This window comes from Mustela nivalis (genome assembly GCF_964662115.1).
Source record: "Mustela nivalis genome assembly, chromosome: 7".
Classification (NCBI taxonomy): domain Eukaryota; kingdom Metazoa; phylum Chordata; class Mammalia; order Carnivora; family Mustelidae; genus Mustela; species Mustela nivalis.
In genome coordinates this window covers 2,366,200-2,805,158 of record NC_139026.1, presented here as the reverse complement: position 1 = coordinate 2,805,158, position 438,959 = coordinate 2,366,200, and the positions used below count along the sequence as shown (strand labels likewise).

The 438,959-nt window shown below is 56.9% G+C and overlaps 2 protein-coding genes and 2 long non-coding RNA genes across 8 annotated transcripts; 2 read left to right on the top strand and 2 right to left on the bottom strand.

Annotated features, from left to right (window-relative positions):
• Positions 1-3,619: 3,619 nt before the first annotated feature.
• LOC309868635 lies at positions 3,620-11,135 on the top strand. The gene is made up of 3 exons (XR_014313759.1): positions 3,620-4,023; positions 4,883-5,182; positions 5,893-11,135. It is a non-coding gene; the product is annotated as an uncharacterized lncRNA (long non-coding RNA).
• A 368-nt stretch (positions 11,136-11,503) lies between these two features.
• Positions 11,504-311,451, top strand: TBC1D22A (TBC1 domain family member 22A). 5 transcript variants are annotated; one of them, XM_082739618.1, is made up of 14 exons: positions 11,505-11,721; positions 12,244-12,791; positions 30,084-30,140; positions 31,099-31,439; positions 36,414-36,590; positions 101,293-101,363; positions 112,243-112,371; positions 116,031-116,093; positions 135,472-135,586; positions 180,462-180,571; positions 200,099-200,174; positions 231,560-231,687; positions 286,738-286,833; positions 310,912-311,451. In XM_082739618.1, exons 4-14 carry the CDS (start codon positions 31,229-31,231, stop codon positions 311,038-311,040), a joined length of 1,305 nt encoding a protein of 434 aa, XP_082595744.1. In that variant the 5' UTR covers positions 11,505-11,721; positions 12,244-12,791; positions 30,084-30,140; positions 31,099-31,228; the 3' UTR covers positions 311,041-311,451. The 5 variants fall into 5 exon arrangements, with proteins under 5 accessions (XP_082595742.1, XP_082595744.1, XP_082595743.1 ...); XM_082739617.1 differs by having other exon boundaries at positions 12,241-12,791; XM_082739615.1 differs by lacking the exon at positions 12,244-12,791.
• Positions 12,798-29,931, bottom strand: LOC309870570 (uncharacterized protein; the record flags this gene model as incomplete). The annotated part of the gene is made up of 3 exons (XM_082742929.1): positions 12,798-16,178; positions 16,527-16,719; positions 29,814-29,931. The coding sequence occupies 3 exons, from the start codon at positions 29,929-29,931 to the stop codon at positions 15,299-15,301; spliced, it is 1,191 nt and encodes a 396-aa protein (XP_082599055.1). The 3' UTR covers positions 12,798-15,298.
• A 97,687-nt stretch (positions 311,452-409,138) lies between the features above and the next one.
• Positions 409,139-419,168, bottom strand: LOC309868607. Its single transcript, XR_014313748.1, has 3 exons — positions 418,608-419,168; positions 410,385-410,824; positions 409,139-409,574 (listed from the first exon to the last, which is right to left on the bottom strand). It is a non-coding gene; the product is annotated as an uncharacterized lncRNA (long non-coding RNA).
• Between the last annotated feature and the right edge of the window lie 19,791 nt (positions 419,169-438,959).

Below are 438,959 nucleotides of genomic sequence, written 5' to 3'. Positions count from 1 at the left end.
TCCGCCCCCAAGGACTCAGCTGTGACCACCGCTTTACAGTGGGTCTGACATGCCCGGGTCTCAGAGCCCACCCTGCCTGAGGCTGTCTGCGGTTGGCCCCATGCCTGCCTCCCGGTGGGCTGCCGCAGGAGTGATGGGCCTCTGCGTGGGGAAGGGACAGGTGGGGCTCCAGCATGGCCAGGTCTAGGCTGTTCTCCTATCCCTCATCTGCTGCCCCTTTCTCCACGCATAGGGAACGTGGCCCCAACCTTCCCCAGCTCATGTCTTGCCGCGTCTCCTATGGGAAAGGGGCTGATTACTGCCTGTCATCCCAAAACCTGCACACCCAGTGGTGCAGGACGACACTGGCCCCACAGCAGGGTGTCCAGAGAACAATCTGGGAGCTCCAGGACGAGTCACCGGGCAGGAGGTGTCAAAGCGGTTCCTGCAGTGCACACCTGCCCTGACCTCTCTCGTCCCTGAAGTCCAGCGGTCATTCCCGGGTTCATCAGGCAACGCCTTCCGTGATCTCTGCCTTCTTAGTTTTCTTTTTCCTTTTTTTTTTTTTTTAAAGATTTTATTTATTTATTTGACAGAGAGAGACCACAAGTAGGCAGAGAGGCAGGCAGAGAGAGGAGGAAGCAGGCTCTCCGCTGAGCAGAGAGCCTGATGCGGGACTCGATCCCAGGACCCTGAGATCATGACCTGAGTCGAAGGCAGCGGCTTAACCCACTCAGCCACCCAGGTGCCCCTGCCTTCTTAGTTTTCTTTATAATAAAAACATTTTAACTTATTTGATAAGTTTAAAAAAAAAAAAAAGACAAACTATCAGAAATAAGGAGAGATTCTCTGACGGGGGCAGGGCTGCATACGAAGCAGAAATACTCAAACTCTGTCCACAGCAAATACACAGGAAACACAGCGAGGAGTGTCCGAAGAAGCGGTGGCTGGGGTCAGTAAGAGGGAATTTTACTGGAGTGATGCAGATCACATGCTACATGTGGAAGTTAAGCCTGGAAAGATTTCTGGAAGTTTCTTAACATATAAAATATTTCCAAACAAACAGCCTCCTGCTATCCTTCCATCCGGAGGCAGCCAGCGGGAGCGCGTCGGCGTCTTCTGAGTGAGGCTGTCCTCCTTGGCCGAGCAATTGCTTTGGGTTAGCAGGTGATCTGAGTCTAAGGTGGGCCGGAGGGTCCCCTCCTCACTCGGAGAGAAGCTCTGGGAAGCGAGACTCCCACTGTCCCGCGGAGGGGAGAGCGGGCAGGCCCTGTGACTAGGCAGTCTGGGGGACAAGGTCTCCGCCTGGAGGGGCACAGAATTGAGACCCATGCAGAGAAGCACGTCTGCGCCGGGGCTGCAGCCGTGTCCAAGCCTTCCTCCCACGCGGACTCGCCAAGCACCCACCGCATCCAGCCCCTTAGTTGTTTAAATCAGCTGAATTACGCTTTCTTCATCCGGGGGCACTGTAACTGACGCGATGCCCTTCCAGAATCTTTCTTCCGGGTCTGCAGGTAAGACTTCTTCCAACAAAGGTTGCCACCTGCCTTTTCCACTTAGCCGTCCACTTTTCTCCATAAAAAGGACGTGCAGATGCACGTCTTTGTTTCTAAAGGCTGCACTCACCCTGTGACATGGGGGTCTCACACCTCGCGTCGGGGTTTCCTCACTCTCCTGTTCAGACGGCTGCCGGCTCCCCGCCGTTGGCAGCTCGGTGAACCCCATGGGCATGGACCTTGGCTCTCTCGCCCCACTGTTTCTTAGGGTGATTCCTCTGGAGGCAATTGCAGGGTCGAGGCACACGTGTGTTCAGGGCTCTAGATGCTCTAGATGCTCTAGATGCTCACACGGAGCCGCCCATATGGGACCCTCCTTTTTGCTCCCGCCGCCTGTTTTCCTCTTCGTTGGTCTGTCTGCAAGTGGCGTGTTCTTGATTTTTTTAATTTGTAAAAATTGCCAAAGTCCATTGTGATTTGTTCACTTGCCCCTGGCCTTGCCCCTTAAATGTGTCCTGTGGTTGGTTCCCTCAAAACATTTAAAAAATGCACTTAATCTTTTAAATTGGACTATTTCTGCACGCCTGGGCGGCTCAGTTGGTTGGGCGTCTGCCTTCGGCTCAGGTCCTGATCCTGGAGTCCCAGGATGGAGTCCTGCATCGGGCTCCCTGCTCGGCGGGAGTCTACGTCTCCTGCTGACCTTTCTCCTCTCATGTTCTCTCTCTCGCTCAAATAAATGGATAGAATTTTAAAAATATAAAATTGGACCGTTTCCTATTGGGGACTTTTACTTCCTTGTTTATTTATTATTATTATTATTATTTTATTTTTTTCTAGTAGACACCACGAGCAGCCTGGAGCCTGTCACCGGGCTTGAACTCACGACTCTGAGATCAAGCCCTGAGGCGAGATCGAGAGTCCGGGACGCCCACTGGACCGAGCCGTCCAGACCCCCTTCGACGTCCATATTTGTGAGATTTCCATATATTCACACTGTGCCAGGCATCGTATGTATATTTTGTCCAGTCAAAAAATGTTGACAAATAAGTCAGCACTTTTAGGCCATTAAATCAATCAGTGTGTCAACACGGCTCCCACCTTGGGCGTGTAATAACCACTGGGGCCCCAGCATCCACACCACTCCTCCCTTGTTGGGTAGCAGCCACAGTATTTGGAAAGATGGGCTCCCATCATCCCTTATGCTCCCGTACACCAGTGTGGCCTTTCCTGGCCACAGTGATTGGTTCGGGGGGGGGGGCACATGGTCCAGGTGGCCCACAGAAGCACCCTGGAACCTCAAGGGGGCCATTGTCCTGTTCCAGCCCCTCTCCAGACTCCCACTCACCTTTGGGCTTGCTCAGCTGTGAAAACCGAGAAATTCCCTTTACAGCGTAAGCCCAGGCACGTGGGAGGCTCAGTCGGTTTAGTGTCTGCCTTCAGCTTGGGTCATGACCCCAAGGTCCTGGGATCGAGCCCCACATTGGGTTTCTCCCTCTGCCTCTCTCTCTGTGTCTCTCATGAGTAAATAAATAAAATTAAAAAAATTTATAGCATAAGCCCATCTAAGTTGGATTTTCTATTTCCTGCAACTGCCAATATCCTAACTCATGCAGAGTTCTGTACTAGGAAGTGGGATGTGTCTGGGGGCAGACCCTGAATTCTGTAAAGGGCCAAGTTGAGTGAGGGGCAGGGGCAGGAAGGAGAGCTCCGTCACTCACGGGGGAAAACTGGGAACTTTTGCTAGATGTCATGAAAGATCATAGTCGGTTGAATAATGGTCTCCAAATATCTTTGCATTCCCCCCCCCACCCCCGGACCCTGAGAGTGTTACTTCATATGGAGCTTGCGGACGTGATTAATTTGAGAGCCTGGAGAGGGAGCGGTGGTGCTCCGTGATCTGAGCGGGTCCTTGTGAGAAGGGTCTGGGAGGAACTGGAGTGGGAATAGGTAGAGGCTGGAGGTTTCCAGATGCAGGCAGAGGCCACAAGCCAGGGACCATCGGTGCCTGCCAGAAGCTGGGGAGGCAAGGAAGCATCTAGAAGGAAGGCATCCCTGTCCACACCCTGAGTTTAGTCCTTCTGTGACCCTGCATTTGGACTTTCTGAGCTCCAGAACTGCAGGAAACAAGCTGAGCCGTTTTCAGCACTTTAGCTGGCGGTCATCGGCCTCGGCAGCCCTGGGAGACCCGTACAAACAGGACTGTCTCCTCTGCACTCAGGGGCGTGGGCTATCTGGGATGTCAGCCGGAGCCCGCACAGTCTGTATCTGGGGTGGCTCGCTCAGCAAACTCCTGAGAGCCACATCGAGGCATCACAGGCCTGAAACTGGCCTATCCAAACGCAGAGAAGCCTGAACAATTAACTTGGCTGAGAAGAGATCCTTTCTGCCTCTCCCGGATGGCCGGGGGTCAAGAAAACCAAGACTTCACTTCAAGCCAAGCTGATGAGAACTGAGCGGGCAGGCTGGTGGGTTAGCAGGGAAATCTTGGGGTGGAGGCCGAGAGGACTTCCAGCCCAGCCCCGGGACTGTCTCAAGCAGCTCCTCAGAGGTAAGTCTCTGGGCAAGAGGGTCTGCCCTCTCTTGTGGGGTGCTGCTGGGGATGCAGTCTGCAGCCTAGTGCCCGGGCCTGGTACTTCACCAGGGCAGCATTTGTTTCCCAGACCCCCATCGTGGGGACCACCAGATGATGGTTGGAGGGGGTGTTCAGGCCAAATCCCATGGCCTCCTGCTGGGACAAAGAAGTTTCTGGTTTGAATTCTCCCCATTGGCAAGAGTTTTGGTTTTGGATGCCAGTCCTTGGAACTGACCAGAGACAGATGGACAGAAGTCGACTAAGATTTTAGGAGATCTGTATTGCTCTGGGTCGTTATGAATGCGAATTTGTTTCCTTTTTTCCTCTTCAAGGCAGGAGTTAGTGCTCAGCAGAAAACTCAGTCTGAGGTCTCTTGGCCACAAGAGGCTATGTCGGACCCCGGCAGAGAGAGCATCCCACCCCGCAGATGCGCAGGCCTCCCTCAGACTGAGCAGGTTCCCTGGGCGGGGGGTGGGGGGGGGCTGCCTCCAGCTGGGGTGGGGTGTCAGGGGCTGCCTCCAGCTGGGGTGGGGTGGGGGGGCTGCCCCCAGCTGGGGTGGGGTGGGGGGGCTGCCTCCAGCTGGGGTGGGGTGGGGGGCTGCCTCCAGCTGGGATGGGGTGGGGGGGCTGCCTCCAGCTGGGGTGGGGTGGGGGGCTGCCTCCAGCTGTCTGTGAAGGCGAAGGACAGAGAAGCCCGGGGTGGCGGGATAGGGTGCTGTGTGAGGACTCGGTGCCTGAAGGGTGACCCACAGCGCCTGTGGGCTGGGCACTTCCCCCTTCCTTCTTCCGGTCAGTGGTCTCGTTTGGCTCCTGTCTCCTGTCTCTGCTCCCACAGAGGCAGCTGGGGGCCTTTTCCCCCTGGTGTCTGGGGTGGCTAAGGTCGGTGTGCTGCAGGGGTGTGGGCGACGGTGGGGAGCCGTGGGCGTGGGACTAGGAGTCAGGAGTGGAGGCTCTGTTTCCTGAGTTCTAGGTGACGCCCTGGGAGCCTTCCTGGTGCCTCTGGTGTCTCCCACCTTCCTCCTCCCACCCGCCGATCCGCCCGCCTCCCTGCAAACAGCAGCCTGAAATCCTAGTGGGTTGAGACCTTTTGCTCCGATGGGAAGTGACCTATCCTCCGCCCCGAGGGGAAGTTCTAGTGAGTCCAAGCCAGCGGCCGCTTCTCCCTAGTGACCGGTCTCTCCTTCAGGGCCGGACGCAGTTCCGCCTCCTAAGGAACTGCCTGTGGGTTGCCCTTCCTGGATAAAACAGGACTTGGGGGGAGAGGTCGTTTTTTCTTTTTCTCCTTGGGCCTCCTTCCCTCCCCGTCTAGCTGGGACACTGGCGTGAGCACGTGGCAGAGGACCTGGGACACCATCTTGTGACCGTGAGGCCGCACGCCTGAGCTCGGTTGTATTAGTCTCGTCTGAGCCAGTGGATTTGAGGAAAGGCCCCTGGAGGAGGTTTCTTGGGTGATTTCATGTGTCAGCTTGACAGACTGGCCATGGTGTGCCAGGAGTAACTCCGTCCGGGCGTATCTGCATTGTGTTCCCGGGTGAAATTTGAGTTCGAACTGGCAGACCCGGAGAAAAAGGGGAAAGTGGCCGGCCCTCCCCAGCACGCGTGGGCCTCAGGCCTGAATACAGGTACGGGGGGGGGGGGGGAGGGAGGGGGAGGAGGAGGAGGAGGAGGAGGAACTTGTCCTGTTCCTGCCTGGCGGCTTGGGCTGGGATTAAGCTCACCTTCCCCGGCCGGCTCTCCCTCCTTCTGGCTTGCAGGCGCTGGGTGGTGGGACTTCTCAGCCTCCGTGAACCGATTCCTTATAACATATTTTCATATACACGCCCCGCCTTGCTTCTGTTTCCCCAGGAAGCCCTGACTAGCACATACACGGCTATCCCAAGGGTGCCCTTGGGAGCTGTGCCTGTGAGCGAGTGAGGGACTCGGGGCAGGATGAGACGAGCGGAGGTTGAACTCCACGCGGCACGATAACCTTGTCCGATCCGTCCCGTCTGGAGAGCCCAGAGCTGGGACAGCCCTTCCGGGGCGGCATGAGGTGAGAACAGGGGGCTAGGTCCTTGTCTCCCCACACCGGCCAGTTAAAGGGCACGGGCTGGCCTGGCGGTGAGGCAGCCCCCTTGGACGCAGGACAGATGGTTCCCAGAGAGCCCGGGCTGGGCATGGGCAGCACCAGCCCTCCCTGCGGTGGGGACTGGGTACCTGGGTGCTGGGGGAGTGCGCACCTCAGAGTCCCCTGCAGCACCGAGTGACTCAGCCAACAGAACATTCCACCAGCTGCCTGCCTCTGGCCTTTTCGTGGATTTAAAGCGCTCTAGTCCAACGCCCTGTTATTCCCCATTGAAGGCATCATCCGAGCTAGGCCTTTGACCTTGGGGCGCGCTGGTGAGTTGGAGAGAAGGGAGACAGAGGACACAGCCTGAGCCATGAAACAGGTGGGGAGGGACACCACTCAGTGCTCCCAAGCCTCACCCGGGCAGCAGCGGATTCCACACGTCCACATCCCTGCGGTGGAGGCTGACACTGCCCGTCTTTCCTCACTGGTTTCAGAGGTGGGAGCTGATGGCACACCCTGTGAGGCTGGGACACACTGCTGTTGTCCACCGATACCCCGCCCGCCATTCTTCAGTAGCAGAACCCAGCAGTCCCAGCTGGGAGCGGACACCCGGCCAGATTACACTCGCTGGCATCCCCTGTGTGTAGGCTAGTCACGGGGGATGTGAGTGGAGGCAGTAGGACCCAGTGATTCACGGACATGTGCCCTGTGTGTGGGTTTCAGGGAGTCTGATCCAGCCTCCAGGCTCTGTGCAAACTCGTGTTGGTCCAGGGGCCCCACTTACAGCAAAGGAGGTGGTAGCGGTGAGCCTGTGGCAGGGGGACACGTGGGCCCTCCCACATACATTGCACTGCCCAGAAGCTGCTGCCAGACAGAGCAATGACGCTTCCTTTCAGCTCAGAGTTGATAGTCCCTGAATCAGGGCGCTCTATGTGCCCGTGACCCCTTTAAGTAAAGACATGGGTGTGGGAAGTAGGGGGAGGGACGCAGGACCGGATCCGCTTTTGTTTGCCATTCTCACAATCTTCTCTTCTAGAGGTCCCGAGCCCCAGAGGGGGAATGCTGCCAGAAAAGGATGTGGTAAGAGTCTGATTCAATGTCGAGTCACGGCTCCTCGGGCCAGCAGACTAGCCAGGTGAAGAAAGAGGTCTCTCTGCGGCCACCAGGGGAGGTAGGGGCGCTACTGCCCAGTGGGGCCAGGGGAGAACATGTCTGGCACCTACACGAACTGGCCTTTCTGCCCAATTTTGATGGCATGTGGACAAGTATGGCAGCTGTGGGCTGAAAGGGGTGTGAGGATCGAGGGTCCGAAGCCTCTAGGACGAGAGTCTGGGTCACCCCACCAGGTAGCTCGTCCAGAATCTGCAAGAGATTCCCTCTGCAGAGGGAGTCTGCAGTGGGTATGGGCAGAGGAATAGGAAGTGGGCGGGGCACAGAGTGATTGACCGATGTGGCTCCAAGATTATGTCAACCCTCCTCTTGTAAGTTTCCACAAAAGGAAGCAGGCAGCATCCTGGAGATGCTCTTCCAATGGTGACCCCTGTGACACTCGGGGGTCTGAGTGGTGCCAAGGTGGACTGCAGTCAGCACTACGGTGTGCTGTCCAGGTTCACCCCGAGGACGAAGGCTTTCATTTCCTCTGTGGCCGGGAGTGCTGGCTGCTGATGGCTCAGAGAAGTCCCTCATGGAGCTGCCCACAGCTGTATGCTCCCCTGCCCCCCGCCGCCAAGGGGCAGCCCTGCAATGACTGGTTTGTGCACAGTGCAAAGGCCCCACACTCTGGTCCCAATTCAGGATATCTCTGCAGGGCCCGGGGCCCCTTACCGTTCAACCTCTCGTCCCTAGGAAGCCACCCACATGCAAGCATCTGTCTCTTGGGGGAACCCGACCTACATCACTTGCAGCTGTGGCAAAGACTCACCTGTTACCCAGCACTCTAAACTTTTGTCTCCCTGCTGCACTGGCAATGCTCCCTCTCCCCGGAACCACTCCTTGCATTTTGTTCTATCACCCCCGCTTGCCTTAAACTACAGTCACAGATCTTATCGATCGCCCCACCCCCTCCATGCCTCTTAGTGAACACTGCTCATTCAGTGTCTCATCCTTTTCCAAGAGTGTGGTCACAGACACAGCAGTAAGAGCTCTGTACTAGTCATAGGCTGTCACACATTATATACATGGGAGAAACCATAAGTAATAGAACAATAGTGGCATGTACTCCCTCTGCCACCAGAAAGAAAGCATAACAATAAAACTGAAGCCTCTTGAATTCCTTACTTACTGATCAAAGTCCCCACCAGAGGCGACCCCTCTCCTGAATTTAGTGTTTAGCATTTTTTAACTCTAAAAAATGGAATTAAATAGCACACGTATTCACACTCAACTTTTTTTTTTTCACTTAATATTGTGACATTCATTTGTGTTGATACATGGAACTAATTTATTCATTTCGTTACCATACAGCCTCCTATAGCATAAGTATGTATCATTTTGTCAATTCTCTCATAGATGACTTTATAACCCTCCCTTGCCGGCTGTAGCAGCATGTTGCTGTTAATGTTCCTGTCTTTGCACACTTGGGCAAGTTATTCTAAGGTACACACCAAGAGTAGAATTGCTGGGTTGTAGAGTATATGCATTCTTAACTACTAGAAATGGCTAGATGGCTGTTGAGAATCACTAAATCAACTTGTACTCCCACCAGCAGTGAATCAGTTCATTCTGCACTGCTCACAAATCCACATCCTTGTCAATTTTGGCATTGACAGATTTTTTAAGTTTTAGCCCATCTGTTACGTGTGAAACGACATTTCTTGCATTTAATTTTCATTAGCTTAAATCTTAGTGAAAGTAAGCTTCTTGTATTTGCTGCTCAAAGATTATTTGTTGGGGTACCTGGGGGCTCAGTCAGTTAAGCATTTGCCTTTGGCTCAGGTCATGATCCTGGGGTCCTGGGATTGAGCCCTGTGTTGGGTGCCTAGCTCAGTGGGGCTTCTCCTTCTCCTCCTCTCCCAGTCTCATGGTCTTTCTCTTTCTCAAATGAATAAATTTTCAGTAATTATTTTTTGCAAGGGGTGCCTGGGTGATTCGGTCTGTTGAGCTTCTGACTCTTTGGTTCAGGTCATGATCTCTGGTCATGGGTTTGAGCCCTGTGTTGGGCTCTGCACTCAGCCAGGAGCCTGCTTCTCCCTCCCACCCCCGCCACCTGCCCCCATCCCCCATGCGCTCTCTCAAATAAAGAAATACATCTTTAAAAATTACGTGTTGCACACATGAATACCAAAGGCTCCGAGTCAGTCATTCTGGTTCTTGCATCTTTCCTGCTTAATGCCTGCAGACATCCCATTCGTAGACTCTAGATCTGCTATGCTTTGGTCTCTACACCTGGACCTCTACTAAATGCTCCGTTCACATCCTATCCCTACCATGCCCCCTGGCCAAAATCCATTTCTGGGATGGTCTCCTCTTGGCTTCCTGTTTTATGTTGCTCACGATGCGGACGTATTCCTGTGACTTTGCCCTGGCAGGTCCTCCCATCCCTCATCTGGAGACGAATCTGTCCTCTAACTTCATGCTTGGCTGAAGCCTTACATCTGTGACCTCGGCGCAATTCATCCTAAACCTATTATAAATGTAGGTTGCAAACAGGCTGACCCCTTGCTCTCCTGCTTCCGTCACTGGCACTACTAACCCTTTGCTCAGTGGGTCCTGAAGCCTTCATCAGTTTTGGTGTCAGTCTTGCTCCTTCCCCCAGGAGACACGAGGCAGGAAAGCATCCTCAAGCCATAGGGACAACCGATCTAAGATGCTATAATTGCATCGAGCCGGTCGCGGACTATGTCCATTTTTTCTCTGTGAACTCTACTTCTATCATCTTTGTCCTGCTGTCACCTCACTGATTCTTGGAACGAGCCAGAAGAGCTGCGAACTCCTTAGCTCCCCTGTGACGTCCATAGGGGACCCAGGAGCCTGTTCGGAGCCAGTCTCTGAGGAGGATTTCTGAGGACTCGGGGCTATACATTGGGAAGAGATCCCTGGGGCCTTTCTGAGCTTCAGGAGAAGGGAATCCCAGGAGACTGCCTGAGCCGCGTCAGCGAGTCCCTGAGGATCCACCGACACTTCATCGGAAGATCTCTGGTGATTCCCTGAGGTCATGTGAGGACAGGATCCTGGAAGAATTCATCAGGCCATGCAGCAAAGGAGCCCTGAGGACCTGCCGAGTGTGTGTCAGTTGGGGGATCACCAAGGATCCACTGAGATCACCCCAGGAAGATTCCTAGTTTCTATGGAGACAAAAGGGGACGCCCGGAGCGTTCCCACGGTGGTCATTCATCCACCCAACACTCAGAGGCGGGAGACCTGGGCCGCGCCTGCACGGTCTCCCAGGCTACTGCCGCGGCGTCAGTGTTGCAGGGTGGATGCGAGGCGCTGTGCGAAGGGCACAGACCTGGTGTCCCAGAGGTGAGCGCCATTCCGCTGCTCCAGGAAGGGCCGGCTCTGGGGCGGCCGGCATGGGGCCGCGGCCTGCCTGTAGAGCTCCTGGCGCCGAACCTCGCAAACGGCGAGAGCGAGGTCAGGAGGCGTCGGAAAGCAGAAGGAATCCGATTTGTTCCGCGGGAGAACCGGCGGCCGCGGGCCAAGCGGCTCCCACGAGCGGAACTGCCGGCGGTCCTGACCCCGGCCGCCGCCGACGCTCGGACCCTGCTCTGCGACCCAGAGAAATCCAGTGCGCGTCCTCCGGCGCCGTGTCCAGTCGCAGCAGTCGAACCTGGCAGTCACCTCGGCGGGCGTGTGAGCCCAGCGCACCCAGCACCGCGCCGGCGCGCCACCAGCGCAGACGGCGCCTCCCTCTTTCACACCATCCTATCTACTGACCAGACCCCAGCAGGCCGAGGGCCGGCGGGCCCCACTCCCGCTGGGCAGGGAGCCCGACGCGGGGCTCGGCCCCGGGACCCTGCGATCCGGACCCGGGCCGGAGGCAGAGGCCTGAGCCGCGAGCCCCGGCGCCCCGCAGCCGTCTGCGGTTCTGGGATTCGGAGCGCGCCGAGGCCGAGGCCGCCGGCCGGCCGACCGAACGGGCCGCCCGCCGCCGCCGCACCAGCGCGGACCCCTCCGCCCTCACGGGCTCCGCGCCGGCTCTGCGAACCCTGCCGGCGGCTCCGCGCGCCCCCGGGCTCCGCGCCGCCCCGCCGCCCCCTGCACGGCCCCGGGCGCCCCTCCCGCCGCCTCGCCGAGCAGCGGAGCACGGAGCCGGGCGTGGGCCCGTCAGCCGCCGAGACACCGAGCCCAGCCGCCCCGGCCGCAGCCACCTCCCGCCTCCCCCGCGTCGCGCTCTAACTGCGTCAGCGCCCGCGCCGTGCGTCCGGCGCGCCGGGGACGGAGGCGGGACTTCCGGACGCGCGTAGGCACAACTTCCGGAAGGAGGCGGAAGAGCCTCTAGGCTCCGGGCTCGGGAGTCCCGGGACCGCTGAGGGGCCACCCGGGGTTCGGGAAGGGACCGCCGGGGCCGGCCGGCCGCGCTAGGGGTGTCGGGGCCGCGGGTCTGAGGGATGAGGAGGGGCCATGGCCAGCGACGGGGCCAGGAAGCAGTTCTGGAAGCGCAGCAGCAGCAAAGTCCCGGGCAGGTGGGTGTGACGGGGGAGGCCGGGTCGGGGTCAGGGGTCAGAGGTCAGGTGGGCGCGTAGGCCCGCTGGGCTGCGGGGGCAGTCGGGGGTCTGGGAACGGTGGCCTGGGCTGCGGGGGGACGGCTGGGGACGTGAGGGGCGTCGGGGGCACAGGGGGCCGAGCGCGGGGTCTGGGAGGTCGGTGGCAGCGCGTACGTCGGGGAAGTCGTGTGTCCCGACACGGGCAGGGTCCCCCGTGCAGCGCCGGGGCTCCCCGCGGCGCCGAGAGGGGCCGGCTCGGGTCGCGATGCGAGGAGTTGGGTGGAGTGCGGGACTGCCCGGGGCGGGCCGCGCTAGCCGGGCGGCGGCCTCTGCGAGGGGGCGTGGCGGCTCGGCCCGCTTGAATGGCCTCCTTGTCCGTGCAGCGGACGGACGGCCGCGCTCGCCTCGCCGAGGAGTCGCTCGGGGGGGTTTGAGACGCCCGGGGAATTTCCACGAGCCCCACTTTTGGCCTCAGAACCATCTGCTTTCTTGAGTCAGCAGCAGGGAGCAAGCGACGAAAAGAAAAAGCACCACCCGCCCGTAAAGGAAGTGCATGCAGTGGCCTGGGTGCCCCCTGGGAGCTGTTGGGCGCCAAAGTCCTGATCCGCCCGTCGCTGAGCGCTGGCCTGGCCGGCAACGTGAAGACAGCGCGTGGACAGTGCCTGGGAGGAGCCAGCGGCTGGCGATCGGGACTGGAGGAAGCAGCCGTCAGGATTCCCAGACGCGGTCACTCTGTTTGGAAACCAGCGTCCGAGTACTGGACGTTAGGAACCGTGGTGTGGGAGTTCCTCCCCGGGCCGTTTCTAAGCCCGGCTTATTCTTAGACGTCGCACAGGGCCCGCACTGGGCGGGTGGCAGAGATGTGAACTTGGAACTCCTGTGTTCAGCCAGAAACATCCCGTTGTCAGAGATTTGGGAGTTGGTAGCAGTGAGTTACCGGCCGCTCAGACACATGACTTCAGAGGCGGCCAGAGGTCCCGCTTCACGCCCGGGGTTGTGTGTGTTGGAGGAAGAAAAGAGCTTTCTTCAAAACCAACGTCAGGGTCAAGGTGATGTGAAAATTCTGGAAGGGCGGAGGATGGGAGGTCCCAGCAGTGACAGAGACGTGTGCTCCAGAGCATAGACTCTGGGAGAAGCGAGCCACGGGGCAGGAGAGCTTTTGTGTGTTGCCGTTCGGCGTTGAGGTTTTGGTTCCTCCTCAGTCTAAAGAAACTGATTCTTAGCCAGCCGAGCTCCAGGGATAGTCGAGCTGCAGCGTGCAGTTATCGTGGTGAATAACGCTTGGACCCATGGCTGTGCCTCGTGGTAGTTTGTCCTTGTGTTGGGTTCAGTACTGTCCCCCCCCCCCCCCCGCCCCGTCATGTCCACCTGGAAACCTGTGACCGTGACCTTATTGGGGCATAGCACCGTGGCAGAGGTAATCAAGTTAAAATGAGGTCGTACTGCGTTAGGTGACTGCTCGTCCAGGGACTGATGTCTTTAAAAGAAGAGGGAGATGTGGACACAGACAGAGGTGGGGAAGATGGCATGTGAAGACGGAGGCGGAGGTTGGGGCCGTGCGTTCACACAGAAGCTCTCCTGCCACGTGCGTTCGTAAGGCCAGGAAGGCCAACGGTCCCAGGCAACCAGCGGAAGCCAGAAGGGGCAAGGAGGGGTCGTCCCTGAGGAGTTCAGAGAGAGTATGGCTGTGCCCGCAGCTTGATTTTGGACTCCAAGCCTGCAGACTACGGGAGGATCCGTATCTTTCATGGTATGATGGGCACAGGAAGCTCACGTGGGCCCCAGCTTCTGTGAGGTTCTGCGTCACCTGACACAGACTTCCGTTTCCTTCTGATTTTGGCACTCTGCGTGTCTTAAGCGTTTTCGCGTGTTACAGATTGGAATGGAGGCTTGGAGAGCTGCCAGAGGCTGTCCCTGCAGAGAGCAGGGCACAGAGGAGAGGGCGGGCCTGCTGGAAAGGCCTGCCCAGCGGCCTGTGCCCCGCGCCTCCTGCGGTCTGGCTCTGGCGGTGCTGCTGTTCTGGGCTCCGGGAGGGGTTGCGAAGGCCGGCTCTCTCGGCCGTCAGTAGCTCACTTCCTGTGGCGATCGCCGCGTCCTTCGTCCTTCTCTGCACGAGCACAGCGCTGGCGGAGTCCTGGCCCGCTGCCTGCGGCTCTCCTGGCCCTTTCAGTGCGTCCCAGGATCGTCTCGCTCTTGGAGTGTGGACCCGAGCCCCGGAAGCACCGCGGAGGGTGAACAGACTCACCGCAGACCACAGAACTGTTAAGGGTCTTTCACCAGCGTAGCCCTTACCAGTTCGTTAGCAATCATTCCCTCATCACACGTCCTCGCGACAATAATGGCAGGTGGTCACTGAGCTCTTAGTGTTTGCCCGGCACGATTCTTGGTGGCCTGCAAGTGTGGCAGCTCCCTAGTGTTTCGGAGATCCAAAGCCGCACGCTGTCTCACAGCTGACGCTCCCTGAGGCTGGCTCGGGTGAAGGCCCTTGCGTGATTCCTCTGAAATGCCATGTGGAGGAGCATAGGAAGGCCCTTCATAACCGGAGCCCTGCCCGATTCTGGAGCCACATCGCCCTCCGTGGTACTGCGTGACTCGCAGGTCCCCTGCTGTCCAGGCTGTGTGATACCGCTGTCCGTTCCATGCTCTCCGAGCGGCTCAGAATGTTCTTTGCCCCCCTCTCCTCCCCTGTGCCTGGCTTATTTTAGTTTTTTAGTTTTCAAAGTCACCTCCAGGGCACCTCCTTGTAAAGCCTTGCGTGTTTTCCCGCCGTCTGAGCCGAAGTCCTGTTTGTGTATCAAACTCCGCATCGTTGGCGTGTGCTCGTTTTCTTCTCCAGACCGTGAGCGCTGCGGGTGTCCGGAGGCGCCTTTCTGCCCTTTGCACTGTTGGTGCTGATAAATGGTGATGGTTCGGCCCGCCTTCCGCGTTAACCTGGAGGGAGTAGTGATTTCTTTCTTTCTTTTGTTTTTTAAGATTTATTTATTTATTTATTTGACAGAGATCACAAGCAGGCAGAGAGGCAGGCAGGGAGAGAGGAGGAAGCAGGCTCCCTGCTGAGCAGAGAGCCCGATGCAGGACTCCATCCCAGGACCCTGAGACCATGACCTGAGCTGAAGGCAGCGGCTTTAACCCACGGAGCCACCAGGCGCCTTTGGAGGGAGTAGTGATTTGGCCAGGGTCTCCCACAGCGGGAGAGGCGGTCTGGCAGTCGCCCCCCACGCTGGCTCTTCGGTCGTCTTCTTGGCGGGAGCTTCCTTCGAAATTCCTCTTCCGGATGAGGCCGGCTCTGTGATACGGTGGAAGCATCTTTGACTTGGTTCTGTGGTCTGGGTTTCAGCCTTTTTTTTTCTACTAATCTCTGTGTGACTGTCACCCCGTTATGTCAGCTCGGGGCCTTGGGCTTCTGCCAGGGTAACCGGAAGAAGCTGGCTTTGTCCTGAGCGGCTGGGATCTCCAGGTGCATATTTATTTGGTCGGGTCTAGTTCTCTTTGATGAGCATGAGAGAAAGCCTCTTGGAGCAGCTTTGAGAATTTGAAAATTTTATTCCTTTGGTAGCTATTTGTTTAACCTGCACTCAGTGCCCATAACAGTTCCAGAGATACACCAGTGAGCAAACAGATCAGAACCAGTGCCCTCACAGAGCTTGCAGTGGCGTGGGAAGGTCAGAGAATAAAGACACGGCTCAGTTAAGAAGAGATCACCCGTGGGGAGGGGGGACCTGTCATCCTGGGATGGAAGCCTCAGACAGAGCCTTGGGAGGGCTGGTCGGAGGCACGTGGCGTGGGCAGGGTTCCTGGTGCCAGGATGGCCAAAGCAGGCCTCCCAGAAGAGGCGCCATCCGAGCAAGCCCTCCGGTGTCGGTCCGCCGGTGGCTGGGGCGGCTCGGCTCTTCCCGCAGGAGGTGGTGTGGCCGGCGGGCCTGGGAAGGGTGACATTTGTGAGTGGGATGGCGGCCAGAAGGGCCCAGATTGGATCCGGCGAGGCCGCGGGTGCTTGGGGTAGAGCCAGAGCGGGGGACAGCTCTCGGTGTTGGGAGAGCGCTTTCAGCTTCCGGCGGGCACAGCCTGAGGCGTCTCCGAGCTGGTGAGACGTCCGCTCCACAGACTGACCAGGCCGCCGTCGCTCATGGGCGGAGGAGAGGCCCTTCGTGCGTCCAGAACATCCTCTGTGTGCCAGGTCCTGTGCTGCAGGCTGAGCCAAGAAGTGTGGCTCTGGGGGGCGCGGGGCTGAGGGAGACCCAAGCACGTCTGTATGTGCTTCGAAGGTCAGCACCCGGGGGCGCGGGCCGAAGCATAGGACCCCGCGGCAGTGCGAGGCCGCGCCCTTCCAGCAGAGGTCACGCCTGACCCCAGCCCTGGAGATGCAGAGGGGCAGCCCGTGGAGCGGCGGAGATGCGGGATGGGCGTCAGAGCGCGCCTGGCGGGGGTCCCCGGGGCTGCGGAGAGAAAGGGAGCCGGGGAGCCCTGTGAGAAGACCGGTGGGAGGCGGGCAGGGCTCGGGAGGCCCCAGAAAAGAGCCGTGAGAAAGCACTGAAGGGAGGCGCTCGGGCCTGTTCATGGTCCTTGAGGACAGGGTGGATGGCGGAGGGGGGTTGGCTCTGCCTCGGGCTGCGGCTGGAGCGTGGAGCGTAGGCTGTTGGTGACCCGCAGCGTTCTGGCTGGAGGGATGGGGTGTGGTTGCAGAGTCGCGCTCCCCAAAGAGGTCCATGTCCTTATCCCTGGAGCCTAGAACAAGGTCACCTGGCAAAGGAGAGGGAATGTCTGCAGAAAACCTGAGACATTACCTTGTCCTGGGTGACCTGGGTGACCGCGGAGCGAGCGCGGACAAGTGGTCAGGATCTACAGCAGCCGCACGCTGGTCGGCCGTTGCCGGCTCTGGAAATGGAGGAAGAGACCATGAGCCCTGGGGGGTGTGGTGGCCTCCGGCCCCAGGAGTGACCTTCTGCCTGAAGCCGGCGGGGACCTTGGTCCTACAACCTCAGGAAGCAGAATTCTGTCAACAGCCCGTGGGAGTAGGAAGTGGACTCTGCCCAGTGCATCCGTAAATGAGTGCAGCAATGGCCACACCTGGACTTTAGCCCCCTGAGACCTGTTCTGGACTTCTGACCTCCAGACTTTAAGATGATAAATGGGTGTGTTTGAACCGCTGTATGTGGCAGATTGTTAACAGCAGCCACAAAAAAACCCGTGGGCCTGAGGAGGGTGGTCGGAGAAGCGTGCGGGAGGGGCGTCGGATGGGAAGGGTTGTGGGTGGCCTTCCACACGCGGCCCTGCAAAGTCCTGCCCTTGAATGTGGACCGGGTACCTGCATCTGTCTTCCCGCCCCCCCCCCCACCTCTGTGGAGTGCAGTTAGCCCTGAAGGGCGGGAGCAAAGCTGGAAGGGCTCCACCCATAGCTTGTGTCTTCTTGGGTCCACGAACGAACTAGGCGGAGGCCCTGCCTCTTCTCTCGGGAGCCTGGAGCTCCTGCCCTGACCAGCTCGCTCTTGTTTTTTTGTGTTTTTTTTTTTTTTCTTTTTTAAAGATTTTATTTATTTGACAGACAGAGATCACAAGTAGGCAGAGAGGCAGGCAGAGAGAGAGAAGGAAGCAGGCTCCCTGCTAAGCAGAGAGCCCGATGTGGGGCTCGATCCCAGGACCCTGAAATCATGACCTGAGCTGAAGGCAGTGACTTTAACCCACTGAGTCACCCAGGCTCCCCGCTTGCTCTTGTTTCTAGAAACCTGTTTATTTCCTTGCTTGTATTTTTGAAGTGGCTGTTTGGACGGAGTGCGGTTTTATTCCTCTTTTCCCGGGTCGTGAGGAGCTGGGGAGTTGTGTGTCCTGCGCGGGCGGGTCTCTTCTGGGCTCCGTCTGTGAGTGGAGATGGTCTTACCGTGCCAGTGCCTGGGAAGCCCTGGCGGGGGGCGCGGTGCTATGTACACAGTTCCTTTTGCTTGTTTGTTTCTTGTGCTCCTGTTTCATGTTATTCAAATGCCTTTTAGCTGGCCTGGAAATAATTTTGAAAAATAAATATGAGTCATGTTTTTTCTCTCTTATGTATTTGTCAAATGTAGCAAGTCAAGACTTTTATGGGTCAATTTTTTTTTTTTAAGATTTTATTTATTTGATAGAGAGAGATCACAAGTAGATGGAGAGGCAGACCGAGAGAGAGGGGAAGCAGGCTCCCCGCTGAGCAGAGAGCCCAATGCGGGACTCGACCCCAGGACCCTGAGATCATGACCTGAGCCAAAGGCAGCGGCCTAACCCACTGAGCCACCCAGGTGCCCCTGGGTCAATTTTTTAAAAAAGATTTTATTTATTTATTTGACAGAGAGAGATCACAAGTAGGCAGAGAGGCAGGCAGAGAGAGAGAGAGGAGGAAGCAGGCTCACTGCCCAGCAGAGAGTCCGATGTGGGGCTCTATCCCAGGACCCTGAGATCATGACCTGAGCCGAAGGCAGAGGCTTTAACCCACTGAGCCACCCAGGTGCCCCTATGGGTCTATTTTAAGTGTGGACAGAAATGATTAAATAAATCCCTAATGACTTCGATTAAAATTTTTTTTTTTAAGAGCTGAGAGCAAGAGGAAGTATTCCATTCCCCGAGTGCTGTGAAGGCACTGTCGGAGGTCATGGGTGGGAACCAGTTGAAGTGCCCTGGCAGCCCGCTTCTGTTCTGTTCCCCACGCTGCCCTGGGCCAGCCCTGCCTGCGTGCAGCACGGAGAAGGACAGTGGTGCAGTGACCCGGGGCCAATGAGGGACACCTGCCCCTCCCTGGCCTCTCGGGCAGCTCCGTCTCCAACCACTCCTCAGCTTTTCCATGTTCAGACGCGCCCAGTGTGGAGTCTGGCCCTGCAGGCCCTTCGGGGTGCAGCACGGGTCCGCTCGGGGGGCCCGGGCCTCGCATGGGATCGTGCACACAACTGGGCACGGGGATGACCAGCCTTGGGAGTGTGGCTGCGGACAGAGGTCCTGGGCCGGGGTGCTGTGTCACACCCCGCATGAGGCAGTGCGGGCCTTGTGACACTGCACCTGCACGGCCGCTTCTCTCCTGCCGGCTCCTGCCGTGTAGCACGCCATCGACCCTCCCCGTGGCCGGGGGTTTGCCGACTGGGGAGCCTGGGCTGCAGGCAGGTAGCAGAGCTCCCTGGGCTCAGCCCTCGTCCAGCTCCTCAGACCTAGAGGGTGGGGAACCTGGTTCCCATGTGCTCAGATTTGCAGTCTGGGGTTCCTTCAGGAGGAGAGGGACCGCTTCTTCTGGCTTCGCCCTGATGTTCCCTCCACAGACCAGAGGCAGAGGGGTCGGGAGGCCCAGAGGGAATGGGGCAGCCTGCGTTCTTCCCATTTTTGGGGCCCTGGACTTGGGGGACTTTCGTTTTGAGTATCCCTAGTCTTTCTGTTCCCCCATTCTGAAGTGCTGTTTCCTCTTTTCTGGGGGTTAACATGGAAATTCCAGCCCAAGTGTCGAGGGTCGCAGAGGTGCCTGTAGCCATCAGTGGTTAGAACAGCGTGGGCTGTCTGCGGTCGCCTAAATGAGGGGCTGCAGATGCTGTCGCCGTAGCTCGCACAGCCGGCCTGGAAGCATGCGCACCAGGCCCCGCGGCAGCCCTGCCTACGTGTGTTCCTCCCCGCATGGAGGGTGCCACCAAGGTTGCGTGTGCCCTGCCCTGCTGCTTCCGAGCGAGGGAGCCGCCTCTGAGTTTGGACGTGTGCCAGTTCGGGGCCGTACACTTCTGGACCCCGACGGCATTAGCTCTGTTCCCTGGGGCCCGTATGGGTGCTTTTGCCCGTCCTGGGGTCCATCTTCCGAGGGTCTGGAGTCCGCCGGTGCCGTGGAGGAGCCGTCCTGGCCTGGTGTGTGCCCTGTGCCCCAGCGGGCATGTCTGTCGTCTGCCGGCTTCCTTCTCACACAGCCTGTGCACTTGAGCTTGGCCATGCTGCAGGTGGCCAGACCCTCTCAGTACGGTTCTTACCCGTGCCGTGGAGCAGCTCTCCACTTGTTCCCGCGCTTACCTTGCTCCAGTTTTGAAAGGACCCTTCTTTCAGAAAACATTTGTCCTAAACTGAAAGATAGAATAAGGCTTGCTGGCCCTAAGGCTTATGCCCGAGGAGACGAACAGAGCTCGGTCCCTGTCCTCTGGATGAGCTCCTGATCCTTCACGGAAAGCCCTCTGCAGGGTGACCGGGATGTCACAGGGCGTTGGGCATGATGTGTGTGGAGAGCAGGGTGAAGGGCAGGGTCTTGGAAAGGGTTCGGGTCCCTTGGTGCCACTGTGGACATGGGAGACGGGGGACAGGCCTTTCAAGGGTGCCGATGCACCTGCTTCTCTTGTTTTCCGGCGACTCTGTTTGCAGGTGGTGAAGCCAGCCAGCTGGTGGGACCATGTGGTGTGCTATTGGGGTGGGGCCCTAAAAGGAGTGTTGGGGCACTCAGCTTCCAGAATTCAGGCGGGCTCTGGGAGAGAAAAGCTTTATGTCTTTGTGATGGTGTTTTCCTCTTTTCAGGGTGTTGGGCTGTCTGATTGGGTGGGGGAGGAGCCACCTCTTCTGTTCGGAGAGTGAGCCGGAGAGTGAGCCCGTCTCCGCCAGGGCAGCCGCCCCGCCCTGCGAGCCGCTAGCACTGCGGGTCCTTCTTGGACCCCAACCTGGCTGCCCGGTGCTGCGCTGCGTGTGGGACTGCCTGGGAGGGCGGGTGGCTCCGGGCCCCATTTTGTTTTCTCTCTTGGATCAATTTTTGTCCCTAGAGCCATCGTGGCATTTTTTGTCTCAACCAGACATGGCTTCGTGGATGCACCTGATTCTCAGCGGCTCTGCGGGTTTGGGTCAGGCAAGGGAAATGCAGAGCTGGTCAGAGGGTGCTCAACTTCTGTCTTTCCTGTGGAACTTAACTCCTTCACATGTAAAAGGTTCAATCATTCAAATATTTGTGTAACAAAGTAAGCATTGATTGGATACCTTCTGTGCGCCCACCAGGTCCCACAGTGGCTGGCCTGGACCCCCAGCAGGGCAGCCTGGGGCAGCGTGGGCGGGGGAGGGAGATGCTGGTGGGGGGCGGAGGGGACCTCAAACCGGACCTTGAAGGACCTTCCGTGCCTGTAGGTCTGTGCTGGGCTGTGGGGGTGTTCTGTGCCCAGCTGAGGAAAAGGCGAGCAGGAGAGAGAAGAGCAAGAGCGTTGCCAGCAGGGACCGACTGCTGAGGTTGGGCGTCAGACTGCCAGTAGTGCGGGTGGGGGCTGGGGGGGCTGAAGGCCAGCGCTGGCTCCAGGCAAGGGTGGTGGTGTGGGGAGGGGGGAGAGGCATCGGGAAGGTTCCACTTGTTCCCCAAGGGCAGTAGGAAGACCTTGCAGACTTTGAGCTGGAGAGTGAAGCTGTCCCCAGACTGGCAGAGCTGAGACCACAACCGAGGCAGCAGTGGGAGGCGTTGACAGAGGGGACGGTGCAGATGTGGGGAACGGTTCAGGGTTTCGGGGGACCTGGAGATTGGCTGAATGTGGATGGTATGCTTCGGGGTGGGGGGAAGGGGGCCCTCGGGTTCTTGGATTGCTGTTCGTGGAGATGAGGCGATGGAAGGGGTTGGTGACCTGGTCAGAACGAGAGACTGAGCCCCGAGCCAGGGTGATGGGGACAGCAGGTGGGTTTTTGATGCCACAGACACGGGCAGCCCAGGGAGCACCAGGAGCAGCTGGTGGCAGAGGGTATGAAGTGTGCAGGAGGCTTGGGACGCTTGTCGGTCTTTCTGCCTCATCTGTGGGGTTGTCCTGGAGCTGGGCACCGTGAGAAGTGGGCGTGAAGTGTGGCCACTGGGGCAGAGCTGCCTTCTGTCGTGGCCCCGTTCATGCGAGGTGGGGAGGGTGTGGCTCAGTTGGCAGTGGTGCCCAGAGCCAGCTGTTAGAGAACCCTTCACCGGGAGGTGGGCAGGAGTATCAGGAGAGAGCGTGGTTCCCCATAAAGTGGGAAGAAGGCAGGGTTGGGTCCTAAGCTGTGGGGAGTGGAGGTCAGGAATGTGTGGCCGTCTCAGAAGCCTCCGGACAGGCCTGGCAGGAAGGGGGTGCGGTGGCCTGGGGTCGGAGAGCGAGGTCAGAGGGCTGGGCGAGGTCAGAGGGCTGGGCGCGTCGTGTCTGGAGGGCAGGAGGATGCAGGGGAGGGACTTGGGCGTGGCCGGCCACCACTCCGGGCGCTTTTCTTGCTAATTCCCAAGCTTGCTTGCTTCTTGCTCTCACCTCCTGTTTTCCATAACACGCCCCTGTCACTCTTGTTTGGGTTGGGGTCTGGCAGGCGTGGAACGCTCTGAGTTTCGGGCGCGTAGCGTGATGATTTGGTGTGTGTGTCCAGAGATGGTCACCAAGCCTGTCCTTAACCTCCGTCACCACACATGGTCACCGTGTGCACACATCACTTTCCTGGGACTTGTTTAAGTTGGTGCCTCCTGCCTGTCTTCACCTGTTTTGCCTCCCCCTCCCCCGCTGGACAGCCACCAGCCTGTCTCCTGTCCCTGTGCGTTCACACGGTGCTCTTCTCCTGTGAAGGAATGCTTGACCTAAATGTGCTCATTTCCAAGATCTATTTCAGGATACGTCCGTGGGGCACCTTGCCGATCGACCCAATGATTGCCTGAGCCTCTGCTGGGCTCTCGGGGGTCCCAAGGAGCATGACAGGAGGCAAGTTCCATCCCTTTTGTGGGGAGCTCATGGCCCCGCGGGAGCACTAGACGGCCGAGAGCGGTGGGACAGGCCGAGCGTCAGTGCCAGGCGGGGTGGCACAGCTGTCTTTGCTGGGACGGCTCGAGAGACACTCGGACGCAGGTCCGTGGGGCCAGCTGTTCCTGCAGTTGCCTCCACGGGCGGAGAGTTCCAGACTCTGCTGTGGGTGGAGGGATGTTGGAGTTTTTGCTGTGGTGATAATGGTGTTTCATGCATTTTCCTCTGAAACCCTCCAAAGTTAATTCCCTTGGAAAACTTACTTCTCCTGAATATTTGATAAAGCCGGGGAACGTCGCGGTGTGTTCGAGCGAGCCTGATGGTAAGTTCGTTGCTAACTGAGTTCCTATTTCAGAGAAGTGCGTCGAGCACAGAGGGGGCGCGGCGCAGTCTGGGGGCCCGGCCCGGGAGGCTGCCGGCCGCGGCGGGGCTCCTGACCTGCCCGCTGGTGCCCCGCGACTGAGATGCAGGCGAGCATCTCCTAAGTGCTGGGTTAGGCTCTTAGTTTCCTTTTTGATGCTTAGGATGTGTCTTTCCTATACTTTTCCTTCCTCTCATGCTTCACTGTCTCCCTCGGGGCTGCTTCAGCCTCGCTACTCCAGCCTTTCCCCAAGACACACGGAGCCGCCCTGGTCCCTGGCCTGTCAGTTTCGTTTCCAAGCCGGGGCCTTGGTGTCGGGTGTGTGTGTGTGTGTGTGAGTTAAACCAGAGAAGTGTTTGCTGGGGTATGTGGGAGAGGATCGCCTTCTTGCCACGCAGCATTCCTCCTTCCTTCTGGAATTCTGCCCGTGACTGCTCGATTCCCTCCTGCTTCTCCCGCTGCTGTGCTCACCCGCGTCGGGATGCTCGCCCGTCATCGCTGGAGCCAGGGACCAGCTGTCCCTGTGTCCCTGCTCCCCAGCGGCACCCCAGCTCCGGTGACAGCCTGGCCCGCAGCAGGGGTCAGCCCGTGTCTGCTGAATGAAGGGTGCCCTCCAAGGGAAGGCCAGGCTCAAGCACTTGGCTGTCACAGGTGCCCTCGGGCAGCCTTGCGTGCTGTGCTGGTTCATTACACTCTGCCTGCCCCGAGCTGTAAAGGCGGCGGGGCCGAGTCCTGAGGAGCCAGCAGTCGTCGCTCCGGGGCCCCCATCTCTCTTCTCTGGGCCTCCCCCGGCTGACCCGTGTCTCCAGCCTGTCCTCACCTGTGACCTCCTCCATCTGGGGGTGCCCCTCGTTCCCACCTCCTGCCTGCAGCGAGCCTCAGCTGTACCGTCTTCGTTGCCTGCCTCGCCCTTCCTGGTGGTGACGGTCCAGTGCTGGCTCCCTGTGCCTTGTGCGGGCGGGGTGTGTTCTGTTGAGAACTTGGGGGCTGTCTCGAGGGGGTCCTCTTTGGGGCGCCATCCCTGGAGCGTCTCTCCCCCTGCCCATCCCTGGCGTGCCCGTGCGGTGCTGTCCTTGGTCCTGGCGCCTCCCTCTCCCCTGGATGGGAGCCTCTGTGGGGCCGCAGGGGGGATCCATGGCGCTTCGGGAGTCCTCGTGTATTTGTTCTTCCGTCTGAGAATCCTTCATGGCCGCTCGGTTTGCGGTCATCAGGACGGAGACCTTCCCGCCCAGAGAATGCGGCTATGGTCTGCGCTGTTGCCTGCTGGCAACGAGTGAATCGTGAAGTTTCAGGGTCTTGGGGGGTGATCCATGCCTGTCATTTTCACTGGAAGCTGCTGGAGCGTCTGGTTCTGTGCGGGTACATTAGGGACTTCCGTTGTTCAGGGCTGCAGAGGGGGACTCGGACGTGTTTAAGGGTCTGCTTCGAAGGTTTAAAGGTGTGCCTTGCTTCCCCTTCCCCGCTCACCCACCGTGGCCCAGCAGCCTTCCCAGACACCGGGTCAGGGAGGAGACCCTCCTGCTGCTTCCCTTCTTTCCCGCTCCCCCTCCCTTCCTCCTCCTCACACTCCCTCCCTCCCTTCCTGCCCCCCCGCGCCCCCCCCCCCCGCCCCCCTGCCTGCCTTCTCCCTCCTTCCCTCCCTCCCTCCCTCTCCGCATCTTTGTGGGGCCATCATTTGCATAGCCTCTGTCTCGTTCATGGAAAGTGTACAGTGTTTTTAGTCTGTGTGCAGAGTTGGGCAGTCGTCGCCACAGTCAATTTTAGAACACTGGCCTTAGCACGCAGAGAAACCCCAGGCTCCCCGGCAGGGACGCCCCGTTCCCTGCTCCCCAGCCCCGGCTGCCCCGCATCTGCTGTTTGTTTCTGCAGACTTGCTTGTTCTGGACATTTGCTCATTCCTGTGCCTGGATCATAGGACTGTGGTCTTCGTGACCGGTTTCTTTCACCGAGTGTGATGTTCTCAGGCTCCATCGACGTGGGAGTGGGTGTCAGCTCTTGGTTCCCTGTTGGAACCTGCTAGTACATTCCGGTGTGTGGCTAGGCTGCCCGTTGATGGGCCTGGGGACTGTTCCCACACTTGGCTGTTACAGAGCTGAAGCCACCGACCGCATCCTTTCCCTGGACCCAGTGTCCCCGCCTCCCACGCCTCCGCTTCTCTGGCTATTCAGAATTTGTTTCTGTGGCCGTCCCGCACTAGGAGTTTGACTGCTTGTGTATGTATCCAACATGATCGATAGTTTCATCATCTCTTCTTAAAAACTTTCTGTAAGTGATGTCAAACTGGGCCTACGCAAGTTCGTCTTCAGCAGTGTGTTTCTAAGTTTACCGATCCTGGTTCTTGCATTTCTTTTGTGTTTGCTGTGGTTAGTGTTCCCTTATACTCATGTTCCAGCTGATAATGGGCGAATGGATAATGTGAATTCATTCTTCACTTGTTAACGTATGAAGGGTTTTCTTGAATTTTCTTTCTTCCTGCTTGCGACACCGCGGAACCTGTCTCCTGTGTCCTCACGCGAGGGTTTCTCATGGCACGTGCCTGGAAGTGCCGTCATGTCGTGTGTATCTGCTTTCCGTAAGGAATCACTGGGGTCCTCTTTAAAGCAAAGAGTTACTGTTGTGCTTTTAAGCAGTACTATTTATTAAAAAGTTTATTGGTGAGCGTATTTTTTAAAGAACAGTCTCATTATGTGGAATGAGGTAGGCGTGTTAGTTGCCACTTACTCTTTTAAAATGGCTTTCACTGAAGCCTGTTTTTCTTTTCAGCTATGCAAGGCCAGATAAAAATGCAATTTTAATAAGATAAAATGAGATGCCTTTTAGTCTGAGCTTGAACTTTGCTGGAACATTTTCTGCTCAATAAACACAAGTGGTGTGCCTGTGAAGAATTAACGCGCCGCCGCCGTCCTGGCAGGGAGGGGCCCGCAGCGCGCCGTGCTGCTGTGCGACTCGTGCAGATGCCTTGCACAGAGAGGGCAGAGACCCCCTGCCTGCTGGTCTGGAGCTGTCTTCACGTCCTGAGACACAGAGAAGGGGGCAAGCCAGTAGGGTAGGTGCACAGTACTGGCGAATGCTGCCCGTAGGTCACTCAGTGATCGCTAAGCTGCTCCCAGTATGACGGTCTCATTTCTTATAAGTTCTTACTCCCATTTCTGGGACGAGGAAGCTGAAGCTGAAAGCAATTACCCAGGCTGTTTGGTTCTTGAAAACTGGAAACCTTCTACCAAGGTCAAGGGAGCCTCCAAGAGATTTCTGGAAAGGGATGCTACAGAGGGGTTGTGCTTGACCTCCGTGGGCTGATACTTTCTCTTTCAAATGACAACAACAACAGACCCCAGACTCTCCGGATTCTGTGGGCCCGACTGGTGACAGTGGGGATGCCACGTGTCTGCTCCATGGTGTCACAGGGACGGTTCAGAAGCTGGGACGGAAATCAGAAGAAGGCTTGTGCCTCACGCCTGTTGCGGTTGATGCCGGCCCTCGGCGGGGACCTCCCCTGAAGCGGTTGGCTCTCGTGCTTCCATGTGGGCTCCCCTCGTGGCTAGTTGGGGCTTCTTCAGAGCCCGGTGGCTGGGTTCCAAGAGAGAACCCAAGGGAGCCAGCCGGAAGCTGCGCTGCCTTTAAAAACTTAATCTTCATTGAGATTCACATATAATAATAGTTCACCCATTTAAGTTCCCGTACAACACCATTCCCTGGTTTAACGATCAGAGTCAGTGGTGTGGTGTCTCCGCAGACTTAGCTCATCATTGCCGTGGTCGGCGTTAGAATATGTTTGTCCCCCCAAGAAGAAGCCCCGTCGTCTTCGCTGTCACCCAGTCTCCCGTCCTCCGCCCCAAGCACCCACTAGTCTCCCTCCCGTCTCCCTTCTAGACACTTCACGTCAGTGGGATCGTAGGATAGGCATTGTTTTATGCCTGGCGGCCCCCATGTCGTGGGACATTTTCAAGGTTCCTCGTGTTGTAGCATGAGCCAGTGCTGTGTTTCATAGCCGAGGACTATTCTGTTGAAAGTATTCCAGGTTCCACGTTTCTGCCCTCCTAGACTGTTGTAAATACCAATGCACTTTTAAAATTTTTATCGGTAAACTTAAAGATTCTTGCGAGTTTGGCGTCCAGTGTGCTTGGCTTTGGCTGCCTGGTACTCTTCACCACGCCCGCTACAAAGTGGGGCCGGACGAGGTCCATTAGATTTTGCTCAGACATTTTAGGATATAAAAGGGAACGTTTTCTGTAATTAAAATGTTGTGCCACAGGCACAAGCACGGAGGCACGAATGGAAAACTGAAAAAATGCCCCAGTATAGAATAATCTCATGTGTATTGAAGATGGTGTCTGCAGACCAGTAGGGAATAGGAGAGGGTTTAAGCAGTGTCATTGGAGCAGTGGATTATTTTTTTAAAAAGTTTTCTGCAGTCTGTAGCAAAATAAAATAAATTCTAGGTAACTCAAAACTTGTGAGTAAAAAACAAAACCGCAGCAGTGTGGAACCAGGACACAGTTGGAGATGCGCACCGTCTCGGTAGGTCTGCTGGGCCGAGTGTTCCTGTGCTCCCAGAACTCGCCGGGAGCCCTGGCTGCTGTTAGGACGTGGGGGCTCCGGGGAGTGAGGAGGTCCTGAGCCTGGAACCGTCTGCGGTGGGATTTGGGCCTTTATAAAAGAGACCCCAGAGAGCTTCCCTGCCTCTTCCGCCAGGTGAGGACACAGCAGAAGGCACCCGCTGAGGCCCTCACCAGACACCGAATCTGCCGCCTCCTTGACCTTGCGCCTCCAGGCTCCAGAACTGGGGGGAATAAACGTCTTTGTTTTATAAGCTGCCCCCTGTGTGGTGTTTTTGTTCCAGCAGTCGGGATTGCAGTTGGGGGTGGGACCTTTTTAAGTAGCATCACCAGAGGAGAGGCCGGTGTAACGCAGAAGAGTGAGGTTGACTTAACCACAGAGACCTCTAAGCTTCCATAAGCCGGGACGACGGCTTTGTCGCCTGTCACCATTCTCTTCTCTTCTCTTTCTCTTGCTGCTCTGACAAGTCAGCATAACCCTCTTGGCTTATAATCACTTCCATTCTGTCGTAGGTGGTCAGAAGTCTGGCCTGGGTCTTGCTGGGCCAAAATGAAGGTGTCGGCAGGGCTTTCTGGACATTCTAGGGAGAAGCCATTTCCTTAGTCTCTGCAGTTTCTAGGGGCTTCCTCCATTCTTTGGCTCGTGGTCCCCTTTCTCCGTCTTCACAGCCAGCAGTGTAGCCTTGATCAGAGCAGTCTTTCTGGTTGTGCTCCCTCTTAGAAGGAGGGAGGACTTTTAAGGACTTGTGATTAGATTGTGCCCACCTGATAAGCCTAGCTGCTCCCTCAGGGCTTGTGTCTTCGGTTGCATCCGCAAAGCCCCCTTTGCCAAGGGAGGTGACACATTTGCAGGTTCTGGGGTTAGGACGTAACATGTTTAGCCATTATTCTGCCAACCACGCTGCTGTGGACGGACCCCCTTGGGCGTGTACGTGTTGTGGCGATTCACGTTGGAAGACAAACTATGGTGTAGTTATACAGTGGGTCAGAGTGAAATTAAAGGCTGTTCTGTCTGGGGAGGTGGCATAGGCAGCGATGAGTTGGGCCTGTTCTATTATTAGGACTTTATTTATTTATTTTCTAAATTATTTTTTTCTATTCTTAGGACTTTAATTTTTTTATTTTTTAAAAAAGATTTTATTTATTTATTTGACAGAGAGACAGAGGTCACAGGTAGGCAGAGAGGCAGGCAGAGAGAGAAAGAGAGGGAGAAGCAGGCTCCCCGCTGAGCAGAGAGCCTGATCCCAGGACCCTGAGATCATGACCTGAGCCGAAGGCAGAGGCTAAACCCACTGAGCCACCCAGGTGCCCCAGGACTTTTAGAAACTTTTAACAATTGGAATTAATTATAGATTCCCAAGGAGTTGCAGAGAAGTGTGTAGAGGTATCTTGTGTGGCTATCTCACGATTATGTTTTTAAATTTAATACAGAGCGTACCTTTTCTGGTGTGTAGCAATGGACATTGGGTGAATAAATGCATTTAAGCACATTGAACGGTAGTGATATGGGGACACAGTCATGATGTAATGCTTAGTGAAAAAGGTAGGATTTCCTTCTGCTTTTAAAAATGAAAACATTCCTCTGTGCGCGAAAGGCCTCCATGTACGCATTTGCTTGACCGCGCTCACCCCCCGACGGTGTCCCGCTGAGGGTGCCAGCTGGCGTCTCTTGAGCAGGGACTGTACCGGAGGCCTCACCGCTAGTGGCTGAACCGAACTGGGGTTTGCTTGGTTCACATCTGAGGGGGCTGGGGCCTGGACCTGCGGGGCCGCACTGCCTCCTGGGACCCCGTGCGCTGTCTCGTCTTCCCGCCAGGCCTGTATCTCCTGCTCCTTCCTCACACACTGTGGCCTGGTGGCTGGGAACCTCTAGGCCTCACACCAGTGCTCCAGGCAGATGAGGAAGGGCCAGCACTGTGGTGACCGAGCTGTGCTGGGTCACAAGGCCTCCACCGGCTGGACGCTGCCCCGCGGAGGAAGAGGTGTGGGCTGCGCCCGCTCAGCAGACTGCTGTGGTTGTCTGCCGCAGGGGCTGTTTTGGTTCACTCTGACGAGCAGAAGTCTTTATTTTTAAATTTATTTATTTATTTTTTAAAGATTTTATTTATTTATTTGGGAGAAAGAGAGAAAGCAGGTGCACGAGCAGAGGAGCCGCAGAGGCAGAGGGAGAAGCAGACTCACTGTGAGCAGGAACCCGACGTGGGGCTCGATCCCAGGACTCTGAGATCATCACCTGATGCTTAACCAACTGAGCCACTCAGGCGCCCCCAGAAGACTTGTATAATAAAGCCACTAAGCCTTCTCAAAAATACGTTTATCTTCCTCTTGTGATTCTGTGTTTCGTCTGTACACAAAATGGTACCAGATGGGCATTTCAGTCTTAGGTTGTGGTCCTGCCGGTGGCACACGGTCCGAGAGTGGAGGCCGCCTGAACTCAGTGATGCCAGGGACTCCTGGCTCCCAGCGGCCACTCACCAGCGGCGCCTGAGGTCCGGGCGATGCGGTCAGGGCTGTGGCTCCCTGGGCTGAGGTCCGTTTGCTGTACAGGCTGAGTGCCCTGTCGTGTGGCGTGGGCTTGTGCAGCGCCATTCATCCTTCCGGGTGGGCCCCCGGACCCGCTCAGCGGATGGGGAGTTGCTCCCCAAGGCGTGTGGCTTCCTGGGAACCAGTGCCTCCCCCGAGTTAGTGGCGGGTGCCGGAGGAAGCCAGAGAGAAGCTGACCAGTTTTCCTTTCCTTCCAAACAGCATCCAGCATGTGTACGGCGCGCAGCACCCCCCCTTCGACCCGCTGCTACACGGCACGTAAGTGAGGCCTGCGCTCCGGCCGCGTTCTGCCCACTCCTGGGGGCCGTGGTGACCCGCCTGCTGCCTGGGAGTCCTGAGCGGAGGAAGGAGTTTTCCCGTGAGCAGACACGTGTCAGGGCCTGGCAGGGCTCGTCCTATGGAGAACGGCGGAGGAGGAAGCCCAGCCCGGAGTGCAGTGGCCTGGGCAGGAGAGCATGTGCCCGGCACCCTGTTCGTTGGCGGGGGGTGGGGACAGGCCCCGGACCTGTGCGCGGCACTCAGCTTCCTTGCCCTCCACTGCGCTCTCTGCCCGGTGTCTGGGCTCCTCCAGAGGCGGGCACACAGGAGGGAGGTGTGGCCGCATGGCCTGTGCTGGTGGATGTTCCTGGACCCCCTGTGGGGGCCCCGGTTCTAGGCATGCTGTGTCCGAGTCCTGACGCCAGAGGCCTGGGGGGTGGGAACAGCCGCTCCTGCCCTGCCCCACCCCCACGGCCGCCTCCGGAGGTTGGTGGGCACCGGCCCATGGCAGGTTTGGGGACTCTGAAGGCCGTGACTGTGCAGTGCTGGGGTTCCGCCTGAATGGCTTCTGTCACCGAGCAGAGACTGCTCAGCGGGACGGCCCCTTGAGAGCCTTTCTTTCCTGCCACTGAACTCTACGAGTCCTCTTTCTTTTATAGATTTGTTATTTACTTGAGAGAGCGCGCGCGCGCACACGCGGCTGTTGTGGGGGGAGGGAGGAGGCAGAGGGAGCAGCAGGGCTGAGCAGGGAGCCCGCTGCGGGACTCGATCCCAGAGCCCCGAGAGCATGACCAGACGAGGGCAGCCCGTCACCGGTGGAGCGCCCCGGGGGCCCAGGTCCTCTCCGGTGACGCGGAGAGCGCGAAGGTGCTCCTTTCATCCGGGGGCTCCTTTCCCACCGGTCGCGGGGCACGTCCTCGCCGGCCCCTGAGAGGACAGGTGTGCCTTTGCTTCGCAGCTTGCTCAAGGCCGCGCCCAAGGCGCCCAGCACGCCCGTGAAGGCCAAGAGAGTCAGCACCTTCCAGGAGTTTGAGAGCAACACCAGCGACGCCTGGGACGCCGGCGAGGACGACGACGGGCTCCTGGCCATGGCGGCCGAGAGCCTGAACACCGACGTGGTCATGGAGACGGCCAACCGCGTCCTGCGCAACCACAGCGAGCGGCAGGAGCGCCACAAGCGGCGGGAGGCGCCGGGCCCCGAGCAGAAGCCAAAGCCTTCGGCAGAGCCGCCTCCGGTCCCGAGCGGTGACCTCCGGCTGGTGAAGTCCGTCAGCGAGAGCCACACGTCCTGTCCCGCAGGTGGGCTGGGGGCCCGAGGAGGTGACGTGCAGGGCTGATGGGAGAGGGGCTCGGGTCCTGTCTACCTGTGGGCGGTTAGAGGGGTTCTGTCCTGTCTGCCACAGCGGCTCGTGCCTTTGGAAGCCCTGGAGGCTGGGTCCGCGTGTCCACAGGCCTTCCCAGGCAGCCGCGGACTTTTCTTGGTGCCCCCAGCTGAGTGCTCCTCCGCTCCAGGTGGAGGGGCGTGGTGTGCGGCTTCCGTGCGTGGGCCGTGAGAGGCCACGGTGAGCACCGGGCCCGGGGGACCGTGTCTCCCCTCTAAGTGTGCCTCGATTGTTCCAGGCGGGACATTTCCAGCTGCGGGGTCAGGCCAGCTGCACACGCAGAGCCTGCCCCTCCTTCGGCAGCTGCCAGTGACCACCCCCTCCCCCCCGCCGCCACGTCTCTCCCCAGGGCACCTGCACGTGGGCCCAGTCGTTAGCAGGCGGGGTTTGGGGTGTGGAGGCACCGCGCTCAGGTCAGAAACTCAAGGGTGGGAGCAGCGCGCGTCTTGCACTCCCATGCCTGGTGCTTGGTGGCCTTCCTGGAGATGGTGCTTGTTAGTTTTGCTCTTTTTGTTTTGGGGGTTTCTGTGACCTAAAGCAGATGAGCCTCTGTGATGGGTCAGGCACAGTTCTCAGGGCTTGGGGTGCCCGAAGGAGGTCCCTGGCCTGGAGCATGTGTTCTGTGGGGTGGGGGGGACAGGCGCCCATGCGATCAGTAGGGAGGCCTGGGGTGTGCGGGGAGGTGACAAGTGCTGTGGGTCCAAACAGGTGGGGCGTGGTCACAGCAGGCTGGAGCTGGGGCGTAATCTTCAGTCAGACCATCCTGACGCCCTCTGCGGCGGGGACACGTGAGCGTCAGGGAGGTGATGGGGGGCGGCGTGGGCCATGGTGGCAGAGGGCCCGGCCTGTGCAGCTGCAGACTCACGGACTCCCTCTCCCAGGGTCTCTCGGGGCTGGGGGCTTGCCCTGGTTTGCAGAGGGGAGAAGAGAGCCTCATGCTGCCTCAGCGTGTGCTGCTGGGACGCACGGAGCTGGCGTCCATCCATCCCTCTGCCTTCCCGGGAGCTAACGTGGGAACGTCACACTTCTCTGTAGGGGGAATGCTGTGAATGCGTTCCTTCCTCCGGTTTTCATATTGGAATCTAAACTGCTTTTCTCTAAAATAGGCTGAACCTCAAAGTACTTGAGCTTGAAGATGAAAATCTGGTTAGGGCTTCTGCAGGTAGGTCGAGGACCCCCAAGACGGACGTGGCGCAGGCAGTCACTGCCTGTGCACCCTGGCGGCCGGTGCCCTCCGCCGCGTCCCTCTTCATGTGTGCCGGTGCCCTGAATTCCCGGGCCCTTTGCTGTGCCCCCGCCTCTGGGGCCTGGGTAGAGCCTCTGGGGCACCTATCATCCGAGTGGTTGCTGGGGGGGGTGTGCCATCTCGGCTGAGGGCAGAGTCTCGTTCTGGGAGGCTGGGGGCTGCTGTGGCAAGAGTACTGCAGGCCGATGGTGTGGGAGCAGCAGAAAGTTCTGTCTCATAGTTCTGGAGGCTAAGTCTGAGGTCAGGTGGCCAACGTGGTTGGGTTCTGTCGAGGGCCCTTTTCAGGGTGCAGACAGCTGTCTTCTCACGGTATCCTCATGTGGGGAGACTGCAGAGGGGAAACAAGCTGTCTTGTGGGGAGACTGCAGCTGTGGGGAAACAAGCTGTCTTGTGACTCTCCGCAGCACCGATCCCACTGGGGCACCCCAGCCGCATGACTTCCTCTGAACCTGAGGCTCTGCTTCCTGACCCCATCCCATCCAGGGTAGGACTTGAGTGTGTGGACTTGGGGGCTGCCCAGCATTTGGCCCTTGGGCTGCCTCCAGCCCGGGTGGGGAGCCTTGGGGGTGACTCCCTCCCATAGAAGCCAGGGGAAGGATGCTCCAAGCGGCTCGTGCTGGGGAAGGGGGCGGACGACCATGTCTGTCTTGCGCCTCCTCCCCCCTGTGCGCTAGCCGTCTTTCCTTTGGGAGCAACTCGTGTCCTGACGGCTGCTGGCATTTACCATCGCTCACTGTGGGGCAAGGACTGTCGCAGGCCCTCTTGCGAACAGACCCTGCGACTTTGCGGCCGCCGCAGGAGAAAGCTTCTGGGGCGGGTACGGGGAGGTCACGTGGCTCGCCCGGCGCGCTGAGTGGTGGGGCAGGAGTTCGAGTCCATGGCGTCTGACGCCGGGGGCCTGCTGCTAGCCTCTGGCCTCACCACGGAGAGCAAGACCTCTCCGCGGGTGATTCCACCCTGAGGGGGCATGAGGCCGTGTTTTAGGACTTTTCCCATGGTCCCATCTGGGGCAGGGAGTGTGTGTGCCTGGCGTGAAGTAGGTGGAGACCAGGGCTGCCCCCCCGGGGACTCTAGCCCACGGCGCACAGGACTGAGGGGGAGAGGGCCTCTCTGGAGCCCGAGATGGCCTCTCGGGGAGCCGACCCCGCGGGTGGTGGGCAGAGGTGGGCAGAGATCCTGGGCCTGTGTTCAGTTCTCTGGGTGGCTTGTTACGCACCGGGATGGCTTACTTGATGTTGGCCTAAGACCACGTCAGTCCTGTTCTTACTGGACTGGGCCCCGTGTGGATGTGTTGACTGTCAGTCTAGTGGGGAGACGCAGGGGTCCCAGTCCTCCACCTCCGTGGGTGGGATGGAGCCTTGGAGCGGTGGACCCAGAAGCACCCAAGGGTAGAAGTCCCGGTTCTGTCTTGTTGAGGAGGGCCAGGGGCCTGTCAGGGAAGGCTTCAGGGAGGACGTGATGGCTAAGGTTAGCAGGAGGGGGAGGGTCCAGGTTTAGGAGGGGAGGCCATCCCGGCTGAGGGGAGGTGCTGGGTGGGCTGGGCCCGATTGCACATCCCGTCTGCATGGTTTGCAAGTTCCCTAAAGGCAGAGACCATGTCCCATTACCTTTGTTTCCCTTTGGTGTCCCGTGTTATTACATGAATGTCACTGAGCCCGGGGCCCGGTGACTGGGCTCTGCTCACCTCCATGTCCTGCCCCACCCTCGTCCCTGCAGCGGCCCCACGGCTCAGGCCCAGGCCAGGCCTGTTTCGTGTGATGGCTCGTAGGAACGGTGCTCTGTCATCTTCACAGTCCCGCACGCTGCGTTTCACGTCACCCCACGTGGCGGTGTCCAAGGGACCTGCCAGCTGCCCCCGACTCTGGCCTCCAGCCCTGGGTCGATGGCGGCCTGAAAGGTAGGAAGCTGCAGGGAGGGCGCTCGGGCGGGCCTCCCCCGCGCCTCCCCCGCGCCTCCTGCTGACTACCTTCCGACTCCCCTGACTTTCTTACTGTCTGAGGAGTCTGTGCCTTTGTACCTCAAGTCAGGTGCACTTTGCTTGGTCTAGGGCACCACTGGCGTAATGGTGAGGCCATGCCTTAGGCTGCGAAGGGCTCAGTGGGCGCGGCTGGGGAGGACTGTCTCTACTGCTGGTGGGGACCCAGCCGCGGTGAGTGGCTCCTGGGTCGACGCTGGCTGCGGGGACGCTGATGTGTTTTCGTTGACAGTAGCAGGGAGACGTGCCTCTTCGGTGGGGAGGGGCATCAGTGTGCCTTGCAAACCCCGCCTGTCCCATCTTAGAGGGGGACTGGATGTGTGCTCTGCTCCGGACCAAGTGGTCCATTCGTGTCGCAGTGACACCGATACTCTCTGAGATGGCAGAGAAGTCAGACCCAGCCCGTTTGGTTCCGCGGTAGAACGTGGGACCGCCCTCCTACCATCATCGTCTTTCCGAAGGAAGGAAGGAATCCTGACTCACAGCGGAGTAACAGATTCCGAGGGCGGGGCGCAGGCGGTCTGAGCACCGCAGCCCCGGGCCTCCCCGAGTGCAGGTGCTGGGGAGGCTCCGAGGAGGGGCTGGGCTTGCTCTCACCTGCACACCCACTTCTTTAGGCTTTTCTGGAAGCTTAAGTGGGCCAGACTCTGCCCAGAGGCTGTGGGCCATAGTGCTCCTCCGTAGCCCGAGGGTTTCTGTGCGAAGCCTTTCCAGGCTCTGTTTCTAGGGTCGTGAGTCGCAGGAAGGAGGGAGCTGGTGGGGTCTGACAGCGCGCGGGAGCCTGCACGGTTGGTCCGCCTGTTTGTTTCTCGTCCCACCTCCTGGAGTCCATTTCTCCCTCTACTCTAAATTCCAGTTTTGGAAGAGGTGACCCTTTGGGGGGATTTAGACCTGGGCCCATGCAGCCTGTCCCCGCCTTTTGCTTGTGGGCCCCTTGTTGGTCCCTGGTAGTTTTTTCTGAGTGGGTGTGGGACCTTGGGCTCTCTCCTGTGGCTCTTCCCGGCCCGGGTTCCTGGATTTAATGCAGGGTTTCACCTCGGCCTGCATGTCCCTGTTCGTGGGCCTTTGGGTGTGGTGGTAGGTGGTGCCGGGGGGGGGGGTCCTGGGCACCCCCTGCCTCTAGCACCCCCCACCCCACTTTTGTGTGCTCTAGCTTCCTGTGCTTTCTTTTGGTCATGGTCCCTGCCCAGCTCCCTCACAGGGCTTGGGGAGACCTGAGGGGTGCAGAGTCCTCTGTGCCATTGTGGGCTTGTGTCCTTCCACACGTGACTCAGTGGCTTCCTTCTGTGCTCACGCCCGGCGGGCCCCACAGGCAGCGTCATCCCTGCTGTACACCAGCGGGTCCTGGCGTTGTGTCCCCCAGGCAGGCCTGCTTCAGGGGAGCCCCCAGGCCTGCACCCCGAGGTGGTCTGGACATTTCTGGTTGTCGACTTGCTTTTGGGTGAGGCATGTCTGTTTCCCGAGTGAGTAATGCTCTGGGGCCAGTGAACTTCTTGAGCATTCGCTAGTTTTGCTTTATTGCTCCAGTAAGCCAGGTTTGCGCTGTCCCGTGACGGGAGGGGGGCAGTTGAGGCATGGTGGCATTCACAAGGAGAAAGTGGCGCACGTGGGCGCCTTCTTACGGGGAGCATCAGGAGGCCGTCCTCACCCCCTGCTCTCTCTCTCCGCAGAAAGTGCCAGCGACACTGTCCCTCTGCAGCGCTCCCAGTCTCTTCCACATTCGGTGACGGTTGCCCTGGGTGGCACGTCTGACCCCAGTGCCGTCAGCAGCTCAGCGTTAAGTGAACGAGAGGCCTCGCGGCTCGACAAGTTCAAGCAGCTCCTTGCCGGCCCCAACACAGACCTCGGTGAGTCCCCGCTGGCGGAGGGCGCGCGTGCCTGTGCCCCTGCGTGCCGTGTGCTTTGTCAGGTGGTCTGTTTGTGTGGTCCTGCCCGCGAGTCACAGAGTTGACCATTTGACCTTAAGGTTTACGTTAGCTGAGTGCTGGTCTTGGGCTTCCAGCGCCATTGGTCTGGCTTTTCTGTTCTGTTTTCCTTAATGCCGCTGTTGAACCCCTTAGGCTTTGTGGAGCCGCCCTGGGTTGGCCCTGCAGGGCGGACCTGTGGACGTCCCTGCTTTTGAGTGTTCGTGGGGGCACAGAGCTGGTGACTGGGGTCCTGTGTGCTGCTGACCTCGTACCTTCCTTGGTGTAGAGTGTGCGACGGCACCTGGGGAGCCAAGGCAGGGCGTGGGTGGGCAGGCCAGCAGGGGGCGGTACAGTCACCAGGGGTCTCCAGGGTCACCGGAGCCGTGGGGCCGCGCTGCCACCAGGCTCTGAGGCCGGTGCCCACCTCCAGGTCCGCCTGCTGGAGTTCCCCTCGAAGCTGCACACCTCATCCTCGTGGAGCGCCATGCTGCCGCGGGCATCTTGCTGGCCGGGGGAGCTCTCCGGGAGGTGGGATGTGGCCGCGGTCCTGGGATCACGCGTGGTGGAGGGCAGGGGCAGGGGTGGCAAGGGGGCAGGGCGGGGGGTGGGTGGGAGGGGGTGGGGGCAGGCTGTGCAGTGCCCCGCTCCGCCAGCAGGTGGCACCCGAGGCACGCGGATGGGCCGCCCGCGGGGAGCGCGGTGGAGGCGGAGCCCGGCCTGGCCGAAGGGTGGGCCCAGTCGGTCGGCTCTGGGCGCAGAGGGTTCTTAGCGAAGGTTTCTTCATTCTCATTTTCCTGATTGTTTTGCTCGTGCATGCGGCGGCTGTCCGGTAGAACATGTCGCGCTCCCTCTCCCCCGCCCGGCTTTCCCTCCTTCCCGTGATTCCGGGCGTCGTCTTCTGGGGACGGTGGGTGCACGTGACATTCTAAACTTCTCCTTCTGGTGTAACCTCAGATTTAGAACAAAGTTGCAAGAGTAGTACAGGCGACTCCTGTGTCCGTTCACCCGCAGTTTGCGCTTTGCCCCACCTTCACTGTGCGTGCGTGTGTGTGTGTGTGTGTGTGCACGCGCGCGCACTCGTGTGGCTGTGTGTTTCCCCCGGACCGTTTGAGTCCGCTGGAGACGCTGCATCCCTGGGCCCCTGAGAGCATCCCTGTGTTATCTAAGCGCAGACACTGTCCGCATAAGACAGGACTGTTGTCAGAATCAGGCCGTTTCCCAGCGAGACGGTGCACCGACCGCCTCACGGCCCACGTTCACCTCGTGCTAGTCGTCCCAGTGACATCCGCTGTGTCTGTCTCCTGGTCCGTCCTCCCCGGCAGCTGAGGGGTCCCCGTGTGCCCCTTGTCCCTGGGTGTTGGGGCCTTGGAGGAGGGCAGGTCAGCTGTGGTGCGGCACCCCTCAGCGGGGGCTGTCTCCTGACCTCCCAGTGAGGTTCGGGCTGGTTGTGTGGGCAGGAATGTCACCCGTGAGGTTTGTGGTGCCTGTCATCGTGGTGAGAGGCCCCGGAGCCGGTCGGTCCTCCTGGTCAGGAGTGCGTGGCTGCTGAGGATGGATGTCTGCTGGAGACGGCGGCTGTCCGTTCTGCCCGGAGAGGGACTGTCGTCCTGCGGTAATTCAGAAGTCGTGTGTGGAGACACGCTTTGGGGTCTGTGCATTTATATGGTCTGCTTACGCCCCCTCCATGTGGAGATGCTGCTCTGCTTCCCACTTCAAACCTCATGGCGTTTTTCCCGTGTTAGTGCTAGACACCTGCCGGCCCGCACAGACGCCTTTACCGCCCTTCCCGACGGGCACTTGGCCTCTTCCGCACTTTGTGTCCCTGCGGTGGGTTTGGACCTATGATCCTTGCTCTGCACTGGAGACTAGTGATGGTCATCGGGTGTCCCGAAATGTGGGTCGGGGGGCAAGCAGCTGGAGTGGAGATCTCACCCACGGCACTGGGAAGTCAGGTGCTTCAGGCTTTGGGGAGTCTAGTCGTGGGGTTTGAGCATGTCCCTCAGCAACACACAGGCACCCCTGGGGCCGTGTGGGGAGGCCAGGTCCCAGCGTGCAGGGAGGGCGGGGGTTCTGAGGACGACCACTGGTGGGGAGCACGGGTTCAGCGCTCTTTGGCCCTGTGAGCGGAGCAAGCCTGGGAGTGCTTCTGGGGTCCTCATTCGTGTCCCAGGGGGGCTAGCCGTGCTGCGTGTGCAGAGCCTGGGAGGAGATGTGTATAGAATGCGTAGGAGCGGCCCAGCACACAGTCAACGCTGAACAGTGCTAGTCGTCTGCCCTATTTGTTTGTGTTGGCCTGTTTACCCTTGACCTTGATTTTCAGAGCACCACGCGCATGGTCACTGTGTGGTCGCAGCTGAGTCAAGGCGGTTTGCATGTGTTCTGGTGGTTGAGGCGCGCGGCCTCCGACAGCAGGGGCGCGGAGGCGGTTGGCGAAGACAAGATCCGCTGCTAGGAGTTGCAGTTCTGGGTCAGGAGCTGAGCCCCGTGGTCTTCTTGTGGATGTCATCAGCGGACTAACTCGTGGACACTGAAATCCTCTTTAAGAACAAAGCTTTCAAGACCCGTGGGGAAAGTGGGTAGGCATGGGCAGGAGGGATTAATAGTCAAAAGTAAGATTCTTTTGTTGGGCCGGTGGCATTACGAGTGTTTTCTGTCTTTGGCATTCTGTTTAAGTATCAAATCTCACACCAAAAAGCTTTCAAAGTTAAACAATTACTGGATTTGTATTTAGTGGCAGGAGGAAACATAGCCAGTAAATTGCCTGTTTTTATAAGGCATTTAAGATAGCCTTGGAAGACAGTGGAATATATTATCTCCACATTACATAAAAGACATAAGTGGCAAATATTTGCCAATGTTGGAGAAGCAAATCACTGATGTGAGAAGTGCCCACAGAAATGATTCTACCTGCTGAATGTCATCTCGTCGGCGGAGAGCTGTTTTTCTTTGTTTAGCTTGTGCTCTGTTATGAGCCTGGGGATGAGAGTAGCAAATAGAACTTAACAGCTCATTCTGCTCTTAGCATTGACTCAATATTTACTCGTGCAAAAGGCTGCTGCTTTGAAGCCCAAGAAAATGACACTCGGAGGCGTTCATTTTTATCGCGTGCATCTGTGCGTGGGAGCGGGATTGGGCCGGGGGCAGAACACGCGGTCCGGAGGCCTGTGGAGCCGCCCCGTCTCCGTGGTGTGGCCTCGAGGGCACGGGGCCTCCGGGCCTCCAGCCCTGTCTGCCGGGAAAGCGAGGCTGGGTGCACGGGCTCCTCTGGCTCCCCTGCCTGAGCACCCAGTCTGGCCCGAGGCTGGGGAGTGTCCGCGTAGATGGAGGTGGGGAGGAGAGAGTGTTCTGGGGGCGGAGTCCCTGGAGCTGCGCACTCTGGAAGCCAGGGTTCGTAGCTGCCCCTCAGGGCCTGCGGCCTGAGGACAACCCTGCTGGGCCCCTGGTGGCAGGAGGAGGCCGTCTGGCTCTGGCGCCAGGCCCAGCTCTGTGCGATCCACTCTCGGCAGGTGACTGGGGGAACGAGGCCCACCCTGCAGGCTCCCGGGACCCCGGAGGTCCTTTGTGAAAGTGCCCGCAGGGTTCACTCGTTCAACCGGATCCGCAGGGCATTTGCCTTGGGTGCAGGCGCTGGAGAGAAGCAGGGAACCAGACACTACCCTCCCCCCCACCAGCCCTGCCCTGCAGGAGCGGACGCTCTGGTGTGAGGAGACGGGCAGGCGCACACACGCGCACACTCAGTACTCCAGAAGCTCCCAGAAGGTGCTAAGGCGCCCGTGGAGCGCAAATCCGGGGGTGCCGCTGTGGGTGAGCCGTCAGCCACGACCCCCGGAGTAGCCCCTTATCCCCGGGTGGAGCTGGAGGTGGGGACTGGCCTTCCGGGGCGGCCGGTGGTGCCACAGGGCTCCCACGCTGAAGGCCTGGACCTGGCTGCTGAGGCCTCGGCCTGGTGGGGGACAGCGAGCAGGACAGCAGGTAGGAAGGAACGGGTCCTGAGGGCTCCGAAGGCCAGAAGGAGGAGCTCATCGCGGAGCCGCTGGGAGGTTTGGAGGCGCAGCTGGGCACGGAGTCCCAAGGTGGTTTGTCCTCTGCGGAGGGAGAGCTGTGGCCCACTTGCGGCCGGGGTGCTTCCAGCAGCGTGGGGCTGGGGCTGGGTGGGCCGGCAGCTCCTTGGGAGCGCGGAGGGCGAGGGATAGGAGTGCAGGACAAGCTGGGTAGTAGACTGGGGAGGGCTGGAGGGTGGGGGCGGGGGGTGGGTGGATGAGGCGGTTCCTTTCCCCGGGGCTGCAGGGCAGGCTGGGGGCCCTGGCAGCTGGTTGGACATGAAGCCGGGTGGACTTGGGACAAGGGCGGCCAAGCTGGCGCAGTGGGAGCCTTGGGCTGTAAGGAGGGGACCTCTGGTGCACATGGAGAGGCGTCCTTTCACTGGGGACACAGAGTCAGGGACTTGGGACACAGAGCCGGGGAGAGCAGTGTGGCCATGTAATTCCGTGGTTCTGACCACTTTGGGTCCTCACTCTGTGCTGGCTATGACGCCGCACGGGCGTTATCTATACACACAGTCCCTGACTTACAACAGCTCGACTCTGTGACGGTGTGAAAGACATACCCGTTCGGTGGACGCTGTACTTGGAATTTTGAGCTGGGATCTTTTCCCGGGCGAGTGATTCCCGGGCTGGTGACCCAGTACGCTCTTCTCCCGTGACGCGGGACAGCGGCCACAGCTTCTGGTCGGCCTCGCCATCACGAGGGTCAGCAGCGCTCTGCGGGCGCCCTTGCTGTTGGTCACTTTCCATACAGTGTCTGGTAGGTTACACGGGCTGCCCAGCCCTGCACTGTGGGCTTCGTGCGAGCTGACCGCGCCCCTCCATAGGCCAGCGTGAGCGTCTGAGCACGTTATGTTGAGGTCGGCTGGGCCGAGCCGTGATGCTCGGGAGGTAAGGGCGCTAAATGGATACGGTGAGTCCCTTTGTGCACGCACTGCCCCGAGCCCGGCGCCAGCTGTCTGCTCCCCATGTGGGCCTGAGCCTGGTCAGCCGCTGAGGGGCTCGAGTCTTTGGTGCAGCGGGCTGGTCCTGCGGCCCCACAGCCGGGCCACGGCATGGGAGCTGGTCGGGACTCAAGCTTCGGCCTCTGCCTTATTCTTCAGGGGCTGAGGAAGGAGGGGCCCTTTTCATACCCGAGGTCGGAGAGCTGGAGCAGAGGGCTCGTCTGGGCACTGGGGATCGTCCCTGAAGCCGGGAGGGCACTCTGGCTCTCTGGGGTCCTGGCGGTGGGCCAGTTGCGCCCACCGTCGCCCTCTAGTGGCCGGGCACTGGCCCTGCCGCCCTCGCTACCTGGTAACTGCCAGGCCCTGGTGGCTGTGTGCGCTGGAGGGCTGGTGGGCCGGTGGGCTGGAGGACTGGGCTGGAGGCAGGGGGTGGGGGGGGAGGGTGAGAGCTCCAGTTGCCTGTGTCCTTCCTTCCCTGCCGTCTCCCTGGGAGGACTGGCCCTTGGCCCTAGCGCCGAGTGTCCCCTGCAGCTACCAGAGCACGAAGACCCAGGGCGAGGAGGCTCAGGACCACCGGCCTTCGTGTCCTGTGCAGCTCCTGGGGCCGCAGCGCCTTCTGCGTGCTCAGTGCTCAGGCCAGAAGCTCCACTTTCGCTCCTCTCCCCTGCCCTGCTGCCCCCCTCCCCTCCTCCTCCCCCTACCTTGGCCTCTGCTCCTGGCCCCTCCTCCCTGCTCCTCTCTCCCACTCTTCTCCCTCCCCCACCCTCCCCGAGGCTGCCCCTGCCCCCACCTTGGCCTCTGCTCCCTCCTGCGCCTCTCTCCCTGGGCCGCTTCCCTCCCTCCTGCGCCTGCTCCCCTGCCGCCCTCCTGTTCTCTCCCTGCTCAGGATTCTCTCCGGCCCACCCTCTCCTGGGCCGGATGCGTTTGGACCTGGTGACTCAGTGGGCCTGTCGCCTCCCTTCTTACCCGAGTGTGCACAGTGTGGCTCTGAACCCTGTGGTGCAGCGGGGCTTTGGGGAGGTGACTAGGAGGGTAAAGAGGGAAGAGTCCCGATTGTCCCCCTCAGGCTTTCCGGAAGCCTGGGCAGCCTTCTTTGGAAGGCCCGGTTTTATCTCCTTTTTGTGGTTTGAGGAAAACGTACTTTTTTTTTTTAAAGAATTTATTTATCTATCTGACAGGCAGAGAGGCAGGCAGAGAGAGGGGGAAGCAGGCTCCCTGCTGAGCAGAGAGCCCGATGTGGGGCTCGATCCCAGGACCCTGGAATCATGACCTGAGCCGAAGGCAGAGGTTTTAACCCACGGAGCCACCCAGGGGCCCCGAGGAAAAGGTACTTTTAGTGAAACAAAGAAGCTTTGAAAACAGAGCTGCCCGAGTGTCTGAGACCCCCCGAGTCTGTGAGCCTGGCCGCGGCTCGGGCGCGGAGCCCGCGCGGGGAGGGGAGCCGCGGCCCAGCGCTGCTGCCGCCCGTCTCGGGGCCTCCCCTCTCGAGGTCCCGCGTGTCCAAGCGCTGAGCAGCACCTTCTGAGCGTGTGAACAGGTGCACGGACTTCGGCCGCCGTGGGGTCCCTGTCGCTGTCTGTGACACGGGGGCGGCCGGCTGGCCAGAGCCCGTGTGTTGAGGCTTCCTGCGTTGTCCAGTGCCGTCGCTGTCCGTGCTTCCAGCCGGCCCTCCTGGGGCACCCCCGTGTCGGGTTCGCCCTGTAGCATATCTCTGAAGCCCGCAGGGACGCGGGCAAGGCACCTTTCCTCGGGAACACACCTGAGGGAGCTTGCTTTTAAGCAGGTCATCTATTTTTAAAGGTGCTTTCTGGGTTAAAGGTGGCAGCTGCGTTGAATTCACAATGCCCCAATTTCTGCCCCTGACCCCCGCGCCCTGCCGCATGGTCCCTGCACACGTCTCTGCACACGGCCGCTCCCCTTCCCGTCACTCTCCGCTGTCGCCTCACCGCCCCCCCGCCCCCCCATCAGTCTCGCATCGCCTTGGCTTTGTATGGCCAGCACCTCTGCCCATGCCCTGCCCCAAGCCACCCCTTCTCACCAGTGCCAGGAGCCTCCTCACCAGGCCCCTGGCAAACAGCCCAGGGCCGTGCTGCATGTGGTGTCTGTGGTCCTTTGGGAATGAGATCCAGGTCAGCTGCTTTGCAAAGCCTCCAGGGCTCCCAGGCCAGCCAGAGGCCTGATGACAGCCTTCCAGGCCCGGCAGGACCTGCCCCATCCCTCTCTGGGTCTCTTCTCTGTGCCTGCCTCACCATGTTCTGCCGTTCCTGGAGCACAGCAGCACGTCCGTGCCCAGGGCCTCTGCCCTGGATTTCTGCACGACTCACTTCCTCCCGGTCTCTGCTCACAGGCCACCTCGTCGTGTGGTCTTTGGACCGAGCCGCGGGCGGGCGGCTGCAGCATGTCCTCCCGGCCCAGAACACCTGACCTCTTTGTTCCCGCCTCAGCTGGCTTTGTCTCGCCGCAGAGCACCCTCACTCTCTGCCCGCTCGCGTCCGCTCGCAGAGCACCCTCACCCTCTGCCCGCTCGCGTCCGCTCGCAGAGCACCCTCACTCTCTGCCCGCTCGCGTCCGCTTGCTAGTTCCTGGGGCCCCTTCCCTCCAGGGGGTGGGCACTGCTGCCTCCTCGGTGCCCAGCCCCGGAGGTGCCCCGCGGTAGACACCTGTCCTTGGTGGTGATCAGCAGCGTTAGACTCTGCTCCCCTTCCTCGGGGCACAGAGCCCTCCGTCTCCGGTTTTGTTTCGTAAAAGCAGTTACGCGGCAGGTAGTTCGTATGTACCGACGGCGGCTCGGGGTGCCCTGCGCTTCCCCCCACTGCGGACAGAGCTCGCACTGTGTGCGCTCTTCACTCTGCCCGTCCGCCTCCCGGCCCTCCCCAGCCGGCCTTCGGAGCCTTGGCCCGGCGTGGGCCCCGCTCCTGCCCCCGTCCCCCCACCGCGAGGGGCCGAGCGACTCCTGCCTCCGCTTCATTTTCCCACCAGAGCGCTTCTGGGAACGCTGGAGCTTAGAGACCTTGTTGGATGTTGTTGGAACTTCGGGGAACAGGAAGGACGATAAAACCAGCAAACCGAAACGGTAGATGTGCCTGCTGTGTAGACGTGCTGCCGTGCGGTGCTCTGTCCGCCGCGGGGCTCTCTGCATCCTGTCTCCCCCACCCGCGGGGACCTCCTGGGCTTGGGACAGGAACGGGAGGGCCCGGGGGACACGCCGCCCCGAACCAGCACACCCCGGGCCCGCCCCGGTGTGGGGTGTGAGTGACCTGCCGTAGTGGTGCGCTTGAGCCACACCCAGTGAGTGTGAGTCAGGGAAAGGAAGGTTTCCCTCGGGATCTGGAGCCGAGGAAACCCCCAGTTCAATAGGAGACCTTTCAGGGCTTGTTCGGGGAACTCTGTTGAATGAAGGTTTTCTGCGCATAATCTTAAAAGCAAATGTTAAAAAAATGTTGTGAGTCTCCTTTACGGTTTTAAAGTAGCAGTCTTAAAAATCAGTCCTTGACGTGTTTGTCTTTTCTCTCTGATACCTTCTGTTGTAGGTTAGGGTGCTCTGGGGAGGCTGTGGAGCCTGGGTTGTGTGCGAGGGGAGAGCAGGGAAGGGGGGAGGCGCGCCAGGACTGAGCCGCTCCGGCTCTGCTGCCGCTCGTTGAGGGGGAGTGAGTTACACCCATCTTCCTGCTGGACGCTCTGTCACTAGCCCTCACTTTCCAGGGACCGGTGACTGGTCCTGGCGTGGTCTGGAGAAACGGTTCTGGTGGGTGTCCCCGTGGTGGTGACCCGCGTACCTGGTTCATCGGCTGAGCGGGTTGCCTTGCGTTGAGGGGGATCGGGGAGCATTTGTGTTGGCTGCAGGTAACAGAAAATCTGACTTGGGGACTTTTAAATAAGAAGGGGTTTATTTTTCTCAGCAAGATACTGGGGGCAGGAGCCACTGGCATCCGTCACTGCTGTGGCATCAAGGGTCTGAGCTCGTGGCCATGAGGTGGTGGTCCTCAGCTCGTGTGAGGCAAAGGGCGATCGTCACGTGTCTGTATTCTCATCAGGAAGGGGTTTGACCAGAGCTAGGTCCCATGTCCATCCCTGCGGGGGACCCCGACAAGTAAGTCTCTCATGTGGGGTCAGTCACTGACACTCAGGACTTGGGGTTCTGGTGGCAGGGAACAGGGAGGAGCTGGATATTGGGGAGACCGCCACCTGTGTTTGCCGCTCAGATAGACTGGGGTCTCTGTGTCACCTCCGTGGATTTCCACTCCAGGGGCTGTGTGCTGGGCCTCAGCCTGGGCCTCATGCAGAGCAGAGACCCAGAGAGTGAATGGCCTTGCACGTCGGCAGAATATCGGGGAGGGGGGGCGGGAGCGGGGGTCACTCCTCTGAAGCTCACAGGCAGACACAGCCGTTAGAATGAGTTCTCCTCAGTGTCCGGCTTTGTTCCCAGAAACGGAACGGAGACTCCGAAGGGCCACAGACCACTGCAAGCCAAGTGTCTAGCTCTGGAAACTGCAAAGAAAATAATATTTTTGTTTGAATAAGGTCTTTTCTGGAACCTATTAATGAGAATAAAGAATGACCCCAACTCTGAGATCTGCTCCAGGGAGCCGCGAAGAAAGCCAGGCTCAGGATGGCTGTCGCCGCGTGTTAACCTGGGAAAAGGAGCTGATGCACTTGACCCCTGGGGCCTCTGGGTGTGATGGTGAGCTGTCCCCCTCAGCCTGGGGGAGAGGTGACAGAAGCCCGAGGCAGCGAGGTGGCAGGCAGGTCCCCCCGGTGTCTGGAATGGCGGCCTGTGAGGGGCGTGTTGATCGCAGACCCAGGAGTCCTTGCCAAGGACGAGTGTGCGCCCAGCTCTGGGCTCCATGTGCTGCCTGGCCGCAGGGGGCCTCTGAGCCATGGGGGGCGTCTGGGTTCCGGTGCGTTACAGGGAAGAAGGACAGCTCTGGCGCGGGCGGTGGCGCTGTTACCCGTGTCCGTTCCGGCTGCTGCGGCAGAACGCCGCAGACTGGGGCTTCCTAGTAACGGGCCTTGATTTCTTGTAGTTCTGGAGGCTGAACTCGGGTTCACACTTGGCACCTTCTCACTGCGTCCTCCGTGGCAGGCGTGGGCACGGAGCTCCCTGGGGTCTCTTACAGGGGCTAACCCCGTTCACGGGGCTCCAGCCTCTGGACCCACTCCTCCCCCGGAGGCTCCTCCTCCAAACACCGTCCATGAGAGTCAGCATTTGACACGGGGACTTGGGGGCCGCAGGCGCTGTCTGTGGTAGCCGTTTGCTTGGCGAGACATGGCCCGCCTTGGTCACCGTGAGGACAGCTTTGGTTTGTAAAGCTCTTGGCCATGGAAATACCTCGCGGGTTGGGTGTTGACCGTCAGTGACGGATGAGCCGGCGGCCCCCGTGATCCCAGGTTTGTAGGTGAGAAGACAGATGGAGGGAAGGAGACGGGCTCCTGCGGTCGGAGGCGCAGCCCCCGCGGTCCTGGGACTTCAGCTCCGTGCGCGCTCCGGGAGCCCGAAAGTCCTTGTTAGAGATTTGATGCGGGATTAACTCCTCTGCGGTTGAAGTCAGAAAATAGGAAGAGATGTGTAGTGAGTGCAGTGCGGGGCTCGGGGACGGAAGCGATCCGGTCTGGCATCGCCGCCGGACTTAACACGGACAGGGAGTTCCGCTTTAAGGCAGCCAGCAAGAGTGAAGAACCCGCTGGGCTTTGTGGAGGGGCAGGAGAACCGCTCTGCCCGGAATTTACCGCAAGGAGGGACAGCGCTGCTAGGTAGGGCTTTGGTTTGGTTTTTAGCCGACGCTGGAGCTGAATGTATGGGAGGCTTTCCGGTACGATCTTACACTATGTTCAAATTGGTCCTACAGGGAGAAAGTTCATGTTTGCTTAAAAGCTTAAAAAAAAAACTAATGTCATTTTCTTGGGATAAGTTATTTTAAGAAAGTTAGGTACGAATGTCTTTTTATGCCCACTTTTTTTTTTAATGATTTTATTTATTTATTTGACAGAGGTTACAAGTAGGCAGGGAGGCAGGCAGAGAGAGAGAAGGGGAAGCAGGCTCCCCGCTGAGCAGAGAGCCTGATGCGGGGCTCGATCCCAGGACCCTGAGATCATGACCTGAGCCGAAGGCAGAGGCTTCACCCGCTGAGCCACCCAGGCGCCCCTTAAACCCACTTTTAAATGCACAGTGTGACCCGTGTGTCTGTCCATGGCTCTACGAGGACGAGCCCGCACGGTGCAGGTAAGGAGCCACGTGGGCAGCCCGCTGCCCACCACCGATGCTCAGGGCCCCGGGACCACGGGGCACGGGAAGTGGGGGCGCCCTGAGGGGTCCTGGTCATGCTTTGCTGTTCACTAGCAGAGTGGCTGCTGTAGTTTTTTTGTTTGTTGTTTTAAAGCTTCTTCAATCTTTACTTTCTTCATCTGTGAAATGGGTGTAAGGGCACGTTGAGTCGCTGCTGTTCCGGAGGCTGGATGAGCCACTCTGCAGAGAGCATGGCACCTGGCTCCCGGTGGGCCTGCCCTCCCCACGTGTGCCACCTTCTTTTCCCTCTGCCTCCTTCCCCCATATTTTTCATCCCATGGGGATGGTGAGAATAGAGCTAGGCTTGTTACCTCTTTTTTCTTCCGGTTAATATTACAAGTCTCCGCCATGTTGCTACAATCTCCATAACCATCATTTTTAGTGGCCGTATAACGTTTTGAAAATGATATTTACTTTAAGTTTTTATTAAAATTGCCTATCTGTCTAAATCAACATTCAATTTATGTGTCTAATCAAAATCTAGATGTTTAATATAAGTATTCAAAATACATAATAGAATTGACACTGGCAGAAAGGTTCCTTGCTGTTCTGGAGGAGGAGGAAGGTAAGAACACACAAGGGTCTGTCACTTAAAGTTTGGGAACGGGTAATATTTAGTTTTATTTCCTGCTTACTCGTTTTTTAAAAAATTAATGGGAATAGCCATGTCCTGCAGTGTTAAGGCAGCCAGTGGTTACTGCGGGCTTACGTGATGACAAGGGAGTGTCCCTTCCTCTGCGGCCGGCAGCCCCGTCCTCGTCCTCTGCCTTCAGGAGTGTCGTGCGTGGTCAGGTCGCCGTGCGAGCGTGAGTGCAGACAGGTGCGTCCCGCGGTTCTCTGTGAAACACAGACGCAGTGCGCTCGCTCGTCTCCGTCGCTTGTTCTCGCCTGGTGCGGATCGGGGCGCCTGGGGGCCGGTGGTGTTCCGTAGCTGCGCACGGCCCTCTCTCTATCCGCGAGTGTCAGTTGGCATACAGATCATTGCATTTCCAGGGAAAATATCCTTTTCTAAAATGAAGCGAAGTCCACGTAGTATACAGTACCCATTTTGAGGTCTACAGTTTGGGAGCATTCAGTACATTCCCGATGTAGAACCACCACCCAGAACATTCTTGGTGCCAAAGAAAGACAGAAATTTAGTCAGCACAAGTTTTTTGTATAGCGGCAATGACAGAATTGGAGGTTTTTGTTTTTGTATCAGCTGAAGAGAGAGCTCTTCCCCTGACCCTTGGGTCACCCTGTTCAGGAGGGCCCCGTGGTGAGATGTTACTGAATTCAGGGTTGAATTACCTCTGGGAGAAAGGGCCACGTCAGCTCTGTGACTTCCTGCTCACACGTGAGTCCTTGGGGCCGCTGAGGTGCGCCCGCTTTGCACCTCTGCCGTCAGGATCACTCTAGAGGCTCCAACCTGTGTGTGAGGGGCACAGTGGTGGGCGGTGGAGACCGAGTGGTCCAGCAGGGAGGGGGTGGGAGGCGCTTTCCTTCCCGGATGGCAGCTGCCCGAGCGCGCTGAGCGCTGGTCTCCCAGCTGTGCGGCCCCCCAGAGCCCTGTCCGAGCCAGCGCACTGCCCGCTCCGGGGAGCAGAGCTCTCCCAGCTGGCCGAGGTCGGCAGTGGTCTTCCCGTCTCAGAGCGAGTCCCCGGCATAGAAATATCTCTGACTGCAGAGTCTGTGCACCTGCTGCTCTGTTGAGCTCCCTCTGGGGCGGGGGTGTGTGTGTGCGCTGGTCTTACTCGGTTCCGTGAGCCGGTGTTCCAGGACATGGGATAGATAGAGCGGTCTCTCGTTTTTATGCCGTCCAGGTCCCGTTCGTGGATGTGGGACAGCCGACCGCGAGGAGCCTTGGACGAGTCTTCAGATGCATCTGAGGGTGGGCGGGGGGGAGCTGGCTCCTCGCTGGGCCGCTGCGTCCCTGCCGCGCATGCAGGGGCTTCCCGGGGTCTTCCCTGCCCCGCCCCGCCCCGTGTGCGGTCCGTGCTCCGGTGGCGGGGTGGACCCGGGCGGGCCGCGAGGACGTCATTCATCGTGGGACTGCCCATTCACCTTTTCCAGGCCTTTGCAACTAAATGCTTTCCCTGGGAAAAGGTCTTTGTGCAGCAGTGATAAAACCCTTCAGTTTTGGGACACCTGGGTGGCTCCGTCGGTGAAGTGTCTGCCTTCGGCTCAGGTCATGATCCCGGGGTCCTGCATCGGGCTCCCTGCTCAGCGGGGAGCCGGCTTCTCTGCCTCTGCCGGCCGCTCTGCCTGCTTGTGTGCGCGCGCTCCTCTCTGACAAATACATAAATCTTCAAAACACACACACACACATGCCCTTCAATTTTGTTGTCCTCCCTACACACCCTGGTTGTTGCAGAGGTTTTCGATGTGGAGGGGGAGGGAACACTGCTTCAGAAACAGGCGCGGGAGCCCGGCACCCCAGCCGCGCGGTCTGCCCTGGTCTGGGCGTGCCCGCTCACTTTTCCCGGTGGTGGGAAGGCCTTGGTTGTGATCTCGCCATCTCTTGTTTGAAGCGTACATCTTTGTCCTTATGTTCTGTTCAGGGGAGTGCCGTGTGTGTAAGACCAGACGTGTTTGTTGGATGAATTCCTGCTGTGTTAGGTGATGGACGGCGTGTCCGGGTGACGGGCGCACCTGGGCTGCTCGTTCGCTACTCATGGCCCCCTTCTCTGCTGGGTTTCCTGGTGCTTCTTGGTCGGCCCATGGAGGGCAAGGTTGACCTCGGCGGGGGGTTATCCCTAATCTGCTGAGAAGGGGGTGGGGCAGGGCTGCTGCACCTCCAGGCTGTGGTGTGCTCTGTAGCCGGCCTTGGTGGCTTTTGGCCTCCGGGGAGCATGTCCATGCTGGGTTGTGTATCAGGGTCTGGTCCCAGGGCTGTGGCCCATGACGTGACTCATTACCAGGCACTCTGGGTGTAGGGCACCAAGCTGACGTCATGTTCCTGTGATGGTGGACCGTGGGCGTCCAGGTATATGATGAGCTGCTTGGGGCGGGTGCAGGCACTGGGTGGTCCTTGAGGCCTCCGTGGAAAGCTGCCTGTCGCTGGGCTTCCAGGAAGGCCTGTGAGGAGGTGGTGGTGGGGACAGACTCTGGTCGGGCAGCAGGAGGGCTCTAGGTGAAACAGGCGAGGCTCCCATCCTGCCGTTCACCCGTCAGACATTCAGTAGCCTGTTCGGAAGTGCCGGGTCCCCTGCTGGAAGGTGACGTGTCCTCGATGTGGGCTGTGTAGTGATCTGTGTAGTGGGTCTTGTCTTACGGGTGTGACTTCAGTGGCTGGAGATGGGGTGCGGCCATCCCAGGTGGAGGGACGAGTGCAGGGACAGTGTCGAGGGAGGATGTGGAGGCGGAGCCTGAGCCTTGATGTCTGGGTGTCCACGGAAGCTGCACAGCCAGCACCGATGGGGCTGGGGGAGCACACATGCACCGGTTCCTCCTAGAGACCGTGGTGTGACGTCGGCATCTCGGGGTCCGCTGGCCTGGCCCGCACTCGGGTCAGGCGCGTCCGAGGGAGACTGCGCTCCGCACGCCGCGCTGCGGGACGGACGCTCCTCTGAACGCAGTGGCAGGCAAAGCCGGCAGCCCAGGCGGGCCGGATCCTGGAACTGAGGTGGGGGGTTTTGAGGTAGCCGCGGCGCCGTGGGAAGGACGTGGGCCGTGGTGAGGAGACGGTGAGATCTTGGATTCAGATCTGCCTGTGTCAGACCTTCGGGTTACTCCTTCGGTTTCCTTGTCAGTGAAGCGAGGAATCGGTCCGATGCAGCCGAGCCCCGAGACTCTGACTCATCGACTCTTCTGCGCGTAACTGGTAGCCGTGGAAGGTATTTGGGTAGGGAGTGGACTGATGAGAACCGTGCTTTGGGGAGGTTAATCTGGCTTCTGTTTCTCTGTGATAATCCCGCTGTAAGTGACCGTGTACGGTGACACTCTGAGATTCAGCGGCAAGTGAATTAGCCGCGCTTTGAACTGGAGCTGTTCAGAGCTCCCTCGTGCCGTTCGCGGCTCTGATGGAGGCTTTGGCTCCTGAGCTCTCCTCCTCCTCCTGCTTTCTCCAGGCACCAGCGCTTTCTTCTCGGCACACCCTGTGGTCACAGCAGGCTCAGATATAATGAGGCCGTTTGGAGCCGCTTGGTAGTGGGGGACCGACACGGGAACGTGGGAGCGTTCGTGGATTTCGGTGCCTCTGAAGCTGGCCTTGGAGACACACAGGCTGTGCGGCTCTCCTGGGTCTGAAACTTTGTTGGATGCTTGGCCTTGGATCCTCCCCAGCCACCCTGGCCCAGTGGGCTGGCCCGCCCCTGCCTGGGGCCCAGCCTGCCCCGAGTCGCGGGCTTGCTGCCCTTCTGGTGGCCCTGGGTCCTGCATGCCTTTGGACTGGCGCCCTGGGGCTGGAGCCCGGTGGGGTTTCGGGGCGTGTCGGTGGGGAATCGGCAGAAGGCCCGCCGTCTTCTCATTTTGAAGAGGCAGCAGGAGACTCGGTACTCCAGACTAGTTTCTTGATCCTTGTTTTATCACACTGCTCTTCCCGGGTTTAGGAACTACCATCAACTTACGTGAAAGTGTTTCCTAATTTTTGTGAACCTAAATGGGGCCTGTTTTGACTTTTAGCATCTATCTTTTCTTGCTTTGGTTCTATGTAAGTCTTTCTACGCTCTCCGTGGTGCTCACCGAGTTGCGCATCGGCAGCCCGTTCTCCCGGCGTGGGTGCCTGCGGCTGGTGCCCCGGGCTGCCTGCAGCGCCCCTGCTCCTCTGTCCTGCGGCCCGGAGCTCTTTCTATATGCAGGTCCCTGGGTTTCATTTGCTTGTCCCTTTACTTTAATGACCTTCTAGATCAAACTATTAAATACTTCAGGAAAGTACACTCTCTTCTCCCATTTATTCATGGCTATTTCCTCAATAAAATGTATATTGAATTAGTAAGACATGAATTTTCTTATGTGTGCCAGTTGTATCAGAAGTCATTAAAACTTTCTAGATTTGGGCTTTTTGTGCTTGAAAATTCTATCTCCATTACCCAAACCAAATAGTAAAATATGAAATCTATTTTGCAGAGTCATTTTTTGATCTTTAGTGTGTAGCATTTAACTTACTGTTATTTTCAATGAGGTTTTAAATTTGCTTTGGCCACTGTGGCTGGTTTTTTCTTTTTTGAGAGACCGAGAAATCCCGTTTTCATTTTAACTTTCTACTGTCTCCCCCATCTTCCTGGGGGGGAAGAAGAGCCCTTTCATGAATAGCAAAAGTTATTGTTGACTATTTTATTCCAGTAAGATGCGTGGAGAGCGTCTCCCAGGCCAGGCACGGGGCGTCCGGAGGCTCCTGCTTCCCGGGGAGTCGGGTCGCGGGTGATCACTGTGGAGCGTGGGAAGGGCTAGGGCTCACACGTGTGAGTTCCGTGCGTTGGAGCGAGCTTCCCCAGGGTTTCGGCTGGGGGTGGGAGCAGTGGGTCCTCAAGCGCTTGGGTAGATGCCCAGGTGTGCTGTCTGGCCGGGCCTGTAGGGTGAACCCTCCACGCACACCCCCAGTCTGCCTGGGAAAGAGGGGCACCTTCTGGGCCAGCAATGAGATCGGAAGGCACCTGGGTGGAGAGCAGAAGGTGGGGCAGAGCAAGGCCGGGGGCCTGAGAGGAACCCGAGTGAGGACCCAGAGGCTGGTGCTGGTTTGTGCTTTGCTGGACCTTTGGCGTGTTCGGACAGCTCCGTGGCCCTCTTCCATGAGGCCTTCGAGTGGCAGGAACAGAGCCCTTTTCTGTGGAGTATTAAGTGTGTTCATCTTGAGATGAAGGATATTTATTTATTTTTGTTTTTTAAGGATTTTATTTATTTATTTGACAGACAGAGATCACAAGCAGGCAGAGAGGCAGGCAGAGAGAGAGAGGAAGGGAAGCAGGCTCCCTGCTGAGCAGGGAGCCCGATGCGGGGCTCGATCCCAGGACCCTGAGATCATGACCTGAGCTGAAGGCAGCGGCTTTAACCCACTGAGCCACCCAGGCGCCCTGATATGACGTGTATTTAAAAATTACAGCACCTGGGTGGCTCAGTGGGAGGCTGGGAGGGCCTTTACGACGTGCGTGTCTTCCTGTTTATAGATCTGGGGACACGGAGCGCACCTGCCTGCCCCTCGCTGTCTTTACCTCCTGTAAATGCTAGTCTGCCCTCGACAGCAGTGTCCTTGAACGCACCGCTGCCCGTGGCTGTGGGTGTCCCTCGTGTGCACTCTTCCTCCCGCTGGCTCACAGCTGGTGTGTCTGCGGCCGCGTCCTGTCGTCTGGCCGTTTCACTTGTCTGCAGTAGGGGGTTGTTACTTGGGGTTGTGACCAACTCCACAAGGACTCCCCAAGTCACAGCTCGAGCACCTCATCTCCTCCGCAGCGGTCCCAGCCCATTCACAGAGGGGTGTCCTGGGTCACTGTGTCGTCCTGCGCGGCCCTCCGTTCCCTGGCGGTCTCGCGCAGTTTGCACTTCCGTCTCACCCACGCCCGCGTGTCTGAACGGAGGTGTCCGGGCACTGGTGCATGTTACTCAGAGCACGCAGTCCTCCTTCCTCATGCGTGACTGGCTCGCGCTGTTCTCAGGACTTCTGGGTTCCTCTGGGTTGTGGGCGCTTTTAACAAGGTTGCAACCTGTTCTGACTCCGCGTAGCTTCTGGCCCCAGCCATTCGCACATTCGCTCGCTGGCTCATTCATTCACTTGGAGATCACTTTCTAAGCATCTGCCTGGTGGCAGGTCGGGCCCCAGGCCTATGGAGAGGCAGGACAGACGTGGTTGACATGCAGGCTTGTGCGGGAGAGGCTGGGGATGGGGAGGCGGTCCTGGACCAGGGAGGGGACAGGGATGGAAGGTGAAGGGAGGGGTGCTGGGCGGGTGGGGCCACTTGAGGAAAGGCACGGAGCTGAGATGCTCTGGCAGCTCGGGGGTCCAGCTCCAGTCGGTCTCCGGGGGAGCTTGAAATAAAACACAGCAAAATCAGCCCCTGGCCTCTCCCCGGGCAGTGGTCTCAGAACCCCGGCTCGTGCACACTCTTGTTCTGGACGGAGGGTATCAGGAAAGTCAAAGCCAGGAGTATTTGGCCCATACCTGGAGCCTTTGTGGCTGGAGCCAGGCAGACCTAGGAATGGGGAGGGCAGCAGCAAACTCAGGTCCCACCGTAAGGCTCGGTGTCCGCGGTCACCGTTAGTGTGAGGTGTGCGATGAGAGACATAGCACGTTACCCTAACAGGAAAAGTCCAGAGAGGACGTCCTCGCTACTGAGAGCTCATCACCTATTTATGTCACCGCCTGAACTGCAGTCCCTCCTCCCTTACGGGGTCAGCGTTTCTGTACCTCCTGTGTCTGAGCTCTGCTGGGAAGGGCGGATTATCTCTGGAAGGTCCGGGCCGGGCGGTGAATTCTCGGCACGTGCGTGAGGCCGTCCGGTGGGATGCCCGGGGAGTCTGAGGGCAGACGACACCAGACAGCTCGGTTTGAATCCTGGTGCCATCGTGAGGCTGCGTGAGTTCTCTACGGCCACGTTCTGGGGACGGTGCCCGGCACATGGTCAGGACTCAGTCGATGGCAGCTGTGGTCATCGCGTGGATTCTCTTGGTCCCTCTGCTCTAGGTCTGGCTTCCTCCTGCATTCTTGCTTTAATTTTTAATCGAGTCAGCGGACCGTGCTTGGGCCCTGGAGTAGCTGTGGCGGGGCAGGTGCTGTTCCCGGGGCTGGGAATGCAGCGGTGACCCGGAGGCCCAGCCCCACGCACCTCCAGCCACCTGCGCGCAGGGACCACAGGCAGTGACGGCAGCCGCGCGGGGGCGAGAGGCCACCAGCCACGCACGTGATTTCAGACACTCTCAAAGCCACGCCGAGGGAGTGCGGAGGGACGGGGCAGAGTCATTCTAACGAAACATTTTATTTATCGATCTCACATGTACCAGACACCGTCTTCACACATTACGAATTTAATATTTAATCAGTAGAAAAGCTGGGAGCGAGGTAACACACACTCACTTTTGGTAGTAAGTGTTTGAAACCCGGCGTGTTTGTCACAGCGAGAGCGTGTCTCTGGTGCCCCGTGGCCACGTGTGCCCGAGGCTCCCATGCTGACAGCGCGGGCCTGGGGCGGGTGGAAGGGGGGCTGCCTGCCTGAGCCGGGAGCTTAGACGGAAAGATGAGGACCCCTTGGCGGGGCGATTTGGGGGCAGGGCCCTCTACAGAGCAGGGGCTCCTCGAGCCAGTGGCCTTGGAGAGAAGCCAGGGCAGGCAGGCACAGGGCTCCTGGGAGCTGTGAGCTTTCACCCAGAGAGGGCTTGTTGGGTTTGGGCTCTTCTGTGGATGCAGGAGGACTTGGGGGGCTGGTTCACAGGTCCTGGGGCAGGCTTGGTGTGTGGAGCGGGACTGGGTGGCGGTGGGAAGCGTGGGGTCGGTTCAGGGTCGTGGGTCAGGCGTGGCGTTATGGGCGGGTCTGGGCAGAGGAGGTGGTGGGAAGCATGGGGCTCCGTTGGGCGGTCTTTAGGGCTGCAGAGATGGACCTGCTGGGTTTGGAGGTGATGAGATGGGGCAGGACCGTCGGGGGTGGCAGTCAGGTGAGTGCGCATTGGGGCTGGACGCTGCGGAGATGGGGGCGCCTGTGGAAAGACTGGGTTTGGCTTGGGCCCTATGGCGCCTGTGTTCCTGTGCCCGGCTGGGCGGTGGGGTTGCCCCCCCCCCCCCGCCTCTCTCTGTGCTCTGCAGCGTGGGGAGCACACTTCCTGTGTCTAAGTTCTGTGCATGAGGCGGGCCTCATTGAAGGTTGGGGGTCTCAGAGCAGGTTCACAGAAAAAGCGTGTAAATAATCGAATCTGTTACACATCCGTGCCCCACGCCTGTACCCTCTGCGGCCCCCAGTTCCCTGTGCCGCCCGGAATTCCCTACAGGCGCTCTTGCCTCCCCGGACGTCCAGCTTTCTGTCTTGTCCCACTCTTGGTGGCTGGGGGCCTGCTTTCTCTCCCTGGGAAGCCTGGCTCCTGTGGGCTAACTGTCCAGAGTGGGCTCCCCTTAATCCCCGCTGTGCCCCAGGCTCCGATGTGACTCATGGGGACCAACGGTGGCTTTGCCTGACAATCTGCGTCTCATCTCTTCTCCCCTGGACGCTGGAAGCAAAACGGAGACGTAGAGACATCTGTTTTCTCCACTGGTATGAATTATGTAATACCCCCTTGCTAGAGAAGATCATGAGTTGTTTTAAATAAAAATTGCTCCTACATATTAAACATGTGATGTGAAAAAGCATTTTTAAACCAGGAGTTCATCTAGGCCGTGAGACACTGTGGGGTGCTGCTTCTTCACTTGGCGGTAAGTCACCGGCCCTTCTCCGTGCTTCGGTACTCGTCTGCGAGCAGACCTGTGAGACCTGTGCTGGCCACAGAGAGGCCGTCGTCCAGATGCGCCATGATTCAGCGGGCCACCCCTACTGTTACAGATTTGCTTTTTCCAAGTTCCCCTGCTAAGTGTCGCCTTAAACATCCCCACGCTCACATCTTTGCTCCCATCTCTGGTTGTTTTCTTGGGATAATTACTGGGTGTAAAATTATTGCTTCAGAGGATATGCCTATTTTTAAAACTTGATCGTTTATTTTTCTCGCATATTACGGGCCATCTGTGTCTCTGCTGTCCAGCTCCTGAGCTGATGTCCCCATGATGTCCCTGTGATTGGGAGAGGGCTTTTCATGGTTGGGTCATCAGCCCTAGGCCGTGCCAGAAGGGGGGCAGCAGGGGAAGGTGGACGGTGGGATGAGGGTAGCGCACAGTGCCCAGAACCCCTGGGGGGCGTTGGGGACGTGTGCCTGTAGGGCTCGAAGCCCTTGGCATGTAATTCTCATGGTGGTCGTACAAACTAAGAGTTACCTGCCCATTTCACAGCTCAGATGGTGAGGCTCAGAGTTTTCTTGCTCAGGGTCACACAGCCAGTCCCTGGTGGAGTCAGGCTGTGGCCCCCGGCAGTCTGGCTCTGGGACCCGTGCTCTCCACCTAGGCACAGATCCTGCCTCAAAGGAAGTATGATGACCCTGAGTCGTCACAGTTCTACTAGAGAATTGTGGAATTTTTCTTGTTTACTTTCTGGTTAGTGATTCTCTGTGTTTCATTTTGTGTTGAAGAAGAGGCAGTAACAATTTTTTATTGCTGTGTCCACCTTTTCGGACGCTGAGTCTATGCGTTTACAAAGATTCTGGGTCCCACAGACTTCCAGCTGGATGCTGGTGCATTTAGAAAGGGACAGCCGGAGGTCACAGCCGTCCTCCTGGGCTGGATGCATCCCTGTTGCCGTCAGCCTCTCTGCCTGGAGCGAGTCCGGCTTCACCCATTGTCGCGTTCCTCCTGCAGGTTACCCTTCTGCACGGAGGCTGGGGGCACAGCGGGGCGGATGCTGGGGGGCTGAAGGGCGAGGAGGGCTGCATCTCCTGGATTCTGGCGCCTGGGAGCTCATGGCTCTGGCCTGCGAAGGCTCCTTCACTGTAACTTGCCTGCCTGTGCGTGAACATTTAAGGTGTGACCAGTGTCGTTTCAGAAGGGAAGAAATATGATAGGCTTCCATGGTGATGGACTCGTGGGGACGTCTCAGCCCCGGCTCTCTTGCCGGCTGATTTCTCTAGCCCGCCGGGTGCTAAGGAGTCCTTTATTAAAAGACACCAGAGCCCTGGTCCTTTCTGAGTCGGAGTATCTGTTCCAAGGAGTTTCGTCAAATCCCTTGACGCGCGAGCGTGCCCGCCGGCTGGGTCAGCTGCCGCTGATTAACGTTTCAGGGTCGAGCACTTGCTCCATCAGGAGGCTCCTGTTTCCAAGGCTCGTCCGCTCCCCCAGCTCCGCTCTCCCCGGTGTGGACTGACCTGGGACATTTTTATGAGAGAATTGTGGTTAAAGGAGCCTCAAGCTCTTGGTTTCTTGCTACCCTGGTCTTGTAGAGTTAACAGTACAGCGGGCTTGTTGAGAGCCTGTGGCGGTCCTGTCATCGGTAGTCCCACGCCGGTCTCAGTGTGGCGGGCCTGTCATCCGTAGTCCCACGCCGGTCCTCAGGGTTGCTCTTCCCAGCGTGCAGGGAGGCGGCCCACCGGGTGTGTGGGCGGCACAGCTGAGAGACAGGGGCCGGCGCTAGTCCGATTCCGGATGGAAGTGGAGGCCCCAGCGTCTAGGCCAACTCCTGGCTCACGGGGGGCATGCAGATGGTTGTTGAATGAATAAATAAAAACGCAAACCCAGTTTCAGCTCCTCCCTGCTCCCTTTTTTTTGTGAAAGACAGATTAGCTCACTAAAAATCTGTTTTTCTTCCTTTGCCAGAAAGCCGTCAACAGAGACTCTTTCCTCTGTCGTGTTGTGGAGTTGATTGACGTGTTCTTTGTGCCTGGAAAGCAAATTATGTTAAAATACGATCTATTTATAAGTCGCACAGTTCAGGCGCTGTTTGGTGATCATGTGTGTCCCGAGCTGTACTGCACGCACACCCGCCGCCCCAGGTGAGCGAGGGCTGCCGGCTCCCGCAGTGCCGTCCCCGCTCTCTGGGCTTCGGACCTCGGCCAGGCGGAGGCTTGGATCTTGTTCCTTCTCCCTGACGGGTCTTCGCCGTCGGGTGCGCGCTGGCCTCATGTTGCCCCGCGGGGCCTGCCGCGTCAGCGTGTGCTGGCTCGCGTGCAGGCTGTTGGTGGGCTCGGGGAAAGGAGCACAGTCTGCTTCCCTGTGATGCCGTGGGCGTTGCTGTCCTGCTGCAGACGGGACCTCTCCGATGTGACTCTCCATCCCGCATTGTCCACCCCCAGGAGACTTCAGCCCACCACAGCCCCGTGAAAACCTCCCATTCTCCTTTCCCAGGGAGCTGCACCTTGAACTTGTGCATCAGATGTGTTTTTAAGTGCTAGCCTCCTTGTGTCGGCGGGAGGCCTGCCCAGGTGGAGTTGCCATCACTGTGGCCCAAAGACACCTGTGGTGTGGTCAGTCCGTGCGTGGCTGTGCCGGGGGTGGGGTTGCTGCCTCGGGTGGGCTTCTGGAGCACAGCGGCATGCCTTCCACGTGGAGCTCTAGGTCCCTGACAGCCTGGATGTGGTGCCCGGGCTCCGCAGGACAGCAGACCCCTTGCTGCTGGGGCCTCCGGGAGGCTCTGCAGGGGTTTGGCTGTCTCAGCTGCGCAGTCTCGGATCGGACCATGCGAGCAGAGTTACTCATGCTCTGTAGCTCTTCCTGCAGATCGGGTGACCCAGTCTTGCTTCTCCCCTGAGGCCTCCCCTCTTCCCAGCACCATGGCCCTGCAAGATCCCCCATGGGGCTGTCCCGTGACTTCGACAGCTGAGCATGTCTTTTCCTGGGAGGAGAAGCAGCTCACGATGGGGCCACCTGTGCTCTCTGCGGCTCCTGGCACCCAGCGTGGGGGCCTGTGTGACCAGCACTCCGCTTAGATCCTCCTTGTCTGGTTTTCTTTTTCTAAAGATTTTATTTTTGAGTCATCTCTTCACTCCACGCAGGGCTCATTGTCATGACCTCAAGATCAAGGCCTGCACGTTGCACCGACTGAGCAGCCGGGTGCCCTGTTCTTGTCTGTTTTTAAGAATGTGTGGAGACAACAAAGTATTGAAAGAGGAAGTGGGCTGGGAGACTTCCCAGTGGCCTGCTGTCCTCTTGGTCATTCACAGCCTGGGGTGTTTTTTTTTTTAAGATTTTATTTATTTATTTGACAGAGAGAAATCACAAGTAGACTGAGAGGCAGGCAGAGAGAGAGAGAGGAGGAAGCAGGCTCCCTGCTGAGCAGAGAGGCCGATGTGGAGCTCGATCTTAGGACCCTGGGATCACGACCCGAGCTGAAGGCAGAGGCTTAACCCACTGAGCCACCCAGGCGCCCCTCACAGCCTGGTTTTAAGGGCAGTTTCTCCCAAGCTCTGCCCTGGTTGCTGTAAACCCCCGTCTGCTGTGCAGTCAGGTTCTTGCTGACCTGGACGTTTGGGAGTCTCCTCGCCGGCCTTCCCACATGGTCCTCCACTCTCCGTCCGTCTTCCATGTATGATCTTCTTGCCACGCTGGTCTGCCCACGTCAGCTTCTGTGTAAGAGCTGTACAGGGTCCCCCAGGAGGGCACAGCTTTCTCTCTGGTCTCCGCCTACCTGCTTGCCTCGTTGTGGGCTGTTCTCTGCCACTCACCTTACTTCCAGCCGGGCGGGCTCTTCTCTGCCCTTTGCATGTGCCCCTCATGTGCACACACGCACACACGCACACGCACACGCACATCCAAACCCTCACACCCGAGGGCCCGTCTGTCCTGCCGGACGCTGACTGAGTGCTTCACCCAGCTGAACTTGTTCCACGTTCAGAACAACCCGTGTGGCAAGTCCTGGTTTTTCCAGTTTCGGGGGAGTGGCCCGAGGTGCCAGGGTAAGCAGAGTCCCCAAGGTCACGTACTCACCAGGGTCCCTGCCCAGGATCAGAGCCAGGATGGTCTCCTGTTTTGTGTTGCCCCTGCCCCCCCTACAAACCTCCTTGCTCTGCTCATGCAGTTGGGGTCTCCGCCTTCCCCCCTGGGCCTGCCTGTGCCCCATCCAGGTCCCAGACCAGGTGACAGCCCCTTGCTCTCCATCCCCATAGGGTCGCCGTGCAGGCAGCCCCTGGCAGTCTCACCGCCTTCGTGGCCTTGGGCACTCGCCGTCCTCACAGTCTGCATGGTGACTAGTTTCTTCCCTGTAGGCTCAGGGGACAGTTTGAGTTTGTTAAAATATGTGCTTCGGCGCTCCCTGTCCTTGTGGGCCTGGCAAGAGTGGGGATCTCGGGAGCAACATCCCATGGTGGTTTCTCTTTTCCTGAGCTCGCTGACTTAAGTGAAATCACCTCTGCTTTTGCTGCTGATCAGAGACGAAAGTCATACAACTGAGTTTGTAGTGTGGAGAGAAGACAACTACTTAGCACTGTTGCTGAATTAATACTGCGTCTGGAAGGCCAGGGAAGAGCCGAGTTAGGAGAATCTTCCTGCATAATTTATGAAAGACTGAGTCATAAAATAAGCGTTTACAGTGGCCTGTTTGCCCGAGGTGGGAGCGATAGTGCGGCCATCATTCACGGCGATGGGGGCAGTGGCGTTTATGTGCCTCCAAAGGTCTCCCGCGCCTGCACTCCTCGTAGATCTCCGAGGTCATCTGTATCCTTTCTCGCCGAAATTGGCTCTCTTCCTGTTTGGGGACCAGAGCAAGTTCAGCGTTACATGCTTAGATGGAAAGGATTTGATGAAAACCGAATGAGTCTGTATTGCTCAACAGTGAAGCATTAACAAGAACCCCACAAACGTACAGATCCGGTGCCAACTCCGCCAGGCACCGTGGGAGAGTGGGGCGAGGTACAGAGAACAGGGTGCTGCTGGGTGCTGGAGGGCCAGGTTGTGTACCTGTCCCTGTGATTGCAGTGCCCTGGGTGAGGAAGGGGTCCAGCGGGGAGACGGTGCCACGGCCCAGGTGGGCGTGCAGCAGGGAAGGGGTGTGGCCAGTGCCAGCACAGGTGCACCAAGCCGGGAACTGGTTGGTGTAACCTCCCATCTCCACCCACACCGCCTCCCTCTGCCCCATGAGCCTGCGAAGGGAGGCTGGGGAGTCCCACGGCTGCATGCTCCGTGTGGCTTCAGGGGGTCGGAGCTGTGCCTCCAGCAGCTCCCCAGGTCCTTGGCCCAGGCCCTGGTTTGGAGGTGTGGTCTCTGTCTGGGGCTGCTGTCATGGCGGAGGGCAGAAACAAGGGGTGGGCAGAAGCCCCCAGGGCCTCCTGAAGCTCTTGTCAGGGTGCAGTGTGTCCTTCCCTTTTCGCTCCATTGGCCGGGGGGTGGTGTGTGGCCAGGGTCAGCGTCACCCTCATGCAGGAACAGGTAATCCTTCCTCGAAGTGAGTCTTTGGGTCTCTGATACAGCCTACCAGCCAGCCTCTTTGTAAGTTTTAGGAAGCAGTGGGGGAGGTAGTGTGCAGAGGTGAGGCTAGATTCAGGGGGAGTCTAGGCAGGGAGTGGTGACAGTCATGCTATCCTCGTGGGGGTGGTGAAGAAAGACTCGAGAGGTGTCCCAGAGGGAGGTGGCATCACCAGGATGTGGGGAGTGATGGGACGAGGGGCCGCAGGGGAGCAGTGAGGTGGTGTTGCTGGCTTTGGCACCGGGTGGCTGGTCATTGTGTAAGGATCGAGATGGTGGTGGCTGAGATGACCCAGTGGCACAGGTCAGGGCGGGCAGAGAGGGCTGCCTGTGTGTCGGTGGGGAGATGGACCCCGATGTTGAGGGCCTGCTGTGTGGGGGATGCTGTTTTGGGAGCCCTGCAGGGGCTCTCACCTGGTTTCCGGCAAACTCTGCAGAGTAGATTCTCTCGGCCATCGTCTTGTTTCATAGTTGAGGGAACAGGAGTCTCACAGAGGTCAAGGAACTTGCCCCAAGGTCATCCCGCGAGTGAAGCCGAGTCTGCAGTTCAGCCTCATGCTTGGGGTGCAGAGCACGCGTCTCCTGCAGCAGGCCGCGTTCCTTTCCTAGTCGGACACTCGTTGTGTCCTCTGGTTCAAGATCAGATCTAGTATATAATGAATTTTTGTTTTGTGCAGTTCTCCAAGTGAGTTCACATCCATGGTCTGATTGGAAAAGTAATTAGTATTCCTATTAGAGCTTACAAACAATTCCCTGATACTCGAGCATCAGCAGAGGAACAAAGCAGCACTGTGTTGTGATCTTTGATTTATAGCTGCCGGGGCCCAACAGGCTCTGGGCAGAAGGCTATAAATAAAATTAAAATAAATGGAAACAATGCACCTATAAATTGTGTTGCAGGAACCTCCAATTGCCTTTTAGAGGAAATCCCCAATAAAATGCTGTTTGGCAATCCATTTGGAAGAGAAGGGGCAGTAGATCATCGTGGCAGAGTCAGTAAAGTGAAGGACAGGCAATGGCGTCAGAATATTTTAAATATGAAAATTAGCTGATCACGGGAACTTGCTGTTTGGTGGTAGCTGTGTTGGAAAGTCCGGGCTCATCTGTTGGAGGTGCGGATTTGGAGAGGCGAGTCAGTATTTCTGTCAAGCCTTTTCTTTTTCCTGCCAACCTCTAGACTTGTGTCCTAGAGGACAGTGGGGCCCAGAGAGAGGCCGAGCTGGTGAGCGGGGCGGGGAGGCCGCGCTGCAGGCTGGGTGGCCCACGGCTGGGAGGCAGGTGCAGAGAGGAGCTGCGGCTCTGGGCCTGGAGAAGTCACTTTGTCTCTGGAAGTCTTGCTGCGCCCCATTTACCAGAGAGTCAGGACGGTACAAATCTGTGAGAAAGGGTGAATTCTCCTTAAACATAGCCTGTCTGTTTTAATGAAGTATTTTAATGTTTTAACAAAAAAAATTAAAAACGTCGTCTTTATGCTTATTCTGCATTGTTACGTAGATAGTTATGTAAGTAATTTCATAAGTGAATCGTAACTGTGTGGTGAGTTTCTAGATACCCGGTGCGGACAGGCGACCCCGCACGGCCAGCAGCAGCGGAGGGAAAGCGCCTTTCTCACTGGACAGATGTTCCCTGGTGGGCATTTCCAGGCTGTGCCTTCCCTTTTGGTTTCTGCTGGGCTCTGCGGAGAGTGAGGGAGAAGTGGAGAGGGTGACGGCGGCGCCCACGGCAACTGTCCCCGCTGAGCTGCATGTGTGTGTGTGTGGGGGGGGTTCTCTTCCTATTGGGCAAGTGTGAGTGTGAGCAGAAGCACAAGGAGAATGAAGCATAGCGGTGGTGTGACCCTGCCCGAGTGGGGGCGGGGCTTGGACGTACCTGGAGGCCAAGTGTGCGATGTCCTTCGAGGCTGGGATTTGACGCTGGCAGGTTCGTGCGGAGACACACACGTCTGTCTCACATGTGTCTGCATCTGTGCCCCCTGTGCCTGCTTGGGAGCGTTCAGGGTCCCTGTCTTCTATGTCGTGTCCTTAGCTGCCTGTGCTGAGATGTCTGGACGTGAAGGTCATGGCTCGGGCTCCATGGAGTGAAGTTAGCTCCCTTGGTGAGGCGCAGCGGACGCACGGTCCCACGTGCGCTCAGGTGTACGACGCGGGTTTGACACTTGTGCATTCTGCAGTGCTCCCCGGAAGTCTGGTCTCCATTTGCCACCACACAAAGTTAGTACCACGTTGCTGATGCAGCCCCTGCGCTGGACTTCATATAGACAGATGTATTGTACTCCTGGAAGTTTATGTCAGGCCCCACTGCCTATGTCCTTGAGTTGCAGGTGGAGAATTCATAGTCGGACCTCCCTGGGGCCCTGGAAGCAGTGACAGCACCTGCCAGGCCACCATGTGCTCTGAGGGCCTTTTGAGATGGCAGCCAGCAATCCGGAGGTGTCACCAGCTCCCTGACTCCTGCAGACCTTCCTGTGCTGGACCAATGCTGCCCGGCCGGAGAGCCACCTGTCCCCGTCCTTGGGGACTGCAGGGCTCCAGGGGTGCCAAGACTCAGGAACCCCTGGAAAAGGCAGAGTGTTCAGAAAAGGGAGGAGCTGTGTGGCCTTGGTGGTCAGGGGACAGTTTCGAGAAGGTGACAAATGAGCAGAGGGGTTTGGGCTCCTGTAGGTGGAGACGTTGCGTGGTGTTTCCGATGAGGCAGTGGGCTGACGTTGGCCCTGGGGCAGTGAGTGGCCCGGTGTCCCTGGGACCTGGTCTGGGGGACACAGCAGTGGCGTGCTCACTAGACTTCCCTCCTCTGGGCAGACGTGGCCTTGCAGCACGGGGAGTTGGGGTGTGGTTCCCACTCAGGGCCTCTGCCAGGAGCCTTCACCGTCGCTTCCGCAGCGTGCTGTCTGAACCGCATGTAGCTGTTCCTGGGCCTACAGACAGCTCCCATTAGGCGGTCCGGCCCAGCACCACGAAACAAACACGGACAGACTTGTAAGTTACAGGTATAAATATTTTCTCTGTAACTTCCGAGCCTTTCCCTTGAGTTCAAGCACATGCCACCAATTTTGCATCCTCCAGCAAAGTCGTGAACAACCCAGAACTGAAATACCAGGCCCCTTTCTTGGGTCATGCGAGGGAGAGGACCTCTTATGTGTGGAATATTATTTGGGCAGAATGCAAGTGTGCTGACCAGTCACCGGCTTTGGACCTCTGGGGGTTCCAGGATGAGTAATTTATTTTTTATTTTTATTTTTATTTTTTTAAAGATTTTATTTATTTATTTGACAGAGATCACAAGCAGGCAGAGAGGCAGGCAGAGAGAGGAGGAAGCAGGCTCCCTGCTGAGCAGAGAGCCCGATGTGGGGCTCGATCCCAGGACCCCGGGATTATGACCCGAGCTGAAGGCAGAGGCTTTAACCCACTGAGCCACCCAGGCGCCCCAGAGTAATTTATTTTTAACACCTTATTGTGAAGCAGTCAAATGTGGAGGGAGGCTGGAGGGCTTGTCACTGATCACCGTGTGAGCCGCCATCTGGAGCATGTTCCATCTCTCTCCATCTGTCCATCCATGAATCCATCTTTTAAACAAACGAATTTCAGAGTAGGATGCAGATATCAGTTTGCCCATAAACAGCTAAGCATGTGTGCCACTAACTAGACTGATTTTTGGCGGTAAAATGTGCATTGTGAAATGCACAGATCTTGGCACAAAAGTCAGTGCCGTCAGACTGTAGAACTTCACCCTAACCCCAGAAAGTTCTCCAGGAGCCTTTCAGTAGTGCGCCAACCGCACGGCCACACCCAGCGGCAGCCTTGGTAGGTGAGTCGGGAAGGAAAGCCGTAGCGCCTTGAAAGGGGACTGCGTGAGGTGGGCAGCACGTGCCGCTGAGGAGGCAGAAGGGGGGCAGAGTGGGGGGTGGGACTGGCGGCACACGGGGGAACTGGGTCTGGGCCTCCGTGAGCGTCCCTGTGGCTTAGTGGGAAATGCATTCAGTCGCACCTATCCAGTGGGGTGCCTGGGTTTCGAGGACCCCCCCACCCCTTCATCCTTGTTCTGCAACTTTGAGCGAGTCCTTGACATCTTCAAACGCTCATGTCCTTACCTGTGAGGTGGCCCATGGCATGTGGGGACTCAGGGTGCAGGCCGGGTCACTCCTCCCACTTTCTAGCAGGATGAGGGCAGTAAGAGCCTTCACTTCTCTGTGCCTGCCTCAGTGTCCTCATCTGTCAAGTTGACGATGCCCGCTTCCTGGGCGCGTTCGGAGCCGCTGGTACCCCCAGAGCATCGCAGGCTCTGAGAGCGGCTCCTGCACGGAGCGGCGCTTGCTGCTGTCATTCTTGTGATCGTCACATGCATTTTTATAGTGATGGTGCTAGCCGCCCTGCAGAGGTAGAGGCGACAGTGGGTGTGAAGTGACGGGCACAGATGGTGCTCTGTTAGCTGTTCATCCTGGGACGCCGCATGATGGAGAGGCTCCCGGCTCTGGCGGCCGCTGTCTTGCATGCTAACCGTGCCCTATTAGGAAGCTATGGAGAGACACCCCCGTGGTCCACACATACAAGAGCACACAGTGGGGCCGTAGCACGTTTTGGGCGAAGGCTTTGCCTGGAGTCCAAAGCGATTTGGAGTTGGAGGGGGGCATTTATTCCGTGGCTGACTCCTAGAGACTTCTGGAAAGTTGTCTGGAGCAGGACTGTATCATTTATCATTTGTGTATCTTTTGAAGCTCAAGGGATTGCAGGTAACAGCCAGCAGCGGACGGGGGGGCGTGGTCCGGTACACTGGGATGTATGGCAGCCTGGTTCTCTGGGGTCAAGACGGCCAAGCTGTCCGCGTGTTTGTGGAGGGCAAGTGTGTCTCGCTCCACGAAGACTGAGCTGTGAGAACAGGCGCCCCGTGGCGAGGAGCAGCTGACACCCACTGGGTTCTCAGGATGGCCACTCCTGCATCACTGGGGACAGCTGCTTCCCATCCCTCACGTGGACAGATGCCTGCGCAGGCCATGTTGTGGCCAGCAAGCCTTGGGGGGGAGAGTGTCGCCTGCCCTTGGCCAGAGGTTGATGGGTCATGCAGTCCTGATAGGGTTGTATGGTCTCTGGCTGGCTTGTGAGAGCGCGGGCATGGGTGGGGCTGGCCAGGCTCCCTGCGGGGTGTGTGTGTGTGTGCAGGGACACACTGGGGACAGGCTGGGTTTGGTGCTTTTCTCAGGAAGCTGCTCCATGTGCTCACCAGTGCCGTTCCAAGCCAGGCTCCTCTGTTCGCTGTTGCTGGGGTGGAGGCCTTCCTTCTCTGTTTTCCCTCCTGAGCCGCTTCTAAGCTCTGAGGGCCAACACAAGGCATCCTTGTAAGGGCCTTGGGCTTCCCTCTGTTTACACACCCTCCAGACACTCATTCAGTGCCTTCCCAGGGCCTGGCAGCGTAGCCGGTCCCGGGGCTAGGCAGGAGCCTGGTGACCCGGACTGCAGTGGATCATCAGGTGGGCAGCCTGGGGAGGGACAGGATGGGCAGGGGGACTGGTGGAGCTCGGGGGGACGCGGCCAGTGCACCGGTCTAGTACAGCTGAATGGGCCAGGCGGGGGCTGGGCCTAGGAGGTCCTGGACAGGGTTGGGCTTGGCTGGACAGTTCTGCATGGCTCCTGAGCGCCTTGTTGCTGAGACCTTACTCGGTCACAGGCACGAGGAAGCCTCTGCACCCTCCTGGCCGGCGCCGGGGCAGCAGACAGTGGGGCGCATTGAGGCAGGACTGCACGTCTGAGCCAGCCGCCGGCTTGTGGCCCCAGCGTAGCTCTGGACGGGGGTGCTGGATGAGAGTCTCAGTTGGGGGTGGCAGGTCCTGGGCCCTCCAGAAGGCTCAGTGTCAGGGCCCTCAGGTGGCACAGTGGGTGTAGCAGAGGTGGCTCGGAAGGTGGCTTCTTCCCCCAGTCAGACTCTGATTCCCGAACGCGCTGCTCCGGAGCCCTCTGGAGTCCCCGTGCCCCGGCTTCCTGGCTTGGGCTTCCTGTGTCAGCAGACAGCCATGGCGGGGAGGGAGCACGGGCTGCGGTTTGTGGAGTCGGGGAGGAAAGAGCCAAATGGGATAGGCAGAGTTTTAATTCATTATTTTGGGAGGACTGCCCAGCTCTCTAGTCAGAGCTCATGAGGTTCCATCTTTCTCTCTGCTTCCGACTTAAGGACGTGTGAGCTCAGGCGCAGGTCGTGTCTGACGTTACGCTCAGTCTTCCGCATGTTTTCTGAGTAAGCCTTTTGTTCCATTGAGAAGATTAAGGGCAGTATTTGGTTGAAAAAATTTTAATGAAGCACCTAACAGAGCTATTATTCATTTTTGAAACAAGTTGCTGTGGTTACCATAGTAATATTAAACCTTTTATTAAATATTTCTCTCTTCGGTCTGTAGTCAGTTTTTGTTCAGTGCTGATGGGGGAGCTACAGATCCACGAACCCGGCATCTGGAAAGAATTTTCTAGCTCTGTTGCGTTAAATCATTCAAGGAATTTATGTCATAGGAACGTAAAGCTTATAAATCTGGTTTATCATATCTATCATTTAATTGTTCATGCAAGCCGGCTCTTCATGTAGCGATTTACAGTGATCTCAGTGAAATAACAGTTTTGTGTCACAAAATGAATAATGCATGCAAAGAGATCGTTGAGCTCCTTAAAATCATTATGCTCAAAATACTAGGCTCTTTTATTTGAAAGCAATAGAATGATGATCAGGGGCTGATACGGGCTGGGGGCTTCAGTCTGTTCTCGCATGTGCCGCTCGCCAGCTCTCGGGAAGGGAAGTTGGCGACGAGGCATCTCCGGGGGACCACACGTGCCTCACAGCAGCCCTGCAGGCAGTGGCCTGCCAGACGGCGGGCCACACGCGAGCCAGGGTGCCGGGGGTCGGGGTGCTGGTTAGAGAAGCACCCCTGTGTGTAAAGGAGAAGATGCTTCTAACCCCTCCTTCTGCTGGGCACGAGACGTGGCTTTCGTGCCGGGTGCTCACGGGCCGTGGACGACGCCCGCACACATCTGGACGGCCCAGCGTGTGCAGTTCTTGTCCCCTGCCTGTCCGTGGTCTCCCTCTGCCGCACATGTGTACCTGCCGTGCTGTCTGTGGTATTCTCGGTGGCGAGGCTGCTGAGCACTGGCTGCGGGGCTCTTCCAGCTAGAAGGACAAGCGAGCCAAGGCTGTTGTGGGGGCGTCCCCCCACGCACGTGTGTTCCCCACCCTCCTCGCCTGCGCCGCAGCCTTCGGACCTGGTGTGTTGTGAGAGATGGGGGGAGTCACGGGGCCGTGGTAGGGGCCCATATGTGAAGGGGGCAGCCCTGCTCCTCAGGAAGCAGGTGCAGCTTTCCAGAGTGTGAGTGGGGTCGGTCATTGTCAGAAGGCCCGTGCACCTTTGCCTTCTCTCGTGCTTTAAAACAGTTGTGTGATGGGCAATTTCAAACAGACGCGGAGGTCGAGACCACGGCACGGCGAAGCCAGGACGTGAGTCTGCCACGTTCCGTGTTACCAAGGCGCTGCTGTGGTGGCCTCATCTGGCTCCCTTTTCTTCTCCTCTTCCTTTGCTGTAGTATTTCAAAGCAGGTTCCAGACATCACGGCATTTCACCTCTCTGCGCTTTAGGATGTGGCCCAAAAAAAAAAAAACAAAATCCCAACAATAAAGACCCAACTCCTGCTCTTTTAAGACCGTAACGTGCAGGAGAGGGTGTGTGGGCAGGCGCAGCCTCGAGTCCCTTATGGGTTCTGGGGTCCCAGGCTGGGGGGTGGGGGTACCAGCCCACCTTGGCAGATGGGGAGTCATGTGATCTTGTGTGACTTGGGGTTGGGGAAGCCTTCACGTTTTGCGAAACTAGTTCTCTAGTGATCCTTCCCTTATTTTGGAGATCCTGTCCTGGGTGGGCCTGACCTGGAGGCACTGGTGATGTTTTATGGCTCCAGTTTCGAAGTTTGTATTTCCATGTTGGAGGAATGTGGCAGAAGACATCACGCCTCGGGGGGAACTGGCAGGCGGTCACTGGGCAGGGGCTGTGCGGGGCAGGTCTGAAAGAGCACTCCTCGTAGGGGAGCCCTGCTTGGCGCGTCTGCCGTGGGCACATCTAACAGCTTCCCATGTGCAGGATCAGCCCGGTTTATAGTTTGCGTGTCCCCCAGTTCTCTCGTTGAAGGTATCTTTCCTACACTGGGATTCACGAGTGCGGGCTTTCGGCTGCTCTGTCTTTTCCTGATAAGCCATTCTCTTCGCCACCTTCCCTCTTTCCCCCACGCCGACGTGACCGGAGGGAGATGTGGCGCGCTGGATTTCTTCTCTGGCTCTTAATTCACGCCTGCCAGGTCAACTGAGAGCATCCGGGGTTTGTGTTGGCTGAGTAGGACTTCCAAATCCTTTATTGGAAGATGTATGGGATGATCCTGTAGGCTCGGTGGCTCCCTGTGTTTGCAGAAAGGAGCCCCACTCATTTCGGGGTGGGGGGAGATGGGGTTGGGAATGAAAAAGTCTTAGTTCCCAATGGACGTTTACATATAAAATATTAAAAATACGTAAAAGGCTGTTCCAATGATGCCTAGGGAAGTAGTCAGATACTAGAACATCCAGGGGCCTCTCCAGGGAGGCCCAACTTGGGGGACCTCGAATATGCTCCCCACAGAGCACATTCTTTCTGGGTCTGGGTCCCATCTTAGGATGAATGTGACGGGACCCTGGTTGGGAGCATGAATTTGATCTAAGTTACTTGGAAGAGGGGCGTTGCTGATTAAGAGTGCTTTGAAGCATTTCATTGGCCTTCAGCTCTGTGGCTCTTTCATGGCTGTGCCCTCCCGCCCCCCAGGAACCTGGTATGGGGGCGGGGCTCAGAAGAGTATTCTAGGGATCTTAGGGTGCACCGCCCCCCGCCCCCCTGCCGACCTTTGAGCACAAACCCCAGGGTAGCAGCCTTCCATCAGCCTGGAGATCAGGGAAGGCGGTGAGCTGGAGGCAGGGTGGTGGCGAGCAGAGAGCCCCTTGGCCTTGACTCTGGACTGGTGACGGCGAGGTCTGGGCAGGGTGCTTGTGTGCCAGAAGTGCTGCCCTTGAGCAGCGGTGGCCCTGTCCTCCCTGCGCGCTGGGCTGTGGCTCCCAGAGGCCAGCAGGGGGAGGACCAGAGGTTTGCAGCCTCAGTCCCAGCCACACGCCCTGGAGAGTTTGCGGCCTCTGCCTCGCAGCAGGGGCTTCGGGCTGGCGTGGCTGCAGCTGTGTGATGATGTTTGTGCTGTTACTGTGTATTACTTTTTTATTGCATGCTATTTCTGTTGCAAATAGCTGTAAATATTGTTACAGTTTTGACTGCATCATGACGTGTTTCCCTAAGTAGTTGCACATACACTTGGATTGTGGGGCCGGGTGTGTGTGTGTTAGCAGTGTGTGTTTTGCTCGGTGTTTCCCTCTGACTGTGTGTCAGCCTGCGGTACCGGTACCGGGGCCTCCTCCCTCGCCGTCTGTGCTGACAGACCTCCACGATGTGGCTCCCGAACCACGACAGCGTTCTGTTGTTGTTCAGGACCTTCTGGGGACCCTTCCCCGTGCGCCCCCTCTGCCGCCCCGGCTGGGCAGGTTACTTAGCCTTCTCTGTGGCGTGGGGGTAGGCTCTCTCTTCTGGTGGTCATGGGGATCGAGCAGGGGAGTTCATGTGTCGGTCTAGACCCAGGGATTGGGGTGACTCTTACTCCAGTAGTGGAACATTCCTTCTTCCAGGAGGCAGGCTCTGGCTACGGTTCTCCCGGTGGGTCTGGCTCTCGCTGCCCGAGCAGGGCATGCGGCAGGTGCTTCTGGATCGTGGCTTGCCCTCCCGTGGCTCTGCCGCGCCCTCCTCAGGCAGCCCCTGTGCTGTAGGGCAAAGTCCCCAGCTCCCCTGCCTTCCTTCCCCAGACTCAGTTCGGTGAGACTCTTTCTCTGGAATTCTGAATTGACCTGTGTGGGCGAGGGGACCTGTCTGCTCCCTGGTCTTGTAGTCTCGGATTCCCTTGCCTCTTGGGATGGCTGCCATGTTCCATTGGCCCTATGTCCTCTTTGTTAGAGTGCAGCTCCGTCCAGGCCCTGTGCTCATCAGGGTGGCCAATCCATGTTCCTCTGCCTGCTGCCCGCATCCCAGCCCAGAAGGACTTTGGGCAGGAGGCAGCAGTGACAGACAGAACCAGGGGCCAGTTGTTGTCTCTGCCTCTTTCCCGCCGAGGCGTCTCCGACTGGTCCTGTGACTTCTGGGCTTCAGCCTCCTCGTGAAGGCTTGCAAAGGCAAATTGAGGTGCTGGATACAGACGCGGGCTCTGCCATGCTCTGTCACTACCACTTGGAACCGTGGCTGGCTCACCGGGTGGCTTGTGCTTGCTCTGTGCCGGGCGGCCAGACAGATTGCAGAACATGCTGTGTTTGTCTTCATTTAAGTTATTCTTGTTAATCGTGCGTCCAGCCGCATGAGTGTGCCTCAACTCAGGTAAGTGACAGTGATGGTGATTCTTTAGCTTGGCTGTGGCTGGTGTCCAGGGGACATCAGGAAGACAGCTGACCCTGGGGCTGCTGCTGCGTCGGTGGGATGTGGCGCAGCTTTCATCTGCGTTCGTTCGCCGAGCTTGCCCTCTGCGTGCCTGCAGCGCGGCAGGTGTGCTGCTCCGGGGGCAGGTGGAGCCCCTGACCTCCGGGGGGTAAAGCAGAGGCAGTAACGGTGGCGGGTGGGTGCGTGGGGTGATGGTGAGGACAGCGGGGGAGGGCCGAGCAGGGGCCACCACTGTGGTGGCCTTTGGGGGACAACGTTAAATGTCTTGTCTGCCAGCTGTGTTATGGGCTTGATGTGTCAGGACTGGTGCCGGCGTGGTGAGTGTGTGTGTTGTGTCCATGCATGCGCGTGTGCGTGGGAAATTTGCAGTGGAAATGGGAACCCTTTCAGGGAGGGATGAAACTGGACCCCAGATTTTGGGAGGTACCGATTGTCCCATTCAAACCGTGGAGTGGTCACACCCGCCAGGCTGACCGTAATAGAAAAACGCAAGAAAAAGAGTTGGCAAGGACGTCGCGGACTTCCCGTGTGGCTGGCGGGGCCGGGAGGCGGCGCAGCCCCTGTGGAGCGCAGTCTGACAGCTCCTCGAGCTCCTGGACCGAGAGCTGCCATGTGTCCTGGTGGTCCCCATCGAGAGAACAGGACACGTGAGTCCATGTATGCACTTGTGTTCACGGCAGCGTTGTTGGTAAGAACCCCACCGTGGCGACAGCCCCCGTGTGTGTTGTGTGAGGAACGCATAAACTGGACGCACTCCCTGCGGAGCAGCCATGGAGCGTTTACTCGGCTGTAGAACGGGGTGAAGTGCTGACCCGTGCTCGGACCGGGACCAGCCCGGAAGCACTGTGTTCGGTCAAGGAGCCAGTCACAGAAGGCCACGTGGCATGTGACGCATTGATAGGACAGTTCCAGAAGGTCCCCTTGTGACGAGCCTGCTTCTGGGCCCTGGAGGCCCCCAGCTCCTGCCGGCCTTGAATACCGTCTGTTTGCCTGGGTCCCAGAGCCCCTGGGCCGCTCCTGTGGCAACCTGCTGGGTGTGAGGAGGCCTGCCCCTGGGTGCGCATCCTTACGTGCTTCCGGCCTTGCCGCCCTCTGGCTTCGTCCTGGCCCGCCTTTCTCTTGGTTTTCCACGTGCCACAGCCGCCTCCCGCCTGGTCACCTTCCAGCCTGCTGGTGGGGTGCAGGCATGACAAAGGTGTGCTGTAGCTGAATGTTGTGCCCCCCAGTTTCTTATATTGAAACTCAATTCGCAGGGTGATGGTGTTAGAGGGGGGCCCCGAGAGGTGATGCGGCCGTGAGGGTGGAGCCCACGCGAACGGGACCAGTGCGCTCATGGAAAAGGTCCGGAGAGCACTTGGCCCGTCTGCCTCATGGGGGTGCGGGAAGAAGGCGCCGTCCCGGAACCAGGAAGAGCCTCCTGATGTCGGACTTCCAGCTTCCAGCTCCGTGCGAAGTTCGTGGTCCTTAGACCACCGTTGTGCAGAAGCTCCCCGCTGTGTGGACTTCTGCTCGAGCCCCCTGAACCCCCGGGCCAGGCGAGTCCGGGGTGAGGAGAATGTCTGCTTGCTGACCGCTGAGATACCTCGTGCCAGAAGCCTGCCCGTCGCTTCCCCGTGGACGTGTGGGCGTGAGACATTCTGAACATCGGCGGTCTTCATGCCCGGCCTGTTGACTGTCCCCGCGTGGTCGGCTTTGACCTCTGCCGGACTTTCCCTCTGGCCGGCAGGGGTGCTGTACGCCACACCTCATTCGGGGGCATTGGGGATTCACTTGCAGCTGCTTCCAGCGGTGGTTTGAGACAGAGAAATATTCTGTAAGTGCCCTTTTCCTGAAATTTAGATCTTAACGCCCCTATTGCTGAAACTCATCTTTTGGAGGTCATCGATGGTGTGACCTTCGCTCAGCAGTGCCCGAGAGCTGAACAGGAGCCGAGAAGGTCATTGGTTCAGTTTCCGGTTTTGTAGCTGGGGCCGGGGAGCCCACGGAGGCCGTGTTCCAGCATGGGCGGGTTGAGCACGCACGGCGGCCTGCGCTTGGCTGTCCAGGCCGAGGTGCGGCGCTGAGTGGAGCAGAGCGGTCTGCTCAGAGTGGCCAGGGCAGCGCGGGGGACAGGGCAGCTCCAGGAGGCGGCCACTGTTCTTCTGCCCAGGGGAGACCTTCACAGGCTTTGCTCGGATCCGGAGTCTTTTGTGCCAGTGAGCGCTTCTTGAAAGGTTTTCCTCCCTGGATTTCTGTGACTGTCCCCATCTCTGAAGCGCCTGCCACCTGCCACTGAATATCACGTCCCTTGAGCCGTTCCACCGCCCTCCCCCTCCTCTAAACTAGTTAGCCCTCCCCACCCACTTCCAGCTTAACTCAGAGCTGTCCCCAGTCTTGTTTACCCAGGGTAAAATTTGGGAGTCACCGTCAAACCTTTCTGTGTCTGTGTCCGTATCTAGTTACAGGGAAACTATTCCTGTGCTCACTCGTTCTGTCTTTCCTCTCTGTCTTTGATGGGCCTTGTTCCGACCTGTATTATCTCTGCCGCCTTGTGTCCCTCTTTCCCTGTGACACATTCCGTGTACTGGCAGGAGGTGAGTCCCACTGAAACATGGCTCTGCCTTGACTAGCACAGCTCCCTGCTGTTTCCGGGATGGAGGTCAGACTCTTGGTACTTAGGGCCCTTCGTACGCGGACTTCTAATGACCTGGTCATCCTTTTGCTCCATCCAGACATAGGAGCATTCCGATCCTGGAGTGTTGATTATTATCTCGGGAGTCGGAACTATTACGATGTATAGCGGGACACGACATTCTCTGATGGCCTGACAGATAGCCGTATAAAGCAACTAGGACAGAAGTTAAATAATAATACTTCACAGTAGATCACATTCCTCTCTGGACTGTGTCTCTCCTCCCATTTTCTTTGGTCTCCGTGCCCCAGGAAGCCTCCTCATTCTCCGCGACTCAGAGGACTGGAGTCCGCACCCTTTTGCGGGTTGATCACAGGCCGGAGATATTGGACTTGCTGGTTTATCCCTATTGTCCTGGCTTACTTGTTAATACTTGATTATTATTACTATTAATCATGCCCTCAAGTGTCGACTTTATTTTATTTTATTTTTTAAAAGATTCTATTTATTTGACAGAGAGAGATCACAAGTAGACGGAGAGAGAGGCAGGCAGAGAGAGAGAGGAGGAAGCAGGCTCCCCGCCGAGCAGAGAGCCCGATGCAGGACTCGATCCCAGGACCCTGAGATCACGACCTGAGCCGAAGGCAGCGGCTCAACCCACTGAGCCACCCAGGCGCCCTTATTTTATTTTTTTTAAGATTTGTAGTTATTTGTCAGCGAGCGAACACAAGCAGGGGAGCAGCAGGCAGAGGGAGACGCAGACTTCCCGCTGGGCAGGGAGCCTGATGTGCGACTCAGTCCCAGGACCCTGGGATCGTGCCCTGAGCTGAACAACTGACTGAGCCATCCAGGCACCCCACAAGTGTGCCTGGATTATGTCTCTGCATAACGAAGAGCATTTCTTGCCTCTCTGCTCCCTGTTTGCACCTGTGTTTGAATGGGTGACTCGTCACGTGCCTGTAGCAGTGGCTCCGTGGACTGACCCAGAGCCCTTATCTCTTGCCCATGTCACTTGGCAAGCGTGGGTTTCTGTATCGTTGGTCACCTTTTTAGTACCTTCTCTGTGCGTCCATAATGGGAGGAGCTCGGCGCTACGGCTCCCATCCCGGGGAGCTCGCCGTCAGGGTGCGGGCAGACTTGGAACCAGACCCAGCTCGTGCTGGAAGTGTGCCTGTGGAGTGGGAAGCGGGTCATCACTCTGGTGTGGGGGAAACGGCATGGGGGCAGGCTGGGAGCCAGGGCCGGATCCCTGGAGTCGCTTTCCTGGATCAGCAGCGGACCGCTGAGAGACACCGGGGTAGGGCGTTCTGGGCGAGAGCGCCCTCGTGGAACCAGGCGTAGGCCCCGGCACGATGAAGCGAGCCTGACTGTGCGGCGGGCCCACAGGCCGGTGGACGGTCAGTTCTTGACGGAGCCTGCCTTCTGTGCATTTACATGTGAAATTGTATGCAGGGGACTATGGGATTATGTTGCTTTGCCTTTGTAATTACATTGCATACTTATCTAAAATTAATTGGGCTTATCAGTGACAAGACTGTCTTCTGCCTTTCCGCCGCTGCGTCCAGCTTCCTGTCTGGTGGGTTCCTCTGTCCCGTGGCGCCTTTAGGCCTTTAGGCGTGTGCTCGCTGGCCCTCAGGGCGCAGAGAGAGAGTGGGGGGGGGGCGTTCACTGGTGAGAGCTGGGGACGGCACACTCTTTCTTGCCTTTCCCTGAGGGTGTTTGGTCTAGGGGCATCTTTAGAGTGAGGGGGCGCAGGCACAGAGAGCGAGCACAGGAGGGACCGTGAACTGGAAGAGGTCGTGACAAGCTCGGGGTCCTCACCAAACACGTCCTTGTGGCCAGAGGCTCTCTCAGGGGTCTCTGTGTGCCTGCCCCGTTGACCGGAAGCACCGTGGCACCAGCACGACTGTCCTTGCTGGCCCCAGCCTTGTTCCTGGCCTTGCCTGTTGAGAGATAGGCTGACCTGGCAGGTGCTTTCCTGGCAAACACGGCCGACCGAGAAGGGGCGGATCTAAGTCCCATCGCATGTATGTGTGTGTTTTTGTGCGGGAATTCTAGGAGGCTGAGGACTGTCTTTAGTGGGTTCACTGGAAAGCAGGGAAGCAAACCTCCAGCTTCTAATTTGCTTGAAAGGATTTAGATTTTTAACATGAAACAGCAGTAGCCTTTCCTTTAATGAAATGCCATGCGACGCTGGCTGTGGGATCAATGGTATTGAAGGGAGAAGGGGCCTTGGGAGGCCTTGCGCAGTGAGAGCGGGTGGCCGGGTGAGCTCTCTGTGCAGGGGGGAGGGGGTGGGGGGGAGGTGGTGGGTGAGGCCGGCTGCAGGATGAGCTCACGAGTTGCTCCTTGCTTCTCCTTGTTACCGACCTCGAGACACCGGTGGCCCCGTAAACGTTTTGGGTGTATTTCTTGATTTCCTGTGAGTGATCAGTGGCTCTGACTCTGATTTTATCAGATCTCTACCATTAGACGTTTAGATCATATATTTTAAAATTTAGAAATAGTGCTGCAGTGACCATCTTGGTGCATATTTACTCGTGTTTTGGATGACTTCTTTCGGACGGTTTCCCAGAAGTGAAATCACTGGCTGAGGGAATGTGAGCGTTCAGCGAGGCTGGGGTGTGTGCTGGCGGTGTCTCTCCCCGGTAGATAGTCGTAGAATTGCCTCAGCCTTGCTTCCTTGGTGAAGCCTAGAGCATCTCCTGAGTTGCGTGGATGCCTGGGCCCCGCATCACCACGCTCTGTGCATGCCTGGGCCGTGGCTTCCTCCGCACGGGTGCGGTTTGCCTTGGGTCGGTCTACAGGCCCCCGCCAGCTGCGAACAAAACCAGAAGTGACATGTTTGCTGGGGCCTTTGGCCGGGCTTTGGGTGGTGGAATGGAGTTGGGAGTCTCTGGGAAGGCTGTCCTGCTCTTCCACCATCCCACCATCTACGGGGTGGGGGGCCCCAACAAATTCTGGTCTCTCCTTCCTCAGTTTTTTTTTTTTTTTTTTTAAGATTTTATTTATTTATTTGACAGAGAGAAATCACAAGTAGTCGGAGAGGCAGGCAGAGAGAGAGAGAGGGAAGCAGGCTCCCTGCTGAGCAGAGAGCCCGATGCGGGACTCGATCCCAGGACCCTGAGACCATGACCCGAGCCGAAGGCAGCGGCTTAACCCACTGAGCCACCCAGGCGCCCCTCCTTCCCCAGTTTTGATCGAACTTCCACACGCCGAAGTCCGTCATCAGACTCCCACCAGCAGAGCCTCTTCCCAGCCCTCCTTCCTTAGAAGGCAGTTGGGGTTCTATAGCCTTTATGAAATTTCTCATCCAAGTTTCTTTTAAGACATCTCTATTGAGATATAATTCACATACTCTACCGTTCAGCATTTAAGTGTATGATGCCGTGGTTGGCAGTGTGTTTGTACAGTTGAGTGACCGTCACGACAGTACATGGGAGAACTCAGGAAAGGGACTCTGTGCCCATTAGTAGTCACCTTTCCCTCCTCCAGCCCTAGGCAGTCACTAGTCTGCTTTCTGTTGCCTCTACGGACTTGCCTGTTCTGGACATTTCGTACACAGACAGTCCCCGACTTACAACGGCTCGACTCTGTGATGCTGTGAAAGACATACCCATTTGGTAGATGTGGTACTTGGAATTTTGAGCTGGGATCTTCTCCCGGGCGAGTGATTCCTGGGCTGGTGACCCTAGTATGCTCTGCTCCTGTGATGCAGGACAGCGGCCACAGCTTCTGGTCGGCCTCGCCATCACGAGGGTCAGCAGCGCTCTGCGGGCGCCCTTGCTGTTGGTCACTTTCCATACAGTGTCCGGTAGGTTACACGGGCTGCCCAGCCCTGCGCTGTGGGCTTCGTGCGAGCTGACCCGCGCCCCTCCATAGGCGAGCGTGAGCTTCTGAGCACGTTATGTTGGAGGTCGGCAGGGCTGACCCGTGATGTTTAGTAAGTTTGGTGTATTAAGTGCATTTTCAACTTACAATATTTTAAAGTGATGATAGTTGCGTTGGGCTGTAGCTGCATCCATCGTAAGTTGAGGAAGATCTCTAAGTAGAATCATGTAATGTGTGGCCTTTTGAGAATGGCTTCTGTCAGTTTGTGTAACACTCTCAAGGTTCGTCCTTGTGGTAGCAGGTGTCCTGCAGGTTGGTTTTTCTTTTTTGGAGAATAATAACCGCATTACCTGGACGGGCCACACTTTATTTGTCCGTGCATCACCTGGTGGATGTTGGGAGCATTTCCACGTTTTGGCTGTTAGAAGCGCTGCTGCCACGAATGTTCCTGTACGTGGTTCTGTGTGGACGTGTTCTCGTTCCTCTTGGGGGCGCACCGGGGGTGGGGCTGCTGGGTCCTCTGGTGACTCTGTTTGCCTTGGAGGAGTTCCAGTTTTCCCACATGGTTCATTACAGCCGCCCGAGTGGCTGCGGTGTCGCATCGAACCATGGTTTTGGTTTCCCTGATGGCTGGCGATGTGAGCAGGTTTTTTCTTTCTCTTTCCAAATTAAAAAAAAAAATCTAGTTAGTTAATATACAGTGTAGTATTGGTTTCAGGTGGAGAATTCAGTGACTCAGCACTTACACAAGTGCCTTCCTTCATGCCCTCCCCCTTTCAGCCCCCCCCAGTTCGTTCTCTTCAGTTAAGGGTCTCTGATGGCTTTTTCCTTCCTCTGTGTTCATCTGTGTTCTTTCTTCAATTCCACGTATGAGTGAAGTCGGATGATAGTTGTCTTTCTCTGACGGACTTATTGCAGTCAGCATAGTGCATTCTGGCTCCCTCCGCGTCATTGTAAATGGCAAAATTTCAGTCCCTTTGATGGCTGAGTAATACTCCAGTGTGTGTGTGTGTGTGTGTGTGTGTGTGTGCGCGCGCGTGCGCGCGCGCACACTGCTTCTTCTTTTTCTGTTCATCTGTCAGTGAACATTGTACGTGGTTTGACTTTGTTGGTCATGCTGCTGTAAACATCGGTGTGCAGGCGCCTCTAGAATCAGTATTTTTATATCCTTTGGGTAAATCCCGAGTAGCGCGTTGGCTGGTTGTAGGGCAGCTCTCCTTTAACTGTCCGAGGGGCCTCCATCCCGATCTCCACGGCGGCTGCGCAGTTTGCATTACCACCAACAGTGCAACGAGAAACACACTTAACCAGACTTAACTGTCAAACTTTCTCCGCATCCTCGCCAACATCTGTTGTTTCTTGTGTTGTTGCTTTTAGCCGTTCTGACAGGTGTGGGGTGGCATCTCATTGTGGTTTTGATTTGCATGTCCCTGATGGCTAGTGATGTCACACAACTTTTCACGTGTCTATTAGCCATCTGGATGTCTCCTTTGGAAAAATGTCTTTGTGTCTTCTGCCCATTTCCAAACTGGATTATTTGTTTTAGGGGTGTTGAGTTCGATAAGTTCTTTACAGAATTTGGACACTAGCCCTTTTCTCAGAAACATCAGCTGCGATATGTTCTCCTGTTCCGTGGGCTGCCTTTCAGTTTGTTGACTGCTTCCTTTGGCACATGCAGAAGCTTTTATCTGGGTGAGGTTCCCATAGTTCATTTTTGCTTGTTTCTCTAACTTCTGGCGACGTGTTGAGTAAGAAGTCATTATGGCCGAGGTCAGAGAGGTTGCTGCCTGTGTCTCCTCTAGGATTTTGATGGTTTCTTGTCTCACATTTAGGTCTTTCATCCATTTTGAATTTATTTTTGTGTCTGGTGTAAGATAGTGGTCCAGTTTCATTCTGCATGTGGCCATCCACTTTTCCCTACACCATTTCTTGAAGAGACTGCCTTTTTTCCCATTGGATATTCTTTCTGCTTTGTCGAAGATGACTTGACATCTAATGGGTCCGTTCTGGGTTCCCTATTCTGTTCCGTTGATCTATATGTCTCTTTTCATGCCAGCTTCGTACTGTCTTGATGACAGCAGCTTTGTAAGAGAGCTTGAAGTCCAGAATTGTGATGCCTCCGGCTTTGCTTCTCTCCTTCAGGATTGTTTTGGCTATTTGGGGTTTTTGGTGGCTCCATACAGATTTGGGGATTGTTTCTGTTCCAGCTCTTTGAAACCTGCTGGTGGTATGTTGATAGGGGCTGGATTACATGTGTAGTTTGCTTTGGGTAGTATAGACATTTTAACAATGTTTGTTCTCCCAATCCATGAACCATGGACTGTTTTTCCATTTCTTTTTGTCCTCTTTAGTTTCTTTCGGAAGTGTCCTGGAGTTTTAGAGTACAGATCTCCTAGCTCTCTGGTTAGGTTTACTCCTAGTTGTCTTGTGGTTTTCCGTGCAGTCGTAAATGGGGTTGACCCCTCAATTTCTCTTTCTGCAATCGCGTTGTTGGTGCCTAGAAATGCAACAGATTCCTGCACATTGATCTTATATCCTGCACCTTTGCTGAATTTGTGTATCAGTTCTGATTACTTTTTGGTGGAGTCTTCTGGGTTTTCTACATAATACAGAGTATTATGTCATCTGCGAATAGTGAAAGTTTGACTTGTTCCCTGTCAATTCGGATGCCTTTTATTTCTTTCTGTTGTCTGATTCTGGGGCCAGTCCTGTGTCAAGGACACGTGGACATCCTCGTGCTCCTGACCAGAGGGGGAGGCTCTCAGGTTTTCCCCGTCGAGGACGAAATTAGCTGCGTGTCCTTCGTATATGGATGGCCTTTACGACGCTGGGGTATGTTCCCTCTACACCTACTTTGTTGAGCATTTTTGTCAAGAAAGGATGCGGTATTTTGTCACACGTGAGCATCTCTTCATGCTTGTTGGCTGTTAGTGTATACTCTGGGAAGAAATAATCTATTAAATATTTTGGTCTCTTTTTAATCAGGTTATATCTTTTTACTGATATCCAAGACTCTTAACATTGAATATTTGTTCCTTCTCGCCGGTCGCCTGGAGGATCAGGCTGGAGGAAGGGGCTGCATAGTAGCTGGCTGTAGGCTTGCAGGCTGTCCTGTGGCAGCCGCCCCCCACCGCCCCCCACCGCCCCCAGCTCTGCCGCAGCCGTGTGCATCCCTGGTTTAGCCTCGCGGGGCCCGAGTCCCGTGGTACGCGTTTGCGATGAAGCAGTCACAGGCAAGCATATTGTTGGGGTCCTTGTAGGAAAGCCTCGAGCCATCCCGGATGCTTCCGCTGCTCATCTGCAGGAAGAGAACTTTCTCTTGCAGGAGAACCGCTGATAGTGAGGACGTGCTGAGCCGAGGACTGGGTTTGCCTTTGAGGGCCAGTGTGGCTGGGCAGCTGGTCTTGAACTTTGCAGATGGTAGGGTCAAGCAGAAGCAGGACATGCACCAGGGAGGAGGGGAGAGTTATTTTCCCGGCATGGCTGACAGAGTGACTTCTGCCTTGGTAGGATTTGTTTTCCCCACTGCGAATAAATTGGGTGTGTTCACTGAGGTAAATTATGAAAATGAGAGAAAGTAAGAGAAACGAAGAAAAGAATTCTACTTGTGATACACGCAGCTGTGTCACAACCAGCGAGACCAAGGAAACCGTAAACAGATGACAAGAAAAGCAGTGAGATTACCAGAATCCTTTTTGATGTCAAGACACACAGTACTGTACTGTGTTCCTTTTGGTTCTGACTTGGCCAGTGTCTTCTGGTGAATAAAATGCTTCCTGGAGATTTGTTCTGAAATCACTCGAGGGAGGAATCCTGTTCTGCCTAGGGAATATGCTGGGGCACCTGTGAAGGAGAGAGGCATTATTTGCCCGTTTTAATCGTAGGAGTGTTTTGTGTGGCAGTAAATGGGGGTACGGAGTGTGGTTCTCACAGGGAAGGGGGTGGGAATCTGTGGCTCCTTGTGGGGGTGCTGTGCTAGCCCAGGCCGCTCTCTTTGTGCAGGAGTACTTGAAAGCAAATAATACGCTTCTTTCTTAGAAATGTGTTTTCTCTCATTTCAATGGCCTCAACTGTTAAACATAGTGCAGTTTCTAGAATAAAGAGCTTCTCTGTTTTAGTTTTTCAGTCCTTTTAAAACATTTATCTTTTGGGGGTTTTGCGGTGAGCGGCACAGCCAGAGTCTAGAATGCAGCCGGCGAAGCCGTGTGTTTCCTTGCCGGTGGCGTGCGGGTTCTTAGGTCTGTGAGCAAAGGAAATGGCCAGAGACCCCAGAGGGGTCTTCAGAACTCTCAGTTTTGCAAGTACACTTTACCTCTTGATAGAAGAAAGTCCCAGAAGGGTTCTTTCCCAATATGCCAGTTCTGCAGATTCGTGCAGTTGAGCCGTGTGTTGTTACTGCCTGTCTACTCTGGAGGTGTGAGGGTTAGCCTCTTCTCCTTCCCTCACTGTTTCTCGGACATCGGCACTCACTGTGACTCAGGTTTATGACTGAGCCGGGAGGACCTGTGGCAAACTGTCTCTTTTAGCCCAAAGTTGTTAATCTGGGGGGCGAGGCCATGATTCCTGCCTGGGTGGGGGCTCTCACTGCCTCCTGTGCCTGGGAAGCAGGCCCCCCCAGCTCTTTCTGGGGGTTCTGGGCCGTGGTTAGCGCCCCCCCGCCCCGGTTCTGCTTGGCCTCTCCTCTGCCAGTGGTGGGCTTAGCTTTCCCCGTTCCGGGAAGCTCCGCCCCTCGCCTGCTTTCCATCGTTCTGAGTCTTCAGTCTTTCCAAGGCTTGTTGCTGCTGCTTGTCTGCTCTGCCTCCTCTTCCGTGCCTTGTCCTCGTTGGTCACCTTACTCCTTTACCGTCATGTTGCTGAGGTCTAGGGTGCGGGCAGAGGCAAATCTAGGGAAATCTAACTCGGCTTCCAGGTGCCTCTCAAGCCGCAGCTCCCTGGGAGTCTTTCCCGATGTCACCCTTCTTTGCAGGAGAGGCCGTCGCTCCTTCGTCATCCCGTGTCAGCTTTATCATGTGGCGCCCCTTCGCACGGGCGTTGTTGATTTCTTCCTCTCTACTTGCCCTTGAGCTGCTGGAGGGTAGGGACTGGGTCTGATTGTGCCTTCCAAGGCCAGCCTGGCTCCCGGTTGGTGGTAAGCATCGGTCGATGTTCACTGAGTAAATAAATGTGTGTGACGGACTCCGAGGAGGGCCAGTGTTTAAGTGGCCGTCTTCCCAGAGGCATCTTACACAGAGTGGGTGCTCGATAAGCGTTGGTCAAGTGGGCTGATTTATGAGACTCTCCTGGACGGTGGCTTTTAGGAACAAGAAATGTGCTTGCTTTGCAGATCCTTTTGCTGGTGAGTGCTCAGCTTCGAGATTAGATTCCCATTTAAGCTTAAGTGATTGCAATGTACATGCATTTCTTACTTTTATTCCTATTTGCCCCCAGTTTTATTGCTAGAAAAGATTTTTAAAAATCAGGATTAAAACCAGTTAGAAAGAACTTTGTGTTAGGAAAAAATAGCTTAAATTATGGTTTGATTTTTCTGTTATTCCTGGCTTTTCTGAAAAAGGTGCTTATAATTATGAGTTCTTTGCATGCACCATTTTGTGACAGATTTCTGGTTCAGTCTCAAATGTGATATTTTACATCCAATTAGGACAAATGAGTCCCAATTGCTTCATGGTTTGGGTTCACGTAGTGTGCTGAATAATTACATCAGTAAGCATGGCAGAAGCATCTTCCTGCGTTTGTGGAGTGTGTCACTGCTTACAAATGCTCTCCTGTGTATCGTCTCTGTTCCTGGTGAAAATTCTGTGACGTAAGTGAGACTGAGACTGTTTTTTTTTTTTTTTTTAAACATCTTATTTATTTATTTGGCAGGCAGAGAGGCAGGCAGAGAGAGAGGGGAGGAAGGCTCCGTGCTGATCAGAGAGCCCGATGCGGGGCCCGATCCCAGGACCCCGGGATCATGACCTAAGCCGAAGGCAGAGGCTTAACCCACTGAGCCACCCAGGTGCCCCGAGGCTGGTATTTTTAATTTGTTCTGTGTTCAGAGGAAGAAATTGGAGCTCGGGAGATTAAGGGGCCTGTCTGAGGCCACACAGGTTCTTGCTGGCCCCCGAACCCAGGTCCATGGAGTCCACAACCTGTGTTTGTTCTTTTGTGCTTGTCTGCTCCCTCTCTGCTTCATCCAGTCCTCGGTGTGGGGGGAGGGCCTGCTGTGGCAGTTTTCCAAGTGGGAATTTTATTGAGAAGTAGACCCTTACAGAAGAGATTAAGATGGCATTATAATATTGGTGTTTTCATCGAAACTTTGCAAAATTTTAATTCTCAGAAAACAAGTTCTCTGTTGTGGAAGGAAGACATGCTCTTTATTTCTCATTTGCTTTCTGCTTATTAAAGTTTTTCTTGCATTTCTAGTGATTTTACAACATGATTCCAAGAAATACAGGGATAGGAAGCTAAAAGGAAAGCCCAACACAAGCTTTAAACAGGAACACTTGGGCAGTTGAACTAAAAGGGTGGAAAGAGATATGCCACGCAAGTACTAGTCATAAGAAAACTAATTTGTTTATAGTAATATAAGAAAAAGACATTCAGAAAGAGACAAAGAGGATATTTCATAATGGTAAAAGGTCCAGTTCATTGGGATATATCTTTCCTAAAGGTATGTACTTAGTAATACAGCTTCATGATACATGAAGCAAAAATGGACAGAAATGAAGAGAGGAGGATACTGTGGAGTCAAGATGGCGGAGAAGTAGCAGGCTGAGACTGCTTCAGCTAGCCGGAGATCAGCTAGATAGCTTATCTAAAGATTGCAAACACCTGAAAATCCATCGGCAGACCGAAGAGAAGAAGAACAGCAATTCTGGAAACAGAAAAACAACCGCTTTCTGAAAGGTAGGACCGGCGGAGAAGTGAATCCAAAGCGACGGGAAGATAGACCCCGGGGGGAGGGGCCGGCTCCCGGCAAGCGGCGGAGCAACCGCGCACAAAATCAGGACTTTTAAAAGTCTGTTCCGCTGAGGGACATCGCTCCAGAGGCTAAACCGGGGCGAAGCCCACGCGGGGTCAGCGTGGCCTCAGGTCCCCCAGGGTTACAGAAGGATCGGGGGTGTCTGAGTGTCGCAGAGCTTGCGGGTATTGGAACGGGAAAGCCGGCTACAGAGACAGAGCCGACAGTGAGCTCCCAGCTCGGTGTTACCTTGAACCGATCGCAGGCTCGGTGAGCTCGGAGCGCGGCCGGAGGTCAGGCAGACGGGAATAACTGGGCGCTGTTCTCTGAGGGCGCACTGAGGAGTGGGGCCCTGGGCTCTCGGCTCCTCCGGGCCGGAGACCAGGAGGCCGCCATTTGTGTTCCCGTCCTCCGGAACTCTACGGAAAGCACTCAGGGAACAAAAGCTCCTGAAAGCAAACCCGAGCGGATTACTCACCCCGGCCCCGGGTAAGGGCGGTGTAATTCCGCCTGGGGCAAAGACACTTGAGAATCACTACAACAGGCCCCTCCCCCAGAAGATCAACAAGAAATCAAGCCGAGACCAAGTTCACCTACCAAGGAGTGCGGTTTCAATACCAAGGAGAGCAGCAGAATTCCAGAGGAGGAGAAAGCCAAGCACGGAACTCATGGCTTTTTTCCTGTGATTTTTTTTTAGTCTTGCAGTTAATTTAATTTTTTCTTTTTCATTTTTTTTTTTTTTCTTTTTCTTCTCGCCTACGGGTAAAATTTTTTTTTTTTTAACTGTTACCTTTTTCTTTTTTAACGATTTTTTACTAGTTTATCTAATATATATATTTTTTCTTTTTTACATTTTTCTCAGGTGTTTTCTTTTTTTAAAAAAAAATTTTTTTCTTTTCTTTTTTTTTTTTCTTTCTTTCTTTTTGAACCTCTTTTTATCCCCTTTCTCCCCACTCACGATTTTGGATCTCTTCTAATTTAGTTAAAGCATATTTTTCTGGGGTTGTTGCCACCCTTTTAGTATTTTACTTGCCCCTTCATTTACTCTTATCTGGCCAAAATGACAAGACGTAAAAATTCAACGCAAAAAAAAGAACAAGAGGCAGTACCGAAGGCTAGGGACCTAATCAATACAGACATCGGTAATATGTCAGATCTAGAGTTCAGAATGACAATTCTCAAGGTTCTAGCCGGGCTCGAAAAAGGCATGGAAGATATTAGAGAAACCCTCTCGAGAGATATAAAAGCCCTTTCTGGAGAAATAAAAGAACTAAAATCTAACCAAGTTGAAATCAAAAAAGCTATTAATGAGGTGCAATCAAAAATGGAGGCTCTAACTGCTAGGATAAATGAGGCAGAAGAAAGAATTAGTGATATAGAAGATCAAATGACAGAGAATAAAGAAGCTGAGCAAAAGAGGGACAAACAGCTACTGGACCACGAGGGGAGAATTCGAGAATTAAGTGACACCATAAGACGAAACAACATTAGAATAATTGGGATTCCAGAAGAAGAAGAAAGAGAGAGGGGAGCAGAAGGTATACTGGAGAGAATTATTGGGGAGAATTTCCCCAATATGGCAAAGGGAACGAGCATCAAAATTCAGGAGGTTCAGAGAACGCCCCTCAACATCAATAAGAATAGGCCCACACCCCGTCACCTAATAGTAAAATTTACAAGTCTCAGTGACAAAGAGAAAATCCTGAAAGCAGCCCGGGAAAAGAAGTCTGTAACATACAATGGTAAAAATATTAGATTGGCAGCTGACTTATCCACAGAGACCTGGCAGGCCAGAAAGAGCTGGCATGATATTTTTAGAGCACTAAACGAGAAAAACATGCAGCCCAGAATACTATATCCAGCTAGGCTATCATTGAAAATAGAAGGAGAGATTAAAAGCTTCCAGGACAAACAGCAACTGAAAGAATTTGCAAATACCAAACCAGCTCTACAGGAAATCTTGAAAGGGGTCCTCTAAGCAAAGAGAGAGCCTACAAGTGGTAGATCAGAAAGGAACAGAGACCATATACAATAACAGTCACCTTACAGGCAATACAATGGCACTAAATTCATATCTCTCAATAGTTACCCTGAATGTGAATGGGCTAAATGCCCCTGTCAAAAGACACAGGGTATCAGAATGGATAAAAAAACAAAACCCATCTATATGTTGCCTCCAAGAAACTCATTTTAAGCCCGAAGACACCTCCAGATTTAAAGTGAGGGGGTGGAAAAGAATTTACCATGCTAATGGACATCAGAAGAAAGCAGGAGTGGCAATCCTTATATCAGATCAATTAGATTTTAAGCCAAAGACTATAATAAGAGATGAGGAAGGACACTATATCATACTCAAAGGGTCTGTCCAACAAGAAGATTTAACAATTTTAAATATCTATGCCCCCAACGTGGGAGCAGCCAACTATATAAACCAATTAATAACAAAATCAAAGAAACACATCAACAACAATACAATAATAGTAGGGGACTTTAACACTCCCCTCACTGAAATGGACAGGTCATCCAAGCAAAAGATCAGCAAGGAAATAAAGGCCTTAAACGACACACTGGACCAGATGGACATCACAGATATATTCAGAACATTTCATCCCAAAGCAACAGAATACACATTCTTCTCTAGTGCACATGGAACATTCTCCAGAATAGATCACATCCTCGGTCCTAAATCAGGACTCAACCGGTATCAAAAGATTGGGATCATTCCCTGCATATTTTCAGACCACAATGCTCTAAAGCTAGAACTCAACCACAAAAGGAAGTTTGGAAAGAACCCAAATACATGGAGACTAAACAGTATCCTTCTAAAAAATGAATGGGTCAACCGGGAAATTAAAGAAGAATTGAAAAAAATCATGGAAACAAATGATAATGAAAATACAACAGTTCAAAATCTGTGGGACACAATAAAGGCAGTCCTGAGAGGAAAATATATAGCGGTACAAGCCTTTCTCAAGAAACAAGAAAAGTCTCAGGTACACAACCTAACCCTACACCTAAAGGAGCTGGAGAAAGAACAAGAAAGAAACCCTAAGCCCAGCAGGAGAAGAGAAATCATAAAGATCAGAGCAGAAATCAATGAAATAGAAACCAAAAAAACAATAGAAAAAATCAACGAAAGTAGGAGCTGGTTCTTTGAAAGAATTAATAAAATTGATAAACCCCTGGCCAGACTTATCAAAAAGAAAAGAGAAAGGACCCAAATAAATAAAATCATGAATGAAAGAGGAGAGATCACAACTAACACCAAAGAAATACAAACTATTATAAGAACATACTATGAGCAACTCTACGGCAATAAATTTGACAATCTGGAAGAAATGGATGCATTCCTAGAAACATATAAACTACCACAACTGAACCAGGAAGAAATAGAAAGCCTGAACAGACCCATAACCAGTAAGGAGATTGAAACAGTCATTAAAAATCTCCAAACAAACAAAAGCCCAGGGCCAGATGGCTTCCCGGGGGAATTCTACCAAACATTTAAAGAAGAACTAATTCCTATTCTCCTGAAACTGTTCCAAAAAATAGAAATGGAAGGAAAACTTCCAAACTCATTTTATGAGGCCAGCATCACCTTGATCCCAAAACCAGACAAGGATCCCACCAAAAAAGAGAGCTATAGACCGATATCCTTGATGAACACAGATGCGAAAATACTCAACAAAATACTAGCCAATAGGATTCAACAGTACATTAAAAAGATTATTCACCACGACCAAGTGGGATTTATTCCAGGGCTGCAAGGTTGGTTCAACATCCGCAAATCAGTCAATGTGATACAACACATCAATAAAAGAAAGAACAAGAACCATATGATACTTTCAATAGATGCTGAAAAAGCATTTGACAAAGTACAGCATCCCTTCCTGATCAAAACTCTTCAAAGTGTAGGGATAGAGGGCACATACCTCAATATCATCAAAGCCATCTATGAAAAACCCACCGCAAATATCATTCTCAATGGAGAAAAACTGAAAGCTTTTCTGCTAAGGTCAGGAACACGGCAGGGATGTCCATTATCACCACTGCTATTCAACATAGTACTAGAGGTCCTAGCCTCAGCAATCAGACAACAAAAGGAAATTAAAGGCATCCAAATTGGCAAAGAAGAAGTCAAATTATCACTCTTCGCAGATGATATGATACTATATGTGGAAAACCCAAAAGACTCCACTCCAAAACTGCTAGAACTTATACAGGAATTCAGTAAAGTGTCAGGATATAAAATCAATGCACAGAAATCAGTTGCATTTCTCTACACCAACAGCAAGACAGAAGAAAGAGATATTAAGGAGTCAATCCCATTTACAATTGCATCCAAAACCATAAGATACCTAGGAATAAACCTAACCAAAGAGACACAGAATCTATACTCAGAAAACTATAAAGTACTCATGAAAGAAATTGAGGAAGACACAAAGAAATGGAAAAATGTTCCATGCTCCTGGATTGGAAGAATAAATATTGTGAAAATGTCTATGCTACCTAAAGCAATCTACACATTTAATGCAATTCCTATCAAAGTACCATCCATCTTTTTCAAAGAAATGGAACAAATAATGCTAAAATTTATATGGAACCAGAAAAGACCTCGAATAGCCAAAGGGATATTGAAAAAGAAAGCCAACGTTGGTGGCATCACAATTCCGGACTTCAAGCTCTATTACAAAGCTGTCATCATCAAGACAGCATGGTACTGGCACAAAAACAGACACATAGATCAATGGAACAGAATAGAGAGCCCAGAAATAGACCCTCAAATCTATGGTCAACTCATCTTCGACAAAGCAGGAAAGAATGTCCAATGGAAAAAAGACAGCCTCTTCAATAAATGGTGCTGGGAAAATTGGACAACCACATGTAGAAAAATGAAATTGGACCATTTCCTTACACCACACACAAAAATAGACTCAAAATGGATGAAGGACCTCAATGTGCGAAAGGAATCCATCAAAATCCTTGAGGAGAACACAGGCAGCAACCTCTTCGACCTCTGCCGCAGCAACATCTTCTTAGGAACAACGCAAAAGGCAAGGGAAGCAAGGGAAAAAATGAACTATTGGGATTTCATCAAGATCAAAAGCTTTTGCACAGCAAAGGAAACAGTTAACAAAATCAAAAGACAACTGACAGAATGGGAGAAGATATTTGCAAACGACATATCAGATAAAGGACTAGTGTCCAGAATCTATAAAGAACTTAGCAAACTCAACACCCAAAGAACAAATAATCCAATCAAGAAATGGGCAGAGGACATGAACAGACATTTCTGCAAAGAAGACATCCAGATGGCCAACAGACACATGAAAAAGTGCTCCATATCACTCGGCATCAGGGAAATACAAATCAAAACCACAATGAGATATCACCTCACACCAGTCAGAATGGCTAAAATCAACAAGTCAGGAAATGACAGATGCTGGCGAGGATGTGGAGAAAGGGGAACCCTCCTACACTGTTGGTGGGAATGCAAGCTGGTGCAGCCACTCTGGAAAACAGCATGGAGGTTCCTCAGAATGTTGAAAATAGAACTGCCCTATGACCCAACAATTGCACTATTGGGTATTTACCCTAAAGATACAAATGTAGTGATCCAAAGGGGCACATGCACCCGAATGTTTATAGCAGCAATGTCCACAATAGCCAAACTATGGAAAGAACCTAGATGTCCATCCACAGATGAATGGATCAAGAAGATGTGGTATATATACACAATGGAATACTATGCAGCCATCAAAAGAAATGAAATCTTGCCATTTGGGACAACGTGGATGGAACTAGAGCATATCATGCTTAGTGAAATAAGTCAAGCAGAGAAAGACAACTATCATATGATCTCCCTGATATGAGGAAGTGGTGATGCAACATGGAGGCTTAAGTGGGTAGGAGAAGAATAAATGAAACAAGATGGGATTGGGAGGGAGATAAACCATAAGTGACTCTTAATCTCACAAAACAAACTGAGGGTTGCTGGGGGGAGGGGGTTTGGGAGAAGGGGGTGGGATTATGGACATTGGGGAGGGTATGTGCTTTGGTGAGTGCTGTGAAGTGTGTAAACCTGGTGATTCACAGACCTGTACCCCTGGGGATAAAAATATATGTTTATAAAAAATAAAAAGTCAAAAAATGTAAAAAAAAAAAAAAAAAAAAAAAAAAAAAAAAAGAAATGAAGAGAGGAAGAGACACATTCACTATCACAGGCAGACATTTTAGCACCTCTCCCTGGATAATTTGATAGAATAGGTAAATTAAAGCATCAGAAAAGATGTAGAAGATATGAATCAGTAAAGATGTGAAAAATACTGCTGTGAACCAGCTGGATCCACTGATTTGTCCACTATGTTTGGACATAGACCAACTGAAGAAAGCACATTCTTTTCAAGGACATGTGGCACATTCACTGGATAGACCATATACCTGCCCTGCCAAAACTAGTCATAATAAATATCAATGGACTGAAACAACACCATGGTCATCTGACCAGATGTTTTAATTTAGAAATCAGTGTAGCAATAAGATATCCAGGAAATCAGCAAGTATTTGGAAATTTGTCAGCGTACTTTGGAGTAACTCATGGATCAAAGAAATCACAAGAATCTATGTTGAATTGAGGGATAGTGACAATACCTTATGAAAACCTGTGTGCTACTGGTAAAACAGTGCCTGGAGGAACGCTTATGTGTTTAAATGCCTATCTTTGAAAGAAATAAAGGCTTCAAATCAATGATCAAAACTTCCACTTTAAGAAGCTAGGAAAAAAGGAAATTAAATGAAACCAAGTAAAAGAAGGGAAATAAAACAGGGGTGGAAATCAGTAAATTGGGAAATGGCCAAACAGGAAGAAGAATCAAGAAAATCTGAAGTTCATTTTTTACAAAGATCAATAAAAGTTCTAGTTAGATTTGATCAGTGGAAAGAAGAGAAGACACAAATTGCAACATCAGAAATGAAAGAGGACACATCAGTACAGACCCTACAGATATTAAGAAGATACTAAGGGCACATTATTTGCAACTTTATCCCAGTAAATTCAAGAACTGACACAAAATGGACATATTCCTTGAAACACATGACCTAATAAAACTGATACCAGAAGAAAAGGAAAGCCTGAGTATGCCTACATTAATTAATTTTTTTTTTTTAAAGATTTACTTATGTATTTTTGGAGGGAGAGAGAGAGCTTGCATGTTCATGAGAGTAGGGGAGGGGTAGAGAAAGAGAATCTCACGCAGACTCCCCACTGAGTGCAGATCCAGATGTGGGGCTCAGTCTCAGAACCCTGAGATCATGACCTGAGCCAAACTCACAAGTCCAAGGCTTAACCTAGGTGCTCCCTAAAAAAATTTGTAACAAAAAAAAAGCCTTCAGGGGCGCCTAGGTGTCTCAGTCAGTTAGGCATCCGAATCTTGATTTTGGCTCAGGTCATGATCTCAGGGTCCTAAGATCAATCTTGACATAGGGCTCTACTCGGTGAAGAGTCTGCTTGAGCATTTCTCTCCCTCTCTGCTCATCCTCACTCTCTCAAGTAAATAAATAAGTCTTAAAAAAAAAAAAAGAGGCTTTCACACGAGGAGAGTATCAGGGTTAGATGGTTTTCCTCATAAATTCTATCAAACATTTAAAGAAGAAATAATACCAATTCTCCAAAAGCTGTCTCAGAAAAAAGAGGAAGAGAAAACCTTTCTCAACTCATTTTGTTAAGGCTGCATAACCCTAATAGGAAAACGTTACAAAGACAGTGTGAGGAAAAGAAGCTAGAGACCAATATCCCGGATGAATGTAGACAAAAAATTTTTTAAAAATATGTTAGTTGACTTTTGCTTCAACCATGAATGATTAGTTGCCAAAGGAATTGCTCTTCTGTCGTAAGTAGAAACTTGGATCACGTATGTGAAACAGCTGTTGTCAGGCATGGTGTTTAGACAGTGCAGAGCTGTGGTCCCTGCGAGAAGGTGACACACAAGGGGGACTTCACATTCCCTGCATTTGTGCTTGGAAGCAGTTTCCAGGCTGCAGCCCAGGAAGGGAACAGAAACTGAGACAGACGGTACGGAGCCCGTGCTGGAGAGCAGAGTGTTCCTTCCAGAGACAGAGCCCACATAGCTGTGGGTGGGGGGGCTTCAAGTCCTTGGTGGAGTGCTGGCCGGCTTGTGAGTGAGGTGACAGTCCGTGAGGCAGGGGAGAGCGTCCCCAGAGCTCACAGAGGCGTGGCTGCTGGGTATTGCTGGCCATCGCTTGCTGCAGGAACTGGGAACTGGGAGTCGCTCTCTCTACCAGCTGAATGTGGGAGAAACCCTGTGTGCCCAGGACCTCAGTGCTCTGCAGGGGGCTAATGCCAGAGAAAGCAGCCTCCAGGAAAGAAGACCCAGCACTCGCTGCAGGAACTGTGGGCCAGAGCCTGGTGAACGAGGTGTACGGGGACTTGACGGAGAAAGCCCTTCTGCTCCAGTGTCCCTCTTCCACTCTGTACTGAAAAGGATGATATCATGCCAGGCGGCCAAGGAGAAGTATTTACAAGTCCCAGTTCCATGATTGCAGAGACAGTAAATCGATAACTGGCACACCTGGCATTCAATAATAATAAAAACCCCAGGCATGCAGTGAAACAGGGAAATACGATCTAGAATCAGAAGAAAAATGTGTTATTAACAACAGATAAGATGATGAACAACTTAATAAAAAGATGGGTAAAAGAGTTCAAGATAAGCATCATAGAAGCTATAGAAATGGCCAGAAAGCACACAAAAATCTGTTTAACGCCAACATCATTAGTCATCTCAGAATTGGTAATTAAAATGATAATGAGATGCCTTATTAGAATGGCTAACATGAAGGACGGACAGCTCTGGATTTGGACCAGGATGTGGAGCAGTTGCAGCTTTTATACGTTACGGGTGGGAAGTGCAAAATGGTACAAGCATTCTGTAGGCCCGTGTGGCGGTGTTTTATAAAGGTAGATCTGTCTCTGTCCTATGACCAGCAGTTCTGCTCCTTCCTGTTTGCCTCGTAGACATGGAAACAGAGACCCACACAACACAAGACCGCACGAGCCGTCGTAGCTGCTTCAGCATAGGAATGAGCGCTTGTGCACGACCCGGCTGTCCGTGGGTACGCAAGCCGGCGGGACGCGTGCCTGGCGTAGAGTCGTATTTGTGCTTGTAAGGAATGAGTCACTGGTACTTGCAGCATTACGACTCTGACATTTTTTGGGCACAAGAAGCAGGCTAGCAGCAGGTACATTCTGTCAGTACTACTTGTATGAATTTTAAGATCAGGCAAGGATAATCTGTGGTGATCGCTATCAGGAAGGAATTAACTTGGAGTGGGAGCAAAGAATTACAGAAAAGGGTAATAGAAATGTTCTGTTTCTTGTTTGTGGGGCTAAATTCTTTCATTGCCTATAAATTATATGTCAGTTAAAAAATATGAGCCCCCCCCCCCCCCAAGAAGGCCGCATCTGCAGGTGTAGAGGAAGGGACCGCACGTTCTTCTCTCCAGCACTTACTGCCAGGCTGTGGCAAGGCTCTTCCTCAGGACACTAAAGCAGCAGAATCATGGCATCTGACCTGCAGGAACACCTAAGCCGCTTCTGGACGTGAGGTTGGTGCTCAGACACCGCACCGAACGGGGGTGAGGTGGGCTGGCCCCAGGTGTTCCCGGCGCTCGCGGAAGAGGGCATTGGGAGAGGCCTGAGTTGCCAGGAAGGCTTCATAGATTCAGCAGAGGCTGAGCTGGGCCCGGCAGGGTGGGTGGATTTTGAAGAGTTGGAAGTCAAGTTGGAGACATCCCGGGAACTCTGCCTCTGTGGGAACATGGTGGGGTGTGCACTGGAAAGTACTGCTTCCGCGGCCCGCGAGCCGCTCTCTGCACCCTCCCCCCAGGCTGGCTGTGCTTCCAGGCTCCGGCGCGCATGTACAGAAGGACTCAGTGCGCGGCCTGGGGGGCTCCGTGGGCTGAGCGTCCGACTCTTGATTTCTGCTCAGGTCATGGTCTCAGGGTCCTGAGACTGAGCCCCAGGTTCGGCTCCGTGCTCAGCACGGAGTCTGCTTGTCCCTCTCCCTCTGCTGCTCCCCCGTACGCTCTTTCTTCTCTCTCGTAAATAAAATCTTAAAAAAATACTCAGCGCACCTGCACTCTACTCTTGTTCATCTTCCCAGACTGATTGATTTACCCAGGAGAGCACCTGTTCTTCTCCGTGGCGGTGTTAGAGTCCAGCGTGCGGATGTAACGGTGTTTTAATCATCCCCTGTTAATGGACACTCTGACTGATTCTCGTTTTTCCTAAGACAAGGCTCAGATGAACACCCTGTGAGTCATCCCTTGCAGATGTCCCTGAGGAAGGGATTTCTTCAAGGGAAGCTGCTTCTCGGACGTTATCTACCTTTCCACATTAACCAACCAGGGGACACCGGGCGGCTTAGTCGGTTAGCCGTCTGACTTCTGGTTTTGGCTTAGGTCCTAATCTCAGGGTTAGAAGTTGAGCACTGTGTTGGGCTCCCTGCTGGTGTGGACCCACTTAAAATAGAAACAGAAGAAACAATTCGAGCGAGAAAAAGTTCTCTTCATATGCATTCTGACCAGACGGAGAGAGTAGGCTCGTCAGGACTAGGTATTGCTCATTTGAAACTGAATGTAATTTGTGACAGATTTTCTTGTTCTAATGATGGAGTTCTTTAGTCGCCGTTGAGAGGACGTGCCTATGAAGACGGGCATTTCTTAGGAATGGCTACCTGTGTCAGCCGTGCTTGGTTCCTCTTTTGTGAATTCTCCATTTTGCATAGATGGCTCATTCTTTTTTCTGTGTTCTTTCTGTATTAGTGATGTTCACGTTTTTGTATTGTACGTTGTGTGTATTTTTCAAGTCTGTCATATTTAAAAAGATTTTATTATTTATTCGAGAGAAATTTATTTATTTCAAGGGGGGAGAGGCAGAAAGGGAGGGGGAGAAGCAGGAGCCGGACCTAGGGCCGACCCCAGCACCCTGAGATCACGACCCGAGCCGAAGGCGGAGGCTTAACCCGCTGAGCCCCCCACGTGCCCCAAGTCTGTCATTTTTTTTTTTTTTAGTATTATGGTGGCTTTCACCATAGTCATTTCAAACTTTCATACAGTTTGTTAATCTTACCTGTAGTTCTCAGATACGTGATTTGCCGGGAAGGCCCTTCTCCCATCAGAAAATAGCAAAATACTCATCTGTGTTTTCTTGTGTTTTTTTTTAATTCACTTGACAGACAGAGACCACAAGTAGGCAGAGAGGCAGGCAGAGAGAGAAAGGGAAGCAGGCTCCCCGCTGAGCAGAAAGCCTAATGCAGGGCTCGATCCCAGGACCCTGAGATCACGACCCGAGCCGAAGGCAGCGGCTCTAACCCGCTGAGCCACCCAGGTGCCCCTTCTTGTGGTATTTTTATCCCTCCTTCATACACACACGTGTCCACGTGTCCACACGTGCACGCACACATGCACTGTTGAGGTCTTTGGGTCTTTACTCGCTTAGAAATAGTTTTCATGGGAAGACTCAGGGTCTGATTTCCTTTTCCGGAGACCCATGGCGTCCTGCTCGGACGGGCCCTCGATTTGAGAGGCGGCGGGACTCCTGCGTCGGTGCAGGTGGATGCGGCCGTTCGTCTGCGCCCCGAGCTCCCAACCTGGCCTTGCCCCCCGGGGCCGGGCTCTCCAGCGCTGCGGCCCTCGCCGGCTTGCTTTGCAGGGGCCCGTCCTGTCCCGCACTCCTCCCGCAGTGTGACCGGCTGCTCTAGGCCTTTGGTCTCCCAGAGGCGCTTCGTGTCCCCTCGCCAGCTGCAGGACACACGGTACGGCCCAGCGGCGTCTCCCGGGCTTGGCGCCGGACAACGAGAGCTTCCGCGTGGCGGCGGCCAGCTCGAGGTGTCCGGCCCGGTCCGGGGGCGGGTTTGGTCGCGGGTCCGCTGTGTGCGGCCGCCCTCCGAGCCGCTCTCCCTCTGCCCCGGGCTTCGGAAGTGGCCCATCAAGTGTCTGCTTGTGACCACGGGCCCCTCTGATCCCTTCTTCCCCTGGTGGCCAGGGCTTCCTGTCCGGTGTCCCGTGGACTTGGGAATGTCCCCTTCCGGTCCCCGTTCCCGCAGTAGTTTCTCCTCCTCTGTGGGTCTTTCCTCGGTGCGCATCTCAGGGAAGGCTCCCCGGGCTGAATTTCCTTCCCACCTTCCCCGGCTTCTGTCCCGACGCCGTCCTGCACCGGCTCGCAGTTCTCTGCGCGCCCGATGCCCTCGGCCGCGCCCTGACCGCTGCCCTCGAAGTTCTCCTTAGTGGGGGGGGGGCTTGGGGTTTCCTGTGTGTCTCCACGTCCCCGAGTAAAAGCTTCAGTTTGCTTTCTCTGGGAGTGTCCGTTTTTTGGTCAAGCTCGGGTCTGTAAGAGTTTGCTTGCTTTGCTGCTGGCGGGGCAGAGCTGTTGATTTGGGAATGTTCTGGTGTCTGCCGGTCCTGCCCAACTCAGCCCCCATCGCCGCCTCCCTGCCTGGGCTTCCTCCTCGGGCTGGGTGGGGGCTGGGTGGGCACAGCAGCCCCAGCCTCACGTCTGACCCTCACAACCCGTCGAGGGAGCAAGAGATTGTTGCCCCCGGAAGATTTCTGAAGAACGAGGAGGGGCTTTCTCCTCGGTGGCCCCCAGCTCCCCTGCTGTCTTCTCCGCGGCTCAGATCGGGTCCCAGGCCCATCACGGGGTCCCTCGTGGGCGAGGGCGGGGCTCAGCTCTGCGGCAAGCCGTCCGTTCCAGCTCCGGTGGCGCGTTCCGCTTCCCCTGGGCTGACCCCCCCCCAGTACCGGGTTGTGGGGAGGGGTGGCGGGGTGGGCTGTCACTCTGTGCGACTGGGGTTCTGCTAGGAAGGTGGAGGGGCAGACAGGCCCCAGGGAGAGTCTACGCCGCACATCCAGCAGAACGGCCCCGTGACTTTCCCATCAGCCCAGCCGAGCACCCAGATGTAACTAGGAGGTGTCCTGACGGGCAGCTGTGCTTTCATTCCTGGAGTAAATCCCGTGGGCCCGTCTCTGAACATCTGCTTGTGCTTCGATATGCGTGGATCTCGTTTTAGACCTTTTGTCCGTATTTGTGAGTGAGACTTGTCTGGGTCACAGGAAGCTCTTTTAGTAATGGGAGTGACTACAGTGGAAAGATTCTGGGATGTGAAGGTCACTCAGTTCCTGGGCCGCTGTGGCCGTGTCACCTAGCCTCTCTGAGGCTGCTCCTCAGTGACACGGCCGGGACAGCCCTGTTGGTCTCGGGCTGCCGTGGGGAGTACATAGCACCCGTGAAGGCAGCGGGTTCAGGCTGAGGCTGGCACAGACCCAGAGCTCCGTCCCGGACGGGTGTTCAGGACGCTTGTTTGTGAGCTGCTTCTGGGAGGAGATAGGGTCGGAGAATGCTAACAATGGAGATTTCTCCCGGCTTTCTTCCTGTAAACCGTAATCAGAAAACAGCCTGTGCAGGAGAGGCCCTGGGAACATGCCGGTAAACATTACATTATTGTGTTCGGATATTAGGTTCCTGCTCTTCGTAATATCCTCAGGGTGCGGGGGAAGATTCGCTGTTTTCCGAGATTCTGCAGTAAAGTGCGAGTTATTGCTGGTTCCGTCCTCCGATTATTCTGTACTTATTTTACTGAGACTGTAGTAATTGGAAAAAGATTAGATGTCAGGACTTTGTATTTTGTTGATTATATTACCAAAGTCTCTTTAATCGTTTCTTTTATGCCTGGCATTAATCATGAGCTCCTGTTAGAAGTGCCTAATGGTGGATTCCTAACTTCAAGGAAAGAAGTAATTACTTCGGTGTCTGTGGGATTGACTGAGTGTTGATATACCTGCAAATTGAAACGTGTTCTCTAGCCGTTCGGGGCACCGGGCGGAGACACTGGGGAGGCGCACAAGGTCCGCTGGACGGCAGGGGCCGGTCCCCTCACCACTGTGTCCGGGCGGAGCCCTCTGGTGCCCTCGGGTGGCTCCACACCGGCGGCTCTGAGCCCCTGTGCCCCTGGCCAGCCCTGCGCCACTGTGGGTACTTGTGGGGACACTGTATTAGTCTACCTGGAACCACATGGCACAGCGTGAAGACAGGTGTATCTCCGTGACACAAGCTCTTCAAAAGCAGCCCCGAGTGAAGCACCTCGTGTTCGCAAGCAGTGAGTGGTGAGGGGAGACGAGGTGCAGGAGCAAGGGCGCACCGGGCGGGTGTTGGCTGTGGGGACAGGTGCTGGTGGGGGCAGTGGGAGGGAAGGAGGGGGTGTATGGAGGGGAACCGTGCCCCGGGGCCTCAACTGCCCCAGGGAGGAGGGTGTGCGGTGCCCTACCTGTCCCGTGGTGGCTCCGGGGACACTTGCTATGCGTGTAGCCACTGCGCACTTCGTGTCGCTTCAGTGTGGACACTTAGCTCCGCTGGGATGGAGGTCGCTCGGCGTCTCTGGCGTACTGAGAAATGTAGGAGGAACCTGAAATCCTTCTCACTTAGCCTCGCTCTGGTTTCCTTTACGAGGCCCCTGTTGCCGCCGGAACACTGACGGAGCGAGTCCAAGCCTCGTGGGGAGTTTGCTGTTCGTAAACCTTGTTTTCTTTGTCCCTTTCTTGTCCACAGAGGAATTGCGGAAGTTGAGCTGGTCCGGAATCCCGAAGCCGGTTCGTCCGATTACCTGGAAGCTGCTCTCAGTAAGTGTCCGGGGGCCTCCCCCAGCGCAGCCTGGCCCGAGTGTGGCCCTAACCCTCACCCCATCTTTGCGGCCGGGATCTGGGCCTTTGCCTGAGCTCAGGTGACATTTCCCAGTCTTTGCTTCATTTCAGGCTTGGTTTGACAAGGCTGGCAGAAAAGGAGGGTAAGTAATCATTTGTGACAGCTGTACTCTTTCTCTCTGGTTTTATTATTCTAAAATCTTCGTAATATTTTCAAACCTGTGATAGAGAAAGGACCCTTCTTAGAAGACTATTTTGATTCTTAGGAATCCGTCCCAGTGAAATATGTCTGACCAGTTTTTTGGTTGTTTGATGTACTTTAGTAGGGATGTAAGGGGAGAAATGGGTGCTTCAGTGTCTGTGTTTCCATGATGGAGGCTGGGGTTCTGGCTCCTTACTCGGCTCTAAGCTGCCCGACTGTGGACACGGCTGGAGAAGGCCCGGTGGGCGGCGGGGGTGGCCGTGGTCTTCACTCGGGTTAGTACCGGAAGTGAGCTTGGCCCTGCTGAAAACTTGGGAGTAGTTTATAGACAGCGTTCTTCTCTTTTCTTTTTTAAATCATTTTTGGAGCTAAATCAGTAGGGAACTCGAAGTGTTTACTCTGAATTGGGTCTGACTTCCAGTATTTAAAAGACTTTCTTGCTAATGAGTCTTAATAAATTTGCAGCTTAGTATCTCATAATCCTAAATGCAGATGCCTCTCAACAGTGAATATTTATTGATTAAATATTCTCTTGCAATTAAAATTAGACCTGCTACAATTGCTTATTTTACAATTGCTTTCTGTTTGGTGTCTGTTATTTTAAGTATTCATATCTACTTTTCCAAATGTCCTCTACAATAGCTTACAAGCTTTTTTGGTAGAGCTGTGGGAAGTTTCGGCGATAATTTGTTTAAGAGCTTACAGTGCAGTTTTGTGTGTATCTGGGTTGTGCTGCCTTTGGGTGGGAAGCCTTCACGAATGGTTCTGTCCCGTTCCTTTCCTTCGGCTCTCAGTCTGTCTGCGTTGTCCTTGAGCTTCCCTGTGTGCGATGCCCAGTGGCCAGCTGGGCAAGCGTGTGACCTGGGATTCAGTGGGCAGGGGAGCGGAACGGGGAGGAGACGGACGCTCTGCTCTGTTGGTCTGAATGGGAGGGCGGGTGCGGTGGGCAGCGTCTGTCAGGAGTGTTGGGGATGCAAGGGAAGGGACGTCTGGGCGTCTCGGGCACGTGTGTTCGTGTAACCCGTTAACCGCAGGGGGCCCCTTGCCCCGAGACAGAGGGGAATCAGATCCCAGGCATCCCTGTTAAGAGGGGCTGGGGCAGGTCAGGGCTGCCGTATGGGCTGGGATGACAGGCTTGGATGACAGTGGGGGGGAGGGTGCACGGGGCATCGGAGGGGAGCGAGGGTGGCCGCCGAGCAGGGGCGTGCGTGCCGAGGCTGAGCTTCCCCTTCGCGGGGTCTGCAGGTGTGACAAGGTGGGAGGCTGGGGACTGGGAAGGACAGAGATGAACTTGTCTGTTCTGGCCTCTTTTAGGCTTGGGTTGATGGATGAGTTAAAAGGAAGTACTGGGGCCCATGAGCAAAAAACCTGTCTTTCCAGAGTGGCCCGGGGGCAGGGAGGGTGTCACCAAGAAAGGGAGTCGCGGTTCCCGGGCAGTGCAGGCTCCTGTGGATGGCAGGCCAGGCTTCTCGGGGACGGGGGGTGCTTCTGGATTATCTCGAAGGATGCGTCGGTGTCGTTGGGTCCGGGAGATGGGGGAGGGCGTTCAGCCTGTGGGATGCAGCTGGGGTTGGATGGGCAGGAGCCGGGGTGAGCTGGCCTCCAGGTGGCAGACGGACTGCTTAGATTAGGGCGGGGGTGGGGAACTGGGAGTGGCTAGGGACAGGAGCGGTCAGGACGTGAAGGGCTTCAGTGAGGCGCCAGGAGGCTGTTTCTGGAGTGGGAGAGCCGGGACCCTCTTAGAAGGTCTTTTGGCTGGTGCCTTCATTCATTTGATCAGCATTTCTCCAGCACGTTCTGTGTCTCTGGCACTGTGTTTGGTGCTGTGAGATAAGAAGGAAAGAGGACCAAGTCGCTGTTCCTTATGCGGGCTGCAGAAAGAGAGGTGGTTCCTGCCTTTCTCTGTCTCCCCAGGACAGAGTGGGGTTTCCCCACATGGGAAGGCGCCCGCTCACTCAGGAGAACTCTCTCCCTGCTCCGCCCGGGGCTCTTCCTGGGCCTTTTCGCTTGTCTCAGAGCTTCTGTCCATTGCTTGCTGTGCACTGGGCTGTGTCTGCGCGTGGGCCCCCTGCAGAAGCGGGATCTCTGAGTGCAGAGCTGCAGGAGCAGATGGGTTGGTGTCGTGACCCCAGTCTGGCACCAGGAGGGGCCTGTCGGAAGGGGGCGCTGGGCATCTGGGACAGGGAAACCCCGGGCAGGGAAGGTGGGGCAGGTGGGTGGGACTCAGGCTGCCACAGTAGGAAACGGCTGCTTCTTCAGCACTGTGCTCACTCCTCATTCAGGGGCGGGTGCTCACATGCCTCCACAGTGCTCTGGGCCCGCACCCGTGAGCCTTCAGACGCCCCCAGACAGCCCGGGGAGACAGGCCCGTGCACAGTCATTCTGCACAGTGCTGTATGCCCCGAGGGTAAGGATGGGCTCTGGGCATCCAGGGGCAAGGAACCCACCAGGTTGAGGGATGTGAGTCAAACAGGGGCATGGACCGGCTGGGAGGAGGAGGTCAGAATGGTGGGGACCGTCATCTCCTGTCCCCTAATGCGGACCCAGGAGCTACCGTCTAGCTGCTGCTTCTCTCCTGGTTCTTCCCAAGCAGACGTCTTGAGCACATTTTCTGTAACAGAAGATTTGGGGAGCACAGTGAAGGATGCTAATCAATTATTTCTGATGTGGTGAGTGTTTGCCATGCATCTGCCCTTGGCCACAGGCCCTTTGCAAGTGCTGGGCCACAAAAGGATCTTGGAAAATGGTGGGGAGAAAACGCAGCATGCATTTCAGGGTCATGGAGGTGTGGAGAAGGGTCCCACAAATTGCGGTCACCTCTCAGTCACTCTCGGAATCTGAGGCTTCATATTCCTCTCTCCTGGGGAACTTTTGCAGATCTTGGTGTCTGGGCCCACAGAACACACTGGAGCCTTGGGGGTAGACTGAGGCATCAGGCTTTGTGCCGATGGCAGACTGCCCCAGGCTGGGTAGGAGCGGGCGCGACGGAAGCAAACACAAAGTGGTTTTGGGCTCTGGGCCGCCCCTCTTGACTGCAGTATTTTCATTCTGGTTGCACGTCAGTGTGTGGGGAGCTGGGGGAACTACTGATCTCTGGGGTCCCCGGGGATTCTTACGTGTGCCCAGGGCTGGAGCCAGCTGTTCTAGAACGTGTGGGTTCCATGTGGGGCAGGGCAGGGCATGCACTGACCAGCCCGGAGATAGGACCCACTGAAGGCGGTATGCCCGGGCCGAGGTATCTGGCTTGACCGAGCACGCACTGTCCCAGACGCTCGGTTGAGCCGGTGGGGCGGGTGGCTCGGCGCAGCCCTTCACTTCTGGGACCCTGAACCCAGGACCGAGGGGAATCTGTCATTTTGTCCAGTTGAAAAAGGCAACCGAAGCTGCACTTGGCAGGGAGTCTGCCACAGGACCCGGTGAACTGGTGACTTTTCCCCCGTCGGTGCACGATTCGTCCTTAGCGCGATCTGGTGGTCTGTTGAAGGCTCTGTTCTTAATGGATGACTAGGAAATCTTCCTTAATGGAGAGGGACGGGAAACCTGGCTCTTGTCATTTACGGAGGGCTAACATGTACTCTGGTCCAGGACGTGTTGTTAAACCACCATTAATGCGATTCAACATCTAAATTCCATGCAAGCACAGCAGTAACTTCTTAGAAATGAGTGCTGTAGAAAATCGCATTTTTGGCTCATTTTAAAATAACTATTTCAGAAACATTGAACAAAAACTAATTAAATGTCACATTTATGCTGGTGAGCAGAATGGTTAAGAGTGGTCTGTGAGGTGCTGGCATCACCCTGTTTTCTCATGGTGTGTCGAGGGGGGTTCACACTTGACCCCGCGGTGGGGAGCCCCTCGAAGCGTGTGTCACGGGAACAATTTTGATAAAGTGTATGCAGGTATTATTGTTTTACATTTATGATTAGTGTTTTTATAGCATGCTAATATGGCAATTAAGTTTTCTGTAGTTCTGTCATTTAGAATTCATTGCATACTTGAATATGTTTCAGTCGCATAATTTCCAGTCTGGCTTAATTATCCGAAGGCCCCAACATGCACACATGTGTTTTCCTTTAGGGATGGGAGTATCAGGAGTGAGTGGGGCTTTTATCGCCTCTGTTCCTGGTACGACGTCCTGGCCTTTTAGAATTTCTGTTTTTAATAAGTGAAGTTAAAATCTGGGGGTAGGGAGAAGGGGTGAGTCTTTGTTCAGGGTCACTAAGAAGCCCGTGGTGGCACCACGTGTGATGGCGGAAGGCCGCCCACACTGTCCCAGGCTCATACCCTTCGCTGCCCCACGGCCCTGGGTGGAAGGCGGCCCGGGCCTGGCACGTGGGTCCCCCACTGGCTGCTGCACATGTGTCCCCGCTCGTCACCTGCCACTGCTCTGGCCTTGCCGTGAGGCAGCCTAAACATGCTGCCCGAGGCACTCGACGCAGGCGTGTGACCTTTCTCAGGGTACCTGCTGTGTTTCTCCCTCGACACCGCTGTGTTCTCCAGCACCAGGGCCGACTCCGGACTGATCCAAAACCAGCCCAGAACTGCGTGCTGATACTTGTCGCACGGTAGCTCAGACCTCTTCCTCCGTGGGCCCCCAGGGCTGGGGCGCTCCTGGGTATGGTGGTCCCACAGCACAGCACAGCACGGCAAGTCTGCACCGAGTATCTGTGCTGGGCCCTGCGGGACTCTGAGCGTGGGGGGCTCGGCGGGGCGAAGACCGCACAAGCGCAGGGCAGGAACTCCAGCCCGCTGGAGCTCAGGGCTCTAGCTCAGGGCTCCCGCCGGTGCATCAGAGTCACGGAGAAGCTCCTGGAGTGGCCGGGAGTGGGGGCGGGGTGGAGAGGTTGCCAAGGTCAGAGTGGTGCCTTGGCGGAGGGCGGGCAGGTGCAGCAGGACGTGTGTTCCAGGCTGGCGCACCCCGGGAGAGGTGTGCACTGGGCTCCATGCCTGTGTGCGGCTGCGGTGCTGGGAGCCGAGCTCCTGGGATGACGGACGCGTGCCGCGACCACCCGTTCTTGGGCTGCTCCCACGTCGCGGGGGTGGGGGAGGCACCGTTGTCAGGGAACGGCTGCCTGCGGGCCCTTGCACACAGACTGGGAGGGGCGGCAGCCCTGCTGCCAAGGTCAGGGGCCACTCTGCTGCTGCGGCCTGGGACGCACAGGGCTCTGTTGCAGCGGCTCAACCACGCCTGCTGGCACCCAGCAGCCCGCCTCTGAGCCCCAGGCCCAGGTAGCGGGAGTTCAGAGAGAGGCCCTGACCTCGGGAGCCAGAGCCGCTGGCGCCAGTGTGGGGAGGGCGTCTGCCTCTGGGCCGGGCCACAGTCAAAAGCCTTGGCCGCTTCCGGAGCTCCCTGTGCGGCCGCGCTCCTGGTGCCAGCCCGGCCTGCGAGGGTGCGGAGGCCCTGGGACTCGCACGGAGCTCCGGTCGGGGGCTGTGTGTAGATGACTCCATAGGGTGGGGCCTTGTTCCCGGAGTTTCTGTGAATTGAGCCAGGTGCCCAGAAGAGGGCTGGCCGCGCTGTGTGCTCAGGCCCCGTGACCCTGGGTTGCTGACGAAACTCCTGAGCCTTGTCCTTGCTCTGAGTGGAATAACATCCGTGGGCCCCTGAGCGGGACTGACGGCCGTGCCGTGTTTAGCCCGGTGCCTGGCGAGCAGCCTGGCTCCTCAGCCTGTGGCCGCGGCGACTTCAGGACGGGTACGTGAGTTTCTCCAGGAGATGACGGGCCCTGAGGTAGTGGCAAGGTCAGGTAGGCACAGTGGGTCCCGGTGGTTCTCGAACCAGTGGTCTCCGAAGGCGTCTGTGATGTGATGACACTGTGTCCTCTGTCAGGTCTCGCCGGCCCTGGAGTGGCGGCCCCCCAGCAGGGGCAGGGCTGGGTACCCGACAGAAAGAGCGCCCTGAGTTGGGTGATGCGGCTGCGTGTTCCGGATGGAGCTGGCTGCAGAGGCCTGATCGGGGAGGCACTCGGGCAGGGTGCGGGCCCCACAGGAGGTCACCACTCACCCATGGGGGGTCCGGGCATGGTCTGAGGTGAAATGTGTGGGCACTGAATGTTGGACACAGGAAATTTTCTTACAAAGGAATGAGAAAAACTCATCATAAAGGAGTAATAGAAGGGGCTCCATTGAGGTTAGGAACTCGTCTTCATTAATGGGAGGGCGGGGTGTCTTGGGTGCCGTCGGCCACGGCGAGCGCCAGGCTGGCGGCCAGCAGCACCAGCATCCCGCCGCCGCAGCGCTCACTCCAGCATCAGCCTGCGGGTGGGCGCCATCCGGGCAGGCGGGGGAGGCGCCTCCGCTGCGGGCCGAGGCCCGGCGGGCTGCTCGAGGGCAGCTTGAGCGCGGGAGCTAACGGAACCGCCTGCCTCCCGCAGCCCGCTGTCTCCGCTGCGCGTACTGCTCTGACAAGAGCTCTTACAGCTCTACAGCTCTCCTCTCTCCGCCGACTCTCCTTCTTCTGCCTTCTTCTTCCTCCGGCAGCTCTCCTTCTATTGCCTCCGACAGCCTTTATGGGGGTGGTTGAGCCCTGCTGCTATACAGGTGGCCCGTTGAATCCCAATTCACCCCAGTGGATATACGCACTCCACCCGGCCTGCCCCGCCCCTACATCCGGGGTCCACAAGCAAGTTCTTCTGGGAGGAGCAGGCCCTTACAGGGATGACCTCTAGAGGACGGGGCGACACTTGCACACGCATTTCACCGATGAGGACACGCAGTGGCACCTGTCGGTCTTCTGGGAATTACAGATTAAAGCTCCCTTCTAACCGCTATCTCGCAGGCCCACTGGGACGGCTGAGATGAAGACTGAGGGCACCAGTGTCGGCAAGGGTGGGGACAGTGGGTGCCTGCGTGGGCTTCCCGCGGGAGTGCAGTGGCTCTGGAAAACTGCCGGAGGGTCTGTGAAAGGGAGGCACAGCCGGGTGTCCTCCTCGGTGTGTATCTAATGAGATGCGTACCACGGGTCATGAAGGACAGGAACCGAGTGTTTATAATAAAGTGGTAGTGACCCGAATGTCTGTCAGCGGTAGAGCGGGTTTTGTACGTGGGAACACGCAGAGCTGCTCCTAACGTGTCGCAGAAATGAGCGACTTCTTCAAATGTAACGTTGAGTTTAAGTGGCCAGACAGGAAAAACGATCCCGCTTATACGACGTTCAGAAGTCGCAGAGGGCGTCAGCGGCCGGGGTTCTGGCTCCAGGGAGGAGCTGAAGGGCAGTGATTGGGAGGCTCCCAAGGGGCCTCGAGATGGCGTCAGTTCGCGGTGATTCCGCACACGTTCTGCTTCGGTATCTGTTTATTAAGGAGAAGCTTAATGGTGTGACCCAAATGTGTTAAAACAATTGTGTGCAAGAGTGTACTTGAGAACAGAATAGATGGTTATGGAGGCGCCTCCAGGAAAGAAGGGGAACAGAGGCACCCGCACAGCTGAAAAGTGGCTGGTTTCAGGCCCACGTCACGGTCAAGGCCATGGCTCTGAGCTCAGCCCTTCACCGTGCGCTTGCAGCCTGTGCTTCTCCCGAGCGGTCACAGGGTGGCTGCCACAGTTTGTCTCTGTGCCTACGCTTTATTAGTATTATTAGTATTATTATTATTTTAAAGATTTTATTTATTTATTTGACAGAGATCACAAGGAGGCAGAGAGACAGTCAGAGAGGGAGAGAGGAGGAAGCAGGCTTGCTGCCGAGCAGAGAGCCCAATGCAGGGCTAGATCTAGGACCCTGAGATCATGGCCTGAGCCGAAGGCAGAGGGTTTAAACCACTGAGCCACCCAGGCGCCCCTATTAGTATTATTATTAAAAGATCTATTGACTTATTAGAGAGAGAGCATGTGGACTTGAGCGGGAGGGGCCGAGAGAAGGAGAGAGAACTCAAGCAGACTCCCTGCTGAGTGCAGAGCCCGACGTGGGCTCGATCCCAGGACCCTGAGATCTTGCCCTGAGCTGAAATCAAGAGTCAGAGTCTCAGCCGACTGAGCCCCCCAGATGTGGGAGCATTTTAAAAGCCAGAAAGTACCATATAGGATCTATTTCTTCATCCGTTCCCTTATTGCTTATCCATGGACTCGCTTAATAAAAATGTGACGTGACGTGGTGGGTGCAGTGAGGGGCTGACTCGGAGGGGGTCTCTCGCCGGGTGCTGCTGGAGCTCGGGGTGACCGACCCGCCTTGCGTGTCCGGTCAAGCTTCCGGAAGAAACCCCATCGAGGAGATGCTTGAGGGACGAGCAGGACGCGCCCTGGTCCAGCTGTCAGGGACGAGCAGGACGCGCCCCGGTCCAGCTGTCAGGGACGAGCAGGACGCGCCCCGGTCCAGCTGTAAATCATCTGGGGAAGAACCAGGAGGGAACCTTTCTGACACGGAACAGAAGAAGCACTAACTAGAAAAGAAGAACTTTACAAGTTGGACATCATGGAAATTCAAGCTCCTGCTGTTGGAGACAAAAAGGCCACAGATTAGGACAGTGTCCTCATCATGTGTATCTCCTGTGTCTAGGCACAAAACTTGTGTCTAGAATATGGAGCCATAAAACGTACTAGAAGGACAAACAACCTGATTTAGAAAATGGGCAGAAGATTTGAACAGACACTTCACTGAAGAAGAGAAGTGGGGCAGACGGGCGCGCGCGCGTGTAGGGGTGGGTGGGGGCGCTCATCGTTACCAAGCAGGGACATGCCGTCAGAGCCACTCAGTAGAACGGCTGATACTGTTTTTTTAAAAGGTTCTTTTTTAAAAAGATCTTTTATTTTAGGAGTTTTTTTCTTTTTAAAGTTGTATGTATTTATTTGACAGAGTAAGACACAGTGGGGGGGGACATAAGCAGGGCAAGCGGGAGAGGAGGAAGCAGGCTCCCCGTGGAGCAGGGAGCCCGACGCGGTGCTCAAGCCCAGGGACCTGGGATCGTGACCTGGCTGAAGCGACTGAGCCACCCAGGCACCCCTGTTAAGCGTCACTTACCGTTTGCTTTCCTCTTTTTTTCTCCCGCCTTCTCGTGTTCTTCTATTTCCTAAGTTCTACATATGACTGAAATCATACGGTATTTGTCTAAAGATTTTATTTTATTTTATTATTTTTTAAAAAGATTTTATTTGGCAGAGAGAGAGAGAGAACAAGCAGAGGCAGACAGAGAGGCAGGCAGAGGCAGAGGGAGAAGCAGGCTCCCTGCCGAGCAAGGAGCCCGGTGTGGGACTCGATCCCAGGACACTGGGATCATGACCTGAGCCGAAGGCAGCCGCTTAACCAATGGAGCCACCCAGGCGTCCCTTTATTTTAGTTTTTAAAGTAATCACTGTACCCAACGCGGAGCTCGAGCTCACAACCCTGAGGCCTAGAGTCCTGTGCCCCGCCGACTGAGCCAGTCGCGCACCCCCAGAACGGCTGGTATTTAAGGAAGGACACTAGTCCGTGTCAGGGAGGGCGTGGAGCACTGGAGGCTCTCATCCACGGTTAGCTGGAACGGGAGAGCGTACGGTCGCCCTACGGAAGGTCTGGCAGCTTCCTAGGAAGTGAGACGCGCCTGCACGTGAGCCCAAAAGTGCACTCCTAGCCGTGGAACCACGAGAAATCCAACTGCGTAGCCATGAAGACCTCAGACGAGAATATTTATAACAAGCCTTATTCACAATAGCCCCAAACTAGCACCAGCCCAGACGTTCAGCACCCAGGAGGCTGCCCGGCAGGGTGCCCATCCGTCCTGTGGAATACTGCTCCGTAAGCCAAAGGGGTCGCTGTCGGCTCGCGCTTCTGTTCGGATGAACTCAGACCATAGGCTGAGTGGAGACAGAGCCCCCCAGATGATTCTGTGTCCGTGACGATCTAGCCCAGGCCTCAGTGCTCCCTGGGCTCTCTGCTCGCGAGTGTGGGGGTGGATGGCTGTGGGCACAGCGAGGGTTTGGTGTCACAGAGATTCCCTGTCGTTTCACTGGGCTAGTAGGTGCACAACTCTGTGCCCTTGTCCGGGGTCACGGAGCTATTTACTTAAAAGGGGCACATTTTATATGTGCTATCTCAATAAAGTTGATTTAAGAGGGAGAAACAAAGAAATAAAAAGCATATAAAACACCAGGGCGTGTGGCCCAGAGTCTGGGCCCTTCATGTCACCCCGGAGCCACCTGGCCTGTCCGGATTTGAGTTCACTTCCTGGACTGGGGCTGGGGCTGTGGCTGCTGGGCGCCCAGCGGTCTTTGCAGAGAGGAGAACACTGGTGTAGGGTAGCTGACAGCCTGTGTGTGTGTGTGTGTGTGTGGAGTACATCCACACGTATGCACATAGGCCTCTGCTGTGTGTATGTGTGAGCAGGCACACGCACACCTGTGCTCTCTTGGCATCAGACCGTGCAGACCTCGGAATCCTTTGGGGCACACGAGGCTTCTGGAGCCAGGGGCTCGTGTCAGACCTGCTTCAGAGGAGCAGGAAGGCTCAGCCTGCCTGGGGGCTCCGCTCTGGTGCCCGCGCCGTGGCCGAGTCCGGTGTGGCTGGCCCGGCATAGGCTGCGCGCGTCCTAGCCTTGGAGGCCAGTTCGCTGATGTGCTTGACATCTGCTTCTGTTCTCACAACTCACGCCTGCTCCCCCCGTGTCCGGTTTCAGAGCGCCACGTCGGAACGGTGAATTCGGCACTACCCATGCATACTTTTTGTTTTTGTCCCTTTTCTCACCCAGGGTTACCTTCCTGCCAATGTGGACCGAAGACCAGCCACTCTCCAGAGAAAACAGAAAGAATATTTTGCTTTTATTGAGCACTATTACGACTCTCGGAACGATGACGTTCACCAGGACACCTACAGGCAGGTGGGCTCCTCTCCTGTGTCTCATGTTATGTGAAGAACTTTGATTTGGGGATGATCAGTAGGAGGGTGTGTTCTCTCTAGCATGGCCCTACTCGGGTCACGGGTTAGTGTTTTCTCATGGTTAAACTTGAGATAAGTAATGGTGTGCTTCTAATAGTGGTATTACTATAACCATAATAGTGGTATGCTTATCTCTGGCTCCTTTTACAAAAGGGGAAAGGGTGTTTTTAATTGGGGTTTTAAAACATGCCTCTGACATCCCTCGCCAGGACCCAGAGACCTGGCTTGGGAGCGGGGGCCCCTCTTGGCTCCGTGAGCTGCTGTCTGGCCTGACAGCTCGGGTCAATCAGAGCAGTCTCTGTGGGCTTTGTGGGCTCTGGACCTCCGAGGCACTGAGGGATGGGCTTAGACGGGGGAGAGCTGTGCTTGTCAGCTGGATTCGAGGGCACACGGTTCAGTCCATAGCAACACTGTGGCCACTTAATAGTTTCTGCTGTTTAGTTTAATGCAAAATGGGTATAATTATGGCTTCTTGAACAGTCCATTGACAGACGGTGTGTATAATGGGAAAAGTACTTAAAATTGATTTACAGTTCACAATACATTCAGAATTTGCTATTAGAATAGCTCTTTGAGGGCTTTGGCATTCTCTCTCTTTGTAATGTGTGAGAATTCAGAATGGTTTGTGTTGCATTCATTCATTCTCTTATTTATTTTTGTGCCGCATTTAAACAAAAAGTAGTTTTTTTTTTTTTTAAAGATTTTATTTATTCATTTGACAAAGAGAGTGTGTATAAATAGCGGGAAGGGGCAGGGGGAGATGGAGAAGCAGGCTGTCCACTGAGCAGGGAGCCCAACGTGGGGCTCAATCCCAGGACCCTGGGAACGTGACTTGAGCCAAAGGCAGACGCTTAACTGACTGAGCCACCCAGGTGCCCCCAGAAAGGTAGTTCTACTCACTGGTAGCCCTGCCTCCGTTTTCAGAGATCAACGTCTGACTTTCCTGAGCCGTGTCAGTACCCAATATTTCCTTGTGGAAATCCTACTTCTAGGTGAGGGAGCCTTGCCAAATTTTTCTGCCTCAGATGTGGGCTCGCCGCATCTCCTTTTCATTTTGGTGTCGATCTTTCAGAAGGTCTGAAGCCAGGCCTTCCCTCTGACTGATCACCAGAGCTGCTTCCGGCTGTGCGGGTTCTGGGGGAATGTCTTCCTCACGGACGGGTACGGTGGAGCTTGGGAGGAGGACGTCGTGCGTACGCGAGGACCAGGGAGAGGGCAGGCAGGAGCCCACTTCTGTTGCCCCCCAGCCCCCCGGGGCGGTGCCCTCTGCCTCGGGCCCCTCTGCCCCTCTGGCTCAGCCCCAGCCTCTCCTGAGTGGCTCCCAGGGCACGAGAAACTGATTGGAGAGATTTTGCATTTGGATTTGGTGAGGGAAAGACTGGGTTTCCTGGCTTATCTTTCCACTTCAGGGATTTTAGGGAACGGACCAATTTGCTATTGTTTTGAATGCGTTTCTCATGAATTTTCATTCAAGAAAAAGACTTCCAAAGGACGACGCCAGCATCTATCTATAAGATTTACCAAGCTGTATTCTATTATGAATTTCATAAGGGGAAGTTAATTAAAAACGGGTTACATGCATCTTTATTCAGTTACTCTGATAGCTAATAAAAAGCTTCCATATTATAGCGAATTCCCCAAATGTTTCCCCATTAACATAACTGAGAACAATGGAGCCCGTGGCGGTCTGGTTGGCCCGCGGGCTTTACAGCCCCGCCTGCCGGAGCTGGACCTGGTGGGCACTGTCTTTGCTGCTTCTGTCTGAGACACGCCGTTCCTTCCTGGCAGAGCCTGGTCTGGTCTGGGGCTTGGGCACCTGCTGTCTCCCTGCCGCCCACTCCTCATGGTTCCCTCGCCCTCTCGCACTACCAGGACGCGGCGGGACTGCAGGGTTGTGGCCTCCTTTCACGTCCCTCTGTGTTCTCTGTTCATGGGCTCAGGTGTCAGGCGGAAGAAGTCATGCCCAGAGCACACAGAGCTGATCAGGTTCAAGGTTCATCCGCTGTGCCCTCCCTGCTCTTGGAGTTCTGCAGAGCGCCGTGGCCTCCCTACACCTCAGTCCTATACCCGAGGAGCGGGTGGCCTGGAGGGGCCCACGGAGCCCCCTGTGCCCAGCCTCATGCAGCGCCACCTATGAGGTTGGCGCCCCCTCCTGCTGGCACAGATGGGGGTAGTTGTGGGGCCTGCTGTCCTCGCTCCTCGGCAGACGTGACAGGCTGCTCATCTGTGCGAGGGGACAGATGTGTGCCTGAGTGTGATGTCGTGGGGGCAGTGTTCTGATGGTCTCTCGAGGACACCCTGGCACAGGGGGTGAGATCTGGCCGGCGTGCTCCAGCCCCTCGTCTAGATGGGACCCCGCCCCTCTCGGCACTGCTGGCTGTAGGCCTCCTTCGCACAGCAGGTCACACGTACGTCTCTGCTTCCTTGGATCGGCCCCGTGTTGCCCGGAGCGCTTGAGGCCGATGGGCTCCCAGGTTGCTCTCGTCCGGCGCCTTGCCTCTCTCTCCTTCCCACCACCCTTTGTTGCTGCCCGTCGGCCATGCAGCCCAAATGCCGGGTCCACTGGCCCCCGGCTCCCTCCCGGTTCTTCCCCCTGGTTGGGGGCTGCTCGAGGGAAGAGCCCCAGGCCGGAGCCCGTTAGTGGGGATTAGTGGGGAAGCAATCCCCACGCCGCAGCATGGCGCACTGGGCGGGGCTCCGTTGGCTCCCGTCACCTTGTGTGCTCTACACGGGTCAGCCTCTGGGTTAGGGCGGCACCTTCTAGACGAGGACGCCAAGCCCCAGGGCCTCAGTGACATGGCCGGGGCTGTAGTGCTAGGAAGGCTGAGTGAGGACACTGTCCTGGTCCCGTGGGTAGTGGGGTCCTCATGCGGAGACGGGGACAGACCGGCCTTGCAGACTCCCTCTGGGCATTAAAATGTGCGCGGCCTCCTTCAGCCTCTTTGGACCTTTCTCTGGGCGATGGGGGTGGTGGCCGTGTCGGCCAGGGGTAGATACTCCTGTTGGATGTCGGGAGGCAGCCCGTGGTGCCCACTCAAGCCCTGAACGATCTTACTGGGTCGCTGCTGGCACGTGCAGGTGCTTGCTGGGCAGCGGGGGCTCTTCGCGGTAGCGCAGGGCAGGGCAGGCCGGGCTTTGCCGACACTAGCGTTTCAGGTACTTCCTCTGGGGAGTGCCCTGGATCCCCAGGGACTCGATGAAGGGGAGAAGCATGCGGCCTGGGTGCCAAGACGCAGCTGTCACCGCGGAGAACTTGGACGCCCTCGATGCACCTGAATTGCTCCCCGTGTCAGAGGCTGGAAATCAATGTTTACTAATTGCTATGGATCATGTTGCTAAAGAGCTAAGGGCCGCTCTCTTGCTAACCGCGAGGCCGCTGTTCGGTTGGGAAGCGTCAGGCGAGCCTTCAGCTGGGACTGGGGGAGCTCCATTCAGGTCAAAGCCGCCACCACGTCTGCAGCTGAGCGTGTGTTCTCAGGGTGGGAGCGGCCCAGAGTCTGGAGTAAAGTCATTGCTGTTGCTTTAACTGCTGGTCTGACGCGTGCTTGCAAGGACGTTTGTTGTCTTGTAAAATGATGCATCTTCCTCCTGCATCTGCAGATCCACATCGACATCCCTCGCATGAGTCCGGAAGCACTGATTCTTCAACCCAAAGTGACGGAGGTAAGAGCTGGGCGTGTCCCTCTGTTGGGGTGGTGGGCTCCCCCGGAACTCGGGAGGCGGTTGGTGCAGTTGGGGTGCATGCCTGCTGTGGGTTCGGGGGTAGCCTGTGGGAGCATAGTCATAGGAATTGCTGGTTGTTCTTCAAATATTTTGCGTGTAATATTATGCGTGTAAAGGACACAGGCTTGTGCAGGTAGAGAGTGTGCTCATGTTCACCCCCACCGAGGGCTGAGAACCCCACTCACGTTGGACCCGTCATGTGGGAGCTTTTAGAGCTGCTCCCAATTCTCACCCCGCTCTCGAAAGGCCCGTAGGACGTGACCAGCCTCCTGACTCTGTGATTGTGCACGAGCTCAGCATGCGTCCTGTGCTGTTGTGGCCAGTCCGAGTCTAGACAGCAGCGGGGGCCGCCTCCTTCCTCTGGTAGCCTTGTCCCTCGGCAGCTTGTGTTTCCCTCCGCATTGTTTTCTCAGACTCCGCCGATCTGGTGGCCGGTTGTAGAACTGTCATTTAAATATCGCCCCCTTTCTGCGGCCCTTCTCCTGCTGCCGGACGTCTGGGTGTCAGGGATCTCCTGGAATCAGGGCCTTCTAGCACGTTCTCACGGGTGCCCACAGGCAGGAGTTTTTCTGGGGTGTTGCCGAAGATAGGGACCAGTTGTGTGCTGGGGTGTGAGCCTGTGGAACCCGCAGGCCGGTGTCAGCGTGCCCCACGGTGGGCTGTGTTGCTCACGTGCTCACCCACGGAGTGTGAGGTCTGCAGTCCGCAACCCTGCGGGGACTGCCCGCCTCGTGTCCCTGAAGCGCGCATTCTTGTCGTGGCCTCCATCTCCGTGTCTCTTGTGCCTCACGGCATAAGCACCTCTTCCTGTATTTATGGGCTTCTCTGTTCCCTCCTCTGCGACATGCTTGATTCTGTCTTCTGCCCATTTTTCTTTTGGGTTGTTGATCTAATTTAAAAAAAAAACATTTTATTTATTTATTTGACAGATCACAAGCAGGCAGAGAGGCAGGCAGGGAGAGAGGAGGAAGCAGGCTCCCCGCTGAGCAGAGAGCCCAACTCGGGGCTCAATCCCAGGACCCTGAGACCATGACCTGAGCCGAAGGCAGAGGCTTCACCCCCTGAGCCACCCAGGCACCCGTCTTGATCTTTTTATTGGCTGCTGATCTTTATATGTTACGGATTCTAAATCTTTCTCAGTTTGCGTGTCACACGTGTCCTCTTCCATGGTGGGGCCACTTCTCACTTCCTTCTTGGTGGCTGTTGGTGACCGGAAGTTCCTCGTTTCGGTGTGGTCAGACTTCTTCGTGTCTTCTTTATGGTTAGCGCTCCTGTGCTTTTCTTTTTTCTTTTCTTTCTTTCTTTTTTTAAAAGATTTTTTTTATTTATGTATCTGACAGAGGGAGACACAGCGAGAGAGGGAGACAAGCAGGTGGGGTGGGGGAGGGGCAGCGGGCTTCTCGCCCAGCAGGGAGCCCGATGCGGGGCTCGATCCCAGGACCTTGGGATCATGACCTGAGCCGAAGGCAGATGCTTAACGACCGAGCCCCCCAGGTGCCCCTTGTGTGCTTTTCTTAAGAAATCTGCACGTACTTCATGCAGCACCTTTCACACGCTCTCACCTGAAAGTTTTAGCATTTCCTCTCCACACCTGCACGGTCCATGCGTCTGTCATTCCCAGCGGTGCACCACGCGAGGCAGGAGTCCCGCGACCTTGCCCATAGCACGACCTGTCAGGCCTGGCCTTGTGCATGGCCTCCACCTGGTCTGCACGTGTTTGCGGCCTCCCGTCTGGGGCTCGTCCTTCTCACACTCGCACACGTGTTTCCATGGGCTCCGTTTTGTCCAGAACTCAAGGCGCTTTCCCTCAACACCACAGTCTCCAGTGAGCTGGGCGGCATTAGGCGGGTCCCTGGGCGCGGGTGGAGCCCCAGCTCCCGCTTCCCCGCGCGGTCTTCGGCCCGCATGCGCCCACCTGAGCCTTGCGGTCACCCGGCCCCAGCGTCTGTGTGCTCCGTTGCTGTTTACTGTCTGCTGGTCGTGCGGCGGGTGCTGCGCAGAGTCTGGGGGCCGGAGGGGGACGGACCTCTCCGTGGAATACAGTCTTGTTCTCACGAGCCTGTGGATTCTCCACGTTCCGGGCTGTTCCGCTGTAGGTGTAGCATGTGCTCTGGGAAAGGTTTTGAGTATGTTTTATTAGAGTCATTCTTAATTATCGTATTTTTTGTTTCTATTATAAACCGTATCTCTTTAAAATGGAATTGTTTTTACATTTGAAATATTTGCTTTGCCTCTTAATTGCTCCCGTAAATGTACTTTTAAACTTTGCTATCTGTTGTTGTCTGTTCGTTAAGTTTGTTGAACACAAATCCTGGGTTATGAAAGCAAAAGTACTCCTAGATTATAGGACACAAAGGGAGAAAATTAGTCTTCCACAGAAGTAGTCATTTTGAGACAATTCTTTTTGATTGTCTGTTTTAGCAGTTGTACCTACTGTATCCGGAACACGGGAGATAGCATACAGTTATCTCTCTTTCACTCATTTTTTTAAATGGAACATAGAGTCGGCTACAGACCTTCGGTTGATTTCATTTTTCTATTTTTCCCGACACTCGACACCTTCTGTGTAGAGCAGAGCTCACAGGCTCTGGGTTCCGGAGCTGGGGTGCAGTCCCCGTGGCTGGTGTTGATGCGTCTGCTTGTCTGTGACGTCCTGGGACCCTGGTCCCGTTGCTCTGAGGTGCCTCTCCCCCAGCAGCTGGTCTCTCTCTGCTACGGATGCTTTCTCACTTGGTGCTTGTGCGCATCCCCCGGAGCTGCAGACCCTGCCCGGGCGTGCGGGGAGTGATGCGATAAGCAGGGGCTTCGGGAAAGCTGTGGTCTTGGGATGGGCAGCAGGAAACCGGGTTCCAGTGTCTGGCATTGCAGAGGCTCAGCCCAGGGGTTTCTGCTACAGACAGCCCGTGGCCGACCGCACAGAAGGGTGTTTTGTCTCAGGCCCGAGCTTGCGGGCGGTGAGGCAGCTGCTCCTCTGGCCTCGGCTTCCCCCTTGCGGCCCCAGCCGGCGCTCCGTCTAGCTGTCTGCATCACATTTGTCTCGGAGCAGGAAGGAGAAGACGCGCAGAGAAGGACGTGTCCTTCCCTTTCCAGCTCGTTTGTAGAAGTCGCTCGCAGTTCTTTTCTTATTCCGCGTCCAGAACTGAGTCACGGGGCTGAACTTGGCTGTAAAGGCCTGGGAAAATGTCACTCGGACGGTCGTCGGTCCGCATGCCTCCCTGGAGGTCGGGGCTTCTGACCGCTTGCGCGAGGGTTGTGGCATGTCTTCCGTTCTTCCGTCCGTCCACACGTTCTCTTACTCATTCAGCAGACGGCGCCCAGTTCTGCTCTGGTGCCCCTTCCCGCCTCCCCCCATCCTCTTCCTCCCGTGGCTTCACTGAGGTCTAGTGGCCGGACGATAGAATTCGCCCGTTTGAAGTGTGGCGTTCGTTCAGTTTTGATACCTGCAGGTAGGAATATGACCACCACCCGGATCATGATCTAGAACATTCCCATCACCCTGAGAAGCTCCCTTTGCTGTCTGCCTCTGTCCCCGCTGGTGCCCCCGTGACGTGCTCCGCCGCTCTCTGTCTCTAGAGTTCCGCTTTTTCAGAATTTCCTGCAGGTGGCATCCCACAGATCGCAGCCTTCCTCGAGCGGCTTCTCTTGGTGCTCAGACACTTGTTCCCTTTGTCCCATGGTCCTGCCAAGCCGGCTCCATGGTCTACACGTGTTCCTCAGTGTGCTTACGGGTTCGCCAGTGCCCGCTGGCCGCTCGGGCTCTTCCCACGTGTGGGCCATCGCAGGTGTGCTGTCGGCCTTCTGGCAGAGCGCCCGCGAGGAGATGCGTCCCCCCGAGCTGAGTGCCTCGTGGGGGGCCGTGTGGGGGGTCCGCTTCGTGAGAAACCAACACTCATTTCCACGGGGGCCGTCCCAGTGCGCGCCCCCGCCGGCAGGGAGCGTTCTTGCTCCGTTTCCTTGTCAACACGCGGTGTCGCCAGCCGTCTCAGTTTTTGCTGGTGCTCAGCGGTGTGTGGTGGTACCCTCCGGGGCTCCGATGTGCAGTTCCCTGATGGCTGAGGACGGTGAGCGTCTTGACATGTGCCGATTGGCCGTGTGTAGGTTTTCTTCCATGATGCGTCTGTTCCATTTTTGCTCACTGATTGCTTTTCAGACCTCTCGCTTGCTTGTTCCCTGGGCGAGCTCAGCCTGGAGGCCCTGATTTCATGGAGGCTCAGCTAGTTTGGAGGCCTCAGGACATGCCTCACGGCTGCTAGGAAGGTCTGGAAGTGAGCAGCATGGACTGCAGGGCACGTGGCCATGGCCTGGCCGCTCCCTGCCGGAGAGCAGGAGCATGAGTGAGGCCAGTAGCCTTGGTCAGGAGGTCGCCGCCCTCCCCCAGGTGCGACAGGTCTCAGGAGGACAGCAGACTATCCGCCCCCAGTGCCTCAGGCGGCATGTGACACGGAGCCGGTTTTCACGGCTGCCTGTCAAAGGAGCACCCGACAGGATTCCTCTTTCTCTCACCATGACCTCGGAGTGTCTGGTTTCCTCTGGGCCTTCAGATCTTTCTGGAAGGTTGTCTTTTCAGAGGTGCGGTCTCTGATGACGCTCCTGTGGGATTGTGTCTGACTTCTTGTTCCTGTGGTGACTCGCTCTGTTAGTCCCCTCTGGAGGACTTTTTGGCCTCCTATTTTTTTGACTTTTTTTAATCTTCTGTCCAGTGTTGAACAAAGTAGATCTGTTACGTTGAAGAACACGAATTCTGAGCAGTGGCCCCATGGCTGCGGTGGTGGGTATGGCGAGTTTATTAGAAGGACTGTATTCAAACACGGCCGTTGGACCTTTTCCACTGAGAAGTTCATCATCTACCGAGTGCCTTTGCCTCCGCGCTTATTACATTATCTGCCCTCTGGTTATCTGCTTCTTAGAGCAGTTTCACAAATTAGGGAAATAAGATGCTTTTTCCAATTAGCCATGCAGAAGTGATGTCTCATTACATTTCACCAGACGCAGAGGATAATGAAACATGCAGGCTTTTTAAGCCACGTTATTTATGTGCAGTTTTTAGAATTAGGGTGATGAGTTTTCCGTGGCCCTGAAGGATGGACATTTTCTAGGAGGCACAAAGCGGTGGGGCACGGGGGGCGTTCAGAGCGGGCTCCTGCCCGCGGCTGTGCACTTCCTATGCTCTCCTATGGGCACGTGTGGGCCCTGCCGCCCTGCCCGCTCCTGGGCCGGTAGTAGCCAGAGGAAGACCGCTTTGGAAGCTCTGGAGTTGGCTTTGGCCACCCGCGATCTGGGACCACATCCAAGTGGGTTCCTGGCATTTGTGCACGGAGCACTCTCAGCAGTGAGCTCTGCGTGGCTGACCCCCTAGACCTCGGCCCGAACCGGCCAGGCCTGCCCCACCTGTTCCCGCCACGGCCAGCCTGGCAGTGCCCGTGTGTTTCCCACTGCAGCCCAGAGTCTCGCTCCCATTAGACCTCGCTTGGAGGGGCAGCAGCCTGCACGCTGGTGTCTTCCGTCTTGGCTGCCTGGCACGGGTCTGTTGGGTCGACTCAGCGAACCTGTGAGCTCTCTGCCAGGATTCTGGCCGGGACTGGGCACTCGGCTCTGTCTTGTCAGATTGAGGACGTGGCCTGGGGTCCCCTTCCTCCCGCGGTCCCTGTGGTGGTGCCTGGCGCGTGGCACGGCGGCTGAGTGATGCCACGCGGACTCACACAGGCCTCCCGTGTGGGGGTCCTTCTACAGGAGAGGTGACAGTCCTGCTGGACAGGCCTGCGGGGGTTAGGCATGGCCCGTGCCCTCCCTGCCTGCGGCTCCTTCCTCCCCGTCTCTTCACGTGGGCCCGTAATTGAGCTGTTCCCTCCCCAGGGGTGGGGACGCGTTTGTGAGCGCCCAGAAGTGCTGGCTTGTCAGAGAATTAGTTCACTAAACTCTCCTGGTGTGTGTTCTGGGGATCCGATCGCTAGATCTTTCCTTTTCTGTCTTTGTTTTTATGGTAGAACATATCAGAGCAGAAGTTCTGTGACATTTATGTTTAGATTCAAAGAGACAAGTAAGCATTGACTTACAGGTGCCGCTGTTTGTGCAAGGAAGAGCGAGAGCTGGTGTCTGTGAGGCCCCTGTGTCCCTCCCCACGCGCCCCCGTGTCCTCCCCTTGCGCCTCCTGTGTCCCTCCCCATGCACTTTCCTGTCTCCCAGCAAGCGACCATTTGCAAGTGGCCATTCTCTTGTATTTTGGTTAGCTAGTCTCTTGATTTTCTGTCTAGTTTTGTCATGTGTTTATATGCATGCATATGTTTTTGCCTTTTTTAGTTTTCATTTTCCGATGGGATTATTATAAATATATTCGTGGTGGCTCTTTCTGTCATAGCCCTCGGTTTGTTGCCTGGAGCTGGCGTTCGTGTCCCGGCGCCGCGTTGCTCTCCGCGGCTCGGTCTGCGTGCGGCTGCCTCCAGTCTTGCGCTGCTCGAGCACTCAGGCCATTTGCACTGGGTGTGTTTTCTCAGGGTGTCGCTGGGCACGTTCCTGTGAGTGGGGTGTGCTCGTACACAGCCCCTTTGGGGCGTGTGTGGGGAGGGGCGCCGGGGGCTGGCTCAGGTCGCACAGGTGACACTGACTGGGGCGCTGGGGAGAGTGGCCGGCACTGCCCCTCGCCTGGACTTGGGAATGTCAGGCTGAGGCGGCTGTCCTGCCTTGGAGCATGAAGTGGTGTCCCGTTGGCCTTTTAACTTTGACTTCCTTAAGTGCATGCGAAGTCGGCTGTGTTTTCTTAGGTTTCTTGTCCGTTTGTGTTTCTTCTCTTGGAAATGCTTTTGTTCCATGTTTCTCTTGTGTTTGCTAGTCTGTTCTGTTGATTCGAAGGAGTTCTCAGTCTGTTCCGGAAGCTGGTTCTGTTTTAGATGTGGATGGCTATGTGCCTCTCCCTTCTGATCGCGGCTCGCTCCTCACTCGGTTGGTGAGGAGACAGTCATGATCCACCGCGGCTACTTCCGCGGTCCTTGCCGTTACCATCACATCACACCTTCTTACAGCGGTTTCCGATTTCTCAGGATTTGTTTATTTGAACGAGAGGAGGAGAGAGAGAGAGAGAGAAAGTGCACACACGCGTTGGGGAGGAGCAGAGGGAGAGGGAGAGAAACTCAAAGTCCACTGTGCTGAGTGCAGAGCCTGACACAGGCTTGATCTCACAACCCCAAGGTCACGACCTGAGCCTAAACTGAGAGTCGGACACTTAACCAGATGTGCCACCCAGGCGCCCCAGCTTTTTGCACCTGAAGACGTTCTTTTTAACCTCCTGATTTCTAAGAAGTCTGAGTCTTCCAGAGTTTGAAGTTCTACCCTTTAGATTTAGGGCCACAGTCTGTTTGGAATGGGCTTTGTGTGCGTGGAGTTGGTGTGGCGGTCTGATTTCTGAGCACTTTCCCCGCGTGGATAAGCTGTTGTAGCCCCCCTGCTCCTTGGATCAGCTCGGCCTTAAATCAGGATTCCACACATAGTTCGCTCCGTCTGGGCTGTCCTCCATTCTTCCGGTCTGTCTGTTTGTCCCGTGGTCTTGCTGTCCTGCAGGTTGGGCTGCCCGTGGGTTGTTCTTGTTTCTGGGGTGTTCATGGAAATGTACAATCAGCTCGTTAGTTTCATGAAAATCTCAGAAATCACATTGAATCTGCTCATCCGTTGGAGAGAATTCACGTTTTGTTTTTGCATTTCTTTAGTTCTCTGGATCTTTTATTTTTAATAGTGTCTTCTTTCTTATGTTCTTGTGATACTCCGTAGAGGCGGCTGACTTTTGTCCACGAGTCTTCTGTCTGGCCCATGTTACCGACCACCTTCATCCGTTCTCATGCCCCGCGTATGGATGTGGTTGAAGATTTAGAGAAGGGGATCCTATTACTCGTGAATAACGGCGGTTTCTTTTTTTTTCTATTTTGATACATGCTTTGTTTTGCTTTGCCGGCTAGGACTCCTACCACAGCACCGAGTACAGTCATTCCCGGCGCCATTCCTGATCGTAACAGGAGGCCTGTTCCCACGGTGCCCACCTCGGATGGCCACTCTAAGCCTTACGAATGCTTTGTCGTGTGAGGGGCGGGGCCCTGCTTGGGGTGTTGCGCTTTATCTGGCCCTTTCCCCCATCATCTGGTAGAATTCATTTTTGCCTCCTTATTCTCTTAACGTGGCAGATTTTATTTGTAGCCTTCCTGGTATCGAGGGAGTGCGTGTTCCCAAAGTAAACCCGGGTGGCTGGGGGTGAGCTGTTCCAGGGCTGGCAGGAGCAGGTCAGTGGCCGTCTCACCTGCCGCCCCGGCGGAAGGGGAGTCTGGTCACTCCTGAATTTGAAAACTGCTTCTTTCTGACCGGTCCCTGATTCTCCAGGACGCTCTGGCATATAGCTGTGTCTGTTGTGTCGAATATTTGGTCTGGTAATAGTGACACTGTGATGTTGTGTTTGAAGGTGCTTTGAGTGTAGTGAGACATCTGTGCCTTTGCTAACCTCATCAAACACCTGTCGTGAGCACAGAATGGGGGGTGTAAATTGTCACGTTTGAAGGAGGTGAGTGTCGAGTAATTCACACACCACACATGGCCTCATTGCCTGCTTTAAGAGAGCTCTACGTTATTAATTAGTGTTGTGACACATCGTCAGTGGCCATCGCAGTATGCCTAGCGTGTATTTTATGTAGGGGCTGCCTTGTAACCCCCCTTTTGTCATGGGCTCTCACTTGGTGTCACTCATCGGGGGGAGAATTCGTGTGTGGCCGGTGTCCCTTGGATCGCGTCGTGTGAAGCCGGTGTCCCTTGGATCGTGTCCCGTGGGGCCGGTGTCCCTTGGATCACATCGTGTGGGGCCACTGTCCCTTGGATCGCGTCACGTGAAGCCGGTGTCCCTTGGATCGCGTCGCGTGAAGCCGGTGTCCCTTGGATCGCGTCGCGTGAAGCCGGTGTCCCTTGGATCACGTTGCATACACTTGAGCAGTGATGACTTGTTCTGGGCCACGTTGCTCCCGGGTTTCCAGGGATGTGAGTCCCCAGTCCTCCCGGCAGGACAGTGATGTTGTCGCTCCTCGCACAGAGATGGTCTCCACGGTGCTCTGTGTGCTGTGAAGTCACGTGGCTCATGCGTACAGTGTAAGGTTTTCAGATTTCTGAAGTCAGGTTTTTGTAAGTCCTCATGAGCACAGTGACGTTTTTGGGTTCAGTGTATTTCGTTTTTTAGACTGCAGAGTGGCTTGGTTCCCAGAGTGCCCCATGGGGCTGGCCGGGCCGGGTCCTGCCTTGGCAGGTCCGTGGAGAGCACAGCATGTTTGCAGAATGAAGACGGGGCCCTCTTGGGCCCCTCCCGGGAGGCTTCTGTGCAAGAATGTCCTCTGAGTTTTTTAGGAGAAACCTTTCTTGGTGCTTGGGTGCCTGAAGTCCGGCAAGTGAGTGAACTGGGAATGACTGTCAGGTTTGCATTTTCTTGGCCCTGGTGGTAACGGTAGCAAGTCTTATTACTGCTGCCCAGTGTAAGTCCATTTGGGAAGAGTTGAAAGTTCGAGCTACTTTTAATGAATTCCGACTCTTTAGCAAAGACAAGCACATCAGGGATGTTAACAGAACTTTAATAGCAAGTAAGATGATGTGTCTCGTCATTGGAGCCGTTTCCGGTCGTTCTGTGTTTTCACTGAGCGCCCCCGTCCTCGCGGGGCGCCCTGCTTATTGTCCTTTGGCAGATGACGCCGCTGCTCAGACTGAGCCCGGCACTGAATCTTGAGCTGGCACGCTGTGACCGAGCCCCGCTCCCGTCTCCACGCCGGCTCCCGTGGTCGCCCTCGCGAGCAGCCGCCGTGTTTCCGCCTGTCCCGCCACGGTGGCCCCTGAGACACCCAAGTCTCTGCCAGATGGCATGGTGGGGGCTGTGACCCCCTGAGGAAGTGCAAGTGCACGTGCAGGCCTGGGTGTGGTCTGTGTCCTCAGCACTGGGCTGTCAAAGGGTGGCCACGGACAGGGGTGCAGGCAGCAGAAGGGGTCCTATCTTGCCGTCCATCTAGTCCGCGTGTGTGTGTGTGTGTGTGTGTGTGTTTGTGTGTGTGTGTGTGTGGTGCCAGCCTTGTTCTGGCCGTGTGCAGAGCTGGAGGACACATCCCCAATCAGGGTGCTTTGTGGGGACACTTGACTTTGGAGGATAACACTGAGTTGCTGATGTTGCCCCGTGTCCCAGTCCTGGGAGCCTCTGTTTCCGGACCTGGTCTTCCAGCAGCCTTGTAGGAAGAGTGTCCTGACTCCCGGGCTGGGCTGTCCCGCCTCCCCCAAAGCCCTGTCTTGCACCCTGCTGGCAGGCTGCACAGGCCTGGGGGCCCTGGTGGTGCCTGTGGTGCCGGCCATGGTGTAGATGCTGGAGGTTGGCTTTCAGCCCCAAGCTCAGCTGCCTTGGCCACGTGGCAGCAGTGCTGTCCTGTCGCCTCCCTGTGCTGGCCCCGGGGCAGGGGCTGGACAGGTGCTACCCCAGGGCCCCATGCTCCCTCGGGCCACTGCTGGCTCACTCCTCCTGATTCCTGGCTTGGCCCCTCTGGCTTTTGGCCCTTGACTTCAGTGACCTGCTGGCTCCTGCTTTGCCTTGGCGGGACTTCTCGCTAGCTCTGGCCTCTGTCACTCTGGGGAATTGGGCCTGGTCAGTGAAAGACCTGGCTGTGGCCAGAGTACCCTGTTTTCCTGGCGCCTTCCTCAGTAGGGCGTGGGAGCACGGGCAAGAGCTTCTCATCCTCGGGGTTACACCGTCAGTGTGGGTGGCCCTCGGTGACTGTCCTTCAGAAGAGTCCTCTGACTTTGTTTGTAGTTGAGACCATGTCGGAGTGAGGGCCCTGGGGATGGAGCAGCCAGCAGGAGCGAAAGCCAGCCAGCAGGAGCGAAAGCCAGTGCCCCAGTTTGCCCCAGGCCTATCGCTGGGTGTGAACTCAAGGGAACTGGTGCATGTACCCTTTAAAGGGTCATGTTGTTGACTTTGAAAACGCCTGCTTGGAAACAGTTTTAGGAAAAGCCCTTCTGGTGCTGTCTCTTGCCAGCCTGAGTGCAGGAACTTGGAGGGGGCTTGGCGCGTACTGTGAACGGGAGCGGCGGGTATCGGGCGCAGGTGAGAAGCCCCCCAGCGTGCATCCCCCTGGGTTGGGAACGGCAGCCCCTTGCCTTACGACTTGCTCTAGTGATGTCTCGTCTCTGGGGAGCTCATTATGATGACAGGCACATGGAAAAATATTTTCGGGGTAACCCTCAGAGGTCCTGTCCTGATGTGCTCACGGTCGCGCTTGCTGTCCTGGTCCGTGTCGCGGGGGCAGGATCTAAGGTGGGGTGCGCTGTCACTTGGGTCTTCACAGACCTTGTTGGGGACGGGGCCTAGGGTCCGTGAGACGGGGAGCTGGCAGAGGGAGGCCATGGGCACCCTGGGGCCCCACGGGACAGTCTTGGGTGGTTCGGGGATGGGGTTCTGAACGATGCTGAGGGACTCGGACTCTGAGCGGCGTTCGTTGTCGTCATCTCAGACACAGGCCAAGCGAAGTCGCATGACATGATTTAAGACAAAAGATCCAGGATGAAATCGCAGTCAGCGAAGAGAAAACAAACAAAGAGTAAGCAGCCCTCAGCCAGCCACGGCGCGCATCGTTTCTGATGTGGGCCTCGTCCTGCCCCTCAGCTCTGCAGCCCGGCCTGCGGTCGCTCCCGGAGCAGCCCCGAGTGGGCGGGTCAGTCAGGCTGCTGCTGGATTTAGGTCTGGGACAGGTGTCCCGTAGCAGCCCCATCTCCCGGGGCCATGGGGCCCCTGTCCTGTTCCAGCCCGTGTGGCTAGCCCCCCTGGAAGGCAGCAGGGCCAGGAGCTGGCAGGGGGCCTGGTTGTGGCCGCAGCTAGGGCACGAGGGACCCCTGGGGCCCTCAGGAGGGACTGCGGGGATTCTGGCTGCCTGCGCGTCCTGCTGGCCCCCTCTGCCAAGGCCCCTTCGCCCAGCTCCTTTCTGCGGGACACCGTCCTCAGCTGGCCGCGCAGGACTTTGTTCCCTCCACGTTCCGGGTTTATGAGCTCCCAGGGTCACCAGGCGTTTTCCCTACATGGAAATCTTTTTGACATTATTGCAATGATTGGAAAGTTCTTTCCTCTGGGGAGTCTAGGCAAGGCTGCACTGTCTGTCGCCTCGTTCGGGAGCGGCTTCTGCCCGCTCCCGTGGAGAGAGCGCTGCTGCGGCGCGCTCTGTGGGTGGCGTCTGGCCGAGCCGCGGGCCGAATCAGGTACGGAGGACTGGGGGTGCCCGCCGGGCCAGGGCTGCGGGCCTGGGGCCTCCAGGTGCTCTGGTCGGAGGTGGGGCCACCCATGGCTTCCTGGTGTGTCCGCGGTGTGGCAGGCCAGTCTGACAGGACGGAGAGAGGCTGGTGTGTCCGCGGTGTGGCAGGCCAGTCTGACAGGACGGAGAGAGGCTGAAGGACGTTTAGGCCGGTTACTTACCTTCTCTTCCATCTTCCTGCCAAAGAAACATCAATCCTGGCCTTTTTCTTGTTTTCGAAATTAATGGCTATTGTTAGAGGGAAATAGTCCGCGGGGAGACGAGTGGCGTGGGTGCAGCGCCGTGGGACAGCAGGAGCCGAGTGCACACTCGGAGCACGTGTCGGGGCCCAGCGCACGTGAGCCCACTGTGGCCCGCACAGGCGACTCCGTCTGCATGGACGCTGGCGAGCAGCCAGCGGGGCAGACGTCCAGGGTCCAGCCGGGGCCGGAGGCAGCCTGCAGGCGGTGTGGTCCCCAAGGAGGAAGCGTGGCTGCTTCTCCTGCAGGTGAGGGGCTGGTGCCCATGGGGTGGCCGTGGGTGCCTTGCCTTCTGCTCGCCTGGTGCCCGCTTCCTGTGCCCGGACCTGGACTTGGGGCAGGAGCGTCTTCTGACGACGAACATGAGCTCCCTGAGCTCGGGACCCAGAGTCTTCCCGAGCCCCGCGTTGTCCCCTGGCGCCCCCGGCCGCGTGCCCCTCTGCTCTCTGCCCCTCCTGCCTCAGCTCCCGGCTTTACAGTCGCCCGTCGTCTCCTCTTCGGGGCTCCCTGTGCCATGGGCTGCCCCCACCGCTCCCCGGAGTGGAGCAGGGTCTCCGTGGCCCCAGCCCGCTTCACCTCTTCCCAAGGGGGGCCCTGATGTCCTTGTGGCTTGGCCTCTGAGGAGCTGGGCCTGGAGCACCTTTGAAGGAGAAACAGAAGGGCGACGCGGGTCCGCACCCAGGGCTGGTCTGAGATCTTGGTGCAGCAGGAGGGTCCGGGGTCCACCGGAGGCGCGGACCTCGGAGAGCAGAGGCGAGTGGGGGCTCAGAGAGGAGGGTGCAGGTCCCGGATCATGCACGCCTCACTTCAGCCAGAGCAAGTTCCAGGGTTTTCCTTGGCGCTGGCTTCGTGCCAGGACCGAGGGCACGGGGTGGACAGGATGCAGGACGACCCTTCCTCAGGGGCTCACGGGCGAGAGGCTGAGCTGCTGTCCTAGCTCGGGGGGTCCAGGAGGTTGGCTCTCAGGAGGTGGTGTTGGAGCTACGACCTCATGCTGGAGATCTGGGGCACTGGGGGTGTCGGAGTGGGGCGCTGCCAACCGAAGGAGCCAGTGTAGACGTCTTGGGGTGGGGACAGAAGCGGCTGGTTTGGTGCAGGAGGACCCAGTGGAGGCGAAGAGGTGGGGAAGGGAGTGGCAGGTCCGGCCCCTTGGAGTCCTGGCCAGCAGTTTGCATTGATCCTCTGGGTCTCGGGCAGCCACCGGCGACGCACGGTGTGACCTGCTGTGTGTTACCAGCTCCTCTGCCGCTCTGGGGGGCGTGGGCTGCAGGGTGTGAGCAGGGAGACCAGCCAGGAAACTGTCCCAGGGAACCAGACACGAGATGATGGCCAGTAGCTGGTGGTGGCGGAGCCAAGAGAAGGGGCTAGGGGTGCCTGTTGTGGGGGGTGCTGTGGTGCCGCGGACATGAGGGAGCCCCACTCTCTACGGCCTGGAGGCTGGACCCCTGGGGCTGACGACCCACAGGCATGTGTTGCTCGTCTCTCTTTTTTCTTTGCTAAAGATTTTATTTATTTGTTCGACAGAGAGAGCGAGAGCAGGAACACGAGCAGGGGCAGTGGGAGAGGGAGAAGCAGGCTTCCCGCCGAGCACAGAGCCCCATGTGAGGTGCGATCCCAGGGGCAGAGCCGGATTTGCATCCGTCGTCCCAAATCTCCACGGCTGGCCGTGCTCTTTTGATGCTTTAGCCCGCCTGTCTCGTTTAGAAGCCATTTTGGGGCACCTGGGGTGGGGGGTCAGTCGGTCAAGCATTTGCCTTCAGCTCAGGTCATGATCCCGGGGCCCAGGGATCGAGCCCTGCATTGGGCTCCCTGCTCAGCGGGGAGCCTGCTTCTCCCTCTGCCTCTCCCGCCTGCTCTGGCTGCTGCTCCCCCTCCTTCTGCTCCCATGCTTGCTCGCTCTCATAAGTAAATAAAATTTTTAAAAAAATGCTATTTTTGTTTATGCTTGAACCCCTTGTCCCTTTATTTACATGTTACTGGGATTAAAGCCTTAAAAGTATAATTTTCAGATTTTCGAGAGCGATCAAGTAGAGTTAAATTTAAATAATTTGAACTACATGACGGATAACTCCTTAATTAATGGGAAATCTAAACTCTGAACGTTCTCCCAAGGTCCCGCAGACACAGGGCACTCTTCTGCTGTGAGCGTGCGGGCTGGCCTGCGCTTCTGGAAGCCCCGCGCCCCACACAGGGGCCCTGATGCAGGGCCAGTAGGTAATCACTGGGTCGTTGGCCGCTTTACACACAGCTTTGCAAGCACATGCGCGGTCTCTTTGGGACCAAAAAGGCTCGGCTGCCCCTCCTGCTGCTCTGCTCAGTCCCGTTTGCCAGGTGCGTTTGCCCCAGTGCTTCCCTCCGTTTCCCCAGGGGTGTCCCACGCAGCTTGGTCCATCTCAGGACGAGAACTGGTTGTGAGGAAAGCTTTGCGACTGTGTCAGGAACCCCGTCCAGCAGGTCTCCTCTTGTCTCAGAGCTGCTGTGGCCTCTGGGCCCACGAGTCGCTCCACTTGCCTGCGTGGCACTGGCTGCACTGAGAAGACCCGTGTCCCCTCCGCATTCCTGCCGCCTGGGGCCGGCTTGGTCAGCTCGCCAGCTTTCTGTGCCAGGAGCACCAAGGGGAAACCTGCGTTCCTGCTTGTAGTGGGGTTAGGGGATGTGCGCGTGCACGCGCACACGTGTGTGTGTGTGTGTGTGAGAGAGAGAGAGAGAGAGAGAGAGAGAGAAAGAGAGAGAGAGAGGGAAAGAACGCGATAGCCAAGTGCTCTGAAAGTCTGGGCCTTAGTTAAAGGGTGAGGGGGCTCCACGGCTGACATGGCCGCTCCCCAAGGTCGTGGGTTTGCAAAGCAGGAAAGGAAACTTCTGGGCCCTGAGCTCCAACTTTTCCTCCAGCGCACCTACACACACACACACACACACACACACACACACACACACACGGACCACGCACCAGCCCCCACCCCCACGAACCACACATCTGTGTGTACACACACCTCATGCCTGCGCACAGACACGCACACACCACACACCTGCCCGCACACCTCCTGCATCTGTGTACATGCATGTGTGCACATCGGGCCCTGCTGGGTCTCGCGCAGGCGAACCAGTTAGAGGCAGCTTGCTCCCCAGAGCTCATCCCTGTTGCTGTTTCTTTCTTACTGAACTTCTGTCACTTTTTCCTTTTTGACTTATGCATGAAACCAACTCTTGTGGACTACAGACCAGTGGTGGCATTCTGTAATCCTTACGAGACCCCTGTTTAGTCGGACACCAGCACGGACTCCAGCTCTGCTGCTCCGCACTGTAGTGCTTACCCCACCGTGCTGGAGTTTCATCATCTGTGTGAATCACTGTTTCTGTGTAGTGACATCGCTGCAAACCTAACACTCCAACAACACACACTTACCGTGTTTGTTGCCTTGCAGTTTCTGTGGGTCAGGTCTGGGCATGTCTCAGCTCACAATTTCCCCAGGTGGCAGTCAGGTGTGGTCTGGGCTGAAAATTCATCCGAGGCTTGACTGGGGAAGGATCCACGTGCAGACCCACGTGGTTGCTGGCAGGACTCGGTGGCTGGTAGGCTGTGGAGATGGGGCCTGGGTTCCCCGCTGCCTCTAGGCGGCCCTTTGGTCCTCGGTACATGGCCCTTTCCGCGTGCAGCTCATGGGATGGTAGCCCGTGTCCTGGAAGCCGGCAGGGACAGCGTCTCCTGGCAGGACGGGTGTCGTCTTCGGTGACATAGACGTGCACATCCTGTCCCCTGTGCAAAGCAGGTTGTAGGGCGTGGTCACACTCAGGGAAGGGACCACAAGAGTGTGTACACCAGAAGGTGGGAGGTGGGGCACAGAGCCTTCTCGGGGCTTGTCTGCTGCATCATCTGGCGGTGGGGTAGTAATTGTACTGGCCTCAGCATCTAGAGGGGGACGAGCTGATGGAGGTGGTGAGGCCAAGAGCATCTCATCGGTGTTAGCAGCTGTTGTGTGAGCACGGGAGCGCTATTGTTACCGGGGTTAGGTTGCTTACTGAAGCCCACGTTTGCACCGTGGAATCCAGGGCTGTCGCCAGCGACTCCTTCCTGCCCTCAAGGCACCCCTCCATCTCTCCTTTGCCCTCAGGGGCTTCTAGAATGCACTGTGTACCACTGTGGAGCCCTTCCATCCACGTGTTTGTGGGGCTGACACTCTGCTTTGTCCCCAGCCCTCCTCCGCCTGGTTGTCGTGCAGTGACCACAGACGTCCTTGCTGCCCACATCGGGTCCCCGACCTGCAGGGCACTGCCGATAGTGTCCCCTTGCAGCATGAGGGTGTCTTTCATGGTGCTCTGCTCCCCTTCCAGCCTGGGTGCTGCTTTCAGAGCAGACTGACCCTGTCGCTGGGGGCCCTGCTGCCCTTTCTTGTGGCGAGCCCTGTGTAGAGGACATGGGCCATGTGAGCAGTGGCCCAAGGCGTGGCCCAATCTCATCCCTGGGTGCTCCCGGGGCCATCTGAGCATCGCCCTATGCCAGGGAAGCAGGCTGTGCTGGGACCGGAAGGAGCCAGACTATACAAGAGAGGCTCGGGCCACAGCAGGTGGATCCCCGTCTCTTGGCCGATTGTCTTCCCTGTGGGTCTCAGGTGGGGGGGCGCCCGGGGAGCGGACGGTGGGAATGCACCTCCACTATCAGGCTCCCCTGCTCTTGGCCACGTGGTGACTGAGCATGCATGCGAGTGAGTCCCCCACCTTGCTTGTTGTCTTTGCTAGAGCTTTCTAGTGTGGGATAGAAGTCTGCCAGGAGCTGTACCCATGTTTGCGGCTGTTCTTGGTGAGCTGCTCCGCTGACTTCATGGCTCTTCACGGCTCTGTGTGCTGAGCTGTCACGGGTCTGCCCTGCCTGGCGTGGCTCCTGCTCGGCCTCCAGCAGCCTTGTCCTGCCTGCCCTCTGCCGCCGCTGTGGTCTTGGCGCTGCCTAGGCCCTCGCTTCCCTGGCCGGCCTCCACCCTGTGCACGGCGAGGAAAGGCCACGTGCAGTTAGGACACTGTTTCGGGCCTTGCCTGTGTCCAGATGCCCGGGCGAGGCCGTGACTGCTGCGTGACTGCCCAAGGGCTGGGTGGGGGTGACTGGGGTCTGTGAGAGGGGTCCTCTTGTCCCTGTCTGACCACTGGGCCACTGCCCTGGCGGGTCATCAGGGCAAGGGCACTTGACGTGGTGGTGCAGTGCCGGCCCCGTGGCGTCTGCACAAGAGAAATGGCAGATGGGCCACATGTTGAGTGGTTTTGGTTTTTTGCTTGTTTGAATATTCTTGCTAGTTCTTGCTGGAAAGCGGTTGTAAAAGGAGACACGTGTATGGACGTATGTGTGTGAACGCCTGACTCATTCAGCAGGGGTGTAGCAGCTGCCCCGCTGGGACAGGCTCTGTGCCGAGGTGCCCCGGCCTGCGTGGTGGTTACTGGTACTTGTTGGAGCAGCAGTGGGTGGGGTACTCGGGCGGGCACAGGCTAGGGGCCTGGATTCTAGGGCTGGTGGTGTCCCCCGTTGACCGTGGACCCTGCGTTAAGAGACTTCCCCATCTAGACCCTCGGGCCCCCGCTGCAGAGCTGGGTGGGTGCTGGTTTGGGGCTGCAGGCCACAAGCTCGGTGCGGTTTGGGAGGCAGGGCAGTGCAGGGAGGGGCTGACCTCCTCGGAGACACACAGGTTAGCCCTGCAGGCTGGACTTGTTTGGAAATGGGGCAATTCACGCTCTGTTTGGGTATCTGCTCCTTGAGCCTGCCCCGTGTGCCTTCTTAGCCTGAGGCCCAGGTCAGCAGTGAGCGTCTTGTAAGGAGAGAGCAGCCTGAGGCACTGCTGTGTCCCCAGCCTGGGTAATGGAGCGGCTGGTGGGAATGGCCCTGCAGTAGGTCTCCTGGTTGGTGATGACTGTGCAGTGACTAAAACATCCATTAAAACACCAAAGCAACCAAGTGCATGGGTGCAGAGAGCAGACTGGTGGCTGACAGAGGTCGGGGTGGCTGTGGGTGAAGTCAGGGGATGTAGTGTGTGGTGTGCCAGCGTGTCTCAGAGTTTCTAAGAGATCTGAAAAGTCCTCATCGCGAGAAAAGAAATTTATAGCTGTATGGTGACAGGTGTTAATTAGACTTAGTATATTACATAAGATCATTTTTGTAGTATATACCAATATCGAGTTACTATTCAAATATTATATACCCGCAACTAATGGAATGTTAATGCCGGTTCTGCCTCATCGAAAACAATCTGTTTACCGTACAAGGGATATTCAGAACATCTTTCCCTGTATCACCTCCCGCCCCCCACCGTGTCCTGACCCCAGCCCCCTCACCCCATCATGCTGCCTGCCTTCTCTCCGTGCACCCATGGTCCGTGCGTGCACCTGCCCGTGTGCCTGCCGGGCCCTCTGCTCTCCCGTCCCTCCACGTGGAGGGAGTGTGCACCCAGAGGCCAGTGCTGAGGCCTGTGCTGCTTGACTGCCTGACCAAGTCCCGGCAGCCGTGTGCGGTCTCTGCCTGCAGGGCCCGGGGGAGCCCAGTGTGGCTTCTCTGGGGGCCAGGTCGTGTGGCAGGGCTGAGCCCGGGGCTCAGGGGACACTGCAGCTGCTTCTAAGTCAGTAAGAAGTTCAGATAACGGGAATTTTATGAAAAAAATTAAGTAGCAGTTAATACTTGTTTACAGTTTTACTTTGAGTAGTAGAAACAGTGAAAAATGTCGGTTGTGTGTATATATTTTGAGGGAAAGAATGCATACGTGTTAAAGTTTCTGATGTGTTTACTCTCGCTTCACCACCTGTTCAATTTTCTTGCAGATTTTTGAAAGGATATTGTTTATATGGGCGATACGTCACCCTGCCAGTGGATATGTTCAGGGGATTAATGACCTTGTCACTCCTTTCTTTGTAGTCTTCATGTGCGAACACATAGGTAAGACCATATCATGATGTTTTTTTCTCGCAGACTTTGAATGTGAACTTTGGTGGCCTTGCCGCATTACTATGCACCAATGTTGAGAGGTGCCATTAAGTTAAATGTTGTAATGACAACTATAGAAATAATAGATTTCTCATTGATGCCAGCTTTAAAAAAAGTCTGTAAATTCACGTGTTGAACTGCCAAAGAGGACATGAAGACGCGGTTTCTCTTCTTACTGTTGTCTTTGTGATAACACACGAGCGGTGTGGTTTTGCCGTGGCGACCGGCGGAGCGCTGGCTTCCTCGGGGTGGGTTTGCGTGGATTGGGTCAAGGCGATGGAGCGGTAGTCGGAAGTTCTGCTGACGGGCTAGAACCCGAGCCCTCCCTGACCGCCTTCTGCAGCTCGCTGTCTCCTTCCCACCTCGGGTATATGAGCAGCGGCTCATCTGACCGGAATGTTAATTGCAAGCAACATAATTGGTTTCACGGAGACTTCGGTGGGGCCACGCGGTCTCTCTCCGAGGGCTGTGTATTTCTTCCCATTTAGTTACGGCAGTCACTGTAATATCACCGTATCTGTTATGAACACATGTTAAGTTTTAGAAAAATTCTGGAAATATAAGGGTAGGATCTACTTTTAATTTATCTGTGGATAAAAAGTAAATAACCAAAGGAGGGATTTGCTGTTTGCGTGTAGCATTTTTATTAAAACCCTATTTTAATTTGTCTTCCGTGAACCTTCCCGACGTGATATTTGTTTGTTTTTATGAGGTCGTGTCTCCGGCCGCTTCCACTTCCCATCCTGGGTGCCGTCCGGGGGAGGAGGTTTGGCCGGGACCGATGACCCTCCGAGCACGAGAACATGCCCGTTCAGTGCGTTTCATCGCAACCCCTCACGCTGCTCGCACTGCTGATTTCAGAGGAGGTCTTCCGTTGCTAATCGACTGACGAGGACCACCGTGGCCCCCCCATCAGCTCTTATGTGTGGGGCAGGGGGAGGGGCGGGCCCTCTTGCCTTTCTGCCGCTTCCTCCCGCGCTTGACAGATAATGAAAATGTTCTTAATGATCCTAGAACAGTAGGACCTGTCAGTAGACTTCAGGGTTGTTAATTGAAAGAAGTTCAGCAGAGATGTGATTAGAGAATTGATATTCCATGTTAAATAGACCATTTAATTAATGTGGTAAGTAAGTTTGTCTTAAGTACTTTACCACCGGCTCGTGTCGGAAGACCTGAGCCATCCGTACTGCATTGGCCCGAGTCGTCCGCGAGGGGGGTGAAGGGGCTGGGCCGTGGGGTCATGGTGCAGAAGAGAGGCGCACCGGAGGAGATGGGATCTGTGCTCTTTCCCTGCCTCCCTGTGGCCCCCCACACACGTGTGCGCACGCACCCGTACCGGGACACGTCTGCTCACGTTCACACACGCACCAGGACACACGTGTGCATTGAGTGGGTGTGCGGGGGTTTGGGGACATTTGTATGGCACACACGGTTTATTTCGGGCAGTTGGCGGTGTCATGAAGTGACATACCTTGCTTCTCGGCCTTCAGTCACCGCTGGTGGCGTGCGCTCTTCTAGCTCTTGCCGTCCGGGCTCGGGCGTGTTCACCTGTTGGTGCCAGTTCAGCCCTCCTTAACCTTAGGAAGCCTCAGGCCCGTGGAAGTGGTCTGGAGCCCCGCCCGCCTGCCCCCGGGCAGAAGTGTGGTCATCCACGCTGACCTTTGGGGGCCTGCGCTGGGGTGCCGGTCTTGGGCGGAGTGCCGGGGCGTGGAGACCACGTCGGTTCAGGTCACCCCGTGTGGAGCGGGCACCTCCTGGCCCCCGGGAGGCGAGCGAAGCAAGTGTGGGTCCTGCCCCCTCGAGCTCGTGGTTAGAGCAGGAAGACGGACAGAAGCCGGTCCTGAAGGACGGGAACGGAAACCGACACTCGTGTCATCTGGAGGCGTGTGCGGTGCGGGACAGCGAGCCCGGGCGAGGGTTCGGAGGAGCCTTTCTGGGCTCCGTGTCGCGCCGGCTGCCCGCTGTGGGTACGAGCGGGGGCGTCGCTGCAGGGAGCGGCGGGAGTGCAGCTGCGGGCTGCAGGAGGTGCTGTGACGCTGGGCGCAGTGACGAGGGAGGACGGTCCCCACAGGGTGAGTCCCTGCGGGCACTCGGCCGGGTCTGCTGGGCGCAGGGAAGCCCGGGCTCGTGTCCGGCCGTGTGGGCCGCGGCTGCGGAGACGGGAGGCGCTGCGTGGAGGCTCGGAGGCGCGGGCATGTGTCGGCAGCCGCTGGGCCGAGGCTGTTGTGGTTTGCGGGGTTTGTAAGCGGGTAAACGTCGGTGCTCGGCTTCCTGAAGGTCTGGAGAATGCAGTTTCTTCGTCCCCCACCCGGGTGTTACGGTTACTGTCCGGCAATAGTTCCCTCGAGATAGAGCTGACCCACCGTAAAACTCACCCACCGCGAGGGAGACGTTCGGTGGCAGTCGGGTACTCCCAGGAGCTTGTCACCATCCTGAAAAGCACTCCTGCCCCACAGTGGCCCGCGGCCCTTCCCCTTCCGTTCGCCCTGCACAAGCACACCTGGGCTCTGTCTCCTGGGCTGCCTCTTGGACATCTCTTGGAAATGGCATCAAACGGCGGGAGGTCTTCTGAGACCGGCTGCTCGCGTGGTCACGTTCAAGGTCTGTATGGGCAGCAGGTGCCGGCACCACAGTTCTCGTGGCCGGGTGGCCTCTCACTGCATGGCTTCGGCACACTGTACCCCTCCTCAGAGCCCTGGGTGGACGCTTGGTTCTCTCTGCTCTTGTTATCACATGTGCTGCTGCTGTGAGCCCCTGCGTGCTGGTGTAGACGCCCGTTTTCAGCCCTCCGGGCATCTGTGTACCCAGCGGTCAGATGGCAGCCACGGCTCCACTGATGTTCCCGCCAGTGGCCGGGAGGGTCCCCGTGGGCCCACAGCCTTGCCAGCGTGTGCTACGGCTTTGTATTTCTCAAAGGTGGTGGGAGTTCCAGGCGTCCCTTCTGACCTGTGAGTCCTGTGACTCACTTACACCTCGCCACTGTGCCACCGCGTTGTCTCCCCCCTCCTCTCCTGGTAGCCCCGTCGGTTTCTGCTCCTCGAAGCAGCAGCTGTGTCTCCCGTGTGCATCTGCTCGGCGCAGACTGAAAGCTCGGCAGGCCCCAGGTCGACTCGGATCCCTGCAGGGTTTCGGTGTGTGTTGTGTAGTTAGAACGCATGGTTTTCAGCGTGTGAGCGCTCGGGGTAGTGGAGCTGGGACGTGGAGGCAGCATGGCAGAGAGCCAGAGCCTTGACCTCGACAGCTACACTGTTGACAAGGGGAGCCTGCGTTTGTGTCTCTTGGCAGCCACGCAGGGAGAGCTGGGGAAGGAGCTCCCCTCTCTCCATCCCTGCACTCACTCTTCCCATCTGAGTGGGGGCTGCTCAGCTGCGGGGGGCGTCTTGCATCTGCCTGGGCCCATTGCCGTGCCTCTGGGTGGGTCATGGTGTTGTCTGTTCCGATGCCTTCCCGTGGTGGGCCTCCTCCGTGCCTCCTGCTGCTTGTGCCAGGCCTCGAGCGAGCCCGGCCTCTTCCCGGGCTGCTGGCTGGGAAGTAGACTCGGCTCCAGTTTCTTCCTTCCCAGGCTCTGGTTGGCATGTGGGTCCCGGTGGCTCATCTGGCCTTGAGCCCGAGCTGCGTTTCTCCACCTGTGCTCTGTGTCAGGCCCCTGTCGGTGGCTCCTTCCTGTCCTGTACGTGTCCTGGCAGGCAGGCGCAGGAGGGGGCCAGGCCCGCGCCGGCCCGCCTGGGTACCTGCCACTGGGTATAGTTCCTCTTTTCTCTTTTCTCTGTGCATTGTAATTACTTACTTGAGGGCATATTATGTATAAAATTCTGTGTTGTGCTTTTTTCCCGCTTAACCTTATAACAAGCTTTTCCCTATATCATTAAGAACTCTTTGTAAAGATCATTTCTACCTCCTGCACATAATATTCCATTGAGATAATATAGCATAATTCATGAAACCCTTCTACTGTTGTTGGATTTTTTTTTTTTTTAAGGTTTTTTCCCTCCAGGCATGGTGTAATTTTAAAGTAAAGACTGTATTTTTCAGGCAGCAACTGTCATATTCCTTTTAACAGTGTTAAATTTGATTTAGAATTAAGAACCATTCCCTTATGTTGCATTGCACAATTTAAGCAGAGAATTATATTTTCGTTTTAAATATTTTCAGCAGAGTGAAAAACAAAACAGCATCCCCCAGCCCCCATCCTCTGTGCTATTAAATTTAGAAACAGTTCTGGTGGGGCACTTTGGAGGGACCCCTCAGGCTGACGGCGTGTGGGTTGGGTGTGTGGGAGAAACGGTCGGGACGGCGAGGGGGTTTCTGTGCATTGGTTCTCTTTATCAGCATGTGTAGGCTCCGATCGGCTTGATTTTGGTGTCATTTTCTCTTAAGATAAATTACTGTCGACAGCAAATATGGAAAGGAACTGGAGTAAACAATGTATTTACTTAAGAAAATTAAGAATGTGCATATTTATTTCCTGTATGTGAGTCAGAATCTCACAAGTACGGGTTGTCTTTCAGTATGTCAGCTTTGCTCCGAGAACACGGCATTTGCTCCACGCAGCCTGGGCTTGCGGGGCTGGGATTAGTGCAGGAGCCCAGGGGAGTCCGTTCCCACAGCTAGGCGGGCCACGTGGGGGAGGGCACGTGGGGGATTTGTGAGCCACCGAAGGGGAGCGGTGTGGTCATTCTTCCCTGTTTCCACTCTCGGAGTATGAATTGGGCTCTGGTGACAGTGGGGGAGGGAAGGGCTACTGCCGCTGGTGAATCATTTCAGAAATTGGGGCCTTCACTTCCCTGTTTGCGCTGAAGTCTTGTCTTGTTGCATTTCATTTTCCCCACGGGCCGCACGAACTGGAGCTGAGGCTCGGAGCCTCTCCTGCACGGCTTCCGTGCGTGCTTCTCATGGCGCAGGTGCCTGGTGCTCCTGCGTTGTTCACCGAGAGCGTCTGAGAACGGGGTGTTCGTGTGGACGTTCTGGTTCCACGTGGGAACGCAGAGGGCAGAGGGCCCTGGGGATTGCCGTGTTAGAGCCCGAGACGGTCCCCTGCAGGGACAATAAGGTCCCATGTCCTTGCAGAGCTGGTGACTCACATGGATCCTATTTTCCATTTAAAAACGCGTTGATTATGCAAGTAACGGACTTGTTAAAAGCTTTAAAACTCAGTGGCGGTGTGAGTCCGCGTCTCAGAAGCTGTCACTGGCTCGGTTTTGTTAATTTCCTTCTGGCCTTTGTGTCAGTGTACTTTTTTTTTTTTTTTAACGTGGTGGCAATTATGTTATGCATGCACATTTTAATGTTGCTTTTTGTTTGATACATAAGCATCTTCCAAAGTCAGGAAACTTTTCTTGAAATGTCTTTTTTTAAAGATTTTTTAAAAAATTTATTTATTGGTCAGAGGGAGAGAGAGAGCGAGTGAGCGCACAAGCAGGCAGAGCGGCAGGCAGAGGCAGAGGGAGAAGCAGAAGCAGGCTCCCCGCTGAGCAGGAGCCCGATGCGGGACTCGATTCCAGGACCCTGAGATCATGACCCGAGCCAAAGGCAAGATGCTTAACTGAGCCACCCAGGCGCCCCATGAAATGTCATTTTGATAAATAATGACACATGACTTCCCGTGATGGGTGGGAAACTGGTCAGAAGGTCAGTGAGCAGCTGGAAAGCAGACTAGGAGGCTGAACAGTAGCTAGACCTCACCTGTGTGTGGAGCCGGCACCCGGGAGCAGCAGGACGCATGCCCTTCCCAAGCGCGTAGGGCATTGTGTCCGGGATAGAGTACGTGCCGGGCCGTGCGGGGAGCGTCAGCACATCTGAAAGGACGGGGTCATGCAGAGAGTGCTCTCCGACTCGGAGGACACCGAGTTCGGTATCGGTAACAGCAGGAAACGTGAAGGAGTTGACAACCGTGTGGAGATAGGCGACGACTAGAGAAGAAATCGTGAGGAGAATTAGAAGTAACTTTGAGATGATTGGAAAGGAAGACACAGCCCACCCAAACTTGTGGGGTGCAGCCGTGTCTGCGCCCGAGGAGAACCCGTCGTCGCCAGTGACTGTCTTAGAAAGATCATCTCAAATCGTGAACTTGACTCTTTAGATTTAGAAACTACAAAAAGAGCGTCCCGAAGCCAAAACAAACAGAAGGAAAGAAATCAGGATTAGAACAGAAATAAGTGAAATAGTAGAAAAGCAATAGGGAAAACCAACAAAACCAAAGCTGGTTCTTCAAAAATACCAGCAAAGTGGACAAACTGCAGGCCGGCCGTCAGGAAGAAGAGCTTGCCGTCCGCAGGGCCGCGAGGGGCCTTCCAGCTCAGGGAGAGGACGAGCTGACGAAAACACGAGCCGAGTGTCTGCACAGACGCTTCTCCAGAGAAGACGTAGAAATGGCCAGTAGGCACGTGAAGAGAGGCGCGAGGTCGTTGATCTTCAGGGGTGGGAACCCGACCCCAGTGGGACAGGCCATTTCATACCCTCCATGGTGGCCGGAATCAGCGAGGACCACAGAAATGTCGACAGAGGTGCGGAGGAAGTGGACGTCTGGGTGTTGTTGAGGGCAGCGTGGATCTGGCGTAGTCCCTGCCCCCGGCGGACGGCGTGGTGTTTCACGGGAGAGTTGGACACAGAGTTACTGTGTGCGCGTCCACGGGAGTGCCGTTCGCACAGCCCATGACACGGAAGCCAGCCCAGACATTCGCGAACGACGCTCACAGTAGTGGGGGGGTGCACCCCGGCAACATGACGTCACAGAGCTAGAGCAGAGAGCGTGAGGCGCTGACACACCGTTTCACGGGGGGACCTGGGGACCGCACATGAAATGAGCTGTGCCACGCAGCATCCATGCAGCGTGGGATCCACAGATACTGGATGTCCCGAACAGGCAAAGCTCTACACACAGAACGTAGATTAGTGGTCGCTTGTGTCTTGGGGACACAGTGGGGTCATGGGGATTGACTTTTCATGGGCACATGGTGGAAAGCATCCTAAAATTAGGAGTGGTAGCGGTTGCACAGTTTAGCGAACACACCATAAGCCACTTTGTGTGCTGTGTTGTGTGGCGTTTGAGTTGATGCTCGGTAAAGCTCTTCAGAAAGAAAGGAGAGTTCGTGTCTTCGTCCGCGTGGGGGGCAGTGACAGAACAGCAGAGTGGTTGCTTCCAGTGGCAGGAACTGGTCTCTCAGAGTTCTGGAGGCTGGACATGGGGCAGCGCACCAGCGTGGCCGTGCTCGGGCGCGGGCTGCTCCCCTGCTTGGGAGCCCACGTCCTCTCTCCTCGCCGGGTCCTCACGGGTGGAGGAGCCCTGGGGCCCTGTGGGGCCTGTACAGCGCTCGACCCCACGCGCGGGGGCTCCCTCAACACCTCCTTCCGGCCCCAGCCCAACACCGCCGTCTCCGGGGGTCAGGACTCGACGTGTGGATTTTCCGGGGGGCATGGAGACACTCAGACTGTCTGGGGCTCTCGTTCCAGTGAGAGGGGAGAGCGGAGCTTGGCGGGTTTCTGTTGGTGAACATCTGTGTGCTGTTTGCGTCTTCACTGTTACTGGTAATACGTGTGGTGTCTGGAAACAAGTTCTTGATTGCATTTTGGACTGTTTTCTTGTCACGCATTCTTAGGCGAGGCGTTTCTGCGTCATGCTTGTGAGTGTTTCTAAGTCTTGATGACCTTGTGGGGTATCTTCCGGGAAGATGCTGGAGGGCCTGCGCCCGCCCGCCGGCTGGAGATGGCGCGTCGCTCCTGCCGCGGAGCGTTCCCAGCGTTGATTGCTAATGGGTCCTTGACTTGCCGACTGGAGGCGGCCCTGCGTCTCAGTCTGTGTGTTTACACGTGCACTACACTCGCTCGTAGATATTTTCGTATTTACGTGTGAGCCTGTTCGACATGGGCCAGAGCTCCAAGCTGTTAAGTGACTTGGAGAATTAATTGGAGAGCCAGGAGCAATTAATACACTCTCCAGTATTGACATTTGAGTGTTCAGCCTGCCAGAATCTTGCTCAGCTGGCCTAATTAGGAACTCAGGAAAGACCAGCGTGTGCGCGTGCGTGCGTGCAGACTGGGAAGCCAGTGACTGCGGTCCTTGTGCTTGGTGTGTGCCCGCACTGCAGGAACACGATGTTTCACCCACGGCCCCTTCCGGGGACTTTGTTCTCAGGGAGGTTTGCTCCTGGGTCCCTGAAGCGTGCACATGCTCACCGGTCCTCACCCCGGAGGGACAGCCAGCCCCGCAGGCTGCGCACAGACCCCGTTTCCTGGGTCTGGGTCAGGAATCCCCATGAGCAGTAAAGGCTTTCTAGGACAGCCTGGGCCCACGGAAGCCTCTGCCACTTACATTTGAAGAACTTCCTCCTTCCGCAGACGGGGGCTCTCTGTGCCTTCTTACGTCCTGCCCTCTTAGAGTTGGAGAGTCACAGAATGGGTGTCAGGTGACGCGCGTCAGTGACTGTTCACGTCACAGAATGGGTGTCAGGTGACGCGCGTCAGTGACTGTTCACGTCACCGAATGGGTGTCCGGTGACGCGCGTCAGTGACTGTTCACGTCACAGAATGGGTGTCAGGTGACGCGCGTCAGTGACTGTTCACGTCACAGAATGGGTGTCAGGTGACGCGCGTCAGTGACTGTTCACGTCACAGAATGGGTGTCAGGTGACGCGCGTCAGTGACTGTCCTCTCTGCTCTCCAGTGTCCCGATGAGTTTCTGTTGACTCCAAGGTGATCGTGAAAGTCCCAAGGCCACTTTCAGGCCAAGTTACTGCCAGGTTAGTCCCAGTGTCCTAAGCCTGTTTGCACACACGTGCTGTCGCGCGGGCCCTTCCAGTACTGTGCGTCACGTGGGCGGTTGGCGAGGCCGGGCAGCTCCTTCAGGGCGGGACCCCGGCCTGGGACCCGTGCCCCCACGGATGGCGGACAGCGCTGGACACGCCGCCCTGCTCGGAGTGCTGCGGCGGGGAGGCCGTAGAGGGGACAGTCCGTGAGCAGTGCCCAGGCTCCCCAGGGCGGCCGCTGCATGCGACAGACCTGCTGACGGTGGGCGCGGTCCCCAGCGCTCTGACCCAGCTCGGGCTGAGGTGCGCTTCTCCCTCTTCCGGGCTCCGGTGTATCCCACGTTATTTTTATTTTACCCATAGAAATTTCACCGGGAATTTTTTTTTTTTTTTAAAGATTTTATGTATTTATTTGACAGACAGAGATCACAAGTAGGCAGAGAGGCAGGCAGAGAGAGAGAGAGGGAAGCAGGCTCCCCGCAGAGCAGAGAGCCCGATGCGGGGCTCGATCCCAGGACCTGAGATCATGACCTGAGCCGAAGGCAGCGGCTTAACCCACTGAGCCACCCAGGCGCCCCACCGGGAGTTTTTTTTAATTGATGGCGTTCAGTGAGGAGACCCTTAAGGACATCTTCTGTGACCTGTTGTTTGCTTTGTATTCCCAGTTCTGTGCTACAATTTGGGGAAAATGCCTGCTTACAAACGGAAGAATCGTGAAGGAGTTCCTTGTTCTGACCTTACAAGGTTTCCCTTCTGACTCTCGCGCGTGGCCGTGTGTGAGCCGTGTGGGAGGCCCGTGTGCTCGGCCGGGGCTGGAGGGGGCTTGGTTCCCGGGAGAAGGGCACCGCCCTGGGCTCGCTGCGTTGATGACCTTGCGCTTGGAGCCGTCACCCGGGCCATCCCTGCGGGACCTGCTTCATTACTGGGCCCGGGAGGCCCTGCGCAGTGATGGGGCTGCCCGAGGCCACCCGTCAGGCCCCCCCATCCCCGGGTCACCAGAGCTGCCACCCCGAACTCCTGCCTTCCGGCGGCATGCTGCCTGTCGGAGCAAAGCAGGAGGTGGACGGGTGCAGACTGCCGTGCGGCGTCGGATTCTGCCCGCCCGTTCCTCCGCACCGACGGTCCCGCGTGGCGCTGGCCCTCGGGCGCAGGGGTCCCGGGTGCGGTTCCCCGTGCACGGAGGAGCCGGCTCCCCAGGCGGTGGTGGGAGCGAGGGGAGCATGTGCGTGTCGGCGCCACGGACCGTTCTTCTGAGGGCGGGCATTCACACGTTCCGAGCTCTGTGGCCGTGCTCTTCGTGTTCAGGGTTGTGCGGAGAGGGACAGCTGGAGGCGGGTGGCTTGGCGGCAGCCGTCGTCAGTTGTTACTTGCATTTCCCCCTCCGGACTTTGTGATGTTCTGCCCAAGGCCCGCCCAGCCCCCATTCCTGTCTCGGAGCTGTTAGCGTCCACACCAGGCCCAGCGTGTGTGCTCCTTCCCGGACCATTTTCCCAAAAAAACTAGAGTCAGGCATGATGACAACCCAGCGTCCCTCGGAGCAGGGAGCAGAGAGGTCGCGTTGAAGGAGTCAGGCCCCGGACGTCAGGTGGGCGTGCGGCGGGTGCGGGAGGCCCGGTGGCGCCGTGGCGGGGTCTGCGGGGCGCCGTGTACCGTCCCCTGTGGGCGCCCCGCTCTGGGAGCTCTCGGGACTCAGCAGTCCTGCAGAAACGACTGCGGCATGCAGCGCCCCTGCTCTGCCCCGCCGCAGCCCCGGGCTCTGGGCGGCTTTCAGGCCCCCCTTTGATGACCTCCATCACCAAGCGAGGTCTGCGGACGGGCAGACAAGCAGAGCGTGAGGCGGGCTCGACGTCATTATGCATCTTTCTGTCGGACTCGGACAAGGGCTGTCAGGCAGCCGCTCAGGCTGTGACGGGTCCCGAATAAGGAGCACAGTGTGAGCAGGGACCCTCACGGCGCTCCCACGTGCGCAGCCGGCGGAGCTGAACGGTCGTCCCCGGCTCTCGCCCACCGGAGCGGAGCATCTTACCCGCTCTGCCCCTCAGTAACTAGGCTCGACCGAGGGACCGAGGGACCATTTGAAGTTTTGTTGACGGGGCGCCTGGGGGCTCAGTGGGTTAAGCGTCTGCCTTGGGCTCAGGTGTGATCCCAGGGTCCTGGGATCAAGTCCCACATCAGGCTCCCTGCTCACTGGGGGGTCTGCTTCTCCCTGTCCGTCTGCTGCTCCCCACGCTTGTGTTCTTGTGCCTGTGCGTTCTGTATCTCTCACGTGAATAAGTAAGAAACCTTCAAAAAACCAAAGTTTTGTCAAATTCTGTAAGTTTGTGATCATTCTCAAGATTCATATTTACACCTCACAAACATAACGTTGGGTGTTTGGGGACAGAGGGGCAGGTAGGGTTCTCCGGCAGGTCTGTGATCAGGCCTGAGGCTACAGACGCGTTCTTCAGTTTTGGAGAAGGGTGTTAACCGTCTATAGACCCTCAAGGTCCATTTCAGTGCTTTTGTTTTTGAGTTCACTGTTTGAACATTTCAAACTATTTGTAAGATTTGATATTTGATGACTTATTCTTTTCTTCAAAGCTCAGGGAGAAAATCTGCTTATTTTTGAAAAATAGAGTAAAATCCATTCTTTTTTTTTTTTTAAGATTTTATTTATTTTTTTTGTCAGAGAGAAAGTGAGTGAGAGCGAGCATAGGCAGACAGAGTGGAAGGAAGAGTCAGAGGGAGAAGCAGGCTCTCTGCTGAGCAAGGAGCCCGATGTGGGACTCGATCCCAGGACGCTGGGACCATGACCTGAGCCGAAGGCAGCGGCTTGACCAACTGAGCCACCCAGGCGTCCCAGTAAAATCCATTCTTATCTTGCAGCTACCATATAGTCCATTGGGCCTTTTTATAAATTGGAGACATAGTGTCAGATCTTAATGGTCCTAATTTTTTTTCTGTATGTCAAAATATTTTGTTGGTTTATCATCCTAGGAATTGTTGCATCATTATGCATTGATTATTCCTAACGATGGTAAAACCAAGACTAACATGGAGCGTGGAGGAATGAGAGACGGAATGATCCAGAAGAATCGTGTCGTAGTGAAATAAACCGTCCCTCTGTGGGATCCCTCGGTTTCTTATCGTGTCTCCCAGGGGATTGCATTGTCTGTCAGCACTGTGGCAAAGAAGTCTGGAGGCATTTTTGTAGTCTTTTTTTTTTTTAAGCTTTCACTGGACATAGTGCATTTGGCAGTTTTTCTGTCCTGCGCATTATGATGAAGAGGAGAATGGCGGAGGAAGGCCCTTGCCCACTGTTGGGTGAATTGGAAGTTGGGGGCAGAGAGGCGGATGCAGCAGTCTCCACGTCCTGCCGACGTTCAGCTGGCTGTGGCGGGTGTGAGCGCCAGTGCCCGGGCCATGGGATTCTCAGTGCGTGCAGGAAAGCCGCTCTCTGGTCCAGGCAGTCACCTAATATTTTGTGGCAAGTATGAGGACTGTCCTCTCTTGCTAGAAAGATCCGTACTCTGTTATTTTCCATGACTGACGTGTGTGGGTCAAACTTGGATGGAGGTGACCAATGCTGAAAGCAGGTGTGTGCTCAAGCGGTGACGGGAAGGCGCGAGGAAGAAGCTGTATAAATGGAGGAAGGCACTGGCCCGTCATTCTGACCGGCCTCCGTAAATCAAAAAGGGAAAGTTCTTTGCACTTCCACAGCAGAGAAGAGGGCTCTCTTCTCTTCAACAAAGCTGTCACCCACAACAGATTCAAAAGTATTGAATTTTGGGAGCACCTAGGTGGCTCAGTCGGTTGGGCGACTCTCTGGGTTTCAGCTCAGGTTGTGATCTGGGGGTCGTGGGATCAAGCCCGGTGTTGGGCTGTGTGCTCAGTGCAGGGTCTGTTTGGGATTCTGTCCCCTCCCTCTCTTCCTCCCCTGCTCTCTCTTGCTCACTCTCTCTCAAATAAATAAATACATCTCTAAAAAATGGTGCTGCATTCTGAAAACAACAAGGCAAAACTGTAAGTAACAATCAACTGAAACTTTCTGGAGATGAATTTGAAATTTAGGAATTTGATTGAATTTGAACAAAGCAAGTGAAAGAACCAGAAGTCACGGTAAGTGAGGATGTATCAGAGAAGAACTTGACCCCTGGAACCGCAGCCGCGTGTTGCCAGCATCGGTGCGGCAGGAGCACCGTCCCGACAGGCGCGGCGCGGCCGGACGGGCGTCTGTGCCTCGTCGCCGGTGCTTACGACATGGGTGTGACCCGGCCTCGGTCCTGGCACCGGTGAGCCCTGATTTGCTTGCAAGGGCTGTTGTCTGTTTCGAGCATTTTGCTTCTTCAAAACTAGGAAAATATGGGGGAAAATTCTACTATGTTTAAAATCGTGTTAAAATTTCTAACAAAATTGTCCTTTACAGTTCCTCTTTTCTTAATTCTGTAGATTATTTGTAAAAGGACTTAAAAATACATAAAAATAGGAAGTGTCTGTTGGACTCAGATGACAGATGGTGCTTGTTTTCCCTGACATGCTATGTTCTTGCAGTGTCCAGTCTGGAGTCTGTAGGTGGTCCCCTGGGGTGTCTGAGAGCCTTCTGGAATGGGGGTGTAGAGTCACCGCTGGTCATTGTCAGACGGACTGTGGTGGGGGCGGGTGCCCCTGCATTGCCTCTGACGTGGCCAGGCTCCGGAAGGCTGTGATGACCCTTGGTTCTTATGTCTCAGACTGTGAATAGCAGAGAGGGCTTGTGGCGCACTTCTGGACTTGGGGCGCTGCTGGGGACCCCGGCGGCTTTGGAGCGTCTGATGGGGTTGTTGGCCGTGGGGCGGAGCTGGGCTCGCAGATGTGGGGCCCGCGTGTGCTCTGCGGGTGGCCAGCTGACTCTCCAAATGTGAAAGGTGGTGTTGCGGTGAGTGAACTTACAAACCGGGACCCGACGGCCCTTTCTCCTCCTTTATTCCACTCCCGGTAAGAAAGTGAGGCCTCGGAGTTGTTTCGGCTGGAGTACCCACTCCTGGTGTGTTGGGCGCCGTGTCCGCTGTGCGTGTGGATTCAGTGAGCAAAGGAGACCCTTTTCAGCCGGGAGAGCCAGGCCCTCCGTGCAGAAAGCTGGTCGAGGTCATGGGGCCTTGCAGCCGGCCGGACTCCAGACCCAGAGCAGTGAGTGGTGCCAGCGCTCTTGGGTCCGCTCCTTTCTCATCGGGAGGGCAGGCGGCGCCGCCGCAGTAACCACCAGTCATGGGGCGTCTCTGCTTTGTTTCGTCTCGACTTTGTTCTGAGGTGTTTTCCCATCGTTCTTTATAAAGATGTCTTCCTGACTTCTGAGGGCCCTGCGCATCCCAGCGTGACTGGTGTCCTCAGGGAGCCCCGGGGACTCTCTGGTGGGACCAGAAGGGGCCACTCGGCTCACTTTCTTCCAGCTGCTTAACTGTGCTCTGCACGTCCGGCGTCTCTGTTTTTGCTTCAGTAGTAAGAATTGAAGAGTATTCAAGTAGGATTCAGACTGCATTAATATTTAAGAGCCTTTTTGGATCCAGAAAGCGCCCGTGAAACCCTTCTGGATATGATGTATACAGCACATGTCAATTAGGAAGAAGGATGGGGCGCGTTTGGCTCCCCGTCCTCCGAGGCTCCCTGCGAGCCGGGCTCCGGGGGCTGCGGCTCCTCCCGCGCTCCGCCGCCGGCCTCCCGGAGGTGTCCTCCCCGGCAAGGCACACTTTCTCTTCCTTGGCGGTTCTAAATAGATCTGTGTCCCAAGCAGAAAGGAAAATCAATTTAATTACTTATGAAACTTTTCCTTAAGGGCGATTGAATTATGAAGAAGAAATGAAGTATCTGTCATCGCTTAGTATATTTCCGGGCTGAACACACGAGACATCCTTCTGTTCTGAAGACTCGGTGTCCACTGTGGGGTGACAGTAGCCCGGGGTGCGCACAGGCCCGCTCGCCCAGAGCCCCGGGCTGGAGAGGCTGTGTACCTCTGGGAGCATGCGGGAGACGAGGGCGCGTTCTGACACCTGCAGGGAGGCGGGGTTCCGCGGCAGAGGACTTGTGGAAGCAGGTGTCAGAGCAGAGGAATTAGGAAGGAGGAGAGCGCTAATTGCGGTTAATGTAATTACGAGGAGAGAGACGCACTGCACTCCGGTGGGGCTGCCTGCCTGGCTTCTGGAGAGGGCTGGCCTCCCGGCCTCCCCGCCTCCCCATGGCCTCACCTTGGTGTGACTGATGAGTCTTGTGGCCTGTGCATTGGAGCCGGCGGTGGCGGGTGGCCTGGCATCGGCCCCGCAGCCGTGAGCCCAGGGGCAGAAGCTGCTTTGTGATTTTTTTCTTCACGTGACACAGCTTTGCAGTGTATCTCCTTGAACACAGAGCGGCCTGGAGGCTGAAGCTGGCTTACAGCTGAGGCCTTGGCTGGTCGTGTGTCGGGCGGCAGAGTGCAGTGGTGCAGTGGGCCGCTGTGTGGCAGGACCGGGCGCACTGTGATGGAAAAGGGGGCGGGCAGCCAGCTCTCCCTGTCCCCTGCTGGGATTTTCTGTCTGAGCCAGCCGCTGACTGGGCCGTCGCGCCCCTGCTTACCCGCGGGACCTGCCTCTCTCTTCGGGTGGGCCGTTCAGTGGCTGTTAGTGAACTCCCGAGTTGTGTGACCGTGACCACTAATTCCAGCGCGTTGCCACGTCTCAGAGAAAACCCTGTGCCCGTCCGTGCTGAGTCCGCAGGCCTCCTCCCCCAGCCCCTGGCAGTTCCTGGTCTACCTCCCTTCCCCGTGGATTTGCCTATTCTGGACCTTTCACGCAGGGTCTGGAATCGTACAGTGTGTGGCCTTTCCCGACAGGCCTCTTCCGCTCAGCGCGATGGTCTTGAGTTTCCCCCGCGCCGCAGCATGTGTCCGGCTGCCCCTACTTGTCTAGGTGGAGCGTTTCACTGTATGCTCACACTGCGTTCTGTCTGTCCGCTCATCAACTCCTGGACCCTTGGCTTGTGTTCGCGTTTTGGCCGTTGTGAGTAGTCGGGCGCGAGTGTGTGTGGACACGCGGGCGTGTCTCTCGGGTGTACACCTGGAGCACAGTTGCCGGGTCACGCGGGGCTGGTGTTTAACTGTCGGAGGAGCCGCGGGACTGGTTTCCGCAGGGGCTGCCGTGTCTCGCGTGCCCCGCAGCGGCGTGGGAGGCTCCTGCTCTCCCGCGTCGCCACAGCCACAGCCAGTCTTGCCTCTGCGCCGTGCTCGTGGGCGACGCGGCAGCCCGTGGCTTTGGCTTCTAGTTCCCTGATGACAGGTGCTGCCGAGCGCCTTTTCTTGTGCTGCTGGAGACTGGCTGGATTCACTTAAAAATCTTTTTTAGAATTTGAGTTTGTTCCTGCCATTAGAGTCTGTGCACTCGGTGCTTTCTTTGTGTTTAGTTGGTCTCAGGTCTGTAAAGTTAAGGTACCTCTGTTTTCATCATCTTTTTTTTTTTTTTTTATAAAAGGAAAACGTATCCCTGGAAGGATGCAAACATTTGATTTCTTTTCTAGATCCCCGAGACCGAAAATAGAAGTTGATTTTAAGGCCAAGATTTTCGTTTGTGTGGAGGAGATTATTTCTGTGACCTTGTGTCTGGGCGGGGCCGCAGGACACTTGTGGGGGAGAAGCTGCTTGTCCACTGTCTCAGCTCCGCGTTTCCAGAGGCCGCGCCTCCTCACAAGCCGCGGCTCGTCATGACTTCAGTTTCAAAGCGCTGGTGTGCTTGTGGTTCCAGTCTGTTCCACAGACTTCCGTCAAAGCCCTGGAGGCGGTCGGTGTCGGAACCCCGGAGGTGTGGGCCTGGGGCTCTGCTCATAATACTTACCTTGTGGGTCGGAGCCGCGGTGTCCACTGTGTCCAGCCGTTCGCGGTACGGGAGGAGCTGGAGAAACGGGTGTTGCTGGGTATGATGATGGCGGCGGCGGCGGCTGTGGGGGTGGCCACGGCCGTGGTGGTGGTAGCAGCTAACCTCTGCTTGGCACTTACTTTGTACACCAGGAACTTCATTCTTTCCTCTCTTGTACAGATTTACTTATTTGGAGAGAGTGAGTGGGAGGAGGGGAGAGAATCTCAAGCGGACTCCCCGCTGAGCGCAGAGGTGGGGGCGGGGCTCCATCCCAGGACCCCGAGATCATGACCTGAGCTGAAGTCAAGCGTCGGACGCTTACCTGACTGAGCCCCCCCGGTGCCTGTCGCCCGACACTTGCAAAGAGCGGTGCTTGTTCCGTATCACTGCTCCTTGAGGTCCATCCCCGCTTTTCGGATGGACAGCGGGAGGCGCCTGCATTCAGCCGATGCGGGTCTTCAGCTGCTGCCGGGCCGAGCTGGCGTCTGCATGCAGGCCGTTGTCTGAGGTCAGAGACCCCAGGCTGTCTGGGCAGACTCCTGGCTCTGGACCCCTCCCTCGGTGAGCTAACCCCTCTGCTCTGCCTTCTGCCAGCCTTCACGGGGTACTCTCTGTCCGTGCGAACTCTTAATGGATGGTGTCTGGACTTCACTCGCCTGTGGGGGTGGGGTGGCTCGTGCCTTCCGGTGGGCTCGGACGTCCTTCTGTAGAGGAGGGATCGAGACACGAAGGGGATAAGTGACTTGTTCACACTCACACAGCTCAGACCTGCTGGCCGTGTTTCCTCTTTCTGACGAGTGTTTCATACACGTTGTATTAGAATGTGCTTTTCTGCTTCGCACAGCAGAACTGTGACCGAGTGCTTAGAATAATTTTTATCTCTGGTGGAAGCAACACCATTGTCCTGTGCGGTTCTAGCTCTGGCTTGAAGGGCAGTGTTGTTAACAGCCCGGTAGCTCGCTGCACAGGAATGACCTTGTGTTCGCAGTCGCCCTTCAGAGGTGTGTGGACACAGCTTCTGAAAATGACGGAATGGCGGTTTTTGTTGAATCTGCCAGCTCGTTCTGTTGAGGTTCGTGTCCCCTGCCAGATGGGCCATCGTCCTTGTGCGTGCCAGTGAAGCTGCCCTCTTGGTCCAGTCTGTGTGCTGGCCACCTGCTCGGGCCACCATGCCGTGGCCATGCCTTGTCCCCAACATTGCCATCCTGGCCTGCGAAGCGTGTACCATCGGGAAGAGAGAGTGGCCAGAACATACAGCTGCTTCTTCCCTAGGACCGAGTGTGGTCAGTGAGCTGTGAGGCTGGGGAGACAGTGTCCCCAACACACTGGGGCCTGGGTGTCTCCCTCCCTGTCTGCAGTTCAGCTGGGCCCTTGGCCCTCAGAGGACCCTCTACCTTCTTGTCTTAAGGGCAGCATTGGGGGCAGCAGTACGTGGGAGCTTTGCTGTCTGGAAGTCTGGTGGAGAGCAGAGGATAGCATCAGGGTGCTGGGGACAAAGGTGCCACCTCAGTGTGCTATCCCGTGGGGCGCTCAGCAGATACACAGGAAGGGCCTCACGGGTGGCAAATGCGCTTGCTACGATGCAGGATTGCACAGGGACGAAGGGTTTCATTCCTGCAGACCGCACCCCGCTCGCTCTACTCTGAGAGTACAGCACTGAGAACGAGCCCTGGGTCTTGTCCTCTGGCCTTGTTGTCACGTTGGCACGTGTGGCCGGGTCAGGAAGTGCATGTGCCCCACGTCCCTGAGGCATTTCTGCAGTGCGGTTGCTCCCCCGTTCCCACGTCAGTGTGCGGCATGGCCTCCGCTGTTGCGGAGAGCGGGTCTGCTCCCTCTGGAGGGGTGTTGGTGCCGTCCAGGCGTGCTGTCCTGTTCCGGGGTGGCCTTCCCCAGGACGAGTGACTGCACTTCGGGCTCAAGGTTTTGGTGACTGTGTAGACGAAGCGGTGGGGCCCTGCAAAATTGAGGGACTTGGGTGCCAAGTTCGGGGTGCTGCTGCGTACTGGGCACTGCCGTGTGTCCTTGTGCCTGTCTGTCTGGGTGTTGTCTTTCTGTAGGGGTGCCGTAAGGTACCCAGTTAAAGAGGGGTACCCTTGCCATGTCTGCTGTTTGTCCCCAGACCATCCATTCTCCCTGGGTCACCGTGTTGTGTGGATGTGGTCTCTAGACCTGCCTCAGTTGCTCTGGGCCAAGGCGTCTGAGTTCATGTGGTGGGTCCTTCAGCCCCCACAGCTGCGGTCCTCGCTTCAGAAGCTGCGCGCGACCCTGGGGAGCGATGGATCTCCGGAGTGCACGCTTCTCTGTCCTCACTCGGCAGGCGCGAGGGGAGGGCACGAGCGGCCGCACATCTGGGTTGTCGCACCAGTGCGCCAGCAGGCCAAAGCCCAGGCCCTTGTGGGCCTAGCCAGGCCACGGGGTCTGTTGCAATGATTGAATGTTGGCGTGTTTCAAGGCCTTGTGGAAGCCATGACTGCTGGTCACCGTTTGTCTGTCCGTGACGTTGCATCTCCCGGTTTTCTCCAGATGTTGACTCCGCCCCCGGTGGGTGCAGTGCCCCCGCCCTTCCCTGTCTGGGTCTCTCCGTGTCTATATCTGAGGCACATGGATTGATCTGTGTAGGCTTGGGGGTGGGCCGGGGACTCCTGCCCAGGGAACGCTGGGGTCATGAATGAGGTCGTTCTTGCCAGTTCAGCAGCTTGGCTGTCCCCTCTGGTGGTTCTGCCGCTGTCCTCTGTTCTCTCGCTAACTTGGGAGACCTGGTTGTCAAGCGCTTTCTTTGCAAGAGAGATGCAGAAAAATGACCAGAGCTCTTAGAGTCCTGCACTCTCCTGATAAACTCGCCCTTTCATGCCGGCTGTGAGCGAGAGAAGGATGCTCTCTCTGCCTTGCCCGAGCGAGGTGTTCAGAGCCATGGCGTGTTGTCTGGGAAACGTGCCCAGGGAGGGCAGCGAGGAGGAGGGGCTGGGGCGCCAGCCAGAAGGAGAGAGATCGCCGAGACCACGCAGTAAACGTGACGCTGCGCTTATCTTTAAGTAAACATTTTAGGTGAAAGAGAGAATAGAAATCAAAGCTTTTCAGCAGAAGAGAGTCTCATATTTTCACCCTGAAATTGGCAAGGCGGTTGCCATTTTCCTTTGCTTCCGCGTGCTTAGTTCTGTTCCGGAGCGAGACTTGGCGAAGTAGTAGGAGCAGGTTGTCTCTCATGAACTCTGGAGAACCTGCCAGCTGGCCTCATGTTTGTAGGTGACCATGACTCTGCAGGAGTCCTTCTAGGTCCTGCCCCTTGTGTGTCTCCGCCCGCTCGGGGCAGGGCCTGCAGGACAGGGCCTGCTCCGCCCAGTCGCGGTCACTTGTGGGCTCCTGGCTGCGTGTCCGCCTCCTGCTCTGTGCTGGCTGGAAGAGCCGGTGCCATTCTGCTCTGACTGGTGACCGCTCGGTGTGGGACTCCTTTGATGGGGCACAGAGGGCGTCTTCTCTCCCTGGCCTGAGTCCCCGTGGGGCAGAAGCTGCAACTTCTCAGGAAGAAAGGAAGGACAGTCATTTCAGTAGAACCCATCCCTGCCACCGAGAGACCCATGAGGCAGGTGAGGACCGCCTTTCTCCACGGCAGCAGTTTCTCCTGCAGACACGGCTGAACAGAGGCGTACAGAGGCTCACAGGAGTCAGGACATCTGGGAGAGGCACGTCCCAGGCATGTTTCCCTCATACAGACTCGGCTCTGTGTGCTGGGCCGACAGACAGACAGACAGACACACGCAAGCACGTGGACGCAGACCGACGCATAGCGTGAGCAGTTTGTCCGCGGTTCCCCGAGGGAGCAGATGCCCCGCAGGGAGCGTGGGCGGGCGGCCGCGACTCCGAGGCTTTCTTACCTGGCCCATCTGTAGACCTCCGTGAGAGGGCCGGGGTCTCTTCATAAAGCACGGCCCCTGCCTGAGAGTCTGCCACGCCGTCGGATGTTCTGAGCGAGGACGAGGATCCCTGGGTAGCTCAGCCCGCCCGAGGGCTCTTGCAATGGCCTGTGTGGCCAGAGAAGCCATTCCCAAGCCGTGATGGCCCAGGTCCTGTGGAACGACTCTGGAGTTTGATCTGGAAGAGGAAGGGCTCCAAGCAGAGGGTTAATGGGGCTTTGTTCGTAACAGGCTGTTTGCAGACCATCCTGAGAGCAGGTTGAAGGGCGAAGCTGGGTGGATGCGGGGAGGGCTGTGAGCTCGCTGGGCTCACGCAGGTGTTGGTTTGGCGCCGAACGGCGGCTGCTGGTTGGTTGGCTTCGGCTGGTTTGCGGGTAAGCTTGGCGAGTTTGCTGGTAGATGGTTGTAGGTGGGAGAGAGTGCTTGATGGTGGATGACCTGGGGTTTCCCCACACTCACGGGAAGGCCGGGATCGCCACTTCCAGCGAAGGCTGGCGGGGCGAGGCCCTGGCTTGGGAGGGACATCAGGAGCGGGGTCCTGGATGTGCCCCGTGTGTGTCTGTCTGAAATATGCCTTCTAGAGCTGACGTGTGTGTGCGCGTGTGTGTGAGTGTGTGTGTGAAGAGGCACGGCTCGGCACCCTCCATGACACTCATCCTGCCTTGCTTCTGTCTGGTTTACAGTAGGGTTTGGATACCTGTGCTCGCTCACGTTCCCCGTGAACACCCAGGACAGGGGTGTGTGTGCGCGCGTGTGTGTATTTACGGGCTGACGCAAGCCACCGCGTCCCAGCTCCCGTCGGCCCTGCACATAGCCCCGGGTCTTCCGTTAGCTTCCCAGCCGCAGACTCGCCATCTGCAAACAGATACGGCGCCTTCAGCTTTTCTTCTCGCTGGGAGGCTGATGACTGAGCATAGAGCGGTGCTGTGGAGTCACATCACCATGTACATGTGCGTTGTTATTATACCTCTAATGGTGTTTATATTTAAATCATTATTATTGCAATAATAATATACCATTTTGCCAATAAAACACGAAACCACTTCAGAAGAACATTCTAAAGCGATAGCAGTTTCTGAGGCTGGACAGCATGTCCAATTGGGGGCCCCCACAGCTGGCTTTGTGAGGTACGTGTTATGTATTTGCTGAGAGTGATCGAGGCTGTGCCGCCTTGCCCCGGGCAGTGGGGAGGGCATACAGGTGGTGTGATTGTACTGAGAGCCAGCGGACGTCTGTGTTGACGCGGTGGTATTTCGCGGGAGGTGGGGGCTGTCCCCAGCTTCTGATGCTGCTTTTGAGCCCATGGAGCTTGACTCTGTGATAATGTGTCATTAGGGCTGAGCGCCTTCTGTCAGCTGCCCAGTTACGGCTGGGACGTGGGGTGGGCAAGCGTCTTCGTGGTGACTGATGGGTTTTCTTTCAGAACCATACAAAATTCATAAACCTGATTTATAGCCAATGGAATTTGTGCTGCTCGAAGCAGAGGCTGGCGCGCAGACCTTTATTTAGTAGGAAGGACTCCCAGGCCCATGGATGTGCAGGAGAGGAAGCCGGAGGCCACTGCCCCCTTCCTCTCCTGCCCCTGGGAGTTGCACTTGGCTTACCAGAGTTGGAGCAGTTACTACGTTTAGTCGGACTCTCCAAGGGGTCAGAGAGGAGGCCGCTGGTGTTAGTTTTGGAAACTGCGCCCAGAGCCTGAGACGGGCGTCCTGTGAGCAGCCGTTGCAGAGGTTCGGGGAGCACCGGCGCTCTGATGTCGCGGTGACTGCTGCGCACGCCCCTGAGCTCTGCAGCTGATGTGTCCCCTGCAGCTTGTCCCCTTGTTGGCCGTGCCCTCCTTGGAGCTGTCTTCCCGGCTGCCCCACCGCCCCAGCCCCGCTGCCTCAGTCCTGGGCCGTAGTGTCCTGTACGTTCTCCCTGACTCGGTGGCCTCTTCCCTCTTGTCTGGCCTCACCACTCCATGTTGTTGCACGTCCAGGGGTGGTTTGAGCAGGTTTAAGAACTTCCTGAAACTGCCTAATGTCCCACATGAGCATGTTGACCTGGGGAAGGAGGCACCGCTTCACCAGACCCGGACGGAAGAGGGCTGACCTGCGGGGCTGAGACCTAGTGCTCTCAGCTGTCAGATTTCCTGCCCTGAGCTCCACTCCTGTGTGTCCACTGCCTCCTTGGCACCTGCTGGAAGGCGCAGGAACTGCTGTGGGCTGTAGGGGTGGCTGCCCAGTGTGCGCACTGTCCCTCACCTGCGGCCTTGTGGGATTCTCCGGCTCTGGCTCTGTGCCTCTGCCCGGGTCCCTCCTACGGCCCTTTTCTCTCCAGCCCCCCATCCTTCCTGGGGGCCAGGACCCGCTGGTCATCCGTCGCTTTGCCTCTGGCCTCTCCTCAGCGGCACCTCCCGGCTGTTGTTTCCGGGACAGGCTTTCATCCTGTCCGGAGCGACACGTCCTCCCTCCACTCAGGGCCTCGGCGGTACCCCCTGCCCTCAGCAGTGAGACCTCCCAGCTTGTCCCTGTGCATGTCACTCCGGCCCTTGTGCTCAGTTCACCACCCTTCCCCAGTGTCCTGGCCTGGCTGTGACTGCGCTCGCTTACTGGGCGCCGAGGGATTCCAGCGGGGACAGCACCACTGTGGAGCACCACCTGTGCCCAGGCCTCCTGTCCACGCACCCCCCTCTCTGGTGGGGGGGTTCCTCGGGGCGCTGCTTGCAGCCCAGATCTCAGCCCCGGGGCTGGAGGACTCCGTGTGGTGGGCCGGCCCGCCCGCTGCAGGCTCCTCTCTTGCGCCTTCTCTTAGATTGAGTGCTTTTACGCTTCTGTTTTGTCTCCTGTGTTGGCTCTTTAGTTACATGTCTTCTTTTTCTTCTTTTCTTTTTTTCTTCATTTTTTAGAGGCTGTTCTAGGGTTTACAGTATGTGTTTTTCACCTATCACAGCCTACCTTCCCATAATACTGTACCACTTGACATACGGCATTAAACTCTACAGCGCTGTACTCCTGCTTCCTGTCTCCGGCCCCGTGGGACTTGGGTGTGTGTGTAGTACGTTGTTGGATGTGTCGCTTTTGAGACTTAATCTTGTTGTTTTTGTACCTAAACTTTAAATTTTGGAACTGTTTCAAGAGTTCTAGAAAAGTTGAAAAACGGTGCGCGGGTCCTCTCCTGCTCTGTGCCCATTTCTCCTGCGATTAATGTCATACACGAGGACGTTTGCCTCGACTAAGGAATCAAGACTGAAAAGCTGTTAGGGTTTATATTCAGGTCTCCCTGGTTTTCACTAGTGTGGGTTTGCACTTCCACGATCCCATCCAGAAATCACCCGACATTTAATTGTTATGTGCCCTTAGGCTTCTCTAGACTGGGACAGTTTTTCAGATTTTCTTGGTTTTTAAAGACCTTGACAGTTTGAGTCCTTGCCAAGTATTGTGTCAAATGTCCCTAAATTGGGGTTTGCCTGGTGTTTTTCTTGTAATTAGACTGGGGTCGTGGGTTTTCAGGTGGAATGACAAAGAAGTGACATGTTCTCATCCCGTCCGGTCCTGAGCACACGCCGTCAACATGATTTATTGCTCTTGGTGCTGACCTCGCTTGCCTGGCTGAGGTATGTCTGTCTGGTGTCTCCACGGAGAAGTCACTCTTTCTCTCCCCTCCCCCTCCTGTCCTCTCTGGTAGTCACAGTCCGCTCCCGTGTGTGGGGAGGGAGGTTCTCCTCCCTCCCGTTCCTGAGGGCGCGGTATATGCATGAATTATTCAGAATGCTTCTGCACGAGGGCTGTCTGTTTCCCCCGTTGGCTCATGTCTTTGACTGCATACATCAGGACGGCCACACAGAGACTTGTTCTGCATCTCGGGGTGCAGTCTGCTGCACTGTTGCTCACATCGTTTCAGGTTTGGCCACTGGGCACCCTTTCCCTTGGCACCTAGGCTTCCGTGACAGCTGCACCGCTGTGAGCATGTGGTTGTCCCCCGCAGGGCCCAGGCCCGCCCACTGGAGAATGGCATCTCAAACCAAGTCTGCACTCCCGGGGTCTTGTTGTCAACTCTCTGAGTGAATGACGGGGAGGGACAACAGCCTCATGTACCCTCCTCTTGACCATGACCTGTCTTCTTCATGTCTCTTTGTAGATCTGCATCTCTGACTGGTACCATGTCTTTTTGCCAGAACTTTCTTGAGCATTTCTTGTACTGTGGCTTGTGTTTGTGTGACAAGGTGTCATCTCCTTTGTGACGGGTGTTTTCACTGAGTAGCGCTCTGGTTGGACAGTTGTTTTTGTTCTGTTCTGTAGCGATGCCATTCCATCGTCTTCCGTCCTGCATAGTTTCTGTGGGAAATCCGCCGTGCTGCCATTGTTGTTCCACGTGTAGAATTGGGGAGAATTCCCTGCAGGGTGACCGATACCAGTGTTAACTTTGGTTGCAGGTGTATCTGGATCAGACACTTGGTTTAGCGTGGCTCTGTGTGTGTCTTCCCCACCACCTCGAGAGGGAGGTGCTGCTGATGGGAGTGGAGGTTGGTGGAGAGAAGCTGAGGGTCGTGTAGATGGACCTGTTTGCTCATGGCCACTTCTAAGAGGTGCTGAGTCCTGACTGGCCAACTCCAGAGCCTGGGCTCCAACCTGCGTGCGGAGTTCAGACTCTCCAGAAGCACAGGGTGCAGGTTGAGCTCACCCTCGTCTGTAAAACGCCACCTCCGTGCTACAACCTGTCAGGCCCTGTGGTCCAATAGGTGGGTGTCCACGTTGTTCCTGCTCGGCTCACAGGCCGTGGGAGTTGGCGTGCCCCCTGCAGCCTTGCTGGTTTGCTTTCCCTGCTCTCAAGTAGCTGAGAGTGGCCTGCCATTCACTCTGCGCTAGGATTACATAGTCTGCTGCCCAGTGTCTGGCACTGCTGTCAGCCCGCGGAAGGGCCCTCTGTCGGGCTTTGCTCGGTACCTGGCAGTTGAATCAGTGGCTTCAGTTTTCACGCAGAGCAGAAACCTCATTGGTTTCCCCTTCACGGCCAAGAGATGTAGGTGATGGTGCACATCCTGGTGCCCGGCCTCGCGTAATGGCTCTGCTGGGCTCTGCTGGGCTTCCCTTTCCAGAGCGCAGCCCTGACTATGTTCTTACGTAGCACACTAAGTGACTTCCTGTGACTTCCTTGCCCAGATGCAGAGTGCTGACCACTTGTCCCCCTACCTCTCCCCTCCCACTTCCCTTCTGCCTGCAGTTCGGAGACCCTCCCCACCTCTAGGCTTCTGTTCTGTGTAATTCCTTTGATTAAAACCCCATTTCCGAGAATCATCTGTATTAAAAAAACAATAAAACCCCAAAAGACCTCATTTAACGGAAAATCCTTTATAAGCCACAAAGGCGAGAAAAAAAAAAAAGCCCACGGCGAGACCTGGCTGTGCGAGGTCCCAGGGCCTTGCAGTGAGCATCAGGGGCTGCTGCTGGTGATGCTGGCCAGTGGGCTTTGTTGTGGGGGGCCAGGGGAACTGTGAAGCGTAACTGTACTCAAGAGAGTTCGGTGTTTAGATGCGCATATCTTTTTTTTTTTCCTAAGGTGGTTTTGTTTATTTTAGAGAGGGAGGGCCTGTGGGTGTGATCGGCAGGGAGGGGCAAAGGGAGAGGGAGACTGAAGCCTCAAGCAGACCCCTGCTGATCACAGAGCGTGATGCAGGATTCTATCCCATGACCCTGAGATAATGACCTGAGCTGAAACCAAGAGTCGGTGCTCAACCAACGGCCCCTAGTTGCCCCTGGATGCACGGATCTCAGACACTCTGCTTGTCTATCATTTGAGCCTGAATAGTGGGCTCCCTTCTCCACGAAGCCTTCCTGAAACTTCCACCTCCAAGCAGGACGGGTTTTCCCCCTTCTCGGGTGCTGTGGGCCTCTCTCCCCCTTCTGGCCTGTAGCCAGTGTGTTTGGGGCACTTGTTAGGTGACTTTGCGCAGGCTGTTCCCCCAGGGCACTGGAGCCTGCATGGGGTAGGTGAGACGGATGCTAACATGGTTAGCTCCACAGTTCCTTGATGACAGCGGCGATGGGGATGAGAAGAAACGGCTGTGTGCGTGTGCTTCACAGATGGCGGGCCCACCCCGGGAGCGAGCCCCCAGGCTTGCTCAGTCCTGTCCCCTCTGCGGAATGTCGCTGACACCGAGCCGGCAAGGTTGTTGAAGATGGATTACGTGCCCGCCGCAGGCAGCCTGGTGCGTGGCTTCTGGGTCATGATTGATGAAGGGAAAGTACCGTGGTCAGTAGTTAAGTCTTCGCATTTGTCGTAGTCATCTCTCACTTGTAAGTCCCTTGAAGGGCTGCCGTCTCTGCACCTGCTGCCGCCCCAGGTTCGGGCGGAGAGCAGGAGCCTGCGGCACCAGGCCATTGGCTTGGAGGAGGGGACGGGGTTCAGCGCTGTTGTGGGCATTCAGCTGCCTGGTTGGACAAGAGAGAAATGGGCCTTCCACCCGTCAGAGATCCAGCAGAAAATAATGCTTTGTAGTTTAATACAGCAGCTGCTTCACATTTTTTTGCACAAATTAGAAATGCTTCAGGATATTTTATCCAATGGAAATGGAAGTGACCAAACCCCAGTGAAGGGTGCATAGACTGTTCTGGAACATCCCCGGCAGAATTTCAGAGCAGCTTTGGGAGCGAAGGGGTTATGCTTGTAGTATTTTATTGAACCACAAAATGTTATTTATAACCCATGTCAGGGGCAATTAAACTGATTGATGATTAAGAAAGTTTAATAGTTGAATAATAAGATGCGGCTCTTGACAGCTATTTTTTCTCGTTTTGGAAGCATATTTTATGAGTCTAATAAGAGTGTGGAGGACACGCTGTGGAGTGTGTGGTGTGATTGTGTGGTGGCGACCTCATACTCCGTCTGGTGGTGTATGCTCTGTTCCTTATAAAAATTAAAATACCAATTACGGTGTTCTGATTTATTATTGACGTGGTTTGTTAATTTTGACTTACCCCAAGTAGGCTTAATTAGTACATATTGATATATTTGATTACAAGTACCTAATGTTGAATAAGAAAGGTCAAACAGAATAACTTATTCTCCAGCCACTTACGGTCCCCGGCGCTGGACTTGCAGTTACCTGGCGCGTTCACGAGAGCCGACCCGGCCTGGCAGCTCCCCGCGCACCCCGGGCCGCCGAAGGCTGCGTCCATGTGCGCCGCGGTGGGGGTTTTATGGCAGTGTTCGTCTTTAAGAACCACTTCTTTTGTTTGTGGAAGGCAGACATCTAGTTAAAAAACGCTTTTTAGAAAAGGTAGCAACATTACAGAGTCGGAAACACAAATGACTAATAAGCTGAAAAAGAAAGTGTAGCTTTGTAAGTAATGAAAATGCAAATGGGACCGGTGCCGCAGTTCTATTTGTGTCTGTCACATTAGCTGAGATTAGAAAAGGTAATACTCGGTGCTCTTCAGGCGAGAGGACACTGACACCCTGTGACCTTTCTGGGAAGCCTTTCTGGGAAGCATTTGTGGGAAGGCTCAGTGCCTCCCTGTCTCGAAGTGGGGAGAGAGGCCACGGAGGGTGAGGTGTGGGGGATTCAGGTAACAGCGAATGATCTTGGAGGAGCCCCAAAGCAGCCCCAAGTGCCAGCCGTCAGGGACGTTTCAGCCAGTTCTGCTTCCGTGATGTCCGCGCAGGTTTTTTTTTTTTTTTTAAAGATGTTATTTATTGGACAGACAGAGATCACAAGCAGGCAGAGAGGCAGGCAGAGAGAGAGGAGGAAGCAGGCTCCCCCTGAGCAGAGAGCCTGATGCAGGGCTCGATCCCAGGACCCTGGGATCATGACCTGAGCCGAAGGCAGAGGCTTTAACCCACTGAGCCACCCAGGCGCCCCTGTCCGCGCAGGTTTAACCTTGACTTCCTACGAAATGCTTTTCTCAATGCGTGACAGAAGACCAGGGTATAAATAAAAACAAGGGGATTTAAAACTTCATACAGAGTGTCAATTCTGGATTATTAAAAAGCGTCTGTACGTGTGAACATTACAGACTGAATTGTTCCCTTCCCCAGACTCATCTGTGGGACTTCCAGACCCCCGGATCTCAGCATGCGGCTATGTTCGGAGAGAGTCTTTGTAGAGACAGTGAAGGCTCAGTGGAGTCATTAGCGTGGCCTTTATTTCAGCCCAAATTGTCCTTATAAGAAGAGCAGACCCGGACACAGACCCACCCAGAGACACAGCCATGTGAAGACCACGCCCAGAAGGGGACAGCCCTGGCCACGTCTGACCTTGGACCTCTCAGACTGCGAGACAGTCAGTGTCATGGGGGCCGGCCTGTTCGTGAGACTGGGCGGTCGTCCTAGCTGACAAGCACAGTGACCCGCACCAGGCTGTTAGCTGAGCTGCGCGGGTACCGATCGATGCTCTCTTCTGTCTCGTGTGCTTGCTGTATTCTAGCCATTCACGAGGGCCGTGCATCGTGGTCAGAGCACTGCTAGGAGGCTGCTTCCAAGTCCGCAGAGAGCTGGGACGACCCGGCCGCGGAAGGCCCCTTCCTCGTTCAGAGCCAGCCTGACGCCCCCCATGTGGAGGCACTTGTTCTGGGGTGTACCAGAAGGTCTTCTCTGCCCTGCTCTGCTTCTCAGGGTGCGGCTTCGGGAAAGCATGCGGACGCTCTTGTCCGTGGTCCAGGCAGGCGCCTCCTGTCTCCGGTGCTGGCACGGTCACCAGATGGTGAGCACGGCGCAGTGGCGTGAGGGAGGGATGTGCAGGGCTTTCATGTGAGGACTTCAGTGGGGAACCACCGCGTACCCCTTGAGCTCTGGGACCCGAGGTTTACGCCGTCTCTGCTGTTGCCAGGCCGGAACAGGGGCCAGCCTGAACCGGCTCCTGGAGGGAGGCCTGGGAGTGGGTCGGGTAGAGACAGAAGGAGCCTGAGGAGGCAGGGCTGTGCTGGGGGTGGCCGGGAGGGAAGCTGGGTGGTCAAGGGAACCACGAAGGCTTCGCGGTTGGGGGTCACAGTGTGTCTCTAGCTTCTCAACAGATGTGGCGCCCCGTCCAGGCCCCGAACGTGGGGCCTTCGGGACCCAGTGAGCGCGGCTGCCTCTTCTGTTCACGCAGAGGCCAGAGTTGCTCCGTGAGGCCGGTGCGGCCAGGCAGCGGGTGGAGCACGGCCCGGCTGTCCCAGGGAGGGCAGCACGCCCTTTGCCAGGAGACCAGACTGCCTCTCCCCCAGGAGAAGGACAGCCGCGCCCGTGAGGCGTGGGCAGCAACCCAACAGGTGTCGCGGGTGAGCCCTTTGTCACAGGAGCTCTCCGCCCGCGTGGAGGCAGGAGACGTGGGGCCTCGCCCTTCTTCCCCGGGTCGCGGCCGACTCCCGCAGGGGCAGCCCACGTCTCCTGCGCTCCAGGTTGGAGACCGTATCCTGACGTGGCAGGGATGGGAGTGCTGGGGCGGGCCAGGAGGGTGGGGGCCCCAGAGGAGGGGGACGGTCTGGGAGAGAAGCCCCTGCAGGTGGCAGCCCTGGTCCGCGGGTCCTGAGGGAGGGCGCAGCCCGAAGGCCTTGCGGGGCCTTTAATTTTCTTATGTGCCGCCCTCCCTGGGCGCTCGTGCTGTCTGGGGCCGCCATTGAAAACCACATCGGGTCTTTCTGGGTCTCCTGGTGGCTGAGATCCGAGAGCCCCCAGTTCCTGGGGATGTGCAAAAGTTTGCCGCCCCAGCCCCCCCCACCCTACCTCGCTGTGCCTGTGGTCCCACGGCGGCCAGCATCTTTACCGCGCTCCCTGCGGGCTGCTTAGCCGCCTGTGCGCATGCCGGCGGTGGGGGGAGGGCAGTCCGGGACGGCCCCTGGCCTTGTCCACCCGGGCGGCATGCTTGCTGTCGGGGAGCTGCTGGAACTGGTCGGATGTGTTCAGTCAGCTCGGATCCTTCTCCCCGCCGATGTGTTCCCCAGGCTGCCGGGGCCCTTCCCTCCCGGTTCCCCAGAGGACGGTGGGCTTGGTGACGCCTTCAGAGTTTCCTCCCCCATGGACATACCGAGTCTGAGTGGACCAAGAGTCTGTTTCTCGTGACAAGGACCCTCCGTCCTCCTTACCCAGAAGGGGCTGCAGCTCGGGCTCCTGCCGGTGCTCTCCGTGGGGCGGGGCTGCCGTGTCGCTGAGCGTGTGGGCGCTTCCGTGAGACCCACGGAGGAAGAACGCGTGCTCTGGCGCCAGCCCACGGCCATTCTTCCCACCCGCCTGCTGTGGGAAGCTTTTCTTGTGAGAAGAGAAAGAAGCAGCTTTTCTTGTGAAATGGGGCGACTGCTCGCTGTGGCTCCCCGAGGCGGCTTCGGTGGCGATCACGTGTCCCCGCCGGTCCGCCCCCGCCCCTCAGGGTGGGGTTGCTTCTTGGGCTGAGGGGCCCTGGGCTTGTGGCCTGCACTTCCCACTTCACATGGTGAGAAGCAACAGCAAAGTGACCCTTAAGCTACCTGAGTGACGACTGGGGCGTTTGCTGGAGCTGCCCCGCGTCAGGTTTGTCACCGCCTCTGTCCGTGATCACCCTGCCCAGTGGGGGCACAGCGGGGACAGACGGGAGGGGGATGGGCCGGGCGGGCGTGCGGTCGGGGAGGGGCACATACAGTAGGGGGTTGCTTGGGCTCAGCCACCTGCTGGGCATACAGGCCCGTGGAGGCCGCGTGTGGGCCGGCCCAGGCATCCCTCCCCAATGTGCGAGTCCTGCCGGGATCCAGGCTGTCCCCCTGTAGTCACACACAGGCCGGGGCCTTGGAAGGGAAAGGCCGCCCTCTTCACTCGCCTGCCTCTGTCCTCCGTCACGCAGGGGCCCTACCTCCGAGCTCCTCTACCCTCTGCTTCTGCACCCGAGTCGACCGAGGCCCTCCGTGCCCCCGAGCCCGCCCCCTCCCCAGCATTCTGGCACCTGTCACGGGGCTCTGACTGGCACGTTTGTTCCCTGGTATCTGTTGTAGGTGATTTTTTCTGGCACGTGTTGTATTATGTTCTTCTGAGGCTCAGTGCGGACTTGGCATTTTCAGACTCCTTCATTCTGACCAGTGGTCTGTGTTTGCCTTCTGGTTTCCGTTGGCCCCTGGGTCCTTTGAACAGACCCCTGGCTCGGCCCCGGGGGACTTTGGAATGGCTCTGTGTGGTCCAGAGGACCCTGGGAGTCACTCTGCCCAGACGCAGAGTGGCTGCTGTCCGAGCGCCATGGAGTGCGGTGTCGGAGGCTAAGGTCGGTTTTCTCTCCAGTGCCTGGGGGAGGGGAGTCACTTACGCTGACAGGAGAGCAGGCGGTCTGTCGCCGTGACAGACATAAAGTGAGGTTTGGGGTCAGGACAGATTTAGTGATCTGCTTTCTCTTGGCGAGTTCATGATGCGACTCTGGGCGACTCTGGGGCCCTCCTGCTGAGCTGAAATGTGCAGGTGCAGCACACCCCCGGCGAGGACCCGGGCCCGCGCCCCTGAAAACAGCACGAGGGCCCTCTCTATCTGACCAAATACGTTTTCTCGAAAGAGCAAGAAAGCCATGCCTGGGACTCCCAGCACAAGGCGAATCCCAGGCGGTCAGTGGGAAATGACAAGAAAGTGACTCAGCACAGATCCCGGCCTTCGAGGCTTTGCTGGGGACGCTCACCCCTTCACGGGCTGGTAACTAGCGCTAGTTAGCATCGGGCCCTCTGTTACCCTCCGGGGCTCTAGCGGCAGGTCCTCATCTCCGAACCGCCATCGGGGAGCACGGGTTTTTGTGACACTGGGCGTGAAAACAGTTACGCCGACGGCAAACCAGTTAAGGGCTTCAGGGACCGTGGTGGACAGAGGTCAGGCCTCATCGGAGGAATGCAGACCCCTGCCCCGGCCCCGGCACCCACCAGACCCGGTGCATTTCCGTGCCCTTGGACATTGGGCCCGCGGTCAGCTGTTGCAGCTGGTGCTGGACACTGTGAGGCCCCGCTGTGGGGCTCACGCCCAGAAACGCCATGTGGCTCACCGTCCAGCATCTGCAGCTTGTAGTCCTGGTACGGACATGACAGAGAAGAAGCCCCCAAGCCGTTTCTTCAGTCCGTGTGGTCGGCTGACACTGGAAGGCTTCACACAGCCCTTTGGTCAGCGACTGCTTTACTCTGCGGGAGGTTGGGGGGCCAGGGCTCCGCTGGGGCCAGGCTCCCCGCCAGCAGCGGGCAGGTGTGCTCAGCTCACAGAAGGGCGGGATAGCGCGGGGAGGGGGGCGTGGACACAGCTGATGTCCCTCAGGGACAGCAAGGGGACAAGAGCGTGCTCCACGGAGACCGCGGGTCAGACGGGGTGAGTGTGTGTGCTCATGAGGTTAGCCCGGGCTGTTGTCCTGCGGGCGGCTTTGTCCCTGGCACGTTCTCCACTGTGTCTGGAGACTCCTGCACGTCCTGGGGGCTGCCCTAGAGGGGCACACGTGCCTGAGCCCTGCGGAAGGCCTGGGTGACGTGGTTGGTGACGCCGCCCTGCCCGTGAGGAGTGCACTTTCCAGCAGGAGCCCCGGCTGGGAGGCCCCCACTTGAGGTGAGGACCGCTTGCTGTGTGCCACCCCTCCCGCTCCGTGTGGCTCCTGCCGGGAGCTGAGTGAGTTGGAGATGGCTTCAAGGGACAGGTACAAAGACACTTGAGGAAGAAAGTCACAGTTCACCAGAAAATACGGAAATGCACAGTCAGCCTCATTCTCCTGAGCCTTGCGTGCCTTCCCGCAAGCAGAGGCGGAAGAGCTGCCGCGGGCAGATCGTGGGGCCGGCGATCCTGGGAGACGCCCGCTGTCGTGGGAATCGCAAACCCCCCTTGAGGTGTTTCCCCACTATTTGCCAGGAGCCCGAAAACGTCCTCAGCCTTTACCTGCCGATTTCATCGGAGATGCTTATTTCAGGGAACTGATTCTCAGTGTGGGCCAATCTCTACGCAGTCTCGATGCTTAGGGGAGCATCCCTCGTCATGGGACGTGTTTAGGTGCTGTGAGCATCCCAGAGGAGGGCTGTGGCCAGCTAACCGGGGCGCGCCAGCCCTCTAGCTGTTCTGCACCATTCTACAGCCTGGCTTCCAGTAGTGTCTATAAAATGGAAAATTCTCATTATAAATGTCAGATTTCAGCAGGATGCAAATTTATCTTTATGATGCATCTGTGGTCCTCGAAGAGCTGAGCAGAAGTGTGCGTGGAGAATTGGAGTGCCGTCATACTCGGGTCCTGCCTGTGCGGTAGGTGGTAGACGTGGCAGGTTCCCCCCTTACTCGAAACTCTGAGTTCCTCAGATTTTCTGTGACTGTGAATTCAAATAGCCGGAGGCTGATCATCACACCCCTTTGGGATCTGGATGTGCCCTGAGTACCTTTCCCGGGGACACGTTGTCCCCTGCAGCACCCCCTCCCTGGGCCCTGTGGTTCCAGAGGCTGGGACGCACGCGCTGTGCCCATGGCTTGATGGTCTCCGGGTTAAGTCTGTTGGCTCCGAATGCAACGGCCCCTGCCTTCCCAGTTCCCAGTGCGCTTTCTACTTCCTGCTCAGGGTCATGGAAGCCTCCCAGGACGAGAGGCGCTCTGGTCTCACGTCCAGCAGCAGTGGCCGTTAGGATCCCACGTTGATGCCAGAGCTTCGGGACTGGAGCGTGGGCGAGGCTTGCTGTTATGTGGGGGGACCCCCACCCCCTCCCGGCTGTCAGCTGTCGGTTTTCTGGCAGGTGCCGAGTCGTTGGCTGTGCTGTGGGTTGGAGCCCTGGTTCGGCGCCACCTGTGCAGCCGGCGGCACACATTCCTTAGCCACAGGCTTCTTAGTGTGGGGCGGGGAGCAGCAGGGCAGTTGGTAAATCGGGTGTCTGTCGTTTCGGAGGAGGTTTATTGGTTGGGCTATGCCACAGTCATGCCTTTTGAGCAGCTTCTCGGCGTGCGGTGGCCACGCCGGCTCTGCTGACTCCGGGTGACCTGTGGTGTTTGCAGCAGCCATGAGCTGGGATGCCTGACCAGTAGGAAGGGAAGAATCCCGTATTTTAAAGGAGGTTGGTGCGCTCCTTTTGGGGAAACAGATCTCTTTTTATTAACAAATCAAAGAGCTACACAGTTGATCAGTTATCTTGAGCAGGACCGTTTCAGGAACGGAGAGGACACGGTCCCCTTTTGCTCTGACCTTGTGGGGCAGTCTGCAGACCGTGCATCCGGATTCTGTCTGTGGTTGCCGCATGCCCTGCCTGGGATTGTGTTCCGCCCAGCTGGGGTAGTTACAGCGTAAGCAGTTTCTCACTGCCTGTTTATGGTTCGTTTGCTGGCTGTAACAGAGAGGGAAGAGTGTGCTGAAATGTATTAATTCCTGATTGATGGGCTGTCAGGGCTGGGCCAGGGCTGCAGAAATCCAGCTGTGGGGTTGGTTTGCCAGCCTAGCTCCCGGCAAGGCCCTGCCCGGGGGTGACCACAGATGGCCTTGCACAGGGACGTGTTGGAGCACGTGCAGCAGCAGTGACCGAAAGCCTCATCTTCCTCTCCGTGCGTGACACCCAGAAGCCGGGTTCTAGGGCGTGCTGCCGCCCAGGCCGGCTGTAAGGGGCTCGGAGGAATCCCAGCTGGGATGTGTTAGCAGGAGTGCACGAGCAGACCTGGGGAGCTGGCCTGTCTGTGTGATTTATCGAGGACCAGGTACGGACAACGAAAGCAACTTAGTCTTTTGTAAATGGCCCCGCCGGGATTACCTCGTTGGAGCTGTCAGGGAAAGCCGGCGTGGCTTGTCCATCAGTCAGAGCAGCAAACTCTCCCAGTAACCAGTACTTTAAGGTCCTGTATCATCTCGGCTACAAAGGTACTTGCGGTACAACTTCCGTAAATGAATTTCTTGGCTTTTTGCTGTGTTATCACTAGGGAAGTGTGCTGGCATCTTACGCACACGACTCCAATTCACTGCCCAGCCGGTGGGGCGCCGGGGCGGCCTGCTGGTTTGTGTTCGGCACGGGGCTCTCTCTCCCCATGGGGCCCCGCTCCCGGCCAGTGCCAGACTGAGCCGTGGGGGGACTGGGCCGCGCTCTTCGGGGCTCCCACGGCCCCCGTCACATGCCTGGCCTGCCGTCCGGGCTCAGCGGAGCTCTGTGGCTTCTGAAGGGCTCCGACACCGTCTGTCAGGCTGGTTTTCCAGCCCGTCGAGCCTTTCCTTAGCAGAGCGCCTGTGTTCGGGGCTCCTCGTGGTTCAGATGGCTCACGGTGGGTGTCTGAAGCCCGGAGCTGACGGGTGATACTGGGGAGCGGGGGTGCACCTCGTCACATGTGCTTGTGTTTGTTTCTAACTGACGCTGTTCTTGACCGTTCTCTCTGTTGAACCGACTTCCTTTTATAAATAACTTTATTCAGATATTTTCCTCATTTTCAGTGGCTCACTTACATATTTCCTTGTTGCATGATATTTTTCTGCAGAATTTTTGGTATTAATCCTTGGCCTGAAATACGTTGCAAATGTTTCCTCAATCTGTTTTACTTTCTAATTTTTTTTGCCTTTAAACCATTTTAGATCTGTATATGGTAACGTGGCCCAGCATTGCCTTTCGTGCCGGGCTGACCCCCGGGAGAGTGTTGCTGACCCGCGCACACGAGCGGAGTCCAGCGTCCCTGGGGTTGCACTGCAGTCTGGCCGTCGTCCTCTCCTTAGGTGGGGTGTCTGCTCACAAAACTGGGGGACATTTCAGCACGGGGAGCCCTCTCCATGCAGCCCGTGATCCCCTGCTTGAGGTCATGCACCCGGGGTTTCGGGAACGAACTGTCTCTTGTTGCTCGTCTTTCTCTCCATTTGGCTGCGTTATTAATTGTTTAAGTGAGGGAGCATTTTGCTGATTGATTTAAAGACCCATTCATCCTTCAAGGAATTATTTTGGATTTAATTAGGTAAGGGAGTAGATCAGTTTAATGGGGTGATTTATGATCAGTTTGCGAGTTCACATGACCGTGACTCACGCAAGCGGACTGTGTTTGCGGGTCTGCCGCCTGCCTGCGGGAGGAGGGCGTCTCTGCAGAGTCCCGCCTTCAGAGAGAAGCTTGTAGCTGTGGGCCTCCTCCATCCTCGTGAACAAACAGCTCGGGCCTAAATCCATCCGTGCAGTGACTCTTCGTGAAGGGAGGCTTTCGTCCCGTGCCCTGGCGCGAGGTTCCCAGCCGCACCGTGTCTCCGGAGGCCCTTGCAGGCTCCAGGGACATGCGTGTCCTGCGAAGGCTGGCAGGGTGCAGGAGGCACACGGGCACCGGGTGCAGCCCGCTGCGGTGGGACGCTGGGTGCACGCAGGCATCGGGCTTCGCCGAGAAACGGGACGCGAGCTCGGTGACCATCAGAGCCTTCCAGGGGGCTCCAGTTAGAGAGCAGTTTTGCCTTCTTTTCAGAGAGCGCTGGGCTTGCGCGGCAGGGCGGCGGGCAGAGCCTACTGCTCGTGTGGGATGCTGTTTGCGGGGTGGCGCCTTCGGTTTGGGCGGACTCCTGCTGACCGGGTGTTGGTGACATCGTCATCAGTAGACGCACGTTGGACTTGACGCGTTTTCTTAACGTTTAGCACTACTTTGGGTGTTTGTCTTAACTGGAGAAATTGGGATTAAATTCTTTCCATTCTTCGGGAGTAGCTTGGCATCCCGTTCCCCGCGTTCTGGCTGCAGCTGTGCCTGTATTTCCTCATCCTTCCCAGACCGTGAGCTCCCGGCTGGCCACTCAGGCCCTCGCTCGCCACGCGATCACCGAGGCCCTGCTGTGGCTGGGGACGTGGAGAGGGTGGCGGCTGCGGTCCTTACCGTGTCCTACAGGGGCCGGCGGGCGTGAGGATGCTGTATGCAGAGTGGGGAGGGGTGCGGCCGGCAACCCCGGTGCCAGAAATGCTGAGGGTGAGCATGCTGGGCGCCACCAGCTGTCCTTGGCCGCAGGCGGTCCGGTGACTGCTATTTCATGGTGTGGCGCTGATGTGTCCTCCTCAGGCTTTCCTCACTGGAGGAGCATCAGGGGTGGGGCGGGGACTCTCCCTTCTGCCTCAGTAGCCGATGCAGTCTGTGGGCTGTGCTGGGAAGGCAGCGATGCTACCACTATACCACCGACGCTGTGGGCTGTGCTGGGAGCATCTCCCCCCCCCCCCGCCTCCGTTTGTTTCCACAGCGCTGTCCCCAGATGGGCACATCTGCACCTCGACTTGTGGGGGAGTTACTCGGATGGGCACACGTCTCCAGGGGCTCCCCCTTTCCTCCAGAAGGAAGCCCAGCTCAGGAGTCCAGTGCCTGCGGCTGCGGTGTCATGGTCCTCGTGAGCTGTCCCTGCCTGGGTCATGGGGACACCCTGCAGGCTTACTGGCTCTGGGCTCTGCGGCCTCCTCCCCGGCCCCTATGTCCCCTCATGCCCTGTGCTTGATGCTGCCACTTTCTAGGGCTCTCCACGGGCGGGGACTCCGCTCTTCTGCACCTGCCATGCTGCCCCCGTCCCTTGTCACATCACTCACTTGCCACGTGGCCAGCTCTTTATTGACATTGCTGTGTATGTCAGTCTGGTCAAGCAACACCGTGAGCAAGGCCAGTAAACAGGGCATGAGTGCATTGGAGCGGGTTGGCGAGTGAGTGCGGGCAGCCCTTCTTCTGGGCTTTGTGGGGGCTGTTCCGTGTCCACCTCTCCCCCGGCCGGTTTCTGACACACGGAAGTACTCGATTCACGTTCCTAGAGTCAGTCAGTATTTCAACCAGTAGCATCTCAGTTACAAAAACTCCGACTCCCAGCGTTTATGAACATCAGAGATCCAGTCAAGCCAAAAGAGTGTTGTGAAATTCAGACTTTTTTCACTTACAAAAATGGCATCACAGAGAGGAGGATCATTAAAGAAACAGACTTTCCCTTCCCCCTGTACCTCAGTACCACACGGGGTCTGTGATTGGTGCTCCCCAGGAGCTGTTGGGGGCTCTCCTGGGCCTGGAGTCAGGTCGCAGGGCGCTCCTCCAGAGAGAGGAACAGCTGCCCCGTCTGTGCCATCCCCGGCTTGCGGTTTGCACGAGGTTGGGGACCCCCGATTGCGGGTGTGCTTGGGGTGAAGGTGGACGAGAGGCAGAGTGGTGCTGCTGGGTTCTCGTTGTTTGGGGTCTGCTGCGGGCTGAGAGATGGGTAGTTGGATGTGGCCGCATCATGCCATCTTGCCTGGCCCATAGCGAGGGCATCGGCCTTGGTTTGTCCTTGACTTGTGGCCGTCACATGCTGGTGTCCCGTCGTCCACTGACCGTGTGTCCGTGTCTGTGGGCTGCAGGTTTGTAGCCGCATGCCAGAATTGGGAACTCTGACAGTGGTTAGTTTGTAACCTTGAGCTGGACATTATTTATATTAACATTAAACATTCACCCGCTGAGCCAACTTGATGGTGACCTTACTTGTTCTTGTTGAGCCGCAGAGTTTTGTGAATTGATGGTCTTAGTGGCGGCCCCTCTCTTACCGAAGCGGGACTTTTCCCTTTGCCTTGGAACCCAAATCTGTGTAATTAAGTGCTAAAACCTCCATCACCAAAGTGTCAGGCTTTCAAATTTAAAACTCCCAAGTTGGGCAATGCAGAAGATTAGACCGTGGCGTGATTCCAGCTGGCTTACGAAGGAGAGAATGTTTTTGATGACCAGTTAAGCTCCTGATTACGTGAAGAGGTTCATTGCAGGGTTTGTGTGATACGGGTGATGAACGCGGCCGTGACAGCCGTGGCGGGCTCCCCTCCCTGACCTGTGCGGCTCACCTGCAGGTGCCGGCTCTCCCCACGCCTCGAGCCTGGTGAGGCTCCATCTACCCTTACCACACTGATCCCGTGTCACACACTCTGTTTAAATTTGAGATTTTTCTCCCTTTCTGATTTCCAAAGCTCCCCATTTGGTTTGCGGTGAGGCAGAGCCCGGCCACGTGCCAGGCCTCTTTACGTTCCAGCACATCCTGGCCCTTATGGGATCCCGTGGCCGTTCCTGGGGCCCATGCCAGGGTCTCGCTGAAGCGGGCCGGTGTTGTCCTGGAGGGGGGACCCAGAGCTTGGGGGAGCTTGTGGTACCGACGGGCTCTCGTGCCCGCCACGGGTTTTATGACTGTGGGAGTGTTTTCACCCATGAGGCTGTGCTCTTCTGGGGTTGTGGCGGCGCTTGCCTCCTCTCCCTACAGAGTCAGAGGCCTTCATGCTGCCCCATCTCCACGGGACGGGAGACCAGGGTAGCCAGCTGGATGCCATTCACTGCAGGCGCGGCTGCTCCCGGCCCACGACCCTCCTGCGGGTCCTTTGAGTGTCAGCCGGGCTGCTTCCCTCTGAGAGCTGTCTCGGGTGTGGCGGGCCCTGGCCCCGAGGGCGCGCCCTGGCCGCCCGTGGTGGTGGGTGGCGTGCTGTCCGGCGAGCAGCCTCGTCACGCGCTGGACTTGGCCTTGAGCCCGTCCACCTGCCTCTCCTCTACCCAGCGCTGACCCTGCCGGTTTTCTGGACTTGGGAACGTGGACAAGAGATTTCTGGTCTTTGTGTATATAAGATAGCTTTTTGGATACAGCCGAGTAGAGGTTGTATCCCCATGTGGTTTTTCTTTATGTGGCTGAATGTTCTGCATGCTTTTTTTTTTTTTTTAAAGATTTCATTTATTTATTTGACAGACAGAGATCACAAGTAGGCAGAGAGGCAGGCAGAGAGAGAGGGGGAAGCAGGCTCCCCGCTGAGCAGAGAGCCCGACGCAAGGCTCCATCCCAGGACCCTGAGATCATGACCTGAGCGGAAGGCAGAGGCCCAACGCACTGAGCCCCCCAGGCGCCCCTGTCCTCTGTGCTTTTATTGGTTCCTTTTATCTACCTGTCCTTCCGCCGACCACGTGCCCACCAGGCTGCTGGCCTAGTCACCTCGCTGGGTGGGCTCCTTGTGTGGTGCCGTTCACCCCTGTAGGGTGGGCGTGCTGACCCGGCCCTGGATGGCAGCAGTCCCTACCCCAGTTGCCCTGACCCCCCCGTGCCCCACGAGCTTCTCAGAGCACTTTGAAGGGCCCCACCGCCCTTGGGGGAACTTTTTCTCTCAGGCCATCTGTGGGAAGGTAGACCTTCGTGACATGATCTCAGCGGCGTAAGCAGTATGTTTTTCCATGTTGCAAAAGTCATGACTGTTACTGGTGAAAACGTGTGTTCTTTTTTTGCTCTTTGCCTTTCTACAAAATGGGAAGAGTTGTACGTACTGCCGCCCCGACGTTCTTTCCCGGGCAGCACGGACCTGTCGCTGGCGTCTTTCTGAGCAGTGCTCGTGTGTACAGACAGGTGAGGGCTGGAGTTCGCGATATAAATGGTGTCGTGGATAAGGATGGGATTATTTTACAAATTGCTTTTTCAACAATAATATGGCAGCATTACATTTTCAAAGAATTTATTTAAATCACTCCCTGAAGCCGTTTCATGGTTTGAGAAGGCAAGTGAGATATTTTATAAATTAAATGGCTGTTTCTACATCCTGTGCTGGCATATGCGCTTGTGACCCCCTTGAGACAGCGGGTCACCTGTCTGGGGCTGGGCCGTGCTTCTCTGCACCCCTGTGCGTGTTTTTGTCTCCTGGTGACTCTGTCTGGGGACCAGGGCTCCCAGCTTTCTCAGCCTGGTGTCCCCAGGGTGCAGGGCTGGGCCCTGATCGGTGGCACTGTGGGCAGCACGGAGAGCAGGCTGGGGCTGTTCTCTGATGGTGGTGCGTGCATGGTGCTGGTGTTTGTGTTGACGGGGTCGAGTGGGACGTGGAATCCAGCCCCAATTTCAGAAGCAACAGGTTGGCTTAAATTCCATCACTGGGGACCATGTGTTTGGTACCAGTGCCACGTTCAGGGGCCCGGGGTAGCTTCCCTGTGCTGGCTTCCGGGGCCTGTTAGTCCTGCCTGGCTGGGAGAAGGCCGTGGATGCGGTGTTGGGGACTGTGGTGCCTGGGTGTCCTGTGCGGCCTCCTGCTCCTCTGCCAGGCGGTAGCCTCGAGCAGCTTGTGGAGCATCTGCTGGTGTAGGTCAGAATTAGCTACTGCACAGCCCCATGGCCCGGAGGGGTTGGCCCTGAGAGCCCCAGCTCTTGCCCCGGCCCCGGCCCTGCGGCTGCCGACCACAGGGCTCCTCAGGCCCAGGGCTTCCCTGGTGGCTCTCCACTCAGGTTCCTGCCCTGCCTGATCCCCCTCCTCGCCGCCCGGACGCGGAGGCAGCATGCCCTGGTGGGAGGCGCAGGTTACCTTTGGATTCGGTGGGGCTTGAGTTGTAGCCTGTCACGACTGATGGCCATTTCAGGGTATGCCTCTGAGGACCCCTCCCAGCCCACAGCGTCGAGTCTCCTGGGCCTGGTGGCAGATGGTGCAGGAAGTTAGCCTCTGATCGATGGGATCCGTGCTGAACATGCTGATTCTGCTGGTGGTTTGCTCTGGGCTGTGTCCCCAGGAACCACTGGAGCCCCATTTCCTGTGGGGACCCCCCAGGAGGACCCTGTAGCAACTGCGCCAACCTTGGGGTGTTCTTTTTTCAGCTCTGACCCTGTGCCCATGATGCAGCCCTTCCAGAGTGGTCTGTGCTGCCCTCTGCACCTTCTCCTGTGTCGGCAGATGTTTTCTCCAGGAGGACAGATATTTATCTCGTTCGGACAATAAGGGTCATCCTGATTCTCTCGGCCTTTAGGAAGACAGATTGGCATAGGAGTTCTCTGAGTTAAATGCCATCACTTCATTACGTTGAAGAGTGACAAATGGCCCGCTGTGAGAGGTGACACCAGAAAGAGGCTGCCCAGCTGACCTTTCCTGGCATGAGGCAGTAAGCCAGCTCAGCAGAGCGAGAAACCTCTCCGAGGCCTGCGTCCTGTGGGCGCACTGGGGAGCCCACTGCCTCTGTGAGCTGGGGAGGAGCTGGAGGCCCGGGCAGGCTCTGTTGCACCAGCTGAGGCAACTTCTTGGTGCTTTGAAGGCCGTGGAAGCAGAGAAGGCGTCGATGGCAAGCTTGTCACGAGGAGTCCCTTCCCGGAGACGGGGGATAAAATCAGAGCTGCTCCAGGGTGAGGGGATGTGGACCTGAGTCCGCCGGAGCCGGAGGAGGCCGCTCATGCTTGTGCCCACCAGCCTGCTCTTGCAGCAGGACGGTGTCACGCCAGGTGGCCCTCGCGTGCTCGGCATGAGCCCGGGGAGGCCATGTTTCCTCCTCTGTAGATGGGCGGAGTTGGTGCCGGCCGCCTCGGCTGCCCCAGGACCTCAGAGCCGGCATTCCTGCAGGCCACAGTGGGGCTTCGTTGGAGGCCAGACGTTGGCCTCCTGGGACAGCCGAGTTCTGAGGCCGGGCACCTTGCTGGGCTGTGGCCGGGAGGCAGAGCTGTGCCCGGCTGTGGGAGGGAGCGCCCATAGACCACAGAGCAGCTGGGATGGGGCATGGGACCCCGGTGGGCTCAGACTAAGAGACTGAGAGGAGGGCGCTCAGAGCCAGGCAGGCCAGCCCGGAGACGCTCTTCATCCCAGTCCTGCATCAGAGGGAGGGGCTCTGAGCTTCTGGAAGGGCCTGCCTCTTACTGGTCTCTGTGTCCAAGGCCCTGGAGCCACCACGTGGGGAGCACCTGCTGTGGTTGTCGCGTTGCCCCAGTGAGGGGACAGCCTGGCGTCCCACATGGGACAAGTCGTAGGCATCGTGGCCCATCCATATGTCACAATGTTCTTCTGCTGTGGAAAGGACTGAGGTGCCGGCCCTGGCTGGGGCCAGGATGGCCCTGGAGGCAAGGTGCTGAGTGAGGGGAAGCAGACACGAAGGCTCTGTCCCTTCCCATCACGTGGAATGTCCAGAATGGGCAGCTCCATGGAGGCAGAGCACAGAGGGGCGGCTGCCAGGGCCTGGGGGAGGGGGAGTGCCTGCTGGCTTGGGGTGGTGAGAATGTTCTGGAATTATGTGGTGGTGATGGTTATCCAACTCCGTGAGTATACTAAAGCCCACTGAATTGCGTGCTGTAAAAAGGTGAATTTTATGGTATGTGAACTGCATCTCAATCAGATACATCTCTGGAACGAAACCAGAACACAGAAGTGCTTGTCGAATGAGTGGGGGAGTGAAGGGGGGAGTGGGAGTGGAGGGACCTGCCTGGCCTCCGCCCCCGCAGAGGGCTCCCGCGTGCCCCAGGGACGTGCAGTGACAGGACTGAGAGCAGCGCTGGCTGGGACGGGTCCTCGTGGCTGTGGCTGGGCCGGTTGTGTGTCCAGGGCTGGGCCTGCCTGCATGGACCTGTGTGGCCCACACATAGGGCCTGGCCGGCTTGGGTCGGGACTCGCCCGGCCTGTTGTCAGTGTCAGGTTGTCTGTCGTGAACAGGGAGCGAGTGGAGTGGAAGGGCTTCACCGTGGCTGTGATGTGAGGCGAGGCTGTGTTGGGCCGCCTCTCCGGAGGGCCCGCGGCCTGGCCACGCCACCACGGGCTGCCCCGGGGGCCACGCCTGCTGTGTTCTCCGCACCTGTGTCAAGGGGCGCGGGGGTGGGGCTGGCAGACGTGAGACGGGGTTCATGAGCGAGGACATCGAGCCGTGGGGAGGGGAGCCCGGCCCCTCCTCGTTCCTCGCTGCTCAGCAGGCGGGAGCCGACGGTGTTCGCCGAGTCGTGGTCGGCCGACTCACACCTTCCCAGACGTGCTTTCGCGGGAGTGTTTCTTCTCGGGAACGTTTTCCTTGCAGAGGCCCTGCATGTTTGCAAAATAAAACACAGGTAAATAAAAGGAAAAAAGAGAACACACAAGTTTTAAAACATTTATGTGTTGTGCTGGATGAGAGGGGCTTTTGTAAGGACCTAAAATTGTTTGTTCAGACATCTGATAGGCTGTTTCAATTAAGTGTCTGTTTTGCGTTTTAAAAGGTTTAATTATGTTCTCTCTTGGGTTTTTCATAGTCGAAGAAAGTGACCATTCAGAGCCCTGTGGCCTCTAATTTTTCTCCGGGCTCCTGCCTCCGTGGGGGCCCGCCTGCAGCCGCGGGGTCTCTGCCCGGTGTGGTTTTGGAAGCCCTCACCTGGGGAACCAGTTCTAAGAGAAATTATTGTCTGATGAATGTGTGACCACATGAGAAGCAGAATTTTAAAAAACTTGTGAAAAAACCTCTCAGGTCTCTGTTAGGAATAAGTAAGGTTTTTTGGTGCTCTCTTGTCAGGAGATGAAATGCCTGAGATGCAATAATTAGAATATATTAATTATGCTAATTAATTGAAGAGGACTTAGAATATTAATTTTCTGCAACTAATTAGGTATTAAAATGGAGAACCATTAAGTGCTGGGGTGGAAGCCTAGGAGCCATGTAGTTCGAGCGAGAAAAATGGGCCGCAGCGTGACCTTGCCGGCGGCATGACCTTGCCCTCAGCGTGACCCTGCCGGCCCCGTCCCGCCCCGCCCGCCCCGTGGAGCGACCCGTGGGCTAACCGCTCGCTGTCTCTTGCATGCTCCCCGCGCAGAGGAGGAGGAGGTGGACGCCGCCGACGTCTCCCGCGTGCCCGCGGACGTGCTGCGCAACGTCGAGGCCGACACGTACTGGTGCATGAGCAAGCTGCTGGACGGTATTCAGGTGAGCCCCGGCGGACGCGCCCCGCAGCCGAAGCCGGTGTCATGGGGGCGGGAACCCCGGGCCTGACCGTGCGCCTGCCTCTGTGCCCCGCTCGGCCACCCTCCCTCCCTGCGCTGGACGCTGCCTCCTCCACAGGGTCCGAGACGTACCGCGCGTGCCCGCACACCCCTGCGCGTGCCCGCACACCCCTGCCCCTGCAGACGGCTGTGGTGTCCTGAGAGTTGCAGCAGTGGAGGGCTCCGGGGCCTGGGGCTCTCCCCTGCCCCGCAGAGTCTGGCCCGCACGCACTCCGAGCTCCCCAGCTCTGCTCCTGGTGACGCCAGGTGGTACCAGCACCACGTGGGTTGTCGCCCATGAGCCGCTGTGATCATTGGCCGTGCCTGGTGAGCTGCATTCAGGGCAGCTCGTCCCTTACAGGGCGTCGGATTTAGGGCCTCAGCGCTTCACCTGTCACCTGGGGCCCCTGAGCAGCTGGACCCACGGTCTGTGCTGGCCCCAGCCCAGGGGTCTGCTTGTTGGGGACGGCAGCTGTGCCCAGTCCCGGGGGGAAGCACAGGCTGCCAGAAGCCCTGCTGCCCGTGGTCGGGGCTCTGCTGGACTTGGTGTCCTTCGGGACGGATGGTGGAGATTTTTGCAGAAAGGCTGCAGGTGTCCCAGGGCCAGGGGTGATTTCATGGAAGGGGTTTGGGGGAAGGACCCTACAGCAGAGCGGGAAGGGGGACTGGAGCCTCTCGATGTCGCAGTCCATGGCCAGGGTGGATGGGGCCCCCCGGTGGGGTGTGGACCACCTGAGGCTGGCTCTGTGCCCACGAGCCTTTCCGACATGCACGCTCTGTGCTAGGGGCTGCGTGCCTTCCTGGGGAGGGCAGAGCGTGTCAGGCAGAGGCCTCCCAGGAGCTCCGTGTGGGGTACAGGGTAGACCTGGAGGGGGCATAAGGCACGTGCTCCTGAGGACCCGATTGGGGAATGCGGTGACACTTGGCAGGGGGAGACCGTGAGGGGCGGGGTGTAGAGCCCACAGCAGGGTTTGGGTGATGGAGATTTTCTGCGGGCCCTCATGGGGTGGTTTCATTCCAGAGATGCCCCAGGGGTGGGGACCGTGGAAGACGCTTACATGATGTATTCTCCAGATCGGGCCCTGAGGTTTAATTTGCAGAATTAGCCAGAGTGACTGTGTGGGGGAGAACGGGGCGGCCTCACCTTACATTTATTGACCGAGGAGTGACAGAGCGAGTGGAGGCCCTTCCTGTAGGAATGAATAGGAGCCTTGTTGGCATCGGACAGAGAAAAACACGCCCGCTCGGTTCGGGCCCCGGCGTGGGTTTGTCACCCCCTCCATTGTTGATGTTTTCATACGTGTTAGTCTCTCTCCCGAAACGGACGACTTTTTCTTTCCCTTTAGAAAAGGGATTGAATCATAATGTGGGACTTTATAAATTTCAAATGTCACTTCTCGGATCGTGAGTGATGGAATTCCTGCCATTTAAATCCAAGATTATCCTGCTTCTATTTGTGAGTAAAATCAGCCGTACACTGGAAGTGACACTGGCTTTTCATTTGACTGCCGAGGGTTGCCGTCCGAGGGGGTGGCCTTGGACCAGAGTGTGTGTGTGTGTGCGCGCGTGTGGCACTCTCCGGGCACGCGCACTCACCATGCCCTGCACACCCCTGGGAGCCAGAGCCTTGACGTGAGCAGTGTTGAGGGTGCCAGTTACCAGCATGGGGGGACCCGGGGAGGTCTGTCATCCCCTGAGATGAGGCGAGTCCTCTGGGGGCTGTTGGGTGTGTGCGGGTGTCCCTGCTGCTTTGTGTGGACAAGGGGACGGAGGAGCAGGAGGAAGGACGGACCGGGTGTCCGCGCCCCAAGGAGCCGGAAGCTTCTGTTGCTGTGTGTGGGCTCCTACTCCTGGGCTTGCCTGGACTTCGTCGCTGTCTGGACCACACGAGAACCATCTTCCTGGAGCCCCTTCTCAGCACGTCACTGCCCTGGTCGAAAGCCATCAAGAACTCATGCTTGCGGCCCTGTCAGCCTGGCCTTTGCCTGTTCCTTGCACGTGAGGAAGTTCACGGCTGTCTGTTGTGTTACGCTCAATCCACATGCCAGAGAGACCACAGGGAGTCTGGGTCGCTGTGCCACATCCGTGCGGCGGCTGTCCCGCTCTCCTCAGCCGCGGTGAGGGGGCTTCCCGCCGTCAGCTGGTGGCCACGGTGGGACCACGGTGCGGCAGTGACGGCTTGCGTGCCCCGAATGGCTCTGAGCGTCACAGCAGAGCAGATGTCATACCCTGCACGCACACAGATCCCTTGCCTGGGGTCGGAGAGCGTTTGCAGGGACCTGCCTGTGAGCCCTGGAGCCTGTGGTTTTCTACTCTGCTCTATAACCGTGTCCAGCTGGAATGGGTGGAAATGACTTCCCTTTTGCTGGGTACGTTCTAGACGGCAAAAACCATGCCTGTGTGTTGGGGTCCCCTGGGGGTGTCAGTCTGGGACTCTGTTCTGCAATAGGCCGAAGCCTGGTGAGCACCTGCTGTGTACGGGTGCTCTGCACAGCCACCGACCTGCTGTCCCCGTGGGGTGCGTGTCCTGGTGGCCAGAGGTGCAGGGAGTGGGCTGCAGACGGAGGGCAGAGTTCTGGGCGTTCTGGGGGAGGGGCATCAGAGTCGTGGGGGTTGGGGTGTTCTGGTCACAGGACGGTGACAGACGAGGCCCGAGGAGAAGCTGCACCCTCCCTGCTGCACATGCCTGGAGGCGCTGGGTGATGTTGAGCAAGAAGTGTCTGAGATGGGGAGCCTCCTCGCCGAGGCGGAGTCACCCAGACCCAGGAAGGATGACCCCACTAGTGGGTGCCGGTGGGTTTGAAGGAGCCATCACGGTAATGCCAGAAGGTAAGGTTTTATCGCCCTGGCGAGGGGTAGAAATGAGATAAAGTGGGGCCTGCGTAGGGACACCCGGGGCTGCTAGAAGTAGAAGTACGATGGGTCTCCTGCCGAGGCGCTCACGTTCCGTGTCTCGGGGCTGCTTTAAAGTCTTCCAGAGTCCTGAGGAGCTCAAAGAGCATTGACTCATGCAGGTGAATTCTAGCGGCATTTGCTATGTTAGCAACCAGAGATCCTTTAAAAATATTTAGTAATTTATCTTAAAATAACAATGATGAATCCGTTAGAGGCTTTATTATAAACAGCGTATCTTGGTGGTAAATGAATATTTTCTGAAACGTAACTATTTCGTGAGAAGGAAGGCACCATAGTCCCCTGTGGTCAGGCGGTCTAAGGTCTGACTTCCCGGGAGACGCCGGATTCTCCGTGCGCTTGCGTGTTCTGTCCGCAGACAGATAAGGTTTCCGTGGGAGCGTGTGGAAACGGTCGGGCCTCCCACAGGCAGGGCGTTGGGAGAGGGAGGGGGGTTTTCGTTGCACTCTCCGACCACCGTGGGTGTTTGCTCGTGGACACTAGGACACAGCTTAGCACGAGGTGGCTTCCTGCACGTCCCCTGCCGCGTGACGGCTGACGCCATGTTGGCCGCCATTTTGTGCTCGGGGACGTCCAAGTCCGTTGGGCTGTCTGGCACTTGGAGCGGGTGTTTCGTCCACACGTGGTTCAGTACCGTCGGACGCTGGCCATTTGGGGAATATGGGCTGATGGAGGCGTGCCGACCTTGTAGACGCTGCCACGCTTCATCACGCCGTATCCGTCTGGGCGCGTTCCCGCCGTCTCGTCAGAAGCTATACGCCCGGAGTGGCAGACAGAAGTTCTTCAACATTCAGAGTTTGGCTTAAATGCTCAAATATTATTATTGGCAACACATAGTGTCGATTGTTTTCCTTGAAATGACAGTCTTTGTTCATTTTTGGGAAAGTGTCTGCCAAGTACCCAAGTTTGAATAACCCGTTTGCCTGTTAGTCATTTCCTCTAGCGAAAATGAGGTTTCTGGAAGAATGCGATCTTCCGCTCCGGCTCCAGCAGCCGGCCAGGGCCGCTTGAGAAGAAAGCAGTGTTCTTTGGTGCTCATCTCGAGCGCTGTCTGTGCTCTTCCCGCCTCGCCACACCGGGTGTTGAAAGATGGTTACGGGAAGGTCAGGATCTGACGCAATAGTAATCCTAAAATTAGGAACTTCATCAAGAACGTCCTTCAGAAAACTGCCTTTTTTTTCCTTTTTCCACGGTGAGTGTGTGGCACTAAGAGTACAGTTTGTCGCAGTGCCTGCACTCAGGCCAGTGTGTCACCGTCTCACCTTTCGTGTTGGCCGTGCAGGCAGCGACACGGCAATGAAGGTGAGTACCGCTGCTGTTGGTAGGAACATGGTTTTGCTCTCAGGGACTGCTCGGAAGGGTCTCCTGGATGGCGGCAGTGGGCTGACTGTCCCCGAGGACTGCCACCCTGGGGGCTGCTCTCCTGGCACAGGCCTGCGATTTTCCCACGGAAGAGCCCCCAGAAGGTGAGCTCATGACGGAAAAAGAACGAGGCAGAGAGCGTGGCCTGGAGTGAACTCAGCCGTCACCGTGGTTAGCCTGGACCCACCCGAGGGACTCGGCATCCTGCGGCAGTGATGTGACCAGACCCCAAACAAGTCATTACCATGAAGAACAAGGCTCTGAGAGAGGAGCTCACAGGTTGTTGGAAAGAGCCCGACAGAACCTCTGGCTACCAGTCCTTGGGTCGCTGGCATTGACAGTTCATCAGACACAGCGGATGAGGGTTAATCGAAGTAGAAGGAGAAATTCCGGGGGCGGGGGCAGCACCGGGGGAAGGTGTGGATTTGGAAGAGAGCTTAGGGCCGGACAGAAGGGACAACAGGCCCCGGATGGGAAAACATGCTGCGGGAGCCCCGGTGCACACACGTGGTGGCCTGGAACTTTCTGGCACCTGTGAGAGACATGGGCTTTTACGGTCACTAAATAAATCTCAAGAAAGACCACACCTTAAAAAATCACACCTGGAGAAACCAGTGTACAGCCCCTTCGTGCGGGAGGTCGGAGCGAACGTCACGGGAATGGCTGGCGACGGACCGATGAGTGGTCGGGGCAGACAGTTCGGGGGAGGCAGGCTGCGGCAGGAGGAGCAGAGGCCGGTGAGAAGGGCTGTGTTCGGTGTTCCGCAGGGGGTAGCTGTCAGGCCAGCTGCATTTGCGAGCAGGATCCAGCCGTACAGTGCTCACAAGTCACTCACCTAAAACACGAGATTCCTAAACGGCAGGAAGGAGGGAGCTGGGAGAAACACAGCGGATCAGCACCAACCCAGAGGGGAGCCGGGCGCCGGGCGCCGGGTGGCTCTTCCGCACTAGGACAGGAAGTGGAGTTTCAGGCAGAAAGCATTATTTGGGATAAAGAGTATCACTGCCGAGGGACGAGTGGATGCATTTACCAGGAAGACACCGTCCGCCATGACATCACTGTGCGTGCACGGACAGCAGTGCCTCTTGTCCGTGTGCATGTGTAGAAGGCAGGGGGAGGGGAGAGGCAAGAACTTGGTGGAAGTTCCTGAAGATGCTGTCAATGGATGCTAGTCTGAGTTCTTTGCATTTGTTTATTGCTGGTGTCACTTCGGTTCCCCTGCAACGTGACTGTAAGGTGCTCCGGCCGTGGGGCTATAAGCTGCGGAGTTGGGATTCAGACCCGCGGAGTCAGGCCTTAGCTTTCCTGCCTCTCCGCAATTAGGTCAGGCAGGAAGAACTTGCAAGACTGCGACTGACTTGTTTCCCAAACCACATAGGGTTGAGCTACTGGCCGTGTCTGGAACCCCACGCCCAGCTCACCCAGTGTGTTCCCTTCCTTCCTATGTGTATGGGACATTCTAGAAACAGATGCGCTGGCGGTTCCCACGGAGCTGTGCAGACCAGGGTCGGGGATTGGCTCTCCTGCTGCGCTGCGACTCTGGCCCGTGGACTCGCCCAGATTCCCTGGGGAAGCGGGGAGTGGGCCGGGGTCCAAGGCTGGGCCGCCGGGTCGGCTTTGGCGGCTCCGGGAAAGGCCCATAACCAGGCCTGCCTGGGTGTCGGGCCTGCTTGCTCATTTCTGAAGGATGGTGTCCTCACACTTGGGGTTCGTTTAGGGGATGTTCTTTTTATGGAGGGGCCTTAGTGCTGGGAGAAAAGGAAGCAGCTGCCTTTCCGGGTGAAGTAGTCTCATGGGAGACTTGGTTCGCAGTGTGGTGTCCAGGGGCTGCTGCTGGCTCTGGGAGCGACCAAGGGAGGCCATCGGCATGACCCTTAGCAGCGGCGTGTGGGGCTAGTGAGGGGCCATCCGCTGCTGTGAGCCCCCGAGAGGGGGTGCGGGGCAGCTGAGGCCTCCTTAGGGGTCTGGTGTGGTAACGAGCGCAGGGGACTGAATGCCCAGCCGTGCACGGACAGCCCTGGCGGGGGAAGAATCCTACCAGGAGCTCGTTAGGAGGTCTAGGTGGCAGATCTGGGTGGAAGTCACCCACCCCCGGGACCTGCTAATTAATCTGATGGCTGGTTTTGTCTTGACAGTGGGTGTCATTGGGAGAGGATCCTTTGTTTCGTGGTGGTATGGGCCGCGTGGATCTGCCTGGCAGGCCGTGTGGTGGGAGGTTCGCTCAGTGCGGGGGTGGCCTGGGCTGGCTGGACACAGACGGCTTGGGGGACAGGACCCTTGGTTTGGAAGCCGTGGCCGTGGGCTTCCGTTCTCTGTTCTCTGGGCTTCGGTGGTGAGTATCCTCAGTGCTGGGGAGAGACCCCCTCAACCCGCTTTGATCCTTTGACCCTGAATGCCTCCCAGGTGCGGGTGTCTCACTTAGGGCCATGGTTACATTTCTCTGCCTTTGCAGCTGGGCCCCTGCCCGCTTCCTGCGTCTGTCCCCCGTGTGCCTCCTTCTTTGGGTGCGGTAGGGGTCCGGCCAGAGACTAATGTTGGACAGACAATCTGGTGGGCCGTTACTACCTATGTGGCTCCGCGGCAGGCGTCGCTAGGGCCGTGGGGAGGCGTTGGGGTGTGGAGCCCGTCCGGAGCCCCTTTTGTTGGGGACCGTCTGCCGTTGGGATGCGGTGCTGGTGCCCGCCGGCAGGTTCTGGACGCGGCTCTGTGTGGCGGGGAGGCCTTCCAGGCTCTTGGGGGGCTTCTTGGGCCTTTCCAGTCGCTGCGGGGCCCCGCAGCCCCAGCGCCAGGGCTGTCGGCGAGCTCGTACCCGCTGAATTACGGCTGCCCTGCTCGCCTCCCTGCCGTCCACGATTCCTCTTGGCTTCATTACTTAACAGGCCGGTGTCTTCGGGGAGAAAAGGGCCGTTGCCTTTTATAATGAGTCTGCTCCGTCCTTTCCTTGGGGAAGCATCGCTCAGTTCTGAGAATCGGTCAGTGGCCTGGGAGTGACCGAGTGTTGGGGAAAGGGACTGCGTTATCCTGGCACTTGTCAGAGAGAAGCCTGGAAACAGGGTGGCGTGGCGACTCGCCGAGAGGATGTCTGGGCCACTGCCAGCCCTGTCCCTGGTGGGGGGGAGGCTACAGGGCCCGCTGTCCCTCAGATGTCGCTGCTGTGCGCCAGCTGTTGAAGATAAGGCCGCGGAGGAGAGGGGACAGTCGTATCACGGGAAACCAGAGCGGGTGAGGGAGCCCTTGGAGAGCTTTCTGTACCGAGAAGGAGAGGGGCCCACGGCACTCTTGGACGGTGGCCCAGGGTCCTTAGAAATGAGCTTTACCCAGCCAGAGCCTGGGGCGGCCAGAGGCCTGGGGGCGTTGTTCCCCAGCTCGACTCCGGGGACACAGAAGAAGGGGGGAAAGGTGGCTGGGAGGACGCTCGCCTCCTTGTGCCCAGCCCCGTGGCTGGAAGAGCGAAGCAGGAGGCAGCCGGCCCGCGCGGACGAGCTCCTCCGTCAGACGTGAGATGGGTCGTGCTGCGCGCAGGGAGGAAGCTCCAGAGACGGCTCGTGAGGGCCCTCGTCGGTAACACGGAGAGTTCCTGGCAGCGATTTAGGAAGGTTTATTAAACAGATGAGAGTGTGCTGGTTACTGGGCTGCAGCAGAAGATTCATTAGGAATGAGTCATTGAGCAGCAAACACTTTAAAAATGAAAATTAAAAAAATTCAGTTCACAATAGCGTTGAAAAACGTCAAATCCGTGTCACTGCCTGAATGAATAGTTCATTCCTTTTAATTACCAAGTAGTGCTTCACCGCGTGACTCTATCACAGCTGGCTGCTCCGTCCTTCTTTCGGTGGAAGCCACGCTGTTTCCGGCCTTTGGTTGCTGTGAATAAACTTCTCATGGACGTTCATACGCACGTCTTCTTGTTGACGTGGCCTTTATTTCTCCGCTGGTGCCTAGGTGTAGCCTCGCAGGGTCATGCTGTGGACGTGTGTTTAGTTTTTGTGAAAAACAGCCAGGCTTCTTTCCCAAGTGGGCTGCACTGTGTAACACCCCCAGCAGCATGGGTGCGAGCTGCCCCGCACTCCCATTCTCGGACTAATTTGTGCCAGGATACGTGTGTGTACTGCTGCGATGTGCGTGTACTTACACAGTGGGGAGGGGGATGTTTTCTCCAAGTCTGTGGTATGTCACTCCATTGTTCAAGAACGGTGTCTTCTCATGAGTGGAAAATTTTACTTTTGATGGAATCTAATTTATCTAACAGTAACCTAACTTAAAGTTTAAAATCTAATTTAAGTAAAAATCCTGCCCCAGCATGCCAGGGGATTACCCTTTGTTTTTCTTCCAGAAGCTTTATAATTTTTTAAAAAAGATTTTATTTACTTATTTGACACAGAAAGGGAGACAGTGAGAGTGGGAACACAAGCAGGAGGAATAGGAAAGGGAGAAGCAGGCTTCCCACCATGCAGGGAGCCCAGTACGGGGCTTGATCCCAGGACCTTGGGATCTTGACCTGAGCCGAAGGCAGATGCTTAAGGACTGAGCTACCCGGGTGCCCCAGGAAGCTTTGTAATTTTCATTTTGACTTTTTAACTTGACTTAATTTTTCTGTATGGTATGAGGAAGGCAGAGTGGTTCATTTTTAAAATATAGGTTTCCGAGTTAGCATACTAGCATCATTTGTCGAAAACAGTTTTTTCTCCCCCAGTAGATTGCTTTGGTCCCTTTTCTGAAAATCCAATGATTATATAAATGTGTGTCTATTTCTGGACACCGTGTTCTGTTCCATTGATCTATTAATGCATCTCTAGGCCAGTACGTACTGTCTTAATTACTGTAGCTTTTCTCAGAGTCTCGTAGAGAGAGTTCTCCAACTTTGTTCTTTTCCAAAATAAATTGACAGGAATATTTTTGGTCCTTTGCATTTTTTTAAAAAAAAGATTTTATTTATTTATATGAGAGGGAGAGAGTGAGCACACGAGTTGGGAGAGAGGGAGAAGCAGGCTTCCCGCTGAGCAGGGAGTGTTGACGCGGGGCTCGATCCTAGGACCCCAGGATCATACCCTGAGCCAAAGGCAGAGGCCTCACCGACTGAGCCACCCGGGCATCCTGGTCCTTTATGTTTCTATATGAAGTTTATTGTTAGTCATTTCCTACCAGAAAAGCCTTAGAAAAAATAGTAGGAGCTGGGGTTTGAATGGGATTATGTTGAACCTATATGTCAGTTTTCCCAGAATCAATAGCATCAAAAATACCAAGTTTTTAAAACTTAGACATTTAAAAATTTATCCTCACAAACTTTTTGTCATTCTCAGTGTGTTGGTTTTGTTCATATGTTGTTAAATTTATTTCGGAGTTGTCTGGGCTTATGGATGCAACTTTAAATGGTATAGCTTTGTAAATTTTGTTTTTCAAATTTTATTGCTGCTGTGCATAAATATAATTGATTTTGTAAACGGATGTCCTTCTCTATCTAGCATTGTTGCGTAACAAATTGCTTCAGATTTCCCGATGTAAAGAACGATCTTACTATGCTCACAGATCCTTGCAATGAGAATTTCAATCAGGACGTGGCGTGTGTTGCTTCTCCATGTACCACGTGTGGGGCCTCAGGTGGGGAGACTTGAAGGTGGGTCCAGGCTGGTGCTTAGGGGCTGGAATCCTCTGAGGTCTCAGCGATACATGTGGGAGCTCCTGGTGCGGGGCTCAGGCAGGGCGGAGGGGGTGGGCCGAGACCGGGACTGCAGAGTGACTGCCATCTCGTGGCCTCTCCCTCGTGGCCGTCGGATAGTCAGACTTCTTACATGAGAGCGCGGGCTGCCAGGAAGATTTGCAGCCAGCAGCGTGTCGGGTGCGTGTTCCATGACTGGGCCTGTAAAGTCACAGTGTCACTTCCCTGTACCTTGGCTGAAGCCGTAGTAAGTCCTCCCAGATTCAGGGAGAGGGAAACGGGACTCGGCCCCTTGGCACAGGAGTGGCGTGGCCCCACAGTAAAGGAGCGCGCAGGATAGCAGGGGCTGTCGTGGCCGCCTCCGGAAAACGTAATGTGCCTCCTGTTTCTGGCGAGATCTCACTGAATTCACGGGCTGGTCCTGCGAGCTCTCCGGTGGGTGCCTTAGGAGTTTCCGCGTACACGATCGTGTCATCTACAAACAGAGCCTTCCTCCTCTCCGTGCCATTGCCCAGCTTTTGTTTCCTTTTCTTCACTGGCTGCACTGTCAGGGTCCTCGGGATGGGAGCCTGGAACCTCCTTCCAGGCACTGCTGGGGAGGGCGGGGCCGATCCAGGCGCTCAGCCTTAGGTCCGATGGCGGCCGGTGGCTGCCGACAGTGCCACTGCCACAGCCAGGGAGTCCGTATGTTCAATCAGCTCCTGGTTTACCCCACTAGGTCTTTCCGTTCGTGGAGTACCGGGATGTGATGGAGTAAGAGGTTGAGGGTTGACTTCTTATGACCTGGAGGAGGAAGACCAGGACGTCAGATGATGGTTTGCTTTTCCGAGTCTTTTGAAAATATTAGGAAATGATATTTTGTCAAAGGCTTTTCCTTCTGTTGAAATGATCATGTGGTTCTTCTTACTTACTCTGTTAACGTAGCGAAGGACCTTAATGAACTTTGTTAGGCTGACCTGCATTTCTGGGAAACTCCAGTTTGTCCTGAGATACTAGCCTTTTTCTGTATTTCTAGATTTTGTTTGGTAAAGATTTTCACCTCTCTGTGCATGAGGAATATTCTGTTCTACTTTCTTTTCTTCTAATGTTTTTTTCTTTTTTTACATGAGAGAAATGGTGGCCTGTCTTTCCTGAAAGAGTTGGTGTAAGGTTAGTATTATTTCCTCCTTAAATATTTGGTAGAGCTCCAACCGTGAAGCCATCTTGTGCTGGAGCTTTCTTTGTGGGAAAGTTTTAAGTATAAATTCAGTTTCTGCTCTAGGTAGCGCCCAGATTTTCTCCTTCTTCTCTTGTCATTTTTTTTAAAGCGTTAAAAAAAAAATATTTATTTGAGAGAAAGAGAGAGTGAGTGAGAGCACAAGTAGGCAGGGCAGGAGGCAGAAGCAGAGGGAGAGAGGACATGACCGGGGCGCAGGGGCAGAGGGAGAGGGAGACGCAGACTCCTCGATGAGTCCTCGGGAGCCTGATGTGGGGCTCAGTCCCAGACCCCAGGATCATGACTTGAGCCAAAGGCATATACTTAACCAACTCAGCCACTCAGGTGCCCCTCTTGTCAGTTTTTTAAAAAAATATCTTTTTAAAAGATTTTATTTATCTATTTTTAAAGATTTTATTTATTTGACAGACAGAGTTCACAAGTCGGCAGAGAGGCAGGCAGAGAGAGAGGGAGAGAAGCAGGCTCCCTGCTGAGCAGAGAGCCCGATGCGGGACTCGATCCCAGGACCCTGAGATCATGACCTGAGCTGAAAGCAGAGGTTTAACAACTGAGCCACCCAGGCGCCCCAAAGATTTTATTTATTTATTTAACAGAGAGAGTCACAGTGCGAGAGGGAGCACAAGCAGGGGGAGTGGGAGAGGGAGGAGCAGACTCCCCGCGGAGCAGGGAGCCGGATGCGGGGCTCGATCCCAGGACCCTGGGATCATGACCTGAGCCGAAGGCAGAGGTTTAACAACTGAGCCACCCAGGTGTCCCCCTGCTGTTTTCAGTTTTAATAATTTGTGTCCTTTAAGGAATTTGGTCATTTTAAACAAGTTGTCTAATTTCCGGGCATATTGCTTGTAATACTCTAATTCCTTTAATGTCTGGAGGAGCTCTTGCGATGTCTTTTCTTCCCAGCGTTAGTGATTACATTTGCTGATATTCTGAGATCGGTCACGCGGTCTGTTTTGGTGACTATCTCATGTGTCCTTGGAAAGAATGTGTGTTCTGCTTTGTGGGGAGAGGTTTTCATAAATACCAGTCAGGTTCGGTTGGTTGATAATGTTAGTGCAGACTTCTCTGCTTTTACTGATGTCCTGTCTTTGTTTTCTATCCGCGACTGAGGGAGGACTTCTGAAATTTTCAGTTACGACGGTTGATTTGTCTCTTTTAGTTTCGTCAGGTTTTGCTTCACATAATCTGTATCTCACTTATTAGATACACACACATAGAACTAGCTCTTAGGTTTTCTTGATGAATTTATATGTTCATTTTTTTTATTCAGTGCTACGAACTACTTCTCACTATTCCTGGTCATGTTCCCTGTTCTGGAGTCCACTTCATTGGGTATAACACGGCCATTTTTGTCTTCTGTTGCCTTCGTCTTGGTGCATCTTTTTCTGTCCCTTTGCTTCTGATTGGTGGGTGCCTTCCTATTAAAAGTGTCTTTCTTGTAGAGAGCGTATACTTGGATTTTGCTTTCTTTAAGCATGTTTAGTTCATACACATTGATAGGTTCCCAGGGTAGTTATTTGTGTGCCCGGGGTTTAGGCTGCCACCTTGGTATTTATTTTCTCTTCATTTTATCTTTTCTTATTTCCTCTTTATTCCCCATACGTTCTTTTGGATGGACTGAGTAATTTTAAAAATTAATGGACTTCATTTTTTAGAGCAGTTTTAGGTGTATAGAAACACTCAGCAGAAAATGCAGTTTCCCTGGGCTCCATCACCGTGTCCTGATGGACACCGCTCCTCGTCTTGCCAAGATTGTGCGTTAGTGCGACGTGTTTGGTGCAGCTGATGCGCCAGCGTTGATCTGTTACTCCTGGCCGGAGTCCGGGGTCGATATGAGCGATCCCTCTTGGTGTTGTACCTTCTCTGGGTTTGGACTAATGGATGTCCACTGTTAGAGTCGCACAGGGAGGTTCCAGGGCCTTAGACATCCCCTGTGCTCCCCCCAGCCCTCCTGTCTTCCCTCAGACCCTTGGCAACCCCTGGAGTGGCTGAAAACCGGCCTTTAGCATTGCCCCCGTTGTCGGAGTGGCGGACAGTGGGAGCCCTGGGTGCTGCCTCAGGACGGGGTGGGAGCCTCCATCTTCACTGCTGTCCCGTGACCCGTGTCACCGTGGCAGGTAGGCATGGGAGGGAGCTTCCAGGTTCTGTAGGTTCAGCGCTGACTTAGCATGACCGGGACGGCCGCACTTACCGGTGAGAGGACAGGAGATCAGAGAAATGAAGCTCGCGCTAAGGAAGTGAGGGGTTGGCTTGATCCGATGTGACGACACTCCTCCGCCCGAGTGTGGTCTCGGAGACACGCCGTGGAGCTCTGTCCTTGTCCTTGTCCTTCCCCCTCTTCCCTGAGACTAGAATGAAGACGTTGAGGGTGTTCGTGTAACCAGTGCCTCTAAGCTTGGAGGGACAGCTAATGTGATAGATGACATAATCAAGATTCAGAATGAGTTCAGCTGCCCGGAATGCCGCCCGAGAACCAATCAAGGGAGCAAGCTAATAGGAATAAATGAAGAGCCCTATGTTCAAGTTCAAAAACCCAACCAGTAATATAGGTCGTCGAAAGCAGTTTGCATACTTTGGGCCACTTGTGTCTTTGGTGGGAGGCTGTCCTCGTCTTTTGGCCTAGATCAGGGGGTCGGTGGGGCCGCCGACTCCCCTGCCGCCGCTTTGCCCCTCGGTTACTCTGTGCCCTACAGCCAGAGATGTCTTCTCCGAGTGCGGATCTTGTAAGCGTGGCGGGTCCCCATCTCCGTGGCAGTTCCTTCATGCCATGGCTGTGCCCTCCCCGATGTCCCCCAGCCTCAGAACAGAACCCCCCTGCCTTACCCGGCCTCCTGGCGGTCCCTGCAGCTGTCCCGGCCCTCGTGCCCCTCCAACGAGGTGCCCCTCTCTGGGCCCCTGCCCGGCCTCTTCCGCGCCCTGCCCCGTCTTTCCGCAGCCCTGCTCGGCCTTCGCATTCGCGGCCTGGGCTCCCGCTGGGGCTCCCTGTTCTGCGCCATGAGGGCAGGCGGGGCCCCGCACGTGGCAGGGGGCCCTTCTCATGCACTCGCTGTCCTGTGTGAGGAGCATTTGCTTAACGGATGTCTCTGTGCCCAGGAGGGCCCTGGTGGGGCCCCTTTTCTCCGACTGTGTCAGGGCACCCAAAGACCAGCCCAGGGTTTGGCGCCTCTCGGGTGTCCGTATAGGGTTGTACTCACGGCCACGATTCGTTGCGGTGCACGCATGCAGAGCGGAACCAGCCGGGTGGTGAGGCCCGGAGGAAGGCAGGAGTAAGGTCCCCCGTGTCCCGTCCCGGTGGAGGCACGTGGGACGCGTCACATCCCCAGCGGCGAGTCGTGGCGGCTGCCCTGAAAGGCCCACCTGCGAGGGAGCTCGCTCTGGGTTCTGTGGAGACCTTGTCACCTCGACGCCCTCTGCCTGGCACTTTCCAGAGCTCCAGACTCCCAGCAGGAATGCAGTTCAGCATAAGCTACACTGTCGGCCGAGGCCCACTGAAGCTTCTTATTTGTTCGGGAATGAGGGCGATGCTCCCGAGCCCACGGGTGTCTGGCACTGACCGAGGGAGGGCTGGCCTCGCACACGAGCCTCTCTGAGGACGGCTGTCCCAGCCTGCTCTTCTGTGTGCCAGCTCTGCCAGGACGCAGCATGTCGTGTGGCCCACGGCGGGTGCAGAAGTGGTTCTTGGGGAGATGAAGGAGCTCACGGTGTGACCCTGTTCTGCCGTGGACTGGACGGTGACATGACGGGCAGTAGCCGGGGTGACGTCCCGATGTTTGACACGGAGTGGAGCCGCCATGGGTGTGTGCTCTCTGACCTCTGCGCAGCTGGGGGCCCTGTGGGGCACTTTGTCCAGGGCTGTGTCCAGGGCCTGGGGGCACCTGCATGAGATGAGGGACACGGAGGTCTTTCAGGCCATTGTTTGCAAAAGGGACGTGCGGGGCTGTTCCAGAAGCAGGTCCAGAGGGTGGGGAGAAGGGCACCGGTGGTTTCGGCTCGGAGAGAAGCCGTGTTCTGGGGAGGGACACCAGAAGGCAGATCCATGGTCGGGGGCCCACCGAGGCCCTCCTCACAGGTGCTTGTGGGGCTGCCACGCTGTAGCGGGGGTGGGGGACGGTGTGGCGCGCTCCAGCTCAGCCCCCTGTGAAGTTAGTGTTCAGCTCGTCCCTGCAGTGCTCCTTCAGAGAATGTTATTCCCCCTTTCTCCCGAGGAGCGCAGACGGTGCTGTTCGCCTTCGCCGAAGCGTGGGGGGGGGCGGTGGCACCGGGCGTGGGCGGGCCGTGCGCGCTTTGTCGGCGAACGTGGACTTCGCCTTCCGTGGAAGCTTCCCCAGGTCGCCGTGTTCCTCAGACCTTTCTTCCTCTTGTCGTAAGTTTCGTAGCGCGCATTCTTTTTTAAAGACAGAAAATCAGATCTCAGTTAGGAAGGCTAAGAGTGTTTACTTGTGGGTGATGTTGTGACTGTTCCTACTTCCGTGAACGGGTAGCGACCTGGGCCCAGTCGCGGCTTCCCGCAGCAGGTGTCTACTGCGCCAGCTGCGTGTGCAGGTGCGTGTTTGGATCGGGGGCTGGGGCAGTGGCCCAGAGGTGCACCTGGTGCCCTGGCCTTGAGCAGGCAGAGCCCGTGGGAGGCGCTGTGCTGCTCCGCAGGCCCCCCCGCCCCGCCTGGTCCCCGAGGAGGGCCCGAGTCCCACGCGTCTCCTAGAGGGGCTGTTGCTGGGGCCACAGAATGTTCTTTCCCTCTTACATCTTCTTAGTCCTTGCTGTGCCTTCCAGAGGCTTCCTGGCCACTGAGCAGGGCCACTCACCTCCTGGGGTTCCTCTGTTCACCTCTGTGCCCTTCCCTGCTGGGCTCTGCCCTCTGAGCCCCGTCTTGCCATCTGGGTTGGAGCCCCTCTGAACGCTGGTCTTCTCTGCCTGGGACCCAAGTCCAGAATGCCAAGACCACAGCCCATCTTTAATCTCTTCTTCCCCCTCTCAAAACACAGAGGTTTTTTAAATTATTTTTTTTAAAATTTGGAGGCTCTCAGGTGTTATTCTTTTCTCTTTGTTTGGATTTCTAAGAAAACCTATCTTCCCTACCTGGGTTTTGAACAAATTGAGAAATAAAACAAAACAGTGGCAGATGGAGACCGAAGAGTAACTTTTATTTCTTCTAAATGAGAATCTTGAAATCCTATCTCAGTGTGAGCGCCAGACGTACCGGCTGACCGAATCCTAGGATTACCGGGCTCACGCACCCCATCAGCGCCAGCGCGTCCTTGGGGGCTGCAGAGCCTTCGAGGGGGCAGCCTGCCCAGAGTGTAGCCGGCTCCAACCGCTGGGAGGAGGGCTGAGCCGCAGCCTGTCCGTCCTGCCGGCTCTAGCAGCGGATAAGTGGCCTTCCTGGGCGAGTGTGTCCTGGGGATAGAGAGAGGTCCAGGGGTGGTGCCAGCCGATTCCCCTTGGAGATGGAGAGGAGGGGCCCCTCAGGATGGACCAGCTCCCAGGGAAGCCGTCGCCCCGTTGCTCTCCTGAGACCACCGGGGGAGGGTATTAGAATGCTCCCCTGATGTCTCCGGAATTTGTCCGAACCGAGTGTCGGGGAAATAATCTGCAAGGCCCCTGCCCAAGGCTGCAGCTCCCGCCTCCAGGGTGTTTCCCGCCCCGAGCCGGATCCACGAATGTCCTTCGGGCTGGCTCGTCAGAATTTTCTGCTGCGAGGCCAAGGGGTGGTGTATAAACTTTCACCAAGGCAGTATGCCCCGCATTTGAATATAAATCTCCTTCTGTTTTCCAATTTCCAGAGAGAAAGTAAGTCTCAGAGGCTAACCCTTGCAAGCTCGAGTCCAAAACCCCAATTTCTTACCCTGTTGAAGTTCAGCTACGTTAAAGCTTACAGTGTGTCCTTAAGGGACACCCATGGCTCCGTTAGGCCCCGAAGTCCCACCCATTAAACGCAAGTCCCTGACTGCCTTCTCCAGGGCTGGGTTTAGCAGGACCTGCAGGCCTGTCATCAGGTCTAGGAGACGGTCACACCAGGCCCCCATGGTGCCACCCCTGGGGCACCGTCCTTTGTGCCTTGGCATCGCTCCGGGTGAGGTTGGTGGACGCTGCTTCTCTTGGTTTTGTGCTGGCAGAGCTGCCACGGTTTGGAGCCCAGAGCCCGTCACCCCAGATTTACGTGGGGGAGACCCCCCAGCGAGAGGGTGGGGCCCACTCTGCCCATTTCCTGTGCCAGCGGACATTCCCCGATGCCCCGTAGGAGATTTTGGTTCCGTGTCCCAGAGGCTGCCGCTCGTGCCCCAGCTCAAGCTGCCGGCTGCGCCTGCGTGTGGCTCGTGACCGTGGGCGCGGTGAGCGCGGCAGTGACTGTGCAGGGGCTGGGGGCAAGGACCCCTGCACCTGCGTCCGGCTTCCCGAGCTGCTCCACGCTGAGTGTTCCACCTGGAAACCCCCGTCGCGGATTCCCGAGTGGGCCACACTGGGTGCTCTTGCTGCATCCCCGGGGCCGCCTGACAGCCACTGTCGGTGCCACTGGTTGCTCGGTACCCCCCGTGGTCTGGACTCAGTTCTGCAGGCACGGCTCCTCGCTCACGGGGCTGTCTGCACGGCCGACTATCTGGGACAGTGCATGTCCCTTCTGGACTTGCCCTATGCTTCCCTCCTGGGCCCCGAATGCAGGCTGAGATGTGGGGGGGCTGCCCAGGAGCTGTCCCTGCTGAAGGGATGCCCCCCTGCCCCAGTGCCTGTGGTGCGGGGCAGCAGCAGGGGTGCTCCCCACGGTCCACAGCCCATGGTGACTGCCTGGCGAGCTGTCTTGCTCTGCACCTTGCCTGTGTCACCTACACCTTACAGAGGCCGGGGGTCTCACTGTCCTTGGCACAGCTCGTGCAGCTCGCCTGGTGTCGCTCCCTGAGGACGAGCCCTTCCATCCCTGCACTGGCCTAGCATGGGCCGCGTGAGCACTGGGGCCGAGGCCTGTCTGCTCTCCGGAGTCCAGGATCGGCCAGGGGGCTCCAGATTCTCATCTTGTCCTTTTATCTTGTGGGTCCTGGGGGCCCCAGGGACGAATAGCCCCCAGGCCTGCGGTGTTCATTTCCTGCAGCTGCTGAAACAAATCGCTGCAGGCTCAGTGGCCGAAAGCCACTCAGGTTATGTATTCCCTCACAGCTCGGGAGGACGTGTGTCTTGTGGGGTGGACTCAAGGTGTGCGCCAGAGGCTCCAGGGAGATCTCACAGCCTGACCTTTTCCCAGCCTGTGTCCTTTGCCTCCTGCCCCCTTCCTCCATCTTTAGTGTCACTGCGGCAGGTCGGGTCCTTCTCACGCTCCTGTGGACCCGTTGGGACCCCAGGACTGCGGTGGGCCCTCCGCTAGTCCAGATAAGTCCCTTTGGTTGGTGGATTGGCCCCTTTGTGCCCTTTGGCAGGTTCCGGCGTAGGCTGTGGACCTCTTTGGGGCTGTCTCTGTCTTGCCTGTGTGTCCCTGCGTGGAGGCCTGTGCCTTTGGAGCCCAGCAGCCCTTCTGAAGGTGACGGGAGGCTGGCTGAGGCCCCGCCCTCGTTCCCTGGCCCCTCTGGTAATCTCGGGCCCTCCAGTACCGCCCCTACCTGGTTTCCTTGACACCTCAGAGCAGACCTAGAAGACAGCCTTGTTCTCTTGGCGTAGACGGCCAGTGGGAGCCCGGAGAGGTGATGTGGCTTGCCAAGGCTGTTCGGTTCCCGAGTAGGAGAGCGGGGCTCCTTTCCAGGTCTGTTGGACCGAGGACTCATTCGGCTGGACACCTACCCTTGTTTTCCTGTCTTGGTTTATCCACTCCTTCATCTGGGCTGACGGAGAGTGGTCACATGGTCCTACTTCCTTGTGCAGTGGCCGCGTCCTTGGCCTTGGGACTGGGGGTGGGATGCTGACACCTTCAGCACCAGGCCTGGGCGCTGTTCTGCGTCCGCTCTTCCAGCACTGGAGAGTTCAGCCCTGGCGAGTGCCCGCGGCCCAGGTGGCGGCCACCCACGGCTTCCAGCACACACTTCTCAAGTAGCTGTCCGTGCCCGTGCCTCTTTGTTCCACGTGAACGTAAATGTCTGCATTTACGCAAAAGGATACTCCGGTAGATGGTCCCCGAGTCGGGTGTTTTCGCCCCCTGATGTCGGGGAGGCCTGGTCCTGACCCCAGATGGGACTGTGCTGTGGGCGGGCCCTTGTGACGGGGCCTCGTGCCACGTGCACGGGTCGCTTGGTGAGTTCGTCCCGCTGTGAGACCGTTCCCCTTTGTTCCGCCCTCTTCTCCCCTCTGGAAGGTGTGGTTTGTGTGTTTATTTTCTGTGCATATGATATTGGCTGTTATTTTTCCTGTAGGACAACTATACGTTTGCCCAGCCTGGGATTCAGATGAAGGTGAAAATGTTGGAAGAGCTCGTGAGCCGGATTGATGGTAAGGCCGCTCCCCGTGGGCCCGGGAGGAGGCGCTGGGAGGCTCAGGACTTGGCTTCTCCTTAGTGAGATGCTGTTCTCACTCAGCCTGGGGGTCCTGGCTCCCGCAGGCCAGGGCCTTGCTTTCTTCTGGGGGGGCCACTGGAGCAGGAGCCTCTCCCCTTCGTTTTTATTAAGGCAACATAATCAGAATTCAGTGCAGGCGCTTTGCAGGGAGTAATGAATGCGCTCCAGGAGCGGGCAGCTCTCACTCCTTATTAAGCCCGATGATGGTCATAATCTGGGCGACAGCATGGTTGTTTACGGCTGTCCTTTGGCACACTGTTCCCTGCCTTTGTGCATCATTTTGCTATCAAGGATGCTGGCATAATTTCTCCATGGAATCCAATTAATTACCAAGTCTGGAAATAAAATCTTTAATATTATAGGAAAATTATAGTGTGTGTTTGGCGTTTTAGATTACGCTTTCATATTTAAGTGGGGGCTTTGAAATACCTTTTACCTTCATTCTTAAAATAATTTCCCCTATGATGTGCTGATCGTCATATTGCAATAGCAGAGTTTAATTAAATGGAAGTTGGGAGATAGCACCTGCCCATTCCCAGCACCGTCTCCCGATAGTTCGTTACATTAATGAACAGAGCATTAATGCAGCGATGCCAAGCAGAACCAGGCATAGATCTGCGGCGCTGACCGGGTGGTGGTGAGGTGCAGAGAAGAGGGGGCTCTAGCATGGAGGGCCTCATGCGAGCCCGGCAGGTGATTTTGCCGAACGCGCAGAGAAATCGTCCTTCGCTTCCAGCGTCGCCGCAGGGGTGTGTCTTCCGGCCGGGCCGCCGCGTCCCGGCGTGTTGCGCCCCTCGCCGCCTCACTCCGGTCATCATCTCCCCAGAAAGCCACTTGGTTTGGGGAACTTGTGAATGACATTGTAAAATGCAGTCGTACAAATTATAAACGCCATTTTGTGGCTTGATTGAATCTGATTTTCGACCAGGGATCTAATGGTTGTTACCTCATTTCTGTTCGGAGGTTTTCACGGTTCTCCCAATAATACTTGATTTCATTCAGTCTGTTGGCTGCTTTCCAGCCCGTCTGCTCGAGACATGCTTCTGCTTGTGGGGAGCTTATTCTCCGCCTCGCAGCGAGACCTCGGGGAGGTGGCCGGCTTCTCCCCGTTTAGCGGGTTCGCAACTGGCCCCATTCTCCGTTCTCCGAACTGCGATTTGCAGTAGGTGTGAATCACACTTCCGGAGCAGGTTCTTCTCTTCCCCTCCTGTCCCTTAGAAGGCGTACTTTCTGTTTCCGTGGAGGTTTGGAGGTCGTGGGTAGCGCTCGTCTGTACCGGTGCCGTGGTTTGGGAGACGCTGGAGGTCGTGGGTAGCGCTCGTCTGTACCGGTGCCGTGGTTTGGGAGACGCTGGAGGTCGTGGGTAGCGCTCGTCTGTACCGGTGCCGTGGTTTGGGAGACGCTGGAATGGATTTTCTCCGGTGCTGTGGTTCGGCAAGAAGCACACTGAGCCTTCGCCGGACGGTTTAAAAGAGCAGCAGCAGGGACTGGAGCAATCCCAGCCCAAGCTGTGCTTTTCTGTAAATCACATTTCCAGTGCAATTTCTGAGGAGGGTACCTCCGGCCTTCAGTTTTTGCCCTAAAGGATCCGTTCTTCACAACAGAGAAGGTTCCTTTATGTAGTAGATACGTAAAATATGGAAACTCTGTAGCCGTTTTGTGTCTGTTCTTCTGATGAAACCTTAGATGCCCAAGCTTTCCAAGCAGGAAGTGCACCTAGTGGACAGGGTTTGGGCTCTGTGGCTGCGGGGCACCCAGGCCCCCCAGCGGCCCCTTGGGAGAGCTCCTGCAGACCTCCGCCGCGGCAAGTCCGCCGTCCCCGCTTTCATCCCTCACCCGCTAGAGAGAGAAATTGTGCACTAGCAACTTCTGCATGGACTGTAAAGATTTTATTAAGGGCAGGATATGTTAGGAAGAAAAATTGCTTAAAAAAAAAAAAAACCACTGCTTTCTGTCTGCACTTTGGAAGGACGGCATTGATTCAGACCTTCTCGGCCCTTCGGTGAGGGCTTGTTGATTAAGAACAGTGACGTCAATTGCATGACTAAAACTGGAAAATTCACAAACATGGGGAGATTAGACAACATGCTGCTGAACAACCAGAGGGTCAAAGAAGAAATCAAAACAGACATCCAGAAATACCTTGAGGCAAATGAAAATGGAAAAGTGACATACCAAAATTTAGTGGGCGCAGCAGAAGCAGTTGTAAGAGGGCGGTTCCTGTGATAAATGCCTCCCTCAAGCGATGAGCAGAGTGTCAAGTAAACAACCCAGCTTTCCCTGTCAGGGAGCTAGAGAACGAGCGGACGAAGGCCGAAGCTACGGGAAGGAAGGAGCCCCGGTTAGAGCAGGAATAAACGACCCGGGCAGGTAGTAGACAAGGTCAGTGAGACAAAGAGCCTGTTCTTTGAGAAGGAAACAAAGTTGACAAACATTTAGCAAGACTCACCAGGAAAGAGAGAGAGAGAGAGAGAGAGAGGACTCAAATAAGATCAAAAATGAAAAGGGAGATGTAATTACAGCTGTTACCACGGAAACAGAAAGGGTCGTCAAAGATGCTGTGAACAAGTATATGCCAGCAGAGCGGACGGCTGCGAAGAAGTAGGAAATTCCGATTATCCACCGGCCAAGACTGAATCATAGTGAAGGTGCAGACCTGAACACCAGGCCCCGGGCTAGCAGGGAGCCTGATGTGAAGGAGGCAGCAATTCAAAGTCCAAGTTTCCCAAGAAACACAAGTCTAGGACCAGGCAGCTTCGCTGGTGAGTTCTGCCAAGCATTCAGGGAAGGGTTGATACCAATCCTTCTCAAACCCTCCCGAAAGAACAGAAGAAGGAGGAACTCTTCTGAACACAGTATCCGAGGCCAGCATTATCCTGATGCTAGAACCGGGCCATGACGCCACACACAAAAAAGAAAATTACAGGCCAGTATCCTTGATGAACATTAGTATAAAAGTGCTCAATGAAATACTAGCAAATTGAATTCAGCAGTATAGTAAAACGATCACACTCTGTGACCAAATTCGGCTTATTCCAGGCATATTTGGACTATGGAATCCATAATCCAAATATGGTTTGGATTATAGACGCATAGCAGTCAGTGTGGTCTACCACATTAACAAAATGAAGGATAAAAATTGTAGGATCATCTCAGTAGATGTAGAAAAAACATTTGATAAAATTCAACATCCATTTATGATAAAAACTCCTAACAGAATATAGGCATAGAAGGAACATATCTTAGCACAATAAAGGCCATCTGTGATAAGCCCACAGCTAACATGACACTCAACTTTGAAAAGCTGAAAGCTTTTCCTTTAATGTTGGGGACAAGACAAGGATGTCTACTCTCACCACTGTGTTTTTGACACAGTATTGAAAGTCCTAGGCAGAGGAATTAGGCAAGCAAAAGAAAGGACATCCCCATTGGAGAGGAAGAGGTAAAATTGTCACTGTGTGCAGGTAAGAGGACATTATGTATAGAAAACCTCGGACTCCATCAGAAAACCTGTTAGAATTAATAAATGGGTTTAGTCAAGTTGCAGGATACAAAATCAGTGCACAAAAGTCGGTTGTGTTTCCTTACACTCAAACCATCAGAAAGAGGAAGTTAAAAAAACAAGAAAGAATAAAATACTTAGGAATAAATTTAACTAAGGAGGTCAAAGACCTGTGTATTGAGAACTGTAAGACATTAATGAGAGAAGTTAAAGAACCCCCCCCCTCCAAAAAAAAGAAAAGAAAAGGGAAAGATATTTGGTGTTGATAGATTGGAAGAATTAATGTTGTTAAAAGGCCCAGACTCTCCACAGCAATCTACAGATTCATTGCAATCCCTATCAAAATTCTAGTGGTGTTTTTTTAGAGAAATTGAATAAAGAATTCTAAAAGATGGACGGAAGCACAGCAGGCTCCGCAGACAGAGCCTGCCGTATGAGGGGAAGAGTGCGGCTGGGGCGCCACAGGCCTCGATTTCAAACTGGGTTACCAAAGCCACAGTAGTTAAAACAGGATGGTATTGGCATAAAATCAGACACGTAGATCAATGAAATAGAATGGAGAGCCCAGAAATAACCCCACACACGTATTGTCAAATAACTTAACGACGAAGGAATCAGGAATATACAATGAGGAAAGAACAGTCTTTTGAATAAATGGTATGGGGAAAATTTATATAAAAGAATGAAACTGGACTGATCTTTTATACCATACACAGAATTAGCTCAAAGTGGGTTAAAGACATGAGTATAAGACCTAAAACCTTCAAACTCATACCAGGAAACACAGACTCATTGACATAGGTCCTGGCTATGATTTTTTGCGTCTGTTGTCAAAAGCAAAAAAACAATAAACCGTTGGAACTGTATACATCATACTAAAAAGATTCTGCGCAGCAAAGAAAACCGTGAACAAAATGAAAAGGCAGCCTACTAGATCTGAGAAGATAATCACGAGTCACATATATCTGATAAGGGGCTAACATCCAAAACATATAAAGAACTCTTATAACTCAAGAGCAAAAAAAAAAATCTGATTAGAAAACGGACGGAAGATCTGAGTAGACGGGTTTCCAGAGCAGACCTGCAGGTGGCCAGCAGACACACGGAAAGATGTTCTATGTCATTAACCTTCGGGGAAATGCAAATCCAGAGGACAATGAGCTAGTACGTCTCACTGTTACCAGAACGGCTGTTCCCGGAGAAGGGAGCCCCTGTGTGCCGTGGGCGGGCACGCAGGCTGGTGCGGCCACTCACAGGATGGAGGTTTTTCAGAAAGTTACAGATGGAATCACCATGTGACTCAGCAGTTTCACGTCCATGTATTTAGTGGAACCAAATGAAAACTGCCAACTTGAAGAAATCCGTCCACGTCATGTTGAGCGCGACATCGTTTACACTCGGCAAGATACAGAAACAACCCGAGTGTCCGCTGACAGAGGAACATGTGAAGAAATTGTAGCGCACACACATACACACACACGTACACACGCACACACACAGGAGTGTTACTCAGCCATAAGAAGGGAGATCCTGCTGTTTGACGGACCTCGAGAGCATTATGCTAAGGAAAAGAAGTCAGACAGAGAGACAGATCCTGTGCGATCTCTCTTATATGTGCAATCCTAAAAAAAGAAAGAAAAAGATGGAAACACCAAAAAGCAAGCTCACGGATGTGAGGAAGGGATTGGTGGTTGCAAGAGGTGGGGCTGGGGTGGAAAAAATGGGTGAACTTTTTTTTAATAATTTAAATATATGGGTAAAAGTTAAAGGAAAACAGAAAGGTGGGTTTTTATGGGCATGGCTCAGCGAGGACTAGTGTGGAAAAGAGCCGAATTGCTCTGTAAAGTTCAGGAAGCCTGGAGTCCTGCAGCTGTGTTGTGAAGAACAGAGTGGCGAGGGGGAGGAGAACCGAGATCTTGGGGTTTGGGGGCAGACACAGAGGGAAGCGCAGTGAGGAGGTGAGGGGAGACCCTAAGAGAGCCAGCATCGTTGTCTTATTTTGTAGTGGAGAGGGTTGACTAAAGGATTTCTCAAAAGCACCTTTAAGTTCTACTTTGAGTAGGTTGCACCCCTTCTCTGCTAGCCTTAAGCCCTTCGTAAAAGTGTGTGCCGGAGGCAGGAAGGTGCCTTGCGTGAGGAGAGACGAGCCTGTCTGTGGCGGAGCCCAGCGGAGTGGAAGCCGGCAGTGGCCTGAGAGGCTGTGTGCTGGGTGGGGGTAATGATGTGTCCCGGGACAGCTCAGGTGGCTAATGAGAACCCAGGGGAGTCCCCTGTGCTGTGTGGGGCACAAGCGGAAGGACTTCCCTCAGAATGAGAGGGGAAGACTCGAGCCATGGAACTCGGAACACAGGACAAGGTGAGAGGCGACGAGCCTCGCTTCAAGTGCTGCTGGGTCTGATGCTTCCGCCCAAGCTGCCGCCTGAACACACCAAAACTAGCTCAAGAGGATTCATTGTGAAGCTCGTAGCGACCAGGGGGAGAACAGAAAGGAAGGAAAACGAGAAAGAAAGAAAAAGGTAACACGTTTCTTTCTTTCTTTTTTAAAAAAGATTTTATTTATTTATTTGACAGAAAGAAAGACACATAGCGAGAGAGGGAACAGAAGCAGGGGGAGCGGGAGAGGGAGAAGCAGGCTTCTCAAGGAGCAGGGAGCCTGATGCAGGGCTCGATCCCAGGACCGCGGGATCATGACCTGAGCCCCCCAGGTGCCCCAGGAAACACATTTCTTAAAAGTGCTGAACTACCAGCAAGAAGACAAAACAACATGCGTACGTTCGAGGAGAACGCTGGTGCTCAGAGAGGTGAGCCCAGCACTAAAGGCTGCAGCTCTGAGGGCATCTGCTCATCCAGAAAGAAGAATCCCAACGCAAGCTGCTGTTCTCACAGTCTCCCACAGCGGACAGTCTAGCTACCCCGGACAGAGAATGTGAGAAAGGCCCATGACCTTCTTGGGACCGAACAGAGTCTGGAGGACCTGTGAAACTCAGCTGCGGTCCTTCTCTCCGGGGGCGCTCACAGTGCTTGGGAGAAGCCAAGCAGATTCTTTACTGGAGGAAGTCACCGGAACTGAAATTGTTTCTACAAACATGTGTACTTTTCAAAATAAAATGATCTGCGGAGAGTCAAAGCTTATCACCCATTCAAAACTCTTTAAGTGGACCAAACAGAAGCAACAGATATCAGAAACTGGCCTCCCAAATGCTGTGCTTTTGTAATTCTTAGACATACACCCTGAAACCATTATCCTTATCTCTGTGTATGAAGGAATAAAAACAGATAACCTTGACTATGTCTGCAGGGGAAGAGGAAACTGTGGAGTTTTACAGAAGGGATTTGAACAAATGACCAAATAGGATCTTTGGAATTGAAAAATATAATAACCATATTAAAAACGTTGTGTTTAGACACAGCTACAGAGAACATGCATGATCTGGAAAATGATTGGAAGGAAAGAGCCTTAATAAAACCTGGAGAGTAAGAATGTAGAAAACACAGAAGGTATGAGATCTAGAGGGTGTGGTCAGGAAGCCCGAGGGCTGTGTGGTGTGTGTGGAGTCACAGGAGGAGAAGGGAGTGGGTTCTCTGCACCCGCAGTCATCAGAGGCATCTGACTGTCCTGGCTGTGACCGGGAGACACTCCGCCTTCTGCCATGTGCCTCTCGTGCTCCCACGCACCAGGAGCCACAGTGCACCTGTGGGGCTGCTGGCGTTTTGGAGGTCTAGAGGGTGCACTCGCTCCTGTGGAGCCTGGAATGTTCTCTGTGGAACCTGGAGAACCCGTGAGCACAGGTGTGCTGTGTATGCAAGTGTGCATGCACGGGTGTGTGTGCGTGTGTGTGCACAGCTGTGCTGGGCGAGCAGGTCTGCCTGCACCAGACAGTACAGGCTAAGGATTGGGGTGGTTTTGCAGGTTGGAGGCTGTGCTGATTTTCCCAAGTCCCTGTACCCTGGCAGTGCCCAGTCACTACGGGTGCCCCTCTGCACCCACCCCCAGGATGGGCGGTGTCTCCCTTCCTTCCACGTTTCGTTTCTGGTCAGCAGCAGCTCCTCCTCTGGTGGCCACCGTCCGATCCTTCCAGACTCTGAGTCACGCGGTCGTGTCATCTGCTGCTTTGGGACTGGTTCGAGCTGAGCTGTCAGGACAGTGTGGGAGCCCAGAGCCTGGCACTGGACATGCATCGAACACACACATTGACCAAACTCTGAGTGGTTGAGTGTGGACCCCCATGTGGGGTGGAGGCCGGGAATCCCAGGGTGGGTCACGGGGCTCGGCAAGGACCTGGCCGACAGTGGGCCAGTCTCAGCAGCTTCAGCGGCCAGTGCGCCCCTTACGGCTTGGCTGGGACTCTGTTCTGCGTGGCTCTCGCTTTGGGACTCAGGCTGAGGGAGCCTCCGCCCTCGGGGGCATCCTTGCCCAGGTCCTGGGACGAAGGAAAAGGATTCTGGGGAGTCCTCACAGGCTCTTAACGCTTCCAACAGAAAGTGGTTCCTGAAACTGTGCTCTTCTTTGTTGGCCAAACCCAGTGCTGTGTTGCGGCGTGGCCCGGAGCCAGGGGAAGGGCGCACCCCCATCCCCATCCTAGGGCTCACGGAGAGCCCTGGGCTTTGGTGGTCAGCGCTGGGTGCGCTAGTCACAGCAGAGAGACGGGGTCACAGGTAAGAGCATGTGCTCAGTGTTTCTGGTGGCTGTCAGTCTGTTCCCTGCTGACTGATCTTTGTATGTAAAATCCGAAGTTCCCACCAACGACCTAGTGATTCCGTGCTGTGATAACGAGCAGAGATGAACTTTTCTCGGACCAGGACAGGGTCAACTCTGAAGCCCCAGTGGGACTGTTGGCTCTGTGTCACACCTGGAGCGCTAACAGATCTGAATGAAATTGCATGTTGTTGCAGGAGAACCAAGTGATGCCCCTGATATATTTGTGGCCATTACGCCAGCCACATCCGGCGTTAGCCTGGGAGAGCCTGGGAGGGACGGGGGATGAATCCTTCTTCCTGCCGGGTCTTGAGCCAGCCAGAGTACGGAGCGCCCCGTTATGTGAATTCCACACCAGTTGTAGCTTTTCGGCGTAAGTGCGCCACACACTGACGTTCAGATCCCACCGGGCCTGGCGTTTTGGCTGGTGCTTCTGAGCCGGCTGAGCTCAGCGGGGCCCACATTAGACTCGAGCCCGTGCCTGAGCTGCAGGCCGCCCCTGCTGCTGGGGTTCCGGGTGGCGGGGAGGATCTGCCTCCGCGTAGGGGGCTGCTTTGGATTTAGGAATATACGTGTGTACGCGCACTTGCACACGCACCGGCTCTCACAGCCCTACACTCCACACTTCACATGCAGCTCCTTTGTGGACGTGGTTACTGTCCGGAGCCCGTGCTTCTCCGTGTTCCTGGGGCTCCTGGTGACGCTCCTCACACCGGCCTGTCGGAGGAGGGGCCGCCGGTGTCCTCGGGGGTGGGGCGGTCCCCGTTCGTGGCCAAGGGCTCTGGTTGAGCTCACTGCCTTCAGCGTGGACGTGGTGGTGCGGCTGCTCACGGAGTGCGTTTTCACGCGCCCTCATGCCTCTGCTTCAGGTCGTCTCGGACCCACTGGCTGTGGTCATTTGGAGGCAGCCCGGGGGAGTTCACCGTCACGCAGAGCCTGCCTGCCCTGCGGGTGGTGGGGTTTTTCTTCTCAGTGACTGCGGACGGGACCTTGGGAGACCCGCCCTGTGTGGGTCAGGGGCAGGAGCTTGGCCGCGATGGCTGGCCTGCGGCGGCGCGGGACGGTGAGCCAGGCCCGCAGTGTCAGGGGAGGCTCTTCCTTTCTGCCTTCAGCGGCACCGGTGGGTTTGTGCCTTCTTCCTCTCTGGTTTCTGGTCTGCGCTGCGGCAGTGCTGCCGGGAATGGTCGCGGAGCCCCCTGGGCCCTTCTCAGCTTGAAGCAGCCCTTCCGCCGCCCGCCCCCTGGCAGCCCGGCCGGCACACTCTGGCTGGTCACGTTCTCTCCATCAGGACACGTGATCCCGGCTTCTGCTCTGGTCCTTGTTCTTGTTGTTTTCTGCACTTGCAACACTTCCTGTCTCCTGCACCTTCCGTGCCCGCGGCCAGGTATTCTGGTGCTCGCTCTGAGCTCTGCGAGTGCAGGCGGTGACCGGAGACGGGAGAGTGTGCTGCGTCTGGGGGAGGGTAGCCAGTGTCCAGAGTGTGCTGCAGGACTTGGCCTCAGGGAGCTGAGATCTGGGGAGGTCACCTGCCTACCCGCGTGCAGTCTGGGAAGCGCTCAGGGAGCCGCTAGGCCTGCCGTGGAGGGGAGTCTCCAGGAGGCCCATCCTTGGGCCGGAGCCAGGAAGGTGCTGTTGACTCCAGGAGGTTGTCACAGCGGCCTTGGGCCCAGGCCAGGCCCAAAGCTTCTGGGTCCTGCAGTAGTTCCTTCCGTGATGGCTTTTCCATTTTGGTCCGTCCCGGGGTGCTTCTGAAGTGTGTCAGTGGTGTGCCCCAGCAGCCTGCTGGGCACGGGGTGCTCCTTGGGGCCCTGGGACATGCGTCCCAAACTCTGCAGGGCGCTGGTGGTGTGGAGACGTGGGGGCTGCACACAAGTGGAAAGGTGACTCGTTCCCAGGGCAGTGACTGAGTGTCACCGAAGGACGGGTGTGCTGCGTGAGCCTGAGGGAGAGGGAGAGGGTCCTCACCCCTCCCCGCTCAGATCGTAGCCACAGGGTCCAGAGACAGGTGGCCAGTGGGGCCTGGCTTTGTGAAGGGGGACTTGGTCACTCCCCAGGTGGCTCCCTTGTGTGGGCCCTGGGGACCCGCTCAGGGCCTGAGCCAGGATGGACCTTCTCCCCTCTATTTCGGATCTGCCTCTCGTGTCTGGTTGGGGTGGGGGCTGATGTGTCAGGCCGACTCTGTGCCTGGTTCCCATGTCTGCTGCCCCACGGAAGATCTCCTACCTCACCCAGTCGGGGCCCGCAGCAGGGGTGGGGTGCGTCTGCAGGCCCGTGTCCAGAAGGCCGGCTGTCCTCAGCCCGGGTGGTCTGGCACGCGGCCAGGAGCGCAGGGGCGCGCGGGCAGGAGCGCAGGGGAGCCCGGCTCTCAGAGGGAGGCTGCTGTGCTCGTGGCGGGAGGGGCCGGCTCCGTCCCTGCTGTGGGCACGCGGAAGCCCTTCCTCTGGGGTGCGGATTTGGGGCTTGAAGAGGAGCGAGCAAGCTGTGGTGTGTAAACGGGTACAGCCCGAGGGACAGGCTGACCTCTGACTGCAGGGCTTTGGTCCCTTAGTGCGGGAGAAATGCCAGCCCGAGAGCAGAACGGGAGGCTGCTGCAAGGCAGGATTGCGTGTCGGAGGAGAGAAATCGGGGCACCTGCCGGGCTTCCGAGAAGGGAAGTCCGATCGTCCGTGCTCTTGTGGCCACTGTCAGCACAACGTGTGCCCTCGGAGGCCAGCTGGTTTGGGGCTCTGGCAGCTTGTCCCCTGCGAGCCTTTGCGCACCCGGACGCGAAGGTGCTGGAAGCTTCGTTCGGTGTCGGAGCCCACTGTCATCCCTGCTCTCAGTCCTGCCTCGCGGGTGGCTGGCGGTGATGGGCTGACACTTCCTCAAGCCCTGGGGCCTGTGGTCTGGGGGCTCCGCTTGGCCACAGTCACCTTGCTGGGCAGCCAAGGGCCCTGCGTGCCCCACCTCCGTGCACGGCCCCCCTGCCCTCTCCCTGGGGAGCCCGTTAGCGTGACTGTGTCAGCACACTAGGGTGGCCGTTAGCGGTTTTTTAAAACTGTCCTTCCAGTCCGAGGGAACCAGCCGCCAGAATGCATTCCAGGGGAGCAGCTCTCCATGTGTGTGCGTGGCTGTGTCTGCTTGTACGTTTTCCTCTCCCCTGTGTTTTAATTTAAGGTAAATGTGATTTTAATGAAATTTCTCTGAAAGCTGTCTTGACTGCAATGTAAGTTTAAAATCGACTTATTCTTTCAAGATAGAATTCGGTTACATCTAGTAAACTAGTTTCAGCTTTATTACCATCCAAGTGAAAATATTTTTATTACTGCTACAAGGTAAGCAGTTGGAGAGCAGAGAATAAATCAGCGACGTCGGTCCGGCCGTGGAGCACTTGGCGTGCGACAGTGAAAAATAACCAGCTCCCTGTCCCCTGCTTGCGTCCTCATTAGGCCTGGGGATGGCTGATGTGAGCATCTGGAATGATAGTGATGTTTCACCGGAAGCACGTGAACCTGGCGGCTGGCAGAGCACACGTAGACCGCAGTGACGTGGCCGCGTGGCATTGTGGGGCTGCATGGGAGGCGGAGTGTGCTGTGTCGGGCTGCGCTCCTGCGCCGGGCTGCCCCGTCTCTGCTGGGGCTCTGTCTCCGCACCTGCTGCGGTCTTCCCCGTGTGAGCGTGGTCCTCTCCTCTGCGCTCCGGACCATGCATGTCAGGGCCCTCCACTCACGGAGGCGGCAACGCCAGCCCGGCGCCGGGCCGCCAGGGGCTCCTTCAGCCAAGCGGATTTAATATGCTTCCCCTTGAAACCCGGCGTGGATACTTCGCTGTGTTGTGGGGGAGAAGGATGCCCTAGCAGGTACCAGAAGATCAGACGACTAGAGGAAGCGTAGCGGAACCCCAAGTCATGTGTTAGGAGAGTGCACCCCGGTTCTGGTGAGCCCGTCGCACGCCCAGGCTTGGCCACTGCGGCCGTGGCTGTTAGCTGCGTCTGGCAGGTGCCTGTTGCGTCCCAGGCACTGTCCTCGGCTCATCGCCTCTGCTCCTGTGGTGACTCCCCCAGAGTTCTGACAAAGTGGTGTGTCCACCTCCCCTCCAGAGGAGCCGGCTCATTCTCTGGCCTCTCTTTCCCCACATGCTGGGTGAGCCCCACATCGCCTCCAGCTCTGCCTGTTCTGGCTTGGTGCGGAACACGGAGAGCTGTCCCAGTTCCGTCCCACGTCGGGGGCCCAGCAGTGGCTTGGGGCTCGGGGCCCTGCCTGTGCCTGCCTGCGGCCAGGACCTCCTCGGGGGCAGCAGGCTGCGGTGGCTGTGCGGTACCTACCACTAGGCCTTCACGTGGCTCCTCACGTGGCTCCTCATGCGGCTCCTAATGTGGCTCCTCTTGGGACGCCAGCCGGCATCTGGTGCCTTCCGGTGCCCACCGCCATGCCAGCCTGAGAAGGAGAAGGAGGTCCAAAAGTCTAATGTGCCATCTTGAAATAGTAAGCGGGTCCCTTCTCCCGGTGTTGAGCCTGTGCCTGTGGCGTCCCGCAGGCTTCCCAGCCGCGCGCAGGACGCCGGCGTGCACTGTGCCCACTCCTCGTCGGCGTGGTGCTGGATTCACGGCTCAGGCCTTACTGTGGTGTCCGCACACGAGGGCTCCCGCACCCTGCGAGGCTTTGACCTGCTTCCACGCGGGCTGCAGACGAGGCTCCCAATATAGAATGGACGATTGGGCGGCAGTGGGTGAACGCGTCTGTGAGGATTATCGCTGTCTCTGCATGTTCATGTAATCCGGGGGTCTCCTCCGTGGCCTTTGTTCTGCCCGAGACTCTCAAGTCCCCGCCCTTCTGCCCTTTCATCCGGGGAGGGGGCGATCTGGTGTGTGGACAAGCTCCGTAATCCGAGAGCATGCCCCCTGCTAACTGCTGAGTAACCGGGAGAGGGACAGGAAAACACTGGGCGTGCAGACAGGTGCCTGGGTAAGTGCTGACGGTTGTGGTCATCTGAGAATGGTCTTGCCTCTGTGTGAACGTGCCCCTGGCCGGCTGAGCGGGGCCCTTTCCTTGCGGCGACCTGCCGGCCCCTTGGCTTTGTCGGCTCTCCCACGAGCTGGCCCTCGTGCTGGTTGCAGGGACAGCACTCTTTGGAGAAGCCTCGATCTGGGGTGACAGTCTTCACGTGTCCTTTCCGCCATCCCCAAAGGTTGTCAGGATAATCCGGGGAGGTGGCACCTGCCAGAGCTTTGAAATACTGAGCGTGTCCCAGTGTCCCAGTGACTCAGAGGGGCCCGGAGCTCCCCAGACCCAGCCTGGCACAGTGCCGGCCGTCCTCCGCTCTGCCCTTGCCCACGCCGGCCGCTGTTGCCGCGCAGCCAGGTCCCAGGGCCCTCCTACTTGTCTCCGAGCCCACTGTCGGGTCAGGCCTGCGACCCCCTCCTGCCATCTTCCAGGCCAGAGAGGTGTGTTGGGAGAGTGGGGCTACAGCCTTATCACTTGGGGTCCCTCTGTGACCGCTCTGGTCTCCTCTCTTTCTCTAGGACTTGCTGCCTCTTGGACCCAATGTAAGCTTGTTTTCGGGTGTTCCCCTGAATAGATTGAGAGGAATTTATTTTCTTAAAACCGAGGGACAACCCTCCCATGCTTGGACTGCAGGGTCCCAAGAGGGTCTTGGAGCTCGTGGCTTGCGGGTGGGGCCACACTTAAATCCCCTGCAGGGCAGAGGGGTTAGATGATGTTTCAAGACCTTATTGATGTGTGTGGGTGGGCTGTAACCGCTGCGGACATCCTGTCCTGTATCAGGAGACGGGACATCGACTGTCCCCCGGGAGATCTTTCCTGCAGGCCCAGACGCAGCATGGAATTGAGGGGAGCCCCGAGATCATCTGGCTGCCCCCTCCCAGCCTGCCTCATGGCCTCTGGAGGCCGTCCTCACGCCCGGGTCAGCCGGGCTGTCCGGGAAGGCCAGGGAGGGGCCCTACAGCGGTGCGTCCAGCTGGCAGGGCGGCCGAGGCCGGGCTGCTGTGCCGCACTGCAGACGTGGTCTCTCTGCATCCTGGGCCGTTCCTGCCCCAGAACCAGTTGGAGGTGCGGGGACTGGAGCGCCCACCCCGTGGCGACCGTGTACATGCAGCGGCTCGGGTGGGGAGCGTGTTTATCTGGGAGGTGGTGACGGCCATCCGGTGTGTGATGAACCACAAGCACGTGAGGCCCTCGGAGCCCGTGACTTAGATGATTTTCTCCTAATGGAGCTCTCTCTGCGACCCTCCAGCCTGAGAGCAACGTTCCGGGTTTGTTGCCAAACCCAGACTAGTTAAGTAAATTGTAAGTAGATGCTTCCAAATACGGGATTCTCCTTGACCTTAGGAAGAAAATGTTGTCTTGGTTTTGAATGCAGGCCATCAAATTCTGGTTTTGATAGGATTCCCGAAAGTCATTTTTATTCGTGGTTACAAGTTGCTGGAAAATGCAAGTCGTTTTATCGCCCCCACCGTAAAGCACCAACGTCCCTCTTAAATCCCGGACAGAAGGCAGCCTTACAGCTGGCCATTTCCGTGCCAGGCTGGCTGGGAGAGGACGGTTTCTGTAGCGGAGGTCACCTTCCCTGCCTGCAAGCCGTCGGCTCTCATGATAGACCATGGGGCACTTCCCGTCTTTACTCGCTGTGGTCCCTGCGTCCCCCATGCTTCGGGCTGTGGGTCCCTGCTGGGCCCCCTGCTGGGCCCCCTGCAGGGCACCATGCTTCCCCAAGCTTCTCCATGGTCCCTCTCAGGCACGCACCCCTCTCTCCGCACAGGGGACAGGGCAGACCGATCTCTTCTGCAGCTTGGACCTCCTGCCCTCTGCCGTGTCCCTCTGTGTGACCCCTGGCTTCAGACCCCTTGTGTGTGTGTGTGTGTGTGTGTGTGTGTGACGGCTCCAGTCTCTGGTTGCTGCCATGTGGGGAGCCCCCGGTCCCCCGGCTAAGGGTGGTGCCCTGTGTGTGCAGCCGGCTCCCTGGGAGCTGGCACAGAACATGGAGATGTGGACCACGGATTCTTCCTTTGGATCCTGACTGTGCCACGTCTGCGGGAGCCCTGGGGTGCAGCAGCTTGTCGCAGGGCTGAGGCGAGACCTGGGTAGGAGCTGCTGTCACGCAGTCTGTCCTATGTGCTGCATGACTGGACCTAGGGCCGAGGGGGCCAGGAGGCGGTTCCCACCCTGGCGCCTGGGAATGGGGGCTCTGCGCGTCCCTGCCCGCACCCCCGGCCCTTTGTCTGGTCTGCACAAAGCATCCCCAGAACAGCTAGTGCTTGGAGCTTCTGTCGAAGTGAGCGAATGATAGAGGGGTGAGAATCCGGGGTCCTCCCCCTTTTTACGCTTGGATGCCTCCCTCCTGACGGTGAAGACACCCGCGAGTCAGCTGGAGCGTCCTTCCCTGCTTGATCTTCCCATGGCCTTCCTGCTCAGCCCCGTGTGCAGAAACCGCTCTGGCGGGACCCGTGTCTTACCTCGCAGCCACCCTCGTGCTGTCATTCTGGTCAGGCAGACCTTCCCATGGCCACGTGTTTTCTGCCATCTGCTTCCCGAGGACGGCAGTCAGAGAGCCAGGGCCGGAGAGACCCGCTGGGGCAGGGAGGTGGCAGCCAGGCCGGGCAGGGGGCCTTGTTGCTCAGAGCGGCCTGGCCCTGGAGCACGCTGGGGTCCTCGGCCCTCATCCTCGCCTGCACAGCCGGGCGGCCAGGCCAGCGGCTGAGCTCGGTTAGCGGAGGACCTCCCCGCCTTGCAGAGCGCAGCTGCTGTGTATCTGCCACGCAGACCTGCGTAGACCCCCTTGCTGGCCCCCTGACCCGCTGCCGGGCCCTCCACACTTGGGGAGCCCCCGGGGTTGACTGAGCAGCTAAGGGTTGAATGAAGGCCCCTGCAGGGTTCTCCTTGCTTCTGCCCCTGCCTGCTTCCCATGAGCCCACCCCCTCCAAGTCGTGCTAGGCTTCTCCAGCTCACTTAGAGTGCGAGCACGGGTGCCCTGGGGGGCGTGCAGGGAGGCCCCCGAGCCCTTGCTGGCCTCTTAGCCAGCTTGGCCTGGGCCGCCTGGACTCTGGTGTGGGTGCTGCCATCCCGGCTCCCCGACCCCCAGCCCCCACCATGGGCCCCTGTGGTGTTCGTGGTGGATGACTGAGGAAGCTGCCGTCGTGATTAATAGCTGCCGTCGAGTCTTTGGGTGTCCCTGCCTCAGTTTACCTGTGTGTTGCCTGGGAGAATGAGCCTTGTGGGTCACTCATGCTGAGGGCCAGGCCAGGAGAGGCAGTACGTGCAGAGAGCATCTGTGTAACCAGACTGCGATGGCCATGGAATGTTCCAGAACTCTGGTGCCCTGTCCCCTAGATGTCTTCAGGAGCATGGTGCAGCACGGCCTTGCATCTGTGATGCAGGTGCCCCGAGCTCGTCCTTTACCCGTTGCACAGGCTCTGTTCCCGATGCCCCCGGGGCCCTGTGACACGGAGCTGGCCCTGCCCCAGGTACAGCTGCCTCTGTTTCCTGCTCGCTGTTTCCTCGTCAGGGAGCCTGGGCTTGCGGTTCCAGGCCGTGGCTCCGAGGTGACCATAGGCGCTTCTCAGCATCACTCCTGCCCTGCGTCCCCAGAGTCCCTCCTGCATCCCTGCTTCCGTAGTCCTGCTACGGTCCCGAGGCCCGCGCCCCTCCCTGAGGCCGGACACACAGCAGTGGCAGGATTGGAGCTCACACTGTCCTCCAGAAAAAAGCAGACCAGCAGGAGCCCAGGAAAAGGACTTCAGGAGAGAGGAGGAGTTCTCCTGTCACTTTCTGCTTCAAGAAACGGATGAGGAGCGCTCGGGATGGCTCGTGCCCAGGAAAGGAGGACGGGCCGGTGAGTGGGGCAGGAAGTCACCTCCGTGCACTGCTGCGGGAGGACCCCGGCGTGCGGACCCCGGCGTGCGGACCTCGGCGTGCGGAACCCAGCGTGCGGACCTCGGCGTGCGGAACCCAGTGGGCTGCTGTGTCTCAGCTCAGGAGGGCGCCGTGTGCTGCGGGACCTCCAGGGGCACCAAGAGAACAAATGAGTGGGTGGGGCCTGGGGGGGGGCCCTGCCTGGGGGGTGCTGGGGGCACAACAGGGGGTCTCGTGAGTTCACCCCGCATACTTCAGTGTTTCCCCTGAATAGGAGCCTTCTCTCCCGCAAGCACAGTGCTCCCGCCAAAGCCAGGGATGGACCTTGACAGCAGAACTGGCGCTTCGCCTGCAGACCCCGTCCAGGTGTCCCTGTGCATCCCTGGACCCACGCTGCCTTTACTGGTCTTTTCTCGCCTGGGACAGACTAGCCTTTCTTTGTGTTTCGTGACTCAGCTGTTTCTGAAGCGTGCACATTCGGGTTTTGTTGCTTTGTTTTCTTGCCAGAGTATCTGTTAATTTGGGCTTATCTGTTGCTTCCTGGTGCACAGATCCAGATTTTGGCAGGAATCCACAGACGTGTGGCTGCGTCCTCAAGGATTTGCTGGGGACACACGGGGCAGGTCGTCCATCGCTGGTGACGCCGGCTTTGATCGCAGGCTGCGGGGCTGTCTGCCAGGCGTCTGTGTGTGTTGAGAAGCGTCTTGTGCGGAGACTCGGCTGGGGAAGCCGTGCTGCCCGCCCCCCGGCCTTTCACACTGCTCTGGGCATCCCCTGGTCAGCACGGTGTCTGGGCCCGTCGCTCCCAGGGTTTGCTAATGTGGCCGCTTTCCTGCTCAAAGTGCGTGTCTGTGTGTCTGTGTGTTTACCAGGTTACACCTCTTTTCTGAAACGAATCATGTTGATGCTCGGAATTTGTCAGCTTGGTGCAGGAGGTCCTTGAGGGAATGTGCCCGAACAAGGAGGGGACAGGGGAGTAGCTCCGGGGTGGGACATCGCATTTAGCGTGAGAGCCCCGTGAGCGTGTCTGCCCACTGTGGGGGTCCTGGGGCGCTGTGGGCAGGGAGGGAAGGTCGTGAGTGAGCCGGTGGGCCCGAGCCCCAGGTGGGCACCGAGACCTCTGTCTCCACCGGCTGGCGGGAGGCACAAGGGGGGCCGCTCCCCGAGAGCCTGGAGGGACGGGGTCCACGGTTGGCTCTCGCACTGTACCCGAGTCTTCTGAGAGGCAGAGTTTCCTGGGGGCAGGGGTCTCTGTGTGCAGGGGAGGCGACCAGCGACTGCTCCCGCTGCAGCTTACTGGTGAGAGAGCAGAGAGTGAGCTGCGCTTGGGTTCTCCTCACGGCAGTCCCGGGAAGGAGGCGTTTCTCTGTCTGGGGTAGGTTGTCAGTGCGGGAAGCAGGATGGACTCCTGTGGGGCGGGGTAAAGGGGCTTTTAGCACCGTGCTGGTGATGGCTAGAGCCCTTCCTGGAGCTCCTTTTTTTGACAGACTCATCATTTTAAACTATGTTCTGGTTATTTTAAAAAAATAATGTGAAGTTAAGTGCTTAGGTGATCTTTGGTCTCTTGCTGTGTCTCTGCTCATGTTATTTTCGCAGGTTCCCCGTTGATGCACCAGCAGCTTTGGGCTCGTTCCTAAACACTGAATGAGAACAGAGCAGAGCAGCCCAAGAGCACTGCCACGTCCGTGCAGAAAATCAGCCCGTGACCCAGAGTCAGACTGTTGTTCGCCCGTCCCCGCTTCCCGCGGGCCCTTGGGTGCTGGCCTGTGTCCAGCGTTGTTCTTGGAAGTCTCCGGTGCTGGGCAGGCCAGATCAGGGTGCCCCCAAGGCCACCGCGGTCCAGTCCCAGGCCTGGAGACGGGTGGGCGTGGGCTGCCGCGGCTGGTGGTCCCACTGGAGTGGTCCGTGCCACGCCTGGCCTCCCTGCCCCGTACTCTGGCTGCGGTCACAGGTGCTCATCCCTCACCCCTGGGGGTGGTTTGGGGAGGTGGCCTCACCCCCGTATTCTGTCTGTGGCAGCAGGCTGGGCTGGGTCAGGCCGGGGCTGCTTGCCTCCCGGCAGCTGTCACGCCTTGGTCCGGTTGTGTCCTTTGTTAGGGATCTCCGTGAATGTGTGACGACTCTGGGTCTGCTGCTGTCGTGGAGTCTTGGGACACAAAGCGAGTGTCCGCTTCATGAGGCGCTGAGCACCGTGGGAGGCCTGGCAGGGACTAGGCCTCAGTTCTAGACTTGCGTGAACCAGGAGGCAGACGGGTGCCGCTGGGCGACTTGCCTCTGAGTCTACTGCTCATGGGCTGTCATCATCAGAAGTGACCTTGGGGGTGGGCGGTGGAGAGGGAGATGAGACTCCTGTGGCCCCGGGGCCCTGCTCCCTCACTTGGTCTGTGTCTGGAGGACTTGCGCGGGGGCATACTTCCCTGTCCATCCTGCCTCCGTCCCTCCTCCTGGCTCTGTACTGCTCTCCCGCCAACCAGGGGCGGGCTGGGCGCTCCTTGGTTTCCCAGCCGTGCTAGCGGCTCCATCGTTGCGGGGAGGAGAGGCGGCAGCAGGACCCATGGCAGCCCCGCTTGACTTCCCCCGTGGCCTGGTATGTGCCCCGGCTTGCTGTTTGGAGGCGGGGAGGTGGCCCTGTGCCTGTGTTAGCTGGCCCTCGCAGTGGGTGCCTCGGGAGCCGGGCACCTTGGCAGGGGGCCCTCTCCCACGTTCTGGGGGACCCACTGTTTCTCCAGCCCTGTCTCGGACTGAGTGGCCTCTGGGTTGGGACACGGGTGAGTTCACACATTCCGCCAACATCTGTGAAACGTGCTCTGTGCTGGGTCCTGGGTGTACGGGGATGCATTCGACAGAGGCCTTTGTTGGTGAGCTCGTAGCCAGCAGGACGGCAGACGAGGGAGTGACTGAGTGCAGGCCGCCTCTCTAGTTACCCCGTGATGTCAGAACGGGCAGTCGGGGGGACATCTTTGCGGAAGACGGATGTCGGCTTGGAGTCTTGCATTGGTGTCTGCTGTGGCGAGTGAAGGACTCTTGTCTAGACTCTGGTCCTCAGTAATGGCTTGTGACAGGAGAATGTTGGAGTCCCAGAACTTGTGTGGAAAGTGCTTTTTCCATAGGCACCCTGGGCTCATCTGTCCCAACCATCCTCCCTTGACTTCTTGTTTAGTCTCCGGCATTTCGTCCTCTGTCCCCTGATCCGTCCATCATCCGTCCATCATCCGTCCGTCCGTCCGTCCGTCCGTCTATCCATCATCCGTCCGTCCGTCCGTCCGTCCGTCCGTCTATCCGTCCATCCGTCCGTCCGTCCGTCCGTCCGTCTATCCATCCATCCGTCCGTCTGTCTGTCCATCTGTCTATCCGTCCGTCCGTCCTTCCATCATTTGACTGTCCACCCATCAAAATGTCCATTAATCATTGTGTCTGTCTATTTCTTCCTCCATTCATCCCTCTCACTTTTGTAAAGAAAGACTTTTTAAAATTATGTGACAGAGAGAGGATGCGCAGAAGCAGGGTGAAGGGCAGAGGGAGACGCAGGCTCCCTGCTGAGCAAGGAGCCCGGCGTGAGACTTCATCCCGGTTCACTCCCGGTTTGCTGGGACCATGGCCCGAACTGAAGGCATAAGTGTAACCTGCTGAGCCCCTGAGATGTCCCTCATCCCTTCTGCCTTCATGGAAGACTCGGACTGCCTTGCCCTTTGGGTCCGGGGTGTGGAAAGGAATCGGAAGGAGCCTGGTCAGTACAATCTCAGAGTTTAATGGTGAGATGGCCACGCCAACCATCTAGGCCACTAAAGTGCCACGTGTCTTCTCACAGAAGTCCGCAGGCAGCCCAGTGGGGTGCCAAGGAAGGGGTGGTCAGCTTCGGGGGAGGTCAGAAGGGCTTCAGGTGGGCGCTTCTGCTTGAGCCCTGGTGTGAGTGTGGGCTCGCACGGACCCATATGCCAGCCCCGGGGGTGGGAGTCGCGGGTCGGGTCAGAACTCAGACAGGCACATTGGTGGCAGCGTTCTCCGTGTTCAGAGCCCACAGTGGAGGGAGCCCTCCTGGAGAAGTGCCTCATCTTCTGCCTCATTGCGGATTTGGGTCACATCAGGGCTTTCTTACTGCTGACGAGATGATTTGCAAACTGTTTACCTGAGCCTTGTGCTTGTTGAGCTCAGAGCTTGTTTCTTCTCCACTTTCTGCCCCATGTGGAAAAGGGCCTTGCCTATCGGTTTGGAAGTGCTCGTCAGGCAGAGCCTTGCTTTGCGGCCCTGACTCAGAGCCACCACTAGGTGACTGAGTGGGACTTGTGGGCAGCCTCGCCCTCCTCCTCCCTGTCCTGCTGGGAAGGGGAATATAGGGGCTGGTGTGTCGCAGCTCAGACGGGTTTGCTCCTGCCAAGGCAAGTGCAGCAAGGGAACGTGGACTCCCAGGGAGCCCTGTTAGCTGGTGTCCACACTCGCACGCCCCCTGCTCCTGGGTTTGGGCAAATCCTATGGCCTGATGGAGTAAGGGGTGGTGGGCTGTCTGCCCCGTGATTATGCTACATTATCTACGAGCCCATTTTAGCAGACTAGCTAGATTCTGCCTCTGCTCTCAAGCAAGCAGCCAGCCTGGAGAAGCTCACGTGGCAGGGATGTGTGGGTGGCCTCCAGCTGGGAGCCAGCAGAGGGCTGGGGCCTCGGTCATACACCTGCAGGGGACTGACTCCTGCCAACACCCGGCATTACCCTGGAGGTGGGTGCTTCCCCGGTTGAGCCGCTGGATGAGAGCACAGCCCTCATGGCAGCTGCAGAGCCCTGAGCGGAGGACCCAGCCAGCCTGCTTGGACTCAGAGCCGTGGGGGCTGTGGGATAACAAATCGATGGTGGTTATTTGTTCTACGGAATCAGAAAACTTATGCATGGAGGACAGGTAATGCCATAGAGCCCCCCGCCTTTCCCCGCAGGGCCCTCGCTCCTGCCTGGCTCTCCTCGCCACCATCACAGGTCCGTTCCCTGTGCACCCTCGTCAGTGGCTCGCTGAGCCCAGACACCCCCTCCTTCCCGAGGGTGGGGGGGATGCTGACTGCTGCCTTGGCGCAGACCAGGCCTGGCTGCCCCTCTAGCCCATCAGATCTTGGCACCCACGGCGGGGCCTTTTCATCTGTGCCCTTGGTGTGTCCCCATCTAAGCCCGTGTGGGTGTTGGGTGGGAGACCCAAGGGCCTGGCCCCTCCTGCTCCTGTCCATTTGGGACGGCATCCAGCTGCCGACCCCAGGGCCTGGACGGCCACCGCTGCTGCGCACGTGTGCGGCGGGCCGTCCTGCTGTCGGCACCTCTGTGCTTGCGGTACCCGGGAAGTCGCCCGTCATCTGCGCTCCTTTCTAATAAATCAGGTTGGTTGTTGCTTTCTGATATGAAAACAGGCATTGGTTGAGAAGCTCGTGAGCACATCTGCGAAGTGAGAGTGATTTAACACCTCGCCGCTCTGGAAGAACTTGTATTTTAGATAATGTTACTGTCAAAAAAATATGCAGTGATACCTCTCTAAAGATGGGAAGATAGTGTATCGTGGTGTCAGATAGATGCTGTTTTCTCACGTCCTGCCAGAGCCTTAATTTTGCTCCCAGCGCCTGGGTCCTGAGTACATGGTGGCCTCTGTGACCCGAGGCCTGAGAGTGATTGCACTTGACCGTGCCCTGCCGCTCCCTGCCGCTGCCGCTGCCATGCACTGACCCTGTTCGGCTCTCCTGCCAGGGGGCTGGGGGGACTGGTGAGCAGCTTGTGGGTGTGACCCACTGTCACCCCCACCCTTGAGGGCAGTGTGGAAAAAGACCGCAGTTGCATGGCATGACCTTGATGTTCCAACCAGCCTCGGAGCAGTTATCTTGGGAGAATGTATTTGCAGTGTGACCTCTGCCCTCAGCATCTTTCCGGATCACAGCCTCAGGCCCTTGGATGGTGGCAGGAGTGCTCTGTTTGTACCCTCGGTGGGTGTGCAGTTCTGCCGCCAACCCCTCAGAGCAGTGTCAGACCCCCAGGTCAAGGCCAGAAGACTGCCCCCCTTCAGGCGCCAGCTGCACGGTCCCCAGGCCCACCTGCACTGCTGTCCGAGATACCATAAATTCAGCGGCTCCCGTGGCTCCCTTAGGTTTGATGATTCGCTGGCATGGCTCACAGGGCTCAGTACGGCACTGTACTTAGGATGGTTTTACTGTGAAGGGTACAGATCTGGAGGCCCAGCTAAAATAAGGGAGACATGAGCTTGGGTTGTGGGAGGGGTCTGGGCCTGTCGGCGGTCCCCTGTCCCCACGGAGTCAGGGCGTGTAGCCCACCCTGCGCCACGCTGCATCCGTGTGCTCACCAGCAGCCGGGAAGCTCTCCTGGGTCTGGTGTCCGGTGCATCGGGCCTCCTCACACGGGCACCCTGGATCACGGGCCCCGTGTTGCACTCAGTCTCCAGCTCCTCTCCCCCCGACAGCTGGCAGCCGAGGGTCCCAGCCGGTCCCCATCCGACCCTGCTGAGGGTGCACTCACCAGGGCTCCCTCGTTAGCATAAGAGGGACAAGCCGCCGTGAGGGAAGTCCCAGGACTGAGAGCCTCCCTCGAGGAAGGGGCAAAGGCCAGCCCCATTCTTCGTGATGGAACAAGGAGGTCTCTCTGACCAGGCACATGGTCCAGGGTGGCTGCTTCTCACTGAGCTGCGGTGAGCCCCTCCTTGCTCACAGAGGATGACGGTGTGGAATGGTCCCCCTGTGGGACCTGCCAGGATCCTGGGTTCTTGGCGCAGCCTGGGGGCAGGGGGTTGGGTTTTCCCTCCTTACGCCGTCAGCACATTCCTAAGATGGTGTTAAATTGTCTAAATAAATCTTACTTCCTATTGATTTCCATTACAATTTCTAAGGTAAAAAATGTTTTTTTGAAGATGCTTATTGAAATGCAGCAGCGTATATTAATGAGGGAAACAGTTTCCTGCGGAAGCACGTTGTGCATAGCAATACCAGTCAGCTGCCGTGGAGGGCAGGCCCGCCATGCGGTCAGATTTTCCTCACCAAGTTCCCCTTGTGCACCTGCGCTATAGGACCGGCCCAGGTAGGCCCTTCCTGGCATCCCACCCACGCCCTCTGGCCACACACGGGGCAGTGGCTCCCCTTTCTTGGTGGTAGCTGCTGCCATGCCAGGGACTTCCTGCGACTGTGCGGTGAGGGAGCAGGCTTTTCAGGGGAGGAGGACCACAGGACACTGAGCGCCCACGAGAACGTTCCAGGAGCTGACCTGGGATTTGAACCCAGGCTTTCCTCTCCACCTGAGGTCTCAGCACTCTTCCTTCGTGTCTGGCCCACTCTTGGTAGGCTTGCCCACTGCCTGAGGGAGAAGGCAGTCCAGCAGCCCGGGCTCAGGCCAAGGCCTCCTCGCTACCCCTGCCATGTGGCCGGCAAGACTGTCTGCCCGCCGGGCTTTGCGGGGGAATGGCCCGTGCCTTGAGAGTGGAATTGGAGGTCCCGGGTTCTGCTCTGCTTCACTTCCCCTGTCTGCTCATCCCGTCCTCTTCCGGCTCCGACCCCTGTCCCTCCGGGGCAACTCTGCAGGTGTCTGTAGTGGGGAGCCCTAGACCTCCCCTTCATGCAGGTGGCCTTCTCCTGCGCCCCCGGTACGGTGAGGCCCGGGTCCCCTGGCTCAGGGATGCAGCTGGGCCCTGCCTCCACGCGGGCCTGATGCTTTTCCAGCTGGGGTCCTGCAGACAGGGAGGGAGGGCGAGCCCAGACAGGAGGCTTCTCGGCTGCAGAGAGGCCCGTGTTCACTGTCAGGAGGCTCGTTCTGTTCCTTTTTTATCTCTTTAACTGACAGAGAATTGAAACCTTCCTCCCGAATCACAGCCTATTCAGGCCTTGCCGGGCAGAAGTGAGAGGTATTCATGCCCGTGCTTGGCTTTGTGGAGGGCTTCTGAGCGGTCTTCTTTGTCAGGTAGCTAAGTGTGAGCAATTACGCTCTCTCTTTGGGCAAATAAATCTCAGTGGCGCCTGCCCTGCATAAACAGTATGTGTTTTTTATGCCAAGTCAACGGGATCTGTGTTTTTTTTCTCTTTAGCATAAATCCTGGGACACAGTGTGTTTGCATAATGTATTTTTATTTTTAATCAAGAAGACAAGATGTTTCAGTGGAATTTTCAGTCTGTAGATCTGCTGTGTAAAGTGCTGAGAAAAGCGTCCAGCAAATATTGTGGTCTTCCTGCGTGTTGACGTGAGAGGCACCTTCCTGGGGACTCTGGGACAGTGGCAGTGCCCTAGCCCGCCGTGGAGGGTTTTGGAAAAAAATCTTTCAACCCGAAGGATGACAATAATTACATCTGCCTGCTCGTTCATCATACGTACCTTCTTGTTTCCAGTGAGATGGAAAATTTCAACTTCGGAATTACTGCTAACCAAATTACCTTTATCAGTGGAAGAGCATCTGCTCACAATTACTTACAAAAGAGGAAAAATGAAGCTTTTTAGCATATACGTTTGCAGCCCTGACGTCTATAAATTGAAAGTAATGTGTTGAGTTTAGTCGTCCATTTTCCACACATTCCAAACAGGAGGCAGCCGCGCCTGGAGTCTTGCCCCTGAGCAGGGGTCTGGGGGCCGGTGTGGCCACCTTGCCGCTCTCCTTCAGAGGAGCCACGTCAGCGTGTGCGACGGTGCTCTTGTGGCCTGAGCGTGCCGGCGCGGCCTGGCCGTGGGGCACCTCATCTCTGCTACGCCTGGGGCTCAGCACCCCGCCACAGGGACAGGGAGGGGGTGGCCTTGGCCTTCTCAGCGCCTCTCAGAAGCCGCGAGGCCCCCACTGGGCACGGAAGGCCGGCACGTGGGGCACGCAGGGTCACCTCTCCGGTGAAACAGACAACAGTGAGACTCAGGCTGAATTTTCTGTCTGTCCGCCTAGCTGCTCGGCTGTTGGCGGGCAGGCCGCAGGCCTCGTCTGCCCTGTGGCATCATCTTGCAGGCAGCCCAGGTGTGTGGGCCGGGGGGTGGGGCCCGGGGCACTGATACATTTTCCCTGGAAGAGCTGATGGACGAGGAGCCTTTGCTCTGCAAGGACATCGCCTGTGTCCTCGTGGTGTCAGTGGCGCGTCGGGTTTTCGGTCATTGCCGCAGCCCGTGCCTCCCCACGTGGGCCAGGCCTTGCTCTGCAGAGGACCGTCGCTATGCCCCCAGGGCTGATATCCAGAGACACAGGGCGAGGCCCTGCAGCCATGTGGCAGTGTGGGGTCCCTTGAGAACACGGAGGGGGGCAGCCCTGAGTCCCGTGTCCAGGCCACCACGGCCTGGCCTGCATCCGTGGACACTTTACCCAGCCTGCCTCACTGCACGGGCAGCGGGTGCGCATGCCCCCGGGCCAGGGTCCTGTAGGCCTGGCTCCTTCAGGAGGGCGCTGGTCATCACGCTGTGGCTGGAGTGGGCTCCTTCCGGCCGTGTCTGAGACGGGAACTGCCTCTGTCTGCATCTCGTGGGGAGGGGCTGAGAACTCACCTGTCCCCGTGCCCCTGCTGCTGGGGCCTCAGGTGGGACTCACTGTGGAAGAGAAAGACTTAGTTTTTACGGTTCCTTAGGTTACTGCAGTGATAGATGTTCCAGAAACGGGTGTTTAATTTTCCAGACCTGTTTGCTTATGCATTTACATTAGAAATGTGACTCCTGTGTCCCCGTGCGGTTTTAGAGCTGATTCCCGTGCATCAGCCGGTGATGTTGTCCTGCGCCGGCTGGAAGCGCCACAGCAGAGCATGGGCCTGGCTGAGGAGGCCACAGCTGTTCTGTCCTTACTTCATGCAGGTGGCCGCGCTGTCCCGGCTTTCGTCCTGCTCACGTCCCAAGAGTCTGGCCTGGCCGTCATTCTCCCTAAGCGACGGGCCAAGCGCAGACGGCGCCCTTGGCCGGGCTCCTCGTCTGCCTGTGGGCCCAGACAGCGTCCCCTGTCCTGCAGGAGACCAGGGTCCAGGGGAAGACCTGCTGGAGATAACCCCGGGGTGAGCCTGGGTGACGCCCCCTCCTCGGTGCCCTCAGCGTGACGGTCCCTCAGCTAACAATCCACCATGTTACTGGGCCGGGGCGGAGGATGGGAAGCCCTGGTCCCGTGGAGACGTGACTTGAATCCGCATCAGGAAACTCGGAGTCAGCATTTCCTTTCTGACTGTGAAGATGTGGCCCTCCCACGGCTGTCGTTGCTGGGTTGGGACTGTGCCTGGTCCACGGGTGACTGCACTGGGATGGGTGGGCTGGCCACTGTGCCGTGAGAGGCTCCAGGCTGCGGACCCACTGCAGCCCTGGGGTCAGTCCGGCACACTTGGACAAGGCGCTGGCACGGCCGACCCGTCTCTGTGGAGCGGCAGGCGGGGGTGACCGGTGGACCGGGAGCCTCCAGCCGGGGCCAGCCACCTGGCCCGGGAGCCCGCCCTGTGCTGGCCTCCGTCCTCCCTGGGCTGTTTGCAGGCAGTGGCTCTGTCTGCCTGCTCCAGCCTATTCTTCTCCAAGCTGCCACCTGTGTGCAGGGAAGTTACTCTGCTCCCCTGTGAAGGAGGCTTCTCCAGTAAAACCAGAAACGTTCTGAACTGCCTGTTTGCAGGTGTCCTTATATTTGAACTTCACGCTAACCAGGGCGCTCGTATCAGTGTCCTGGGCCGGGGCAGGGGTTGGGCGTCTGCTAGTGGGGCTTCTGCTCTTGGGCAGCAGGCAAAGGTCATCCCTGGACGGAGGGGCCACTCAGGGGCCCTCGGAACTCTCTAGAGGTTTAGTTATGCAGCTGCGGATAACAGCCTAGAAATCATTCTTCAGTTCGTCATAGAGAACACAGTGTCCCTTCTGGTTGCTGGGAGCGCCCCTCCGTACTGCACTGTGGGGAACGGAGGCGGGGAAGGGAGCCTGGGCTCGGGAGGCTTTACTCGCCGCCGGTGCCGGTCACACATTTTCTCCACGCGTTCACGCGCTCTTCCCTCACTCACCGTCTGACAGACGCTTGCGAGGACCTGGTGTCCGGGCAGGAGGCTCAGGGGCGATGTGCCCATGGTGCCGGCCCCGGGCGGGCATGGCCCCAAAGAGGCGAGGCCCTGGATGCTGTGAGAAAGGCTGGACTGGAGGCGTTTGTAGCAGCAGGACGAGGGGCAGGCTGACGGCACGTGGAGGATCTGCCTAGGTGTTGGGCATGGGACTAGGTCGAGGGGGAGGCCTGGGGGAGGCTGGAGCGTGAGTGATGCCGGGGGTTCTGGTACCCGGTGCCACCTGAGGGAGACGCCCGTGGAGTGTGTTGGGGGGACGGAGGGCTGAGGACGAGGTGCGTTCTGAGGCATTCCGGTGTTCTCTAAGTGTGCACCATTCAGGGGACCTCCACGACATCTGGAGAGGACCCCTTGGAGGCATTAACTGCTCCTGAGCTGCCAGGTCAGTGACACAGGGGTTTCCTGTCTGTGAAAAGCTGTGTGTCTCAGGTCTGCTGGGGACGGCTACAGGGGGCAGCCCGCCGAATGCCGCGCCCAGGACGGGCCCCGGCTGCTTTACCTGCCAGTAGAGTCAAGTGGAAACTTCTCTTTTGTGGTAAAATTAAGTTTATTGAAAAATAATTGTATTTAATGAAACATAAGTTGATTAGAAGAACATTAGAAGAATGTTGATTAGAATCAACGTAAGGTGATTAGAGACCACAGTGTGGTCCCACCTGTGGTTACCCTCTGCCCCGCGCGCGGAACTTCTGGAATGGGGACCCTGTGTGAGGGGCTGGAGTCCTCCTGTCCTCGGTCCCTTTGGGCCCCTGGGAGGGGTTCCCAGCACATCAGAAGCTTCCGGAGAGCTGACATGGGTTCTCAGACCCCACCTGAAAATTTTGATAACGTCGAGATGAGCCTGAGAACCTGTGTTCTAAGCCCCCGAGATGAGGGCACTGTCCAGCCCAGGGTGGGGACCACTGAGGTCCGCCCCTGCGGCACCTTGTGTTATCAGGCCAGCCTGGCCCTGGGCTGGCTTTGTCCTTCCCCAGGCCCTGGTGGTCACTCAGGCCTGAGTTCCCCTAGGGCCTCACACCTGTGTTCACCCAGCGCCCGAGGAGGAGGGGGCAGGCCCTGGTCTGCGGGCCGGGGGCACCGAAGACCGAGCTCAAGGGCCCTAGTGCAAAGAAGATGTCTCATTGAAAGCCTAGGTTTTATCCTAAAAATTAGTGATGATCGTTGACTTCATAATACTTATTTATTTGGTTTTAGTGTAAGACTAGCGTTCAGATTTCTGGTGGTGATCTGTTCCTACTGCTCGGTGTGGTCCCGTTTTCGTCCGGCCGACTGCGGCCTCGTAGCAGGTGGCTCCCCGGTCACGCTCCGGTCCGGCCCCTCCTGCGCAGAGATGTTCTCCTCCTCGGGCTTTCACGGGAGGCCAGACAGGATCGGTAATGCAGGAGCTTAGCCGTCTTCCTCACGCTTGCTTGGGCTTGGCCAGAACCTCTCAGTCAAGCAAAAACAGAACAGACCTCCTTCCCCTGGCGTGCGAATCACCCCTCCAGGGAGAAGGGCCCCTGTCTGTAGGGGGGAGGAACAGACACTAGCCATAGGAGCCCAGCTGCCGGGCCTTCTGTCTCTGCCTGCTTCCTGGGCTCAGCACCCTGGGCCCAGCCTGCCCTGTGCTGTGTCCAGAGCCCCTGGTCCCTACATTTCTCCCTGAAAAGGCAGCAGGTGGCACACCTGGTGGCTTCTGGGTCTTCCCACTTTCTGGTCCCACCAGCCTCCTCTCTGGCACCTTGCTCCCGCCCGGCTGCGAGGACTCAGAGACGAGCCTGTGTGGTTCTCCTCCGCCCCGTGTCATTAGTCCCTGCCTCGTCGTGACTGACCTCACAGTGTGTTGTCGGGTCTGCCGCACCCCGTGGCCCGGCTGCTCCCCCACACCCAGCCCACACGTGTTCTGCCCCACCTGCCGTGTGGAGGGTGCCCAGGCGTGTGTGCTCTGCTCGGCCGGGGACAGCGGTGGTTTGGGGGGGGGGCGGGTGTTGTAGCGGAGCCAGTGAAGAAACTGGCTCCAGTCGTGGGACCCAGAGCCGTCCAGAGCTTTTCTGTGGCCCGCCTTCCTCTCCTGTGGCCAGAGCACCTCGCAAGGCACTCCCGCTTCAACCATAGTGACTGGAAGGTGCTGAGGTTCTCAGGACGGGGTCCTCCCGCCCCTCACAGCCCCCTACTCCGTGCTTAGTGGTGAGGAAAGCCTGTTTCAGCAGTACTGCGAGTTACCAGGAACACGAGTCAAAACAAACCAGTAAGCAGCAGAATGCTAACCTTTGTTCATTAGTTCTAGAACTTTTTTATTTGGGAGACCTGGAAAACCTGTAAACTTTTTCAGGGTCACTTCTCAGGGCTGTTTGCAGGGGAAGGTAAGCCCGAGAGCGAAGGAGCTTGCACGGAACTCGGGAGCTCACAGAAGAGATGTGTGCAGAAGGGGTGCTTTGCCCAGTGCTTGGTGGGCCCTGATGAAGCTCCATCAGCACGGGAAGGTTCTGGCTCCAAGTCAGGACCCTTTGGCAGTACTTGCTTGTCTTACGAAACAGTGTGGAGTGGATCCTCATGGGGCGGGGTGGGTGTGGGGTTACTTGAGCCCCAGAATCTTTGCTTCCAGGATTTATAGACTGTGGAGCTTCATGGAGCTCCTGAGCCCGCCCCCCAGGTTGCCAAGCACTCGACAGAGAGGTCCGGGCAGGGAGCACAGGGCCCTCCGCTGCAGAGTTACGCCTGTTGTAGCGGGATGGGGAGGAGACGTTCGTGGCCGCTGGGAGATCGCGCGTCAGCGAAATGATGGTTCATAAGGCTTGATTCTTCCGAGAGGCCTGCTATCCCGAGGCTAGCCCCGAACCTGGGATCCGGATGCACCGCAGGGCCCTGTCCCACTTGTCCTCTCACTGGCTGGGTCTGGGAGCAGCTGGGGAATTGAGGTCATTTTGCGAGCCAAGGAGCTCTCCCTGCATGTCCGAGCCCCTCCTGGGACAGCAGCCGGGGCTGGTGCACTTGGCCTGGGCGGGAGCGAGCGCTCCCCGCGTGCCCCAGAGCAGGCCCGTTTCTCACTCGTGAGGCAGCAGTGGTCCTGCCGCCCCATTACTGGGGCTGAGGCGGGGCCGGACCTCCAGCGGGTCACGCAGCCCCGGACCTACCTTGCCCCTTCCTGTCACGGCCACCACGGCCGCTCACTTTCCAGAGAAGAGTCCAGCTGAATTCTCCGTGCCCTGGGGACGCTGCCTGCGTGGGCGGTGGTTGGAGCGGGCAGATGGGGGGCGACCGCATGGGGCTCTGGCTCACGGCCTCGGGGCCTGTGTTTGTGTCATGCAGAGCCCGTGCACCGGCACCTGGAGCAGCACGAGGTGAGGTACCTGCAGTTCGCCTTCCGCTGGATGAACAACCTGCTGATGCGGGAAGTGCCGCTGCGCTGCACCGTCCGCCTGTGGGACACCTACCAGGTGAGCGGCCCCCGTGGCCCCCGCGGCCCCCCGTGGCCCCCGCCGTCCCCCCTGTCCCCACCTGTGGGACACGTACGGCGGGGGAGGCATCTCCCCCCGCGCCGGCTCTGCCCGCACAGGGTCTGCCTGGGTCGTGTCCTTTTCTGGTGTTCTTGTCACTGAGTAGACATGACACCGGCAAGAAGCGCGTCCCGTCGTCGTGTCTGTAGCTGGATTCCATTGTGGCCGCGTGGTGCCGCCGTCCCCGGGGCTCACGAGCCGCGTCCGTTCAGTCGGGGCCCTCGGGGTGCAGTGGGGGGTGCTTGTAACTCACGGACGTTGGTGCCGCAGCTGCCAGAAACATTCACACTCGGGGCTCACACGTTGTCACTGCTTTGAGTTACTCGTAATAAAGATTTTTTTAAAAAGTCACTGACAGGTTCAGTGCAGTATGAAATTTCTCCTCTCCACCGCTCTTGATGAAATTCATTTCTTCTGGAGATTGAGTTTTCCGGAACAAACCACCGTTGTTCCCTCGAGTGTCCCGTTGCTTATTCTAGCACCTTTTCATTTTGCTGAAGATGTTTGCTGACGCGGAGGCCGCGCCGCGGGGCTCCCATGCCCGCTTCTCATCATCCCTCGCAGATGCGGGAGCCTGACGTGGGACCGGGAGGGGAGGCCTGCAGAGCCTGGTTTCTTCGCTCCCGGAGGCAGGGCTTTGGCTGCCGTGAGCGCCGGGCCCTAGTGGGCTTTGGACTGGGAAAAGGAGCGCCGGGCGGCGGTGTAGGTCCCAGCCACGGAGCTGGCCTCCCGTGTGGGAGCCTCGCACGTGTGTGCCCGTGAATGCGGTGGCGGGAGGCCAGGGGCCCTTCCTTCGCTGCACCGAAGGAGCCCTTGGTCTGGACCTGCCTCCTTCCTGTGGGTGAGGAGCTCCAGCTGCCGTGCGGCCTGCCCCCCGTGCCCGCCGGCACCGCACTCGGAGCTGTGGTCGTGGGAGTCGGCCAACGCAGTAGCCCAAGGTTTTGGTCCTGGGGATGGCCCGTGGGTCCCTCCCGCGTGGGTGCGAGCTTCTGAAGCTTTGACTTTGCTTTCCTCTTTTGTGCCTTGCTCATTCTGACAACGCTGTGGAAGTCAAGGTGACTCCGTTGCTCGTGTCCTTATCCGCCGCTTGGAGTTTGCTCTTCTGCGTGGCTGGCAGTTACAGGATTCCTGGCCACTGACATTTGCTGGGACACAAAGCCTGCCCTGGGCTGTTGCTGGAGGCGCCTGTCAGCCTGGTGCTACTCACTGGGTCTCGGTAGTGTCGTAGGAAACAAAACTACCGCCCCGGGACATGGGAGCGCTCACCCTTTGTGACGGGTCAGGCTGTTGAAGACCCCGGCCCCCTCATTAAACACAGGTGCTTGCGATGCCGTCCCCGTCCCCAGTAAATTAGGCCTGGAGCCCGCTGTGTCATGAGGAGCTGGAGATCGGACCTGCCCGTGGTCCTGCACCACTTCCCACCAACTCCTAATGGGTATTAAAACTTTAAGCACAGTTGTGGCATCTTTATTGCGTTAATTTTCCTGAAATTAAATTTTGTCATGAATCGACTCATTTGTACCACAGACTCATTCTGGAACTGATGGTACCCTAGCCATAAACCTTTTCATAGCTTAAAAATTGGGGGTATTTCTATTTTATAGGCCCAAGTAACCATGAAATTGTATTACATCTTTTGGCAATGAAAATCTGCGGTAATCACAGGATGGCCTTCGGTGATCGCTCTCCCCTCGGCTGGGGTGTTTACCAGCTGGGCCGTCACAGCTTCCAGTCGCTCTGGAACCCTCGGAGGCGCCGTGACGTTCTCGGGGGGCGTGTGCCCACAAAGGGCTTTGGAGAGCAGCTGCTCGGGCCCCGCTCCCAACTAGGCAGGCAGTGGCGTGAAGATGGAAGAGATGTGTCACCACAGGCGTGAAAACAGGCATTTGACAGGCACAAACAGCCCAGCAGGGGCCCGTGCTTCGGGGAGACGGCTCCTGCTCCCAGGCACCTTTTGCATTCGTTTGAAGCTGTATAGTCGGGTGGGCAGTCCAGCTCCTAGGGGGCCTTGGCCGTGGGAGCTGATGCCCGCCTCTAGGACTCGGCTTCCCGTCTCGAGACTGTGGAAACGGTTGCTTCTGGTCCTTCCCCCACCGCGTGGCTAGTGACGACCTCCAGCGAGAGAGCCCCTGCGCTCGCTCCCTTCACCCATGGTCTGTGGCTGTGAGGGTGAGGTCGTCAGTCCCGAACCTGTCAGGGCTCTTGGTCAGCCAGGCCGTGCCTCCTTTCCTTCCAGTCTCTCTCTGACTGCCTCCCCTCCCCCCACCAGCCTTGTGGTCTGTGTCCGTGAGAAGGCACACAGATTTTGCTCTCAGGTCAATGAGCGCAGACACGTAGTTGGCAGGAAGGGGGTGGTGGGGCACCCCACTGCCATGACTGGACAGTGATGCTGTGAGCTCAGCCTCCCCCCACTGCTGGCTTTGAGAAAGCTGACCCGGTACATGCAGCCTTTGGGCCCTGGAGGGACCCTGCTGTCCTGTGCTGGTGGCGGGTTCGGGGCTGCGGGCAGCCCCGCCAAGGGTCCCGTCGGAGGCAGGCCCCCAGTTTCTCCTCTGCCTTCACTGTGGTCCCGGCACAGCGGCGCGGCTGGAGCTGTCCCTCTGTCTGCTCCTCCCAGGGGGATGACGGTGGAGGGAGGACAGCAGCGTGCCGGCCCTCGGCCTCCGGCGGAGCAGAAGTTCCCTCCCGTGAGTGCCCTTACGTCCCAGGGGGACAGACGCAGGAGCATGGAGAAGTGAGCCCCTGGCAAGGGCAAGGTGCGTGAGGCTGGGTATTTGCCGTGGAGCAAACATTGAGGAGCAGGGAGCTGCGTGTGTGGGAGAGTGAGGGACGTGCTGTGCCCAGATTGTCCTGCCACACGGAGAGGGAAACCTAGATCCCAGAGGGGGATGGACCTGCCATCCTCCTGGTGCCAGGGGAGCTGAGGCGGTGATGTGCAGGCCGGGGCCGCAGCAGCCATTGTGGAGGGCTGAGGGCACCAGAAGCTGCCGTTCTCCCTGTGGGTTTGGGGATGGTTGGTCCCAGCTTGGTCAAGGTCGAGCTGGGACCGAGGTGAAGGGTGGACGGAGCCCAGTGAACATCTAGGGAGAGAAGGTTTGGACAGAGGGCACAGCGTATCAGGAGTGAGCACTGTCCCCTGCTCATTGGGCCTCTCCCCGCAGCACCAGGGGCCTGGGAGGGCACAGAGGCAGGTTGTTGGCTGCCTTTCCTGCTCCATGTCCCGTGGCTGTGCTTTAGTCTGGAGGCCTGTGGAAGCCCCTCCTGGGAAGCTTCTGTCCCAGGACCTGCCACCGTGTCTGAGCCTGGCTGCTTGGCTTCCCGAGATGCTGGGGAGGCTGTGCCTTGTGCCTTATTGACGAGGAGTCCCTGACCCTTGAGACGTGGTCTGGGGTGAGCTCTGCCTCCCCGTGACCTTGTGGGGAGGAGAGAGGCCCAGAGGGGGTGGTAACTGCAGGTTTCCCCAAGGGCGGAGACTGAGGCGAGGTTTCTGGATTGTAATTCCTTTGTGCTAAATGCCGTTAGAAGGTCGATCCGCTCAGGATTGCTTTAGCTACTTGGGGTCTGTAGTGGCTCCATACAGATTTAAGGTTTGTCTTTCTACCTCTGCAAACAATGTCGTTGGGATTTTGATGGGGATCGCGGTGAGTCTGGAGGGGCTTGGGATGGTGTGGGCCCTTCTCGGTATTAATTCATCCCGTCCACGAGCACAGGACGACTTTCTGCTGGTTTGTCTCGTCCTCGGCTCTGTTCTTCAGTGTTAGTTTCCAGCATGCAGGCCTGTCACCTCCGTGGCCGGACTTACTAAGTATTTTGTTCTTTCCGAGGCACTTGTCCGTGGGATGGTTCCCTGGAGCTCGCTGTTAGGGTGGAGAAATGCAGCTGAGTTTCGTGTACACTGTTGAACCTGCAACTTTACTGGCTTGTTTATTCCAAGAAAATGCGATCAGGATCTCCAGAGGCGCCCCCCTCCCCCGCCCCCCGCAGTGTTCACGGCAGCAGCTCACCATGGCCGGGACATGGGAGTGACTCAGGGTGTGTGTGCAAGTGTGTGATGGTGCAGGGGGCCCAGCTGGGGTGCGAGGGGTGGAGGGGAGCCCTGCCGCATACGGAGCCAGGGGGAGGGATTCTGGAGCCGTGCGCGCGGTGGAAGGTTCAAGGGTGATGGGAGAGCCCGGTGGGGCAGCCCATGGGCGTCTTGTGGTTCATTCGACATTGAAAAAGTGTGACGGAGGACCTGCCGTTTTCGTTCTAATTTATATAAATTTAAATTGAAGAAGGCCACGTGGTGAGTGGCTGCCGAACGTGGGGCGCAGCTCTGGCGGGGTCAGTAGGTCACGGTGGGGAGCGGGCAGCTCCATCCGAAGGCCTGTGTGCACTGGGGCAGCAGTGCCCTGGCCGCTCACGGCCGTAGACAGGTGTGCTTCGGGTGGGGTGGGCTGACGCCGGCTTGTGTTGAGGTGACCCCCTCCCATCTTCCGAGTAGTGTGGCGGTGAAGGGGAGGAGGATGGGGCCGGAAGGGGAATGAAGGGCTGGTTGCCGGCCGCGCAGTGGGCGGGCCTGGGCACTGCCACGCTCATGCAGCTTGCTGTTGGCGCAGTGGGCAAAGCTCGCTGGGTGGCAGGGACATTGCCACAGGTTGGGGCCCCTTCCTCCCCAGGGTCCTCCGAGGCTGATTGGGAAGTGAGTGTGCCACCAGGGGCCGTCCTGAAACGAAGACCACGTACTGCTTTCCGAAGAGAAATGGAAGAGCCAGGTCCCCGGGGCACGGTCGGGCTCTGGCCGGGGAGCTGGCCTCACTGCTTGGTCCTTGGGGAGCGAGCTGGGGGAGCGAGCTGCTGCGGGTCTGGCCCTCGGGTGCGTTCTGATGAGTGCCACCTTCCACCTGTGTCCTGATGCTCGGGACGGCCTTGGTCAATGGGGATGGTGCGACGGAGCCCTTGGAGGCCTCACACTTCCTTCGGCCTGCTGTTCTGTTGTAAGAAAAGGACAGATCTCCTGCTGCCAGGTGAGTGTTGCAGGATGACTTCATTTGACTTAAGGCATTTATTGAATTCCTTCCTCGCGTTATCCAAAGGCCGCCTGAATTCTAATCACGACACTGTCATTCTCCATACCCCAAGAGCGTCTTCAGTCCCGCTCTTCACGGGGCTGGTGGGGAATCACTGGGGACGGACCGCGGGGCTCATCCTTGCATCTGGTTTCGCACGCCGTCTGCTTAGGTCGTGACCTCCTGCGGCCAGGCTGCCGCGCTGCGACGCTCAGAACATGCTGCTGTGCGAGGCTGGCAGCCCCAGGCCCCTGGTGCACATGTGTTCGGGGGAGTGGTGCGAGGGCCCGCTGTGTCGCGGACTGGCCACTGTTCCGGGGCAGGGCCCGTCAGTCCCCATGGACTCCAGGGAGCACAGAGCCTCGGGACTTGCCTAACGCCCTGCTTGCCTCACGGGCGCCCCATCGTGATGCACCTGCTTCCTGCAGACACGCCGGGGCTCCTGTGCCCTGCACGGGTGAGAATGGGCTCTGGGCCTGCATCGCTCCAGGCAGCATCCAGCCGCCGGGCTGCCACTGTGAGTCCACGTCTCTGAGGCGTGCTGTGGTGGTGGGGCCGTGGGCCGTGGCCCCGCTGTGCCACAGGGTGGGGAAGGCAGAGGAAGGGGCTCTGGCCTCGCTTACTGCCTTCTCAGGTCCCGCAGCAGAGCCATGGCACACCCAGCTCCTCTGGGGTCTCATGGGCGGGCTGGGCCCTTGGTGAGACCGGCTCCGCATTCCACAGCCCCTGGTGGCATTGGTGGGGGCCGCGGGCAGTGGTGAGGGCTCCTGTATGTCCAGACCCGTCGCCTCAGGTCTCTCTGGTCGGGACACAGCGGAGTTTGCTGCGCAGCCTCCTGGCACCTGCTCCTTTTGCATCGTTTCGGGTGAAATCTCTGCAGGTTTTCACTTTCCTCCTGCTCAGTGGGGGCCACCTTTGCTGTTCCTGCAGAGGTTTCGGCAGAGGTCGTGAGAGGCGGGACCTCTCTGTGCGTCGCAGGACGCAGCCATATCTCTGGGGAAGAGCTTGATCGCTCAGTCCAGGTGTGTTTGCCGAGTACGTGTTCCGGGCCTGGCCCTGCTCTCAGCCCCAGGGGACACGGCGATGGGTGATGAGGGCCCTGACCTCAGCGAGCGAGCCTGGCAGCCCACATACATCTGCTGAAGAAGGTGCATCACGATGTGTGGTGCAGCCAAGCCAGTGGGCAGGGGGCCCATGGCAGGTCCCCGAATGAGCTCTGCTCCTGGCAGAGGCGTTAGGCAAGTCCCGAGGCTCTGTGCGATGCAGGCTTCTAGCAGATAGTCATGGAGAAGGAGTCCCGAGAGGCCCGGCCAGGACGGGACCAGCAAGTTGTGTGTGGAGCAGGAGGAAGGCCGCTGGCAGCGATGGCGGGCAGCAGGTGCGCAGGCCCCGGGCTGTGGGGGAAGGGTCGGGGGGCTGTGCCACGCTCCAGGCAGGGGACAGCTGTGGCCTGGTCACAGGGGGGCCCCGTGGAGCCGGCGAGAAGATGCTGGATTTGCAGTCACTGGATGCCGGGTATGATCAGACCTGGTGCCAAGGCTGTGTGTCTGGGCATGATCTCTATCCGTCTCTCTGTCCACCCACTTGTCCACCTTCTACAACTTGATCCCTGGTCTGTATGGGGCCCCATGTAGGCCTTAGGTCCCTCAAAGTGCCTGAGGTGGCCTCCCTGCCCTGACAAGTCCACTGCCTGGCATGGGAGGTGGATAGACAGCCGTTACAGAAGGCGCCCGAGGTGACGAGGTGGTGACTTGGGGCTCCTCACTCTGCCCGGGGGTGTTGTGGAGGCTCACCAGGGGACACTTCAGCCAGACTTGGCGCTGAGGACAGGCCGGGGCCAGATCCGGATGCCAGGAAGTGCTGGCCAAGGGCAGGAGTGCGGTCTGGCCTGAAGGCAGAGCGTGCTTGGAGTCTCGTGGGGCAGGTGGGCGCGGCCTGCCCCGCGGGAGGGGTGGTGGGCACGGCTGCATCAGGTGTTTGGGTGTTTGGGTGCCGGGGCAGAGTGGGGTCACGGGCCGTGGGGAGCTCTGGATGGTGGGGAGCAGGTCTGGGTCCACGGTCTTGTTCACAGGCTCGGTGCTCCCTGCTCTGTTTCCAGAGGATGACTTAGCATCTGTAGGTTTGGGTTTCTGCCTGTATAAGACCTTGGTGCTGGTTACCATGGCCACTCATGCAGGTCTGCCCATGGAACCTGGACCACTAGCCCCACCTGTGCTGATTGCCAGACCTCCCTGCCTACCAGCCCGGCTGCGGGAAGTCCCGAGTTGCGGGTGCTGGGGCCTAGCACACAGGTTTTGTCAGTTGTCCTTGTCGGCCCCCCCAGCACCCTTGTACTGGGCGGCGGCCTGGGTGAGGGAAGCCCAGTGGCCGGGAGGAGGAGCGGGTGGTGGCGGGGAGGGGTGCTGCAGAGCCGGGTCCCTGGGGCTGGCCGGAGGGGCAGGTGTGTGAGGGCTGCTGGCTGCTGTGCACTTACGCGGTGTCCTGGGCTTGGTCTGCAGGTTGTACCTGCCTTAGTGGCCGGTGAGGAACGTAAATCCTGGCCCGGGGCACGCCCACGGCTTCCGTCCTTTGTCCCGGGGTCCCTGTGGCCCTCCTCTCCCAGCTCTGCTTCTGGCTGTGCTGTAACTTGAGTGTCACCGGCCACCCCTGCGTGGGGTGGAGAGCATCCCTTGAGTGCGGCCCTACAGGAGCTCTGCACGGGGGTGGGGGTGAGTTACAGCCCCGCGGTGCTCCGGAACTTTCAGGGTGCGGCCGCCCGGTTCGGCGGGAGTCAGGTGCTGGTGAAGCTGATGGATTGGGTTAATCTAGTAAACCTGGAGAAGCAGGCCTCCTTACAACATACTTTTTCATAAGCCCATTAAGATTTGAGGTCGTAAGCTTTTCACGCCTGCCCTCCTGCGGGAGCAGGCATAGATCACTGCCAGCTGCCCGAGGCTTTGCAAACGAGAGTCGTCACCAGGACCGTGCTCACTGCTGAAAACCTCGCAGGGAGGCGCTGGGAGAGGGTGTCTCCACGCTTCCAGAGTGGCACTAACGTCAGCGTCCTGGGGATTCAGAAAGAGTATTTAAAGAAGTATCTAGAATGTCCATAGTGACTGAGACTTTCCTCACATTTCAGTCCGGTTGGGTTTTATCGGAGCTTACTGAGGGCTGGGACGCTAAGGGGAAGACGCCTTCGCTCTCCAGGCCTGGTGTGCTCCGGCACCGTCAGCCGGGGGTGTGTGGGGCTCCAGTCTGGTCCAGGTGCTTCCTGGGAACGAGTGACCTTCCGGCTGGGGGCCTTGGGACACCTGTCAGCCTCCACACAGTGGCTGACGTGGGCCGTCATCTCCCGCTTCTGTAGGTGAAATTCTGAATTGTCCTTGGAGCGAGAAGAGAAAGTTGCTCGACATTTTGGTCCCTGAGCTCTAAATTTGTAACAGATAGAATCTTGATTTCTGGGAAGTTCTGTGAGGAGGGACTGCCCGGTGTGGTGCGGCCTGTGGGCGGCTGCTCCTTCCCTACTGGAAAAAGCTCCTGCGAAGTGATGATCGGGCCTAGAGCTGGGACGAGGGACAGTTCGGGGTGAGGACTGGCGCAGCAAGGCGGACTGCACGCGGTGGGCTGGGAGGCCCGGACCTGCGGGTTTGAGGAAGAACCGGGGATTGCGTGCCACAGGGGAGTCAGCAGTGGTGTGGCCTCTCCCCCGTCCTCTCCAGAGCCCCCGGTGTCAGCAGATTCTCTGACGTCTGGGAGGCCCCAGCTCCTTCCGAGCCACGAAGGGGATGGCGGCTCACCGAGCATGCTGTCCATCTTTGCCGGAGGTCTGCACGTCCTGTCACTTCTTTCTGAGGGACTGGGGACGTCCCCCCGGGTCCCGCAGGCTGTGGAGTTGTTTGGACGGACCCCTTAGTTCCTGAGTCCCTGGCTGGGACGCACTCGAGGGACGACCAGTGGTGCCCACTGGGTGCATCGGTCATAGAGACCATCGGGAGGCGGGGGTGCTCCTGCCTCCCATGGTGGATGCGGAGGGAGGAGGCATGGCTGGGGGGACGCGCTGGGGGACACATATGCGGCCTGTGTCCAGGGGCCGGGCCTGGTGTCGGCCTCGGACTGGGTCATTGTGGCTCTGGCGGAGGAACTGGAATATGTGGGTAGAAATAATGGGGCTTAATGTTCTGAGTGTCTGACTGCTGGAGCCGAGGCCGTCGTAGGCGCGGGTGCCCCGGCCTTGCCAGCTTCTGGTTCACGAGGAATCTGAGAGCCAGAGAGCAGCAGGACGCTGCAGCCCCCAGGCTGCGTCCATACGGCCCCTGAGCCGGGCTGCTGGAGCCTCTGGCTGGGAGTCTGAGCGGACAGAGCTGGAGGCCTCACACAAGGTCACACCACGGGTAATGGCTTGTCACGGCTTCGCTGAGCTCTGAGGTGATATATTCATGAATATTTTATCTTCAGTGTGACCTTAAGCAGCCTGTCTAACTTCTTTAGGCCTCTGGACAGAAGGTTCAAGAAAACTGGGGGCTGTTAGAGGAGCCCCTCTGGAGGACTGGGTTCATCTGCCGCGTGAGGGAGGGCGAGTGTCCTCCTGGGGTGGCCGGCCCGAGTGGGGTGGGGGCGCGCCTGCCGGCCCCGGCTTGGGGAGGGGGGCGCTGTGCACACGCAGCCAGGCCTGCGCTCGCCCAGCGCCCAGCCCGAGAGCCCTGCTGCGGTCGGGAAGGGAGTGAACGTGACGTGTTAGATACAGATGGTGCACTGGGGGGAATTACTGACTGGGGCTTCGTTACCATGAGGGACGTCGCGGTCCCCACGGCTGCAGTGGCACTTGCACGGGCGTGTGGTCGGTACAGCACGGTATGGGGAGAGAACATAGGAGGGGCCTGTCTCCGGGGGACCAGGGGCGCTGGGTCAGGAGCGGGGAGGGAGGAAAACCCCAGGCAGGGCAGGGACGGAGGCGAGCGGCCACTCGGTGTTCCCAGGACTGTGCGACAAATGCTCGGGAAGCCCGTGCGCTGCGCTGGCTGGTGGTTTGCCGACGGTCTGTTTTTGGGATGTGAGTGGGGACATCATGTCTGCTGGGTCATCGCATGGCTGGGTACAGTCTCCCTGGCATCGGGCTCTAGAAGAGCGGCATGGGAGGGGGAGGCTGTTCTGTGTCAGTGCTCCGGTGCCCTGGGGTGGGTTCCCTTGGCCATGCCTTGCTTCAGCTCTGCCATCCTTGGCGGCAAAATCTGCCGATTCCCTTGGCTCACTTAGCCCCGGGAGGACCTGTGTTCAGAGCCCCGGGCTTTGCTGCAGCCTGGTGGCCACGGCGGGGCTCACCTGATGGTTGCGTGCTGGCGGGACTTCCTCCGTGGAAGTCGGTTGAAGGCAGAAGGAAGGACTCGTTCACTTGTCCCTTATACGAAAGGATTGTGTCAACCCAAAGGACGAAAGAAGGAACCAGAACAGTGAGAGAGGGGGTCCTGGCTGAGCCTCGTCTGAGCTGCCCTGGCAGGAGTGCTTCAGCTGGGGGCGTCTCCCTGAGGGTGGGTGCACGAGGAAGCCCGTTTTCCTGGTGCGCACTTCCCGAGGTCGGCCTAGGCCTAGGCAGTGGTGCCCTGGATGAGGACAGATGTTGTCCTAGTCAGGAGGGGAGGGGAGTGGTGCTGGCTGTCCGCTGGCCCTCAGGTGAGTAAGGAAGGGCCGGGCCCCTCTGGGCTACCGAGCTGGGCCTCCTACAGCAGGACCAGCGAGGGGCCCAGGGCCTGGACTTTTTCCCCAGCGTATCTGGTTACTTTGCTTCTTATTGGGGACAGTGCCTTAGTGGCTGTGTCCTTAGTTACGGAGGCTTCCTTGCCAGGCAGAGGGCAAAGTTGAGAGGGCAAAGGGCAGGCAGCCGTGGCACGGTGGACACTCGTGATGGGAGCAGGCAGAGGCACTGGGCTGCCTCCCTCCACCCCTGCGCCCCCGGCTTGCGTCCTGACTCCATGCCTCTGTAGCACCCCTCACATGCGTGGGGACACTGGGCTGAATTTGTGGGCCACCCCCGCCCCCAGCCTAGGAATGCCTGAGATGGGCTGGGCTGGGGTGGGCTGCTCTGGTGGCCCCTGCCGTCCCTTACTGCAAAGCAGTTGGGGGTGGGGACACCCTGTGCCGGGGTGCAGAGAGCTCCTGGGTCAGGGCTGCCCATGCAGGGACCCCTCTTGACCACGTGTGTCCTGGATTTATAGACTCTTGAGGTCCAGCTTCCCCAGTAATTACCTTCCGTTTTATGTGCTCTGGAAGAAATTCAAAAAGTCAAAGTTAACCTAAGAATCGCTTTCAGGAGCTTGGCCTGCTGCGTCCCAAGTGTGGGAGGTATTCTCAAGGTTTCCAGTCCAATTTTCTGTGACCTTTTGTTAATGACCATGAGGAGAAGGCAGCCATCTGCCCAGGTCCCTGGTCGCGACCACTCAGAGCTGCGGCGCGGTTCGGCTCCCCCTGGGTCCTTTGGGACCAGGCTTTGTGCTACTAGGACTGTGTCTTGGGCCCGTCCCTGGCTTCCTGTCACTGTGTGAGGACTGAGATTTGCACATGTGAACCTCCCAGCTCCTTGGCAGGCCTGAAGGACAGGCCGCGAGCGGGGCTCGCCGCACCCCCGTGTGCCCTCGGCTGGTGCTGGTGGAGCGCGGATCGGGGTCCCGCAGGCCCCTTTGCTGCTTGCTGCCGAAGTGCCCACTCGGAGTCCCCTGGAGGGAGAGGATGTGGTGGCAGCTTTGGAGGACAGGGGAGCCCTCCCCCAGGCCACCTCCAGCCCGACACGAGTAGCCCCTCATTAGTGTTAGTGTTAGTCAGTGTCTCTGTTGCACTTCACCTGCAGTGTCTTAAACACGATGACCCCGCGGCACGATGGGTGTTTACCCCCTGCATTCGTCACGCTGTCCCATCGCAGTGTTTCAGTCTTTATGGCCACGGGTAAGGGGTCGGGGGTGCCCTGCCCTGCGGTCTGCCTCATGGTGCTGGGTGGTCTTCCCGTGGGGTCACCACTGTGATGGGATCATGTGGGGCGTAAAGCTGCTTCTCTCCCAACTGTCCCTAAGACAGGTATGCAGGAGTGAGTTATGGGGTCAGCGGGTACCACTGTTTCCAAGGTGCTGTGTGTATATTGGGACGGGCCCGGAGCGGGAGGGATGTCCTCTTCATGCTTGTCATCACCAAGCGTTTTAATTAACGTTGCTCTTCTTGGTTCAACTGAGCACAAATGGTAAGATCCGGAGTCTACGTCTCTGCGGTTCCTGCTACATTTCTAAAGTTCTGTGCGTATTTAGTAGCTGGCTGTGCAGCATTTTAAGATAACCTTCATTCCATCCGCGGTTTCTGCGTGGAACATTTTTAAGCTCTCGAGGTCTGAGGAGTGTATTCATGGCCTTGCGAGCGTTTGTCCGGAACCGCGGCTGTGACTCGCAGGGTTCCCGGTGGGGAGCAGCGCCCAGAGAAGGCCGCTTCCCCCGCTCCGTAGGCACTCCAAATCGGTCCAAAATACAAAGTAGGAGACGGTTCCTTAGGGCAGGGAGAGATGCGTGGGGGTTTAGGATGGGAAGAGGGTGCTCTGGGGAGGGGCTTGGGATGTGACCAGAAGAGCAGGTAGCTCGCTGGGGTGAAGCGAAGGGTAACCCTTAGAGGCCAGAGGTGGCGAGGCCAGCCTGGGGCAAGTGTGTGCCCCCCGACTGGGTGTGGTCAGGTGCAAGCTGTGTGGGGAGACAGGGATCTGTGCGGTGCCCGCTCCTCCTCCCCGAGCTGTGGCGTGTCGTGGAAGAGGCAGGGTGAGGGGAGCAGAGAAGCGTCCTATCTTGGCTTCAGCAGAACATCCCAGTGCTCGTGCTCAGCAGTCAGTCTACAAGCCTGCATCTTTCGGACCAGAGCGGAGCCCCATAGAGTTCTATTTTATCACGGAAGGTGCTCGGTTATTGTCTAATTTCACATGATTCCATTTTTAAATCTTTTGTCACATTTTTCATATTCCCAGATGCACACATTTGGGAAACCTTCTCTTTTAGGCCTTGAAAACCATTTTAGGTTTGGAGGTTGTGCTCCTTAGCTTTCCCCGCCGTCTGGGCCTGGACCTCCGTCGATGCTGACCTGGTTCTGTGCTCCCTGCCCGCAGCCGCCCTCCCTGGAGGTGTGGCGTGATGGCTCGGCGGGCGTGTTCAGGTGCCCGTGCTCGGCTGCGGGGGAGCAGATCCTGGCAAAGGAGATGGCGCTTCGTGATGGAGCCGGCAAGCCGGAGGAGGGCTGGGAGGCCGTGAGGGAGGAGGAATTAACCCGCGTCCCCATCAGAGGAACTGTGGGCTTTCTGAACCTGTCGGCCGGCCGCTGGCTGTGGGCCTGGACTGCGTCCTCGCCGTGGGGACCAGGTCATCTCCAGTCTCCACTTCCAAGGAGCGGGTCCTGTGTAACAGGCGTCGGTCCCTCATTTGCATATCGACCCCACTAATCCCGGGTAGCCCAGTTTCTGTCCCTGTTTGGTCTGGAGGATGCAAGGGGGCACTGTGACCTCTGGCCTTTATGACCCCGCGTCCTTGTCTTCCCTGGGGCACGGGCCAGGTTCTCCTGGAGTTAGTGTCTCTGGAACCCCAGCTCTGGTTGTCCAGGTAAATGCCTGCTTGCCTCAGTGTTCAGCAAATTCTTTCTTGGCTGACGCCCCTGTGATGCAGGAGCGGCCTGGCGAGCACAGGGCAGGGCTGGTCGGCCTCTGGCCAATGGAGGAGGCTGGGTGGGCGATTTTGAGGCCGTGTGCACCCTGCCTTTCTCTGAACCCCAATCCTTCTATGTCCTGTGTCCAGAGAAGGGGAGGCCTGTGTTCCCGAGTGAGGCTTGGTCCCAATACTCCCACGCAGGCTTCCCCGCCCCATAGGCAGAGTTGTTCTTCTGAGGACCGTGCTTGGGGCCATGGCTTCGGGGAGTGTAAACTGGAACCGCAGAGCCGGGGGAGCCCTGCTCATGCAGCAGTGGGTGCTCCCTGGGGCCCTCTGGGTCCCCTCGACCCTGGAACAGAGTCCCAGCAGGCCTCCTGTCCCTTTGTTCCCGGGAGTCTTTGCAAGCACACTCGGAGTTCCCCTGTGGCGTCTCAAACGCCCTGGGGGAGCGAGCTCTGGAGTTAGAGTGGGACGCTTTTAATGTGATAACTGGTATTTGTGAACACTGATTTCGAGCAGTTTGCCGTCATTTTGAATACTTGGGTCCACTAGGTAACGTTAACTCATTCCTGAGCTTGGAGGGGAGCCAGTAACCTAGCCTTGCTCTCCCAAATAGGACACCTGTTGGCCTGCTTCCTCCTGCTACTGGCCGGCGGTGCTGAGTGTGTGTTCACGTGTGTGTACGCGTGTGTACTCCGATCCCCTGGTAGGGGATGGGCATGCCCAACGGCCATGGGCGGGGCCTGGAACCGTGGAGATGGGGCGAGACCAAGTTCTCTGATGTTGGGGGCCGGTTCCCAGCCCCACGCCGTTAGTAGGTGGCCCTCTGGGCCAGAGGCTGTGCCTTCCTGGACTGGAGAGTGGGGCGGGGCCTCAAGAGCGGCCCTGGCAGCATCGGTGCCCTTTGTCTGCCTTTTGGGGATCAGGAGAGCAGAAAGCCTAGAGACCCCAGTGGGGGGCGTCTCTGTGCAAAGGGAGGGTTGGAGGCTGGTTTGGTGCAGAGTCATGACAGCTCGTCCAGCGTGTCCCTGGCGGGAGAACACCACCGGCATTCTGCTGAGTCCACAGACAGCGGATGTGTGCTGGCGTTTGCTGAGCAGTCCTCGCTCCGGGCACAGGGCGGGGGGCTTTCCTGTGGGTCACCTCCTGGCCCGCCCCTCTGCGGCTGCATGTGTCTCTTGGGGACACCCGGACAGAGGCTCTAGGCCATATCGCAGGCTGTCGTGACGGCTGGAGGGGTGAGCTGAGCCACACGCACCTAGGACACAGTCCATACATGGAGGAACACCTGCGGGGCAGCCATTCTGCTGTGTCACAGAAGGGAAACTGAGGCTCAGCGAGGCCCTCACTTGCCCGCGATTGTCTGGCTTAGGAGCGAAAGGACTGATGTGTGTGGGCTCTTGGGCAGCGGCCATCTGTGCTGAGACCCTGATGCCTGGCTCCCAAGCTCCCGCCCGGGTTTCCATGCTGCCCTCCGAGGGGAGCAGTGGGAGGTGCGGGCGGGAGCGGGGGGTCTTCCCGGTGGCGTGGGCGCTGCCGGGGAGGAGAGCCACACACCCCAAGTGGGCCTGCAGGGCCCCGCACGAGAAAAGCCAGAGTGAATTCTCCGTGGGAGCATCGTGGGGGTCACAAGGACCCCAGCCTTCTCTGTGGCATCGCCCCTCCATGCGTCCGCTCCCAGCTGCCTTCCCTGTGCCCCGAGCTCCCCCCGCTGCGTTATTTCCTCTCTGTGGGCCTGGCTCGTGGCGTCTGCTCCGGAGGGTCTGCTTGCGGCCTCGCCCGTTGGTCGCCCGCGCGGCCGGGAGCCACTGTCGGAGGCAGCCCGTTCCTCTCCCCGCACGCGGCTCCGCTGCTGCTAAGACCCGTGGAGTCCGGCGTCGCCCCCCTCGTGGACGGGGAAACAAGCAAGCCGCCGTGCCTCTGACGGCCGTCGAGCAGGGGGGCAGCGGGGCGCCGCGATTGCTGGTGGGCACGCTGCGGGGGGGCGCGGGGGTCCTGCCCGAGTGTGGGAAGGGCTGCGGTGCCGCTGTGTCCCAGGCTTCCTTCCTGTCCTTACCTTTGTCAGAAGGGGCAGCACGACCGCGTGCTTGGCCCAGGCCCGTCTTCTCGCCCTCAGAGCTCTGGCCTGGAGCGGCCCGGGCTGGAGTCCTAAGCAGCGGTGTGGCCGAGGACAGGCGGCCCGACCCAGCGCCGGGCCCTGGGCCTCTGAGGGCAGGGGTGAGTGAGTGCGTGCTGTGTGCAGGGTGGGCCGTGGCGGCCGGCGGAGGTCTGGCCCGGGGCACCCTACTCTCCTCCTCTGACCTGGTCTTTTCTTCATCTGCTCAGTGAGCTCCTGGGCGAGGGAGGCGCTTGGGTCTGCTCCCGGGTGTCCTGGCGGCCCAGCCTCGGACTGATGCCGGGACGTCATCGCACCCGCACATCACTGTCAGTCATCCGTGCTGCCTTGGACAGACAGAGGGACAGGCAAAACTGTCCTCATTGTTACTTGGCAGAATACCTGTTTCTGTCTCCTCTAGTAGACTAGCAAGGACTCCGGTGCTCCACTTCCTGCAAGAACTTGGAGCCTGACATTATCCTGACACTGGGCTCATGGGTCGGGGACGCGCTGCCCCTGTAATGGAGGATCTCACAGCTAGGACTTACGAGGGTGCAGAGAGAGCCCCCCCACGCAGAGACAAGCAGAGAGCGGGAGCGGGGGGGCAGGTGCCCCGGGATGCTGCGGGAGAACTGCCCAGGCCGTGTGGAGTGGGGAAGCCGTGCACAAGTCCCATCCAGCGGGTTGGCCATGGGCTTGGTTGAAGGAGGTGGCCCTTGGTATAGATGTCAGCCCTACCCACGTAATGTGGATGGGAGCCATCTGGCCAGGCGTGACCCCCCCCCCCCCGTGGGTCCTTGTCACTGGGTGAGAAGGAGGCACCGTCTGGAGTGAGTGGGGTCCCGTCAGGGGTGGGGGCTCTCCGTTCTGAGGTAGGTGGGCCTCCCTGGTGCGGGGGCTTCTCGGCTTGCTTGCTGGCGCGTGGTGTTTTCTCGCGTGCACCCGTGAGTGTTAACGGATCTTGGAGTGGATTTGGTCGTGTAGCAGCGGCCTGAGAAGAGTTGCTTGTGGAACACGCGGCGACGGGGCTGGGCTGGGCGCCGGGCGCACTGCAGCACTGACGGTGGTGCGGACTGACCCCTTCCCTCTCTGTGTTCCCGGTGCCTCCGGGGGCCTGAGCGCGCCCTTCAAGCACTCTTCGCTGCTGGGTACCAGAGAGCGGGGTCAGTGCAAGGGGGTTTGAGACCCGGGGCTGCCTGCGAGTGTCTTGCTTTCACAGTGGAGCCCGGAGCCACAACCTTCAGAGCGGGCCCGCCGCCCTTCTATCTGGAAGCTGGAGGCGGGCACCCGTTCCCTGCCCCATCCTCTGTCCCCGGGCCCTCAGTGCAAAGCCCACTCCCCATCCAGCCACCACCGTGGCTCCCCGTTGGACTTCTTGCTGCCGCCCTGGCTGTCTGCCCCTGGCTCCCAAGGACACCAGTCCGGCCTGTCATTGACGGTAGCCTCGAGGTGTGTCCCTCCCTGCTAGGCCCGCGGCCCTCTCTCCGGGCCCTGCTCCAGGCCTCTGGGCTCCCCCCACCTAAACCAGGCTGTTTTGATGGTCCAGTTCAGTCGTTTCGGAAAATCCGCAAGTGAATTCTAGCGCGGATTGTCTGTGTGGTGTAGACTCCAGCAGCGGCATGGGGGCTGTGGCTCCGTGTTCTCTGGCCCTCCAGTTCTTTTCTTTTCTTTTTTCTTTCTTTTTAAAATTTGTATATTTATTTGACAGAGAGAGACACAGTGAGACAGTGAGAGAGGGAAAACTGGTAGGGGGAGTGGGAGAGGGAGAAGCAGGCTTCCCGCTGAGCCGGGAACCCAGGGCGAGGCTCGATCCCATGACCCCGGGATCATGACCTGAGCTGATGGCAGACGCTTCACGACTAAGTCACCCAGGCACCCCAAGGCCCTCCCAGTTCTGATCGCATCGTCCTGTGGGTCCATCGCCTTGTCTCCCTGCCCCTGAGCCCCTTCAGGCCACTGGCCCACTTCCCCTTCCCATTCTGTCCAAGCTTCTACAAGGTTCCGCTGGCCTCCTCCAGGGACAGGGAGCCGAGGCAGATTTGGACTCAGATAGACGTGGGTCCATGTCCGGTGGTGCCACATTTTCTCTAGGGGAGGCGGGTGGGCATGATCTCTTACCTTTCTGTGTCTGAGCTTCCTTCCCTGTTGGGTCGGGGTGGGAGCATCCGCCTGGGTGAGGGACACCTGGACCTATAAAGGGCAGGTGGGAGTTGAGGCAGTGGGCTTGCCGTCAGGCCAGCAGCATCCCAGCTCCGCCATTGTCCCCATGTGGCGCTGGCTGCTTGGGCTGCCCTGATGGCTATTGAGGACTGCACACCAAGGGGCCAGGGCAGGAGGACCTGCTCCCTGATTCTGAGCGTGTCACCCCACACCCCCTTCTCCTGTTGCGCATGGCTGTGACCTCCAAGTCCAGCCACGCTCGACCCCAGCGCCTCTCTCCTCTTGGCTCCTGCGGCCTCTCCGTGGTCCCCATGCTCTCTTCCCTCTGCTGCCAGAGCTGCGCGTCATGGGAGCTGCTTCAGAGCTGGGGCAGCTTCCTTCAGGGAGAGGAGACGAGGCTCAGGGAGAGGCTGTCCTAGGAGACGGGCCACATCCTGGAGGCAGGGCCGGCTGCTCTCCGGCCAGGCTTTTGGAGGGCCGGCCTTGCCGGGATCTGTCTCTAGAGCCCTTTGCCCAGAAGACCGTCTGCCACAGGCGTGATGCTCAGTCCCTGACCGAGTGGAGTGTCACAAGGGAAACAACACACAAGCAGTAAAGTGTGTGCTTGCGCGAGTGCCTGCTGGGCAAGGGAGGGGTCGGGCAGTCCGGGGCTCAGGGGAGGTTAGACCCTCGAGTGGCCTTCCCCCAGCATGGCTTCGTGAGCGACGACTGGTCACACCAGAGCTGTGGCAGCATCCAGTACTGTGCTTGGCGTCCACACTCCTCCCTCTTGTCTTGCCCTTAAAAGCCGTGCGCTGTCGGCCCGGTTGAGGCCATCAGAGGAGACGAGGCTCAGGTTAGTGCTCCGTGCAGAGCCACCCAGCCGGTGGGTGGTGAAGCCAGGGGACAGGCCTGCTCTGTGGGTACCTTTGCTGCCGGTCACCTGAGCTTGCTGCTTTGGGTCCCAGTGCATGTTTGCGAGGCCACCGAGCCAGGCACATGTCTGGCTGACACGTGGGGCCCTTTCTGTTGGGAGGAGCGGTGGGGAGAGAGCATAAGAAGCAGGAGAAGGAAGTGGGCAATTTCACAGGTGGCTTCCCCTCCCCCTCCCACACTCATGCCCCGACTCACGCTTTGCTTTTGAGTGGGTGTCTCCTCGCAGATGAGACCGTCGGAGCCCCGTGGGAAGCGCGGTTTCAGGGGCTCAGCTGAGTCCTGGGCCTCCAGCGCTTCCTCCCCGCGGCACCTGGAGAGCCCGGCTTGCTGCACGGAGCGAGCAGTAACCGGGATTGCTGAAGCCTGTAGAGAATCGTGCGCTTCCTCCCCGCGGCACCTGGAGAGCCCGGCTTGCCGCGCGGAGCGAGCAGTAACCGGGATTGCTGAAGCCTGTAGAGAATCGTGCGCTTCCTCCCCGCGGCACCTGGAGAGCCCGGCTTGCCGCGCGGAGCGAGCAGTAACCGGGATTGCTGAAGCCTGTAGAGAATCGTGCGCTTCCTAGCGGGTGATTTGTCGTCGCCCCCCCCCCCCCCCCCGGCACGGAAGGAGCCGATGACAGTGACCTGCGGCTGTTATTCGTGCCCGGGCCGTGGCCAAGCCGGCACAGGACAGTCTTAATATTACTTGAAAACCCGCATTGAAGGGGACCTGCTGTGCGCCTGCTGTGAGCGAGCGGCCGTGTCCTGTCCCATTCCCATTCGCGCCGAGCCGCCGCGGGGAAGCGTCTGCGCCTGGGTGCGGCGCTCCAGGGCCGTCGTGAGCTGCCGGACCTCTTGGGACCCACTGAGGAATGGCGCTCGCGGCCCTCAGTGGGGCTCTGGGGGTTTGGGGGCTCTGGAAAAAGGTGCCCGCTTGGACAGGGCAGTGGCAGTTTCTGCCTGACTGTCAGTCACGTTCTGTGCCCTCGGCTCTGTGTGTCCTTCAAACGAAGACGCCAGAAGCGGCCCCGTGTGTTCCCGGCTAGTGCACTGGGGCTCCCTTAAGCTTTGCCGCCATTGTTCAAGGTTTCTGACTCTGTTTTCCGTAGAAGTTGCTGCCAGCTCGGCAGGCAAATAACTGCCAAGTCACATGGCAGGGAAATGCTGTCAGGGCCAGTGATTTAGTTACAAAACCGCTCGGCAGCCCGTGCTTTCTGGCCGCTTTCTGTTAAGTGTGAGTCACACCTCTGTCTTCCTTGGCGCAGAGCTGCTCAGATCCCGTCTTTAAGGCCATGAGGAAAGCAGGTTGTGGGTGACATTTTTACTGCTGGTGACACTTGTGATCATTTAAGGGGACCCTCAGAATCTCTAGATGTGAGCTCCTCAGTGTAGCCTTGTACTGGTCTGCATCCCCCGACCTCCACTGGGACCCCTGACCTCCATGAGGGCCCCTGACCTCCACCTGGGCACCACTGACCTCTGCCTGGGGCCCCTGACCTCTGCCTGGGCACCCCTGACCTCTGCCTGGGGCCCCTGACCTCTGCCTGGGGGCTGCAGCCCTCTTTCCTGAACGCCGTCCTCCGGAGGGCCTCAGAGGCCGGTGAGCTTCAGGACCCTCAGGCACGAGACCCTTCCGCTCACTCTCGGGGGTTCCACCTCCTCCCTCAGTTCCTTCGCCTCCTGCTAGTGGCCTTGGGGAGGGGTGTGTCCCACCTGGGGAGGGGTGTGTCCCACCTGGCCACATCCTGCCACCTTCCGAGGCTGGCAGGGGCGGGGCGGGGGCGGCGGGCTGCAGGGAAGGAGGTTCTCGGGACAGGCCGTCTGTAGGGTTTCCCTCCGCCTCTTCTAGAAGTTCGTAAAATGGAGCCCTTGCAGTAGGGCTTCTTTTAGTCTGGCTTCCTTCACTCTGTAATTATTTGCAATTTATCCGTAATTCTGTGTTATGCGTCAGTTGGTGCTGTTTTCTTGCTGAGTGATCCTTTGCTGTAAAGGATCCTTTTCTAGAATCCGCAGGCGGCTCTTTCCTTCCCTCTCTCGCCGTGAGGGAGCATCCCTGGGCCAGGGGCAGCCTCTCTGGGCAGAGGAGGAGCTGCACGGACCCCAGGGCGTCGGGGCTCCATGGGTCCACAGGGAGCCGCACTGAGGCCACCGCCTCCACTCCGGTGGCCCGCGGGTTCTGTCTGGGTCGCCAGCTGCTGGGACACAAGCCTCTGCGAGCGCTCAGGCCGCTGTGCACGGTGGGCCGGGGCCACGCTCGGCACTGGGCAGCTGTGCGACCAGCCTTGTTGCTCTGTGCTGGGCAGCTTTGTCCCTGGGAGGCCACTTGTGCTTTAGTAAACACAGGATCAGGGAAATTGAAATCCCCGTTGAATGTCTGCGGATTGAGCCGTTTGGCTCGATGCGGTTAATGTCAGCGAGGATTAGACGGTTCTGTCGGATCCGTTTCACCTGATGGCATTTTATTTTAAGTACAGCAACGCTAGTGCGCTTTTAGAAGAAAGAGGTTCCTTTTTTTATTGCTGTTGTTAATGGATTTGAGGGCCGGTCTGGGTGTGGGCCTGCCCCGCTGTGGGGCAGGGCTGGGCCCCTTTGTGCCGTCAGTGTCCCCGTAAAGCAGAATCTCGGGAACATGTAGGTGTTCCTGAACTCTGCCATAGTCGCCGTGAGGGTCTTTTGTCTTCCCTCCTACCCGGGGTCTCTGGCGTGTTAAGGTCACGTCAGGAGTGAGCTGCTTTTAATTAAATTTCACAAAGAATAAATGTTAACTCGAGAAGTGTCTAATTTCTTCTCTGCTGCTGACAGTGTCTTTTAAAAATGTGCTGTACGCTTTAATCTCTGTCATTATGAAGAGGCAATTCTAAAGGATGTATCAGTGTTTTCTTAAACGGGAGGCATCTCAGTTATAAATTAGGGTTATTTTTCAGTCTATTTTGGTCCTCACTAACGCTAGTGAGCATCAGTTAGCGACCCCGCTCCGGCTTCAGAGTTGCGCGGGCACGGACATGGTTTCCACCCAGGTGGCGGCCCTTCTCCGACAGAGCAGGTGAACTGGGGTCTGTGGGGGCTTCTCCTGGCACCTGGCGGGGCTCGGTGAGCCGTCGGGGTTGTGGAAGGCGGCTTCTCCATGGGGACCCAGGGAGGCCTTTCCGTGGGAAGGGCTGACCCAGAGGATGGACCCTCCTACGTTGGGCCAGACACAATTCAAAGGTGTTTTTATTCTCTTCCTTTCCCATCTCTTACGGCAGATGAGCCGAGGGGGGCAGGAAGAGCCCAGGGCTGCTTAGAGCCTCCCCCTGGGCCCCCATCTGTGGGCGCAGCCTTCCGGGCTCACCCTCTGGCTCCCTGGTGCTCAGAGGAGCTGGGCTTTAGTGCGTCATGTCCTCTTTCGTGCGTGTCCTCCGGTCCTTCGGCACCGGAGACTCGTGGACTCCTTGCCACTTCCCACAGCCCACTCGGAGCTTCCTGGCCACTGCCCTTGGCCTGGCGTTGGTACCTGGGCTGGGAGGCGGAGGGGTTCTAGAGAAATGCTGAGCCCCACTTTGGGGCCTGAACCCGCGATCCGTCCTGGGAACCGTACCCAGTGGACTCCTAGACACGGGGCCCAGGAAAGGAGGGCCTTGCTTTGTGGGCCGCCCGGCACTTGGCTTTTGGGAAAGGCTTTTACTGGGGACAGTTGCCTTCATCAAGGGTCTGTCACTGTGGTGTGCCAGCCACGTTGGGGGGACTAAGCTGCTGGCATTTAAATAAACCAAGGCACATGTGTAAAGCGTGTGGTCACGCTCGAAGTGTTGGTGGCTTTGTTGAAAAGAGAGAAGCTCCCGAGACTCCGGAGAGCAAGCACAAGGCCACCTTGCCCCGGTGCAGGACGGAGCGCCGCCGGGCGGGCAGCAGTGTGGGGTGCCGAGCTCCCGGGAGTCCGGTGGAGGCTGGGGTGGGTTGACCTGTCATGCCCCAAAGGCATCATGACTCAGCTCTGCCGAAGAAAAGCTGACCAGGGTGACCCTATTTCTTCTACTCACATCACTGTGGTGAGGGGCTGGCCCAGAGGGGGCCGGGAAGTGCAGGGTAGCCCCGCGCCTTTGTGCAGTGGAAGAGTGAATTTCGGCTGAGCTCGGATCGCCTCCATCACATGGTCACCTGCACGCTGGCGCCCAGAGGCTCGGGAGCCTGAGCCTGCCGGGGGCAGCCGGCTTCTCTGCAGCTCGCTCACCGGGGAAGCTTGCCACGGAGCAGGCGTCTCCCCAGGTGGACGGCCATGCTCGACCTCGGAGTGCATCTGTGTGTCTCTGTCCTCACCGCGCCGCCCCCGCCCCCCAGGCTGTTTGCACGCGGTTTCAGGGCTCGTGTCTGGATAGGTAATCTCAAAGCTTTTTTGGATTTCTTGAGCAGGGGCAGCACGGTTAATAAAAAGGTGGATTCTTGTGGGCCCCCATTTGTGCTCGGGTGCCCGGCCTGTCTCAGAGCCGCGTCTCACAGCGCCCCGTGCGCTCCTTCCCTTTCCCAGGCCCCTCCCATTGCCAACTCTTCAGGCGTCGTTGTTAGATGAGTAAATCCTGCCTCTTGGTCTGTTTGTCCTGGTGACGAAGAGGTGAACCTCGAAACTCAGGAGGGAGAGCGGGGCGTGCACCCCCACCCCCCGCACGGACGGGTCTCTCTGCCCTCCCGGGGGACTTTGTGCGAGCACAGGGAGCCCTCAGCAGCCGGCGCGCCGAGTGACCGAGCCAGCGAGTGGAGGCCCGGCTGTCGGAGCGGCTGCGGGCGGGCCCCGGGTCCCCCACGCCATATGGGGGCAAAGGTTGCGTGTGCTTGGGGGTGAGGCGAGAGCGGGCGGAGGTGCCAGGGCCGGAGCCGGAGCTCTAGGGAGATCTGCAACCATCTCTCTTCTAACTTGGCAGGACAGGGTCACCGCACACACCTGGTGCTTTCCTCCGTGTGTGACCGGCCCAGCGCTGCTCCTCAGGCTCTCTGGGGTCCGCCTACGCTCGCTGAGGGACGACTGCCAGCTCCTGTCTCAGGAGCACACGTGGCCGTCTGTCCCTCTGCCTGGCCACGGACACACTGTCGGAGTATCAGGACCACCCAGGGCTGCACGCTGGGCATTAACAGACCCATGAGAACGGCTGCTGCCTGGAGCAGCCTTCAGCCGGGTGGGAGACGGAGTCCACAGAAAGTGCTCGGGAGGCCCTGGTGTGCTGGCGTCGGTTTTCTTGGCAGACCAGCAGTGGGGGACCCGTGTGCAGAAGATGGCCTGGCCGGACAGGACACCCGCTGTGTGGCACCACCGGCCTTGAGCCAGGTGGCCCCTGCATGTGGGGGAGAGGACCTGGCTCCCCTGGGCCCTTCCTCACCCCTGCCAGCATCCCTGGGGCTAGAGCAGATGTCTGTGATGCCCGCAGTCGGGACAGCCTGCCTCCGCTGGCGAAGGGTTTCTTCTCTGAAGTGTGTACCAAGGGCGAACGGGACCCAGGACATCTGCCGTTGAAGGGGCGCCCCCGATGTGGGTCTTGGTGCTGCCGCTCCTTGTGGCCCCCTCGCCACGTGACGGGGAGTGCCTGCCTTTCATGTAGGATCTTTCCTGGGCCCCGATAATCCCAAATCCTTTCATCAGGTGGAATCTGCAGCCCAGTATTGAAATACCTGTCTCTCTCAAACCCTGGGGCCAGAGACTCCAGTGGTTGCTCTATTCATGGACTCGTGTTGCAGTAAAATGTGATAATTGATGAATATCTGTGGGAATGGATACGATTGTGTCCTCTTTAATGAGCTAACAATTTCATGCTGAAATCTCAGCAGTGCTATTGTTTAGAATAAAGGAGACATGCAAATGAGGCCAGAGCTCAGATTGTGGTGGGACAATGCTGGCAGCCTCCTTATTGGACCCATTAATTAATTCCCCATCAGCCAGTTTCCCTGGGAATGAACTGGAAAAATAATTAAAATGATACATGAGGTAAGGAGTTTAGAAATTCAAAAGGTGAAGGCAAGAATTAGTTTAATACATAATTAGACATATTATTTGTGACTGTACATTTTTTTAAACGTGGTTCACTGAGGCAATAGGGTCCTATTTTTAGTCCTGGATAGCTAATAAATACCATTTGGGGCTGTTTTTCAACTCATAAAGGCTCATAAATTTTCTTAATGACATTAAGTGGCTAATTATATTGTACATTGTTAAAATAACTTCTATTGCAAAATCTAATAATACAACAAAAGTTGCAAAAGGAAGTTTTTCAAGGAGTTAATTTGACTGAATTACCAAGTGAAATTCTGAGTGTTTAGACCAAATTGAAAGAGTTTCAGCAAAAACCCTGCAGGTTCACGTTATTTGTGTTGCACATTTGCTCAGAAGGTGCACCCCGAGCCCCAGCTCCTGCCGGAGACAGCAGTCTGGGTGGAAGGCTGAGCGCCGCGTGCTCGGGTCTCGAGAGCAGCAGATCTGAGGGAGCTCGTTGCTGCCGTCACAGCTGGTGCGCGCCAGCCCCGGTGACTGTGCTGTCCCCGTCAGGCTCCCCGGATGGCTGCCGGAGGAGGCTTTGTGTGGCACAAAGGCGTTTGAGTTCCAGCAGGCCTACTTTCGGGCAAACGTTGTCCCCCCGTGTAAGACCCCAGTGTGCAGAAGGTCCAGAGTCGCCCTGAGTGAACCAGTGCTGACACCTGCCCAGTGATTGTGAGTCATACCCTGGGGACGCTCGTCCGGCAGTTCCGTTTCTGGGAATCTCAGGGGACAGATATTTCCTGAGTTATTGATATTAAATGTGAACTCCGTTCTAGAAGTCTGTCTCCCAAACTATTGGAGAAAATAAGAACTGTAATAAAACAAGTAAATGAAAATCACGAATGAACCCCCCACCCCCCACCCGATGAGCCCGTCACTGTCGTATGTACTCAGTGCACGTTGGCGTGTGTCCCCGAGGGATAGCTGATCTGGAGCAGGGCACTGTCTCCCTTTGCCTCTTGGTGCTCCCGAGACGTTCGCTGATGCAAGGTCTCCCCGCCAGGAAGCCCTGGCCACGGGCCGGCATGCAGAACCCCAGCTGCCCACAGGCCCCGCGAGGCTGGGCGCTGCATGTGTGGCCCGCAGCCGGGCCCTGCCCGCCCTCAGCCCCTTTTCGGTGGCAGGCAGAGTCCCTCCCTGCCCCCGATGCTGGACACTCGTGGTCTCGCCCAGGCCTGCGCTGCTCAGGGGTCGGCTGCACCGCCCTCCCCGTTTATGCTTTGTGTTCACAGTCAGAATTGAAAGGGGAGCCCCTGAGCTCAGGGACATGTCTACCCGTGCCCTTTTAGATGAAACTCGGCCCGCCCGTCCCCCCGTGGCTTCATCCACCAGCCCAGACACACTTGCTGGTGCTTTATGGCTGCGGTTTGTGGAAGCTCTGGGAAGGAGGAAAACAAACAAGCCAGTCCTAATAAAGAAAAGTTATTTCCTCGTTTGAATTTCTGAGTCCAGGGAGTCCATATGATGCCGACATCCATCTTCCTGCCGTTGAAGGGGAGGAAGACTTCTCCCCGTGCGTCATGCTGGGTGGGACGCCGAGGCGCTGTGCCTGCGGGGCTCCGGCCTCCTCCCCCGGAGGCCTGCCTCTGTGTGTTGTGGTTACGCGCCGCCCCGTGTTCCCTTGGTCTCTAAGGGTATCGTTGTGTAAAACTTCATGTTTCCAGGTGGGTAGGTGCGGTGTGGAGAGCCAGAGATGCCTTTTCCTCTCCCAGGCCTGCAAGTGTGCTAGAAAGCTGTGCCTGGGCACGGTCCGCTGAGGCAGAGACATGGTGACGGGGGGCGGGGGGGCGCAGCGCGACCTGCCCTTCGGTTCCAGCTTCCCCCGAGCCAGGCCCCGGCTTCTCCCCGGGAGCCACTCGGCCCCATTCGCGGAGTCCCGAGCACTGCACAATTGTGTGATTCTGAAAATAAGCCCATTAAGCTGTTAATCACCATGTTCTTGGCTTTTCACAGTGCGGTGCCTGGACCCGCATATGGCGGGAAGTGACATACCCAGTCAGGTTAGCGGGGTGGCCCTTCACCGCATTTCAGAGGTAGGGTCCCCTTTACTGTGCATGTACAGAGGTCCGCCTTAGCCAGAGCCCATGAGCACGCTGGCTGTGTCATCACACCACCGTGTTCACCCCTGCTGCACGTAGGAGGCCAGAAAGCCCTTGAGGGTAGGCGCCGTCTGATTCAGCTCCGTGTCCCGGCGCCTTGTGTGGGACTGGCTGTGCTGGCGTCCGCGCATGGGCTTCCCGGATCTCGTGGCTCCCTGGATCTGATCCACCGGTGTCCTATGGGGCACACTTGGAAACACCGCCAGACCTTGTTTAGGTGGGGGTAATGTGGCTCTGTGCCCCAGCTGTCACCGTGGGGCTGCTTGGCATTCCATGTCGTGGGCTTGCTTCAGCAGATCAAGCTCTATCCTTGCAGCTCGGGCCAGCGGGCAGCCGCCCTCTGGTTGCACACCCACCCCGCGTCCCTACGTGGAGGACCAGTGGCTGCAGGCAGCCTTTTGGTCATAGGGTCAGATTCGAATGTGAAACTGAGAAGTCCTAAATTTATTAAAGGCTTTCTTTTGGGGTTGGAAATATGCAGTAGATTTTCTATCCCTCTCAATTCTCTCTTAAAATTTAATGCTGCCATAAAAATGATGGATAACAAATTATTCCAGGAAAAATGACACTGAAAGACTCTTCTAACTGTTGGAGCAGAAGTATAGACTTGGTGCAGAAATATATGTGACCCAGAAAACTCACAAGGAAATAGGAAATCATGTACGTTGTGGAAAGCACAACCACATAATGTTGTTCCAGGCGGTAGAAAACAACAATTTTTATTCAAGATATTGAGGGACTGAATCTATTTTGTGCTGTTGGCACCTTTATTAACATAGTAACTCCGTGCCTTTCTAGAATTCACTATGCAGCCTGCCCTACTCGGAGCACTGCGGGGGTCTAGCAGAGAGGTGGGGAAGCCCCAATCCCGTAATGGATGTCAGAAAGGTCCCGTATGATAAGCGGTGGTCATTACTCACACCGGCATTCCTGTGCCCCCTCAGAGCATCTTTGCACAGAGTCCCACCAGTATGGTTTCAAACTGTGTGTGGCTGTGGTTAAAACCACAGATGGCTGGGCCCAGGATCCCCCCACCCTAGGCACCTTCCCCCCACCAAAGAAAAGAAACTCCCTAATGCCGGTGCCAGAGAGAACTGACAGCCAGACCACAGGTTGCACCTGTAGAAGGAGGAACATATGGGAACAAAGCAGACATTGGCCCTCAAGTCCCACAGCAGGCTGAGGCAGGTTAGTTAGTTCAGGACAGACGGCCCTTCATTCCTTGGGAGGCCTTGGGGACAGCACACCGTGGCAGGTCTTTAAAAAACAAAATATTAACAGAAAATGATTCAGATCGGACATCCTGTCGTTTTTACTCCAGAGCAGTGGAAGTGATGGTACCGATGATGCCAGTGTCCTCTGACCAGCTCATGGCTTAAGTGGAGACCCAGGGGGCAGCCAGATGTCATGGCCTGTTTGTTCCCTCACGGGTGTCACCTCATCTTTTACGAGAGCTTGGGAGAAAGGACAGGCTGTATCGATGACTTCCGGCTGAAAGTGTCACCATGACAACTCAGGAGGTGTTGGAAGCAGGCAGTTTGCTAATTTCAAATCTTAACCCTTCCCAGGCAACTCTGAAATCTTTTCTCTGGAGAGAAGTGGGCTCATTGTGTAATGTGTCTTTTACTGTTCCTAAGCTACATGCATTCAAGTGAAAAATTCACTTTTTTGTGTAGGTTTAGAGAAACAGATGCACACGATCTAATTCCTTTCTTTAAACATTTTAATGTTAGCTTCTTTAGAGTCTCTTTGATGGCCAGCTTCTCAGTGAAGAGGCAGGATTATGTGAACAGTGCTGCCTGAATTCTATTGTTCTGCTGGTTCCCCGAGGCACAGAAGCTCCATGCCACCCAGGCAGCTGTCCTGCCTTCCTACCTAATTGCGTTTGCTGGCACCTCTGTTGCCCATCAGATAAAGCCCAGACAGCTCAGGCTGACTGTTAGGGACCTTTACCATCCAGCTCCATCTACACTTCTCACCCCATTCATCAGGAGACCCATACGTACCCATTCCAGGTTACAGCCAGGCCAGCAAGAAAGAGAGCACAGGGGCAAGTAAGACACGATGCCTGCTACTCAGCCTCCTGGAAGTTAGACTGAACAGAGAGGAACTGTCAAAGGCCAGTGCTAACCCCAGAGTTTTGGGGCGGTGGTGGTGTGCTCAGTTGCCAATGTCCCTTTCTGTGTGGGTCAGTGGCAGCTTAATAGCGTGCTGAGCTTTAAATATGAGATGTCACATAACCCTTAACACACCCAAGTGCTGGTAGAGTATCAAAAACACAAGAACTTGTAAGTGCATGAAAGCTTGCAGGAAAGTTGTGTTGTCACCAGAGGCCCAAGTAAAAATTGGTGGTGGGTGGGGGCCGCTGGTCTCTAGGCTCCAGTTTGAACACACCCTTGAGACAAGATACAGATCTTGTGCCCCTTCCTGGCAGGGAATGTGGAGCTAAGGCACTTAAGTCAAGGCAGAGCCCTGGCTATACTCTTGGACAAAGGGTGAACTAGGAAAAAATAATTCATTTTCTAGCTCTGGGAGACAGCCAGAGACATCTCTGTCTCAGCCTGGTCTTTCAGGTAGGGATGGAGGAAAGATGTTGTTCTCTGTTAACTTTTTACCCATGTTTAGCATTTGAGTTTACAAAATCAGTAATTGGGGAACCCACAAACAACAATTTACATAAAAAGATAATCAGGACCATTAATATTACTGCAACATCTAGCACAAATGTAGCTGGACATTCTAATTATGTTATCTCAGCAGTTGATAAAATGAATAGACCAAAGGTCAGTGAAGATACTCCTGTATCATAAACATATCATAAAAACATCATCAAGCAACTTACTTGGTCTTGTTAACAGTCCAACAACCAGAGATATCCAGCAGCATTCTTGTCACATACACAATGACCAGTAACCAAGGTAGTTTACCTTGAAATTTAAAAAGATTGAAATAGTATGTTTGAAATCATACAGAGTTGCTATCTAGCTATAATTATAGAATTAAGTTAAAAATCAGTAAGAATGGTACCTAAAAACCTCTGAATTTTTGCAAAGTAAGCAGTATACCTCTAAACCCTTGAGTCAAAGAAGTCAAAGGGAAATCACATAATATTTGGAACTGAATGATTAGTAAATATGTAACATCTGAATTTGTGGGATGTAGCTAAAGCGGTGCTTAGAGTACTCATATATTCCTATAAATGCACGCATCAAAAAAGAAAGATTAAAATAAATAATTTTAGTTTCCCTCTTCAGAGGAAGAGGAAGTTAATCCCCAAGTAAGGAGAAGGAACCAAAAAATGAAAAAGACAAAAATCAATGAAATAGAAAATGGGCAAACTCTAGAGGAAACAAACAAGCCAAAAGTTGGTTTATTGAAAAGATGAGTAACACTAAAAACTCTCTAGCTAGTATAATTAAGAAAAAAAAAAAAGGAAGAAAATGATTAATATCACGAGTAAAGAGGAGAGAGGAGACAGCACTATAGATCCTACAGATATTCAAAATATAAAAAGGTAACATTATTAACAACTTTATAAGTTAACAACCTAGATGAAATGGACAAGTTCCTTGAAATAGACAAATGATCAAACTTTGTACAAGAAGAAATAAGAAGCCAGAAAAGCCCTATATCCATTAAATAAATGGCATTTATAATTAAGAACTTTCCTACAAAGACAACTACAGGCCCAGATGACCTGTCTGGTCATCTTAAATGTTCAAACACTTAAGGAAGAAGTGATAACCAATCTCATACAGATTCTTCCAGAGATGGCGGAGGAGCGGGCACATCTCAGCTCTTTTGGTTAACATAACTGAGATACCAAAATGAGACAAGGGCATTATAAGAAAAGAAAATTATAAGCTGATATTCCTAATTAAAATAGTTGCAAAATTCTTGACAAAGCATTAGCAAATTGAATCAAGTAATATATAAAAATTGACAGTACATCGTGACTAAGTGGGATTTATCACAGGCATGTACAGTGTCATTGATCCCATTAACATAATAAAGGAGAAAACCATATGACCATGTCAACAGATGCAGAAAAGACATTGGATGAAATTCAGTCCCCACTCGGAAGAGTATTCTGGGAAGCCAGAAATGGGGGGAAGCTGTCTCAGTGATGAGGGGCATCTAGAGATCTGCAGCTCACGTCATACTTAATGGTGAAGTGGGCAAATGCTTTCTTCCTGCACTGAGAACAAGAAGATAATATTTGTTCTTACCACTTCTGTTCAGTGTTGTACTTGAAGGCCTAGCTAGGGAATCAGGAATGAAAATAAAATAAAAGTTCTAACAATTGAAAAGGGAAAAGTTAAACTGTCTTTATTGATTGCTTATGTAGAGAATACAAAATAATTATTAAAAAAACACTAATCAAGATGCTGGATGTGAGGTTAATATGTAAAAATCCCCTGAATTTCTATATATTAACATTGAACAATTGGAAGATGAAATCAAGAGACCAATACCAGTTATAATAACATGAATTTGTAAGATTTCCCTGGGATAAATTTAGCTAAAAACACTTATCTTACATTAAAAATTGTAAAACATTGCTGAGAGAAATCAAAGAGATATGTGGTAAGATAATACATGTCTCTAAATTGAAGGTCTCTTGCTCTTAAGATATTCTCCCCAAATTGATCTTAAGAGTAATGCAATCCCAATGAAATTTCTACCAAGCTTTTTTTTTTTTGTAAAAACTACCAAGCTTATTCTGAAATTTATATGGAAATGCAGAAATTTAATAACTAAATTGGAGAGTTTAACCTCTTCATTGCAAGATGTACTATAAAGCTACAGTAAGCAAGACAAGTGTAGATCGACTCCTTGCTTCTACAGAGTGCAGAGGAGTTAAGAGACAGGGAGGACGTGTTTGGATCACACACGCCTGATGAAGGACTCTATCCAGGATGCATACAAACTGCTATAGCTCAATATCACAAAGACAAAAAAATCCAATTAAAAAAAGAAAGCGGAAGGTTCAGACATACCACAACAGAGGATAGACAAAGGGCCAATGAACACTTGAAAAAGCAGTCAACATCATTAGTCATCAGGGGGACACAGATTAAACCACAGCGAGGTACCACTGTGCTGTGTGCACCAGTCTCTAAATTAACAGATTGGGCGATGCTGAGCGTCGGTACGTGGGTGGAAAGATCTCCTGCAGGGCTGGTGGAAGTGCTGAGATCCCGCCACGCTGGAAAACCCGGTTTCCTGTAACGCTGAGCGTGCATCAGTCTTCTGATTTAACAACTCTGTTCCTATGTACACACACTCCCCCCCCACATGCTTGTGCAAGAATGTTCATAGCAGCTTTATTCACACTAGCCCAAACTAGAAGCAACTCGAGTGTCCCATCAGCAGCAGAACAGTAAGCACATGCAGAGTGGAAGGCCACCCAGGGACAGCGTGGGTGAATTTTAAAGACATTATGCTGTAACTGATAGGAGCAAAACACAGCATCCATAGTGCGTGACTTCATTTATATGAAATTTCAGAACTGACAGACTCAATCAGTAGTGATAAAATTCCCGGCAGCAGTTTCCTCCGGTTTCCTGCGGCGGTACGGTACGGCATTCCCGGGGGAAGGGCACGTTCTGTTCTGATAGGAGTGCCGACCCCACGGGTGCATTCCTTTGTCAGAGCTCATTAAACGGTATGATTCGATCTCTGTAGCTTACCTTATAGAGATTATACCTCAAAAAAGTTAATAAAAATTTAAAAAAAAAAAGTGGCTAAAAATATTTGGAATCCAAAAACGAAAACAAAAACAAAAACCCCAAACAAATAAGAGTCAAAATGGAAACCCGGAGTTGGTGGAACACTGGAGTCCCATCTTAGATCTGTTTGACTTGATCTTCAGCATTCAAGACCTTATGAAGGAATTGGGGCAGAGGGATGGTTCACCCCCTGGCAGTGAGGCTAAGAGGAGAGCCCTCTGGGTGAGGTAGTTGCCCGAAGGGCTCTGTCCTCTGCGTCAGGCTGGTCAGCAGCAGCTCTCGCCCAGCCCCTGGGTCCTCGACCTGAGCTGCGTGTGTGCCGTCTGTCTCGGAGGTCTTGGCAACCCCCTGCAGGGCTCATGGGGGAAGGAATGGAAGCTTAGGGTGATCGGCAGCTACGTGAGGCATTTTGGGATCATGACAGTGAATGAGGAATAAGTCCTTGATTCATTCATACCTCATGCTACGTTATCTGAAATGAAGATCCGGAAGGAAGCCAGTGTGGTGCAAAGATAAGGAAACTGAAGGGAGATGCCCACTTCAGAGCAGCGTTTGCGCTCAGAGCTCTGGGGTCTCACGGGCAGGGCTGGCTGGCGAGGGTCAGCCAGTGAGAGGTTCGGTGTCCTCTCCTCAAACCCAAGAGTTGTTCTTCTGCCGGCATTCTTTTCCTTTCAAACGTTGCAAAATTGTTTTTGTGTTTACTCCGCAGTCGAGTGGTGTAAAAATAGTACAATGTCCCTGTTTGGTTGGTCAGGAATTAAGTTTTTCCCAAAAACACCCAAACACATTACTTTAAATGCCCATGGTTTAGATGGGTGTTTCCTTCACGTTGTCTCAAAACACGTTTGTCAGATTTTGCCTTAAGTTTCTCTCTTAGCAGTTATTGCTTTGGGGGCGTGGAAGGCAGCCTCCCCGTCAGACCCCAAGCCAAAGCAAGCCAGGAGGGATGAGACGGAGATGAAAAAGGCCCAAGGACGGGTGTGTTCTGCCCACCCAGGGTCGCCGTTTGTTGGAGGAAGACAGTTTCAGACGTGCGTGTCCTAAGTCACGGGGGTCAGAAAGCGTAGAGCCCACGTCTGGTCCGATGACTACAGCTGCGGTGGAGAGCTCTCATTTTGTTATCGGCGTATGAGTTACCAAAGAGAAAAAATGATAGGATCTGGACAGTGTCGTCTCTCTGGCTGGAATTAACATCTATTCACCGGGAACCCGGAGAGGGGAGACCAGCTAGACTTTGTTTAGAAACCATCACGCCGACACCCACACCCATGTGCACAGATACACGGGCATCCCACGTCCACACCCACGGGCCCTGATGAATGCACCAAATGACATTTTTTTTCAACAGTAAAGTTAAAATCATGTGCCCACATTAGAAGCGCTCAGTGCAGCGGTGTGCGCAGGGAGAAACGTGCCATGGCTTAGTCGCGTGTGTCGAACACCTTGGCTGCGACGCGTGGGTCGAGCCGCCCAGGGCTCCTTTGTAAGTCCCGTGAAGGGCACGGGCACAGGCTGCGGACTTGGTCACTGTCCCTTGCCTGTAGGTCAGAAGGGCAGTGCCTGCCTGGGCAGAGGGCACGTGGGGCCACTCCACTGTTTCGTAGAACTGAGTGAGAGGTTATCTCAGAGTAAAGAGCTTCAAGGACGAAAGCCAGCACAGCCCCTTGTTCCTGCTCACCAGCCGGGTCTATGCAGTCACGTTTGCATGGAAGTAAGACTACGTAAAGCCCACCAAAGGCGAACCTTCGGCCCGTGTTGACCGTCCCGCAGGCTGGCAGGAAAGGTGCAGGCGGCAGGCGGTGGCAAATGCTTCTGCAGGTTGAGAGCAGGAACCCAGGGAGACTGAGCACAGAGGGCACCGAACGTATGACCCGTCGACTCAAGAGCCATCCAGAAGGTACGTCGGAGAAAACACAAGATGCTGTGCCCACAGGCCTGTTCTCTGTGGCGCATGCGGAGCGAGGGGGGCTGCAGGTGCTTCCCGGCCGCCGCCACGGGGCTCTTGGCTGCCGTCCCCCATTTACCTGTCCGGGTGATGGGGAGAATCTGAGCACATGTGAACACACAGACACACGTGCCTTTCCTGAGCACCCAGGCATTTGCTTCTGCTGCATATTAAACCATCAGGGCCAGGATGGAGCCGCAGGTCCGGCCTCGGGGCACCCGGTTGGGGGCAGGGGGCAGCCTGGTTCCGGTGCTCACTTGGCAGTGACGTGTCGCGTTACGTAATCGTGAAGCCCGGCGGAACCCAAATAAGAGAGCTGTCCTTACAAAGCAAGAACAAAATTAAAACTTAAAAAATGAACCTGACTGGAGCTCGAGTTGGGGGCTTAATCACACGGAGAAGCATTACCTCCAAGAGGCTTTCAAGCAGTTTGAATGTGCGGCCCTGGTAGGACGCCTCTGAAGGACCAAGAGTTGCACAAACACTTGAAACTCTGTCCGGTAATCAGGTTCTGGGTAATCATATTAGTGCTACCTTGAAATTATTATTTATGTACCCACGCATCGCAATACATACATTAGACATAAATACATGTATTAGGATAAAGGAAGTAATTATGATAATGCTATAGGAACTAAGATTTTTAACATAAGAGAGAATCAAGCATAAAATCCAAGAAGTGAAAACCCTATAATCTTAAATATGAATGAAGACTCAGTGTGAACCGTGCTTTATTCTTCTCCTTAAAAGAAGTAAAATCGGATCCTCGAGCCCTCGTCCCTGTAAATTATGAGCCCAGCGACGAGCCCGGTGGCAAGGAGCACCCCGCGGAGTCTCCGCCGTTCCCATTAGAAGGAGCTGGGCCCTCAGGAAAGCCCAACGCGGGCAGCGTTCACGATGAGTCTGGAACGTGCCGTCGAGAGGACAGCAGGGGCCTCTCGGGGGAAGAGGGGGTCTGGCTTCGAGGGGCTCCCGTCGGCCAGACGTGGGAAGATTGTTAGGAGGAATTAGGGCAGCAGCTTGAAACACATCAGACATGTGAGTGTCTGTGAACTCACGATAATTCCTAAATAGAACCTCACCGGCTTGCCTTCGCAGGCCGCCGGGGCATCCGCTGGCAGATAAAGGCAAGATGTGAGCACGGGGGTGCTTTCCTGGCGATCGCCTGGTCTCCGAGGGCACGTTCCTCCATAGGCAGGAGACCTGAGGTACATTCAGAGGGGACGGAAGAGCTGCCCCGTCACCCTGTTGAAGTCCTGGGTGCGGAGGGCGCTCACGGTGGCTTCGGAAGCTGTTGGAGGCAGCTCCCGGGGGCTCCATAGCAGGCGGGTCCCTCCGGCAGCCCCTGCGCATCAGTCATGCCATCCCGGGAGACCACGGACACCGTGTCCCTCCTGCTGTGCGGGGAGGCCCAGGGCGCACTCCGCCATCCGTTCTCGCCAAACTCGTCCCCTCTGACTCTAGTCGAGCCCCCACATGGGAGCTCTGCTCGGCTCGGCTCGGCAGCCGCAGCCCAGGTGGCTCCACTGTCCCCCACAAGCACAGAGCGGCGAGAGAGGGAGAGACCAGAGGCCCCGGCCCGCAGAGGCCTACGTGTGCGTCTGGAGCCTGTGTGGAGCGAGGCAGCCGTGGAGAGGCCCTCGGGCTGGAGAAGAAGGGACGGAACCTCGCCTCCCTCCATCTTGGCCCCTGTTGCCAAAGCCAGAGCAGCAAAAGAAGGGAAGCTGAATTTATGTCACGTCGTGCCCCGTGGCACGGCTGCCGTCGTTAGGGAGCGAGGGCCGGAGGAACAGGGCATCCTGCGTGTGTCTGTGCTCGGTTTGATGGAGGGTGGGCAGTGGAGCAGCACGGTTCGTCCCGGTGCGCGTCCCTGAGCCTCGTCCACAGATGTGCGGACGGGTGGAGAGAGGGACCGCTCAGTGGGCGCCTCCGGTCCCCTTCCAGGGAGGGTCCGGCAGTCCCTCCGGCGCCTGCTTTGTCTGCTCCTTCAGCATAAACGCGCGCTCTGCCGGCCTGCCGTGTCTTGGGTGGTGTGTCCTGAGCCCCTCAGGGACGTGCTGCCATCGCCGTAAGGAATTACTGCTTTGGATGTGATAACGGTCTTGTGGTGAGGCATCGAGAAATAGCCCTTAGCTCTAAAAGAAACTATTTGTGGGTGCAATGCAATGGCTGGATTTTCTTCAGAATTTTCCAGCAGCTTGTGGTCCGAGTGGGGGTCAGAGATGAAACAGGCTTGGCTACGTATGATCACGGTGGATCCCGAGTTGGGTACCTGGGGTTCTTTATTCTGTGCTTTCTACTTCGGGGGGTTTTTGATGCATCTTATTTTATTTTGTTTTTATTTTTAAAATTTTTTCTTATGTTACATTAGTCACCGTACAGCACATCATTAGTTTCTGGTATAGTGTCCATGAATCACTGTGTGCGTAGAACAGCCAGTGCTCCGTGCGATCCGGGCCCGGGCCCTCCTGAATACCCACCACCAAACAACCCGACCCCACCCCCTCCCTCTGAAACCCTCAGTTCCTCAGAGTCCACAGTCCCTCATGGTTCTTCTCCCTCATGGTTCTTCTCCCACTCCCCAACTCCCTTCTCCTAACTCCCCTTGTCCTCCAGGCTATTTGTTATGCTCCACAAGTAAGTGAAACCATATGATAACTGACTCTCTCTGCTTGACTCATTTCACTCAGCAGAATCTCTTCCAGTCCCGTCCATGTTGCTATAAAAGTTGGGCATTCATCCTTTCTGATGGAGGCGTCATACTCCATAGTGTATATGGACCACGTCTTCCTTATCCATGCGTCCGTTGAAGGGCATCCGCCCAACAGTGCCACGCAGTGAGCTGGCGCAAGACCCAGGTAATGTGTGGCCCGGCCACCAGGAGCTCCGTGTCAGCGGCGGTGGGGGTGTGTCTGGAGGCCGGTCGAGCCCGCGCCCCGCTCTGTCTCACACACGGTTGTGGCCCTTCTTTCTCTGCTCCCACGTGTTCGGGAAGCTGAGTTACTGGGGAATCTCCGTCAAAGATACTGGAAACCTAACATTTGGGACCAAGCACATGTCCTTGATCACTCTGTGGGACGAACAGAGTGAGTCTGTCCCCTCTCCGGGGGACACGGGTCCTGCGCGTGCTCACCTGGAGGTGGCAGGTGTCGCAGAGGTCTCTTCTGCTCTGTTGGCTCTTCCCAGTTCGGGTCCCACAAGGATGTGTTCTGAGGAAGCTTCTAGTCTCTAGGGAGGAGGACTGCAAGTGGCCCCTGGGGAGTGGACTTGTGGCTTGGCCCTCATGGCATGCTGCCTCCTGCGAGCTTGTCCTGGTCCTGGACTTGGACACGGGGCCACCCTTGCCAGCTGGGGAAATGGGGGCCGCCTCCTCTCGGAGCAGAAATGGCGCTGTGGGCCTTGTCATTCTCTGGCACGTGGGCACTGGTGCTGCTGGCTCTGGGGGGCCCTGGGTGGTGGCGGCCGGGGGGCGGGGCCGAGCCTGCAAGGTGAGGCAAGGTGAGGCCCTCAGGGCCAGCACGGTGGCAGGGGGTGGCTGTGCTGCATGCCCTGGAGGGAGCCTGGGGAGGGTGCGTGGGCTCCCTGTCCCCCACGTGGGCCGCTTCCCAGGGCATCTGCATGCGCAAGTGGGGACCGAGTGCGGGTTCCCTCCCCAGAGCTGCGCTTGCCCGCTCTGACCGTCACGCTCCTTGGGCCAAGTTCTGTCTACAGAGAGGATCGAGGCTTTGAGTTATTAACTGCTGTGATGTCATTTCTTGCTTCAAAGAAGAAATAATCAGGGCTCACAGCAGGGTCTCTTTCTTTTCATTTGCCAGGGACGTCCTTGACAAAATTTAAAAAATGGTTGAGTTTATCAGCTGGGACAGGGCATCCGAGACGGCCCTGAGTGGCGTGAACAGCCTGGGCAGTGGGCCATGGGCTCACGGAGGGCCAGGCTGCCCGGTGTATGGTGTTGACGTTTGGGACGTGGGAGGGGTGGCGGTGAGGGCTGCTGAGGTTGGGGACAGAGCCCATCCCTCTCACCACTTAGCGCTGGCTCTGGCCCCCGCCGTCCTTCAGAGCTTGTTTTGACAGAGCCACGTTAAGAGGATGTCTTTGATTCCGTCCATAAAGGAGACAGGACTTTGCAGGCAGCTGGGTCCTTGTGATGTGAACTTGTGATGTGGCTTCGTGATGTGCAGCCCCTCCTCCTCTGTTGGTGGGGACCGGCGCCCCTGCCTGTCCCAAGCCAGTACAGTGACATCAAGGCTGCTGTGACTTTGCTCAGCGGGTCTTCGCTGAGGGCCTGTTTCACATTCGCGGGTCAGCCCCTCCCCGAAGGTCCAGGAGCTGAGCTGGGCTGTGAGAGCAGGTGCTGTGGAGGGGAGTGAGCTGCCCTTCCTCTTTGGGTTCCAGAACTCTCTCCCAGCACCTCCGGAGAAGCTTCTTACCAGTGAGCCTTAGCAGGTTTGTGGCGCCTGCGGGAATGTTGGTGATTTTGTTGATTAATTAGAAATACACAGCAGTTGTTTGGTATCTGAACGGACCTAGGAACGCAGCCCCGCACCGACGGGGTCTTTCAGCGTTGAAGGTGGACCTCGGCCTGGGTGATCACGAGGTCATGGGCTGTGCGGGTTGATTTTGTGCGTCAGCCGGGCTGGGCCATGGTACCCCAGACTCTTGGTCCAGTATTGTTCTGGATGTTTCTGGGAGGTGTTCTTGGATGGACTTAACATTTACATTGGTGGGCTTTGATTGAAGCAGGTCATTCTCCACAATACAGGTGAGCCCCCCGTCCAGAAAGTTCTAGGCCTGAATTCAAGAGAGCCTGCCCTCCTCCACAGGAAGGAGCGCTGCCTTCCTACCATAGGTGCGCCATGAGCTCTCCTGGGGGCTCTGCGGCTACTTCCTCGGCTGATTTTGGGTGCTGCCAGCCTCTGCCAGTGCGGGAGCCAGTTCCTTCAAATCAGTCAGGCGGTCAGTGTCTCCTTCCCTGTGAGGGTGTGTGTGTGTGTGTGTGTGTGTGTGTGTGTCGCGCCTACCTATATGCTTCGATTCTGTTTCTCTAGAGAACGCTGACTAATAATACATCGCCCTGAGAATAAACACTCATTAGGAACTGTAGAAATGTTCCAGTATTTTTTATTATGTTTATTTCTTTTTCTCCTACATCGCTTTAAAATGTTCATTTTGGTTAGAAGTTACGGGTATGCTAGAGCCACGACCCACATCCTGGCCCCGGGGGCGGACTGCAGGCCTCTCCCTTGCCCAGATCCGCCCTCGGGAGGCCGTGCAGGTCGGCCTCCATCTGATGACACACGGAACGCCGTCATCGGTGTTGATTGGCCGTGGCCTTTGTCATTTAGCCGTTTGGAGCGCTCTCAGATGTGGACAGACACATGCCAATACGTGTCTGGTGAAGGATGATCGAGATTGACGTAGAGATAATAGATCAGTCACGGGGCGGCCGGCCGGACGAGAACCAGGCTCATTTCTGCTGCAGGACTCGGCTGCACAGTGAAGTGTGATCTACAGTTCCATTACGAGCCTGCGCCCCAAACGCGGGGATGTGGGTGCGAATTTTAAAATGGCCGTGCTCTGCATGCCTGCCAGGAAATGGTGAGGTGCCGCGGCCCGGCGATGAATATTTCAAAGGAAATCATAGCAGAGACTTTGCTTGCGCAGCTGAAGCTGGTGCTCTTGAATCTGAACAAAGAATGCGAAACAATTCCTGCCGTTCGAATGGCCTCAAAAATACATCCACATCAATACGCGTCCATGGGAAAATCTCCCGGCTCCAGAAGGCTGTTCGTTTTTATGTCAGTGCCAAAAATTATAAGGAAGGCTTAATGATGCAATTAAGGGTGAAAAATTGTTCCTTTTATCACAGTTTCTCTGTTCTAAAAAATAAAAGGGAACCTGTTTCTTTGCCTTATTTCCTGCACTTTAGAAAGTGCGTGTCACGTGTAAGTAATCTGCATTTAGCTAATCGCAGTCATTTTGAACTTGCATTCTGTCATCTCTTAAGCAAAGCCAGACCTGCTGAGGACCTGAAATGCACTTTTTAGAAACTCATAATGTGAGGGGTGTCTGGGTTTACTCTTTCCACCAACTGGGAATGCAGGGGCGGGTAGCCCGGTGCTGTGCTGCCCTTGGAGCTTCCTACGGGGGGCAGCTGTGCCAGCCGCCCGGCTCTGGGAGGGTCGGAAGGCAGAACCTCTGCGCGAAGGTCACAGGGAAGACGGGGCCGCGAGGGGCTGAGCCTGAGCCTGCGGACCTGGGAGGAGACTCGGGGTCAGCATTCAGGGACGGGCTGCCCCTGGGGCCGTGGAGTCTGGATGCTGGCCCTGGAGTGGGGCCGGATGGAGTCCTGCACGGGACTGAGCCACACAGGTCCGTGGCTCCCCTGCTCCCTCAGCTGCGTCTCCCGGTGCCTCTAGAAAAGACCATCTCCAGTAGTCCCCGGTCTTCTTCTCTAATTATAAAAAATATTAAATGTATAGGAAAGCATAGATAATCTGATAAATACCTCTGTGCCTCGTACCCAGCTTGGTCAAATCTACCTTTTTTTTTTTCAATGTTTGTTTCAGATCTTTTATTTCTTATTTAGAAATTAAATTGAACCTGTACCACTGAAGCTTCCTCCCTTCATCTCTAGAATTAACCAGTACTTTGAATTTGGTTTTTATCATCTCTGAGCATTCTTTAGTATTTTTGCCACACGTGCATGTGTCCACAAATACCACACAGTATGGTAGTGGACATTCTGGAACTTTTATAAAAGGTATCTCGCTTAACAATTCTTTTACAGTATGCTTGCTTTGTTCCACTTTCTGTTTTTGTTTTCTTTTTTAAATTTTTTATTTTGTTATTAACATATAATGTTTTATTAGCCCCAGGAGTACAGGTCTGTGGATTGCCAGGTTTACACACTTCAGAGCACTCACCATAGCACATACCTTCCCCAGGGTCCATCACCCCACCCCCCTCTCCCAACTCCCTCCCCCCCGGCAACCCTCAGTTTGTTTCCTGAAGTGAAGAGTGTTTCGCTTTCTGTTTTGATACGTATTCATGTTGGTGGCTGCAGCTGTGTCCTACTTGTTTTCATCCTTTGGGGTTTTCTGTTGTACCAACGTGCTATATGCCTTCTCCTGTTGAAAGACATTTGAGTGGTGTGCAAGTTTTTCAAAATTACACTTGATGCTCGATCGAACATTTTTGTACCTGTCTCCCTACACCCGCCTGTGGGAGATGCTGTGTTTGGGAAGTTTCTGGATCGCAGGGCGTGAGCACCAGGATGTTAGCAGGTTACCCTCCAACGTGGCTGCACGCCCTCTACCCCGCGCGGATGGAGGATTTCTTTCAGCTCATCTTTTCTCCTATACTCTGCACTCCTCGTAATTTCTAGGTTTTGCCCATAAATATGAACCAACCTCTTACTTTCCTCATTTTGCTGTGCACATCCCTGATGTGTGGTGTGTGGAAGCAGCTTTCCTGTTTGTGCTGACCGCTGTTCACATCCTTGACCCACTTTTTTCCTTAGGTGGTTTGTCCTTCTTCTCCTGGTTCTTAGAGAGATACTAACGTCTGTACACGTTCCGCATGCTAATTCTGCCCCGGTCACGTGTGCGCCATGAGCAGCCGCTGCTGGCCTGTGCTCCTGCTCTCCTTCATTCTACTGCCATGTCGCACACCAGTTTGAAATCCCTGTGTTGTTGACATTATTGATTTAAAGAATTTACGCTTGCGAGTTTTGCGCTTACATGTGGCTTTGTAACCCACCTTGAATTTGGCTCTGTGTATGGCATGAGGTAGGGATCAGACGTTTGCTTTTTGCATGTGGATAGGCAGGTGTCTCAGTACCATCGACCGAGTAAGCCATCCTCCCCCTGTGGGTCTGCATCCCCCGACCTCTGCAGATGAATGCCCACGTTAGCCCAGGCGTATGTCCGAGTGCTCCGTGGGTCCTTCCGTCCGTGCTGTGCACACATGGTCTTTATCGGTCTCATGGACTGTCCTGATACAGGATGTAAATTTTCACCTTATTTTCTCATCCCTGAGGTTGTCTTGCTATTCTTGGCCGTTTGCTCTTCAGAATCAGCATTAGAATAAGCTTCGTATGCCACAAAAAGTCCTGAGTTTTTATTAGAAATACATTGAGTTTGTAAATTAAAATGGAAAGCAATTGACATCTTTTCAGTATTGAATCTTTTGGTCTGCTGACCTGGTATAACTCCCATTTAATTAGGTTTTCTCTTACATCTTTCGGAGAACTTCTCTGTCTTTTCCATAAAGACGTACTTACTCAGTGTGTTGAGTTCTTGGGTGCCCCAAGCCCTCTCCCCAGTGAAAGTTGTGCAGGGGTGGGCTCCACACCCCCAAGGGCTGCTACCCACCTGTGGTTCAGGCCTGTCTGAATGTCCTTTCATCACCCCTGCCTGGTGTGTGCGGTGGGGTGGGGCGCTGAGTTCTCGGGTTCCCGTGGGAGTGGTGTGGGCGTCCCTCACCATGCTGCTTTCTTTCAGGGCAGCTTCTGGGGCACGCTGCCCGGGCTATTAGACAAAGTTTACTGGAGGCAGTAGAGCCCGAGGACCTGGAGCGTCTAGTCATCTGATCCAGCTGCAGTGGGATGCAGACTCTTTCATGGTCATTTCCAAGTACATCTGGGCGCTTACATGGATTGTCTGTACCTCAGCTAGAGACATTTAGGATTTTTAAAAAGGTTATGGGTAATAGGAACACTGTTTCTCCTTGACCTCCGGAATTCCCTGCATCCTGAATCCTGACTTCATTCTGAGTGAGCATTTTAGGAGGAGACTGGTTTTCCAAAGAAGCAACAGGCCGGTGTGAAGCCTGTTGGCACACAGCCCTGAGCTCGCCATTCCGTGGGCCTGCCATCGCCGGGCGGGATGCATACGTGGAGCCATGCAGCGCAGGGACTGGACATTTCCGCGGGGGGTTGTGTGGCAGGAGCCTGACCTGCTTTAGCTCCCCAGGTGCACGAGCTCAGAAGGGATCAGGTGTCACTTGTCGGTGGCGGCCTGGAGGTCCTGGCGGATTCCTCCCTCTTGTCCGTCACCTTCTCAGACAACCCTGACCTTGTTGAGGTGACAGCGGTTCCCAGGGAGTCATGTTGTGTGTAGACTGCTGTGCCCTGTGGCTCAGGCTAGGACTTCTCGGGAGGACAGTGCAGATGGCTCTGGGAATACCAGGGTGAGCATTCCTCTGACCCCAGTGGGGAGAAGCCCGCGCCCACAAGGCTGGTCAGGGGCTGGCCCTTGACATGTTGGGTCTGTGCCCAGGGACCGACCCTGTGCTGGAGGGTGACCACCTCCAGTCCCTATCCCACCCAGTGCGGCGCTCGGGGCAAAGCCCCTGCTTGGCGGCCGGTCACAGGGTGGTGTTGCCGGGTGGGGGGACAGCACAGGGCACTGACTGAGAGCCGATGCGCTGAGGGCAGGGTGGTTCTGGAGGGCGACCCCGTGGCCAGGGACCCTGCTCACGGTTGGCTCGGTCGTGTGCTGTACACCGTGGCTGTCCTGCCTGATGACCCGGACGAGCTCTCGAGGTCTCCACCCTTCTCGCCGGACCCCGCCAGCTCTGTGGTAGTCACAGGCCGGGCACTGGGCCCAGAGGTGGCTGGACAGGACCTGCTCATGTGGCAGTAGAGAGGGGTGTGACCCGGCCGGGTGGCCTGTCCCCACGTACTCAGTGCCCCAGGGCGCCGTTGAGGCACCTTTCTGGAACGTGTCCTCACAACCAGGAGCTTCCCCGGGCCCCAGTGCTGTGCTTCCTTCCCTGTGGGTTGACACATAGTCTAGCGCGCCCCCCCCCCCCCCCCGCTGCGCACACCAGGAGGCTCTTCACAGTCACCTCCTCTTTCCTCCAGAGCTCAGCTTCTCCACCCAGACGCCGGGTCGTCCTGGCCGATGTCACAGCAGTCAGGACGGCCCTGATTGGATGTCCTGGACCTTGGAGAGAGTGGACGTCCCTCTGTGTTGAGTGGGTGTGGGCTGTGGGCAGGGGCAGGGATGGGCTGTGGGCCGCCACCGTGGAGACCCAGCCTCCCCAGCCTCCCCGCGTGGCTGCTGGTTGTTACCCTCTGGGGGAAGCTTTTTTAAAGCAGAAGCTCTTTTTTCATGATGATATCAATTTTTTATTTATTAATTTGCTGTTTTAATGTAATTTACCAAGTCATCAAAGATAGATAATCCATGTAGGCAGTGTTGTGAAGGCCAGCCTTCCCCTAATGCTGTGTCCTCCGGAAGTGGGGGTGACACCCCACCTTCTGCTGGCCGCCAGTGGCGTCTTGTGGGCGGCAGCTCCCCCCCAGCTGAGCAGTCCCAGCGAGGGCGGGCACCAGGGCTGGCCTCAGGCGGACTTCCGCACTCCCTCAAATCAAAGGCCCTTAAGCAAATTAAAAGTGTAAACAAGGTTCCTTCCAGAAGTCATCATTCTGGAACGTCCCTAAATACTCCCGGAGACCTTCTCTCAGCATTTGCAATACTAATTAGCAGTCTTGCGCCGCCGGGTTGCTTCTCCGAAGACCTTCGAGCCCTGTTTTCTGTGTGTAGTTCAGTCATCTTCAGGATCTGAAAAGAAACAGGCGCGTGTCTTCATGTTTGCGCTCAGCACCCGCCGGTCCGTTCCCCTTGTGCCCCCGAGCGAGTGCGTGTGGCGGTGTGTGACGTCATCCAGTCTTTGCTCCCGCCCTCGGGGCTTGGAGTTGGGGGCAGGGCTCAGAAAGGAGGGCGGGTCCCAGAGAGAAGGGGCTCCCAGGGCGGTGGGAGAGAGGACTGGTGAACCTTGAGGACAGCTGGCCGGGCTCCCGGGAGGAAGGCCAGGTCAGCTTCCTGGGAGACAGGGGAAGACCTTGAGGAACCAACAGGGTTTATATGGCCAGGAAAACTCCGGGAGGATTAGCTGCTGGGGCAGTGGCAGTGGGTACCAAAGCAGAGGTGAGGCTAGGAGGGTCTGGCATTTGGGGGGAGATTGAGAGGGTCCAATGTCAGATGGGGGGGTGGGGCGGGGTCCTTGACAGCAGAGGATTGTGTCACGTTAATAGTTCGGACGTTATCCTAGAGACAGTGGACCTTCAGAAGCGATACTGCGACGGGATAGGCGTCCATTTAGTCCAAGAGGGCGCCCTGCTCTTAGTGCAGGTGGGCTGGGGGCTGAGGACGGGCCACGAGACCAGTGGGTTGGTGGACGTCTTAGCAGCGTTTCACCAGGTTTGAATTGTTAGTGGCTACGGTTCCAACACAGATGTTTTAAATGTTAATAGTTAATGTTGATTTAAAGAAAACAAATAGGGCAGAGCCTTTTGTGCCGGTGTCACAGAGGACGGCAAAGGATGCTGGTGTAATGTTTAAAAACATAACCGCAAAGGAAAGGATGCTGTCATTGGCTGGAAATAATGAGAAAATATAAGTCTAGAGTGATAAGGGGGCAACATCAAAGCAGGCGCCCACCCAGGGGAATCTGCCAGTTCCTCCCTAGGGTCTGCCCCTGGGTTAGAGTGAGCTACGGTGGGGAGAAGAACCCCAGGGGCTGTTCAGAGACTCAGTGGGTGCTAGTGTTTGCCTTTCTTGGAGTTTAAGGAAAAGGAAAGAAAACCTCTCCTCTCAGAGAGGCCACTACAGTCCTGGATTCATAAGGGGTTGGAGCCCTAATTTCTATGACCTCTTTGTCCTAAAAAATCTCAAGCTGAAAATTTAGTTGAAAGTAGTCTGGTGATAATAGTGCCCTCGGGTTCAGGTAGAAGTAAACACAGTTTTTTCTCCCGAAGAAAATCATTTTTGATGCAAGCTTCAAAAAATTCCAACAGATAAAGTTCCAAGTAACATAAGCTCCAAAAGGGGAACCCCATTGTGGAACAAGGTAGCAGGCCACAAGGGGCAAGAATCAGCCGAGAAAACCAACTGGAGAGAGGCCTACAAGGACTGCGGATCGGGGGGTTCTCAGAGACGGGCTAGACAGTGTACGAGGACTGCGGATCGGGGGTTCTCAGAGACGGGCTAGACAGTGTACGAGGACTGCGGATCGGGGGTTCTCAGAGACGGGCTAGACAGTGTACGAGGGCTGCGGATCGGGGGTTCTCAGAGACGGGCTAGACAGTGTACGAGGACTGCGGATCGGGGGGTTCTCAGAGACGGGCTAGACAGTGTACGAGGACTGCGGATCGGGGGTTCTCAGAGACGGGCTAGACAGTGTACGAGGACTGCGGATCGGGGGTTCTCAGAGACGGGCTAGACAGTGTACGAGGACTGCGGATCGGGGGTTCTCAGAGACGGGCTAGACAGTGTACGAGGACTGCGGATCGGGGGTTCTCAGAGACGGGCTAGACAGTGTACGAGGACTGCGGATCGGGGGTTCTCAGAGACGGGCTAGACAGTGAGCTCACTGGGTTTAAGTCAAGGAAAGGAGCACAAGGGAAGAGGACCCATCAGTGTCCCAGGCAGGTGTGAGGAAAGAGCCGGGTGTCAGATGTTCTGGATGTTCTCGTTGCCCCGGAATTGTGGTGTGACACATTGGGGAGCCGACTAAGGAAAGCCGACTCCCAGAAAGTACCTTGTCCAGGGAGACAGCCTGGTGAAAAGGGGAACAGAGAAAAGAGCTCCAGGGGTGCCTGGGTGGCTCCGTGGGTGAAGCCACTGCCTTTGGCTTGGGTCATGAACTCAGGGTCCTGGGATCGAGTCCCGCATCGGGCTCTCTGCTCAGCAGGGGAGCCTGCTTCCCTCTCTCTCTGCCTGCCTCTCTGCCTACTTGTGATCTCTGTCAAATAAATGAATTTAGAGAAAAAAAAAAAAGAGAAAAGAGCTCAACTTTACCCACCCCAAATTCTGAGACATGAAAGAGAATGCAGAGGGACAAGTGATGATGTCTTCCAGATTGATGCGGGCAGCTGACTCCAGGGACTCAGGGTGCCCGGGAGAGCTCTAGTCGGACAAACAGTATAGGGAAGGGGCCACACACCAGCACCAAGGACCTGGAAAGCCGTCAGGGAGAAAAGCTGGGTTTCCTGGGAAGGGAGGACGGGCAGACATAACAGTGTACGGCAGAGGCTGCAAGACAGTAACCTCTTCAGAAAGGAGAGCCAGTCTGGCATTGTGTATCCGGCAAAACTACCTTCCAGGAAAGAGAAGGACATGAAGACGTTTTTAGACAAAAAAATGGAGAGCTTTTACTACTGAAAGACCCTCTCACGGAAGGAGCTGCTAAAGGTTCCATTTCAAGAAGAATGACTTCAGAAGGAAGGTCTCAGTGCAAGAAGAGACTATCACGAAAAGATGAAGTTATGAGTAACTACGTCTGAAACAGTGAGAAGAATATCTGTGTTTGTGATGTTAAAAACATCAAGATAGAACTCAAATGGACCAAGGCCAGTATTGGCTTTTCACCAGGAAACCCAAGATCTGTGTATGTCTTTGCTGTGCCTGGAATGAAAGTGCGCCTGACTTCTGTGTGGTTTGCGAAGATAATAAAGATCATGATGACTTAAGACCCTAAGTTAGGACACACGTTGACGTTTGCAGAGTAACTATTAAAATAGTAGAAACAATTCAGTGACCTTCAGAATCACTGGGGCTGTACAGTAAGGGGGAAATTACATCAGTCCAGCTGTAGACAGGGAAGAAAAATAATATAAAATAATATAAAAAATAAAATAATAAAAGAAGTGGAATAACTATAAATTTTAAAATGAGAAGATGCAGATGATTCTGAATGAATCTGAATCTGTTGGCAGGGGCTCCGCTCCACAGGGACCGTGTCTGGAGGTTTTAAAATCCAACACTGTACTAGTTATGAGACAAACATAAAGACGCAGAAAGAGAACAAGCAAAGGAGGAGAAAAACACACCCGGCAGGTTGTATCCGTCCCGACAACCAGGGACAGTCAGAAATGAACATTTTCAAACCACCATTTTCATTTTTATTTTTTAATTTTTGTAAAGATTTTATTTATTTATTTGACAGAGAGAGATCACAAGTAGGCAGAGTCAGGCAGAGAGAGAGGAGGAAGCAGGCTCCCTAATGAGCAGAGAGCCTGACGCGGGGCTCCATCCCAGGACCCTGAGATCATGACCTGAGCTGAAAGCAGAGGCTTTAACCCACTGAGCCACCCAGGCGCCACCCCCCCATTTTCATTTTTAAATTTAACTTAGTGTTTTTCAGCTCAGGCACGGTTAACATAATGTCACATGCGCTTCAGGTGCACAGCGTGTTTCCACTGTTCTGTACCTGTCTCTGCGCTTGTCGCGACACATGTGCGTCTTGTCCCCTGACTTCACCCCTCCTCCCACACACCGCCCCTCCGGCAACCTCCAGTTCTCTGCGTTTGAAGTCTGTTTTTCTCTCTCTTTCTTCTTTCTTTGTTTTGTGTTTGAATTCCACATGAATAAAATCATAGAATGTCTTTCTCCCGACTGGTTTCACTCAGCATGTGCCCTCTAGGCCCGTCCATGTTGCACGTGGCAAGATCTCGTTCTGTTTTACGGCTGAGTAACGTTCCATTCCATGTATACACCACATCTTGATCCCTGCATTTCTCTTTTTTTTTCTTTTTTTTTGAGATTTTGTTTATTTATTTGACAGAGATCACAAGCAGGCAGAGAGAGAGGAGGAAGCAGGCTTCCCGCTGAGCAGAGAGCCCGATGTGGGGCTCGATCCCAGGACCCTGGGATCATGACCTGAGCCGAAGGATGAGGCTTAACCCACTGAGCCACCCAGGTGCCGCCTACCCCTTCATTTCTTGATGGGCACTTGGGCTGCTTCCAGATCTGGGCTATTGTAAACAATACCGCAGGAAACACTGGGCGGGTGTATCTCTTTGAGCTAGTTTCTGTTTTCTTTGCTTAGTGCATTACTGGATCACAGACTAGTTCTATTTTTACTTTCTGAGGAGCCTCCATACTGTTTCCCACAGGGGCTGCGCTGATTTGCGTTCCTGTCCACAGTGCGTGAGGTTCCTTTTTCTCCGTATCTTTGCCAGCATTTGTTATTCTCGTGTTTTTGGTGTAGCCATTCTGACAGGTGTGAGGTGGTCTCTCATTGTGGTTTGGATTTGCAGGTCCCTGATGATGAGTGACGTGGGGCATCTTTTCATGTGTCTGTTGGCCGTCTGTGTGTCTTCTTTGGAGAAATGTCTGTTCAGTTGCATTGAACATTTTTAATTGGTTTATTTTTGTTTTTGGTGTTGAGTTGTATAAGTTCTTTATATATTTTAGATATTAACCTCTTATCCGATGTGCCATTGCAAATACCTTCTTCCATTTGGCAAGGCTGCCTTTTTGTTTTATGTTGGTTTCCTTTGGTGTGCAGAGGCTTTGTATTTTGGTGTAGTCTCAATAGTTTAATTTTGCTTTTGTTTCCCATGCCAGAGGAGACATGTCCAGAAAAATGTTTTTACGGCTGATGTCAAAGAGATTACTGCCTATGTTCCCCTCCCTCAGGAATTTAATGGTTTGAGGTCTCAACATTTAGGTCTTTAATTGACTTTAAGTTTATTTTTGTTAAAAACACTATTTTTATAAGTACCACGTGTTAACCAATTGTGCCACTGGAGCTCCAAAGCACTATTTTTAATAGTTACAAAAAATACAGGCTGCTTTGGGAAAATCTAACAAAAGATGCAACGTAACTGTACCTTGAAAACTATGAAACATTGTTAGAAATAATTAAAGAAGAGCTGAGTCAGTGGTACGTTGTACCGTGTTTGGGAGTCAGGACACTCTGTGTCGTAGAGATACGATTCCCCCCAATCGATCTACACATTCAATGCAATTCCGGTAAAATCCCAGGAAGCTTCTTGGAAGAATTGACAAACTGGCTGTAAAGGTTTCATGGAACTGCAGAATACTTAGGACAGACAAATCAACTTTGATAAGAGCAAAAATAGGTGACTAATGCTACCTAATTACTAGCTCTGTGGAGAAAGGGTAGTCTTTTCAACAAATCACAGGAACAGTTAGATATCCATGTTTATAAACCAAGGAACTTCAGCCCCTACCCTACACCATAGACAAAATGTACAACATTTTCTTAGAACATTTTTTGCTATAACGTAACTCAAAATGTATCGCAGAACTAAATGTAAAGCTTGAAGCGATTCCAGAAGAAACCCTTTATGCCCTTAGGTTAGGCGAAGATTTCTGAGAAATGACACCGAAAGCAGGACCCATGAAAGAGCAAAGGAATAGATTGAACTTCATCAAACTTTAAAATTCATGCTCTTCAAGAGTTAGTGTCAAGAGGGTAAAAGACGCGTTGTAGGCAGAAGTGTTTGTAAAGCATGCAGCCGACCAAAGGCCTGTATGTCGAGTGCACAGACCGTCGCTCCTGTCTCCGCAGTGAGAGACAGACAGCTCAGGGGAAACTGGAGAGACACCCCACCAAGAACGTCAAATAAGTACATTCGAGATGTTGGTCGTTAGAGAAGTGTAAATATGTAAATTAACACCATAGTGAGATCCTACCGCTCGCCTCTGAGGAGGGCTCATTTTAAAAATACTGACCGTTTCGTACATCGACAGTGGGGTGACCGAACCAGGACTCCGTCTGCTGCTGGTGGGAATGTCCAGTGGTGCAGACGCGCTGCAAATAGTCTGGCAGGGTCTCCAGAGTCTAAACTGATGCCGTGGGATCCAGCCGTCTGCTCCTCGGCAGCCGCGGAAGCCAAGTGAAGGCATCTATTCGTAGGAAGTCTGGTACGCCACGGGCACGGCAACCGAGTTTGTCGTGTCCCCACACTTGAAGCCACTCGTTGTCTGTCAACAGGCAAACAGCTCTGGCGAACAAGCTGTCACAGGTATTAATGGCACATTGCTGAGCAGTCGTAGGCGGTGGTCTTATAGCGGCATGACTGAGTCTCACGGCAGTAGTGTCGAGGCATGGTACCTGGACACGAAGTGCGTGCCAGATGGGTCTCTCTGCACAGAAGTGTAGGAAGGGTACGGGGTGCCTGAGTGGCTCAGGTAGTCAGGCACCTGCCTTCGGCTCAGGTCATAATCTCAGGGTCCTGGGATCGAGCCCCGCTTCAGGGCTCCCTGCTCAGCAGAGAGCCTGCTTCTCCTCTCTCTCTGCCTGCTTGTGTTCACTCTCTCTCTGTCAAATAAATAAAATCATAAAAAAAAAAAGTATAGGAAGTGTGAACTGTTGTTGTGACAAAAGTAGATCAATGATTGCCTGGGGACTAGGGGTTCTGAGGGGAGAGTGTGTAGACGGGCCTGAGGAAATTGCGGGTGATGGATAGGTTTATTCTCTTGATTGCGACGGTGGTTTCATCGGTACGGACATACATCAAAACCTAGCAATTATGTACTTTCAATATGTAAATGTATTGTTTGTCAGTTATAGCTCAACAGGAGCTGCTTAAAATAAATGAACCCAACCAAAGTTGATAAGTGTTATGGTCCTGCGACACCCCTGCCCCTCCTGGAAGACTTTAAGACAAAAGCATTACCTGATACAGGGGAAATCACATGAACTGACATTGATCAGCACACCAGGAAGATAAAATAATTTAAAACGTGTATGCATCTAATAACATAGTTTCCAAATATATAAAACAAAGATTGGTAGAACTAGAAGGAGAAATCAGATCCGCCATTGTAATGGGATTTTTACCACATTTCTGTTATTGATAGCTCACGAGGTGACAAAGTCAGCAAGTATTTATAGGAGACCTGAGCAACGTTATTGATTAAATTTCCCTAATGGACACATACGGGATATTGTATCCAAGGACTCTCAAATACATACTCTTAACACACACCTGGGGACAGTAGCTGGCGTTTACTTACTATTTACTGTGCTCCAGCATTATCCTAAGTATTTTATGTTGTTTAATTTACTTAGTCTTCATAATATTTCACAGATGAGGAACGGAGGCAGGGGAAAGCCAGATACTTTGTTTGATGACACAGCTAGTAAGTGGCAGAGCTGGGCTCAAACCAGGCCCCCGCTGTGCTTTTGATGGGTGAATGTGCTGCCTTATGGGGCATTTGTGGAAGCTAATTGTTTTCTCCTCCAAAAACCAAATCCAAACGAACAAAAGAATCCTCATCATGTAACTAACATTCTCTTTTTAAAGATTTATTTGAGAGAGAGAGAGGTGTGAGTGAGCTCACCGTGGGGGGAGGCAGGAGCGTGGGGCATGCGGAGAGAGAGGGAGGAGGCTCTCAGTCAGACTCAGGCTCTATCCTCTGACCCTGGCATCACGATCTGAGCTGATACAAAGAGTCAGATGCAAACCGACTGTGCCGTCCAGGCGCCCCTACATCACATGCTCCTGCGACACGACTGAGTTACAAGCCAGTCACCAAAAGAAGCTCAGAAGTCGAAACCAGATAAGCGTGAGCCACATATGTTTGTAGATTTTTAGTATATGTGCTGCCGAAGCGAGCACTCTCGATAGATTCTTAAAAAACATGCTAATAAGTAAGTTGTGGTTCAATCAAGTAAATCATAATCATAAAATAAGGCAGAACATTCGTAGTACTTAAGGATAGCAAAGATAGCATTCAGCTGTGCGACGTAGCAGACGTGGGCTCCTAGAAGACAGCGTGGAGCCTCAGATGCTGGCTTGTGTCGGAGATGAGGAAGAGCCAGACTGAACGAGCTAATCATCGTCCGTCTCACGTTCGAGAAAGGACCGGATGATTGAAACATAACTCGAAGTCATTCTGCGTCTGTGTATGTTAGAGTCCGTACAGGGTCCGCAGCAAAGCAGGGCCTGCCGGGAGCAGGAGGGCCGTGCTGAGGGCGACGGCGGAGGTGGAGGTAGTATGGAAGATTGGCAGGTCAACCCAGAAGTTGGTTCTTGGGAAACACGGACAAAATTAGTCCTGGGCACCATTGAGGACGGTGGTGAGGAAAGGCACACACAAGCGCGTTCGTTCCTAAGACTGTCCAGTAGGATGCGGCTACACATGCAGCAGCGATTTCAAGAAAAATGGGTTATTATGAACAAATTTGAAAACTTAGGTGACCGATTCTTAGAGAAAGAAAAATTTTCAAAAATATTGAAGGAGTCTGGGGAGTTAGAACTTGAGTCAGAGATCCACGTCTTTCCACCGGGAAAGCGACAGGCCTGGCATGTTCTCCAGGGGATCCCTAGCAAGCACACCGCGGGGCGATGTCCCAGTCTGGTACTGACTCTGAGCATGGAAGCGGAGAAAGAGGCAGGCACAGTCTTCACACTTGCGATGGACAGCGGCAGTTCAGGAAAGGCCGGCGGGGGGCCAGTCTCAGCGTAGACGTGGAAATCCTCTAAATGAAACATGAGCGAACGGGACCTAGCTGTGATGAAGCAGAATACGTTGTGGCCAGATTGAGTTTATCCGGGAATGCACGGTTGGCCTGACGTTAAGGAACCGAGTACGCTGGGGTCACTCATCGCGGGAACAGATGAGAGGGAAGTGACCTCATCCCCTCCGTTGGTGCAGGGAGAGCGTGGAGGGAGTTCTGGAAGCTGCCGCGGTGAGAACTAGTGCGTCAGGGCGAGTGTCCTGCCCTGCTCTGTGTTAACTATCCACCCGAAAGACTCAGGGCAAAGCCCAGGTGCTTATCGGGGCTGAGGCGTGCAGAGCCGCGGTCCCTGCGGTCCCTGCGAGGTGACGGCGTGTAGGGCAGGGGCATGCCTGCACCGTGGCAGCCCAGGGCAGCGACGTGAAGTCCGACCGGGCCGCAGTGTGTGTCCTCCCTTCCAGCTCTGCGCCGCCAGGGCAGCCACACCCCTGCTCTGCCGCCTTCTGTGATTTACGCGTTTGAACCATGGCTTACTTGGTAGCTTTTCTGAAAGATTAGAAGCGTGTGGCTCACTGGGATTCTGTCTTTTATCTTTGGTTGTTGGTCTGTAACTCAATTGTGTTTTAAGAGGAACGGGAAAAGCCGAGTTTTGAGAAGCCGGTTGCAGAAGCTGGGAGCGCACGCCTGAACTAGGGCCAGCACGGGAGGAGGGGTGCCCCGAAGAGGGGGCGAGCGGAACCCACTGCGGGAGGGGCTGTTCACCCGGTGAGGAGCCTCCTCCCCGCCCCACCGGTTCCAGGTTCCAGGTGGCTTTGTTTCCCTGGGGGCGCCCTCTCGAGCCAGGACCGGAGTTGAGCCCCGGCCAGTGACCCGGCCCCTGCGGGCAGGTGTCCTCCCTGGGTCCTGGCCCAGAATGCGGGCTCGTCGGTCTGCCTTGTCATTGCCGGCCGTCATCTGTGCAGGAGGGCAGGAGAGACAGCCTGTCCCTCCTCGTCAGGAGCATGTACCGATGGGAAGGAACCAGAGGAGGAGAAGCGAGCAAGTCACGTGGGCGTTGTCCTGTCTGAGCACCCTGGGGCTCTGCCTGGCGGGGGACGCTGGGCACCGGTGGCCGCGGGCACGTGTGGGCGTACTCACGTCCCCTGTGTTCTCTCTTGCAGTCTGAACCCGATGGCTTCTCTCATTTCCACCTGTATGTCTGCGCTGCTTTCCTGGTGAGATGGAGGAAGGAGGTTCTGGAGGAGAGGGACTTCCAGGTACGCCCGCGCCTCTCAAGGCCTGCGCTTGATGCTCTCCTGCGGGACACTCACGACACTGTCCTTCTGGGGCTGTCGGAGTCGCGACTCTGACGTCGTTCCGGGGCTGTCTGAGTCACGACACTGACCTCTCACCGTTGCCAAGCTCGGCCAACCCAGCCTGACGCGCGGCCCTTTGCCAGCCTCCCAGAGGCGCTTCCTGAGCCCAAGTGTGTCCTCGACAGCACAGCCCCGAGGGGTGGCTGCAGGCTGTGATGTGTTACGGGAGGTGCCGGTGCCGGGCTCTGAGCAGACTGCCGCTTGGCAGCTGTGTGACTCGGGCGTGTCGCTTAGCCTCTCTGGGCACTTCCCTCAGCGACTCGTTGGCTCTGTGCTCAACTAAGGGGCTCCTTGGGGCCGAGTCCCCAGCCCCTCCCCCACAAATGTGCCTCCAGGGGTGGCCTGAGTACCATGGGGGTGTTGACCCCTTCAAAGGGTGCTCTCCACAGGGCCCCCAGAGGTCTCAGCCCTTCTGCTGGTGACCCGGGAAGACGGGGACTCAGGTACACGGATGGGAGCGTCAACGGTGGGGACCAGGGACCCCGGGCTCCGCCCACCTGGCTAGGGACACTCTCTGGCCACTTGACCTCCTTGAGACACTTGGCTGTTAGGTCAGGGATGACTAGGAGGCCCTATGTCTGGGGTCACCGTGAGGTGGCTCTGGACAGTCTGCTTGGCCTTGTGGCGCCCGGTTCCTTGTGGGAGGTTTGGGGTAACTGTGCTGGCTGAGCCGGAGGCTGGCCCGTGGAGAGCCTGGCTGCTTCTCTGAGGGAGAGGGGCACAGCTTCCCTGGTGCACAGCGGCCAGCCATGCTGTGACCCCAGCCCACACATGCTGCTGTGCTTGGGCTGACTCCCTGAGCGTCTGCTGGGGGACAGGTGATAGAGGGAACCGGGGCTCTCCCCAGTGACCCTGTGTAGGACTCTCATCACCTCCCTCCTGGGCTCTGCTTTGTGGGGGGAGGTGAGAACGTGGGTTAACCGGGGTTCATGACCCTGGGGGCTGCGTGAGAACATGCTAGAGTGGGAGGCTTGTCACCGCCCCCAGGGGTCATTCTTGAGGCCTGACCCTCGGCAGCCTGAGCCACATGTGCCTGGGAAATGGACCTTGAGTCCAGGTTGGGGACTCGTGACCAATGAGCCGCCTTATAAAGGGGCTTTGCTGCTCTGCCACCATCTCCTCCCCTGCTCCCCAGACTGGGACGTGCCGCCAGGATCCCCTTCCCGGGTCATGGGAGGGTGCCAGGCAGCTTGTGCTCGTGGGCGTGTAGTGCCGTAAGGGGTTGACGCAGAGCTGTTACCCCCTGGGCTGGGGGACCAGGGGTGGGAACAGCCCTGCAGGTGAGGGACCTGGGTGAGGTCGGGGGAGGCCAGCCCCGGGACGGTGGGGCCTCCCGTCTTCCCACTCTTCACACAAGAGCCCTTTGAGGGGGCGGCCCGGGGTCTGCCACGGGGCAGGTGACCCCTGGAGGCAGCGTTCCTGGTGGTCTGGAAGATGTGTCGCCAAGTCCCATGGATCCTTAGTGCGCCGCGTTTTCCCAGTGCGGGAGCCCCGTGTGGCGCTGGCTGCAGACGTTGCCCGGTGCTAGTGGGGGGTTTGCGTGGGGAGCGGCCCGGAGCGGCTGCCGGCCTTCTCAGGTGCCGCTCCCGAGCTTGTGGTTCGCGGGGCCAGGGGATGAGTGGAGCCCGTGCAGAGCACGGGGAGGACCCGGGGCATCAGTGTCGCGGGGTTGGATGAGCTCCTGGTGCGAAGGAGGCAGCAGGTTGTGGAGGACTGAGGTGAGTGGGGGAGGACACAGGAGCGCAGAAACTAAAGAGCCTTTGGCGTCCTGGTGAGTGTGGGGAATCGTGTTTGTAATCCCACGTTTTAGGACAGCCAGTGCACCCAGGAAGGACAGCCCGCGGGACTGAGATCAAGACCCCAAGTCTCCAGCAGGAGAACATACCCGGCACGAGGCTTTAGAAGCCCCCATGCGCACTCTGCAGACCTGTAATGTGCCCCTTGGGAAACAGCGTTGCTTTACGTCATTTTCATAGGAGCAGAGTCCCTGCCCGAGGAGAGCGGCTCCCAGAAGCAGGGAGACTCCCTTGGTGTCCATCGGGGCCCTGCGGCGGGTGCTGGGGCAGGGGCGATGGGCTGTGCCCGCTGTGTTCGGTTTCCCTGAACTCGGGCAGGCGGTGTACCTTGGCTTTGGAGGCTCTCCCGGGCCGGTCCAGCACAGCCCTTGGGGCCCTCCCTCTGGGCCAGGCCCTGCGCAGTCTGTCCCCAGACTCCATTCCCCTGATGTGTGTGGGCTGGCTGGGGGTGACGGTGCTGGGCCCGGGACAGGGGGCTGTGGGGCTGGGGCAGGAGCCTGCCACAGAGGCATAGAGCAGGGCGGGGAGCCCAGGCCAGGGCCTCGCGGAGGACAGCCTGCTCTGCAGCTGGGAGCATGTTGAGTGCAAGGGCCTGGGGGTGGGGGCTAGGTTGGGGTGGCCGTCAGGAGACAGCCTAAGAAGGACAGAGCCAGGGAGGACTCCTGGTCTTTCCTAACACCTAACACGGTGTCCCGAGGGCTGCAGGCATGGGGAAGAGGCCCGGGATGCAGCCCCAGAAGGACTTTGGGGCAAGGAGCCCTGAGGGAGGGGTGAGGGGAACAGACTCAGGGGACGGCAGCCAGGACCTAGGGACCTTACGACATGCCGGGGGAGGGGTGGCCATGGGCAGGGGACACAGACCGGAAGGAAACAGGGCTGGCAGGATTCCCATCAGGCCGTGATGAGGAAATGTTAAACAGAGCAGGGGGGTTTGATGTCACACGTGGTCCGAGCAGCGCCTCTGGGCTTCTTGATGGGACGGAAGCTTCGGGGAGGGTGGGCCCAGGGCTCCTTCACTGAGGCCTTGATCTGTGTGCTGCTCTGTCTGTAGGTTAGACTTGAATTCAGAACCGCATGAAACAGACTCAGATGAAGCAAGCGCAGGGGGAGACACAGCGGGTCTGATCGGGAGCAGGGGGAGGTTATGGCGAGTCTAGATGCAGAGGCCGGGGCGGCCCGAGAGCTCTGGGCGGTGAGAGCTGTGCAGACCGCGGTCGCGTCTTCCACGTTTCTGTGGAACATTTGCAGACCTCAGCAGTGAATGTCCAAGTCTGGAAAGCTGGAGTGACGCGGGCTGTATTTGCTGAGCGTGACCCTTTCCGGCGAGATGCTGGCGAAGTTGAAACGGAAGAATCGGGCACGTAGGGGTTGTGGAGGCCGCGCAGGAAGAAAGTGACCCCGGAAACACGGAGTGGCTTTTAGGGGGGCACAGGCAGCTGAGCGCCTGACTCGGTTTTGGCTCTGGTTGATCTCAGGGTTGTGGGATCGAGCCCCATGTCCGGCTCCGTGCTCGGGGTGAAGGCGGTTTGAGGTGGTCTCTCTGCCCTTCCCCCACTCATCCTCACGGGCTCGCTCCCTCGGGTGAGAAATAAATGAGCCTCACTCCCCCAAATAAACCTTACCAAAAAAACAAAACATAACAAAAAAACGCTTGAGACGTGATGAACACAAACTCTCAGCCAGCGTACTTTTATTATGTAAAAACATTAAAAATATACTAACCCTTTAACTCAAGAAGTCAGCTCCGGAAAAGTAAAGTCAACATGGGATAAAGGTGGTAAAGGGTTAGTACACATAAATGAAGGGTCAGGAAATGGGGCTGGTGATAGAGCTAAGAACATCTTGGATGCCTGGGGGGCTCCGCTGTTAAGTGTCTGCCTTCAGCTCAGGTCGTGATCCCAGGATCCTGGGATCGAGTCCCGTGTCGGGCTCCTTGCTCAGCAGGGAGTCTGCTTCTCCCTCTGCCTCTGCCTGCCATTCCCCTGCTAGTGCTCGCTCGCTCTCTGACAAATAAATGAAGTCTTAAAAAAAAAAAGCATCTCACTTAGAAGGCACGCACAGATGTCAGTGAAGCAGGCAGTCTTTACCGCAGACCCGGACACGCGGGTGCAAACAGCTGTCCTCCTGGGTTTTGGGAAGGCCGAGTGCAGAGATTTAGGGAGCATAGAAAACGCCGGAATTGCCGCAAGATGAAGGGAAAAAACAACCCTTGGACTGGACCCATAATTTTTCGGTAAGTTCCAACGTTTTCCGAAGTCTTACCTTTAAATACAATTCTGAGGTCAGAACCCGTCTTTCCAGTGAGTTCTCTCAAACATGCCAAGAACCTGTTGCCGTGTGCCCTGAGACTTGCAGAGGGGGATGGAGAACCGGCCTCTGTTGCTCAGAGCCGCCTGCCCGGGCGCTTCCCTCCTGTCGGCCCATCTCACTCCGGATCATTACTGACCTCTGTCTGTTCTGTGTGTCTGTCTGCACGCCGAGCTGACCGTGTGCACCGCTGCGCGGTGAGGGCCCGTCCCGGCCCTGCTCACGGGGCTCCCTCGGCCCCGACCCAGCGCCTGACCCAGGAAGGCAGGAACGTCAGCTGGGTTGAGGAGAGGAATTCTGCATTTATTCATATGAAGGGCAGCCCCTGCAAGAGTGAAATTAGAATCTAGTTCCGCTTCACGGTAGAAATACCAATATCCTTGCTAAAGTAGCAGCAGATTTAACCTGTTAATAGATTAAATAAAAATATTCCGTTGAAAAGTTTCCCAGGAATTCTGAGCTGATCTGCTCTTGACAAATCCTTGGGTGTCGGGACCCCACGTTTTCGGGGCTCCCTTAGAGAGGCTCATGAGCCTCGGCATAGGGTCCTCCTCATGGCCAAGGTCTGTCACCACAGCATGGCAGAGATGGGCGGCTGGTCTGTCGGGGGAAGGTGCCCAGGAGGAGAGGGAGGGGAGCGGGCTGCAGGCTCCTTGTGCCCTCCCCACAGGAGCCACGCAGAGCGGAGCCTCGTCTCTGCCCTGGGAAGCCCGGAAGACACCGAGAGCCCAGGGTTTTCAGTGGGGGCAGGTCACCGAGATGGTAGATTCCAGAAGCAAAGCTGGTGCTTACTGTAAATGCTGTACCAGCGGTGTCCGGGGGCTGGCACGGAGCCCCAGCTTTCCCATGGAGGGATCACCTCAAGAGCATGTTCCGGATGCCAGCCAAGGGTCAGCCCTGCGGCCAGCCCCTCATGAGCCACATCTGCTGCACTAATGCTTCTGCTCGCTGCTGGTGGAACGTCCTAGCTGTCAGCCAGGGGCATCAGTCTCACGGTTTAACTGTAGTGGCTTTTCCTGCATTTAATTGTGAAAAAACAACTCTACCCTAACACAGAACTAAAAGAATCCTTATCTCAACACGCTGAAGATGTCTGTGGTCAGTAGCCAGCGATATGCAGGGGACACTGCGGACTGTCCCCTCCGCATTGGCAGCACGCGCCTGTCTGGGGTACGATGGGTCCGTGTTCAGCAGAGGCTCCGGGCTCCTGCCCCGTCCGGTGCGCGCAGACACACACACGCCAGGGACATGAAGAATAGGTTTTCTGGACGCGGGACTCTCCAGGGAGTGAGCTCACACCCGTACTGGTGTTTGCTGTGAAGGCCCCTGCCGCTTCCGCTGGGGGAGGCCCGGAGCCTGGCGCAGGGTGGAGGAGGAAGGGGTCTGAGCAGGTGGGGGTGCGTCAGAGACCCTTTGCCTGAGCGAGGACCCCCGAACCCCACAGTGAAGCAGAGCAGACAGACGGACCTGGCGTGCGGCCCGGCTGGTCTGAGCCCGGCTCTCGGTGGAGCAGGAGTGAGAGCGAAGCGCCCCCGCTCTGGGGTCAGCCGTGGTGCGACACGGTGTGCCGCACCCCTCCCTGCGGTGTGCACGGATGACGGCCAGAGTCCAGGGCCCAACCCGAGAAGATGCCGGCTCTCTGGAGGGACCGCGGTCAGCACAGCCTTGCCGCCGTGAATGTCTGTTCCTCTGAAGTGCATCCTCCGAGGTCAGAGGCAGTGGAAACCAGGAAGGGACGCCCTGACCGGCCCCGATGGAGTCCCCGTTTGTGGAATACGGAGAGCTCGTGTGACTCGCTGACGGAGGGCGGCGGCGGTTGGTCCCCAGGAGAATTCATGCAGCTGTGCGGCGGGCTCGTGCGGCGCTCGGGTCGGTCGTGAGGAATTGAGGTGGGAAACGGACGGCACCGGGACATCAGCGGCACCCTCCACAGGGGAGGCCTGCGCTGGCCGGCGGGCTCCTGCCTTCCCGCGGGGTGACAGCATCAGTAACTTAGTCCGGAGCCTTGCCTGCACCCGGTAATGCCCCTTGTTGATGGTTTTGTGAAAACAGCCCGACCACACCCTGCGTATCCGGGGTGAGGAGGACGGGTCTCTTGCTGCCTGCAGTGTTCACAGCTGCCCCCAGTCCTGTCCTCAGAGCCTGGCTCCGATGTGGGGACGCGCTCCCAGCACATGCCGTGCGAGGGAAAAGCAGGGTCTGAACTTACACGTCTGTGTGTGTCTGTGTGTAGGTGTGTCTCATCTACACACGCATGTGTGTACGGCACATCTGCATGTGCCGGCACGAGACACGGGTGCCCAGCCACAGGGAAACACGCACGTGGCACGCACGCGTGCATCAACTCTGCACATGCGGGACACACATGCCGATCGACGTGTCTGTGTAGATACAAGGGTGGCTGGAGTGTGCTTGTGTTCCGTGCACACACACAAGACGGAACAGAAGCAGGTCACAGCGTGAGCCTTACTGAGTCTTGGTCAGGGCCATTCTGCATAACTTCTTTCTTATTTGAACTTCTGAAACATCTTCCACGTTCTCTCACTATGGGGTCAACGGAGCTTTCCCCTTGGGTTCGTTCCCAGGTGAAGGGGGAGAGACCGCTCGGGAGGGGTCCGGCCTGGAGCCAGTGCTCAGGGGCGCTGGCCTCTGCGACCTGGGCCCTTTCTTGATCCCACAGCAGGGGTCCCTCTGTAGTGGGATCCCTGTGGCCCCGTGTGTTGCTCAGCTCACGCACACGTGTGGCTGCTCACACCCCTGCGGTCCTCAAAGGCGAGAAGCACGTGCTGCCCTCCGAGGACCCTCGGTGACACATGGCGCCCGTGTGTGTTGGGGTGGGGATGGCTGCTCCCTGAAAGGAGGACCTTGGGGAGAAGGTGAAAGGTCGAACGGTGGCGTGAAGAGGGAGGAGCCTAGACTCTGGCCACCACCCCCCACGCCCCAGAACAGTTTCTGAAGCTGCTTGCGGGCTGTTGAGACCATCCCTTTCCTTTGGCCAAGGTACCGCGATGGGGCCTTCTTGTCCGCTGCACAGCCAGCCTGTGGGGTGCGCTCTCTGTTGGGTGGGGCTTCTCTGTGCCCTGTCACCTGTCCCCTTCCATGGGGTAGGGTGGATGAGGTCATCTCTCGCAGCTGTGCGGCATCCCTGTCCAGACTGGGCCGCAGTCCAGGATGTGACCTTTGAGCCCCTGCCCGGCGCAGCCCTGCACTGGGCATGCCTCCCGGGGTGCACCCCTGCAGACCTCAGAGATCTGTGGTCAGGAACGGCTTTGTGGGGCGTCTCGGACTGAGAGACAGAAATGCAGCAGCAGCACCCAAAGCCTGCGCTTCTCGGAGCCCTTGTGGGGCCCGGCGTGCAGGAGTGACCCGAGGTGGCCTCCCTGTGGCCTGTCCGCCAGCCGTGGGGGCCCCGGTGCTCCCCTGGCCATAGCCTCACGGGCAGCCTCAGAGCAGACGCTCCTGAACTCGCACCTGTGTCTGCTTGGCCTCCGGGCCTTGGGCTCAGCTCTAGCTTTAGAAGTCCCTGCGGAGGCAGGTGGAGGGAAGCCGCGTGCACACGCCTGGGAGGGCTGTCCCATCTCCGGGGGACGGCTGTGTGCGGCTGCCCAGGACGTGCCAGCCCCTCCAGGAGGCTGCTGACTGTCCCTGTGGGTCCTGCCAGCTCAGGCCTCTGGGAGGCCTGGGGTGGCGCCTCTGTCCGTTTTGGGCCATCCCACTGTCCCCTTTGCCTGGAAGTCGGAAAGGTCAGAGTCCGTGCAGACGCTCCGGGCGGTTTTCCTCCCCACGTGGGGCGGTGGAAGGACGCGCGGCACCCGCTGCTCTGCCCACCTTCACGTGGGGCTCCGTCGTGCTCGCGGACAAGTCCTTGCTGCCCACGTCCCCGGCGCACGCATGCCCCCTCCAGCTGATGAGTTCGCGGGCCAGACGCGGCCCCACGCAGGGGTCCGGACTCCATCAAACCGGATCCGTCCCGCAGTGCTGGGCGCCCCGCGGCGGACGGATGGTTCCGCGCGGTTTGCGTTCCATCCTGTGTTCGTCTGAAGCAGCAAATGTCACGAAATGCCAGAGTAAAGATCAATTGTCTCTTTTTTGATCATTTCAAGACATTTTAAAGACAAAATCAGGTCAATTGAAAGCAAATCTTCCCATGGACTGTTGTGCTGTCGTGCGCTCCTGTGGATGGCTGTGTGTGTGTGAGGGTGGGGCCTGTGTGGCCGTGTGTGGTTGTGTGTGGTGTGGGGCTTGTGTGTCTGTGTCTGCTGCGTGGCCCTGTGTGCTGTGGAGCCGTGCCCAGGCCGAGGGGCGTGTGGGGCCTCCACCCACCAACCCGGAAGGGGAGGCGGGACGGTGAAGGGACAGTTTGGGAGCATCAGGCCTCCGTTTCCTTGTCACAGGGGGACAGCAGGTATACCCTGCCGTCTGAGCTCATGCGGTTGCTGGAGGGGTGCGTGAGGCCACGGACGGAGGAGGGGCTCGGAGCTGCTGTGCACACGCATGCGCACGCGGAGTCTCTGACCAACCCAGCCGGGGAAGGAATCGGTCCCGGCTTTTCATCTGAACAACAGGCCTGTCTTCGTTGCACGCGGAGATTTGCTTAAATGGTCATGAAGCAAACCCTCCTGTGTCTCCTGTGGAACCAGACCCCTGGTGCTTCCACTGTCGCAGAGGAAGGCCCTGTTTGTGCGGCGTTGGGGTTTCCTGCGTGGCTGAGCTGTACCCTCCCTGTCATTACGGGGGGTGGCACTGCCCGTGTCCTCTGCTGGGACAAGTCCAGGGGCAGCGGCCTCGCGGGATGTGCCTGGTGGGCGTCGCCCTGGGACAGGTGGTCTCCCCGGCCCGTCCGCCCTGAGCTGTGTGGGCCGGACTCAGATCCCTGATTGAAGGGACTCAGGCCTCTCCTTGCCCGCCTACCTGCTGCCCATCCCGCTGCCCCGGTGTCTGCCCCACGGCTCCCCAGTGCTCCCTGCACCGGGAGCCTTGTGGGGTGGCAGCGGCCTTTGGCGAGACTCCATGACGGGGGAGGCAGGAGTGTCCTGTCCCGTCCTGTCCACTCCTAACCCACCCTTTCCCATCCCTGTCCCGTCCCCTGTTGCTGCTGTGGCTGTGGCTGGGATCTGCCTGCCCGGCCCCCAGCCCCCGGCCCCTGACGCTCCTCCCCTGATTGTTTTGTTTGCGGTGATTGGAATTCCCCAGGCATTTTTTTGAGGGAGATGGGAGTCTGCACAAGATTGGAGAAAATCGATTTTCTCCAGTGACTGTCCTCAGACATATCTCTATTTTAACTAAATCATCTCTCTCTGCGGTGGGTTTTATTTTCCCTGTGGGATTGAGCTGGGGGCACCTGAGCCTGTGGGATCCCGGTGACTGTGGGGCAGCACGCAGGCCGCACCCTGTCCCCACCCCTGGCTCCGGGAGAGACAGCACGAGCCCCAGCCGGGCGCCCGTCCATCCTCCGTGTTCAGGGCGCTCCGAGGGAGGTGTGTGTGACAGGCAAACTCTGTGACTCTCGGCCCGAGTGGAAACACGTGTCCCTGACCTGCCGGCCCGAGAGCGCAGCCGGGGACACGTCCACTCGTCTCCTCCAGACGCCCTGTGTTCCTCCTCTCCTGACCCTGCGCTCGAACGAATACGGTGGCCTCTTAGGAGGGGATGCTTGGGCTCTGTGTTGTGGGTCCTGCCGGTGAGGGGTCTCTGCTCACTTCCTGAGAGCTGCGCGTCCTGCGGGAGGTTCAGTAGGAGCCTGGCACCCCTACGGTAAGCAGCTGCCGGCGCGTTGTTTCCACGACGCTCGCTGCCCTCGGCAGAGGCCCCAGGCGTCTCCGTAGACTCAGGGAAGCAGCTCCACCGGGCGGCTCCGGGCTCGGAGAGGGGAGGGCTTGGGGGCGGGGAGCTGACCCAGGTATTCCTGCCGCCACCACTTCCATTTCATGATGGCGTTTGTTGTATTAAAGGTGTTCGGGTGTGTGATTTTTACTTTTATTTTCCTTTAATTTTGCTGTAAGCAGGCTCCACAGCCAGCACAGAGTCCAGCACAGGGCTCAATCTCATCACCCCGAGATCAGCACCTGAGCTGAGATCCAGGGTCGGGCGCTTAGCCAGCAGAGCCCCGGGTGCCCGCGTGTGTGTGGTTCTTAAAGACAAAACGTTCTAGAAGGCTTTTTACCAAGCATGCGCCTCTCCCCACTTCCTCCCAGATCAAGAGTCGTTCTGTTTTTGTGTTTATCTCTGCCAGCGTAAGTAGCTCTTTCTTGGGTTTTCAGCTTTCATGACTTTCTGCAGCAGGAAGACCGGCCTTCTTACCGTCCACTGGCTGCCCCTTCTCCTCGGCGCCTCTCCTCCTGGAGGCCTTGCCTGGACACACACACACACATGCACACGCACACACACACGCACACGCACAGACACACACAGACACACATGACCCCGTGGGACCCCTTTCCCCCACTGGGGGCCCTGGCCAGATGCCGGGTGGGGCTGCTCCTCGTGGCCGTGCCACCGTCACTCATGCGGAGTCCCCGAGTTCGGCGCTGCACCCGCTCTGTCAGCCCCAGTGTTCGCAGCCGTCCCGGTTCCCGTAAACCGGTCCCGGACTCGTCCTGGCAGCTCCTGAGACGTGCGGTGCTCCGGGGGGTCGATGGCAGCTGTTCCGCACCCAGTTATCCTTGGGACCGGGGTCCCTGTGCTTCGGGAGAGCCCCCTTCCCTCGGGGCCCGGCACTCCTGCTGCTGCTTGGTCTCCTGCTTTAGGAGAGCTGGGCCTCTGGGCCCCCCAATCAGGGCCACATCCAGGGAGGCCCGAGAGGGGCCTGTCGCGTGTGTACTTGGGCAGACCGTGGAGTGGTGGTTGGCCTCTGTGGCCCCCACTTTCTCCCCGTGCACCCCATGCTGCCGCCCCGATGTCAGCAGTGTCAGTGGGCTCCGGCGCCTCACCTGCCCCCTTTCTGCCAGCCCCTCTGCCAATCTCTGTCCTCCCCACCCCCCAGTTTGGGCGTCTGGTGACCAGATTGTTGTCCAGCCGGAGCAGCCAGGGAGCCCGTGTGCTCTGGAAGGCTCCAGCTTTTCCGGTCAGAAAACTTCCGTACGTCATGAATGGCTGCTGCATTTCTCCCTGGGCTGCCTGTGGGAAGGTGGGCTTCTGTTCGGCCCGCATTTCTGATCCGTCCGAGTTTGATCTGTTTTGTTTGCATCTGTTCCATCGTGCAGAGAATTTCAACAAACTAGAACCTTTGAAAACCCAGGACCCTGGCCTTCAGCCCCAGAAGTCCTGGCCCCAGGGGCTGTGGGGGCCCCCAGGGACACAGAGGCTCTCCCCACGTGGAGGCGTGGGCGTCTGCTCGGCTCCCTCTGGCTCTGATATTCGGACCCCACTTACCTGCACATGTTGAAGATCTTGCCGTACCCTCGGACTCCTGTAGGGGAGTGTCCTGACGGGCTCAGTCGTGTGGCCTCCTGGGCTCCCTGTCCACCTGCCGCACCCGTCACAGCACCTGCTGGAGCCCGGCTGGTGAGACTGGATCCCCCACCCCCAGCCAGTCAAGCTTCAAGGTTCCACTGCCCTGCTGAGCTGGACTGTCACGTCCCGGGATCTGTGCAGCAGCCACAGCTCACCCTGACTCCAGGAAGCCAGCACGGCCCAGCTCCGCTGTCGGGCCTTCCATGACCTGACCAGGACACGGCGCCCTCCTGGCTCGAGTCTCTGCTCTGCCCCCACCCCCTCCCCAAGTGGCCTGCGTTCCTCTGCACCTGGCTGTGCACCTCGTCTCCTTGGGAGGCCTGCCTAGACTGCTGGCTGTCCTCGTCCCCAGCAGCTTAGTGCTGCCGCCTGGGAGAGGGTCGCTCCCGTCCTTGATGGGCTAGTCGGGGGTCCGGGCTGTCACCGCCCAGCCACATGGGACATGTCAGGGATGCATTTGTGGAAATGCCACGTTACCTAAGTGACTCATGTCAGGATAAGCAAGTGGTTGTGTTTCTGTTGGAATCCGGCGCTTGACCTCGCTGGGATGGACGCCACGTTCACCTCGAGATCTCGCCTCATTCAGGGCCCGTGTGTGAGCATGGGGCCTGGGGCCACTGTGGTCTCAGGGAGCCGTGTGAGAAAATTGGACTCTGGAAAGTGACCTTAGCAAATGTTCAGGTGGTGACGTAGCAAATAGCATCCTGTCCATTCCGCTAACCGCGCAGGCTCACGGTTTCCAGACCTGCTGGTCCTTGAGCACAGACTGGGTGAGACTCCGTCACTCCATGGCAGACCTCAGGGGCACACAGGACGTCTTGAAAACCAACATGCTTTTCACCAGGGCCCCTGGCAGCTAATCTCAAAGCAAAATCACAAAAATCTTTCCATGTTTTCATTTAAAATGAGCTTGATGTGACTGATGGCTGCGTGTCGGTCTGCTTGTGAGGGGCAGAGACTCGGCAGGTCCCTGGGATTCGTCCTAGGACCATGGTCCTAGTACCCCCAGCCTATGTGTGGGACACCAGGGACCGGTCACTCGCAGTCCAGGATTCAGTGTTTGCCAGAGGGGTCCCAGCTGTGCTGTGGAGGGGGAGATGCTGGGGCAGCACCTGGCCCTGCGGGCTGCTCCCAGGACACTGTCTCTCTTCCTGCAGTCGGGCTGTGTAGGCTGCTCTGGGCCCCGCCTGGCATCCCCCGCCCCGCTACGGCAGGAAAGCCGAGGACAGAGAACCTTCGTAACCACACTTGTAACCCCCCTGGTGCTCTTGCTGGCCGGAAACAGCTCAGGCTGGCTGCAGGGGACACATCCCCTGTGCCCTGTCATAAACCCCTGGGTCGTCAAGCCGACCTGGGACGTGGCTGTGTCCCCCTCCCCCTTTCACAAAGGCAGGATCTCCTGTCGAGAGCAGGGTCTCGTCTCAGCCTCGGGTCTCAGTCCCCCTCCTTTGAGCCTCGGTTGTGGGCCTGTGCCCAGCCCGCCGTCTGGCTGCCGCAGGGGAGACAGAGGGCGGCCGACGTCACGTCGCGGGTTTTGCCAGTGACTCTCTGCTCCTTTCTGCCTGTGAATTCGTCTTGCTTGCCATTAAGGAAAAAATTACACCCACCATTCAAATCATTAATTGAAAGGCCCTTATTATCTCATTAATGGTGTTTGATATCTGAGGCAGATAAACTTGGAGAAGCTCATCTGTTCAGCCCCTGAAGAAATGTAATTACATCTTGGGCCTTACTGAAATGTCTCACTCTCAGCTGTCGCGCGCGGTCTGCTGCTCCGCGCCCACGGACCCCCGTCAGATCTGGTGCGGAAATACGGCGGCGCCGGCCGGGCCTGGGCCGCCCGTGGGCAGAGCGGGAGGCCACGTTTCAGGAAGGCCTGTCCGGCTGCCGGGCTGCCTCTGGGCAGCCCCCGACTTCCCGCGCTCCTTGGGGGCCCTCCTCCCGTGCGCGGCCTCGCTGAGAATGAGCCCCGGCGGCGTGGCAGAGACAGGCTGAGACGAGGGACGGACTCGGCCGCAAGGCTGGACGGGGAATCACGGGAGAGCCGTGTCCCCGAGGCTGTGTCCTCTCGCCAAACCTGAGCTTTGCTGGTTGGGTTGCTTGCCAAGCTCCTGGACCTTCTTTGTGGAGAGCCTCCCCTGCCCCGCGGTGGTTTTGTCCGCTCTCTGTGTTTTCTGTGCCTGTGTAGCCAGCGCCCGAGTGTCCGATGTGGCCGTCGTGCACCCCCGAGCCTCCCGGACTCGCTCTCTGCTGGCGAGGGTCTCCTGTACGAAGGGGAGCCGGGGTCTGCTCCTCGTCAGGCCTGTGCTCCGCCAGCACCGTCTGCACCGGAAGAGACTGGCCAGGAAGACCCGCTTGGGGGGCAGGCTGGCCCCTGGGACTGGGCGGTGGAGAAGGACGGGGAGGGTGACTCTGAGGTTCTAAGACCCCCACTTGCGGGGGAGGTGAAGCCCCGCGGAGTGACAGGACCATGAGGGCGGGTGGCAGCTGGGTCCGTTAGGGCTGCGGCTCACTGCAGCCTCGCGCGGTCTCCCCTGCCCACGTGCCCCCGCCGGCTCCCCTCCGCGGGCTGCAGCGCCTGCTCGACCCCCGCTCAGGGTCCTTCCCGGGGACGGCCCATTTCAGTTGGCAGGGGACTTCTAGGGGTCTGGCTGTAATGTGCCTCCTTGAACCCGGAGCCTGGGGCCACAGGCACAGAAGGCCCAGGCTGCTCAGCACTCCTGGGCCGGACCCTCCTGGCCACCACCCGTGGGAGACCCTGGGTGATCACTCAGCTTCTCCCGGTGTGACCGGCACTGGCGAGTTGCTCATATAGTGTCAGCGAGCGGGAATCCTGCAGGGGGCCCACACACCTCGGCCCTCGCTCTGTCGTCCAGACAACGTGACAACGACAGCGTGCTAGCCAACTCCGACCAGAGCCCCCAACCCAGACCCCCCCATCAGGGAGTCCCAGGGGCCCAGTGTCACCACAGGTCCCTTGTGAGAGCTTCCCGTGCCCCTGCAGGCTCCAGCACGAGGCAGGCACACGTTTGGCTGTAGGGTCCTGGCTGAGGCCTCACCCGTCTGCTGGCATGGAAGGTACACTGAGAGGACACGGAGGGAGATGAGTGGGCGAGCGGGAGGAGAGGGTGGGCTGCCTCACGACCCTCGGACTGCACGGCAGGTTCATTCTCTTACCCTAATTAGTTTGAGGATTCTCAGGACAAACAGGATAGGATTTCTCAATTCAATTTTAGGGTGTTTGTTTTTTGTGCTAAAGCACACGGAAGTCACATTGATCTTTAATTCCTCATGCAAAGGGGAGTATTTGCTCGTAGCTTCTTTCGTGTGTCTGATTCTCAGCTGTGCTGGCGGGGGTAGTGGTGTCCAGCCGGGACCTGGAACGCTGGGGATGCCCAGTGTGGACAGGCTGCTGCTGGGCCCCGGGGCCTGTGGTCACCGTGCTGGCCCTCGTGGCCACAGGGGGGACTCTTGCCGGCCCTTTTGAGGGAGCTGAGGGCCCCATCTTTCCTTCTGCACTGAGGCAGCCATTCCCGGGGCTCCATCTGACCTTGGGGAGGCTGGGGTCCCTCTGCCGCAAACCCCACACTCTGTGCCCTCCGTGAACCTCACGGCTGAGACCAGATTGCTTCCTGAGTGGGTCCACCCGTCGGAGGGCCCCAGCCCCCTCTCAGGGTGAATGCCGGGAGGGGGGCGCTCTGCGGAGTGAGTCGTCAGTGTCGTGGCCACATAGTGGATTCCCGATCCCCCCGTAGCTCGGAGGCTCGGGGTCCCCAGGAACACGGGAGTGAGGGCACTGTGCAGGCGGACCGTGTCGGGGTCACTCCCAGCCCCTCACTGAGAAAGAATTGCCTGGAGTGACAGCTTCCAGAAGCGGCCGTGACCGTGTCTGGCCCTGCTTGCTGTGCGCGGTGTGTGTTCTGACTTAGGGCTCAGGCTGTTGTCCCTGGACGTGCTCCCCTCAGGGATGGGTCAGGCAGTGTGTGTCTGCCCGGCCCGCTGTCCTTCTGGGGAGACTTTGTCTTCTCCCGTCGACCTGGTTGGAATGTCCGTAGAACGCCTCCCTGGGGGGCCTTCAGGGTTGTAGGGGACAGTTCTCACTCCAGCTGCCTTGTTTGACAAAAGCCCGGGACACACACAGAGCCGGCTCAGTCTGCCTGTCCCAGCTGGTGGCCCTGCCTGGACTTGGGCCCTGTGACTTAGCTGAGGCTGGGTCGGCCCTGGATGCACATGGCTCCAGGCTTGTGAGCTGCCCTGCGGGGGTCCACCTCCTGCATTTTCTCCCAGTGGGGTCACTGCCCTCTGGGCCTCTGCAGGCAGCCTCAACACCCGTGCTCCCACAGTGCTCCCGTGGGAGGCTTCAGAGTGATGCCGCCTTTCCTGGGGCTCTCAGGGTGGTGAGCCTGCCCCGCGGCCGCAGGACGCCCTCACCAGTGCTCGGGCTAGCTTCCCAGCACAGGACCTGGCGCTCGCCGCGAGGTGCCCGGGTACACATTTGTATTCAGGTGTTGCCGTGAGAGAAGCTCCGCTCTTAGTGCCATGTTTTATGTCTCCAAATAATCCCTTTGTAATAAACTTAATTCCTGCCTGAGCATGCATACCAGCCTGTGCACCTGTCACAAAGTCAAATAACGTGACATCTCCGGTTACATTATCACTCTTGATTAGAGTCTTACTCCTCAATACCAGCCTGTGATTCCGCGGGCACTCCCTGCCACGTTAATGTCTTCTTACAGTCGTTATCGGGCGACACCGCTGTCACTCGGAGATGGGTGGCTGGGAGCAGCAGCGACCCCCCAGAGGAAGCCCAGCAGTTTCGACGCCGGCTGTCCTCCTTGGAGCGGCAGGCGTCATTCTGAGCAGGAACCGAGCTGTGCATACGTAGACATGAACTGAAGAAACCAGACTGCTCAGGCTCCGAGTGGTGTGTGCCGGGTCGTCTCCTCCAAGGCCCCGCTTCCCAGTTGGCACCACTTATTTTCAAACGGGTCCCCTCCATGACAGCAAGTGTTGCCGTGCTGGGCCACTGCAGGAAGTGGCCGGTGTACCTGGGAGCTGCCCTTGCTTGGCAGCCGGCCAGGCCTGGAGGGGAGGTGCCCCTGCCTGGCTCTCCCTCCCTGCAGCCCCGGTAGCCCCCGGGGCGCACAGCTGGGTGGCGGGCCAGTGGCCATGCGGTTCTCTGTGCTGAGGCGCCTTGTCAATGCTGTGAAAAGACGACCTCCCTGGAAAATGTGCCCCTTGCCGTTGCCGGCCCATGGACAGCCTGAACAGGTGCTGATCTGGAGGGCCTGCGGCTCAGACTGCAGCACTGTGCCGGTAGGGCTGGCCCCGTCACTCCGCAGCCTGCGCCGTGATCAGACTGCCTTGTTCCCCCTGTCATGGTCTCCAGAGGGAGGGGCTCACTGTAGGCCTCCTAGGAACTGTCCCCCTAGGAGCTGTCCCCCCCGCTTTGGCTGGCTTCTGTGGGGCTCATGTGCCCTTCACGGGCACACTTTCAGGCCTTGAAACAGAGGGCTGTTGTCCCCAGACCTGGAGTTCAAAGAAATTGCCCTGGCGAGGGTCACACAGCTGATGCTGACCCCGGGGCAGTCCCGCTCCGCACCTGGGCCCTCCTGCCTCCACCGCTGCCTCAGGAAGCCCCTCCCGACCTCCCCAGTGAGAAGTGAGCCCCAGGATTCTGCAAGAAGAGTAGGAACCAGAGGAGATTTTAACAAGTGTCTGTGTCAAGGGGCTTGGTCTTGTTGCTTGTGTCTAAGGGGTTTCTTTGAAAAGTTGGGTAGTTTGTGGTGTTTCCTGAAGGAGGGAGGTTGGAAGAAAACCATCGGGCCAGGGCCTTAGAGACGACGGTTTTGTGTGTCCGATTCCCTGTTCCTGCGGAGCTCACCTGAGTCGCACTGGTTGACGGTGTGGCTCAGTCACAGTGGTCCCTGCCGTGCGATGTGTTTGTTCTCACGCGTCCGTGTGATCGGTAACGGTGCTAATTGAACAGAAGCTGCCTGTGCGCCAGGCCCTCCGCTAGGCCCTGGGAGCGCAGCCCCGCACCGCCGTAGCCGGGGTCTGTTGGCTGCTTGTGGAAGCAGCTCGTCTCCGGACTCCGGAGGGGGAAGGACAGAGCCATGCGGGCTCCTCCAGGTCTGTCCTGGAGGTTTTGTTAATGTTCCCATTTGTCTGCCCCCCTGCCGCCCACCCGCCCGTCTGCCCATCTGTCCACCTGCTGACCCCCTGTCCATCGCTCCGTCTCCCCACCCGCTCACCCCTGCACCCATCCCCCGTCTCTCACCTGCCCATCCGCCCGTCCCTCCACTCATCCGTCCGTCCGTCCGTCTGCATCCGCGCACTTGCCCACCTGCGCGTCTCTCCCTCCCTCCAACCCGTCCCTCCACTCCTCCGCCCATTCCTCCGTCTGTCCGTCCACTCATCTGCCCATTCCTCCGTCTGTCCGTCCACTCCTCCGCCCATTCCTCCGTCTGTCCGTCCACTCCTCCGCCCATTCCTCCGTCTGTCCGTCCACTCATCTGCCCATTCCTCCGTCTGTCCGTCCACTCCTCCGCCCATTCCTCCGTCTGTCCGTCCACTCATCTGCCCATTCCTCCGTCTGTCCGTCCACTCCTCCGCCCATTCCTCCGTCTGTCCGTCCACTCATCTGCCCATTCCTCCGTCTGTCCGTCCACTCCTCCGCCCGTCCCTCCTCCCTCCCTCCATTCTGTATTCACCCGCACCCAGCCATCCATCTGTCCGTCCGCCCGTCCATCCATCCTTCTACTCATGCACCTGTCCCTCTACCCACCCGTGCCCCCTGTCCGTCCGTCTGTCCGTCTGTCCACCCGCCCATGCAGAAGTCACATTTGTTTGGACGCACACCCTGCTGCTCTCGGTTGAGCACTGTGATGTTTGAATCCTGTGGGGCCGAGGCTGTCTGAGTCTTTGCCCTCGAAGATCTCAGCCAGGTGATAAGGGCTGTGGTTGGATCCTGCATAGATCTGGATGGTCGCTGCCCTGTGGAGGTGTTGTAGGAACCACACAGCTCCCCAGCAGGATGTGCTGGGGGAACGGACTGCTCTGACCTAAGCCTTGGCCTCCAGGGGGACCTCTTTTCCTGGAAACCCTGGCTCTGCCTTCCCAGGGAGGGGCACTATGCAGGGGGCCATGACCAGGAGCCACCTCTGTCCCTACTCCCACCCACCCCACCTGGCCGGCTTGAGCCGGGCAGTGTCCTCTCTGTCACTGAGGAGCTCAGTGGAGCCCGTGGGGAGTGGGGAGAATCGTGCAGTGAACATGTCCATGCATCGACAGAGACGTCCTTCAAGCCCGTGGGTCGCAGATCTGGAGCCCTCGGCAGTGACCTGGGAGCATTCCAGACACATTCCTGGAAAGGTCAGTGTCCTAGCAGCAGGCAGCGTGCAGCCAGTGTTCCTCGAATCAGGAGGCAAGAGCCCGGCCTGTGTCCGCATAGTTCTGAACTGCTTCCAGGAATAAGCTCACATTTTAAATATCGCCATTGGCTTCAGGGGATGCGGCCACACCCGGGACGCTGGGGACGCTGTAAGCACTGCACGGAACTCCAGGGGTTTGAGCAACAAACTCATCTCTGCGAGCTGGCGGTTCGTGAACCCCACCTGGAGCAGCTTGCGAGCCGACCTCCGTGCTCGCTGCCCTGCAGAGGGGCAGGTGCCGGCGGGTTCCACCCTGGGTGCTCCTGCCTTTCCCGCTGCCCTTGGGAGCCTTCTGGGATGTTCTGGCTGCCAGAGGGTCCCGAGGAGGGAGGCCCGGGTGCGTGCCATCTGCCAGTCCGGTGCCCGCGGGGCGCGGTGCTCTTCGTGCTCCGCAGAGCAGTGCCCTCTGACGCCCTGTAAGCCCTGCCGTGGGGGAGACCGTGAACATGCTGGCTGCCTCCCGAAGTGGAATAGAACCAGGGGAAATACCGCATTTTGTATTGAGCCAGAAATCCAAGATTCAGCCTTCCAACCTGTAATCCACATGGAAGCCGTGAAGGTGCACTCCACAGTGCTTTGTGCAGGCTGCCGGGAGTCCAGGGTGCACCGTCCCTGGCACGCACCCCGCGGGGACTCTGCAGTAGCCAGGCAGACGGGAGGCCTGGCTGTGACTCTGCTCAGGACCACGTGTCATCTGCGTTACGGTCAGTGACCTGTCACCCGATACCCACCTCTGCTCACACGGGGCGCGCGGGTACGCCTGCAGGCCAGGCCTGGGGTGGAGCTGCTGGCTGCTGCTGCGATGTGCCCGTGGCTTGGTGTGCGGTCACCGGCCGACGGATGGATGGATGGACGGATGGACGGATGCGTGAGGTCGGGAGCGTTTGCCTTTCCTGGGTTCTCACCTGTGCCTTTCTCTCCCGTTCACTCCGCCACTGGTGCTGGCCATGCCGCCACCTTTCTTCTGCAGACAGACCTGCTTCCTGTTGCCCAGGGGAGCATTGGTCACCTCCCTTGGGACGTAGGTGTGTTCCTGGGCTGGGGGGCCTGCACAGCGAGGGCACTGGGGCTGTCGCCCGGTTAGGGGAGGCCCTGCGGCCTGCAGAGATCCGGCGGTCAGCTCTGACCCTGGACTCAGCTGTGTGACACCACGTGGCGGTGGGTGTCCTGGCACAGAGGCAGAATGATCATCTTTCCTCTGATGCTCCTCGAAGCTCACACGCAGTCAGACCTCTGGGAGGATTTTGAGTTAAATACGGTTCATTTTGTGTCTGGCTTGAGAAGCTGAAGGTTGGGGCCAAAGAGAATGAAAAGCAGCATCCTCCTGGGTTCGCCGGCCCTCGTAGAATATGCTGCCTCGGTGCCGCCCCGGGGGCTCGGGGGCTCTCTGGGGGCACCCCGTCCAGGGCTGGGGGTTCTCACCCCGGTACCTGCAGCAGGCTGTCCTGCCCCCCGCCCCCTCCCGGGCGGATCGCCCACTACGAGTTCGATTTCTTACTGAACTTGTCTCCTCAACTACCTGTTTCCCCACAGATGCTCGTTCTTTTATCAGAACCGCACCGGCCGCTGCGACTGTCACTTTGGCCGCTCGCGGTAATTACGGTGGTAATGTCCGAGTCGGGGATGCCCCGCTCGTGCGTGCCATGTGCCGGCCTCGTCACGGGCACTTGGCACCTGCTGGCAACACGGAGGGAGGGCGCTGCTGTCCCTAGTTGCAGGGGGGAACCTGAGAACAGCGCCAGGAGGCTTGCCCAGGGCCTGGAATCCGCCGAGGCACGACCGGGGTCTGAATCCGGGCAGTTCCGCAGCGTTTCAAGTGTGTGCTTGCCGCTGACTCCGGGTCGCCAAGCGGACTCTTCCCTGACTGCCACCACGTGCCGGCCATTCTGTTTCAGGGCTGTGGGGGTGCTCGGGCCTGAGGACGTCACAGGGAGAGCGATCCCCCCGTGACAGAGGGTCGTGCGGTCGTGGCGGCGTGTGGCTGGGGCCTGGACGGCTGGGCTGTGGCTCGCTGCCGCCCCTCACTGCCGCCTGCCCTCCCGGACGCCTCTGCAAAGGGCCAAGCAGACCAGCAGCTCTGGGGTCATGGAGGGCCCCCTTTTCACTGTATGGGAGCCCGAGCATACATACCTGAGCATACCGGTGTGTCCCCACCTCGTCCTTTGCGGCAGGTGTACTCGCCAGAGAGAATCCTGCTTTGTAGATGGCAGCGTCCTTCCTCTGACTGGAAAAATAGAACCTTTTGGTGGAAGGACCCAAAGCAAAAATATCATTTGAGCTTTAACACTGGAAGGTCCTCTTGGAACCCAACCAGAGGCAGGAGTCAGCAGTGGCAGATTTCCATCTGGAAGGTGGCCCGCGCGGCGTGTCTATGATGGTGAGCTGCCGACCTTCACGCCAGGCCCACGTCCGGGGCCTGCGACGATGCCCCTGCCCGTGCCGCGGCCGCATGAGTGTGGCTCCGCTGGGGCCACCTGGCGCTGGGGGGCCTCCCTGGGGGAGGGCCCGGACAGAGGGAAGACCACCTCCGACCCACATGCTCAGGATGGGCCGTCCACGTGCAGGGTCCCAGCTGTGCTTCGCCCCGAGAGGCGGGACTGCGTGTCCGGGCCCGTCCTGCAATGCTGGGCTGGATGCCCGGGCCCGCAGCTTTCTCAAGCTCCCTGGGCGGATCCTGACCCAGGGGCAGGGCTCAGAGCTACAGACCTTCAGCCGTCCGGGTGGGACGGTTCCACTGCTCACGGCTGTCAGGACAGTTGGTGTCGCCGTGGACAGCGCGCTGATGGGCCGGCGGGGAGCTGCAGGTACAGGAACCAGAATGTGCTCTCACCGCAGCTCGGCTAATGTGCAGGAGGGCGGGAAGAGTATCACTGGGACCCGACTCGTCTGACATCAGTGTCCTGGGCAGAACTTCCTCTCCTTTTTATGTCTGCTGCCGGGGCCGAGTGCTGCCTGTGGACCTCAGTTTCCCTCTAGGTTTGCGGGACTGGGCTATTGACGGGCCCTGACTCAGCCCCTCGGCCCCGCCACTGCTCCGCAGGCCGACTGTCCCTGAGAGGGCCGAACCCCCTGCGATATGACCGGTGGCAGCTTTATGAGCGATGGCCCTTTGCCCAAATGGTGCGGGCAATGCCAGGCAGCCCGTGGCCAGTCGCCGGGCCGTGGTTCCCGCATCGGAGACACTCTGCCCCGTGCATAAATAAGACAGGCCCTTTTGAAAGCGAAATCTGTATTTAAGGATGCGTTGGGCTGTGTTCCTCGCCTCCCGTAAAGGTCAGTCGGATAGATTTTTCCTTCTTTAGCATTGCAGACTGCGAAGCGCTGGGCATTTCTATTCTCCCTCCATCCAGGGAGCCTGGGGGACTAAATTAGATTCTGAAATTGAGTGTGCGTGTGCGGGGGAGTCGGTGAGGTACCGTAATGGGAGGGCATTGCTTCTCACCTTGCAAGTAGCGAGGTCATGATAATATGAAGCGAAGTGGATTAAAAATAAAACCAAAGGTATTTATTTACGACCTGCTCAGAATTGGATTGGCGTCCGTGTAAGTTGCAGCTAATGGTGAAAGACAGCAGATTGATGTTGATCTGTCCCTGGGGACATTCTGCCAGTGAAATTTGCTCCGCGAATTCAATTTAAAGGCCCCCAGAAAGTATCCAAAATGCAAAAGGAAATGGGGTTGAGGAAGGGGATAAAGCAGCCGCGGTGAGCCGACCGCGGGGGACAGTTGTGGGGCGCGTCTCGCGGTAGGGCTGGGCTCTGCATGGCTCACGGACCCACGGCGCCGCGTCGTTCCACGCCAGGTTCTGGCCTTCCCTCGTGGGAACTGGGACCCCATTCTGCAGATGAGGAGCCTGAGGCCGCGAGGCGGTCAGTGGCTGGGCTGGCCTCACAGCCAGATAGCAGAGCAGCCGGGGCTGGGTCCAGACCTGCTGTTGAGTCTGTGGCCTGAGAGCTCCCAGCGGCCGGCTCTGTGGGACGGCGTGGCCACCCCCAACCTACAGATACAGGGCGTGTGGCTAGCAGAGGGGTGTGTACTGAGGACCAGACTGGGATGCGAATGCGTCATCCGTCCTGTCCAGCACCCCCTGATTGTGTGCCCCGCCCCGGCCTTGTGGGGACAGGAGGCTCGGTGGACGGCACCAGTGTGAGTGTCCCAGTGCTGCGCCTTTCCAGGCAGGCAGGGTGGGGCAGCCCAAATCACACACCCTGTCTGCCACCTTCCTCTGCCGGCAGCCTCTGAGGGCCAGCACCAGCACCCTGAAACCCCGGCCACCCTTCCTGCTCACTCAGATCTGGTTCTGGGGCGATGGGCAGGCTGGAGGGAAGGCCCCAGTGCTCCAGAGCCAGGGCCCGCCGGGCTGTCCACACAGTGTGGGCCCACTTCCCGAGAGGGAGTCTGGCCTCAGGCTTTGCCCGACCTGTTGGCCCAGTCCCCCATTTCTCCTGCGAGAGCCCCAGCCCAGGAAGCCATCCTGGTCACATAGCTCTCCCCACTTCTGCCGGAACCCTCCGGGTGCTGGACCTGTGCTCCCCGAGACCTGCCCTTCGGGGGGTTGCCGCTCTGCACAAGGGCCACGGTCCCTCAGAAGACCTGGTCCGTGGGCAAGGCTGTGGGTCTCATGCCTCACTATGGCCCCGGTCATGCTGTCCTTTCTAGCACTTTCTTCAGTATCCTTCTCTCTGGTTTCTAAACTGTGAGCTCTTGAGGCACGTCCTGTGTCCTATAGGGGGTGAGCTCAGTGCCCACCGGGCGAGCCTGGGTGGACTGGGTCAGCGGTGGGTCTCCAGCCTGGTTTTCCCTGGAAACCCTGAGTGCTGGCTGAGGGACAGTGACAGAGGCTGCCTGGCATGTACCCCCCCACCCAGCACGTACCCACCGCGGGCAGAGCCCGCTGCCAGCCAGTCCCCACCCAGGGGATCCCCTGAATTGCAGCCGCCCGCCCCATAGCTGGTCACCTGCTCTGACCTGGGCTTGTCTCTCTCCCCCCAGGAGCTGCTGCTCTTCCTTCAGAACCTGCCCACGGCGCACTGGGGCGACGAAGACGTCAGCCTGCTGCTGGCCGAGGCCTACCGCCTGAAGTTTGCCTTTGCGGACGCCCCCAATCACTACAAGAAGTGAGCCGGGGCCGGCGCAGCAGGCCGCACCCCGCCGGGGGCCGTGGGTCCGGGGCCGAGGACAGGTCTTGCCGGGCAGCCCCGTTCTCCAGGGAGCAGGCTGGGACAGGGCGTCAGACGAGGGCCAGGGCCTGGCTGGGGTGGGGGGGCTGCTGCCTCTGTTTCCTGAGATACCAAAGAGAGCCGGGGAGGGTGTTGGCCCTTCAGGGGCCCTGCCCTGGAGCGTCCTTGCCCAATGCCCGCCTCCTGGAGCCGCCAGGGCGCAGCAGCCTGAGAGCCGGACCCTCTGGAGAGGCCTGCTGTCCGGTGCTGGGGCGGAAGGAGGTGGCCGTCATCTCATACCTGCTTTGAAATGCAAAAATCCTATTCTGTTGAGTGAAAGAAAATAAAACACAGACAAGAACATAGAAGTGAATGTTGCCCTCCCCTGTGAAGTCTGTGTCCCCAGGGGCTTCTCGAAGTTGGCTTTACTCCTGTAATCGTCCGTCCCTCGGGCTTTAGCGTGTCCCTGCTCTCTTGCCCGAGACTGAACTGGGGACCGCCCTGTGCGCTGGCCGAGTGGCTGTGCGGCTCTGGCTCCAGCAGGCTGGGAGCAGGGTGAGGAGCTGAGCAACGGGCCTGCTTCGCATCTCCAGCCTCTTGGAAGACAGCATTTCGGGGCCGTGTGCTGTACTGCTGGGGTATTGGGGGGAGGCGCTCAGGGCCCTGCAGCCCTGGGGACATGCCACACAGGCTACTGCGGAGGACGGAGCTCCCTGCGCTGGGCTGTCAGGACCTGTGGGTTCTGTGTCTGTGATCAGAGTCCTCGAAGCTCGCTCTGTGGCCTCCTCACCGCCTCTCAGATCTCCGCGGGTTCCTTGCTCAGCTGACGGCTTCCTGTGGTCTGGGGTCGCTGGGGCTCAGAGCCCCGGCACAGAAGGTCCTGGACTGGCCTGCCTGGGGCTCCGCGGTGGCCACACACGCTTCCCATATGCCCCCGACACATGCGGAGGTACACCTGTCCCAGGCACATGGTTGGCCAGGACGTGGCCGCCCTGTGGCTCTGCTGGCCCACACTGACCCTTGAGCCAGGACAGGCTCCTGTCCTCAGCTCCGCCTCCTGCTTGTGGACCTGCGTATCTGGAGGCACCTCCTCCCCGCCGCGGGCCCGCACTGGAGCCGCCTCAGTGCCCCTGCCTCTGCCCGCTGGGCGTGAGGACTCTGCGAGAAGCCCGTGAGCGGGGGCAGGAGTGCCTACACACGTGAGGTGTGTGTGTCCTTTCCTCTTGTTAAAAAGATTCTCGTGGTATCATTTCCACGTGTGATGTGGAAATCAGTGCCGAGCACTGTGCAAATGTGCGGTGTTCCCCGATCAGCCCGGGCGGGCCGGACGCTCAGGCTGGCGAGACAGAGCTGCAGCCCCGGGGTCAGGGCCCGTCTCCGACCGGGGCTCGGCGGCCCAGCAGCTCCTTCTCCAGCCAGAGTGCGGGGTTCCTGGAGGACGGCCCACGGCCGCGCGGGAAGCCCCGTCCTGCTTGGCTGCCGCCCCAGAAACCGCCGTCACAGCCGGGCTCACCCGCACGGCCAAGGCATGGGGGACATGGACGTCCACCTCTTGAGGCGGCTACTTTTTGCAGTAGGAGGCTCTGCCAGGTTAGATGAAGCTCCACGTGTGTCTTCCTGTGTCTGTGAGCCTGAGACCGACCCTCGGAGCCCCTCGATCGGAACCGATGGAAGGGTGTTCTGTCTGAGAAGTGATGAGTTGGACGCAGTGAACCCCCAGCCTTGGCCTGATCCGAGGACCCTCCTAAGGGAACAGGGCTGCCCCGGGCCAGGCGTCTTTGGTCCTTGGAGGCCAGCTGAGAGTGGGGGCGCTGGGCTGAGTCCTGGCCCAGGAGGACCTTTGGGGAGCCGGAGGTGTAAGGCAGAGCAGGAGTCACACTCGGGCCGAACCCCAAACCCTGACTCTGCCCGGCTGAGGGTCGGATCCAGGCCGGCCCCATGACCATCTGCCAGGCCCGGGATGGGAAGGGCCTCCTCACCACAGCCGGTCAAGTGCCTCCTGGGACCCGGACACACCCGTCCCTGCTCCCAGCCTCCTGGGGTCCGTGAGACAAGGCCCCCGTGAGCCCCTGGCCCCTCCGGCGCCCCACGCCTACACTTCCCCACCGTGGGGACTCCCCAGGGCAGCATGTCACTGTCGGCCGTCTCGTGCTGTCCACTGCTGGGGTGGGGTGAGGCACTGTCCCCCGGGGCGGCCGGAGACGCCGCAGGGTGGCAGAGCTCCCCTCGCTATCCCCCCATGACCCAGCGCCGTGCGGAGCCGGGCTGGCTCCCAGGCCCTGTTGCCGGCTCGGGCTCGCGGGGTGGGCAGGCACCGTCCCTCCCTTGCGTGGGCGGTGGGGCTGCCGGCCCAGAGCTCAGAGCTGGTGGCCACTGCCACTTGTAGCCATGGTTTGCTGGTGTTGGTGGCGGCGGTTGACTCCTCAGCCCATGCTGGGGTCTCACAGCCCCCACAGGTGGCTCCAACCCCGAGGTCCTGAGACAAGCCCCCGAGCCCTTATCCCTGTGGCCCTCACCTGGCCAGGCTACCGAGAGCAGCCCAGCCTGTTGGCACTGCTGCCAAGTGGAAGGTGCCAGAGAGAAGTTTGAGGGGTGTCCGGGCCCCGGGCAGGTCTGATGCGCTGGGGGTGTGGCGTGATTCGGACTAGCCGGTGGGCGGGGCTTCTGCGCTGGTATTCCCTGTGGCTCTGAAACGGGGGAGCTCTCTCCTCCCATCCCCACATTTCAACAGACGGGTTCCATCGGGACCGCGGGCGTCCGTCTGCCTTGACAGCGGGCTGGCGGGCCTGCCATCCGAGCCACTTTTTGGTGATGTGGGCAGACACCGCTCCCAGGGTCAGGCGGCGGGGGCCCCCCTGAGTCTCCCCGGTCCTGCCCCACCCCAACAGACCCTCTCCCCTTACCCCTTCCGCCTCGTGCTCCGCAAGCACCCAGAGATCGTGGCCACTCGGGGGCCTGCCCTGCTCAGCTGCGAGGCCTGTCCCCCTCGTTCTGTAGCACGACTGACCGTCAGCCAAGAATGGCCAAGAATGCTCGAAGCCCCCATGTGACCATGCGCCAAGGATCTAACCCCCGAGCCCATTGCATTAACAATTTGAGGCAGATTATTCATTTGGGAAAAAAAATACACATCCAGCTGCTTTCCTGATGATGGTTTTAAACGTAAAAATTAAAATTCCCCCAAATGCTCAAAATAGAAATAGGTATTTTTTAGAACAGGGAATGGCAAAAGCCTTTTTGAGTGTGATTCCAGTGACCAAATGACCTGGATGGTCTGATAAACCACGTACACCGTGGAGCAGCTGTGAGGACCCCAGCACCGGCCCCTGCGCCCCCGCCCCCGGTGGGCAGAGGTGAGTGCCAGCCAGCCGAGCAAACGCATTCCCAGCCTGAATGAGATACTTACGTTCCCGAAGACGTATCGAGTTCTTGGAAATAACTCTCGGAAATAGAAACGGGCGCAGTACAGAAAGCAGGGAATTCTCAAAAGGGGGCGGCAGGGTGGTCAGTAAGTCGCTCGCATCATTCACAGTTGGGCGGGAGGCAGGGCAGGAGCTGAGGGGGTCCTGCGGCGCCAGCTGCCTGCTCTCAGGCTGCATTCCTGGCCGTTGGATCCGTTACAGTGGAAAACCAGCACGCTCGCTCTCAGTCTACATTTTTCTCCGAAGATCTAGCAGTGATTTTTGTGTATTTTTTTACTTTTAAACTGAAGTCTAATGCTCACAGAAGAGGGCACCCTGCAAATCTAGCACCCAGTGAATTACCGAAGCAACACCCGGGCTCCACAGTCAAGGTCAAGGAGAACCCCTGGCCCTGGCGCACCCCCCATCCCCCCACCGGTCTCCCTAAGCGTGACGCCATCCCGACTCCCGGCACCACAGTTTGGTTCTGGCTCTTCCGAAACTGTTCTTGAACGGGGTCGCACGGGATCTGCTTCTGTGAACGACATACTTTGTACAGCTTTCTGCTCGCGAGGGCGTCCACGCCTGGGCAGCCGGGGTTCGGTCGGTCCTTCCTGCTGCTGTCGTTTTTCCCTTCAGACGAGTGGGTCACAGTTCCTGTGGATGGTTGCCAGGTGGGGGCTGTCACAACCACGGCGGCTCCGAGCGTCGCACGCGCGTCCGTCCTAGGTGGGCGTGTGCCCACCACTCGGGGGTGTTCGTCGAGGAGTGCGATGATGGGGCTGCGTGGCGTCTCCCCCACCCGAGAGGATGGCGGATTGTGCCACAGTGATTCCCCAGTGTAGGTTTCCACCACGGGGCTCGAGGGTCCTCGTTCCCCCACACCCTCACCCGCTCGAGGGCCTTGGCCGTCCCAGGGGGAGGGTGTCTCAACACTTCCCTCCGCCCCGGCCTCCCGCACGTCTCCCCACGCAGCGCAGCGTCTGTTTCCGTCCTGCCGCAGCCAGAAAGAGCCCTGCTTGGGCCCTCTTGTTGTCCTAATATCCTAAGTGCTTTCTCGTATCATTATAATTCTTCAAAAACACGGTTTTAATGACTGCGCAATATTCTGTCGCATGGATTAACGTGATCCTGTGTGTCCCTTGCAGTACGTCAAGCTGCTTCCATTTCTTCCTGGTGCAGATGCTGCTGTGACCGACACCAACGCTCCTGAACGCATTTCCAAGGCAGGTGTCCCCCAACCTGGCAAAGCTTGCGTCACGCCACCGCACTTTTCTGAAATACCCGTTAGTATCTGTTTCCACTAACTGAAAGGCTCTAGAGAGGACTTTATGAGAAAAGGTGGAGAGGGAAGATGGCATTCGGCGTTGGTTCCCGGCAAGCCGGTCGAGACACCGCGAGAATGGCATCCCCACCCCCCATCCTTCCCTGGGACTCCGCTGGGTGTCCCGCTGCCCGCCGCCGCGGCTCCGGACTGTGGCTGTGAGCGTCAGGACTTTCCCTCACTTGGGCATCTGTTAGCAATATGTGTCTGTCCTAAGGTATCAGGAGGGCGTAAGAGAGGGGATCTTTTTGTGGTCTGGGAATACGCGCACATCTTTTCGTATAAATTAATGGTAATGGCCTCTTTGCTTTTTGCCATTTTGGCTTAGGGCAGATTTTAGGAATGTTCTACTTTCCGCGAGTTGGGGGAACCCTGTAGTGGATTCTGCAGTCATTAGTGGGGAGTGGGTAAGTAGGCATCTCCCCCGTGCCATCTTCAGTGACCGAGGCTGCAAGTCTGCCCATCTGGCTGACCTGCGAATGTCTTAGCGAGTGCAAGGTTAAGAGACGATTGAACATGTAAGGGTGAAAAACTAGAAATCGAGTGTATACCATCCAGGAGAGGGGAAAAGAAAGTGAATGAGCAAAACTGAAGCTAAGAAAGGGGATGGGGAAAAGCAAAGAGAAATGCGGTAACTAAGAGCCTGGCCCGTGCGAGTCCAGATAAATCTACTCAGAGAGATTCACGTTATACTGTTTGGAACCTCATAAAATCCAGTAACATACAATTTGCAAGAGATATACCTAAAACAAGACGACACAAGACTTGAAAGAAAAGCATGAAGAAAATTAATGTGAGGAAACATGGCTGAGAATATCTGTGTTCCCCTAAAATCTATCTGAGGAACATTCACAGGACAAAGGGGCACGTATGTCCTATGATCAGAGAGCACCTTAGCCATGTGTCTGCGTAGATAGGGATGTAGCCCCAACTGAAAGCAAAGAGGGACCCAATCACGGATGAAGGTTGACCTTGCCACAGCACGTGGGACATGCTAGCCTATCTTGCAGAAAATGTGGTTAAGCGAGGGATACATTTAAAAAACAGAAATTTGAAGAAAAATTATTACGCTAAGAGAATTTTGCTCTCCACAAACAGAATGTGCATTTATTTCCAGCACATGAGAAACATTTAAACATTATCAATGTTGGACCTGTCACAAAGGAGATTTCAGTAAACCCAAAGCCTCACTAGGGCTATAGACCCATATATTCTGTCCACCATGCCACAGTTTTAGAAATCAAAACCAAGGAGAGAAAACCTAAGTGTCACTCCCCTCCCGTATACATATAAATAATCTGCTGAAGTATAAATGGAATCTTACCGGAAATTACAGAATGACAGTAAGAGACTAAGAACTAAAAAGAATAAGAGAGCAAAAATGTAAAAAGAGAAAACCCCTAAAGGTTGACTTTGTATCGCAGCGGAAGTTACTGGCGGAGAAGGGAGGCACAAGCAATGGGCGTGTCTGACAAAACCGAACATCAGCCCTGGAACCCAGGGCTCACGCAGCGGCACGGGGTGGATCTTGGTCCGCTTTGCAGTTGGTACATGTCCTGCGTTCGGAAACAGCACTTGTGCACAGGAAGGGCTGAGTAAGTGTTGAATGAAGAAGAGATAAATTTCTGCACCGTAAAACCCCACCATATTAAGGGAGGGGACGGAGGCGAGCTGCAGGTGCTGAAGAGAGTTTGGAAATAAACATGCACAGAGCGAGAAGATGGGCCGCGGCGGGGGAGTCCCTGCTAAAGATCTTGGGGTCCGTGACTGTCATTCAACATACGCAAAGGGCCCACAACTCAACTGTCAGACAAGTATATTGAAAGATACTCAGCGACATATGCTGTGACTTAAACGCTGTATGTAGTAAAGGGGCGCCTGGGGGGCTCAGTGGGTTAAGCCGCTGCCTTCGGCTCACGTCATGGTCTCAGGGTCCTGGGATCGAGTCCTGCGTTGGGCTCCCTGCTCCGCGGAAACTCTGCTTCTCTCTGTCCCTCTGCCCCTCTTACTGCTCGTGCGCACTTGCTCTCTGTGACAAATAAATAAAATCTTTCAAAAATTGCTCTAAAAACACAGTCTATTCATTTTTAACAATCGTAAGTGCATCCTATGGCCAGCCTCATCCCTGTGAATTGGAGAACCTGGATGAAATGGACAATTCTCTGGAAAAACACTCATTACAAAAACTGGCTCAGGAAGGAAATTAAAAACCCCAAATGGACCAATGCCCACTGAATAGCTTGAATGGGGGGGTGGTATCACAGATCTGTCCCTTCCCAAAGGCACCAAGCCCGGATGGTGTTACAGCATGTTTTACCAAACCCCATCGACCAGAATTTAGAGGGCAACGTAATGCAGGAGGCGGGGCTCTGGGTCCTTGAGCACCTGGAAGGGCTCGCCTTGGGGACTATCACGGAGGACGGCCCCGGGATCTGCCACACGTGGTGTCTGGCCTGACCTCGGCCCACACCCAGCTGGCTGGGGAAGCTGCGGCCGGACCGTAGCCACAGAGGGTTACTCGCTGCTTTCATAGATCTTCTCGTGTCTCCTATAAGGTCTGCAGGCCGAGAGCTCACGGCCACCCAGCCCCGCTCTGTGCTTTGGGGCTGATAATGCCACTCCGTAGGGCCAGGCTGCCCTCTGCTGCTGCTCATGGAGGTTAGAACTGGGTTTGGGACCCCGGGAAGCGGAGGTGGGGGCGGGCGCCAGCTTCAGACGGTTCTGCTCAACTCGCTGTCCGGCGACCCAGACACGGGGTAGATTATATTTAAGAACAAAATGAAAATACAGTCCAGAGACCACGGCGTCTCATTGGGTGGAGGTGGGGAGTCAGTGCCCCAGATCCTGGGGGCCATGCCAGCTGGTTCAGGCGGCTAGGGAGCTGGGAGTAACGTGGGGAGGGAAGCCAGAGACACGAGGGGAAGGGGGCAGGCCGAGCGGAGGCGGCGGTCGCCAGGGAGCCCTGGCTCTGTCCGGATGGAGCGGCGTCCGGAGGCGGAGTGGCACCCCGACTGCACATCCGAGAAGGGGTGTCGGGTCAGGGCCAGAGGCTGCCCGGGCCAGGATAGCAGAGGGCCTCTCTCGATCCGCAGGACAGAGGGCCGCCCTGCCCTCAGGGCCACAGCCAAGTCCTCATTGCTGTGAGTCTGGGAGAGCGGCGGCCACCCCAGCAGCCGAGGGGCCTGAGAACACGCGTCTGTCTGTCTCAGGACTCAGGACGTGAGCCAGGAGCAGCCACCGTGGAGGGTAGCCAGGGTCAGCCTGGAAAAGCCCAGAGGCCAGCTTGGAAAGGCATCGTCGGTCCTCCGAGAGCCCCCCCCGTGCCCAGGAGCCGTCGATCGGGCTTCCCCCCCTTTCTCCATCCTGTTTGTTTTCTTCAGAGCCCAGACCATGGCCTCCACGATCGCTTGTTTATGAGCTCGAGGTTGCCTCGTACTGGGCCTCTGACTTGTCCTTGATAATATTTGAGGCCTCCCAGAGAGGCCAAGGAACTCGGCTGGTGGGCCCTGGACTGGCCTGGTCCCCGAGCCCACCCTGCAGTGACCTGGCCCCTGCGGTGCCCCTGGAGGGAGGGTTTCCCCCAGCACGTGGCATGTGAGCCCGGCCCGGCCACGTGGGGGTTGAGTAGCTGGTCCTTCCACTCAGTACGCATTCATGGGGCACCTGCTCTGTCCCAGGCACCGTGATCTGTGGGGACACCGAGGCCCCGTGGCAGGTTGGGCGTTCACTCTAAGGCTCAAAATCCTGAGGGTCAGAGAGCAGAAGGGACATTCAGGGTCCCCCCAGTGAGTGATGACGGTGGTGTCTGAGCCCTGGAGTCCCAGGAGCCTGCATCTTCCCGACGGGCCCTTGGTCCTCCCAGTGGGGTCCCAGGGGCTGACCTTGGTCTCCGAGGTGACGAGAGGCAGGAAGCGGGTCCCCGCTCCCCACCGCAGGCTGGAGTATCTCAGTGGCCACTGTCCCCACGAGGCCGCTGCTAGGGAGGCTCATGGGAGACGGGACCCAGGCACAGCCCCCCTGACCTGGCTATTAAAAATAATTGGCCACACACAGTGCAGGGAAGAACGTGTTCCTCTTCAGCTCGGCTGGGAAATGTGAATTATTCTCATGTTGCCATAGAAACCAAGATCCGTTCCCAACATGTTTTAGATATTTAATTTTGTGAGCCCAGGAATGACCCTGCCGTCTCTGCAGAGAAGCCAAGATGGGAGGGGGCAGCTGTGTGTCGCGTGTGTGTGCACACACGTGTGTTCGGAGCTGGTGGATCAGAGCCCCCGCCATGGGAGTGGCCGCAGGGCCGTGGTCCCAGGGCGGCTTGAGCTCTGGGATTGGAGGCTGGGCTCCTGGAGGGACCTGGAGTCCTAGACAGGGGCGCCGGGCCAGCCTGGCAGGGGCAGGGGCAGGGGCTCCAGCCGGGCTCTGCCTCCTTCTGAACAGAGACCTGCCAGGTGTGGGCCCTGGTGTCCCCACACTCTCCCGGACTGGTCGCAGGACCCTGTGCTCCCGACCTCCGCCCTCGACCCAGCCTGTCCCTCTCTGCCTAGGAAATCCACGTCTGTCTGCCGCCGCTGATGGACCTTGGGAGCCACCATCCCTCCTCGGGTGCCGTACCAGACTCAGGCCCCACGCTTGCCTTCAGGGACAGGAGAGGGCCTGTGGCCTCCATCTCCTCCTGCTGGTCCAGACCCACCTCTGCGTTGACCGCCCCTGGGCCTCGGGGTCTCCACGGGGGCGCTGGGGGTGAGCCGAGGGGAACACGTCCATCCAGCCGTGTCAGCAGCGCTTCTGAGTGAGAGGCGGCCCTCGGGTCCGAGAGAGACCCGGTCGCTGGATTTCCGCGGGAGGGGGGTGAGGCGGGCCTGCCCTGCGCCCCAGGACTGTGTTCCGGGGGTCTGCGGGCTGGGGGGTCTCCTGATGTCAGGTCTCATCTGTATCTCTGTGCCCACAGGCGTTTCCCCCCCGTGGGCGCTTTGAGGCCAAAGGACCACAGGACCGGCCTTCCCACTGAGCCACGAGGATGAGGGGGAGGCCCGCGAGTCCCCACGAGCCGTGGGGTGGGGGGACCGTCCCCCCCAGCGTCTCCTCTGGGGGTCGCCCCCTTGGCTCCGCCTCACTGTCCCCTCTGCCTGCCCAGTGGGGGTCCCGGGGGCAGGGGCAGCGTCCCCTCCCTATCCTTGTGGGGACCTGGGGCAGAGTGGGAGAGCAGCAGCCCCTTTCCCGCTGGCATCCCTGCTGGGCACGGCACCCCTTGGATGGGAGAGGAGACTGAGCCGCGGGGAGCTCAGGCCGCTCACGGGGCCCACGGCACTGTCCTGCCTCGCCCTGTCCCCATAACAGCCCGACGGGGTACCGTCCCCGTCCTGCGTGAACGTGGTGGGGCAGGGGTCCAGTGACTTTACTCAAGGTCCCGCCTCCGTGCTGGGCAGGGTGAGGGGGCACCGGGCCCAGGTGTGCGCGGAGGGGGCCCCCCCGGGGTGTCTGTCCCTCACCCGGTGGGCTGGTCCCATGCCCAGCCATGGCCTTTGGCCTGTGTGTCCCCAGGGCCCCGGGGGCTGGGCCGAGAAGCCGCGCTCCCCGCTTTGACCAGTGATGCCGCCTCCGTGGTGGGAGCCGTTGGCAGCGTCATAGGCGCGGGGGACCCGACCACCAGCGCGTGTCCTTGGTGTCATCATGGGACTTTCGGGACCGGGTTCCTCAGCTGCCGGTGCAGTCACGTGACACGGGCCCGGGAGGATGTGCGGCCTCTGGGGTCATCCAGGCCTCTGCAAAGGTCACGGCGCCCCCTCTGCCACACCCCTTCCGCCGAGGACGGGACGTTTCAGCCAGGCCTTGGGGGAGAGCAGGAGTTTGCTGGGTGGACGAGGGCTTCTGGGAAGAAAGCAGAGCACGAGCCGGGGCGAGCGGGGGTCGGACTGCAGCCGAGCGTGCGGGGGTGCGGGCCCGGGTCAGGAGCAGGGGGAGCGGCGGCACGGATCGCCAGGGACCGCCCCTTGGGGGGGCTCGGGCACCGCGCTCCGGAGTCGATCCTGTGCTGACCACGCGAACAGGGGCACGGCCGGGTTCTCCGGGGGATAACGAGGGAACCGCGGGCTGCGCGGGGCTCCCGGCTCAGCCCTCGTCCTGCTGCCGTGCCTTCGGGGTGACAGGCCCGGCCCTTCCCACGGCCTCCGGGCTGCACGGCGGGCGGCCCTGGGCCTCCCCGCCGCTGGCCGCGGCTGACCGCGAGGGGCGCCGCCAGACGCCGTGATCCCAGGGACAGCTTTGGAAGCTGCAGCCAGAGCCAGGACCGGCGGGAATGGGATGAAATGCTCCCAACCAATCGGGGAAGGGCTCCGCCGAGAGTCACTGCAGATGCGGGCCTGTGATCCCAGAGGGCCGGTGGCCGTCCCGAGGCCACAGAGCGGGGCCGATTCCCGGACGCCTGTGCTCGTCCTCCGCACCTGCGGCGGGCGTCAGAGCCACCGGGCAAGTCCACAGAGGAGACGTGCGTGTCGGAGGTTATCCCGGGGGTCCCCGGGTCCTGGCCTCCAGGAGGATGTTCTGGGCTTCGGAGTGTGCAGTTGGTGGGTATGAGAGACCCCTACCCTCCCTTCACACCTCGGGGGATGGGGGCTTGGGGCCATGCCCCTGACCTGCGGTGACACAGTGTGTCTGAGACAGCATGACAACTGCTCTGCCTCTGGGCCCTTGGGCCGTGCTCAGCCGATCGGGACACAGGAGTCTGGGTGGGTAGGAGGGCCTCAGCCCGCAGCCCTGTCACCCATGCCCCTGTGAGCCCCCATGGAGAGTGGGGGTACCCCACCCCTGGGGCCCTGCTGCAAGCCCTCGTCTGATGGGAGCACTTTGGGCACCTGCAGAGGCTGGTTTTGGTGTGGGGACAGGTGTGCACAGCTCACCGGACCCTAGTGGCCAGCCCAGCTCTGTCCAATGGTTGCAATCGGTGGGGACAGGCCGGGCCTTCGGCAGCTCTCCCAGCGACTGGGCGGAAGGGAGGAAGGTGCTCTCCTCGTGCCACGGGCCGGGGTGCTGGGGTCCTGCTGGCGGCGGCCGCCTGCCGTGAGGCTGGACCTTCCTCCTGCTAACCCGGTGCCCAGGAATCTGGGGTGTGGGGACGGCCCTCCATTTCTTCACGTACAGGGACACCTGTTTACATCCTGGGCAGAGAAAGGACCTGTGGGCCCTGCACCCCCGAGACGTGTGGCCAGGCCCGGGGAAGCCGGACAGCGCCCGGGGACAGGCCCGACCCCGCTCACAGCTCCACAGGACCAGGGCCGGCTGCAGCTTCTTGGGGCAAAATTTACCTCCAGGTTTCAGCTGGTCCCGGGTCTGGGCGGGGGCTGATGGGGGCAGCGGAAGCATCAGCAAAGCCCTGGGGGCCTGAGAACCGTCCAGGAGATCCCAGAGGTGACCCCATGCCCCTGGGCCCAGCCCCGCCCCCCCATCGCCTCGCCCTCAGGGTGCTCCTGGTGCCTGAGGCTGGGCACGTCTGAGCAGCCAAATGGGTGCCTATGGCTCTTCCTCGGCAGCCGGGCTCCCCCGCCGGGCGCAGGGGCCGTCAGGGGCTCGTGCCGGGGCTGCCCACACAGGGCCCCCCACAGACCGCCACGGTCGTTTCGGCAGCCTGGTGCTGGCGAGGGCGTTCTGGTGGGCTGTGGAGTTGCTGGCGGGGCTGGAGCCATGCTGCTGTGATCCCACCCAGGGTCACTAACGTCTCCGACCCGCGGCTTTGTTGGGGGCACCTGCTGCGCAGATCAGCAGACCACCGACACCCATGGCGGGAAGGTGAGGACTTGGTCTGCCCTCCTGGGGCGCAAGGGCGCCGGACCGCTGGTCCTCGGCTCTGGGGGCGGAGGTGCGGTGGTGCGGCCCCCAGGGCCTCCATGTTGCCAAACAGCAACCTTTAGAGCCAGAGCGGCTGGTTGTCCCGCCGTGTCCTGCAGGAGACGAGACTCGGCTCCGGGCGCCCTGGCTGTGGGAGGCTGAGAATAAGTCTTGGTGTGTCCAGAGCCCGTGGCCGGGCCCGGGAGCTCTCCGCCTGTGTGCCAGGCCCTGCGATCCAGGAGGACGGTGAGCGGGGGCCCCCACATCCGCCCTGGTCCAGGGCACTGGGGTCGGCCTTCCCTGTGACTGGAATGTTCTGCATTGGGGGCCGGGCATGGCAAACAGGCAGGGAGCTGGCCCGGGGGCGTGGGCTCTGCCCACAGACACCAGTCGCTTCTGGCTGCTCCTGCCTGGGTTCCCGGGTCCCTCCCAACTTTCCTCATTGCCCTGGTGGGTCTGACCCCAGCAGACGGGAGCGTGCAGCCTGGCTTCCCTGTCCCAGCACCTGCTCTGCTGGCTCAGGACAGCTCTGGGTTCTGGGGGGCCTGGCACCAAAGGCTGCCCTCTCCTGTGACCTCCCTAGAGGCCGTCTTCCTGGCGTCGGCCGAGGGCCGGCGGGAAGGAGAGGAGGCAGAAGCTTCTTGGATGGTTGGTGGTCGAGACTCGGTCGCTCTGCACCGTTCCCAGATGCGGGGAGGACCGGCCCTCCTGCTTCCGCAGCTGCGGGTCCACCTTGGGTCTCGGCTGGGGAACCGCACACCCACTGTCGCCCTCCTGTCCCCTCGCTCCTCCGTCACTCAGTGTGCTCCTTTGGTAAATGTCCCAGAGACCCAGAGGATGGGCCTGGGTCCCAGCCTGACCTCGAGGGCTGGCTGCTTGGCGGGTGGTCCGTCCCCCCCACCCCCAGCCCACGGCTGACCCCAGGGTCTCTGTGTCTCCCGAGCACAGGAGTGGGATCCCACCACCGCGGCAGAGGCCCGCACTCTCCCTGCTGCCTGCCGCAGCCCCGCCCCGAGGGCCTCCAGCTCAGGGTCCCAGTCCCGGAGAAATGGTCACAAGTATGTGGAACGCCCCGGGTCATGTCGAGCTCTGCTGAGCCGTCTCGGGGTTCCCAGAGACACTGCCGTCAGTGCACAGACACGCACGAGCTGCTCACAGCCACGGTGACCTGCTCGCGTGCCCTTGTCTGTGCTCCGTGTTCTCCTCTAGGTCCGACGCGCCTGCCACGGAGCCGGGACCTCTGTCTGCATCCTCGCCCGTGGGGTCCCGCTGGCTTGATGTGAACAGCGTGTCCCACCCCTCAAGGACACACCGGGGGAGCAAAGCACCATACTCGGAGCTGAGTGGACACTCAGGTTGTCTGTGGACAGAGGTTTCATCTTTGGGACCTCCCGTGTGCGCGGTGTGGGCTCCGTGGGGACCGTGGGCCCAGTTTGGCAAGAATCCCCCTCACCCTGAAGGTGACGCGTGTTCCCCCCAGTCTCCGGCTCGCTGATGCCTGCTCTGCTCTGGGGGGCAGTCCCCGGCGTCCCTGGGCAGGTGGACTCGAGTCTGTTCAGGGCAGAAGTCCTGTGCCTCCTGCAGAGCCGCGTGTAAAATCTGCCCGTTGTGCCTGGTGTCAGTCATCTTTCACTTAAGGACTCCTTCCCGGCCCCTGTCCCCTCCCACCCTGCTTCGTCCGTGCGTCCCCTTCCCACCGGCCCCCACACGGGTGGGAGTGGCCACGGCCCCTCACCTGTCTCTAGCCCCCCTGGTTCTGTGCCCCCCACCGGCCGTCCTGCCCTTCCCCAGACACCCGACGCCCCTGCCCCAGGGCTTCTGCTCTCCCCTCTGCGGAGTGCTCCCCCCGGCACCTGCCAGGACTGCCCTGTCCTCTCCTGAAGTTCTCTGCTGAGTTCAGTGACCGGCGCTCCCGAGTGAGCCCCCGTCTGTGTCCCCACGCGGGCTGTCCTCCTCCCTGGGCGGCTGGAGTGACCCGACACGTGTTTGCTCCGTGCCCTGCCCCCCGGAGCGCTGGCCCCGCTGTGCTTGCTGTCAGGTTCGAGGCTCTGGCACACACAGGCACACACACGTGTTTTCTGACTGGGCTGGGTTCTCGCATGTGGAATTCTAACGGGACGTGTGAGCCACGGGCAGCAGGTTAGCTATGGAATGTTCTAGAGAGGAGTGGAGGGGTGGGGAGGTGCTGGGCCACCACCAGTGTGCGGATGGAGGCAGCGACGTCGGTCACAGCGTGTGCCCTGGGCTGGCCCGCATGGCCGGGTCCTGAGACGCTCTGGAAAGTTCCACGGCCAGCCACGGTGGCTCCGGGAACTCAGGAGTCCAGACAGCGGTGCCCTTCCCGGCTGCCCGCCGACCGACCCCGGCTCCGCGCTCCCCCACCTCGGACACCCTCCCGGGGAGGCGGCTCTCCCCGAAATCTGCTCCCGGCTCATTCCCACCTGATGTTGGCCCGCGGCCCTACTCCGCAGCGGGGCCCGGAGAGCACCGCCTGGTCCTCTGTGCCAACACCTGTGGGCTGGGCCCCGGCCGCCCGCTCCCCTTCTCCCCAGGCTCGGCGGCTGCACCCCTGTTCCCCGACTCTGGTCCCCAAGGACAAGTGCTGTTGTTGGTCACTCATGACAGGATGGTGCCTGGGGGCTGGGGAGGAGCTGGTTTTCCCCTGTTTATTTTATGGTCGGCCATTAGCCGGATGCCTTGCGGTGGGAGTCATTAGGCATCTGGACAATTTTGTGGGGCCTTGTCTTCAAGGAGACGGCGGACGCTGTCCCGTTCACTGTTGCTTGGTCAGATTCCCAGATGCCCGAGTCCTCAGGGCAGCCAGCCTGCTCCGGGGACATAGGACCGAACCCTGGACGGTGGCCCCCGGGCAGCCTTGTACCTCTGGGGGCAACTACAGGGTCAGAAACTGGTCATGGGCATAGGTTTGGGGCCAGAGAGATCGGGGGAGGTTTGCATTTCCCGGGGACCCGCCGTGGGGAAAGGAGCCGGCGACGGCACCCGAGTGGTGGGGTGTCCCTGGGCCCTGCTGCGACCCCTCCTGGGCCAGGACAGGCCTCTCCGGGGCATCCTGTGAGGTTAGCATGGGGGCCCCCCGCGTGGGTGCCTGCAGGCTTGACTCCGGGTGCCCTGCAGCTGTGGATGACTTGCTGAGCCGTTTGACGGGTGATCTCATCTGTGCAATGGGTAGATGGTGCCTACCTCCCAGGCCAGTGCCTCCGCTCAGGGAACACCACTCCTGGCCGTGTGACCCCGTGTGTCAGATTTCCTGCCCCTGGCGCCGGGGATCTCTCTGGAGACGCTCCTGCGCTCCTTCCTCCCTGACATCCCGTGACCTTTGTCCATTTCTCCTGAGAAGGCAAAGGGACAGAGAGGAGGCGGCCAGGAACCAGGACGCCTGAGCCACGGGAGCCCTGGGGCAAGGGCTCTGACAGGGTGGGGCACGCCGGAGGGTTTGGGGAGGGCAGAGGGCAGCGTCCTGGCAGGGTCTGGGACTCAGCTAAGACCCAGCTGCTGGCTAGCCCTGGAGGATTTTGTCCCCTGGAAAGGTTTGGGCAACTGAGGGGGCTGGCCCAGGCCCAGGGGCAGGGGCCGGGAAGAACCGCGTGCCCTTGGCCAGAAAGCAGAGACAATGGCAAGCTGCCGAGTTACTCCCTGGGTCCTGTGTGGGCCTTTGCGCACGGTTTCCTGCCTCCCCTCCCCTGAGACCAGATTCTTGCCACAATAGTGGACATAAGATGTGCCCGCCCGACTCTCGAGTGCCCTCCCTGCAGACGGCGGGGCTGGACCTCCCGCCCTGAGTGTGGCTGAGCTTGGTGACCAGCTTCTAATGGCTGGACTATGGCAGAAGGGACACATGTCACCAGGTCATAAAAGGCACTGTGGCTCCCCTCCACCCTCTCCCTGTCAGCTTGTTGCTGGGGAGGAGGCAGTCCTGGGGAGGCCCATGCAGGGAGGGGTGGGGGCCTCCTGCCAGTGGCCTTCGAAGCAGATCCCCAGCCCCAGCATGGCCCTCGGGGGACAGCAGCCCCCAGGAGACCCTGAGCCGGAACCCCTGGCCATGCTGCCCTGAATTCCTGACCCCCAGACATGGCGAGACACCCCATGCTTGTGTGGTTTTAAGCGGCTACATGTGGGGGTGATTCGTTACGCAGCAGGAGCGCGTAACTAGCCATCATAGGGCTCGAGAACTCGCACGGAGGTTTCCCGTGTGTCGGGGCCCGAGCTAAGCTGCATGAGCCCCACTCCTCCTCCACCGCCCCATAAACGCAGGCGCGCTCGTTAACACCTTCTCCGGGTGGAGCTGTTGCCACACAGAAAAGCCGAGACGCTACTCCGGCCGCACAGCAGTGACGTTGGCGTTTGGACTTGGGGCCGCCCAGCGCCGGGGCCCGTGTTTGAGACCATGTGGCCGGAGTGCCTGACTCTGGGCCTAGCATTCGCCACCCCGTGCCAGGCTTCCTCCGCCCGCGGGGCCGCCTTCCCTACCCCGATGGCTGTCGGTCCACCACCGCTGCGGAGGCCTTGGTGAGGGGCCCAGCCCGTGGTGTCCCCCCCTGCCCAGGCTGCGGGCACAGGCTGGTCTCCCAAGGCCTCAGGAGGGACATGGTTGCTCAGTCTGGAGCCAGAAGGTGTGGCCTGAGTTGACTGACAGAGCCTGAGCTCGGAAGTCGGTTACCTTGGCCGCCCATGCCGGCCTCAGTTTCCCCTCTCCGCAGTGGGCACGATAGTCGGGGTGAGTCTCCTCCATGGGGGAGGCTCTGGAAACGAAATGGGCCGCGAGGGCCGGTGGACCCCACGCCGGGGCCACGCCCCGACTCTGGCTCCCGGGAGCCGGCCCAGCCCGGCGTCTCCCCTCAGGCTCCCCTGAAGGGTGTTCCTGACGCGCAGCCAGTTAGTCACTCAGTGCCCTTGTCTGAGCCCGGCCTGGGGACACTGGGTGTTGCTGTGTGCAGCGGTGGCTGGTGGCCCACGGAGGGGGCAGCCACGGAGGGGGGGCGCCCGGCAGCGTGGGGCCCTTAGACGTGCTGCCCTGGTGGGAGCGTTCGGCACGGAGGCGCAGGCCGAGTGCTGCTGGGCGGAGGCGCTGGGACTGGGTATGAATTAGGGGCAGGCTGTGTGCCAGGCCGTGAGCCCGCTGTCCTCCAGCATGGGCAGGGCACAGGGTGGGGGCACAGGGGACAGTGGAGCTATGTCCTGGGTTTCCTTATATACGTCACGGCGATGCTGGAGTCAGGAAGTGCGGAGCGAGCACAGGCCGCTGAGGCACCCGCGTGGGCGCTGACATGGTCAGATGTGGGTGCAGGTGTGGGCGCTGACGTGGATGCAGAGGTGGGTGTGGTGCAGATGTGGGGAGGCCGCGGCTGCACAGAGAGGGACGGGGGTCCAGCCGAGCACCCGGACAGCACGGGAGGGGTCCCGACTGGAGCAGCAGGACGGCCTCGCAGCCCGGCCTGTCAACAGCGCAGACCCAAGGAAGTGACTGTGCGACATCAGGGAGCTGAGAGAGGTCTGTCCTGCAGCAGCCATGAAGTGAGGACGAGGCCTTCCAGGGCCCGTGCTGGGGACAGGGCATACCCAGCCGAGGGGCGGCCCTGCAGATGTGTGGACGACAGGCGGGAGGGACAAAAGCTTCAGCAGAGCCTGACCAGACTCCACCCACTCCAGGGCAGCGAGAAGACACCCCTCCTCCCCGGAGACGTGTCACTGGCCGACGTGCGCGCCCACACCGACGCTGCTGTCCATGTCCATACCGACGTGTCCTGAGGGTCTGGGGTGTGGACTGAAACCCAAGTGTGGCTCCGACATCTCCGTCCTGCGGGACGGTGAGCCGCAGGTCCTTCGCGGGCTTCCTGCCTGGGGCCCAGGGACGCTCCTCAGGCTCCGGCCCCAGCTGGCACCCACGGGCACCCCAGTGCCTGCCCCTTCCCGCCGCGGCCTGGACACGAGAGTGGGCCCACCCGTGGGCTGATTTCAGGCTGCTGTCCTCGAAGACCGAGTGATCAGAGGAGGGACAAGTCTGAAGTGTATGTGGGAAGGAGTTCTGCACACAGGCGAGAGGGAGCCCATCTGACGGGGCAGCCGGGGTGGGCTGGAGGGTCACGGCCGGGCTGGGGGTGGGCTGCAGGGTCACGGCCGGGCTGGCTTGCCGGCTTCCCTCCTCAGTCTCATCGTGTGTTGCCATCAGCCCCGGAGACCATGTGGCCTTGCCCTGTGGCCCCCGCCGGCTGGTCCTACAGGGCGTGTGTGACCCGAGCCTGCCAGTTAGGGTCTTTCCGACAGGCTCGAGAGAGGGAACCGGGTGCTGTGTTGAGTGTCAGGGCGACGGGGCCGTGTTTCGCCCCAGGGGATCTCGGCCTGCAGAGAGCAGGACGCGCGGGCGGGAGGGACGGACACCGGCGGCCCCGGCGTCTGACCCCAGCCCCGGCTCCTGCGGTCCCGCCACCCCTGCTGCTCGGGTCCTGCGCGACAACGGGACCCGCAGAACGCTGGCCCGGCTTCAGCGGGGTTCGGTTGGGTTTCCGTTCTGGGCAACCCGACGAGTCCTCATCGATCACATGTTAAAAACACGTATTTCTATCAACTCTAAGAATTAATCAGTTTCCATAAATTACCGCTTGACGATGGCGAGACATTTGGCTTCATTTTATCACCATCATTCAGAATTTCGGTTCCAGAATGCTATTAATTTTCTGTCCCATTATGTCAATTACTTCAGGAACATTCCGTCCTGCCTGTTTGGGGAATCGTCCCCTAACAACTGCATTAAACCTCATTTCCTCAGTAATTGTTTGGACACAACTGTACATTTTAATCGTCTCCTCCCTCACGACCGTTCCCGGGCCCGAAGCCGCCTCTTCCCGTACTTTCCTTCGTCCTGCTGCGCCGCACCCCACGGTCATCTTCCCCGAGGAAGGACGGGGCGGCCGGCCCTCCGAGACCTCGGGAAACGGGGAACCCCGTGTGTCTTCCCCCATGACGGAGCTGCACGGGGTCTCGCCGTGGGGTGCGGCCCTGAAGCTCGCGGTCCTTGGTGCCCTGCGGCCTGGGCGCCGGCGTCCCGCATTCCCGCCCGGAGACGGGAGTGACCCAGTGACCCCAGTGGACACGTGTCCTTTTGGGGGGCGATCGACTTAGTTCTTTCTTTCTTTCTAACCCTCGACGGAGGACCCACCGCAGGACAGGCGGACACACGCAGGGGCCCGTAGTCCGGGCGTCCCCCCCTCGCACCCCGTCCAAGCCCGCTGATGTCTGAGGAGACGCTCTTCCCTTCGCTCCGTGATCACCTCCTGCGCGCGCTCTCCCCTGGGCGCCCCCGGACTGACGGTGCCCCGGCCCACCTGTCCCCCACGTCCCCTGCTCCCCATTGCTCCTGCCGCCCCAAGAGACAACAGTGGCTTCGCCGCGCATCCTCGGTCCGTTCCCCCCCAGCTCCTGTCCAGTTTTATTAACTAAACTAAAATGTTCGCATGTCCTTTTTTTGTTTTGTTTTTAATTTCCGAGACCTCTTTTTTGGTCCTTTAATCGAATCCCCCATTTAAACGACTGTGGCTGGTCCTTGCCCCACGGACGTGGTTCCCCTTTGAGTCTCTCTGTGGATGCTAATTAGAAATTTAAAATTCCCTTCTGTTTCCCACATTAATCCTGTTTCATCACGGATTAGCCGAGCACCGGGTCGTTTTGGAGAGGTGATTTTAGGGGATTTAACTGCCCCGAGGAACCACTTTTTCTGAAGAGAAGTCTATTTTTACCCGTGTCTGATGAAGTGGCCAGGCGGCCCCGGCGGCCGACGACAGGCTTCTCCTTCTCACCCAGGGGCTGAGGATGTTGCCGTCAGCATTTTCAGCGGAGCCGGCCCAGGCTCCAGGTGTGGGTGCAGCTGGGCACCCACAGAGCCCGAGAGAACCCGCCGTGGGGCTCCTCCTGAGCCCGTGGAGGGAGCCGCAGGGAGCACACGCTGCGTCCCTGGGGTAACGGTCGGCACCTGCCATGCCCGGCCCAGGTGAGGGGCCGGCCGGCTCCCCCGGTCCCAGCGGCCTTCTCTGCCACACGCTGCTGTGGTTCTGGGGTGTTGAGGGGGGCCCACAGGGGAGTCGGTACCCAATAGGTTCACCCCATCCGTGCGTGTTGCAGAGTTTTCGCAGAATTTCTGGCTCGCTGATTCATCTTCTGCTTCCCTGTGCGGAGGTCGACTTCGGTATTTTTAAATCACTCATGTGGGATCGGGGCGGAAAGAGCTCCGTCTGGGACCAGACCCCCATCCTGATCAGGACGTCTCTGGGGACACGTTTCTTCTTTTTTTCTGCTTAAAAGGTAGCTTCGTCGAGGCCCGTTTTGCCCGCTGCCCAGCTCCCCCGCGGCAGGGCCGCCACGCCGGGATTCCCGTTTCCTCCCCAAGGCGGGCGACCGTCGGCACAAACCGGTTCTGGGGCGTTCGGGGAACGTCCGCCCCTCGGTCCGGCCGGCTCACCTCCCGTGGCCGAGGCTCCGGGCCCACGTGTCGGTCTGCAGACACCGGCACGTCCGTCCAGCCCTGACCGTGTGGACATGTCTGACTCCCGGTGCTTTAAATGTGTATTTCGGGAGCTGCCGGGGAAGGTTTTTCTCACTTCCCTTCCCAGTTCCCTTTGCACCGCTTTCCTGCTGGTGTTTCAGGACACGCGATCGTGATTCGACCCTTGTCCGCATCGCCCAGTACCCGGCGAGGTCGGTGTCCTGTCCGCCCCTGTGTCTGCTTCGAACCGGACTTCAGTCCTGTGTCCGGAATGTTTGGGGGCAAGGGACGTGTTTATGGCCTTCAGCTCTCCGTGGGGTGGCACAGCCGTCGCAGCCGTAAGTGTTTTCGTGGCAGAGCGCCTAGTTTCCTCTTTGCACACGTACTGAAGACTTTGTTGTGGTTATTTCTAGGTGTTGCATTGAAGAAAATCTGTCGCTATTTTGAGTGGAATCGCTTTTTCGACCCCGTTATAGGTACTCGCTGGTCACTGCTACCTTGTAGGAAAATGACAGATTTACAAATATTCCTTTAGAACCTGAGCTGTCGCCCCGCGGGTTGTGTTTCGGTTTTCTGTCGCCGCTCCTTCCCTCGGGGTCCTCCTGGTGTTGATCTCTGTGTCCGCGGGAACCGGAAGCCCCTCTTCCCTCCTTTCTGCTCCGTATGGGTGTGAGGGCTGCTTGGTGCTCTGAAGCATCCGCGAAAACGTCAGCAAACGGCCAAGTGATCATGGCGAGAGGAGCTTTCCAGCTCGGCCCCTGTCACTCCCAGGAAGGCCTCTGCTGGCCGTTGGGACGGAAGGTGGAACGGGGGACCCTCGGGAGGGTCCTGGCCGTGGACGTGGTTGGGGTGTGTGTCCCGCCGGGCATCCCGCCCGAGATGACCGCAGGCGAGCCCCCCGCCTGGGCCACGTGTCCGTGTCAACAGTGGCTTGTTCGGGTCCCTGAGGTCTCTTGCCCTGCCACGGCGGGGGCCCACGGCTGGCCTCAGGGACTGCGGTTGGTAATTCTCTCTGGAATCCTTGACCTCCACAGAAGTCCCCTGTGACCTTGGGTGTCCAGAGCCCATGGGCGCTCCGACATGTCCTCCTCAGGACGTCACCGGGGCTCCTCAGAGAGCGGGACCCCCTGCCTCGCCTGCGCCGTGTTTCTCCGCCAGTCACTCGGCAGCCCGTGCGTGGCCTCTGTGGCTGGGTGCCCGTGTGGGAGCCCCTCGAGGCCGCCTGTCCCTGCCTCTTGTGAGGCGTCGTCCTCTCTGCTCCCATTGGGTGGATGCCCGTGGGGGCGGGGCCATCCTTCTGTGCCCTGTGGGTGCCGGGGGTGCCTGGACCCACCGCTTCTCCGAGCCTCTGTCCTGTGCCCACGTCTGCCCAGCCGACCCCTCCCTGTGGAAGGAGCAACGGCTCCTCGTGCTCCAAATGCCGCCGGAGTCAGACGGCTGCTGCCCTACCTGCCCTTCCGCCCGCCCAGGCGTGCGCCCTCTGAGGAAAGTCTCCCTGTGACTCCTCACCCGCACGTCCTCCCCCTGCCCACCTGCCTGCCCCCGGCCTCCTGTCTCAGCCTCCCTCGTGCTGTCCGCGCCCCGTGCCCCCTCTCCTGGACAGCCCGGGTTCTGGCAACGGGGGCCAGGCCCGCCACCCCTGTCCTTCAGCCCCTCCGAGGTCACAGCCATCTTGGCAGAGGTCAGATTTGACCTGTCCCCCGCCCGCCCCATGTTTGCACAGGTGCACTCACGCACCACCCTGCAGGCGCCGTGCGGACGCCGTGCGGGTGCGCTCACGGCCCACGGTGTGTCCCTACACTCCTTTCCGTGGCTTCCGTTCTCAGGCTCGCGGGCTTTCTTCCTCCGGGGCGCCCCCCACCACGATCCATTTGAGTCCCAGCCCTGGGCCCCGGGAGTGTGACCTCACACGCAAACCGGGTCTTCACAGATGTGATCTAATCAAGGCGAGGTCATTCGGGCCAGCTGGAATCCGAAGACTGGTGTCCGCGCCGGCGTCGGGAGATGGGGAACCTGAGCCCCAGAGAGGAGTCCAGGAGACTTGGAGGCAGAGACTCGAGTGCTGTGGACTAGGAAACGCCGAGCACTGCCGGGACCTCCAGAGGGCGAGCAGACACGGAAGGACCCCCCAGGAGCCTCCGGACACAGACACCGCGGTTCTGCGCCTCCGGCTTCAGCGTGAGCGAGCGAATGTCTGTTGCTCTGAGCCCCTAGGCCTGTGCTGCTTTGTTTCGGTGGCCCCAGGACACTGCTCTCGCCCGCAGCCCGTACACTCTGCATGTGCCCCGCACCCTCCGGCCTCGGCTCCCCCAACCCTTCCCCCATCCCAGGGGCTTGGGTCAGGTGCACAGCCCAGCAGGCCTCGCACACGGGCGCGCCGGGACCGTCTCCCTGCTGTGCACCGCTGCCTTTACGTGCGTGAGAGTCTGCTCGCCACGTGGGGGCCTTGCTCGCCCTTCAGGCAGGAGAGGGACTCTGCGCGTCTGCGGGGGCGTGAGACCGGCCGGGGGTTCCCTTCACTGTCTTGCTCTGCGGGTCTGACTCCAGGTTCAATGTCGTCCCAGCACGGGCGGGGCACATCTGTCACGGTGGGAGCTGTGTGTCGGGCACTGGAGGGATCTGCTGTTTGAGACCGTCTGAGCCGAGAACAATTTGGAGGCTTTTATGTTCCATTTGAATGTTCTCTTGCATTGTTATTCTTCACGGAGACATTTTGGAGTTTTTATAATTTATATTTTCTTAGGGAAATGTCCCATTCGTGGAGGCTTCCGGCTACACTGACGTAAACGTGTCTGTAGTATTCATATATATATTCATGTGCTTTTGTCTGTTTTCTTTCCCACATTCTGTGTTGCATTTTCCAGACGTTGAGCGATTTTCTCATACAGATCAGGAACTATGGAAGTCATCGTGTTAATCTATCGGTGGTTTTTCCTGCTTTCCGAGTCAGGACTCTCGGCTTTTTCCTTCCTTGGTTCTCCCAGGGCTGGTCTTGTTTGGGCCCTAATTTTCATTATGTGGGTGTCCAGCAAGGCGTGGTCAGTCCTGAGTGAGGACTTCAAAGGGGGGCTGCTCTGAGTGGGCTTTCTGGGTTCCCCCTTTCCCTCAGGGCATGTCTGTGGTCCAGGGGACGCTCAGAGGCCATCTAGGTTTCCAGTTTTTTTTTTTTCCCCAGAATTTTGTGCCAGTTTGTGCCTCCTTCATCAATGTATTTATTTCATTTCAGCCCCATCATGTTAACACGTACTCTGTACCAGGCACACGGCAAAGTCTGACTCACTGAATCCTCAGAACAGCCCATTTCACAGAGGAGAAGGCTGAGGCTTGAGAGGGTAAGCCACGTTCTTGAGTTTGTTAAGCCTTGAGACTGACCTCCAGACCCTAGACCTTCTGGCCTGGGAACGCGTGCCCTTAACGAGCACCCACGCTGCCTGCTTTCTCACACCCTTATTGTCCTGCGGCTGACAAACGTTTTCATCTTTGCAAATCTGGTGGGTAAAAAAGCAAAATAAAACCTGTGTTGTCTTCATGTGCTTCGTCGTTACTATGAGTGAGGCTGAGCATTGCTTCCCATGTTGAAGAGCTGTGTGTGTTTCCCTTTCTGTGAACAGGTTGTTCGTTTGGTTGGTGACCTTCTTATTGGTTTATAGAAACTCTTTACATATTAAAGTAAAGCATTCCTTTTCTGATATGAAATGTATATATTCTTTTACTCTTTCACATGTCTTTCAACTTTCTTGAATCAATTTTTATGGTACATAATTTAAAAACATTTAAGTCATCAGAAGTCATGTGAGTGTGTGTGTGTGTGTGTGAGTGTGTGTGTGAGCGTGTATATGTGTGCCCGTTTTAACATACTCTGAAGGCACGGCCATCCTGAGATTGAAATAATTCTCCTAGTTTCTTTTAGTGCCTTTATGGTTCCATTTTTCACATTAACTCTTTGATACATCTGGAAATTATTTTCCTGTAAGATGTAAGGTTGGGATTAAACCTTTGTCCAGACACTGTTTGTTGTATAATTCATCTTGTTTTTAAATGGGATTTCCCACCTTTATCAGGGAGTAAATTCCCACATGCATTTGAGGTTTTCCTTATTCCCCCATCGGTCTGTGTATGAACGCACCTGTACCGCTATTTCAAAATTATTATAATTTTAACATATTTTACCATCTGGTCAGGCTAATCACCCACGGTGCTTCTTCCGGAGAACTTTTACAGCAGCTTATGTGGTTTTCCAAACATTCCATTGACATTCTTCAAGAAGACAATTGCCATCTTGATGTGTGTCTTTCCTGCCCCCAAATGTGGTGTGTGTATACATACACTTGTCTTCTTCTGTGTTCGTTTATTTTAGATTTTTCTTTTTATTAAAATAGTGTTTGTATATTTCTTAGGTTTATTGATAGGTATTTTAATCTTTTTCATGGTTGCTCCCAGTGAGTTTTGTTTTAATACCTAAAAGCTACTGACTTTCATATACCAGCTTTACATCAATTACTGTTGAAGAATTGTTTCTCTGTTTGTAATTGCTTTTCGGTTCATTTTATTGGAATTTCCTATCGTCCGCAGACAACGATACGTTCATCTCTCCCTAATCTTTGTCTACCTTGTGTCTTCGCTTTGTTTCGTTGTGTTGGTATCTCTGGGACGATATGCCGTCACACTGGCAATGGTGTTTTCATCTTGAGTTCAGTGAGAGGATGTTTCTAAGTACTTTCCTGTTAAACATAATGTTGACCTTTGAGATGAGGTAAGTATATTTTATCACATTTAAGTATCCGTCCAGTCATTACTGAGAGGTTTTACAAAGAAAATGTGCGTGTTGTGTTTTATTAATGCTTTCCGGCCTAGCGATGATCACAGGATTTGTTTTCTGATCTAGTAAGATGCTGAATTGTATCACTAACTGTCCAAATATTGAAACATCCATGCATTTCTGGGCAGAGGTGAATTGTGTTCTTCTCTATTTTCCTTGAATTTCCTAAAGATGCTGCTTTATGAATGCTGCTTCTCTTTTGTTCGGTGTGAACGTGTCTGTGGACGCGCGTTTTCGGGGGGGGGGGTAGCCTCCTTTGTCATTATAATGGGCTGTGTTTCTCCCATTAACGCTTTTTGTCCTGAAATCAATCTCGTCTGATATTAAAATTTTAAGATCGAGACCCCTGTTTTATTTTTCTTTATTTGAATATTTACCCCAACCGTTCTGAGTCACCTTCAGTGTGTTTCTTACGTGCAGCATAGATCTGGGTTCTGTTTTGTCCTCTACTCTTAGAATCACTTTGTTTTCTTTTTATGAATGAACACCACACCCTTCGAGATAGGCCATCGGTTATTAGCGAAGGGCCCCAGCGACCCCCACAGCTGCCTGGTGTGGGCAGTTTGCCGGGGCGGGGGCCACAGCACATGGGGGTTTTAACCAATGTTTTTTTAGTTGTTTTCTTTTCTTTTCTTTTTTCTTTTTTTAACAGATTTTATTTATTTATTGGACAGACAGAGATCACAAGTAGACAGAGAGGCAGGCAGAGAGAGAGGAGGAAGCAGGCTCCCTGCCGAGCAGGGAACCCGATGCGGGGCTTGATCCCAGGACCCTGAGATCATGACCTGAGCCCAAGGCAGAGGCTTTAACCCGCTGAGCCACCCAGGCGCCCCAGTCATTTTCTTTTAATATGTAGGTTTAGCTGATATAAATATCGATGTATAGATACATTAATAAGATAGTTCAATTTTAATTGTCATGGTTTTTAGTTATGCCTTCTCTTCAAACCTTACGTATCTTTTAGCATCCAGTCTGTTTTTTGTTTCATTCTTGTTTTATGTGTCCCTGTTACTTTGGATCATTTAGAATGTGTGTGTTTTATTTGCATGGTCACCTTCTTTCTCCATTGAGGTAAAACTCGATTTAAAGTTAGCCATGAACCATTTTAAACTGTACAAGTCGGTGGTGGTTACAGTTTTTAACTGTGCGTTTATGGATTATTCATAATCATTCTCTGTTTGGTTTAGACCAGCAGTTACGTTTCGGGGCCCTTTTCACTCTTAAAACCATTGAGGACTCCGAAGAGCTTTTGTTTATGTGGGCAATATCTATTGATCCTTTTTTTAATAGAGATTTTATTTATTTATTTGTCAGAGAGAGAGAGTGACAGCACAAGCAGGGGAGCAGCAGGCAGAGGGAGGGGCAGGCTCTCCACTGAGCAGAGAGCCCGATGCGGGGCTCGATCCCAGGACCCTGGGATCATGACCTGAGCTGAAGGCAGACACATAACCCACTGAGCCCCCCAGGCTTCCCGGGCAATGTTTCTTAAGGCATTAGAAACAAAAACTGAGAAATTTTCAAAATATGAATTATTTCATTTAAAGCAATGATAAACCCATTGCATGTGAACATAACACATTTTAATGAAATATAACTATATTTCTAAAACAAAGAAAAACTTAGTAAGAATGGCATTGCTTTTTGCTTTTGCAAATCGTCTTAACGTTTGACTTAAGAAGACAGACGGATTCTCCTGTTTCTGCACTCAACCCTTTGTAATATACTGTTTGTTTTGAATTTTGAAGAAAACCTGGCTTACCACAGACAGGTAATTGGAAAAAGGAAGAGCATTTTCATCCTCTTTTTAGATAATTGGAATATTCTTCTTTAGCAAGAGGGTTTTTTTTTTTTTTTTAAGATTGACTGCATTGTGGAATCTGAGACCATATCAATGACCTTTCTGTATCCTGCCACATTCAAATCTATTTATTTATTTTGCATTTTGATTGGGTCATTTACTTCTTCATGATTTTGTGACACTCTGCATCGGCCATTTGGAAAATGAGTTTGCAGAGATCCTGTATGTGGGCACGTTACATTATACGTTACCAAATAGCACATTTGTTAACCTAACTGAGGAGGTGACTCACACAGTTTAAACTGTAAAACGTGGCTGAAAGAAACTGAAGAAGACAGAAATAAATAAAAAGACATCCCATGCTCATGGATGGAAGAGTATAGTGTTCAGATGTCAGCATTACCCAAAGCGATCTACAGGTTCAACACAACCTTGTCAAAATCCCAAAGGAATTTTTTCGCTGGCAGATAGAAAAATTCATCTTAAAATTCATAGGGAACCCAAGAGATCCCCAAATAGACAAAAATAATTTTGAAAAAGAAGAACAAAGTTGGAGGACTCAAACTTCCCATTTTCAAAACATAATATGAAGCTACAGTAATCAAAACAGTGTGGTCTCGGCGTAAAGACCGGCGAATAGACAAACATGATAGGATAGAGAGGCCAGAAGTAATCTCGTGTATATGGTCCGGTGGTCTTCGACAAAGGAGCCAGGACCACTCAGCGGGGAAAAGAAGGTCTCTTCAACAAACGGTGTTCGGAACACTGGACGACTACATGCAAGAGAATGAAGTGAGATCCTTAGCTCACAGTGTGCGCACAATTTAACTACGAAAGGACTAAAGACCTGCACGTACGATGGAAACTACAAAAAACCTCGAAGAAAATAGAGGGAAAAACCTTATGAAATTGGACGTGGCCATGATTTCTGGGCTATGACACCAAAAGCACAGCTGACAAAAGCCAAAAACAAACAGAGGGGAGTACATCAGACTTAGAAACTTTTGTGCATCAAAGGATGCGAAAACCAGAGTAAAAAAGCAACCCGTGGAATGGGAGAAAATAGTTTTGCAAATCACATATCTGAAAAGGGGTTAATACCCAGAATATATAAACAACACCTACAACTCAGCAACAACAAAAAAAGCCAAATAACCCAATGAGAAAAGGGCAAAGGTAGGGACGCCTGGGTGGCTCAGCGGGTTAAGTGTATGCCTTTGGCTCAGGTCATGATCTCAGTAGGGAGCCTGCTTCTCCCTCTGCCGGCCACTCCCCCTGCTTGTGCTCTCTCTCTCTCTCTGATAAATAAATAAATAAAATCTTTAAAAAAATGGGCAAAGGACTTGAATAGATATTTCTCCAAAGATGATACAGAAATGCCAACAGGAATTAAAAGTTGCTCAGTATTAATCGTCAGAGAAATGCCAAGCAAAGCCACAGTGAGACACGAACTCACATCCGTTAGGATGGCTCCTGTTTAAAGAAAAAGAACAACAGCAGGAAACACAACAGCGCACAAGTGATGGTGATGACACGGAGAAGTTAGAACACCTGTGTACTCTGGATAGGCTTGTCTCATGGTGCCCCTCTACAGACAGCAGGCTGGTGGTTCCTCAAAAAATGCAAAAGGGAACTCTCTCACGAGCCAGCAATGGCCCTTCCGGTGTATACGCAAGATAACAGAAAGCAAGGACCTGAAGAACCCAACGCCACGCCCGTGCAGACGCAGCAGTGCTCGCCGCCGCCAGGGGCTGAAGGCGGCCCACATTCCCGCCAGCAGGCGGACGGATAAGTGAAGTGGGGAGCGCATGTCCGGTGGAGCACACGTGCGGTGGGGCGCACGTGCAGTGGAGCATACATCCGGTGGGGCACACGTCTGGTGGAGCATACGTCCGGTGGGGCACACGTCCGGTGGAGCATACGTCCGGTGGAGCACACGTGCAGTGGGGCACCTTCAGTGTTCGGAAGGCAGTGCTGTCACACCCAAGGGGGAACCCTGAAGGCATCTTGCCAGGATGTCGTGTGATGTGGACCTGTCACAAACAGACACTGGTTTGTTTGTCTCCCACTAACAGGAGGGATCTCGCGTAGTCAGAGTCATAGAAACAGAAATAGAGGAGTGGTCCCCAGGGGCTGGGGGAGGAGGATTTCACGGGTAGAGACGTTTCAGATTGGTAAGACGTAATCATGCTGGACTCTGTTTCACAACAACGTGAATGTGCTCACCGCCCCGAGCTGCACACTTAAAATTGGTCAGGACGGTGAATTTTATGTCATGTGGTTTTTGCCTCCATAAAAATAATCGAATGTGTCGTATCACCACTCATCTCATCAGCAAAATCGTGGTTGAGAAGCTGTTCATCACAATGCTAGTGGTGAATTTTCTAAAATTCAAATGTTCACACAAAACTCAGAGGTTATTATTGGCAGCATCTATGGTCCGCTGTTTTCCTTGAAGGACAGGCTTACTTCATTCACTTTGGAGCAAACAAAATGTGTGCCGAACGCCGGTATGTGCACAGCCGTACTTGGTCGGTCGTCCCTTTGAGGAGAACTTGCGTTCCACAGAAAAGTCGCTGGTTCAGCTCATAGCTCAAATGTTTGCGCGAGAGCTTTTCCCGGAAGATGAGGAGAGCTCTCGGCACGCGGCAGAAGGGTTCTCGGCACTTCCCGTGCGTCCCCGAGGGGCTCGGCTGGGCTCCGACTGCGAGGTCGTGCGCGGCAGGACTTCTGGGGGCTGGAGGCCCGAGGTGAGGTGCCCGCGTGGTCGCGTTCTCTGGGAGGAGCTTTGTTCCTGGCCCATCACTGGCATCTTCTCACCAGACCCTCACGTGCCGGCCCGCCGAGGCAGCCCTGTGGGGTCCCCTTCCTACGGGCACTAACCCCACTCTTGAGGGCTCCACCCTCAGGACCTCAGCACCGCCGAGCCTCCCAGCTCCTAGTGCTGTCACTTTCGGGGGTTCAGATTCCCACATAGGAGTATTGGGGGAGCACAGCATTCAGGCGGTTACACACGGAATGGCACAAAGATGTGGTCACTGGAGCTTCATCAAATTAATGATTTGGGCTGTGCTTCGGGAACATTCTTCACTCTTTCCTTGCCTGCAGGCGCACGGGCCAAAGCACAGCCGCGGCGGGTGTGGCTTGGCGGCACGGCCTTGACTGCAGCAGCCCTGGGCCGGTTCTGCCAGCGCTGCCGCTGCGACTGTCCCCACGATGGTCCCCGCGTAAACAGCAGGACTCACGAGGGCGGGCTGCGTGTGTTTGCTGTCAAGAAGCCGCACAAGAGAAGATGGTCTTCGACAGTCAGTCGGTGCTCGTCGGGGATGTGTGCAAGCTGACCCGAGTCCGGCCGTGCCTGTGGGCTCCTCGAGAAGCAAAGCAAAAGTCCAGTCCTGCCCACGACTGGCAACTCGATTCTCGTGTGTGGGGTTGGGTATTTACATGACGAGCTGCCGACCGTTGGAAGGTGGCGATGCTGTGAATTCTTTCGCTGACGTTTTCTCCGGAAGCCATTCCCCATCCCTAGCGGCTCTGGTTCTCTTAGTCTCGGAGCCCGTGTCCACCTGCTCCCTCCGGCCCGCGTGCAGGGGAGGGCGGCTCTGGAAGAGGCTTCAGTGGCTTTTCCATTTCGACTTTGCAGAACTGTAACAAGCAAACTCTGGCTTCTAAGGCTCTCACCATGTCTCTGTTTAAAACACCCCATTCTTTTTTCTTTAGCCTGAGTGATTGGTCTCAAGAGGCTGCTGTAAGCTAACCTGTACTACAGGGACATTGGGAAGCGTTCTGCTGCACAAGACACAGTGAGGGAAACCGGCATTTGTAAAGCCGAGAAAATCGCTCTCGTATCTTGGCTTCTCACTTACACTGCCACCCTGTTTCCCTGAGTGCCTTCCTCTTCTTCCTTCATGTTCGGCGTTTTGGGGCATTGACAGAGCAGAGGGGGGCTGACCACGCGACTCTCCTGGTCTTCCTCATTAAGCCAGCAACCTGTCATTGAATAGAAGACAAATATTTTATTGATAAATTTTGATTTTGAAATAGAATGTCATTGTTTTTTAAAGATTTATTTATTTCAGAAAGAGAGAGTGAGCGAGCAGAGGGAGAGGCAAAGGGAGAGGGAGAGAGAATCGCAAGCAGACCCCCCCCCACCGCTGAATGTGGAGCCTGACATGGGGCTTCATCCCATAACCCTGAGATTATGACCTGAGCCAAACTCAAGAGCTGGACACTCAACCAACTGAGCCACCCAGGCACCCTGTAATAGAATATTACTGAATTCTAAAAGAATACACTTTTGATAACATTTGGAAAAATTCCCAAGAAATTAAAATATTATTGCAAAATAAGACAAGCAAGAGAAACAGATTTGACTTCAGGGAAAAGAAAAACCCTTCAGAGGACTGATTAGAGTTGTCCAAAAAGATGCAAGGAGGAGTGAACTGCCCATCACTGGAGGTAATCAAGCATTAACTGGACAACGGTAGGCTGGGTACTGTGGAGTGAGGCTCGGTGACCTGGAAGGTTCCCCAGCCCTGGGGGTCTACTTTTTGGGGCTGCCGTACACCAGTCCTCCCACGGTCTCCCTCCCCACTCCTGTTGTAGGTCTTCGTCAAGCTGGGTGCACAGACCTTCTCCTCCTTCCCCCACTCGCCCCCAAGAGCTCGGCTTCCCTCTGACTGGAGCTTCCCGAGTGGCTGTGGAGAAACAGGAGATCAGGTCTTCATCTTCATGGACTGAAGTCCAGGCAGCAATGGAAGCTTGCGATGGGGAGGGAGACATGTGTGGGCACCGTCTCCCACCAGAGGGTATGGGACTGTGGCCAATGGCGCCATCGCTGTGCGCAGCCCTGTGTGTGCATCACCACAACCCTCTCGGCCGCCCCAGGAGTCAGTGCTCCACTTGTAGAGCTAAGGACTATAGGTGAGTGGGTGGGAAAATATGTAGGTAAATGTCTTTAAACCCAAGTTGAGAGTGTTTTTTGTTTCTCCAGTAAAGACATTCAGATTAGCTATTTAGCAACATTTGAGAACTGGCTCCGGATCCCCAGCCGGAGGGGGCAAAGCTGGGACTTCACCACAGGGCTGGTGGGGATCCCATCCTGCTGGTTAATGGCTGCTGATTTGGGGTGGGTTACATCTTATCTCCTGGTGCTCTCTTGGGAAATGGGGCCTCAGAGGGTTGCTGTGGGGATGAAATGTCACCAAAAGGTGCAGGAGGTAGCCCAGCGCCGAGGAGGGCAGTCACACAGACCAGGGATGACCCCTCCTGCCTTGGAATGTTTTCCTCCAGAACACGGTCTTCTTTTGCAGAATCTGAACGTCCTGCATGTAAGTGACAGCCAACATGGGATTTCTCTTGCTTTAGCAACGAGAAAAAATCACCTTCCTTCCTGGGAGTATGTTTCCATTCAAAATACAGAGTTGCTATAGCAAAGTTCAGCGACCCAGAACTTGGGCACACGTGCTGGATGTCTGCCTCTCTCAGGACACGACAGCCCTGCTGTTGATGGCCCCACAGGGGGCTGCTTGGAGCCAGGGCCAGAGCTGACCCACGAGGCTCCACAGGCGGGCACACGGTGTGAATGAAGAAGTGGGCTGAAGCTTCAGAGCCACCGCCTTCCCTCATCCCAGCCGCCACCTGGGAAGTGGACTCTTGGCATTCAGTCTTCCCTGATGTTCCCACCGGCACAGCAGTGGCCTGAAAACAGTGCATTCAATACCTTTTCTACAAAGGAAGGAGTCAAAAGATAAAGATTCATTCTTGTCTTTGACCTACAGAGACTTGGAGACTAAAGAATACTATTACCAACATAAAGGCAGGCTCTTACAGAATTAAAAACAGGATTGATATTTTCAGAATCATTGGTTAAGAATGAAAGCCCAAGATTGCTGTATTAATGCATACAGAACATTTTTAAGAAAAGAAAGAGCACGAGACATAAACACAAAACGCCAAATATAAACAAAGATAGAGCAGATCAAGCTTCTCTATTTGGGTCCTAAATAGCCAATCTGAATGTCTTTACTGGAGGAACAAAAAACACTCTCAAATTGGGTTTAAAGACATTCACCTACATATTTTCCCACCCACTCACCCATCCACGGGTGCATCCATGCATCAACACATCTACCCGGGAATCTATCCACTTATCCATCCGTCTATGCCTCCATCCACCCACCCATCCGTTCACACACAAGTCCCAGCGCAGGATCCCAACTCCAGCTCCACTCTACTGTGCTCCAAGGCAGTCATGACTTGCCTGTCCGTGATCCCAGGAACATGAATTCTTCTGTCCATAGATAGATCCATGAATCCATTCATAAATCCATCCATCCATCCATCCATCCATCCATCCATCCATCTGTCCGTCCGTCCGTCCATCCATCCATCCATCCACCTGTCCATCCATCTGTCTATCCATCCATCTGTCCATCCATCCATCCATCCATTGAACTGTCCATTCATCCATCCATCCATCCATCCATCCATCCATCCATCCGTCTGTCCGTCCGTCCGTCCATCCGTCCATCCATCCACCTGTCCATCCATCTGTCTATCCATCCATCTGTCCATCCATCTATCCATCCATCCATCCATCCGTCTGTCCATCCATCCCTTTCCAAGCATCCTACTGTGCCAGGGCCCAGGATTCAGAGATGATTCTACTATGCTTCTTACCTTTAATTCTGTCCACATGTACTTAGCAAAGACCAGTCTGTAAACAGACACATTAATAAGATATAGCTGGTGTAGTGCAGGGGGTTGTCCAACAAAGGGCATATCTGCAGGGGAATCAGGAGAGCTTCCCAGAAGAGGTGCATCATGTAAGCTGGAACTTAAGAGATAATAGAATGCTGGTTAGTGAGCAGAGAGGGAGTGAAAGAGAGCCTCCCTATCAGAGGGAAGAGAATGCTAATATTCTGTGGGCAGAAACTGTGGCAAGAACCGATAGGGGCAGTAAATAATAGAAGACAAGGCTGAAAAGGTTGGAGTTGAGGGACAGATTCTAGGAGTCACTGGGTTTCAGGCTGAGTGTTTTGGACTTAAATTGTGGATGGTGGGGAGCTCTGAAGTCTTTAAACATGGAGTGATCAGATCGTATTTGCCTTTTATAAATGTTGCTGGGGCAGTGGTAGTGTGGAGGTTGGGCTGGAGGAGCCAAGTCTGGAAAGTAAGAGGTTGAGAGGAGGTGATTGCAGTGGCCCAGGTGAGAGATGGTGGGGCCCAGGTCATGGCATGACAGTGAGGGTCCCAAATCCTCTAGTAAAGCCTGTGAATGTATGGGTCAGCTGGTTGCTATGGAAACATCAGGTGTTTCCCTTCCTGTCTGAGCAGGGTGGACTTGGAGCAGACCAGCAACTGCCTTGGGTTTTATAGGCATGAAGGTGGAACTGGGCTTTTCTAAATGAATACTGCCAGTGAGATGTGTGTTACCACCCTCCCCTGAGTGACACTTTGCCCAGAGAAGGCCATTGTGTCAGGGATGAGCAGAGATGGAGCAGCCCCTTCTATCCTGAGGGCGGGGTGGGAAGGCATTGAGTTCATTAAGGCTGTTTAGGTCAATTATACCAGTGGGATGAATGGCCTCACGTAAGTCTGCAGTAAAGCCTTCACTTGGCAGCAGAAATGTGTGACCAAGAGCAAGAGCTGGAGGGACTCAATTCTAGCGCAGGAGCATCCTTTGCAGAGTACTTCCTGCAGTCCCATCTGGGTGGGGAACAATGCTAACAATGGAAAAGTAATGGTAACCATGGTGCTGGTGGTCGTGATGGTGGTGATGCTGATAATCTTGATGGTGGTGATGATGACGGTGATGATGGTGATGATTGTAATGGGGATGGTGGTGAAGGTGATGATGCTGAATGATCTTGATGTAATGTTGACGAGAGTGGGGATGGTGATGATGCTAGCGTGCTGACAATGCTGATGATCATGATGGTGGTGGTGATGGTGGCAGCGATGACAGTGGTGGTTACGGTGATGTGTTGATGGTGATGGTGGTGGTGGTGATGATGACGATGGTGATGACGGTGACGGTGTTGATGGTGGTGCTGATGATACTGATGATGATGATGGTGGTGGTGATGGTGATGTTGTTGATGGTGATGGCGGTGGTGGTAATGATGACGATGGTGATGATGGTGGTGGTGGTGATGGTGGCAGTGATGACAATGGCAGTGATGATGATGGTGATACTGATGATCATGGTGACAGTGATAATGGTGGTGATGATGGTGCTGCTGCTGGTGGTGACAGTGGTGGTGATGGCAGTGATGACACTGGTGGTGACGGTGAGGACAACTAACCTTACGTTATTTGCTAGTTTCTATTCTAAACACTGTACCTAATTAACTCCTTTAAGCCCCACAAAAGCCCTATGAGGAGGTATTCTAATTCCCAGTCTACCAGTGGGGAACCTGTGGCACAGAGAGGCTAGTGTGACTTGCCCAGTGTTAGGCAGCACACTGGGGGTAGAGCCAAGGCTGGACACCATCCAGCATTCTCATTACTCGATAGTTGATACAAAAAGCAGAAAACATTTTGGAAAAAAACTGTCAGCCCTCAGGGTTAGACAAGAAGTGGGCTTACTGTTAAGTGACTGGTGACTCTACAGGGAGTACTTTGCTCTGCTTTGTGCTTAGGCTTGTGCTCCAGCCTTTGTGTGGGAGACAGAGGGAGAGGCAGTGAGGATGGGAAGGCTCAGAGAGAGCTGCTCCAAGCCACATACCTTCTGTGTGGTTCCAGGGGAAGAAAGGGAGCTCAGGGCTCTTCACCCTGCAGACCCAGGGTAAAGACCTAGGGATACGATGAACTTCCCACCTTGAGGGGTGTGCAAGTAGGGCTTCATGGTCATGGGCTAAGGGGTTGGGCTTAGTGAGTGAGTGACTTCTGTGGCCTTTTTCAACTTTGGGAATGTATTATTTCCATTACACAGATGGGAAAGCTGAAGCTCAATGAGGTGACTTGTCCACGGATGCAGACAGTGGGAGTGATTGCCATAGCCAGGGATCTTCCTATTTAGCCACCATTCAGAACTGGTAGAGGGGAACACTTCTTTCCCACCCCTTGTATTTCCAGGTATTCCAGAGGAACATCATCTTGTGTAGCTCTTCTGGACCCAGGTGAGGAAGGGACTGATGGTTCCACAACCTGAACCCACCAGGTCTGAAGCATCTGCTCAGCGTCACCTGGCCTTTGCCAGGATCTCAGGGGCCAAGTGGCTCATCAGTGAGGACATCCAGGCAGGTCATGGGGTAGGAAGGGACAGTTGCTGTGTGGCCTCAGGTAGACCAGTTACCATGCTGAGCATGGGTTCTTCACCTGTAAAGCAGAGCTGTCATGTGGTGGAGGTAGAGGTTGTGGGTGCTCATGGAATGTTGGTTAGATCACTAGTCCACAGCTCAGAGATGAGTCCGCACTGCAGAGCTCCGGCTGGGGGATTTGCCCAAGGACTCTCTGCTGGCTGCAGGCCCCCCCCCAGGGCATCCCAGGCTGAGGGGCTGGAGGGTCCCTCTGTGCTCCCTCTTCAGGGCATCTCTGCCTGCCTGCCGCCCGCACCCCTGTTGGCCCGTCCACCCTGCACATTTCCTGGCTCCTCTGTTCATCTAAACAGCTGGTGCTATTTGTTCTGGGTGATTTCCCTTATTTATTGCCACATTTTCAGGAGGCATATAACTCTGTCTTCCAACCATTTTACTGCAGCCTCTTTAAATTGAAACAATTGATCAGGTCTTTGCTTTTCTCCCTTTTGTTCCAGCTCCTCCTTCCCAGCTGCCCCACCCCACCCCTTCTCTTTCAGGCAGCAATTAAATTTAAATCCCTTTTCTCTGAAGAAAAAAAATTAATCTCAGTCTCAGGCCCAGGACCGCCCCAGAGTCAGGGGGACGTTGCTGGACACATGGGGCCAGAGAGGTGGGCAGCTGACTCTGCTTTTTCTGGGGGGAGCAAGGTTCTAGCACTGCTCCGGCCATGGTGAAGTCCAACCAAGATGGGCTGAGGCCCCACAGGTCTTGGAGAGTGTGACCAGCATCTTGGTGGAATGATGGTGGTGGAATGCTCTTGAAGTGGGGCTGGGGGTCAGGGCAGGATGTGTAGGTAGTGCACTGGCCTTTAGAGATGAGGTTGAGGTTATCATCTTGGCAAGCCTGTGTGAAAATTCTCCTGGGTATCCGAGTATCAGACAAGGAGCTGACAAGGGGGATGGATGTGTCCTTGGCAAAGGACAGTGAGAGTCTTGTCCCTGCTCATCTTTCCCTCTGCAAGCTATGAGGAAGCTGAGGGCTCAGTCTACCGTTGAAATTAAAGAGCTGTGCCCTTGAGCCATGGCCAACCCCCTAGATGGGACCAGGCTGCCTGCCATGCACCCGACCACAGCTACCTTTGCAGGTGTGGACATTGATCCTTTGCTTAATATCCGAAGTGGTGGTGCCTCCTTTCACCTGCCCAGAGCCCTGGGAGCTAGTGAACAACTCCTCGCTGGTGCATTTCCAAAGGAAGAAGTGATGTGTCTGGGAGCATCAGTCCTATTTGGAGACCCTACCAGTTGGTGATGGCCAAGGAGACAGGGCCCCAAGAAGGGAGAGGGGGCCCTAAGGACCAGGCTCTGGAGGCCCAGCAGGTGGGCATCCCAGCCAGGGGTTTGTACCTGCCTCTGTGAGGCCAAGAACGGAGCCCCTCCCTCCACCACTCGTGGTGAGGCAGATGCTGGCTTCCGGGCTCTTCTAAAGAACTCCTCTTCTGAGGGCCACTCTGGGATGGCCCTGGTTCCTGTGAACAGGCATGAATGTTAGCACCTGATAAGGCCCGGATGTTTCATCCTTTGCAGAGCAGAGGACGGAGGAAATCCTTCACACGGACTTTAGAGCTGAGCCCACCTCCACACCAGCGTCTGCCCACGGAGAAATCTTCCCCAAACTGCCTCTCGCTGTCCACTGCCCAGTCCCCACGAGTGTCCCAGCACCAACCCCTTCCTTCACTAGAGATGGAGGGTTGCTCTGGGAGTGGCTATAGCCCTGGCTGGCAAGAAGGGGGAGGCTGACAATGAAAGGCAGGTTTTGGAGGATGAGCACAGAGCATATGAGTCAGTTGACTGACCCCATTTTAGAGGCAGGGAAACTGAGGCCCAGAGAGTTTCAGTAACACACTCAAGGACATGGAGCCCAAAGTGCCCAAAGCAGTTCTTCTGACATGAGGCGTGACCTCATTTTGCCTCCACCCTACCAGGCCTGCGTGACCACGAGAGCCCACCTCGTGATGACTACCCTGGGAGCAGCCCAGAGAAACATCTGAGAACAGCACTGGCTAGACTTCTGTCCTGGCCATGTGGTGGGCTGCCTGCTTTGAAGGGCCCCTTCCTGGCCATTCTGTGTCCTCCACCCCAATCGGACACTCTCACCATAGTTGAGTTCCACGGGCCCTGAACTGAGTATGGGTGGAAGCCTGGTGTGTGTGCCCCTGCATGCCCAGCTTCTCTCAGTCAACATACTGGCTGTGAGAGGCACCCGTGTCATTATACCGGAGGTCTGCTCCTTTCTACTGCTGAGTATTTTCCTCTCTGTGGTGTTTGACGGCTTATTTATCTCCCGTGGAATGGCATTGGGATTATTTCCAGTTTCAGGCTAGTATCATGACTTCTTTCCCTTGGTATCCTTATGCATCCTCTTGGGTATATTCCCAGGTGTGGAATGGCAGGGTTGATGGTTAATGCATGCTTAATTTCAGTCTCCGCTGCCAGACGGTTTTCCAGAGTGGTCTTGCCATTTCACCTGCTCAGTGGAGGGGTATGAAAGCTTCCGCGCTTCCACATCCCCCATGCTTGTCACCGTGGACCTTCCCATTCCTTAGCCCTTCTGGTGAGCAGGAGATGGTACTTCTGGTTTTAATGTTCACTTCCCTGATGACTTATGAGCTTGAGCCTGGGCATGTCCTTATTGGCCCCGAGTATCTCCATTTTTGTGAGTTGCCTATTCATGTCTTTTGCCCATTTTTAATTGGATGGTCTTTTTATTTATTTTGCTTTTCATTTAAGGGTGCCTTTGATGAACAGAGTTTTAAAACTCCATGAAGTTAAATTTTTATTTTTCTTTCTGATTACTTCTTTGTGTCCTCTCTAAAAATATCTGCAAAGATGTCTTGGTGGATCGGAGAGGCTAGGAGGAGAGAGGGACTATGCTCTTGACCCCATGACAGGTTGGCAGGGGTGGTCCTTTAGATGAGATCCCTGCCGGCCAGCCCAGGATCTTGACCAAGATTCCTGCATGCATGCAGGCTGGTGTCAGTGTGGCCTAAATCAGGTTACACAGGGGTTGGCCCACCAGTCCAGGCATCCTAGTCTCCTGTGTCCTGGGGAGTAAGGTGTCCTTCCTGGTTGCCATGTAAGCAGGTCTGGGACCAGGGGCTGAGGGTACCAGGTTCAAGGGTGTGCTTCTCTTAGGGATGCAGGGCCAGTGCTGTTTCAACCCTGAGAGGTAGCTCCCGCTTCCACTTTGGACCCTGGTTGGCTCCCCTGCTTGACCCTGGACCCTGCCTGGCACTGGAGTCTCAGTCCGGACATCCTCACTGCCACCGGAGTGTGGCAGGAGTGACTGGGGTGAGTTGGTCCCCCTTTCTTTGTGCACTGTTCTTGGGGGTCCTGAACCCTCCCGAGTCCACCAGCCCATCTTCCACGTGTGGACAAGGCTATCCTGTCTGCTAGACATGGTGTGTGCAGAGCCAGCACCAAGAAGACAAAGCAAGAAGGAACAGTTTCCTTCGACAGGATGACTGGAAGGGCATGTGTGGAAGGGAACGCCCGGCCCCGTTTCACAGGTGGGGATGCTGAGGCCCAGAGAGCTTGACTCTTGACAGCGGCTGTCAGGAGGAGGGTTGGTGACCCTCTCAGCAGACAGGGATTGGCCGGTGAGGACAATGGTGGATTCAAATCCAGCTGGTACCACTTGAAATCAGTAGAGACGTGGCCAGGCCTTCAGAGGGACACGTGGGATGTGACCTCCGACCGGTTTTCAGGCTCTCTGAGACTGAGGTTCCTGGGGGAGGCATGGAGGGTCCACCCCCGTCCGGAGAACGTCCTGTTCCCAAACCTCCTTCCCTCACCCGCAGCTGCCTGAGGTGGGTCCCGGTGGGTGAAGCCCTTGACTATAATTCAGTGGGAGAGCCTACATTCTGGGGCTAAAGACAGCCCTTGGGGACCAGGCCGATCCTTCGCAGGACAGTGGTGACAGCATTTAGGCCAACAAGCCATGTGCTCTCGGCTGTTCTGACAGCCAAGGATGCAGCCCAAGGGAAAGCCTGCTGACCAGGGGCGGCAGCCTTGACCCCGGGTCTCTCTGACTCCAGAGCTGTCCTGATTGCCATGCCTGGCCGCCAGCCGGACCGCCAGATTCGGATCGGAGGGCAGGGTTCCAGAACGAGGCGTCATAAGCGCAGCATGGTGCGGAGCAGGAAAGGCTCTTAGGCTCAGGGGCGCCCCCGGCTCTGTCCCGAGACCCCTGCCCATTTCCAGCGAGAACCCTGAGCGAGTCCAGCACTGGGCAGCTCACTTCGTCCGAGGGGGTCAGACAGGCTTGGGGCTCAGGTAGGAGCAGACACGACCTTGGCTAAGCTGGAGTGTCAGCAGACCCAATGCAAATACTTGTCTTGACGGTTCAAGGGGAGTAGAGGGGGTGAGAAGGGTCCCTGAACCCGAGAAGGGAGGCTCTTTCCCGGTAGAAGGGAAGTCAGCAAGGCACGGGCACAGAGCGTGGGAAATCGGGCTCTGCCGTCTTTAGCTGCGACGTCTTGGGTCAGTCATGTAACCCCATGCAGCCCGTTCCTCAGCTGTCAAATGGGAATAATCCTTTGTGTGGGTCTGACTTGGAAGTAAGGACGCTAAAGCAGCTCCCACGGATGCTGGCCCTGATATTGTTATTTCCATAACAACAACAACAATAATAATAACACTGTACCACTTTATTCTTTTGTTCAGAGCTCACAACTCTTTGTGCAGAAAGCATGGCCAAGCTTGGCCATACCCACTTTGCAGATGAGAACACTGAGGCATAGGGGAGAGCGTATACAGTGGCAGGCAGCCAGCAGATGGCCCCTGGAGTCTTGGGTCCTGGTGCTGCCTCTGCCCCCCAGGGAGCACCGTGTCTAACCCGAGCTGGGCCAGCCCTGTCGTGGAGCTCTGAGTTGTTAGAGGCACGGCCCAAAGGGCGAGCTGGAAATGGCCGTGGGGTCTGAGCCATGCACGGGAAGCATCCCAAAGGGGGTGTTGGAAACGATTTGTCTCTGCGGCCACGGAAGCCTGGTTATGTGCGGACCTGTTGATCCATTTAGGGGCAGAGACAGGAGCTCCGGGGGGATGGCCTAGCCTCTCCTGAAGCGGGAAGCTCTGGGCGGGCGCATCAGCTCGTGCCAGTTACCGTCACAGGGGATGGGGAGGGAGCTCGGGCAGAGCCGACGGGAGGCAGGAACCTGGCCGCGGGGGAGAGTTGGGAGGCGCGGGACCCAGCCCAGGGTCTGATTTATTTCTGCAGAGACGCATTCCAGGGACGAGATGTACCAAACCAGCGGCAGCAAGAGCTCAGAGACTTGCGGCCGCCTGGACTTGCCAATAGGCCGCGCTCTGAATGGCCCTCTTGTTCAGCGCCGTCATCACGGAGGAGGGGGCTGGCGGCAGGTGCCCGCAGAGGCTGTAACTGAGCGTCCATTCTAAGTGGGGCATTTTAATCGAAAATCGATGTCCTTTATTTGAATAAAAATGTGCGTTTGCTCGCAACTCCGCCCTCGCCTCAGCTTTCCGTGTTAACGGATCGTGAACACACCATGAATGGATAATCATCTTCTTGGAAAACAAATGCAGGGCATAAAAGGAAAATTATGGTTGTTGAAACTTAAAAAAAAGTGATCATCAGGAAGGGAGAGCTGTGCTCAAAAACAGGCTTCCTGGGTCCCCAGCTCTGGGAGTGGGAAGGTTGGCAGGGCTGCCCGGGTGGGTCTAGCCCCCACCTGAGGCCCCCAGAGCACGATGTGCCCTGGCCTGCAGAGGGCGCTCCAGGACCCCTGTGGCCTGGGTGGCCCCGAAGGGTTGCCCACAGGGGTGCGTTTGGAGAGCCACCCCCGGCAGGGTGGGACAGGCCAGGTGCCCGGGAGCAGGCTCTGCAGGGGGGGGAGCGTGGGGAGGCTCCCGTGACCGCGGACGGGGCATCTGCTTTCTTGGAGGCCCGCCTTGTGTGGCCCCTGCCCTGTCCCTCGGGTCTGTCGTGCAAGTGACCGGAACACTTGCCCGGATCCAACTCGTGGGAAGAATCCTCTGGTGCTAGGTAAGCCTTCTGCGTCCGGGCCTCCGTGCGGCACGGCGGTGGGACCAGAGCATGCCTGTGTGCGTTCACTCACAGTCCCATAGTCACCGCAGCTCCAAGCCAGGCGGGGTGGGGGGCGCTTGCGCAGACGGCTCCGCGGCCGTGACTTTATGAGCGGACACGGACACGGACACGGACACGGTATGTGTGAGATAAGAGGGACCAGTTTCAGGGCGCCTGGGCGGCCCAGGCGGCTCAGCTCACGATCTTGGGTCCTGGGCGCCCTCGCCTCCTGCTTCCCCTTTGAGGATTCCCACCAGATTCGGCAGCACAGTACACAGCCCCGGGCGGGATCTCTGTCCCTCTGAGTGTTTGTCCCCAGAGCGAGGCTCCCTAGGGCAAGCCCCATATCGAATGGGTTTCCTTGGCCCAGCACATGGCATTGGGTTGAGATGGGTGCTTTCCCAAAGATTCTCTCGGGGAGGAGTGGGCAGGGAGGGCTTCCTGGAGGAGGGGGTATGCATGGGCTCTTCCGGTACCACGAGCTGGGGCTGAGAGCAGCGTATCAGGCCGCACCAGCCCTTCTGGGGTTGAGCACAGAATGGCTCTGAGCTGCAGTCATCCAACATGTCTGGATTTATTGTGGTGAATATTTATGTCGTCTGGGCACACAAATTAATGAGGTTCTGGTCCCGGCTGCTAAGGCATCAATTACGGACCAGCCCCTTCTTGTCTGAAATAGTGTTTTCTCTCGAAACACATCATCCCAACCAGTCCCCACAGTGGCGCACGCGGGGGGAGACCCCGACCAGCTGGGGCCTCGGCGTCCTGCTTCCCGTGCCGGCCCCTCGTAGCTCTCTGGGGACCGTGACGGCGGCATTTACAGGAGAGAAACTGAGGCACAGGGAGGCACGTCGGCGGCCAGAAGGAGCAGGCCAGGGGTCGCCCCGAATCGCCTGGATGAAGAGCCGCCCTCTCCCCCCGGCAGCGGGCCCACAGGACGGGGCTCAGAGGTGATTCCTGGCTCTGCTGTTGGCCGGGGGGCCGTTACTCAGGCCTCCAGTGACTCAGTTTCTCGTCTGCAGAGAGGGCAGGTAGGGCTTCCTTCCCAGGGTGGTCGTGAGGACTCCGTTTCCGTAACGCCGGTGGACACTTATGATAACCCCGGTGGCTGGTTAGCGGTCCCGGCGGGCTGACCTCCGGCGGCGGTCCTCGGGGGCGAGAGGAAGTGGGGGTCACTGGGTCAGGCTCTCGGGAATGTGTGGCCGCTGGCCTTGTATTACACACACGTGAACTCAGTGCTATTAGCCTCATTGTGCAGAGGAGAACGCGGAGGCCCGGATGCAGCCGGAAGGCAGGGTACGTGACATTAAAAACACCCGGGGCGCCTGGGGGCTCCGCATCCACCTGCTGTTCAGCTCATGATCCCGGGGTCCTGGGATCGAGCCCCGCATCGGGCTCCCTGCTCCGCGGGAAGCCTGCTTCTCCCTCTGCCTCTGACCCTCCCACTGCTCTCTCTCTCTCTCATAAATAAATACCGTATTTAAAAAACCCACGTCTTGTTTTAAAACACGATCCCGCTGCTTCTCACCCGAGACGCAGGCTACAAGGCACCTGCCGTCCAGGCCGGGGGCCAACGCCCGAGAATTCAGGGCAGAAGAGTTTCGGGCCGAGCTCTGGAGGGAGGGATCAGTGTTTGGGGGGAACAGCTGAGTTGCGTCCCCAAGGGGGGCTGTGACAACACCCCCTCAGGCCTGTTCCCCTCACTCCTCCGTGCTGGGACCCCGCTTCCAGAAGCTTCCGCGGGTGCAAGGCCCTCCCCGCCGCTGCCAGGCCCTCTCAGCGATAAGGGCTAAGGCTCGTGCTCCTGATCTGCGGGGCAGAGCTATCTCTGAGTGACATTTGGAGCCTCTGTCTGAGGGGAGGCGATGCGGGGGGAGGGTTACTGGGAGGACCTCTCTGCCCAGAGCATCCGGCCTGGTGGGGGAGCGGCGGGAGGGTCCAGGCCCGAGCAGCACAGGCCGGGTCCTGGGCACCCTGGTCGCTGCTGCCAGGCCTCCTGGGCCTCCCACAGCACCTGCCCAGCCCCCTCGGCTCCGGGGCCGGCCTGGCCTCCGAGCGCCCCTCTATTCCATGAGATCTGTGTGCGGCTCTGGCGCGGGGAGACGGGCTCGGGGGCGGGTGCGCTTTTGATAAATCATGCCGGGAAGGCGGCGGCAGCACGCGAGGGGCAGGAGGTCAGACGGAGTGTCTGAGCCGGGGAAGATGAAAGGCCTCGCTCCCTGCTGGGCGGCGGGCAGGCTTTCAGCTCTCAGCCTCGCGCTCTCCTGCTGCCACCGCTGGGAGGCGAGGTTTGATCTGGCCGGTCATCGCGTTCTGGGAGGTGACACGGTTCCTGCAGGAGATGCGGGCGGGCCGGGAGCAGGGTGGGTGTGCGGGGGGCGCCGGGTCCCTCGGGTCCCGGGGAAGGCGCATCTGGGGCCCGTGTGGACCGTGGAGCGGGGGCAGTGGGTGGGGGTCGGGGAAGCATGAGCGCCGAGCCGTGGAGCAGGGTCCACGGAAAGGCCGCTGCAGGCATGGGACACGCGACACGCGTGCGCACCGTAGCACACGGGGGGACATGGAGTGGAGGAGGGACGGTTGCTTCCAACACTACAGAGCTGCTGTGAGAAGCCTCTGCTTTGTAGCTGCTCCTAGACCCCGCTCCGGCCGGTGCTGCCAGCCTCGGGAGAGCGAGGGGGCCGCCGGCCGCTGTAGGACCTCGGCCCACGCGGAGTGGAGCGCCTGCGAGGGGTCGGCGGGGCAGTCACCTCCGAGCTCGGCACCCCGTGAGGGTCCAGTCTCGGCTCGAACCCAGGCTTCCCAGCTGAGGTGTCCCCTGGGCTGGGCTGCCCCCTCCCTGGCACAGCCGGGCCGCGGGGAGCTACTGGAGGCCCCTGGGTGTGAGGGTCTTTCCGTGTCTGATTCTCACCAAGACTGTGGGCTCACCGATGCTTTCCTCTCTGCTCCTTCTGGCCTGGAGGCCTGGCGCCCCCTGTAACTCAGCCCCTGGCCTTGAGCCTCCTGATGGTTGTGCGTTGAACCCCCAATCCGTCTCCTGCCGGCTGGGTGGCCTCAGATCCTGGCCTCTGTTTCCCAGCAGGGTAGAAGCGACATGGGAGCCGGCCGGGGCTCTCGGGCCTCAGCTAGAGGCCCTGTCGTCGGTCAGCCTGCACCGAGTCGTTACTCTGGTCTCGACACCACCCCAGCTCCTGCCTGAACATTCCCAAGATCTCTCAGCTGTCTTGGGAGCGCGCAGGGGATGGGAACGTTCGTGGTCCCCACGCAGACCCAGGAGCCGGAGCTGCTGTTGCCCGTGGTTTCCCTTGGCCTCCGTCCCAGACCGTCCGTTTGGCAGTGAAGGAGCCCCATCCCGAGTCACGATGCGGCGCGGGGCTGGTGGACACCACGTGCGCCCCACGATGACCCCGGCTCTTGAGCGCCATCCGCCTGGTCCCCGACGCGGTCTCCCAGAGCAGGCAGCACGTGGGGCCCCGTCATGCTCCCCGGGGTGACCCCGCTCCCCGCCGCGGGTGGCACGTCCTTCCTTGAAGGGATGGCCGATGGCTGGGCTCCACCGGCGGAGTCTGGAATGGACCAAATTACCCCAGTTTTATGTCATTTTTACCAGATGCTTCAAAGAGAAAATCAGTTAATTCCAATGATAGTTTGATCATTTTCATCTAATTTGCAGAATCAAAGTAAAGCTTTTGAAGTTCCTTCTGCAGCTGTGGAAAGGGTGTCATTTGGGGGAAGCTGCTGTCCTGGTGAAGACCGTTCTCGGTACACGAAGCCCAGAAACGAGCTCGGGTCCCGGGGGGGGGGGGGGGCAGGGGCCGCTGGAAGGAGCCGCGTGCCGGACCAGCCGGACCAGCCGGACCAGCCGGCGCCGAAGCTGTCCCTGCGGGGAGTTGGCGACTGTCGCGTGTGTGCCCGGAATGACTGGAAACCACACTTTCTTGTGACGAGGTTAATGTGAGATACGGAAAGAACCTGGAGATTAAATTTTTCTGCGTGGTGGTGCTTGCTTTGTCTCTCGCTTTCCTCGTCCTCCGATTGGAGAAACGTTGGCGTCTCGGCTCCGTTACTCGGGAAAGCAAGTCGCGCGTCCCACGATGGCCCTAAGCCTGGTATAAACAAGCCCTTTAGTTTTGGGCACAGTTGTAAAAAATCCGTTGGAAATCGAGTGGAAGCAGTTAGTGGGCGAAAGCCACGAAATGTCCGTTACTGACAGGTCCCCCCAACCCCCGCCGCAAATTGTAATGATTGGAACCAGAGTGTTGCAGCATCGTATTTGATAAAACAGTCACAAGAACCACAAAGAAGGGCCGGCTGGCTCGGTCGGTAGAGTATGTGACTCTCCATCTCGGGGTCCTGAGTTCGAGCCCCGCGTGCGGCGTGGAGGTTACTTAAAATAAAATAAAAATATTAAGAAGAGGCAAGAGTAGAGATGATGTATTTGACATCATTTCTCATGAAAAACTATGTCAAAATCAGTGACCTGAGTATGGAAGCAAAAGGCAGCATCTGTGATGACGTCAGATCTTCACACGTTTCAGCACAAAAATAGGAGGGTTGGAAGGGCTTTCTGGTTCGCGGAATCCTGAGCTTACCGGGACGTCTCCTCCTGCGGAGGTCATATTTCCCAAATTAAAAAGATCGTGCCCAGTCGAGAAGAGCCAGTCAGGCTGTGAACAGTTTAGAAACACAACGCGAGCACCAATAGGTAGAATTTTAGGAAAAACATAAAATACTCGAAATGCGTTCTCCTGACAAAGACACGGACGCCGAGTGGAGATGTGCGCACGGGAGGGAAAGGACCGCATAAGCGTGCGCCAAGAAGAATAATTTTATGCTCACGTTTTCATGTTTAGATAAGAATGTAATTACCGCATTTCGCTTTTATGTACGCAGATACGTCTTCGTTCTTGAAGCTGAAGAGCAGCTTCCGAATCAGACTGTTTTAGACCAACGTAACGAAACGGATTTACTGGCCGATCGACCAACTGTTGGAATCACACACACAAACGTGCCCGTGTCATTATGACATCATACACGTGCACGTTTGTGTGTGTGATTCCAACAGTTGGTCGATCGGCCAGTAAATCCGTAATGTGAATTTCAGCAGCACCATGAGGCCGAGGCCGCCAGGCTCTGAGGGGAGGGTTAGGGCAGAGAAGCCAGTTATCGGGGTGCCTCGGGGGCTCAGTCGGTTGGGCGTCTGCCTTTGGCTTGGGTCCTGATCCTGGGGTCCTGGGATCGAGCCCTGTGTCAGGCTCCATGCTTCTCCCTGTGCCTCTGTGCACACACACACTCTCTCTGTCTCAAATAGATAAACAAAATCTTAAAACAAAACAAAACAAAACAAAAAACAACAAAAAGGAGGAGCCACTTACAGAGGACGACGTGACCACCCAGCGGAGCAGTATTTTGGGGCGTGCGTGTTTTTTTAAAGATTTTACTGATTTAAGCGAGAGTAAGAGAGAGTGTGTGCAGGTGGGGGGAAGGGCGGGGAGGGAGAGAGTCCCAGGCAGACTCCCCGCTGAGCGAGGAGCCCCACACGGGGCTCGATCCCACAGCCCCGAGATCACGACCTGAGCCGCAGTCAAGAATCGGACGCTGGGCTCACGCAGCTGCTCTGGCACCCCGCGTCTTTGTCTGTATCATTGTCGGATCCTCTAAAATGCATCCGGATAACATTTTTGCTAATGGAACTTGACACCCGGGGAGCGGGAGCTGTTGCGTGTGGGGCGCCCCGACGTGCATCCGGCGTCCGCGGCCAGCACCACGGCTCCGTGCAGCGCGGGTGTCAGGAGGGACGGTCTCCCGAGTGTCTCACCGAAACCAAAGCGAGCTCCACACCCAGCAGGACGGACACACTGAAGTCCCACAGGGGCGCGGGGAGCCAAGGGCTGCGCTGGGCCTTCCCAGGACCCTGCCGGTGGCGACGGCCTCCCGGGCGCGTGCGTGTCCACGCTCGGCGCGCACTCCCCAACGGGGCCGAGGCTCCTCTCCGCCCTCCCCACGCTCCTGCCATCCTCCTCTTGTTTCTTTTCCTTCGTTGTGGTTTCTGAATTAAATACTGAGTCAACTAAACATATGTACCGAGTATCTGCGGAGGACACAGTTGAGCCCCGGCCCCTGGCCGTGGCCACAGCCTTCGGGGATGCCGTGTTCCCTCGGCAGCCTGGGGGCCCCTCGCCCCTGTCCCCTGCGTCCCTCCGGAAGCACCCTCTGCCGCGGGGTGTTGTAGCCACGGATGTCCTGATTTGCTTTTGCTCCGAAGTGGTACCGCAGGCCAGTTCTGTCTGCAGGGTTCACCCGGTTTCCCGCATTTTGGACGGTAGGTACGCGGAGTGAAGGCCTGTCGTGGCGTTGGACCTGCCTGGCACTCCGAGGGCCACCCGTTGGGCGGAGTGCGTGGTTCCTCCATCCTCCCTCGGGAGCGCCCCCCCCCCCCATGGTGTCATGGCTTAATGTGTTCTTTCTCCTACCGAGGGGCCCTCTGGCTGACTCTAGCTTTGTTTTTTGGTTTCGTACTGGGAAGCGGGCGCTCTGGTCACTTGTGGGAGGGTCCCTGGAGGACTGTCCCAGGGATACACCCCCAGTGTCACTGTGACCTAGGTGAGTGTCTTCGAGGTCCCCAGATCAGGCCAGCGACGTCCCGCCGCAGAGCGGAGAGGCTGTTCCAAGTCCTGCCCGACACGTGGTTGCGTCAGACCCTTGCGTTCTGTTTCGTTTCCGTGGAGTGAGAGGACGTCCGGCGGCTGTTCCGACTTAGGGCCTCAGGATCTTTTAATGAAGCCACATTTTTTTCCCAAATGCTCAGTGTCCATTTTGATGAGTCTTTCTATCTGCTCCCATCTCCCTGGCCTCCAGGGAGGCCCCAGGGGCTCCCCGGCTGTCTGACACATTGACATCCAGCATTAAGAGACACCTGTTCCGAGCCGTCTCTCTCTCCCCTCCTGAGCTCGGGAGCCGGAGAGCGGCCGCGCCCCACCCCATGCGCCGTGTTCTCTTTGCCCTCCAACGGTTGCCCGTGTCGCTTCCCCCCCCAGAAACCCCCTCCTGAGTGCGTCCCTCATGTCTCATTTCAGGGTCCACCTCCTCCAGGAAGCCTTCCTCGAATGCGCTTGTGGTTCTCCTAAGTCACGATCTTGGTCTGCTCAGGCCGCCCAAACAGGACACTGCAGGCTGGGGGCGGGGGGAAGCGCTTTCAGGAGCCGACACTTACTTCTCACCGTTCTGGAGGCAGAAGTCCCAGACCCCAGTCCGGCCGGCTGTGCTCCTGGTGACGGCCCTCTCCCTGGCTAACGGATGGCCCCCTTCTCGATGCCTCTCGACCTGGCAAGGAGGGAGGGGGACAGAGAGGAGGCGGAGGAAGCTCCGGGGTCTCCCCTCACAAGGACAGTGATCCTGTCGGGTGAGAGCCTCACCCTCGTGACCTCATTTAACCTGGATGTCCCCTTAGAGGCCCCTCTGCACACGCAGCCATACGGGACTGAACGCTTCGGTGCGCAGACCCGAGGGGACACAGCAGCCAGCTCTGGGCGTACAGCTGGTGCTCGCCTGGACCCTGCCCTTCCAGACTCAGCTCCCTGGGCGCCGGCCCCGCTGATGCACGCTGGCCCCCGAGGGGCTTCCCAGCAGGTGCAGGAGCCACGATGGCCATGTCCGGGCGGCTCTGAGGCGGAGTCAGCACTGGCCCTTCAGGAGCAACCAGCCTAGCTCGTCAGTGTGACAGACAGGATGGGACCTTGGGTCAGTGGCCTCTAGCCCCAGGGATCAGCAGCGGGGGCGGTGGGTCAGCGGAGCGGCCGGGACCACTGCTCCCTGAGCTCATCCTCCTCCTTCCTGGGTTCTCAACAGGCTCTTGTGGGCCGTGTCCACCTTTTCGTAGTGTTTCCCAGCGTGGGCCATCCCTGCTGGGCTCCCGTGAGGACAGAAACCACGTTAGTCTTGTCCACTTGGTCTTCAGATGCCCGCCCTGCACCAGGAACATGGAGCAGGTACTGTGAGATTCGCAGAGGCCCCCTGGACGTTGGCGATGGAGAGACGGGGCAGGTGCCCTTCCCCGCCCACCTCCACCTGGAGCAGTGCCCCTCGGACCCAGCTGGCCGGCACAGAGGGGCCCACCTTGATGGACGGCGGAGGAAGCCTGGGGCGCCCCCTTCGCAGCGCCCTCTGGTGGAGGCGCAGGGGCGGGCCGTGCGTGCGGGGGTGCCCGCGGCAGCCTGGGCCACTTCTCAGCCCCTTCTCAGCCCCGCAGGCCTCGCCTGCACTCGACCCCGGTCGCCTCTGCGGGCGCAGCCGTGGGGGCCGTGGGGCCATCCAGCTCTTCTCCTCACCCCGGCCTGTGGGGACCGAAGGACTCGGGCCAGCGATCGCCCGCAGGCAGGCCCCAGAGCGGGCACGCGACATGCGCAGCCCCGGCGCGGAGAGAAGAGACGTGCGATGGTGCCCCTTCCGGGCCGGCTCACCTCTGGCTGAACAGTTCTAATTCTAATTCTGATCTCATTTCCATTTGTGGTGCGAATGGGGCCTGTCCTCAAGGGGACGGAGGGCGCAGTGCTGCAGGGCCGGGGTGTTTCCGGGGCTGGCGACAGAACGGCGCCGGCCTCGGCGTGGCGTGTGGCCGTGCACACGTGAGGGGCCTCCTCGGGGGGCTGAGCTTGGAGTCCTGCAAAGCACTCCCACCCCCAAGGTCGCACCAACGTGTGGCAAGGACACGAAATCACGTTTCACAGTGAGGGTGGTTGTTCGTCTTGTCGCGCCTGTGACATGTGACCCCAAATGTCCTCCTCCGGTCGTCTCAGTCCGATGTCTGCGACGAGTCTGCGGGACCAGAACCACGGTGGGGACGGGGCTATCGGAGACTCTGGGCACCGCCGCGGGGGAGGGCGCAGGGGAGGACCCGAGCTGCCCACCCCTCGGCTCTGCCACTCGACTGGCGGCCCCCAGGCCCGACCGGCACCCGCAGTCACGGCCAGGGTCCGCAGGGCCACCCTGCCCCCTGCCAACGCCGGGCCACCAGCACACACTGTTCACGGCCTGTGGGTCCTCGGGCCTTGTGGGAACAGCAGTGGCTTCCCCGCTTGTCTCTGTGTCTTTCAACTGAGAAGACGGGGCGTTCGGGTTGTGATCTCAGGGTCAGGAGATCGAGCCTCGCGGCCGTCTCTGCGCTCAGCACCGTGTCTGCTTGAGGCCGTCTCCCTCTCCCTCTGCCCCTTCCCCCGCCCGCCCGCGCACGCTCTCTCTCTGGAGTAAATAAATAAAATCTGTAAACTGAACAGATACTGTGCTTGGTCTCTAGAACCAGCTGTGCGTGATGCCCTTCCAAGCGACGCCGAGAGACCCGCCAAGAGACCCGTCCGGGCGCTGCTGGGCCAGACGCGGGCACTCCGGTGCCTGGGCTCCCCCGGGTCCCTGCCCTCGGCGAGTGGTGGGGTTCGCTAAGTGGCTGCGAAGCCAGTGAGCTGTGGGCCTGAGCAGCTCATTTTCACTTCTAATTTAATTATTGATTGATTCTGCCTTCATGGCAAAAGGGTCTCGTGAAGTGCAATTACTTCCTTGTACCCGAGCATTTGGAGTGTCTAATGATCGCCTCCAACATGGGCAAGCATCCATCCCGCTTCTAATTAACCTAATCTCTGAGAGACGAGCCAGCCCGCTCCCGGCCCGACGGCCGGCTTGAGCCACACCTGGGGGCGAGAGCGAGCACAGGCCGCCGGGATCGGGACCCCGTGTGGCCCTCAGGAGCCACCACGACACCCTGGAGTCGAGACCCCACGTGGACAGGTCCCCTTGGTCGTCCTGCCCTTGTCCCTTTGGAAACCAGCCTGCTGTTCACCAACGTGCAGCAACCAGGGAGTTCTCAGGGCCCCTGACTCGCAAGCCCAGGGCCCGTCGGGTGGCGTTTAGAGCCAGGGCTGCGGCACAAAGAGGCCCGTCCGGTTGGGAGCACAGGCTTGGGGTGGAGGGAGATGTCTTGCTGGGTCGTCCAGCTGCCCCGCACCGTCAGGAGCCTTGTCAACCCCGCCCGGCCTCCGTGTCTTCCTCCGTAGCAAGGGTGACATCGCAGGTCTCAGATGACCCAGCCCAAACCCTGGGGCCAGGCAGGGTTCCCATTTGAGATCTTTTCCTCTGGGTTTCAGGAAGGTAGAACCGCACATATTACAGATACCAACCCCACTAGGGGCCAGGGCAAATGCCTCCCAAATCCGACTTGTTTCAGTAGCAAAACGTGATCCCACTAAGGTGGTCGGCAAAGGGGGCGAGTGACGCGGTCTGGGGAGGCCGTGGACACTCCGCTGCCTGATGAGCAACGAAAAACCCGTCCGATTCATGAGCTGTTCGGGTGCTGGAATTGGGGGTTCTCCCGGCCCCTTGGATCACCCCTAGATTATCCTGGTCACCCACATGGGTCCAGCGTAAATACAGGACCCTCATTGGAAGGAGGCAGGAGAGTCAGAGGCATAAGGAGATATGACCACGGAGGCAGAGGTCAGAATCACCTGGGGTCTCAAGCTGAGGAAAGTGGGCGACCCCAGGAGCTTGAAACAGCAAGGAAATAGCCTTCCTGAGCCTCCAGAGGGAACGGGGGCCCTCCTGACCCACTCTGGACTTGCGGCCCCAGAGCCAGAGCATAAGAAATCTGTGTCCGAGCCTGGGCGACTGAGGAAGGACGTCCAACCACCGGCAGCCGGTCTGGGGGAGGCCGGGCGTGCTGGGCCGGTGCACCGGGGTGTCGGCCGGGCTGTTCAGGGCCGTGGGCGAGTCCCTTGCGGCCCCGGCCTGGGTTCCCTCTGCCCCCAGCCTGTGCTCTCGACTGGGCCGTGGTAAGGCTTTAGGGAGCGTGAACGCTGCTGTAACTCTCCGAGGACGGGGCATTGTCGCCTCCTGCTTGCTCACCGGACGAGGCCAGGTCCTGCTTGGCGGGGGCCCAAAGGGCCAGGCTTCCATCTGCTGGAGTCCTAGCACCTGCTGCTGCTGCCGGGCCTCCGCCCTGCTCTGTCTGGCCTGGAGGGAGACCCAGCCTCTCCTCTGTGCTGGGGGTCCTGCTCTGCTCCGTCCCCTGTCAGTCCTCAGCAGGGTGGCCAGGGAGCCTTTCCTGCTCTGCTAGAGGGCATGGCTCCCTCCGCGGCGTGACTCCCACCGTGGCTCGGTCCGGCCTTAGCAGGGCAGCGAGGCCCCTCCCCCACGGGTGCTGCCCGCTGCTGCCCCTCCCCCAGCGTGCTGTGCTATCTGCCTGGCCCCGACGGGACCTTCTTTGCTTCTGGAGCCGGAGGCCCTAGACCCATCCTGCTTCAGCATCGTGGTTGTCAACCGTGCTTGTCCCATTCTCGGGGGCTGTCAGCTCCCTGGTGACCCGGCTCGGCCATCTCAGCTCACGTTCCCGTCTCCTGCACAGCGGAGCCCTCCGTGAGTATCTGCAGGTGGATGAATGTGCCCATTCCCGGACTCACCCGTCCCTCTCGTTAGAATCTCCTTGATTGCCCGAGGACTGGCCGAGGTGCTCCCGTCGCTCTGCGCGGTGCAGCCCCCTTGGCAAAGAGCGCTCGCCTGGAGGCTCTCCGCAGCTTGCAAACGGTCCTTGGGTCCCCCTGTGGGTACGTGGTAGGTGTGATGGGTGCATGTGTTGGGGGTAAGGCACGGTGTCTCTGACTGGCTAGTGTTGCCCCGGGCCAGAGACTGTGTCCACACCCGGGACACAGCCGTGACCCAAACACCGGCCCTCGAGGTCCTGCCTCTCCGATGGGTAGACAGGTTGTCCCCACCCGCCTGGCAGCCCTGGGGCCCCCGCTGGGGTGCAGCATCCACAGTCGTGGCCCAAACACAGATGTAACTTCTGTTTTATCACTGCCTGGTTGTAAAAAGCTACATTTTGATATATTTCCGCTGGCTAAAGATTTCAGATAAAATTAATCTGCCAGCTCCAAGTTTGAGTGACTGTCAAGGTTTAAATAATCCCACATAATAGACCGCGGCAAGTGGCTGTGGCTGTGCTTGCCGGGAGTGGACGGGCTCTCCTGCGGTCGACGCTCCCCTGTCCGAAAACCTCACCCCCAGGGCCACCATGACAGCCCAGGCTGGTGCGGTGCTGGTCTCCTTCCCCGCGGTGCCCTCTGCCCGCACAGAACCAGCCCCGCGGCACCCACAGCGGCCAGCAGGAGCCCCGCTGGCCTCCGTCCACGTTTCTCCCCCGCTTCCCGCTGTTTTGTCTGTCTTTAAGGTTTGCACAGTTTTGAATTTGACCTTGAGACACCGCCAAGGAATGGGCAAAACAGGCAAATTTTAGCAATTCCTTTTCACAGTTTTTCCAACCAAAGCCTTAAAGAGAACGCTAACTTGAGTGTCCTGCTGTCACCTGAAGGGCGTCACCTTCGGGAGAGTATCAACCGGGCCGGGGTGCTGGAGGAAATGGCAGAAAAGCTCTTGGAGATGCGCCCGGGGAAGCAGGATCGTTCTCCGGACTGAGCCCTGGCTGGAGGCTCGCACCACCCGGGCCTCCGTTTCCCCATCTGTGGAAGGTGGTGGTGGGTGAGGACATCCTGAGGGCCCTTCCTGCCCTGCCTTCCACGGTTTGTGGCTCCAGGAAGGAGTGGTCGGCAAGCTGAGTTTGATCGTGCTGTAACACCGCAGGCTGTCCAGGGATGGCCCTGCCCCTGGGAGGAAGGGAGACGCCGAGTATCGTGGTTCCCGCTGCCCAGAGTCCCTGCTGCTCCGGCCCCGTGCGCCTCTGGGGACTGAGTCGTAGAAAGCCCAAGTGGGCTTGAGCCGACCGGATGAGGGTTTCCTTTGTACATTTGCGTTCAAATGGACGTTGGTCGGAGGACCTAGCCCCCAGGGGTCACCCCTCCCCGCTGGCCCGGGGCCTGGAAGCGGGGCTCTGTGGTGGGGGTGGGAGTGGGCACCTGGGTGGGAGCCTCCTGGAGGCCTGTCTTTCTGTGCGGAGGGCTTCGTCTGTGACAGGCGCATTGACCTGTGCAGGACCAGGGGCTTCCAGGCCCCTTTAAACACCAGAACCGTCAGGAAGCTTTACAAAATCAGCCCCTGGAGTGTTTTAAGTCTACATCTTCTGGATCAAAACGCCTGCATTTGGGTCTGGACATCTGAGCCCTTCCTGTCCTCCGTCAGGGGCTTGGAGCCATGCACGTGCTGGTCCAGCGCGTTCGGTCCATCACTGGGGCGCTGGTCATGCTGGGTTAGTTGAGAATTTGCCTCCATCAGGCCGTGTCCCGGCACTAGGGACGTGGGGATGGAACGCCTCCCGGGGACACAGGTGAGTGCCCAGCAGCTGCGATGTGCCCACGATGGACGAGTGCCACAGGAAGACGGGCGTCTGGGGGTCCACAGAGACCCCTCCCCCGTGCTCGGGCTCCTCGGTTCCCTGCCCTCAGCCAGGCCTCGGCCTGGGCCTGTAAGGACTACGGGCTGTCGGGGTAAATCGTTCTCTCCCCCGCGAGACTCCAGCGCTTCAGGCATCGGAGAGCCGCTTTAGGCCCGTCAGGGCCCGCCTGTGCCAGCCGGCCACAGCCGGAGAACTCCGGTGTATTCGCCCAACACCCCGACTGCGTGGACGGGCAGGAGCCTAACCTGGGTGAGGGCTACAGCAGGCCCCGCTGGGCTCTCCCGGACCGCCCTTCCCACTCCTCCTGCCTCCCCCACCCGTTCTCCCCCTGAAGGGGGGTCCCCTCTGCACCACGGACCATGAGCTTGGTGCAGGCCGGACTCCGCCGCCGCCGCAGCGCACGGAGTAAAACCCGCTCCCACCGCCTTCGCCCAGGGGCTGGCTCTGTGTGCCTGGGCGGGGGTCCAGGGAGCCCCTTAGAGGAGGGGTCTGGGCGTGCAGGTCCTGGCAGTGGAGATTCTGGCCGGGACGCCCCACTGGAGCCTGGGCTTTCCTCAGCTGGTGCGCTGCCCCGTTCCTGGACCACCCCGCGGTTTCTGTCTTCCAAGGTCTGGAGGTTTTCAGGCCCAGCGGGCTCTCCGCTGGCCTCCGGACTTGAGAACCCTCTTGGGACTTGATCTTGGGACTCCATTCTTTCCCCCAAACAGCACCTTTAGAGTTGCCCTGGGCGTCTCCCCTCTGGCAGCAGATTCTCATCCTTGGGGACCCGGGATTCTCAGTTCTGATGGCTCAGGTGGGCCGACCCCACGCCAGCTTCCCTCCCAGGACCCCCACGGCACCCAGCATGGGCCATCAGAGCCCGGTGATCGGCTCAGAGAAGGGCCCTGACCTCAGGCTGGCCTATCAGAGTCTGCTCTGGGACCCTCCTCTGGAGTAGACAGAAAAGAGGCACTTACTGAAGTCTCAGTGTCCGCACCGTGTGCTGAGTGCCCGCCGCGTGTCGGGCGTCGGGCAGGCGTTCACCCGCCTCATCTGTGAGCCTTCCAACTATGCACCTGTAACAAAGGCAGACAGGTGAGAGACCGAGACTCGGGGAGACTTTGCAGCTGTACTGAGGTCATCCGACATTGTTTTTGCAAAGCCGAGGTGTGGTTCAAGCCCCGCCGCCACTCCGTGGCTTTCAGACCCACTGAGCAACTCCCGCTGCACACGGGGGCGACTGGAAAGGTCAGCCACAGGTGCACGTCAGCAGCCGCATCTGCGATCTCAAAAACCCTCCAGGCCATTTCTAGGTATCGACCCTAGGAAAGGCACCGGAGGCCGGCACAGAGACGCGGGGAGCGCGTGGCGTGTTCATGAGTTTTGTGAGTGAGTGAGGCGTTAGACAACCCCCCAGTGTCCTATAATGAGCTCATGATTAAGTAAATCACGCGGCCAGAGGTGCTCACAATGAGTTGGTAATAACACGGGGAAACGCCCGGCATAGTAAATGAGAAACCCAGCAAGGTAAAAAGGGCTATCTGGTCGCTGATCTCAACCCTACAAAATTACAGATTGAAAGATAGACGTGTCTTTTTCTTTTTTCTTTTTTTTTCCTTAAACGCTCAACTCAGCCCATGTCTCTGCCGTGGTTTTGTCTTGGTAGTGAGACAGATCCTTGCTTTTTGTTCTCAGACTCCACTTTTCTCCAAAACGGGCAAGTCTCGTGCTTGGAGTCCGTACAAAGGGAAATGTGTTATTAAAAATTCTGGTAGGGAAAATGTCAACAGGATTTTCATTCTCAGCGGAGCTGATAGTGTTCAGACCCCCAGGCCAGAGCCAGATAAACAGTAAGGACGATTTGCAACGAAGCCGCGTTTCCGGTTTCTGATGTGCTTTCCTGTCCATGACCTTGTCTGGGAACAGGTGACCTCTGTGTGGCACACAGGGTGAATTCTTTCCCTCAACTTAATTTTAATTTAATTTTATTTATTACTGCCATAGATACCGCACATGAAAAAGAATGCCTAAAATATGAATAGAGTTTACAGAAAAGCAACACGGTAAACGCCTACCCCCCCACCCCTCGGACGAGATGGGGAACATTCCGGGACCTCGGAGTCTCTGCGTGCTCCTTCCCAGGCCCGTCTTCTTCCCTCCCTGCCTCACCCCGGCCCACCCCTGACATTTGTGGGGCTCGGAGCGATAATAGAAACACAGCCCCACATACCATATGTCAAAATATTTATAAATTATAAATCAAGTTAACGAACTGTTAAATAAAAAATGTTCCAGCCTCCTGCTTTGACAAATATACCTTCATAATAACAAAATTGAAAAAAATGTATAAAATTACGGGTTATATTTTGCTAACTGAAAGCTGGCAAAATATCAAAGAGCAGTGCATTTAATTATTATCGCAGATGCCTGGGTGTTCTGTTGATGGGGCAATAGTGCTTGGATGAGTAATAAAACAAAAACATGCATAATTTATAAATGATCGTATGTTTATTCTATAAAATTTATTTTCTTGCCTTTGTTTCAGCAATATCACTAATTATGTTGTTATAATTAAGATTTTCACATAATTTGCATCATATTGACAGTAGTGACAAGTTGGAACCCTCTCTTGAGTTATTGTAGTTCTTAGATAGTTTCCAAAAATTAATTTCAGTTTGGAGGAACTTCGATCGGCCAAGGCCCTCGCAGCTGGGATTGTCAATAAATTTTTTTTTTTAGAGCAGGGGGCGGGGCGAGGGAGAGGATGTCAAGCAGACTTGCCCCCTGATCGAGGAGCCGATGTGGGGCTTGGTCCCACCACCCTGAGATCGTGACCGGAGCTGAAACCAAGAGTCGGGCGCTCCCCTGACGGAACCCCCCAGGCGCCCCCTGCCCCGTCAAGAAAATTCTTAAAGGGATGTAATGATTTGGAAATTCACAAATTTCTGCGAAATTTTGCCTATAACGTTTGACCGTTGTGATGGGGGTGAGGGTTACACACGCTTAGTCACACAAGGAGGCTCCTGCGGTGTTTGGTTTCACCGAGACCGTCACCATCTGCGTCACAGAGAATGGACACCACGCACGGTTCCGTGGAATTCTCCTGTGGGCACAGGTGCGTGAAGGTCAGGGGCTGGTCTGACCTTGCAGATGGCCCCAGCTTACCTGACTCGTGCAGGCGCTGCGCGGCCCTGAGGACCTCCGTGAGGCGGAAGGCTGCCCAAGGCCAAGTGGGAAAACGGACCTTCAGCTCCGCTGGGAAGGGGACCTGAACGGGCAACGCCGTCTAGACGGGCGGAGCGGTTATGCAAGAACCTACTGCATCTGTGCTCGAGGGGAAGAATTTGGCAAGTACTGAGCCTTTTCTCGACGCCAGGGCTTCCTCGTCTCCAAGCCTGTCCCCCCAAGGTCAGCGTGTGCCCATGACAGAGACAGAGGCACAGCCCCTAACTGGGGCCGTGGAGGGCGAGGGAGGGACGCACGTCCCTGGCTGCTTGGGGCACTGGTCTTGCTGGGCGCGGGCTGCGGGCTGGGTGGGAGTCAGGGCGACACCCAGGGATTCCTTAATGGATGACTTTGGGGGATGTTTAGAGCGTCCGGGGTCTAGTGGAGGGAGCCTATGGCTCTGGAGGCCAGAGCCTGAGTTGCGTCAACCCTTCCTGAGTTCCGCTGATGGTTGGGGAGGGTCTGTTGGGCGCCGCCGGTGCCCCGTGGGCCAGCACAGTGTGATGCGTGAGCAAGGGCGTATGGTGCCGCCAGACGGTTCTGGAGAAGACAAGCCAACAGCCTCCAGTCTTACCGCCGGGCTCCAGCTCCCACGAGGGTTTGCAAGGCCCTCTTGGGGAGATCAGTGGGCGGGATCTGTCTGGGAAGCCCCACAGTCATGGCATCTGGAACCGCCGTGCGGAGGCCCCATGCCGTCTCATGGTTGCAGAACTCTGCAGGGAGCGTGATGAGTCTGGAGGGGAAACCGGGCTCCTTCCGTACGTAGCCAAGCCCAGCAAGGAGCCCCGCGTCGGCCGGTGTCACCGGAGCGTCCGTCCTCGCATTACCGGTGGTGTGAGGCAGTGAGCTCTGCGGTGCTGTCCGTCCTCGGACCTCTGTCTCTCGGGTCACGCCATGACCCGGGCACCCCCTGCTCACCTCCCACCACCCTTCATGCCCCCCCGCGGGGACCTCTCTCTTGATCCCCCGCTTCCTCCTCCTCTCCCCTGTTGTGCTGTCACTCGGGGGACCTCGTCTCCTGGGAATTGCTTGAAGAACGGTGCAGGGACCTTGAAGTTTTGAGACCTTGCATATCTGCAAATGGCATTGTTTTACCCGCGTGCCTGACTGGTGGTTCTCCTGGGTAGCCAACTCCAGCTGGGAAGCGTGTCTCCTGAGACTCTGGAAGCTTGGCTTTGCTACGTTCTGGATTTCAGGCTTCCGTGGGGGTGCGCGAATCCGTTTTGCTTTCTGATTCTCTGTGCCTGACCTGTCTCTTCCCCTGTCTGGAAGGAAGGCTGCAGACTCGAGTGCAATTTCTCGGGGCGTGAGTCGCTGCGGACCGGCTCTCACCGGCTGCACGGGCACCGGGTGGCCTTCGCAATGTGTCCGTGATCCTTCCTTCCTGGGAAACGTTCGGCCTCTTCGACGATACTCTCCTCCCCATGTTCTTTGGAACGCCCAGCTTTGTGCCACGGAGGGAGCGTTCTCCTGCTCTCAGGGGAGTGAGGATGTCGGAGGGAGCGTTCTCTTGCTCTCAGGGGAGTGAGGCCGTCGGAGGGAACGTTCTCTTGCTCTCAGGGGAGTGAGGCCGTCGGAGGGAACGTTCTCTTGCTCTCAGGGGAGTGAGGCCGTCGGAGGGAGCGTTCTCTTGCTCTCAGGGGAGTGAGGCCGTCGGAGGGAACGTTCTCTTGCTCTCAGGGGAGTGAGGCCGTCGGAGGGAACGTTCTCCTGCTCTCAGGGGAGTGAGGCCGTCGGAGGGAACGTTCTCTTGCTCTCAGGGGAGTGAGGCCGTCGGAGGGAACGTTCTCCTGCTCTCAGGGGAGTGAGGATGTCGGAGGGAGCGTTCTCTTGCTCTCAGGGGAGTGAGGCCGTCGGAGGGAACGTTCTCTTGCTCTCAGGGGAGTGAGGCCGTCGGAGGGAACGTTCTCCTGCTCTCAGGGGAGTGAGGATGTCGGAGGGAACGTTCTCCTGCTCTCAGGGGAGTGAGGATGTCGGAGGGAGCGTTCTCTTGCTCTCAGGGGAGTGAGGCCGTCGGAGGGAACGTTCTCTTGCTCTCAGGGGAGCGAGGCCGTCGGAGGGAACGTTCTCTTGCTCTCAGGGGAGTGAGGATGTCGGAGGGAACGTTCTCTTGCTCTCAGGGGAGTGAGGCCGTCGGAGGGAACGTTCTCTTGCTCTCAGGGCAGTGAGGCCGTCGGAGGGAACGTTCTCCTGCTCTCAGGGGAGCGAGGCCGTCGGAGGGAACGTTCTCTTGCTCTCAGGGCAGTGAGGCCGTCGGAGGGAACGTTCTCTTGCTCTCAGGGCAGTGAGGCCGTCGGAGGGAACGTTCTCCTGCTCTCAGGGGAGTGAGGCCGTCGGAGGGAACGTTCTCCTGCTCTCAGGGGAGTGAGGCCGTCGGAGGGAACGTTCTCCTGCTCTCAGGGGAGTGAGGCCGTCGGAGGGAACGTTCTCTTGCTCTCAGGGGAGTGAGGCCGTCGGAGGGAACGTTCTCTTGCTCTCAGGGGAGTGAGGCCGTCGGAGGGAACGTTCTCCTGCTCTCAGGGGAGTGAGGCCGTCGGAGGGAACGTTCTCCTGCTCTCAGGGGAGTGAGGATGTCGGAGGGAACGTTCTCCTGCTCTCAGGGGAGTGAGGCCGTCGGAGGGAGCGTTCTCTTGCTCTCAGGGGAGTGAGGCCGTCGGAGGGAACGTTCTCTTGCTCTCAGGGGAGCGAGGCCGTCGGAGGGAACGTTCTCTTGCTCTCAGGGGAGTGAGGCCGTCGGAGGGAACGTTCTCTTGCTCTCAGGGGAGCGAGGCCGTCGGAGGGAACGTTCTCCTGCTCTCAGGGGAGTGAGGCCGTCGGAGGGAACGTTCTCTTGCTCTCAGGGGAGCGAGGCCGTCGGAGGGAACGTTCTCCTGCTCTCAGGGGAGTGAGGCCGTCGGAGGGAACGTTCTCCTGTTCTCAGGGCAGTGAGGCCGTCGGAGGGAACGTTCTCCTGCTCTCAGGGGAGTGAGGCCGTCGGAGGGAGCGTTCTCTTGCTCTCAGGGGAGTGAGGCCGTCGGAGGGAACGTTCTCCTGCTCTCAGGGGAGTGAGGCCGTCGGAGGGAACGTTCTCCTGCTCTCAGGGGAGTGAGGCCGTCGGAGGGAACGTTCTCCTGCTCTCAGGGGAGTGAGGATGTCGGAGGGAGCGTTCTCTTGCTCTCAGGGGAGTGAGGCCGTCGGAGGGAACGTTCTCCTGCTCTCAGGGGAGTGAGGCCGTCGGAGGGAGCGTTCTCTTGCTCTCAGGGGAGTGAGGCCGTCGGAGGGAACGTTCTCTTGCTCTCAGGGGAGCGAGGCCGTCGGAGGGAACGTTCTCTTGCTCTCAGGGCAGTGAGGCCGTCGGAGGGAACGTTCTCTTGCTCTCAGGGGAGTGAGGCCGTCGGAGGGAACGTTCTCCTGCTCTCAGGGGAGTGAGGCCGTCGGAGGGAACGTTCTCCTGTTCTCAGGGGAGTGAGGCCGTCGTTCAGAATCTCCCCTCCCTCCGCACTCCTTGCTCGCTCCCTGCAGATCTTTTCCGGGTTTGGGTTCAGTGTCTGAGTTCTGTGCTCAAGGCAGGCGACCGGCTAATCCTTCCCTTCGGCTCAGAATTAGGAATGGGGTCTAAGAAGCATCCGGAAGGTCTGAGGTCAGGGCTGAGCCTCACCGAGGGCGGTCCGGTGGGCTGTGTTTCAGGGGACGTCCCCCGTTGGGCCGGGCAGATTCCCTGGAGTGGCTCTTTGAGGCCCCTTTCCCCAGAAGCAGGGCTGGCGGCCGGCCCCTCAGGCCGGGTGGGAAGCTCTGCATTCAGAATCCCGTGTCCGCGGCCCCCAGAGCCGCTGCCAACACCCAGCAGCAGACCCTGTCAGCTCTGCCAGCAGGCCCCGTCCCCAATCTGTTTTCCTTCGTGGAGAGTAAACCCCCAGCCTCCCACTGGGGTGGGGTGCCGCTGTGCAGCGGGGGACCCGGCAGCCCTTCATACAGTTTCCGCTGAGTTCTCTTCCTTTTTGTCGCCCTCATCCCCGGGTCCAGAGGTGCCTCGTGCCCTTGGCTGCTGACTGTGAGTGTCACGGTTCTGGGTTTTCAGCCTCAGGTCCAGGGCCCGCCTTAGTCGGGGCAGCTAAGCCCCTCACCGGCCACGGCCTCTGCTGCGTCTCCCTGCAGTCAGCGGTGGCACCTCCTTTCTTATTCTTCCGGACCTTAAGTCTCCTCTTGACGGGCATTTTGGTGGAGGGTGGGAGGGAGAGACGTGCTTGCCCGCTCTTCGAAACGTTGGTTGCCGGAAGTCCACTTGTCCTCACTGAGAATACCGGCAGGGGTGAGAGCTTTGGGGGCCGACATCACTGTGATGCAGAGACAGTCCGATGGATAATGCACAGTGGAGCCAGCAGGTGGAGAAAGGAGACAGGTGTCTGGCAAGCTGCTGGATCCAGCCACTCCTGAAGCCATACCACACCTTCAGTGTGCCAGAGATGGGAGCCAATAAATCCCGTGTTTGTGCTGGCTGTTGTTTTTTTAGTCTAGTTTGGCCTGGAATTCTGCCATATACAATGGAAAGAGCCCTGACCAATACGTGACGTCTTCTCTCAATTTTGTCTGCCCGTATGCCCCCTGCTCCGCCTCCCCGCCCCAGGGCATTTCAAACGGCTCCTTCTCAGAGAGAAGGGGAAGTAGCACTCTGGTTCTAGTCTGTCTCCTGATGCTCTCCTGCCTGCGTTATTTCTCACAGTGCTCACCCCCCTCCAACGAAGCCAGAACCCCTGCAGAGATGGCACTCACATTCAGGGACCTGCAAATGGTAGGAGAAGAGGGTAGAGCAGGGGGCTGGCCATCTACCGACGACGGTCTATCTTTGTTAATAAAGTTTTTTGGAACCTTTCCATGTTCATCTGACTGTATCCTGTCTCTAATACTCTATCCTATAATGGCAGAGCCATGACAGATAATGTGGCCCCAAAGCATGAAATATTTACTACCTGGGCCTTCATGGAGCGAGGTTTGCCGATCCGTGGTGTAGAGAGGCTGGGCACCCAGCAGTCAGGCAGGTGTGGGTTCACGTCTCCACGGGATCGCCTGTGCTGTGTGGCCTCGGGCGAGGGTGTAGCCTCTCTGAGTCTTGGTCTCATTCGCTTGCTCATTTTGAGCAGGTGCCTTCCCTGTGCACTGAGGTGGTTCAGTCTTTCGGTAACAGTTTTGTAACCCGGACGTCTGGTCTGGAGCCCCTCAGCCCCAGGAGCCAACCTCTCCTCTTGTCCCCAGTGCGGTCTCCCAAGAAGGCCTGCCCACGTGGGCAGCACCTCTCCACCTCTCCCTAAGCTCTGTGACTCCTTTTCTGAGTAAATCAGTGGAAGTGCCCAACTGGCCAGGCCTCGCGTGTCCCTTGCGGCTGGATCCAGGCCCTGGAGAACATGAAATCCAAATGCTCTCCTGCCCCGCGCAGGCCTGGTTCCTCCCCAGGGCCCCGGGGCAGGTGTGTGCTCTCTGCCCGCTCAAGCCCAGGCTGAGACCTGACCCGGACATACCTGGGTGGGGCTGTTAGCCACGGCGGGGAGTGGGCCCTGCAGGGCTCTGCAGACCGGGACCGCCAGCCCCAGACACGTCCGCCACAGGCTCTGAGCGGCACTTGCGTCTGACAGCTGTCCCCAGACAGTAAGTCAGTGGTGCAAACTGTGTCCCTGCCGGACTCGTACTGTCTCCCGTCCTCTCCACTTCCCAGAGAGCTCTGAGCTCCGAGCGTCCCCTCCTGCATGACCTGTGCCCCCGTGAGAACGGCTCTCCTGGCAGACGAGGCCTTCAGGGTCCCCCGGTGGTGGCTGAAGTTCCCCCAGGGCCTTGCCCCCAACCACAGAAGTTTCTAGATGTCTGGTGCCGTGACCCAGTGGCTGGGTATCTGGGCGTCCGACACGCGCAGGGTCCCTGGTGGCATCTGCATCCACCCTTGGCTCTGCTGTCTACCAGCGGTGGCCTCCCGGGCCTGCGGCGTGGCTCCCACTTATCAGCGGGGTCCCTTGGCGGGTACCGCTCATTCCCTGTGCCGGCCCCGCCAGCCTCTCCGCGGTGCAGAAGGGGGGCCTGCTTGTGCATGTAAACACGCTTTTGTCATTCTGTGCTGTGTTATCTTCCTGCGGTTTTAATTTCCTTATTCTTTGCTTCCAAATAAGACTGAAACCGGTTTAAGTGAAGAAATTATTCATTAAGGGAGCGGTGTCGGTGTTTGGTATTGGAACCACCTGAAGCCAATTAGGGATCAACAGAATTAATTCTTCTCCCTGGGCTGAAATCAGGAAGTGGGAACTGACAGGCGTGGGTCTCCTTAAGTCACGGCAGGGAAGAGCCAGGATTTAATAGGCCCCAGACGCCAGGCCCCACAACACTGTGTTATTAGCTTCCCGCTCAGTGGCCCTGCTGTTTCAAGCCACTCGGTTGGCTGGCTGGGCATGCAGGGGGCTGGTGGTCCTCGTGAGTGTGCTCCAAAGGGGAAAACGCATCTGCAGGGAGCCCCAACTTGGGGTTTCTGCACCCCGCCCGGGAGCCCGAGACTTGCAAACATCACGGGACCTGGAAGGGTGACCAACTACTCCAGGACCCTGGGGCTGGGATACGGGGGGGAGGGGCGCCTCAGGCAGGAGCTGTAAGAGGGTCGTAAAACTTAGTCATCAAGACAAATGATGTTTCAAAGCCGTATCTTGGTCGGTGTTGGCAAGCATGTAGGGAAGTTGGGAGACTCGTGTGAACCCGCGTGCACAGTTGGCGGGAACGCAAGCTGGTGCAGCCGCGTGGAAATGGCACGGAGGTTCCTTAAAACACTAGACGTGGAGCCGCGCTATGATCCCGCCATCCCGTGCATGTGGATTGAAACCAGGGTCTCAGCGAGATGCCTGCCCTGCTGGGCTCCGTCGTCCTCTGCGGGCCCGTGCGGAACAGCCCACGGCCATCTGCAGACCGATGGATGAGGAGGACGCGGTCCCTAACGACGGGACGTGGACCTGTCCCCGGGAAGCCGGAACACCCGCACTGGTGACAAGGGGGACGGAGCCGGAGGACAATGTGCCGAGCGGGACAGATACTGCGTGACCGACTTACACGGAGCGTCCAGCATCGTCACCTGCAGACGCAGGAAGGACAGTGAAGGTCGCCAGGGCTCCTGCAGGGGCGGGGTGCGCGCGGGGGTTGGAAACAGGAGCTTCCGTTCAGCAGGTGCACAGCGATCCCAGAGCGCGGCCACCCAGCCCTGTGCCCGCAGGTCACCGTACGGGATCGAGCCCTCCGGAAGCCGTTTGGGGCTCATGTTAAGTGTCTTACTACAAAAAACCCAAACAAACAAGGACAAGAAGCAAAGGGACACAAGGAGGCGTCCGTGCGGGTCGGCCGGACCGCAGTCCTGCTGGCCGTGATGGGGCCACGGCGTGTGCGAGCGTCCGCGCCCCTCACGGTGCAGCCGCCAAAACCCGTGCGGCGTGTGTGTCCCTTACACGCCTGCAGCACCGCGGAAAGGGGAAGAGGTGGAAACGGAGGCAGGAAAATCTACCAGGAACGAGGCGTCTGCATTCCCGAGGGAGGCCGCCTGCCGTGTCTTGGGTCGAGGGCCCGGCTTCCAGCCAGCCTGGGGTCCCTGGCCCGGGCGCTGCTGTCTTCGCTGTCACCGGGTTCATCCGGTTGGCCGCGGTGTGGGAACGGGTCGGGGCTTCGGGGGGCGTCACGATCCATGTGGGGCTTTGACTGGCCTTTTCCGCTTGGTTCGGGACGGGAGAGGGTGTTCTGGTGAGTGGATGCCGGGGTGCGTGGGCTTCCTTTCGCCTCGGGCAAGGCCTCGGCGGCCCGGCACCGGCCGCTGCTCCCCCACACCCTCTGCCAAGGTCACCCCTGGGCTGGCCTCGGTGCAGGCCGGTCTTGGCCCCACTGGTCGAGTGAGCTCGGGCGTCCTGCAGAGACCCCTTGATCCTCAGGAACTGTGGTTGGGAATCCGGGCACCACACGTCGCTGGTGTCGTGGGATCAGATGACGGACGTGGCAGGACAGAGCCCTTAGCTCCTTCCATCTCCCTGACGGGGGAGGACGGTCCTGGCGTCTGGACACCGGGACCAAGCCCGGTGTGCCGGGTCCCGGCTTGGACGGCCGGGCATGCTCAGGCCTGCTGAGGGCGAGCGCGGGTGTGGTGGGCCTCCCAGGACGGTCCTGTCCCCTCTCACAGAGGAGGGCGTCCGGCCCCAGCCCTGCGCCCCTGGGTGGCTGGAGGGACGCCGCAGGCCGCCCGCACCTGGCGGGGCACAGGTGGGAGGGTTAAGACCTCGGAGGCGGTTTTTGTAAGTAAAACAGGAAAGTGGCCTTGCAGAGCGGCGGGGGGCGGGGGGATCTGTGTGTCTGCTCGGAGCGCGTTCAGGGAGCTGTGGGCGGGCTCGTGGAGAAGACGCCTCGGCTGGCGAGGGACTGGGATTGGCGCGCGACTGGGGACAGGCGGAGGGCTTCCTCCTTCCCTGCCGCTCCCCGCAGTGCCTCCTTCCTTCCTCCGGCAGCTCCTTCTGCCTTGGGTTAGGATCCCACCTGCCTCCCAGCCGGGGTCTCTTTGCGGTGTGCCCCGGGGAGGCCACCCGCACGTGCGGATGGTCATGGAGACCCCGCGCTCCTGACCAAGGGCAGAAACGTACCCCGCGGGAGGAACGCGCAGCCTCGGAGAAGGTCTGACGCCTGCCAGGCTGCCAGGCTTCGGAGCGGGCGTCACCGAGGGCCCAGTCTGTGGTCTGCAGGGGGTGTGGGCCGCATGGGGGGACCCACCTTCCCCTCTGAGCGGGGCTTCTGGGGACTTCGATTGTGAGGACTTTCTTTGCCACTTTCCTGGGGGCACAGGGGCTTCTCGCTCAGGGAGTAGCTGGTCTGTCTGACTGTTTGGAGGAAATACTGGAGGACAGGAGGGTTCTGAGTGACAGTCTCGGTCTTCCTGCGATGGGCTGGGCTCTGTGACCGGCCTCACTTGGGAAGGCTTTCTCAAAAGGGGCAGATGTCCGCGTGAGAACCGAGACACGGACGCCCGCTGGAGCACCCCGCGGAAGATGTTTGTTCCGCGAGCAGACCAGGCCCCACGAGATAAGAGCTAGGACTCGAAGGAGCTAGCAGGATGTGTGCACCCGGCGTCGGAACGCAAAACTGACTTGGGTGCCATTCCTCGCAGTCAGAGGGGGTGGCTTCTTCTGCTCTTGGGGGGGTTGGGGTGGCCTCTCTGAGCCTCTGGCCCCAGTGGCTGAGGACGGAGAGCTCACTGAAGCTGGGCACTGAGCCAAGCACTTTGCACAAAACACCGAGGCTTCCTCACCCTTCTCTCACGGAGCTGGGGACGGAGGCTCACAGTGGTGCCGGGCCTCGTCCTAGCACAGCACAGGTAAGTGGTCACATCCGGGTCACATCCAGGTCACATCCAGGTCACATCCGGGTCTCAATCCCATTTCCGTCTGACCGCAGAGCTCAGGCTCATAAACCACCTGAGGGTATTTGAAGGACGGGTCCTCAGAACGAATGAAACCCCAAAGCACATCCGTATTTATGGAAGCCACTGCCCTTCATGCATTCACTTAAAGTTATTCACGTATTCCGGAACATTCAGGACTTGCCCCAGCCCTCCCCGAGTGGGAGTCCAGGCCCTGCTGGGCAGCCATGGTCCAGGTCTGCTGCTTCCAGACTGTAGGATGTCCTCTGGCTCCTTTACCTCTCCTGGGCCAGCATGGCTGCTGTCTCACAGGAGGTGTGACCTCCTGACCACTTTGCTCCTGGGGCTGGCAAGTGCTCGGCAAGAATGAAATGCTACTAGGAAGGTCGTTCGTCCTGCACAGAGCCCCGCGAGATGAATCCCTCTCAGAATTCAGAACCACGAGGGAGCTCCCTGATCTGAGAATTCAGCCAGTTTCCTTGTGCTGCCAAGACCAGTTAAATACAAGAAAGTATTTCTCTTTTTGTCCTGGCTACCAGGGAGCTCAGACCTAGATTTTGGTGACCTCTAAGTGAGCCGATTTTTTTTTTTTTTTTAACAGTTTTTCTTTCTTTACTCATCGAAGGATTTTGGTGTTTTCCAACGGCTTACATGAAGATCACTCCCTGTGATACTCAGCCTCAAGCCCTCAAGGAGTCCCTGACCATGCACATCTGCAGGAAATGAGTAAGTTACATGCAACCGTTCACATTTTGGTGGTTCGCTGGTGGGGCGGGATATGCGGGCGGCCCCTTGTCCAGCCTGACTGGAGCCCACTGGCAAGGGAGGGTTATGGCCCTGCTCACTGCCCCAGGCTCGCCTCCGTTTTATCTGCCTCTAAATCAACTTTGGAGGTATCTGAGCTACCAGGAGGAAAGAAAAGACTTAAAAAGACAAAGTGTATTACAGGAAAGCAATGATTTCTCGGGCTATTTGTCACCTCAAGTGTAATACATTAACAGAGTGCTGTAATAAGGCAAGCTACTAAAAAATGATTTATTGATACTTGAGACCTGTTAGAACAGGTTAATGTCAATACAATTAGCTCCCAGATCAAGGCAATCCCCTGCAGAGGGAAAGTTGATAAAACAGCATTAAAGGCCGCTCGGTCGCGGGCGGGAAGGGTGTGGGAGGACTTCAGCCACAGGGAAGGGAAGAGAGAAATGCGCCTTCCCAGAGGCCGCCCCCAGCCCCGCCACGGTCCCCCCAGGCCGGAGCCGGAGACTTTGGGGCAGCGCTGAGAAGGGGTCAGTTTATCCGGCAGGCACGCAGCTCTGCTATTTCATGGATGGATGACTCCTGAGTATCTTGGGAGAATACGGAGCAGTTGCTATGCTGGGAAGCGGGCAGGGAGACAGGCTCGTTGCCAAGAGCCTTCTCAGCAAGGAGCCGTGCTCAGGAAGCCGGCACTGGAAGGACGGGTCGGGGCCTGGCTCAGGGCGATGCTCGACCTTCGGAGCCCGGCTTCTCCTTGGTCTGGTTGTGCGGCTGCGAGCGCTAGGCAGGAGGGCACCTGGCGTGGGCGAGCCCTCGGTGTCCTCTGGCTGGTCATCGGGGTCTCACTGAGGCGGGGTGAGTGGGGACCGGCCCCCCATCGCCATCCCGTCCTCTGGTGTTGGGAATGGCGGCCTGGTGAGGAGCTCAGGTGGTGCTTCGGGGAGTGTGGGGGAATTCCGTCGCTCCCTCGCGCTGCCCCGGGCCCTGCCCTTGCCCCCGAGGCTGTGCTCACTGGTCCTGGTCCTGGGGCCCCTTCCAGAGGGGGCCTGTGCGGGGCCACCGTGTGCCAGCCCATCCCTACGCTTAACCCAATCATGGTGGCTTTTCCAGCTCAAAGGCCGAGTTCCTGCTCTCTGAGATCAGCTCCCGGCTAGGCATGGCCCTGTAGGGATGCGCCTCCTCGTGGCCGCACAGCTGGGACATGGGGTGCCTCTGCTCACTCTTCGTTGGCCGCACAGCTGAGGTCACCGGGGGGGGGCACGTGCTCTCCTGGGCGGTTCTTCATGGTGCGGACAACCAGCAGGAGCTGGTAATTCTGTCAGGGAAGCGCAGTGAGCAGTTAGAAACAATGGAATATTCTGCGGCCGCCGAAGACCCGTGCAGAGCTGCGACCCCTTTATTCAGGGATTGCGTGCTGGCCCTTACCGGGATTCAAAGGTTCCTCCATCTTTTTTATCACTGAAGGCATCTTGGATCCCCACAGCCCGACCCCAGAGCCCGTACCCCCGACCACCGCGCCGCTGGCCTCCCGGATCCCCGCTACGTTCCAGATGGAGAGTTCTGATGCCGCGAACCCATCTGGTCCCGAGTCCTGCTGGCCAAGCTCTCTGGGTCAAGGTCTCTCCGCTTCTTGGAGCCTTGGTTCTGAAAGGGCTTTACGAGCCTGCGTCACTAGGACTGTGTCACTAGTCCTGCACGTGCTCCTGGGGTCCCGAACCTGACGGGCAGGGCTTCTGACAACCCCAAGTACGGCAGACAGACAGGCCTGGGTTTGGCAGGGGTGCTGGTGGGGCAGGCAGAGGGCAGCTTGCCCCTGCTTCCCCGTCCAGTGTTCCCACAGTGGAGGTGGGGGGGTCTCCGGGGGCCAGACGCTGCCCTCTGTGAGGAACGGGTCCGGGGGGTGGTGCCAGGCTCTTACAGCCGGAACTCAGGTCTGGAATGACAGTGGCTGGTGGTAGGCCTGGCCCAGCCCTGCCATCCTGTTCGGGGACAAGCCCTGTGTGCAGGGACCCCAAGGTCAGACTCGCAGCGGCTGGAGAGGCTGGGGGAGCCTGCCCAGCCCCTGAACCAGCCCGCGTTGGCAGACGGAGGGGGCCACAGAGCTGGGGAGTCCAGCAAGGCAGGCTCGGGGGCGAGCTCCTCACTGCAAGCCGGGCCCAGGGAGCATGACCTGAGGCCTGGGGAAGCTGCGGTGTGCGAGGTTCCCTCCTCTCCTTGAGGAACGAGCGTCGGGGACGGGTGGGGGTTTGTCCTCTCTGCGTGGTTTTCTGGGGCTCGGGCCCCATCAGAGAGCGGCAGGGCTGGCGAAGGAGACGTTATCCGACAACTATCCCGTTGCCTCCTTTCTGGGCTCACCTGTGGGATCCAGGGAATCTGGGGGGTCGCAGTCCAGGTCAGCCACGCAGGGGCCATTGTGCCCACTTGGAGGAAGAAGGGAGGGCGGGCGCCCGAGGCAGAGGTGAGGTGGGGCCAGCGGGACCCGTTCCTGCTACGCCGCCGCGTCCTGAGGCAGAACGAGGTCTGTCACTGCAGCTGTGTCCGGCACTCAGCTCCGGGCCGTACGGGGCGAGCACAGTAATGGTCTCCAGGGATGTTGGTGCCCTAATTCCTGGAATCTGGGAATGTGTCATCTCACGTGGCCAACGGGACTTCCCATATGTGGTTAAGTTAAGGGTCTTGAGTTGAGATGATTCAGGGGTATTTGGTGGGTCCGGTGTCATCACAAGAGTCATTATAAGCGAGAGAGGGAGGCAGGGCCCGGGTCCAGGAGACGTGATGTGTGCGAGACAACCAACCGCTCGTTGCTGACTTTGAAGCCCGAGAAAGGGGCCAAGAGCCGAGGAGCACGGGCACCTCTCATGGCTGAGAAAGACAAGAAATTGGGCCGTCCCTGGAGCCTGTGGAGGGAGGCAGCCCCGGCCACTCGTCCGCATTAGCCCTGTGCGACCCATCTCAGACTTCTGACCCAGAACTGCAAGAAACGAATGCGAGAAGGTTAGCCAGTATCGGGTACGGGGGCAGGGGGAGGTCTGTGGCAGCTCACTCTCCCCTCCCCGAGCCCCCTCGCAGATGGCCTCCTCCCGTCTCCGGCCCACCTGCCACCTGCCGTCTCGGCTCCCCATTGCAGAGCACAGCCCCTTGCTCATGGTCCTGGTTCTGCTTCTCAAAGCCAAGGTCTCAGGGCTAAGAGCTCCCTGGGCCAGCTTGTGCTGCTGCCCACCACGCGTCCTGCCAGCCTTGCTGTGCGTAGACCCAGGGTGTCTGCAAGTGCGGGGCTGGGGGGTGGGGACTCTGGTCCAGCGGCTCTGTCCAGGGCTGGAACTTGGGGCAGTTTGGGGACACATGTAGGTTGACCAGGAGAGACATCTCCCTGGTGTGGCTCGCAGTGGCGTCCCCGGGGCCAGAGCCGCGCCCGGCAGGAGGCCAGGAGCCAGCAGGTGCTTCGGGATAGCAAACGAATGAGTGAAGACCGAGCAGATGCCTCGTCAACCCTGGAAGGGCCCAGCCTCGCTCGGGGTCCTGTCCCCCCTCTGGTGGAGCGCAGGGGTCCTCCCCTGGGCCCTTGGTCAGAAGCTCCCTTTGTCTTCTTGGCCGGGTCAGCTGTGGTCGGGAAGAGGGACAGCGAGGAAGGCCACATCCCTCAGTTCCCAGGTGGACAGAGTGGGGCCAGGAGCCACGGCCCTCCCTTCGTCCCGCACCAGCCCCGACGCGGCCCTGCCCGCTCCCTCCATGGCGTGGAAGGTTCTGTCCTGGTCTGGGCGTCCCCCAGGGCGGCAGTGAGGAAGCCAGGATGGGCGCACGGACAAAGGTGGTCCCTGGTCCCTGGACGCAGACCTCCCGCGTGACCCCAGGCAGTCCAGTGACTCCTCCCCTCCCTCGGCCTGAACACTGTGGGGAAGGAATCGGGGTCCCTCTGCTTTGGGGGGCTTCTGGAAGGAAAGATGGTCTCCTGCTCAGGGAGGAGTCGGGAGCGGGACCCTTCCCCGCCCACACCCTCTCCTGGAAGTCTCTCCCCCCTCGGGCCACCTGGCAGGTGGGACAGCACGTTCCTTCCTGGGACCAGCGCCGGCCTCTGACCACACCTGTCATGGTCCCTGCAGGGTTCACCCTGTACCCTAAACCAGATCCGTGAGCAGGGCCGAGGCTTGTCTGAGGTCTGTGAGTCCCTGCTGCCGGCCGGGGCCCTGGCTCCGAGGGAACGGTCGGCAACGGTATGGAGTGAAGGGGTCACGGGCAGATGAGGAAATGGTCTGTTAATGACTGGGTACAGATCGAGCACCTGCTGGGCTCAGAAGGCCCTCTGCTCCGATCCGTGGGGAGGCTGGGCCGGGGTCCCTGGTGACCCAAGGGAAGCCTGGGACCCTGAGGGGGGTACCCTGCTCTGTGGAGTGAGTCCCTGAGCCCAGCCATGGGACAGGCCAGGGGCTGTGTTTGTCGTCAGGAGGCCTGCCCAGGTCTTCACAACGCTTGGGGGTAAGCAGAACCACGTAACGGAGCTGAACCCGCTCTGCCTTATTTCAGGACGTTTGTCCCGAGAAGGCGGTGTCCTGCAGGTGTGGCCCCCGTGTGGCTGCGGACGCTGGCCCGACTCCATTCATCGTCAGCGCCTGGGTGTTCAGACGCGCCAGTGAGCGGGGCGGGCTGGCGGAGGGCACAGCCTCAGCGGGGCTCCATGGCCTGGTCTGCTTCTGCCTCCGCAGCTGCCTCCTGGCTCACAGCAGGTCTGGCAGCGTCTTGGGGCTGACGGGTGGGCAGGGGAGGAGGAGAGAGGGACGGTGGCCCCCAGCCACACTTGCTGTAGGTGCGCGACAGCTGAAGCGCTTGTCTTGCGCATCGGAAGGCCCGCTGGTGAGTCATCGTGGGAGCACCTGTCTTCACGGGCACTGGGCAGCTCCGCCACTGGAGGTCAAGGTCTGCTGGAGAAGGTGCCAGGTTTTCTGGAATCTGTGGTCTTTCCAGACCAGGGCCTCCACAGCTGACCGGGGGGAGAGATTGGTGGCCTGCAAGGGATTGGACGGTCTGAGGACAGTGACCAGTACCAGCCAATGGGTGCTGACCCGGGGATGCTCGTGAAGGGGAAGTTTACCTGGGTGGAGACAGGACGTTGAGACCGTCTGAGCCCCCAGCCTCCCTGTTCCCACTGGCACCTGCCGGTGTCCCAGGACAGGCCGGGACAGCAGCTCCACGGCTTCCTGAGTCCCACAGGCTGGGGACTGTGGGGACCCTGGGAGGCTGTCACGGGACAGCCCAGGACCCAGGCCTGAAAGGGAGGCCAGTTTTCATCAGGCAGAGACGTGGGGAACGATGCTCCCGGCAGGAGAAACCGCATCAGCCACGTCCTGGCCTGTAGGCACGCCCCACGTGGTTTCCCGTGGCCAGTTGGGGGCCGAGGACGGACGGGGTGGGGAGCGCGGCGGCGGTGGGCTGGGGCAGAACAGGAAGGGTCTCCATGGGGCGGAGGTCTGCGGGTCTTGGGTGCCCCCGGAGTTCCCGGCTTGGACCCCATCCCCTTCCCAGGACCCTGAGAGTTCGCGAGGCAGGGGTTAGCCATCCTGGGCGAGGTCACACAGCTGGTCCCCAGAGGTGCTGGAATGCGCCCTCTGGTCCTGGAAGGGTCATCCCCTGACACCCGGGGTGGGGGTTTGCCCACCTGCACTACCGCCGGAACCGGCACGGCTGCCGTACGTGGTAAGTCGGGCCACCCTGCGTGCGCGACCCCTGCTGTGACCCCCGCAAGGCCGAGCGGCGGGAGCAGCAGAAGTCCCCGGTCTCACACTCCAGAGACGAAGAGACGACACCCTCCGGGGGCTGGCCATGGGGGTGTGGGTTTGTGTGATCTGCCCAGAGCCGCACTGCCAGGCCTCCCTCCACCCGAAGGTGTCCAGGCCGGTCCTGCCGTGGGCAGCCTGCTGGGGCACCCTCCCCTGGTGCCTGGGTGGGTGGTGTGGGCGCTGGAGAGAGGCCTGGGGGGACCGTGGGGGCCCCATGCCGGCGTTCCTGGTGCTTCCCGTGTGAACGGGGGTGTGACGGAGCAGCCCGACCGCCCCAGGCCGCAGGCATCACCTTACTTATTATTACTAATCAACAGCAGCGGGTCGGGGCCCTGATTTCTCTCCAGACTTGACCAGAAAGCTTGTTTCTTTAAGAGGTTATTTTCTGGTCACCGAGGCTAAGATGAGCTCCTCACAGACAGGTCTGGGCAGGGCCAAAGGACCGCAGTGTTGATTCACAGGCCACGGGGCGCCTGTGTCACACGGAAGGACCCCGAGACCATGCGAGCCTTGTGTGACTTCTCAGAAAAGCCGCGAGGAACGTATCACTGTTATTGCCCCAAATTTCAGGCCAGAAAGGTAAGGCTCGGAGGAGCTGAGCCACTTGCCCTAGGAACCAGCTCCGAAATTCAGGCATCGCTAGGAAAGGTCCCCACGGCTGTGCGTTCCCAGAGAGAAGCCCGTCTCCAGCCACACGCCTCTCTGGAGGGCCCGTGCGGGGCCGCGGATTCCTGCACTCGCCCGGGGTCTGGGCGCCAGGCCCGCTGTCCTCTCCGCCCCGACGACCTCGGCCGCCACTGTCCGTTGGTCACGTGTGCGACAGCCTCCGAGGGCGCCTGGACCCAGGCGTGAACGCTCGGGTGCCGAGCCCGGCCCAGAGCTGTGCCCCACGCACGCGCGTCTTAGCTTTTAGGGCTTCTCGGTGTGTTTCTATTCCTCCGCCTCTGAGGTCAGGCATAGTAAACGGTTTCGAAGCACGTGATTTTTTCCTCAGACGCAAGGTTGCCTGCTCCTGTCCCTCCCTCTCTGCTGGGCTCCCCGGTGGTCCTGGCGTGGGATGAGCAGAGGCGCCGAACACGGACAGTCCCCCGCTGGGAGCGTGACCCGGGTCCTGACTCCGGGGCCCAGATGAGCCGAGCCCCTCGGGAAGAGACAGCGCACAAGCTGGGCCCCTACCTTCTGGCACGGAGACCGTGCGCTGTGTGCGGTGGGCACTCGGCGAACCAGCCGACCCGGGAGACGGCCTGGCGACAGTGGCATCTGTGCTGGGTCTCATGACCCCGGGACGACTTCGGCAGGGACCCAGTGTACCATAGAGAAGGTCCCTGCACAGCGGAGGGCGGCTGCTGTGTGGATTCTGGACGTGTCCAAGGTCCAGAGCCCCGTTTGGCCTGCGTCTGATGCGTGAAGGTGACCAAAGGGGCCCAGGGAAGGCTAGCTATGTCCCCCACGGAGGGCCTGGAGCGCCGTGCAGCGGGGATCCCTTCAAATACTTGGGCCAGTGGCCGCTCCCTCTCTTTGAAGGGAGGAGCTGGAGGGAGCGAGGGGTCTGGTGTCCGCAGCCCCGGGGGGTGGGGGGGCTGCAGGGAGGGGCTGGAGCCTGATCTCTCCCCGTCTGGGGTGCGGGCCGCGGCGGGCTATACCCGCGCCGCACCCTTGCCTGTGGAGTGGGGCTCCTTCGCTCAAGTGCCCTCCACCGCTTGGAGTGTGGATTTGGCTCCGGAGAACTCATCTGGAATAGATATTTCTCTCCACTGCCGGAGGGATTTATTGGCAAAACTAGCCATCTATTAACATTATCCGGGCTCTGCCCTGGTGAGAATAGATACTATAAATCTCCGTTGTATAAAAACCCAGGAGCCAGAAGGCTTTAGTGGACGGCAAATAGAAAAGTCCGATGAGTTCAGACCTGTTTATTTTACTTAGAGGGAAAGAACATTCTGTACCCAGCCAGGCAGGAAATGGGTTTTGGGGACGGCCACTTAGCCCAGCTGTTGGCCCTGAAACCGAAGGAGAGATCGCTGTCTGTAATTAGAGCAGGCGCCTCAAAGGACCATGTTTTGTAGCCAGAGATGGAAGCTTCTGGAAAAAGGCTCGAAGGCCTGTGGCTTTCCACAGGTGTCCGTGCGGCCTGTCGGGAAGGACGGTCCCAGAGGCAGGCGGCGTGGCTGAGGCCCCAGGCCCAGCGGAGTGTCCGATCCGGGAGACCCCCGACGCCATGGCCTCTGGCCTGAGGGGGGTGTAGCGGGAGCCTGAAGCGTGGCCTGTCGGGTCCTCCCTGCTGGCACCTTGTCGGGTCCTCCCTGCCACACCTTGAGTGTGTGGGAGTAAGTGTGCAAGAAACGAAGGGCTTCGTCCCTGAGTGCGTCTCCTGCCGAACCCCTGATGGCCGGTGCCCGGTGGAGGTTCATGTCGGGCTGGGGGCGCCCGGGGACGGAGCGGCGCGGCTCTGACTGCCCGTGCCTCATCCCCAGGGGGCTACTCAGCCTCAGACCCCCCTCTCCAGCCTTGTTCTGTGCTGGGATGCCCACATCCTCCGGAGACTGTCCCCTGGCCACTGGAGCCGGCCCTCAGCGAGGCCAGATGTGCCCGACACCTGGACACGGGGCACTCCGGCGAGCTTGACAGACGGGGGCGAGCAAGGGGTCTGTGCCCCTCCACGTCGGGCACCAAGGCTCAGTCACCGGGCCGGGCAGCAGTGCTGGTCGAGCCCTAGGGGCTCTAACGTAGGTGCTTTGTGACCACAAGCCTGTGTTCCGGTCACAGCCAGAGGGTCTGTGGCGGGGGTCGGGGGTCGGGTCCTGGGGCTGCTCCCACTGGTGAGTCCTGGGAGGTCCCGGCTTGACTCCTGAGACCCCTCCACGGGGCTTTTGTCCTCCTCAAACCTGAGTCCTCATCTGGAACCAGGGTCCCCCCTTGGCCTGCTTGGAGGCTGTGAGCCCCACGTCAGGCACCGTCTCTCCGGGCCTCAGTTGCCCCGGGACCAGGAGCCTGGGCTGCGCTTGCAGACTCAGACTCTCCGAGGCTGGTCTCAGCCACCGCCCCCCGCAGCGCTCTCTCCCGGTCTCTGAGGGAGGGACCTGCCCCTTCCTGGGAGAGAGGAGACCCAGAGAGAGGCGGTAATCATTAATACTGATGTGGTTTCAAATGTGAAAAGTTAGAATTAAATAGGAAACAAAAGGAGGGGGTCACATGCAGCCAATTAAATGGTGGCTTCTCCTCGGCCTCTCACCCGCTTTGGGGGCAGAACGGACCTCGGACCTTGTCTGGCTTTGCCAATTAATCTCCCCGCGCCTGTCTTCACCGGGGAGCCAGCGCTGCCTGCAGATTGGAGGGGAAGGCGCAATCAGCAGTCTGTCTCCTGCCGCGCAAATGCCAGGGAGCAGAAGGCCCCGTCCGTCCGCGGGCTGGGGCTGCGGCAGCCCTGGGCGGGAGGCGGGCGGCCCGGCTCGGGTGTGGGTGCGGGAGCTCGGGAAGGCAGCCGGGGGATGGGGGAGCAGGGCATTTGCAGCGAAGCCCAGCAGGTTCCCGGAGTTCGGCATGAACTCCAAAGGCAGGGACCGTAGGGTCTCGGACTAATTACCTTGCGAGGCCGGGGAGAGGCTGAGGCTCTGCAGGGAGAAGCCGGCGGCCGGCTGGGGCCAGTCGATGGGGCAGAGCGGGTGGTGCCATGGGTCCTGGCATCTGCCCAGATCCCGTCCTCTGGCGGAAAGGCTCAGTCTCAGGGTCTGTCCTGCCCATGTGCAGCCCATCTCTGGTGATGGGGAAGGCCCCCAACCATGTCCGTGTTGGAGACCGGGACACTGCGGTGTGGAGAGGCTAGGTGGTGGCTCTAGGTCACCAGGCTGGCCACCGGCAGAAGCAGTGATCTGCCCGGGCAGGTGTCCCTGTGCCCAGATCACTGACCAGCACCACCGTCCCCTGCTGACGATGGGGGCAGACTGTGGCCGAGGGCCATCAGGCCAGCTGGCTCCGGATGGGGAGCAGGGTGTGTCCGGGGCTGGAGCGTTGGGAGGGATGCATGCAGGGCCGAGCGAGAGAGTGTCTTGGTTGGGGGCGTGTGGAGCTCAGGGACTGAGTTATAAGAGCTCGGGGTGGGCATCGGTACCCACATTTCACAGGGGAGAAAGCAGGCTTCGGGCATCTGTATCAGTAAGGTCTCAGAGGTCACACTTGGGGGTCAGAGAGCGGGCCGGCTGAGGTCAGGCTACCCGAGACAGGGGGCTTCTGCTCCGTCTGGTCCCTCAGCCCCGAGAAGGCTGGGCCAACCAGCTGGGCCAGGAGTGCAGATGTGCAAGGTCCCCCGAGGCCGGGCTGAGAGTGTGATGACATCACTTTCGCTGGATTTTATTGGCCGAAGCAAGTCGCCGTGCTCGCCCAGTTCAAGGGGAAAGACAGACTCCACGTCTTCTGGGAGAAGCTGTCAGGTCCAGGGTTGGAGCACTGCGCCAGTGATGAGGCGGCAGGTTCTCTCAGAGCCCAGGGAAGGGACACGGGGATGAGCTTGTCAGGGAAGGCTTCCTGGAGGAGGTGGGACTCTCTTGTCTCCAAGCAACAGTGTGTTTTATAAAGTTCATTTCTTTGCTGAAATTCAAGGCTCATTAAAAAAATTTTTTTAAACCTATTATGGCAGAAGGCAAGCTGCCTCCTATCAGATGAGTTTAGGAGCCGGCCCATTGCAGATTCATAATTAAAAGAATTTGACAAGAATCAAGGAAGACTGGTTTCCACCGGAGGCTTGGGGAGGTAATTGCCAGCGGTGGTGGAGGTGGGGAGGGCCGGGAACTGGTTGTGAGAGGCTGTGAGGACGCGTGCGTCAATTCTGATTTTGTCGACGGGGCTCCGACCACCGGACACCGGAGGGACGAGAGGAGCGGCTCTGTGCCTGGTTCTTCGTGTGCTCAGAAGCCGTACTTTCCTCCAAACCCTGTAGCATCGCCGTGGAAACCGGGGCTCGAAGAGTGACCCCCCCCAGGCCGCCCTGGGGCAAAGCAGGGGTGCTGAAGGTGCTTTCGGTTGATTAGAGACGGCGCTGGGGGCCTGGGTTCCCACAGAGCCTTCTCTCCACTTGACCCTTCCCTTGTAAACCCTTGTTCTCGGCTGGCTCGGCTGGTCTCGGAAGAGATGCCGAGGGCTGCAGGACACGGCATCCGGGCGCCCCCTGCCCTCTAGAGGCCACTTTCTCACTCTCTCACACTCTGGACCTCACCTACCTCTGTTTTCTCTGGTCTTGGGCCTTGACCCTTGCTGGTCCTGCTGCCCGAAACACTCTGGAACATTCTTCCTAGTCCCTCCCTCTTCTCCTCCCGGGGGACGACAGGCCAGCAGACCGGACGCGCATCTGTGTGTGTGGACTTGCTCAGGCTCATGGCCCCGTTGCTTGGTGCCTGGAGAAACAGTCCTGCACCCGGCCCGCACGGAGGAGCCCAGCCCACTGGCTGCGTCGGGACCGTCCTCCCCGGCCCAGCCTGGTCAGCCCATCTGCAGGTGGCCTGTGGACCCCGGTGCTGGAGAGTACGTGCCTCAGGTGAGAAGGGGCAGGGCTTCAGAGCCATTTGTTACGCAGCAAAAGCTGACTGATACACTTGGCTACAATCGCTTACTCTTTCTATCCATCATGACAGGAAGCCTTCCTTCACCCCCGAGGGCCTGGGCTGGGTGTCTCCTGGCGCCTCCTGGCGTGCTGCATGTCATCATTTTCCTCCGAGTCCATGTCCAGCTCCCCTGTGGGCTCAGCGAGGGCACGGACAGGCTCCCCTCCCCTGGGCTTGTGTGTGGGCCGCCTCCTTGTTCCTCGAGCTGCTCATACCTTTCCGCATGCAGGACCTGAACCTGGAGGAGCCCAACCTCTTACATCCCTGGGTCTACTGATTTCTTTCTTTTTTTTCAAAGGTTTTATTTATTTATTTGACAGAGATCACAAGTAGGCAGAGAGGCAGCAGAGAGAGAGGAGGAAGCAAGCTCCCTGCTGAGCAGAGAGCCCGATGTGGGGCTCGATCCCAGGATCCTGAGATCATGACCTGAGCCGAAGGCAGAGGCTTTAACCCGCTGAGCCACCGGGGCGCCCCGGGTCTACTGATTCCTTAAAACACCCGATTTAGGCTGCGTAAATAACACGTGCTCATTATAGGGTACTTGGGCAGCACAGAGAGCAGCCGACGAGAAAAGTCCCTTCGTTCCCAGCCCGCGGGAGCGAGGCTGACGTGGTGCGCGGTGTGCCACGGGAAGTAGGCACCTGTGTCGGGAACTTGGCCGCAGAAGCTTCGAGGCTACGTTTTTCACTTTGTAGCATTTTCTAACCTTTTCTCCTGCCCCAGCCGTCCTCTGCAGCCCCGTGTTGGTGGCAGTGGCCCCGCACCCCGTGTCATTTCAGCAGTCACCCCCGCTTCAGTCTTGCAGAGCTTGCTGGCACTGCTACTTCTGGGATGTTTTTATTCAAATCCCTGCGAGTGTCTCCGGGGTCAGTTCTTGGAAGCGGATACGCACGGATGGAGCATGCGCGTCTGGAATAACGGATCGCTCCGTTGGCCTCCAAAAGGCAGTGGCGGGGCTGGGGGCCCTCCGTCCCGACACCTGCTGGCAGCAGGCAGGACCGCCGACCCGCAGCCCGCAGGGGCATCGTGCAGCTCTCCTGCGCATTCCTTGCAGCCCCTCCAAGCTGGGCCTGGTCACACGGCCTGTGACATTGACGGATGCTGTCCTCTGTCCTCCTGCACATGGAGGCGGCAAGGCTGGGTCCCTGTGCATGACGCCTCTGGTCCCTGAGCACCCAGCCCCCAGCCCTGTCCCTCGCACAGGGAGGCGGTGGTCACACATCAGCACGCAGCCGGCTTGGGTCACGTTTCCTCTGGCAAGACCGAGCCTTGGCCTCTCGCCTCCCAGGGGTGGGAATGCCGGGCTTGGGAGTCAGCACCCAGCGCAGCCAGCCCGCTGGAGCCCTGGGCTCGGTGGGCGTTTAATTAAACAAGATACACCTCTGCTTTAGCAGATCATAGAATTGTTATTTTTAATGTTTGTCATACAAATGAACCCTGCCATACCAAGCTGATGGGCAGCATAGCCAAATAGGCATCAAGCCTAGTTTGGACCCCACCTTTGCTGCGTGACTTTGGGCAAGCGGTTGGCCTCTCTGTGCTTCCATTTCTTCATAGAGTGGGGCTCACAGTAATGCCCAATAATCCACCAGTTGCTGTGGGATGAAAGAAGAACCTAGAAAGTTCTTCAGCCGGAGTAAAAGCCCCGCAAAGAGTGGACGTCGCTACTATCACTGTTGGGTAGGATGTCTGGGGACCTGTCTGGGTCAGGGAAGCAGGTGTCTGTCAGCAGGCTCCCCTTGGCCCCGATGGAGGCAAAAGACCCGGGGAGGAGGGGCACCCAGCAGGGGCCCCTCGCCTGGAGCCCTGAGATGGGCCGGCGCGGGGCACACGGGAGTCTGTCTTGGATGATTCTCTTGCAGCTGGAGACCTTCCCACAGCTCGGTGTAAGGAGGAAGGTGAGCCCGTATGGAGCCCCGCATGCCGGCCAGCATGGTGCGAGGGGCTTCGCACCCAACGCCTCCCTGATCATTACCGTAACCCTGAGAAGGAGCTTGTTGATGTGTCTGTTCTGCAGGTGAGCAATTGAGGCCATCAAGATGTAGGATGTTATGACTATGAGTGTTAGGGGTCGCGTTGTGCCCCCCCAAATCCATATGTTGGAGTTCCAACCCCCAATGCCTTGCAATGTGACCACACCGGGAGAGAGGGCCTTTATGACGGTAATTAGGTTACGTGGGGCTGGTGGGTTGTGGCCCTAATCCAAGGTGACCGGTGTCCTTACAAGCAGAGGGGATTAGGATGGAGGCAGGCAGAGGGACGTCTGTGTGGAGACACGGGGAGAAGGTGGCTCTCTACGTGTTGAGGAGAAGCCTCAGGAGAATCCAGCCTTGCCCCTGCCTGGGTCACCAACTCCAGCCCCAGCACCGTGAGAACAAACATTTGATGTTTAAGCGCAGGCCGTGAAATTTGTTACACAGCCTGAGCTCACAGATGCAGTGATGTTTGCTTCCAAGAGCCGAGTCACAGCCAGAGGCCAGAGCTGGGAGGGGCTGAGCTGGGACCGGAGGCAAAGTTCTGTCCTTTGTGCGGCCTGTGAGGCACAGGGGCTTGATGGGCGGTGGGAGGGAGTCGGACAGCCTGGGAGCCTGCTGGTGACTGCCGGTCCCTGGGCTGGGGTCCCATCTGTGAAGGGAGGGCTGGATGTTCTGGGGCCCCTGCAAGCTCTCTGAGGGCCACTGCACCTCTCAAGGCACCTGGGCCTGTGCACCAGTGGGGACTGTCATGGTCGCAGTGGGTGGGGTCCCCCAGGCTGTTGTGAGCCGTGATGAGCCACAAATAATGAAAACAAACAGAGGAGAATCCCAAGGCCCGAAGGTGGGGCTGCTGCACTCCTACAGGGCTGCTGGTCCAGCCCCACTTCCCGGGTGCCTTGACTCCTCTGCTATTAGTTAAACTGGGTGTGTTATCATGCTGTCTGCGGAGGAACACGTTTCTGTGAGATGCTGCCGCTGCTCTGGCTCAGGGCCCAATGCATAGGGTTTCTGCCAGTGGTCATGCGTTAAAACCAGGAGGAGGCCACCCCATTGCCCATCGTCTTCTGGGAACTTTGTCACCATTCTACGGAGGCTGTAGGCCCCAGTTCAATCCCAGCTCTGGCACCTTCCTAAATGTGTCTAATGAAGTCTCCCAGCCTCAGGGCTGTCTGCTGTGTCTGCCCTGTGGAGGGGGTGATCAGGGCAGAGGGTGCATGCAAAGCCTTCTGTCCCTCATTCATCTGTCCGGCCTCCCATCCGCTCACCCATCCGTCCATCATCCAGGCATCCATCGCCCACCAGTCTATCTGTCCATCCATCATCCATCTACTCCACCCCCCCCATCCACCCTCTTCACAGCGGGGTCTACTCTAAGCCAGGTACTGAAAGCCTGGAGGGGAACCCTCTGGACTTTCTGTGTAACGTGGGACTTGCATCCCCTGTACTGACTTATATTAAGTTGGTGAGGTCATCAGCCACCTGCTAGCTGCCGCTGCCTGCCCTGCCCCCACCCTGCAGTGTCTACCTGTGGCTAGGGTGTGCGGTGGGCCTGGGGTAGGAGGAGCCAGGACAGACAGGGACAAGTCTGTGGGAAGCCTTAGTGAGCAGGCGGCCCTTCCAGGGCTGGGCAGATGTCTGGAGCAGGTACGGCAGACAGACGGTGCCAAGACTCTGTAATTAAGACTCTCAGCCAGTGGTGAGAGCATCAGGGCCCAGGCCCAGCTTTGCGCACCCAGGGAGGGACACCGAGGTGTAGTCACCTGGCTGTGGGGGCCAGGAACATTCCCATGTAGTCAGCCCCTGCCTAGCACCTGAGGTCATGGGCACCCCCTGTCCCCCCAGGGTCCCAGAAGGGAATCTGCATGCAAGGGACCAGTGGCCACTGAGGTGATGCCCGTCTGGTTCCCAGGCACCAGGTAAACTGAGGCTCTGGAAGAAGGAGGAGGCAGGACTGCCTGCCTCTCTCCAGGGTGAGCACTCCTTGTCCACCTGCAGGATTATCTATGCTGCCCAGCCGGTGTTTCTGGTACATTCCATGGGGGGCACATGGTGCACGGCACACCCCTTTGAAGCCAGACCACACGACCGGGACAGGTCAGTGAATTGTGAGCGGCCTTGTCTGTGTTGTATGTATGCTGGGGGGTTATGGATTGTGTGCATGTGCATTGTGTGTATACTGTATGTTGTGCATATATGTGCGTGGGACAGAGATGTAGGAGGTCACGGATAGCACATGTGTATTATATGTGTGTTGTGTGCATCATGCATGTGCCGCGCGTGTGGGTTATGGATGGTGAATGTGTGTTTCTGTTGTGTATAGTGTGGTGTGTGTGGGGGGTTATGTATAGTGTGTTGTGTGTGTGTGTGTGTGTGTGTGTGTCTTCTGGCACCTGGGTGGGAGTGGCTTTCCCAGCCTGGGTCCCCTCTGACTCCTGGGCCCCGCCCCGCCCCTCACTGGCCATGTGCTGAGTGACCGATGGCTGTCCTCTGGCTCTTGGGCGTTCCTTACTGGGACACATCCTTGCCTGTCCTCCCGATGGCCCCTCTCCCTACAGTGCCTGGGGTGTACCCGGCCCCAGTGGGGAGGGCATACCGGAGGGGCCGGCACAATCCTGGAGGGCAGTGGTCCCAGCCAGAGCACTGGGTCAGGCTGGCAGGGGCTGTGGAGGTGCCTGTGGGCCTAGTAGATCCTCTGGAGCGCCCCGTGGTGGGGTCTGGGCTCTGTGGGGCCGGCTGTGGCTGGAGCAGGGAGAGCTGGTGGAGGGAGAGGCCGTGGCTGCCCGTGGCCCGCGGCTGCCCGTGGCCCTCTGCCCGAGCAACCGGGCCCCACCGTATCTCGAATGCCCACGGGAGCCCCGGTGCTGGTCGCTGGGTGTTTCACAGAGACTCTGCCTGCGGTGTGGGCTCCCGGAGGAGCGGGCCCCTTGGCTCAGGGCCGGCCGAGACCAGGGAGGCCAGGGGCCGCCGGTGTCCCCACAACACGGCAGTGCACAGAGCGTGAGCTCGCCTGGCGCCGTCGGCCTGACCCCGCGTCCTGGGTCAGGATTTGCCCGTTTTACCTTGACCAAAACGTTCTTACACGATCTGTCCCATTTTACAGGTGAGGGTACTGAAGCTCGGGGAGGCCAGGGGCTTGCGGACAGCCTGCAGCTGGAGGGGCGCAAGCCGGCTCTGCCTTGCTGACCCCGGCCCGTGTGGAAAGTTTTCCGAGTCTCACTCTTGTCCCGGGACATAGGACAGGCTTCCCTGTGCTGTGCTTGGGGCAGGCCACGGGCGATTCGGGGCCTCAAACATGGGGCTTGGTGAACATGTCCATATGTTTTCATATTATACAATTTTAAGAAAAAAATGCAAAGTATCAGGAAAGATACTGACTACTGAATTTATGTAAAACTTCAAAATGAAACTCTTCCAAAAATTGAAAATCAGATGCTGAGCCACACGACCTTCATACTGTCAGACTCATACCTGAAATGGGCTCAGGTAGCTCAGGGGTTGACATCCTCCGGCTAGTGAGAGCTGATGTCCCCATTGATAGGACCCCAGCCAGTGGCCATGCACATGGCCCGAGGTCACCAGCGGCAGCTCAGTGGCAGGGTCCCCTCCCGCCACCAGCCAGGGCGCGCCCGCCTCCCCGGCTGAATGCCGGCCCCTCCCACGCCTCCGATTGAACCACATGTCGTCTGTCATCTTTCATTGACAAATACAATGTTGGAATTTTTTTGTGATCATGCAAATGGATTTTGAATCTAATTGAAATTTTTATATCAAATATTTCAAAATAACGACGACATTTTCCTCGTCATCCACAGATGCTTCTCCACCAGCCCCACTGCTCCTCTCTAGGACGCAGATGATCGCCCCCGCCGACATCACGGGTGAGCCGCTTCTGACTTCACTTCTCCAAAGTCAATGCTTGGGCTCCGAACCCATAAACTTTATCATTAAACGTTGCCATATTTTCATGCAGTTCTTGGCAACGTTCAAAGAAGTTCATTTCAGTGCTCAGAATGTCAGTGATGTAAGCTGTTCCTGCCGCCCATGACTTTGCTTCAACCAGTCTGCAGAGTGAAGATTCTGACCGCCGGGGCTTGAACTCCGGTCGGTGCCCCCCACTCTTGCAAAGGAGAAGTGGGGGGCTCTGACCCCACTGCTTCCCGGAAAGCTGAGAACAGTTGGTGTTTACCAGATTCCTCAATTTCATCCTTTCAGATCTACTGGCAAATCTTGCACAGAAGACCCTGACTGCTGGGGTTCCCAGAGCACACTCCTTGCCGCCATGTCTTCCGGATGAGCTCTGCTCAACATTTCTGTGCCATTTCCCTGTGGCTGCTCAGAGAGACTCATTGCCCGGTCGGGTGCCCTTTCCCCTCCAGCACGGTTGCTGTTCTTGTACGTGTTCCCATTCAGGGGTTGATCTCTGCTGTTTCGGGTGAGAGCTCCAGCCTCTTGCTTGGACTCCATGAGCAGCATGGGGGTTTGGGATTTTAGTGTCCCACAATTTCCCTGTGCGGACCCCTACAGTTCCCAGTGAGACACTGAGCTCTTAGCACCTCAGTGGACAAGGGTGGGGGGCGCTGGCTGGCGTGCATTCCAGGGTAGGAACCAGACAGGACATCCCATCTATCAGCCTCCTGTCCTGGACCCTTATTCCATTGGATGAGCTGCCCGGGCACTTGAGCCCCCCCCCCTGTCTGTGCACAGACTTCCACCTTGCTCGTCCCTTCAAGGGTCCCCTTCAGCACTCCTACCCCCACCCCTCACTCCCAGCTGCTGTTCTCCCTGAAGATAACTGATCCTGACCTTCAGGCTTATTCTTGCCTTATTCTATCATTTGCCATCCTCAACTAGGAGGGCGAGGTTGTCCTTAAATAATAGAGTCGAGTTTTGCATTTCCTCAACATTTATGCAAACAAAATGCTAACAGTCCGCAGTTTTGTGTTTGACCCAACATTGCATTTTCAAGATCAAGTGTTGCATGCAGCTGTGATACATTGTTTTCTTTGCTGGATACCAAGATTCTTTCATCTGTTTTGCTGTGGAAGCACATCTGGGTCTGGGGGCATTGGTGCGCATTTTTCTGTGGTGTATATACCAGGAATGAACTCCTTGATCACTGACTATGTGCACCTTGACATTTCCTAGAAAACTCTGTCACTTGCCCATTGCTTCAGGGCAAAGGGCATCGTGGGAGTCTCCGTAGCTGTGCGTTCTCACCGGACCCCGCATTTCTAGCTCCACTGGTGGGTTTGCACTGCTTGCTCGTTGGGTTTTATTAATTAATTTTAATTTTTAAGATTTTATTTATTCATTAGAGAGAGCATAAACAGGGGAAGGGGCAGAGGCAGAGGGAGAGGCAGACTCCCCGCTGAGCAGAGAGCCCGACATGGGGCTCAATCCCAGGACCTGCAGATCATGACCTGAGCCGAAGGCAGACGCTTAACCATCTGAGCCACCCAGGTGCCCCTGCTCGTGGGGCTTTATATGTGCACTTCCCTCGTGCCTCGAGGGCGCCATTTTTGACGTTAACTGGCCAGCTGGAGATGTGCTTCTGGGATGGGCTCATTCAGGTGTCCGGCCCGTTCTGTTTTCTAGATTTATAGTCTTTGAATTTTACGTTCCTTGCATATTTCCGCGACGAGAATTAGTCCGGTATGTGTGTTGCAAATGCTTTCTGCCACTATTTCTCTTGCCTTTCCTTATTTTACTGGCATTTTTGGGCGAACAGAAATACTTAATTTTTATGTGGCCAAATCGTCCAGCTTTTCCTTGATGGTTACTTCCTTGATGGTTGCTGCATTTTGAATCCTGTTCAGAAACCTCCCCCCATCTGAAGAGCCTGAAGATGTTCTCCTATTCTGTCTTTTAAAAGCTTTGTTACGTGTTCTGGGGTTCACACGGGGGACTCCATCTGCCTGGAATGAATGCTTGCGTATCACGGGCAGCGGGGGGGGGGGCAGCTCTCTCCCCACCACTACTCTCCAGGAACATCTTTGCTCTAATCAAGTGCCCATACACCTGTGGCCTGTTTCTGGCTTGATTATGGGAGTTTTATAATTAAATCTTTGTGTCGGGTGGGGTAAATGTGCCCACGTTTTACTTGCTCATCAACAATGTCTTGGCTCTTCTTGCTCTTTGAATTTCCGTAGAAGTTTTAGAACCAACACTCCAAGTTCTCCTGAAATTCTTTTTTTGGGATTTGTCTTGTAGGACACAGGCTCTGCTTGTGGGCAGCAGTAACATCCATTTAACCTTGTGCCTTCTACTCAATGCAATTTCTGGCTCCTCTGTTTTTAAGAGCTTTAAAATGTCTCAATAATGTTTTAGAGTTTCCTAAATAAAGACCTTTTACATCTTTGTTAGATTTGCTCCTTTGTACTTTTAGACGCTCTTATAAATTTGCTTTCCCGAGCTTTTCTTATTGAGATCTAATTTATGGACAATAAATCACACCGAGTGTATAGTTCCATGAGTTCTGACACACGCATACACTCAAGTAACAAGATCCCCCTCGGGAAAATTCCCTGGTGCCTCTTTCTGGGCAATTGTCCTATCTATCCCCAGTGCGGAGGCAACCACCACTTGGCCTTCTGACTCTGTAGATTAGATCAGCCTGTTTGAGAACTCTGTGTGAATGGAATTCGGCGGTACTTACTCTTCGGCGTCAGGTTTCTCATTCAGCATGATGTTTCTAGGCATGCTGTTTTGTGTATCAGTAGCCATTCCTTTTCATTTTGGAATGGGATTTCATTAAGTGACTGTACCAACGGATGGCATAACAGATTTATACCCAAATTTATCGCCCATCTGCTGATGGTTATTTGGGTTGCTCTTAGCTCTTGGCAGTTATGAACAAAGCTGCTATAAACTTTCTGATAAAAGTCTTCCTACAGACGTCTACTTTCATTTTCTTGGGTAAGTAACTACCAGAAGGCTCTCTGGTTCATGGGGTGGAGACATGTTTAACTCTATGAGAAAACATAAAAGAGTTTTTGAAGTAGTTGTACCGTTTCACATGCACCTCGCCAGCCAATGTTTGGAGAAGCCCCTCAGTCCACATCCCTGTAACATCTGTTGTCCGCCATGTGCATTTTAGCCTTTCTAGGGACAAAGAGCTATTCATTGTCATTTTACTGTGCATTTTCTTGATGACCAAGGATGCTGAGCATCTTTTCATGCGCATATTATCCTCTTTAGTAACGGGTCTGGTCAAGTCTTCTATTCACCTGGAAAGCAACTTTATTAAGTTGTGTGTACAATAAAATACAGTTGCTTTCAGTGTACAGTTTGGTGAATTTTGACAAACGTACACCTGAGCGTAACCACCACCACAATCAAGATACAGACTATTTCCATCACCCCTGATGCCTTCCTGCCTGTTTTCAGTCAGGTCCCACCCCCACCGCTGCCGGCCCGACACAACTGCTGGTCTCCTTTGCATCCCTAGAGATTACTGGGATGTCATACAAGTGACATCGTCCAGTAGGCACTCTTTTCTGGGTTCTTCCATCCAGCGCGAGAATTTCAGATTCACCATGTTGTTGCATGTGTGTTGTACATTCATTCATTTTTTGGTGGGTTTTTCGTAGCTTTGTGGGTTTGCTTGTGTAGTACCCCACTGCGTGTTTGTGTCACTCTTTGTCTACCCATTCACCTGCTGATGGTCATTTCGGTTGTCGTCAGCATCTGGCTCTTCGGTAGATTATGAGTAGTAATCTACAAGTCTTAGCAAATATTTTCATTTATCTTAGGTAAGTAATAGGAGCAAAATTTGTATTAGGGTGGGTATAGAACTAAGATATTTCAGGGCCGCCTGGGTGGCTCAGTAGGTTAAGAGTCTGCCTTCAGTTCAGGTCATGATCCCAGGGTCCTGGGATCAAGCCCCACGTTGGGCTTCCTGCTCAGTGGGGAGCCTGCTCCTCTCCCACTGCTGCTCCCCTTGCTTGTGCTTTCTGACTCTATATTTCTGTCAAATAAACAAATAAAATCTTAAAAACAAAGATATTTTGGTGTGATTATGGCATTTTATGCTACTACCCGTGTTGTGTGAGAGTCCCAGTTACTCCACATTCCCTTCATTGGGCATTATATTTTTGGGGTTGCTGTGGATATATAGTGATATTTCATTGTGGTTTAAGTTGCATTTATCTGATGACTAGTAATGTTAAGCATCTGTTCATGTTCTTATCAACTTTTCTCTACCTTCCTTTAGGAAGGGTCTTTTCAAACCTTTCTCCCATTTTTACTTGTCTTCTACAATTGAGTTGTAGGAGTTCCTCACAGTTTCTAGATGTCAGTTCTTTGTTAAGATATATGGTTACAAATATCATCTTATAGTCTGTGGCTTGCTTTTTCATTTTCTGCTTGATGTTTTTGAAGAATAGAGGTTTTGAATTTACGAAGTCCAATTTATCAACATCTCCTTTGATGTTTGTGTGTTTTATGTCATCGCCAAGAAATCTTTGCTATCTCAAGGTTGCAAAGATATTTTTCTTGAACTTTTATAGCTTAGAATGAACATAAACTCTATGACTCATTTTACTTAATGATATCAGATATGAACCTGTTACCCATTAGTAAAAGTGTCTTGCTCCTTCTTTTCTAATCTGGGTGCTTCTTATTTCTATTTCTTGCCTCATGGCACTGGGGCACTGGCTAGGACCTTCAGGGCAATGCTGGGCAGAAGTGATAAAAGAAGTCATCTTTGCCTCCTTCTCAGTCTGAAGGTGGAAAGATTTGGTCTTTCATTATTAAATATTATGTTAACTGTAAGCTTTGGTAGGGACTTTTTATTATTTTGAGGAAGTTCCTTTTTGTCCCTAGTTTGTAGAGGATTGTTAACACAAATGGGTATTAAATTGTTACATGTTTTCCCTATGACTACTGAGAACAGTATATAGTTTTTCTCCTACATTCTGTTGTGAATCATTTGGATTTTTCTGAACGCTAAAAGAACTTTTATTTGTTGGTGGATTTGACTTGATAAGATTTTGTTCAGCCTTTTTTTTTTTTCTTTTTTTTGCATCTAGTATACATGGGAAATATTAGTCAGCACTTTTTTTCTTGTAATTGGTAAGGGTGGCTTTAGGAAATGAACTGAGAAGCATTCCCTCTCCCTCCCTTTTCTGAAAGTGGTTGTGTAGAATTTGTTTTACCATTTCCTAATGTGTAATACCATTCACAAGGGAAGACACTTGGGCCTGGAGTTATTTTTGTGGGTAGATTTTTGTGAATTTAATTTGTTCAGTAGTTACAGGGCTATTCAAGTTTTCCATTTCTTTTTGAGTCAGTTTTGGTAACTTGAGTCTTTTAAGAAATCTGTTTTATCCAAGTAGTTGAATCTGTTGGCATAAAAATTTCATAATATTTTCATACTATCCTCTTAATGACTGAAAAATCTGTAGTGATGTCATATCTTTCATTCCCGAGGGCAAATCTATCTTCTACCTATTAGTCTTCATCTGCCATTGTAGACATTGTAGACAACTTAGCTGGTTGTTGCTGAGAAACAGATTTTGGCTACATTAGTTTTCTCCATTTCCCTTTTTTCTCCACTTTGTTTCTACTATTAATTGTATATTTTTCCTTCCTTCTGGTAACTTTGCATCTTATACTCTTTCTCTAGCTTCCTAAAGTGAAAATTAGCATAATTAATTTTAAACCTCTCTAAATTTCTAATGTAAATGTTTGGAGTTCTTAATTTCCCTCTACATACTTTATTGGCTGTATTCCAAAAATTTAGATAAAGTCCTTTTTATTTTTATTCATCATAAATCATTTTCTCGTTTCCCTTGGGATTTCTTCTTTGACCCATGGATTTTTTGGATGTATGTCATTTAATTTTCAAATGTTTGGGGATTTTAAGATACAAAAATATTCTTTTCTGTTATTGGTTTCTAATTTAATTGTTTCTGTAAAATTTCTATTTTGGTATAATTTTGATTCTTTTAAACATAATGATACTTAATTTTTAGTCCAGACTATGGTATATGTGCTGACTGTGTTGTGTGTATTTGACTAGAATGGATGTTCTGTTGCCACTGGCTAGAGTGTTATGTAAATTCTAACTGGGTCCAGTTAGTTGATAAAATTGTTTAAGTCTTAGACATCCTTGCTGATACTCTGTCTTCATGTTCTGTTAGTTACAGGAGAGGGGTTTCTAAAGTTCCAGTTATAATGTGATTTGTCCATTTCCCCTTTCAGTCCTGTTGGGTTTTGCTTTATGTCTTTTGAAGTTCTGTTATTAGGTACATTCATATTTTGGGTCATTGTGCCCTCTTGAGGAATCGGTTGGTTCATTATGAAAATTCTCCCTTTGTCACAGGTCACATCCATCTTTCTTATGCTTAGTGTTGTGTAAGTCATGTTTCCCATCTCTTGAGTTTTAACCTTTTTCTGTGTCTTTATGTTTAAGTACATTGTTGCAGACAGAATATTGTGGGTTTTTACTTATCCAAGAAGAGCAACACTTACTCAAAATATATTGTGTACGTAGCTGGCTTCAACCCACCACTTTCTTATTTGTTTTCACTCATCCCACTGACCCTTTCCTCTTTTCTACGCTCTTCCTGCCTTCTTCTGGATCAATTATTTTTTGTGATTCTGTGTCAGATGCAGGGTCAGGACCTTACAGTGATGTTCTTCCACATCCTCCTTCTGTCCTTTTTACAACAGTTATCCTGCATATTTTACTTCTATTTGCTTTCAGTCTCCAAATAGGTGTTTTTCCTTTAAACAGTCCATTTTATTAACTTTTTTTAAATTAGGAAAAAAGTTTTTAATTGGACCACGTATTTACCATTTCCACTGTCTGCATTCCTTTGTGTGGGTCCACGTCTCCAGCTGGTGTCATTACTTCACTACAGACGTTTATGGAAGTTTTTTTTTTAATTTTAAGAGCAGGTCGGCTGGACACAGGTGGGCAAGAGCTTGTATCAGACCGGCCGCCACATCCAGTAATGGAGGCCTTTCCTCTGTCTTATCTATTTTATTAGCCTCATGTAGACCAAATTATGTCCTTCATTCATCTGTTCCAGTTGTGTTGTCTGTCTCTCTCTTTGGAGTATTTGCTCCTAGAAGGCCGGGACTTGGTTTCCCTGCTCTCCCTACTGCCCGAACAGTAGGCGTTCTGTAATTATTTGTTGAATAAATAAGCAAAAGATTTACTGGGAGACTGGGCAAAAGGAGGAAAAAGTCCCCAAAGCAGCGGACCAGTGGGGAACCAGGCAGGAGCAGCTCAGGGGGAAGCCGTGAGTCCTTATCATAAGGTGGGACTGAATGGATCACGGAAGCCAGAGATGGGCCAGAAAATTGATGATCTCTGTAGAAAAGCGGAGCTATTTTTTCTTTGACGTCAAGTCGAAGTGCAGATTTCTTTGGCTTCATTGCCATAGAGGAGAGGCAGAGACAAATCTGGTATGGAAAATTTCATTCAAAAGTAATAATACTGATTAGAAACGCCTCCTCGATGAAGGGCTCAGCCGGTGGCGTCCACACAGGGAACCAGAGCAGAGCTAGAGGCGCCACGGAGAACGGGAGTCACAGATTTGTGGCAATGCCTGGTGGGTGGGCAAGAGGCTTAGAAATGCAGATTGTCCAGTCCGAGTTCCCATGGTTTTGGTGCGGAGCTCTTGTGAATGGGACAATAGACAAGGATTTAGTCAAACTGGGGAAGCTCTGGCTTCTTTTTCTTCCTTTTTTTTTTTTTAAGGTTTTATTTATTTATTTGAGAGAGAGAGAGTGTGTGTGCATTGGGGGGGGCAGGCAGAGGGAGAAGCAGACTCCTTGCAGAACAGGGAGGCCGATGCGGGGCTCCATCCCAGGACCCCGGGATCATGACCTGAGCTGAAGGCAGATGCCCAACCGACTGAGCCACCCAGGTGCCCCAGGAAGAGCTTGCTTCTGCTTTGTGGCTTCAAAGAGCCTCCTAGAAGCTATTCCTGATGATAACATCGATATCAATTTCTGTCCTTTCCAGAGGCTGGTGTATCCCGCCTGCACCACGAGGTCCTCAGCAGCACCAGCCGCGGGAGCTCTTCTTACAGGAGGGGGTCCCGACCCGCATGGCTCCCAGCTTGCTGAGGGGCAAAGCAGACCCATTCAGCTATGGGCGTGTTTCACCAGTGACTCAAAAGGACATTTTCTGCATTTCCTTTTCTTCCTATGTGCTCCAGCTAATTAAATACATCTTCTTTCAGAGCAGTTATGATGTCAACAGAGCGGGCTAAGCACTGTGGAGAGATGACGGGGGTTTGGCTCAAGCTCCAGCCCCTTCCCATCCCAGTTACATGACGCTGGGCGAGTTTCTCCGCCTCACTTTGGCCCCCTTCCTCATCTGTACAATGGGACAGGAGAGCAGCTCCCTCAGATGTGCCGTGGGGTTAAATGAGTTGTACAGGTGGAGCTCTTGGGACAGTGTCCAGCACACAGTAAACATCGTGCATATTCTACAGCCTTTTTTTGAGAATGATTTGTGTCCCCCAGGAAGCCGCCGGGTTCCAGCCAGAGGGCACGATTCGGGATCAGGACCTGACCCCCCCCCTTGCCGGTACCGCTGCCACTTGCCTTCAAAGGACCCCCGTCACCCACTTTCTTCTGCACAGAATCCCCAGCCTGTTGTGGCGGGAATGTGTCCATCTGGAAAACAGCGACCCCTCCGTGGTCCACCACGTTCTGTGGCTCAGGCCGTGGGACCGCGTTCTCTCTAATGGGGGCAAGGAGACGGCACCGGTTGGGTCCGGAGGCATTTCCGAGGGCAGGCCGACTCGCGAGCTGCAGATCGCCTGTACCCTTTGTGTCCCCCTCCTTCCCTCCCCAGACATGGTGCAGGGTCGGGGCAGCTGTCTTGTGACCCGCGGACACGCAGCTGCTGAGTGTTGGACTTCCGTGGGCTGCCCTCCTGGAGCGGCTCACACTGGCTCCGCCGTCCCGAGGCTGGCGACCGGACGCCTGCCCTTGTGGTGTGGACGGCCGGCTGCTGGCCTCCCAGGCTCTCCACCTAAGGGAGGAAATCAGGGGGAACGTGGTGGGACTTTGAGACTCCGTGGGCGTCTCCCAGGTGGGGATCCCCTGCTGTGTGCTGACGTTCATTCCGGAGCCTTCCATGTGCTTCTATGGCCTCCAGTTTGTGAGGTTTGCAGCCTTTGGGGGACAGCCTGCCCTGGTTCGCTTGCGGGGGTGCTGGGGGGACGTGCTCAGCCTTCGCAGGCTCTCACTGGGTTTTTCCTATGGTTGGGGCAAAGGCGTCCTTGAGGACATTTCGGTCTGCCGGCTGGGTGAGGGTCGCCGGGCTTCGAAGCGCCCGGCCACCTGCAGGGGTCAGCTGTGCCTGAGACCTCGCCGGCCGACACCAGAGCCCGGCTCCGGGAAGGGCACCGAGTGTGTCATTTGTAGACGGACTCTGTGTGTCAACCCCCCGGTTCTCAAGTGGGGAGGGCGTGCGGGGGCCGCTGGGGTGCTCCCAGACGAGCCCATGTGTGTGTGTGCGTGTGCGCGTGTGCGCGTGTGTGCGTGTGTGTCCGTGGTGTGTGTGGCGTTTATGTGAATATCTGATGTGTGCGTGTGTGCGCGTGTGTGTGTATGCGTGTGCGCACGTATGTGCATGTGTATCCGTGGTGTGTGTGGCGTTTATGTGAATATCTGATGTGTGTGTGTGTGTGTGTGAGAGAGAGAGAGGGGTGAGGTGTGAGCCCACCAGGGAGCACGGGCGGAGCTGGAGGGCGGGGTCAGCAGCCCAGCTGAGGAGCGGACGTGGCGCAGGGAGCTTGCCCGGCACAGTCTCCCGCCGTCCGGCTCTGACAGGTCTGCCTTGGCTTCCCTCCCTCCCCTGCCTTGCTCTCCGCTGGGGGGCTGGGCAGAGGCCTGTAAAGACAGACTCCCAGGAGCACGGCCGTCCCGACGTGGGTGGGTAGTGACCCCTGGCTCGGGCTTCACGGCTGCGTGGGGACGGGGTCTGTGGGGATGGCAGCATCGGAGCCACCGGCCACCCTGGGCCTTGTGGAGACCCCAGCCCCGCATGGCGGCCGACGTCCGTTACTTTCCCAAACTTCAGTGTTGAAAATCTCTCCCCTCCAAGAAGCTAAATAAAGCCTGACCTGACTTATTTAGCTGGTTAATCCGTGTTAAAGCCATCAGAAACGATTTATTGATTGGTTTAAAAGCAAAATCCCAGAAGGAAGATACAATCACTTTTTTCCCCAGCAAATCTTGAATTCAGTCTGATAATGAAAACTTTTTCAAGGTAGGACTTGAAAGTAGGAATTTCAAACTAAGGTGAAAGTGCTTTGTACCATCCTGTGTTTGAAGAGTAAAACCGTCGGACGACCACAGTCTCCGGCAGGGACAGCGTGTGCCTGGCACGGTTCCTTGCATATCCCGGCCTTGGTCCCACAGGCCTGCAGGGCCCGGCTCAGGATGAGGGACAGGGGCAGGCCATGCAGTAGCTTGGGGGGATGGGGCCGGGTGTGGTGACCGTGGGGGCTGCGGTGGACAGTGCAGAGTGCTGGCCCGGGTCCCGGGAGGGGGTGATGCTTTGGGGGCCTCTGTGTGAGCCGGGCGGGAGAACCAAGGGCATAGCACTCAGGGGCAGCTCAGGTCTGGGGAGGGGGCTGGGGAGCTTGGTGTCCAGGCATCTGTGACCAGGCGAGGCTCCAGAGGACTCTGAGGCCCGGGGGCCTGCTGAGAAACTGTGGGCCTGGGCGGCTCAAGTCACCTGTGTTGGTCTCCTTGTGTCTGAGACAGCGTTGTTCCTTGTCCGTGCAGCTGTCCTGAGCCCACGAGTGAGCCCCCGAGAGTCACGAAGGTTTGTGTCCATTGGTTCCTCACCAGTCTCCCTGGAGGAAGCACCCGGAGGGAGAAGCCTCATGCTTGAACCACAGCGCTGAGGGGAAGGTCAAAGGAAGCCATTCAAGGTCAGACAGGCGGAGAGGACCCTTTCTGAGGGTTAGAAGGATGAGCCTGAGGGACGACCGCCCTGGGAGGACCCAGTGGGCAGCAGGCTGAGATCCTGCAAAATGAGGCCAGAGAGTGGCCCGCGGGTGCGGTGACCTCAGGGTGAGTCCTGGGGCAGGGGCTGATGGCAGGGGGTGGGAGGTGCATCTGTCGGGTTCCCTAGGGAGCTGGGACCCATGGGAGATGCCTGTGCATGCCTACAGGAACACACACACAGACACGCACACACACACGCACACACACACGCACATACACACACACTGAGATGATCTTACGGAACGGGGCCGCGTGACCGTGGGGGCTGGCACGTCTGGAACCCGCAGACCAGCCTGCAGACCCAGGGAAGAGCTGATGTGGTCTGGGGTCCTGCAGGCCGTGGGCAGGCAGAGGGAGCCCCCTCCTCCTCGGGGGACCTCCACCTGCTTTCCGCAAAGTCAAATGCTGATGACACCTGCAGAATCCCTTCGCGGATTTGCCTGGACCGGGCTTTGACCGACCTCTGGGCGCCTGAGTCTGGCCACGATGGCCTGTGAAACATCACAATCACAACGGTGGGCAGGAGGCCGGCGGGGAGGGGAAGGGCTGTGTGGGCACATCTGTGGGTAGCGGGGACAGAGCCGAGGACAGAGCTGAGGAGTGGGGGCTCTGGTGGAGGAGACACAAGCAGGACTGGCCCGCTGCGGCCACGGAGAGCGCTGTGGTGGGCCCTGACAGCTGCCCCAGGACCGGAGTCGGAGAAGAAGCAGGGGAGAGTGTGACGGGGCCCCGGTGGTGGGGGAGGGGCCGGCTGCAGGGGTCCGTGGACTCGGGGAGCGGGTGGGAGGTGGAGGGACAGGAGAGGGGCCCCCACCTCCTTGGGGCCGGCCTGCACGCCCCTCCCTCCCGGGGGACCTCCCCGACTCTGCCTCCCCGCCGCGTTCTGAGAGAGAAAGACGCTCTCTCGTCCCGGCGGCTCCCGCTCTCAGCTCCCGGCAGGGCCTGCCGCAGGATGGGGGCCGGGCTGGGTTGTAGCAGGATGAGTGACCGCCCGGCTCCCTGGCTCTGAAGGCTTTCCCACAGGTGGGGCCCCAGGGCGCGCGCGGGTCAGGACCGGCCGCTACGCCTCCCGCTGCTGCAGCCTCGGACGTGCCTGGTCTAGTCACCAACCTGCCCATTGGGGTTTTCCGTGGTCGTAAGGCTGCAGGGGACACCCAAATATTACTCTTGATGCATTTCTCCATTATTTCCTTGACGTAGAATCCCGGACACAAGTGAACGGGACGGATCGTTTTCTGTGGGATCCAGGGGGACTCTCCAGGGTTGGGTGGCATTGCTGCCGGGGACCCAGGAGCACACACCTCCCATCAGCAGGGATGCTGTCTCTCTCCTCCTCCCCGAAGCCCCGGTCCAGGCTCGCCGAAGCCCAGCCCAGATCTGGGGGTGCAGAGACAGGAGCGCAGCCGTGCGCTGTGCCGAGGGGCGTGGATGTCAGGAGGGACCTGGGCGCCGGTTTTGAACGTCAGCTGCCATCCTGCCAGTCTGTGCCACGGAGTCTCACCAACCAGACGAGCCCCTCGCTCTCCGCTGCGGAAGGAAGGAGGGGGCAGGGCGGGCTGTGGCTGCACGACGGTGGCACTGTGTCTGCCGCTCGCTCCCGGCATGCTCTGGCCGTGGTTCCGTGGGGGACAGAAGGCGGTGCTGCCGCGCTCCTCCCTGCTAGACGGCCAGTCCTCCCGCGCTGGCGCGCCCCGTCTCCACATGCTCCACCAGAAGCTTCTTCTCCATCTTCAGTTCTGTTCTAAAATAAATCGGAATCACTTAGGAGCCAAGCTGGAGGCATAGCCAACCTGCTGGGACCCAGGCCTGGGTGCAAGGCTCTTAAATCAGTTTGGAAATCGCTTCTGTGTAATACAAACGGACACAGGAAGGGAACAGAAACCCCCTAACCCCCAACCTGGAGTCGGATGAAAACTAGATTAATAGGAGAGGAGCGGTCAGCAGGCGCCCGCTTGCCCTCTTTCGGACATGCGGGAGGACTGTGGAGACGGCGTGTGCTGTGGCGCTCCGTGCGGGGCTGCAGCTCGGTGTGGCTGGCCATGTAAGGCCCTTGCGCTCTGGCCGGTGGCTGCAACCGGCTGAACCTTGGTTTCTTCGGGGCTGACGATGGGCACAGTCGCCTTGCCGGGGTGCTGGGTGTAGTCTCTCTCCACCACGTGCGGAAAGCTGATCGCGGAGAGAAGGGACTGGGGAGAGGCAGCCGCAGGCACCTGCTTTCTGGAAAAGGTCTGATGTTTGGATATTCGGGGAGCTGCCAGGGCCATCGGCCAGCTTTCCCAGAGGGCAGAGGCGGCCCCCCCGGTCTCGTGTACCTCGTATCCTGCTTCATTTCCCTTCCCCTGGCAAGCGTTTTCCTCTTGCTAGGGCGCGCGAGACTTAAACATGCGTCCTTAAGAACAACACGACCTCACACGTCAGGTGACTGTTTGGTTACTGGGTTTGCTTTTCATTGTTTGTGGTTAGAAAGTTGTTAGAAGCCTCCGCCGGCCCCTGGCCAGTTTCAGATGATGACGGCTTCTCGTCCAATCCCCAGAAGTGGGACGAGGGTCCCGTGACTCTCGACTTCGCGTCCCAATTCTGTTCGACGCCTGAGCCCGTCCGCGCTGTCGCCGGTAACCTATGACGGCACCGATGTTCTTGAACTCTTGCCAGGAGTAAGACTCATTTCTCAGGAGTTTTGAAGTGGATGTAAAACACCACCACAGTGACACATCCTGAACCGCCGCACTCTTGAGTATTCTTTCTCAGAGTGCGGCGGTTCAGGATGTGTCACCTTGGAGAGGTGAACTACACTTCCCAGAAGGCCCTCCCTGCGGTTTCCGGCCAGAGCGGCCCCAGGACGGGTGTCACGTGAGCCGCACGAGGACACCGGCTCCCACGCGGCTGTACCGAGCGGCTGGCCTGACTCAGGCCTCCGATGGCGCCTGTTCCCGGGGCCTCCTCCTCCCCCCCTCCCTCTCCTGGGCCGGTGTGTGTCCATGTCCGTGACGAAGGGCCCGGCTTCTGAGGACAGCCGTGTGGCCAAGGTCAGAGGCAACAAGATGCACGTGGCTTCCGTCCCTCCTGCAGAACTCGAGATGACTCTCCCCCTCCCCAGCTGTCCTCCCTCCACTGCTCGCCCCGAGGCGTGAGCTCCCACGGCTGTGTGAGCTCAGATCCCAGGGACGAGTCCACCCTCACTGCCATGGACACGTCCCTGCCCCCGTCCCTGCCCCTCCATATCTATCAGTTCTCCTTCTCTGAGTGACCCTGGACTGCTACAATGTACTGTTGGTGATGAGGCCATTCACGGAGACGCGGACGGTGCATACAGAGTGGGGCGACCCTCCGGACCAGTCCTGTCCCCGGAGCTCTCCAGAGAGAACCACACTTGCTGCTGCTTATGTGTCTTAGAAAGTTAATGGTGCACAAGCAAGCTTAACCGTACATGGTTCTTCTAAATTTCTACACACCCGTGTGCTTCTCACACTGACGGTAGCATCCGGCGCGCCCCGCTTTGCTTTGTGGACTTGTCAGGGGTCTTGGAAGTGGAACCGCCTCATTGTTCCTAGCAGATGCCAGATCCTCCATCCAGTGAACGGGAGGAACAGACGCCAGCCCGTTGTCAATGGCTCTACTGGGATTTCCAAGCCTGACATCACAGCGATGCTACGAGTAGGGGTGTCGTTTAATGCATGGCCCCAGATTCCTGCAGCGTAAATCCCTGAGAGTGAAATCGCCGGTCAGAGGGTCAATCCCACAGGCGCTCTCCCTCGGGGAGGCTTTGCCCCGATTAGCACCCTTCTTGGGATTATCTGCTGCTTCTCTTCCATCCCTGCCTTGCAGGGGGTGGAGCCTGCAAAGGGTCCCCCAGTCCTGTTTTAGCAAGGATCCTGTTCTGCCAGCGACGGCGACGTGGACTGCAGGAGTCCGCTGTGGTGTGAGAAGCAGACCCACCTCTGAACAGGGAGCCCGATGCAAGCAGGACTCGATCCCAGGACCCCAAGGTCATGGCCCGAGCCGAAGGCAGACACCCAGTCGCCGGAGGCCCCCAGGTGCCCCAGGAATTCTCCCTCGGCAAAGAAGGAGCACCGTGTCTATGCCGCGGGTCGCAAACCCTTCCTTCGTGTGCAGTTGGTCTTTGGATTTCGTTTATCTGAATTTTTCTTGACGACTCTGAGAGCGTTTTACGTAATCAAACCTGTTTTCTCGGATGGATTCTGGGTTTTAAATTCGTTACGGTGGCGAGGCCGTGGGACCTCCACCTGCGGCTGCCCTATGTTTTCACGGCTCCCCGGAGTCCTGCGGGCCGTGTCCCTTCTATCCTTCTGCGTCCGAGTTCTGACTCACGTTTCCGCCTTGAGCCGTCGTGGGCTGGGGGAGATGCGTGACGGTTTCCTACCGTCGCGTCCCGGGCTTCTCGCGGTCTCCTCCGAGCTCCTGGCGCGCGGGGGGACGTGCTGACCTCCGCAGCTGACACACACCCTGGCGCTCTTCCTCACCACAGAGCAGTGTTTCCTTGGCTGTGACACCTTGTGTCCCCAAATAAACGATGTCTGGTATTGATCGCTGCCCCTGCAGTTTCTTTCTAAATGCATTTGTCTCATACGTTCCTATTTTGAGACCGTCTGTGTCGCTTTGCTGTTGAATAGTCTTGGGAGTCAGCCCGTAGCTGGGACGCTCCGGTGCCGCCCCTCGGGGACGTGCGTGTGTGTCAGACGCTCGTTAGCGTCGTGGTTTCCATTTTGACTGTGCCTCAGGACTTCTCTCTCTCTGGGTTCTCTCTGTCCTTTCTGCTGTTTTCTCTGTATGTTTTTACCGTTTGGAGGGACCGGAAGTTTGTTTGGTGGTTATCCTGTTGGTCTGACTTTATAAGTTCTTCTCAGTCCTTCATCGACCCCGCACGACGAACCACTGCAGTACGTCTCGACTCCGCGGCTCCTGATTTTGTTTCGTGTTTTCTTCCTTCCTTCCTTCCTTCCTCCCTTTCTTTCTTTCTTTCTTTCTTTCTTTCTTTCTTTCTTTCTTTCTTTCTTTCTTTCTTTCTCTCTGTCCCAGTGTTTCTCTTCCTCCTTTAACATGCGCCTATAGTCACCGACTAACCAGACGTAGATACATCTCGTCTCAGGTTAAGACAGAAGAGGACATGTGTCCTGACGCCACTTCCCAAACGTCCTTGTCCTCCTCCTCCTGGCCTCCGATGGGTAAAGCCCTTCTCGGGGCTCCGGCCGTCAATGGCGATATTTCTAACTGAGACGCGTCCTTGGTATCAGCCTCCTTGTGTGGTGAACCGTATCCGCGCGCCGGCCTGTTCTCCGGCGACACTTGTGCGCCGGCTCTCGCGCTGCCCAGGCTGCGTTCGGACGGTTTCTCCTGGATGGGCTCGTTTTAGAGATATTCCTCTAGATTTTGAATGTTCAAAGCGTATTTGTCTTCCATCTTCGTATTTGAAAGGCAGGTTGGCTGTGAAACTCGGGGGTGCCGTCTCCTCGGGGAGGCCCTTGTAGACATGAATCCCTGGCGCACGGCGTGGAGGGTCGTCGAGGTAACACGGAGGCCGGTCTGGCGGGTTCCCTTCTCCCAGGACTTGAGTCCATACCCCCCTTCCGATGCCAAAAGAGTTCTCTGTTTCTTTTAAAACCCAGCAATTTAACGACCGCCTTTGCCAGCTTTTTCCCCCCAAGACATGCACCTTTCAACTTGCAGACACGAGTCCCTTCAACTTGGGGAAACGGCTCGCGGGTGATTTTACAGGTTTTTTCTGTTCTGTGACTCCTGTTGTCCTCTGCGGAGACGCCGGCAGTGCAGGCTGGGTGTGCTCGGCCTCTTTGTCACGGCTGCGATTTCCCCCTCCGGCTCCGGGCCCCTGTGGGCATCCAGTCCCCCTGTGGCTCCTCTTGGCCCCGGGTTGCCTCGGTCATTGCATCTGCCTCGCTGTCTGCCTGCCCACAGAGGCTTCTGTCTCACGGCCGCTGAGTCTACCCCGTGCTTTTTGGCTTTCCCCGACACCTGCCCTCTTGGACAGACCTTCCTGGCCCCGTTCCGTATGTCCTGGACCTTACGTGCCGCCGCGGCCGTCCTCCGACGCAGAGCCTCGGGCGGCAGATGTGGTTCTTTTGCTTTGTGCTTCTGGTTAATGTCTACGAGGAGGACGAGGAGGGGGACCCACCGTCTTCCCCTGCCGTCACAAACGACCACAAACAGGGCTCATTTGCTCCAGCCTGTATTAAGACAACCACGAAAGGGTTTGTCACGGTGACCAAGGCACACTTGAGCAAGTTAAATAGGGTTTTCTAGCGGCAGCTTGACATTATTCAGAGCCTGATGACCTCAGCGGTGTTCAAAGCGCTGTCGCGATCCGTCCTCACCAAGGAGGACATGAGGCTCCAAGAACATGTCCGCGTCTCGGTCCCGCATCCCTGTCCCTGTCTTGACTCTGAAATGTGTGCTGGTCTTCGCCGGGCAGCCGGCTCTCCAGGACACCACTGCGGACCGCGGCATCCTGCCTTCCAGTGGTTGCCCGGAGTCTTGATGGTAACGGGGAGAGTTCGCGGCTCCTCTGCAGGGTCGCAAGTTCACACCTGGACCCAGACTCTTCAGCCGCCTCCCACGCTTTACCAACCCACTGCCAAGGGCTCACGCCTTTCCCCTGCCTGCCCCGTGGATGTCTGCAAGGCGGCCTGTTCTTGTGGGCACCTGTTTGGAGCACGTGGGGGCCTCGCAGGAGGCTTGGAACCCCCTTCCTTAGAAGCCCCAGAGCGGGGTGTAGACATTGTTTTGTAGGTTGCTTCGGGACTCGGGAGCCCTCCTGTGCCTGGAGCGGACTCTGGGAGGTGGTCATGTCAGATGCTGGGAGGCAGGGCTGAGCGGCACAGCCCCGTCTGCTGGGGGTCCCCCCTGGGGGAGACCGACATTCCGCAGACGGACGGGTCCCCTGGCTCCGCGACACACACTGGTCACGTGTGGTCTTGCCAGGGCTCTGAGTGTTTCCGCCGGAGGCTCGCACGGGGTAGCGCAGGCCCGCTGGAGAACGGATGGGCGGCAGGGGTGCATGAGGGACACCTGTTTCGGGTGGCGCGGGAGGGAGGCGGAGGGCAGGGAGGCGGGCGTCGGCCGCGGGAGGGGGATGGGCGGCGCTGTCCTTCCCTTTCCTCCCACGTCCGGCTTTGGGCGGCGAGACAAGGAGGGAGCGTGGGGCACTCGGCATCCTCCGGAGGCTCCCAAGCGAGCCGTGACCAGGGGGTGCACGGAGGAAGCCCGCTCACATCACCCGGCCGGGCCCGGGGCGCCTGGAGCCCCCGTCGGCGGGAACGCCTGAAGCTTCTCCGGCCGGGTCTCTAGCGGGCCGCAGGCTTGCAGCAAGGCGGGATGGGGGTGAAGGACATGTGTCTCTGTGTCTCTGTGCTGACCCCCATCCGGAACCCACCCCAGAGCGGGGCGCAGGAGACATTCGAGAGAGGTCACCCAGAACCGCTGTTACAGCACGGGGGGCTCCGGACCACGGCGGCTGCGCTCCTGCAGGGAGAGGTCGCCCTTTCTCCCTCACCACAGAGCTCTCAGGCTCATTTATTACGATTAGAGGCGAAGCACCCCTCCTCACCTCCTCGGGGCCTGGGGGTCCTCGTCCGTAGGACACCTCCCCTGGGCCACATGTCCCCCCACTTGTGTATTCGCCCGGATGTCTTTGCTGCCAGGGACACGTTTCTGTGTTGACCCCAAGAGCCCCCGTGGCTTCGGATGAGTCTCGGAGGCAGGCCCGGGGAAGGGGTTTGCTGCAGGAGAACTGCCCGGAGGGGCTCCGTGAAGGTCCCGTGGGGGCTGCTCGGGAGGGGAGGAGGGGGGGCAGGCCAGGCCCCAGGGGCTCTCTGCAGGGGCGGGACTGGTCTCCAGGGGTGCATGTCATATAGCGAGGTGCCTGACAGTGGCGTGTCCACACGGGGCACAGTGACGTTGTGAACGTGAAATACCTGCCCACCACCGCCTGCCCTAGGAGCCTGAGTGCTCCTTCGGTGGGAAATTCATGGAATCGACGGATAGCTAGAGACTCACTTCTCACTGAAGACGGTAGGAGGCCAGACTATCTGTGATCACCAGCTCACGCGGGAGACAGAGTCACAAGGAGGAAAGGGGTGTGCCCAGTGCCCTCCAGGGAGATGTGGCAGAGCAGGTGTGAACAGCCCGTTCCCGGCATCCGGCTCCCTGCAGCTCCCTGCGGCTCCCACTGTCCCAGCTTGCCGGTGGACGCTGGTGTGGCACGGGCTGGTGGTCCCCTCGGCCTCTGGGGCCCACGTGGAGACTCAGAGGGGCTTTGCTGGAGGGAAGAAAAGATGCTCGCCTGCCCCCAGCCCATCATCAGAGCTTCCCAAAAGTGTTTGTACTGGGCACTGAGCCCCGAGTGAATGTGGGGGTCAGGACCTTGGCCACCCGTGCCAGCAGGGGCCCGGGGAGCTCAGAGCTGATGGGGGACCCCTGGGTCATGTCAGGGGCTGCAGGGCAGCGATGGGGACGTGGAGCAGGTGGATGTCGGGGCTGAGCCGGAGCCCCGGGAGACGCCCAGGGGTGGCTCGCTCCCACGCTGGGCATCTGTGCGATACCGGACCCCGGAACGGCCGAGGCACCCTCCCCACCGAGGGCTGCCCGCTGGGAGGTGGGAGTGTTGGTTTTCTGTCGTGGCCCTAACAGAGCACCACAAACCAGAAGGCTTAAAATAGCAGAATCTGCCCTGTCCCAGTCTGGAGCCAGAGGTCTAAAGTCAAGGTGTGGGCCGGGCTGCGCTCATCTGTGGCTCCGGGTGGAGGCGAGGGTGTCCTTCCTGCCGCTGCCAGCTCCCGGCCGGCCCCGGGCTTGTGGCCACATCCCTCTGCTCTCTGCCCCCGTCTTCACCCGGCTTCTCCCTTGGTGTGTGTCCCTCCTCTGACTTTTACAAGGACACCAGCCACTGGAATTTGGGCCCATCTTCATCCAGGGTGTTCTCATCCTGAGATCCTTACCTGAATTAACATCGGAGAAACCCTGTTCCCAAATAAAATCACATCCTGAGCTTCTGGGTAGACAGGAACTTTGGGCACAGTATTCAACCCACCACGTGACCCTCCTACCTCAGAGCTCTGCAGCCCTGGCCTGTCCCCGGGTGTGAACAAAGGGAATGTTCCCGCTGCCCCTGGTGTGTGCACGCCGAGGGCCCATCACCCCGTTGGCACAACCACAGGCTGCTCACTGAGCTCCCGGCCCCCAGCCCTGTGCCCCCCAGCCACGCCCACTGAGCACCCTATCTCCCCGGGGGGGAGGCGGCCTCCTGGCTGGACGCCCGGGGAGGTCCCCCTGACTCCCATCTGAAGCCCCTGCAGTGGACCCCGGCACAGAGGTGAGAATGAGCGCGTGACCCGGGGGGAGCCCCAGGCCCCACTTGGGCCATAAATCCCGTGCTCTCTCCTCCCGCGGAGCCCGGCCGTGCCCCTCAATCACTCCCTTTCCTGACAGGGGCGCCGGGCCGTGTGCTCTCCCCCGCCGCTCAGTAGTTAAAATCCTCCCCAAATGTTACTTACGAAATGATGAAAAACTCGAGAGAAGGGTCTCGGGGAGCACGGGCCGCAGTCTTGCCATTATCTCTGACGATAAATCTTTCTCCCCGGCAGCAAACAAGGTCTGCAGTATTTCATAATTGCTGAGATGAAGAACCCCTATTTTCCAAGATGTTCAGGAATAACTCAGGTTTAAAGACCACGTCCTAACAACTGGAATGGGCCGATTATTCCAGGGGAATCCACCAAGGAGCGTTGCCACACGAGGTAGGAAAATGTGCTTGAATTATTGCTGAAACTTTGCTAAGAGATTCACGATTTCCATTGCCAGGAGAGACGTTAATGCCCATTTATTAAAAATGTTTCTGAGGTTTTACTTCGGATAGAAGGATTTGTTTCATTTAAGTATGTCCCCCGGAGCCCTTGCGGTGGAGGGACCATCCGTCTGCCCGTCCCCTGACTCAGCAGCGGCCGTGTGCGGGTGCGGCCCCGGGGGAGGCGAGCAGATCCGGTGGAGGGGCGCGGGGGGCAGAGGGAGGCGGGCACCGGGTGGGCCGGCGGCGTACTTGGACGGCAGGAGGCGCCCGTCGCCAGGCGCTAAACCGGCCTGGTCGCACGGCGGCCCGGCCGCACTTCCGTTGCCGTAGGGCGGAATGTTCCGAGCTCCCAGGACCGTCTGTGTCTCGTTCTTCACAGAGGCCCTGAGGAGGGGGTACCACAGCGACGTGAGACCCTCAAGAGGCCTCCAGAGCCAGAGAGCACTGTCCTGGGCTGTCTGAGCCCCGCCGGGTCTGGGGGATTGGCCGGAACAGCCTGTGCTGGGAGATTCCCCGCGGAGCACCAGTGGGTCCCCGCTGGGCAGCCTGACGCACGTCACCCTGTCTCTAAAGACCCGCCGCCCATCGCTTCCACCCTGGCAGACCAAGATGACCCTTCCCTGGGGCCCCTGCAGCCCCTGGGCTGCTGCTTTACAAGTTACCTGTTGAGCCGGTGAAGGGCCTGCGTTTTCCCAGGGGGGCCCAGGCTGAGTCGTGGACTGCAAGGGGAGTCTGGGTCACGGCCGGAAGGTGTGTTCGTGTCCTGTGGCTGCCACAGATGGAAGGTGTTGAAAATGACAGAGCCCGATTCCCTCCCAGCTTCGGGGGCCTGAAGTCGGAAGCCCTGCTATCAGCAGGGCTGCGCTCCCTCTGAGGTCCTGGGCGGGAACATCCCTGCCTCTGCCGGCTACCGGGGGCCCCAGGCTCTGCCTCTGTGGTCACGTGCCTCTCCCGAGTCTGCGTCTTCTTTTCTGTTTCTTATGAGAACGCTTGCCGTTGGATTCAGGGCCCCGCCTGGACGGTCTCGGACTTACTCCATTTGCAAATTCCCGTTTCCCAAATAAAGTCATATTCACAGGTTCTGGGAATGAGGGTGTGGACATCTTTTTAGGGGCCACATTCAACCCATTCCAGATGGGGTCTCAGGGAAGTAGGTGTTTGGTGAGGCGGGGGGTGCTCTTGGGGCTCTGGACACTGAGACTCACGGCTCTCAGAGGAGGGGCCAGGTCCCCTCTGAGTCCTCGGACCTAGGAGCAGGGAGTCAGGATTCTGGGGTGAGGCTTTGTCTGGGAGCAAGGGTGGGGATGTGGACCAAGGATTTCAGAGAATCACATCTGCAGGACAGGGCACAGGAGGGGGGCAGGGCTCAGGTGGCACACACACTTGGTCTTGTGGTCTGGCCCCACCTCTCTGTGCCCACTCTACACCCATTTCGTCTCCCGAGCCTCCACGAGCTTGCCTACAAACGGGTGGAAATGTTGCCTACGCCTGCGGCTTGTGAGGGTTCGATGAGATCCAAGCTCCCAAGTGGCCAGCCACCAGTGTGCAGCGGGTGTGCGTGGTGGCAAAAAGTCAGTGCACACACACTGGTGCTGCAGGTGGACACAAGTACACACTGGGCACACCTGATGCATGGGTGGGCAGCTGCACGTGCACACACAGACACACGGCAGGTGCACACGCAGACACACAGAGACACACGGCAGGTGCACGCACTGACAGACACACGGCGAGAGCACACAGGTACACAGACACACGGACACACAGACACACGGACACACGGCAGGCGCACACACAAGAACGAGGCGCGCGTGTCCGCTCCCTCCCCCGTCATCAGGTCCCGCTGTCTGTTCCCAGGTGCATCTCCTACGGAGTCTCCTCCAGCAGGCCGGTCCCCTTTGCTGGTTCCCATACCTCCCATGACCTCCAGTTGCTGGGCAGCAAGGACAGCACACTGGAGTCTGCCCCCCGCTGAGTAAAAGGGTACCAGGGGCTCCTGGGCGCAGGTATGGCAGCCTGGACACTAAAAGCTGAGCCCTGACAGGGGAGCCTGTCGTTGGGGAACGTGAGTGCAGGTGAGGCGCCTGGCTTTTTGGGAGACAGTCCGGAGAGAAGCTTCCAGGGGGCATCTGGGAGGGTCAGTGGGAGCTGTGGGGTGGTGAGTGGGACTGGGGCATCAGGTGACCGCTGATCCACACAGAACTGACCCCAGAAATCCTGTTTTCCTGATTCCGTCCTCACAGTTTTGCAGGGTAGGCGCAGATGTGATCCTTGGGCTGTGGAGGAGAAGGGGCTTGGGCGGCAACCCGCCCAGGGGCACGTGGACAGTCCGCCACCACGCAGGGACCTGCCCACCCCTGCCGGTAAGGCCCACGGTGACCAGGAGCTCCACTGCGCAGGTGTCTTCCCCTTTTCCAGACCATGCTTCCAAATAGCACCCAGGAACCTGCTAGAAATGCAGACTCTGAGGCCACCCTGGACTGCTGATCCTGGAGCTCGGAGGATGGGCCTGGGGTCTGTCCCCGCTGTCCGGGGAATGCCGACGAATGATTTCATTGGAGAAGCTGCCTGTCTCTGCTGGTGCCCGGGGCCTCCTGCCAAGCCTGCGGAGCTGAGGGGCTCCTCCAAGCTCCGCGGCCAGCCCGGCGGACGCCCAGAAGCACTGCGGTAATTAACAGCTTTATCTCGAAGAGCCATTCTCTCCCTGTCCACGCCAGGAGAGCTCCTCACGTGGTCTTCTCCAGACAAGAGCTTTGTCCTTCACGTTGAATGTGATGCTGGAAAGGAGGCAGGAGGCCTGGGAAAAGACTTGTTAGAAAATAGCCAGGGGAAGAAAGGGGCAGGTGTGCATGTCCCCCTGTTGGCTGACATTCATTGAGCCTCTGTCGCATGAGGCTCATACGCTCATAGTGGAGAAGCCAGTGGATCCGAAGCCACCCCTACCCTTGAGAACCCACGCTGGGAGCCTGTGAGGACACTGCCTGGCTCTCTGGAGTGCCTGTCCATGGTGAAGCCTCCTTGGGAGCCATACAGCTGCAGGTAAGGCTTGCTCAGGAATGGCCGCCACTCCATTCTACACGCCGCTCTTCACGCTGCTGGCCACCTGCCTTGCTCACAGTGGGGGCTGCGTGGGCTGCGTGGGCTGTTCTCCACCTGCAAACAGGCCTTGCTAAGTATTTTAACAGACTCTCAAACCAATTTCTAAACCCCGAGAAGTTTCCTCCAAACTTGGTATTTTTGTTTATTTTTACTTTGAAAAAACAAAACATTCAGTCATGTTTGACCTGGGCCAATTTCCTACTGGAAATAACTAGGCTGTGCTCCCAATAGGCCCGGGGGACTCTGGGTCATCGTGATCCTGTCGTCCAGGGAACGCTGTGGACAGCTCTGAGAGCCGTGGCCAGGATTACAAGGAGTGATGTGTTGAAGCCCCAAGCTTCTGGGCTCCTCAGACGCTGCACGTGCTCAGAAGGGCCCTTCCCGCCGCCGCCTCCTCTCCGTCTCCTTCCCGTGAACGGTGAGGGTGAGTCTCCGCCGGGTCCTGCCCGTCGTCAGGGCAGACACGAGCACAGGTTGGCCTGGGGGTTTCCTGCACCGTGCGCCGTGTCTGGCCTGGTTGGAAGCCTCTTGGCACACACTCACTTTCTCCTTGGGACCTTCTGACACCCCTCCACACACGCAGGGAGGGTCCCTGTCAGTCCGCAGGGAGCCCCAAAGCTCGGGGACGTTCCTTACCTGTCCGCGTCCTTCTGCGCATTGGAGGTGCGGCCGCCCCACGAGCCAGAGCTGGGTCAGAGGCGCTCAAGACCCTGGACCCGAGGGGACGGGCCCTCCTGCTCCCCACGCGCCAGCCTCTGGGCTGCTGTTGGTCCACTCATGTGGCATCACTTAGCGATGGACTGGACCCAAAGCCAGAGCCCAAACAAGTAAATATTTGTTCCAGAGACGCGTGATGTCGGGTTTCACTGTCCGTATGTCTGTTCCGTGACGGGCCCACGGTCTTCCCTGGGTTAAGATTCTCTGTGCTCTGAGGCCTCACCCTGCACTGCTTGTCACTGCGTTTGGGTGTCTCTGTCTTCGACACACTGCCTCCCTCCCCATCTCAGCTCCGACCCGACAGGAATCCTCAGGCCTAGGAGCTGCCGATGCCCCCCGCCCCGCCTGTCCGCTCCTGCCTCGGAAGGACCACATTCCCTCCTGCCCTTCCAGCTCAGCAGTGAGGCTGCTCTGAATAGGACGTGGGGGGGCGGTTCGGAGCCCACTTCCCGCCTGACCTGGAACCAAGCCGAAGTTTGCTTCCTTGTCCTCTGGGAAAGGCTCTGCTCCCGCCTTCCTGTCTCTTAGGGTTCCCAGCCCCTCGGTGGCCATCCGCACGGGGGGTCACATGGAAGGAACAGGTGGTCAGGGCTGCAGCTCACGGTCTGGGATTCAGGACACAAGGGTCGCACGCAACTCTTTGTACCTTCTTCCTTCTCCGGGTCTCTCGTTCTCCGGCCGCAGGCTCGTGTTTGCTCTGGGAGAGTTTCCTGGGAGCCGATGGGGTTCTAGGCCCGTGACGCGTGGTCTTCCAGGAGTGCAGCTGACCCATCCCTGCAGCAAATGATCACCGTCTCCTGCCGTGGGAACGGAAGAGGTGCGTGCCGTAGCCAGACCCCACTTCTGTTCTCCGGGAGCCGATGGCTTTGCTGGGGGGCTCTTGGGGACCACTTGGGACCTTCCGAATGCTGGCTGAGCAGGGTCTGGAGGTGAGTAGCACCATGGGGAGTCCCTCCGGTGAGGAGCAACACAGTGCTGGGTCTGCAGCCTGGGGATGAAACAGGGGCCCCCGGATCGCCCAGATACACGTGGTCCTCTGTTTCCAAGATCTGGAGCTTGAATTTGCAGCTTCTGCTTTGAGGACTTTGTAGGGGAAAAAAAAGGAAAGCTCTATCAGGCTCCAAGCGAAGAACGTGGAAACTTTGCAGGTCAAGGCAGAGAGCGCCCAAGGGCACGTGGAGAGTCCTGGAGGCGGTGGGTCTGGCCCCTGGTGGGGAGAATGGCTCGGGAGGGCGAGGGGGTGGGTCGGTGGCTGCTCTCTGCTGCGGGTCCCTCTGCCTGGTGTCCAGGGCTGGGCGGCGGCAGGGCGAGTGGATGGGTCGGTAACTGTTCTCTGCTGCGTGTCCCTCTGCCTGGTGTCCAGGGCTGGGCAGTGGCCTCCTTCTCCCAGGCCCCTTTGTCATTGCAGTTTGCCGCGGAGCAAACAACAGGCAAAAGGGAGTTAAAAAAACAAAGCAGAACCTTGCAAAATTTGAATTCTCTGCACTAAGGGTCTGCCGATCCGGCTGGTTGGTGATTTTGTAAATAAAGAATTTTATTTTTATTTATTTATTTTATGAGAACACAGCCACAGCCATGAGCTTAGGCATTTACAGGAAAAGCTGGCCAGCCCCTACCCCAGAGAAGTAGGGAGAAATTCACTCAATGCCTCTGTACTCGGCAGTTAACATTTTTCAATATCGGCTTCAGGTGCTTTGTTTTTGGAAGAGAAAATCACAGTTACATGGGAAGCCCCTTAGCCGTTCCCTCGGGAAGCCAGCGCCCCACCCCCCACCGCCCCAAGCGGCCCCCGCCGAGTTCCCAGGCAGCGCATTTGTTCTTTTACTATGTACGTATTTGTACATAAATAGTATCAAATCGTGTGCTTCAAATTCCACGGGAATGGAATCTCCATATTCTATGATTTTTTTCAGAATCTACCGGGGAGCCCACTGACCTTCGGGCCGTAGCACGGACCGGGCCTTCTTCCTCCGGTCCTGCTCTGCTGGGTTCTGGGCTGTTGCCCACGCCGTTGCCCTGGGCAGCGCTGACCTCTTTGCTGTGAGTTTGCGGGCCGAGTGCAGGGGTGGAAGCATCTAGAAACAAAGCAGCTGCGTTGTGAGGTGTGCGCCCGTCTGCCGACCTGCCCCGCGTCCTCACTCCCGGGTGCCAGGGTCCCTTTACACGTACTCCACACACCGGCTTGTCCGTCTCCATGGCAACCTAGGATGCCAATATGGGGCTGTATTGTCCCCGTGGTTCAGATGGGGCGGTCGGGGCCCACGGAGGCTACATGTCTCCCCTGAGCTCACATAGCCGAGAGGTGCCAGCGGCCAGATGCCAACATAGCCATCCTGCTCGAGGGCCGAAGTGATAAACCACAGTGTCTGGTCACTTGGGAGCTGCCCGAGGTCCCTCTTCTGTGCAGCCGTGGTGAACGCTGGGTCTGATCCCTGCACACCCTCAACAGCACGTGACGTGGCTAGAGGGCCACACTGATGGGGTGTGGTGCTGGGTATGACGTGCCCTTCCCTGATAGTTAGACGCTGTGGGCATCCTAACACGTTTGAGGGCTGTGATGGCTGGTGTTCGTGTGTCGACCAGCTAGGCCACGGTAAGCCGGTGCTTACTTAGCCCCCCGCCTGGCTGTTGCTGCGGTGGTACTTGGTACACATGGTTGACACCTACAATCAGCAGACTTTAAGTAAAGGCGATTACCCTGGACAGCTTGGGTGAGCCACACCCAATCAGTGAAGGACACGTGAAGAAACGCTGCGGTTTCCCAGAGAAGAAAGGCCGTCAACCTGGCCTCGGTTCCCAGCCTGCCGGATGCCGGATGTGTTCCGTGGGCTTCAGACCTGCCGTCACTGTGTGAGCTGATTCCTTAAGACAAATGCTATTTGTACCGCCCCTTGGTTCCGTTTCCCCGGGGTCCTCGAATTCACGTTTTCTGCTCTGTGCCGTGCCTGTGTGTATCCTCATGTAGTCCAAGTCCTGGTACCTGCTCCGTGATGTGAGCTGAAATTGCCTCCCGTCTGCGCTGTGGCTTACCTTTGTGCTGTTTTTCTGATGAGCACAATTCTCTTCCTTTCTAGTTTGTGGGTTAGTGTGTGTGTGTGTGTGTGAGAGAGAGAGAGAGAGAGAGAGAGAGAGAACGTGCACATACATACGCGTGAGTGTCAAGAAATCTCATAAAAAAAAAAAAAGAAATCGCATAAGCTCCCCTATTTTCTTTTAGAAGCTTTGGAGCTTTCTTTCTGCCACAGAGAAGGAGGCTGGGTGTCTGACCGAGGTGTGTTTGTGCGTGTCGGGTGAGGTGGGGGGAGGCGGGGCCCTTCCCTTAGTGCCATCGACCGCTCACTGCCCGTGCCAGAGCCTCACGGGGTGGAGACGGCAGGCCGCGGATTTCTGGTCTGTACTCCACGGTCTCTGCAGGACGCAGCCTGGAGGGCTGCTGATACAAGCCAACCCTACCCAGAGGAGGACACGAGATTCTGGAATGTGGCCTCTTAGAGTAGACTGTCTCCCACACGTCAAGTACGTGTGCCGCAGTTTCCATGCCCCGTGGCTGGAGATCTTGTGGCCTTTACGGGGACGTTGATGCCACGGCGGCTCTCAGTTTGGAACACTGCAGAGCCACCGTCACTGCTGGCCCGGTGGGTCCGCAGCCCATGGCCAGGCGTCCCGAGACTCACGCCGAGCACACACGTTCCAGCTGTAGCTGCCTGCTGGCTCGGCTGAGAACGTGTGATCTGAATTTACAGAAACAGCGAACTAGGGCTGTAAGATGTCTTAGCCAAGCCCCCAACCTCGCACTCTGCAGGCTCCATCAGGGTTCAAATTTTATTTTCTGTACATGAACACTCCCTCCAGCGACATTTACAGAATAATTCATTTGTTCCCTACCGATCTGTGCTTTGCCTTGCTGTGTGCTTGGCCCATATTGACAGGATGGTTGTTGGGCGTTGTATATGGAAAAGGGCAGAAATAGTTTCAAGCCTCGGGTGTCGCTGTCTTCCTCTGGACATTTTCCGAGTCTCGGGCTAGAAGCAGGACATTCGGAGACAGGTCCTCTCGCTCTGCACTCGGAGACTGAGGTTCCGAGTGGGCACTTGTCCCCGGGAGGGTAGGAGAGGGGCCTCTGCCTGCGGATTTTAATGTCACTCTGTTAAAATCAGCTTTCCCCTGGTACGTGGGAATGTTTCCGCAGGTCCTGTTTCACAGCCTCATTTTTTCTGTCCCTGTGCTGATATCCGCCCCCTTTAAGTGCTCTGCCCTTTGGTGGGACACCTCCTATCCTCTGTTTTGTACTTCTGTGTTTCCTTAGTGAGTTCTGAGCCTTTGCTTGTCCAGATGAATTCCAGGGTGAGCGTCTCAGCTTCCACAAACCATGCCGTTGAGGTTTGATTGGAATTGTGATCCAAGTGTGCATTGACTTTGTAGCAACGGGGCCATCTTGATGTCAGCCCTTTCCTTGCACAGTGCACTCCCGAAATAACTGCATTGTCTTACGTGTCCTACATGTTTCTCTTTTTAAAAAAATCATTAGACTTTAGTTTTTAGAATAGTTTTAGCTTTACAGAAAAATGGAGCCAATAGCACAGAGAGTTCCTGGTTCATCATCCAGCATTAGGGTGCTAGATTGTCACAACTGGCGAACTATTATCAACACTGCACGGCAGCCAAAGCCCACGGTTTGTGCAAAGGCTTGCTCTATATTGTACATTCCATGGGTTTGGACCAATGTATGGCATTGCATGTCTGCTGGTAGTTTTGCCGTTTACAGAACATCCTATAGTCGGAATGATGCAGCATGTGGCCTTCTCCGGTGGGTTTCTTTCTTGTCTTACTGCATTAGTTACTACTTCTAGCACAATGTTAATAGGAGTGCTGCGAGGGAACATACTTGTCTAGTTCCTGACCTTAGGGGTTGAACATCTAGTTTCTCAACATTAAGTATGGTACCAGATATAAGTGTTTTATAGATGTTCTTTACCAAGTTGAGAAAATTCCCTCCGATTCTTAGTCTGCTGAGAGGTTTGTCCGCATCAATGGTATTTTGGAATATGAATTTTGTCAAAAGCATTTTCTGTGTCTATGGTATGTCTGTGTGATCTTTCCTCTCTAACCCACTGATGTGAAGGCGTCCATTAACTCACCGTATAGCTGGAAACAGTCCTACTTGATGGAAGCATATATTCCTTTTATTTTTAAAAGATTTTATTTATTTATTTGACATAGAGAGAGATCACAAGTGGGCAGAGAGGAAGGAGGGGGGTGGGTGGGGGAAGCAGGCTCCCCGCTGAGCAGAGAGCCCGATGCGGGGCTCGATCCCAGGATCCGGGATCATGACCTGAGCTGAAGGCAGATGCTTAACCCACTGAGCCACCCAGGCGCCCCATGGAAGCCTATATTTCTTTTTATACCTTATTGGATACAATTTACTAATATCTTGGTGAGGATTTTTGCATCTTTGTTCATGATGATTATTGGTCTGTAGTTTTCCTCTCTTGTGATGCCTTTATCTGGCTTTAGCATTTATGCAAAGGTAGTTGAGAGAATGAGATAGGAAATAGTCCTTCTGCTTCTATTTCCTGGAGGAAGTTGGAGACAAATGGTATTATTTCTTGGTAATATGTTTGGTTGGATTCACCAGTGAAACCCTGTGGGCCCGGTGCTTTTTTTGGGGGAATGTTTTAAATTATTGACTCAACTTCTTTCCTAGATTTAGACTCGGATTGTGTGTTTTCCCTTGTGTGAGTTTTGGTGGCTGTTTTCTTTCAAGGAACTGGTCCATTTCTTCCATGTTATCAAATTTGTGGGTGTAGAGTTATTCATCATATGTCTTTACTGTCCTTTTATGTCTGTGGAATCAGGAGGGATGACTCATCTTTCATTATTGGTATTAGTAAGTTGTATCTTCTCTTTTTCACTTTTTTACCCTAATATTTTATGAGTTTTAATGATCTTTTCAAAGAAGCCGTTTTTTAAAATTTCATTGACTTTTTCTATTGATTTTCAATTTACCATGTCATCAATATCTGCTCCAAATATTATTACTTAGTTTCTTTTCCCAGCTTTAGGTCTATATTGTTCTCCACTCTCCAGCTTCCTTTGGTGGAAGCTTATTGATTTTAGATTTTTTTCTTTTTTAATGCATGCAGTCAATGCTATACATTCCCTTCTATGCACTGCTTTCATTATATCCCACATGGTTTGATAAGTTGTTATTTTTATTTAGTTCAAGATATTTTAAAGTTTCTCTGGAGACTTCTTCAATGAAGAAGATAACTCAAGTGTTCCAAAAAACGTTATTTAATCTCTAAATATTTTGAGGTCTTTTTCAGCTTCCTTTCTGTTATTGGCTTCTAATTTGATTCCATGATGGTCTGTGAGCATATTTTGTATGATTTCATTCTTTTAAATTTCTTACAGTGTGTTTCATGGCCCAGTGTGGGACTCGAGCTTGGTGAATGCTTTGTGTGAGATTTAACAGAACATGTTTTCTGTTGTTGTCGGGTGACCTGTCCTGTAAATGTCAGTGAGACCACTTTGTGGACCGAACTGCTCCGTTCAACCCTATCCTTACCTACCCTACCAAGGGTCTGACTGACAGATCTGTCCGTTCCTTGGCGGAGGGCTGTTGACATCTCCCAATGTAACAGTGGATGTGTCTGTTTCTTGTATCAACTCCATCAGTTTTTGCTTCACATAGTTTGAAACTTTGTGGTTAGATGCACACATGGTTATGTCTTTTGGGGCCGATCCTTCATCATTAGGTAACGCCCCTTTTGAATCCCTGATATTCTCCTTGTTCGGAAGCCTGCTTTGTTTTTAAATTAATGGATTCTTCAGGTTTATTCTGAGTAGTGTATGCATGGGAGATCTTTTTCCATCGTTTACTTGTCGTTTTTATATTTAAAAATATAAACCTGTGTCTTTATATTTAGAGTCAGTTTCTTACAGACATGCCGATGGTTGATGGGGTCTTTTTGATTCTGAAAGTCTCTCTTTTCACTGGTGTATATGCACCATTTCAGCTGACGTGATTCGTGATGTGGCTGGGTCAGTGTCTACCATGCTGGTAACTGCTTTAATCAGCTGCACTTGACACTGTTGCTTGCTAACCTACCCTCCCCCCCGCTCTCTACACTTTCAATCAAGCATTTTATATGATTCTCTTTCCTCTCCTTTCTCGGTGTGGTAGTTAACGCTGCTTTTTTAAGCTTTGAGTGGTTGCCCTCAAGTTTGCAATAGACATTTACGAGGAGTCCCGGTCTATTCTCAGTAACACTACACCACTTCACTGTCAGTTCAGGTAACTTTCAATGGAATATTCCCGTCTCTCCCCAAATCATTGTCACCTCAACACCCAGACGGAGTGATGGCACAGCGCATTGGAGCTATCCTTTCTTTGAACAAATAGTTATTTTTTAAATCAGGTAGGATTAAGGAAAGTAAAAAAAAAAATATATATGTTATTTTACCTTCATTTGTTCCTTCTCCAAAGCTCTCTTTCGTGATTTCAATCTAGGCATATGGTCTGAATCACTTTCCTCCTCTGCAAAGAACTTCTTCCCCAGTGTTTCATGCGAGGTCATTCTACTTCCAGCAAGTTCTCTCGATTGTCTCTTTGTCCGGAAGTCTTTATCCTCCCTCATGGCTGAAGGGCAATCTGCCTGCACAGGATTCTAGGCTAATGTTTTTTCTTTCTACACTTTAAATACTTTGCCCTGCTCTCTTTTTGCTTGCGTGGTTTTTTTTTTCCCCAAAGAAGACATCCAGATGGCCAAGAGGCACATGAAAAGATGCTCCATATCACTCATCATCAGGGAAATGCAAATCAAGCGGAATTTTGCTTCTCAGTATTTATCTGCAGAAAATGAAAACACTAATTCAAAAAGACAAGTCACCTCTATATAGTCCTTGCAGCATTATTGACTATCACCAGGACACGGACGCACCTAAATGTCCATCAATACGTGAACGGATAAAGAAGATGTGGTACACATCCCCAGCGGAATATTACTCAGCCATAAAAAACAGTGACGTCTTGTCATTCACTAGGACATATGTGGGAGCTCGAGGGCATTATGCCGAGTGAGTAGGCCAGTCAGAGAAAGACAACAGAATATGACTTCACTTACACGTGGAGTCTAAAATACAAAACAAGTTAACAAAGAAAACCGAAACAGACTCATAGACCCAGAGAACAAAGGTTGCCAGAGGGAAGGGTGGGGGTGGGCAGAGCAGGGGAAGGGGACCGAGAGCTGCCGTCTTCCAGTTATGAAACAAGTGCCGACCTGGCGTGTGATACACGACACGGGGAATTCAGCGGGGAGCCGCGCGGTAGCAGCGTTCGCGGTGACAGATGGTAGAAGCACACTAATTGTGCCGACTGTTCACAACGTAGGTAAATATTGACTCGCTGTGTTGTCCACCTGAAACCAATGAAGCCTTGTGTGTCGAGGAGTCTTCAATTAAAAAAGAAAAAAAGGAGTCAAGTACTGGCACGCGCTTCGGCGTGACGAGGAGTGGAAGACGCCAGGCTCGGAACGCCCGTGGGACAGGATTCGGACGCGGCGAGGCGTCCGGAACAGGCTGTGTCGAGGGACCCAGCAGGTCGGTGCGCATTTGCCGGGGACGAGGGTGGGGTGGGGGATGGGTTGGGGTGACTGCCAGCGGGTACTGGCTTTCTTTTCGTCGTGACGGAAAATATCCTCAAAGTGACCGTGGTGACGCTTGTCCAACTGCAAAAGTATGCCGCAGTCATGGAGTTGTTCGCTTGGCCAAGTGAGCGTGTGCCGCGTGCTTAGGTCTCCGCAGAGACGTTTGATAAAAAAGAAATCATATGGTTTCCAAATTATGAGGATTTTTGTCCCTTCCCTTCTGATCTAATGTTTACATTGCAGCTTTCCTTGTTTTTATTTTTATTTTTCTGCTTGTTTTTGTTTTTCTTGCTTTCTCAGACGCCTAGAACAAGATCAGAAGGAAGCAGGGCGAGAGCCCGGCCACACCCGCGTCTGGCCGCCGACTGGAAGGAAACGGCGTCTGAGGTCGGCTCTCAGGTCCTGCAAGTCTGGATGACCGTGAAGAGGTTGCAACCTTCCATTCTTGGCTGAGCATTTCCGTCCTGCGTCGGTACTGATTTTTATCAAATGCCGTTGTTGTATTTACCGAGGCGATCACCTGCGTTGTTTCTCATTCTGTTACTTTTGTGCACCACGGTCATGAGTCTCCTTCTGCCGAAACGTTTTAGAATTCCTGTGAAGAACCCAATGCCGTAACAAGGTGTTTATGATACAGCACTACATAGGAAATGTTGGCACGTTTTTGTGAGTGTTTCTGTCCACATTTTTGTGTCAGAATGCTTTATAATTTTCTCCTTTTGTACTATCTTGTCCAAGCTTGGGTGTCTGAGTTGGATGTATTTCTTTCTCTCTTTCAAATACAGAAAGTTACCCAGGATATAATGAACCTCCTCCTGCACGTAAGGGTGAGTTCTGACAAAGGCACCGTCGTTTCGACTCTGCCGTGAAGATGGAGAAGACTTGTGCCATCCTCAGGCTCCTTTGCGCTGCTCTGTTGGGAACAGTCCTCTCGGTCCCTGCATGCCCTGGCCACAGCTGGCTGCTCTGTGCCCCCAGATGTCTGCTTCCCGAGAATGCCCTAGAAGGGGCTGATGGATGCTTACGGAACAGAGTGCATCTGAGAGTCACCCGTCTGTTGCTGCCAATCGGGGACGCCATATTTTTATTTCCGAGTCATATTCCATTGTGTGGATGGTCACTGACTCTCAGGGAAGCAGCTCCCCAAATTTACCGTAGGTTTCTGAGAGTCAGCGAGAGTTCGAGAAACCACCTTGTCTGTGTCTTAATCCGCTCAGCCGTGGAAGGACGTTGGGCTATTTCCGTTTTGGGGACAGATAGTTCCGTCCAGATTTCTGGGTGAGTACGTGTTGTAATTTCTCATTAAGGAAGGAGAGTGCTGAGTCTTTTGGTAACTGTATTGAACTGAACTTCCTAAGAAAGTAACTTTTGTATAAGAAACCACCTCTTTTCCGTAGCGGTTTCACCCCTTGGCATTCCCGCCAGTGACGAGTGAGAACTCGAGTTGCTGGCTCTGCGTCCCAGCGGCCACGGGGACTGTGGTCGTGCTGCTCTGTGAGCGTTCGAGGTTCTAGTGTGTGTGGCTCTCGTTGGCATCCCCGAGGACAGTGATGCCGAGTGCCTCCCCCGTGCTCGGGGCCACGCAGCTGTCTTCTTGGTGAAACGTCATCTCGGGTTTTATTGGGCTCACTGGGGGTGGGTCTCTCACCGCCGAGCTTTCCTGACTCTTCCTCACACACGGCAGATGCAAGTCTTTGGTGGGACCTGGGGTTTGCAGATGTTTGCCCCGAGGCCGTGGCTTACCTTTTCTTTCTCTAACCGTGTCTTGCCCAGAGCACAAGGTTTTCATCTTGGTAAAGTCTGATTTGTGTATTTTCTCTGTTATGGATTATGCTTTCAGGGTTGGATCTAAAAATTCTTTGCCCGGCCCAAGGTCGCAAAGATTTTCTCCTTTGCTTTCCTCGGAAAGTTTTGCAGTTCGTGTTTGACATTTAACTCCATCATCCATTTTTAGTTAAATTTTGCAAAAGGTGCAAAGTGAAGTGCAGCATTTCCCCTCTCCATCTGTCTGTCTGTCTCCCCTCTGGTCTGTCCCTCTGTCTGTCTCTCTGCTGATCTGTCTGTCTGTATTCGCTCTGACCTGTTTCTTCTCTGGGCTGTCTGTCTGTCTGTCTCCCCTTTGGCATGTCTGTCTCCCTCTGGGCTGTCTGTCCATCTCTTTTCTGGCATGTCTGTCTGTCTCTTCTCTGGCCTGTCTCTCCTGTGGCCTGTCTCCCCTCTGGGCTGTCTGTCTGTCTGTCTCTCCTTTGGTCTGTCTGTCTCCCTCTGGGCTGTCTGTCCATCTCCTCTCTGGCATGTCTGTCTGTCTCGTCTCTGGCCGGTCTCCCCTGTGGCCTGTCTGTGTCCCCTGGGGCAGGCATGTACAATAGTTGGAAAGGTTATCCTTTGTCCATGGAGTCGCCAGCGCACCCCTGCTGAAGGCCAAGCCGCCATATTGATGTGGTACGTTCCTGGGCTCCATTCTGTCCTACTGATCTGCGGCCGTGTGTTCTCTTGCCGACGCTGTGCTCCCGCCATTGCTTCGGTATCGAAGGGAACCTTAGAATCAGTGAGAGTCCTCGAGCTCCCTCCACCCCCGTTGATTGGGTTGTTCTAGTTCCTATGCCCTTTCAAATGAACTTCAAGTTCTTTTTAGCTTTTATTTGTTTGATACATTAATTTCCTATAAATCAAAAAAATTCATAATAATTGTGGACTTGGAAAATTCTGTAAGTTCATGGTATTCACTGTTCTTGGTTTCTTCTTTTTCTCTATGTGATGTTCCTTTTTAATTCCTATCAAAGCTCTCTGCCTTAAATCATTCTCCCTCTGTCCTGCTACCTCCCTCCTAGTCAGTATTTCATTTGTAAATATTTTCCCATTCCTTGATTTTCACCTGCTCTGTGTGACTTGCTTTGAGGTACATTTCCTGTAATCAGGAATTAGCTGCATTTAAAAATGTAGTATTTTGGGACTTTTACTCCATAATTTTACTCCTTCCACATTTATTTGATCACTTACATGTTTAGACTTACGTCCGATGACTCCATCATTTTTGGCTTTCTATTGATGAATAGTACTTCCTAAATTTCTTCTTCTTTTTTCCTTTGTTGGTTTGGAGGTTGTACATAGCAATTGCATGACATTAGTGATTTTTCCGTGCAATTTTCAACATAAATACTTAAGTTGACATGTACATAGCAATTGCATGACATTAGTGATTTTTCCGTGCAATTTTCAACATAAATACTTAAGTTGACATGTACATAGCAATTGCATGACATTAGTGATTTTTCCGTGCAATTTTCAACATAAATACTTAAGTTGACATTTTCCCAGCAAAATGCACATCCTGAGTCCGGGGTCTCTCTTCCCGTTGGTCAACCACAGACTCCCCAAACCTGGTTCTATGCAACTCTGCTGAGCTGGAGATCAGTTATCATTAGTCCCTTGAGAGGGAAAGACTTATCAGGCCTACACACCGACCCCGAATTCTCAACCAGTTTCCTACGGTGTATCTAAAACCCAGAGAAGTGTCCACGTAAAATGGAGAACGCCGCATCCTGGGGCGGGAAATGCTCAGGCATCCTTCCCGACTGCGGCATCAGGCTGTGGAGGGTCTAGTTTATATGCTGTTCGGCAAACACTATGTTTGCCACAGAGCATGGCAAATAGCGCACAGAAATAAATACGCTTGTTGGAAAAATGCAGACTCCAGTTTTTAATAAAAGTCAAGGCAGATTCTCTGAAGCTCCAAGTCAGCTGAGACTAAGGCGTGCGGGGGCCGTTCCTGGAAGCTGGATGTGGAAGGGGCGGGCGGAGGGGCTGGGGAGGAGGGCCCTCCAGGGCGGGCGGTCAGACTCGGGACACCCGTGAGGACTGTCACCCCGAGGGCTGCTCAGAGACCCCCGCGCAGGGAGCTTGACAAATCTTCAGAGGAGCTGGTTAGCGCTGTCGGATGAAACGATTGCAAAATACCATCTTGCTCCTGGCGTTGATGTTGACTTTCATAAATTTGTTTATAGGAGGCTTCAGGAGACTTCAGGCTGCTTTTTTCCTCCTTTTGGAGTTTCGCATCACACTGCAGTGAAACTTGAAGTTAATATTAATATCCTTCAGCGCGGCTCTCCGGGAGTGAAGCCTTTCTTGGGCGGCCGCATCCCGCGTGGAGCGTCCCCCTGCCCTTGGTGCTTGGGGCACTTTCAAAACCTTCCTACTTGGGGTTCTGACCTTCTGCCGTGTGTGTCTGGATCACAACTGGAAACCTCCTGCGGGCGGTTGTGTTTAAAATGTTGACTTGAGCTTCATGGACCTAAATATAAATTTTTCATATCAATAATAGCTGAAAATATTGCCCCGAGGCCTCTCTAAGTTCCATGAATTTAGTGTCTTAAGCCCCAGTGGTGTGTTCCCGGGAGAGCATTGCGGGGAAGGCTGGCTGCGGGGTGGGCAGGGTGGGCTCACGTGGACCTCTGCACACCCCGCCTGCCCGTGGGACACTCTGTTGTCACCCCTTCTGAACTGTTCCCTGCGGTGTCATTTTGCCTTAAACCCCCAAACCTGCTGCATCTGTGTCACTAGTCAAAATTTAGGTGGAGTTATCTGTGCATCATTAACGCCAAAAGCTTGGTTCCCGCTGCTGTGCTGTGAGCGCTGTCTCGGGGCCCTTGCAGGGCTCTCTCGAGGGTCTGGTCCTGGGAGTCTTTGGTGGTCCATCCTTTTAGTTCTTGCAAGTTTTATTTCCGTGTTTCCCTCAATAATGTTTTCTCTTGGTCCAAGGCATAGGTTGGCTATCATTTTTGCCTTTTGAAGACACTCGTCCATTTTCTTCTGGCCTCTGTTGTGGTTGGTGAACCTACTGTTGGTCTACCTTGTGATCCTGGTTGGCACCCGTGCTGGGTCACGGCTGGCATTGAAGACTCTTTCCACCGTGCTGCAGTCTCACCGCGGGGTGTCCTCATGTGGACTTCTCTTGGTTTATCCTGCTTTGTATTTACACTGTAATTTTGAATGGAGGACTCGTTTTTCTCCAAATCTGGAAAAATTAAACTACTCTTTTTTCAGAAAGCATATCTCTTTTCTTCTTCTGAGATGGTTATTAGGTAGATAAGACATCACCTGTCTGTGTGTGAGTGTGTGTAGGTGTGCATGTAAACACCTCCACCGACCCAAGATGCTGCCGATGGAAGGAAGACCCGTTCTTTGTCATGGGCAGAAGACATGTGAGAAGGTCTGATTGGGGACCCCCACCTATACCTGGGACCCCAAAGGGCTGTAAGACAAATGAACCCATTGGGTAGAAAACATTCCCCTGAGGTTTTAAACCCCAAGTCCACACACACTTGGGTCTACAGGTTGAATCCAAGTCTTTACCACAAATCTTAACTCCAGGGGATCATACATCAGTAATATTTTCTTTTTTAAAGATTTTATGTATTTATTTCACACACAGAGATCACAAGTAGGCAGAGAGGCAAGCAGAGAGAGTGGGGGGGAAGCAGGGTCCCTGCCGAGCAGAGAGCCTGATGTGGGGCTCCATTCCAGGATGCTGGGATCATGACCTGAGCCGAAGGCAGAGACTTTAACTCACTGAGCCACCCAGGCGCCCCATACATTGGTAATATTTCAGGAGACTGGTGGAGACAAGTCAACTTCTGTCTGGGAAGTATCCCCAGTCTAGACAGAGTGAGGTAGGAAGTGGCCTCTGGCTCTGACATGTATTGTGATTTCAGGCATGTTTATGTGTGAAAGAGTACTTCTATAGAACACCGTGTGTGCACCAGCAGCCACGTCCGTGCGTCTCCATGAAGTCTTTTTCTGGCTTGTGCTCCAGCTGAGTTCCTCAGGATGCTCTCCAATTCACTAATTCTCCCTTTAACTCTGCTCTGCTTCAAGTGTGTTCCTTTTATCACATATTTGATTTCAAGAAATTTAGAAAAAATTATCCTACTTTCTAATTAAAAAAAACCCCAAACATCTATAATTATTGCTTATATGGTTTCTTTTTCTATAGTTTCTTGTGCTTTTAAATGTACATTCTTGGAGCACCTGGGTGGCTCAGTCAGTTCAGTATCTGCCTTTGGCTCGGGTCATGATCCCAGAGTTCCAGGATCAAGCCCCATGTGGGGAGTCTGCTTCTGCCTCTCCCTCTGCTCCTCCCCCCATTTGTTCTCTCTCTCTCTCCCTCTCACTCCATCTCTCTCAAATAAATAAATAAATACATAAAATCTTCAAAAGAAGTTCATTATCCCTTATTCACTTCTGTGGTTTCTTTAAACATCCTGAACATAGCGATTTCAGTCTTAGACAAATTGTCCCACACAATGAATCTCAGCCAGAACCAGTTGTTGGTTATTGGTTTTGTTTTCTATCTTCTGAGTATTAGAACATCCCTGTGCTGTGGGCGAAGGTTTTGGCTTCTCTTCTCCTCCCTGTTTTTCTTCTTCTGTGTTTTCTCTCCCTTTGGGGCAGCTGAGAGTTGTCCTCAGTGATGCCCAAGGTTGCCCATGTCATGCTGGGTCCCCTGTGGATCTCTGCCCCCCCACGGGGCACCTTTCTCAGCTTCCTCCCATTCCCCAGCTGTGGGTCCCCATTGGGCACACAGAGTCTCCCCTGTCTGTGGCTTGTTTTTATCATTTATATATGCAATAAATAATTTTGAGCAATCTGTTTTTAATAATTTTAATAATGTGTTTTAAGGAAATGGATCATATCTTGTTATCTGTTGTTTAAGTTAAACAGTTGTGTGGGTTCTGTCCTTACTTACAAGAACATGAGTGGAGTAGTGTATGTTCCTATGGAGAACGTTTCTCGCTCCTCTGGCCTTTGATGGAGCACCATGTTTTCTGTAAGTTGCTGTCCTTCCCCAACAACTCTGCCCCATTCTTGGATAGCACTTCACAACCTAAAAATGCTTTCTTACGAATCCCCTCGGGTACCACCCCAACCGGCCACTATGTGAAGCAGATGTGGCAGATATCATTGGTCTGTTTTATGGAGGATAACCCGAGACTGCAAGGTCATGGTGTCCCAGGGCCACCAGCCAGTAGGAAGCGAAGCAGACCATGCCTCAACTCTCTCATGTTTCAAACCCCTGCATCAGGCTCTTCAGATGGGACTTAGAATGTTGCCTGGACACGGGTCATCTCTTCTTTCCTGATGTCCCTTGTTGGACAGATGCGCCCACTTGGCATGTGATGTATTTACCTAAGTGGCATGTCTGATGGAGAGACCTAAAAGAAAGCTGACTTTGGGCATCTTGGGCACAGGCTGTGGCTGGACCCATCCTGAGGAACCCTGCACCCCTGCTGACCCCAAGGGGCATTGGTCCAAAGAAAGACCCACAGGATCTGTAAGAGGACAGGTGCCTACGGAAGCATGGGAGGAAGAATGGGCCACTGCCAAGTCCTCACACGCCAGTGAAGAAAGACTGATGCCCCAGCCAGAGTAATGGGGCTGTGAGGACCTCTCGCATGTTCACATTAAAAAAATCAGTAGGCATCGATCCCCATTACCGAGCTGACTGAAGGCAGAAGCAGTATTTATCTGGAGTTGTGCTCCTGATGTAATAACACTTAGATCACAATATTTTCTGTAATTACTTAAAAATGACAATG

Bases quoted from the DNA above. Each gene is read 5' to 3' on its own strand.
- TBC1D22A (XM_082739615.1), top strand. From the start codon at position 11,660: ATGGCCAGCGACGGGGCCAGGAAGCAGTTCTGGAAGCGCAGCAGCAGC. The intron at 30,141-31,098 runs GTAAGTGAGGCC...TTTGCTTCGCAG, and splicing joins GACCCGCTGCTACACGGCAC to CTTGCTCAAGGCCGCGCCCA. The intron at 101,364-112,242 runs GTAAGTGTCCGG...TTTCTCACCCAG, and splicing joins TTACCTGGAAGCTGCTCTCA to GGTTACCTTCCTGCCAATGT.